The sequence below is a fragment of the Phyllostomus discolor genome, chromosome 4 (genome assembly GCF_004126475.2).
Source record: "Phyllostomus discolor isolate MPI-MPIP mPhyDis1 chromosome 4, mPhyDis1.pri.v3, whole genome shotgun sequence".
In the NCBI taxonomy this organism is placed as follows: Eukaryota; Metazoa; Chordata; class Mammalia; order Chiroptera; family Phyllostomidae; genus Phyllostomus; species Phyllostomus discolor.
In genome coordinates this window covers 179,483,879-180,060,594 of record NC_040906.2, presented here as the reverse complement: position 1 = coordinate 180,060,594, position 576,716 = coordinate 179,483,879, and the positions used below count along the sequence as shown (strand labels likewise).

The following is a 576,716-nucleotide window of genomic DNA, read 5'->3' as shown; positions in this document are numbered from 1 at the left end:
AACATTTTTTTACAAAAGCAAAATTTGGAAGCAACCCAAGTGCCCCTCAGTAGATAAGTGGATAAAAGAAATGGTAGTACATTTACACTGCAATGCTACTTTGTCATAAAGAAGAGGGAAATCTTAACTTTTTGCAACAGTATGGATGAGCCTGGAAATTATTATGCTAAGTGATATAAAGCCAGAGAAAGACAAGTACTATATGCTTGTACTTCACTTATATGTGGAATATAAACAAAAATAAATTAACAAACAAAATAGAAACAGCTGGCAGAGGGGAATGGGGGTGGGGGCTGGGTGAAAGAGCTGAAGGGATTAAGCAAAGAAAAAACACCTAAACACAGACAATAGTATGGTGATTACAAGAGGGAAAGGGGAGGAGTTAGGGTGGGTCAAGGGGAGATAAATAGGGATGAAAGGAGACTTGGCCTGGGGTAATGAACACACAATACAGTATACGAATGATGTGCTATAACTACAGAAAATGGAAGAGACAGGTATATTATAGCTAAACTACCAAAATATAAAAACAGAATCCAAAACTTAAAATTAGATAAAGAGACGTTTTACCTATTAAAAATACACACGTACACATAACCATAAGGCTTACCACTGGGTTTTCAACAAAGTCAATGGAAAGTGGGGAAAGTGGAAAGAAAAATTTAAAGACTGAAAAGAAATTAAAACTACCAAAAGAAGGCCAGGCCCAGTTAAATATCTCTCAAAAAATGAAAGCCAAAGCAAAACAAAACTATAAAACTTCTAAAAGACAACATAGGGATAATGTGTGTGACCTTGGGTTAGGTGATGAGTTTTCAGATAGAATATCAGAGCTTGATCCATTTAAAAAATTGAAAATTTTAGCCCTGGCTGGCGTAGCTCAGTGGATTGAGCGCGGGCTGGGAACCAAAGTGTCCCAGGTTCGATTCCCAGCTAGGGTACATTCCTGGGTTGCAGGCCATAACCCCCAGCAACCGCACATTGATGTTTCTCTCTCTCTCTCTCTCTCTCTCTCTCTCTCTCTCTCTCTCTCTCTCTCCCTCCCTTCCCTCCCTAAAAATACATAAATGAAATCTTAAAAAAAATTTTTTAAAAATTGAAAATTTGGACTATTTTAAAGTTAAAAACTTCTCTATGAAAGACAGTGTTAAGAGAATAAAAAGACAAGTCACAGATGGAAGACGATATTTACAAATCATATATAAGTGACATATCCAGCACAAAGAATTCAACAATATGAAAATAAACAACCTAATTAAAAAATAGGCAAAAGATTTCAGCATCTTATCAAGGAAGATATACAGAGAGTAACTACACATATGGAAAATGACACCTAACCTGTAACTAGAGCATTTCAAATTCAACCAAAAATGAGATACCACTACACACCTACTAGACTGACCAACATTCAAAACACTGACAAGTTATTTGCCAAAATGCCCAGCAATGGGAACTGTCATTCATCACTGGTGTGAATGCAAAATAATCTAACCACTTTGAATTATCTTCTTACCATACAATCCAGCAATGTGCTCTTAAATATTTACCCAACAGATTCAAAAACTTTGTTCAGACATAAATCTGCACAAGTATGCTAATAGCAGTTCATTCATAATTGTTAAAAATGAGAAAAAATTAAGATGTCCTTTCATAGGTGAGTGAATAAACAAACTGTAGTATTATTCAGTGATAAGAAGGAATAAACTATATTCATACAACATGAATGAATATAAAATGAATATCCCTAAGTGAGATGTCAGTATGAACAGACTACATACTGTGTGATTCCATTTACATGACATTCTGTCAAAGGCAAAACTAAGCAGATTAGTGAAAAACAGATCAGTGATTGCCAGGAATTTGAGAAGGGTAAGGGTTAAGTAGGTAAAACATAGAAGATAAGTTAGGGTGGTGAAATTATTCTATAGTGTAATCATGAATACCTGACTTTAAGCATTTGTCAAAAGTCATAGAACCTTACATCACAAAAAGGAAATTTTAATGCTTGCAAATAGAAAATGATCAAGTAGGGGATGAGGAACACCTAGGAAAGAATGAGACAGTGAGAAAAGAATCTAAGCACATTACAAATTTATGTTAGGACCTCAGTGAAAGAGGTAAGAAAAGGTGCTGACCTAAATAACTCTGGAAATAAGTAGAGACTGTAAGGCTAAAGACAAAAGTAACCAAAATACTCTACTCAGTAGTTTTCCCCAGAAGGTAAGTTTTAACAGTTCTGAAAACACTGCCTATGTGTCCTGGGATTACACAAAGAGCAAAGGGTGGCCGGTGACAGGAGCCTGGCTCTCACTGCTGCAGTGGGAGTTTACTAATAAGCAAGAGGGCTAGGATAGTATGACCATGTGGTCCTTGACTAGAGTGCAGATATCAATATGAACTCGTATTTAGCTTAATATGGAGCAGATACAAATAATTATAGAGATTATAATAGATAAATCAATAAATAGATGGATTATAGAGAAATGATAGATGATAGATAATTATAGATATGTGTGTATACACAGGTGAGTTTGCACATATTTCAACGCTCAAGCTTGTGTGAAGGTCAAAAACAACAACATCCTACAATCAATAAACACACATAAAGTCCTTATCTTATTTCTAATACCATTTTGTAATAAAAGAAGCCAGGGGTCCTTCCTTGAAAATATGACTGATTTTACGACTGGGACAGAAACTATACAAGACGAGCCTAAAGCATCTTATAATGCCAGAAAGTAAGGAAGTGCACACACACAGTGAGTGTATATCAAAGTACTCAGGAAGCAAGTGAAAGAATTCCCAGTGGCCAAACCCACAACAACTGGAGCAACAAAATAAATAACATAGTATTAGATTATAACTCAAAGTGTAAAGTAAATATTTATGAATCCATACTAATATAAATAAATGGTAGGATAGCATAGCATAGCATAGGATAGGATATGATGGGATGAGATAGAATAAGCAAATTTCCCATACAAAAAAATCATATAATTTATGTAGATACTAAACCCCTCATGGAGGTGGAGATGAACTCCTCAACTCTTAAGTGTAAAATATGCACAATGGTGTCTTTCTAAGAAGCAAAGTATGGGAAAAGGTGACAGGAACAAGAACTTTACAGTGGAGAAACCTGACAAATACTTCTCAGTCAAAGTATCAAGGTTAACAACATCAGTGAAAAGTCATGTTAATAGTAGGTACATTTGAAATGATGTGAAGAGAATTGCACATTACCTCTGGTTTTCTTTCCAAAAGCTTATACTCTCTCACCATGAGGAAAATTTCAAACCCAATTTAAAGGACATCTTAGAAAGTAAATGACTAGTACATCTAAAAACTATCAAGGTCATTAAATATGGAAACTCTGAAAAACTTCCATAGTTAAGAGGAACCTAAGGAGACAACTGAATATAATATGATATTCTTGATGGGATCCTGAGACATAAAAAGACAAAATCTAACAAAATCTGAATAAAATATACAAATTAGTAAGTAAAAAAGAATGAAGGAGCAATGAGGATATTTTCAGAAACACAGGATGAGAAAATTCTTCACTGTAAACCTGTATTAAAGAAATGAAATCTAGGTCTTATAGGAAAAAGAAAAGGATCCCAGATAGAAGCAAGAAACTATAGGAAGAATTGAAGTGCCTATTTTATTAATAATGCAAAAATAATAAAATTTATTGATTTAGTCTTTCATCTCAAGAAGCTAGTGAAAAAAGAAGAGCAAGTTAAAGAAGTAGAGGAAAAGAAATAATTATAGGAGCAGAAGTTAATTAGCTATACTGTAAGCACACAACAAAAAGCAACAAAGCCCAAGACTTTTAAAATATTAATGTAACATATTGATATATTAACAATACACAATTATATACTTTATATAGTAAAATTACTATATTACCAATCTAATAGTATGAAGTATACTTGATTAAAAACCAACATGACTGATAAAAAGAAGGTAGAAAACACAAATTTTCAACATTAATAATGAAAAGGTGGTCATCACTACAGATCCTTTAGGCATCAAAAAATAACAGACGATAGGAAAATTTTTATGTTGATAATTTGAAAAAATTGACAAATTCCTTGAGAAAACCCATTTTCAGCAACATTCAAAGCATCCACTACTTAGGGACACATACATAGAAACAGTGCCATACCTCTGCCCTGAGAGCTACAGAACAGTGGTGAGAGAAAATAAAGACGGTAACTTGAGGGATATACCACGCACATTAACTAGAAGACTCAATATTGATAAAATGCCATTTCTCCCCCAAATCAGTGTAATCTCTATCAAAATCCCAGCAGGTTATTATAGGCTATGAAAATGTAAATGCAAAGACTTCGTATATTCCAGGCACTATTGAAGAAGAAGAAAAACGAAACTGGAAGACATACTACCTGATATCAATTGTTATTGGGATATATGTAAATCAAACCTTCATGCTGTAAACCTTGTACAGTAATATATGCCAACTATTTTTCAATGAAATTGGAAAAGATTGAAAAGAAAAAACAGTAAAACAAACAAATATAAAATAAAACAAATTTTTTAAAAAACAAAGCAAAAAAAAAAGCAGCTTCCAATAGAAACTGAGATTCGTGGCAAAGGTGGAGAACCAGTGATCTGTAAATCACAACTAAATTATTAGATCTACATTAAGAGCTGCCACTATATTTTGTAATCTCAGGAAACCAACATTCTGCTAACTTTCTTCCATTTGTATCTCCATTTCCCATAAATTACTTGATAGGGATCTATCAGACCGTGATCAGAGATCAATATTCTATGTCAGTAATATCTTAATAGAATTTGTATTCTTAATTCTTCCAACGATCTTCTGATGATAAAAAAATACTAAAAGAAAAAAATATTATGAAACTAAAAATAATTATAGCAGTGAGAAATTAACATAATAATATGTAAGTAAACCACTGAAACAAATTAGAGAGTACAAACATAGACTCAATCAAAAATATTAATCTGGTTTTGATAAAACAATATTTCCAGTCAATGTATAAAGGATGATCTTTTTAATAAATGGTTCTGGGTCCATATGAAAAAAAATGAACATTAATCATTAATACCATATAGAAAATCTATTAAAAATATATCAAGATCAAAATGTAAAAGGTTAAACAATAGGTTCCTAAAATAAAACAGAGTATTTCATGACCTTAGGGTAGGCAATCATTTTTTTAAAGGATACTTCACAAATATAAAAGGAAACATTGAAGTATCAAACTTATACAAATAAAATTTTTGTATTTTAAGTCACCAATGTCATAGTAAAACCACAACCACAGACTGGGAGAAAATATTTACAAAATAAATTTATCTGACAAAATATTTGCACTGGTGTGCATATATATACATATATGTGTGCATATATATATATAATCTTATAAATCAGCAAGTAAAAGAGACACAACACAATAGAAAAGTGGGTAAAAAGTTTCAATAGGAACTTTACAAGTAGTATATCCAAATAATTAATAAAGTTGGAAAAATTTGTTCAATATCATTAGTCATCTAGGAAATGCAGATTAATACCAAATTTAATATTGCTACATAGTCATCCTAGTGCTAAATTAAAATAACTGACTATACCAATTGTAGTGAGAACAGACTAATTGGAACTCCCAAATGAGTCTGATGGGAATTTAAAATTGGTTCATCACTTGGAAAACTGTCAGTTTTATTGCAAAAATGCCTAACATAAGACCCAGCAATTCCATTTCTATATATTCACCCAATCAAAAACAATACTCACTTTTAATCAACTATACTATATAAAAATATTCAAAATCCCAGAATTCCATGTTTGAAGTCAGATAATTAGAAAGCAGAATTTTCAATAAAATATATCCCACCAAAGATGAAGAAAATGTAAGAAGAGGCAGAGGAAACCAGAAGTGCAATACTGAAGTGACAAATTAGGTAAATCAGTCATAATCACAAGGGAGGTCTATCAGACCTGCCCATGATACATGTATGCTGCAGTACTACAGACTGAGGCCTGCGCATTAGGCCCAGTGATCTTATTACCAAGTTGTGTGTGATGGCTGAGATTCTTGGCATTCTCTTGATCCCTGAGGTAAGAGACTTTAGAGCATAAATGTTTTACCTCTGGTAAATATAACACATTGACGGTTAATGTACTTGCTGGAAGGCACTCATCTGGCTGTAGAAGACATACTTACTTTATTGAGCAGATCATATTTTACCCTCAGAAATGTTGGATTGAGAAAATCAAGCTTGTTCAAATAGCCCAAGACAACTGTGGCATCCAGTAAAATGTAAGTCAATGTCTAGGCTCTGACATAAAATTTTTCTACCACAAAAGAAGCCATTTAATGCCAGGGAGTTTCCTCCTGCATTTTGAGATGTTTTTAATGAATACTTGCATAGTATTTGTGTCCCCATTCATTTTGTGGTATTTGAGGTGACCTATCAATAACAAATTAAATACATTATGATTCTAAAGAAATCAGCATTTCTTAGGTTCCTGACAAAACATTAGGCCATTATTTATTTCGTTGAACTGTCACTCAAATTAACGATCTCCATGTTGACTGGAAGTCATGAGGTAAGTGAAATCGAGGTATCAGGCAATTTGTCCATGGCCACCCACAGAGTTAGTTTATAGAGCCACCCTTAGTTAAGAAAGTTTCCTGATTCTTTGCTTCATGTCATAGACCACAAGACCATGCCTCATAACCCCAAATAATGAAATTAAGGATTATAAACTAAAAGAATATTTTTATTTCCTCTAACCTTTTCCTTGCCACTCTGAAATGGATTATATTATTACTATTTTGTTTCTCTATATGTCTGTGTAGATAAAATACCTTTTGAAAATAATGAAATCAAGTTAAAGAATAAACTGGGTCTTCATTGCCCTTCCTTTCCATCCTATGAGGATAGGGTGGGGGTGGGGGCAAATGAGATGATAGGAAGGGAACTATAAGCACCACTCACCCGTATATGTTGGGATGGATGGGCCTCTGGTTCACACCCATGTCTTCCGTGCATGGTGGGAGGTCAGTTTGGTCAGAAGAGCACTTATTTTTATGACATTGAAAGCCATATATTAAGTGGTTGTGTAAGCAGTTAGGAAAAGCATTGGGAAATTTTTCCCAGGATGTTAAGAAAAAAAAAGGGTAAAAATAAAATAAAATGATGGAATCTGGAAGATACTTCTTAAAATTATAGTGTTCTCATGTAACAAGTGGCAGATCATGTATTATAGTAAAAACCTGAGAGGAATTAAAGCTCCAAATATAAATCTTTGCTTGCTAAAAAAAAAAAAAAAAACTCAGAAGATGGGATTTGAAAATATAAGGGAGAAAGGTTTGTGTTCCCTTCCTCCCACACCATCAGCCTTTCTTAACATGCTGAAGAATATTTAAGAAACAGAAGGATACATTTTCAAGACTGAGAGACTATGAATTGGGAAGGAAAAGAAAATTCAGGATGTGGCCCCCAATACTTTTGGGAGGAACACATGGTAATGACTATGGAGAAAGAAGTATTAGTGGGAACGAAGATAAAGATGATTAAGTCACTTTTAATGGGTTAGAACCAAGATACTCATGGAATATCCAGGAGACAACGTGTACATAACAAGCAGGTACATGTAAGCACCTGGAGCTCAGGACAGAGATTTAGGTTATAGATAAAAGTCTGAAAGTTACTTGTTTGTAGGTAGTATCCGATGGCATAGGGAAGAATGGGGTTTCTGGATAGGCAGCTGAGGAGGAATAGAAACTGCTTGCAAAGACATGAAGTCCCGGGACAACAACATTTACGGGGAAAGTAGAGGAAGAACAGCTTATAGTGAAGACTGGGAGGAAGAACCAGAGAGCAAAGAGGTAAAACCAAGTAAGTGTGACCCAGAAACTAAGGAGGAGGAGACAGCCAACTGCGTGCAGCAGGGCCAGGACTGAGATGTGTGCAGGATTGTCTTAGGAGCTGGTAGGGAGTACATGAGAAAGTTTATCCAAGGGCTTTTGGCTAAAGAAGAGAGACCTTTCTACACATGTGCACCCTATCAAGAGAGACGCAGCTGCAGAAGCCAAAGTTTTTTCAACAGAAACTCTGAAACATGGAAGCCCAGCTGTGTTGCTTTTCATGTCTAGATAACAAAGTGAGAATGAGCCAAGAAGATTCTCCTATTTCTTTGCAAATCACAGCGTGGCTGTCGGACTTTAATTTTAGCAGCTCTTGTCCTCTGGGACTTTTGGGGATATCAACTTCGCACACCAGTAGCAGTAAGCAATAGGTAGGTAGTTCGAGTCACTGTATAAATGAAAATGACATAAATCCAATGGCAGTTAGCTTTAGCAAACACGGGCTTTGTGGTCCACAAACCTGGGATACACAGAAAAGGATTCAGGGACTCAAAGAATGCCTTCAGAGCACATTTCTTTTTCTCCAACTCTTGTTTCAGCTTTCTCTATAGGTTGGCTTCATTCTATTTCTCTTCAAGTGCCTTCTTCCATATGATGTGAATGCATGTGTCTGAGTGCATGTGTTCTGTTTGGGAAGGGCACAGATGGCTTCTAACAGACCTTCACATTTCTTCCAGCTTAGTGACATCGGAGAAAAATGAGGCACTTCTCTTTCTACCTTATTATTTAACAATCGTAGGATCTGAAACCCCAGATTCACTCAGCTTAGCTACATTTTGTACTAAACACTATCATTGACTGGGTAAATGCCTTTCTCCAAGTCAACAGAGTCAGGGGGAAGCTCCTCCCTCAAAGGAATAGCTCTGCTGTTATCAGCATAAGGGGGAAGGGATACTGGATGTATACATTGAAATACAGGATATTTCTGTGAACTTGTCCAATTGGCATCTCCAGCCTGCTGAAGCCAGATGAAGCCTGGATTATACGAAGTAAATGCTGCCTGGGTCAAGTAAGGCAAGGATTGAAAATGGTTTGTAGAATGAAGCAATTAATGACCATTGTTCTGTAGACAAAGCAGCTTTTAGCATGTTGAAATCAAAAGCCAGATGGCAGAAAGCTGAGGAGTAAGCAGGAGGTGAAGAAGTACAAAGACCATCAGAGAGAACTGCTAGAATCCAGAACAGGGGTGTCAAACTCATTTTTACTGGGGGCCACATCAGCCTCGTGGTTGCCTTCAAAGGGCCAAATGTAATTTTAGGACTGTATAAATGTAACTACTCCTTAGCTAGGGGCAACGGGCTCGGTGCTGCCACAGGGTAGAAACAAGGTGCCGGGCTGGATAAAACAAGGTGGAAGGCCAGATTCAGCCCAAGGGCCTTGTGTTTGCCACCTGTGCTCTAGAAGCTTTGCTATGAGAGATGAGAAAGCACAAGGATATGAGGATCAAAGGATAGCTTAGAAAAATTGTCTTTTGGAATTGTCTTAGGAAACTTTGGAAACATCTTCTAAATGTTATCATGTAAAAGTTTCTTAAAATTTGCAATTGTACTATCACATTCATTTTCTTCACTCATACAAATTCAAACTTTTACATCTTGGGATATAGAGTCCATTACTTTGCTCCAAACCTAAATGCACAAAATTGAGCAAGTCATTTAACTTCTTTGAGTCTTTCTATATTTGGAAAGTGGAATGATAGTACTTCTCACAGTGTAGCATATGAGAGTTAAATGAGGTTAATGTATTATTTGCTGGCAAAGAGTTCTTGAAAACAGTTCAACATTCTATCACAAATGTGCTCATGCAAGTGTAATATGTCATCAGTTCAGAGACTAAAAGTTAAGCACTAAAAAATTGTTAATGAATATTTTCACTTTATCAAGGTCCTTTTGGATTTGTTCTCATGGGAACTATTTTGATTTGCAATTTTGTAATTTACTAATGTTCTTTATAAATATAAGCAAACTAGTTTTAATTATTTCAGTGATTCTTTCAAGGAAGTAAGCAAATTTTATACTGACATTGTACCATACTCTCTTAAGGGACAACTAGGGTTTGTTCAATAATACATTTAAGACAGAGGATGCTAGCAAAATCAATGTTAGTGGGAAAAGTGTGATCTAGAATATTACTGGTAGATTTGCATTTTCTCTAAGTCACAGTGTTCCTCATGCTTTCAACCTGGAAATACTTATTTCTTTAACTTTTGTTTCTATAATAAACTTCAGTTTGTTTGTGCTTTAATTCTGTATAGTTCCTTTTCTCATTTACTATACCTAGAGAATTAAGTTAGAAAAGTTGCACATTTAAACTGGTGAGGTTTCATTGCACCTGCAGGCTTTAGACACTTCCAGAATTCTGGCTCTGATAATCATGCAGATAGACATATAAGAACGGCTACCATCAACCTCCCAACGCATTTGCCTTTATGAGTGAGAAAAGGTTGTCTAACTTATGATACATCTCCTTCAGAAAAGGTTCAGATGCACCTAAAACCAAGAATACTGTAAATGCAGCAATAAGCTTTTTAAAAAACAAACAGCTAGAAAGTCTTACATCCAATCCCAAAATCAGAGCTGCAAAGTCCCTGGGAATCAGAATTGGGGTTCCAATGAAAGCCCTTTTGCAGTCCTCAGAGTGACATGTAATATGGTTCCTCCAGTAAAACAGATGTCCAAATTGTGTCTTTCATGAAATCGAACACACAGTGAAGGAAACTATTGCCTCCTGATAAGCCACATTAAATATTATGTACGAAAGCACTGATTTCCCCACAATTTTGAATCAAAACAGAGTTTTTTAAAAATTGATCATCACTAATGTTAGTAGAAAAACATTTAGAATCTTTTATTTGAAAGCTAAAGGACATTTGACCAGTTTAAATTCTTCCAAAGTAATATTTTAAGAAAAATTAACACTATAAAAGTTATCACCAAATGCACTCACTGTTCAGGTACAACTGCCCACAATGCACAAGGCAATTAAAGAATTAAACAAGCACAGAACTATCATCCAGTTAATAGCTAACCATCCCTGATGACTGACCTGAACATGATTCTAACACACTCCTAAGAGGTAGGAAGAGGGTAAGGTCCTAACAAGAAACAGTTAGTTAGCTTACTTTTTTTACTTTTTGCTTCCTTTACTTTTTGCTTACTTTTACTTTTTGCATAGAAACTAGAAAGAGGTATTGGCAATAAGGTAGAAAAATACTGAAATTAGAGTTAGAAATTTGATTTCTAACATTATCTGTGCTATTAATACCAGCTGTGTGAACTTGGCTAGCTCTTAACCTGGTGGCGACAGTTTTCTCAGCTGTAAAATTAGGGAGTTAGTGGCAACTAGATAATTTCCAAGGTCTCTTTGTTTTAAGCTCTGGCATTCCATGTATAAAGATGCCATATCTATCAAGAGTAGTATAAATCAAAGAATGAATGCATAAGCAACCTCAGACACCATAGACACATGTAAATATCATTTTTCAATGCTTTAAAGGCCCAATGTCAAAGACTCTTTATATATTCTTATAATTTTTAAAAACTATCTTGCACAGTAATTACCATCATCCACATTTACAAATGAGGACACCAACATGAGAACGGTTAAGTGAGTGCCTTAACCAGAAATTGCTGGTAAGCAGCAAAAACGGGCTTCCAACGTCAATCTGCTAGATATAGAGCCATTGTTCTTCCCAACACACCTAGTGTTTTTCCAGGTTATGGAGACTATTGACAAAACCTGACTAAAAATGGCTCTTTGTATCCCAGCCTTTATATATTAAGGGAATGAAAGTGGACTGCAACTCATGGATTCATAAAATCATTCATTGTTGATGTAAAGTTTTTTGGTAATTTTGTCTAGTATAGAAGTGTAACTCATCACTTGTACTACTTGGGTTACTCTCAAATTTTGTATTTTCAAAACAAGTACTAAATTAAAAAATAAAATCAGTTTAAAAATAAAAATATGAAAATTTAGAGATCTTTAATTTCATAATTTTTAATTATCACATTTTCCTTTTTCAGAAACAGATGTTCAAAAGGACCGATTGCTGCCTCTAAGTGTTCGCCTTCCGCATGCCACATACAATGTGATTATGAGCCTTGTAAGATATACAAGCTGGTGCAACACAGCCTTTCCCTTAATCATGCGCCTAAAATTTGCTTTTGTATGTAGGAAAATAAAATTTATGGAACTGGATAATGTACCTGTTTTATTTAAAACTGCTTTATTTTTACTAGCTAAGACTAATAAAAATCTTCAATGGATTCCATGTTTACTTTTAGACATTTTTACATGTCGCCTTAGTAAGAGATCACAGGTGAACAGAGAGCAAAACGAGGGGGTCAGAGGAAATAGATGCCTGCTATGATGAAAGGTAAGGATAACTTTTGCTTATGATTTAACTTATAAAGTATTTGCTTTAGAGGGTGAAGCAAATATATTCGTACCAACTTAATGATAATAGTACTGCAATTTACTATCTTGGAGAGTAGAACCAAGTCATGATGGTCATAGGAGTTAAAAGAAAATAAGAATTCTCTCTACTGACTCTAATAACTCTTATGGGAACCACACGTCATAAAAATATTCTAAGCCTTTTCTGCTCTGGGCCACATACTAAAAGCCCTTGCACCCTTAGTGAGGAATATGAAAGCTGGGTCACACTGTGGGATCTCAGTAATTGGTTCAAGCCCTCTCCAGAATTTCTAAGCTTTTAAACCCACAAGATTTTCATGTGGAAACTTATTATATTATACTGAATCCTTAGCAAGTAGTATAAAAATATTTAAAAGCCTGATCGTTCTGGCTAGGACTGCCAATAATATACTGAAGAGAAGTGGTCAGAGTGGGCACCCCTGCCTTATCTTATCTTAGAGGAAGAGATTTTAGTTTTTCACTGTTGTGTAAGATGTTAGCTATGGGCTTTTCATATATGCTTTTATTATGTTGAGGTAATTTCTTTCTATTCTTAGTGTGTTAAAAGTTTTTATAATGAAAAGTGTTTTATCAAATGCTTTTCTGCATTGATTTAAATGATCATGTGGTTTTTATTTTTCATTCTGTCAATGTGGTGCCATCAATTGATTGGCACATGTGGAACCGTCTTCATAGCCCAGGTATCAACCTCACTGGGACACAATGTGTCAGCCTTTTAATGTGCTGGAGATTCAGTTTTCTGGTATTTTGATGAACAATTTTAGGTCTATGTTCATCAGGGATATCGGCCTATAGTTTTCTTTTCTTGTGGTATCTTTTCCTGGTTTTGGTATCAAAGAACCGATGGCCACCTAAAATGAGTTTTAAAGTGTTCCCTTCTCCTCAGTTTTTTTGGAAGAGTTTGAGGCACATTGACATTAATTCTTCTTTAAATATTTAGTAGAATTCACAAGTGAGGTCATTTGGACCTGGATGCATAAAGAAAATGAGGAATACACATACAATGGAATATTAGTCTTAAAAAGGAGGAAATTCTGTAATATGTGACAATATGGCTAAATCTGGAAGGCATTATGCTAAGTGAAATAAGTCAGTCACAGAAGGCAAAATACTGTATGATTCCATTTTTATAACGTATCAAAAGGAGTCAAACTCAAGGAGCAAAGAACAGAATGGTAGAATTGCCACCATCTAGGGTTAGAGGAAAATGGAGAATTACCATTTAATGATTATAAAAGTTTCATTTGTCAGGAAAAATAAGTCCTACAGCTCTTCTGTACAGCATTGTGCCTATAATTAGCAATACCTCATTGCACACATAAAAAGTTGTTAAAAAGGTAGGTCTTGTGTTAAATGTTTTTAGCACAATAAATGAATAAATGAATGAATAACAAAAAAGTAACCAGGGTTGTTCACTTGAATATATGTCAAGAATAGATCCTTGCCTTAGCTAGTGTAGCTCAGTGGATTGAGTGCAGGCCTGTAAACCAAAGAATAGATCCTTGATTTATAAAAGTTAAACATTATTTATCATGTAATATATAATTAGATATTTAAATTTCAAACCAAAAGTCAACATATTTATAATCCTAGAAGCATTTCTGCTAGAATCAGAAACAAGTCAAAGATATTTAAGGTCACTATAATTATTTATCATTGTTTTGGAAATACATAATTACCAAATGAGTATGAATTTAGAGTATGAATTTAAACAATAATATAGATAGGAAAAAATTCAAGGGGCTTGGTGGCTGGGGCTACGTCATCTCCCTCTAGGACAGTTATAGCGGATTGACTGAAAGGGGCACGGACAAAATGCAGTAAGTCATCTATCAGCTACTTCCATCAGTAGTAGCTGTGGTGGCTTGCCCAAGAGCCAGTCCCTAATAAAACTACTGGTAGCAGATGAAACGATACAAAATATAGTTCCACATGTCTGTTTTGCTGAAGTAAAATTGCTTGACTTTTTATTTTTTTCAGAGTAAACGTTCTTCTGAATGGTGTCAATTGTTTAAAGGGAATTGGCAAGATCCCATATTCACCTTTATAAGACATTGTTACACAATTTAAAATAAAAGAAACATATGCAAGTCAGGTGCCATAACTAGTCCAGGGTGATAATGTAAATTGGGGTCTGAGCTGGAAAAACTGAACAGTAACCATAAGGCAATTGCATAGCAATTAGGATCCTGAGCTTTGGACCTGAGACTTCTGGGTGGGGCCAGCGCCTTCAATATGCACAGGAAATTCTCAAGGGTATCCACCAAAAGAACTGAAATAGACTGTATAAATTCTAAACCAATAAAGAGGAAAAATGATACAGACAAAATAAAAATAAAATTCTATCTATCCAAAAGAAAAAAGAATATGTAAGTAACCATGTGAGAGCAATACAAATGGAAATCAAAATCTAACAATACAAGAAACATCTAAGCATACAAATAGCCATAAAAATTACAAATTGGCTAAACTTGTGTAACAAAGAGATTTTCAAATCAGGTGAAAAAAATCTACCAACATACTATTCATCAGACACACTAAGTGTAAAAACATAAAATGTTTCAAAGTAAGTGGATGGAAAAAATATATAACAGGCAAATACTTACAAAAGGAAAGCTGGAATGACAATATTATTGACTCAAATAGATATTAAAGAAAAAATAATCATTAGAAAAATGTAGGTTCACTACATAATGATAAAACATTTAGCTCATCCTGAAATTTAACTATTCCGAACTAATGTGCACCAATTAAAATAGCTTAAACCATATAAAACAATAAATGCCAGACATCAAAGAGATCCTAAAATTTTAACACTATATTATCATATTCCAAAACACATCTCTCAAGTATCGATAGATTACATGAATTTTTAAAATTAATAAATATAGAGAAAAAATGGAAATATGTAAGTAATATATTACATTCAATCATATATATAAAATTCTGTACTGAACAATTAGAATATAAACATTCTTCTCAGTCACACATGTAACATTTATAAAAATTCACTATGTACTATTTCCTAGAACATATCTCAGTAAATTTCAAGTAAACATTATGTTCTCTCACCAAAATTTAAAATAGCCAAAAAATTTAATCTATACCTTTAGTAATATTCAAGATACTTCTAAATGCCAATGGTTATAAGAGAAAAATTAAAAATAAAAATACTTAAAATTCCAAAATAACAACAACAAACTTCAAATCACATCCACTATGTAAGAAAGTTTGACAGTTTTTAATAGAACTAAAGTAGTCTTACTATAGGACCCAGCAACCGAACTCCTAGGTATTTACCCACCTGAGTTAGGTAATAACACGTGCTGCAGAGGTTGCGGAGAAAAAGGAACTCTCCTTCACTGCTGGTGGGAATGGGAACCGGTACTGCTACTACGGAAAATAGTATGGCAGTCACTCAAAAAGTTAATAGAATGACCGTATGACTCAGCAATACCTAACCAAAAACTCAAGAACATTTATTCACAAAGACATCTGTACCCCTATGTTCACTGCAGCACTGTTCACCGTGGCCAAGACATAGAAACAACCAAAGTGCCCTTCAGTAGATGGCCACTTCCGCTGCTTCCGTATCTTGGCTATTGCAAATAACACTGCAATGAACGTAGGGGTTCATATATTCTTTCAAATTAGTGTTTCAGGTTTCTTCGGATAAATGCCCAGAAGCGGAATAATCTCTGGGTCATAAGGAGGTTCCATTTTTCATTGTTTTAGGGGAATGGCACTTTTGAAACCACTGTAGTACATGAGAGGGTGAGATGTTACGGCAGACTATTGACGCTCAAGGCTGGAAAGATGGAGCAGTCTCCTGTCCTTTAAAGTGCTTGCATTACACAGAAAGCAATTGTGCAAACATGAATAATAAAGTCAAATTTCCATAACTTTCGGGCCAACTTCTCTGAACTATCAGTTTGAGTATTAAAAAACCTTAAGAAGCAATATTGGTTACGTTGGTTTTCAAAAGGAAAGATTTTAAAATCTTAAACTAAGAGTCTTAAGTGTAATTCAGGATTCCCCTTTTAAGTAAATTTAAAACAAATCCCCACCCTTAATCCAAATTGTTTCCACATTAACACATGTGGTTACAAGTTTAAAGACTCTCATGATAAACATACGTAATTGACTAAGTTACCAAAAATTTGGTTTAAGTTTTAAACTCAGAATTGTCATCACTTGAATATAGTTTTCTTCTAGTTTGAATGTGAACAGCAGTCCTGCATCTTTGTTTATTGAAAACATAATAAAATTTATTTGTTCAAAAACAAATAATTAAAATTTAACCACCAGAAAATAAAGCTTTTCTCAAAAAAAGAAATGGTTGTATGAAAGGACATTTTGATGTTGGCAGAAGATTATTTTGAGACATCTAATAGTTGTTAAGGCTTAAAATTAGTGTTTTGGCCTGAAGAGATAACTATCCTGAAGTCCCAATATTTTAAGGGAATTAGTGAGGAACACAAAGTTATGGAGAATAAGAAACTATTTAACTGCTGTTGAATAATCTCATTTAATACTATGGCTGTTATATGACTTAATTTGCTTACAATGCACCCAATTCACTGCTTTGCTCTTGAAATTCCCAGATACATTTGATTCCCCCAACAGGGAATGTTGGAGGCTCATGGAAAATATACAAGATGTTTTTAATGCACCGTACCTTATTTCATCCAATTGGAAATGATTATCATTGACCAGAAAATATAAAGTCTATAAATGGAAGAGAGAATAATTGAGATGGTGGTACGGATAGGTATTCCTAGTGGGGTCAAGGAAGGGTTGAGAAAAAGATGCCAAAAGTAGAAAGTGGGAAAGATGAAGGTGATAAACAGAGAGTCCCATGCATGACATTCAGATTATTGGGTGATGAACTTTATCACTCGATACTGGAACCCATTCTTGCTGTACAATGGACTGGTCTGAAAGTCAAAACATATACTTCATCTCATAAGTAAGAACCCCATCCTTTCAGACTGTCATACCCTGGTGGGTGCCATAGCTGAATCTTTACTAAACATTTCACATTTCAATTAGGGCAGCAACCAACAGGTGATGGTATAGGTAATAAGATGAGTTAATTTTATAGGAATGACTCCATCATTGTACTTCTTTCGCTATGAAATGAGTTCATTTCACAATGGTAAGGAGAACGTCATGAAAACTAAGATCTCTGTGTGCACAGATGGTATTACCAGCAGAAGCATTACAGAAAGGGCAGGCACATCCATGTCCAGAATGACTCTATTCAGGTGGGACAAATATCTGCCTCCTCCATAAGGAAAATGGTCAGTGTACCCACCCAACAGGTGGTTAACTGCCTCAACCCTCCCTGCTAAGAAACAGTGCCATTCTGAGGGTTCAATATTGGTTTTTCTGTTGACAGATTAGACATTCAACATTATCCCAAGTCAAGTGATGCCTTCTGCAGTTTTTTTGAAGTTTCAGCTTCTCATTAAAGCCTTTTTTAACTGCTCTATTTAAAATTTCACTTTTCTCACTTCTCTTACAAATTTAATTTCCATACCTTGCCTTCACTTGTCAACTTTGAATATATCACATGATTTACTTATTGTCTATATTTTTTAAATGTATTGATTCTTTTTTTCACATTGTTCACATTTTGTTTGTTTTTTCACAAACTGTTTCACATACTTTATTGTTGTTCAAGTATAGTTGCCTCTGTTTTCCCTTCACCACTCCCCCCTACCCCAGCCATCACCACTTCCCACCCTCGATCCTACCGCTCTTTGGTTTTGTCCATGTGTCCTTTATACATATTCCTGAAAACCCTTCCCCCATTCCCCACCATTATCTCCCCCACCTCTCCTCTGGCTACTGTCAGTTTATTCTTAATTTCAATGTCTCTAGTTATATTTTGCTTGCTTATTTGTTTTGTTGATTAGGTTTCAGTTAAAGGTGAGATCATATGGTATTTGTCTTTCATCATCTGGCTTATTTCTCTTAGCATAATGCTCTCCAGTTCCATCCATGCTATTGCAAAGGGTAGGAGCTCCTTCTTTCTTTCTGCTGCATAGTATTCCATCATGTAAATGTACCACAGTTTTTTGATCCATTCATTTACTGGTGGGCACTTAGGCTGCTTCCAGCACTTGGTTATTGTAAATTGTGCTGCTATGAACACTGGGGTGCATAGGTTCTTTTGAATTGGTGTTTTAGGATTCTTAGGATATAATCCCAAAAATGGGATTGTTGGGTCAAAAGGCAATTCCATTTTTAGTTTTCAGTGGAAATTCCATACTGTTTTCCACAGTGCTTACTTACACCAGTCTGCATTCCCACCAACAGTGCACTACCTTTTCTCCACATCCTCTCTAACACTTATTTGTTGATTTGTTTATGATGGCCATTCTCAACTATTAAAATACCGAGACGTATTTCACAGATATAGAACAAACATTTCAAAATTTTATATGGAACCATAAATGACCCCGAATAGCTGTAGAAATTTTGAGAAAGAACAAAGTAGGAAGGATCACAATACCTGCTATTGAACTGTATTACAAGGCTACTGTAATCAAAACAGCCTGGTACTGGCATAAGAACGGACACATAGACCAATGTAAGAGACTAGAGAGCCCAGAAATAAACCCAAGTCTCTACAGTCAATTAGTACTCATCAAAGGGGGAAGAACCATCAAACAGAGTAAAAATAGCCTTTTCAACAAATGGTGTTGGGAGATCTGGACAGCTACATGCAAAAAAAAAAAAAAAATGAAACCTGATCACAAACTTACACCATATATAAAAATAAACTCAAGGTAGATAAAAGACTTACATATAAGTTGTGACACAATAAAACTCCTAGAGGAGAACATAGACAGCAAAATCTCAGATATTCCACACAGCAATATTTTCACCAATATTCCCCCTAGAGCAAGGGACATAAAGGAAAGAATAAACAAATGGCATCTCATCAAAATAAAGGGCTTCTGCATGGCTAAAGAAAACAGCATTAAAATGCAAACAGAACCAACCATATGGGAAAACATATTTGCCAATGATACATCAGACAAGGGTTTAATCTCCAAAATATATAAAGAACTCACACCACTCCACTTAAGGAAGACAAACAACCCAATTAAAAAATGGGCAAGGGACTTGAACACTTTCCCAAGGAGGACATACAAAGGGCCCAGAGACATATGAAAAGATGCTCAGCATCACTAGCCATCAGAGATGCAAATTATCTGTATTTTTGTCTCCACCCAATAGAGTGTAAGATTCATGGGAACAGAAATGCTGTGTTTTATTCATTGCTGATTCCTCTGCATCCTACCTAGATCAATGTGAGCCAAATGTTGGATGCTCAATTAATGTTTATTGAGTAATAAATGAATGAAGTACATATAAACTATATATATTCAGTGAGAAATAAGTATATTTCTTCAGAGAAAAGAGAGTCATTACCACCCTTTCCTGCACATACATGCAGCAGTACCATTTCACTATCTTCCAGTTTCTTGTGTAAGATTTTGGTGATTAATCACCTTTTCCCACCAATCATGGGTGTTATTTAGTGGTTAAATCATTGGCTCTCAAACTTGACTATACTTCGTGGAAATCACTTTCAGAATATAGTTTCCTAAGTCCCAATTCCAGATGTACTGAATCAGGACCTCCAGGTGTGAAGCCCCAAATGTATAGTTTTCAAAAGATCTCCAGCCAAAACAGATACCTGTGGGAGGTTGCTCTGCGTGGCATGGGCCCAGCTCCCACTGGGAAATGCATAGGACCCACGCCCACAGATAGGTTTTCCCGTGGGGAATCAGGCCTGCATGTACCTAGGCGCTATGGGTCTTGCTTTTTGCTAAAACTCCCTCACCCTGAATTGAGGACATTTACTGCAAAGCAGCTTCCTAAAATCCATGCTAAACCTTCCAAGGATGAGTGTAACCAGGTTCAATTACTTTCGCCTTTTCATTTGCAAATATCCGTCTTCTGTGATGTGATTACCAGCATCCTCTCCTTTGTTTTCTGTAAACAGTAACCACCTAAAGCAAGCCTGTGCATAGTTAATGAGGATCTTCTTGTAATGTGCCCAGTAAGACAATAAAAACTCTTTGGAGTGAGGGCCAAGGCTGTTGCTCCCATTGAGAGAAAAGCCATGCCCAAGTCCCTTTTCCTCCACAGTACTCAGTAGTCAATGTGAATCTGTCTCATATTTCATCCATAATGATGAAATCATCCATAATGATGAACCCCATGAACTGGGGTCCGCATCAGATACCCAGTCAGATTTGGGAACTCCCGGATTAAATTATTCATATCCTGATGTTAGCTACTCAGTTTCAGTGGCAACAGCTCTACTCGCCTTAGGCTAACGCACAATGTTGAACATGACTTCCATGTCTCCAGTTACTCGCCCACTAGAAGCATAAAGTTTGATGTGCTTTTTGCAATGCTTGCTCCACAGTATTCATTAAACACAGTTATCTAAACTTTTTGTGAAATGATGGGAGGTGAGGTTAAGGTTAATATGTATAACCCACACTGGACAAATGAGAAGATGAGGGGGGAAAAGACAGGGTACGAGGAAACAAAGAACTGAACTTGGCTGAGAAAAAATTTTTTCTATTTTATAAGTTATGAGTAGTACCCTCAAACAATAGTTGAAAAGGATAAATAATTCTGTTTAGTCTGATATGCCTCCAAAGGATAATAAAGAGTAATGCTTTAACAAAATCATTTTAAATTCTTCTTTCAAACTTTATCAAGTTTTTGTTTAGTTTTTCTAGTTTTTTATTACTAATATTTTTTCTGTCATTGATTTGCAAAAGCCTAAAGTAAAATTGTCAGTCTTTGTCACCCTAAATTAATCCTAATCTCTTACATGCATATATAAATATAATTTCTCTTTCATTTCAATTTTACTTAACACAAACAAGATTGTACTATTTATATTCTGCACCTTATTATTTCTGTCACTATGTAAGCCATTCCAAATCATAGTGGCTTAAATTAAAAACAGTTATTTGGTTTGCTCATGAGTCTCACAAATCTTTAACTTAGATTCAGGGACACAGTCTCTGGCCTACACAGTATCAGATGGAGTTGCTCAGCAGGAGACTAAAAGATCCACTTTCAATGTCTCACAGGGTTAGCAAGTTGATGCTCACTGGTCACTGGAAACACCACCCAAGCTGTGACTATCAAGCCTCTGTTCCTCTTCAACTGACCTCCCCAAGCTCGGACCTTTCCCAAACCACTCATGATTTTTCATGGTATAGTGTCTGAGTTCCAAAAGTAAGCATCTCAAGGGAAAGGAAACGGAAGCTGTCAGATTCTTAAAGACTGCTCACACACACAAAAATGGCACACTGCCACTTGCTCCACATGCTATTGGTCAAAGAGTCACAGAACCCAGAGTCTAAGGAAGGGAACATATATCCTACCTCTTGACGAGAAGAGGGTCAAAGGATTATGGGGTCCATTTTTTTTAAACTACCACATATGCTTCATCACCTAACAAAATAACACCAATATCTTTCCAATTATATATAGAGATCTTGACATATGCAAACATGCCTTAGTGCAGGTGCAGTGATTTATTGTCGTTCCCTTGGCATTCAAGATGACACTGGTTTTTTGATATTTGAAAACACTGCTGCAGTAAACATTTTTATTTTTATTTTGGGGGGTTTATCAGGCTTGAGGCTCACTAACTTGAATCTACAGATTTCTGTCATTTGCTAAACTTGAAAATTTTTCAGTTGTTTTTCTTCAAACTTTCCTCAGAACTGAACATTTTCTCTCTTTGGGACTCTGATGACACAAATTTTAATCCCTGGGGCTCTTTTCATTTTTTAAAAAAAAAGCATTTATTATTTTTGTTATTCTGATTACCTAATTTCTATTGATCTATCTTCAAGTTTACTGACTCCATCTGACATTTCCATTCTGTTCTTGAGTCTGTTCAATGAGAGTTAGTTTGTTTTTTAATTTGTTTGCTTGTTTTGGTTACCCTATTTTTCGGTTCTAGGATTTCCAATTGGTTCTTCTCTATGTTCAATTTCTATGCTGGAACTTTCTATATTCTTTTCATTGCATAAGTATTTACAATTTCTTACTGTAGCATTTCTACATTAAGATGTTTAAAATCTTTGTCAGATGATTCCAACACCTATGTCATCTCAATTGTGACATCTGTTGATTGTCTTTTCTATGCATGTTAAAATATTATTAGTTCTTCATATGTCAAGTAATTTTGAATTGAATCCTTAACGCTTTGAATATTATATTATCAGACAGCAGGACTTGTTTAAACCTCATTGAGAGTGTTGCCATTCTTGTTTTAGCAGGCCATCAGTCTGGTTAAGTCCCAGCTATAAGTTCTAAATCATCTTCTGTGCGATGTGGTTCCAATGGTGGTTCAATTTGCAAAACCTTTGCAGTTCTGTTTGTATCCATCCCACATGAGCACCCGCTCATGGTCACTCTGTGGCCAGGATGGTGGTCTGATGAATTGTTCACTGCTCAAAGTGTTTAGCATAGTGATTAGGCTCAAATTCCCACATGTATAGCTCTTTGGTGAGCCCAGGAATTAATAATCAACTTACATCATCATTATCCAGAGCACCACTCTTTCTGTGGTCCCCCCTAAACTTATTAATTCTCTTAAGCTTCCCTTTTCATACTTCTTACCAGAAAGCTGGGATTTTATTCAATGTACTTTGTCATATACTACAGTGACTGTACCCATGTCTAGAACCTGTGGTGAGAGGACAGAGAGGGGAAAAAAAACAATATGAGAGTGATGTGATAGAAAGGGAATTTATCACACCCTCTCGGATGAGAACACCAACTCTACTATTTATGTGCAATATGATATCAGGATGCCTCACTTAGTGTCTTCAAGACTTCAGTTACCTCAATCACAGAAGGAGGGGTTCCACCCAATTTGGTATAAGATTCATCTTGAACACCTAGTAAGAATGCTGACCTCAGGGGTTTCACCCTAAGATTCTAACTCAGTAAGTCAGGACTACGGAATTACTTTTTAACAAATATTCAAAGTGATCTAATGCACGTTGTTTACAACTACAAATATAGTCAAATATTTCAATTTCCTTCTGGTTTTACCTTGAGCTTTTTTATTAGAAAACAAATAAAAGCAGAGCTCAAATTTCTAAAGATAATTCCACAGAGCTTCAAACCACCAGTGTCCCTAGGACCTTGGTTTACAAAACTTGAGCATCTTCTAAACTCAACTTTGGAGTTGATAGAAACTCTAATATAGTTTAAAGTCTATTACTTGAAAGGCACTACTAAGCATTATGAGGATATCAAATGCATATAACATGTTCAGAATTAAATTAGAAAAAGATATTAAGTTGAACCATAGGAAATTGTTAATATTCAATCATTTTTTCACCCACAAAAACAGCAATTTTCTATCACTCATTAGGTCATTTTCTTTTAGTTTGTCATTTCCAATAAATTCTTTCAGTATTTCTGTACTTTTACCTACACCAGTGAGCAAGATTATTTGTAAGCAGGGTTGATGGATAGGAAATAATTCTAAGGTTTTTAAGGCATTACTTTTAAGAGTTGAGAAGGGTATGTTTGTGCTAGGGATAAAATCAACCTCAGTTATTTTCTTTGTGAAATTACTTACTAGTTTCACCTAATCCACAGTGGCTTCTGACAAGAGCAGAGAGTGCGGATAAATCTTCAGGGATTAATTGCTCCCTGCCGTATCAGTCAAGTAGCTTCTTAAGGGTCTGAGCTGTGAGTGATCATACTCGTTAGCCAGAATTTGGTCAGAAGCACACTTAAGAAAGATGAGATGAACAAAGTTCCAGTATTTAGAACAAGCAAGGAGATCATCCATTTTTTCATTCTATAAATATTTATTGAGGTTTTGCAAGGCACCACTAGGCACTGTGGGGATTTCAAATATAAATAAGATCCAGTCTCTGTTCACTAGAGGCTAACAATTTAGTGGGAAAACAGACGTATGTACAAGTAATTACATTACAAGGTAGATTATGTGATAAGGGTTATAATTTTAGTAACATCTCTAATGAAATAAATGTGTCTACCCATTCAAAGAGCACTCAAGGGAGTTGAAGTATGTTTGTTCTCATTTCTCTTTTCAAGAAAACTCAGTGGAGACTTGTGATATCTTTAAAGATCAAAGCAGATTTTTAAAATACCTATTCTGAGGTAATTGCTTACAACTTCTACTTGTAAAGATAACATTGCATCAGTTGGACTCATTCAGAAATTGTAGTGCATGCTTAGTAACTTATGGTAATGACAAATAAGATGCCACAACTCTTTCATCACAGCTTCCAGTTACCAGCAAGACAGTTTAAACTGAATACTCAGTTGGAATATTCAATGTGAATGAACAATAAAAAATGTATATGAATACTCCATTGCCTCTTATTATCCCACTTTTAAGGGAAAGGCTGTGTGTAGACCTAAATGCTGTTTTATTTCTTTTATTTGGCTTATTTCTTTTTGTCTGGTTTGAGAGTGGAGTCATCATTTGCAGACAGTAATATGAATGTCATGTTAAAATCGATACACGGTACCAATGACAGCAAAGCCTCAAATATATGGATACTTCTTTGACCCTGGGATTTACCAAAGGATCTTGACTGGTTTTATAGGCATTAAGTAGTCAAGCCTCAGATCAGCTCTGGAACACGGATATTCCACAGGGTTGGTGCTATGAACCACAGGGGAACTCGAAGATATATATTTAAACAGAAAATCCTTGGAGAAACATCAGACTGAGACTGAACAGGACTGCCCTCTCTTAAGTGCAGGGCATGTGTGTGAGTGCAGCTGTTCTCTAACTGCTATGTCTCAAAGCCATGGAGGACCCTTGTTAAAAGCACAGTTATCAGACCAGTATTTGTAGAACCTGGGAATTTTGTTAAAATACCAATTTTGCTTCAACAGGTCTGAAATTAGGCCATATTTTAAGGACCAAAGGCCAGCACTAGCATCATCCAAAACAAGTGGGGTGGGGCTTTCTTGTTAAAACAGATCCCCAGAAATCCTGATGCATTTTACCTGGGGTAGAACCCAAGAACTTACATTTCTAACAAGCTCCCAGGTGGTGCTGGTTTTGCCTAAGCATCACACCGTGGGCAACACTGACCTGCATTTCTCACAAGGACTGCTGGGGTCTGAGAAGTCTTACTTTTAACATACTACCCTGATCATTGTAGTAAGCACAAAAATTTGAGAACAATGAAGCCATTATAGACTGACCTGCCTCTAGGGGTTGGACTCTAGAACAGGCAGCAAAGGGTACACATCCCCAAAGCCAAGAATTACTTCAGTCGGTGCCACAAGGAACAACACAAGAAGTGGAACAGTGAGTGGAGGTAACAGCTGACTATGAACATAAAGAAACCAGGTCGAACTTGACTCTCATTCTAGGGTCCTAGCATTTCAAGGCATGACCTGGCTGAGTACTGGTAGGTAGAGGAAGCAGGATCTGACCAAGGCAGTGGACTGTAATGTAACCAGAGAGGTCTAAATCGTGGTTAAGTAAGGGAAACAAAGGTCAAACACAGTTCTGAGGATTTATTAGCAGAAAAATGAGTCATGGGGTAACAAGCTAGGAAATCAAGAACGAGTCAGGACACAAAAGTGTAAAGTAGTTCAGAGCGAGCTGCTCAGGAAAGAGGCCTAATTTGAAGTTGTACCAGTTGGTTTGACACCTTATCAGGAAGAACTGAGCTAAATCAGCATGACAATTCAAAACACCCTATGCATTTATTTAGACACCAATACCTACCTACACACTGGGATATGTTTCTTTTTGAGACATACTTCCATTCTCTGATCAGTTTTCTTTCTTCAGCCATCAAGCTACCTGTCATTTTCATAATTTTTGCTCCAACCTGCCCCATCCTTTTCTCTGCTACTGTAGGGTATAACTGCTGAATACCTTTTGCAGAAAAACAATTCTATCCCGGACACTAAAGTTCCCAAATTGTTCTTTGATTTTTTTTAACCTGGCATCTAAAATTCTAATGAAGTTATTTCTCAAACTAAAGTCTGAAGACAACCTGCAGGATCATACGTTTTAAATGCAGATTCCTGGGCATCACCTACTCAATCTGAACCTCTAGAATTGAGTCTCCTTGAAACACTCGTTTTTTATAGTGTCCCCCTAGAAATCTGTATGTGTGCATAAGGCTGCAATTACTATGATTATTGCTCTTTCCACTCTTTCCCCTCTTTGAGTGGCCTTACACTAGTAGCATAGTTTACTCCTTGGAAATGAATGATTCAAAATAGCTTGTTAAAGGCACAACATCTATGTCACTCTTATATGTCCTGAAACCATCCTCAGAGTTGGGGGGGGGGGGGGGTAAAAATGTAAAGACAATTAACAAGTCTTTGATGTTAAAATTATACAATGTATAGATTGTTTTAGACTAGATCCTCATAATATTAAACCAACAGTGTTATACTATTGAGTACCAAAAGTAAAAAACTACCACCAATGTTAATTTGAGGTGACCCTGTCCACACTGGTATCTAAGAACATGGAAGATAAACGAAATCAGACATAAGACTGAGTAACATTGCCTTCCACTTTATAACCCAGAACATCGTGTTCATTCAATTGTTTATTTATTTATGTATGCTTAGGTTGGAAGCATAAGCCCATCACAGTAGCCTCCGGGCATATTTACAGCATTCTAGAAAGGACATTCTACAGTTTCTGTATAAATTCTGAGCAGCTTAAAGTGAGTACCAGCTCTGTTATTTAAAAGGATTTCTGGTTTGTTTCAACTTGAAAGTGATTTAATAGGAGGCCCACAGAGAAAATCTGTCTCAGTAATCAAATTATAACAAGTAAGGATTAAAAGTATTAAGAAGTTTAAGCAAACTTTTCAGCCGCCCTGTTTTTCTCCTGGTTTGGGGTGGGGGTGGAGGGTCATTTAAAGTTGGCTGTGGGAACAAGAACAACAAAATTATAAAAAGGAAAAACACAAAACTGCAAAAAAATGTGGGTTCACTATCCATCTCCAGCAACAGCATTTTCAAACACTTGGGTTTGGCCAAAACCTAGCAGCCTTTTTCCCAAAGACATTTTGTCTCAGTCTACTGTTCTTTTTTTTTTTTTTTAATTAATAAAGCCAACTGCATTTCACAGGTAAATTTAATTTATATCTTCGGATTCATTTATACTTAAGTCACCAAAGTGTTTTGTCAAGTGAGCCACTGGGTCTTGGAGAAGCCTTGTGATCTTTTTAATAGACTTTCGGAACTTTTTTTCCCCCTTTCTTAGAAACAGGAAACAAGCAAACAAGGTTAAACTGCAAAGTGTCCGACTGCAGCTTGGTGTTTAGAAACCACCGATCCAAACGGGTCTCAAGCTCGGCAAAACATTCCTTCCCTTCTTTATTAGGTGAGAAGAAAACATTTAGGGTAAAAACAAAAGTGATTTAAGTGGGAATGCATTGCTTTAGTCTTTTATAAGCAAAAATAAGTTCATTTATTCTTTTTCTAGTTAAAAAAATCTCTTTTAAAAATATGTAAAACAATTTTTCTATTCTTATTATATGTACTGTATAATATATATTACATATAGTAAATTTATGTATGTATAAACACATATACATTTATAAAGCTATAAATCTGACTATAAAATTTACATTAACTAAGAATTTATTTAGCTACTGCTTTTCTAAAGTGGCTAAATTGTATTGTGTAGGACATAATAATTGCAAAAGATCTCAAAAGAGCCTATGGTTAAATTCACAGACTCCTAGATCAGTGGCCCAAATATACAAAATGAGTGACAATTCACCTGCTTTTAAAACTTTTTCCAAACCTCCATAAAAACAGAGAAGCTAGAATAACAAAACAAAATTGCATGGCCAACAACCACATCAAAATTCAAAGAAAGCGTGTTCCTGCAACCCCCAGACTTGGACTTGCTATCAGGCCCACACAGGTGTCAGCCAGCTATATGGGAGAAAGGGAAGGCAAGACAACAGCACTTCTAGTGAGTGAGAGAAACCAAATGTATCACTAACAGGTATTTGTCTCCCAAATGAGGTGTCTCCGCTAGCGTGAAAAGCTCAGTGAGGCCCCTTGAAAGCAGCAGACAGGCGTAGGAGGTCCTGTCAGAGGCTGTAATGCAGGAAGCACAGAACAGACGGATCATGCAGGGGAGTCTCCACACCAAGAACCGTCCAAATTGACCAGCCTACAGCCCTTTCAAAACAAACTCCCAACCTTAGGAGAATGGCTGAGAGGAGAAGCTTACCAGAGCAGGGTGGAAACACCAGGGAGGGAAAGAGAAGCTCCTGAATCAAAGCATGGGGAAAAGGCCAAAGCTCCAACACTAGGAAAGCTCACTTGACCATTTCTTTCTTTAAATACAGAAAAATCCATCTCACCTAAAATCAGAAAGAAGACTGCATTGTGGACAGAATCCCTGTAAAATTTTTGTCAGAAAAAAAAGTAATGAGCAAACTAATATTCATGTCGGTCATTGAGGCATGCCAGAAAATATCCCACAAAATAGATAAAAATATTCCCTAATACTTTAAAACAAGCTAAACGAATTCAAGAAAATCAGACTATGAAAGAATACTAGAAGACCTAGAAACACTCAGAAATGCATTGATGGGGGAAAATATTGGAAAACAAATGACAGAACTGATGAAATAAATAAAAGTAAGAATCATTTCAGAAATAATGACTAAACTAGAAGGAACGGAGGAACAAATACATGGACTTGGATAAAAGATAATGCCTTTGGACACATGGATAATGCCTTATAAATCTAGAATATGAAACAGAGGAAATTAAAAGAAAATATAAAAGTTTTAAACAAGGGAATGAAACTATTTAAAAGAAGGCGGCAAACAAATCTGCCACCTACACAGGGGTTCCCAAAGCAGACACCTGAAGCAACAGAACAGACTCAATACTAAAATGTACAAATCAAGAAAATGTTTCTGAAATAAACACAAACTTTAAGCTATTTACGTATTGAAAAGGCAAACCACATACCTGGAAAATTTTAACCAAAGGAGACCACATATTATTATAGTAAAACTAACTTCTAAGAAAAAAAAGTTATTTCAGTATCTAGACAAAAAAGACAACGTCACTTAAGAGAAGAAAAGCTGATTGCCATCTGGTTTTTTAACAGAAACGCTTTATAACAGAAGACAATGAAATATGTTCATATATTTGAAATAGTCAAGGAAAGAAAACATAAGCCAAGGCTTTTATATGCAAAGTGACCTTCAAATAAAAATGCTGAACTTTTTATGAACATACAAGAATTCAGGAAATAGTGCCCCATGGAGCCCTTCCTGAGTAATCTGCTGGAGGACAAACTTTGGACAGCTGAAATGACAAGAGAGACCATCGCATAAGGATAGAAGGTGAGAATTTACTACATGTTTGCCTACAAAACTAAGATTAAGTAATGTATACAAGGAAAATGTTATATAGTGTCTACATGTTCTGATGACATACATACAGCATGATCATTAAACCGTACAGGACAAGAAGAGTGAGTGTAGCAAATAGAATAAACTCATTAATGACTTTAAGAAGTTGCTAGATGACAAAGATATCATACAGTTAGAATATAACATCATAAAAGAGAAAAAACTAGACAACTTGTGCCTCCTGATAAAGGTACGCCTGACTATCTATGATTATTTTTGTCATTCCCTCCAAAAAACTATCAAACATGAATTTGAATTCTAAATTCCAGAAAATAAAGGGGAAAAGAAGAACATGCTAAGTAATCCCACAGAGTTATAATGAGGAAAACCCAGACTAGGGTGAATTCTCCAGGACAAATTACTCAGTCTCTCTTACAGAAAAGCTGACAAGGGGAAAGGGGTGAAGTGAGCCTGTAGATCAAAAGAGACTTAAGACACACGTCAAACAGTTGCAGTGTATGAACTTTGTTTGAACTTTGATTTGAACACTTTTAAAAAATAATTATGACACAACTGAGGAAATTTGAACACTTTTTGGATACAAGATGATAATGAGGAATTAATGGGGGGATTTTAAATATGTTGTCATTCTCTTTCTTAGAAAAGGATAAACAACTGACTGTAAAAATCTCATCTTAGTTTTCATAGAGTCACATTATTTAACCTAGCAATATGCTTGCCATAAAATCATCATATAGCACCACGGAGCCATTAACATCAGATGACATTGGTCAAATAGAAGTTCGGAAGTCCTGTGCATAATAATAAAGAACTAACATGCTAGAAAATCTGTCAAATGAGAGCTAGTCTAATAAATGATCGCTTAGCCCAAACTTCATCATTTTAAGGATGTTCAGTGGTGAAACTTTGCATTCACTAATTCATCTAGCCCATAGACATAATGAGTCTTCTATAAGATTATTTATTTCTGTGTCTAAAATGAGCTCTCTTTGGCTTACATTCGAACCGGTTTCCTATATTTGGCCTTCTTAGAAATACCATATTGAGACAGACCTGGATTAGACTATCCTTTTGTCAGTGACCACTGAGTAGTTTTGAGAGAAAGCCTCAAGGATTATATGTAAAGATTAAATGAGGTAGTATTTAAAATGCACATTAAAAGCATTCACTAGTTATTATTATCATATAAATTTTTTTTATTTACAGCTGTGTCATACAAGATGATTACTCACAGAAAAGGTAACCCACTATAGCTACTTTTAGAAGAGGATTATTTAAAAAAAATAAAGTGAGGCTGTTTAGAGAATCTCTGGGAGGACCAAAATTCGAGTTTGCATACTACAAAGTCAGTAATAGACTATCAAAGAAAAATGCTCAAACCTCCATGCACTATTCTAGTGTACCCACAACAGCTAAGACACCGGGGCCTAGTAGCCAGAATCTCCAGACACTTAAATTCCTGTTTGCCTTAAAGAACCACTCCCAGGGAGTGGAGTGCCTCCATTCCCAGGGCTGCCACCTGATTTGATCTCCTCAACATCCTCACTGCTGCTCACTTCTGCCTCCAGGTCTCCATTGGGTGTGTCAGGGTGGTGGAAGCTAAGTCGTAAGTAGAAGCCTTGCTTCAGAGGGTCCTCAGAAATACAGCTTTAGCCTGCCAGTCTCTAGTGTACCAAAGTTATGCAAGGAAGGAGTGAAATGTTTACTAGGTGAACTAAAATGTGTTCTATCATGTTCTAAAATATTAAATGCCATTTATATATATATATATATATATATTTTTTAATACAAGCCTTGCTGAATCCTTTAATCCTCCTCAAAAGGACCAGTCTTTTGTGAATACCTTCATTTTTACTGGGCGTCTCCAGTCTTCCCCAATCCTGTATTGAAATGTTATTAAGCTTGGACATATATTCTAATGTATCTAACACCAAATAGAGAAGGATGACTTTTTTAAAAAACATATGAATGCTGCCCTGTCTGGTATGGCTCAGTGGACTGAGTGGCAGTCTGCAAACCAAAGGGTCACTGGTTCAATTCCCAGTCAGGGCCCATGCAGGCCAGGTCCCCAGTAGTGGGCACATGAGAGGCAACCATACATTGATGTTTCTATTCCTGTCTTTATCCCTCCCTCACCATCTAAAAATAAATAAATAAATAAAATCTTTTTAAAATGTTTAAAAATATGGGTGCTAGAATATCCCACTGAATTCTGAAATTTATGAAAATAAATTGGTTTTGCAGACATTTGTTTGACTTGTTTGGTTATAAAACATTTTTCTTACAAAGCCATCTATAACATATTGCTTATATATTGACATGTGTTTTTTTAATTAGACCTATAGTGTTTTTAGATTTTTTGTGGTTATTAACAGTACTTCTGAAAAATATTTAGGATATGTTAGATACTACTTTAAAAAGGTGTAAAATAGCATATATAACCAAGTTAATTTTCAAAATAACACCCTCAATATAACACTCTGGCTAAAAATCAGGGCCAAGTTCCAAAATTAGGAATCTTCACAATGGAAAGTTCACTTTTCTTCTTCTCAGCACAGTGTTCATTGTTTATGGCTATTGGTGGGGTTGTGGGAATTATACAAACTATATTTATTCCCATCCTCACCTCTGAATAGAATCCCTTCATTAAAGGCCTTTTTCTGTTTTTCCCCAGCAGACATACATACACGTAAAATCACTTAGAGATCAGTACACTCAGTGAAGGGTGAAGGACTGTTGCCTTCTAGGGGGAGTGGGTTAGTAAGTGCGTCAGCTCATGTTAGTTTGCCTGCCAGATGTGATCCAACTTGGACATTTCCTAAGTTTATTTGCAATCAAATCAGGAAAGAAAACAAGCAGTCAAATAAAATTTGTTTAGGACCGTGAATTGAAAACTAGGAAAGTGTGGAAAGAGATGAAGGTAGGGCTGAAAAATTGCTTGAAGGCAAAAATGAGTGGCTTGAATATGATACCGAAGGTTATGAAGAGCAAATGGTTCAGCAATGCCAGGGGAACACCACAATTCTGGCTTATAAAATTCTGAAATGGCCCGGAATGTAAGAAGGTGGAAAGAGAATGGTTAGAAATCTTTAGTTTATTGGCCTAAAACAGGTATATTTTAAAACTTCCCAGTTTTGCTAAAAACTACAGGCTATTTTCAAGTAGCCAAAATAACTAATCAATTTCATAAAAATATTCTTGGACAAATATTAGTGGTCCGTTGTTCAGAACAGTGGCAATGGGCTGATGTACTGAAACCTTGTAATCAACATAATAAAGAAATAACCATTAAAACCAAGGGAGGGAAGAGAACTACAAACTCTAAACTGTAGCCTTTGCCCCTGAGAACTCCTGGAGACACCCTCACAGATGGTGTCCAAGTTTGATGGACTGGAGAGAAGACTGGCAGCGTCAGGCTTCCTCCTTACTCCAAGAGCACTGGGCCAGAGTCAGAGGCAATGACCAACCTCTTTCAAGTTGGCCCAAAGGGGTCTGGCAAGCGAAGTTCAAATGTTTGGAGAATATTTTCTTCCTTACAATGAATTACAGGCCTTGCTTGTGTTTACCATATGGGTTTATTTTTCAGTCAATTAAAAGATAAGCAGCCTCAGAGACATATGGCACAGATTCCACAATACTTTGGAGAAACTATACTGTATCTTTCGTAGAATCTACAATTTAACGGAGAATAAAAATCTGCATCCCAGTCGCATGAAACCTGCCAGTATCAGATTGTTCTGAGGCATGAACAGGTATATTTATTTTGCCATTATTAACAGAAAGAAAATTGCAGACTATCCAGTGTAGTTAGTACTCTGCAATTTTTCTTATTTTAAGACTAGCAAAGACACAAGTCTTTTGCGAGCCAGTATACAGTAATCAATGTACACTTTTGAACCTATGGAAGCCACTGTCTTCATAGCATGTAGTGTAGTTTAAACAGTTTCTGTCTATTATGCCCTGAAGAAATATATGGGATAATGATTCTATCAATTAAAGTTGACATATTATGTTTATTTAAAAGTATGTCATTATGCAAATGCCTTTAATAATAATTTCAATCATTCTTTAAATCTTAAATCACATAAGCATGATTTAAACTCATAATCTTTCCTCTGAATATAATAACATGTCAATTTACAAGGTATTCTAGGTAGTATCTGGGTATATCTATTGAAGAAAGTGTGTTGGGCACCCAGCGCGGGTGACAAGATACCTTTAATTTACAATCTAGAGCAGCCATGCTATTTTATAGCAGGCAATTTTTTTTTACTTCTCTTTTTGTCTTTATTTTTAGTTCCTATTGATGTTTTGTTCCCAGATGTAGGAATGTAGCTGAACAGGGGCTGCTGCTAATTATTAAGAAAATATCCACATGAAGTCCAGATGTTAATGTGTGGTCATTTTTTTCTATCAGCAAATATATTTTCTTTTTGTGCCATGTTGAGATCAGATAAGACTCTTCCTACCCTTTACCTCAGTCATTTGGAGCCCTTATTTTATTTAGTTTTCACTTGGTTACATATCATTCACCCACATGCCTAAGTAAGGTTTACAGCCAAATGAAGTAACTTCATTTATATCTCTTATTTTGTTAAGCACAATCTAATTTAGGTTTCCATAGAAAGTGAACCCTTAAGAAAGACAGTTTATTTGCAATTTATAAACTGTTGAAAGTAAGCACCAAGAGAATGTCCGGAGAGAAAAAAATAGATAAAGACTAAATTTTGCTAGATTTTAAGATTACATGTTTTCTTCTAGGCTAGTTATTAATAATAGAAGAGTAATACAAGACCCTCAGTTCATTTGGGGGATTTTGAAAGTCTCTCTGCTGGAAAACAAAACAAAATAAAATGCAGTCAGTCTCTCAAGGCTTGCCAAAGGATCAATAAATGTTCACCACATAAAAAAGATTTTACATTTTAATTTGAAATGTATTCACTGAGTCTATACTCCAGAGCAATACAGCTGTTTAAACAGCAACAGTTATTACAACGTTTTCTAAAGCTACACTCCTGTTGTACACTGACTTTACATTGTCCTGAATCCTCTAAAAGTATCAGCACTATAAACTGAATGCTCAGCCCTAGAAATATTTCATTTCTTTCTATACCTCTTACGCAGGCATAAGTGAAATTAAAACAAAGCCAAAATTGATCATTTAAAATGAAAAATCAGTGAGCTTACAATTGTTATGGTAACTGCCATACAGTTTTTTTTGATTCTTGGAAATACTAAAACAATACTTCATTAAAGCATGTCTCAGTTACTCAGTAAATACATAAATTTATTTCCATTTGTAGATAAAACTAGGTGATGAAATCCAGAAGACACTATAATTTCAAACTGCATTTTTGCTCAAACAGATTATTACATTGCAAAGTCCCCCAATGAACCAAGGATCCAGAAGGCTGCTTATTGTCTGATTGGGCTTCCGTGACAGGCCTAGGCACTGGCGTTCTGCAGAGTTGGTTGGGAATCAATTTCAAATGGGGAAGATTCAAATTTTGACTGTGATACTGACATATCTGATTGTTCTGTGTAAGAATTTATGGTATGAAAAGATTTATTTGAGAGAGATACAATTGTAAACTGGATTCACATTATTTTTGAATTTACTAATAAATTTAGGTTGATTTTGCCATGTTTGGCATGGAAGTTTACTTAAAGGAAATAAGCCATTCAATCACTCAGAAAACTTTTGGCACTAAAATAAAAAGTCACTCCCTGTAGACTTACCTGTGGTGTGCCTAATCTATGAAAACCTTTCAATGACTCATATACAGGTAACAGAAAGTAGTTTACTAATTAACAAGCCAAACATTATGAAAAAAAGTTTAATACCCATTTTACATCTTTGCATCTTGTAATATTAGAACACTCAATCTCCAACAGTAAACTATCACTTCTTACATTATAATAAATAACAACCATGTAAATTAATCCATTAATCTGGCACCAAAAAGAAAGCAGGCTGTATGTCTAAAAGAAATTATTAGATGGTATGTCTACATATTCTATTTTTCTTTTTTTTTCTATTAAGAAATTATTAACAGGGATAAAAATTCAGGGGAGCATATAAGTTGTTTTATTTTCCATTCAGCTTTATGGCATATGGAGAAAAAAGAAAGTTATGATTAGCTTACTAGTAGGGTTTTAAAACATTCTAAAGAACAGAAAAAAATTTATGAGGTCATTGGTCTTTTACAATGTTTTCCGAAGTTGTCATCTTTGGCATTGTGCTTCACCTTTCAGGAGCTGGAACCCCTACCTGCATCCAAACATCATGGAAGCATTTGAAATATTAGATTTCTTTACAATGCTAATTAATATCTAAAATTTAAGAGGAAGCAGCATATCTTGGGGAGTCCAGTAAGTAATTCCTCTATTCACAGTCCTCACTAAAGATGGGCCCCTACTGAGTGAATGAGGTGGCAGCTAGTGTACTGGGCATTCCCACATTTACATGCAGGTAAACCAAGACAAACAATTGGGGAGCGAAACAGACCATGCAACCCAGGGTTCCAGCAAAGGGAAATAAAGCCTCAAAACCTCTGGCTGTAAAACCTGTGGGGGATGTGGCAGTGGGAGAAACTCCCAGCCTCACAGGAGAGTTCCTAGAGGGAACTCTCCACAGGATCCTACAATGTACACAAACCCAACCATCTGAGAATCAGCACCAAAAGGGCCCAATTTACTTGTGGGTAGGGAGGGAAGTGACTGAAAGCCAGCCAAAAGCCGAGCAAGTGGCATTGTTCCCTCTCAGGCCCCTCCCCCACATATAGCACCACAGCCCTCCCACGTGGGTTGCCCCACCCTGGTGAATACCTAAGGCTCCACCCCTTACAACATAACATGCACTGAGACAAAAAATATATACATGGCCCAAATGAAAGAACAAACCAAAGGTCCAAAAATAGAACTAAGTGATGAAGAGATAGCCAACATATCAGACAGATACAGAGTTCAAAATACTGGTAGTCAGGATGCTCACAGAAATGGCTGAGGATGGTCGCAAATTAGAGGAAAAAGTGAAGGCTATGAAAAGTGAAATGAAGAAAAATATACAGGAAACCAACAGTGAAGGAAAAAATACCAGGACTCAAGTCAATTTGGAGCAGAAGGAAGAAATAAACAGTCAACCAGAATAGAATGAAGAAACAAGAATTCAAAAAAATGAGGAGAGGCCTTGGAACCTTGGGGACAACTTTAAACATTCCAACATCTAAATCATAGGGGTGCCAGAAGGAGAAGAGGGAGAGCAAGAAATTGAAAACTTATATGAAAACTTAATGAAGGAGAACTTCCCCAATCTGGTGGAGGAAATAGACTTCCAGGAAGTCCAGGAAACTCAGAGTCCCAGACAAGTTGGGCCCAAGGAAGCATTCAATAAGGCACACCATAGTTACATTCCCCAAGATGAAAGATAAGGAGAGAATCTTAAAAGCAGCAACAGAAAGGAGACAGTTACCTTCAAAGGGGTTCCCATAACATTATCAGCTGATTTTTCAAAAGAAACCTTGCAGGCAAGCTGGGACTGGAAAGAAATATTCAAAGTCATGAAAGGCAAGGACCTATATCCAAGATTACTCTATCCAGCAAAGTTATCATTTAGAATGGAAGGGCAGATAAAGTTCTTCCCAGATAAGGTCAAGTTAAAGGAGTTCACTACCACCAAGTCCTTATTATATGAAATGTTAAAGGGATTTATCTAAGAAAAAAGAAGATCTGGACTTCTGGCCAAGAAGGAGGCATAGGTAGACACACTGTGCCTCCTTGCACAACCAAGATAGAGACAACAACAATTTAGAAACAGAATAACAACCAGAACTGACAGAAAATTGATCTGAATGGAAGTCAGACACCTAAGAAGTTAAAATAGACCCATTCATCCAGACCGGTAGGAGGGGCGGAGTCGGGCAGCTGGGCACGGGTGCTGGCTTGGAGAGCAGAGAGCATTGGGACCAGGGTGTGAGGCATCCAGGGCATGCAAGACCACAGCGGGCAGACCCTGAGTGCACAAGTGGCAGCTGGCAGACCCAGCAAGGAGGCGATTGTGAAGCAAGGCACTGCACACAACCCAGGATCCCAGTGCTGGGAAATAGAGCCCTGGGGCACTGATTGAAAACACCAGTGGGGGTTGAGGCACAGTGCAAGACCCCCAGCCTCACAGGAGAGGTCCTTGGAAATTCCCATGGCATGCACAAGCCCACCCACACAGGTATTGGCACCAGAGGGGCCTGGTTTGCTCAGGGGGAGCAGTGAAAGGGACTCAGGTTCAACAGAGAGTGGAACAAGTGCCATTGTTCCCTCTCAAACCTTGCCCCCACATACAATGTCACAACCCAGTGACTGGGGTGCCCTGCCCTGGTGAATACCTAAGGCTCTGCCCCTCATACGCAACAGGTGAGACCAGACCAAAGTGGGGAAAAAAGATGGCTCAAACAGAATTGAAAGCCCCGCAAGAGCCTCAGTCACTGCTCTTAAGTGACTGAGAGACAGCCAACCTATCAGATGCACAGTTCAAAGCACTGGTGATCAGGATGCTCACAGAACTGGTTGACTCTGGTCACAAATTAGATGAAAAAAATAAAGGCTACATTAAGTGAAATGAAGAAAAATGCACAGGGAACCAATAGTGATGGAATGAAAGCTGGGTCTCACATCCATGGACTGGACCAGAAGGAAGAAAAAAACATACAACCAGAAAAGAATGAAGAAATAAGAATTCAAAAAAGTGAGGAGAGGCTTAGGAACCTCCAGGACATCTTTAAACATTCCAACTTCCAAATTATAGAGGTACCAGAAGAAGAAGAGGAAGAGCAACAAGTGGAAAAAGTTATTTGAACAAATAATAAAAGAGAACTTCCCCATTCTGGCAAAGGAAATAGACTTCCAGGAAGTCCAGGAAGCTCAAAGAGTCCCAAAGAAGTTGGACCCAAGAAGAAACATACCAAGGCACATCATAATTACATTAGCCAAGTTAAAAATGAAGGAGAGAATCCTAGAAGCAGCAAGAGACAAGGAGACAGTAACCTACAAAGGAGTCCCCATCAGACTGTCAGCTGATTTCTCAAAAGAGACCTTATAGGCAAAAAGGGGCTGAAAAGAAGTATTCCAAGTCATGAAAAGCAAGTACCTACATCCCAGATTGCTCTATCCAGCAAAGCTTTCATTTAGAATGGAAGGGCAGAGAAAGTGCTTCTCAGATAAGGTCAAGTTCAAGGAGTTCATCATCACCAAGCCTTTATTATATGAAATGTTAAAGGGACTTATCTAAGAAAAAGAAGATAGAAAAACATGTATAGTAAAATGACAGCAAACTCACAATTATTAACAACTACACCTAAAACAAAAACAAAAACAAACTAAGCAAACTAGAACAGGAACAGAACCACAGAAATGGAGATCACATGGAGTGTTAGCAATAGGGGAGTGGGAGGAGGACAGAGGGAGAAAAGGTACAGAGAATAAGTAGCATAGATGTTAGGTAGAAAATAGTCAAGGGGAGGGCAAGAATAGTATGAGAAATGTAGAAGCTAAAGAACTTATGACACATGGACATGAACTAAAGGGGGGAATGTAGGTGGGAGAGGGTGTACAGGGTGGAGGGGAATGAAGGGGGAGAAATGGGACAACTGTAATAGCATAATCAATAAAATATATTTTTAAAAAGTTGCCTTAATTATGTAGTGGGGACCTCCTATACTAAACTGGAAACAGGGATGTGTATATGTATGTGCATTTATGTGTTGATATATATATATATATATATATATATATGAAGTCTAAATAAAGATTTAAATGAAAAAATGTATAAAAAATATGAACAGTAAAATGACTATAGACTCAGAACTATCAACAAATGAACCTAAAAAGACAAAAACAAAAACAAACTAAGCAAACAGAAACAGAATCACAGAAATAGAGATCACATGGAGGGTGATTGGTGGGAAGGGAGAGGGGGTGAATGGGGGAAAAGGTACAGGGAATAAGAAGCATAAATAGTAGGTACAAAATAGACAGGGGGAGGTTAAGAATAGCATGGGAAATGGAGAAGCCAAAGAACTTAATATGCACAACCCATGAACATGAACTAAGGTGGGGGAATGCTGGGGGCGGGGGCAGGGTGGAGGGGAATAAAGGGGAGAAGAAATGGGACAACTGTAGTAGCATAATTGATAAAATATATTTTAAAATACATAAATAAATAAAATAAAAATAAAACAAAAAATATAGTGAAAAAAGATTGGCCCCTAAAAGACACTATAATATAAATTTCATAGTAATTATGTTTCAACTAACAAAATCATGATTGTTATGTTTATGTAGTGCTACCAATCTGGAAACAAAAATTACTTCAGTGGATTGAAAAGCATTTTTTTAAATTATAGTTTCCTTGACCACTCAGTTTTATATAATTATAAATTAAAGTCTTTCAAATGGATTATTACACCTACCTGGTTACAGGAAAGATTATACCTAGATTATTTAGTGCTTGTAGCTGGGCATGGGGGGGTTGGAAATACAGCAAATCATTTATGATAATTTCTAGTCCCAGAAATTTCACTGTTAAGAAATACTTTCTATATATCATTATAAGCCTTCCTACCTACTCTAACTCCAGAACACTAAACTCTGGACAATCAGGTTGATCCTAAGATGAATCATTGCAATTGATTGAACACAGCATTAACAGACCAAGCATATTGTGATCACACAATAGCACTCAACATTATTTTTATCTCAGAAAAAAATAGTGTTTATTCTTCAAAAATTTCCACTGCATTTGTTAGTACATCTTTTCAAAAATTAAGCACTTAGAGTACAAAGATTTAGCTACACAAAGTGAAATATTGGCAGTGTGTTCCTGTGGGAAGAACAGTGGTCCAAGGGTTTCCAGATGACTTTGACTAATAATCCATAACACTTTAGGCAAGTGACTCAGCCTCTCGCTTACTGTTTTTGAACAGTAAAATTGGAATAACACTGGTTATCTGGGAAAAATAATTACATAAGTAACATAGATTGCAGGATTCATAAAAATGCCAAATTTACCCTTTTACTTAACAGCAGGATACGGGCCTTAAATTAACTTCCTAATTTCCATAACAGATATGGTATACTGAGAAGCCCCGAAGTTTCACTACAGCATCTAGAATTTCTCTCTCCAAACACACAGATATAAGATGGATGAAGTCTCGCAGAGCACCAGTAAGGCAGAAAAATAAAACATATTACAATCACAATGGCTGGGAGTTTAAACACTATTAGTACAAAAAGCAAGCTTAATATAAAAATAAATATACAGATTTACATAAAGGCAACAAAAAAATGCCATTTGTCATTTTTACACTTTCATTGAAAACTTCATTAAATTTTAGTTTTCTCCCTTCTGAAAGAGATATTAAGAACAAAATTTATAGAGTCGGAGAGAAAATTCCTAAAAGGACAGAAAGTAATTTTTACTAAACATAGGTAAAGAAGTTGTGATTGTTTAAGATGAAGAAGAAGATGCTTTACCTTCTCTCTCAATGTGCAAGGCCACTGTGTAGACAATGTTAACCGATTGCTCCACACCATGGCAAGATGAAAGACTTTAACAATAGCAGAAGTACTTGTAAAACTTAGCAGGATAGACTATAATTAGGATTATTATACAATGTTTCATTATGCATCCAGTCATTGAAACAGGATGTGAAGACAGGGCATGTAATCAGGATCTTTAAGAATAGAAATGATAATAATTCATCTTGAATGGCTTGTCTGGTACTTGACCATTGAGTTTTGAGATCATGTCCAGCATTTACATTCTATAGTTTATTCTCAGGAAAAGCAATGAATATTCTTAGATTGACTATACAATTTATTTTACTATACTTATTGTAATTCTAACATGCCATTTTTGACCAAGTTAACAGCAATATTTTAGAGGAAGATGAAAAGCTCTGTATTCAATAAAAAGTTAATGTCAATCTAATCACTTTAACCAGGGCAGTTCTGACACAGATTAGCTGTAAAATGATTGAATTTCTAACTTGGTTTAATACACACAATGATTACTAGTAGGTTTTCATTTCTAAAGGTAAGCATAATTGCACTAGTCTAGCCAGATATAATTAAGTCTGAAAACTTGAAATATGTTAGCCAGTATTCAGAAGGAGAAATATAATAGTATTTTTTCATTATTAAATGTTACATGCCCCATAAAATGCCACAAAAGAGACATTTCATTTTTAAAGATTATTGGCTATAGTCAAAATGAGCTTCTCGACCATTAGGCAGAATTTGTTTTGTTGGAGAACTGAAAGTGATACAGCCCTCATCATTTAACGGCTGATCCCTTGGTTTCCACATATTCCAGAACTAGGATTTGGCCTGCTGAGTTTTGGCAAGGCTTATGTTGGTATCAAGCAAGTTCTCTTCCAAAAAAGTGTTGGACAGTACACCATCACTCTGACTTGCACTGAAGTCCAAATGTGAATTTCCTGGAACACATATGGGAACATGTAGTCGACAGATTTGTTAAACTACGTACAAGCACTTTGCTTTGCCTCTACAAGTGCTTGCCTATCTTGGAATAAAATCCATTAAAATCTCTTCCAATGGGCTCGGAGATAAAATGTTGCAACTAAAACAGCTACTTTGCTAGTCAGCTTCCAAGTTTTTTGCACTAGCTTCTAAATAAAAGTAGATGAGTATTAAAATGTTATACATATATATATATGATTCTAAAATAGCAAAACACTACAGTGACATGAACAGAATCACAATCATCACTAATATCATTATCCTCTTTTCAAATTCCCTTAAATTCTGTGGTTTTGCCCCCCATGTATAGGACAAAGTTGAGTCTTATGACTCAGATATGCTATTTTCTGCTTTTTCCCAATAAGAGATTTTGTTAAATGCTGTTTTTCATTACAATTTCTTAAACTACCTGATTAAAACATTGGTTTTCACATATTTAAAAATTTATTTTTACTTATTCATTTCCTACCACCTTCCACCCCTTGCTTCTACAAGAATTCTCACATTCCCTACCTGAACATGTTCTCCAGTCTACAGATTTCAAGTACCTGAAAAGAAATGACAAAGTTGAAGGGGCGACTCAGCCACTCTTGCTGTGTCGTACCATCAGTCTGAGAAAGGCAGGTGAACTTGAGAAATGCTTAGTCTGCTCTCCGTAAGTAATCACTGGATTTATGATAGGTGCAGAGTATCATCCAATCTGGATTCATTCAACCAAAGTAACCCTGGGCCTTTTAAATTATCATAAAGATTCTAGCGCAAGGCCTGGTACATACTAGAAAGAGAGGAGTAGAGAGGGAGTTAAATACGGAAATACCTTTTTTGGAATGTGAGGACATACTAAATATAGTAGAAATAATACTTCTCTGAATAAAAATTATTTTAAAGATGGAATCATATATTTTCCTAAAGGAAATTTGTCATACATAAACTAAAAAATATAAATAAAATTGTAAAGATGATACACTGTCATATGGGATTGGCATTGACAGAGATGAGCCTCAAAGCAAAGAATCAGGATTGACAGGCCTCCGCTGAGCAAGTTAGGCAAATTTGCATGGATCCAGGACAGCTGGCACAAAGTCACTGTTTTCAGTTACCATTACTACCCCAAAGTGTTTTTTTAATGTGTTTTATTCACAAGATGACCATCTGACCAAATACCTCCTGATCTGAAGTCATAGGGCAAACTTCGACATCAGATATGAGGTTTGAACCATACTTAAGGCGATGGTGATGTGATGGACAGACTGTCAACATGTGGGGAGTGCTGAGTAGACAGTGTACACAGCTCAGAATCAGACAAATGTGCTAAGGTCTGTCAGACTTCAGGTAAGCAAGAAAGGTGTTTATCTGAGTGAGAGGCAAAGGACCTCCTTGGACAGAGTTTATCTTAATGGATGAGCAAGTCAAGTTCATAGACTTAGCCCTCCCAAAACAATTGAGTTGGTCAATAGACTCGTACTACGTGTGATAATGAGTACAATAAGGAGTCTACTCCTTATTGTAAGTATTGTAACTACTCCTTATTGATTCAGATTTGCCTTCTGAGTCAACTTGATGTGTGTTTTAGAGACAGAGACTACAAATTAGAAAACAAAACTTAAAAAGCTGATTAAAAAGAAAACTTTGTAAAACGTTAAGGTTTAAGCCAGTCATTGAGGATTTATCCTTTGGGGGGAAAGTAACACCAAGACAACAGAAAGACACATTCCCTAATGGCCTTAGATCATTGTCGGGTACAGGATATTAGCTGACCCCAGCTCCATGGGGAGTGAGAGGCAGTGCACAGCTGACAATGCCTGCGGTGGAAGTATTTCCCAAAGGCCATAGTATTGGGAATGCAGGGGATAGAAGCAATGGCTACCTGTGGAGGGTGAGAACTTGTTAGAGAGCACATGTATGTTACCTGGTGTCATTCCGATAAAGTAAGAAAGACTATGAATAGAGTCAAGTCTTAAAACAGCAGATGTAAGTGAGAGCCAAGGAAATATTGCCCATTTCTCATAACGCATCTTTATTTATCCTCCTCCAGGTTGTTCTGGCCTGGAATAACACAAGTTGAATATTTATTATACATATCAGCTATAGTTCAGATGACAAGAACTCAGGAAAAATCTCATTTTTTGGCACTTTCAAACACAGCAAACAATTTGTTAGAATCTAATAAAAATACATTGTTTGATAAACTCACTAGCATGATTTTGAAGCAGATGCAAATCAGAACATAGACTAAAATATCAAATGCTCTTAGCATTAACTACTATTTTCTTCCTATTAAAATTCTTCCCTTGGTTTCTAAAAGCCTGATTTTTATCCTAACTTTCTGTTCATTCCAATTTAGATTTGTCAATTTCTCCTTCTTCTGTTCACCCCTTAGGTGGCCATGTAGTCCAAAGGTCTGTGTTGTATCTGCAGATCTTTCTCTATACTTTTTTCCTGGGAGATTTCATCCCAAATAAAGTCTCACTTATTATCTATATGCTGACAATTTTTCCTAGATGATATAATAAAGAAATAAATTGTTAAAAGTTTTCAAATCTCAGGGGAAAGTAAGGATCAAGGATCTGGTGAGTAGAAATAAAAGTAAAGTAAAACACAAGTAAGGAAAAAGTATATTTTAAGTATATTTTATTGATTATGCTATTACAGTTGTCCCATTTTTCCCCCTTTATTCCCCTCTGCCCTGTATTCCCCTTCCCTCTAGGATCCCCCTCCCCCCACCACCACCTGCTTAGTTCATGTCCATGGACACATGTATAAGTCCTTTGGCTTCTCTATTTCCCATACTATTTTTAACCTCCCCCTGTCTCTTTTGCACCTACCAATTATGCTTCTTTGTTGTTGTTGTTGTTGAACATGTTTATTATCTATCTCCTACCCCTACAATGTAAGTTTGCTAAAGGCAGACTCATTTCTTGCTTAGTGCTACATGTCCCATTTCTAGCAAAGAGTAAGCAAATATTTGATCAACAAATATTTGCTGGCTGACTGAATAGGAAAATGGTTAAATAAATCATGGATTCATATAATAGGATCCTATGAAAATATTAAAAGTGATGCTGTCACATATACATTGATGTGTAAAATGTTTCATAACATAATGTGTAACATTTAAAGAGCAGTTTGCTTTCTGTGATAAGCTATTTGTGTTAGCTTCTCCCTCCCCTATTTTTTAACTATATTTTATTGACTATGCTATACAGTTGTCCCATTTTTTCTCCCCTTTATCCTCTTCTACCCTGTACCCCACTTCCCACCATCATTTCCCTCACCTTGGTTCATGTCCTTGGGTCATGCATATGAGTTCTTTGGTTCCTCCGTTTCCTATAATATTCTTAATCCCTCTCTGTCTATTTTGTACCTACCATTTATGCTTCTTATTCTCTGTACATTCCCCCCATTCTCTCTGCTCCCTCTCCCCACTGATAACCCTACATGTGAGCTCCATTTCTGTGATTCTGTTCCTGCTCTAGTTGTTTGCTGAGTTTGTTTTTGTTTTTGTTTATTTTTTTAGGTTCAGTTGTTGATAGTGAGTTTGTTGTCATTTTACTGTTCATAGTTTTTTATCTTCTATTTCTTAGATAAGTCCCTTTAACGTTTCATATAATAAAGGCTTGGCGATGATGAACTCCTTTAACTTGATCTTGCCTGGGAAGCACTTCATCTGCCCTTCCATTCTAAATGATAGTTTTGCTGGATAGAGTAATGTTGGATGTAGGTCCTTGCCTTTCGTGACTTGGAATACTTCTTTCCAGCCCCTTCTTGCCTACAAGATTTCTTTTGAAAAATCAGCCGATAGTTTTATGGGAACTCTTTTGTAGGTAACTATCTCCTTTTCTCTGGCTGCTTCTAAGATTGTCTCCTTATCTTTAATCTTGGCTAATGTGATTATGATGTGTCTTGGTGTGTTCCTCCTCCTTGGGCCCAACTTCTTTGGGACTCTTTGAGCTTCCTGGACTTCCTGGAAGTCTATTTCCTCCACCAGATTGGGGAAGTTCTCCTTTATTATTTGTTCAAATAAGTTTTCAATTTCTTTTTCTTCCTCTTCTCCTTCTGGCACCCCTATGATTCAGGTGTTAGAACATTTAAAGTTATCCCAAAGGTTCCTAAGCCTCTCCTCACTTTTTTAATTCTTGTTTCTTCATTCTGTTCTGGTTGAATGTTTACTTCTTCCTTCTGTTCCAAATCATTTATTTGAGTCCTGGTTTCCTTCCCTTAACTATTGCTTCCCTGTATATATTTTTTTATTTCACTTTTCATAGCCTTCACTTTTTCCTCTATTTTATAACAATACTTAACCATTTCTATGAGCATCTTGACTACCAATATTTTCAACTTTGCATCTGATAGGTTGGCTATTTCCTCACCAATTAGCTCTTTTTCTGGAGTTTTGATCTGTTCTTTCATTTGGCCCATGTCTTTTTGTCTAGGAGCACCTATTACATTGTAAGGGGTGGAGCCTTATATATTCATGGGGGTGGGGGGCAACCGGGTCGATGTGTAGTGGTGCTGTATGTGGGGGAGGGGTCAGAGAAGAAACAATGCCACTTGCTCAGCTCTCACCCCTACCACTTCTCCGACTACCCACAAGAAAATTGGGACCTTCTGGTGCTGATTCTTGGGTGGGTGAGTTTGTGCAAGTTCTAGGATTTCGTGGGGCCCTCCAATGGACTCTTCTGTGAGGTTAGGAGTTTCTCCCACTGCTTCAACCCCCACAGGTTTTTACAGCCAGAAGTTTTGAGGCTTTATTTCCCTACACTGGAACCCTGGGTTGTGCAGTCTGTCTCGCTCCCCAGTTGTGGGACCACCTAGTCCACCAGCCATGGACTTTCTGTACATCCTCTCCACCTCAGCTGCCCATCTCTGCCCCTCCTACCAGTCTGAATGAATGTTTCTTCTTTAACTTCTTTGTTCTCAGACTTCCATACAATTCAATTTTCTGGCAGTTCTGGTTGTTTTTTTGTTTTTAAATTGGTTGTTAGCCTTCTTTTGGCTATGTGAGGAAGTGAAGCATATCTACCTATGGCTCCATCTAGGCTGGAAATCAGTAAAAAGTATATTTATAGCCTAGCATCTACAACAGTTTTCAGATAGCTGGGCTACTCAAAAGACACTTTACTTGAAAGCAGTAACACTCTTAACCAAGGAGAGTCATTTGTAGTCTTTTCACCAATATACGCAGGCTCAGTGTGTGTTTGGAAAAACAATCCCCAAATCTCACATATTTTGTTTAGCCAAAAAAAAGTTAAGGATGAGGGAGTCTCAGCCATTGCTCTGTTTTATTTCACTGGTTAAATTGTACAACTTTTAAAAATATGACCTAACATTAGCAGATTCAGAAAAAAACACTGGGGTCAGAACACTTGGGAGGTCAAAGAGAAAGTCCATGTTCAGTACGCCAAACTCAGGCCCCAGAGGACAGTCATTCTTCTACTCATCCAAGGAGTTAGAATATTATGTACTTTTAAATCAACAGGTGTTTATCTCATAAAAGTCAATATTATACTATTTAACAACCTCCTTGGCTGCCCTAAACATACTTAAGACAAAAATAGGGGAAAAAATGCTTTGTCCCTGAGGCACTGAGTTCAGCTGGCTGGGCCTTGTCTTTGTACATGTGTGTAGGAGAGTGGTGTGAGAGACACGGTGAAAATATGGTCATTCTTATTCTGTAAAACATTCACTAGATACATTGATGACATCAACTATACAGATGTCAACATCTGGCCTCTTCTAAGACCCACTTCTCTAAAGAGCGTTCAAATCCTTCCCAAAGCCGTGACCATGGCCACCGCATCAGGACACACAGTGAGGAAATCTTAGTCAGACTCACATGCAAAAAGACACTGTGCCTGCTCCATGTGTAGCAAAGATATGGGCAATGAACAATACAGATATGTAAATTACACTGGAATGGGTCTTTTATACTTTGTTTGAATGGGTCACATATAAGCAGTCTTATAATACTGAATTAAAATTTAAATACATTCTAGGCAAATCATCCTTTTTTACTCTGAGCAATGGTTCATCTCACTTAAGACAATTACAAAGTGCCAAACTGAGTTTTACTTATACTTCCCTTCATCACCTATTTGTATTGCATGCCTGATATGTTCATGATACTATGCTAATAAATCAAGGTTGGGAGGAGGCACAGAGAGAAATAAGATGTGGCCGCTGCATGGCACAACTCAAAGCCTATTGCAGACACAGGCACGAAATCACTAATCCTAAAGCTGGGCAATAGTGCTAAATGAGATAACAGAGACCACAAAATCCTGTGGCAGAGTAAACACTTGGTTGACCTTGGAACTTGAGGTTAAGATTCCCCCAACTGAGGAAGGACAAGCGTGGATGAAGGCATGGAGGCATGAAGAAAATGTATCAAACTTAAAATATTTCTTGTTTTGCCTGGCAACAGAGCAAAGAGTTGGGGGATGAATAGAGGGGCATTTTTAGGATCGTTTGCTCTGTATGTACTCAGGAAGTTTTAGATCCTTGTAGAATTTGTCTGACACAATAAGCCTTCAAAGGAAGAAATATAAATGACTAATATATTGTTAAAATTCTACCTAACTGGATATTAAAAAAACACAAATTAAAATATTTATTTTTCATTTATCAAATTAAAAATAATAATACTCTGATTTGGCAAGAGTGTGCAGAAAATGAACATTATTTTATATTTCTTGGGATATATCCTAAGGAAATAATCATTAATCTGCCAGAAGATATAACAAAGAAAGTTTTATAGAGATATTATTAAGTAGTAAAAAAATCTTGGGAAAAAATTAAATGTACAACAATAAGAAACAGGTTAAATAAATTACTGAACAAACATACAATATTATACAATCATTAAATATATTTAAGAAAAATAGTTAATGCAAAGGATTTATGTGCACCCTTTATTTTAACTGAAAACTATTATGTCTGTGTATACAGGGACAGATAGAACACTATGATAATACATACAAAATTAGTGGCACTGAGTTATATCAGTGGTAGACATCATGATGATTTTTGTTTCCTTTTTCTGCTTATCCGCATTTTCTGAAATTTCTAAAGTGAATAGACCGTGATTTTTTACCATGGTTTTTATATCCAGAGATATTATATACCCAACATCACAAAAAGAAAAGGCACAGTTATAGACACCTATATGCAGCTAAAAGCAAGGTACTCTATGGTAGTGAGAGCGACTTCCCTTCTGTTATCGAAAGCAAACATTTGGAAGAGGAAGGGGACTTCAGGTCTCTTTTCCTAAATAATAACCACTGATCACAATGTGAAATTATTGCCCTCCTTCATTATCCCAATCACTCCATATGGCAAAGCCAAGTGCCCCCCATGTAGCTGTGTGGCCCCACACCCAGAATTGAATAGATAGATTCCAGAGAGTTCTCTTCTCCCCAGTATAGACCTCCACTGGGCCATTTGGTTATAGATATAAAGGAACATATTAACTATTTGAAGTTGCTAGAGTATGTCTACATATCTTATTCCTGCACCATGGCAAAATACAGATGTGCAACCTAATTAGGGGGAAATATTCCATTCAATTACACTATTTTTAAACATATTCAGACTATCTTTTTCTTCAGCATTCCACATACCCTGTAGTTTATTGATTACAGATAATGCATGGCCTCTTCCAGTCAGTTAGGCACCTAAGAAATAAGTGTCAAGACACATAGGTATCACACAAATATGTGGGAAAGTGAGTTTAACTCTGATAATCAGAGCCTTGTGAAAAGTAATATAGAAATAATGCCTGGTTTTATAGTTTTGTGAAAACATGATTTTCCTGAAAAAATTTAAGTTCCCCCAAAAGTAAGCTTTTCTCTTAGGATGAGATATTCATTTTGCTACTTCAGAGTATTTGTTAATTTTTTAGGACAAAGGTGAAAAAGTGTCAGCATGGTTTAGTTTTAAATAGTTTATATTCTTTCTTCCCTTAAAATGATAGGGGAGTATAAATAAAAAGCAGTTTTAGTTTTGACTTTCAGTAATAGAAAATAAAGATAGCTTCATGGAAAACAAACAGATTTCAACAAAGTCCATTCATCATGTGTACAGTCAGTTCTGCTACAACATACAGACAGGTCTGTCCAGAAAGTATCCATGCATGTACTATAAAAACTAGACATTTATTGAAGAAGACACAAGAAACATTGTACATAGGACAACAATGCCTCGGTCCCCTTCAAATTAGGCACCTTGGGACCTCACACAGTTCTCCTAATGACTATCAACTGCCCCATTGTATTTGCCTGAATCTCATTGACAGTCTGAAATCTCTTCCCTTTCAAAGGTGATTTTAGTTTTGAGAAAAGCCAGAAGTTGCAGGGCACCAATTCTGGACTGCAGAGGTACTGAGTCACCTGGTTTTTTTCACAAAAAACTCTGCATGAGACATGGTGCATGAGCAGGTGCATTGTAGTGATCAAACTGCCAATCATCAGTTGCCTATAGCTGAAGCCTTCTGAATCATCTCAAGTTTCCTCAGAGGAATGTTCAAACTTAATGCAAAATTTGATGCAGATTCATTGCTCTACTCGCTCAGTCATTTTGAATGTGATGGCCACACAGTACACATGCTCACTGAATGGCTTTTACCACTTGCATTGTTCATGTAGGCACGTTCTAGTCCACTCTCCTTGGCTGCCAGGTTACATCAATGGTGCTCAAACCATCCTTGTTATATTAACTATGGTTGGACTTTTTCTGGACAGACCTCATTGTGTATCCCTAAAAATCCTCACTCTTCAAAACTGTGCAACAAAGACACAGGGCTTATGGATAAAATGGGGTTAGTGGCAAATTACTCAAAAAATCTGTTAGTTACACATTTTAAAATGATAGGAACCACTTCTATAGATTCTATGTAATTCCAATAAAAATTCCAGCAAATTTTTGTACATATCAACAGATTCTAAGGTTTACATTGAGCAGCAAAAAGACTCAGAAGAGCCAACACAGTATTAAAGCGGAAGAACAAAGTTGGAGGACTGATGTTACCCATCTTCAAAACTTACTATAAAGGAATCAAGGAAGTATGGTATTGGTGAAAGAACAGAGAAATAGACCAATAGAACAAAACTGGTTCCCAGAAATAACCCCATAAATGCAGTCAACTGATTTTTGACAAAGAGCAAAGGCAATACAATGGAACAAAGATAGTTTTTTCAACAAATGTTGCTGGAAAAACTGGACATTCATATTAAAAAAAAAAAAATCTAGACATAGACCTTAGACCACTCACAAAAATCTACCTAAAGTGAATCAGTGAGCTAAATGTAAAATGCAAAACTATGAAATTCTTAGAAGGTAACATACAAAAAACCTACATGACCTTGGGTAATGAAGCCTTTTAAGATACAAAACCAAAAGACATAACCCATTAAAGAGGTGATTGATAAGCTGGGATTCATTAAAATTTAAATACTTCTACTCTGTGGAAGACAATATCAAGAGAATGAGAACATGAGCTACAGACTGGGGAAAATATTTGTAAAATATATGTTTAATAAAGACCTGTTACCAAAGAAAATACATAGATAACAAATAAGCATATTAAAGAAATTTTCCCAATTCTTATGCCAGCAGGTAAATGTGAGTTAAAACAACAAAATACCATTATAAACCTATTAAAATGTACAAAATCTAAAACATTGGCACACCAAATGTAGTTTAAGATGTAAAGGAAAATGAATTCTAATTCATTGCTAATAAGAATGCAAAATGTTACAGTCACTTTGGAAGGTACTGTGGCAGTTTCTTGCAAAATTAAACCTACTCTTACCATATGATCCAACAATTGTATTCCTTAGTATTTACCCAAACGAGCTGAAAACTTTTGTCCACACAAATACCTGCACACAGATGGTTATAGCGGCTTTATTCATAATTGTCAAAATCTGGAAGCAACCAAGATGTTCTTCAAGGGGAAAGAGGATAAATTGTGGTATATCCAGATAATAAAATATTATTCAGCACTAAAAAGAAATGAGCTATAATGACAGGAAAAGACATGTAGAAAACTTAAATGCATATTACCAAGTGAAATAAGTCCATTTGAGAAAGCTAAATACTGTATGATTCCAACTATATGCCATCTGAAAAAGGCAAAACTATGGAGACAATAAAAAGATCAGTGTATGGGGAGGGAAGAGATTAATGGGCAAAGCACAGATTTTTAGGGCAGTGAAAAAATAGTAGAATATTGTATGATATTGTATTGTATTGTATATATCCATCAGTAGAATGATGGATATATATCATTATATGTTTGTCCAAACCCATTGAACATACAATATCAAGTGCAAATCTGTATATAAACTATGGATTTTTGTGGGATTATGATATGTCAATGTAGTTTCATCTTTAGTAAATACACACACACACACACACACACACACACACACCACTCTGGTGAGTGATGTTGACAATGGAGGAGGCTCTGCATGAGTGGGAGCAGGGGTTATATAGAAAATGTCTGTACATCTTCTCAATTTTATTGTAAATAAAATTGTTTTTAAAAATAAATTTCTTAAGGGGGTGGGTAGGGTGGGGAAAAGTGATGGAGAGAAAATGGAGACAACTGTATTCAAATATCAATTAAAAATGCTTTTAAATTAAACTCAAAAAAATTCTTAAGAAAGATATAAACCAAATAGAACTAGTATCTTTTGTTAAATGGTTTAAAATGCATAATATACAATAAATATGGCACTTTGAAAAGATACCTGAAGTTTTCTCGTGAAGTGGACAACTGGAAAGTCGCAGCGTCTGAGGTACTGTGAGATCATTTTGTCTCCTGGCTTTTTTCACCACAGAGGGAGGGAAGGAGCGAGGAAGGAAGGAAAGAAGGGAAGAACGGAAGAAGGGAGGGAAGGTGGGAAGAAGAAGGAGATAGAGGAGGAGGAAAAGGAGAAAAGAGACAGAAAATCTCAGATAATTTAACTAAAGAAGGAAAAAAAACTATGCCTCAATTGAAGTCCACAAATTTTCACTCCTGAAGAGGAATTTTTGACCTCTCTGAAGCCTCTCTTTTATTCTCTATGCAATATCACCAATGAGGAGAACCCCACATGCTATGAGAATACCAGGAGAGCCACACAACATCTATAAGCCACAAAACCCTTGCTCAACATGTTGACAAAACTGAACAAGCAATTAAGTAGTTCAAAATCCAGCCACATTACATATAATACTGACCACTCAAGGATGAACATGTATATCCCTATCCTCTCTGGGATCTTTAACATTACTAGGAAATGAACAAAGAAAATATAAGGTTAGGTAATTTGGCCATTCTACTTACACCATGTACTGAAGGCACTAGGGGACTGAGAATGAGACATATTCTCTTGTTGTATTTAGGGTTCTAAGATCCTGGCTTGGAAGGGGGCTACAAACTCTGATCATGATCCTTCTTAGTAGTTGCTTCTGTTGCAGAGTTGAAATCCATGACCTTCAAAGTCACAAATGTTGCACAACCACTGCCCAGTCAAATGATCCAACAAATGATCATCCAAAAAAAGAGAGAAGGAAAATCACCACCTATAAAAATTCAGTACATAAGCACGACACCTGAAACAGTGGTACCGATCTGGATCAACCATGTCCCCAGATGGCAATGGCCCATCCTTCAGCTTAAGCCAGAGAATTACCACCAAGTGCAAAACTGAGAACTGAGCCTATTTGCATGGTCTAAATTCCCTTCCCCACCAATTATTTCAGGTTCACAGAAGTACACACACTCACATGTCTTAGTCAATCCTTAAGCCATCTTTTGGAATTGTGGGGAAGGACCAAAACTTGTTCTATAAAGTTATAAATCCCTAAACTGAAGTGAAAAAAAAATGAGCAGTAATCTAGTATAATACACTAGATGAATAAAATGTCTAACTGGTCTAAAACCATCTAGACTTTTCCTAACCACATGTTCAAATATGTCATAATTGATTCAGCCCTTGCCCTTCTAAAATTATAAATTATATGCAATTCAGTTTATCTGTGTGGGGTCTTCAGGATGAACCTCACAAAATATATTTATCTTAAAAGGACATCAAAGTTTGGAAAACATTATTCTTGCCTTTTGGTCAAAGTTTCTGGGATTGAATATATGTTGGTAGGCTAAGTATCTGTTCTATATATTATTCACCAGGCTGTAAAAAGTAAAAAGACATAAAGAATGCAAATAAATTTTCTTAGTCTGCAATTTCTTTCAAAAGTTAAACAAAAATTTTAATATGATTTTTATAGAATATAAATGTATTATTTAAAATTAACAACTTAAAAAAGCATATTACTTCAGGGTGATAGAAATATATTTTGCCTTTTACTAAAAGTAATGGTCTATGAATGCTTTCCATATTTCCTTATTAGGGAAATGCTATATTTCCAAAAGATAATATCTCACACCACATGCCAGCAACATCTACCACCCTCCCCTTCCTCCACCATTGCAGATGTTTTCTGGTTTGTTCTTCATATAAAGCAAAGATATAAAAGATGACTTTGACCTGGTCCTCTTATTAAAATTATCTACATCATATGGAAGTAGATATTAGTTTCTTACCAGAAAGTGATGTTATAGCATATTTGGCAACACTTTTGTACCAATCTGCTCACTTCTTCCCTCTTGATTCCATGAAGTGTCACACTGGACATGAATCTGGTACTTTCCTGCATCCTTACTGTTAATGTTTAAAATGGGATGGATGTGTGTCTGTGTGTGGGTGGGGGATTGGAGTCAGGTCAAAAACAAAACAGATTAGAAAGATAACTACATTACAATGACTCATTCTTCTTTCTTGGTCCAGCTTAAAAAGATCTTCCTATTTTTAAAGATATACTTCATGGAAAGAAATTTCTACAGCACTAGAAGTCATTGTGATGTCATTCCAAGTTATGGACAATAGGAGATCTCTCCAGAAAACAACCAGCCATTGTTAATGTTATGAGAATGGTTTGTGTAACATGAATGTAACCTTTCAGTCAAGGAGAGTGGACTGGAATGCACATGTGTGAGCAACAACAACTTCACTGTACTTGTAAGTGGGAGCAGTAGATGCTGTTGAATGAGCATGTGTACTGTGTGGCTGTCATATTTAAAATGACTGAGTGAGTACAGAAATGGATCTCCATCAAATTTTACATTAAGCTTGAACATTCCTCCATGGAAGTAATTCAGATGATTCAGAAGGCTGCAGCTGTGGGCAACTGGTGATTGGCAGTTTCATCACAATGATGAGCCCACTTACACACCATGTTTTCTGCAGGTGTAGAGTTTTTTGGCAAAATATCAAATCACCCAGGCAACTCAGTCCCTCTGCAGCCCAGATTTGGCACCCTGCAACTTCTGGCTTTTCCCAAAACTAAAATCACCTTTGAAAGGGAAGAGATTTCAGACCATTGATGAGACTTAGGAAAATACAACAGTGAAGCTGATGGCAATTAGGAGAACTATGTGAGGTCCCAAGGTGCCTACTTTGAAGGGGACTAAGTTATCATTGTCCTACATACAATGTTTTTTGTATCTTGTATCTTTTTCAAATGTCTCTGTTTTTCATCTTACATGGCTGGACACCTGCTGAACAGGCATCATATATCTGATAAAAATTTTTAAATTATGCAGGTTTTTGAAGGGAAAAGCATATGAAATGCTGGCATTATCTTAAAAATAGTAATAAAACATCCCCTTCATCAGGGAAAGGCTAAAGTTCCTTGTCTCTGCTGAAAAGAATTAACCTTGATAAAACAATTAATTGTGGTTCTCTAACATCATGCTAGCTTTACTACCTCAGAAGACCCTGTTCATTCTACACATGTTTTAATTCTGAAGTCTTCATCTGCGACTATAGTTGTTACCTCCCTAACTTTAACTAAGGCAGAATAGTGAATCTGGATATTAACTCCTTGTCTGAGCTGTTGTTTGCAAATACCATCTCCTTAAAAGACTTGAAAACATTTATTCACAGAGATATATGCACCCCTGTGTTCATTGCAGCACTGTTCACCGTGGCCAGGACATGGAGACAACCAAAGTGTCTTCGATAGAGGACTGGCTAAAGAAGATGTGGTACATCATACAACGGAACACCATTCGGTCATAAGTAAAGAGGAAATACTGCCATTTGTAACAACATGGATATGTTAGCATCAGTGTTTAACTAGATATTAAGGAGAAAAAAAGGGAACTAGACGTTGAGCTTAATAAAATAGGAAACATAAGTCTGCTTGGTAGGCAGGAAGCTACAGCTTTACACCCCAGGGAATTACAGCATTTCTCTGCCAAGATGATTTACACTCCTCCCTGCCCTGCTCTGGTACCAGATTGTCAGGTGGAAGCAGGGGAAGGCAAGCATATGCACTGCAGAAATTGAAATGGCACTGAGGGAAGTGCTTGACCAAAGAGGCCTGTCAATCTAGTCTGGGGAAAGAAGGGATTGGCTGGGAGGTGCACCCATACCAAGCCTGCAGAAATTTGGGAAGTTGATTGGTTCCTTTGAAAAAGCACCTGGTCTGTCCCACACCCAAGCTAATATAATCCCAGGGGAACAAAAGAAGTGCACTAGTGTGCACTCTCTCTCTCTCACACACACACACAACCCAGCAATGCATTTGGCCCATTTGTTCTTGCACTCACTCACCCAGGAGCATGTAACCAAACGGGTGGAGCAACTACCAGGCCTGCAGCATAAGGTGTGGGCTCCAATAAGACTAAGCTCTCTGGCAGCCCTGTGGACTCTGCCACCAGAGCAGCAGGGAACATGCTAAGCTGCACAGATGCTGGAGTGGAGTGTACTTTAATATGGAGCAGAAACTCTGGACACTGGCTTTTGTCTTGGCCTTGCTGAGGACATGGTTGAACTTTTTCCATGGTGGGACAGAGGGAGATGGGATATTGGAAACCCAAGGGGAAGATTCTATCTCCACACAAATAAACCATGCCATACCACGATCTCCTGTGTGTGGGTCCTTGAAATGTTTTTCTCTTGGGGAACCTAATTCCCACCTACAATAGATGGACCTTGAGAATATTATGCTGAGTGAAATAAGTCACTCAGAAAAAGCTAAGAACCATATAATTTCACTCATATGTAGGACAGAAAACTGAAACTCAGAGACACAGACAGACAACAGTGTAGTAGTTACCAGGAGGAAGGGTGTAGGAGTGATAGAGGTTAAAGGGGCCAAATATAGGTGATAGAAGATTATTTGACTTTGGGCAATGGGCACACAATGCAATATACAGATCATGCGTCATACATAGTAGTGTACGTTTCAAATCGATATGACCCTATTAACCAATATCACCTCTATAAATTTAATTTTAAAAAACTTTAATTTTCTAACTGGAAAAGAAATAAATGTTTGGCAGATATAAAAGTGTATTGGTTCTCTTCATTTTAATGCTGTTTTATTTAATAAAAAGCTTCTGCATGGCTAAAGAAAACAGCATTAAATGAAAAAAGAACCAATCATATGGGAAAACATATTTGCCAATGATACCTCAGACAAGTGTTTGATCTCCAAAACATATAAAGAACTCATACGACTCCACACAAGGAAGACAAACAAACCAGTTAAAAACTGGGCAAATGACTTGAACAGACACTTCTCCAAGGAGGACATACAAAGGGCCCAGAGACATATGAAAAGATGCTCAGCATTACTAGCCATCAGAGAGATGCAAATTAAAACCACAATGAGATACCACTTCACACCAGTCAGAATGGCCATCATAAACACATCAATAAACAACAAGTGTTGGAGAGGATGTGGAGAAAAGGGAATCCTAGTGCACTGTTGGTGGGAATGCAGACTGATGCAGCCACTGTGGAAAACAGTATGGAATTTCCTCAGAAAACTGAAAATGGAACTACCTTTTGACCCAGCAATTCCAGTGCTGGGATTGTACCCTAAAAATCTTTAAACACCAATCCAAAAGAACCTAGGCACCTCAATGTTCATAGCAGCACAATTCACAATAGGCAAGTGCTGGAAGCAACCTAAGTGCCCATAAGTAAGTGAATGGACCAAAAAACTATGGTACATTTACACAATGGAATACTATACAGCAGAAAGAAAGAAGGAGCTCCTACCCTTTGCAACAGCATGGATGGATCTGGAGAACATTATGCTAAGTGAAATAAGCCAGGTGGTGAAAGACAAATACCATATGATCTCATCTATAAGTGGAAACTAATCAACCAAACAAACAAGCAAGCAAAATATAACCAGAGACATTAAAATTAAGAACAAACTGACAGTAACCAGAGGGGAAGTGGGAGGGGACAATGGGGGGAAAAGTGGGGAGGGTTTTCAGGAATATGTATAAAGGACACATGGACAAAACCAAAGAGTGGTAGGATCAAGGGTGGGGAGTGGGGATGGCTGGGTGGTGGTAGGAGGAAATGGAGACAACTGTACTGGAAACAATAAAAAAGAAAAGTGTATTGGTCATTTTAATCTCAGCATCAGAGGACTGACTTACCTGAGTTTTCTATACTATACTAAGAATGTGTTCCTTCTTATTCTGATTCAGCTCTCTTATGAAAAGAACATGATCTGCTTTGATATTTGCAATCCTTTGCCAAGGTATATGCTGCTGGGGTTTAATTTGAGTCTTTAGATCTCCATGTAGTCTATTAGACAGAAAGTGGAGACACTTATTTTTACAGCTATAAGTGGTGGTGGAGCTGCTATTATCTTATCTGAAGTTTATTTAGAATTGAAAAATTATTTTATTACAGGTTATTTTTCTAGGGATATAACATGTGAAAAATTCCTGGAAATATTGATTTAAATATATATTTCAACATTTGTAAGTACTAGCCTATAAGCATAGGGATAATTTCGCTCCTATTTTTAGACTAATGTACTTATAGACTAACACTCTATTTATGAACTTTCCTTCGATGAATTTTGTATATCATGTCAAAAACAACATTTCTGAGTTTCAGATATAATTTCTCTTGGGCCCATATTACATCCAGAGTTAGGCTGGTAAGTGACAAAGCTGAAAAGACAGATCAAGTGAAGGACTCTGTTTAAAGGTTATCTTTTGTCAACTAGAAAATATTCATCAGGTCTCTTCTCATAAGTTCCACTTATTTCTAATTAAAATCTTATTGTCAGAGATTGAACTCAATATTGTCTATATTTAAAGTTTATAAGTTTCCCAACCTAGGTCTAATAAAGATAATTGAAAAACAACAAATTAAACTTAATTACATTGTCAATGAGAACATAAAAGATTATTTGGAAGCCAACAAATATTATTAGAAGCTTTATTCTGTCTCCAAAAGCCTAATGTAGTCTAGTGAATAACTTCGGCAGATGGGGCTTAAACAGGAGAATCAAGAACAAAGATATATTTGGGAGCCATAACCACCATGTTGTAGCCATATTTTTTAAGAGGATTGTAGAGTACAAATTTCTCTCCATGACTATGAATACTGATTTTCTTAGATTTATCATTTCAGTGCATATTTCAAATTTGATAAGGATCTAGCTATTTTTCCTTTCTTTTTTTTAAAGATTTTATTTATTTATTTTTAGAGAGGGAAGGGAGGGATATATATAGAGAGAGAGAGAGAGACATCAATGTGCAGTTGCTGGGGGTTATGGCCTACAACCCAGGCATGTACCCTGGCTGGGAATCGAACCTGCGACACTTTAGTTCGCAGCCCACGCTCAATCCACTGAGCTACACCAGCCAGGATATTTTCTCCTTTCATAGTTCGCCTAAATAAACATCCTTTTAAAAAACTCACAGATTTTGTACAGGTTTGCTCAAAATCTGTCCTAATTCATGAACTCCAACATGTCCCAGGGTAATGCCTTTATTCACCTGAAGCCCAAGGACCATAAGCATCCTATAAAATCCCACAAAGGTATTCTATTAACTCTTGTTGACACAGGTAAGTCCTTCAGACTCCACCTGCCATTCATTCTCTCCTAACATTTTACTCTCCTTGTCTCTCCAGTCTTCTGCAACATTTTAGCTTAGTACCAGGACTTTCCCCCCTTTCATCTGCTTTATACTTACCAACTCTGGCTAGACTCTCTCTCCCTATCTCTCTCTCTCTTTCATTCCTTACCTCTCCCCCCACCCCCACTTTTTATTAAACTAATACTAATTACATATTAATAAAGTTGTTACCAAAAACAAATAAACAAAATCAACAGTACTAGTGTACAGATGGTTGTTTTCTTCTCAGGATTCCAATCTCAAGAATTTAGCAGGATAAAGCTGCAGTTAATCTGCCTGGATGATCTCAAAAGACGTTCCTTGTCAAGTCTCCCAATAGAGTTTTACTGTGAAAGCCCATTTCTTTCAAAGGATGGGCATCTAATGACTCAAACTATCATATTCACTCTACTATGGTTCAGAAACTTCTGGCCCATCATTTAATAATCTTTATATTCCAAATGCTTTCAAGTCCCCAAGAGGGATTTTTCATTCTAGAGATAGATGTAATTAATAGGATTGGTCTAAAAAAAAAGTAAAGAAGAAAAAAGGATGTAGCATGCATAGGCTTTGCTCAAATGTTTTTCTGAATTTGCAGATGGTGGGAAAGACTAGAATTGCCTGGCAGAAGCCTTTAGCTTTGTTACACACAACACAGACCAGAGAATTACTGCAGGCAGTTAACTGCTTAATTATGGCTACTCTTTTTTTTTTTTCCTCTTTCTTTTTAAATGGTGATTAAAGATTTTTATTTTTACACATAGTTACTTCTCTAGCCTTTCTGGAGTTTTTTGCTTTTGTTTGTTTCTCTTTGTTTTGGAACTTTTTTTTTAATGTTGTTTAGTTGCAAATGGTGGGACAATTGTCCCACCATTTGCCCCGTTTCCACTCCCACAGCCAATCCCCACCCCATGTGCCCATGAGTCTATTCATGTTCCTCAGGTAGCCCCTTCCCCGTCTTTCTCCCATTATTTTTTTTAAAAACAGCTTGAGATATAATTCACAAAGCATAAAATTCATCCATTAAAAATGCATCATTCCATGTTTTTTAGTATATAGAGTTATACAGTTATCACTGTGATCAATTTTATAGCATTTTCATTACTCCAAAAATTTCTTTGCCTGTGCCTATTAGCAGTAACTTCCTATTTCCTCTCAACTACACACCCCACTTCTCAGCCCCAGCAACCACCGGTCTAGTTTCTGTCCTTTCACATTTGCCTATTTTAGACATTTCATAGAAGTGTCTAAATCCATGGAATGTGCATTGCCTTTATGACTGGCTCTTTTCACTGAGAAACATGTTTTCACTTCTCTTTTTTACAACTTCTCATGTTGTAGCAGGTATCAGTACTTCATCCCTTTTTCTTATCATTGTTTTAGAGGGATTTCAGTTTTATAGAAAAATTGAGTGGAAAGTACAGAGTTCCCACACATTGCCTATCTTCCTCCCCAACCCAAACACAATTTTCCCTGTTATTAACATTTTGCATTAGTGTGGTACATTTGTTACTACTGATGAGCCAACAGCGATACATTTTTATAAACTAAAATCCATAATTTACATTAGGGTTTTTTTTGTTTGTACACTCTATAGGTTTTCAGAAATGTGTGATTACTTAGATTTACGCTATTTTCTTCTAAGTGTTTAATTGTTTTACCTCTAAAATTTTGATTATTGTTCCATGTTAACTTTTGTGTACGCCTAAATAAAGGGGTATAACTTCATTTTTTGCATATCTTCATTTTTCTTGTTCAGGGTCATTTTGAATATTCTAGGTTGCTTGAATACATAAGAATTTTAGAATCAACCTGTCAATTTTCCAAATAAGCTAGCTGGGATTTTGGTAGGAATTATGTAAACCTATAGACCAATTTGGGAAGTATCACATTCTTAATATTCAGCCTTTCATTCCATGAATATGGGAGGTCTTTCCATTTCTTTAGGTCTTCTTTAATTTATTTCAACAATACTATGTAATTTTCAAAGTATAAGTTTTATCTTTTTGTTAATTGATTTCAGTATTTTATTCTTTCCGATGCTACTGTAAATGTAATTATTTCTTCTTTCTTCATACATTATAATAATTCTCATATGCTCACTTTTTTTATATTTCTTGCATGCCTCATTAATCTACTTTCCTATGTTTGATAGACTCATTATTGGCCTTGACAGTGGGAAAGAACACTTCCATGAATAAATAAATAGTCTGTTATGTCTCTTGGTGTCTGTTACTGAGGAGATCCAAGTTATAGGACTCCCCCTCCTCCATCCTTGTCTCACTCACAAGAGATGAATTCAGGCAAGAAACAATACATATAGTGGAAATAAGATAGCAACTTTATTTATGAAAAACACTTGAGCACAAAGCTGTAAGTAGGTACCCAGCTAGTCTGAGTGCCCTGCCTATCGGAGTTGTAGGGCATTGATGCTTATAGCCAGTCTCCAGGCTCCCCCTCCTCCTCCCTTCTCCAGACCTTGAGATTAACATACAGTTTCAAAGGCTTTCTTTCCTATATAGTGGACATGATACAAAAAATTTCTAAGACTCCCTCTTCCTGAGCTGTCATGATTTTACTTGTGATTTTTGGAACACCTGGCAATCTTATCCAACCAGGCTCAGGACTGATGAATTAATGGGTGAAACATGTCTCCCTTCCCCTCCCAACCTAACAGTGTCTACCACACTGCCTAACAGTGTCTATAATCCCAAACAAAAATGCCCTCTAATAAAGAAATGTTCATTCTATTTATAAACATTTTATATTTTTTTCCTTAAAAATGCAACATTTTTTGCCCTGGTCTTGTGGCTCACTTGGTTGGAGCATTGTTCCATGCTGATTTTATCCCCAGTCGGGACACATACCTAGGTTGTAGGTTTGATCCTCAGCCGGGGCACATATGGGAGACAGCCAATCTATGCTTCTCTCTGTCTCTCTCTCTCTCTCTTTCTCTCCCTCTCTCTCTCAAAAATTAATGGAAACATGTCCTTGGGTAAGGATTTAAAAAAATGCAACATCTTTTTTTAAAAAAATGAATTAATCCCTAAACCAACTCATATACCCCTGGATAATTAAGAGTTGGATAAAGTATTCTTGCATAATTTTCAAAGTATTCTCTATTTTACCCAGTAAAAAAATAGGAAAAAATGACTACACATAATAATTACAGTAAAGTATCTGAGATATATTTGAAGCTAAGTTGAAATGATTTAAGCATAGGCAAACTTTCATTAAAAATCTTAGCATTTTCTGGGATGAAGTAACAACATGTGAGATTTACAAACCCAAGTACCTTTCCTCATGTGGATTTAAAGATTCATTCTATATTTTTCACAAGAGAAAGAAGAGAGAACTAGAAAGAATCAAGTACAGTACAGAAAGGAGGAGTATGAATCAAGCTGAAGAGTTTAAAGTTTGGACAATAAAGTATATCTAAGAGGAAATACTAAGATATAATGAATTTTTAGCCTTGAAATGTCAAAATTCAGTTCATTATGTAATTGTCATATATAAACAAAGGATAATTATCTGTATGTTTCCTATTGGGAGACAAAATGGCAACAAGAAAAATATATGTGAGGAAAACAGTTATTTTAGATATAAAGAATATATTGACTATAAAACAATTAGAGATTAGAAATGAGTGATATAAAAGTTTTTAAGTATTTCCCAAGGAGGACTAGGTTACCACAGTAGATAGACTCCAGCTATTTATATTATGTAGAAATCATACATAAGTTCAAGCATGATGGCTCTGATACCTATTTCTATTGCCAAGGTTCCTATTAAGTGATCTTTCAAATAGTGGGTATAAGTTTGAAGTGCAATAGTAATTCCAAATTCAGTCACTACGGCTGTTACTGTTAATTCAAAAAGAAAGCAATTACACACACAAAAACCTATATACATGGCATTTTATTTTCCACATTCTGTAATCCATTTACTTATAAAAATAATTCTCTTTGGAAAGTAGGTCAGAACAATTTTTATGATATGTTTTAGGACCCAAAAATAATGTTAATACAGCAATTTCTCCTGTGTCTAATGTGTTTAGTTACAGTAGCTATGGAAAAGTCTCAAAAAGTGTTAGATTTTTACAGATTCATCACACTACAATTTTAGAGTCAAAAGGACAGCCAAGAATCTAATTTTGAACCATAGTAGTTGGAGGTAAACATAGTATTTAGAGTTGAACACCAGAAAAACCACTTCTCTAGAGCATGACTTCATAGCATTACTGTTTTACCCAGGAGCATATGAATAATCTGTGTCATCTGTAGTGACTGAATAATTCTGTATTCTCACTTAATAGAAAGACTGTAGTGACTGAGTATTTTGCCTGCATAATCATGCAAAGGAAAACCACATAAGTTTATAGCCACCAAGTGTTTTTTGGGCTATTATCAGTTTTAGTCTCCACAAGTACTTAAGATGATTGTTACTGGGCAAAGCAATAATCTGACTTTATTTCTATAATGTTCATAAGAATTCAATTAAATTAAAAATTAAAGCACAAAATATTTCACCTAAAACATTTAGGTAATTGATGTAAGATGACTTTTTTTCTCTTTAGATGAATTATTCAAATGTTCTTATATGTCTCTTTCCTATCTCCTAACATTAGTATAATTTCCACTTTGCTTACATCACCCCTTCTTGAAAACTAAACAAATGATGATGGCTTTCACTTAGTTACTACTTTCCCAGTACTATTGTAGCATACTCAGGACCTAGCGGGTTATCAGTAATGGAAGTGAAACCTTGTAGTGTAGTGACTTCTATGAAATTTTTAATGGTCAGTGATACCCTGATAAGTGGGAATAAGGCCTTCACTAATACTTTTCCCCTAAAACAAAATATTCCGGTCTATCATATAACAAGCTTCTTTCCTCTACAATTATTAATTGTTAATTAATGCCAATTAACCATGCTAAAGAAGGTTGCTATAAACTAATTTTAAAAGATATTACCCAGCATTTTATAGGGCAAAAAAAGAGGGAGGATGGCAGTATTTATATCCATGGGTTATTTATCCCTTAGTGTACCCTTTCCCCCGTGCAACTTGTTTTATCAGTATGATCTCTATATTTATCTATTAGTGCCAAATGTAGACCAAAAAGTGTTTTCAACAAAGTCACAGTAAAAAGAGAAAAATTCTTTTAATTTTGGATAATAAAATGTTGCGTGTGGGTCACCGGCCAGCAGTGACCACGGAACGCTGTGGATGGCTCCCCGAAAAACACGCGAGAAACAAAACAAACATGCACAGAGACAAGACTAGTTTCTGTGGGGAAGTAGGGACAGAAATGGCCACCCCCCCTAGTGGGGAGCGCCCTGATTTACAGTCCATATCTGCTTTTATTGGGCTCATTTTGCATAATAATTCAGGTAAAGTACAGTACTCATTAGGGGGAAGTAAGGAACTATAGAAAACAAGGAACTCTGCTGGTCTATTTGAGTCGGGGTCAAAGAGCTGTAAGACTTTGAGGAACAAACTAACTTCCCCCTTGGACCCCTCTCATTCAACTGAGAGCATTCTAAACAAAGAAGGTTTCATAGTCATTTACATGTTCTTTCTTAGGCCTGATCACCCAGGGAATCTGCCCTTTTCAGCACAGAGCTGCACCACCCTGTCATTGTTTCAGGCTTAGCACGGGAACTAAGGCAATAAGATTTTCTCCCAGAGGGTGAGAACTCAGACTGTGTCAAAGCCGAGGAGCGAGGGTCCATCACCCTCTTTTGCTGCAGCCCCCCAAGTCCTTCTTTTGGGGTCCTCCCAAAGTGATCGTGCCTGCCTTAGGGCGTTCCCCCCGTGGGGAATCTTACCTGTCTTTGGCTAACCGACCAAGCTTTTGGGGGTTCAGTTATGAATAAAGCAGCAGAAGCAGTATTCCTGCCAGGGAGATAAGCTTTTGTCTCCTTGCTGGCTTACGGTTCCAAGGGCGTTCCCTTAGCCTTAGCCTAGGCGGGGGTTTCAGCTTCTGATACCAGTCAGGGTGGTTCCCAACATCATAAAAACCTAAAGTATTAAGCTTTAGGAGATTGTTTCTTATTTTCAGATTGACCATATACCACGGTGGTTCAAGTCCAAGGCTAGGAGTTAGATAAACCTCTTTTTCAATCCCAAGCACTTCACTTGTGAACTCTCTGAATTTGGGCATGTTACTTAATTTCCTTAAGTCTTAATTTTCTCCTTTAAAATTGAAACTAATAGACTCTATCACATTTAGTGATACATTTATTCTTTTAATAATTTATTGAACCAATATGTTTACAACACTGTAACATTTATTGTCAAGCATTGTAACATTTTCAGGACACTGAGGATGGACAAACAAAGCAGCTGAAATGCCAGCCTTTGTTCAGTTTTATTTTAGTGGGTGTATATAGGCAATAAATAATAAATTTTAAAATCATATATATATGATTAATATATGCATATATATATATATATATATATATCAAATAAAGAGCCAAAAGGATAATTATGTAAAACAATGAGGCCAGTTTCTGGACCATAATAGGTAATCAAAAAATATCAGCAATGGCTTTTATTATTCATATCAAGAAACATCTAGGTGATATTATTTCTAGAATGGGGACATTAAGAACTGTGCAGAGCTTTCCCCGGAGAACAACCATAACTGGTTTAAATTATTTTTAAAAAATCATTTAAAGTTCCTGGAAATTGTCTTAAGGGTGCATAGCAGATGAAAAATATTTATTCAAGAAAATCTACTAAATCTCAGTAAGAACAGTGATAATCTATGGTACATGAGTCATAAATTCCCTTTTTCCCAAACTCTAGCTCATTGTAATGGCAAGCTGCTCTCCAGGCGGGCCAAGTAAACAGGGTTTCCTTTCCTCCCTCCCATTTATATTATCTCCCTGGGAAAGGTAAGGCACCTCTATTTCTCAGTCTCCCACCTCCATGTGGCAGGGGCTAAATGCCAAGTAAATGAAGCTGAAAAGACAATCACGCATTTCCTCCACCCAACCCCAGTTCCTAGCACGCAGATTCCACCTTGGGCATGGCAAACCAAGAAAACTTGACCTTTCATAGCTTTTATTCAGATCACATATTGGGTGGAGGTTCCATGCCAGCAGGACGAGTACAGAAAACCAGAAGCCAGCACTCCTGTCCAGTACTCCTCTCTTGAAGCTCAGGGGTAACTCTGAGGGTTTCCATCCCCAGCTACACAGAGTAGGAGTATAGACATTTTGCCAAGAGAGAGAGGCATTTCACAAGAACAGAGTTCAAAGTTCTGCTCAAGAAAACTAACTTTATTTGAAACACAGTGTGGAGAAATTCAAGCCTAATGGCACTCTCAAAAACAATGGAAATTTTGGTGATAAACAATATTGAAGAAACTGGTAACTTCATGAGAACAAGCCAAACTATGGGCCAGATACTTTACTCACATTGATACATTATAATCAAACTGTCAAAAAGCAAAACCCAAGAAAATAGCTTGACAACTACCACAGAAAAGGGACTCTTCACCTACAAAGGATCCTCAATAAGATTATAAACTTATTTCTCAACATAGACTTTGAAGGCCAGCAGGCAGTGGGTTGATATATTCAAAGTGCCGAAAGCAAAAAATAATCTACTGAGAAATCTATATCCAACAATAACAATACTATCCTTAAAAAATAAGGCAGAGATTATGACATTCTCAGATAAACAAAAACTGAGGGAGGTGATTACCCTAGGCCTGCCCTGCAAAAATGCTGAAGAGAGTACTTCAGATTGAAATGAAAGGAGTCAATAACTCAAAGCTGTATGAAGACATACCCTGGCTGGTGTGGCTCAGTGGGTTGAGTGCCAGCCTGCCAACCAAAGGATCACCGGATCAATTCCCAGTCAGGGCACATGCCTGGGTTGCAGGCCAGGTCCCAAGAGGGGGACAGGTGACAGGCCACCACACATTGATGTTTCTCTCTCTCTTTCTCCCTCTCTTCTTCTCTGTCTAAAAGTAAGTAAGTAAATAAAAATCTTAAAAAAAAAAAAAAAGAGACTCCCAGTAGATGTAAATACATAGACAATTTTTAAAGATAGTATTATTCTAATTTTGTTTGATGAATCCACCTTTAATTTTCTATATGAGTTAAAAAATAAATTTATTAACAAACACATGAATCTATGTTTTGGGGCACACAACATATAAAGAGGTAATCTTTACAGCACAGGGAATATAGCCAATAATATTATAATAATTATGTATGGTACCAAGTAGGTATTAAACTTACCAGGGGATCACTTTGTAAACTATATAAATATCTAACAATCATGCTGTATCCCTGAAACTAACAAAAAAGATATTAAATATTAACTGTAATTGAAAAATAAATAAATAAACAAAATTAAAAACAAAACAGAATCTGGGAGTAGCATGGAGAAAGAGGTAATCAAAATCACAAAGGGACCTTTACAAAGTAAAATGTTCATGGTTGCAAATCAATGTTTTATTGTGTTTTTGTCTCAAATCATAATGTATTTATGTTATAATTGTGTGAAACATATGTATTTTACTTCTTTACCCTTATTTGCCATTGCCTGTATTAAATGACAATGCCAAAAGACCTAAGACAGAATCTAAAAAACTCATTTAGAAATTCATACTTTTGAAAATCAAATCTATTATAATGTTGGGAAAGAAGATATAAAATGTCACAGTAATAGAAAGGGGAAACATGGAACTGGAGTCAAGGTTTTATATGCCATTGAAGTTAAGTTGGTACAAATTCAAGTTAGACTGTTATAACTTTAGAATGTTAAATATAAACCTCATGATAAACACCAAGTAAATGTCTGTAGAATATACACAAATGGAAATGAGAAGGGAATCAAAACATTTTAATATAAAAAATTAAGTAAACAAAAAAGAAATCAGTAATGAAGGAAATAATGGACAAAAAATCACTATAAGGCATATAGAAAAAAATAGCAAAATGGAGGTAGTAATGCCCTGATTATTAGTAATCACTTTAAAGGTAAATTGATTAAATTCAATCAAAAGATAGAAATTGGCAGAAAAGATTTTAAAAACATGATTCAATCTCTAAGAAATTCACTTTAAGACTGAAAGACACAAATAGGTTGAAAGTGAAAGGATGAAAGAGGTATACCATGCAAACAGTAATCAAATGAGAGCTGGATAGCTACATTAATATCAGATAAAATAGACTTGAAATTCAAAAAGGTTGGAAACACAAAGGAAAACATTAATATATTAATAAAAGTTTCAGTACAACAAGAAGATATAATATTTACTAATCTAATAAAAGATTTGTAAAATATAGGAAGCCAAAATTGACAGAAATAAAGGGTAAAATAGTTCTACAATAATAGTTGAAGCCTTTAATACTCCACTCTCAATAATAGATAGATCAAACAGAAATAAGGAAATGGAGAGCTTGAAAAACACCGAACATATTATACATGTACAGAATACTACCCAACAATCAGAGAATACAGTTTTCTCAAGGGCACATGGTACATTCTCCTGGATAGACTATATGTTAGGAAAAATCAATAGATCTTAAAAGGTAGACATTATGCAAAGTATTTTCTCTACCCACAAAGCAGTGAGGTTAGAAATCAATAATGGAAAGTTGAAAAATTCACAAAATGTTGGCATTAAGGAACACACAATTAGTTTTAAAAAAGAATCATAAGAGTTACGAGGAAATACTCAAAGATGAATACAAACAAAAATATAACATCCTAAAATTTATGTGATATAATGAAAGCAGAGCTCAGAATAAAATCTCTAGTTGTAAATGCCCATTTAAAATAAAAAAAAAATCTCAAATCAACATCCTAACTTTACAACTTAAGGAACTAGAAATAAAAGAGCAAACTGATCCCAAAGCTAGTCCAAGGAAGGAAACAAACAAAATAGAAAGTAGAAAAACAATAGAGAAGATCAATTACAACAAAAAGTAGGCTCTTTGAAAAAATGTCAACAAACTTGACAAATCTTTAACTAGATGGATCGAACACTAAAATCAGAAATGAAAGTTGAGACATTGTTACCAATTCTACAGAAATAAAAAGATTATAAGACAAAACTTTAAACAATTGTGCACCAATAAATCCGATAACCCAGATTAAATGGACAATTTTTAAAACATAAACCTGCCAAGAATAAATCACAAAGAAATATAAAATCTAAATAAACCTATAGCTAGTAAGGAGTGAGTCAGTAACCAAAAATTTCCTAACAAAGAAAAGCCCTGGACCTGATGGTTTTGTGGTTAATTCTTCCAAACATTTAAAGAAGTATTAACACCAATCTTTTAAAAAATTTTCCAAAGCGCTGAAAAGAAGGAAACACTTTCCAACTCATTCAATGAGACCAGTACTACCCTGATACCAATGCCAAAGCACACAAAAAAGAAAATTACAGATTAATATCCCTTATAACATTGGTAAAAAAATATTCTCAACAAAATAGTATCAAACTAGAGTCAACGACACGTTAAAAGCATTACTCACCATAAGCAAATGGGATTTATTTGTGGATGGTAAAAATAGTTCCACATATGAAAAGCAATCAATGTAAGATAGCACATTAACAGAATAAAAGGGAGAAACCCATATGATCATCTTAATTGATGCTAAAAAAGCATGTGACAAAATTCAACATACTTTCATAATAAAAACACTCAACAAAGAATAGAAAAAAATATATCACCATAATAATAGCCATAAATTTTAAAAAGAAAACCTATAGCTAATATCCTATTAGTGGTCCAAGATTCAAATAGGTTCCTTTAAGACTAGAAACAAGGAAAGGACGCCTGCTTTTGTCACTTCTATTCAACATAGTACCAGAAATTCCAGCCAGAGACACTAGGCATGAAAAAAGAAGTAAAAGGTACAAAAGTTAGAAAGGAAGTGGTAAAATTACCTCCGTTCACAGATGATACGATCTTATATGTAGAGGACCCTAAAGATTACACAAAAATTCTGTTAGAACTACAACTTCCAGCCAAGATACAGGTATAGGTAGACTTTGCCACCTCACACAACCAAAAGACGGACAACAACAAATTTAAAAACAAAAAAAAATAACCAGAACTGCCAGAAAATTGAACTGTATGGAAGTCTGACAACCAAGGAGTTAAAGAAGGAATAATCATTCAGACTGGTAGGAGGGGTGGAGATGGGCAACCGGGGCAGACAGGACTCATGGCAAGGCAGCGGCTGCCAGACCAGGCAAGCGAGATGGGGACTGGCAGACCGGGCAGTCCCACATTTGTGTGAGGATGAACCAGGAGGAATACCTGGGGAGTGAGACAGACTATACAACCCAGAGTTCTAGAGCACAGAAATAAAGCCTCAAAACCTCTAGCTAGAAAAACCAATGGGAGTTGCAGCAGTAGGAGAAACCTCCAGCCTCACAGGAGAGTTTGTCAGAGAGACCCACAGGGTCCTAGAACAAACACAAGCCCACACACCTGGGAGTCGGCAACAGAAGGGCCCAATTTGCTTGTGGGTTGTGGAAGAAGTGACTGAAACCCAGACGAAAGCTGAGCAAGCTGCATTGTTCCCCCTTTGACCACTGCCCCACATACAGCGTCACAACACAGCAACATGAGTTATCCCACCCTGGCCAATAACTAAGGCCCTGCCCCTTACAACGTAACATGTGTGCCAAGACATAGAAATATGGCCCAAATGAAAGAACAGATCAAAACTCCAGAAAAAGAACTAAGTGATGAGGAAATAGCCAACCTATCAGATGCAGAGTTCAAAACACTGGTAATCAGGATGCTCACAGAAATGGTTGAGTATGATCACAAAATAGAGGAAAAAGTGAAGGCTGTGGAAAGTGAAATAACGAAAAATATGCAGGGAACCAACAGTTAAGGGAAGGAAACTGGGATTCAAATCAACAATTTGGAGCAGAAGGAAGAAATAAACATTAAACTGGAACAGAATGAAGAAAGAATTTAAAAAAAAAATGAGGAGAGGCTTAGGATCCTCTGGGACAACTGTAAACATTCCAACATCCAAATCACAGGAATGCCAGAAGGAGAAGAGGAAGAGAAAGAAATTGAAAACTTATTTTAAAAAATAATGAAAGAGAACTTCCCCAATCTGGTGGAGGAAATAGACTTCCAGGAAGTCTAGGAAGCTCACAGAGTCCCAAAGAAGTTGGACCCAAGGAAGCACACACCAAGGTACACTATAGTTACATTACCCAAGATTAAAGATAAGGAATTGTAAAAGTAGCAAGAGAAAAGGATACAGTTACCTACAAAGGAGTTCCCATAAATCAAAATCAGCTGATTTTTGAAAAGAAACTTTGTAGGCAAGAAGGGACTGGAAAGAAGTATTCAAAGTCATGAAAGTCAAGGACCTACATCCAAGATTACTCTATCTAGCAGAGCTATCATTTAGAAAGGAAGGGCAGATAAAATGCTTCCCAGATAAGGTCAAATTAAAGGAGTTCTTCATCACCAAGCCCTTATTATATGAAATGTTAAAGGGGCTTATCTAAGAAAAAGGGTAAGATAAAAAATATGAACAGTAAAATGACAACAAACTCACAACTATCAACAACCAAACCTAAAACAAAAACAAAAGCAAACTAAGCAAACAACTAGAACAGGAACAGATTCACAGAAATGGAGCTCACGTGGGGGGTTATTAGTGAGGGGTGGGGAGGAAGGATGTGGATAAAGGTACAGGGAATAAGAGGCATACATGGTAGGTACAAAATAGACAGGGGGAGGTTAAGAATTGTATAGGAAATGCAGAAGCCAAAGAACTTGTATGTATGACCCATGGACTTGAACTAAGTGGGAGGAGAATGTTGATGGAGGGTGGGGTATAGGGTGGAGAGGAATAAACAGGAGGAAAAAATGGAACAACTGTAATAGCAGAATCAATAAAATATACTTGAAAAAAATTTTTAAATTCTGTTGGAACTAGTAAGTGAATTCAGAAAAGTACCAAGATACAAAATCAACAAGCAAAAATCAGTTGCATTTCTATACACTAACAATGAACAATTTGAAAAGAAAATTATAAAAACAATTATATCTGCCACAGCATCATAAAGAATAAAACACTTAGTAATAAATGTAACTAAGGAGGCGAAAGTCTTGTGCAATAGGAACTACCAAGCATTGTGGAAGGATAAGAAAATGTAAATAAATGGAAACACATCCCATGTTCATGGATTGAAAGATTTAATACTATTAAAATGTCAACACTACAAAGCAATCTACAGATTCAATGAAATCTCTGTAAAAATAATGTGTTTGGCCTTGGCTGGTGTGGCTCAGTGGATTGAGTTCCAACCTGCGAAATGAAGCATTGTCAGTTCGATTCCCAGTCTAGGGCACATGCCTGGGTTGCGGGGGCCAGGTCCCCAGTAGGGGGCACATGAGAGGCAACCACACATTGATGTTTCTCTTCCTCTCTTAATCCCTCCCTTCCCCTCTCTGAAAATAAATAAATACAATCTTTTTTTTTAAAAGTAATGTTTTTACAAGATTAGAAAAACCCATACTAAAGTTCATATAGAATCTGAAGGGGCCCCAAATAACAAAACCAATGATGAAAAAGAAGAGCAAAGCTGGAGGACTCACATTTCCTGACTTGAAAACTTAATACAAAGCTACACTAATCCAATAGAGTGGTACTCACATAAAGACAGACATATAGATCATTGGAGTAAAATCGAGAAATAAAATTTCTTATGTATTGTCAAATAATTTTTGATAATAGTGCTAAGATGATTCAATGTGGAAATGATAATCTTTTCAACAAATGGTGCTAGGAAAACTGAGTATCACATGTAAAAAAAGAATGAAGGTGAACACTTACTTAACACCATATACAAAAAACCTAAATGTAAGATCTACACAATAAAACTCCCTGAAGAAGACATATATGTGGTCGATAAGCACATGAAAAGGTAGTTACAGAATAGCCACAGGGATGTAAGGTACAGCATAGGGAATATAATTGATAATATTGCAGTAACTCGTATGATGCCAAGTGGATACTGGAAATATTGGAGGAAACACTAGTATTTGATTGTCTAACCACTATGCTGTACACCTGAAACTAATACAAAATAATACTGAATGTAAACTATAATTGGAAAATAAAACTCAAAGTTCTTTTTTAAAAAAGTTTGCTAAGTATGTTTAAATATTAAAAAAGATATTTAACATCACTAATCATTAGAGAAATGCAAATTGAAACTACAATGAAATAGCACCTCACACCCACTTGGATGGCTACTATCAAAAAAATCAGAAAATAACAAGTGTTGATGAGGATGTAGAGAAATTGAAAACTTTGTATACTGTTGGAGGGGCTACAAAATGGTACAGCTTGCTGTAGGAAAGAAGTATGGTAGTTCCTCAAAAAACTAAAAATAGAATCACTATTCATCATGCAGTTCTACTTTTGGGTGTGTACCCAAAAGAATTTAAAGCAGGGTCTCAGAGAGATATTTGTACACCCATGTTCATAGCAGCTAAACGTCGAAGCAACCCAAGTGCCTACCCACCGATGAGTAGATGAGCAAAATGGATGCAATGGAGTATTATTTGACCTTTAAAGAAAGGAAATTCTAACATATGCTAAAACATGGAAGAAACTTGAGGACATTATGCTAAGTGAAATAAGCCTGGTAAAGGCAAATACTGTATGATTCCATTTATATGATGTACATAGAATAAAGTCAAGGAGAAATTAAAACGGTGGTTGCCAGGGCTGATGGTGGGGGTTGTGGGGATGGAGACATTGTCTAATGGGTAGAGAGTATTTTTACAAGATGAAAATAGTTATGGAGATGAATGGTGGTGATGGTTGCACAACATTAGGAATGTGTTTAATACCACAAAACTATACACTGAAAGAGTGTTAAGATGGTAAATTTTGTGCTTTGTGTATTTTACCACAATAAAAATTGAAAAAAGAATGAAATAAGTGTCAAAAATAAAAAAAGAACAATCTGGCTGCATTGTGGCTAATGAATCATAAGAAGGCAAGAACAGAACAGATGTAGGAAACCAGTTTTGATTTGCTAGAGCTATGTAATTATGGAATTCAAAGGCTGTAAACTAGTTTAAGTAGGGTGGATGAGGCTGAATTTCAGACAGGAAAAGAAATGTGCCCTCCTCTCTGGGGACATAACTAGAGGACAACAGAATTCCTAGAAATGTTTTGGGGAAGTCTGCCCGGTTTTCTAAATGAATACTAAGGAAGTGGAAACCTCATGGAAAGTCTCCCATTATAAAAGAAAGAGGGTTTGCTGGGTCATATGGTAGCTCCATTCTGAATTTCTTGAGGAACTTCCATAGTGTTTTCCATAGTAGCTGTACCAGTTTACATTCCCACCAGCAGTGCATGAGGCTTCCTTTTTCTCCACAACCTCTCCACACCTATTACTTGTCCTATTGATAACAGCCATTCTAATTGTAGCTTTGATTTGCATTTCCCAAATAGCTAGTGCATTTGAGCATCTTTTCATATATTTTGGCCATTTGTATGTCTTCTTGAAAAAAAGTGTTCAGATCCTCAGCCCACTTTTATTTATTTATTTTCAGCCCATTTTTAGATCGGATTGCTTGTTTCTTTGTTATTGAGCTGTATTATGAGTTCTTTATATATTTTGGATAGTAACCCCTTATTGGAGGTGTTGTTTGTAAATATATTCTCCCATTCAGTCAGTTAACTTTTTGTTTTGTTGGTGGTTGTTTTTGCTGTGCAGAAGTTTTTTAGTTTAATATAGTCCCACTCATTTTTGCTTTTACTTCCTTTGCCTTTGAGGATGAACTCATAATATCACCTCTAAGACCAACCCCTCCTTTGATATCTACCCTCAAATTTTTTAAACATTTTATGCACCCCTATGTCTATTGCAGCATTATTCACAGTGGCCAAGACATAGAAACAACCAGTGTCCTTGGCTGGAAATTTCCTGTGTTAGAAGGGAATTGGAAGAAATCTTGGAATTCATCATTTGGGAAATGATAGATAAAAATGTAGCCAATGCACACACAAGTATCATGCTATAGTTAGAAAAAAAAACAGATCATATGAACAAAGAGTAACAAAGCTCTTAAAATAATAGAGCTTAAGGAAAAATTAGAAAACAAAATGGGATTTACAACTTTACCATTTATATACCACCATTCACTCCATCCATAATTATCAATTTTTTTTATTTTATTGTTGTTCTAGTACAGTTCACTGCATTGTCCCCCAATTATCGAATTTATAGGAACTCTTTGAATACTTGCTTTTCCATCTAGTCATTCAACAAATATTTAAAAGCTCCTGTTATGTACCTGCCCCTGGGCTATGTTCAGCGTTGAATACAACATATTTTGACCCTCGAGAAGCTTAAAATTTAGTAGGAGGTGCAGAAAAATATATAGGAAGTTACAATTAAATAGAGAAGTTATTAGCATTTATTTATTCACCTTCTTAACATTTCTATCTTCTGTCCAGGTGATATATCAGCTCAGGAACTGATACAAAGAAAAGACACACTTGGGAGGCACCGTATTAGTGCCTAAGAATGCAAATGACTATAATGGCCTCTAAGTGTGTCAACCAAGTGAGCAATGTCTTATACATTATCTCTTAGACAGCTGAAACTCATTAGTTTTTGGGGGCAGTCCCATGAAATACGTCCTCCACCCAAACATGAACAACAGTGGGTCCTGACCCTAGTCAGAAAACAGACAACCAAATGTCCTGTGTGCTATCCATCTGTGGTATTCACTATGACAACAAAAACCACTTCAAAAAACAATATGTGGCATTTGATAAAATAGAAGGTGCTGGAGGGAAGAGGCCATCAGTTCAGTGAAATTAGATCCAGCTGCGAGCCACTCAGGCCAGGGCTATCTGTAAATCTCTTTTTTTTTCCTGCCCTGTACATTATAGCAATCTACTGCAGATCATAAGAGCACAGCCAAAAGCCATATGTTTGGCATCATGCGGACAGCATCTGGTATTTTTTAAGATACAACTAAAAATGTTGAAAACACAATAAAACAACTGTCATTCACTTAATGCTTATGCTTATATCTTAGCTCATGGATGGTTTTATGACAAATAAACAGTTGTGTGAAGTCTCAGTTTAGTCACCTTCCTTTATATACTTTTTTCCTTTGGTGAATTACTCTTTCGTCTCTCCATTTGGCTTGGTCCGACTGTACTTTTATATATGTGCGTGTGTGTGCTACTGTAGATGGTGAAACATTGCTGTATAAGCAGAATAAAACTGTCTCTTAAGGTGGATTCAGCCAAGTAGTCTACAAGGTCATAAATATTATTTACACTCAATTCTGTTTACTAAAAGTCAGTAGGGGTCTGGCTAATATGTTTCATAATGTCTGGAATTCAAACTTACATTGAAGTAGTCAGGGAGAAACACATGTGGTTGGCACTTGGGAAAGTAGACATAGTAAGTTTTGCTGGCCCTTCTGAATTCTATATGAACTAACAATCCAGATCAAGTCTATGCTCCAATTTGCAAGTTTGCGTAAATCATAGAGTAGTTGGAAAGCTGTTAGGTATTGGTTTAGGAGGCACTTAATCCCCCACCCCGGAACAAATTACTTATCGTCTAATTCACATCTTCTCTGCATCTGTCCATACAACAGTGCTATTAGCCTTAAAATGTATGGCATACTTGCTTTCCCATTTTAGATGCTGATTCGCAAAAGGATTAAGTATACTAATTGCCTTGGAAGGTATTGAATATATCATTCTTTATAGTGAAGAAAGCAAAGTTATTATAATAGGTTATTTTAGTTAGAAAACCAAGGTGAAAAAAATAGCACTTTCCTCTACAGAATCTGCATATAAGTTCTAAAGTCAAGAGATACTGGTTATAAAACACCAAATTTCTATTTATTTAATTCCTCCAACCTTTTTTGTACTTTAGTCTACTTTTTAAACTGTTATTTGGCCTGTTCTGGGAATACATACATTTCATGTCTAAAAAGGAGTAGAGTTCTGCCATTGGGAGCTCCCGACCCCACACCAAACAAACATAGCATTAGTTAGAACAGGTTCTCAGTTGAAAGCAGGAAGGCTTAGAATTTATTTGTGAGGAGGAAAAACTAGAAAAGCATTTTCTTAGTTACTTAATTCATAACTGAAATTATTCAGAATTTGCTCTGGATTTATTCTTTCATTAGACACTGTTTATTTCTAAATAAATTAGTCACTTAAAACATATAATTTATGTGTAGTAAATTATAAATGATTTTTAGGCAAAAGCATTAATTTTTTTTACTTTATTTCTATTGCTGATGCTACTAATACGATGTCTGCATCCCCCTGCTTTGCCTGCCTCCACCCAGCCCCCACCATAGTGATCATGTTTAACAATATTACTCCGTGGACTAAGTTCTAAAGTCTGTTTTATTCAAGTGGAGAATGTCATTTTTAATCTTGCTGCTTTCCGCCTTTGTGTTCCCACACACCGTATTTATATACCAACCATAGTACTTATCATTAAGAACTATAATTACCATTATTAGACCATGAGTTCATCTAGTATTAAGGTCATGTCTTATTCATCTTTGTGTCCCTATTATCCACCTGGAAGAAGCTAACTGGAAAAGTAGAAAAAGGGTGATGAATAAAATTATTTGAAATATAATAGCCAGTCAGTTGAGACTGTTTCTCTAGTGTATGCTGTCCAACTACTTAACCTCAAGATATAAATATTAATCTCTTTAAAGATATTGCCTGTGAAGCTCAGGCCCATGTAAACAGCTTTAGACAGTACACAGGACTACATGCACTGACAGTGTACAGTGTGCAGGAATCCAAGAACAGTGAAAACTGACTAATGGAATACAATTATGTTCTGAGCACAGTCTGACATAGCCATGTAGCACAGACTATATGAGGGCGGGACCCAAAAACCTAGAATTATCTTCTGGAGGAGGGCCCCTTGAAGTATAGCCTTCCCCCACTAGGTGTTGGGGGAAACCTATACTGTATCAGTGCACCAACTGGTGTTGTGAGAGGCTGTGTTTGGCTCCAGTGATTTTTTTTTTTTTTTTGAAGACTCTTTGAACATTTTTGCCCATTTCATGACAGGTGACTTATGAGCACATCTGCCTACAGTGGGCTGAGTGTTCAGCAGTTTTTGACCAAAAACACCATGACCCCCCGTGCCCAACCCTCCCTATTCACCTAATCTCTCCCAAGGAACTTTTTTTTGTTTCCCTGGATGAAAAAAGTTCTCAAAGAAAAACACTTTGCCAATGTGAAAGAGATAAAACAAAAACCGGCAGAAACACTAAAAGGTATCAAATTGACAAGTTCAAAAACTTTTATTGCTGTTCAATTACACTTGTGCCCATTTGTCCCTCATTACCCTCCCCTGCCCTACCCACCCCCCACCTCCCACATTCAACGCCTCCCCCTTGTCTTTGTCCATGGGTCCTTTATACATGTTTCTTGCCTTGACCCTTCCCTTCTTTCCCCTATTATCCCCCTCCCCCCACCCCTTTCTAATAAGATTTATTAAAAAATAATTGTTTGTTCCTAATTTCAATGTCTCTGGTTGTTTTGTTGACTAGGTCCCACTTAAAGGCGAGATCATATGGTATTTGTCTTTAACCACCTGGCTTATTAGACTTAGCATAATGCTCTCCAGTTCCATCCATGCTGTCAAAAAGGGTAGGAGCACCTTCTTTCTTTCTGCTGCATAGTATTCCATTGTGTAAATGTTTTCAGCGGTGGAAAAACATCTCAGGTGTATTGCATCAAATGGAGAGTAGTTTGAAGGTGACTGAAGTTAACATGTAAGAATACACAATTTTTTATAACTTATTTATTAAAAAAAACTTCAGGTTTTGAGAGTCCTCCCTTGTATGTACAATAAGAAGACAATTTGCTACTTTCACTCAAACAGCCAACACTAGTTTGAGTAGAGGACAGGGCATTGCAGTACACAGACAACATTCACTTCAGCAGGGCATGCAGGGGGGCGGGGCAGGGGGGGAAGTTTTCTCCTCCCATTGATGTACACTGGGCATTTGTTTTATAATAGGGAGACAGTGAAACCATCTGATTGAAGCAGGTGTCACAAATAGGAAGGAAGAAAGCCTTTGTTTCCTATTTGACACATAGACTGGACTTGAGCTCTTATCACTGAAGGGTAGAAGGCTATATAAAAATGTATTGAACTTAATGCAAATCATGTGTGAGGTAAAAAAAAAATCAAAGTTACAGAATGGCTTGAATGTGCAGTTGCTGGGGGCTGTGGCCTGCAACCCTGGCATGTGCCCTGGCTGGGAATCAAACCTACAATACTTTGGTTCGCAGCCTGCACTCAATCCACTGAGCTATGCCAGCCAGGGCCTAAATTACTATTTCTAAACTGAACCTCATTCTCTGGGTACAATCACTTTTACCTTTAATAAAATCCCATATTTCAAAAGAATACATTTATGAAAAATACATTTATGAATTTTAAGCATTACAAATGAAGTTTGGTTATATGAAAGTTTATCTTAGTTATAAAGCTATCTCTTCTCGTCCTTCTAACTAATATGAGAAGGGGGTGGACTGGTCATCGGCGGGGGTGGAGCTGGAGAGCCTGGGGTAGGTGTACCAGTGGAGGGGTATGTAGTAGATGGGTACCAAATGCAGCATTCTGAGGTGGTCAGATCAAAACCTGGTCAACTGCCCAGAGACACTGTCAATACCAAGGGCAAATCAGAGACAAATATCCTGGAGCAAAGGCAATAGAATACAGCCTGGGAAGCCCATGGAGAGAAGATTAGAAGCAAAGTGGCAGGAGGGACAAGGCAGAGGTGGCTGCAGTTTCTGAACTCCCAGCGGCCCCTGGAACCTCCTACAGAGCTCCTCAGGCGGGGAGCCTGCAGAAATAGCGTGAACGATGGCCATCAGAAACGGACGTTAGAAAACCAGCAGAACAAAACTAAAGTAAGCCCTTAAAAGATCTGTGCTTCATTAACTTCCATTTACAATAATTTGCAAAAAATAAAATGCTTGAAATATTGAGAAATCCAGGAGCAATTAACCAACCATGCTGGTGAACCCCAACACTTGTGAGCCCTGGGCAAGAATACAAATAGAGGCCAACATACAGTATTCTGTATATTTAAACTGATATGTCAAGGCAAATTTTCATTCAAATATATTGTCTTCCTACATTGACAAATATACTTTCAAAAAAGAAAGGTAAAGTGTATAAAGCTATGCTTTTTAATATGACTGAAAGTCAGCAAATTAACAGAGAGAATTAAATAAGTATTACAGTTTTATATAAGTGGTCTGTGGATGGACTCAGTAATAACTACATCATTCATTATTTTTTAAAAACCATTTTCCTTACTTTACTTTCAGCAAAATCAGTATTATAGTGTTATAACCAAGATTTTAGCCCTAAATGCTATTATTTAATGTTTTTAAAAAATATAACTACTAATATGTATAAAATATGGACATGTTTTATAAAATGTAAATTAAGGTATTTTAAAAATCAAAATATTAAAATTATCTCACATGCATATTTTCACAATTATTTTCTTCTAAACTATTCAAAATTATTTACAGGAAGGACAAGATTATAATTCATGAAAACAGTGACAAGAGGGGAGGGGGAGAGGGATAACGAGGGAAAGAAGGGGAAGGGTCTAGTCAAGGCACTCGTACAAAGGGCCCCTGGTAATGGACAACAGGGTGCAGACTGACTGAAGGAGCGAGCGCGTGTGGGAGGTTGGCGGGGCAGGGGAGAGAAATGAGGGAAAAACTGGGACAACTATAATGGCACAATTTTTTTTAAAGCAAAAGAAATATTAAAAATCCAAATACAAAGTATTCAAATAATGCTGAAATTTTTTTAAATGTATTAAATATTTTAATAAAAAGGAAACTTAGCAATTCTGAGTATCAATCTAACTATAGCTGATGTCATGCTTTAAGCACATTACATGTATACTTACATATATAAATTTAAATGACATAAATTGTTAAGTATTACATAATATTAAGCTGCCTCCTGCAAATGTAAATATCATGCTAATTGTGAGCACCTTCAGAATCAAATTGAAATACAAAAGCAGCAAAAATAAAAACAGATGTTAGGCACTACCAGTAAAGGAAACTTTCTTAGTAAGAATTGATTTCAGTCACCTATCTAAGAGATTCAACAAGTTCATTTATCTAATTACCTAAGTGCTTCTTCCACTCAAATGTGTGATAAAGGGTTACTGCTGTGGCTAACAGGGTGCTGGTGATGGTAATGAAACATAAGTTAAGTGTAACAGTTCAATCTGTTGTGTACCTTACACAATGTTTTATGTCAACACATTTCAGTAAAGCTGGGAAAAACAATCTTTCCTACACTCTGAAGCTGTATCCATTTCCAAAGAGCAGCAGTACAACCCACAAACTTACCACATTCAGAAAAACTTGCCTTTTAAGTACACACAAAAAAGTGAAAAAGCATTTCCACAGGGTCTTAAACATTTCCAGGGTCTTTAGAGATGTTCAGGATGTTTAAGGTTTCTGGCTGCTCTGTCAGGGCTGAATATGGATCACGAGAAAGAGGTGCCTCAATAAATTCTGTGTTTATGTTTGGAATATCTAGTCATCAATTAGATCTCCGAAGAAGTTTAAGGCCCAGGGCCAAGGCCCCTTTTGCCTTGTTCAAATGGTGGCCCTACCAGCAACAGAAGTGACTCAGATGTCAGTAAAAGTCCTATGACAACATAAAAAGAATTAACATCACTACCAACAGTGGCTCTCAAAAGTTCCTATGCTATTGTTATTGTCAAGAGAAACTTAAAACTTTTTTTAAAAAGAAAAAATACAAAGTTTAAGAAATTAATAAATTTAACAAACCCTAGTCTGCAAATTTATGATGCTGGTATAATTATCTGTGGAGGCCACTACTATATACCTGTATACTAGGTGCACCGTACTTGGTGCGTTACTTCCGAAAAGTAAAGAATGAAATATTTAATGCCTACTATGCATTATGTGACAAGGTAGTTAAGACATTGGGTGACCCCTGACTATGATCTCAAGGAGACACCTGAGATGAGAGCCACATGCCAGAGTGGAACTTACCAACCTTGTCACCAATCCTTTCCATGACTTCTGTGACAGCTCAGCCCAAAGCAGAGAGCCCCTTCTGCCATCGTCAGCATTAAAAACAAAAGCAGGGCTGTTGGTCCTTACTAAACTCCTAGGTGGGTTTCCAGATCAAATCAGAACCAGATATGAGGTCTCCTAACTTTCAATTTGATACAAAATCTGAGAACAGCCCAGTGAATCTTGGAGGATGTTTTTCAGTACTCTGACAGCCTTATTCCAGCTTCGGTTAGGACTCTGGCTCTTTCTCTGCCTCTGTTCCCAAGCTGCCAGTCTCTGTTCCAAACTGGAGAGGCGCCATGAGCATTTCCCCTGGCAGTGAGTCACTTCACCCGTGACTTTAGGGGTTGGTGGCACAACCCACACACTCAATCTGGAGGGTGGGTCATCTGGAACTGGTAATGAAACTAGGTTCAGGGCACCAGCTGCCAAGCTTTGACTGAAATATTTAAATACATCCATCCAAACTTCAGAAAATTTATAGGGACTTTATAAAAGGAAACAGAAAAATAAAAATTGTTACAATAAAATGAAACACATTTTTAGAAAATGCCTACGTTTATAACTGTCAAAGATTATAGTTTTCATGAAATTATACTTTAATTCTGTTGATTTTTCTTTCTCCAGAATAATCATACTTACTCAGACTCCCAGCCCAGGTAATTACATGAATATGTCAACTCATTTAATAACAGCATGTTTTTACCAGTTATGAGTAAATAATGTATTTGTACAATTGGTAGTGATTTGCAACAAATTTGACTTATCGAGCAACACTGAGTTTAGCACTGATAAATATTAGTAAAATGTTGGATGAAATTCAGACCACATGGGTTGGAACAAACCAGCGCAGGTTCGGGGGAAGCAGAGCAGCGTAACTTATCGAGAGCACTCGAGTCACCTACAAGGCCAACCTGACAGCACTGGCGGCCAGTGCCTTTCCTCTGTTCCCAAGGTAGGTGCGGTGTGGGCCTCAGGCTCAAGTATTAGCAAAATCTCCTCCAAAGTTCTTCCAATTAACTCACGCATTTTCCAGGAAAGAACATCTCATAAGGAGAAAAAGGTAAAGTCTGCTTCACAACTTAAGATTTAATTTTAAAAGTTTTCAACAACAAAAATCTTGTTTTCTGGAATTAGGGAAGCCCACCTACTGCATTTCTCAGACTATAAGACACACCCTCCATCTGGGAGGAAATGGGGGTACACCTTATAGTCCAAATGTAGCTTGCCTGGCTCGCTGTGGGGGGGGCGCACAGCATGGTATGTTATTTATGTTGTTAAATGTTTTACCACATTTTTTGCTTCAAAATTTTTTTTCTATTTTCCTCTTCTAAAACCTAGGTGCGTCTTGTGGTCCGATGCGTCTTATAGTCCTAAAAATACGGTAAATTTCATGCATTTACGGCTCCTTGGAGACAGTGTCTCTTACCCCTACAGTTGCCATTCCACACAGAGAAGACTTGGTGAAAAGCCAGTGCTCTCCCTATGCTTACTGAATAGATCGGTCACTGTAAGTGATTCATTTTCAGCATTAACAATAAATTTCAATTTCAATAAATAAGAGTTGACCAGGATTTGTAACCAGCATGAAAAGGCCAGATACTGAAGTGCCAGATAATTATTTATCTACCAAAAAAAAATGTTCAGAGACTTAATAACAATGTAGTAAAATCAAATGTTTTTTTCTTCAATATTTGATATAAAGTCAAATTCTTTAAGTTTCTATATACAATGTATTTCTAACACTAGTAGCTAATGTCTCCTGCTTCTGTATTCAGACTTTATACATGACCTTTTTCCATAAATATGAGATGGATTTCCTTTTCCTCCAAGAAGTATAGCTATGAGAATCAAAAATATTTTCAAATTGTCACATAAATATGTCTGACATTCCGCATGCAACCTGTCGTGTGCACACAGCTCTGATCTGCTTCTCCTGGACTTTAAGTACATACTTTCAACATAAGATTAATAACTAATCCCTTTTTAATGCACCAGTGTGCCCCAAGTAATATATCACAAGAATATCAAAAGCACTGTGATAAAATATCTCACCATCGCAGCTTTACTTCAATTCTGGAATAAAGTGTTTAAGGCTAATACATTCCTTTTTACTTTGTCTCCATCTGTGGTGGTTGAAATTAACTTAATGATAGAAAGAAACTCAAGGGACATTTTAACATTAATGACCCTTGCACGTGGGGTTATAGCTAAGTGTACTTCTGAAGTTGTTGTACCATGGTTTCAAGGCACTATAATACTTACTCGGGAATTGCATCCATGCTGGAGAACTCAAGTGGTCGACATCTTGCGCTCTTCAGCAGAAAAGAACTAAATGAATATATAAATAACTGTGCCTACACCTAGAGTCACTAAGAGCCAGTTAAGAAATGCACACATGGCAAGACATACAAAAGAATCAGAAATAACAGCATGTATCATCCACGCATACCCACTCCTACCTTCATTCCAGCAGGTTAACAATGAGAGGTATTTGGGTGGAAAAGTTAAATTTCCATTCTCTTTGAACTGAAGATGAGATCATTTGCAGTGCTCAGATCCTGAGGGTCCTGAGTACAGTCAAGGCTGTAGTTAATTTTGAGTTTCGAAACAAGAGAGCATCCCTGGTTATTCCATACCACTTCCTCTGTGAAAGAATTCTTACACAGATGTTTAGCTTGTCATCTTGTGTAACTTGGGCAATGTGTTATCAGTATTGTTCTCAATGTGTTCTTTGGATTATTCACCATTTCCTGAAGTTGTGCAAAGCAAGTTACTGTGCAGGTTCTCCAAGGTTCTGGTTGACTTATATTTGAAATACGTCTTTTGTTGTTATTTGCTTTCTGACACAGGGACTGGAAATTGTCTAGACTTTGGAACTGACTTTGTCATGTTTTGATAAGTACTCTTTAAGTGTGTGATGTGTTAGCATGTGGTTTACTTATGTAAAGCAAGTAAAAGAAAGATTAAAGTACATTTCATAAAAGTGTTAGTGTTTATGAGAAAACTTCTTAGTTGTCCCAATTTTGTGGTATGACTGACTCACACTGGCTAAAAGTATTAGCAACTGTCATCTCCTGCAACCTGAGTTTAGCGACAATGCAGAAGTTACCTACCAGTTTTGTTACTCCTTCCCTCTCCTTCTCTACTTAAATTAAGTTGACAGTGATACCACTTGCCTGCTACATTACTGAGGTTTAAAATAAAGTTTTTGAGCAGCAGCAACTCAAACCTCAAATTTGTAGCAACTAACTCTGGACTTTTTTTCTTTGTAATTGAGGCTGAGGAATAGATAACCCAATGAATACGTACAGTAGTGACAGTTAACTGGGGATAAATGTTTCCACAAAAGCACATATCTTTCTCCTTAAATTGTCAGTTTCTCTGTAACCATCTACATGACTTTAGTTGAAAAACCGCACTTTAAATGTGATACTCTGTGTGAACAGAGGTCAGGACTGAAGGGCTCCTGATTTCCCCAATTCACATATCCTCCTTCCTGTACACCACTAGGGAAAAGTCCCTGCATTACTTTATCCTAGCTCTCTCCTCAAATCCTAGCTCTCTCCTCAAATCCTGGAGTCTAAAAATAAAGTAAAATTAAAGAATGTATTCAACTGATGCCTTGCTGATATTCCCTCACAAAGAGGACATTACCCTTCCCCAAAGATGTGTGCACACAGGACACATTAATTCCACGGTGGCACTGTCAGAATGAGACCCAAGGCGCCGATCTCGGCCCCATCGCAGATACACGGGTGCATGCGGCTGCCCCATGAAGGTACCTCTGTGCCGTTCTCTCCTTTCATCAACGACATTTTACTCACCATGTGGAACACTTTCCTACTGCCAATACCTATTACTAAGGAAAAGTATTATATATGTTCTTCAGTTTGCCTCCAGGGAATAAAGTACTTTAATAATACAGCAGGAAATATAATTTGTATGACAGAGTCAACCACAGAAATTCTGGCAGTGCAAATTCCTAAGGAATGCCCAGTTCGTGGACCTCAGCTGGAGTATCCATTCCGGTTTTGCTGCTTTAGCTGTCCTTAGCCCCTGCCCGGTCCACCCTATTACTGTTAGCAGGGGATCTCGCTGGATCCGGAGTTACTGCTCCTAAACATTAGCAGTAGAAGTGACGAGAGGCCGACTGTTATGAATACAGCAATATATGAAAAAAGAGGTAGCTGGGACCCCAAGTCAGGAATATGTTGACCTTAAAAGATGCCCATTCTGTCTCAGGAGGAACGTGGGCTGCCTGGCACACCTGTTGACCTAGGTCTCCGGCATTTATCTAGAATGTGAAAGGCACTACAGTATAAATTTTTCAGCTATGTACACAGGGATAGATGGTTATCAGTGGTGTGGACCAGAAATTCTTCTGCACTAAGTTTTTATTTCCATTCACTTGTTCACTCAGTCATTCCCAGGACCGAGCAAGAATCTCGAGCACAGCCAAATCAAAACTGGGTCAGAATCACAGCCAGTTCTAGGTTCAGGGTGTGAATATTATATTTACTGAGAGCTTCTTTTAATGAGCCACTACAATGAGACCTTGCCAATGCCAGTCAAAGCAACAAAGATAACTAGTTCTACAGCTTCCTGTATAAAAAAGACCAGATCAGAATAGTGTAAATTTCCTAGACTAGATAAATTAGAAAAGACTGGCCCCTTCATATGCCTTTTCAAAGGAGTAAAGTTTTATTCCATTAGTGAATAGGAATAAGATGATCTTTATAAGGCCTAATATAGCTAAAATAATGAAGAATGAAAGAGGAGAGAAAAATCAGAAAGGAATGAAATGGGAAAAATAGAGGAAAATGGCAAGAAACAACAGAAAAGGAAGTAAGACAGAAAAGAGAGCTAGAGGCAAAAGTAAAGAGCAGTGAGGACCAAGACAGGCACTCACCAACTGTGGCCCTGAATTGAGAAGAAAGCGGCGATATGTGGAGAGCAAAGATGGAATAGACAAAGGAGCAAGAGGCAGAGAGCATCCAACGTCTCACTGATCCCACTTCCACCTAAGCCAGGTTGCCATAATCACCACGGACAATATTAACAGCTTCTTGTCATCTTCCTAACGGTGCTATTTATTCTATAGTTTTTCCCTCTACCCGGAATCAGAAATGATCCCTATAAAAGGTAAATTATAGTCACATCTCTTCCCAGCTAAGAACATTCCAACACCTTCTCTTCACACTCAGAAAAAAAAACCCTCAAAGTCCTTATTATGAACTCAGAGGCTACACATATCTGGCCTAACTCACCTCTTCCTCAGCATGCTACAGCAAGGCTGACTCTTTCTGCTCCTTGAAGACGTGAGGTTTACTTCCTCTCTAGGGCCTCTGTATGCACTATTGGAACACTCTTCCAGCAGATCTCCTAAAGGTTGACTCCTCCTTATATTATAGGTCACAGTTCAAAAGTCATTTTGACTGTGTCTAACTCATATATGAAACTCAATGTCTGCTGAATGAGGATTTTAAGAACTTCAGCATAACCACTGAAAATTTTGGGAAGCCAGGAAAACTTGGTTAGTGAGAATGCTTGTTTCTCCAAATGACTTGGAATATCTTGCATAGGAACACAAATTTATATTCATCTAAAGAACACAAATAGTGCCAATGTATAGAAGTACCTGTAACAGGATCACAGGTTCCAGCCTAAGAAAATAACATCCTAAAAATTAGATTATTTATACAACATTGCATTTCCTAAGTATTCAACCATTCATATAGCAAGTAATCAACAAAAGGGTTAAATAAATGAATAGAATTATTTATTGTATACCTAGAGCTGATTTTGTTAATCAGGCTACTAAGTGGGGGCAGTTGTAATGATTTGCTTTAAGAATTCACACTAGATTCTTATTTCACAGAATACATAACTATCCCAAAGTCAAGATTTGTTTTCATTTTGACCTGGCAGTTCCACTGCTAGGATTATATCCTAAGAGCCCTGAAACACCAATCCAAAAGAACCTGTGCATCCCAATGTTCACAGAAGCACAATTTACAATAGCCAAGTGCTGGAACAACCTAAGTGCCCATCAGTAAATGAATGGATCAAAAAACTATGGTACATTTACATTATGGAATTTTACTCAGCAGAAAGAAAGGAGTTCCTAACCCTTTGCGACAGCATGGATGGAACTGGGGAGCATTATGCTAAGTGAAATAAGCCAGGCAGTGAAAGACAAATACCATATGATCTCACCTTTAACTGGAATCTAATCAACAAAACGAACAAGCAAGCAAAATATAGCCACAGACATTGAAATTGAGAACAGGCTGACAGTGACCAGAGGGGAGAGGGGAGGGGATAATGGGGGAAAAAGGTAAAGAGTTTACAGGAACAATTATAAAGGACACATGGACAATAACAAGGAGGCATGAAAACAGGGGAAGGAGGTGTGGAGGGCTGCGGTGGTGGGGAAGGGTGGGCGAAAAGGCAGAAAACTGTACTTGAACAATAATAAAAAAAATTAAAAAGGCTTGTTTTCATATTTGTACTGTTTGATCTCAGAGCTATGAGCTTTCACCTCAATGCTGATGAATATAAGCTCAGTTGCTATGAAACTGCACTCTACTAAACTTAATCATCCAGGAAGGAAAACTCTGGCATTCAAGTCACATGCTGCATTAGAATAGCATTGTCCAGCTACCTGAATAAATTCTCAAATCTGATGGAAACCAACAGAAAAAAAATGTTCCAAATCAAATTTCATACATGTTATTTCTAACTCCATAATGATCCAATTTTAGAGTCACTGGCTTTGCAGTTGTTAAAAGAATATGCTCCCTATGAACTGTATCAACCTTTTATAAGCATTTATTTCCTATGCATTTTCACCAGTTCTCTCTATAGTAATTGAAATAAGCAATGCCTAGCTCTGATGCTTATTACTTTGGGTCAATTTTTTCAAAATTTTATTAGAACTCATTAATCTAATGACTTTTTGTTTTCCACCTGTGTACTTTTGCATACTATTCTACCTACAGAGGATCCTATAATTCCCACCACACACCTGTTCCCTGCCATCTTCTCCATGCTCAGCCTTTTTAACTTGCGGGGGGGGGGGGGGGAGAGCCTTAGCTAATCTTTGGAAACTCCTTTAGTCACCCAAAGTCAGAGAATCCTCTTTCTTAGCACTCCCACAGCAATTAAGACCTAGACCACTACTCAGGCAGTGTGGTATCTCTGAGGAGGACCTCCAAAAGTGCATACACTGCCTTTTTGCTACTCACATCAAGAGATGAAACTCATTCCCCCACCCCATTTCACCAGCACAGGCTGGTCTTGTGACTATCCTGATCAGTAGAATAGGGTGAAAATGGATGGCACTGTTACTTCTGATCAGAGGACTTAAGAGCACTAACGATTCCACTCCTGCCTCTTGGAGCCCTAATCCTTGACATAAGGCTACCCCATTGGAGAAAAGGCCACATAAAGATATCCCAGAGGATGAGACATTATGGGAAAACAGAATCCACATGGAAGAGGCCAGAGGCCTCAAACATGTGCATGAAGAGGTCATCTTGGACATTCCAGGCCAGCTATCATCTGACTGCAGTGGCATGAGAAACTTCAAGTAAAGCCAGCAGAACTACTCAGCTGAGTCCCAGCCAATCCACAGAATCATAAGAATGAATAAAACTGCCTTTGTCTTAAGCCATTAAGTTTTAGGATTATTTGCTATGCTGTAATAACCAAAAATAGGTAGTCATGTTAGCACCATAGATTTTTGTGGCTGGAATGGCCTTCAATATCAATAAACTGTCCCATGTAATGAATTATTCTGTCTTATTTGCTCAAACTATAAACTTCTTAAGGGCAAGGAATGTTTTCATGGTTTTTATGTCCCTCACTCTCTAGCACAGTGCCCTAAAAACAGGAGGTACTAAAACAATATTTACTATCCTGTCCACAGACTAAGAACTTTAGAGGCCCATCCAATTTCTTGTGGCTCTTGAGTGTTTTAGAATTAAGTTAATTTTATTGTAAAATTGTCCCTTACATACAAAAAGTCTTTGACAACTATATTGTTAATAAGATTTCAGAACTCGAAACATTACTTTGATATCACTTATAGTTTTATCATTTATCATTTATAGTTTTTCCTATGTGAAAAAGCATTATTACATAGTTGCTTAACTATAAAAATATAAAGAGAAAATTATTTTGAGGATTTCCTTAGAAACCCAGAAGAAAAATGACTCAGCTGCATCCAGAAATAAAGTAACATTTAAAATTCCAAATGACTAAGAGTAACATTTTATTTTATTACTCATGAGCACAGAATCTATATTACTGGTTGTATCCCAAAGCACTTTAGAAGACTTATGTGAGTAACAATGAAATGATTTCATTTCCAGAAAGGACACTTAGGAAGTTTATTGCTGGTTCTTTCTGCACTTCTTCAGTGAGTCAATCTTTTGGCTAGACATTTTAACATTTTCTGCATCACTGGAGGCTTGTCCAAAATATATTTTAAATAACCACATACCTTCAGAGCCTCATTCTTAAAACCTTCAGGAATATTTTGCCAACTCAATGATCTCACTGGCTAAATATCTTTAGCTATACAATTTTGCACCTACATCACATATCATTTCACCATTTAATCTGAAGGCTTACCATCATCTGAGATCACAAGCAATATAACAAAAACAATACACATTTGAAAATATAAGATGTTGAATGTTAAAACTATAAACATGGGATACAAATTACAATTTTAAATTTAAAGATGTTTGAAATCACATGTTTATGTACTGTTTTTCGTATTTACAAATTGGTCCCCAGACTACATCTATTTTCTACACTTCCTTGCTCATGTAGTCTGGGTCTCTCTGATCACACAGTCTGAGAAAGCACTAGGATCACAAACAGTAACAAATGTCCTGACTCAGTAATTGGACAACTGAAAGAACTCCAGTCCAAAATGTTAAAATTTTTAACTTTACAATTTAATACATGTTTTTGCAGAATCAATGGATCGTCTTTTGCCAGAGACGCCTACCTTATATACTCATATGCCTCTCCTTCCTTTAATGACAACCCGGATTGTGCTCAGAGAGAAAAAATGGCAAAAATAATAAAACACTTAGGAATAAACTTAACCAAGGAGGGAAAGGATCTGAAAATTGAAAACTGTTAAGACATTGATAAAAGAGACTGAAGAAGAAGCAAATAACTGGAAAGACATTCTGTGCTCTCAGACTGAAAGAATTAATATTGTCAAAATGTCCATACCAACCAAAGCGATCCTCAGATTCAAAGCAATCACTATCAAAATCCCAATGCAATTTTTCACAGAAATAGAAGAAACTATCCTAAAATTTGATTGGAACCACAAAAAAATCCAAACAGCCAAAGCAACCCTGAGAAACAAGAATAAAACTGGAGACGTCATACTTCCTGATTTCAAGCTTATTACAAAGCTATAGTAAGCAAAACAGCATGATACTGGCATAAAAGAAAAAAGGCATAAAGACTACCGGAAGAGAATAGAGAGCCCAGATATTGGATTAGCCAAAAAGTCCATTACATTGTGTCCGCACAATGATCCTAGTAGTGCTTAGTTGTCTTTAACTTAATTTGAAATAATTGTATTAGATTGTATTATGACAACTGTGATATCAGCGTGCATTTAAAAAAATGTCAAAATTGGTGACTTTGTACAGCCACTGTGATATTAAAAATAGAAAAATACACAACAGTTTCAGCATATCATACTTTATTGTTTCAAGAAAGGCAAAAATGCAACTGGGACGCAGAAGAAAGATTTGTGCAGTGTATGGAGAAGGTGCTGTGAGTGATCAAACATGTCAAAAGTGGTTTGCAAAATTTCTTAGTACTATTGACATTTTGCTGTGGGCCTGTTTTATGTATTGGAAGATGTTTAGCAGCACCCCTGGCCTCTACCCATTAGAAGCCAATAGTGGTAGACAGCCAACATACTCAAAATATCCAAATTGGTATTGGTAAAAATGAAAAATTTGTCTTTTATTTTACAAAAAAATATGTAACAGACATTTTGGCCAACCCAACATAAACCCATACATATTTAAGCAAATTCTATAGTAAATACTAGTTAGATGGTACACTTTAAAGTAGGGATATTGTCTCTCATTCTACTTGAGTGATCAGCACATAGCAAATATGAAATAAACATACCCTACAGGATTATTTACAAATAATAATCCTGGTATACATTTACAAATTCAGAAACTATTCACAAGATAACACTCAGAAAGAGACTACTGGATTTCAAAATACCTATGTAGGTATGGTTATCACTACTTAATCTAACCCAGTTAAACCTACATTGACCCAAAATGTACATATGTCAACTGAAAATAAATGAGTTTGTTTTGGAATAGGCATGTTCTCTCCCTCTGGGCAACCTTAACAGTCCAACTTCAGTGAAAATCTAAGCATAGTTATTTTCACAGCACAGGGTGCTCTATGCACAAAATTACAGGGTTAAGAACATTTAACCAATGTACTGATTGGACTGCTGCCTCTTCCCATTCCTAAGCACTCTACACCAGGATTTGTAGTTAAATACCTTATATTTATAAATATAGTATATTTAAATACTAATAGTCAAATTTGTAAAATAGAAACTTCAATGGTTTAACTACTCCAATTACAAACATTAGTAAATTTTCTAAAACAATTAAAAATTTTGTATATTCTTGCAAATGGCCACTGTTTCATTAACCAAACTGTTTATGCAAGGAAACTAATAAAATATACATATTCTTTTATATTATGGGCTTTATAATATAAAGAATAAGGTAACTTTCAAAAAACTATAAAGTTTTATAAAACAAATTATTTTTAAGGGTCTAACATGAACCCATAATACAAATCAAATATAAGTACACCATTCATATGTTAGATTGCATTTTCCCCTGCATAGTAAATATAATATAAATAATAGCACATTGAATTCCAACTATAAATTTTGAACTTGAATTATTTTGACTATTTAACAACTATGAAATCTTACAATTTAAAAGTTTTCAATAGGAATTGAAATAAATGTTTTTTCTCCTCACTTAAATCTTGACAGCCCTAATTCCCAAAACTCAGAAATAAAATTTGATTTAAAAGCCCACCAAGAATAAATTGCTTGATCAGAAACGTGGACCTGAATCCCTGAATCTGGAATTTTAATTTTGACCAAGACAGTAAAATTGTTACCTATAAAAGAAAACCTCCCAGAAGAGCTGCCAAACTCACGTGAAGACAATCACCTCCCCCTACTGACTCCACCTCTACCAACTCCCCTCACTCCCATCCCATCTCACTTCCTCCCCTAATACACACACTTTGATCTTCTATTTTCCTTCAGGTTAGCAAATATTGTGACTTCCAATGACAGGGGCAAAAAAACCTAAGCCTCTACAAACATCCAATCAGAATCTTAATTTACCCTTCAATTGTAGGAGCTTAATCTTAGCACGCTTTCTACAAGTTTTACAATTAAAGGTTGTGATGAGGTAAGAAAACTGCATGTAAAGGATTAATGCAGATGATGTAAGAGTATGATCAGATTATCTGACAGCCTTCCGGGGAAGAGGTAGTGAGCCTAACTGCATTGAAATGATCATCTGTCACCAGATGGGGGATAGGACGAGGAAAACCTCATTTTTAAAATAAGAAAGATATTAACTCTGAGTATATTAGTTCTAATTGTCCTAAAACCAAAATTCCCTAGTCTAGCTCCTGTTTCAAAATAAACTCAAATGAAAAAGTCTTTATATTACATACACTTACAGAACTCTTTAGCATTAATTACATATTCTAAATTTTTTTCAAATTTATTCTCATGAGAAATCCTAATACACTTATAATCTACCTTGTTATTAAACATAATTCTACATTTAAAATGTGTATTTATATAACAAATAACTTGTTAAAATCTTGGCACATTAATGCTTTAAAAAAATTCTTATTGAACTAAGAATCCATGAAGCTGTCTGTTCAAAATCGACCACACATATTCTTTCCCTCCTTAGGCTCCATTAACATAATAAAGTATAAAAAGGTATTAACCAAAATTGAAGAGGTTAAGATGTAGACATTCAAGAGAATTCAAGAAACTTCCAGATGCAAAGAGAATCTAGTGAGCGCTGAGGCAGAGCCAAAGAAGCAACAGGTAACAACAGCTGAAAGCGCTGCAGCTGAGGCAGCCGGCCCGTCCAGGCACGACTTGGAGGCCCCTCCCGAGTCCCGGCAGCCGTGCACGCTGGAGGATGAGGGTGAGATGGGCGCAAAGCAAAATGACTGAGGATCTAAGTGTGGCATAGTCTAGTCTGAAGAAAACTTATCCCAGAAAAAAATGAGGAATGGAAGATGCTTCTCCAAAGAAATTAAATCGCCGAGAAAAGACAAGGCACTAGGATGATGTGGATAGTTCATGATAGCCTTCCATATTCTGATTTTTGGAGTTCCCTGGCTTAACAGCTGGTTCTCTGACCATTAACTCACTCACACCCAAGGAAAGCTTACCGGATAATAAGCCCTGGATACATACATATAAGTCTGTACAAGGTAACTAACAGTGTTACATATCCGGATTGAAAGTTTAATTTTAAAATGATGATAAGCCACTGACGGATTTTCAATAGGGGCAGACATGACTGGGCTTATATCTTATAGAAAGACAACTCCAGCATTGTGAAGATGGACCAGAGACTGCAGGAAGGCAGGGTCGGGAACTAGAATCAAGGATATCAGATAGGATGATGCAATAAGTAAGGTAATGGATACATATTTCTTGTACAGACATTGACAATCTGAAACAAAGCAATGGAGGAGAGAAGTAGGAAGAGACTTTACATTCAAAGTCAATTAGATCCTGGTGACCTATTTCACTGTATGAAGGAGGGAGGCAGACGGATTTGAGGAAGTCAAGAATAAGCCCCAGGTTTTTAGTTTAGATAATTCCAAGAGTTCTTTTTCTCATTTCATAACATTTCTTAAGAACATTTAACTTAGCTGTTGTCAACATTCTTGAAGGCTTTTTCTTAAATAACTATTGGGACTCCTGCTTTCAAGAAGATGAAGTAAATGTACTTTTCCCTATTCCTCTCACTTAGTTCGGCTAAAAACTCTGGATTTCACATATATAAAATAAATAGAAGATGACTCTGAAAAGTCAAAAGGAGATAATAGATTAGCTAGAAACTTGAAACCAAAGAAAAAATGCAATAGCGAGTTCCCTGGGCATTTTTTTTCCTTCTATCTTAGACTGGCTACTAGAGAAGCTGGCAACTCAGAAATACTGATGGGCACAGACAAAAGGGAGAAAACAAGAAGCTCCCCCCGCTAAAAAACTGTTTCTCTAACCAAAGGACAAGGGACAAAACAGAAAAAAATTTAGATAATAACCACTCTATTCCAGCCAAATACCACAAATAAAAACTGTAGCCCGCACTCTCCAGCCCCATTTGCAATGGTCAAGTAGACAGCCTAGACTTCCACTCTTGCTAGGCGGTAATGGTACATCCCAAACCCCCCACCTAGGGTGGTCTCAGAGAAGGCCACGTGAGAAGCTGGAAATTTCATACAGAGCCAGAATTTCACCCACCCCCGCAGTAACAAGGAACACCCTCTTCTCTGCGTTGGTGAGGAATCAGACATACTGGAGGCAGGACTTTCACTAGTCAACGGCAACGAGGATAGGCCCTCACAATGTCAGTGAAGACCACAGAAGTAGAGTGGTATTCCACCCTCATGCTTCCGTCCTCAAGGAACTCCCACCATTCTCCACTGGATGGTATCAGACACCAGCAGAGTCGGCACGTACACCACTGATCAAGGGTAACATGACCACCTTTTCACAACATCAGTGGAATAAAGGTCGATAGCAGTACCAAGGCGGCTCTGCCTCCCAATCAAGATAGTATCAACAAGGCCTAGTAGGGAGCCAAACTCTCATCTCTGCCCAGCAATCATGAGAGCCCCCTCCTCTCCCATCACTATTTGTCAATGGAGGCTAAGTAAAGACCCTGGACTTCTACTCCCACCAGCAGTAACAAGGCAGTGCCAGATCTCACATATCCGAATCATGTCAGGGGACTGTGACAGTACAAGATTTAAATATGTTCCAGTCTTGTAACATAATACCCAAAATGTCCAGGTTCCAATCAAAAATCACTCATAATACAGACTCAAGATCTCAAATTGAATGATTAAAAAAAATACCAATCCAAAATGGCACAATGCTAGAATTATCAGATAAGGATTTCAAAACAGCCATAATAAAATGCTTAATTACAAGCACACTTGTAATAAATTTTTAAAAATTAAAAATCCCAGCAGATATAGATAATATAAAGAAGAAACCAAAGGAACTGAAAACTAAAATATACAGTAACTGAAAAATAAAACCAATCAAAGTCAGTAAACAACAGAAGGGGGAAGACAGAGGAAATAATCAGCGAATTATAAGACAGAACACAGAAGTTGCACAATCTAAACAACAGAGAGCAATGAACCAAAAATAACAAAACAACAGGCCTCTGGAATTTGTGGAACTCTAAGATCGTATTTCTGTGTCATCAAAAACCCAGAAGAAAAGGAAAAAGATAGCTTTTAAAGTTTTCAAGTGCTAATAAAAACCTGTCAACTCAGAATTTTATATCCCGCAAAAATATGCTTCAAGAATTAAAGGGAAATCAAGACATTCTCAGATGAAAGCAACTAAGTAAATTTGTCACAAGCAGACTTACACTAAAGAATGACTAAAGGCCATGGTCAGGTGGCTCAGTTGCTTGGAACGTTACCCCCATGCACCACAGGATTGCAGGTTTGATCCTCAGTCAGAGCACATACCCAGGCTGCAGGTTCAAACCTGGTCAGGCCATTACCAGAGGGAGGCAAGCAATCGATGTTTCTCTTATGTCATTGTTTCTCTTCCTCTCTTTTTCTCTCTCTTCATTCCCTCCACCCTTTTCCTTTCTCTCTAAAATCAATAAACAAATCTGCAGATGAGAATTTAAAAAATATATAATACAAAATAAAAATGACAAAAGGAAGTTCTATAACAAAAAAACAGGAAAAAAGTGTGAACTACAAATAAAAGGTATAAACAGAGAGACAGTCTATTGGACGAATCACCGTAGTACAGATAGCAATTTGTCCCAATTTGATACAAAGATTTAATGCAATTCCAATAAAAATTCCAACAAGATTTTTTTGTAGATACAGACAAGATTATTCTAAAATTTCTATGGAAAGGCAAAGAAATCAGAAAAGCCAAAACAATTCTGGAAAAAAAAAATCAAGTGAGAGGAATCACAGTAATAAAGACTGTGTGTTACTGCTGGAGACTGAAACAAACCAACGGACAAGCACAACGTACAAGCACAACCAACAAATGTGTGACAAAAGTGCAAAAAACATTCATTAGAGGAAATACAGTCTTTTCAAAAGTTGGTGCTGAAATAATTGGATATCCACAAATAAAAAAGTGAATTTTGACCTAAGCCTCACACCTTAAACAAAAATTAACACAAAATAGAACACAGATTTAAATGTAAAACAAACTATAAAGCCTGCAAAAAAATAATATAGGGAAAAAATCTTCAGGGTTGGGGTTTAATGAAGAGTTCTTAAGCATGACACTAATACATAAAAAAAGTCCAATAAAAATCAGACTTCTTCAAAATTAAAAATTGTTGATCTTCAAATGCCCCTGTTAAGATAAAAGAGAAACTACAGAATAGTTGCAAACCACATTGTGTGAATTCTCAGAATTCAACATTAGGAAAACAAAAAAAACCCAAATAGAAAATGCATTAACAGAAATTAAGAAGCCTTTCACCAAATGGATGACAAATGAACATATAAAAATATATTTATCATCGTTAGCCATTAGGGAAGTGCAAATTAAAAACCTTGAGGAGATACACTTCTATCAGAACAGCTAAAATAAAAAATAACAATACCAAATGTTCATGATGTGTAAAGAAAGTAGATCTTTCATACAAGGCTGATGGGAATATAAAGTGGTACAGCCACTCTGGAAAACACTTTAGCTGTTTCATTTTCAAAAACTAAACATATACTCACTGTTAGACCAACAATCACACTCCTGGGCATTTATCCCAGAGAAATGAAAACCTTTATCTGTATAAAAACTTATAAATAACTGTTCGTAACAGCCTAATTTGTAATAGTCAAGAACAGGAAATAATCAAAATGGCCCTCACTAGGTGAACAGTTGTACAAACTGTGGCATACCATTACCATAGAATATGGCTCAGTAATAAAAAGTATACTGTATTACTTACACAAAAGCATTAAAGAATTAAAATTGTTTAAAATGTACCTAATTTTGACTGTAAATTGCCTTTTTTCAGAAAGCAAATTGATTCCATAGTTAATTATGTCTAAAGCTAAATATATATAAGCTTAATTTCAAGAAATAATCTCTTCAAGCTACTTCATATAGTAAGATTTTATTTTTGATAGGCAAAGCATTTGCAATATCAATGAAACAAAAGTAAAGAACTTGAGTCCATTTAAAATGAATAAAGATAATTCCTCAAAAATAAAGTTATATAGTTCTAAGTGTTTGAGATATTTCAATACCGGTAAAAAAAAAAAATACAAATACACACATCCCTCAAGCAGACAATATTTTAATAATACACAATATTAACTGATATGTAAAAAGTGCTTTCATGATCTGTTACCAACTAAAATAAAAAAATACATTACATAATTTCAAAAGTGTGTTCTTTGACTTCTAACCTCTACTCTTCTTTAGAATAACCTGTGAGGAAGAGAAAAAAATGAAGATTCATATTGTACTTATGGCAAATAAAACATAATTGCTCAACAAAAAGTTAAATATTCCTATGTGTATAATATGCAAGACTATGAATTTATAAAACCCAACAATGGAAGGTGATTAGGGAATTCTTTTGCCTTATAAATGGTCTGAGACTTAAAACATGTCTAGATTCTGAAAATCTGGTTTTATAGTCACTTCTAGATGTTAATTTCTTCAATTATAAGCCAAAAGTATCCATATTAATGGTTCCTAACATGAGGCTTGTAGACACCTTAGTAATCCTGAGAGTTACATAATGTTCCAAAACCCAAAAAACCTATTATTATAAATGAGGCATTTAATAACTATACAACAAAACAAATCCATTGCAACACCAAATTTATTATATATGGTCTGGAATTATATCTATTTAGAGACCAAGATGAGTCATGCTGAAAAATTTATTAGGTAGACCAGAATATATAAAAAACAATTTTTAAAATTTATTTTAGTTACAGTTGAACTGCCTTTTGATCCAGCAGTCCCACTGCTGGGACTATACCCTAAGAACCCTGAAACACCAATTCAAAAGAACCTATGCACCCCAGTGTTCATAGCAGCACAATGTACAGTAGCCAAGTGCTGGAGACAACGTAAGTGCCTATCCAAAAATTTTTTAAAGAGAACTTATCTACTTTTAGGTTAAGCATATCTATAACTTATTAATAAAAACAAACAAATCCTAAATTTAAAATAAATACATATACTCTTCAAGCTCTTAAACCTTGCTTTACCTATAGAAAAACTCACATTTACAGTCTAGACTCTTGTTGGAATGTTTATAATTGTAAGGAAATATTAAACCCCTAAAAAAGTTCCTGGGCATGCACATTTCTAGGCTTCCACAAAGGCCACCAAATAGGTATATACTCTAGGTTAGTACTTCTCTGTTTGATAAGATGTTAATATGGGTACTGCAAAAGAAAGTACTATGTATTCAAATGAATTTACAAAATGATGAGAACACGAGATTATGTATACAAATCTACAAAATGTTAAGTTAAACAGAGTTCAACAAGTTTCTTTACTGCTATATTTCCCATAACCTTTTTAAACTTTACATAACTACAGTTACATAAAGATGTCAGCATTGTATAAAACTGGGGAAAAGGTACATGAACGCTCTATACTACTTAGGTACCTTCTCTGAGTCTTTCATTATTCAGTATTTCAAAATAAAAGCATATGAAGACATAGAGTATGAAAAATAGGTGTCTCTTTCCCACATCATCCCTCAATCAACCATGGTTGCCAATTTCTTGCATATTCTTATAGAAACAAGTTCCATATACATAATAACACTGTGACTATTCAAGGAGCTATAATATGTTATCTAAATGTAACATGACCCCAGAAGTTTTTCAAGGTGGAAAATCTATTACTATCAAGTGGAAATGATCTCAGGACCATATTTGGAAAAAACCCTGCCCTTGGCATCATATTCTCACATTATAGAAATACCAGTAACAAGCAATCTTCTCTGCTTTTGTAAGTAATTTGACTCATAAGTCACACAAATCTCAAAATACAGTTACAAAAACAAATAATTAGGCAATTAGGAAAACAAAATGATTAAGAAGAAAGTTTTGATAAATTTCAAGGTGATAACCTTCTCAACTATATATAGCCTAGTACAAAATCCTACAGATTACAGTCAAATTTTGATATTCCCCTAAATGGTGATGAATAGCCATGAATCTTTGCATTAGCAGTCAATAATATACATGTAGAGGAAGAAAATCTAACTATGTAATTAAATCAATTAACATGAAAAGCCAAATCAACTGAGTCAACAAAGCTGAATAAAGTAATCTAAATCAGACAGAGGTGATGAACCAGGTGGTATTAATTCTTGCTCAAGAAAAGAAATTCAAACTTTACCTTTGCAGCAGCCAGTACATGCTGGTCTTTAATGATCCCACACTTATTCTTACAAGCATTTGCCCTGGACTCTTCTGCTAATCGTCGAATAAATAGTAAACAGTTCAGATGCACCTTTAAAAGAGAAAATTCATATTTTTAAACTAAAAACATTAATGCTTTGAAATAATGACTTTTAAAATTAAAAGATGCCAAAATTTAATGTTGTGCTCTTTAGTACTGTAATTAAGTCAATTAATTTTTATTTAAAGTAACAGAATTTAGTTTAATATAGGTCTGTCTTAGATTCCATACAAAAGAGACTTGGTTATTGCAATACATGAAATAAGGCTATGCAAGACTAACCAAAAGCTATAGACAGTAACATTATTGAAAAGCACCATTAGTTAAAACTTACATAGAACTTTATTAACTAACAAGTATTCCCACTTCTGAATCCAAATAAGTTTAACTTTATAATGTATTTAAAATTTTCCCAAAATTTAAAATCAAAGCATATTTAAGGCTAATCCTCTTCAATCTACAATCCAAGGTCTAAAGATTTTAACCAGGTATTTGGAAGATCTACTCAAGCCCTGGCTGGTGTAGCTCAGTGGATTGAGTGTGGGTTACAACCAAAGGATCGCTGGTTCGATTCCCAATCAGGGCATATGCCTCGGTTGCCAGCCAGCTCCCCAGTGGGGTCCACATGAGAGGCAGTCACACATTGATGTTTCTCTCCCTCTCTTCCTCCCTCCATTCCTCTCTCTCTAAATAAGTAAATAAAATCTTTTAAAAATCTCAAAAACGTGTTAATAACTGAAATTCTAAAAACTTACTGTGTTGAAAAGTTTATGTACAAAGGTCATTACTTGTCATCTATCAAAATAATCATCTACTATCATTAATCTTTAAGGCACCTTTTAAGAAATTATTTTAAATAGCCTACATAACCAGACAACACAAAAGTCAAAACTCCACAAAGGACTGTAGTTAGGTAAGTTGTTAGCATTTTGGAAAGCTAGGTAAAAGGTGCATCAGTAGTCTCTATTATTTTTGCCCCTTCTTATGAAGCTATAATTATTTCAAAATAAAAGTATAAAGCAAGAGTCTACGAAAGGGTAGACTGTCAAAAATAAATCTCTCTTCCATGCAGTCCCAACATTAATTGTACACTCAGAATGTTCAAGGTGTTATGTTAAACATTAGGAATACAAAAAGGCCCAAACTTTCCAGTCCAATGGAAAAACCAAACCTATAAAGAAGTTAAAGACATGTGTGACAATAGATGATGGAGTAAGATAAGGTTGGTCCTTTCTAAGATTAAGACAGGCTTCACTTGAAGAAGTGGCATTTGAACTGATTTTTGAAAGAACTGGAGTTTGCTGAGTGTAGTGAGGACATCTTCAGGTAGAAGAAATATCATGTACAAAGAGAGCATAAAAGTAGATTAGTTTTTAGTGTTGAAGAAAATGGGAGACACAAAAAGATATGTATAGTTCTTTCCCCTCAAGAAGCTGCATACCAAAGGAAGAAATCACACTGACATGAAATTCTTAGCAAATAGTCTAAGTCCCAATAGCTAAACTGTATGATGTATACTTCCTCTGCTATCAGAGTTCAGAAAAAAAGAGGTGAAAACAGGCTGTCTTAATTGTTGAAAAGTTTATGGATGATATGGGACATCTGCTGGGTAAGATTATGAAATGTCAATGGCAAGCAGAAACCATAAGCAAAGAAACCAAGGTGACACACAGCATACACAGAAAATGGAGAACAAATGAAAGCCAAAGAAAAGCATAAGACCTAGAATAAATAGTGATCTAAAAAAATTCCTTTCCCATACCACTGCAACTGCTTGGAATTTCACCTTCCCTTCTTTCCTGCCCCACCTGGATCCCACTCTACTGGGTTGGCCAAAAAGTTCTTACTTTTTTCCCGTAAAATAAGAGGCACATTTTTCATCTTCATCAATAACTTTATTGATTTGGATATTTGGAGTATGTCAGCTATTTCCCGAGTGGTATAATATTGATTTTTCTCAGTTAACCTAGATTTGATCATTATCAACTTCAACTGGTCTACCCAACCGAGGCACACTATCCGGTGATAAATCTCCAGCATGAAACTTCACAAACCACTTTTGACACGTTCAATCAGTCACAGCACCTTCTCCATACACTGCACAAATCTTTTTTGTTTCAGTTGCATTTTTATCTTTCTTGAAATAATAAAGCATAACATGCCAAAAATGCTGTGTATTCTTTTTCATCTTCAATTATTAAAATGGCTACCCCAAAATCCACCAATTTCAATATTTTTTAATGCACACTAATATGACAGCTGTCACAATACAGTGTAACAAATTATTTCAAATGAAGTAAAAGACAACTAAGCGCTACTAGAGCCATCTTACAGGAAAAAAAAGCAAACTTTTTGGCCAACTCAATACAATACAGCCCACCTGTCCACAAGTCACCTGGGGCAGACAAATGTGAATGTGGAAGAAATCTGACTACTTGAGAAATGTCTGCCAAGCTACATGCATGATAGTCTCCTAGATGTTCTTGAGCAGGTACATTTGTTCCCCCTCCAGTTCGGAACCCCTGACCAGTGAAAACTCCAGAATTACCTAAAAATGTCTTATAAATCAATTTGCTTTAATCCAACTCACTTTTGCCACCTTTATCAATACCATAGGGTGGAGGGGTTATACAAAACAGTATAAATAGTATTGTTTATGGGGGTCTAAGAAAGGAACAGAAAAAGGAGAGCAGAAGATATTGGAAGGGCTACTTGACCAAGAAAAAATTTGTTTTGGCTTCAGAGACCAAATAAAGAAAAAAATGAAGAAAATTCTATAGTAGTCTAGCAAAAAGAGAAACCCTGCAAGTAGTTAGCAGATGAGGAATCAGTAGAGAAAGTGGGAAAATATGTAGCTTAAAAACAGATGGAATGATGCATTCTGAAAACACTCTCCATGTCATATGTCCTTGTTAGCCACAGTTCTTTACCTTGATTTCCTGAAAATTAAGTGCCCACTTATAATGGCTCCTTCATTCAAAAAGCTCTTGTGACAAACCAGAGGTTTAAACCTAGGGATACAATGTTCATTCTGCTAGAGGGATATATGTTCCAGGCATTCAACATAAAACTCTGAGTTTGTCAAGACCGAAATATTGCACAGTGGTTTGATTGAAACTATTTACTACGTAAGCATTACACCGCAGATATTCTGAGTCAGATAGACAAGTTTGAGTAGACTGCTTTTAAAAGTGAATTAATAGTTGTTCTATCTGTCTGACTCACAGCTGAAAGCATACTACTTACAAATAAACTTTTGATTCAAGGTTCTGTAATAAGTAACCTAAAGTAGAGGAAATAAGGCAATATAGCTGGTTAACAACGTAAAAAAAGACATGTCAGTGATGCCTTTTACGACAGTTAAGTAAAAGTGACCCAACCTGAATTCCATAACATACTTTTAAAAGGCTGTAATCTTTCCTCTCTCGAAAAGTACACTAAGCTCAATACCATATTGTGCTCCTGAACAGCGATATTTAAAAGCTCTAATTAGGAACTTAACGTTAGTTTTCTCCATAAGTTGATGTGGCTAATAGCCTCCAGTAAAAAAAGGTACAGATCTACATTTCGGGGGGCTCCAATACAAGTAGGCGTCAGGAGTACGAACCGACATGCCAAGCAGGGGCAAACCTGCCTAGTCATTGCTGGAAACGCCTTAAACACAGGCTCGAAAGAACTAGATTGTCTAGGGGTGGAGAAATAGACTCGGGTTTACCGTCCCCGGCCCGCTCCTGCCCCACTTCAAGCCCCAAAAGGCAGAGAATCTCACCAGTAAGTCACAACTTGACTCTAGACGAAGGTGAGGCTTCTGTCGCTTGAAAATGCGCTTAAGGAAGCCGCGGGGAGCCTTCCGCTTTATGCGTTTACTCTGAGATACAGTGGTAGAGAGCGCCATCCTCTCCCCCTGCACCAGACGCCTCCGCTTCCGCGGTCCTCCGAGCACCACTGAGAAGCTTTCGTCCACTGCGAGAGCGGAAACAAACCCGTCGTTCCGACGCTAATTCAGAGCCAAGAACCCGGCTGAAGGTTTGAATCGGCCGCCAACGGAGCGCGCCTGGCGCTCGGTAGTGACGTCATTCCTGCGCATGCCCCGCCCCTGGAGACGCCAGGAATTGGTAGAAAACACTCACAGTGGGCGGTCGCGACGTCTTTAAAGAGCTAAGGCCTCCTTAAATTGCCCTCTGTAATATACCTGCTGTAAAGAACTATTTCACCTGTGTTCCATAGACATGTAGGGGAGTTGTGGAAACTGTTGGTAAGCCAGGGCATCTACACTTACTCTCTAAGCTCTCACTCTATACTGAGCCTAACAGCAATGGGCTGAAAAGTAGATAAATTGAAAGAAGTCTGTGATGTTGTATCAGGATTCCTAAAGAAGCAATGCCTGTAATAAGGCATGTCCTACACATTATCCTATTTTTTTAGACTTTCACCTTCAATGTATTAAAGAATTGCAGAGTAAAACATTGGAAAATTTTATCACAACCTAAATTTTCAAAATATTTTCCTTTTTAAAATTTTTTTCCCCGTAAGTTACGTTCTTTTGATCCAAAGGGTTAAAAATCACAAGGCAGCTACTGAAGCCTTTGCTGACAAAGCAAAAAAACTGCCCCCTAAGTTGGAAATGCCTTGGGTGTGGACAGACCTCAATTCCAAATCCAGGGAAACTAAAGGGGAGTTTAAACAGGAAGAACAAGATCTGGACAGGAGTAGAATTAACACCAGAAAATACATCCCTTTCTTTATCTTAACCATTTCTTCTTCTGATGTAAATTTGGCCCTGATTTTCAAAGGTCAAGGTCCTGTTGATATTGCTGTTTATTGTGGGATGACAAATAAAATTGTTCAAGGAAATTACTGAAGAATTTCCTCCTTGTCATACTACTCTAAGGAGTTGGTGTTCATAAGAAACTATTATAATTAATTATATTAAGCTATTTAGAATTTTTGCCTTTTTTGTTGATGACATCTTGATGTCTGCTAAAATTCTTTTTTTTGAATAGTGATACATTTGTTTTTCATAATCTATCCTAAAAAAATTATCCTAAATATAAAATACATTTTATGGACAGATTTTAAAATATTTTAAAAAATATCTAATGTGTAAATTTGGGTATATACATTCAGTTAACGATTATGGTCATGTTAAAAATGACATGAAAAATTGTACTTTATGCCAAGTGAGAGAAAAATACCTATATACCAAGGTAAATATATTATGACCTTAAGAATATTGAAAAACACATATATGCATGCACATACAAACACATCACTGGAAGGAAATATACCAAAATATGAACATAGTTTTTAGATGATGGGAATATGAAGCTGTTTATTATTTTAAATGCTGTTCAATTTTCTGTAATAAACATACTTGAAAAGGAAATGAGAAATTTCATATTTTAGCTAATTGATATTGTATTTATAATGTTTACTGAATTAGTTTCATTTGCATATTTCTCTAAGAAAATTATTCACACTAGAAAAAATTAAAAATTAATTGACATACCTTTACCTTTTGGCATTTGACACAATCTTAAGAAGTCATTTGATTTTGCTTTTCATAAATTGCACTAATGCACACATATGGTATACATTATTTGTTAATGTATTCCTCTGAATTAACATTTTCAAATCATTCTAAATGAAATGTATGATTTACAAGATTGTTTCTGACTTGTGTTTTTGAGCTCAAAAGCAAAACACGGTGTTAACAATAATTGACATTGCTTAGATAGAATCTCATAGTTTACAAAAAGTTTTTGAGATATTCTTTTCTTAGACACTTAACAGTTTATGTTGTTTATAATTATGGTTAAATTAAAAATATTAATCTGCCAGATGCAGCACAGTTGCCAAAACTTTTTGTAACTTTAAAATACTTCTGTCATGGCTTCATTCATGAGATACTGAATTTCACAAAATTTTGGAGCGTTCATTATTTCAGAGTTTTATCAGCCCTATGGGTCGTAAGACATTACTCCAGAAAATTTGAAAAATTTCACTTTACTTGTGTGGTCTCATAATTCATATTTCAAAGATTTAGCACAAAGTATACCTCTTCCCTTCACTTACTATCCCATTTCTAGATTGAATATGAAGTGATTACAGAAACACAAATCTATTTTCTAGTGTTGATAAGAAGATATTGAATTTAAAACAAATTTTTGTTATAAATGCCCAAAATCTTAGACTTTTGATGTGGTCTCCACAATCGAAAGATTGGCTTCAAAATAGAACATAGTAATCCAAAAGAAATGGATATTGTGAGGAAATATTAAGAGGAAATAAAAATTAACATGTAGTAAAAGCCACATGGTTCATGATAATTTTTCTGTTAACACTTTATTAGCAGTTTGTATATTATGAAGAATAATTGCTGCTAGAACATTACAGTATTTGGAACAGATTAGGGCAAAAGAAGAGAAATACTGCAAATATTCTTTTTTTTTCTTGGCTGGTAATAGACCCACATCAAATCATCAAAAAAAATTTTTTTTAATTTAGTGGCTCCCGGGAGTTTTCAAACTGACACTGCTTTCCATGGATACGTTGTTAAAAAATCTATAAGAAAATTGAATGATATCGATTGACTAATTGTTAAGGAAAGAATAATAAACTATTTCTTGCCAAGTAAAACTTTTTCTCTTCTGTCCCATAACAACAACATTTTTTGAAAAAAAAAACACTTTTAAGCAAATGGGGAATATTCTAACAGAACTTATTATTTAGTAACTGTTACTAAAAAGTAGGAGGGAAGGGAGAACTAGGATATAGTGAAGGAAACAATACAGTTCGCTTCTCCCACTCCAGATGTCCCAGTCTAGATCTGGTACAAGGACGGGGAGGGAGAAGCTTTGTATTGGGTAAGAGTGTAAAGTTTTTATTATTTCTCCAGGCTGAACTGTAATAATGTAATAATTATGAGATTAAGCGAGACTAGACTTTTATCATCAAAACAGAGGGGCTTTAAGTTTATTACCTAAAAAAGACAGTAAAATCCTGAGATTTCCATCTAAGACGGAAAAAAAAAAGAATAAGTTTAGAGGGAAAATAGGAGAAAAAATAAAGTTAGTTCTCCTTACACCTCATCAAGTCTGGCTTGTTCAATAAACTCAAACCATTACAAAAAATATAATAAAAATATCTTCATGCTTTGTGTTTACCATGTGCCAGGAAATACTCTAAACACCAAATAAATGTGCATGCATTTATTCTTCCCTAGAACTTTAGAGGTAAGGACTATTGTTATTCTCATTTACAGAGGAGAAAATCGAGACTCAGAGGTAATTTTCTAAAATTCTTGCATTTGGTATATCTTGGAGATGTGACTTATTACAGAAAAAAGTGGGAACAACATAAAATGTTTGAGTAAATAAATGTAGTCTCACCATGGAATATTATGCACACATAAAATAATGACTTTAACCACCAGGTAGAAATATGTAAAACTACAGCTTAACACAATAAATGAAAATAATCAAGATATTCTATTATTAGTAGTTTTGTTCATATGTCTTTTGTTAAAATTAAGGCTTACAAAAATGGCTAGATGAAAAATAACAAAATATGAATGAAAGTTTGTTAATTTTATGGACGATATTTTTCTCCATAATTTCCTATTTATATAGTGTGATAATGTAACTTCTCTATTGGAAATATAAATTTATAATAAAATGGAGAGAGGAATCTACCTTTGAAGTTTTTGGTTCAAACTAATAAAGTGGTTCATGTTATAAAAACTGTCTTAAACTAGGCTTTTAGTATCATAAGATTTCCAATGGCAATAACAAAATAATCTTTAATAAGCATTATTGAAAAGTAATTATTTAACATGGGCATATCATTAAACTTGATCTTCTGTGAGCACACCTGTGTTCCAGCAACAACAAAGGAGGAGGTGGGAGTGAAGAACAGGCCCCCTTTCTTTGAAGTCGGTATCTGAAAGTTGCACATACTACATCATTTCTTCTACTTTGAACAGAACTCTGATACATGACCACAGCAAGATGCAAACTGGAGTAGAAAATGCTATTTGTTTTTGGACTACCATGTGGCCAGAATGTGTAATAACCATCAGCTTCTGACATGGGAGGTTTTACTGGGCGTCAGTGTAAGTAGAGATTAAAATGGATGGTGAAGTCTAACTGAAATCTGAGTACAGGTCTATCATTTATTTATTAGCTTTGAGAACTTGGGCAAGTGGCTTAATCTCTCTCAACAAAAATTGCACCAGCTGAAAAGGGGGAAATAACCTAATGCTATCACTATTGTGTATATTCCCCATATTTTGTCTGCCTTCCTATTTTGGCAGGAAATAATTATTGTGTGTGTCTCGTAAAGCTTTCATCACACTACACAACAAAGAAACAATTTTCTACTTATAACAAGTGCTTCAATTATGATTTGTTATTGTTCTATTTTCTAACAAAAATTTATCATTACATCCTATGCTTAATTTAATTTTTATTTTTTAATGGAAATCATTACTTAATTTTTTTCTCTTTTTTATTGTTATTCATTTACAGTCATTTGTATGTTCCCCCAATACTCTCCCCTGCCCTACCAAACCCCCATCTTCTACTTTCAATCCTCCCCCCACCTCATTGTCTTTGTCCAGGGTCCTTTTATACATGTTCCTTGACGTGACCCTTCCCCTTCTTTGCCCCTTCAGTTATGCACCACCCTGCCCCTCTGGTCACTGTCAGTTTGTTCTTTATTTCTGTGTCTTTGGTTCTATTTTGCTCACTTGTTTGTTTTGTTGATTAGGTTCCACTTATAGGTGAGATCATATGGTATTTGTCTTTCACCACCTGGCTTATTTCACTTAGCATAATACTCTCCAATTCCATCCATGCTTTTACAAATGGAAAGAAAAGTTCTTCCTTTCTGCTGTGTAGTATTCCATCACATAAATGTACCATAGTTTTTTGATTCACTCATCTACTGATGGGAACTTAGGCTGTTTCCAGCACTTGGCCAATGTAAATTGTGCTGCTATGAACACTGAGGTACGTAAGTTCTTTAGAATTGGTGTTTCAGGATTCTTAGGGTATAGTCTCAGCAATGGAATTGCTGGGTCAAAAGGCAGTTCCATTTTTAGTTTTGTGAGGAAATTCCATTCTGTTTTCCATAGTGGCTGCACCAGTCTGCATTCCCACCAATAGTGCACTAGGGTTCCCAATTCTCCACAACCTCACCAGTACCTGTTGTTTGTTGATTTGGTTATGATGGCCATTCTAACAGGTATGAAATATTATCTTGTTGTGGTTTTCATTTGCATCTTTCTGATTGCTAGTGATGCTGAGCATCCTTTCATATGTCTTCCGGTTCCTCTGTATGTCATCCTTGGAGAAGTGTCCATTCAAGTCCTTTGTCCATTTTTTAATTGGATTGTTTGTTCCCTGGTGTGGAGTCATGTGAGTTCTTTATATACTTTGGAGATCAAACCCTTTCCCAAGGTCTCATTGGCAAATACATTTTCCCATACAGTTGGTTCCCTTTCATTTTGCTGATGTTTTGTTAAGTCATGCAGAAGCTTTTTAATTTGACTAAACCAAATATAAAAATGTGTGTGTTTGTTCTTATCCTCATCTGAGGACTATTTTTCATTGCTTTTTAGAGAGAGAGGAAGGGAGAAAAACATCTATGCAAGAGAGAAGAATCAATTGGTTGCCGCCCGCATGCACTGGGACTGGGGGTTGCTGTATGCATCCAGACCAAGAATCAAACCCACAGCCTAGGCCTGTGCCATGACCAGGAATCAAAGCCACAAACTTTCAGTTACAACAGGAGGCTTAGCCACACCAGCTAGGGCAAGGCATACTTTAGAAGAGAAAAATATTGCATTTGACTATTCAGCAGATGATTAAAACAGTATCCTGGTAATATCCTTCAAAATCCAAGTTTTTATTTTTTCTATTCACTTATCTGTATACATAAATTTATAATTAAAAAATAGAAAACATGTAAAGTAACTACCAGCAGCAAGAACGGGAGAGGTAACAGATGCCTGAAGTACATACTCAAAATCAGCATTTATTAAATATAGAATATAAAATAAATGTTGACTTTTTAAAATTAGAAAGTAATGAATCATTACAAAAATGAAGCCAGTTATATTTTTACAAAACAAAATAAAATATTAATAAATTTTAAGAGTATTACTTGAATTAAATAATTAATTAAAAAGACATTAGAAACAAAAAAAATAGAAAAGTAGTGACTTGTAAATTGAAGAAATTAAAAGCGATGGAAAAGATGAAAGAGAATTTTTAAACTATGAAGAAAAAAATGTAAGAGTTCCAGGAGGAGAGAGTAAACTGAGTGATAAAGAAGAAATATCCAAAAGATAATTGCTAGAATTTTTCATAACTACATCTTCACTTTCAAGGAACATGATGCATCTCAGGATAAGTTCCTGAGCAGGATAAGTAAAACAAAATCCGTACCTTGAAACATATTAGAAAAACTGGAATACCATTAACAAAGCAAATATGATAAATGCATCTAGAGATGAACTACAAAAGAAGAAAAATAAGCTGAGAACATAATTGAAACTACTTAATAACACTCAATGTAGAATTTTAAAACCAAACTGTCTTTCAGAAGTAAAGGCAAGATAAAAGATGTCTTCAAACAAACAAAAAGTTATCATTCTCTTCAATAGTGTTTAAAGAATGTTTAAAGAATGGCCTTCAGGGAAAAAGAAATTGAAACAAAAAGAAATTGGATGTGAATAAATGGGTAAATCTAAACAAATGAGTAAGTCTAAATAAATATTGATTCTAGAAAATAATATTTAATTTGGGAAGATTTAGTGGAAGTTAAACCTTGGTCAATAATAATATATGAGATAAAAAGAACAATTATTAGGATGAAATAGTCTAATGTTCTTCTATTTAATAAAATAAAAGTAGAAATGTTTTATAACTTCATATTTTATCAAGTATGTATATTAAAATTTCAAAGAAATTTTTAAAAGTGAAAAGAAATAGAAGATATTACTTCCACCAAAAATAAAAATCCAAAAGAAAGCAGAATGAGCCAAAGTCAGAAGGGACAAACAGAAACATTATATCCATATACATATGAAATAATAAGATAAAAATTTAAAGAATTGAAATGTTGTTCTCAAAATGATTAAACACAAAAAAGCTAAAAAGAACATTTTGAAGCAGAAAATAGATTTAAAGAAATTATCTAGAAATATAGAACATTGATATAAAATTATGGAAACTACTAAGGAATAGTTTTAAAATGTTGAAGATGGAATATGAATGTCCAAAATAAACTAAAATGGGTTCCAGAATGAGGGAAGAGAGAGAATTAGGGAGAGGTAATATTTTTGTAATGGCTTAGAATTTTCCAGAAGTGACAGAAGATACAAAATCTCATATTCTTAAAGTAAAAGTGGGAAAAAATTAATGTACAACAAATGTACCATAGAAAAACTGCAGAAAGTCTGAGTAATAGTGAAGAACTTAAGTTAGATGAAAAGAAAATTTCCTCAATCTTTTCATGAAGACAGTATAATTTAATATAAAAACTAGATAAGGGCAATTTAAAAAAGAAAATATAGGAAGGTTTTATTTATGCACTAGACAGAAAATCCTAAATGAAAATCTTAGCAAAAAAAATCTAGAATGTAGAATTTTTAATGTATATTAAAAAATATATTTAACCTAGGAACATAAGGATTGTTAGCTTTGGAATAGCTACTAGTATAAATTCACCACAATAACACATTAAAGGAGAAAAAAATCATATGAACATTTCAATAGAAGTAAAGGAATTTTAATAAAATTTATTACACATTTATAACCTAAAACTACTAGCAAACTAGGAATAGAAGGAAAGTTTTGTAGCAAGCAGGACCAATAAAATGGCAGTGGTCCAATCAAAGCATAAAGTATATAAAACAAAGTGGAGTCACTCGTGCCAACCAAGATGGCTGCCTGTCAGCCATGACACTTGGTTCAAGAGTCATTGTAGTATGGAAACTACCTAAGTCAGAGCAGACACGTCTGGAAAGGAGACACACCTAAGATATCTGCACGCATGACCAGAACAGCCGTGTCTGCAGAGTAGGACCATCCATAAACAGGCTCCTGAGGGGCCCTGGCTGGTGTAGCTCAGTGGATTGGGAACGGGCTGCAAGCCAAGGGGTCACCAGTTCTGTTCCCAGTTGGGGCACATGCCTGGGTTGTGGGCCAGGTTCCTGGGGGGGAGGAGGCATGTGAGAGGCAACCACACATTGGTGTTTCTCTCCCTCTCCTTCTCCTTCCCTTCCCCTTTCTCTAAAAATAAATAAATAATCTTTACAAAAAAAACAGACTCCTGAGGAAATTCCCCACTTACCATCAGGGGTTCCAAGACACTTATCAAAAGACCCAGAAGGGTGGCGTCTATACCACTCTCAAAGTATGACTGAGGCAGGCTCCAGACCACTGCTGAGACAGCTGTGTTCCACACAGCAGAGTGCTGCTCCATGCCATGCTGATCTGGAGGCTCTGCCCTGCTAGACTGAGCACTTCGTGTGCCCTGCTATCCACCTGGCTCTGGAGATATTTTCTTGCAAAACACTGAAGACCCCCTCGCCCACCGTGCTGTCTCCTGGACCTGCAGACTGAAGCTCTGGGACTTGGGTTCATTATTCCCCATTGATTGCTCTGTGTTGTGTGTGTGTGTGTTATATTTCTCTTAGATTGTTAGAGTGTGAGTAGGATATTAATGTATGTTAATGTTCTACTTTGAGTGAACCTGCATTTAATGAAAGCTTGGTGAATAGCATAGTTACTGTGTGTGACTATTGTTTATTCTTGGTGCCAGGCTGCTCAGCAGGCAGCTAGCCAAGCAGTTGCCCAGCTGATTTATGGGAAAGACTGTATCACGAACATACACTTGTGACAACCCTCCACCTTGATGAAGGTTATCTATCAAAACTCACTGCAGACAACAAACTCAATTTTAAAATATCGTTAACAATCCTTTTTAATTCAGAAACAAGATGGAGATACAAATGATAGCTGCTCATAGTCAACATTGTATTAGATCTTTCCAGTGAAATAAGGCAAAAAAAAAAAAACTATTAAGCCCTGGCTGGTGTGGCTCAGTGGACTGAGCACCATCCTGCAGACCGAAAACTCGCTGGTTCTATTCCCAGTCAGGGCACATGCCTGAGTTGCAGGCCAGGTCCCTGGCTGGAGGACTATGAGAGGCAACCGGTTGATGTATCTCTCATGTATCGATGTTTCTCTCCCTCTTTCTCCCTCTTTCTTCCTCTCTCTAAAAACAGATAAAATATTTTAACAAGAATTATTTTTAAAATAGTGAAAAAATTGAAAATAAAAAAGAATATTGTTAGTATTTGTAGAAAATATCATGAGAATCTTCAGATAATTTCATTAAGTAAAAGAGGTTAGCACATTTTTTAATGTGAGCTCATTATATAAAATCAAGAGGGGTCAATATACTTGTGCAACAAACAGAAGAGTGTACTGTAGAAAAGTATCACCTACAATAGTGACAAAAGCCATAAATTTCCTGAGAATAAATCTAATAAATGAGGAGCAACAAGTTTTATGGAGAATATAGTAAAACATTATTCAAAGGCATATAAAAGTCTTAAAGAAATGCTGTAACATGTTTATGAATAGCAATCATAACTAACAAAACTATGACAGTTTCCTCCAAAATTAATCTATACATAATGCAATTTCAATCCACAGGATTTTTGTGGGACCTAACAAGCAGATCCAAAAATTTATGTAGAAAGGTAGAGAAACAGGAATAGAAAATAAACATGTAAAGATATGCTTAAAATCATGACAATATAAATTTAACTAGCAATGATTTACAATTTCAGAATCATCAGATTGACATAAACTATTAGGTCAGATAATATTTAATTTTTGTGAGATGTGAAGAAATATAACTTATATATACATTCCTGGAGAGACTGTAAAAAATCAAAACAAGATGCACATGCTCTACTAAACCAAAATTATCCTAGGTTTCTGCCTTGACAAATTTTCACATACACGCACAAAGAAATATCTACAAGGATGGCCACTGAGCACTTTTTGCAACAACAAAACTTTGAAAGAAATACAATTGCCTCCTAACAACTGGCTTACTCATGCAGTGGACTAACACTATATAGCTGTTAAAATCTCACAAACATAATGTTGGATAAAAATAGGAGCTGCAGAAACTTACATTTAGTATAGTAACACTAATATAAAAATGATCAAATGAAGAGAGCAGTATAGTGTTACATATAAAATAAGCATATTTCGCACATGTATACCAACTTCAGGGTAGTTAGTGGTTGCCTCTAGAAATGGAGGAAAGGATTAGTCATGGGGCTTCAGCTGTTTCCCTTTCTTAAAAACAGCAAAAAAGATATTTCAACAAAGGCTGAAACAAAATATGAAGAGCTACATTATCTCAGTGGTGAGAACATGGTTTTGTATGTTTAAAGATTCATAATTACATTTTAAAAATATTTATACATGTCCATAGGACTATATGTACATAGATTCTTATTGCAGCATTGATTTTAACTGCAAAAAAATAATTAGAATCAACTGAATACACATAAATAAGGAAATGAATAAGTAAATTGTAGGACAGCATACCAGTGCTGTTAAAGAGTAGTGTAAACCCGTATAAATGTGTGTTCCATTGATTGCACTGGTCACTCCAATTCTTTCCTCCTCCCATCAAAGGCAGAGCGTTCCACCCCACTCTTTGACACTGGGCTTGATTACAAGACACACATTAGCCAATGGATGTTATCAAACTTGACACAGGCAAGAAAAGTTCCTGTGCATTGGAACTCGTTCTCTTGCTCCTTCACCAGAAGCGCGAGAACATGCCCAAGCTAGCTTGCTGAGGAAATGTGAGGAACACCTGGAGGACAGCCGTCATCACTATGCTGGCCATCTTACAGCAAGCAGCCCCCTCAGAGCCCCCAGCTGACAAGAGATAGATGTCTAAGAGTCTCACTGAGATCAGTCAAGCCAAACTCATATCAATAAAATAAAAATGCCTAGCCAATTATAGACTTGTGAGATGAAAAAAAATTAGTAGTTTCAAATCTTTTTACAAAACAATAAATTTCCAAGAAAAGTTTGGACTGGAAAATGATTGTCATGAAATGCTGACAATGTCATGTTCTATTCAGAATTTTTTCTGATAATTTATCTTTTTGGTAAAAGAACTGAAACACCATCCTTTACCACTACTTTCCCTTAAATGTTTCCTTCCTAAATTCACTCTAAAGGGAATTGAATTTGCATTCAGTATTCCAATTACCATCAGTATCTAGAAATTTACATTTGCTGAGAGTTTAGAGTTAGAAAACCTCAGCTTAGATCAGAAACAAATTTTTGTAAGAACCAGTTGCTTCCACAATATAACATTTTAACAAGCTGTTAAAGAGAATTATTAACAAGATTTTAAATAAGTCTAAAAGCAGTTTCTTCACAGCAAAATTGTAAATAAACTTTACAATTGTAAAATCATAAAATTGGAAGGATCCACAAGAGATTGCTTGGTTCTGACACCTGGCATATAAGTTAAAATTTTAACTCAGCTTTCATTTTAAGATATCTTAATATATGCATCTCTATCTCTGTTCTCTATTTTATAAAAATACTATGCTATCCAGAGTACAGTTGTGATTTGTTTGCCAAACTTTTTTGCAAAGCAGGTACTTTCTTAGCAAACAAATAGCAGACATGTTTTTCTGTTTAGGTAAATGTTAATAATCACAGCTGGTTTGGTAATTCAGTTATTCGGCAAAGACATTGTAAACTACTTGAAAAGAAACCATCTGGTTTGCAGTTGTAAAACTGAAACCAATTAAAATATTTAAATGGTATTTTGTTTTTCATTTTCATCTGTAAAAATATATTTTGCAAGTTCTAATTAGTGGTTGTTTTTTCTCTATTGCTTTTATTATATGAATCTAACACTCAAATAATTTTAAGTTCAACAAAACTGTTGCCATAATTGATACTATATTGGAACAGCAGATGAAGGAAATGATAAGGAATATACAATATACATGGGTTGATACACATAGGGGCAAATAATGTAGTACACAGAATTTGTATGTATCCAACCTAATAAAATAGAACTAAATGCCTACCACATCACAAAAATTGATTGGTTAGGTATAGCTTAAGAACCTGAGAATTCAGTTAATGGACTATATATACTTTTAAAAAGGAAGGAAGGAAGGAAGGAAGGAAGGGAGGGAGGGAGGGAGGGAGAGAGGGAGGAAAAAACTCAAAGATTATGATCAGAAATATACTTTTCTCCCCACACACTCTCTCTTTAAAATTTATTCAGTGATAAGACCTTTTCATTTTGATTTTGGAATAAAGTACAAGCATCCCATGACTATTCTTCTCACTTTCAGATAATATAAAGTACTATGATCACTCTGGCTTTCAGAGCTCAGGTTTGGTGCTTAGAATGACCAGTATCATGTATCAGTCAAAAGCATCCACACTTTTTTTCAAAATTAGAGGTCTGCCCACTCCCCCAGATGGACCTTGGGGGCCTGCTGTAAGTAAGCAGCCAGTAAAGGAGAAAAGAGTTACTCATTTTGTACCTTTTCCTCTTACTATTTTCCTTGCGCCTTCACTCCCATAACTCCATCTTGCTAACTGGCTTTTGATGCTTTCCTCCAAAGTTAATATGAGATGAAGGACAAAGGGTGAGCTGGGGCAGAAAAATTCTTAATTAATTACCATTGCCTTAAGTTGCTTTCTATCTCTCAAGGGCTGGCAGATCTCTAAAGTTAACATGTTCCCTTCTGGGGAACTCTCATATTTATTTGGAATGCTCTACCTCCCCCTCCACCCATTTAAGGTGGTCTCTGATCTGTAGTTGTTCTCTTCTTCTCTGCCGTAACAGGTCTGGTGATTCACCTTGAACTTATTTTGGGGCTGTTGCCCTCTCATGAACCTACTTGTACAGTATAATAAAGCATCTATGCCATCTCTCTCAAACACATAATACATGCACGAAAAACTCAGGCATCCTTGACCTGATTCACCTAGTACGGCAGGACTATACCAACAAAGGAGCTTCAGTCCACTCCCATTGCAACTAGCCATGCCCTTGCCCTGTGACTTATTTCCCTGGGGCTCCTTAACTGCAGGGCCAAGCTCTGCCTCTCTGAGAAATGCTATTACAAATCCTCTCAATTGACTTGAGATGAAGAGGGAATAATAAATCTGTTTATAAAATCCTCTTCATGAATCTCCCCTCCCTCTTGCTCTTTTTATTATTTATATTCCCAATGAGAGTGGGGGTTTTAAAACCAAGAAATTCATTTACAGACATGTTCTTTAAAATTTTTCATCTTGGTCTGGCATCTCACTTTACAAATTCATAACTCATTACATTCTAATATTTCAATTAAATTTTTACTTTAACATCTGGCCTTAATAGTGGCTTTTGTTCATAATAACCCCTAGCCAGAACAAATATTTAAATACTGTACAGACAAAATATTTCCACCTTAAATTAATAGTACCATTACAAATATTTGACACCTGATATAAACCTTTTTTCTATAGTTTCCATAACACAGAACAAACTGACAGTGACCAGAGGGGAGAGGAGAGGGGGATAATGGGAGAAAGAAGGAGACAGATCAAGTCAAGGAACATGTATAGAGGACCCATGGACAAAGACAACATGGTGGGGCAGGACTGAGTGTGGGAGGTGGGGGGTGGGTAAGGCAGGGATGAGTAATGAGGGGAAAATAGGGACAACTCTGAACGATAATAAAAAATAAAAAATAAAAAAAGATGTATGAAATAAAATGATAGGTTTCTCTTTGTAATGGCTATTGCCATTGTTGACCTGCCATCTCCATCATTCTTCTTTGAAAAACAGTCCCATATCATGACCGTATGGGTCATCATGCAACACAGGCTGGATGATTCATAATTTGCTTCAGTAACCAGTGTTTTTCCCTGGGATTTTTCTGCTAGAGATAAGAAACTCTTTCACCCCTAATCATGAACCTCAAATCTGAGACCCCAGAACTTTCAGCAGCCTTGTCCCTAATGCCCAGAAGAAACATACATAGATTAGAGGCAGAAACTTTCTGACAGCCCTACAGCAATCCTAATTCCTACACATTCCTGGGTGGCCATCCTAGAGTCTTTCCTAGAAATCTCTGTTTTCACATAAGCTAGTTTGAGAGCTTTTTCTATCACTTTAAATCAAACATGATAGGCTCTTGATTATTCATTTCTCAAAGTGTACTTATTATCTGGAATATTAAAATGTTTTAAACCCAAATAAACAGAATCAAGCTCAATTTTAGAGCAACTATAATACTCTGGATATTAGAGATAGCTGCAGTCATTCAAAAAGTGGACAAAGATTAAAGAAAATATCCTGATATTTAACAGGAAAGGGAAAGAACTGACAGCAGCAATAGACAATGATAAGTATGTATTTTCAATTTCATGATTTTGTGACACCTAAGTGACTCTTGCTCTTGTTCCTCTTAGATCCTTTGATGGGACTAAAGGTCAAGATGGCTCATTCAAATAGACTAATTAGTGTTTAATGAGAGCATTCTTTTTAACTACAAAATATATATAATAGGAAGATAAATATATAAATTTTTCTTCTCAAGAAAACACTTAAGAAATCATATAGAACATTATCTAAATCCAAACATTTCAAAATACATATATATTTGTTTTTACCTATTTCTTACTCTCCTCCCTAGAAAACTACTTGAAGTAGTAAGACAACACTTCAAATTCCAACAATTTGGATACCCCATCCAGAGAGTCTCCTAAATACTTAAGATACATTATGTTCATGAAATATTCTTATGAATAGTTTGCTCATTATTATTCACTTCTTGCTTCAGATAACTTTCATAGAAAGTATACAGGTGAAATTGATTTAGTTCTCTCAGAATTTAGAACCATTTATCACATACATAATATAGTTTTTATGTTTAAATAGCAAGGTGAATTAAATTATTATACTCACTTTGCTATTGAATAAATTTTTCATTATGAGCCTTGAAACAAGTTCATGTAGAATAAAGAAAGAGTCATCTATAGACTGAGTAAATTGTTTTTTACCTAGGATTTCAAAATAAATTTTCTCAACTACTTTTAATGAATTCATTGCTCACTTACTCAGGACATTAATTGGTGTTTTTATTTATCAGGTGCACAATAAGAAAATATTTTCCGTGTCTTACAAGAGTCACATAAAGGTGATGACCAGTCAAACTCAGGATATACATTAAAATATAACCATGGCTCTAGAGGGTGTGTGTGTGTGTGTGTGTGTGTGTGTGTGTCAGAAAAATGTAATAGGATTACAGAAGGAGCAAGACCTAGGTTTATCTTGGTTGAGATGGGATTAAGAAATTGAAGAAAACTTCACAGAGGAGGTAAGATTTAATTTGAGAACTGAATTCAATCTTCAGTTTAGGCATGAAAAATTTATATGGGTGCAGGAGTGTTTTGGTCACCATCCTCCTTTTTAGAGGCCTATATGCCTGTATTTATATAGTTAGTGGGGCATAGATGCCGGATTCAGGCTGGAAGGGGACATTTGGATATAATAAGTACTAAATACAAGACTGGGTGGAAGGTGACTGCCAAATGAGAGACTTACAGTCCATCAGAACTTCATAAAATGTGGAGCTTCATAATGGGACCTCCTATTTCTTAATGCACTGTTGAATTTTAAAAATTATATTTTTCTGTTAATTGCACATGAGTATTCTTGAAGTGCTAACTTTTCCAAATATTCCACTAAAATAAAAAAGTAGTCTTTATTAGACCTACATTTAACAGTTTATTTTTAAAAAGAAGACAATAGTGTGCCAGAATCTTATCGTTATAAAGTAACTTTTGTTGTTAAAAGGAAAAAAGGCCATAAATCAAATGTAATTTATATTTTCTCTTTGTAAAGTAGAACATTCAGAACAGAAGAAACTTTGAACTCTGTTGTCAAACATGTATCTATTACCTTTCATATGTTTCTCATAATCCTTTTAACTATCCCAGACAATTGTCAAAGCTATTTATATTTAAACAGGCTTTTGCTTCCTCCTAACTTGAGTTCTTCATCTATTTGATCCTACAGTAAAATGTTACATTTGTGACATCAAAATCCAATCTAGAGCAACCATCTGTTATGTGGTCAATTTTGACTTTATGGTCTCACTCTAAGAAAAGAGAAAAATTGAAGCAAAGAATATTTGTGTAAAATATCCCAACAGTAGTAAAAGTTATCCTCATAGCAATAGAAATAACAGCTAGCATACCTCCTTCTTTATTACAGTCCTCAGTTTCTACATGCACAGAAGTATAATTGCACCACCACTTTTTAAAAGATCACAATCCTTAAATAAATGCAAATATATGCAACTAGTATGAAAATCACCATGCAATGTCCCCATTTAATCGGATTAAATATTAAAGGTTGTAAGGGACAGTGAATGGCCAGCAAAGAGGTGAGCTGGTCACATCTCCCAGGGCTTTGAAACACATTTTTGGCATCTAAAACAAAGACAAACATATTATTCATTGTTGCAGTACTTTACTACAAATGTGTTTTATGCACAAGGGTCATATATTTGTATTTTTCTCTACTGTAATGGATTAAGGTTGAGTCCCATAGCACTATAATATTTGTATTTACAAATAGAAACCACATTTATTCTGAATGCATTTGTAACTAAGTGTACAATTCACAGCTTTATCGCTTGTTTTATGAGTCCATTTGGCTTGGCACAGAAAAAAAATAATTAATCAAATCTGTAGATTTCAAGGCCTGGTCTTTATTTATGCAGAAACTGCTTATTTATTAACATTAAGCATCTCCCATTTGGTCTCAAAGAGACGTATAGTTACATGGAAACAGAACAGCTTTCAGTAGATGATTGCACAACTACAGATGCTTTTTTCCAACACCGTCACAGCTGAGGAGGTCCAACCAAATGAAAAACAGTTCTGATGAAGTGAGAAACAGAACAGCGGTACCATGCAAACATTATTACATAATAAAATGCAGGCCAGCACACATTTTTTTTACTCTCTTTATTAAATTTATGTGAATCAAGAGAAAAGGGTGAAAAGTATATTTACTGCTGATAAAAATTATTCTCTGGATAATTTCAGTCTTCTCATTTAAAACTCATTCTTTACAAGTTTCTAGTTTTCTCCATTTCCTTTTAGTTCTCTGTCATCTACTCTGAAGTTAAACGTTTTTGGAATTCATAAAGAAATAGAATTTGCAGGTGGCATGTTCCCGAACACACGGTCTAATATCAACTGATGTTACAAAGCACTTAAATGAAAATTAGGAGGCTGTCCTCACTAATCCTGGTCTTAAAATATTTTTCAAATGATTTATCTAAATCTGCTGCAACAGCCATGTTCGTGTGTGTGCGGCTATCCTGCCCCACTGGGAGCAATGCCAGCTGGGTAATGCACGAAATGGGGTGTGTTACAGTGCTATCCCTGAAAGGTTTCCAGCCTAAGTTCTACACACAACATTATACTACAGGGAGCCCGGCACCCCAATGGATTCGTAAAGTACATGCAGATGTGTTTTTCTGAAAATGCAGTACTAGAAATATAGCTTATCCTTCTGGAATGTGCTAATGTAGATACAGATACAAATATTAGAATGAGTAATTGTAAAACATACACAAATGGTGGAAGCACATTTAGTTCTTCCTACCGAAGAGCATTTTTTTCTCCATTATTTTGTATGTGTATATATTTTTATAGGGTGGGTCAAAAGTAAGTTTACAATTGTGGGTATGTGAAACAGTTCATTCTTGTGTTATTATGTATTAATTATTGTCTTATTTTTCATACACTGAAAACCTACTTTTACTCCACCCTGTACATGTGTGTTTGTGTGTGCATATATACATATACACATGCACACATATGCATGTACCCATATATATAAAGTTTTGCCATATATTAAATTGTTTTAGTTAGAGGAATCACCTCTATTTCCACATATTCAATTAGTGCTATTTATTCTGGAATGAAAAATTTTCATTCTTTGCATTTTCACTGTCATTTATTAAGCATTTATTATTTACCAGGAAACTATGTTGAGTTTTTAACATATATTATCTCATTTAAACCCTAAAATGACCTTATAAAGTAAATATTCTTATGTCTGTTTCACTAATAAGCAAATTGTACCCCTGTGAAATTGGGGCTTATGTGAGACAACCAATTAATTAAGTGGGGAAGCAAAAATTAAAATGAAAACTCTAGCTCCAATGTCATTGCTCTTAACCAGTATTACTTTCAAGTCAGCTAATCAAAAACTAACTGAATATATTAGCACAAAGGGATATAAGTGACTCCCATTAAGAATGTTTTATTAAATGATCACAATAAAGGAATAAAATATACTCATCTTAGCTAACAGCAGTAGATGAGAATCTGTCGCTCTACAGAGTCGCCCTAAATGTCTTCCTGTTCCCTGACGCCAACATCCAGAAATATTTGAGAGGAATATAAAGCTATCATGGAGGCCGAGGTATTTTGATGCTTTACATTTCTATAGCATTCTTTAAATATTGTGGAGTATTTAATTTTCTACAGCATTGCCATTTTCTCAAGTTAAAATCACCCAAGAATGTTTTGCATACTGTTTCTTCGAAAAATGTGTCCCACGTTTAATTTGTCTGTACAGGGAGTTCTATTCTCTGGCATACATTTTCCCTTCTGCCTTTCTGAACTCTCTGCAGAGGTCCATCCAAAGATAGAAAAGATAGAAATGGAAGAAAAGGACCTATTATCATAAACTTAAGAGAAAGCAAGATAATGTATTATCAAATTTGTTATTTACTGGTTACCTGAAGTGTTATTTACAGCATTACAATTTCTAGTTCTTTTCTAGAGGAAAAGCACAAAGAAGATGAAGCTAGCATTTATTTTTATCTAACTAGTAAATCCAGACTCATCCCTGCATGTAGGTAAGTAATATTTGAGGCCCCAGTCTCCTGGATTTGTGAATATTCCCATCATTGCCTTTTATTAGACAACAAAAGTAGGTTGTCTCTTCAAAAAAAGTAGGTGGCCTCTACCCAGGTATGTAAAACAGCTCAATAAAACACATTTTGATGCTGCAGCCAATGAGATTGTTTTTGACAGAAGTAAGACAGAGTCCATTTCTTTTTCAAAATGTGGGGAATTCGTTACATAATATTGAACTTGTCTTTTTCTTTCTTCCTTTAACCCAAATGAGCCTATATAACCCTTTCCTCAAGGACAGACAGAAGCAGTATAAAGAAAGAGTGAAGTAGAAAAAAAGAAAGAAGGCATCCATGATACTGAATCTAAAGCAGATATCTTTCAGCCTATGCTATGAAGAAGAATAAAAATCTTATGTTGAAATTTTACATGTATATTTTCTATAGCAATCTAGGAACAATAGTAGCTTTAGTCACAAAACTACAAGTAATATCAAATCAAGGGATTATGAATTCCCTGCAGCCACTATAAAATCATAATAAAATAATGTAATCATTCTGACATTGTCTAACTTGAGACATGTTGTTGAAACTAAAAGAGACTTGGAGCCAGGACAATAAATGAAGAAGGGGTCTAGATAAGAGTAGGCAGAGCTTTCCCATAACACGTCTGAACCAGAGTTTCATCGTAAGATTAAATAATGAGACATGGAAAGTTAATACAAATGAGTACTATCAGAATTACAAATTCACATACCCTTTGAACTGAGTTACTAATGATAGGAATTGACATAATTAGTAACTGGCTATCACTGCAGCATTCCTGTAACAACAACAAAAATTAGAAATAATCAGGTTTCCATCCAAGAGTACTAGTTTTCTAAATGATGGTATATCCAAGCAATAAAATACTATGCAACTATAAGAAATAATAAGGAATCTCTATACACTGTCTTCATCAGCTTGGGCTGATATAACACAATGCCAAAGACTGGGTGGCTAAAACAACAGACATTTATTTCTCATAGTTCTGTAAAGTGGGAAGTCCAAGATCAAAGTGCTATAGATTAGATTACTAGTGAGGGTTCTTTTCCTGGCTTGCAAAAAGTCACCTTATCACTATATTCTCATATGGGAGAAAAGGGGGCATGCTCCGGTATCTTCTTATAGGGACACTATCTTATTATGGGTCTCTACTTCATGACCTCATCTAAACCTAATACCATCCTTCTGAAGACCCCACCTCCAAGTACTACCACAGTGAGGGTTAGGGGTTCAACTCAAATATGAATTTGAATGGGAGAACCTTCGGTCCATAACAGCACTGATAAGGACAGCTTTTCAAGATCCATTAAGTGAAAAGAAAGCAATGAGGACCCAAAGACATATGAAAAGATGCTCAGCATCAGTAGCCATCAGAGAGATGCAAATTAAAACCACAGTGAGATACCACTTTACACCTGTGAGAATGTCCATCATTAACAAATCAACAAACAAGTGCTGTTGAGGATGTGGAGAAAAGGGAACCCTAGTGCATTGTTGGTAGGAATGCAGACTGGTGTAGCCACTATGGAAAATAGTATGGAATTTCCTCAGAAAACTAAAAATGGATCTGCCTTTTGACCCAGCAATTCCACTGCTAGGATTATATCCTAAGAACCCTGAAACATCAATCCAAAAGAACCTATGCACCCCAGTGTTCATAGCAGCACAATTTACAATAGCCAAGTGCTGGAAGCAACCTAAGTGCCCATCAGTAGATGAGTGTATCAAAAAACTATGATACATTTACATGATGGAATACTACACAGCAGAAAGAAAGAAGGAGCTCCTACCCTTTGCAACAGCATGGATGGATCTGGAGAGCATTATGCTAAGAGAAATAAGCCAGGTGGTGAAAGACAAATACCATATGATCTCACCTATAAGTAGAACCTAATCAACAAAACAAACAAGTAAGCAAAACATAACCAGACACATTGAAATTAAGAACAAACTGACAGTAACCAGAGGTGGGGGGGGATGGAGGGGATAATGGGGGGAAAAGGAGGAAAGGTTTTCAGGAACATGTATAAAAGACACATGGCCAAAGCCAAAGTGGGATAACATCAAGGGTTGGAAGTGGGGATGGGTGGGGTCAGGGGGGAAGTGGTAGTGGGGAAATGGAGACAACTGTACTTAAACAACAATAAAAATAAAGTTAATTTAAAAAAAGAAAAATAAATTATCCCTGGCTAAAAAAAAAAATCATGAAATCCAATGGATGTTATAAGTAGGCTATTATTGATTAACTTAATACAAGCAACTTCAGTGGAGAAATGGGTGTAGAATCTAGATTTGAGACGTTTTTGACCTTAACTGAGTATCAGTCCCCAATTATACTGAAATATCACCAATATAACACTTAGAGAAACAGTCAGAAATACTGTCTTAGATAAGCTTATCAAAGCCTTCATATCCACTCAGATTCTAAATTCTTCAAATCTCTTCCATACAGAAAATTTGATATCATGAACTTGAGAATATGCAGTAAGGGAATTTTTTTTCTTGGACTTCCAAATATAGAGATAAAGTAATGAATAAAGTAAAACAATAATGAAATGTATTTATGCAAGAGGAAAAGTATTGCATGCAATACAATTCAACCCAAAAATGATTGAACACAACAGTAGTAAGAAGAAATCCAAAAAATATTAAAGGCCAACTCTGATGACCTTCACATATTCATCATGATTGAACTTTTGTACCCCAGAGTAAATTCCCAGAATAATGTATGTCATATTTTCCTTTTCTTTGTGATGATTTTGGATTAGGCCCTGTTTCTTTACAGATGCATTTTTTAAAAAGGAAAGTATGAATATAAAGTACAACAAGGACTACTGATATGAGAAAATCAAAAAGTCTGCTTAACATTTGTCATATTTGTACTAGTCACAGGCCATATTTTTGGTTACAGGTGAACTTCAAGGCTTCAAATTTTTGGTAAATGAGCATGTGCCTTGTTTATAATGAACTTGCAATGTCATAATTATTAAGCATCGCTTTCTGCTATATAATTTAATATGGAGATAAGCTACACAGATCAAAATGAACAAATTCTAAGCAGCTGGCCTTCAAATCCTGACCCCTTGTTTTGACTCTAATCAATACAAGTTCAATCTGAAAGTTAACCAGTGAGTTCAAATATAACCCCAACAAATATGAGAGCAGTTGATATCCTTAGTAGTCTTGTGGCAACTGGTGTCTACCCACCATCTCTGTTGGCACATCATTCCAAATAATATTCTCATCATCATAACAAGTGCTGTCATTTATCAGGTGTTCATCACATTAAAATGAAACTAAACTTGAAAAAATTGAAAGCAAAACTTCTAAGATGTCTGTGCACTCTAGAAATAAGAAGAGGCTTGGCAGGCATAAATATGTGCTGGCAACACATCTCTTCTCATATTTCAAGGACAAAATTGAAACCATATTTCTATGGGGTGCAAACATTGATTGCTATATGTTCTTATAAACAGAGAACTACAAACAGTACTGTGCATTCCCTTGATCCTCCTTTACTTTTATGTGAAGTCCAAAAATGTATCAGTTAAAGGAGGCTTCTGAATTCAGTTCAGAAAACAGAGATTCATATGTTAAGAACAGAGGCAGAGCATACTCTAGGTGAGAGTGAAAACAAATAAAACCACAGTTGTGTTCAATTTGAAAGATTTTGAACCATTGGATATAAAATAAGTAAGCACAAACATAAATTATCTCAAAGATTCATTTAAGCTGTGAGTTTTGTCCTTTCATTTCTCTTTCTCCCTTCACTAAGGGTCAGGTTTGGTCATTCAGTTCCATGCACTCCAAGTACTTCTTAATCCTTCTCCATTTAATTTCCTTCAGATTTATCATCACCCAAAAGGCATTGCATTGTTTAGCTCTTACCAGTCTTGGAGCCTCATCCCTCATCATTGTCCCTTCTCTCTCTAATGAGCCCCAGCCACAAGACAATTTCTTTTGGTTCCTCAAATGCTCCTTGTGCATTTCTGCCTAGGACATTAACATATGTCACTCTCTTTCCAGAAAAAAAATTTTTCATCAGAGTTCACCTAGCTACCTTCTGTGCATTCTTTAGATTTCAAGTATAATACACTTATACAAGGAAGATGACACCCCACCCATTAAGAATGTTTTGTCACATCCTTTGCTTCATTATAGCACTTATTAGAGCCAAATCATTAATTTTGAAATTATTTACTTAGTGTTTGAGAGTAGGTTTCCTAAAGGCTGATATCTTGTCTATCTTGTTCTTCATTGGGCCCTTCATCGGGCCCTGATTAGCAATCTAAACACTTAAGTGCATGAATAATTATTTGTGAGGCAAGGAAGGTAGGTAGAGAAGGAGAGGGATAGAATAAAAGACAGAGAAGAAAGGAAGCAAGAAAGGAAGAAGGGAGAAAAGAGATATGGAAGACAGGGAAAAGGAAGGTAGAAAGAAAGGAGGAAGAAGAAAATGGAGGAAAAACTGAGTGCCTATTAGCTAAATTCTGTTTTGTAAAGCTATAAGGCATATGCTATATGTCTTATGGTGCAAATGCTATATATAAGGATACAATTGACAGGTGGGAAAATTATGTTCAAAACCTATCACAAGCACGTGTCAAAAGTAAGGGGAAGAAAATTAGAGAAGTTGAGCTCAAATAGCAGCAGGTGGGAGTATGTAGTGTGAAGGTTAATTTTATGTGTCAATTTACTGTCCACACGGTACACCCTGATTAAATATTAATCTTGAATATGTATGTGAAGATGTTTACAGATGAGAATAGCATTTGAATCTGTGAGCTCAGTAAAGCAGATTGCCCTCCCTGATGTAAGTGGGCATAAGCTTCCCACCTGCCTTCTTCAGTTGGAAAATCTCATCGTTTCTGGTCTTGGTAGTGGACTCAAACCATTGGCTCCCTTGGTTCTCAGTCCTTTGGACTAGGAATGAATTAAACCACTGGCTTTCCAGGGTCTTCAGCTTGCAAATAAAAGGTTATGAGACTTCTCAGGCTCCATAATCAATGAGTCAATTACTCAGAATAAACAAACACTAATGGTTCTGTTTCTCTGGTGAACCCTGACTAATACATATAGATAGAATCCAGACATGCAGAAAACAAGAAAGGGCAGTGCCTGCAAAGAAGCACTGGCTCTTGTTTTGTTTGTATGATAAGCCTGGTCCATAAAGGGACCTGTGTAGGCCATTTGTTTCCATCTGGATTTTGATTCTGGTCAACCTTCATAGTTAGATCAACATATACTCCTGCCTGATTGTCAAGTATTAGACATATGAAATTGACCTTTCAGTAAAGAAATAAGTGTTTTTAAATGAAATGAAAACCTACAGTCCTAGCAAAATGTTTGGTGAGGGTTTATTCCCTTCATTAAATAGATGTTGTTATACTAATAATACCTGCACATAATTTTAGTGAAACATGAATTTTATTTAAATGTAATATTATTGTTACTGGTTATTTTAATATGATTAATAAGTATATTTAACATATATCTGCCACAGTCTTAAGGTCATTCTCTCTTTTTAAAAAACTATGTTTGCCAATCACTCAGTAGAATTTCGAAGACACAAATAGAAAGATTCAAGTTAGAAGAGGCACAAATGAACATTTGGACTTATTGGAAGTTAGTCATTAATAGTACTACAGAGTTTGGTGAGAGAGTACACCAGACCCCAATCCAGGTTACGAAAACAAAGAAACCAAAAGCCTTCTCAAGGCATTGTGTCTCCTGAATTTGTCTATTCTGGTCGTTATAGAATTTTCTGTTTAAATCAGAGTCTACATAATCTTTCTGATATAACAAAACTGAACAAATTCTGAAATCCTAACTTTATGAAAACAAAGGATTATTGAGAATAATTTCACTCTGTGGTTTCTGGTCTCCAAATGTGGCTGTCATCAATTCTTCCTGTCCTTGTTTGTGTATGTCACTCACCTGTGGAGAGGTGGGATTTATTTCCTCTCTATTTGAGTCTAGGTTGGGCATGTTCTGCTTTGACCAACAGAAGGCAGGTGAAGTAATATCCTGGTACCAAATGGAAGAGAAGGAGAAAAGGGGCATGTATTAGAGGATAGCATACTTCACTGTGCAAGACTCTACTGTACTAGTACTAAGAGGGAGGATTTGACAAGCTTTTTAATAATTGAGTTGACTTTTCTTATCCCTAAGCACTCCAAATCCTCCCTCTACCCCAAAGCTATATCTGCCACCTCTACTGGCAGTTGCATAAACGACACATTTTCAAGATATTCAGAAGAGTTGTCATTTGGTTCAAAAGGTAATTCAAGAAATATGGAGAAGCATTTTCCTGTGGCCTAAACAGTTTTAATCATGAGAGTAGATGTTTAAAATGATGGGACTTGGCATGCCAACACTGAATGCTGGATCCCAAGTAAGAAAACACCCATTGGTTCCTTTAAAATGATATTTATTTGTTAACTCATTAAAATGAAAATAAATGTATTACCTATTAGCATAAATAACATTTTTGTGAAGCACAACTAGATTTTCTTCTGAACAAAATTTAATGAAAAAATAGAGTTTTGTATTTTTTGCAAATCTCATTTAGTTCTGGCTTAGTGGAGACAGCTAAATTTTCATATGTTTGCTGTATTCAATTTACTGCCATAGGTTATTTCTTTACTATGTAGAGAGAACCCAGCCCCACACATACATGTAATGAGGGAAAAAGGAGTATGTTAGGAACATCTTTAGAAAATTCTGGAAATTCCCTTTTGATAGTACACTAAAACTCAGCAAGCGACAGATTTTTTAAAGGTTACATGCAATGTCAAAAAACTTTTCATACTCTGTAACGTCAAAATCCATTGTTCCCTTTTGTACTTTGAGTGAATCATTTATCCATGTGCCATTTTGTAACATCTTTATTGGTTACTTAGAGGATATCAGTTCACAGAGTTGTGCAGCTTTTCTAACTGTTGACTTATTTTATTATATAATCTTCAAAACATCATAATTGGGTTTAAAAATTATGTGGCTTATTTGACAAAACACACCCAAGTTTAATAACCATAACTTTGTCTACAAGTTATTCTTTCCAGCAAAAGTGATATTCCATAAGGAAGTGGCCATTTTCATTTACAGCTGAAAGAATTGCACAGGTGCTAGTCCTCATGGCACACATCAGTTTGTAGTAAAACTAATTTATACATATTTGACATTTTATCACACAGAATATTAAAAATACATGTTTAAGGGTTAAGTCCTAATAAAAATATTTTTAGTGCTTTATCAAGAACGTTCTTCAATAAAACGGAATTTTTTTCCTGCCACCGTGTTGTGGTGAAGAAATTAATGACTATTAATATGATCTGGGGCCATGGCTTTGATCTGTGCCAACAGTTTATGCACCAGTTTACTAACCCATTCCTTTCACACCATCAGAACAAATGTTAACACATTTTTTTTCCAGAAGAAATCATGTGATTCAAAAGAAGATATTCAATCCTTTGAACACTTCAGCATCATTTGTGTTGCCAAGCATTAACATAAAAGTTGATCTTTGATCATTGGTTTGTTCTGATATTTGACAGCTGATACTGGAATATAAGCAAATGGCAAGCTCAGCCACATCTGTAGATATTTCCATTTTTAAGGAAAAGATACAATTTTACAGAGGTGATACTAACTTTGTCTTCCTCTCTGCAGCTAAATTTTTAATTTGGTGAATTACTGGAGCATCGGAAAGTGGCAGTTCCATGACACCTGTCACCAGTTTTGTCATCGAGCAGATATTCAGCAGTGTCAACTTTGTGGGTACCCAGTGTGTTCTTCCCCAGGCAACGCAATATGAAAACTTATCTTGCAAGAGGCTTCTGTGATAACTTTTTAGTTTCTAGCCTGAAAAACTGTAACAACAATTTTTGTCTTTTAAAGAATTTATCATGTTTGCATTTAAAAATTTGCTTGTTCTAAAAACACTGAATTAGTTTAAAAAAAGTCATTGTTATATAACTGGCACCATAATACTATTTAAAATGTTCTAAGGCATAAGACACATAAAAGTATATGGTTAACATGTATAAAGCCTAGGGAAACACAGCTTTATTGTATTTATACTTTTTATTTATACTTTTGTATCACTTTTAATCAGATTCTTCCATCCATGAATAAAACACTATGATATGCCATTTCTTCTTTTTTTAGTATCTTTTGACATAGATGAAGCAGCTGTATGTTGACAAAGCACGCCTTACAACTGCCCTTTTAAAAGCCAAAGTTCATCCGCTCTAAGATGCTGCAAATGAGGAGCTGGAGTCTTGGCACCACACATGGCCCAAGAACAGAAGAAAGAACTTCAATTGTTGCTTAGTAATTTATTTTTGTTCACTGGGGATATGAAGAACACACTCAAGTGTAGAACTGAGAGAAAAGAGACTCCTTATATGGGTCCACGCTGCTACTTGAGGACACTGCTGGCAAGCCAGCATAGATGGTCTAAAACTTCTTACATAACCCTTTCAGACGACCTGCCTATCCAAGAATACTCTAGGGGCGGATCAGAACTGGGAGTTCTTTATTGTATAAACTTGAACCAAATGCATTTTTTTTCTGCAGAAAACCAATCTATTAATTTCTCAAATACACAGTGTTCATATGCTCTTGTTATGTAATCAGATCTTCAAGATGCCTATTTTAACCAAGTCCTTTTACTTGAAAAAGCAAGATCTAAAAAACTCTTAAAGTTCCAGGATGTGAATACTTCAGTTATAACCCAGACTGGAAAATTATAATCTTTCCATTATAATGACCTTCTAATCTGAATCAACATCTCATTTGTATTTTATATCTAACCTAAGGAGGTTCTAGTCTAGGGCTTTTCCCAGGTTATGCCTCAATGCTAAATCAGGATTTACATGGATGAGCTACTCATCTTCCAAGTTCACAGATTCATGGTCTGTGCAACCCCAGTGAACCCTCCCGTACATCATTTCAACTACCCATACCAATAGCCACTCCCTAGACCTTATCTTTACTCAGAGATTCATTCCTTAATTTTAAACTCTCCAGTTGACAATGGAATATTATATAGCAGAAAGAAAGACAGAGCTCCTACCCTTTGTGACAGCTTGGATGGATATGGAGAGCATTATGCTAAGTGAAATAATCCAGGTGATGAAAGTCACATACCATATAATCTTACCTGTAAGTAGAACCTAATCAACAAAACAAATAAGCAAGCAAAATATACCCAGAGACATTGAAATTAAGAACAAACTAACAGTAACCAGAGAGGAGGTGAGAGGGGACAATGGGGGCAAAGGGGGAAGGGTCATCAAGGAACCTGTATAAAGGACACATGGCCAAAGCCAAAGGGGGATAGGATTGAGGGTAGGAGATGGGGATGGCTGGGATGGGGGACAATGGTCGGGGGGAAATGGAGACAACTGTACTTGACAACAATAAAAAAAACTCTCCTGTGTATTTTTACTTTGTCTAGAGTTTAATTAGTGCATGTAAGATCTATGTCTATTTTGCTTATCATCATATCCTATACAATTTATCTTACAAGGCCTTATTTTGTGATATTATATTTTTTAAATTTTTAATTTTTTCTAATTCCCTTTATAAGATCCATGAGAGCCTAAACTTTGTTTTATTCACTACTGTGAAAGCAGCATCTAGAACAATATCCCATTTATTATATGTGCTCTCTAAATGTGAGTGAATGAATGAAAATGAGTGCCAATGTCTGCGCAGCACCAGGAACATGGCCTGTGGTTAATAAATTTGTACTGCATAAGTGAATAGTAAATAATAGTTACTGATAATTATTGAGTATTTAATCTGTGCATGGCACTTTCTAATTTCTGTAAATGGATCAATCTCATTTTATTTTTAAAATGCCCCATAAAGTATGTGGCATTATTATTGCCAATTTGCAAGGGAACAAACTTAATTATGCAGATATACAAATAAACCAAAATAAGCTTACATACTGTAAAATTTCAACTAATGAACAAAAAATGGGCATGGTGGTGGAGGGAGAACACTTGAAGAGCCCCCAGCTTCCCACAATGGGAGCAGCAGGCTGCGCCTACTGAGGGCAGTGGATTCACAATAACTTGCAAATTAATGTCACCCACAGCAAAAAAAATTTTTCTGTAGCCCCATATTTTAAAAAATTACCCATTTTAACATATCCAAGTTTTCTTTGGAGAGCAATTAAAAGAATAGGTGTATAATCTGCTTCCATTCCATTTTCCCAAAGCAAAAGTGGATTTAATGCTTCAGACCCCCAGAACAGTGTCAGCTCATGGAACTCTAGACAGTGAACTGTTTGCGAGGTGATTGGGCCCCATTCACTTAGTTCTCAGGAGATCACACCTAGCACTTTCTTTTTCAATCATCTCATACTTACTGAAAACAGAATCTTTGCCATCTGCTCTAGTATGGTTTTGATCCATACTGGAGACTTTTCTAGGACTTTCAATTTAGTATGTTGGATGGTAATATTTTATGTTAACAATAAAAGAGAGAAAAGTTCTTTGGCCTTTGTCTTCAATCCCACTGAAAAAGTAATCACTGACATTCAATAGCTTAGAGGAAAATTAGCCTTACCATTGAATTAAACTTTATGATCTGTGAATTTTAATTAGGTAAGTTTTTCAATTGCTAAGTTGTAAAGTAAAAGAAACTGAATTGTGGACATGGATGTCAAAGATCTAATAAAAACTAAAACAAAGTAAAACATGCCATAGCTGGAGTGATTAGGACTTGAGTGATGAACAGAAGTGGTAATGTATTTTGAAACATTTATAGTTTAAATTAAAATAGTCACATAGACTTCTATTTGTACAGGAAGAAGATCAGGGACAATATAATGTTGCTGCAGGATGTAGTCAGTTGTTACCTATTCAGGACCACCTATCAACAAAGAAAGAAATTAATCATAAGCTATTCAAAGTCAAAAGAAATATTAACTTGGGCATTTTGGAGATGAAACACATATAAACATATAATTTACTTTTTAACTTATTAGAAAACATAAAACTCTATTCAACAGTCAATAAAATACATGCTTCATACCCCATACTATTTATTGTTATGGATATGAGCTCAAGTTTGAAAAGATATGTTAACTTATTTGACCAAGACTCTTCTTTCCTTGAACTTGAAATTCCTATTAGACATTGCTATGGACTGAACTAGCACCCTTCAAATTCATATGTTGAAGGCCTAACTCCCAATGTGACAGTATTGAGAATGGGGCCTTTAAGATGATTAATGTTAAATGGGATCATAAAAGTGGATTCCTTATCTAATAGAACTGGTGTCCTTATTAAGAAAGGAAGAGATACTGGATATATCTCTCTTTGTCCTCCTCTTCCTCTTTCCCCTCCTCTCCATCCTTTCCTCCCTTCCCTCTTTTTCTCCCTCCCTCTATCCACCATGTGAGGACACAGCAAGAAAGTGATGATCTGCAAGCTAGTAGAAGAGTTCTTGCCAGAAACTGAACCTTCCCAGACTTTGATCTTAAACTTTCCAGTTTCCAAAATTGTAAGAAAATAAATTTCTGTTTTTTAAGCCACCCAGTCTATGGTATTTTATTATGGTATCCTGAGCTGACTAATACAGACTAATCTTGGTGTATTACCTGATGTTTACTTTTCTCCTCTCCTCAACCCCTATTCAAACAGCCATGCTATTCTGTACTTAACTGAGTTAAGGTAGGAATCTGACTACAGTATCCAGAGAAAAGAGGGAGACTTCCTGGCTTTGGATCCCTTTACAACATAGAGAAGATTTCTAATATGGATGGGTAAAAGGTTTGGGAGCAACATAATTAGACAGATAAGGCCTTTGCCGCACAACGCCCTCGCCCACCCTTTTCCAGCAGCCAGAAGAGATTCCCTGAGATAAAAAAGAACAAAGAGATAAATGTGATGAGAGATGTTGGCGGTATGGGTCAAGAGGGCTAGACCTAATGGGCCACCTGGCCAGCAATGAGAGTTAGCTCAGCAAAGGGCCACAGTGAAGAGCATTGCTAAGGTACCAGGAAACCATGTGGAAGTCATCATCTGATGTGTGCCCTGGCCTACTTTTATGCAATCACTGTCCATCCCTTGTGCCCTGAGGTTATACAAGCTGTTCTTTTCATCAATGTCTAATAAAGGCATCTCTTCAATAGCCTCTGGCATTTCTCCCAGCCACTGCTCAGCAGGAGTGACAACTGTTGATGCTTCAGATTTTGCTTGACCCCTCTCTGACTTACCCCATATGGACAAATAGACAAATCATTCTGTAATATCCCAATGACTCACAACACTTGAGAAAGCCCTAGATACAAGTCATGGTTAGGAAGGGAAGCCTTCCCACACCTATAGTGAGTGGAGTAGAATGCCAGAGGAGGCTACCTCATGATGCTTTTTAAACTGAGACAGTAATGAAATATATTCAAGAGGGTAATTGGCTATGACTCTGAAGCTCAAGGGAGTCATGACACAATAGAAAAAAAATAAAGCCATGGAAATGGGTGACATCATAGAATGAGAGGCTTCGGCCAAAGATAAGGGAGAGCCAAGTCCTAAAGAATAACTCTTCTTAGAGCATCAAACAAGAATGAAAGAAGGAGTGTCCAGTGTAGTTGGAAAATCACCGGGAAAGCAGACAGAGGCCAAAGAAGACTCTGAGAAGGACCCTAGATGTTATGTGGTATGTTGCTGAAAGTTCTAAAAAGATGAGGACAGAAGAAGAGTTTATTGACTTTAATGACATAAGTCAGCATCAGTGAAGATATGAGACTAGAACCGGATTGGAGGAGACTGAAAAGTAAAGGAGAGGTGAGAAAGCAGAGGAATAGTATGTAGACTATTGTTTTCAATACATTTGGATACAATGAGGGGCAGGGACATAGGCTGGTAGTTAGAGAGGGTGCTTAAAGGACAAGTTTCCTTTCTTTTCTCCTTATCCTCTTCTATCTTTTGGTTTTCAACATGGGAGATATTGAAAGATATTTGAGCTGGTGGGCCTGCTCCATCAGAGAGGGAGATATTAGCTAAGTAGGAAAGAGAAACAATGGTAGAGATATTTCCATATAAGGCAAAAGTGGAGGCAATGACCTTTGATAGCAAGAGGAACAATTCATTGTTTCACAATACCAGGAAACAGGAAGGCAAAGGCAGTGCAGATGCATACGGCCTGTAAGTCTGAAAGTGGGGAGATGAGGGTGTTATTGTAGGGTCTTCCATTTTCTTTCTAATAAGGTAAAGTTATCAACTGACAGTACATATTTAAAAGGTGGGAGAACAACAAGGAAGTTTAATAAGAGAAGAGAAACTGGTAAGAGTTATGTTTAAAAAAATTCCAAATTAGGCTAAAGAAAGACATAATAAAATTACTGATTTTTATTTTTTGAGATCTTATTTGGAGTATGCAATCACAAATTTTAAATTAATCCATTAGCAGAGTTGTGGGATTTTTCGGCTTTGGATTCTAAAGACATAAGAAAAATAGATTTTGTTACAGGCATGTTGGTGAAAGGAGAAAGGCCAAGAACGTGACGGTATTTTGTGACTATGCAGGACATAACACTCGCTGAGATCGCCCTATCTCCTGTGCATACTTTGAGCATATCTCTTGTTGCCCAGAACCGCAATTGTTGGCTTTGTTATGAGATCATGAGATCAGTTTACATAGTCTATATTTCACCTCTGTAGTTTCAAAAATCAGTAGGCACCAAAATGTTGGCTCAAGGAGTTCATAGGAAAACCTTGGGTTATAGGTCAATATAGAAAAAGACATTAGATTGCTTTATATTTCACAAGTTGTAAAGTGGACTTCAGCACCTGAGTTACTATGGAGATGGGAAGCCCAACTCTAAGCTTGGAATGATCAAGCCCTAAGAGAAAAAAATGTCATCAGGGCACAGAATGCTGAAAAACCACGAGGCCCAGGAAAAGCAGTGAGCCCTGAAGACTAATGCCTTCTTCAACCTGGGCAGAGGGAATGTCACATTAAGAAAACAGCCCTCTGATGGTTAATGACTACATGATCTATTTCAGAGGGCTAGGGTTTCAGGGCTCAGAGGTGTTTTACAACCACAAAAGAAGTTGGGTTTTTATTATTCTGTAATACAGAAAGTTAGAAGATCCTGAGCAAAGAGTTTTAATTACACGGGATCATAAAAACTTAGCTACCTGACTGCAGGCAAAATTAGCTTCAGCCAGTGCTATAGGAAACTGGCTTTTGGAGATGGGGGATGGGATGGGGATAGTGAGGTGTCTACAAAATAAAATCAGTTCACTTCAGTATTTATTGAGTATCTACTGTGTTCTAGGCACTGTATTCAGTTGTGAAACTTCCGAGTACACAGTTTATGTCAAGACTGCTCACTTAATCAGGGGCAATGTATTATATTTATTACGTGCACCTCTGTGTGTATAATAAGTTATATTTACTGATATTCTATGTCAACTATTCCTAGAAAATGTTCCTTAAAATGGTGGAGTCCCACTATCTATCAATAAATGTTCTGGAGAGAGGAGAGCTTCCAAACACAAATAAGTTGTGAAAGCATCAAGTTAAACAAAGTTAAATGGATTTCTTTACAGTAGAATTTGTAGAAGACTTTAAAATACTAATGAGTTTTTTAATAAAAGGGGAATAAAATAATAATTCAGCATTAGCAAACTTACTTGATTATGACTCTTTTCATTAAACAACTTTTAACACCTCAGAGCATTACTGTTTCACGGCTTGAGAAATTCTGAATCATATAATATTATATGTTTTACATTAAATCTTTACAGTATGTATTAATATGTATGTTTATGTGATAATTATGTTCTTCTATTCCCATGCTCAGCCACCACTGTGAAGATATTTTATCCTCCATTTGCTTTAAAAATATATGTTTTCATCTTAGTTAAATTCACATTATTTTAATCACCAGCAAATAGTTATAATTATACATATTATTAAGCAGTTCATAAAAAGGACCATAAAGCAAGAAAGAAAACATGAAACATTTTATCTCAAACTAGAGCACCAAATTAATCTTCAAGTCATAGAAGAGGTACATTTCAAAATATCATTTAATCCAAGTATTTTAAACTATGCAAGAATATTAAGATTATTTCAAAGTCTTGGATACTAGTGAAATGATACTTGATGCCTTACCCAGAGACTGTTACCCATCCCCAACAGTGTTATACAACTCTTTCCTAAGTCAGTTTTACAATTAATTTCAGAACTCATTATGCCCACAGAAACTTGATTTGCCAACACAAGTGGACACATTTATTAATTTTAAGTTTTTAATCCCTCCTAGATATTCCCATGTTTCATGCGTTACATCAGCTGTCTTCAGCTCTTTAGAACCAGCTGAAGTGGCAATTATATAGTTAAAGTAAAAACATGAACTCAGACCAAATGATTCAGGAATATAAGTTATACTGCATGACTGAGTTCTCCTCAGAGGTTACATTTACCATATCTTTTCACTTTGGCACAATTGGCATGAACTTAAAGACAGTTTATAATGGAAGTAATGCAGAGGCAAAGAGAGGGTCAATGAGACTCTAAAGAGTATAAAAATTATGATGCTCCAAGGACTCCCATAGCAGGTCGTTTAAATAAAACTAAGGAAGGATATAAAAGAGATTATGTACCATACATTCCCTTTTAAATACACTGAGGGTGTTTTTTTATTCACCATTAGACCTTTAATACCTTTAATGGTTCCCCATTATCTGAAGGATCAAGTTCAAACATTCTAATCTGGCAAATAAAATCTTTCACCGTGTACTTTTTCCATCTTCTCTTACCACACTATCCATTTCCTCATTTTCCTTTCCTCGGGTTCTGCTAAGTTTCTCATTGCTGCTTGAAAATATTCACTACTTCCCCACTGTGCCCTTCGTCTGGGATTCTGTTCCTTCCCCTGCCCCTTAAGCTTCAGGGCAGATCTCACTTCTCCTCTGAAGGTTTTCCTGACTGTCTTAGGTGGTTTCTTTCTTTCTTCTTTGTTCTCACCCACAATGCTTAGAACATTTCTCATCTGTAGGACTAGTTTTTCTCCATGTAGACTGAATTTTTTGGAAACAAAAGCAAACAACTTAGCTCACCTTTGTATCTCTACCACCCAGCTCAGTGTCTGGATCAGAAAAGCGTGTGTAAATATTGAATAAATGTCTAAATGGACAACTTGACAAAAGAACAGTCCTGATACTTTTTGTTATTTAACTATTATTAATAGGTAAGATGAGATATGAAAGAATATAAATTACCTGTGATCACATCATCACTATTCAATTTTGTCAGTAGCATATTTTTTCTCTCTGCTTTAACTCTATCTCAAACTATATTTTATTAAAAACATAGGAAACAACTTCAACCAAGTTTAGCTTTAAACTGCTATAATACATTGACAATATAAAAATTTTCCCAGTATCTGCATTAATTCTTTATAGCACAAAAAATATACAAATTAATACTTAGAGACTGTCTTGGCTTGAGCTGCAGTACAAATATACAACTGGGTGTCTTATAAAGAACAGAAAGTTCTTTCTCACAGTTCTGGAGACTAGAAGTCCAAGATCATGGTGCTAGAATGGTTGTTTTGGTGAGGGCCCTCTTTAGGGTTACAGATTGCCAATTTCTCACATGGTAGAAAGAGAGGGAGCCACCTCGCTGACATCTGCTTAGAAGAGTACTAATCCCATGAATAGGCTTCACCCATATAACCTAATTACCTCCTAAAGGCCCCATCTCCACATCATTTCATTGGGGATAAGCTTTCAACGTATCATTTTATTGGGGAACAGATTTCAACATATGCATTTGAGGGGACAGAAACATTCAGTTCATAACAGAGATCGTGACATTGATTTTGTTTCAATTATTCTTAACAATGACAGTAACTAGGGGAGTCTTGTTCACCACAGCATTGACTGATGGCTCCAGGGTGTGAATGTTTCTGTTGGAAATAAAAAAAAGAGTAATTTTGAAATTGCTTCAATAGTTGCTTTAGCCTGTGTAAAACCACGAGTGAAAAGAAATAGCAAATATTGTAAAGATGTAACAGTATAAGAAATATTCTGAAAATACGTGACTCTCAACACAAATTTTCAGTGGAAAAAAATCAGGAGCCTGTAAAAACGCATTTTTAAAGCTACATATTACTGGTTCAGGTACAGGAATAATTTTTGTCATGTGGCAAGATTTTTTTTAATTGAAGAACTATATAATTCTGTATATTGTGAAGTAATCTGGAAAGATAGCATCTTTAGACCATACCTCATATATTGTTACCCTCCCAAGCTAAAGAAACACATAAAGAAGGTTAAAATTACATTCTGCCCAAAATGAAACTGGTTGGAAGAAACTGCCTTGGTGAAAATACCCAGGGAGAGAGAACACAAGTTTTGAGGTAGCCAAAGTCAGACTGACCTTGACTTTAGGGCAGTGCCATTGACAGGGCACTTAAGCCAGGCTTACTTATCATTCTGCAAAATGCAGGGCACCAAGGGGCCAGACTTCCTTGGCAAATGTATATAAAATGTGAATCATGGTAGATTTCTTTTGAGACTGGTTTAGTAAATGTTTCAGTCAAACTTATAAAAATATATTACTTCCCATAAGTGTGAAATTATGCTAATAATACACCAAATGTACACATACAAGCTATTCTATTTTCATGGCTGAGTATAAATTAATATGGCGATTCCTTCCCCTAGCATCAGGACTCTTGCTCTCAGGACTCAGGACTCTTGCCTTCCAGATCAAGGCATGATGACATAAACACTATGAAAAAAACCCCTGAGCATTGATGCCAGTGATTGGAAGGATGAAAACATTCCTCTATTACCACATTGCTAAGTGTTTGATGAACAAAGTTATTGGTGGGTGCAGTGAAATGGAAAAGCGAATTTTTTAGAAAGTCATGTGGTTGGAGACAGGTTTCCATCCACAGATGATGGCATGACGCCCATTCTGAGAGTTGCCGAGAAAGTGAGTAGGGAAGATTTTATAGACACCATTGTAGGTCATAAAGGAGAGCTGGTTAAAAGTGAAGAAAAGCAGGAAACTGGTTTCAAAGTGGCAACAATTACCATATTAAAGAACTAAAGCAAGCTATTTTTGATATTTGAAAATATACTGAGGCCTTCTAATATATAAATACAAAGTTGCTAACATAAATTTATTAATTTTAATAAATAAATATGTTAGCTACTTCCCAGGAAATATAAAAATAATTGCAAATGGCAAAATAACTACTGTTCATAATATTCTTTAATAGCCTATTATTTCACAAGCTACATCCTTTCTGGCATACTCCCATACAAGTGCTTTTCCTCCTAGTTCCTGCCATATATGCTTCTTTTATCTGTGAAGGTCAATGTGACTGCCTCAGCAGAGGGTCAAGGTCAGAAGGCTATTGTTATGTAATAGTGACCCCACCCTTACCTGCTATATGACCGATTTCACCATTGCTCCCACCCACTCTGTACATGCATTGTAAAAGAGAAATTCTCATTCAAAACCACCATTGTCAGATAAGTTTAAAGTTAATATTACAAAAAATAATAATGCCTGTTGTGTCATGCAGAATTTCTCTTTGTGGTAGAATGTATATAACAGCTTTGTAAATGGCTCTAGTCCAATATTAACAGAATCACAAATAGTCTGAGTGAGTCGCACTTTTCAGTTATACATTAACACATTGGGGAGAGAGAGTAAAGTATGTGTCATAAGGTTATTTGAAAATTTGGGGAATCACAAATTTCCAAGGATATGGCTAAAATTTACACACACTAGAAAAAATAACAATTACCCTTTACTGCTATCCATTTGGAATGAAAATAGAATCTATATATGCTGCCCCTCACATAAGTTTTGTAATCATATTTTTGATTTGTAAGTGGAAACTATCCTCAGAATCTAAAGTTATTTATACTATGATCCAAAAAGTCTTAAGTTAAAATATGTAAGTGGAGAACAATTATTTCCAAAGCCCGAGGGTTCCATTTTTGTTGACTATGTTTTCATAACTGTTGGACTTTAGGGGTAAATCGAAATTTCTCCCTCTTGCCAAACTGATCCACCTTTTGTCTTAACTTCTCTCTCAAAAAGTAGTAGGATTGGTATAATTGGTCAAATTCCCAGACTTAACATTGGTCACAGTCGTACTGTGTAGAATTTTAAAGAGGATAAAATGTAGAGCTCCCTTCGATGTGGTCCCGTTGAATGTACCCTCTTCTGCACAGCTTTGTAAACAAGCACAGAGTCAGGTGCCCCTGCCTCTCTGCTCTACGAATACACATAGCTCTCTCACCCCTTTCCCTCTGACCCTTCTCTGGGTTGGCCTTCTTCCCAAAGAGGTGGCAAGATCAAGATATTTAGGTTGAGTATGCAGAATGGAGGTAGTTCTAAGTGGCATTTTAGCTATTAAACTAAAATAGATGTATGAAGAGAGAAAGTGATCAGCTCCCATGAGAAATGAGAAAGTGATTAGGATAAAATAATCAGAAAAATTTTAGAAAGTTCTGCTGTGTGTGACACAATGCAATTTTCTCTTTGCCACTTCATCAGGAGATCTGCAATAAATAGTATTTTATGTTTTATGTATGTTTGTATTTCTTTTAGACAATGTATTAAACTGGCTTTAAGGTAAACTATTTTGTTTTGTTTTTTTGAGTTTTCTGGGTGCTCCTGAGAACTTCACCAAATACTGTCATTTAATTTAGCGTTTCTTATATTCACTATTTGAACAAATATATTCTGAAAAGGTGCAATACTAAAACATAGAAGTTATGTAAGTTACTTTATTTTAAAAGGGGAGGAGCTTTCCTATAAATCATACTTTTGAAAATTTTCTACATAATGGTTACAATCATTTAGTAAGTATTGTTATATGCATAACAGCAGGTAACAATATGACTACATCCCACCCTTAACTAAAAGTTGTATTTACTTATAGCAGATTTATTCTGAATTCTGATTAAGAAGAATGGAAATTAAGAAATCCAAAAATGTAATTCTGTTGGAGCCACAATCAGCTCCCACATACATGCATAATTTTTGTGAGCCCAAAACACATTAATAAACTAAAGAACAGACAGACCACAGCCTCCTAAGTTTCCAGTATGTCACACTTCCAAAAGGATATTATCTGGAAAATAAATTATGTTGTTATAAAATTATTTTTTACATTATTTTATTTTTTTTTTAAAAAAGGTCATCACATTGTTTAATAGCAAAAACAGCAAACAGAAGTATCATGAACATTGGTGACCTAGGGGACCACACATTCACGAAATAGAAGTATGTTGCGCGACATGGAAAATACCCACAATAATGTTAGCCCAGAAGGTGGTTAGATGACTTGGACTCCATTATGTAGAAAATAAGGTTAGTAATCATAGAAAAATATATTTAAAAATGTACACCAAAATGGTAAATGAAGTTATCTCTTTAATAATTAATAGGAAAATTAATGTGATGGTAGGAAATTTTCTTTTGGGAAAGAATTTCTAATTATTTGATTATGTATGGCTAGTTAAAATAAAACAAAACAAACAAATGAAATGGCTACAATGAATATTAAAATATAATGTATTATAATTAAGATTATAAATTATAATACAGTATATAGTAAATTATAGTACATTAAATTTTTTTCAATCTAATACTGTGCCAGTTATTGATTTATTACCTATCTGCTCCAAACTCATCCTTCTTGCCTTCTCTGTGGAAATGAACTGAACCCTTTACATGTTTTTTCCTTGCCCCTGGCACTGAAGTGCTCTCAGAAGAGTGCCCTGCACAAACATGGCGGGCAGAAGAGAGTTCTGTTTCCTGGTTTCTGTCTTCTCACTAGACACACTCCAACAGCACGGGTGTATCTTCCAAAACTCGAGCTCTTACAGCCCTGAGTGACCAGGAGCTCCCAGCTCAAGTGGCTCTTTGGAGTATTTCTGATGTGGAAAGCTTTTGCCAGCATGTTAGATTTCTAGCATATTCCACCAGTGTGACATCACAGTGACTTCCCTGCCATCCAGTGAGCCTTGTCTGTGCCATTTCCAACAACACCTGGACCTCAGCCTTCGAAGAACAGGGATTCTTCATAAAGTGTCTGTCTCAGATGTGGAAATAGGGACTGCTTTTATATCTCTTTAGAGTTTTCTTCACTTCACTACTAGCCAATCCAGCACCACACCAATTCCTGATATAGTAAATAACATGTTACATTAAACTTTTTTATTCAAATAACTGTGTGGTTTCTCCCCTCAAATTGGGCTCTGACTGAGCTACTTACCCTAAATGAGAATTTTTATTGAAAGTAATCTTGTAAGAAGTGATTAACTAGAAGTGTTTTGTTAAAAAAATAATTTAAAAATTACTAGGCAATACCCACAAAAATATAATTTACAAAGAAATGTACAATTATTTTATTTATAATTATTTTTTCTAATTTTATTTAAATTGTTGTTGCAGTACAATTTTCTTTTACTCCCTTCCCAACCCACCCACCCAACCCTGCCCTCCTCCCTCCCATTTCCACCTGCCCCTAATTTTTATCCATGTGTCCTTATACTCGTTCCTGTAAACCCTTCCCCTTTTCCTCTGAAATTCCCTCTCCTCTCCCCTCTGAACTCTGTCAGTCTGTTCTTTATTTCAGTGTCTTTGGTTATATTTTGTTTGTTTCTTTGTTTTGTTGTTTAGGTTCCTGTCAAAGGTGAGATCATATGGTATTTGTCTTTCACTGCCTGGCTTATTTCGCTTAGCATAATACTTTCAGTTGCATCCATGCTGTTGCAAAGGGTAGGAGCTCCTTCTTTCTTTCTGCTGCATAGAATTCCATTGTGTAAATGTACCATAGTTTTTTGATCCATTCATTTACTGATGGGCATCTAGGTTGCTTCCAACACTTGGCTATTGTAAATTGTGCTGCTATGAAAATTGGGGTACATATTTATAATTATTAACTTACTTGAAATGTCAAATGCAATCATCATAAATCTATTCAAGTAAGCCCTGGCTGGCGTAGCTCAGTGGATTGAGCGCGGGCTGCGAACCAAAGTGTCGCAGGTTCGATTCCCAGCCAGGGCACATGCTTGGGTTGCAGGCCACGGCCCCCAGCAACCGCACATTGATGTTTCTCTCTCTCTCTCTCTTTCTCCCTCCCTTCCCTCTCTAAAAATAAATAAATAAATAAATAATCTATTCAAGTAGAAATCTGCACAATTTTTCTTGTAAGAAAAGTCATTTATCTGTTTTATTTTCTACTTATTATAATATTTAATGGGAAACAAGGAAAGAACCTAGCATACTAGTCATGACGATTATAAAGCATTTAAGTTAATGATTATATTTATTCAAACAAACCCAAATATATCAAATTTTACTGATGTGTGCTGTAATCATTTTCTGACCTCTGACTCTGCAACTCTATATTCAAATGCTATTTATTTATTTATTTTAATTATTTTATTTTAAATTATTGTATTGTTGTGCAATTACTGTTTCTGCATTTACCCCCACCATACCTCCCACCCCAGCCAAACTTCTTATTTTGACTAAAAATATAATCTGAGTTTATATTTTGCAAAGCCTTGGGAATCATTCAGAAAGAAAAGAAAAATCATAAGTTGAATTTAATTTCTTTCAGCCAGTTATGCCTACAGAAATACATATTGGAATGTCGAAAGTCAGTTCTTATGTGTTTGAAGTGAAAATCAGAAAGCAGCAAATGTGTGGAACTTGGTAACAGAGCTATTGGTAACTTTAAAAATCCATAAGTGTTAAATCTTAGGAAAAGTTGGCAGAGAGCAACTGATTTTCAAACATGATGAGTTTCATCACAGGTCTAACCTATTCAGTTACCATGACTTTGAGGCAAATGTCTATGAGTGCTTACTGAGTTCATTGCCCACTGAAAACATATGACTCTTAATACTTTTGTTTATGCATAGAAGTGTGACTTTAAGGATTGGAAAATTTTGTGTTAACAAAAGCTAAACTTTTCTGAAACTTAAGACCACCCTGTGCTGTGGCTTTCTCGGTTCTCATAAAATAAACTAGGTCTTACTTTGTCACTACTTAGAAGGAAGACCACCAAAGAAAATCCAAGGTGTGACTACATGTAGCAATTCAATAAATAGCCCTTTTTGTGAAATCAGCATTTAATATTGCCTTCAACATAGTGTTCTAACCTGTCCCAACCACACACATAGTTTGCATGGTCTGCTTTGGTTCACTGATGTTAGATTTAGACATTGACCCCTTCAAGACTGTGAAGAAGCCAAGGACTAAAAGTAAAAATGCTCGAAGATTTATTCAACTCTAAGGGTACTGGAAAAGTCACAGACTTTGGGATGCTGTCTGTATTCAGATCATTCTAGATAGAATCTTGGCTCCCTTCTTTGGTGCCGTTAGACCATTCACGACATTTTTGATTCTTGATTTTTTTCATCTAATAGAGATAAGAAGTCCAACTCACAGAGTCCCTGTTGTGGAGTAAATGAAATAATCTACATAAAGTGTCCTGTACCCAGTACATGCTTAGTCTCCTGCCCTACTCACCCCCTTTCCCGAGAACCTAATTTGCCAAACGCCAGTTCAAATGTTCCAGCCAGAGGTAGTTAATGACAAAAAGAAGGTAGAAAGGAAGTCATGAAAGTCGTGAAAATGAGTATAAAAAAAATGGGGCCACCATGAGAGGAAAGTGGAAAGCAATACAGATAATAAAATGATTTTGTTATTGTTCTACTCAAATTACTTTTTTCCTTTTTATGCCCTAAGCTTTCAGGCATTACATTATTTGACATTCAATAACTGGTGAGAGAAAGCAAACAATGTATTTCACCACACAATCAAAACATAATTTACCTAAAAACCCACTGGTTCCAGGTTTTTAAAAAATTTTATATAATATGGGCAACTTCTAGGTTAATAGGAAAATAATGCCCATAAAATATGAAAGATTCTAATTATTAGAAAGCTTTTATTCTGGTTTAAGTTTTATGGCATAAATTTAGTCACACTAATTTTCTGGCAATACACACTTTCAACATTTATATTATCATTGTATTATTTCGTTCATTCTTTTTTCATAAGCATTTAACTAACCCTGAAAAGATTTCACTAGTCCTTTGTCAGTAGTTAAGTTTAAGACAATGCAAAAAAGTCAAAACTATCTTTTTAAGCAATACTCAGAAAACAATATGTACTATGTTGAAAATTTAAAAATGAGAAAGGCCACTTGAACTTGGAAGTCTGAAAAAGGATCACTTACTTGGTTTAGGTTGCCTTTGGCATCAGATTTTGTCTATAAATCTCAGTGCAAGCACATACACATAACATTTACATGTGATTTTAGGAGGAGTCCTTTAGTCAAAGGACTTAGTCAATTCATAACTAAACCCATATTCTGTAATAACTATTTGTGTTTATCTTTTACACCTGTATATAAACTATACAATATCCAGCATTCTGACTTTTGTCTTCAATTCCCCCTCATTCAGGAACTAGTGGTAACCTACATGCAGTGTGGATCTGGAAGCAGCCCTTGTCCCCTCCAGGTCATCTTTTGCATGCCCTGTATCGGTGCTGCCCAGCACACATGGGCCTTCTCTCTTTGTTTCTGGGCCCTCAGCAGAGATCAGAGATAGACTTGTTATCTCGGTCCTGTTTTTATTCCTTCCTAAGCAACTGCTCTGAGTTTGTGTTCCCTCCGAGAGACCAGTATTCAACAGCTCTGCCACTTGTGACCTGTTGGGGGTGTTATTGTGAGTTGTATAATTTTGGTTGGAGAGGCTTAAAACACTCTTACCAGGTAACATTAAACCATGACCTTCTAGATTCATAACTGAAAATGTATCCTGCCCTGGCCGGTGGCTCAGTTGGTTGTAGTATCATTCCATGCACCCAAAAAAACATTTGAGGGTTTGATTCCTGGTCAGGGCACATACCTAGGTTGTGAGTTTATTCCTGGTCAGCACATGTATGGGACATTACCAATCAGTGTTTCTCTCTCTTTCCCTCTCTGTCTCTCTCTAAAAAAAATCAGTAAACATATCCTCAGGTGAGGATCGTGAAAAATAAAGATCCTCCCTTTACCAAAACCCTTGATGCTTTATGCAAAATCTGTTTACATAGTTTGCCAATATTGCCAGCACTCAAATGCCCAATGTTGTATGGATGACATATGTAAGATTTAAATCCAGTATTTTTGTAAATAGCCTGTATGTTTTCTTTTGAGGCAGAGTTTAATATGACATAAATCTTACCATATTTATTAAAAATACATTTTGCACGTGATTCCTCTTTATATATATATATATATATATATATATATAAAATGGCCATTAACATTCTATAATAAGTTTTAAACATGGGTTTTCTGTATGTAAACCATTTGAGAAAGGAGAAAACAAAATTATGGAAAGTAGAAATTAAAATAACACATAGGTCAGTTTTTTCCTTAAATTTCACTAAGATGGCAGAAACCAGAGTCCCAAATGAAAGCCATGTTATGAACTTTCTGGAAGACATGAACTCTATCTCGTGAAAAATATGTGTGATGAGAACACATTTGGAACCAAATAAGAGACTATACTTCAGAAACACTTGTTTTATGTATACACAAAATTAAATCAACAAATATTTGAAAAATGCAGCCAAAAGAAACAGAGGATGACAAGCTCTGAAAAGTAAGAACACACGATGTGCTTTGCATGCATTGATAAAATCACTGAAAAGATAGAGGTAAAAGCATCCGAGAATAACACAGGGACATAACGATACATGGATATATTTTATTTTTCTTGGCAAATAAAACCTCAGGGAATAAATTTACAATGTTATACATGATTTTTCTTTGGCTTATTATTTTGAAATGATTTCAAACCTACAAAAATGTTTAAAGAATTGAAGAATATATCCTTTAACAATCTCTAACATATTACAAAATTTGTTTTGCCGTTCTCTCTCTGAGGATTTTGCCTCCTTATACTTCAGCATGTATTTCCTAAGAATAGGAATACTTGTTTATATAATGAAGTAAAGTTATCAAATTCAGTAGGTATAAAATTGATACAATATTTTATCTAGTTTTATTTCATCTATATAGTCCACATGCCAATATTTTTTAAAAATCATTTCTTATAATATTTTTCCCTCAGTCTGTGATCCAAGATTATAGATTGCATTTAAATATCATGTTCTTTAGTGTCCTTTAACCTGGAAAACTATCTCAGCCTTTCTTTGTCATTCATGACAAAGACATTTTTGAAAGTTATGTATTAGAAACCATGAGGTCGTCCTGTGACCACCAATTCCAAGCTTACCAGTTTCTTCCTTGCCATCCCTGCCCGTTCCGTGTCTTTGTTTCTCCCCTTCCACAGTGAGAGCCCTGCCTCCCACCAACACCACACTTACTCATTTGCTTCTAATAACAACAAATAGTTTCCTCTAATATCAACAATCCTCTAATAACAACAAATAGTTTCAAACCCCTACTTTCATACTACTGGAAAAGAGAGACACCCAATTTTTGGATCTAATTTTTATAAAATGTTAATGGCCATAAATAATAAACTGCTGTAAATAAAATGCTTCTGAACACTAACCAACACTTTCATCAAGCATTAACCCCCTTATCAGAGATATGATTTGCAAATATTTTCTCCCATTCAGTAGGTTGCCTTTTCATGTTGTTAATGGTTTGCTTTGCTGAACAACACATTATAAACTAGGCTTTAATAAGGGCTTGAGAGTGTATGCCACTGTGGCAGAATGTTCCAGCTGAGAAAGATTGAGGCTCAAGTCTTGCCCAGCAGATTTAAACTATAGCAATCATAGACCAAATTCTTCTTGATTCTATTGAGCTCAGTTTGCAAATAAATGATCTCAAAGGATAAGAGTCCAGGATACTTCACATAACCTGTCCGTGGAGGTTGGGTAAGTATGGCTACACCCCCTCTTCTTAGCTCCCACACTGTTATTTTGATACAGTGAAAAGTTCAACTCCCCAGCTCAACCCCAGTCCCTCCTAATGAGGGTAACGTAACACTATCCAGGCGTCTCCCAGCACAATGATCCGAATTTCGTTGCTCCACACGGCCTGATTTATGTCAGCTTGGTTAAAAATCACCCACATGCTGGAAACACCCCGTGGAGAGGTGTGCGGTGGCCCCAGGCCATAGCTCTCTTCTTGTTTTCTTCTACCTGCCCCAAATCTGTGGTTGGAGGGGCCTGCTGTGTATTTGTAAAATTATCCTCACAGGGGCACAGAGAAGAACTTTGGCCTCCTTGAAATAATTTACACCTAATTTAGTTAAAGAAGCATAAATGATGGGACTGCTTTATACCATCAATAAGAGGCATCACTTGCAAGATTTTTCATGCAAGGTTTGAACACACACAACAAACTCTGTCTTCTGGGGCTAGAAAAATCTCTCAGAGTAAGAGATTATTTTTGACAATTTAGTTCTAAATCCTTGGGGGAGAAAAAAAGTCAGGGCAGATGGCCTGGGGCCAGTCAGGAAACCCTTAATCACCCAGAAAAACAAGGAATGGGAGAGGTCATTACTCTTAGTGGGCCAGACTGTAAAACAATGTTTTTAAGTCTTCAGATTTATAGCAAACCACCTTGAAATATCTCAGGCAATTATGAAGAACAAGACTGCTCCAAAAGGCATTATGCAAAATTGTCTTGCTCATTTTTCTTACACAAACAAAACTGCCTAACCATCTCCTAACCTCACCAGAGGGCTTTCCCATTGTATCTATTACTGAATTCTTTCACCATGGTAGATTTAGCACAATGACTAATCCTAAACATCATATTAAGAAATTAATTGGGGACAGTATGGACACATTCATTTTCAAGCATATAATTTGACTTTAATACCATCCACCTGCAAGTGTAAAAAGCCTACAAGAGACTGACTGCAAGGCTTTCAGGTGGGTGGGCCATATTGGGCCAGGAGTTATAAATTCTGAAATTAAAGGCAGCAGTCAAAATTAAGAAGAAAAAGAAATTCATACTTGCTTAGCCCTGCACTGTGCTAGGCTTCCTTCTAAACCCTTTCATTAGATTACCTTTCTTTATATTATCATATCATACAAACATTAAATCCTTTAATAATTACAGCTGCAAAACAAAGCTTATGGACATTTTTATAAATGAAAGAAGTATGATGCCAATGGGTTTAAGTGACTTGCTCTAGCTCACACAGCTGGTACATGACAAAGGTAAAACTCATTCCCAAAGTTCATGCTTGGTCTTGTGTTCCAAACTAGCAACCGACAGGCCCATGATAGAAAACAGAGTATAAAACATGGTATGCCAAGATATGCAGTAACATTCACCATAATAAAAATTAATAGCAATAATTAATTTTGCTCTATTGAGATGTCACTCTTACCTCCAGTGCATTTTCACCAACACATCTATGATACTACTTTATCTGTACAGGTAAAGGAAGGAGAGTAGAGAAGAAGAGAATCTAAAATCTTTAACTAGTTGCCTGTGCTGCTATGAATCTAACTCAGACTGTTAAGAAGCTGTGATCAGGCATGAAAAGAAGTCATTGCAAAAAAACAATTCCCATTTAGCAATAGGATAAAGCCAGGAAAAATGGTTGAAATCTCTAAAAATAGTTGATTACTATGGCAATGAAAATAAGATTTGATTCTATTTGAGATGACAGCAACATGTATTTAGAACAATAATAGAACGTGAGAAAAACACACCTGGCACCTCATTTGTGTTATCACCTAGAAGATAAAAAAAAAAGGTGGATAACTTTTATAAAAAGGAAACCCCACAAAGAGAGCAGTCCTATATTAAAGAACTGAAATCTAAAATAAGGACAGAATATAGGGGTTTTGCATGAAGCACAGAAATAGAGAATTTCTGGGCTAAGTTCATAAGACCTTAAAACACTTAGTAGCACGCAAGAGCAGCTGCCACACACTACTGAACAAAAAAGCTTCACAGCAAGCACACCCACGTAGGTGGCTTAGAAAGCTCTGACGCTGAGTGGGAATGGAGTAAAAAATGATCAGTTCACACATTAAAAACTTATAGATCACGTTCTAAGTGAGCCGAGTAATAGTTCCGATTTGGGAACTTCTTAGAGCCTTTTCTAGAAGGAAAGTGACATACTCTCTTGAAGAAATGACTGTGTTTTAGTCCAGCTGAGTCACCAAAATAGGTCACTGAACCTGTCTGGGCCATGGTTTCTTCATCTATAAAATGTTTTTTAAAAACCTAATTTTATTATTATTAATATTTAATAATAATTAGATTAGAGATAATCAAAGATCATTTTAAGGGTAAAATTCTGATTGTGAGCTGTTTTTTAAATAAAGAATTTTTTTAAAAAGATGCTTTGCAATCCCGGTTTCCTTAGACTCTGTTTCCCAAAAGGAAATCAGACTCAGGTTTATGGGAACGCAGATGGGGGAGGGCTCTTATGGACAATCCCGACAAATTACAGAATTATGTTCCTTTTGACCTTAATATTTACAGAGTTGTATCCTGCTGATAAGGCTTAAAAATGATATATTGTGTCTCTAGAACATAATTCTTTTTTCATAAACAGCATACAAAGGTGAATATTATCAATACTAAGATCAAGTTTCCAGCCTCTCAGCAAGAATCATTGCATTTGTGTTAATTAACCACTGGAAATCAGGTAATTTTTTATCCAAATGAGTAAGTAGCTGCTGTTAAAAAGAAATAGAAGATTAAAAAGTATTGGGAAAGGTTATACATAATAGGTAAAAGCTATATGTTATCAAACTATAAAGCGACATGGTAATTAAGATTACATGTAGAATTTAAATACAAAGCTTATAAATTACTACAGGAAGAAACACATGCCAACCAATATGAGAAGTACTGAAGCCTGTGAAATAGTGAAGATTTTTATGAGAACAATAAATATAAAAAGTAGAACCTAAATTATGCTGAAAGAATGAACACCACATGTCTATACATCAATAACTCATATTTTAAAGGAAAAAACTCCCAATTTAGATCAACAAGTAAAACCTTATTAATTGTTGTTTACAATAAACATTTTCAAAGTTGACTTAGAAAGATTCATAAGAATAGTCACAGATACAACATCAAAAATATGGTACAAAAAGAAAGCAGAGAATAGTAACAAGAATTCTGAGACAACTTCCAAGATTTCCTCCTCCCTGATGAGTAAGCCCTGCATAGTCCCCCAGACAGCAAATGTGATGCTTACTCCCATAATTCAATTATGTTATAGGACACAGTCCCACTTAAATACGGAAATTATCTCAGTGGGACTGATCTAATCACACGAGCCCTTTTGAGCAGAGAGTTTCCTCCCGCTGGTGGAAGGAAAGAAAGTCAGAGATCCAAAGCACTGGAAGGATATGATGCGCCTTTTTGGGCCTGAAAAGGAAAGAGGCCACGTGGCGGACACCAAAAGTCGTGAGCAGCCCCCAGTGGGCTGCCCAGAAGGAAATAAGGTCCCCAGTCTTACAAAACACAAGGAACTGAATCAGGTCAATAAGAATGAACTTGGAAGATTTTTCTCCAGAGCCTCCAGATAAAAGCTAAGTTCTATACTTTGATTTCAGCCTTGAGGACCCAGCAACACTGTCCCAGATTTTTGACACAGAGAACTGTGAGCTAATACATGGGGGTGTTTTAAACCGGGGAGCTAATGGTCATTGTTATGCAGCAATAAACTAATATACAGAGGGAGCTATTTTAAGATCAAGTTAAGGTTGAGTTGAAACCACAAAATGTTACACAAGACAAAAAGCCATCTTGTTATAGAAATGATGCAATCCATAATTAATATAATATAAAGCAGGTATGAACAGATAGCCACAAAATAACCTGACTCAACATTTATGTGAATAAAACTACAGTAAATACAAAGATAAATACATATATAAAAACAGTACTAAAAGTTAACTTTATTTCACCTCTTGCAGTTCATATTGGATCAAGTGGACATAAACTAAGTAAAGATATAGGAGACCTAGTAACATTAGTGGCATAGTTCTAATAGATATTCTTAAATTCTACTCCCTAAAAGAGATAATACAATTTGCTATTACAAATGGCCATAGCAATAAGTGATAGTGAATGGGGTTGTCATTTTAACTTCTCGTTTTATTTTTTAAGATTTTATTTATGTATTTTTAGAGATAAGGGAAGAGAGGGAGAAAAAGGAAAGAAACATGGATTGGTTGCCTCTTGCATAGGTCTCAGCCAGGGACTGAATCCACAACTCAGGCATGTGTCCAGACCAGAAATCCAACCCACAACCCTTTGCTTTGCAGAACAATGCCTGACCAACTGAGTTTTAATGATTTGTTAGAAATATTCATTTGAGTCGGAGTGGCCACTTTTTGTGAATATTACATAATCACAGTTCAAGGCTATTATTCCCATTGTAAGGGCACAAACGTTCATTGAAGTCAAGACTAGAGATGAAATAAACTTGCAAGAGAGTTGAAAATGAGGAAAAGATTTAGGGGGGTCCTTAAGGAATCCTAGATTTGGACAAAGGAAGAAATGAATGGTGAGAAGGTGTTGCACAGAGATAGAAGGAAATCACGAACTTAAGCTTCTTACACAGAAAATTTTCAGGAAGGAGATTGTATGGACAGTGTAAAGTGCTGCTGAAAGTTCAGAAAAGACATGAAATAGGAAAAGTTATATGGGATTTCTTTGACAAAGTTATTGATGACCTTAGCAGGAGACATTTCAATGAAGAATTTGAATAAATTAATAAGGCAACTTTTTCCCCAGAAATTTGAAATTTGATAACAAAAGGAATAGAGAAATTGAAAGTGGCTGCTGGGAGGGGGCTGGGAGTGGTGTCAAAGGAGAATTATTTTTAAATAGACAGAGAAAATCTAGGCATATTAAACACCTGTGGAAAGGATCTCACAACCAGTGAGAGAGTGGAAAAGAGGGATGGTGGGCGGGGGAAGAGAGAGGGAGAGAGAGAGAAAGAGAGAGAGAGAGAATCATGAGACCAAAGGGCTCGTGGAAGGATTTCTTTGAGGTGAAACACCATTTTCACTCAAAGGTCCTTCAGTAACTACATGTGGGTGGGTGGGGGGAATAAACATGGCTGAAGATCTGAAGATTAGAATCAGTACTTATAGGCAAAATGGAAGAGACAATTTTGAAAGTGGTAGATTCAATTTATTCCAAAGGCCACTTTGAAGGGTAGAGCAAGAAGGGTTTTTTTGTGGCATATTCTTCAATGGCATCCATATCCTTACCAAAGTAAAACTGGAAAGCTGCATTTTTAGATTAGACAGATACAAGTTTGTATTTTCCTGCACCATGTGCTAGGTATTCAATGTTACACAAATCTCTCTGAACCTCAAGTTTCTCATCTGTAAAATGTGGATGGTAATTTCTGTTTCACAATATTGTTAATAAGTAATTAAGGTGACTAACATAAGGTACATAAGACAGTGGCTGGCATATAAAAGATGATGAAAAACAAATACTAAATGTCCACCACCAACAACCTCCACACCCCCGCCAAACTCTTTAGCTATGTTTATACCCCTTGTTCTGACCACAGTGTCTCACCTAAACTGTATTGCCAAGTACAAATCTAAGCTGGACCTGACATAACAATACAGACCGTGATATATCAAGAGATACACAAATTGGCAAATAAACACAACAAAACTAGCTAACAACATAGGTTAATAGCTACAGGTAATATTACTAGAAATTCTCTTATTTAGGCAATATTTAGACAACCTTTGAAGAGTATTGCAGAATTTTCCATCATATTTTTCTATTGCTTCATGTCTTAATTTTCTATATTTTTTGTTTCAGGCGTTTCAGTTTCATAGTCATATGAGTAAGTGAGAACTGAATAATCAGACAGAACCATGATTATTTTAACAGTAAAAATTTTAAAAATCTCCCATGATGCCAAAATTTGGGAAATCTAGGAAAATGTTTTCAATTAGTTGGATTTAAGCATAAACCCTAGATTTTAGGGATAAATTTAGCCAATAATAATATCAGAGTGGCAAAATACCACTATTGTGCAATAGTAAGTGTGGTGAAGTGAGTCTGGTCTTCACAAGATTAATTACATGTTGAGGACAAGATTTATCATTCTGTTTGATTAAGGAGTTCCATAGCAAAAGCCAAAGCTTCATAACTCATACATATATAAACAAGACCACATAGCAGACACTTAATAACTATGTATTGACATGTATACAGGTGTATCTGTGTATATATATGAATGTATATGTGAACATATAGTTACAAACTGAATTACCAACTCAGTAAACAGAAAAAGAAATGTTTATAAAAAATGAGATTTGGCATAAAGCTCTGAAAATCAACAGAACCAGGCTTAAACTTTGGCTTCCTAGCTATAGCTATATTAGGGTGCTCCAAAAAAAGAGCACCAATAGGATGTGTGTATATACACAGGAAGAGATTTATTTTCAGGAGTTGGTTTGCAGGATTGTAAAGGCTTAGTGGGTCTGAAATCTGATGGGGGAGGCCTACATGCTAGAGACCCAGCAAAAAGTTACAGTTGGAGTCCAAAAGCAATCTGCTGTCAAACCAAGGTGAGCTAATGCTGCAGACAAAGTCCTAAAGCAGGCTACAGGCAGAATTCCCTCTTGCTTTCTGAAGGTCAGTGCAGTATTTTGTTCAGGCCTCTCCACCTGATTGGATGAGGTACCCCCATTAAGGAGGGCAATGTGCTTTACTCAACATCTACTGATTTACATGTAAATTTCATCCAAAAACAGCCTCACAGAATCATGTTAGGCCAAATATCTGGGCACAATGGCCCAGGCAAGTTGGCACATAAAATTAACCATCACATAAGTTGTACCAGCTAAAGCAACTAAACAACCCTCCCTGACCTTCAGTCTCTGTAAAATTAGGTTAATACATTTACTCTCTAGAATTTTTGTGAAATTGCCTACATATAGTTACCACATAGTAGGCAATTAACAAATATTAGTGTTCTTTATCTATAGATTTCTATGCTCAAAAACCTCAATTATAATTGTTGTATTTAAGGTGAAATAAATTGTAAAAATGAAGGAAAAAGTAAATAAAAAAGGTGTTTTGCATCTGTACTCACAGAGTTGATAAAGAACAACACAGTAGAGAATATTTTGTTCATGTTTCCCCTGTAGACTTACAGTGGGCTATATTTTATGGTGTTTCCACAGCTCGATGTAAGATCTCAAACCCGGGTATGTGTCAATGATGAGTGACTGGCACTGTGCCATTCTGCAGCAGTCGGGTGCTGTCGAATTCTTACTTAGGACATGTAAAACCACCAGAGTTCCACTGTAGTAAAAAATGTTCCTCTATATTATTGCCCACCCAAAAACAAAAATATATAGATATTAATGACCTTTCATTGGGAAAATTAATTTTTTTTAAATAAATTTTTAAGGATGGAAGAATGCAGCCAGATAAAATAGAGGCAGCTCATAATCCCTAACCTTTGCCCCAAATGCAATCAAAGCCTCTTTCTGAGATTTTAGGAAGTTCAGCATTTCCCTCCAATTATTCTTTACTTTTTGCCTCTCTCTGCAGTTTCAGATTCCAGCTGGAATCAAACAGACCCAAATACCCCAGATGAGGCTGTTCTCATAAGCTGTTCAGCCCAGTTTTCAAGACTGGAGAAGTTCAGATAGTTCTGATAAGGTTTGGGATCAGCAGCCAAGCACTTGGATGCTTAGCTAAACTGAACCTTCCAAGTTTTGCCCAAGATTAGCTCCTAAAACTGGAGATAAAAATCACCTCTAATTAGTTCTCATCTGGATCTCACACAGTGTTAAAATATTAAACATTTGACATTTTGCATGTTTTTGTGGAGATTTTTGTTTTGTAATATTTTGATAAATTACCATCAAAAGAGGAAAAAGCATTTAATGATTCATTTATATTTTTGCCAATTATAAATATTATTTTATACTTAAAGATGCACAAGTTTTAGACTTAGATATGGGGGCTACTTGATTTCAATGGCATACAGGAGCATATGATTCGGTTGTCAGTATCCCTCAGTATCCACCAGGGATTGGTTCCAGGACCCCTGCAGATACTAAAACCTGTTGATGCCCAAGACCCATATACAAAATGGCTGGCATAGTATTTGCATGTAACCTACACAACCTCCTGAATACTTTCTCATCTCTAGCTTATTATAATGCCTATTACAATGTACATGCTAGGTAAACAGATGTTATACTGTATTGTTTAGGGAATGATAACTAGAAAAAAGTCTATTTGTTCAACAGACACAACCAAAGTAGGTCTAACTGCATCGTACACATCAATAACAATGTAACTTTTTTAAAGATTTTATTTATTTATTTTTAGAGAGGGAAGGGAAGGAGAAAGAGAGAGAGAGAAACATCAATGTGGGGTTGCTGGGGGTCGTGGCCTGCAACCCAGGCATGTGCCCTGACTGGGAATTGAACCTGCGACACTTTGGTTCACAGCCCACGCTCAATCCACTGAGCTACACCAGTCAGGGCACAATGTAACTTTTTTTAAAGTCTTCCATCGGTGGTTAGTTAAATCAACAAATGCAGAACCCACAGATAATGGAGGATCAACTGTACAGAACCATGCTTTGCTATTTTCCCCCCAATATAGCCATTATGAATGATAGTTAATGTTCAGAAAGTAGTTAGAAAATCTGGTGTAGCTCAGTGAATTGAGCACGAGCTGAGAACCAAAGCATCGCAGGTTTGATTCCCAGTCAGGGTACATGCCTGGGTTGCAGGCCACGACCCCCAGCAACCCCACATTGATGTTTCTCTCTCTCTCTCTTTCTCCCTCCCTTCCCTCTCTAAAAATAAAAATAAAATAAAATCTTAAAAAAAAACTTAGGAAGCAAGAATATTTTTTTTATTTTTTTAATAGATCTATTCTTTTTTTTAAAAGATTTTATTTATTTATTTTTAGGGGGAAGGGAGGGAGATAGAGAGAGAGAGAGAGAGAGAGAGAGAGAGAAACATCAATGTGCAGTTGCTGGGGGTTATGGCCTGCAACCCAGAAATGTACCCCGGCTGGGAATCGAACGTGGGACACTTTGGTTCCCAGCCCATGCTCAATCCACTGAGCTACGCCAGCCAGGGAAGAATATTTTTAAAAAAGAAAAGAAAATCAAGGGCAGGTAATTAATTTTTATTTAAAATGAAAGAAACAAATAGTGGATTGAGAGAGCAATGAACTGGCCATAACTTACCCTTCCCACTAGGGATCTCAATAAAATGGTAGATAGTAAAGGATAAATCTTTGACAGTGAGGAGAATAGGAAAGAGGCAATAGCAATTAGGAGACTTTAACATTGTGTTCAAACTGGAAATAAGATGGACAAATGTTGATGTGGTTAAACAGAGCTAAAAAGAGCCTGCCCGGAATATACAAGAAGGGATCACGGTGAGAGGAAAACTGACCTTCCACCCAAATGCAAAGTGGTTGCAGGGACAGGATCAGTACTGATCAATGAAGAATGAGAGGGGAGCCCAAACAAATGGGCAGTGTTAGTGTTGTGGTATGCAACAATCCTCACCTACATTATCAGTGATCTCACTCCTTTCAAAGCATAGCAGCACCACCCCCCCACCCACCGGTAATCTCTGTGGGAGTCCATCATCCAACTACCAGGCCTTATTCAACATCTAGATATGATTCTGTACTCACAAGGGAAACCTCTGTCTCTGTGGTAGGAGGAAGAAGAGGGAATGCAGTAGACCAAGGTCAAAGCAGGATCACAAAAAGTAAATTATTCTAGAGGAACTTATCACTGCTCAAGAGATTACTCAGATTGCTGAAGAAGAGAAACAGTCCTGCTTCTGATAACTTCACTCTAATATGTTTTGAGACTTATGAGGATTTCCTGAGCAAGCGGTTGGCCCTTATTTTGAATAACCTACAGCAGAGTAAGGCGGTGAGAGACATGGGGGCTAAGCTTCCCATGCTGGAGAAGCCAACTGACTACCTAATGCTCACACAGACATCTCTGAGCCTGGGTGTCCTCATCTTTAGAACTGAAAAGGGGGATTGGTAGGTGGAGTTTTCCTCAAGCACTCCACAGTTCTAACAATCAATTCTACTGTGAAAGATGAGAAACATTTTCATTAAGAAACAAAGAGAAAAAAGATATTAGAAACTGAAGGTTAATGAGCATAAGATTTTCAGGAATCTTGCTCAAAAGTCTGGCAAAACTAAGAGGAATTAGAGGGAAAATATCCTATAGAAACATAAATAACCAGAGAACTTAAATCTAATAATATTTACCATGCATCAAGTATGTGCATAGCATAGAAGCTATATAATGAGCAGAAACTGGAAGGACTTTGAGGAGAGCATTCATGAAAATCTAAAGGATCTTACAAATAGACTTGGAGCAGAAGTCTGATAGTCTTCTACAAGGTTACAAGGTTCTATGAAGATAAACGAATTTTTTTAAATGCTATTGGGGAAAAAAAGAGAATCTTGGTTATGCTGTGGTGAAGGCTTTAGCAACACTGTTGAGGTGGAAATATAAAAATGGCAGCTAATGAACTGCATGATAAAGCCATGCCAAAATTAAGAAATTGCACCTGGGTAGACCAAATTCAAGAGCCAACGAGGAAATGTGGGACAAAGATTAAACTAAAGGTATCACCGTAAAATTCACTGTTTTATACCTTGGGTAGATATAAGGCAGTGCCTCAGAGAACTGTTAAGCCCATAAAAAGCTCCTCCAGGGATTTTAATGGTGCCCTTTACAGAGACTCTCCATAAACAATTGAGCTCCTAAGGTGGTGTCCCTCTGCAGTCCCAGCGGAAACCCACCGTAGAGCAGAGCTTATCCTAAAGTTTTGTAAATGTGACATTTGTCTCTGGATTGAACCTCAATAATATTTATATAAGACTCACAAAGTTTTGAAGGGAATTGTATTACTATAAATAATGCTAGAATGAACTAAAAGTGACAGGAAACATACAAAGTGGAAAAGGCCTTTTGACCCCAAAATCTAAAGCAGCTGAGAAAACTACTCATTTGGGGACATAAACTACTTTTTAAGGCAGATAGGAAAGAATGACGAATCAAAGAATCGAATTAAAAGTCCAGAGATTAGATTCAAGATCCATGGAGAATCAAAACTGAGAACTACTGGGAATGATATCTTATCAAGAAAATACCAGCATATACCCTGCCAGATTTCAGAATTGTTATGAACCAAGTGATTCCTATGTGCCTCCTTTTCCTTTTTTGAATGGAAAGCAACTATTGTATTCCTATCTCACCATTATATGTTGGGTGGAGACAGGGGACAGACAACTTGTTTCTTTAGTTCAGAGTACTTCGGACTGTGAGGACCTGGAGGAGCCTTGCTTTCGGAACTCAATGCAAGGAGCTTCATCCGTACTTGAACCTGATGCAGTAAATGAGATTCTGGTCCTCAAGTTGACACTATAATGAGAAGAAACTTTGGGAAAGTTTCTTTCCCAAAGAAACAATCTGACTCAGAAGAAACTTCGGGCAGTTCCAGAAAGAGGGTATTTTGCATTTGGGCATCAAAGACCAGGCATCAAAGAGCAGACTGTCAACTACCAGGCATCAAAGAGCAGATTGTCAACCCCAATGAGCCTTACTTCCTGGTATTCCCATTATGTAGTCCCCTCCCACACTGAATCAAACCTAAACCTGTGTCACCAACAGATGACCACAAAAGTGACTGTGCGTGACTTCCAAGGCTCTTATAAGAGACATGGCAACCTCACTACATCCTCTCGCTACATCTACGTAAACTCTTTGGACCTCCTTCCAATTGCCAAATCCAATGAACTTTAAGTTTTTATCTTATTCAGCATTTACCTATTGATCTTCTTTTGATAATGATAAAATGATAATGATGATGATAAAATAATGTATGCCCATTGCAAAAAACTATTGAGAACTATATTGAGGAATATAACACAGTTCCCTCCTCACTGTGCCTCCCTCCCACTTGCTGGGGGAATCAACCTCACAGCACCATGTCAGATATTTTTCTGTACACATCTAACATGTGATTTAAAATTTTAAATCCAAACTGAAGAGGGTTTGAGATGAAAAATAAAATATCCTAAAATCACAATCCTCCTCCTCATTTTTGATAGCCACATAAAAAACTTAAGGGTGGTTACATCCATGTTTATATTCATTCATTCATTTATTTATCAATTTCTAACTACTATATCCAACTACTACTGCTATCATAAAAAATGAGGAATTTTGCTGATTTATACTGCCTTCTCATCTCCCTAATCTCACACACTTCAAACTCTAGAAGTCACACCTTTATTTAATTTTTTTACTTACTAATCAATGTTTTCAAATAAAATATAACCTTCTTTTTCTTGACTTATTTATTTAAGGCATTATCTCACACTTTCTAACATTCAATTTTATAGCACTTGTCTTTTTATAACTGAAAGTAACTGAAGTAGGTTTGGTCTAGAGGTAAACAAAAAACAGCATTTACAATTAAATAATTATTTTAAAAATGTTTATTGATTTTAGAGAGAGACAAGGGGGGGGAGAGAGAGAGAGACATTGATTGGTTGCCTCCCATACACACCCTGACAGAGGACTGAACCCACAACCTAGGTATATGCCCTAACTGGGAATCGAAACTTCAACCTTTTGGTGTACAGGATGATGCCCCAACTCACTGAGACACAGTGGCCAGGGCTACAGTACCATAATTGTGTAACGCAGTTCCCTGCAAATTTGAGTAGTGTGATTGGACACTGAGTGAAGACGGATCCCCTGACATTAACTTTGTGCAGCTGGGAAGAGCACAGACTAACAAAGAAGGAAGACAACACATGGGTTTTACTTGTTTGTTTTTATAATGCTGTCCTTTCTCCTTATCATTAAGGTCCCTAGCTTCTTAATTATATGTTTTATTACAGAAAATTACTTTTCTTTTAGGAAACATTGTTTTTGAAGCCATCTCATTCCCTGTTCTAATTTGCACTCTACATCTATTGCGTAACAGTCATGCTGAAATTATTTTTCCCTTTTAAAAACTGTCTACTACTTATCTTAATATTTCATTTATACCTTGTTTTGAAAAAGAAAATAATTTAACAAACCATCTTCTCAGTAATGCTAAGATTGCAACCTAGCATTTAAAATTTTCTTCTCTGCCCTGACTGGTGTAGCTCAGTTGATTGGGTGTTGTCCTGCAAAGTGAGAAGTCACTGGTTCCCAGTCAGGGCACATGCCTGGGTTGCAGGTTTGGCCCCAGTCAGGGCACGTATGAGAAGCAACTGATCAATATTTCTCTCTTACATTGATTTTCTCCCCCTCTCTTTTTCCTTCCCTTCCCCTCTCTCTAAAAATAAAAAAATCTTTTTTAAATTAAAAAATAAAATTTTCTTCCCCTAGAATGACTTATGGAAGGCACCTTAAAGGACAATAATTTTCCAAGTGGTGTTTGAGTAGATGTCTTTTCATGGTGAAATTGCATTGAAAGTTGGTAATCACAAATAATAGGCAATATTGGGTAGTTGCAATTTTAGTATTTGGAAAACATTACTATTTTATAAATAGTGACATTTTACTTAGTACTAGTGTCTGTAATAATGAAATTATTCATTCATTCAACAAACATTTATCAAGAACTCCATTTGTTCTTAGCATTGTTCCATGCTCAGGGAATATAGCAGCAAAGAAAGCTCCTCATAAAGAGTTTATTCTAATTGGTGAGGGAGAGACAAAAGATAAGAACCATATGAACAATTACATATATAGTAGTAAGTCCATTGTTGATTGATGCTAGGAAGGTGGGACAGAGAGTGCTGGGGAATTGAGGATAACATGAAATTTTAGATAGGGTGTGCTTAGGGTGGGGGAGGCACTGGAAAGATGACTTTGTTTTTATGCTTTAACAGTGTCTTCCCTTCACTTTATTTTTTTTAAGTTGTTGTTTTTTTTAATTTTTGGAGAAAGGGGAAAAGAGGAAGAAAGAGAAGGACAGAAACATCAATGTGTGGTTGCTTTTTGCATTCCCCCAACTGGGGACCTGGCCCACAACCCAGGCATGTGCCATGACTGGGAATCAAACTGGCAACTCTTTGGTTCACAGGCTGGTACTCAATCCACTGGCCCAGGGCCCTTCACTTTATTTTTTAAATTATTCTTATTTCAAAATAACTACAAAGTTAAAGAAATGTTCAAGATACAATACAAAGCATATTTTTTAATTTTTTAAAAGATTTTATTTATTGAGAGAGAGAGGAAAGGAGGCAGAAAGAGAGGGAGACAAACATCAGTTGGTTGGTGGCCTCTTGTACGTTCCCCATCCCACAAATCCAGGCATGGGGGCTCACTGGGAGTCAAACTGGCAACTTTTGCTTTGCAGGATGGTGTCCAACCAACTGAGCCACACCAGTCAGGGATACAAAGCATATTTTTTTCTGAACCATTTGAGAGTTAAGTTGCTGACTTGTTCCATCATTTATGAATACTGTAGTGTATATTTCCTACAAAACAGGGAGATTTTACTACCTGACACAATACACAAAAGACTAAGTTCATATTCCATTTGTGGGCTTTGCGTCTTCCCTTTTTTGAATTCCTTTGTTGTTTTACTGATTAAGTAGCAAGCAAGTCTTTTCAAGAGGATGGTTGATGACTGGTAAACTTTTCTGAGTCTTGCCTTCTAAAATTGTCCTTAGTTTACCTGAACTCTTGATTGATAGTTCAACTAGCATTTAATTCTAGATTCTAATCATATTTTCCTCAGACCTCAGTCTTCAAGCATCCATTATCTCTAAGAAGTTGATTCCCATTTATTAGAGGCAAAAATGGAGGCCCTTAGGGTCTTCCCTTTACCTCTCATAAATATCTGCCCAGATGTGGTCTTTCTTCCCTGTTCATGTGTGCCTCACCCTGTGTGCCCCTTCAAGTGGGGAAAGTATGGGTTAATGCCTCAAAAATAAATTTTCTTCTATTGTTTCTCTGGCAATCTCTTTAGAATATTTTGTTCTCTTCTCTGTGAAACTCTTTTTAAAGGATCATGGCTCTCCTGGATGGATTCTCTCAGACTTTAAAGTTTTCTTCTATATGTTCCTTCTTTTTTTTCCTTTCAGCCTGATTTCTAGAAGATTTCCTCAGGTTTTTATTCCAGGACATCTTTTCAATTTTCTCAGTTTCAGTCATTGTATTTTAAAGTTCTAACAAGTCACTGTTTTTCTTTAGCACCTATGAAGATACACAGTTGACCTCTGAACACCACAGGGATTAGGAGGGCCAACCAACTGCGCAGTGAATAATTCTAATAAAACTTTCGACCCCCACAAAACTTAAGTACTCCTTAGTGTCCACCGGATACTGGTTCCAGGAAGCTCCACCCCCACCCCATGGATATCACAGCACTCAGATGCTCAAGTTTCCTATGTAAAATGGCATAGAACAAAGCATACAGTTGGCCCTTTGCTTTCTCAGATTCTCAAATATGAATTAAAAACAATATAGGTATTTACTGAAAAAAGTGTATAAGTGAAACGGCACAGTTCAAACCTGTTGTGTTCAAGGGTCAGCTGCATATAAAACTATGTTCACATCCAGAATTATCCGGGGGGGGGGGGGTGTATATTGAATCACTTGTTCATATTGACACTCTGGCTGTGTGACTATTTTCCCTCTAATATGATATTCATGTATTCAAAATCATGAGCTGAAAGTTAGTTTACTTATGACACCTCGCTGGTCCGGGCCTCCTCTGCCAACATGCTAGTCCTATCCCACCAGACCTCCTTTCAGTGAGAGATATGGATTGTGAGCTCTGAGCCCCCAGACAACTTTCCTTTACACTGAGCAGAAGCAGGAAGCCAGCTAGGCCCAGCCTACATGCTCCCCTACCTCCCTCAGAATCTCAAATCAAGTTCTCTGGCAAACAGTATAGAAGAGGTGCTAACTTGCACAGCTGCTCAGAGAACAAACATCAACCCTGATCTCTAACCACTGCCTGCTCCTGAAAAGGGAACATCTCTGAGGCACCGAATATGGGATCATGGCTTCCACATCCACAGCAGCCTTGGTGCATGCACAGCTGGGCTGTGCTCCTGCTCCTGTATTTTTTACTATATCACAATTTTTCCATCTCCCAGAAATTTATCAAGGTTAATGGTGTGTGTATGTTTCTGCCTGGTTTGAGAACTGCTATAAATTTAATACCCTTGGTACTTTTAAATTTTATTTCAATGGGCTTTTTGGAAGGAGAAGAGATATATGTACATTCAACCTGTCACCTCGAACTAGAAGCCTCGCTTTCCCAACCTCAAAGCCCTCTCCTACAGCCTTCCCTTTCCCACTTCTCTGATATTTATTTGTCCCATTAGTGCTGGCTTATTTCCTTTTACCTTTCCCTGAATATTGATGTTTCATGCTTGTCTACCTCATCTTTTTATCCTATTTATTCAGTGTGGATGATTTTTACTCGCTCCCATAGACTGAATGCTCACCCTCAGCCAGTAGACACATTACACATGACCAGCTCCCACCTCTCTTCTGGGCTCCAGCTTTATATTCTCTATTCACTATTGCCATTTCTACTCTGTAACTTTTCCACTCAATGTCAGGAAATGATATCTAATTTTTATTAATTAAAGAAATAGTTCACTATTCAATGCTTAAAGGATCTGAAACTGGTGTTAAGGTAATGTGTTATACCATACTATTTCCCAACACTTTTCACAAGTAATTGGGAATAATTAATGAATCTTAACAAATAAGTAATAAATTATGTGTTTACCTAGGTATGAGCTCAACCATGTGTCTCCTGTTTACCAAAAAAATTATATAACCCATTTTCTAATAACACAATATATTCAAACTTCAAATGTCTCTCTCCCAAAAAAACTGGAGACTAAAAAACTTGAGGGCAACAAAGAACCACACCAGTTTCCAGTTACCATTTCCAATATAGCACTGCAATTCTACTTCTAAGTTCAATGACTATACTCAAACTTCTGTTATATCAAGTTTTTGAAGCTAAAACACTTAGAGCAGAAGTTTTTACTTACCTAATTGGCTACCAATGCAAGTGTAGATTCAATCCATCTGTCCCTAATTGGATATGTGTATCTCTGCCAGTTTGCCTTTTGTTTTGGCTTTAAATTACCCTTTTTAAGCCTGATTTCCCATGGAAGAAAAGTTAATAACAGGCACTCTTCTAGTCTGACATTTCAACTATAATATCTTTTGATGCTGGACATAGATTCTATCCAATTCTACCAGAAGGAGGAAAAGTTTCAAATTAGGTAAGGTTTCCCACTACTATGGATTCTTAACATGCTGGAGAAAAAAAGCCCAGGTTCTTCATCCACATGGTGAAATTCTCTGACCTTTATTAAAGAGGTATCCTATAGACAGTGATAGCTCTCGTTCCAACTCTAATCATTTATGGATCCAGCCAATCTGCCCTTATATTTAAGAGTTCCAAGAATGATTACTCACATATTCTTCCAATAAAACCATAAAATCTTTCTTAAAGTTGAGAAACCGTAGACAAATTGGATTTTCAGATTTGGAATCATAGATCAACATTTCTCGTGATATTACAAATAGAAAACTCTTGATATGCATTAAAAAATAATAATAATAAAGGCTAATGTGTGTTGAGTGCCAGGTACTACTCTAAACTCATTACATATAATATTTTATTTATTTTTTGCAAAAACATTTTGGGTAGGTTTTATTATTCCCCATAAAGAATTGAGGCTTAGAAAATTTCAGTGTCTTACCCCAGGCATTTCCACAGTTTCTCAATGGCAGAACTGAGACTTAACCCAGGAAGTCTGATATTACCATATACATTTTTAACCACTAGGCGAGGATATCAAACAGATTTAATTTTTGTGTCAACTTTAATTGATTGATAGTGACTACATGGCACAGAGTGTTGAAAAAACTCAATCACCAGGCTCAGTGTGACACATTATTAAAGCTGAGTGGTAATGTCAACCGTGAGCGCATTAAAGCTATGGATCACATTCTAGGTGCCTCGGTGGGAGTCGGGGGGAGAGAGAGAGAGACTGATTATTGACCTGCATACATATAAACAACCCTCAGAAAACCCATAGATAGTTTAGTTTAGAGAATTTCATACAATGTGCCAAACTCTGCCAGCAATTTGTTTTCCTTTATGCTAAGCTAATAACAAAAAACTACTAGTGATAGGAATTTTTGCTCTACTTTATTTTCTTCCAACCACAGACTCATGGAGGATTTTTTTTTAATGAAGAAAGGACTATGAGAAAGAAAATGAAGACACAAATGCTTAGAAAACCATCACTTGGGTGATTGTGTCAACTTTGTTCAAGTCCAAGGAAATTTCAGAAAGATTAGAAAAGACCTTAATTTTCTTTTCAGAAGGCTCAGACAGCGGTACCTTATGTAGATAATTAAGACCTAAAGGTGGTGGGATCGTATTTCTGTAATAGTTATGCATGTTGCTTTTTTCTCCTGTTGTTTCCTCTTTTCCTTTCTCCTAACTTTAGCAGATTGTCAGCCCTGTGTTCCTTGATTTAGGACTGAATTAAGGAAAGTTTTCCTAGGTTTTCTTAAAGATTTTTCTTAACTGAAGGTAACCTGACTTCTGTCCAGACTAGAAAAATCTTTCCAGCAGGGAAGAGAGGTCTAATAAGTACAAAAACCTCCCTGGATTCTAGAGAGGGGGTCTTGTGTCCTGCCTCCCAGAGAAAATCTCCAGTGAGACAGAAAGATCCAAGATATTTTAATGGTCACCAAAATACAAAAGGTACCTGGTTCCCAGGAAAAACCTCCAGGAAGCATAACTATCCATGCTTGTTTTAAGAGTTGTTTATAGATACACATGCCAATAAAATATCTCTCTGCAAGTCAACAAGTACCTTGAAAGGGAAAGGCTCTGTGATATTTCTTGTTTATGAGACCACAGAGAGCTTCACAGAGCTGTCAGTGGCTCGGCCTGGCAGAGAGAAGCAGAAAGGTTCCCAGCTTCTGTGAGAGATACAAAAGCACAACAGAGAGCCCTCGCAGCTGAGAAGGTGTGCCTACGGAACCAAGGACATCTCAGCAGCAAACCACATGGGGTGACAACCTAGGACCAATTAGGAGAGTGGATGCCTGACTTGCTGTCCCCATGGAAATATGACACAAAGTGCAGGGATCCCCTCTCCCAATGTCCTGCCAGTACCTAGCCTCTCCAAAATCTCAGATAAATTCTAGATCTATACCACACAAGAGCAATTTTCAACCTTTTTCATCTCATGGCACACATAAACTAATTACTAAAATTTGCAACACACTAAAAATATTTTTTTGGCCAATCTGACAAAAAAATTCAGTATAATTTTGATTCCTTCACACTGGACATTTATTGTTGTGTTAGCTGTTGTCATCTTTTAATTTGACAATCTAAGGGAAAAGAGATCAGTGCCCCTGACTAAATAGTCAGGTATTGCATGTTTTTTAAATGCTTGCAGCACACTATTCTGCTGAGGCACACCAGTTGAAACTCACTGCCTCAGAGAAATGTGAAGGAGGGGAAATAATAAATTAATAGAAATATTCTACTCCACTATAACAGAAAGCTGAATTATATAAAAACAGAGTGAACTGAATTATATAAAAATTTAAAAGTTATATTCTTTACACTTAATTGTGTACACAGAGACTCCTCCTCACTAAATCCATATTTATAATCTAAAAAATATTTAGGAAGATTGTTAATACTAATTGAAGGCAAGATAACTTCTTACTTCATAGTGGCTGAACACAAGTTATACGAAAAAGTAAAATTAAATTTGAATAGTAATCAAGTAATCTAAGAGGAGTCCCTATCACTCAAGGACATTAACATTTGAACAAACAACACAATTAAAAGTTTCAATGAGAAACCAGCACAGAAGGACCTGGAGTTTGTTTTTTCCTTCCTTTCTATTCTTTGTTTAATCTTGCCTTTCTATTCTATGTGCTATAGCTTCTAACACATCAAATACTTCAGGGCTAATGAAAACATTTTCCAAGCCTAAACTTCTGTATGAATGTTTTCTTCCTGAGAATAACTGGTTAAGCCCATTTAGAAGAATCCTAGCTCATGTCACAAGTGTCTACTTAAGGAATCAAAGTAATAAATTATTGAATGAGACCCCTGTGACACGTGTGAATGCACATGCTCCAGGTGCCAACATACTCACACAGAATAACTTAACATGCTCCGTCTATAGAGCCAAGGCAGAGAGAAGAGGGACTCAACTGTCAAACATATTTTCAACCAACCAAATTCATGCAGATGATTCCAAGTAGTCAGGCCAAAGAAAACAGCCATCCTTGCCTAGTTGGGAGGGATTGGTTAGAGCCAGTAGTAAAACTGCTAAGTACTACTTGGTTGCCAGAAAAAGACCAGGAGAAAAAAAAAAGTAAATTTGTTAAGCTTTTTAAAAAGAGAGACTCTTAATTTTGGTAAAAATATCCAATCATCAAAAAGAGGCTTTTAAAAAGATAAGGCTGTATTCAAGAATTTTGAGACCTACCTTTTTCCAAAGGACACAGGAACATGTTACAGAGAACCCAAGTTGTTAAGGGTGTGAAATCCTGATAACACACATGGCAAATAGTAATGCAAAAAAAAACAAAACAAAAAAAAATGGCTTTGTTAAGATCCTGACCTAGGTGGGCTCACCTCTGTATACAATCATGAGTTAGAATCTCCTCCTCCATAGCCATGACTCTTCTGGGTCAATGGGCCTCTGGCTAACTCCCAACTGATCCTGTCAGGTCTCTTGTTTCAAATGGCACACACCACGTGCAGAATTCTGTTCCGAAGCTCGATCGGGTAGACTCTCAAATACTTAGAGTGGCACTTCTCAACCTTGTGTACTGAAGTAATTTTAAGTACAATGAAAATAAAAACTCTATGGGCAGACACAAGAGTTTTTATCAACATGTTAGGAATTTCTTCAAACCCTTGTTTTTTTGTTGTTTTAGTTAGTTTTGTTTTAAAGTTCATGATAAAATTTTATTCTACTCCATAATATTTTTGTTCTCTTAATGTAAATATAACAAGGAGTGAAATTTATACCTCAGGAAGATGCACGGTGTTGATCTGCAATAGGTACTCCATTAACATATGCAGGACACACACTAGCCTTGGAAACCAAGGTTCTGGGGGCATTTACAATTATTAGAGTTTTAATCACAGTCTTTGAAGAAAGCATGAATCAAAAATAATTTGTCATTGTAAATGCTACTGATATGATTAAAATTATATATTCATAATTTAAAGTTTAAAATATTGATAGTCACAGAATATTATATTATTAATATAACCATATCCCAGTGTTATTTGGTAGAGCAAATGAATTGCCTGTTAATGTTTTTTAAATATATGGAGCAAGGGTGATATAGACCATCCTTGCAATCTGGTTATCTTCTTGGTTCCCTTCCAGAAATACCTCACGATTCCTTATCTAGGGCCTGTTCTCAGTCAAGAGACAATCATCTTATTTAATAAGAGGCAAGGACCTACCTCCAAGATTACTCTATCCAGCAGAGCTATCATTTAGAATGGAAGGACAGATAAAGTGCTTCCCAGATAAGGTCAAATTAAAGGAGTTCATCATCATCAAGCCCTTATTATATGAAATGTTAAAGGGACGTATCTAAGAAAAAGAAGACCAAAAACATGAAAAACAAAATGACAACAAACTCACAACTATCAACAACCAAACCTAAAACAAAAACAAAAGCAAATAACTAGAACAGGAACAGGATCACAGAAATGGAGGTCACATGGAGGGTTATCAGTGGGGAGGGAGAGGGGGAAAAGGTACAGGGAATAAGAAGCATAAATAATAAGTACAAAATAGACTGGGGGAGGTTAAGAATAGTATGGGAAATGGAGAAGCCAAAGAACTTATTTGTATGACCCATGGGCATGAACTAAGGTGGGGGAATGCTTGGGGGAGGGTACAGGGCAGAGGGGAATAAAGGGAAGAAAAAATGGGACAACTATAATAGCATAATCAATAAAATATACTTAAAAAATGAATTCTAATGAATTGTCACCACTAATTAATATACTTGAATTCTAAAACTGTATTTATTATGTGCTCCTGGTTATCAAAAATTATTCAAGTTATTAAATTAAATAAATATGAAAACAGCAAATAAAATCCCACCCTGCAGTGAAAATTTTGTAAACATTTTTTTGTTTGTTTATCTTTCCAGGTAGATAAATATTTCACGTTTTTTTGAAACTTTTTCAAACTGTGTGTTGAACTTTTAACTATTGCATCCCAGAGTCAATATATTAAGTGAAGGAGTGTCTCTAACAGGGAAAATCAGTAGGTAAGAGATATGGAGAAAAAATTACTTCTTGATTGTCCTCAGAATAGGTGAGCTGTCTCCCCATTGGAGATACACATATGACTGTATATGGAAGAAGAGGTTCACTAGAAAATGAGGTGAAGTTAGCAACTTTTAGAGTCAACCAACACAATAGTGATAATATAAAGATTGAAGGCAAAGTCACAATGAAGGAGAAGCAATCATAATATCTATTTAGTCCTGTAATTTCTCTACAATACTATATGGAAAGTTTCATCATCCCTATGGCTCAGTCCACATCAGACTTCTGTGGGCCATAGTCACATTTTCCTTTGTGGTCTACTTCCTCTATAAGAACACATTAAAAATATTTTATGTCTGTATTGGAATAAAGGCAAATGTAAACCAGGGTGAATTCCATTATTAAATATCCATTATCATATTCACTTTTTTCTTCTAATTTTAATGAAAATTAAAACAAAAACTTTTTCACCCCTGAATGTATTGTGTACACTATGTACTGTGCCTACTGCCTAATGTATAAGTCAGTCCTGCCTCTGGTAGGTAATGGTAAACTTCAAAAGCTATTTACCCCTTCTTCTAGACTAATGAAACCCCCAAATTTTAGCCAGGCATATGGCCACCCAAAGTATAGTTCCCGGTCTCCTTTGCAGCTATGTGCAGCCAGATATCAATTTACCCAATGAAATGTGAGAAGCGATGGGCATAACTTCCAGGTTATGTTCCCTCTTCCCACAGCTGGGATTCAGCACTGCTATCATTCAGACCATGGGAATGGGAGGAAAATCCTAGGGATTCTGGAATAATAAAAGGGTAAGAACCTGGGCCTCTGACATCTCAGTGAGCCCTGATGGCATCCCAGGGCACAGTCACAGCACCAGTCCAGATTTTATATAAATAAGAAATACATTTCTATTAATTTAAGTCCCTGGTATTTTAAGTCAGCTGAACCTATATCCAAAGTAACAGAACCTCCCTTCACAGTGAGGAAACTGAGGCATGGACATAAGTTTCTCAGTGTGAGTTAGTACAAACCAAAATGTGGGTAATGTCAATCCTGCCCTATCCATATTCAGGACAATGTTTTATTCACTGCCTTCCCACATCACATTGTCTTCTCCCTTCACAGAAACAAAAAGCATGGAGAACAAAGCAATTACGAGAGAAAGAAAAGGAACATAAACTTTATGAAGCAATAAGTGTCATCAAAAGAGAATCCAAACAAAAAACAAATGGAAAGAAAAAATGAAACAGATTCAATGTGGATTTTTGCCAGCACCACATGACTTGACACTTTGAATTATGCCTACTTACTGGAAGTATTAGAAACTTCCCAAGAAAAGAATAATTCACATAAATGATGGATCCACTACATTTTGCTTATTTGTTAGCTTTGACAGCAAGTTTATTAGTTTTGGGCTCTGATAATTTCTGATTTCCACTGACACAAAGCACCTCACCAAGGTGAGAATCCACAACACATATCTGGAAAAAGCATCTCAGTGAGAAATATTTCCAAGTACAGATCTGGTCATTTCCTTCTAACCCATGGGATATAAGCACATCTCTGCCAGCACTTTCTCTCCAAGAACTTTCTTGTCTTACCCATGAGTCCGTCAGGGTGAACAAGGGCCTGCCCAGGAAGTTACTTCTGTTCTTGGAATACACTAAACAGTCTAGTTACTAACTGAATTTAACTTTCTAAAGATTAAGAAGAGTCTCAGATCTTTTCTTTCAAAATAGCTAGAAAGAAAACAAAGCTTCATACTATTCTATAAAAGCCATGTTTTATTTTAAAGGCAGTCTTTCAACGAGTACAGAGGTTTTTCTCCTATTCACTGCTAATTAGAGTAAACAAAATGAAAGAGCACAGACATCATTTGCTCCCTGGAATCTCCACCTTTTTATGAGAGTCCGGGTCATTTTAGATATCTATATATATCTCAACCTTCTCCCTCACAAATAGATTCATGCAATATGCACCATTCCACTATATTTACTGCATACACTAATAATAAATGTTTTAAAATATTTACCTTTTTATTTGGATATAGCAAAAGGAGTATCACCAGAAAAATTACCTGTGATTGTGTATTTTAATCTCCTAAGGTCAAAGTTAACTCACAAAAGCAGAAAACAACGAACTGAAGTCATATCATTGCCCATCCTGTCGCTAAGACTCTGGTGGCCACAGCTAGGGCTCGACAAAGGAATGTGAGGCCAAGATACTCCTTTCTCTTCAGGAGTAGCCCCAAAGTGGCACTGATGAAAGAAAGGTTGTAATAGTGTTGGAGAAAATATTATAACTTTATTTTTTATCTAAGCCACAAGGAAATGACTAAGCTTTCTCACATGGGTCAACACCAGGTCCCCACTCAGTCTACATGTCAGAGCCTCACCACAGGCAATGAGCAAGGTATCCAGAAATTAGAAAGGAGGAGTTTGCTTCAAAACATGCCAAGTGGTGACAGCAACATACTGTCTCATGTGCTTGTTTCCAGTGCATCTATTATGTTCTACTTTTTGTGGGTCCAGTGAAATAGACTAACCCACTATCAGGGTTTAAAGGAATATTCCTTCACACAATATCAAGTACATCAAAAGTTTCTGCAACTAAACCATGGGCTGAAAACTGCTAGCAATTTTAACATAAGCAAACAACTAGAAAAATGGTAACAGTAGTGTTTTAGCTCTTAGTAGAGATTTTTTTATCAGCCACATCATATATATTTTAAAATCAATGTGTCATGTTTAAAAAGATCTCGGTCTGAAAACTCCAAAATTATCAAGAACACCATTTGAAATATGGATTTACTTTTACTATTTTTGCCAATGAAGAGACATAATTTTTATCAATGAACCCTATGCCAAAGGCATATTGTACCTTATCATATTGACTTATGATTATAAGAAGCAAGACAGGTTTAATGTGAGCATGCAAACTATAATGTAATCATTTTCAGCCTTGTTTAAAGCCATGCTATTCTCAAGCCAGTAATTTATAATATTTTACTAAATTTCATGATAAATATTTAGGAGCCACTTCTGTGGTTCTTTAACTAGTAGTGAAAGTCATACAACATTGGGGGAACACCTTTTCCTCCTAATAAAAATGTTTAATATAATTTATAGAAATCAATATACTGACAAACTACAAAGATTCCTTCATCATCAAGTAGATTTGCCCAGTGCCTAGAAAGCATTGCTGAAGATTGGGCAAAACGAGCTCCAGATCCCGTCGTGAAGCATAGGAGACGTGCTTTAAGTTGGATAAATATGGTGATGCTCCCTCACGGTTCGGCTTATAGTATCTGAGATTTTGTTTAAATAGAGTACACAAAGAACTACCTTTTTATCAGCCACCAAAGGAAAGATGGAAGAGAAAAGGCAGATTTTCAATAGCACAAAAATTCTTTAAGAAAACACTGCTTTACACAACTGTGTAATATAATCATTCTAGACCCTCTGCCTTCACTGGCACGTAAGAGAAGGAGTCTGAGTTAAGCTGCAGAGACAACTGTCGAAGAGACCGCTTCCTCCGCGGTTCACAGGCTGTGGTAGCACACAAGGCGAGTCCCGTGCCGCCCTCTGAGCCATACGGTATTTACGGTACAATAAGTTTTATAGAAATAAGACTTTAGAAAGAGTAGAATTTTTAGAATATTCTGAATGAGGGAAAAAAATCAAGAAACACTTTTGCATCTCAAAATGCAGCAAATCCTGCATTTTGAAAAAGATCTTTAGAACATTTTTACTTTTATATACTTTTTCACTAAAATATCTATAAGTGCATCATCTATTTTGAAATATTCCCTTATGAGACTGTAAAACAAATCGTCCAATCTGTAGAATTTTCAGTAAGTTTTGACTCCTGTTAAAAATGCTAAACTATAACACTTTTTTATAGTTTGCAAAACTTATTAACATCAAAGAATACAGAAATATACCAAATTTCATTAAAGGCTTATATAATTGGAGAACATTAATTGAAACATGAGAATCTTAATTTTAAAAGTACAGCCAAAACATGCCTCCTCCATTTATAGCCACATATCTTCATGAAGTATCTTTTTCTACCATAACAACCACTAAATTTACCAGAAGATTTAGCAGGCATTAAAATCACCAGAAGCACTTTTTTTCCCCAGATGTACTTTTAATGGAAGAATCACTGCATCACAAAGAGTTAAACCAAGACTTCCAAATGTTAATGAGAAACAAGTTGATAGTAACCACAGGAAATGCAAACCTGTACGTCTCTTTAACTGTCGGTGCCCAAATGCTCATGAAGTTCTGAGGGCTTGCCTCGGTTTATTGGAAATCGTTAAAACAGTGCACTCTCCCCAGCTGATATTAATAAGGCCACACCATTCTTGCCACTCCCAGCACCTCTGTGTAATTCGCCAGGGCCCCCAATTATCTGTGGGCGATCTGCAGGCCTGTGGAGGGGGTTCCACATGGGCAGGCGCTTAATGAACAGACTGGCTTATAAACACAGGCTAATCTCTCCCACATGAGCACCTGAGGAGGATCACAAGTGACAGCTGTTTAAATTTTCAGGGAAATTAATGATGCCTAAAGAGGCAGAGCTTATCAGCCTTGGAGTAGACTTGATAGAGGAGCATCACCATGGGGCAAAATGTTTATAATTGTCCATAAGTGCCTCGTTCTATGGCTTCATCTTGGGAGCATTTATTGACATGGTCTCTTCTATTAATGCTTGTGTTGGCAGAGTGACTTGGTTCAATCCGGTCCTAATGTTTGGCTCCTCTGGCCCCTAATGAGCATCTCCCTCTCCTCAGATCACAAGCCATTTTATGCGATGGTTGGCATCCTGACCACTTAGAGAAAATCCCATCAGGCATATACATTGTTTTGGTCCACAAAACATTTGGTCCATAATGCATCTGCTCAGCCCCAGAGCTGGGCCTCACAGGAGGGATGGGGAATAGAGTGGCCACACTGCTGGCTGTCTGGGGAACAGAGCAGGAACAGGTAATTAAGTGCAGATTGGCCAAGGGGCCAGAAGTGAGAAACAGCACATGCATGGCAAAACTCACCACCCTCTTTCTTCTACTCCTGCCTCCTCCCTGGTCTGGTGTTTTACGGCTTCTATGTATCGTTTATGGTTTGTATGTATCAATAGGACATGCTACCTTGTTCTCAGTTGTCTTTACATTCCCCACACGTACTCCAGGATCCCTTAACAGGAAGTGGTCTCATTTTGAAGAGGGCTTTGCAGAGTTTAGTGTCATGTGAAAGGAGATATAATAGAGGGACAGAGAGAGACAAAGAGAGATGAAAGATAGATAATGCTGTTCTGTAAACAGTGTTAAAGAGGGAGACCTTAGCTAAACTAAATAGAGGAGAAGCTAGCACTGTAAGGTAAATAAAAGAAGCATATTGTAAACATCTTCTGTGGTATTAATTTCAGGAGGTAGAAGAGTATTTTATTTTATTAATATTAGAGAAGATGGGATTAAGCTTCTCTTGAATATCTATAACACACCATGTTTGTTTTTTTTTCAATGCCATTTTGTCATATGGTTAACTAGTGAAATGTTCTGCAAAGATAAGTGAATAAGTTCCAAATCAGGCTCCAGGGCAGACAGGAAAAATAATCCTTTTGGATAAGATGCTCATATAACTCTCTGGCTGAATTCAGTGAGAGACTCCTCACTCAAACTGAGATTTAAACTGACCACTGATACCTAGAATTCTGGACTACCAAGTGACTGAGAATGCCACTGAGAAAAGGCAGCCCGCTCTCTACAATAGACCCCTCCCCCAAGGGCTCTCCAAGGGAACAGGCAGGTCTAACTGTTTCCATGAAGTAGATGCTGAAGCCTGGACAAGCATCACTGCAGAGCTCCATCAGTCCTTCATGGGGTTCAGCTACTTACGATAACGCTTGCCTAAGGACAAATACTTACAAATAAATAAATGAATGTCTTACAATTTGGCTCATTAAAAATGTACACTTTTAAATAAGGAATTCAGAACTAAAAGAAAGTATGCTGACAGAAAATGCATAGACTCGAACAATTTCTTCAGTATTATTGTGTTTTATTGAGCCTTATTTATTCTTTTTTATCTCTCTAGTGAAAATATGTTTCAGGTACTGTTATAAGTGCATTCTTACAAGTATTCCTATAAGCAACAAACTTCATTTGATAGATATTTCTTTGTAGGAATGATTATAATTTGTATATATTTGTAATCAAGGAAAAAAGAAAAGTTACCCTGATAACAATACCGTAAAAGGTATTATTATCAGGTAATTGACTCTTTTGGTGAAATACTAATGCTTATAAAATATTCATTAATAAATAACAAATCATATCCTTAAATAATTGAGATTGGGGTGAGCAAGGGTTATACAGTTCTTTGCTTCAAATCATATATTTTGAAAAAAGCATTCTCTACTAGTTAACAAAATAAATTCTACATAAATCATGGATCAAAATTACAAATTTGTTTTATATATTCCTCAAAAGCTGGTACATGATTAATAAAAAAAAAACAAGTCTCTATTCGTCTTTCTCTTGTGCTATGGTTTAAAAAAACTCACACAACTTTATTTTTTTATTTTAGTATGTATCACATAAATACTAGCTTTGAACTTTGAATTTTATTTTCATAAAAGCCCAGATAAATTTACAGCCATAGATATAATTATTCATCATGCTCTTAAGCTTATTCAATGGTCCAAAGTGGCATTACCCAGGGAATTATTTCTCTGATTGAAAAATAAAAAATATAACAGACTCTTGCAAATCAATAGAGGAACAATCAGAAAAAACCTTTAATATGATCAGGTTTGTTTAAAGTTTATGTTTGAAAATAACATTTGGCTACATATATTTAACAAAATGATTATTCTTTACCTACAGTGTTCAATTATTTCAGGGTGAGTAGAAATAAACTCTTTCAAAAGAACAGGGAGCAAAAGAGTCTACTCGAGGGGGTAAAACTATGGCTTCACTCCGCTCCTTTGGAAGTCCAAGCAATGACAGAATTATGGTTAACCACTTGTTCCTAGAACCCCTATGAATGCTCAGGTGCCAATGTGGACAAAGAAGAGTAACATAGAGCTCTGGGTGGTGGAAGGCAGGTTAAACTCCCAAATTCAAATCCTGGCTCCCCCACAGTTGAGCAAATTGCTTTTCTCTGTACCTGTTTACTCATCTATAAAATGGGCATAATAAATGCAGTGGCTCAATATTTTATCTGACCACTAATATTTCTGATTCTCTTTCTGCCAGTTACCTGGTACAACACATCTCTGCCCCTTGTTGTTGGACCTGGCCAGGTGACTTTCTTGCTCAGCTGTGTTATTTCTGGACAGAAGCATTTAAAATCTGGCACACGATTCTCTATCACCTGTTTTCTCTGATGCAAAAATTGTGGAGGCATGTGTCAAGATGGGAGATATGACTTGGTTCCTTAAGTAATTATAATAAAAGCCTGCCACCTGCTAATTATAATTGTACATGACACGTAAACAAGAAATAAACTTTGGCTGAGGTCATCTTGCACTACCAGCTTTAAGGGGCTATCTGTTACCACAGCATTACCTAGCTTATTCTAACTGATGGAATAATCCTACATGCCTCAAAATATTTTTGTAAGGATAAACTGAGTATAAATCCCTTAGAATAATGCCTAGAACAGAATAAATGCCTCACTCATTCAGTATTCAACAAGTATTTATTAAGTAACTACTAAGTACTAAATCCTATCCTAGGTGGAAGAAATATAATGTTAGCAAAAACAAAAAGTTCCTGATCACATGGTATTGACCATATCGCAGTGGTGCCCAAGCTTTTGGTATTTCTGCACCACACTGGAAGAAGAAGAGTTGTATTGGGCTGCACATTAAATACACTGTGACACATAATCACAAAAAAATCTCATAATGTTTTAAGTAAATTTACAATTTTATGTTAGGGCAGCATTCACAGCCATCCTGGGCTGTATGTAGCCTGCAGACCACAGGTTGAACACCCCCAACAGTGGAAAAGTCAGTTAAAAATCAAATGATGACACAAATACAAAATTGTAACTTTGCAAACTGGAATCCCTAAGGGCAGATGGCACAGGAAAGCACATCAGATAATTGACCAAGGCAGGGAGGTCAGCAGAAACTTCCTTGAAGAAGTGCAAACTCAGTTTAGATCTGGAGGTCACAGAGTAATGTTAATTGAGAAAAGTTGAGAAGAAATACCCTTCCTTGAGGAAGAAACCTTGGTGCAAAGACTCATAGTAGACAGGTGCCTGGTACCTACAAAACACTAAGTTTCTAGCTGAAAATTAGGATAGAGAGTTCAGTAGGGGCCAAGCATTGCAAGCAAGGGAAGATTTTGGTCCTTATTTGTAAGAGCAATGGGGAGCTATGGAATATTTTATGTGGGATAGGATTATATGTTGAAAAGATTATTCAGCCTGAAGAGTAGAGAGTAGATTATAATGCATTGTGAGGGGGCATGGTGGGTACAGATGTTAATAAGCCAAGAGACTATTGATAGAGTCAATGCAGTAGATAAATGACAACTTGTAACAGGATGGTGATAATAGAGATGGTGGAGATGGAGAAAAAAGATAGATTAGGTGACTCTTTAAATATATATACATCCACACATAAACTAATATAAGTCAAAAACAGATAAAAGTCTCAAGGTATCCTTTTACAAAATTTTGAAAAGGTCAAAGCTCCAAGCTGAAATGCTCCCCAGCCAGAAACAATGCAGCAAAGAAAACAACCACAGATGACTAACTTGTAATGGAAACCTTATTGCCCCCAAGATGCTGAAGACCAGGCAGTACAACCACTGCCTTAGCAAGCCCAGAAGAACCAATCTCCTCCACAACTCGGCTTGCTGGATGCTCTGAGCTCCTCATATGGCTGCCACTTCTCATCACTCACATCCATCTTTCCCACAAAATCCACAAAGAACCTCAGCCTCATGGGAAACCTTAGCTACAAAGAAAAGTACATTTTACCTTTAGTTTTTACCTTTGAAAGTATAGGGGTGGCACACTGAAGGGGGATGAAGTAGATGCTGAGTGAACCAGACTGAAGTACTTGCCACAAAGAAGTGAAAAGAATCGGAATGTTTGATGGATTATCTGTAAGAGATAAGCTGAAATAGGTATCAAAAATGACTCCCAGGTTGTTTACTTCCCAACTTGATGGATGATAAATACTATTCACTGAACTTGGCTTGAGAGTAATGAACATGAATCTGGTGTTCAGCACGCTGAAATTGAAGTACCTTTGAGACAGCCAAGAGAAAATGTAAAATATACAGTTGGATATGCAAGAGAAGGTCTTGCTGGAGATAAATGTATGAGTCATCTGGTGATAATTAAAGTCATGTTGTATTAATTTTCTATTACTGCATCACAAATTACCACAATTTAGCAGCTTAAAACAACGACCATCTATTATGTCAATTTCCATGAGTCAGGAGTCTAGGCAGGGATGAACGGGGTCCCCTGCTCAGGATTTCATAAGGCTGCACAGAGCCATCCAGGACTGTAGTCTAATCTCAGGTTCAGGGTCCTCTTCTAAACTCACTGGTTGTTGGCAGGATTTAGTTCTTTGCCACTACAATCGTGGGACTAAGACCCTCAGCTCCTAGAGGCCACCCACCATTGCCTGCCATATGACCCTCTCCAGAACATGACAGTTTGCTTCTACAAGGTCAACAAGAGAGTTTCCAATCTCCCTCATTTTGAATCTCTCTCAATTTGAATCTCTACCCTCTTTTAAAGAACTCACCTGATTTAGTCAGGCCTGACCAGGATATTATCCCTTTTGATAAACAAAAGTCAACTTATTAGGGACCTAAATTATCTGCAAAGTCCTTTAACCTTCTCATTTAATATAATTTAATCATAGGAGTGAAATCCTCCCACCTTGTCCACAAGTCCCACCTGTGCTAAGGGGTAAGGCATGTATATACCAGGAAATGTGGGAATCTTAGGGTCCATCTTGGACTTCTGCTTACCACACATGTCCAGAGGTGAGATATTCTAGGGAGAATGTTTAAATGAGAAAAACATAGCATCCAGTAAAAGAACCATGAATATTTCCAATATTTAATGATGGAACAGAAGTATCTGAAATTGAGATAAAGAAGTAGAAGCTCTTTTAGTTGTATTGTTATCATAACTGAAAGTCCAGTATACGTAACCAAAATACATTAAGTATTTAAAATCATTAATCTCGTACAGACTTTGTGACTTAATAAAGAAGTTTAATCTGACCTGAAAATATTACCAATATTTTCGACTTGTAAAGCAGTAGAGTTTCTAAACAAAGTAAGTTAGATATGACTCAGTAAAACTTCCTTATTTCACCAGTGACGATACAGATATCGTGACTTTGCCAAAGTCATTCAGCCAGTGAAGAGCTGAGCCACAGCTCATGACTCTAAAATCAGACTTGGGTTTTTCCTTGAACTGTTCAGTATGGCCCATGAGATTAAGATTGGCCATGATGCTTTATGCAGAAAATTATACTCAATATTAAAGTTATTTAAGAGACACAATTCTATTCCTTCTTTTATCCATACCTTAGGATGTAGCAAGGAAGCCTGAGGATGTTCTATGTCTTCAAAAGATAATCCTCACAAAACCCCTTCACTTATCTTACCAATCGCACTTTCAAACAGGACACAAGCAGTCATGTAAATATGTTATTAAACCATTTTGTAGCGTTGCAACATATTCTAAAGTGATGATTTGATCTTTTTCCTTACTTCTCCAGGAAGTATTCCTCAATAATTTCCTTCATATTACCCATCCAAGGAGCTATAAACATTAGTTGATATTATTTGATTCCATTTCAAACATATTGTCTTAATTTCTGTTGAAAATACTTGAACTATGTTATAAATTTCTTTCTATTGCAAGCACATTGTATCCATTTCTGGTGAAACACTTGAGCTATGTTGTAAATTTTCTATATTGGACATCCCCCACCAGTCCTTTCCATACAAAGTCTGTTTGGAAAAAGTCCGGCCATGGTTAATCTAATGAGGATGGTTGGGGTGACATTGAGGTAGCCAAGGAGAGAGGACTAGAATGCACATGGTTGAACAATGACAACTTCACTGTTCTAGTCAGTGGGGACAGTAGATACTGTTGAGTGAGCATGTGTACTGTGTGGCTGTCACATTCAACATGACTAAGCAAGTAGAACAATGAGTCTGCACCAAATTTTGAGTTATGCTTGAACATTTCTCCACAGAAACTATTCAGATGACTCATAAGGCTTTCAGGGATAATTCGATGGGTGCACTACAAATAAAAGTGTGGCACAGATGCTTCAAAGATGGTCGAGAATCTGTTGAAAGTGACCCACATTCTGGAAAGCCTGCAACAAACAGGACACCTGAGAAGGTTGAACGTGTAGGGGCTTCTGGCTTTTCCCAAAACTAAAATCACATTTGCAAGGGAAGAGATTTCAAACTGTCAATAAGATTCAGGAAAATATATGGGAGCAACTGATGGCAATTCCAACAAAAGATTTTGTGGAGTATTTTGAACAGTGGAAAAGATGCTGGGAGAACTGTGTGAGGTCCCAAGGTACCTACTTTGAAGGAAACTGAGGTGGCATTGTTCTATGTACAATGTTTCTTGTATCTAGTATATTCTTCAATAAATGTGTCTTTTTCATAATGCATGACTGGGTACATTCTGGACAGACCTCATACGTGGGCAATCAATAGCTATTTGTTACTCCTTCATGGAGGACCAGAATGTCCATTGGCTTGGGAACAGACAATAGTAGTTTTGAGTCCAGCTTCTACTACATAACAAGTGTATGATTACTCCTCTAAATCTGTTTTATCTGCCTTTGTATGTGTGTGCATGTCCCAACGAAACTTTATTGATGGGCACTGAACTTTGAATTTTAAATCATTTCTATGTGTCATGAAATAGTATTATTCTTGTTTAGATTTTTTCCCAACCATTTAAAAATGTTAAAACCAGCCCTGGCCAAGATAACTAGGTTGGTTAGAGTATAGCCCCAGTACACTAAGGTTACACGTTTGATTCTTGGTCAGGACATATACAAGAAGCAACCAATGAATGCATAAGTAAGTAGAACAATAAACTGATGTCTCTCTTTCTCTCTCTTTCAAGTTAATAAATAAAAATTTTTAATGAAAACTTTAAAACCACTCTTAGCTTGCAGGGATCATACAGAAACAGGATTTGGCCCACAAATCCTGTTGTGAGTCAAGAATTTGGCCCACAGACTATACTTTGCTGATCCCTGTTTAGGAGAATTAGAAAATGTCACCTCATTCTCCAATAAGACATTTTATAAGTTAGATGATTATTTCTCAATAATAGCAATTATGATAGACATTAAGTCATTCTGTATAAATTATACAAGTTAAAAATATTATAAGTAAAATAATAGAAGATTATCACTGAAAATACAGGGTGAGGCAAAATTAGGTTTACAGTTGTGAATACATAAAACAGTTTATTTTTGTATTATTATTTATTAATTAGTGTATTATTTTCCATATGAACAATTGTAAACCTGATTTTTCTCTACCTTGTGTATTATAACTCTTCAATGGCAGGCATGTTTAATTTAAAAAAATAACAAGACTTGGGGGTCTTAATACATTAATGTCCCATCAAAACCACTTTCCTCTATGTTTGCAGTTGATTTCCATGATCAGTTTTTACAGTTGTAGTAACCCATATGTTTTATAACTCTTCATATTAGATTTAATGGTGTGAGAACTGACTGTGGGAGCAGGAGGTGGGCTGGACAGAGGAAGGCAAAGGGGGAAAAATTGGGACAGCTAATAGAATAACAATAATAAATAAATAAGATTTATGAAAAATGCTTTATTGATGTCCAGTGACAGAATTTCAACATTGATGCCATTACGCATGTAGGAAAAATGCAAAGAAAAAGGAGGAAGATCCATTTTATTGTAATTTCCGAGATCTAAAACTAAATTTTAAAAGTATTTTATTTTATTTTGCTGTACTGGACCCACTAAAAACACCCTTAAGTGAAAAATTAATGATACTGAAAGAATATCTGTTTTATCTGTTAAATACATATAAGAATACAGTAATGTCACACTTAATGTCGTAGATGGGTTCTATGACTTTAAGCACAATAACATATAATGAAACCAGTTATACCACAGGCTGATACAAACAAGACTAATGTCCTATAGCATCACATCGTTATGTTATAACGGTGCTATTTGAGGACCTACCATACCTAACTCATAATATTTTTATGATGACTTAATGAGATAACCGATATACCCCAGAATGCATAATACATTCTCAATGGTTTGGCCACTTTCCCTCCATTACTTCTTGGTTATTTCATGGTTAGTTATTTCTTTTCATCATACTTATAGTTTTTTCATAAATAATGGAGCCATCCTGACTTTGTTCACATTATATGTGCCTTGGTTTTCATGTAAATCACTCTACAGCCTTTATTAAAATTCTATACATCTGATAAACATTATACATTCCCATCAATACCTATTGTCCCTCTATTGAGATTCTCAGCTGACAGTGGGATTTAATGTGGGGAAAAAGAGAAAACTCTCTAGAAAAGCAGATGAGAAGTTCCAAAAAGGGAGTAGTAGGTGTCACTTGAAAAGCCCTCTAGGTCAGGGATCCCCAATCCCTGGGCCATGGACTGGTATAGGTTCCTGGCCTGTTAGGAACCAGGCCACACAGCAGGAGGTGGGCTTGAACGTAATGCACTTGAATCATCCCAAAACCATCCACCCCACTCTGGTCTGTAGAAAAATTGTCTTCCATGAAACTAGCCCCTGGTGCCAAAGAGGTTGGGGACTGATGCTCTAGGTGATTTAATGATCTACCCCCAAGTGGGGGCCGCTGCTTCCCCTTTGTGTCTTGCTCGCTGGGATCCCTAGATACTGTTAGTAAACGTTCTTATGCATTTATTATTGAGAGTAAACTAAACTCCAGGGTACTTTTTCTTCTTTGTGGCAAATCATCACTCACCAACAATCCTTTGTTTCTATTAAAATTGGTCTAAGCTGCTTTTTTCTTCTTCTATATTCAAGCTTACAATGGGCTGACCTCATTTACTTTTGGGGCCAGGCAGATTTATTTTTCTATTTCTTTAATCAATGTCTTTGGTTTAAGCTTAATGTTCATTTTATGTACTTTGTATTCAAAATGTTCATCTTCAGTCAAACTTGTTGTGACAATAACTGTAATTACTGCATTTTTTTGTTTAGCCATTCGGTATCACTTACTAATGTAATGCACTTGCTGGCAAACAAAGACGTGTTTCAGTTGTTCTTCATTAATTCTGATTCTTATTTTCAAATTGAGTTTACACTCAGACTACAGTGTGGCCATGAGATACAGCAGCTTCAGTACAATACCTTTTCACGTTACTGTCCTAAAGAAATGTGTGTTAGATATTGAACAGGCTCCTTTCGGTATAACAAGCAGTTCAAACACCGATGCAAACTGGCTCTACAATGAAGGCATTCAGTGGCTCATGAGATCTGAGAAGCTCAGAGAGCTGAGCCAAAGGGAATCAAGGCAACTCTTAGATTGTCGGTGACTAGAACTGCTAACTCATGCCTCTTGCCCTGTCCCTTCTTTACCTCCCCATCTCTCATCTCTTCTTGTCTTTGAGTGGTTTTATTCTTTACCAACAGAATCAGTATCTCCTTGCCCTCTGATTCACCTCCTACCAGCAACATGACCCAGATACAACGCATCTTCATATGCATCTCCACATAGAACAGTTCTCAGGAGGCCTCTGCTTGGCTCAGTGTGGGTCACTTACCCTTCTTTGGACTAAATCATTTTCGACGAGAGAATGCAGCAACACAATCGGTCATATGTTCACCCATGTCAATGCATGGCAGAGCACCACAAAAGAAGGTCTACATTGGCCAAACAACTCTATGTCCACCACAGATGTGAATTATAGATGTGAAAGTTAGCATTAAATTATATGGCATAAGACACTCAACTTCTCCTGCCAAGAACTAGAGAAAAGGATACTTGGCTAGAAGATACTGTTAATTTACATTTTATTTCCTCAAGGAAACAATTTCTGTGTTGTTATACTCACGAAAAGAGTGTAGGCATTTTCCAAATCAAAACAGTTTCATTTAAAGTTACATTAAATAAAGCAAATTTTCCTTAAAGAAGTGACCAGAGGTCACATGCCGCCTCACTGACCAGGGAACCATGAGCCTGTGCACGAACGCCAGTGCGCTCTGAAGCAAGCCTGTGCTTCTGGTGGAGGCCCAACCCAAGAGAGGCTTCAAGAGTCCCGCAAGCACCCAAGTTCTGAACCAGCAGCACTCTGCAAATAACCCACCGCCGATTAAAATAAGCTTTGCCACCAAGGTTGTGAGCAAAAATATGAGATGTTTTGAGTGTTAGATAACTAGGGCCAGCCAGGCTTATCCTTTTCACATTGCAATCCTACAGAATGTTGAGAAAGCATTAACCACCTAACTAAACTGCTCACACGCTGTTAACTAAAGTGGAGCAACCTAATCCTGGCTACTCACAGGGCCATCCACGGACTGGCAGCATTGACATTAAATCTATATTCATTGACATTTCAATAAATCCATGAAAGCATCAATTCAAAGGCAGGTGAGGTTATTCTATCAAACAAGCTAGGCTAAATGGAAATACTGTGAAACGGCTTTGGCCAGCTTAAAATAAAAGGCATTTTCAGAGTTAGACTGCAGGTCTTAAAAGGCAGAGCACTAAACAGAAACAAATCCCACACCCCCCAAAAATAACAGTGGTTAATATTACTAATTCAGCATTTATGTTGGGACACACCTACAAACTTCAATGGGGAACCTCCGTTTGTAACAGTGACATTGACGGGGCAGAGCCCTGCAGGTTCTGTGGGTACGTTCTCATGCATGCACACAAGCTTGGGTTTGCTGTCAGTGTGTCTGTCTGAGGTTCCCACCATCTTACTGCCCTGCCATTCCCGTCTCCCACAAGTTCTCCATAACTGACATCTTTTGCCACACATTTCCAGTTAACTTCTCCTACTAGGAAGAAAGAACAGCAGGATACTTGACCAAATAATACTGCTTCAATTTATACTTTGTTACATTCAAGGAACAGGTGTAGGTGTTTTCTAAATTAAGACACAGTTTAATTAACTATAATTCAAATCTCCTGAATTATAACTGAAAGTAAATTTTTTGTATAGTAATGACTAGTGGACAGTCATCTTTGAAATACTATGCTCTTTTATCTTTAAAATGTTTTAAAATATTTTTTTGCTTTTCTCATTTTTGGAGTTCAAGAAAATGAAAAATAACTGAGTCTTCCTATTTTATCCTCTCTCTCTATAAATGCACTTATTTCAAACATGTACAACTGTTCAAATCTAACTGGGGTTGAACACACTAGCATCAGAACATATTACTAATTGCAATGTTTCTTTTTTTCTTTTTTTTTATTGATGCTCGAATACAGCTATCTCCATTTTCCCACCACCACTTTCCCTGCCCCACCCACCCGCACCTCCCACCCTCAGTCCTACCCTGCTTTGGCTTTGTCCATAGGTCCTTTATACATGTTCATTTATGACCCTTTCCCTTCTTTCCCCTATTATTTCCTTCCCCTTCCCCTCTGGTTACTGTCAGTTTGTTCTTTATTTCAATGTCTCTGGTTATATTTTGCTTGTTTGTTTGCTTTGTTGATTAGGTTCCACTTATAGGTGAGATCATATGGTATTTGTCTTTCACCACCTGGATTACTTCACTTAACATAATGCTCTCCAGTTCCATCCATGTTCTTGAAAAGGGTAGGAGTTCCTTCTCTCTTTCTGCTGAATAGAATTCCATTGTGTAAATGTACCACAGTTTTTTGATCCATTCATTTACTGATGGGCACTTAGGCTGCTTCCAGCACTCAGCTGTTGTAAGTTGTGCTACTATGAACATTGAGGTGCAAAAGTTCTTTTGAATTGGTGTTTCAGGGTTCTTAGGGTGTAATCTCAGCAGTGGAATTGCCAGGTCAAAAGGCAATTCCATTTTTAGTTTTCAGAGGAAATTCCATACCGTTTTCCACAGTGGCTACACCAGTTTGCATTCCCAACAACAGTGCAATAGGGTTCCCTTTTCTCCACATCCTCTCCAACACTTGTTGCTTGTTGGTTTGTTTATGATGGCCATTCTGACTGGTGTGAAGTGGTATGTCATTAAAATTGAATTTTTATCATTCATTTTTTAAATATATATTTACCAAACTACCTCAGACACCTATAATTAAAAGTCTATATAACTGAATGAAAAGAGAAAAAGTTCCTAATTATAAATATTTTACAACAAACATCAATGAATCCAGTTATCATAAAAATTCTATCAAAAAGCCAAGAGATTTAGTCAACTAGACCTGCCCAACTTGCTAACTAATCCCTGGCTCCAACAGGTGTTGCTAATGTTATAGGCAAAGCTATAATGTGTGATTTTGTACATTAGATAGTGCATAGTACTCCATAATGTTGGCAGAAGTTTCAGGTAGAAACAAAGAACCATAATTCATCTCCATCAACACCCAAGCAAATGAGATTTGGCCACCACAAAACAAGTTTGGGCTCTTGCCAGTCTGTCATATTATGCTGTAATTGACCAATAGAGGCAAGATCTAATAAGAAGGAATACAAAAATATAAGAACAGACAGGATGATTTTATAAGCTTTCAACCTTGTTGCTGCCCTCTAAAGTGAGGTTCAGAGCTAAGTGGACTGTGCCCATCAGAACAACCTGTGGTTATAGGAGAAATTAAAAGAACACAATACTCACAAGCCTCCTCATGTATACAAATAGCTCTCTTCTCTGGTGGTTGTGAGAGAGCCATAGTCTAATGACATAAAATAAGGATCTCATCGGAATTCTTTTTGTCAAACTGGCAAGCAATGCAGTTCACAGATGGGGGCTTTCCCACATCTCTCAACACCTTTGCGCAATAACAGCTGAGCTGATGCCTTCTGCACCTGCCACAACTTCTAGAGAAGCTTCAGAGGAAGGCCAATGAACAGTAAATTACAGCTGACTAGCCAAAAGAAAACAAAGATGATTATATCTTTAATGGGAAGAAAATAATACCCCATTGAAACTTTCTCTTTCACACATGGTTGTTTCTTCTATGCCTATAGTTTGCCAAAATAATGAAAATTCATAATCGCTTTCTTGAGCATGGAAACAAAGCTTAGCAATGGTTGATTGTTTTTTCCTTGCTTTTTTGGTTGTCCTTAACCAATATTTTTGCTCTATAAACTCATTCTAGAAAAATTTGAAATTATCAATAATACTTTAAACATTCTGTTATCCCTCTAATCCAGAAATAACCACATTGTGTTGAGCAATTTTGTAAATGTTTAATCTATGCACAGATTTTAAATGGATCATACTGTATATAGTATATTGCAATATAATTTTTAATATTTAGTAGTGTACATCTACAGTATCATTTTAATTGCTACCCCATACAGCATTGAGTAGAGTGTAATTTATTTAGGTAATCATGTATCATAGACATTTAGTTCACCTCTGATTATTTATTATCATAGATAACATCATAATGAACTGACTTACGCATCAGCTTTGCACTGTCTGTCCTGTGGTGAAATTACTGAGCTAACACATATACCAAGGTACAAGTTGGTTTTGAGGTAAGCCTTTCCTCGTTACTGTATAAACTGCTTTTCACTGCCCAAGAGATGTATTGCTCTCAACGAGGGGTGACCAGGGTAGGCTGAAGTGATAGAACAGGTTCCTCGTACATTTGAAGGGTTTCAGGTGAAAGGCTGCCTTGCACTGATATTTCTACTCACCCTTTTTAAGTCATATGCTCTTAACATGGTTAGGAAAAATCTAAATAGTCTCCCTTAACTTTGAAGATGGCATGAAGGCTTAGTCTCATGCAGTACCAGTGAGATAATGTGCAGGACTCACTGCAAAATGAAAATGAGGAACCCCTCATTCAGAAACTCTTGAGAATGTCTAGACTGCAACAGCAGAGCATTAGAGGAAGGACAGCCCTTCCTCTGGGCACAGGGTCCTGTGCAACTGCACAGGTCTCAGATATACCCAGTGGCCCTGGTCTCATGCTCACACAGAAGTTATCTGCCTGATCACTTGGTCACACACCTCCAGGTGTCTGGCCTGCTGTTTTATATCTCAGAACTTCACATTGCTGATGACCAGCAGGCAGAATCCTTTATGCAACTGCTGATGTAACCATTTGTTACTTCCCATTAATTATATCCTGCCACACTTTCCCTACACTTCACAGGGAGAAAAAAATCACTCTAATTCTATAAACAAATAATGTCCTCTTCTGTCAGTGAGAAGATTAAATTTACAGCAAACACACTTAACCCAGTAAAGATGAAGCTTCCATAAAAATAACAGTGAAACACAAACCTCATTAACTAATGTTTTTTCCACAGCCAGAAAGTTTGTGTATGTTTGTACGTTCGTGCTTTAAATCAATAAACACAGCATACTTTAAAAAAAAAGTTTTTAATTTAAAAAGTCCTGGTCTGTGTGTTCACATTGAATTAAAGAAATCAACGCAAAACTAAAGGAAATCAGGCAATGGTTTGAAATTAGGCAGCCAAGAGACATTTTATAAGCAGTGCCTCCTTTGCTATTGCTTTTGGCTTGGTTTCCATGGAAATGTATATTCACTGCAAGCCAAAGTTTTTTTGTGGTCTTAGCTACAGGGGGAAAAAGTAGAAATAAATGCAGAGAAGTAGTCAGAAAAAAATGTTGATTTAAAATATGGGTAAGGCACATAAAGCTTTAGAAACTGAATGAAATTCTGACCAGCCCATCAAGTCCTGAATATTTTGTGAGTAAACCATCTCTGGATGCGGCAACATTAACAAAAGAAAGACAGAAAATATGTGTGTGTTAGCACCAATATATTAAAACAGGCTTTAGGTATAATCTTGGCCTTTGATTATTTATTCATTAAACAGACCTATGTTACTTGCTGACTATATACAAGATACCATGTTATGTGCCACAGTTACAGGGGAAGGAGTTTAGTTCATTTCTCTGTCTGGTAAAAGGTTAAAGAATGCTCACTTATTCAATATCAAACAAAGAAGTATAGGGGCATCTTTTTGGTGTTGGACTCAGTAGAATACAAAGACAAATATAAAAACAAGTAAGGCTGTTCCTGTGAGGTATAAAATGGAATGGTGGAAAGGTTGGAGAACACTCGTAATAGTTTCAATTTAATGCAATATGATAACACACATCTGAACAGGCCATAAGTTCCCACAGGTACAGTCTGCACAATTTAATGCAAAATATGAAAGTATTCTCAATTGGGTTTTAAACTAGAGGAGGCAAAAAAGGAAATAACAGAGTCACATGAGTAAGGAATATAAGGGAAAATGAGAGAATGAAAGAGTAGATGAGTAATTTAAGAAAAATAAAAAAAGACTTCTGGCCAAGACGGAGGCATAGGTGGACGCACCGTGCATCCTTGGACAACCAAGATAGGGACAACAACAATTTAGAAAAAGAATAACATCCAGAACTGACAGAAAATTTATCTGAATGGAAGTCAGACAACCAAGAATTTGAAATAGACCCATTCATCCAGACCAGTAGGAGGGACGGAGTCCGGCAGCCAGGCACGGGTTGCAGCGCAGAGAGCAGAGCAAGTTGGGACCAGGAGCATAAGGCATACAGGGGCATATAAGGCAACCGGGGTGTGCAAGACCGCAGCAGGTAGACCCTGAGCGTGCAAGCAGCAGCTGGCAGACCCCAGTGGAGGGGTGGCAATCGGCAGACCCAGCAAAGCCGCAATTGTAAAGCAAGGCAGTGCACACAACCCAGGATCTCAGCACTGGGAAATACAGCCTTGAGACACTAATTGAGGACACCTGTGGGAGCTGAGGTGCACGGAGAGACACCCCTCACAAGAGAGGTCCTTGGAGGGTCCCACGGTGTATACAAGCCCACCCACATGGGAATTGGCACCAGAGGGACCCAGTTTGCTTGGGGGAAGCGGCAGAAGGGACTGAGGTCCCACGGAGAAGAGAGCAAGCACCATTGTTCCCTCTCAACCCCTCCCCCACATACAACATCACAACCCAGCGACTTGGGTGCCCCGCTCTGGTGAACACCTAAGGCTCCACCCCTCATCATAACAGGCACGACCAGACCAAAAAAAAAAAAGAGAGAGAGAGAGAAAGAGAGAGAGATGGCTCAAACAGAAGACCAAATGAAAGCCCCAGAACCCATCCTTTTAAGCAACTGAGAGATAGCCAACCTATCAGATGCACAGTTCAAAACACTGGTGATCAGGAAGCTCACAGAATTGGTTGATTTTGGTCACAAATTAGATGAAAAAATGAAGGCTACAATAAGTGAAATTAAGAAAAATACACAGAGAACCAATACTGATGGAAAGAAAGCTGGGTCTCACATCAGTGGAGTGGACCAGAAGGAAAAAAGAAACAACCACACAGAAAAGAATGAACAAATAAGAATTTAAAAAATGAGGAGAGGCTTAGGAATCTCTAGGACATCTTTAAATGTTCCAACATCCAAATTATGGGGATACCAGAAGAGGAAGAGGAAGAGCAACAAGTGGAAAAGTTATTTGAAGAAATAATAAAGGAGAACTTTCCCATTCTGGCAAAGGAAATGGACTTCCAGGAAGTCCAGGAAGCTCAGAGTGTCCCAAAGAAGTTGGACCCAAGAAGGAACACACCAAGACACATCATCATTACATTAGCCAAGGTAAAAATGAGGGAGAGAATCCTAGAAGCAGCAAGAGATAAGGAGACAGTAACCTACAAAGGAGTTTCCATAAGACTGTCAGATGATTTCTCAAAAGAGATCTTACAGGCAAGAAGGGGCTGGAAAGAAGTATTCCAAGTCATGAAAGGCAAGGACCTACATCCCAGATTGCTCTATCCAGCAAAGCTTTCATTTAGAATGGAAGGGCAGATAAAGTGCTTCTCAGATAAGGTCAAGTTAAAGGAATTCATCATCACCAAGCCCTTATTTTATGAAATGTTAAAGGGACTTACCCAATAAAAAGAAGATAAAAAAAACATGTATAATAAAATGACAGCAAATTCACAATTATTAACAACCATGCCTAAAACAAAGCCAAAAGAAACTAAGCAAACAACTAGAACAGGAACAGAACCACAGAAATGGAAATCACATGGAGGGTTATCAACAGGGGAGTGGGAGGAGAACAGAGGGAGAAAAGGTATGGAGAATAAGTAGCATAGATGGTAGGTAGAAAATAGACAGGGGGAGGGCAAGAATAGTATGGGAAATGTAGAAGCTAAAGAACTTATGACACATGGACATGAACTAAAGGGGGGGAATGTGGGTGGGAGAGGGTGTGCAGGATGAAGGGGAGTGAAGGGGGAAATGAGACAACTGTAATAGCATAATCAATAAAGTAAAAAAAATTAAACAGAGAGAGGAAGGGAGAGAGAGAAAGAGAAAAAAAGAAAAGTAAAAAGAGAGAGAGAGAGAACACAGGAAAAAATTCTAGGAAAAGATCAGAGAGAAAAAGAAAAGGGAAGAGGATAAAAGAAACAAGACCAACACTATCATGAAGAATGAGAGGTGTTGGGATCAAGTGCCTACAGAAGGAGAGAAATGTAGAAAGATGGAGGTCTGTGAATTAAGGTTAGTACAAAAACAGGACAGCGAGCTTCTTGTATAATTCCCTGAGTCCTCTGTGTAACTGATCAAGTTAGGACCAGTCCACAGGGAAAGACATCTATGGGGATGCTCAACCGTTCTTGGAAGGTGATGGTTCCACACGGAGTATGTAGGATGATGGCACATAGAACAGGCTGCTTGTGGGAAATACAGCCTAAAGATCGCATCCCTAGAACTGCCAAATTTACACCTTTGTTTTATCTAAGAAAAGTCATTTGTCCAAAGAGTAGTTTAAAACCAAATCTATGTCAAATTTTTCCTACTAGGATTTTCTTTTATATAACAGAAGCAAATTTGAAACTTAGTCTTCATTAGTTAAAACTGAAACAAATATTCAGTGCTGTCATGATGAGTGCTGGCGTAGCTGTCCTAGATATAGAGAAGCACTTGTTCACGGACCAAGTAGTTACCAAGGAGATTGAGTCAATAAATATATCATTTGTTAAAGATGCCAAGTTTTCTTATGAAGTATGATATTGGCAGACAGCTTTTGTTGGATGGTGACTTGAGTTTGCCTTTAAAACCATGTAGCTTAATATTTAACTGGGCTAATTTCAATTATGTTATTAAGAAATGAAAAGAAAACATGTTAGCAGACAAATCTCCACAATTTCTGTCTAAACACTCCATACTCAGATGTGTCAAGAATGTGTTCACACCACTGTCTAAAAACCACTGCCTCAAGAGAGAGAATTACTCCTCGTCAAAAAAATCAAAACAAGCCAATGATGAGTCAGTCTTACTTTCTAAATGTATGTTAGACCAGGATGAACATTTAAACACTAACAAGTAATGTTTTACCACTCTATGTCACTTAGCAAAGAACACCTAACTAGGTATAAACACCAGAGATCAAAATATGGTGGTTTGGGGGGTGGGTAATTTCTGACTTCATATTTTAAAATAACTTAACACTACTGTTCTCTGGATGAGAAGAAGGTAACCCCCAAGGCCAGAGAGTATTGGTAATTACAGACTACTACACAATGTGGTTATCTTTCCTACTCATACAAGCCACACACACACCACCTCGGCTACCACCGCTGCCGCCATCACCACCTTCTGCTAGTTTTAGTTCCTCTTTTGGTCTACAGCAGATTAGCTTCCCATAAACCATACCCACGATAGTCAGTGTTTTCACTGAAATGAAGTTTTGCTCTGCGACAAACTAAATTCTGTAATTTATAACCCACTTCAAGAGCTCTGGATGAATCTAACACATTTGGACTCTGAAAGCAACTTCAAATTATTCCAACTTGAGAGAGCAGAAATGTGAACATTGGGGTGTGTATCTGATCTTTGACCAAAGCAAACATGATCTTTTGGACTAATTCAAAGAGCAGTCTGCAGGGCCACAGGCCTAGGGATTGTTAAAAAAAAAACACCTCACAGAGCATCTTTTATCTAAATACAGAACTGAAATGGAATGTTCTGTCCCCTCACGTACCCACACGGATGTTTCTACCAAAGTGGCTGTTCTGTAAAGCAGGTGCTCGTGACATCAGGTGACTGTGACACCACATTAGAAGTGCTCAGCCTTCCAGTCCTTTGCTGGCTTCGTGCTCACATCTGTTATAGGAACTTTTCTCTGTTAAGCCATTTTTATTCCCAGCTGCCCACTAATTATTTAGTGGATGTCTAGTTATGTAAACACACTATAGAAAACCATCTTTTGTTACTCTTCCTAGAATTCAAAGTACTTTGGTTAAAGTCCTCCCAGTATTATTGCCATTGGATCCAAAAACACAAACATTTTAAACATAGAGAGAGAGGGGTGAGCTGGAGGGTGGAAGTCGGGGAGAGGCTCCTGGCTTGGTAATCTTAGCTGCACGTGTCAAGTGTCTCAGAGGTTGTGCTGGTTAAATTTTAGGGAAAAAATCACTTGTGCTCTTCTCCTTCATGATGATGATTTGAAGAATTAATCTGTAGATGTCCTTTACCCTGGGAAATATCCCTAAAGTTTCTCAAAGTGAGAGGGCTTATGAAAGCGAGTAGTTATTTTTTTTTCACTGTCTCTCTACCCATAGTGCAGAAATTTCTCATGTCTGGTTTGCAAATTGCATTGCTGAATTTCTGTGGCAGCCTGTCAGACAAAGAGAGAAGGGGTTTTGTAAACTGAGATTAACTAAATAGTGTGGTCTAATCCTGCCTCGTTTGTGTTTATGTGTGCTCCACTGTGGGATTTACAGCCTTAGCTCATGGAAAGGCAGAATAAACGCAGTAAACACAAAGAATCCAGGCTTTGTGTTTCTGGAATTAGGATCAGGTTCAGGTGGGAATTCATTGGAAGATTGATCTGAAAACAAAATACAGAAATTGAGAAAGCTAGGGGGAAAAAATCAAATTTCCTATTGGCTTTCATTTAAACTTATTTCAAAAAAGAAAGAGCAACATGCTTACGTACACTCACTATAAGAATGGACATATTCACAGATTTTTTTTTGATAGAAAATAGTTCCCAGTCTTGTTCTTTCTTAACAATGGTTTCCTCCATTTCTGACCCTAAGTTCCTGCCTCTAGAAGTACCAACCCAGTGTTAGAGGTCTATTTTTTTTCTCTGCCATGCATCTGCAAAATTCTTGTACTTATAACCCACCAGGCTTGTCAGTGAAAAGATGGCAGTAATTGACAGAGGGCAGGGACTGTGTCCTCAAAGGTTAGGAGTAGAATGTAAGCTATGTCTAAAATGTTACCACCAAGGCCATTCTGCCTTATTAAGCTATTTCAAAGACTGCATTCATTCTTCTCCACTCCAGATCAAGTTGCCTGATAAGGAGCTTTTTATTATTTCTTCTCACCTGGATAAGAAAGGGTGTACATGGTATGAGAGGACCTTTTGTCAGACTGGTACATGCCCTTTGTGTTCATGTTTTCCTTTTGTCCTTCATTGCCTCTCAGATTTTATGAGCTTTCACTTTGGGAGAGCTGAGGGCAGTGGGGACACAGGATTGTGATCATTTTAACTACACAGAACTGGTAGGATGTGACACTCATAGCAAAGAAGCCAAAATAAGAAAACCTACATATTGGTGGCCTTATTGAATTCCTGTCTCATAAATGATCTTGTCAGTAATATAATAAATCTGATTTATGTGGAAGGAAAAGGAGCAGGTCTGCATTGTTTAATGTAGTGAAAATAATGGTTAAATAATCAGAGAAATCTTTATGGATTGGACCTGCCATTAGAAATTGCACTAATAATCTCCCATAATATGAAACATCACATCCTTTAAAAATGTATAATGAACAAGGACACTTATGGAAACAATATGGAAAATATTTCCCATTATATGTTAAAATAAAAAGTATAAACGGGAAAACACTTTGTCAATTTCTAGATAAAACATGGTAGCCTGAACAATTCACTTATCTTTGTTCTAACATGAAATCCCATTAAAATTACAGTACAACTTGATTTCTAAGATATAAATCCAAGAAGACAAAGCAAAAGGTAAAAGAAAGAACAACCAACTAGAGATGTCAACAAATGTTAGAAACTGAAAAGTGGGTAAAGGAGCAATAACTGGCCTAGTAGAATAGAGGAGACAGAAGCTCAAGTGACTGCAGATGTGGCCGGGATGATTCGACTAAATACATGAAATGTTGATAGATAGGTGGGGTGGGTAGGTAGGTAAGTAGATAGATAGATAGATGATACATTCATGCTTTAGGCACCAAGAAAACACAATTGAAAATAGTTTGTATAATAAACTTCTAATTGGGGGCTAGTGTATTTCACAAAGTAATTTAGAAAATTTTGTATCCTCTCACATTTTCAAGTTGACATTGAAATTTTTAGCTTAAGTTTAAAACTTTAATTTTAATTTTTATAGTTACTTGAGAAGTTTAAACTAGCTAGCAAAATTATAAATATTTGTATATTTTTAAATATTTTAACTCCCAATTTTGAATGTATGTAATGGAATTTTAATACTGCTTCAACTTTATGGTCACTGTCACCCATTTAAAACCACATTACAAGGTCTTCTCTGATCACCATTCTTTTTCCCCTTGAATTTGTATTTTTGTTATACCTCTCTCACAGCTTTATAATAAGCTATGTGCTTTTATCCTTCAAAATCTTTTACTGGTTTTATATCATATTTCTCTGTAATAAAAATATATAAACATCTTAAATATAAAAACTAATTTCCTGGTACCACAAAGCTCTAAGTAATCACATATATTCTAGTTGAGTTATTATGTCAAATACTATTACTATGTAATTGGTTAAAATACCATAGTTTTAAATTATTATAAATTTGTATAATTAGTAAACATAAAAAGTAAAATTATATTAGAAATATAGTTCATAATTAGAGAATCGAGAGTTGGGTTTGGGCACCCCAATTAAAGAAGGCTTCCTGAGGTTACATTACACCTTGAGCAATGAACCTCAGTTAGATTTGAAATGGATGAGTGAGAAATCTCCACTGCACGGCGGAAAAAAAGGTGATTTTGAAAGAGAAGATGAGAAAGGAGAACCACTGCATCATCTTCATCTCATTTGTGCTCTAAGGGCCAATTAGTTTTGCCAAAGAGTCTCCAGGGATATTAAACACCTGGAAATGGATTTCTTTAAAGCTGCCCATGCTCATTTATCCCTTGTAAAGTCCAGGACTCTGTAGGGTGTTGACATACTTCACTTAAATAAAAAGGTCATCTATCTCACTGAACAATAAGAACAGAGATAAGCTAATCCAAGATTGGATAATTTAGCAACCCAATGGTGTGATCAAGGACTCAAATTATCTCTAGTTTCTGCTCTGCCATCCTTAGTGTAAACACTTGCCTTTTAAGCTAGCATCCTTCCTGGCCACAAGATGAAAACTGTATGTACAGACCACATACACACATAAAAATGTCCAAAGAAAGAGAAGCAAACTTATTCTGTGTGTATCACTTAGAAAAGAGAACCCTTTCCCTAAGATGCCAAGACAACCTGCCCTCATGTCTCATTGGTCAGAAGAGCATCACACGCCTAATCCAATTGCTAGCAAAGGAAATGACCATGTGACCAAACTTTTGGCATCTCTGGGCCACAGCAGAAGAAGAGTTGCCTTGGTCCACACATTAAATACACAAACACTAACAAAAACTGAGCAGAAAAAAAGGTTTTAAATAGATTTATGAGTTCACATTGGGCTGCATGCAGCCCGCAGGCAGTATTTTGTGGAGACCCCAGATGATCAAGATCCCTCCAAAGTATGTGGTCGCAGGGGAGAGGAAAGATACCTGAACAGACTTGAGATTCTGAAGGAAGGATGAAGGGAGTTGGGGGTATACACTGGATAGACAATCAATAGCATCTCCAGAAAGGTACGTTTTTAAAGCCTTGGAGAAAAACATCAGATTGTTACAACTGATACTGATTGGTCTTTACTTTCTTCCTTTTGCTTATTTCTAGTTAAAATGTTTTCCTAAAATTTATAAGAAACACAAGATGACAAAAATTTTGCCAAAATACTAGATATGTGAGATTACCTCAGACAATATTTGAGTGAAGACAAAACTATGACAGATGAAAGATAAATTAGGGCCACTGCTCTGTGCCTGTGTTCAAATTCTTTCTAATAATGAAGGTTTAGTCAAACTGGTAAAAGTATACTTCTACCTTTTTAAAGAAAAAGCAAATTGCTTTGTACATGTTGATTCATATAGCTGGAAGGGACAGTGAAAAGTCACCTATTCTGTTCCCCCAACAATATTTGAGACTAAACAAGTATGGTGAGATAAGAAATAACTGAGTTTTTACATTTATCTAGGGCAGATTCTAAAGTTTGGTTGTCTAGGTTCTAGGTTCTAAAACCCTTACGATCAGATTTGTTAATGTATCTGTGAATCAGTGAACATTAGGGCTTAAGGTGGATAAGATAGTATCTCAGCAAGCATGCAAGAGGAAACAACTTAAAGGAATTAACTGCCATACAAATGACTGGTGACATGTATTATTAGTTAAATGGTAAGGAGCACAAAGGAGAGAGTGACCACTTGATATAAAGGTCTGGGTCTTAATGTTTCCACTGCCTGGAAAGAGAGTACCTAGCAACAGGTACCAGAGCAAACAGACAACTTTTAAAAAACTATCTTTTCCCAAGTGCATACTCTATGGCAAGCACTGTGCTTCAGGTGCATCAACCCATTTGATGCCCCCAAAACCCTAGGTGATAAATCTGAAGCAGAGGTTAATGCTTCACCCAAAGTCACACACACCAGGTGTGCATCAGGACTGAGATTTGAACCCAGGCAATGTCCATGACTTTTAAACACTACAATATTCTACCTCAACTATGCTAGTATGTAAGATATACGGAGACTCTTTGGTGCATTAAGGAAAAATGATTTAATAACCAGGTGGACCAGGGTTTTAATCCTGGTTGTGTCATTTATGATCTTGAGCTTATGTGTCACTTATGATCCTAATCTCTCCAAGGATCTAGTTTTCTTCTCGATAATATGGAATAAATTCTGCTTACCAGAAGGAAGGTCTTACAAGGTTTAGAGGCTATGCCCATCAAGCAACTAACCCAAGAATCTGGCCCAGAAAAGATACTAGTGAGCTACTCTACAAGAAGCACTTGAAACAATATAGCCCTCCACTGAGGAGCACTATAGAAATATAGATGAAGTTAGACAAGATACCCGCTCTCACACCAGCTGTTGCAGAGATGGGTTCCTCTAAGAAAAGCAATTTAAAAGATAAAGTATGCCCTGACTGGTGTGCCTCAGTTGGTTGGACTGTTGTCTTGTAAACCAAAAGGTTGCAGGTCTGATTCCTGGTCAGGGCACACACCTAGGTTGGAGGTTCATCTCTGATCAGGGCACATGCAAGAGGCAACTGATCAATCTTCTATCTTCCACTGATGTTTCTTTTCCTCTGGCTCCCTCTCCTTTCCCCTCTCTCTAAAATCAATAAGCATGTCCTCAGGTTAGGATAATAAATTAAATAAATAAATAAATATATAAATAAATAAGATAAATTGCTGTGCAATCTGTAAAAACATAATCCACTTGCCTACACCTTATAAATGATAACAATAAAAGATGTACATGAACACAAAAGATTCAAAATAAATGAACAGTGACTCTTTTGAGAGATGACTAGAAATACTGGATTATTATATGTTAAAGTACTGTTCTTGAACTTTTGCAAAACTACAATATGGTGCTAACCATAACTAACCCAACCCCTAAACTAACCCAACCCAAACCAACCACAAAATAAAACCCAAAGAATTGGTGATGAGAACTACAGGCAAAGTGAAACCTGTTTTTAGATTTATTGGCCGTATAAGGAATAGAAACCTCAGAACTGGATACAGGTAGATGGTACCTCCTTTTCCCTAACCGTCAGGGAAATAATGAAGTAACAATTGTCCTATTTTCTATAAAATTTTATTGGGTAACATAAAAGAAGTTTGAATGAACAAAGCAACAGAATGTTCAGGGATTTAGTTTTAAAGGACTGCAAGATATTCTTGCCTGTCAAATTGACAAAGATTCTAAAATGGTACCACCACTACCATCTTCTTTAGGATTTGTGATACTTTTGATCACATAGATAAAAGAAAATTAAAAAGACAACAGAAATGCATTTTGTGAGCATTTATAGACATGAGCCAGACACATGAAATAGCTTTATCATTCATGTTCTACTGCAGTAATGTTCAGCTGACACTGCACTTGGGCTTCTTTCAGTTCAAGACCAATCATTTCTAATCCCTTCTTCTTTCCTGGTAAATCTCACAGCAGCAAGCACTGACATTTTTCATTGTTCCAATGACTTTGAAATCATATTCAAAATTAGGGACATGTTTTGCAAAAAAAAAAAAAATTCCAAAAACCAAACTTCATTGTCTATTTGATGTGCTTCTCAAAGGTCTTTGAATGGGAAATGTTGGCAGAAGGACATTTTCCATGGTTATTTCTCTAATTTTCTCCTGCTACAAAATTACTGAAAGAGAGAGAGAGAGAGAGTTTCTAAAAAATAGAAAAATAGTCTTGGTTCCCATCAGAGCTCCAAACTGAGCTAGCTGAGTGCTTTGACTGCTAGTCAGTTTCATCACGCACTGGGCACTCCAAATCAATACTCATCAGGTGACCTGCCTTGCTATTCCTGAGCACTCTTGTTTCAGTAGTGAAGGTGCCTCCTGACAAGCTACTAATCTCTAAGTAGCTAACGAACTACCTCACCCATAGTGTCTTAGGCTTAGTTCGCCTTGGCTAAGACTCTGATACAAAGAGAAAGAAGAGTTTAGTACCTTCTTCTTTAGAAAGAAACCTCATTAAACTTCACTTAAACTCGTAGGGTTCCACGTCATCATACAGGATGTAACAGAGGCCCACAGAAGGTAAGCAGTGAGCCTCTATTCAACACCCTGGGAAATAAAGAATCTGAATGCAGGTCTGTCTGACCCCACAGGCCATCTCTTAACCCCTTCACCAAACCACCTTTTTAAAGTTTCAGCACTCAAAGCCCTTGTTTTTACCCTCTGTGTGGGGGAAGAAAAAAAAGAGAAAATACCAACCCCAAAATATAAAATACAGCTGCTGTGACTTATATTTTTTCTAATCAGAAAGACATTGCCATTGCCTTTCCTCTTTTATTCCATGTCACAAATTAACTCCAAAGAGAATAGCTGGCTGATTTGACCACAACAGCTAGATTTTGTGTATTTCATCAACTCTAAAATATAGAATTAACTCAAGAAAAATTCCTTCATGTGAAGAACAATCAATTGTCAGATTTATTTTGAAATCAGTTGTAAGATAAGACATGCTTTTGGAAACTCAAAAATATGGTAAATAACACTGGCTATGTGCTGGCTCACTTAGCGAGCGAGACTTCAGTTTGCAAACCGTGTGCTTCTTGCAGACAAGAACTTTGTTTCACCCCTCATGGACTCGAAATACAGATCGTTGAACAAGTGCTTGAATGAATCAACATGTTCTAGAAAACATTTTATCACACAAATCAATTCATTTTGAACAGAAATTTGAACATTTCATTCACAACAGCTCCAGTTGCTCCACATTCTTAGCAACTTACAATGTGGGACCTGTCAAACTTGTTTTTATTTTAGCCATTCTAGTGGGTATATTTGAAACAGTATCTCATCATGGTTTCAAACTGCACTTTCTGGTCACTAACAATGTTGAAATCCCTTTTTATGTGCTCTTTGGTCATTCTTTATCTTCCTTTGTGACGTGCTTGTTCAAGCCTTTCATCCACTTTTATTGAGGTATCTTTTTATTGCCAATTTGTAGAAAATCTTTATCTATTCTGGATAAGAGTCCTTTGTCACATGCATGAATTGTGAATACCTTCTACCAGTTTATGTTTCGCTTAGTCATTGTTTTGGTGGTTCCTTTTGCTAAATGATTGTTACTTTTGATGTTTATTGTATGAATTTTTTCTTTCATAATTTGTGCTTTTTGTTTCCTCTCTAAGAAATCTTTGCTTACTTCAAGGTCACAAAGATATTCTCCTGTGTTTTCTTTAAGATATTTTATGGTTCTAGCTTTTACATGTAAGTCTGTGATCCATCTCAAATTTATTTTTATTTATAATGTGACGTAGAGGTTAAAGTTCACATTTTCCACATGAATATCCTCTTGTTCCATCACTGTTTGTTGAAAAGACCTTCATTTGCCCAGTGAATTTCCCACTGACTGGGGTGCCTTGATGGAACAGTAATTGGTTATATATGTGTCAGTCTATTTCTGGGTATTATTCAGTTTCAATTATCTGTTTATTCTTACAGCAACACCTTGGTTTCTTGATTATTTTAGTGTTATAATGCATCTTGAAATCAGGTGTTACACGTCTTCTGTTTTACTTTGTTCTTCCGGATTATTTTGTCTGTGCTAGATTCTTTGCATTTCCACATAAATTTTAGAATGTGTCAATTTCTTCAAAAGTTTTAGAATTTATTATTTAGAAGTTAGAACTTTCTTTTAAAAAAGTTTGGACTGTGACTAAGACTGCACTGAATCTATAGATCAATTTGAGGAAAATGGGCATCTCATTGATACTGAGTCTAACAATCCCCAAACATGATACATCTCTATTAACTCAGGTTTTCTTTCACTTCTCTTAGTAACATTTAAAAACTTTCAGGGCATTGTCTTGCACATTTTTCAGTAGACTTACTGTAAGCTATTTGATTTTGTTTGGGCATTTTATATTATTGTAAATGGTATTGCTTTTCAAATTTTGCTTCCCAATTTTTAACTGCTAGTACACAACAACTTGATTCATTGTTTTATATCAATTTCTTATCCCACAATTTGGCTGAATTAACTTATTAGTTCTTGTAGTCTTTTTGTAGATTCCATAGAATTTTCTTTATACATCATTATATGATCTGCAAATAAAACAGTTTTACTTCTTCCTTTCACATCTATATAAGATGTTTTTTCTCTTTCCTTATTCTGGCTAGGACTTCAGAACAACATTGTATAGAAGTGGTAGGAATGGGCATCCTTGCCTATATCTAAATCCTAGGCAAAGGTATTTAGTATTTCACCATTAAATAAAGTATAACTTTAGGCTAGCTTTTAATAGATGCCTTTGTTAGGTTAATAAAATCTTATTTTAGTACTAATTTGCAAAGAATTATTTTTTACCATGAAAAGGTGTTGACTTTTATACTAAATGGATATTCTTTTTTTATACTTGAAACTCAAAATTCAGAATTATTTTTGATTAACTTTATCCAGAAGTCCATGAGCTCTTATCAGAAAACTAATGATAATAAGGGACACTTTCAAATTTAGAACTTAAATTGTATCAGCAAACATAACATCAGGGGAAAATGTGATTAGACATTAGAAAGATCTATGGGGATATTTAACAAAATTCCTACAACATACTTGAAAGACTCCCACAGAGTAAAAAAAGAAAATTTTGCAATCCACTAGGGTGTAATTTCTCAGTCAATTTTATTAAAATAGCCATTATCCTAGGCAATTCTTAACTATGATTTGTCAATGGTCAAATCTATTTATTGTAGACACCTAAAAAGATGCAACAAAACTATTGCATTGCTTTCTTGTCCAAAGTCATTATTTGACGTAGCTTTTAATTCAGTATCCTACTTCTTGCATCATTACACACTCCTAGGAATTCAATTAAACTAATTGATTGTTTTTAAAATTTCATTTAGATATAGTTGTAGATCCCAAAGCAATATGTTTTCACAATTTAATGAAGAAAACACTGCTTTATACTTAAGATGAAATGGAATAAAGGTATAGGCATTCTGTGCCCAGGAACATATGACTTTCATAGTCTAACCAAAATAAACAGAGATTCCCTACCCTCCCCCTTATAAATCAGTAAGCTGCCTACACCAAGTTCTTTGGTGAGCCATAAAGAGGCCTTGTGAAATCACAAGCTAATCTTACAATTGAAATCAATCTTGAGAAGTAAAATATTTCCTTAGGAAGACTCTTAAAATGTGCATGCCACTACAGAGGGCTCACTGAGCCCTAAAACCATTGTATCAAAACATGGTCTCACTTATAATGTCAGCAACTTTTTACCCCAGGAAACAGTTAGCAAGAGAATAGAAGAGCATAAGATAGGAAAATTAAGTATTGAAGAATAGGAGAATTTTTTCAATTCGAAGAGCATATCAGTAATAGAAAAGAAGTGATCTCCCCTCAGAACCCACAGACTCGGCAGATAAGCCACACTTACTTTAGGCGGGCGTTGAGCACAGCCTGGGGTGAGCACACGCAGAGGAGGCCTGGATGCTCCACAGACCACTCTTGCAGAAGGTGACCGGTCCCAAAAGGAGCGTCAAAGGGGATTTGGGATGGCATCCTGAATAAGATCGAAAAGTAAAGATAAACTGCGTTGACCATAACTGCTTATCTAAGCCAGTCCTACAGACTTCAGTGTTCACTTATAAATAAATTTCATTACCAAATAAATATTTCAAAGAAAATCTACGTTATCTGCAGAATATTTTGAGTAGAGGAAAAAAGGTAACTTATTTCCAGGAGCTTCCCCCAAATACCCCCCCTCCTGACATGTCATATTTTCTCCTCCTTTTGACCTTCAATTGAACAACTACAATTAGAATCACTTCTTTGAATAAAAACATTGTTCCTCAAACTTCAGTCATGAAGAAAGCAATAATCTCAAGAACCCTAATGTTAGTACCAAATATGCTTCATGCTATTCAAATATGAGCAAATATAAAACCAGGTATAAGTACCTTATAACTCTTATGAAACTATAGATCAAATAATTTTATAATTCATTTTAAATTGTCATAAACCAATGAAAATTAAATTTTCAACATTAATGTAAAGAGATAGCCAGTAAATGTTAGTCAAAATACCAATATAGTATTAAATCCCATGACAATTGGTTCTTTTAGGCTCAGAAGCCTAACATAGAGGGCACTGAATGGTGATTCAATTTCTCCATCACTTGTCTACGTGAAGTACTGTGAATCTTCTGTAGAAAATACGTATCTCAATCTATCATCTCAAATATCCTAGAAATTAACATTTTTATCTCTATATCTCAATTTATTGTAAATTGTCTGCCTCTAAGCCCTGTTTACCCCAGGCTGGCAGCACAAAGAAAAGCTTACACTTCTGGGAGACCCCCCTGGAATGGTGTCACAGGGTGTTTCCTTGTGCCAGTCAGTGCGTTGGGGAGGTAGGGAGAGGCGCCCAGCCTCTCAACATCAGCCCTCACAAATTGCTGCTGGAATGTCTGTCACTCATTTCTGCGTGATCCCAAACAGACTGCTCTCTCTGGGTCATGCTTTGGGGCACGGGAATCCTTTCTTAGGCTAACTAGCACCCCACTTCCCCCTACATACTATGCAGCCTCTGTTCTTGGGGGAGAACTTCTCCACAGCAACACTACGAGAAAGCCAAGTGCAGGTTCCGCCTCCTCTTGGAACCCACACGTCCTACAGAATCATCCCACCTAGAATCTTTCGTAGCTACTTTCCTCCCATTAACAGGACCAGAAGGGTTCTGAAATCAGACCTAGCAGAAGTACTGAGAAAAAGATATACAGAAGGAGAAAGAAAGTCAAAGAGACAAATGATTGACCATCCTGGGAAATAGACCACTCCGGTCTATATCCCAGCTCTACGACATTGTCTGTGTGATTTGTCACCTTTAAAATGAAGAATGAATGCGATAATATATGTAATGATCCTGGCACAGTGTAGCAGTTCAAAAAACTATAACCATTGCCATTATTGTACTCCAAACATGAAAGTAAGCACCTTGTCACCTCAACTCCTAAAAGCTTCATTAGTTCTTGTGCTCTATTAACAGGGTATTTTGTTAATAATTGAGTAATATTTAAGCTATGGAGAATTAAAGCCAGATACATAGTAGTTATATGGTAGATACAGAATAGATACACAGCATGTTCTCCTTGCCTTCGAGTACTTAGTTCAAAGAACTCTGAACTATTTAAATTACAATTTTATACAGATACAGAAGGAACTAGAAATGAGGGTTGAATTCCTGCCCCAGTTTGCACCGCACATTTGTTCTGGTTGATAAGCTAGTCACTTGGCTACTTTGAGTCTCATAAATCACCTTTTTAAGGAAGAGACAATGTTTTCTATTACATCTACCTCAAGGATTATTATAAAGCCAAACAGACCCTGGGGCACTAGCAAATGAAAGATAATGTTAGTGATTTTCAAAATCAAAATGATATATTGTCCGAGTCTTCATTTTACAGACAACAAAACAGAATCCCAGAGAGATGTCATGATTATCTAATAACATAAAGTTAGATTTGCACTGAGAACTATGGATTCCTCTCATCCAGGTTAGCAGCATCAACCACCCCCAACCTACCTCCACTCCCTCCACTCTCTCTCTCTCTCATTACAAACCCAAAGCACCATGTAAACATTGAAAGATTAATCTAGAATTCTTGTTTTAAATGCTGAAGAGATAGACTAGGAAAGTAATCAGAGTTTCGAGTCAGGAAAGGTTTTATTAAAATGCAACTCCAGAGCAGGTGCCCTGGAGCTCACAGGATCTTATTTCAATTCCCTGTCCAATGCCATTGTTTATGAGCACATCAATAAACTGCCCCAGCACTTAGCACTCCCTGGGACCTCTTTAAAGGGCTCTGGGCTCTCCTATGCTGCCTGAGAAGGCTAATTAGTGAGCCTATCTCAGATCCTTTGCTCCAAAGTTTCACAGAGCTGCGCACTTTGTGGGCCTATCAATCAATTCCCACTTTTCATGAGGTGGCTTATTTTGGTCCATGTGACACCCTGACACCTCTGCTCACTTGTGAAAACCCTCACCGGCTGGCTCAGGCCCTGTTTATTGGAGAAAGTTTTGCTCTCAGTACTTTTGATTTGGAGCACTATTTGAAAAGACTCAGCTCATAAAGTCTTACAGTTTCTTTGTTGGCCTTATCATGACCTGAACATTTTGTTAACAAAGCCCCCTGTTAATGTTTTGACCATAAGAACCAATATGCTTGGGCTGATGGTGTTGCCAAAGTGGTGCTTGCTCCTAAAATGGGAAAGTTTTGATTCTATTTTCAAAATAAGTCATCTGACCTCAGCTATATTAGGAAAACTCATCAATCTGTCCAAGAAGCCTGCGGTATGTGGGTGAGTGGTGCTGGGGGGAAGGGAGGGTATGAATTCCCTTGTTGTTATGGCTTCCCAATACCATAAACCTGAAACCCCCTGTAGGGGGCAGGTGAAGTCCCACTTATAGGAAGTATAACAGCCCCAATTAAAATGGACTTGAAATTGGGCTTTTTAATTACAGAATATACAAAGGCACACTCAGTGAGTGCAGCCAGGCTGATACCTAATGACTGGGCACAGTTTGCAATATAACAGAGGTGATTTGAGGGTTGAAAGACACAGACAATGATCCAATTCATTTCCTGGACAAAGTCACTCTCGGCTCAGGACATCCCAAGAGCCCTAAGAGTCCTAAACACGATTTTTATAAAGGTGAGTATTTAAAGTTGCTCACCTACCTACACCAGGAGTGAAGGCAGCAATCTCACCCTCCTCGGGAGGAAAGGCATTGCAGGTGCTCAAAGGAAGGAGCTTAAATATTCAGTCGGGGGCCCAATCACAGAGTGCTCCAGCCATGTGCTCTCAAGCACAGACCCCATAGGGAGAGATGACGAAGAGTGCACAAACAAGAGATTGCTAGAGGCCTCCAACCATCAAACCTCATCAGCCCAGGTGCAGGACAAAGCCAGCCTGTGCCATATGCCTGAGTGGTCGGGAGAGTCTAAATTCTCTTGAGGAAAAGACCACCAGGAAGTGAAGCAAAGGGGGAGGAAAAAAGACGAAGATAGCAAAGCCTTGGGCATAAGCTTATTTGACCATTCTGCTCTGAGGGGACTTGGAGATCATTGAAGGATACCCCTATACCTCTAAAAAAAAAAACCTCTTCCTTCCCCCAGTCCTGGAAAAATCATCTCTTTCCCTCTGTTTTGTAGAAACTTTCTCAATCCCATTTTGCTTTGATGAGACTGAGCATTCTATAGTTTCTGTCAGTATGTAATACCTAATTCTATAAAGTTATGAAAGGCTTTATATGTTTCAAGTTATTTGTCTGCTTTCTAATCATCATCAGTTTATAAATTCACTGATAGTAGAAACTGTCTAAAACGTCTCCTAAATTTCCCCTTCTACCCCAAGGAGTTTGCTCTTAAAAGTATTTGCTGTCTGACACAAAGACTTGCTATGCTTTTAGCAGATTGCATTCCTTACATCTCAATGTTGACAAAAAGTCATTAAAAATGAAGGAATTAGTAAAGGAATAAGTAAAGGAAAGAAAAGAAAAGAACTTTGGCTCAGTAAACTGTCTCCATTTCCTCAGTTCTCCTGCAAAACAGCCCAGATCCCAGAACACTATCAAGTCACAGCAGGCCGACATCAACCCCAGTCTTAGGGAACACTCCCTCTTCCACCCCCAGGGCCAGCATGGCTGACCATCTTTTCTGTTAACCACCACCACAATCACCATCCCACTGGAACAAGGGTGCCCTTTATCTTTTAGGTCAGAGTTCATTGTGGTCAATTTACATTCCTGAACCTTTTCAGATTGAGTCCTCTTGCTCCAAGTTCCAGCCCACAAAGCACTTTGATAGGGAGGAACCTGCATTGAGGTAAAAATAGCTGGTAATGACCCAAGCATTATACAAGATGCCTAAATTGGACAAATTTCTTATTTACTTTTAAAATATCTTACTGTTTATGCTATTACAGTTGTCCCACACTTTCCCCTTTTGCCCCCCTGCACCCAACCCACTCCCCACTTCCATAAACAGTCCCCTCACCCTTGTCCATGTCCAGGGGTAAAGTGGACAAATTTCTCCATCACTGAAAGTAACCCAACAGAAGTTGTGTGATAATATTTAGCAAGACAATTGTCAAGGGAATTAAAAAATAGGGACATGAATGAAACTATAGGTCATCACATGTACTTGTAACTACTAGGGTTTGGGATTATTGACCCTTCTAACAAAAAGAACATAGAGGATTTAGGTGGGACATTTCTACCAGCTCAGTCCCTAAGCCAGAGAGAAATATCAGCCAGACACAAAATCTAAATTCAAAGTAGTAATTCAAAGAAGTATTGTAACTAGGGATGAAAACAGTTCTATTATTAACCTTACAGAGAATATTCAAAAAATAATCCAGGGCAAAATTTGGTAACATCAAGTGCTAAAAGAGTTTTATGTTTTGAGCTAGAGGTAATCACTAAAATATTCCTTTAAAAAACTCTTTCTAAATGTGCATCCTATTTATAGAACAATGAACAGTTTAAAGCTTGAGAAACTTGTGTTCTTGTAAATGCTTATTACGTAAATAATAAAACATAAAGTAAAATTCGATTTGTTTAAAATCTTCCAAACAAAAGATTTTACTGCTTAGGAAATGCCGTTTGTGCTTTAAACCATTAAATTAGGTTTTGTAATTAGCTGGGCTTTGTCATTTGAGCCATGCTTCTATTTCATGAAAACACAATAGGACAAAGCTCTGTGGTCAGATTAAGACAAGCAATTCCCTTGATTCATAAACCATAAAACTGCCACCAAGTGACTGAAGCTTCAGCACCTGTCTCAGACTCATAGACATGCCTACACAATTGTTGAAGAAACATAGACAGCCACTCATGAATTTTATGATTGCATTTAAAGCATATGTATCATTTTCGCTCCTGTGTTATAGTTCTGACCTAAACTTGTTACATTCTCTAAATTAGTCAATTTAAGGACTAACCTTTTGAGAAATATTTTATTTGTAAGTCTAACATGTAAGTGTCCTGACCAAATGCTTCTTTGCTGGTGCTTGTGCAGCATGTTCCTACAATGCGCATGGTTTCTTCAGCACCCAGCTCCTGCACTGCCACCTGGACAATGACACCCAGCTTCCCCAGGCACCCACCTTGATGAATTTGCAAAGCCTCTTGGCTCTTTTGGAGTTCATGTGGCAATTTGTTATAAAAACAAGAGACCACAGCAGCAAGTACAACAGCAAATAAAATTTAATCTTAGTACTATAAAAACATCATAAAATAATCAAACTTCGAACAAAATTAAATTGTAACAAGTATGACAGACATGAAATTATATGCCTAATATATAATTTCTTATAAATCAGTAAGAGAAAAGATGCAGAATTCAAAAAAAATACAAGAATAGAAGACTCTGGGACATCTGCAAATGTATCATCTGAATCATAGGGCTGCCAGAAGAAGAGGAAGAACAAGAAGTTGAAAACGTATTTGAACAAATAATGAAGGAAAAATTCCCCAATCAGCAGAGGGAAATAGACTTCTAGGAAGTCCAGAAAGCCCAGAGAGTACCAAAGAAATTGGATCCAAAAAGGACCATACCAAGATATATCATAATTAAAATGCCAAAGATAAAAGACACAAAATTTAAAAGCAGCAAGAGAAAAGCAGAGTGTTACCTACAAAGGAGTACCCATAAGGCTATCAGCTGATTTCTCAAAAGAAACTTTGCAGGCAAGAAGGGACTGGCAAAAAGTATTCAAAGTCTAAAAAACCCAAGAACCTACAACCTAGACTACTCTATCCAGCAAAGTCATCATTTAGAGTGGAAGGACAGATAAGTGCTTCCCAGACAAAGTAAAGCTAAAGGAGTTCATCATCACCAGGCCCTTATTATATAAAATGTTAAAGGGACTTATCTAAGAAAAAGAAGATCAAAACTATTAACATTAAAAAAGCAACAAATTCACAGCTATCAACAACTGAATCTAAAACAAACAAACAAACCAAACAACCAGAACAGGAACAGAGTCATAGGTATGGAGATCATTTAGAGGGTTATCAGAGGGGAGGAGAGAGGGAGAGAATGAGGGGAAAGTTGCAGAGATTAAAGAGCATAAATTGTAGGTACAAAATAGACAGGGGGATGTTAAGAACTGTATAGGCAATGGAGAAGCCAAAGAACTTATATGCACAACCTATAGACATGAACTAAGGGGGGATTGCTGGAGGGAAGTGGGATACTGGGTGCAGGGGGGCAAATGGGTAAAAAGTGGGACAACTGGAATAACAATCAATAAGATATGCTAAAAATAAAATGCTTCTTTGCTGTAAATGTGGTAAACTATCCAATGAGTAAAGGTAATATCTGGATAACCTGGCTAGTGGTAACAGTTACTAGGTCTGGATTTTAAGGAAAAAGTTTACTAATTGTACATAATATCTAGTTTTCTGGTGCAAATTTCAATTTGAAAGGCAAAGATATAATCATGTATATTTTTAAATATTTAATATATATTCACAACTGGTAAACTGTACAGATTACCTAAGATGAGCATATAAAGTATTTCTGGAAATATGATTTTATGGGTCAATGATCAAGAAATATAATCATTGATTTTTTGAAGTATATTTTATTGATTATGCCATTACAGTTGTCCCAATTTTTTCTCCTCTTTATCCCCCTCTGCCCCGCATCCCCCTCTAGCATTACATCCCCTTAGTTCATGTCCATGGATGGTACATGTAAGTTCTTTAGCTTCTCTATTTCCTGTACTATGCTTAACCTCCCTCTATTTTATGCCTACCAGTTATGCTTCTTATTCCCTGTACCTCTCCCCATCCATTCTCCCCTTCCTCTTCTCTATCAATAACCCTCCATGTGATCTTCATTTCTGTGATTCTGTTCCTATTATAGTTGTTTTCTTAGTTTTTGTTTTCATTTTCAGGTTCAGTTGTAGATAGTTATGAGTTTGTTGTCATTTTATTGTTCGTAGTTTTTGATCTTCTTCTTTTTCTTAGATAAGTCCCTTTAACATTTCCTATAATAAGGGCTAGGTGATGATGAACTCCTTTAACTTGACCTTATCTGGGAAGCACTTTATCTGCCCTTCCATTCTAAATGATAGCTTTGCTGGATAGCGTAATCTTGGATGTAGGTCCTTGTCTTTCATGACTTCAAATACTTCTTTTCAGCCCCTTCTTGCCTGCAAGACTTCTTTTGAGCCCTTTTGAAAGCAGCTAAGTAACCATAGCCTTATGGGTACTCCTTTGTAGGTAATACTGTGCTTTTCTCTTGCTGCTTTTAAAATTTTGTGTCTTTTATCTTTGGCATTTTAATTATGATATATCTTGGTGTGGTCCTTTTTGGGTCCAATTTCTTTGGTATTCTCTGGGTTTCCTGGAATTCCTGGAAGTCTATTTCCTTTGCCATATTGGAGAAAGTTTCCTTCATTATTTGTTCAAATACATTTTCAACTTCTCTTCTTCCTCTTCTCCTTCTGGCAGCCCTATGACTGTGATATTGGAGTGATGAAAGTTGTCTCAGAAGTTTCGAAGCCTCTCCTCATTTTCTTGAATTCTTGTTGTTTTATCCTGTTCTGGTTGGATGTTTATTCCCTTTGTTCTAAATTGTTGATTTGAGTCCTACTTTCCTTCCCTTCACTGTTGGTTCCCTGTATATTTTGCTTTATTTCACTTTGTATAGCCCTCATTTCGCAACTGAGCTCAGTCAATTCTGTGAGCTTCCCGATTACCAGAGTTTTGAACTCTGCCATCAGATAGGCTGTCTATTTCCTTGTCACGTAGGTCTTTTTCTGGAGTTTTGATCTGTTTTTCATTTGGGCCATATTTCTTTGTCTGAGTGCACCTGATAAGTTGTAAGGGGGCAGAGCCTTAGGTATTTGCCCAGGGTGGAACAATCCTCTTGGCTGCTTAGTGGCACTGTCTGTGGGGCAGGGGTCAGAGAGGGAACAATGCTGATCACTCAACTCTAGCACCACTTTCCAATGAACTCTCCTGTGAGACTAGAAGTTTCTCCCACTTCACAACTCCAGCTGTATTTTACCACTAGCGGTTTTGAGTCTTTAGTTTCCCAGTCAGCCGGCCCCTCTACGTCCGCATGGTCCCCCACCTTGCTGCCCATCTCTGCCCACTGGTTGAAATATTCAACCAGTCTGGATGAATATTTCAACAACTTTGTTGTCGGAGTTCCATGCAGTTTGCTATTCTGGCAGTTCTGGTTGTGTATTGTTTTTAAAATCACTGTTATTCTTCTTTTGGTTGTGGTAGGAAGCAAAGTGTTTCTAACTACACCTCCATCTTGGCCAGAACTCTGATGTTTTTTCTATAAAGTTACATTTTCCTTGTTTTATTACAAATTACCTTTAATCATTTTGTTATATGGTATTTTATTTAAACAAAGTAGGTTTGAAATTTTATTAGTGATTCAAGCATATTGATTCTTATTCACTACAAAGTTTATAAAAATGATGTCTTTTTATATAAAAATGGTTTTTGACAAAACTCTAAAATTTATAACTCTATAACTGAAAAGAAACTTAGTAAAAGTGTGAATTTCAGTTTGGTTTTTTTTTTAAGTTTTCTTTCTTAATTATTATGGCTCAGTCAATTAAAATATGTTCATATTTTAAAGTATTTGGCTTTCGCAATAATATTTCTGAAAAGAAATTTTAAACTCATGTTCACCTGTTTAAGTACTAAGTGAATATCTTTGAAAATAGAAGTATGTGCTTCATTTTGATTTGTGAATTGTTATACAGTTATTCTTTGTTATGTATGAAGTCTGACATTTAGTCTCTCAGCTGTGTCACCTAAAGATACCTACCTTGGCTAATATTATTTAGTAGAACTATTTTTATTTTTTAATGCTATGTTTGCCTTTGAAGAAGTGAGAGATTACAAAGCATATTGTGAGGATGAACAACCAGCAGAGTAGGAAGAATCTGGTCCAATGTGTTGTCCTAAAAGCCAATGAGAATGTGTATAGAGAGGACAGTATCAATATCGTCATAGGCCATTGAGTATCGGTATAATAAAACTACCCTGATAGATTCAAATTAGTTTACCCAAAGCCTTAGTGTATGTATACCCCATTCTCTTTCAGCTCTACTTAAATAACAATAAAGGAATGAAAAGAGATCTGAACCCACGTAAATAAAGAGACTACAGCAAGGGAGCAATGTCAACAAAATGTGGGAAGATGAAAAGATGACCACTGAGTTGTAAATGATTTTGCTGAGAAGAGGGAACTACAAGCCTTCACAGGGGTAAAGAGATCCACAGAAGCAACAAGTTTCCTACTGCAGGTTCCTAGGAAGGATTAGAGGTGTACCTCTCAGGGGTGGAAGAGCTGATAACAAAAGAACTGGGTGAAAATTTGTATAAGGAAGAGTTAGATGCCCCAAGTCACTTCCCAATCCCACATACCTTGAGGAAAAAGAATTCTCTAGAGAATTCAATATAAAGAAGTTGAGTAGGTTTACCAGGCAGAGTTGGAATTGGGGCTGAGATTCCATACTAAAAATCTGGAACAGTAAGTAAAAATGTTCATATTAACAGTGGCTTCCCAACTCTTTCTTCAATGAGGTCCCAGAAAGTTGCTGGCCAGGTTAATGCTCTCTACACAGCAGAAAAGAGAAACCTGCCTGGGGCACAGAGAAGAGACCCAAAGACACCAAAAAAAATAGCTGTTTTCCTGGTTTGTTTCTACCAGGTGACCTAAGGACACATGTGCCACACATTCTTAAGTTTGTGGTCAATTTCACTTTCAGTTAAGATCAGATAGCTTCTAGCATTGAAGTAAAAGTCTAAAATGAATCTGCAGAATAAAGGAAACCTAGGAAAAACAGATATTCTGATGGAGAAAAAAATAGGTACAGCTTTGTTTCCCTGGAAGGCAGATTCTAAGGTAGAATCAAGTGTGCAGGATGTTTACTAGAGTGTCCTTGGAGGGGAAATATGTAGGAGTGGGTGGGGGAGATGTCAAGCAGCAATGGCGGCCTCATGACAGCTTCAGTCCCAGGGACTAGAACAGCCCTTCGGAGTTGTCCCATGTTGGACCAAGATGGCCAGGCATTCCTTCATACCCCATGTGGAATGCCCATCCTATGTGAGCCACCCCAGAAAGGGGGTGATTGTGGGCAAGGCAGCTCTGTAGCTGAGATAATCACTGAAGTACTCATAGCTGAAGATTCTCTGTCCAGGCACTGCCAGCCTCGGGGATGGCAAGTCTTTTCTTGAAGGGGAACCTGGGTGGTGGCTCTAGGGTCCATTACAAAATTGTCAGAGATATTATAGTAAATATCTGTAGAATGCTAAAAGTAGACAACATTACATGTTGTGAAATACAAAAAGAATGCTATGTGGTTTTTTTTTTTTACCATGGCATATTCTGAGAATATATAAAAGCTCTTGATATTTGAAAATTTATACTAACTGAATTTTTTTGAAAACCCACAGAAAGAGTGGAAGATTATGTAGAGAAAATATTCCAGAAAATAAAGTAAAAAAAAAAGAAAGAAAGATTTGGGAAATAGCTTGAATAATAGATTGGGTTGGCCAAAGAGTTTATTTGTTTTTTTTCCATAAGATGGCTCTAATAGCACTTAGGTTTTTTTGAACTTCATTTGAAATAGTTGTTAGATTGTATTATAATAGCTGTCATATCAGCATGCTTTTAAAAAGAAGTATCAAAATTGGTGAATTTTTGTGCAGTCATTTTAATATTGAAGATGGAAGGAAACATGCTACATTTTTGGCATATTATGCCTTATTATTTCAAGAAAGGTAAATACTCAACTGAAACACGAAAAAAGACTTCTTCAGCATATGGAGAAGGTGCAATGACAGATTGACAGATTTGACAGACATGTCAAAAGTGGTTTGTGAAGTTTCATGCTGGAGATTTCTCGCTGGACGATGCTCCACGGTCAGGAAGACCATTTGAAGTTGACAGAGATCAAATAGAGACATTAATTAAGAACAATCAATGGTATACCACATGGGAGATAGTCAATACTCAAAATATCCAAATCAATAAAGTTATTGGTGAAAATGAAAAATGTGTCTTTTTTTATGGGAAAAAGCTAAATGGACTTTTTGGCCAACCCAATAATTCCTATATTTGAGTATTACAGAAATGATATAGGTCTGATATCTGAATAATGGGAGTTCTAGAAAGAGAGAACAGAGAAAATGAAGGAAAAATTATCATATAAATAAAAAATAGCCAAAAGTCACACGAGGCATATATTTTTAGATTGAAAAATCTCCAGCATAGTCAATGAAAAAAGAAAGGACATTATGTGTGCATGTGAAATTTTGAAACTCCAGAAATAAAGCAAAACTCCTAAAAGCTTCCAGAGAGTAAAAGTAAATCCCATCTGCTGGATTAAGAATTAAAATAACATTGGACTTCATCACAACAAAGTGGAAGACAGAAAGAAATAAAACATCTTTAAAAATCTGAGAGAAAATAACTTATACCCAAAACATCATATTCAGCTAATCAGTCATAAAATGTGAGGGTAAAAAAAAAATAGATTTTCTTCCCATTCAACTTTTCTTAGGAAGTAATTGAAGACTGAAGTCTAGAAAAAGGAGAGAATAAGCCAGGAAAAGGCTGTGATTGGGAAAACAAGAGCAAAAAGAGAACAGAACGAAGAGAAACCTCAATTCCATATAATACCAGGAAGGCCCAGGACCGGAGCTTCGCAGTGGACACAGAGAACCACCTGTCATGTGAGAAGGCAGCCAGAGGGCATGGGGGAAAAGGGATGGATACTCCAAAAGTGAAGCTGATGGATCACTTATATTTGACTGGATTGAGATCTGGAAGAGGAATCAGTACTAACTACATAAAAATAAGTTAATAAAAAATGAGGCAATTTTTTCATTTGGGAAAACAAAAAGTTGAAATTTCAGAGCACCCTGCTTATCTGAGCTGTCTGCAGCATTCATATAATATAGTCATAATAAAGTTAACACCAAACATAAGTTAAACTAAAATGGTGATTCAACTGTATACTTCAACTGAATGAAGATTTAGGACGTATATGTCAGGTGGTGCGAGGAAAACTGATAGAACTGGATTCCTTCTTCCTATAAATGGAAGCAATACAAAATATCTAAAGCTTAATCACACAAGTACAAAAAGTTCAGCATAAACATGTCACTAGACATTTGGAGTTCTATGCCAGAAGAAATAGCTAAACAAATTGAAAGTGGTTTCACTGGTGCTTCAAGAGTTGGAGATGACAAGTGGTTGGGCAAAGTACCCCTGTTTTTCCTTATAAATTTAACACTACTCTTTGACTCTGTACACCCCATACCTGCATTACATTAATAAAAAAATACAATATTAATTAAAATTCCTGTTTCTACAGTGATTTTACATCTAATTCCTTTGAAAAGTTTGATTGATAATACTGCAATCCAATCCAAGAGGAACGAACACATGTTCAAGTATTTTTTATGATACACAGGAGAAAAAGGACTTGGTGAACCAATGACATTTGTACTCGGACTGGCTCAAATGGTTTGATTTCCCATCTTGGTTTTGATGAAATACAATGGCTTTCCTGGACTTGACCCATTTTTACCCTTCATCTCAGCTAACTTTTCTTCAGCCCCCATTAAACAAGAAGGAACAGCTGTTGGAGTCTAGGTGAATGTTTTAATTTGGATTTCTCTCCAAATTCGACATTTAACCTGGATGAGTGAATCAAGGGTTGAAGGATCATTGCTTTCTCATGTTATAATTTATGTTTATGTCAGACAAGCGAACATTGTTCATATATCAAACTGCCAAGTATTGTCACCTTAATAGTGTAAACAATTAAAAAGAAGAATTGTAACCACCATTTTAATGGGCTTCTTGTTCATTTATTTCATAGAAAAAAACTAAAACTGATTTGTGAAAATAAACCATACTTTGCCTGTTTCTCTCTTTTTAAAGTGATCCATCAACCAGACCATCACAAGTGTTCAGTAAATCTATTTTATTCCCTTTATTTCAACAGGAAAATTAGAGAACGAATCCAAATGGAGAAAAGGCCATTGTCTGGGTTCCTGTGACTTTTATCCACAGGTCACAGTTTTCAAAGTTCTTAAAATTGCACATTATTAAAAAAAAAAGAACTGGCTTCCTTTTTCCAAATAAGATAACCCACCACCTCCTCAAGTGGTCAATTGGGTTAGTTTTCTGTTTCCAGAGCTGACTTGTGGTTTATTTCCAAGAACCCTAGAGTCACGTATAATGGATCCTTTTTCTTTAAAAATTCTTTGGCATTTGGGGTGAAAGGGGCAGATTACATTGAATTGTGCTAGTATTTTAACTTCTCTGTGTCAAAAGGAAAAGATTCTTAACCAGGGCTGGGCCACTGTGCACAGGCCCACTCAGCCTTGCTTTCCCTCCTGCCCTCTCCTTTTCTGCTGAAGTGCTTAGTCCAAACACCATCATTTCTAGTTACTTAAGGTCTTGTACCAATTTTATTTTTCACAAGAGTGGAGCTGTTAATTCCAGTTTCCCGAACAATTTGGCCTTTCAGTGATTCCATGCCACCCACCAAAACTTATTTAGTAATGTTATTTGCTAACCAAAGCTGAATACTTTTTAAAAGGTTTCCTCAGTTAATCTCTGAGAAGGAGAAGGAAAGAAAAAGGAGGCCAAGGCCATGTTTCTGATAAACAACTGTGCGTAAAATTCTCATTAATATCCACACTCAAATCCTAAGGGAGCAGAGTACCATAATTACATTTCAGGACATGCCTGTAAAAAAAGATACTACTACATCATTAGGCTAATTTCAGTTCTAACAATTCCCCAGAAGAAAATATGTTAACAAGAATGACTGTGGGGTATGAACTTGAATGGAGATAGATGAGTTGATGTTACCACCTAGTGAACATACTTTTGGATGAGAACTAAGTGAAATTCCTTTTCTGTGATATCTGCTCCTCAGGCTCCTCAGGAAAGGTCGAAAGGAAGACTGAGAGCAGTCAGCCTGGGGACCAGACAGACATAAGAGCACACACAACTGAGGAGCTGTATTGCCTTTACTGTCTAAATAATGCTAGTTCGAAGTTTTCAAGTTCATGTAGATAACCTAGCCATCAGCTAAATCAGATCTTAGGGTCATTTCTAAGTTTTTTTCTCTTTCGGCCCCAACCACAAGGTAAACTAATTCCTACTATAAAAACAGTCAGCCTCTCTGGTATTTTGGCTTTTCAACTGATTTCTCAATGAAGCCAAAAACCTAGGAATGAAAAAATATTTACACATGCACACAAAACTTACTAAACCTATGGGAGAAAAAAAAAAAAGCCAGGTGTGGAGAGGATCCTGGACACTAATCTCAACATAGACCTAGTGATAGCAAGGTCTCATTCCTCCCTACCTCAGTTTATTTCTAAAAATGCCTCAATTATTCTTGGCAGAAAACCTGACTTCATTAGTGTCCCAGCTTTGAGTTTGAGAAAATTGGTTTGAGAGACACAGGAAAAGTAGTCAATGGCACAGAACATTTCAATATACACGTCCTACTGGATGAAAGTCATACGTTAATATTATGATTGAATAATTTGAAGCCAGCCTGGGAAAGCCGCCTCAACCTCGCACATGTAGTAGACTCCTTCTGATGCAGAGTTCTGTAAGAAATCACTCATCTGCGCTTCCGTTACTGCCCAGGAAAGGACACGGTTGGGGCTCAAGAGGGTGTTTCATTCTTCTCTTTCACTCCCTGTCTCTCATTCTCTTGCTCCCTCGATTTTTCCTTCCCCTAAAGACCACTCTCCACCCACCCACCCTTGCAAAAAAAGAAAAAGCACAATTATAGTATGACATTGCAAAGTTGGCTTTACCTTTCATCCACAGAGGACTAAAATGGCAGGACCATTCAAGGTGGGGATACAGACCGGGGAGGAAATCCCTTTAGCTAGATAAAACTTTAATGGAAGAGCTTTGTGACTTCTACTCCAGAGTTCTGTAATAATCAAAGGAACTCAGCACAATTTTTATTTTACAAGAGGGGAAACTTCACTTATATTAACTTCCAAGAAACCAATATCTTGGTTTATTTTTTGTGTAAGTTGCTATATAGGAAAGTGTGGTTGGGGATAGTATTGCTTTAAGGACCTTGGGTTGAGACAAACATCAGCATTTTCCTCATTATATGGATAGAATGCCATAATGAAGTTTCCATATTTTGGTAAATTGAAGGATATGGCAGCCAAACACATGTCAAGAAGTACAGATTCAAAATTCACACCCTATAATGTCTGGGGTTTTTTTGTGGGTTTCCTGAGGTTTAACCAGCAAAGATTCTAGATGTGTCTGAAATGAAATTGTCCCTTTGTTTTTTGTGACTTATACTCTTCTGGGTTTGGAGTCCTATTTTAATAATAACAAACTAAATGCTTGTGGTCTATTCCCTCACCGAGAACTCTACCAACGCCATTCCTGAGGACAGCCTATGGAGAATAGGGGATTATGGGGAATGAGAGGTGCAGAAAGACGAGACAAAAGTGCACTGCCCAGGCCAGTGCTGCAAATTTCACCTTCAGATTCTGGGGTGGAATCTGAGATTCCACATGTCTAACAAGTCCCCAGGACCACATGTGAAGTAGTGAGGATGCTGGACCAGGACTTTTCACACTATCTATTGAGAGGAAACAGTTCCCCCACCCACCTAGTCCCACACAGGTCCTTGCTCCAATTTTCCTCAGACACTCTCCTGAGCCAGACAGAGTCCACAGTGACACACTAATCACGTCTGCAGCCCACCAAAGACCAGATGCACGGCCAGAAATTCTGCTAAGCTCCAGGATGGGTGTCTGAGAAAGAAGACAAAATGAATTCCTCACTTCACTGCTTGAGGCCACATGGTCTCTTTAACACACGGGGGAATGCTGAGTGCCTTTGGTTTTCCTGAAAACAGCCGCTGACACAAGCCTTCTATTTAGAGTAGAATTTAAAATCCATCCACAGCCTAGGCTTTTTAAAGAAGCAAGTCATGAAGTTGGCTTTCCATATGCTTCTCATCTCCGGAGTCTGCTCACCAATTGACTCCTCATAGTGTGCTTGCCCCGGCTGCCTTGCAGCCTCTCCAGATGAAATTCAAGATTCTCCGGTAACTGTAGCAAGACACTCCTCAGACCAATGACCTTCCAAATAACCTCCTCATTCCTCTCATGTTCAGAGAATGGGAAAGGATGCCAGAGAGCTATGTGAGGGTGAACGAGGGCCAGAATTGTAATTTATATCTATGACCTGACAGAAAGGTGGAAACAGAGAGAATGTTACTCAATGCATTTTCCCCCCACTATCCTAATCTCTCCTCAAGAATGTTTTGCCAAAACAAATCATATATTTTACACAAAGCATCTCCCATTTAAACTTTTTTTGCCATAAATAGGTATATGAAGAGCCAGGGAACATTTTTACTAGAATGTTAGCTCTTTGAAGGCAGGAATTCTGTCAGCTCATTGACTGCTGTATCTCCAGCAACCAGAAAAATGCCTGACACATAGTAGGTGCTCAGTAAATACCTGCTGGTAGCTGGCTAACCATAAGAGTAGTGAGGGTGTTGTGAGACTTCATGGTATATCTTACGTATCTACACACCACACACACAGTTATCAGACCCAGTTCACTTTCTGCAAGCCTTCTCTGATTCTTTCACACTTTATAAACTCCCTTCTCTTCTGCACAAATTCCCTCCTCAGTACCCTCAACACCTCCACATCCATCCTTTGTTGTCTATTTTCCCTGATTGTACGTCTATCAAAGACTAATTTTGCAGCACAAGCTTAGGAAAGATGTAATTTACAGCACCACTATCCTGTCTAAGAACACGACCTACAGCCACCGAAAGAATTCATCGCCTACACCATGACTGGATCTGAAGACTGACTTAAGTAAAAAAACAAAACAACAACAACCTCACTGATTCGGAGTTTACTCATTCCTAATGTTGATAAAACCATCAGAAATCAAATTTTGACCATCTTAGAAAAACTACTACTTTATGTGAATGGTGGCCACAATTACATAAGTATTATCTATTTTATTAAAGTAGGACCCTAGTAATTTTTCCAAAGTATATTCTTCCCCAGCATCTGAAAGCTGCCCCATCATGCTCCAGCACAGACCCACTTCTATACAGAGTGTTGTAAGGAAGTCCCTGTTATAGATAAGAAAATGTAATGCATCTATGGGGCATTAGAGCAGGGAAATGATTCAGAGTCACCCACTCTGAAAACTGGCTCCTTGGGGTACCCCTGGGCTGCCCCATCCCCCTCCCTGCACCACCTATCAAGGTCTGACATCTTTTTATAGGACCCCATGTTCTGGACTCTCCCACTCACCCCAAAAGCAGAATATGCCTCTCCTATGTCCCCTCTCCTCAGAGCTCTTTCTAAGAGCAAAATAATCCAATCTGTTAGTCCAAGAACAAAAAGTGTTCAGGCTTCTCAGACACCTACTACTGGCACATTACCAATGATACTAACTACGAAAAGGGGATTTCAAGATTTATGACCTGTGGGATAGATATGCAGGAGAGCTCTATCACTGATATTTTCGTACCTTCAAATAACACTGGGTAGTGCCAGGTAGATTAGTTACCTTTCCTGTCCCAAGTAGAACCGGCTCCCAAACATAGGATGGCTCATCCTGACATGCCCATTAAACTTCCTATTTGAGAAGAACGCTCTGGTTCAGAGACAGTGTGAGTTACAATAATCATCCTCTCCATCAGCTCTTGTGCTAACAGTTCAGATGACTCAAATATTTGAATCCATCAAGTAGACCAAAAAAAAAAAAAGCAACTTTCCAGTTTCAAGCTTTGGGTCCATTATTTTATATATCCCTCTGCAATCTAGAAATAGTGGAAAAATCCCACCAGCCACCGGGAAAAGTTGTGAACAAGAGTAGTGAGTAAAATTTTCATTAACCCACAGCAAATTCCAAATACTCTCAGGAGAAATCACATTCTAACCAGTACCAAGCCTACTTTTGTTGTTCTTTAAATTTTCCACAGTGTTAACGAGGGTATGAGAATTTTCATAAGACTGGGGCATGCTGTAACTGAAGTGGTTACACCACAATTAAGCAGCAGCCTCAGGATAAAAAGCACTAGAAGTAACTTATGTTAAATGCCATTGGAGTTTGTAGATTCAAGCTAAGTCTATTTTCTATTGGCATATTGATTGATTCAAAAAACACAAATGTGAATTTAGAAAATGCCAATAAGCCAGAATCAAGAAGATTCAAGACCCATAAAGGTAATGTTTACAAAGTCAGTATTATTGTAAATTGAAATATATATGTATTTCAGGTAAGATGGAGTTATCTATACTTTTATATAGCTAAATTTTAACACCATAAAACATAAATCCATCTGATATTATGCTTTCAAAGACTTTGAAAGACACAAAATACATCAAGGTTAAAAAAAGGAAAAAATCTAGTTTGTTTGATTTCCAATCTTAACCCATATTTCAGCACCACACACCCTCAGATGCCCTCAACACCGCCACCCTCTCATCCTATCTAAAAGGAACCCTGGGAAAGATATTTTCTACTTAGAAAGTAAAAACAAAAGGAAAACTTGGCACTTTTATTTAGCTTTGAAACGTAGACTTGTTTTACTTAAAAATGAAGGGTGAGATTCAGGAATTTTTCTCCAAAGCTAAATAAAATAGCCATCCTAGAATGGATCAGTCAAGTTTTTGACGGAAAGCTTTTCAACTTTACAAAAGAATTAAGAAAGCTGAGAGGATAGATCAAGCAATATAAAAGGGAGATACCTTGTTAACAAGAAAAATACTCATCTATTTAGCAACTTCTTTATCCAGGAAAAACTAAATAGTAGAAGAATGGATTGAAGAAGTTGCTGTAAAGTTCCCCTAGGTAGGCAGGCAGCAGTTGTGAGTAGGACAAAGATGCTTGCAGAAGAGTACGAAGCACTTCGAGAGTTTTACCAGGGCTGGAATAAATCTGTGAGGACACATCTGTTGAGTCTGCATAGGATTCTGAGCAACGTGGGAAATAAGAACCTCGTAACTACCAGAGACTCTCCTCAGACCCGATGAAATGATGGCCCCACCCTGACTAAAGACCCTGCTCAGGGTTCTGCCTCACAATGGGAAAGACAGGCGTCCGACCAGACTGGTGTTCCCCTGTTCACATAACTTCTTGCAGTAACACTCGAGGACCAAACCAAAATGACATCTTACTCTACAGATCTCTTCTCTTCAGCGTGACACCTCAGAAATCCCCCACAATGACAGAATGTTGGCTCCTTTGTTAAACTGGATAAACGCAGAAATAATTCAGGGCCTGCAAACTGGAAAAAGGAGGTGCTGTGCTGAGCAAAACACGCTTAAGGAAAATACATTTTTCTCTATTTTGATCAAGTAATTCGATCACTTTAAAAATGTAATCATTTGCTGGGGTTTCTTGTTGAGAACTGAAGAAAAACATTATCTTATAAAAAGAGTTAAGTTCATCTTTAAAGACACAGTTTCTCTAGGTCTGAGTTGAAAAACAGACCTATTAAAAGAATTTCCCCATAATGGCATCGTCACACCCTCCATTCTTGTGAGAAACTGCTTTATGACTGTGTCTTCCCCCGCTCTCACACTAAAAATACTACATTGGAAGTTTTGGAAAAATATTTTGTTGGTTTCAATTTGTCTTGAATCAACTATAATTCAACAAGCTGCAATAATCAGAAGTAAATTGGAACTTAGTGTTTGGTAACCCAGTCGGAGCTTGTGGCTAATTGTGCTCACTCAGTCTACACAGGCACCGAGCTCTGATGAAATGAAACCATTCCACTGAAAGGCCCACCCTCCCCCGACCCCCAGGGCTCTGGGATACAATGTCATCTCTATCACTGCCAGGGGTTACTGCCTTCTGACCACAAACACTCCCGTTGTCAGCAGAAGTCTCAGTGAGGCTTGAGAGAGAAAAAAAATTAGTGAACCTTGCTTTTTGCTCCCACAATGCTATAAAAATCCAGAGTCACTTTCAATAGTGACTTGCCCCAGAATATTTTAGCCTCCCCAGAATATTTTTTGGTGGGTTTAAATAGATAAAAGCAAATAGTTGGAGCTCCTCTTCCCATACTCATTACTCACCTAATAACCCAGAAGAAGGCAGTGCTGGTAGCATCACAAGAGGTAAACATGCAAGCAGTGCACCTGTGCGGTTCTCACTCTGCTCATTAAAAGAAACACCTGAGACGGGGAAACAATACTATCCCCAGACTTTCTGCCTTAGTTGATCTGAGGGAGGAGCCCAAGGCATTGGCATTTTATCAAAGATTCTTGGGTGACTTTACCATGCCTTCTAAGCAAGGCAGTTTTCACTTTATTTTTTCACTAACTTTCACTTAATAAAATAAGTTTCACTTATTTTCAGCAATGCTAAAGCTAAAGAAAAAAAAACCTTGGAGGTCATCTAGTTTGTGCTTCTCAAACTGCGATCCCCACGCAAGTCATCTGAGGAGCTTGTAAAACTGCAGATTTCAAGCCAGGAAGTGTGGGGGCAGTTCTGAGCTTGTTTATTCCTAACAAGCTCGCAGCTGACTCCCATGTGGCTAGTCTGAGGACCAGGCAAAGAGTAGCAAGGAAGTTCTTTCCCTGTCGCTGTCACAGAGGAGAAACTGAGACTCAGAGATGATGTGGCTTCCTTAAGGTAACACAGTGAGCAAAGAGACAAAATCGGATCAGGCCCTGTGTAATGACTTCCAGCCCGAGTCGTCACACAGCAGCTGTGAAATGGAAAGAACATTTATTCCTTTAAAATAAACAAATAAATAAAAGTCTTCAAATTTTCTATGAAAAACTGGGACGAAAATTTATGTTACAAAGCAGGGGTGTCAAACTCATTTTCACGGGGGGCCACATCAGCCTCGCAGTGGCCTTCAAAGGGCCAAATGTAATTTTAGGGCTGTATAAATGTAACTACTCCTTAACGAGGGGCCCGTGGAGGCCTTGTGTTTGCCAGCTGTGTTATAGAGGGATTTTGGCAATTTAGAGTGTAAAACTCTGCAGTATGGAGTTAGTATAAAGAAACTGAGATAACTACAAGTAACACAAGTAAGAATAGCATTTGTGTTTGGGGTGGTTTTCTTGTTGTTTTTAAGCAGGAGGCAAAACTATATGGTAAGAGAAAAAAACTGAACAGAAGAGAGAAACAAGCTGACCATGTGAAATCACACATATGAAGGAGGGAGAAACTGAAGCAACAATAAACAGAAAACAAAAGAGACCCAACTAACACAAGAAAATAAGAATAAAAGTAGAAACCTGGAAATTAAACACAGATTCTAGAATTAAAGGGACAGGGAAGAAAACCTAATGAGTTGAATGGATTCCTGGGTGGGGGGAGGGGGGACATGAAATGAATTGCAAGAGAGAATAGCAGCCATGGGAAGACAGAGCATTTAAGAGAGTCAGAAACATGGGCACGTATAGCAAAAGATTTTGTCTTATGGTTTTTAGATTTTGTGTGATTATATTTTCAAAATAACAAAAATTCTTACTTCTCCATAACCAACTGGAATCTAAGGAGGAGCATGGTCTTGGGAGAGGGAGCAAGACCCCCTCTGAGGCTACCAGATCCTCCGGGGCAAAGGAGTTGAAGGGAGAACAACATTTAACTAATTCAAAAGCATTCCTTCTTTCTTGTCCTGTGTAATATTATAAGACCCAGAAACTTTCTTCTCTAGCCAGGTGACCACATGTTCCACCCTAGCACGGGATCCCAGCTCCTTTGAAGCCCTAGTTCCAGCTTCACAAACTGCTCCAGGCAGTTAATACCAATAGTGCCGGCCTTCTCTGGGTAACATCTTCCCGTGAAATGTATCTACAAAACTAAATATATACCGCCTACCTCGTTCTGGCTAGTCTCTCAGTCCTCTAGACATGGGTAAGACTGAACTCAGGTACTGTCAAATGCACTTAGGTTGTGGCTCTGGGGAAGTTCATTCATCTATATGTTTTCATAGGTAATTTCCATTCCCTGCCTGTGGCTTATTTCCGATTTTAAAAAAATTAGAATAGTAAGGAAGAAAATGAAAATTGCTGAAACTTGCTTTTCTATAGATCCGCATTACAAATTAAAATGCCTACAAGGTCAGGGAAGGTTAAGCCTCGGAGCAAAGCTGGCCTGAGTTAACAAGGGCACGTGCCCCATCTAAACATGGCTCCCTCTGCTCAGCCCCAGTGTGTTGCTACCAGGCAAAGAGGTGGCCCACTACTGCCACAGACAGTTGTTTTGTAAGAGATACAAGCAATGCAGATTCTTATGAGCAGTCTCCTAATCTCTAAATGTTGATTACTAGCTTTTGTTTTGTTTTTTGGCTTGTAATAACTCTATCCACTTCTGTTTTAGATCCTGCATTTTCTTTAAAGAAGGTGGAAAGTTTTATTAGGGGAACAAAAAATAAGGGAGTTCCCAGAAATAAACCTATGCCTTTCTAGTCAATTAATATTTGACAAAGAAGCCAAAAACATACAATGGGGTAAAAATAGTTTAATAAATGGTGGTGGGAAAATTGGACAGATATGTGCAAAAAATAAAACTAGACCACCTTCTTACTTTGTACATATGAATAAACTCAGAATGGATTAAAGATAAATGTTATACTTGAAACCATAAAAACCCTAGGAAAACATATGCAATAAAATCTCAGACATTTCTCACAGCAATATTTTTTCTGATATATCACCTCGGCAAGAGAAACAAAAGAAAAAAATAAACAAATGCGACTACATCAAACTAAAAAGCTTTTACACAGCAAAAGAAATCATCAACAAAATGAAAAGACAACCCACAGAATGGGAGAACATATTCATCAATGATATATCTGATAAGGGGTTAGTATCCAAAATTTATGAAGAACTTATAAAACTCAACATCAAAAAAAGCAAACAACTCAATTAAAACATGGACAAAGGACCTGAATAGATGCTTCTCCAAAGAGGACATAGAGATGGCCAATAGACATATAAAAAATGCTCACTGTAACTAATCATCAGAGAAATACAAATTAAAATTCACAATGAAATACCACCTGACACCTGTCAGAATGACTACCATCAATAAATCAACAAACAACAAGTGCTGGCAAGGATGTAGAGAAAGGGAAACCCTTGTACACTGTTGGTGGGAATGCAGATTGGTGCAGCTGCTGTGGAAAATGGTATGGAATTACCTCAAAAAATTAAAAAATGGAACTGTCTTATGATCCAACAATCCTACTTTTGGAAATATATCTGAAGAAACCTGAAACATTAATTCAAAAGAATATATGGAACCCTATGTTTACTGCAGAGATATTCATAATAGCCAGGGTTCAGAAGCAGCCCAGGTGTCCATCAGTAGATGAGTGGATAAAAAAGCAGTGGTACATTTATACAATGAAATAATACTTGGCCTTAAAAAATGAAAAAAATTTTACCTTTTGCAACAGCATGGATGGAGAATATTATGCTAAGTGAAATAAGCCAGTCAGAGAAAGACAAGTACCATATGATTTCACTCATATGTGAAATCTAGTGAACAAAATTAACAAACAAAATAGAAACAGACTCATGAATAGACAACACACTGATGACTATTGGAGAGGAGAGGGGTATTCTGGGCTGGGTGAAAAAAGTGAAGAGATTAAGAAAAAAAAAGCAAAACCAACAATCTCACAGAGACGGACAATAGTATGGTGATTACCAGAAGGGAAAGAGGGTCAGGGGAGGTGAGCAGGATATGGGGGAGATAAATGGCGATGGAAGGAGACTCGATTTGTTGTGGTGAACACACAATACAATACAAGATGATATATTATGAATTTGTACACCTGAAACCTACATATCTTTATTTATCAGTGTCACGCCAATACATTCAATTAATAAAAATAAAGAGGTTGACATAATGATCTGAGACAAGTGGATTCACCACAAGTAGACCCCTTAAAATAAAGCAAAATGATTCATACTTCTATAGGGGATCTTTTCATCTTCAAAGAGGGGTAAGAAAGCAATTCTCATGTGATGGCTTGTATGATCAGTAGGACATTGCTGACAAAATAATGGTAGTAATCATCATCATCATCATTATCTCCCTGCTAGCACTTTTTCCTATGTCTCCACACACTGGAAGTATTTTTTTTCCATTCACAAATGATATCACTCATGTCATTTATAGGAATAAGTTTGGTTCTTGGATTTTAACTTGAAATCCCCTGGATGAACCCTTTTTTCATTAGGAGTCAAAGCCTGATGGAAAAGCTATGGAGAGGAACTCACCCTGGCACAGGTTTAAACTATGCACATTGTCTGCAAGGGTAGATGTGGCCATTGGAGGAAAATTTCCATAGTCTCTTTGTTCAGCATCAATATTCGGTGGTAAAGAGAGATGTGTTCCCTAACCTGATAACCAGCTCTTAGCTGACTTTCACGAGGCCCACATCAGTCTTCCAAAACACATCTGAAACCATCTAGTGCACATTCCAGCTGTAAAAGGGAGGCACTGACCCAAGTCCAAACAAAAACAAAAATCATCCAAAACCTCCTTTCTTTCCAACATCACAGGCCTCTGAGTGATATGTTTAGATTCTCCCAGGCTGGAGTTCTTCCAGACAGGGCTGGAGACCAAAGTTACAGTGAATAGCTCCGCTGCCTGATAGGAGATCAGCAAACCTACCTGGAAACATGTGTCTGAGGCAGGAGAAAGGGGGCTGGCCTGTTAAGTGCAGGAAGACTAGGTGACACACTCCTGTGCTAATCACTGGCCTAAATTTGAGAAATATTAATGATTAGACACAGACACAAATAGAGACCCACCCAAACAAGAACATTGCCTTTTCAAAATTCACTGGTTCTCACATTTCATTTTTCATTTCGTTTCTCTACAAAATAGCAAATTAATGTTCTACAAACTAAAATAACAATTTTAACCAGGTGGTAGCTGTCAGTATGTACCATAGATGGAATTTTTACCTTCTGCTTCACCTTAGTTTGTACATTTGTTTCAGAATTTTGCTTGAAAGAAATTGTCTAAATCAGCTCTCTGACAGGCTCCTGTCAACTAGTTCCTTCTGTTCAGCTTCATCTAAAAGCAGTCTGTTGGTTGGAGATGGAGGTGGACTTCTAATTATTTATCTTTAGCTTTTAGTAGAAGTACACGAAGCAGGGGTGTCTGCTGTGTTCCCGTCGTGATTAAACATGTCTGGTCGTGTCTTTGGGGGTGGTAGCTGACGGGTCGGGAGGAAAGGAAGTGGTTCTGCCAAGAGTGCATTTGACTAATGAGCTTCCTGGAAAGAGTTTATGCTGAGGGAATTGAGTGGAAACACAGCAGAACAGTCTCCACAAGCAGCAGGTAGCACAAACCTCAGGCACAAAGCCTGTCCTCTTCTGAGATGGGTGTCATTTCCTACCTTCCCATCATCATCTCTGGCTTCCTTCTAGTCCCTCATGAACTGGGGCATGAAAAATGGTAGCTCTTCTTTGAGGTAAGTTGCTTCACACACACACACACAGGAGACAAAATTCTGAGACACATTGGGTGAGATACAAAGGTGTGCAGAACAAATTTTTCCAAAATCAATGAAGTACAACATGCCATGGATATGGTCATAGTCAATGGGACTCAATCATAAATAAATCCCCCCAAAATGTACAGTAGCTTTTTGTGAATTGAACTATGTCCTCCAGAAAGGTATGTTGAAGACTTAACTCTTGGTATCTGTGAATGTGACCTTATCTGGAAGCAGTAAGCTTATCTTTTTTGCAGATGTAATTAAGATGTAAATTAAGATGAGGTCATACTAGAGTAGGACAGGCCCTTAATCTAATGTGACTATTGTCCTCATAAGACAGAAGAGATGCAGAGATAGAAAGGAGGAAGAATGCCATGTGGCGATAGGGGCAGAGATGGGAGTGATGGGACTGCAAGCCAAGGAACTCCAGGGACTGAAGACCGTGACCTAAAACAAGGAAGAAGCTGGGAAGGATTCTTCCCTCCAGGTTCAGAGGAAGCCCTGCCAACACCCTGATTTTGGACATCTAACCTCCAGAACTGTAAGGCAATAAATTTCCATTATTTTAAGCCATCCAGTTTTGTTGGACTTTGTTACAGCAGCCCTAGTTAACTAATAACACATGAATCAAATCCATCAAAAGTGTATTTCTTCTTCACATGACAGTAGAAGGTGGCTGCTCCTGGTCCACAGCGGCCTTCCTCCATCCTCAGAAAAGGACAGCCAGCCTTTTCATCATGCAGCTCTGCCATCCACTAGGGCAAATGCCAGCAAACTACAGCTCCTGTGTCTTATTGTACATGAAGTGTAACGGGAACGCAGTCACACTTAGGCATGTACCCACTGTCTGTGGCTGCTTGTGTACAACAGCGGAGTTTAATATAGACAGTTCTGATTTATGATGGTTTGACTTACAATTTTTTTACTTTATGATGGTGTGAGAGTGACATGCTTGGTGTTAGATGATTTTATCCAACTGTAGGCTAATGTAAGTGCTCTGAGCACGTTTAAGGTAAGCTAGACTAAGCTATCGTGTTTGGTAGGTTAGTTGTAGAAATGCATATTCAAGTTACAGTGTGTTTTGGGGGGACATAATTCTACCATAAGTTAAGGAGTATCTATGTTGCAACAGAGACCATGTGACCTACAAAATCTAAAGTATTTACTGCCCTGCTCTTTACAGAAAAAATATATAGACCTCTGCCCCAGATGTACATCATCATTTTCATCTAGCCCGCACAAAGGGGAAAAAAGAGACCGTGGAGGGGCAGAGCAGCTTTCCCAGAAATGGCCCATATCATTTCCAAATATCTAACATTGTTAATTACACGGCCACATCCAATTGCAAGAATGACTTAGAAATGTGGCATAGCAGTAAATCCAGGAGGAAGAGAAACAGATATTTGGGGAAACCATTAGCAGACTCTGCCCCTGGGCATCAGTGGGAGATGTCGCCCACATCTACGCAGTAGCAACAGTCATGAGAAGCCTCCTATATGGGGTTTCACCGAGTCCAGAAGCTTTAAAGCAAACATGATCAAAGGGAGTCAGAGCCAGGATGGGCAACAAGAGAAGAGATCGAAAGATGCTCTTGGTAGCTGAGAATGATGCTGTTTTTCAGAGCGTTAAGGAGACATTACCTGGGGACTTCCAGTAGTCCCCAGTGACAGGTGAGAGGAAGAGACCTTTGTAGGAAGGAGAAATGCTACAATAGCAGGTTGGGGGTAGAGAGAGAGAATTGTTTTCTCTTGTAATTGTGGCTTTGTGTTTGCTCCAAGCTTGATGTGGCCTTGACCATCTGGTTTATAGCAAGTACAAGAGCAAGTAAAGCACATTTAGAAAGTTTAAAAATTACTGTACAACTTGGAAAGCTTATCTCCCATTTACCTGCAGTTTTCTTAATCTGGTATATGTACTACAGACCCAGAGTATGAAGGTGATGACCCTAAAGAGTATGTTATATAATGGATTTACACACTGAACATCACTTGCTAGCATCATAAAAAGAGAAACAACCACAAATTATGTCTTTGATAATCTTCCCAAATACATCTAGTTTTGCCAAAGAGATTGAACTTGAGTCTGATATCACTTCTAGGTCCAGCCGCCAATTTTCAGAAAACACAAGAGAACAAGGGAATACACCAAACCACTCCATGAGTGTGCAGCCAGCCAGATTCACGGTGGGACAGCCTGCAGGTCCAGCAGTCCACATCTTCAACCAAAACATCAGGGACAAGGAGACTGAGGGAGGAAACATAGATTTAAGAAGTCTTAAAAATTTATCAAATGTGCCCTGGCTGGCGTAGCTCAGTGGATTGAGCTCGGGCTGCGAACCAAAGTGTCGCAGGTTCGATTCCCAGTCGGGGCACAGGCCTGGGTTGCGGGCCATGGTCCCCAGCAACCGCACATTGATGTTTCTCTCTCTCTCTCTCTTTCTCCCTCCCTTCCCTCTCTTAAAATAAATAAATAAATAAAATCTTTAAAAAAAAATTTATCAAATGTTAAATAATGGACAAGACTAAATTATAGTGTCTAGGGATGCACATTTGAATGTTGAAACTAAACATGCACACGTGCACACGTGCACACACACAAGGAGATATACAATGAAGTGAAAACTCTAAAATTCAGGGAGTTACATGTGGCAGAAGGGAGGGGATTACATGACTGAGCCGAAGCCCGTAAATGGAGCTCATAGGTGACTGGCTGAGCTCTACTTCCTGACGTAGTGGTGGTTACAAACGTGTTCACCTTAGAGTTCATTAGGCAATTCATTAAGATATGTGTATATTCCCATGGCAAGAGTCTGTATCTGCATTTTATTTTATAATAAAAATGCAAAGAATACAGTATAGAAGAAAGAAAAATGATTGAATAACAGCAAGGTAAAAAACAGTAGAAGTACATTTTTAACAAAATATATGGTTCATTCATAGAATCATCACACATTCATTAAGTGTGAGTTTAATTTCTTTTCATCAAACTCATTTTTAAAAATCTCCACATTAAATTGGTGATTTAGAGATATTCACATAATAGGTGAATATTAAATAGGTATAAAATTTTTAATAGGTATAAAAAATTTTTAATATAAAAACCAACGTAGTCTCCACCCCAGTAAACCTTAAATTCCTCCTTTTCCTGACATTTTCCCCATCTTCCCCACACCCTCCTAATTCCTTGGGGTTCTTGCTTCAGGAGCCAAGCTTTCTTGGGAAAGAAAGGGCTTCATCAAAACTTTCCAAAGCTGAACAGTTTGCACGTAAAAGCCAAGCCTGAATGACTCAGATTAATAATTACATATTCTCGAGTAGAAAAGAAAGAGGATATGACCCAGAGTCAATTCTGAGAACATAGGAATTAAAAAAAAAAAAATCTCTGTACTAGGAGAAATTAGACAGGGACAAAGTATCAAATGTGAGGGATCTATTTCCCTCCTCTCCACCCGAAGGTCAAATCTCAGGGACAGAGAGTAGTCAGTCAACAAAAGAAGCACCCACATGGGACTGGGGGCATCCCAGGCCTTGTGGATCCTCTGCTTTCCTGGGCACAGAAGGGGCCCATCACAAACCATTCAGAGAAGCTCTGCATTCGAATGGCATAGCATCCAAAGTGGCGGCCGGAGTGGGGGGTGAAATGCGGTCTCTGTAGCTGAAGGAGGGGCCTGTGAGTGAGTCGAAGGGCCAGCCCTAAGGGGTTCACACATTCCAGTGACCTGTGGATAAAGAAACCAGAAGGACCCATGAGCTCTGGTGGGGAGTATGGGGGTGCTCAGAACCTGGATCCCAAAAAGAACTGCAGCATTGACCCAAAGTCTCAGAATATCAGTTATGGACATTAGCAGGATGTTCAAATGACGAGTAATGTGCTAGGCCCAGGCACACCACTCCCTACAGGGTGGGACCCACAGGGGCCAGCGGGACAGCAGACGGATCAGAGTCCAGCCCCCCAGGGCCACTGCCTTGATCATAGGTGACCTCTCCTTTTGCTCCCAGATGCCACTGAGGAAACTGGAGAGAAATCCTTCCAGATGCCTCTTAACGAAAAGCAGCCAAGCTTTGAAATAACAATGACTAATATCTAATGTTGGCTAAAAACTCGCTTGATCACACTGAGGCTAGTAGACTGGGAGAAATGATCTCCTCTGAGCAGAGTGGAACCTTCAGAGTAAAACTGAGACTGAGTCTAGAAAACAAAAGCACGTTTCTGCCTTCCTAAGTTGTGGTGTATACATCTTAATCATTGCAATAGATGAAACTTTTCCAGACTTAGATTAATGCTATCACCAGTCAAAAAGTCACTTCACCTCCCTTGAACACAACTACTACTACTGCTGCTCAGACACACATGCACACACACAAGCTTTGCCACCTTTTAGCACTGATATCTCACACTATCAAGACAATACCATCACTCAGAATGCTAAGAAAACTAAATATGATGTCAAGAAATGTTAAATCTCACAAGCTTTATAGTTCCATGTGTTAGATAGCAACACTCTGTAAAGGCTGAAAGCTCCTTAGATAAGTGGTAGTGAAAAGACCTGGTTTTATTTGTTCCAAAATTAGGGAGCATTTACAAAGACACGGATACCAAGGGAAAGTTTTCACTGCCGGGAACCTAAGCATGGCATACACTCCCCCGCAGTGTTTATGGCATCAATATGGAGCAAACATGCTGGGCATCGGCCAGGCTGTCTCCAACGCTTCAGACTGCACATGGGGGCCCCCGCAGCAAGAATGACTCACTGACAGTAGCCCGGCCTGGGTCTGTCACTGGAAAAGGAATTCTGGTCTCACATCGGTCTTTTCAGCCACACCCACACACATGGTTAACAATCATCGTCAGTACATCATTTAAAAATACAATGTGCAAAACATGCAATGTGGAGTACATTGCTGAAAAGTTAAATTAGACATTAATAAGAGTGAGGTGGTGAGTGGATGCAGACTGACAATTTGAGTGGTCTTTTCCCACTTTATTATCTGTGATGTGGTTGTGTGCAGATTTGGTTTAACAAGTTTATAAACAAATCAATCTGCCCTTAGCAACTAAGAGATTAACCCAACTAAACAGGAAAGCACAACCACTAAAAATGTTTTGTAGCATTTTTCAAAGAAAAGCTTAAAGTAACAGTATCTTCTTAGTTATATAGTTATATTTTATATCATAATGTGTATGTTTTAATCTTATATCAAGTGTAAGTACATTATCAAAACATGGACTTCCCCTTGTAAGAATTTAAAACTGAATGAAATACCTCAGACTAAAAACTAGATCAGACAACATCATTTTAATCTACTAAAATGTCAATAGTTTTGCCAATTAGATTCCACAAGCTAGCAATGTTTGGACTAAAACACGCTTTTAGGAAAATGTTTAAGCATTTTAAATTTTATATGTAAATTAATTTCATTATTCTTAAATAAAAGTTATTAGGCTTTTTAAAACAAAATCAATGGTCCCAAAAGGGTCTCTAAAATCTAATAAATGCTATGGCCTTTTTAAAATCAAAATATTCATGAACTTTCAACTGACATTTCCAAGATATAATATCGTTGAACTAAATACAACAGATTCCCAATGCTTCCAGTTAATGTGTTTGTAGATCTTTGAGAGGCACCTGTATTTTTAGCAGCACTTGGAATTGTGAAAATCATTAGCATCATTCCCTCCCTTCTGCACATGACATGTCTGAGGGTCTGGGAAATCCAGTCCCATTCTTTGGGTCACAACTGGGTCTGGACTCCAGGCCTCTGAAAACCAGCCGAGAGACCTGACACTCCCATAACTGCCTCTGGTTGAGCTCCTACACCGCCTTTGCTATATGAGTTGTAACAGCGGTAACTGAGGAAGTGCAGAAGTGCAAAAGTGCATGCCTTACAACGACAAATCAAGACTGAGTTTTGATACAATATCCAAATAAGCACAGCTGATATCTTTCTCCTCAGACTAATATATTCAACCTAAAGATTTGGGAGCCTACAGTGGAAAGAATATTTACAAGCAAACAGCTCCAGCACCACTCCACACTTTAGCCTGAGAAATAGATGTTAATATTTCTTTTATAGAATATTTAACCTTGGAAAGACAGTTAATACTACTCTCTATTCATTGTAATCTCTTAATCCCCATTGTCTTCTTCCAGCCTGTGGCCTGTGTGTCTCAGTAATCCTTGCATTTAGTAACCATAATCTGCAATCTCTCCTTTAATGCCCATAATCCTTGCATTCCCCCCAGGGCAGAGGGCAGTCACTTCCCAGGCCACTGCCTCATTTGTTTTTTTTTTCTTTTAAACACATTATTAGAGACAAGTATGTCTGTGTTCATTGTCTTTTTCTTCATTACACATTTTCTATAAATGGCTTTAAAAATTCATAAGTATAATTGATTTTTTCAGCCCTCTGATAGAATTGCATCAATCCAAAATGAACCAGCATGCCACAGTCTAATTCACATTTTAGGAGTCATAAAGTTTTATTCAACTAGCAGTTTTGTACTTGTCTAGGCAAGGACATAAAACTCACCACCACACTTAACCTCATCCTTAAAGAAAGGACAAAACCAGAATACATGATGCCTGCAATAGAAGAAAGAAGGAAAGAAAAAGAGAAAGAAATGAAAGAAAGAGGAAAGAAGGAAGAATAGAAGGAAGGAGGGAGGAGGAGGGAGGAGAAGGGAGGAAAAGAGAGGGGAAGAAAAAGCTTTAGACAGAAAGGTTTATAAAAGTGAATAAAAGGGTAGAAAATGGTGGGAGATAGGAGATAAAAGTGGTCTTTTTTTTTCAGGATATTGGTGAAAGAGGGTATTAAGAAAATGGTATTAAGACATAATGACAAAAATGCAGAGAACTATAATTGAACAACAATAAAGTAATTTTAAAAAAAGACATAATGACAAGGTGAGAGGTGATGAGCAGGTTCCATGATGCTAACTGTCTAACCTGAGCAACAATCTTTACTTGGTTGTACCCTGACCTCTAAGACTTAGGTAGTAATTATAGTAAGAAAATTAGTAATTTTCATGTAATATATAGAAGAAAGTAAATAATGAAGTTTTTGACAGTAAGAAAAGAAAGGAAAGGAGAGAGGGAGGAAAGGAGGAGGGAAAGAAAGGGGGAAAAGTAGTGAAACCAAATAACTAGGAATCAGGTATGTTTGGTTCTTATTGTAACCCCTCAACTTACTTGTTAAAGGATCTTAGGTAAGTCACATGACCACTGAAGTCTCATAATGAAAATGTAAAATAATTAGTTCTTTCTCAAAGGGCTTTGTGGTGTTTTAATTAGTCATTGAAAAGACCTAGTGCCAACCTGAAGTGCTCCATACATTAACAATGTATGAAAGTCTATTTGAATAATAAGAAAGAGAAAAATAACCCTGATATATATACACATGCCATAAGGGAAAATGAATACTAATAATCTTTCAAAGTTCAACAGGTAGAAAATGAGATCTATTGATTCTGATGAATTAAAGTGCTGCTTGAAAAATCAGAGGTAATGCTGTTACTCTGGCCAACTCTTTGGAAAACAGAGCCAGCTCTGGTAATAGCTCCATCACTCCAAGAGCCCAAAGGGAGAAATGGAGCTACAACTCAAGGAAGCAAAGTGAAAGCTAATCCTTGTAAGGCACAAGCAGACTGAGAAAGCAGAGCTTCCCTTCCTGGAAGGTGGCTGGTGACCAAATGAGAACCCTAAGCTGTGAGAACATTCGTTAGTCAGGAAAGGAGCGAGAATTATGTATTATCAATTTCAATAAATGATGATTGTCTATGATGAATCACCCTACCAAGTGACTGAAACACTCTTTCTTTTTGAATCCTTTTTTTAAATGTTGCAATAAATACTATTATTGTCCCTATTTTACCAGAGAAAAAACCAGCCTAGATAGCTTGAGTAACTTAGCCCAAATCACACAGCTAATGAGTGGTGAAGACAACTTTGGCCCACATCCAGTTAGTTTCCAACTCACTAGGCCATATTGCCTCTCCTATCCTGCTTTTCAGTGAGGTTCAAGTGCAGGGGCCAGTGAGATCTGTCAGTCCAGGAGCTTGCACAGAAAACAGGGTGCTTTGGGGAAGAATGTATGTAATTAAATAGGTTACATAAACTGCCCATATATTTAATTAAGAGGCTAAAGGGAAAAATGCATCTGTGATATTTTCAATCATTCTTATGCTTAGGTTGACAGGCTGGGCATTGACGGAGGTCATGTTGCCTGTGCCCATTGAAGTGGTATTGGTCAGGATCCTGGGGCCCACCTGCCAGGTTCTGGCCCTGGGCCACGCCGGTAGACAGGCCAATAGGGAAAAACCAGGAGCAGTAGTAAACAGTATTTCTAGTGGGTAAGAACTAAATGAGTAAAATGCTATATACAATTTAATTTAACCTCTCTTTAAATTGTATTATACAATCTCAGGATTGTATGATAAAAAAAAATACCTCCCTCATCTTCCATTTACAGTGACAAAGAGAAGTTCTGGGTTGTGTTTTCAACCTACTTCATTCACAGAGTCCTCAGCAGCCCCCTGAGTCCCTGGGTGGCTCCACTCCGTTTTCTTCACCATTGTGACTGTGGTGGAGCTCTGAGGATGCGAGGTGACTGTAGGAATGGGACATTCCAGTACCACTGTGTCTTACCGCAGTGAAGTTCTTACTATGCATTCTTTAATGAATGCAGGACACTAGAAGATCTTTACTGCTCACCGAAATGCAATACCTGTCCTTAGAAAGTCAGTGCTGTCCCTAGGAATACAAACTCTTCCAACTTGCCTAAAATCAAAATCTTGCAAATATAGCTCCCTAGAATTAACTCCAAAATGGTATACTTTCAAAGCAACAGCTAAATAGTAAACTACTCTAGTTTTATTTTTAAGAATTTGAAGTGACATAATATTATAAGCATATATATTATTGTGGCACAGGTAAGAGCTAATATTTTAAAATTTTATTTAATAAAAGGACACTAACATAAAGGAAAAAAGAGACAAAGAATACATGTTGCCAAGTAACCCAGAAAAATAGTTCTGATACCCCATCCTCCTCTGTCGTGAGCTTATTCACACTTTTCTCCCTGACCTTCTCTTTCTTGAACCCGAAATTCCCTTTGGCATATTTCAAATTCTATCCACTCTTCTAGGCTAAATTCAGTCCTCATGTCTTCAGAGAAAGGTCTTCTTGCCCCGTCTGTAGGCCCACATAAGTCTTCCCTTCACCTGAGGGGCTGCAGTTAAATATGGTTATTATCATACAGTTTAGCATTTAAATATCCTTTCCGTGATTAATGTATGATCATTTTAACCCCTAGACAGAATGTGAGCTTCTTGCAGTTATAACTAATAATTATTGTTAACACAAGCAATTGTAATATTGCCAGCAATTACCATTTATGGGGAACTTATGTACCAGGCAAACAGAAATGTCATTTAGTCATAACAACCTCGTGGGGTAAATACTCTTACACCCTCGTTAAACACACGAGGAAACCAAAAGATAGCCATAAGATAAGTTTGCTATAAGACAGAGCTGGAATTTTTTTCACATTTTTTTATTGTTGTTCAAGTACAGTTGTCTCCATTCCCCCCCACAACCAGTTGCCCCCACTCCAGCCATCCCCACTCCCCACCATTGATCCTACCTCTCTTTGGGTTTGTCCACGTGTCCTTTATACATGTTCCTGAAAACCCTTCCCCTCTCCTTTTTTTTTAGATTATTTTTGAGTCATACATTTTTTATTGTTGTTCTATTACAAAAAAGTTGTCTCCATTCTCCCCTGATTACTGGAATTTGAAACCACTGCTCGATCCTGCTACTTCTTTCCCTCTGGCGCAAGTGAGCCCACGTGTTACACAAAATAGATCTGATCACAAGGACCCTCAGTATCTTTACTAGAGCTAGATGACTTCTGCTGGGAAAGGTGATAAATTCTCCAAATGCTGGATAATGGATGAGGTTGAATTCATAAGAACAATAGGCATGTACTATATTCCTTATTTTGGAAACATGGTAAAAGTCCAAATTATCTCAAAGACGCTAAACACTTCCCATCGTGTGTACTCAAACTTAGTCCCTGGCACAGGTGAAAACAATCATTTGTCCTTTTGGTGAAGGCTGGGCTCTCCAGGATTCAGTGAATGGACTGTATTCGTACACCTTCATGAAATAAAATGTATGGAATAAAATAATTTTGTGCAGTATCTGCCAGCAAGAGACTAAAACCACAAAGATTAATAAGAACCTTCATCAGACTGGAGATTTAATTTATAAAAGATCAGAGATTTTGACCTCTAGAAGGTAAAGTATTAAAGAAGAAAATAAAAATATTGTACAAAGCATAATTAGAAGAGGATCTTTATAAGCAAATTTTAAAAGAACCACGCTTACTAAAAAGAGGCAATTTGGAGCTATAGATACCCAACTATACAAAACATAAAATGGAAACCAAAAGAGAGTGAGGGGATCAAATATATGGTGATGGAAGATTTGACTTTGAGTGGTGAGCACACAACACAGTATATAGATGATGTGCTATAGAATTACACATTTGAAACCTATGTAATTTTATTAACCAATGTCACCCAATAAATTTAATTTAAAAATAAATGAATAAACAAACAAAAGAGAGTAATAAACAGAGGCAGAAGGCAAAGTGATAAGGCTATAATCTAACCTCCAAGAGACTGAGGATGCTGGTCGTAAAAGACTATATTGACACCCCGACACACACACCTTCCCCTACATTCCCGGGAAGCCCCTTCTCCTGGGAACACAAGGCCTGGTGGAGAAGCTGTGCAGCCAGGCCCATGACAAGGATAGATTGCCTCTCCTCCACTGGGTGCCTGGAGCTGAGTGGGGTGCCGGCTGTCTGTGCCCTGAAGCCATCTCTCGCTTTTCTTCTCACAGGACTTCTCTCCAACCTGTGGTCCATACTACTCTTCCCTTTTCTCCAGTGTGGCTCTTCTGTCTTATCTTCCATCTTTTTCTTGCACTCTCTTTCTTTTTCCACTTGCCTCCTTTCTTCTATGGAATAAGGGGAGGTGAATGACAGATGGAAGATATTCAGAATTCCAGAACACACATGCTCAATTCTGAAATGCTCATTTACACTGAGAGTAAGGGAAGTATTTGGGTAGTATTGTAAAATCTGTTGATTCCCACAAGAAGCATTGGGTAGTATTGTAAAATCCGTTGATATTCAGAATTCCAGAACACACATGCTCAATTCTGAAATGCTCATTTACACTGAGAGTAAGGGAAGTATTGGGTAGTATTGTAAAATCTGTTGACTCCCACAAAAGGTTGAAATCCCTTTCAACCTTTTTAAGCCTGTTTCTCCTCATTTTTCCTTTCTGAAAAAACTTTAGTAGTAGTGGTATTTATTTAATCTCCTTTTACTATTTCAAATCACGTCTACTTTCTTCCTATAGCCACCCTAAAGCCCAGGATCATAAAGATACAATACTTTTGCTGTCTTTGAAAACAACCATAAGGTCTATATATTCATTGACATGGAAGAGGATTACTTTAAATTTTTGACAAAATACTTTAAAGTAGGGATGTCAAACTCATTTTCACTGGGAGCCACATCAGCCTCACAGTGGCCTTCAAAGGGCCCAATGTAATTGTAGGACTGTATAAATGTAACTACTCCTTAACTAGGGGCAAGGAGCTCTACATTCAACCCTTTGAAGGCAACAAAAAGGCTGATGTGGCCCTAGTGAAAATGAGTTTGACACCCCTGCTTTAAAGCATAACCACATAAAAAATAGTCATAGGTTATAACCATATAGAAATACCCATATATAGAACATAACCATATAGAAAAATCAGAAAAACTGTTCTAAAATGTTGAAAGTCTCCAGTTGGTGAGAATTTAACTGGTTATTTTCATTTTCCACATTTTCTTGAGAAATATTTTTTATTAAATTTATTGGGGTGACATTGGTTGATAGGATCATGTAGGTTTCAGGCATATATTTCTTATGCTACATGATCTGTATATTGCACTGTGTGCCTATCACCCAAAGTCAAACCAACTTGATTAAGCAAAAAGAAATGAAAGGTATGGGGAAAAAATTCTAAGGCTTTACTACCTTCCCCACAAGAAAAAAATGTCTGAGAATTGGATGGGCAAGAGGAAAGCAAAGTGGAGGAATGCAGACATCCATATGACAGTAGAATAAGGAGTTGGTGACAACGATCCAGCAAACCTGGAATGTTGTCATTGAATGGGAAGTTTCGGGGAAAAGCAAATTTCTTATTATTGAGAAAAATTTTTTAGTCATAACAGCTACACCAGCCATAAAAACTGCTTCCTTGCAGCCTCATCAATTGGTTCTAAATAGTTCATATAATGCAAAAAAGAAGGGAAGGAAAAGTCCAGGTTGTAACCAAGACGGGCCAAACAAAATTGCTCTTGACAAGGAGCAGGGAGTTTGTCTCAGGGAGAAATGAACTGAGGACCTCCAATTTGGATGTTAGCCCATGCAAGTGATAACCCCATTCAATTCCGAAGAGGAAACAGCTATAGAAATAAAAGGAAAACAGCACAACAATGTCTAAAGCAGCAGAGCACAAAAACACTAGACGGAGCCTTACAAAACGGAACAATGGTCCAAGCAAAGCTTAAACTGCGGGAGTGCCAGACCGTGACATGGAGAAACAATGCGCGCTGGAGTGGCATTGAAGACTGAAAACATCTATTAATTCAAGCAAGATCAAAACAGAAATCAATCTATTCATCGGCCTTCCAAAAGATCATTAAAAACTAATTACTTTCTGTTCTATCTCAATCACTTTGCTGCTTTTAGCTGTAAATTTTCTTCCTCACACTCGGTCTAGATGGCCGTGAAATGAAGGTCTGTTCCAACTCAGATCACAATCGGTCATGTGGCCCCGTCCAAGGGGCCAGATGCGAACTCAGAGTATTTTCAGCATTATCACAGACTCTCCACGAATTACAACAAAGTTTATGTACGCAACCAAGGGACACCTAATTAAATAACGTGATATGATGAATTATTCCAATTGCAAAAAAATTATAAAGAACATACTGAAATTTCTCAAAGTTTTAGACATAGTTAATTTTGAAAAAAAATATGTTAAACCCTTCTCTTCTGGGACTGCAGTGAGGGATCTGAAATGTTGGTAACTCAGTTCTATTGTTTGGACAGAGGTTACATGACAATAACAGATAATTCTCATTTATTTTCCAAATCTGCTGCAAATGTCCAAAAAAAAAGAAACGAAAATCTGCCATTCCAATTTATTCTGTCAAGTGGCATTCTCAAGATGAGAAGTAGCTTTAAATTTTTTTTTCTAAAAATGTTTTTTATTTGGCCTTAGTAATTAATTTCAGTTTCCTTTTAACCTAAAGTTTTCCAACTATTTTCTTTCAAATTAAAATTTCTGATCTTCTTCTTTCCATTATTTGTATATATTTTCTAGAAGATTCAATGTGCTCTCAGTTGTTTCTTAGGAAGCCAAGGGATTTTCAGTGGCCACAGTTATACTTGTAAAAGAGCAAGTGTCAATATAAAAAAAACCCACAATATATTTTAGGACACAATCTTCACATATACTTAGAAAATGACCAATGATAAAAGTGGTAAAATAAGATCTTAAATATGACGAACTCCTCTTTCCTGAATGTTTATTTGCTGTGGTTTTGTGTTTAAATACAATATATACAATATCAGTGCTTGAATTAGTTTCTATTTTTCAGAGAGAATGGTTTATATTTCTTTAGTAGTCTATAATTTTCAATGTTTATTACATATTATTTTCTTATTTGATAGCCACAAAATTTCTCCATGACAGATCTTTCATTTGGGAACATGCTTCTTCCCATTCTACATTTAAGAAAACTGGGGCTCAGAACATTTATGGGAACTACCAAGGTCATGTATGCGTGAGAACTAGAGCCTGGAACAGAACAGTATCTGATTTAATATAGCTATTGAAAAAAGAATTAATAGATATTAAAAGTTTTCTATGTGTCAGGCATGTCACTAGTGCTTTAAAAAGGACATTTCATTTTATCTTCATAGCCTTATGAGACAAGTATTATTATTCTTACTATGTAGGAATAATACAGAAATTGTGAATGCCTTCATCATATCTACCAAGCTAAAAAATACAACAGAGCTATAATTCCAATGTGGGTTTCCAACTATACAATCCGTCTTCCTTCCATTATTTTTGATGCCATTTCTACCTACAAACTGGAAGTTACAGCCTTTGTTTTGCAAAATTCAAATTTATTCACTTAGAAAACTCCACTCATTTAAAAATAAATGATATAGATGTTCAGAAATCATAATTTAATACAAATATAATCAAAGCCAAATGCCAACAGAGCAATTTCAATATATCCACTATTTGTACTTCTTCTCATAGGGACATCTTTCAAGGACATGGCATGGATGGACTGAAAAAACCTGGTCCTTACTCCATAAAGCAATACAAGCATGACTTTCTTAACAATCACCCCTTTTCTCCTTCCCCCAATATACTATTTCATCTCACTGTCACCTGTCTAATCTTTTCCAGAGATGAAGAGGCAGATAAGATAGAGTAATCTCCTCACAAAGAAGTCAGGGACACCCACCCAAATAAAATGCAGGTCTATTACTGGGTAACACAGTTTACTGTTCTCAAGAATACTGCAAGAAGTATAAAAAGGACCAAACTTCTGATCACTCAATCTTATGTCTTCGATCTGAAATTTTAGGGTAAGACAAATGGTCCTGCAAAAAGACAGAAGCTCTCTTCCTTGAAGAGTATAACAGAAGATAATATTCACAATGGACAAAAACTGAGACAGATAGCCTTAGAATAATGAAGTCTAAGGCAACACTGTGAGAGAGGAGAAGTTATTTAACTAGACTGGATTTCACTTGTGCTTAAAATCAAAGACGTTTACCTTGTTAAGAAAGTCAAAAATAAAAGGCAGAGCTAGGCAACTGTCACCGAAGAGAAGTTGTTGAACTGATACTGAATCCACGCCATACATAACCTCCTTTTCCAAAATAGTGATTTAAGTTAGTAACTGTGTGTCCCAACCTTAACAGAACATCTAAATAAGCCTCTTGACCTCATCTCCTGACTTTTTCTTCTCACGTCACCTTCAATGTCCTGCCAGGCTTGGCAAGCAGCAGAGAAATTTCTCTTCATGCCAAGTACATTTTAACCTTTGCAACAGCACAAAAACCTGTAGATTTATGCCTGAACAGTATCTTCAGAACTGCTGCTTTCATAAATCACTAGTAAGGCAGCAAAATTATCCTTACTGGCTTAATGTGTATGTGAAAACACAACTATTTTTCACTGTTTAACTTACCTGATTGAACAACAATTAACTAGGTACAATTACTTTCTGTTTGTTTGTTTTGCTTTTATGTTTGATAGCTCAAATTAGACAAAGTAGTCAAATTATGCTTTACCTTACTAATTAATTAGGATGATAAGACAACAGTTCAAAGCCTCAGATTCAAGTCCAAATACTTCTACACAGAGAAAAACTCTTTTATGTAAATACACAGCTTACACTGAGTACATTTTCTCTAAAGCAAAGGATATGTATTAGCAAAAACCTATCTCAATACCTGAACCCACACAAACTTTGGAGGGAGGTGAGTTAGAGTCATTATATGCTTTAAAATTGCCATCCCCATGAAATAACAAGGTAGTATTCTCAATTTTCTTGGTGAAGAGACTCACAGGGTTTAAAAAATTAGAAGAATTTTGGAATTCTCTGATTTTTAACATAGAATTAGGGGAGGCAGTATTTAAATGCATTGCCACTTTGTCAAAAAAAAAACAAACAAACCCTGCAGCCATTTGTGTGCATAACAACTAATTTCATCAGGACGTCATAAGAACTGGAGTGGCATGCAGGCTGTGTTGCTGGTGCAAAAGTTTAAGTTGACTTGGCAAGAAAAGCAATTTCTCAACCTCTAGCCTGGGATGTGAGAAAGAAATAATGCATTTTTCATTTTCAGGTGGCAAATTTAGTATTTTTAGATGAACACTAGCTGAACACTTAGCTGAAATGAACAGTTTTCTGGAAAAGCTATGTGGGTCACCAAAACTGACCAAAAGGAAAGTTTAAAAAACACAAATCAATAGCCTCTGAAGAAATTAAACTCATAGTAAAAATATTATATACTTCAAAAAACACCAATCCAAGTTTGTACTTAGGAATTTCATTACAGTCTCAGGAAACAGGTAATTCTCATGTAAACTTTTCAGAGCAAAGACCAAGATGAGAAAACATCTGACCCATTTTACCAGGCAGGCATGGCCCTGACGCCAAAACAAGACAAAGTGCAAGACAAGAAATAGTGGCCCAATCACATTCGCAAATGAAGATACGTACACTTTAAGTAAAATATTAACCGACAAAATGGAGAGTTTTTTAAAATTAAATATCAGGACCAAATTGGGTTTATCTCAGGATTAGATGGATGACTTCAGACTAAAAAAAAAAAAATCCATCAATTCTCTGGATAAGGAGACACAGACAAAATGCTTATAATGTAAAGGCATCAAATAAAATTTACCATCTGATTTTTTTTATCTTGGCAAACTAGAAAAAGGAAAAAAGTTTAACTTTCATCAAGTGTTAAAAGTCAAATTAGATAATAATACCATACTTAATGGATGAAAGATTACAAGCAATACATTAAATATGATATATACCTCTATGTGTGTGTATATTTATAAGGAATAATGCAAGATACTATAATTGTCTATTGGTGCTTATTTGCTATCCTCGTCTATCAAAGACAAGAAAAATGAGATATAAAAATCAGAAGGAAGAGATAAAATTATCCATATTTGCATGTGATAAGATCACTTACCCCAAAACTAAGAAAATCAGCCTATAAATTATTAGAGTTCATTAGAAAGTTTATCAAGGTGACCAAATAGAAGTTGCAGAATAACACATGCATTAAAATGCAATTTACACTTTAAACCACACACATTTATTTAAGTGGTGTGAACAGTCTATGGCCCTAAGCACATCTCACATAAAAATAAAATGGTCTAGAAAGATAAACATCAAATTAAATGTTGTTGCTGCTTCTCAAAATATGAATCAGGATTGATGGTGATAATCAAAGGAGGTTGTAGACTTATCTATGATATTTTTGTTTTTATAGCCTAGATATATTTATTAATTATGCCATTGAAAATTGATAAATAAAATGATAATGTACAAGAAATGGCTTAAACTATTTCTACATTTATTTGAATAACTTCATGCTATTTCTTCAAGTTTGAATTATTACTTAGCTCTAGTATGGCACCAGGAAAATACAGAAATTAGATCAAATATGAGCTCATAAAGGTTAACCTTGCTGCTAAGTGTGTTTTATTGTTTTGAATTATTATCTTTGAAAACTGATTTATTGGTGACTTTTTAAATTTAATAAATAAAGTTTAAGAATATTAAAGCCAAGGACTGAAAAGGTTTATATATATATACACATATACATGCCTAAATATATCATTTTTCCCATAACTTCACTAGCATTACAATATAAAAATAATAAACTGGCTGTAAATTCAGGTCAATTAAATAGGTTTAGGGTAAAAAACATGGAAAGTTATTATTCAAGATTATTACAACAAAATTTTTAATGTTTTTTAAGAAAAGGTCACTATGTCATTGAATTTCTCTTTATCTCTCAGAGATATTAAATATCTAGTAACCAGGTTCCTTTGTGCACTTGTCATAGGTCTTAAAGTTCAGACTGATGAACTTCTATTCCTAAATCAAACATCTGCCTTAAAAATAATAGTCCACTTTTTAAGAGTTCTGTGTACATTGATGACTCACTTATTTACAGGCAATACAACACCTAACTGTCAGGGACAGTCTCAACGTGTGCTTCAAATGATAAATATTCCTTAGATGCTATGATGGGAAAAAGTGCACCGATTCATTTTCACAGGAAAGACATAAAAGGCTACACAAAACTGTTCTTTCAAGCTCATTATACTCTATTAATATTGCACAACAAATTTGATTTCCTATAGTAAAAACCAGTCTATGAAGAAATATAATTTACCCTCTAGTGTTCCAACTGCTAAGATCTTGTAGATTTTTATTTATATCAACTGATATTCAGCTAATCAAAAAAACACGTTTTTGTATTTTACTATAAAGTACAAAAATCTCATTAATTTTCCTCCCATCTTCCCTAATTAAAACAGATTTTTACTCATATGTCACTCAATTTTAGGACATTTTTTGTTGTTGTTGAGAAAGGGTCATTCTTTTCCATTGAATATTGAGGCTCAAAGGACAAAACATGTCAAAGGTACTTGACTCTTCCCTGAGATGATGAGACTATAACTTCAGGTCATTACTGATATGAACAGCTGTATCATCCTCTCAATTTTTTAGACACATTGCCTATATATACTCTATGTAGGGTATCAAACACAAGACCCGCCGGCTGAATCCGGCCCTCTATCTTGTTTTATCTGGCCCAGCACCTTGTTTCTACCTGGCAGCAGTGCTGAGCTCCTTGCCCCTAATTGACGAGCAGTTACATTTATACAGTCCTAAAATTGCATTTGGCCCTTTGAAGGCCACTGCAAGGCTGATGTGGCCCCCAGTGAAAATGAGTTTGACACCCCTGATTTAAGGCATGCACTGACTTTCTTGGGTTTTCTCCCAGGATGTCTTCAGAACCCAGACGTCCTGGGAAATACAAAACAGATAGTCAATCCTACTATAACTTATGAAGAGCCTTAGAGTCATCCCTCTACCTAGTAGGAAAATTCTGAGAATTCTGGAAGTGCAGAGGACATAGACTCTGAAGTTCTGTGCAGCAGAAGAAACTCTGAGGGAAAGAGCAGGCCAAACTCTACAGAAATGCTGGTGGAGAGAGAAAGGGCACCACGAAGGTGCAATTTTAAAGAGCTCTGCATCAACCTCAAAAGTAGTTTAGAGCTCACTCTGTTGTACATCCTCATTTTCTTAGACATATCTTTATCCTTTACATTAAAAATAGATATTTGAGGCAATAAGCATTCAGACATTTAACTGTGAAATAGAGATGGAATATATGATTGAATTTAGCATCTTGGTGAAAGCATATTGGTACTTAAGAGGTACCTAGAAAACAGAAAGAGCGTAATAGACTCTTCTAAGTGAAGTTTGATGGCTCTTAAAAATCTGTACATTCTCAATTTTCATCCGAACTTAATTATTTTGTGGGTTCAATTTCTGTTTCCAACAAAACACAACTTCCTAGTACTGCGGAAGAAAAGACTTATAACATGGATTTTGTGGAGCTCAAATAGCTCTTAAAAACAATATCTTGATGAGTTAAGTGTAAATGAGCCAAAACATATGGATTAAATGTCCCTTTAAATACACATGGCTTTAAAAATTAAGGGAAAAAAGGTTTTGGCAAAATGTGTTTCAGATTTGGTTGAAAGAAAACATTTGAAAGAAATAGTTTGAGGGACTGGACTAACCCAAAACATACCTGAGCTCTTCCAACCTTCTATAGTCCAACCAAGTCTAACACATATGGATTTTATACTATAATTCTCCTACCACACCCACCCTGAGTTCTGAGTTCTGAGTTCTTAGTTTTTCTTCCAATGTTGGAAGTCATTAAAAACAGTCATGGTGTCAGTACTCTATGAAAAGACCATAATCTACTACTGCGATCAGTTTCAGCCAAATACAATGAATGGCTTATTGGTCATCACCTTACAAAAATAAAAATATTTTTGTTTGACACTCATAATATATATTTCTCATTAGCCCCTGTTAGATAGTAAGACTACATCATAGCTACAAGACCTGACCAGAATGTGGAATGTGAGGATATCCATGTTGTGACTCCTTACTTAACCAACGTGAAGCAACAGACAAGATCAATGGGAGAAACACCGAAGCACAACTTGAGTAGAGTGAGGCAATTTTGACCTCTGTGGGGAAAAGTTCAAAATGCATTGGTTCGATGGCAGGTGACTAGGAGCAAAGGCAACTGGCCAATCCAGAAGTGAGTCCACCAAGTGACGGGTCCTAAAACCTATGCCACCCATGTCTTATGTTTGTCGTCACAGTTGTCACTCCCCCACACACACACCACAGATTATAATCCTATCACCATTCAACTGTACAAACATTGAGATTTACTTCTGACGCATGATTGGGACTAATAAACACTAAAAATTTTAGTTATCAAATAATCCATTAGCTTTATGAATTTGTCAGATTATCTGTGTTGCTATCCCACTGTTTCAAATCAATTTCACCATCTCCACTGAAGCAGGGATTATGTATTGCCACTCTCTCCCAGATTACACTTGAAAAAACAACCAGTGATACAAATAAATGACTCGTCACTATGCCACTAAATTACCCTAATTAGCATGTATACTCATTTAAGTAATTTAGTTATTGTGTCACTAAAGTGTATTATATTAGTTCAATGACTGAGGGATTTTTCCCCAGATTTATTGAGTTTATTATATATGCCTAAATCTGTCTGGAAAAAGTCCAGCCATTGAGAATGGTTTTTGTGACATAGATATAACCTAGCAGTCAAGGAGAATGGACTGGAGTGTTCATGCATGAACAATGATGACTTTGCTGTACTAGTCAGTGTGGATGGTAGACTCAATTGAGTGAGCACGTGTACTGTGTGGTTATTGGCATTCAATATGACTGAGTGAGAAGAGCAACAAATCTGCATCACATTTTGTGTTAAGCTTGAACATTCCTCTGTGGAAACAAACTATTCTGATTCAGAAGGCTTTTGGGGATGATGCGATGAGTGCAGCACAAATAAAAGTATGGCACAAACACTTCAAAGATGATCTAGAATCTGTTAAAAAGTGATCCACATTCTGGAAGGCCTGTAACAAGCAGAACACCTGAGAATGTTGAATGTATACAGGCTGCAATATAGCGAGTGACAGTGTGAGGACTAGAAGCTAATCTGGGGATTCCAAAAACTACTGTGTCTAAGATTTCAATGCAGGATCTTAGCATGAAATGTGTCATGGTAGCGGCTTCTGCTACCAGAGCAGAAGGAACACCGTGCTGCAGTTGCTAATGACTTGATTCAAACTGCAACCAGTGAACCAGGTTTCCTCAAGAAGGTCATAACTACAGATGAATGGTGGGTCTATGTCTATATTCCAAAAACCAAGGCCCAGTCATCCCAATGGAAGTTGCCTGGTTCTCTACACCTGAAGAAAGCACGGCAAAGTCACAGCAAGATCAAAACCACATTAACTGTTTTTTGATTAAGAAGGTGTTGTCCATCACGAGTATGCCCCTACAAGCCAGATAATTAATAAGGAATACTATCTCAATGTTCTTCATCAGTTGAGAGATAAAACAGCTGCAGCTATGAGCAACCAGTGATGGCAACTTCATCACAACAATGTGCTCACTCATACATCATGTCTAGTGCAGAGATTTTGGGTGAAACATTGACTCACCCAGGTGACTCAGCCCCCTACAGCCAAGATTCAGTGCCCTGAAACTTCTGGCTTTTCCAAAAACTAAAATCACCTTAGAAAGGGAAGAGATTTCAGACCATCAGTGAGGTTCAGGAAAATATGATGGGGCAGCTGATGGTGATTCTAACAAAGGATCTTGCAGAGTGTTGTGAGCAGTGGAAGAGATGCTGAGAGAACTGTGTGAGATCCCAGGGTGCCTACTTTAAAAGGGACTGAGGTGTCATTGTCCTATGTACAATGTTTCTTGTATCTTGTATCTCTCTCAATAAATGTCTCTCTTTTTCATTGTGCATGGCTTGATACTTCCTGGACAGGCATAAGTTTAAGGTGTACAACATAATGAGTTGACTTTATATATATTGTGAAATTATTACCATAAGTTTAGTTAACATTCATCATCTCATACAGATACAAAAGAAAAGAAAAAATATTTTTCCTTTGTAATAAGAACTCTTAGGATTTATATGAGGTCTATCTAGAAGATATCTAGCCATGTAATATTAAAAATAAAGAAATTTATTGAAGAAGATAAAAGATACATTGTACATAGGACAATGACACCTCAGTCTCCTTGAAAGTAGGCACCTTGGTACCTCACACAGTTCTCCCAATTGCATTCAGCTGCCCTGTCATATTTTCCTGAATCTCATTGATGATCTGAAATCTCTTCCCTTTCAAAGGTGATTTTAGTTTTGGGAAAAGCCAGAAGTTGCAGGGTGCCAAATCTGGGCTGTAGGGAGGGGAGGCTGAGTCACCTGGGTGATCTGATGTTTCGCCAAAAAACTCTGCACAAGACATGATGCATGAGTGGGCACATTGTCGTGATGAAGCTACCAATCACTGATTGCCCATAGATTCCACCTTCTGAATCATCTGAATAGTTTCTACAAAGGCATGTTCAAGCTTAACACAAAATTTGAAGCAGATTCGCTGATCTACTTGTTCAGTCATTTTGAAAGCGATGGCCACACAGTACACATGCTCACTCAACAATATCTATTGACCCTACTGACTAGTACAATGAAGTAGTCATTGCTCGAGCATGTGCATTCCAGTCCATTTTCCTTGGCTGCAAGGTTACATCAATGTCATGCAAACTGTTTCCATTATATTAAGAATGGCTTGACTTTTTCTGGACAGACCTCATATATACCGTACATCACTGTTAACTGTAATCATCATGTTGGACAGTCCATCTCTGTCTTATAACTGGAAGTTTGTACCTTTTAAGAATCTTCATCCAATTCCCTTTCTCCACCAACCCTAGCCTTTGGTAATCACAAATATGATCTCTTTTGGTATGAGTTTTGTTTTTTGTTTTTAGATTATATATTTAACTGACAGAATACAATATAGTTGACCTTTGAACAGCATAGGGTTAGAAGCACTAACAGTGCAGAGTCAAAAATCTACATATAACTTTTGACTACCCAAAAACTTAACTACTGATATCCTACTGTTGACTGGAAGCTTTACCGATAACATAAAAGTGTTGATTAACATATTTTGTATGTCATGTTTATTATATGCTCTATTCTTAAAAGTAAGCTAGAGAAAAAGTTATTAATAATATGATAAGAAAGAAAAGATACATTTATAGTACTCTATGTCTATATCAAGAACAATCTGCATGTAAGTGGACCCGAGCAGTTCAGATCCATTGTTCCTGAGCAGTTCAAATCCATTGTTCAAGTGTCAGTTCCATTTGTCTTTCTCTTACTTATTTTATTTAGTGTAATGCCCCCATGATTCATCCATGTTGTCATATGAAAAGACTTCTTTTTATTTATTGCTGAATAAAGTTTATTATACATATAAGTCACAATTTGTTTTATATATATATACATCCATATACATTCATCCATAGATGGACACTTGGGTCCATCTACAAGAAATATGTACATTCATATGCATTCATCCATAGATGGGCAATTAGGTTGCTTCTATGTCTTGGCTATAGGACATAATGCTGTCATAAACATGGGGGTGCAGATATGTACCTCTTCAACATACTGTTTTCATTTCCTTCAGATATATTCCCAGAAATGGAATCGTCAGATCATATGGTAGTTCTGTCTTTAATTTTTTGAGGATCTTCCCTACTGTTTTCCATAGTGGCTGTATCAGTTTACAATTCCACCAACAGTGCACAAGGGTTCCCTTTTCTCCACATTCTTGCCACCATTTGTTATCTTTTGACAAAGACTGAGGTTTTATACACACCGGATCAAATCTACCTTCCTAAGACAATTATTGAGGACTTTCACTTAAAAAAAAGAAATGATAATGTTTTAAAATGCATCACAAAAAGAGTTGTGATCTGAATCGCTTTACTAGAGAAACAATTCGAATGTCTGTATGCTGGTAGAGGCCTGGAAGAAAAATTGAGAGCCTGGAAATGGGGTGTGGTAGTGTAGTGGCGGGTGGGTGGGAGGGGAGGGGAGTGTGGTCTCAATGAAAGTGATAACCTGTCCAGCATGGGACTAAGACGGACTGACAGAGCAACTGAAGAGATAAACAGTGGATTTGTCTCCAGGAGGGTCAGCCTGGCCTCATTCCCGTGCTCTAACTTCCTTTTAAAGGCGTGGTGTAACTGCAGCTTTATGTGTTGAGTTGAGGATTTACTTGAAATATACTTAGACATACTGCTTCTGCACAAGGGAATTGATGCAAGTTCTTAAAATTCCTGCAGCTCTGTCCTTGGGGAGCAAACACTCTATAGCTAAATCCCATAATGTGCCACCTTGCCAATACTGCTAAACCCCAGATCAGCTATCTCCTCTGTGGGCTGGGGTCTGTGCGGGTGGAATTTTTCAACCTAAGAGTTATCCAGACTGTGACAGGGTCAAAAATTGCTGTAACAGCAATTCTGTTGTCCAGGATAAAATAATTCCCTTGTATTTTATGCCTGTCTGTTGTCTTCAGACATGGAAGCTATTATTATCCTTTCTGTGGTAGATTTTTTAAGTATATTCTGCTGTGTTTTTTCACAGACTTGGAAGTACTTTTCAAAAATATGTTTGTTCATGTCTGCTGAAGGGCATAAATATAAATAAGTATTAGTGGAAATAGACTTGACTCCAAGAAATAACATGTCCCACTACATGCTAGGTAATTACAGCAATTCTCCATAATGCTAATAGACAATGCTCAAAATTATTCACATGATGTCTTTCAAACTTACTCATGGAAAATAGTCTGATGGTGGCTTCTTCTTATGGAGGAGCTAAGGTTCAAATTTACCTCAGATTCCAGCATTCATTCAGAGTCATTTGTCACTGCTAATGTTTTCCCATGGAACTGCACCGTGTGTGGGGAGAAGAATCCGTCTGGTCTCCTCGAGGAAACCTTGAGAGTTGGCTGCTATGCGGTTGGCAGGGACGTTGTGGTGAATGCTGAGAACCACCATCTCATAATCATATGCTTGAAGCTTTAAATCATGACTGTCAAATTCAAAGATGGAAATTGTGCACCACTTTGGAGAATCAGAGATGTACTACAGACTAACGATAAAACCAGCAACATGTACAAGGAACCTTTGCATTTTACCCAAGGTGTCTTTGGCACAGTGCCATTATAGTCTCCACAACACTTCAGAGCATGTACCCTAGAAGCGGAAGACTCAAGTTCACATTCTGGCTTTGCAACTGGCCGGCATGTTATTTAACCTCTCTGATATTCAATTGGCCCTTAATTTTAAAAGATCAAATAGTGATAAAAGATTAAAGGGTATTACATATATAAAAGGATTTTGTGTGCAATGGGTTTCTTTGTATCAACAATTACTTTCTAAAGCATACTGTTCTCACAACACCTAGAACACCACATCAAGTGAGGGTGCAAACTTTTAAGACCAAAGACCCCACTGATGATTCCATCATAACTTTCTTTCTGCCACCTTCAATGGGGTACGTTTCCTCACACACACAAAACTAGAGAAGAGCTTATCATAGATCAAAATGCTCAATAGATTCAATTAAACTTCAAATATATTGAACTGAAATGACTGACCTTCCAGTCATGTCAGTGTAACAGCATGCCTCGTGCCAAAATGAAGATTCTGGAAGATCAGGCCATTCTCACACTGAGCCTTCCATTAGATTGTCAGACTGGACATCCCAAAGACACCATCTCTGTGCCAGTTGTCCCCACCCATGCTACTGAGGAGGGCTAGGGACATGGAAAGGGCGAGGGCAAAGTTTCCACATGCTCGCAGAACACAGGACAATGAGCCAGAATCCAAAGGCCAGTTGTATTTAAAGAAATCAAAACTTAAAAAAAATTTAAAATAGCCTGGCTGGCATAGCTCAGTGGATTGAGCGCGGGCTGCGAATCAAAGTGTCGCAGGTTCGATTCCCTGTCAGGGTACATGCCTGGGTTGCAGGCCATGACCCCCAGCAACCGCACGTTGATGTTTCTCTCTCTCTCTCTCTTTCTCCCTCTCTCTCTTTCTCCCTCCCTTCCCTCTCTAAAAAATAAATAAATAAAAACTTTAAAACAAAATTTAAAACACACACACAAAGCATCACAGAGTAGGAGATAAAATAGCAAATCGTGGACCAGAAAGAGTGGGTGATCCAGATATTCTAAGAACAGATAGAATACAACTTTATATAATGCTGCTTGAAAGCAGGATGATAAAAATAGATTTAAAGCCTGCATCTGGTGTACTCCCTGTGCCAGGCACCATGCCAGGAATTGGTTTGTAACTTGAACAATTGGAGATGGACAAACTAATTTTCAACAAAGTAGCAAAACAAAAGAGCTAACATTAAGTTTGAGCTTATTCTGCATCAGACACTGTCCGGCTTCACATGCATCTACTCACTGAACCCAGCAGCTTGTCTCAAGTCACACACATTGTAAGGTGCAGGGAGGAAGGGACAATGTGAGAGACAGAAAGAGTCTCTCTACTCACTGTCGAGGAGTATTTTCAGCCTGTAGGGGCTGGGAGTGTGTCTAGCCTGTAGGGGCTAGAAATCCGGTAGATTTCAGCTCCCCCGTTTCATAGATGAGGAAGCTAAGACCAGAAAGACTCACTGCTTGGCGGACACCACAATGCTAATTAGTGGTAGAGTGGGACTAGATCCAAGTGTCCTCTGCCGTTTTACAGCTCTGCATAAGCGCAGAAACAGTGACTCCAAACCACAGGAAAAGGCCCTCCCCACTTAAAATCCATGTTTTAAAAAAAAAGTCAGATGCATTTTTTTCTGCCATGCGTCTATATGTTCAGAGCCATAAGGTCTGTCATCCTTTCACTTCCAGAGCAAGCTCATCACCATCTCACAGGGGATATTTAATGAGTGCTTGCATATGAATTGCTGGACCAAACTTGTGAATAAACAGGATGAGCTTATGAGAGAAATCATTTAAAACCACAAACAGTTACTGAGAATCACTGCATGGAGGAGAGGGCAATAGGTACTGCTGGAATTACAAAAAAGGACAGACAACTGTTTGCCATCCACAGAGGGGAAAACCATGTTCACAAATGACCGCTGCCTAGTCAAAACACAAGAAGTGGTCCAGGAATGCTGAAAAAAAGGAAGAGCTCCAATTGAGAAAAATGGGTAAGGCTGTTGAGAAAAATTAATAAAGTTGAGGTTCGTCTCACATGGAAGAAATGATACTGAATTATTCAATTATACGTTCTTCTAACTGAATGTTCCAGATTTAACATATCTTAACACTCAGTGATAGTATGTAAAGGGTATTTATATCTTTTCTAATTTGAAAGGAAAAGGGGAAAGGAATAAATATTACTTTTAACCCAGAAATTCAGGCCAAAGCTGACATTTGTTATGTTCTTATCTTAATTGACCTAAGTAATTAATTTGTGGAAAAAGTAGAACATTTATTTCAGCAATGTGTAGTGGTACTTGTTGACCAAAAAAAACATGTCTAATTTGCTATGCGAGTAAATATCCACACATTAGTATTTCATTATTACCCTTACAATAGGCAGAAATAAATCAACTCCTAGGTTATCTAAAAGCATACACAAGGCTGATTTTAAGTTTTGAAATGTGCAGGAATGTCCTGTCATGACAATATTAAACACTTTAGGATCTCAAAGTTAAAGGAAGCTTAAGATCCTCTGGTCCAGTCATTCCATCAATGAAATCTCTTTTACAACATCCCCACCAAGTGGTCATCCACTTTATGCTTGGGTGCCTAGAGGTCCAGCATATTCTCCGTAGGCAGATAATTTCAGCTTTGAACTATGGTCCTAAAATAAAACAAACAAACAAACAACAAAAACAAAACAAAACAAAAAACAGCCCAAATATATCTCCCTGAAGTGCCTAACCCTTACACCAACTACAGTCTTCAGAGGCATCTGCTCTCTCTTCCACAGGACAATTTGATGGTTCTGGTAGTAACAATGTTCCTTGTCCTCCCTTTCTCAAACCACCCCTAAGTCTTCTATTCTTGGAGCTTACCCTTCCCAGATTTCTCAACCTTTCCCCACATAATATGGCTTTCGGTTCCACAACCATCCTAAAGGGTCTCCTCTGGACTCATTCTGCTTTACCAATATGTCCCTCATTTGCTGGTGCACAGGTTAAAACACTATGCTCAGAAGGGGATAGACAACAGGGAAACATGACACCAGTGGTCAATCTCCTTCTTCTAATGTTGTTGTCCTACTTCAATGCCCTAGGATCATATTTACTTTTATTAAGTTATGTCCTAAAGGGAATCAGGCAACATATAAGGGTCTATATAATATCTGAAGAACAAAGGTTTTTTTCCAAAGAAGTTAAGAAAAATCCATTTTGTCCCTGGGTTTCCAAGATGGAAACCAATTATAAAGTTCATTTCAAGGGTTCCAATTAATCTAACATCTTTCATAAAAATATTTTTATTGATTATGCTATTACAGTTGTCCCAATTATTCTCCCTTTAACACCCTCCACCTGGTACCCCCATTTCCCCCAGCAATCTGCCCCTCTTAGTTCATGTCCATGGGTCATACATTTAAGTTCTTTGGCTTTTTCATTTCCTATACTATTCTTAACATACCCATGTCTATTTTATACCTACCAATTATGCTTCTTAATTCCTACACCTTTTCCTTCATTCTTCCCCTTCTCCCTCCCAACTGATAACCCTCCAAATGATCTCCATATCTATGATTCTGTTCCTGTTCTGGTTGTTTGCCTAGTTTGTTTTTGTAGATTCAGTTGTTGACAGTTATGAATTTATTACCATTTTAATGTTTATAGTTTTGATCTTCTTTTCCTTAAATAAGTCTCTTTAACCTTTCATGTAATAAGGGCTTGATTATGATGAACTCCTTTAGCTACCTTGTTTGGGAAGCACTTTATCTGCCCTTCAATTCTAAATGATAGCTTTGCTAGATAGAGTAATCTAGGTTTAGGTCCTTGCATTTCATCACTCTGAATACTTTTTGTTGGTCCCTTCTAGCTTGGTAAATTTCTTTTGAGAAATCAATCAGCTGACAGTCTTATGGGAACTCCTTTGTAGGTAACTGTCTCCTTTCCTCTTGCTGTTTTTAAAATTCTTTCTTTATCTTTAACTTTTGGCTTTTTAATTAAGATGTGTCTTGGTGTGGTCCTCTTTGGGTCCAACTTGTTTGGGACTCTCTGTGCTTCCTGGACTGGTATGTCTATTTCCTTTGCCAAGTTAGGGAAATTTTCTTTCATTATTTTTTCAAATACATTCCCAGTTTCTTGCTCTTTTTCTTCTCCTTCTGGAACCCCTATGATTTGGATGTTGGTATGTTTGGAGATATCCCAGAGGGTCCTTATACTGCCCTCATTTTTTGAATTGTTTTTTCTTCTGGCTGTTCTGGTTAAATGCTTATTTCTTCCTTTTGTTCCAAATCATTGGTTTGAATCCCAGGTTCATCACCTCCACTGATGGTTCCCTGTAGATATTTTTTTATTTCACTTAGTGCAACCTTCATTTCTTTCTGGGTCTTGTTTATGTTGTTACTGTACTCAGTGAGTTCCTTGAGCATCTTAATCACCAGTGTTTTGAACTGTGTATTTGATAGGTTGATTATCTCCATTTCATTTCATTACTTTCCTGGGGTTTTGTTCTGTTCTTTTGTTCAGGCCATATTTTTTGTCTCCTCAATTTGACAGCCTCCTTGTGTTTGTTTCTGTGTTAGGTAGAGGTGCTTTGACTCCTTATCTTAGTATCATAGCCTATTGTAGAAAAGGCACCTGTAAATTGTGTGGAACGGAGCCTTAGGTAGTCACCAGGGTGGGGCAACCCACTTCACTGCTTTGTGGCTCTGTGTGCGGGGAGGGCTCAAAGAGGGGATAATGCCACTGCCTGGCATCTGGAGGTTTGCCAGCACTCATCCTGTTTCCAGTCATTTCCCTTACTCCTGGTATGCAACTGGTATCCTTCCAGCAGTTGCCCTGGTGCTGAATTCCGGAGATGCTGGTTCTGCATATGTTCTAAGTCCAAGCAGGCCTTTTAAGCAGAGTTTCCTGAAGGTTCTTCCATCCAGCAGTTTCTTCCACAGGGGAAGAAACCCCAAACCCCATTGGTTTTTACAGGGGACGTTATGGGGATTTGTCTTCCTCATGCTGGAACTCTAGGCTGTGTGGCCTGGCCTGGGGCTGGGATCACTTGCTCCAGATGTATCCCTCTTGATTTTTATCTACCATGTGTAAATGTGGAACTGCCCATTCTGCCACCACCACCTCCCCATGCCACACCATGTCTCCACACCTCTCCACCCCTCTACCCTTCCTCCTCATCTGGATGAATGTGGCTTCTTTAAATCCTTGGTTGTTGGACTCCTATACAGTTCAATTTTCTAATGGTTCTTAGTGTGATTTGCTTTGAAGTCTAGTTGTAATTCTTTCTGTGGTTGTATGAGGAGGAAAGGCATGTTTACCTATGCCTCCATCTTGATTGGAAGTCCAATCTAACATCTTAAAGTTGTTCTGCTTAATATGGTAACTATCATAGGACCCTAGGGTTATAGGATGTCTGAACCCCCTTTTATGACTTGGGGAGACATGGGCCTCAGCAGGGCTAGACCAGCCACAGGTCTGCAAAGACACAGGGGCAGCGTAAACTGCCAAAATTTTGGTTGAACAACCAAAATTAATGGGAGGCACTAAGGACTGGAAGAATGAAGCAAGCTGGGGTCTATAAGGGATACTTAGAGCCCAAATGAACAGCAGATATGAAGTCAGGTTCTGAAGGGAGATCATGGGGTTAGATAAGTGGAGTCCTGAGTTGAGAACTGTATAGAGATAGGAGAGGTTGTAGAGCTTAGCCATTGGGTACAGTGATCTGGCTCAAGAGCTGAAAGTCTCTTAGATGAGGAATTTCACAGAATATAATACCTAAAAAGGCCAAAAACCTGTTCAGGATCTGCAACCCAGTCATTAACAAATAATAGCAAAACAAGGAAATGTTGAAATACATTTAAAAATATTAAATACGTTTGCCCTTGCCGGGAGGCTAAGTTGGTTGGAACATCATCCCATACACCAAAATGTTGCAGGTTCAACTCTTGATCAGGGCACATACCTAGGTTGTGGGTTCAATCCTTGGCTGGGGCACACACAGGGAAACTGATTGATGTTTCCCACTCACATCAATGTTTCTCTCTCTCTCGCTCGCTTTCTTCCTCTCTCTCTAAAATCAATAAAAAAATCCTCGATTAGGATTATAGATATACATATATTAAATAAATTTTAACATATAGATGAATAAATATGTTCATATTTAGAGATATATAATAATAACAGGGGGAAAGAACATGATCCAAGAATCATTATGGTGTGTCTCATGTCTTTGAAAGTAACAGAGTAACTAAATATTCCTTAGGATTATTTTTTAAATGACACTCCAATTTACTAAACTCTAGAGCAGGTAGAAAATTCAAATGGCCACAGAAATCAGACAAATAATGTAAATGTGTAAAAGGGCCAGGTCTACTACCATGGGGAGTGGTGGTGATCTTGGCAAATGGGACAGATCATGCCCCATCTAAAGAGGTCAGCCCCTGCTGAGTTTTACTTGATGCCACCATGCAGGAAGGTGCCCCAATGTTATAGTATCTTCTGATTTTTCAAAAGAAGCTGGAAATCAGAATGTGTGTGTGTGTGTGTGTGTGTGTGTGTGTGTACAAGCTTATGCATGTGTATGTACATGCTAGAGAGAGAGGAGTGATCTTGACTTTAAATGTTGACAAGATGTTCTGATTTTTAGCACTTTGTACTGCCCTAAAGATCCCAAGGCTTAAAGAGGTTAAGTTTGACTAATATGTAAGCTGACAACTATGTGACTACACTCACCACATTATAGACCCCAGTGAACAATGGAGGTGACTGTTGGATGGCTTCAATAATACAGGACAAAGCAGAAAGAAGTGCTTATGGAAGACTGTTGGTAGATCTTTATAATACAGCTTCCTTGAGGAGGGGAATTAACATCTATTTTTTTCCTACTGTTTCAGCAGAGCTGGCACAATACTTGGCCCATAGTACTCCCTTGAAAAATAGCCATTGAATGAACATAGAAGATTCAATACGGAAAAGAGAAATCATTGGTGGATGACTCAATTATCATTATATTATTAATTTATTCAGCAAAAGGCTTATAATCATGTCATTTAACACCCTGAAGTAGATCACACCTATCAGATGAACATTCACAAGAAAGAAAATAAAAAAGCAGAACTTCTTAGACTCCGGGAGAAAAAATAAAATAAATCACTGGAGGTATTTTTTGGCTAAATATAAAGTATTGAAACACACATTTCTCCCCATTTGCTCTTAAAATCCCTGTATATGAGAGGAAAAGAATTAAAGGCCCCAAGCCCCAAGGACAAAGTAAACCAAGAATGGCAAGACAATAAAGAAGACTGAAAAACCAAACCTCAGACACTGGAAAGTGAATGGGCGGATAACAGCCAACAGGACAAGGCCAAAACCTGGTGCCTACAGAGGGAGGTACAGAGAGAAACAATTCCAGTTACAGCACAGAACCCTGGAAAGGCTCAGAAATTGTCAGATCAGAGACCTCTGAGTGTGGGGCCCAGGGAGTACACAAAAGAAGATTGGTTGAAGGTTAGTAGAAGATGCAATGAGTTAACCCAGTTCCTCTTTTACCCCATATAACCCGATGACTTCTTCCCAGTGCAGGCAGAAGAGGAGAGGTTAATTTCTGAAGAGGTCTGCAGCTTTCAGGAGGAGGGTAAAACTCTGTAGTATTAGTTATCTGGTTGGCAATCATGCTTTGTAACAAACAACCACAAAAACACACTGGTATTCAACAATAACAATTTATTGCTTTATGAATATGGGGTTGGCTGGAGACACTCACTTGCTGAGAGACTGGTTTGTGGATCTAGGCTTGCTTTGGCTGGGATGACTAGGGTAACTCCGTTCCGATCCACAGGCATCTCCTCTTCCAGCAGTAGAGTTCAAAATGTCCTCCTACTGATGACAGGCCTGAAAGGAAGGCCAAAATGCACAAGGCTTTCGGAGTCCTAAACTTGGAAGTGACACGCTGTCAGTGCAGCCATATTCTATTGCCCAGAGGAAGTAACAAGCCAGCCTAGATTTCAGTCTCGGAAAAAGAAACTCGGCCTCTGCAGTAGGAGGAACTGCAGAGTCAAAAATAAGGCAAAAGATGTGACTACAGGGAGGTGTGAAGCCTAGATGCTGTTATTGCTGTCTGTCACACCTGCACTAAAAAAGGAGGCAATCAAGTGAAAGTCTGCCTGCTGAGCAGTGGGACTCCCACACTCCATGCCCACGTTGGCCTCTGAGAACGCTGGCCTCCAACCTTATACCTCCCAGACAGTGTGAAATTCCTTCCCAGAGAAAGCAATGAAGAGAGAAGAAATAAGATTCAGACATTTGGGGACTCACTCTCACAAGCAATCTGGCTTCGCCCCTTGTTAATCTTCTGTGAAGCACATTGCTGATACCTTTTTTAATGCCTCACTTATAATTGTAAATGGACAACCTGGGTTCACCGGAAATTTGAGGAAATCTCCTAACACAAAAGGCAGAAACTGAACAAAACAAGCAAAAAAAAAAGTAGAAAGAGGAAAGACAGTGTTGCAGAGAGCAGAGAAAAAAAGTAAGATGTATTAAATCTATCAAATTGTAAATTTAAATAATTAATTTTCTAAGTCAAAAGAAGGACAAAAGGACCATCAGGAGAGAAAGGGAAAAAATCTAATAAGTGATTAGAAGAAGTTCAATGTCTGCAAGTAAAGGGCTATTTAAAAGGAGAAAGTCCCTGAAACACCAAAATGACTTAGTCACAATGTATAGATCAGGTAAACAAAGCAACTTGTACACACCCTACATTTCTCAGTAGCAGATAACCTAGTTATTAGGTTATCCACGCAGGCATTCCACTTCATTTTCATTGTTTTAAATACCAAAGTTGTGAATAGATGCAGGAATTATATTGGGGGGTGGTTATTATCAGGAAGTTCCGATGTTTGTTTATAAGATCAGCAGCATCAGAAAAGAAACCTCGCCAGCCTCGGTGGTGTCGAGGTTGAAGGACAAGATTCTTAGGCAAAGCTGTCACCTCCCCTGTCTATTCACGGGGAGTGTTCAAGTCTGTCACTGCTCACAGAATGCTCCTTATCTCATTTGGCGTCTGGCAACTTCTTTAGTGCACCATGTTCTGTGACTAGTACTGTGAACAAATCCAACCCACTGTGAGGCACGATCTCCAAAGTACACGCTCCCTTCCTCCCCCCAAAGATGGCACCAGGACTACACCAAAAGCTTCAGTCAGTTATTGGAATACCTGACTCAACATGGTCCTGGAAGAGTTCTACCTTTTAAATCAATTTATTAGGAGTTGCTAGTTTTGGTTGATTGCTTACTATGTGCCAAGCACTTCCCTAAGTGCCTGGTACACAAAAGTTCATTTTATCCTCAAAGGCTTCTATACTGCAGGTGGTATTATTATTATTTTAATATTATTATTATTAGTCCTTGTTCCAGATAAGTACCACTCTCAAAAACAAAAAGATTAAGTACAACAGCGGGATGTTTAACCCAAGTAGTTTAGCTCTAGAGCCCACTAAACTCTCCTGCTTTGAGGATATAATGGATTCAGAGATTATACACTTACAGCCAAATAGGCTTTTACTGCAAAAATGTATTCCATATTCCAGCTTGGTTATTCCCTCATATTGAAAAGAGTCACTGTTTGGAGGCCTCTGTTACACAAATAGATTAGTGATTTCAGAGCAACAGACCCAGAAATTAAGTAAACACCACCTTGCAAAGTCTAGGGGGCTTAGCCCAAGCTTTTGAAGAGGGCATAAATTGTCCAGGATATGATGGATCCTCTGTCCTTATGAGCACCGAGACTTAAATCTGCACCAGATGCTATGTTAAGTGCTTCCATGCATCATTTCATATAATCCTCACAATGCTAGGAGACAGACATTAGTTAATTCCACACTTTACAAATGAGGAAACTGAGGCTTGAAGAAGCTAAATCATTTACCCAAAAGCCCACTGCCAATAATTGTCAAGGTTAGGTTTAAACATAGTCCTAACACTAAAGCCCACATATTCTTCCATACTAGTAGAGTTAAATACCACAGTGGAGTATAAACCATGAGTATATTGTAGTTCTGTGCTCTGCATTTTCTGTCTGTAGTTTATTCTAGAAAGATACCTCATGAAGAAATTTTGAAAAATCCATTCTTACCTCTACTTTCTGAGCTGACAGGTGTGCATTATAATAAAATTTCATGAAGAGAAGTTGGCTGGCCCAAACTCTGGGCCAGCCAAAATAACACCTGATTCATTAAGTAAATAAGTTTCATTCTGCTAACATGGGCAAGGTATGGGGGATGAAAGAAAAAACAGCCCTTGTGTTTAAAAAACTAACAATCTAATAGAGAGTCAAGGTAAAATCACAATATGTGCCTCAAGGCAGTTCAAAGGAGGGGGTGCTCATGCTCATCAGGGGCAACAGTAGAGTTTTCAAGGAAGAGCTTTCAGGTAACATAAGCTTAAAGAATGTGAGAAGACATGATTTCTTTGGCATTCCAGAGGAAGGAAAGACCACTAAAATGATACCAAGGGAGTGAGCCCAGATCCCCTCTTCAGACACATCAAGTATGTCTGAAACATGGAAAGCGAACAAGACTTAGAAAACAAGTTGGATGGCCCAGGTCCATGTGTGGTTAATAGGTAAAACTATTACATACATGTTTGTACTAAGAAGGGCCTAATTCATCTCTGGCTGGTGTGGATCAGTGGATTGAGTGCCAGCCTTTGAATCAAAGGGTTGCAGGTTCGATTCCCAATCAGGGCACATGCCTGGGTTGTGGGCCAGGTCCCCAGCAGGGGGCATGTGAGAAGCAACCGCACCTTGGTGTTTCTCCCCCTCTCTTTCTCCCTCCCTTCCCCTCTCTAAAAATAAATAAATAATATCTTCAAAAAAAAACAATAAGGGTCTAATTCAAGTCTTTCCTGCTTCAGGCATGTTTCTGCTATTGCCTAGTTCTAAGAAAACAGCTTAGATAACATTTCTCTGTGTTAAACTCCATCCAACTAGTTTTTATCTCAGATTTGGCCACAGCAAACTGTAATACTATCCAAAGTCAAACATCAGGTGCCAAATTTCATCCTATGTGGACATCTTTAGGTAGAATGATAGTCCTTGAACATAAAGGACCCACACATAAGGGAAAGTCTGACAGATCTTTAATTAACCACCAGGAAATTGCTATGCAGCCATAGGCAACCTCCTCAGAGGACACCTGTGGTTCAGGTTTATAAGTTTGACACAAACATTTTCTCTTAGATAAATTTTCATAACATTTTTTTCTATATCTAAAGTAACAAATGACCATTGTGAAAATTTTGGAAACCACAAAAAGAAATAAAGAAAAATAATAACCATTTATGGACAACTACTAATTCTATTCCTTTATCCAAGCACATGTATTTTGTATGCTTAAAATATATTATTGGTGAAATAATATATTATTATTTCGTATACTGCTTCAGTCACTTTTATAGCATAAATTCATTCCCATAGTAATCACTCTCCTACTAACCAACATTTAACTTGTTCCATTATTCTTGCAATTATAAATAATGTTCCACCGAACATCTTTGGGTCCAAATTTGCACATTGCTGACTAAAATGTTTAGGGTAAAATCCTGTAATTGAAATTATTGGTTCTCTATATATGAGTGTTCTTTAACCTCTTGATAAACATTTCCAACTTGTTTTTTTCAGAAAGATATTCTCACTTTGCACCCAGCCACATGCTCACGTTCATTTTCTAAATAAAATAGTTTTCATCAGCCCTTTACCCCAAGCCTGCCAGCAACAACAGTCCTACAGCTACCTACGCCATTCAGATGAAAGAACTTCCTTACGACTGTGCATGTTTGTTTGCTCAGTGTTGTTTTGAAGGATTTTGTTGTGTAGAAAGGGAGGGGTTTTTTTATATAAAATAAAGAATATGTGATTTCCACCCCGCCCCCCCCCCAACTCTCAGGAACTTCTAGAACACTCAGAAGATAAGGTAGCATCCCCTGAACTACTAGAAATTGTTGAGGACTGACAGCCACTTAGAGTGTTATCATTTTCTGAGAGGGCCTGCTGCTGGTTTTGTGGGCACTATCTCCACGGTAGCAGGCACTTAGTCGATCAATGTTATTTGAAGAGGTTTAAGAGGTACTACAGCTGCTGCATCTCAGGGTTCTATTTTTAATTGGGATGAATTTAACTGGGGCCTAAGTCTCTTCAAGAGAGAGACTCTCAAGAAACAGTTATGGTAAACCTACTGACAGTAGCAGAATATAAAGATAACTCAATAATCAAATCCTCTGAGAATAAAGCGTGTTTCTAGAAAGTCAACTTGAACAGAAGTGTTGGGAGATTTCCAGGCTCTTAAGAGTTCATGGTCTGTGAGGTGGACAAAATGTATATTACAACTTACATTTGGCACTATGGAATAGAAAACTAAAGTTCAGACGGTTAAGTGACATGCCCATGGTCACAGATACTAAGCAGTAGTGGTTCGACTAGAATCTACATTTTCTAACTCTATTTTTAGTGATCTTTCTCTTATTCATTGCTTTCTGGTGACATATATTTTGAAGGACTTTATTGTCATTGTTTTCCCAATCAGGTGGCAGGGTTACAGTTAGACAGACATCCTTATTCCTTTTATATTAATGAATGGATCTGGGGTCCTGTGGAATAATCATAGGTCAGAAAGAAAGGTTCAGTGGAAGGTCTAGATCAGACAAATCCAAACTAGTACCAAACTAACATAATCAACAGAAGTACAATATAAACTAGACAATATTGTAATATGGCTTGAGCTACCCACTCAAGGTGAGAGAAAAAGAATAATGGTTCCCTGATTGTTATCGTACAACAGGGAAGTTGTTTCCAAATTACAAACAGAAAGCAACCTCCTTGTTAAAGAAGGTACCAAACATCCCTCCAGCACCACAGAGAATGCTGATCCTACAGAGAAAACAGACTCATCACTGCAAATGCAGATGAGATTCTTTGGAGTAGGGAAAGAAAGCTGCAGTATTATTGCTCAGCCAACGTTACAGATACTAAAACTAAAATTTTTCTATACTTAATAAGTAGCAAAGGTAAAATATAAAGATCTCAATGGAGTCCAGAGGGTATAGAATTCACAGTAGAGCATCCAAGCTGTGTTAAGTTTCCCCTAAACATACTGGTTAACAGCTATCCCATTTCTTTAACAAGAATACAAAAACCCAATGTATAAGCTTAACAGTTGGTGCATGTATGGTAAAGTAGCAGCCACGCATTCACAGATTTAATATTTGTGTTTTCAGTTATTGATAAGTAACCGCCCAAAGTCCACCTTTGTAATTTTTTTGGCGCAACAGTCTGAATCATGGGCCGGAGTTGAACTCTAAGCTAGTGATTGATCCTGGGTTCTGCATCTTAACAAGTCTTGGTTTTCATTTACTTTGTTACATATGCAAAAATTCTCATGAGGTGACTAAAATCTTTTTATTGTTAACATAAAACAACTTCGAAAATTAACAGCAAATTGGCAAGACAGTGAAATACTGTAGGAAAGCAGTGTGTGAATTTAACTCTCCCTCACAAATGCCCAAGTTCACGGATTATAGTATGTAAATCAACATAGTGCTTATATAAAGATGGTTGTAAAGTTAAATATATCCAGTACAGTAGAAATACTTGTACCAAATAGAGTCTACCTTATTTTTAGAGTTAAGATACTGCCGACCAAAGTGGACAAATCTGAGACAGCAGAAACTAAATTATTGTCTTAGTGAAACTTATATCCACATGGATTTACAATGCATTATGTAAGCACAGAGCCTGGCCTTAGGTGTGTACTTCTTGACAGTAAGAGTGAATCCCAACCCGAGAGAAGATAAACAACTTGTACTACCCTGTAATTAAAGATGAGACCACAAATGCAGGGAAAAAATGATAAACCCTGGGCTTAGAAGAAGGAAAAGGGATGGAACCCAGAAGGTACGCATTATCAATAAATGTCACTTGTGGATTACTATGGATTTTTTCTTGCTTACCATTTATCTCTGATCCATACTCCTAGAGTTTCTTGGCTGAGATAGACCAAGCAAAATGATGAACGTCGGTATACAGTATGCTTTCATCCTCCATGTCTGTCCACCTCCTCATTCTAGCATCCTGTCCCCAACCCGTGGCCCCTAGGAAGATTTCCAGCACTCTCCCATTGCCCCACATGGAGAGAAGCTACCTGAGCTCTCTTTTTCTTTGGCTTCCTAGAAATCCAGCCTAGTTTCAGAGCCCTTCAGTTTAAACTAGATCATCTGAAGGCTAATTTGAAGCAAGGTGTTGTAAGAGTCAGATTCAGTCAGAGAAGAAAAGGACAGATATTTCCTCGTAGTAATTTAATATAGGAATGTGGTTCAACAAGTGCTGGAAGATTAAAAAAAAAAAAAGACGCTCAAGCAGCACAGGTAATTACCACAAGGGATTACAGTAATCTAGAATATCAGAAGAGGAGCCCCACAAGCTAGGACCCAGACCTGCTTTCTCCCTGTACCTGTACCTCTGAAGGGGTGCAGGGAGACTGATTGTGGGACACCCAAAGAAGCTGGGAACTAGAACCTCTTGCCCCTCCAAGGTGAAAGTTCACTGATAGGAACGGGAAGCAGGTAGGAAGGAGCAAGTCCTTTCTCCCTCCCAAAAGGGACTTCCTCTAGTGTCCCCAAGGAGCCAGATGGCTAAGAATTGTCATTTGCAGAGTCCCAGCCCTAGCATCACAACATGGAATATAGAAAGTTGTCTTTGAGGCCAAGACAATAACTTAATATCCAGCACCAGTGACTAATCAAGTAATGATTTAATGCTTTCCCCCCCTTGGGTAACATACACTTTAACTGCTTTACCTCGAACAGCAATGTAAATAATGTCAGATTTGGGTAGAGCTAATATGGACTAGAAAGATATGAATATATTTTGAGGGCTGAAGAAATTTCCTAAATTTCAAATATCAAGTGGCTACATTCTCTGCCTAAGCAGTTGTTCTTAATCTTCACCCCACCTTAGAATTACCTGAGGAGCTTAGAAACACACCAGCAACCACGGAAGGGGGAGAGGTTTGGTGGTGGGCGTGGCAGGGAGAGGAAGCACTGGGCCATGAAGGCTCCCCACCTGTGGCATGGATAAAGACCACGCTATTACAGTTCCTTGGTGAATCAGAGCTCACAGTCCACGGCAGACACACACATGATGAAAGAAATGCCTGAAGATGGGGGGTGGGGGTAGGCACACAAATTTCTAGAACAACCAAACTTTAAGCAAGGGAAGTGTATAGTAAAATAATACAACATAAAACTTGGTGCCAAGCGTGACTTGTTTCCACCTTACAGCTATGCAGTGTGATACCATTTAGGCCACAACAGACTCTCTGTCTCACAGGTCTGCTGTGTTTCGAGCCCGTTCACCTGAATGCCTGCTAGAGCCATTGTAGCACAGCCGACGGGAAACCCTCTCTGCAGAACGAGGACGATATTTATTGAATGAATGAATTTACTGACTACCTACTTTTAGGTGTTGAATTAGGAATGAGAAAAACACACAAAGATAAGTAAGTCATGGTCCTAGTAGATGAGGCAGAAAAGATTTTAATTGCAACATAAGGTGTGTTGAGTAGTCTGAAAGAAATAAAAATACACTGGAAATGCTGGCTATGGGAAAAGACAGTTTCAGCTTCTAGGAATAACACTCAGGTCCTGCCATCAAGGAGCTCACAGTCTAAAATGTTGAGTCAGACAAACACCGAATCTCAACCAACACATACAGCTAAACACCCTATTTCATGAATATGAAAAAAGTACAAATGTTACTACTGGTGAAAAATGTGAATCAGCCCTGGCTGGCGTAGCTCAGTGGATTGAGCGCAGGCTGCGAACCAAAGTGTCTCAGGTTCGATTCCCAGTCAGGGCACATGCTTGGGTTGCAGGCCATGACCCCCAGCAACCGCACATTGATGTTTCTCTCTCTCTCTCTCTCTTTCTCCCTCCCTTCCCTCTCTAAAAATAAATAAATAAAATCTTTTAAAAAAACTAAAATAGTCAATTAATTAATTTTTTTAAAAAATGTGAATCAGACCAGGAATGTGCCCCACCCCCTCAGCTACTAATGTAAAGCCAGGTAACTCAAAATTTTTAATAAATAGGAATATAACTGTCCCTTAGTTAAACCAGCCTCATATATTGGTCCCTTATAAATAGGAAAACCATGCAATTTATCATCAAAATACAAAGACCAAGAGTGAAAAAAAGCCCTATTAATAAATCAGAACTGCAAGGCAAACTGAAATACATATGTATGTATAAAGTTACTCAACAGAAAGTCACAATTCTACAGCTTGCTTCAGGTCCATGGGGAGCAATATCAAACCACCAAAGATCACTTTGTTTATCTCTCAGTTAAAAAACTTAGAACAGTGTATTGTGGTGTTTAAATTCCTTGTTTCTCAAATGGAATATGAACTTCTAAAGGGCAGAGAGGGGAGGCACCTCCAGCTACCAGACAGCAGCCTGACTAGTTCAGGCCCTGGTTTGATAGGGTATCCTGAATGGGTTCAGTGGTTGAGAAACACCCGACCTAGCTCGGTAGTAGGTTGTGTAGGCTATAGAAGACATAGAAAAACAGGAAACAGGAGGAGATACTGATTCAAGAGGACTTAGTTGGTTTTCCTTACAACTAAGAAGACCACAAATGCCCTGGTTTAGTGAAAAATCACAGTAATAGCCAGTGGATGAAAGAAAGACAATGAAATAGAGGACAACGAGCAGCTAACAACCAGCAGAGGGTTTGTGGTAGAAACGCCAGGTGAGAGAATGCCAAGAAACAGAGTCTAGACAGAGTTCCCAGCAGCCACGCAGAAATACAGAATAATTAATAAAGTTCACATTTTCAGACAACCAATTATGCACCCAGCAATTATTATTACCACAACAAATAACCATTGCAGACAGCAAGGCCCAGCTATCTGTAGCTCGTTCTGGAGGAACTCTTGGCTGGCATACAGCCAGGCTGTGTCAGTTGAAGGAAGAAGGTCACATCTCAACTGTGTCAGAATGGCACTAGCTCTTTGAGGTGAAACAGCAATCAAGTAGAAAACCCTTGAAAAAACAGAAAGGAGAGAGAAAGAATTTCTAAATCCAAAGATATCAAGAAGTTGATGTAACTGCAAGAATAATCTCACAGACCCAGAGAGACTGAACCCCTCCTGGCACTCCCTGCAGACTTCAGGACAGGGTTGCTGACTGACTTGGCAGTCTGTTCGAGCACAGTCCTCACTGAACCAACAGCCTGGTTCCCCAGTAAACAGGCAGTGGCCCCAGTTCACTAACCAAGGAGAGACGGGAGGAAGGGTTAATGCTGGGTAAACTACAGCTCCCGTAATACAGCAAATCCCCTTGGAGAACATAGCCCAGTTTGAGCTATTCATTCTGGATTTAGAGCAAGGCATATATACGTAAATGTATATATGACATCTTTTATGTTTTCTCAGCTTAGTGCTTCCGAGTTTAGAAGAACGTAAAGTGGAGTGGAAAGAAACTAAGAAGCATCATCTATTAACAACTTACCCTATGCTGAGCCCCATCTTCTATCACCGCATTTAAGATTCAGAGCCACAATAGAAATTAGGACTCACTGTCCCCAATTCGTTTATAAGAGGCAGAGAGGTACTTGCTGAAAATGTCATATACTAGGTGGTTGCTATACCAGGGGCCTGAACTTGGGTTGCTTCGACCTCGAACTCCATTTGAAATTTCCCCAGTAGTCACTTATGCAGGTGATAAGGGAAGTCCCCTCAGTGCACTCTGCCTTGGGACCATGTGCACTGCAAACCCAGATGGCAAAAGCCCTGTGTGAGCTGCAGAAATAGCACATGATTCCTCTGTAAGCCTGCAGCTGATTACGTCTCTCCTATTCTTAAACACATAGTGGCCACAGCAGTTGGAAACAGAACGGGAGGTGATCTGGTCCTGGGAAAGTGAGCAACTATGTAATTAGCCAAGTTCATATGGTGCAGTTTCCATAAAAAATGTGCAGCTTACTTTTGTTATTAAGAGACATTTACTATCAAACAGTGTAGGGGGTGTCTGAGCAGAAAAATAAAATTGTGTTCTGAGGCACATGTTGAGGAGAAAAAAACTTATTCTAAGAAATGATATCTTTATTTTTGAATGACATTTCTATCCTTAAAAAATATCCCCTTGGGGTTTCCCTTGAATCTTGAGGACTTGATTATTTGTTGCGCTGGTTATGTGAGTGGAGGGTAAGACTTCCACCTGAAAAATCTGCCTGCAGAGAGGGCAGCTTGTTATAATTATTCGACACAGGGAGTCTCCTCACAAAGATTCCACCTCATGGGGTCTGATCTGTGGTAGAGGAAGATTAAAGTGTTAGATCACGCAGCCTCCAGGGGCCCTCCCAGGGTTCTTGGAAATGGCTATAAACCATCCCTAAGCTAGACAGTTAAGTCTCCTCACACTTTCTTCATTTCTAACGGCCTGGGTCATTTTCTCCTTACTTATCTTTTCTGGGAATGTATTATTCAGTATTTCTGTTTTGAAAGTATCATTTTCTATTTTGTGGCTTAGCTCTCTAATTTCAAGCGAAAATCCACTAAGCACAGTTGACATCTAATTCCAGGGTCTGGCCGGAGGACTATAGACATGCAACAGATGTTACATCACAGCAACAAATGTTAAATCACGTCAACGAAAACAATAGACTCAAATAGCCATGTGATCACAATAAAATGCTTCATTTCCCCAACTGGATAAGCTCTGAAAAGCTTTGACTCCAAAACACTTCATACACGTGTGTATGCACGAGCGCACACATGTCTTTCTATGGTTTCTGTAACCACAGGAAGGGTTTCCATGCTGCCCCCATGGTACACATACGCAACATCTCATGGCTATGATCTCCTGGAACATTGCTTAAATTAAACGAATAGGAAATGTCATCAGAGAAGAAAGGGATTAAAATGAAGCTGAAAGAGAACAGAATTACAGAGGGTAAGAATGAGTGATGGTTTTTATCTGCAATTGTTTTCTAAAATAATTTTATTCTGGCACAGTTCTTTAACAATGCATAGGTCATTGAGCATTCTGATTCTCCCCTTTCACCTTCATGCAGCTCAGAAGTATGGAAAGGAACCCAAATTTCTCAGTCTGAAGGTATTTCTTGGAAGGTATGAAGCCCAGGCCAAATCCTGCTATGTGTTTCTCAGCCCCTACAGCAATATGATTGAAGAACAACCTTGAAAGAGAGAAAGTTTAATAAACTGAAAAAATTTATAACTCATAAATTGCAATTAAGAACAAACTAACAGTAACTAGAGGGGAGGTGGGAGGGGATAATGGGAGGAAGGGGGAAAGGGTTTTCAGGAACAACTATAAAGGACGCATGGACAAAACCAAGGGGGTGTGGAACCAGGGAGGGAGGTGGGTTTGGCTGGGGTCCAGGGGGAGTGGTGGTGGGTAAATGCAGACAACTGTAATCGAACAACAATAAAATAATTTTTTAAAAAAAGATGATGTAACCTTAAGGTGAGTGTAGCTTGGTTGAGGTGAGTACCACTGCTCACACTGATTGCAAAATTGCTCGTTATGAGGCTCAGATCTTTGACAGCAGAAGCTGGTCGCCATGGGCCGGAGACCATGTGACCTGCCTCTCTCACAGCTGGAATTCTCTTCCTCAGTCTCTAAGGCCAGCCCAGACTTCAGGCTAAAAGTTTCACTAGTCAGCTCTAGCCTCACTCCCAGGAAACTTTTTCCTGTCACACTTGGTACCAGCCTGGTCTTGGACTCTGAATCTGTAATTTCCTGATTGGTTCCCCTGGGCTGGAAACCAGTGTGGACTTAATGCCTAAAGCCTTTATGACTAGGTCCTCACCTGTATTTCTCTTCTCATTTGCTTCTTTATCTGTACCTCCTCCATTTATACACCCTCCCTACTTTCCTACGACACACACACAATGCGCGCGCACACACACACACACACACACACACACATCTGGACTGCTGGTGAATCCAACTGCCTGCTGTCAGGAGACGTGCCTCCTCCGCCATTTATTGCCAGCACCAGATGTTCGCAAACAGCACTATCCCTTATTGCCCCACTGTAGAAAACAATGTTCAGTCAAACTGAGCCTCCTCCACTCCAGGGGAAGGGTGCTGTTTTAAATGCCAGCCCTTCCAACTTGGCCCAATCCTACTGCAAGGAATCGGGCCTCCAGGCTAGATAGATATAAGGTTATCTACCCCCTCATCCACCAACATCACAAAGCTAATACTACAACACCTTCCACTCCTACCCGGAGAGCAACTGGTCTACAAATGGATCTCACCCACAATCTGAATCTATGATGAAAATTGTATTTTGTTTTTCCACATACGTATTTTGATATTCCATTTATCTCACCAAAGATACTTTCCTAATTACACACAGAATAACAACTTTGAGATCCTAGTGATAGGGATGGGACATTAAGTTAATCCCCCCTAAGGGAATACCTCATCTGAATCACCATTGTACGTAGGGTGGTCCCGAGGCGTACAGATCGGGGAGCTAGCTTTTTCAGAGTCCTCAGAGCTGCTGGAATGATGGGTCTGCATCGAATCAAATTCCCAGGAAACTGGCATCCGAATCAAACTTTGACTATAACCCACTGAAACACTATAAGTTTACAGTAGAGAAACCTGTTAATATAGGCAGCAATGGGACAAATCAGCATCACGTGCTCCCTGACGTGATGCACTGAGAAGAAAACAACATTGCTTCAGTGTTACTCCTGCGCAAGGTAGTAACTTGTAACTTCAATCCATGAGGAAACATCGGACGAACTCCAATTGAAACACAGTTTACAAAATAGCTGACCTACACTTTTTTAATGTCAAACAGAAAAAGGCAAAGACAAACGGCTCCGGGGCCAAAGGAGGCTAAAGAGACATGACGACTGAACCCAACGTGTGGTCCCTGAACACACCTCCCGAAATATTTTTACTACGGCGGCTCAGGAAACACAAACAAAATTGGCAGATTAGATATTAGCACTGAATCAGTGTTAATTTCCTGGAGGTAATGGGTGTAATGTGGTTATACAAGAGAATTTACTCATGCTTAGAAAATGTACACTAAAGTATTTAGGAGCAAAGAGCCACTGTGTCTGCAACTGATTCCCCCGAGGTTCAAAAATAATAACTCACTACAAAGAGAGAAAATGATTTTTGTAAAAGGTGGAAAAATGCTAATCACTGGGGAAGTCTGGATAAAGGGGTGTGGGAGTCCTTTGTATGTTTTTTGTAACTTTATTTAGAATCTAAAATTCCTTCAAAGAATAGGAAATTCCAAAAAACACATATAATCCTCTATGGTGAAAGATTGGTCTTTCCCAGTTCTTAGAAGGCCCTACTGGCCCACCCACATCAGTGCCCATTAACAAGGCACCTGAGAGGCCAATTCAATTCAACAAGAGCTGATTGTGTAAGATTCCCTCTGTTCTACTGTTCCTAAAACTTTATTGTACATTTAACCTTCTCTCTTCCCATCCTCCTCCTCACTTCTGCCACGCCCATGCCTTGGAAAGCATCACATTCAATGAGCTGCAAATTGATGTTAGTGAATGAATACAGTGCAGTGGTTATGAGCAGGCTGTTAGGATACAAATCCCTGGCTCTTTTATTTGGTTGCAGTGTGTCCCAGGGCAACTAATATTTTTCATCTCTGAGATGAAGGTGATAATAACACTTACCTCATGAGGGTGTTGTGATGATTAAATTTTTAAAAAATGCAAGGTGCCTGCCATCTAGTAAGTATTCAACAAATGTCACCATCAGTCTTCAGGGTCAAATATATTGGGAACCCTAAAGAAATAAGAAAATTTGACTCTTAAAAATAAATAAGTTGGCACTATCCATAATGTGTTCATATCGTTAGGATGCCATGGGCTGGAATTCAAGAGGGAATTTGAATTCAATCAACTATACAGCCATGACCGAATTAAGAACTTCACCAAATCCAAAATAATAGAAGACATGAGCATAAATAAGCAACTTAATTCCATTTTAGGGCTGTGACAAATCTAAAACAAAGTGGAAATTACAGGCAACAGCTTAAGGAAAAATGAAACAAACAAACAAAAAACAGTACTTTGCCTTCCATTTGGGAGACTTTAAAAAGATAGAAAAGAATATTTGACTATGAGACAAAAACATGTGCAACATTTTCATTTCCTGCACACAAGATGCTCTGGCAGCCATTATTTAAACTGGGTGGAGGACATATAATAAGAGACTAAGCAGATATAAATGTTCAGCAGGACGATTCTTTATGGCTCCTTGGCACCCCATGCCAAACATTAATAAGGTTTACGAGAAGCCAGTGAGCACTATAAATTGCTCTCTCTCCTAATTTGAATCATGCTGCAGACTTCATTTGTTTCCTGCGTGCTGACCGGACAATGAGAGATAAATCTGATAAAGTTCTCTAACTTGGAAAGAGATTTGTTTTCTGTCTAGGGGATCTATCTCTATAAGGAAAAGGTTACTGGGCCTGGAGCCACAGGCAATAATGCGTACCTGAACCGCCCCTTTGATATTCTGAGTGTTGTTGTACAGGATATTTTGCTTATTCAGCCTTTTTTCAACCATCCTGAGGTAATGTTTTTGTGCAACCCCCTCCTGCAGTGAAATGATTTAGGCCTGAGATGTCATGAAGTGAGCCATATTTTACCAGCAGGGGCTGGGTGGCCGTCATTTTAGATCCTTTGTTACACCAAACTCCATTGCTTATTTACATTTTTTTTTTAATATTTAGGGGGTAAATAGTTCCAAGACACAGATTCTAGTACTTACCTTGCCAGGGTAATCTGCAAGCAGATCAAAGAAAAGGGAATTGACTTCACCTTGATTTTCAAATATTTCAGACTTGTTTGCATTCTGACCCTCGTGATAACCTTCGTGGCATAGTAGTGTGTTATATCACAATTGCATTAGGCAAAGTCATAAATGATGGCTGCCAGGAGGGAAATTTTCCATTTTATGGAGAAAAAAAGGATACCAGACACTTTTTATACAACATTATGTTCTCATTCTTTTCTAAAAGCAAGGAATCGCAATAAACTGTATTTCAGAGTAACAAGAAATCCAAGCAACATTCTCCATCCAAAATGGTGAGGTCCTTTTAATAAATATCAGGGATACTCTTCCTTTTAATGCAAGGATCTCAAAATATGCCCTGAAAAGCTAAAGTAATAGTTAAGTTAAAACTACAATAAACTTTGTATAGGACAAGAGTGACATTGCCACACCTGAATCTGAATTTTAACACAAAAGTAAAAACCACAGTAATTACTGATATATACACAAATACTAATAATAACAATTAAAAATAAGCCATAGCTAACATTTATTGGTATTTATTATTTATCAGCACTGAACTAAGCACTCGACAGGGATGACCTCTCTGAATCCTCATTCTACCTGAAGAGAGAAGGATAATGACTCCCTCCATTGTACACACAAAAGAAGTAGAGCTTAGTGGGGAAATATTCTGGCCAAGGTCACAGTGCTTTTATGATGTAAAACCCAGGTGTCTCTGCAGAGCTCGAGCTCAGCCATTTGGCTATCTTCCCTCTATCTTCTAAATCTGGCCTATTTCTCCAGCAACAAAACTTTCCAAGACTGAACACTAGTGATGCCATAAAGCTAGCAATTTCTTCAGAAGACCCATCTGAAGTTCTAGTGAGGAAAAACACTAAGATATAAAAACAAAGGTGTTAACTGAACTCAGGATAGACAAAGGAAAATTCTAACATCCCAATAATGGCAAGTGGCCTGAGGTTAGAAATGTAGCAAATATGCATTGAGCACCTACTGTGTGTCTGGCACTGTTGCAGGCACTTGCATTTATGAGGATAACACACGTTTGGATTCTCTGTGTGCATTAATTGCTTTTATCGGAAACCCAGGTATCATGTTCTGTATGAGGAGCCAGGGTTTCCAAGTGAAATAAGACAGCTCACAATCCAGTGCCAACCTGGCAGACAAGAATCAGGAGTGCTATGGTCTTTACCACTATCGTGCTTTCTCTCTTTCCCTAAAAAACAAGAGTCAACCACCCACATGCAAAATAGCACACCAAACCTTTGAGATATGTACCCTGCTAGTTTGCCTAATTACCCTCTAAAAGAAGCAGCATGCCAAGAAACAACTTCACTCTGTAGAGCCAGAATGTGTGACAGCTAAAAGGAAACTTAAAGATTACCCACCTGAACCTACAGGTGAGGAAACTAAGGCCTGGGTCTCACAGGAAGCCGCTGGCAGATCTGAGTTCTAACCCACAACATCTGGCTCCAGGGACCTTGCTCTTCCCCGTGCACCGTGCTGAGCCACCTCCTGTGTGATCAGCCCACATCCCTTCTGCCTGCCAGAAGAAAATGAAAAATTTTATTGTTCATAATTTTGGGCAAGTTGCAATATTGAGGGTTTGTATAAATTCGCTCACAAATTATACTCCATAAACCCTAGTGAGTAATTTAAAGGCACGATACCACCCCCGACTCTAGCTGGGAGGGCAAGGTGACGATGGAGCAGGAGAGAGGAGAATGGGGAGGCTCATAAATTATGAGAAGCAAAGGAGTGATTTCATCAAAGTGCCAAGCTCAGTCCATGGAATGTTTCAATTGTATAAAATTTATAGTTTTCTGAGGGGGGATGATTTACAGGCCCTAATTTTCCACAATAAAAAGCTCAGTGGGGATTCTGTGAATGAAATATCTTTTTAAAAATAAATAAAAATGTAATTCGAAATGAGGGTCAATGGTGCCACGTCTGGAGAATAACTCCTTCTCGGATCAGCTCCAAAAATGAGTCACGGGAGAAAGACCCCATAAAACATGTGTTATTTTAAAAAGCATTGGAAGTTGCATAATAAATAAGCAATATGCAGAAAAGCGTACCTGATTCAATTTGTTTAATTGATAGGATTATATCTTTATCATTAGGTTTCAAGAAAAGAATGAATAACTGGATAGAAATCTAAGGATTTTAATGAAAGTTAGGGTGTTAAAAGAATAGGGTAAGAAGGAAAAAGAAGGTAGAAAAAGAGAAATCATGTTTAAAATAATTAAGAAAATGTGCCTTCCATTAAGGGAAAAACAAAATGTAAATATGTATTGCTTTTCACAAATTTGATTAATATGGAATCAGAGCCTAAATTTTTGAGGTAATTGGCAGTCCTTTCCTTCAGGGAGGCCTTTCACGAGGAGCATATTGGGAGCCTTTCTTCTGCCCACAAATGCAGCAATGTGCTCATCCTGTGAACGAGGGATGGGCCCACTGAGCCACAGTCCAGCCCCAACCTGACCGGCATTGTGGTCCTTTCTTCATAGTGGTGGCTCTGCCTCAACTTCCTGTTGGCATTGAATCCCTGGGCTACATCCCTGTCCTTCCAGGTTGAGGACCCAATAAACTACCTGGACCTTTCCCACTTCTCTCTCTGAGGGACTGAATAAACTCCAAACCTAATGTAGCCAGGCCTTTGCCACCCACTCCTGAATAGATGGCCTTGTATCTCAGCTCTAGCAAAAGTCAAATTTGAGTTGACCACCACACTTTGAACAGTGACTATTCATAGTAAGTTTTCTTCCCCAACATGCACCAGAAGTTCATATATATTCCTGGGCTGCACCTGCACCAGCCAGAACTTGCTGTGTAGCCAAGGCCATCTCACTATTGGTGGTCATGATTTAGTAGCCAGCCCAAGAAGATGAGAACCAGGCTTCTGAATTCTATTTCAAATACTATTACTGATTTGCTAAATGAATTTGATAAAGTCTCCAATATTTGTGCATTTCTTGTTTCTTTCACCCTTGTGGTGAACAGACTCTGAGGTCTTCACCTCATGATCTTTATTCTTGCTGTTCAAGTTCTCATATAATCTGATTCCACTGAGAGTGGGCAGCATAAGCAACTTGCTTCTAATGGATAGACTATAGCAATTACGATGGGATGTCACTTCACAATTATGGTACACTATGTAAGACTGCATCTTACTAAGAGACTCACTCTAGAGACTGTAAGTGGCTGGCTTTCAAAAGGGGAAGTTCAGTTTTGGAAAAGGATCTACAGGAGAGAACCATGTAGCATGGAACTGAGGGCAGCCTGCTCCTGAACGCTGGCAGGAAGATGAAGACCGAGGCAGATCCATCACCACTCAAGCCTCCAGATGAGGAGCCCCAGCTAGCACCTCAACTGCAACTTTGCAGAAGACACAGTTAAGACATACCCAACTTCTGACCCACAAAAATTATAAAATAATACATGTGTTATTTTAAACAGCAATATATAACCAATACAACTTTAATTCAAATAAACACCAAACAATTGTATTACAATATGCACTTCAGTGAATGATATAGCAGACATTTTTAATCCCCAAAGCACCAATAAGGATTTTATAATCTGGATGGAAAGGTGAAGCAAAGTTAAACAATAGTGTGTGGTAAGTGAATGTTACCTAGAGCAGTTCGTGATGGGTTGCCAAATAAATGAAGCAGGCGTAAGCGCTCAAGAGTCACAATGGGAAGAGATGACTGGGTCCCAGGAAGAGTGTATGAGGGAGACAGAGCCAGTTCCCCAGTTCTGGCAAGATGGACAGGGCTTGCTGTGGCAGAGATGAGGAGGAACACATCTGCGGCCCAAGGATACTTTTGCTAGAAAATGGTTAACACATTCCAATCTCTGTAGAATGAAAATGCACTTTTCTATGGGATCAACAGTTCTATAATCCTACAAATTATATAATCTATACAAGTTATTTTATCATCTGAACCTCAATTCCCCTGCTGTAATACAGAAATAAGAATGGTATCTTTCTCCTTAAGCTGTTTTGAAAGTCGAATGAGGAAAACAAAGTTCTTAGCACATGGAAATCTCCGATAAATGTTTGCTCTTATTATTACCAGCAGGGCTATTAGTACCTGCTGGAAGAAGAAGGTGCAGTTCAGTACAGAGATCTCTTTCACCAGATCCTTTGGCCAACCCAGAGGTAAGCTACGAGTCTCAGCCTCTCCCCCCAACTGGGCCATAGTCAAGAAATGGTGCCTTCCAGCCTTCCACTCCTTCTTCCTGACTTGCATTGTTAGGCATTTTGATGACAATGGAAATTCCCTGTACTAAACCATGAGTGATTTCAGGACAAAGGCCTATTCTACCTTCTTAACTTTCACCAGATCCAAAGCAAAGCTTTGCAGGTAGTAAATCCTCTGGAAGTGGTTTTGTTTTGTGTTTTTGTTTTTCAGTGACGATTAGACTGGCATCTTGGAGGCTGCTGATGGGGGAGAGGTGGTGTGCAGGCATTTCTCAAAACTCTAGCCTCTATTTTATGTCCTTTGAAATGTTTTGCCTAAGCTTCCAGAATTTAATCCTACCTTGTCCAGCCTCGGGGGATTTTCCTGGCCCAGTTGTAACAGTGTAGCATGGGGTTTGGCCACTTGTCACCTTATGCACACATGATCCAAAGATTTGTGTTGAAGGAAATAGGTTTTTATTAACAGGATTCCAACTTTGGAGAGGCTGAGAGCACTCCTGCTCTGAGCCCTTCTCTCCCAGAAGACCTAGCAATTCCCTCACTCCCCAAAAGATGACAAGCCAAAACCACACCCAGAAGTTCCCCATTTCCTCATCTGTCCTTTTCAAGCTTCAGCTGTCCACACAAACAGATCCTCTCCATCCTCTCTAGAATGAGCACTTGTGGGTTTCAGAGTTTCCATGTTGTTGCAGCAGCTCTCTCTCTTTCAGGACCTGGGTGCACTGCTCCCAGTCTCCATGCAGCAGTCCAGGACCCATGTGCCGTGCTGCACTGGATCACAGTGTCCCAGAGGCTGGAGCCCAGAGAGGCACACATCCCAGTGTGGGACCCTGCCTCCAAGAGCGAACTTCCAACCAACCATGCAAGGCCTAAACCCCTGGTGGGCCCAGCATCTGCCAGTCCCACAAGCGCTCCAGTCATTTGAGGAGCAAGAGCCAGAGACCCAGAGTGTCCAAGCACACTTGCAACCAAAAGTCCCAAGCCAAAGTACCACAAGCCAAACACCAAGAAATCCAAAAGCCAAGATCCAAGAGCCTGTACCAAGTGCCAAAGCAAGTGAACAAGCTTCTCTCTGCCTCCTGTTTAAAAGTCCTCTCTCCTGGAATCCCACATGCTCCAGAAGCCAGGGGGAGTGTCCAGCTTCCCAGCCAATGAGGGTCAGTATTGGCCATATTTGTCTTTACCCCACCTCAGGCAGGCTGCTAGCAAGGAATCTCCTCCTGCAGCCACCACCCCCCCACCCCCCAACCCCTGTTGGGAAGGCACGGGATGCCTGGTTGTCAGGATAACACTTGCTACCTCCATTACAGCTCATAGCTACCTTTGTTATGTGATGTGATTTAAGCACGGTGCCCTCTGCTCTGGTTCCTCCCTGTTGTGGAGAAGGCCTCAACAGCTCCCCCAACCTCTGTCCCTTTCCTGGCAACCCCTAGTGCTGGGTTTGGGGTTCCCCTGCCTGAATTGGAGTCCCTTGCTTTCCAGAGATCTTTGCTCTGACCTACGCTATTACACAGTTAGTATAGGTATTCAACATTTCTTTTTCAATATATCCATCACCCACCACTTATACATTCTTCTCTTTTCTTTCAGGATCCACCTTGAGAAATGTTCCTTACTTGCAAGTTTCTCCCGGAAAAAAACCTATTGCTATGATCAATAATGACAGCAATAACCTGAGGAGGTCCCATCAATTTGTATTTCTGCAAGCTGCCAACTATCTCCATGGAGAGAACATGCAACACCTCTGTCATACTAAAAAAGTTTAATTTAGAATGCATTACATGTATTGGATATTTATAAATATGAGGCATATGTGAGTCTTTTGATTGGCTGATGGAATTTACAGTCTTCCTGTTGTTCAGTACTGACACTGGAACATAAGTCACCAGGATTTTACTGGAATATTCACATATGGTCAGATATTACACATACATTTGACATCTTGGTATATTTAAGAAGCAGTGTGTCTTCACACAGGCAACTGGCATCTGGCTTGAATACTGAAAAGTATGGAGGGAAACAGAGATGCCAACAAGAAATCAAAAGAAAAGAGGACATGGAAATGGCCTTTCTCTCGACCAAAAGAAAAACAAAAACACTCCAGCTCCATCAGATGATCAGCTGCCCATGTCTGAAAATGTAGTGTGCCCTCAGGGTACTCTTACCTAAAATTAATCCAGAATGCTGTTTCCTTCAAATACATGAAAAAGACCTGAGCAACAAAGTTGGTTTATTTTAAGAATCAAAGTCTCTAGGAGGAGGATGTGGTAGAAAAGACCTCAGTTCCATCTCCATAACTTAACTAACAGCTGTGTGTCCTTGGGCAAATGGTGTAACCTCTCTGCACGCTAATTTCCTCATTCACAGAATGGGAACAGACACCTGCAGAACACTGTTGTGATTCAGAGTAAGTTAATGAATACTATATGCTCTTATAAAATATTATTGTTAGCTTCATTGAATCATTTTGTAAGAGTGGGCTACATACTACAATTAATTTTAAAATCATTACTAACTACAGTAAACATTGTTTTGGGTCTCTCTTCTTCTATAAACTTATGCCTCAACACCTGCCTCCCACTCCCCCAGACCAGACTTCATCAGCAGTGTGGGAACCACTGTGCTAGTGTGGCATGAGTCCAGTCTGGCCCCAGATGATGGGGATGATACTCCTGAGGCTGAGCCATATTCTCGCCCTCAGAGTATGTGAAGGAACGCCAACATCTATATAGCCAATTCCATGTAGCAATTTTTTTCTTAAGCTTCTTCAAGCTGGGTTTCTGTCATCTTCAACAAGAAAGATTTCTAAGACCATATGGGAAACAACAATGATTAATGCTGCAAAGAAATGGGGAGAATTTCCAAAAGGGAAGAATATTTAAAAAGCAAGTAATGAATAAGAAATGAGGTTGCCTAAGATATCTGGTTACAACTGTTGAAATATCAGCATTTGTGAATTACTAGTCATTGAACAAATCACCATCTTAACCCCAATAAAGCAGATTAAGTGAAACTGGCTTGAAATGTTCATAACCTTGGGGTACAGGTGTGATCCTGCCTTTCATTTCACCATATATTGTTAAAACTAACTCAAGAATCTTCTAAGTGGCTCAGTCCCCCACTTCTTCCCCTGCATGATCTGAGAACCCCAGGAGCCTTAAATAAACCAAAGGGGAGGTCACCTAACTTTCAATCCAAAGAGTGCAGAAAGTGCCATATGTTGGCACGGCCCCTGGAAAGAGGGGGAAAGTGCCAGTAGCATTGTTCCCTTGCCAGTAGCCCCATATACCACACAAAGTGCCCAGACTGCCAGGCACACACTCGCCAGTGCCTTCCAAAGTACCCCCTGTCCACAGGCTCCGTGCCCAGACTGGTACAGAGGCCCATTTTGTCCAGACCCGCAACCACATCTTTCTTTCCAACCCCATAGATCACCTCAGCAGGCTAATTGCTTTCTTTTCAATCTCTGGATTTTTTTTTTAAGAGTGGGAGGCTTATTCCACTTCTTTGTGATTCCGGAGCTGCCCATGTACCATCCTTCCTCATCCCACCTCTTTCCCAGAGAAGCTACTTGACCCATCTTCCCCCACTGAAGTGCCTCCACGTTCAGCCTTCAGCCTAATTATCCTCCCTACCCACTTCCTGGAAAGCAGGAATTGAAAATTCTTCTCATAGCTCTGATCTTGAGGCTTGTTCCTCTTTTAAGACTATGAGCTCTTTGAATGCTGGGAGAACATTTTTGTTTTCTTCCCTCTCTCTCTCTCTCTCTCTCTCTCTCATTAAACTACACCCGCCACTACTATCATCCAACACCCAGCAAGTGCCAAAAACATATTTAACTCTTAAAAGTGTTCAACAAATCTGAAAACACCAAGATCTTTACCAAAGAAGAGGGTTGGTTTGGCTCTGACATTCCTCCTGCTACCCACCTCCCACATCTTGCCCCCGTGGGGCTCAGTGTTCAAGGGCAGAGGTCAGGTTTCTTGCTGAACTCAGAAGGGTAAGACATGATACCTCCCTTTGCATTTGTTTTTGGCATCAGAGGGGGACAAAGAAGCATGAAACAGAGGGTGTATGGTGGACTCACATGATGAACAGTGTCTATTCTCATCATGATTTTCAAGCAGAATTAGAAAGGACAACTTTTGTGCCTCCTTTTTAATAATGTACTTTGCATTCAGGTTTGACTCTCCAGTTACTTATTTTATCCACTACTTTCACCCCAAAACTTTAACATCTTATCTTTGGCCTTAGTGTCTTTACTGTAAGCAAGGAGCCTAAAATAAAAAGGTTAAGTCATATATTCATTATAGGATCCTTTGAACCTAATATAAAATCTCCACATCACTGTACATCTGTAAGTCACTATGGTTTAGCTTCAGAAGTGAAAATTCTGGAGCTATCATGTATTTGTGAATATAAACCTAGCTTTTGTCTTTCCTATAAAACTCTTCTTCAGAAAAGAGAATTATTTTATATTGAAGTCCTTACAAAGTTTCTCATAGTACAGGGCACTTTCTCAATTGTTTTAGTTTGAATAGCAAAGTAATGTTGACTGAAATACATCACATAATATTTATAGAGGTCACCTGAAAGAATTAAATTTTTAAAATAAGATAGGAGTCAAAGAAACTTAATATGGATTTAGCATTGTAAGCAGGCATTTTGAAAATAACATTATAGTAAGTGATTATAATATAGACATGACAAATAGAATAAAATTTCTAGTACCAGCATCATACACAAAATCAAACAATATTATAACTCAAATAATTGGGTGACAGTAAATATAATTTTGTTTGGAAAACTTTGATAGGTGATTCAAAAAGTGCTTTCAGTGATTAAAAAAGGACTAATGCTTAAGATGCAGGTATAGTATTTAAGTGAACTTGTTTCATGAAATGTAAGGGTGGAAAAAAAGAAGTATTTCTAATCAATATACTATTTTACATATTATTTTACATTAATATGGTGATTGTAAATAAATGCATTAGTTTATTTGAAATATATGTAGGCAACTACATATATTATAGATACAAGTTACCTATTTTATTTATCCTTCAAAAAGTTTTATATTCAAACTGGTCACAAAATTGTTCATATCTTTTCATTGGAAAAATGGAAGATGGCCTAACACATGCAGTTGTGTCATGTTAAGACACATACAATACATCTAAATTAAGAGAGATTTAATAATGTTTAGAGCTTTTTTTTTACTAAGGTCTAATCCCTGCTCCCTAGTTTTTGCAGTGTTAAAAGGTTTTATTTTCTTTTTTCCTTCTCAAAATATATGCCAAAAATTATCTTACCATACCATTACTATGTCTTAGAAACAAAAGAAGAATCTGACTTTTCTAACCCTCTTAAATTTATCTACTAAAGTTGACTTGTTATCATCATGCGTTAACCTAAGTTTTCAATTCCTCAAACTTAAAACTGGGGAAATAAATGGAGCCAGAGGATTGGCATGGGCTTGGTGAGATACGGCACTGACACCCAGCCCAGCTGACTTCGATCAATTCTAACTACGACTGTCACCAGGACGGTACAGGGACCCCACTTGCCATCCATGAAGTTGGTCAGAATTATCTGGAAGCTCTCAGCATGAAGTCTCAAACAGCAATACACAGAAAGTCAATTATCTATAGTCTATTAGTTCTCATATTGACTCACTAGCATATGACAAATTTTGATTGCTGAGTAAATGTATTTTCGTTTTAACAGAGGATATGTAGAACAAGACTTCTAGACAGAGAATTTAATTGATCACGTGGTGTGATTGGATATAGAGAATGTGCAAGTGAAAGCTAAGAAGTATAGTGCTAACACCACACCAAACAATATGACTTTACTGAAATCTAAGGAGGCTGTCTCTCCTAAATTCGAAATACAACACATTTGAAGCAGACTGTACACAAATGCAATATATTCCTGAAGGGCAACCAAATCACAGGTGCTAACTACAAATAATGTAAGGACACCACCAAGTTTCTAGCAATAAGAAGTACCGTAACCCCTAAAGGAAGAGGCTGAGAAGCAACTCCTCAGTAAGTTTAATTTTATGTGAGACACTGCCCAATACGTTTATCTACCAACTGGGTGGCACAATAGCCAGTACTCGATACATATTTGTGGAGTTAATGACTATTGAATGCCTACATTCTCTTGATTAATTAGTAGTTTAAACCCATAATTTTTACCCATTTTTTTAAAATCCCCTTTTTAGAAATTTCTTAGGCTACTGAAGCATCAAAGAGAAAAAAATGTTACAGGCATCTGTTTAGGGAGGCCCACTTGGGAAACAGGAAACCCGATCCTCAAGTGACCACTAGAGTAGGGGACTGGCACATAGATACCAACAGTCCTTAGAAGGCTCCTACTAGCTATACTGTTCTCCAACTTGTCATGCCCCCCAGCCTGCCCTCAACCTTGTTTCTCAAACTCTAGCAAGAAGGATGAAGAAAGGAGGTAACTGCAATGATGTCGGGGGAAAGGCTGAGAATTGCTGCTGAGGAAAAAAGCAGGTTGGGGCAGGAATGTAACAGAGTTGCACAGTAACTCCAACACAAGGTGCACTTTTACAAAGCTCAGACCTCTATGGAACCTGAAGTCACTACCATTCATCTCTTTGCATTTCAACAACTTATCTGAAGCAGACTCTTAATTGAAAGACAAATAAGACAATAATGCAGGGAAAACAGAAGACAGCAGGAAAGGAAAAAGACAAATATGGGATGGACTGACTCCACTAAAGAAGCCGTAGGCAGGAGCCTACAGGGGCTGAGCAAAGCTGCTTAAGACAGGACACTGTGGATATCACCCATTCACAGGGTCATCAGGAGTCAGAGATGACTCAATGGCAAGTAACACCCCCACATGCATCTAAGAGAAATATTTATAATTCATACTGAATAATTCTTCAGAATTTAAATAGCACCCACAACAAAATGGAGACAAATCCTAGTGAGAGTGGGGAAGTTAGGGGTGGGCAGGATTGGCCAGAAGTAATATAAGAGTTTGCCACTGTGCTAAGAGGAACACCTGTCCCAGGGCTGCACTGACCTCTCTGAGGACATGAGGGCAGCCACAAAGAAGGCACGGAGGGGGGCAGGGATGGAAAGTGAGTAGACACCAAATACAACAAGTAGTTTCCTCAAACTTTAGGTTAGAGGGAGGGGAGGAGGGAACTAAAAAGCCATCTGGCTCCTCAGTGAAAGGATGTCTCCTTTGGGTGGCCTGTGGAGGTGTTACTCGTCCCGTAAAACAGTGGGGAAGCTCCGGGCTAGACCACATGCCCTTGCATTTAGTGTTCTGGAAGAAATCCTGAATAATTCTTGAAGTCATTAAAATACAGGGAAAATTTCAGGGAAATTATCTTACCCAGCACTTTGTAAAACCACTTACCATAAGAATAAACAAAGAGAGTTTGGAGATATTTCTTTAAAATGGTAAGAGACATTTTTAAGTGTTTTTCTCCACTTCCTCTCCTTACTGCCCACACCCCCAGCCCTGCCCCAAGAAGACACACATATTGAAATATAAAGGGAAAAAAAGAGTTAGGAGTAAAGAGCTTAAACAAATTTTACTCTCCATAAGCCAACTAAGTCTCTAGATTCAAGAGAATTAAAGATGAGATGAAGAAATCTTAGTTTAAGTTCAGATTCTTTTTTATTTCAACTGAATTAAAACATCTGACAACATCCAGGATTTTCTTTTAAAAATCCTGAATCATGCTTCAGAAACCATTAAAAACAAAGAAAAGTTTCCACACTTCATATGCATGCAATAAAATAAAAATTATGTCATATTTCTCAGACAAGTACCATGATATATTTTTGCCCTATGGAAAGGAAAGCTAAAAGGATGTACAATGCTCCTTTGATTCATCAGCTTGGCACACTGAATATGTATTTCTGGAAGCTTGCTTTCCATTGAGTATTATTTTAAATAATTAGCATTTATTACTATATGGTCTTAACACAGAATGTAGGTCCTGTGATATAAGCATTATTTACTGCTGCATTTTAGCAGCTAATGGACACCAACAGCACGAATGGAGAGGCTGAGCCAGGGAGATTATCACCCCAAGAGGGAGACTGTATTTCAGTCTAAGTATTCTATTAGAACCCTGAAGCTAATAGCTTTTCCCCTAATAATACTATCAAAACATCCCTCTATTTCATAGCCATCACCATCAAATTACATATTTGGGGGAAAATACAAACCCACTCATGTCTTCATCTAGTCATCTTTAGTTTTGATGAGTTAACATCAAGTAAAAGTTATGCTGTTTGAGAGGAAAAAGTCTGCAAGTTGTAATAATCTGATGAAACACATAACATTCCCTATAATTACACATGATTCTAGCCATTGACTCTGGTTATAAACTCCAAGCTTATATCTCAGCAGTGAGTCACTGCCTTGAATTCTTGCTCTCCAAAATTTAGCCTTTCACATCTCTGAGTTCATGAACATTTTCCTAAGGAAATTCTCCAAGAAAGTTGGATCAACTTAAGTCAATTTCATATTAATAATAATGCAAAATAGCAAGAGACAGATTTCAGATGCAATCTAAAAGTTATTTATAGGACAAATATAATTGTGAAGCCATCCTTTGGTGAATAGATACTGAGATCCTACTACATACATAGGACCATTAGAGGTACACTGGAGATACAAAGATTAATGAGACCCATTCTGATTTACACAGATTTAAAGACAAGGCCACAAACTGCAACAATGCCCATGGTCACCATGCTGTCTAAAATATCTGATGCTCATGAGAAAAAAAACTGAAATTCACTATCCCCAGACTTTTGAAGTTAGATGTAGGATGACCTAACGATATAAACAGTCAGCTAAGACTGAGAGGATCTAGAGCCTAAACTCGATCTCCAATCAGAGCACATACAAGAGGCACCCAATGATGCCTAAGTGGGTGGAACAAGTCATTCTTTCTCTTTCTTTCTCTCTCAAATATCAATAAATTTAAAAAATTATAAACTCAATCTGCTGCCTACTTAGAGTTGGAGATCAGCTTGTTAACAATGTAGAAAACATCATAAACTGATCCACGCAATAGTATTCCATCCTGCAGACCCAGAAAATAGTTTTCTGATATTATCCAGAACTAATGGGGCCCCAAAGGAGACTAAAACTAACAAGAATTACAATAGACTGCATGGTAAATCAGAATCCCACTTTACCAATTTATACTAAAAACTCAGGTAAGTTGCCAAAGAATCTGGAATCCTGTGGGTCTACTGACCCAAAAGAAAGACACTGAAAACCAAATCATTCTAGTCTGCATTGAAGATCTAACTTCCAAGAGAACGAGAATTCCCCAACCATCTGGACAAAGCACATTTCTCCCTCCGGCTCCTGCTGGCTCATCATTTTGTGCAGAAAAACCTTGGCCTGGCCATCAGAGTCACTCCATGTCTGATGTCAGCTTGACTCCAGTGTTACCTTTTTTCCTTCTCCCACGCCTGCCTGTAACCCCCCAAAACCAAGCTCCAGTCACACAAAGCCAGCCATTGTTTCCTCAATAAGCCATGCTTTCTCATGCCTCTATACCTTAACAAATGGCCGATTCCACTCAGAAAATTCTTCTCCCCTTCTCTTCTCATATTCAAGACTTGGATTAAGCGTCTCCTCCTTTGTGAAAAATTTTCTGATTCCTTCCTGTCTCTCCCTTAAAGCTGGGCCCAGCAGAGTAAGTTGTTCTCATTACAATCTGTTCATGTCTTTGTTATAGCAGATACCACGCTCTAAGACAATTGTTTTTTACATGTTTGTTTTTTTTTTCCCACTCTCCCACCTCAAGTAGACCAGGAGGCCCACAGGAGCAAGGAGCACAGGCACCACATTTCTCACCTGTCAATGTAAAGACCTAACACTTGGTAGGCTCAAAAAATGTTTGCTGACTGAATAGAGAGGGTCCACATCAAAAGCCCAGTTGATATTAGAAGGTAATATAGCAAAGGAAAAAATCAAGGGAATTAATTATCCCTTGATGAACAGGGTCATCCAGCAATTCTAGCATTATGCAGTAAACTCCATTCTGGGGCATTATTTCCCATGGGGAAGAGGGCAGCCACCATGTTCTCCTTTATATTATGTTCAAAATCCTGACATCTTCCTACAAAAAATTCAACTCTTCACCAGTCCTCATTGAGCAATAAAATTGGTTATTACTACTATCCATTTCCAAACATTTCTAGCATCCAATATTCTAAGCATGTTGTCCCCAAATTCTAGAGGTGAATGCTCCCAATTTAGAGCCAGCCCTGACTACATAGAAAAGCGTAATCTTCAATAAATAACTTAACCTCTCTCTGTTTTATGAGTTTACCTTTATGTATAATGGCAATAATAAGAATCTTAGGAGCATCTTATTTTAAACATGAGGAAATTGAGGCCATAAAAGTAGTCACTAGACTCTAGACCTGATTCTCAATCCAGGCTTCTTTTACTATTTCAAAAAGCAGATCTCCACCTACCTGACAAAATCATTGTGAAGGTTCAGTAAGGTAGATTGTGCTGGTGGAGTGAACACATGTGAGAGTTCTTTGAAAGCCTCTATCTATATAATATACTTATTATTAACTGAGTAGGAAATAGACCACAGTTCACGTGACCTGCTGTGTTGACTCCAAGAATATTCTTGAACATTCAGCTCACACATAGTTATTAAAGCTCCAGAAAGGAACCATTGTCTTGTTTCTTTCTACATTCAAGCCCAGGCCATGCCTAGATGAGACCCCTGGCATTCTCCATGCCCACAGCCAAGAAATAATTTTTCCTCTGACATGACTGTTGTGGTTCAAGGTCCTGGCAGAATGCCTTTGGAGGACACAATAGCCAGAGGTCTTCTATTTTTCTCTGATAGTATCACAAGTATTAAATCCAGGTGACCAGGGCACTAATTTTAAAGTTCCTTGAGACTACATCAACAGTGACACATAAATTTGCTGATATAAATATATGTGTGTGTGTGTGTGTGTGTGTGTGTGTGTGTGTGTGTATTCCCATACGACATTGCAACAATTTTAAATGAGAACACTTTCCTTCTGAAGGAGCATCCCTCTCTTTCCCACTGGATATATGATCTTTAATAGAGTTTCTACTTCTATACAGGATGTAAAGATGCCACTGTGCTCAAAATGACATGAGATTTTATTATTCTGAGAGGCACAGGCAAAATTCAGTGACTGAGCATGCGAATAATGCCCCCTCCAGGCAGATTTCACACACACACACACACACACACAGTAGTAAGACAGCTCTGCTAGTTTGTTGAGTGACTGTCCATGTATAAAATCACTCTTCCATCTTACCACTTGGCTTAGATAACCACGAGTCAAGGACCAACTCTTCAAAATATACCTCCCCAAAACCAGCTCAAGAACATAGTTCTAGAAAGCATTCAGTCCCCCTGCTGCTCATACCATACTTCAGAAATATTCTAAAGCAGGGTGAAGTATCCTGAATAATTCTATTAATTCAGAATATGTGCAATTATTCACTGCTAATATTTAGAAATGTGATATTTATGTATTGACCTTAAATCCTACAAGCTTGCTAAGTTGCCTTGTTTTAAGAGATTTATACACATATGTCTTGTGGCCGCCAGCCATTCAAGGGCCTGATTAACTGCACTCTTTTACCTGATATGTGTTAATGTCATAATTTAATTCTCTAAGAGAAATAATCTGATATTTCGTTTGGAAGTTCTTGACCAAGTGCCAGCACCCCCAGATCAGATAGTAGTACCAGGGAAAAATATGTACTATTGTTTTCACTAGATTGACAAATGCAACAATCTCAGCTAGTGTGCTGAAGACTGAAGCAGCTTCACTCCTAGTTTGTGTCAAACCCTATTACACTAATAAGAAAAAATAGAAGGGAAACAAGTCCCTTCTACTGGTCTAAAAACTTCTCATCCTACATACTTACATTGGAATTAATTATCCTGATAGCAAATTTATCTTAACATTCCAAATATATAACATACAGAGAGTGTACAATGAAGAATAAAATCTTGTAGTATTGAAACCAAGAAGAGCTGACAGTGTTTACGTCTGTCCGTCATGTGTCTGAAGTTCAAATTAAGCAGTGTAATGCAGAAAGTAATAATTTCTCATGTGTTTTTATCCTACGCAGATAATTCAGATTTATGACTGACCAAATGTAAAGATAACTTATAAAACTCTCAAAATCCTACTCGGACTTATAAGAAAATAACTCAATACCTTCCTAGGAAAATATCTCTCTCTTTCCACTTCCATTAAATAACTAATATGGAAAATATTTCATAAGCAAGAAACAGTTCACAGGGTAGATTAAAATATAAGATTCCTTGTCACACAGACAAACTCCAGTATGTAAGAGGCTTGAGTGAGGGGGCCCTGAGGACATTGAGATAAATGTAGAAGTCTTGCTCTGTTTCTAGAACCATATAATTTGGTTCCACCAAGATTGGCAGATCTCACATACTTTCTGAGTCAAAAATTAGTAATATGTCATTTTCACTTATTTGTGAGGATTCCAGTATCCAATTGATCAGCCAGCAAATAAATCTTTAGAAGTAGAACCACTGGCTTGGTCAAAGTTCCTGACATTTCTAAAAATATCTATGACAGATGCAGGAGTTCACAGTTGCTATGGGGTCCAAATATCATAACAAAAATAAAGAAATAAACAGATAGACCAACCAATGAGAGAAGCAAAAGCCCCCAGACTATATTCACTGAGTCCTCTAGTTCCTTCTTCTTATGGCTAGAAAATAAGGTATGGTACTTGAATTAAAATTAAAATTAAATCTATACTGAGAATTCAACCACTATGAGCAAGTAATTATGATTAATCATACCAAATAAAGTTTTTATAAGACTACTTTAAACCTAAATCATCTGACTAATACCTTAACTGGCCATTTCATATTTCTTGCACAGCTTCTTAAATTTTGAAATTATATGATTATATATAACTTAAATGTTTATTAGGACTCATAAAGGTAGGTGATGAGTTATTTTTAATGCCTCTCTTCTGGGTAGTTTGAACACATGGGATATGAGTTAACAAGTTAAGAAGTCTCAATTTGAGCAAACCAAAAAGATGTCAAGATATTAAATGAATTTCCATATGGTCATTTTAAGGCTAGAAAATATTGAATAAAAGCAATCTGTATGTCATCAAGATGCATACTATTCTTTAGACTGAGATATAACTGTTTGAGTTTTACTATTTTAACACAAAAGAAAGCAACTAGTGCTCCTTAGGCTTCTAGGAAAATAATCAAGTTACCAAAATAGATAACCACATGTTTAGAAGTTTGGGGGTCACACAATGCTAGGCAGATGGGACCCGATCTAGTGCACCCTAGAGATGTTTCCCCAAATACCTCTCCCAGAGCCCATCTCTTTCAAAGGGAAACTTTGGGGGAGGAAAAGGCTGGAATCAGATGCCGCTTTCTGTATTAACAGAAAGAACACCCACACCCCACATGTATGAATTAACTCTCTCAGCACTCTCTCTCTTTGGCAGAGTGCTGAGATGCATAAGATGTACTATCTTATGAGATGCATAAAATGGAAATGACTAAAATAGTCACAGAAACCCTCCAGACGAATGCCAGGATGGACTGGTCTTAGGCACTAGAGAAAGCAGTCATATAACGATGTCTTGTACTAAATATTAATATTACATAGAATCAAAATTTAAAAACAGATAAACTGACTCATTAATACCAAGTCTATATCCATACATGTGGTTAAACACTGTTACCAATGGCACTATAAATCAACAAATTGTTTCCAGAGAAGGTTTTGTCTTTGTTCAACACTAAATGTACTTATTTGTATATGTATACCTGTGTTTCCGTCAAATTTGTTTTTGAGATGACAAGTTTCGAAATGGAATAGAAATCGAGTCAGCTCAAGATGAAGACTTAGCTCAGCTTTTACAGCATGGTTTCTTAGGCAAATTCCCATTTGTCTAAATTACAATTCATTCAAAAATTCAACCAATTATCTATTGACCACATAACATGTGCTAGGCACTGGGGAACAGTCTTCACCCAAAGAAGCTTCCCACTTCCTGGGAGAGACAAGTGAGAAAGGATTACCACGAAAACTGTAGAAACTATAACACCACAAATCATAAGGTATAGCCTGAAGTAGAAAAACAAAGGAATCAATTTATTTAGGACCACAGGGGGTCGGGGTAAGAAAGTCCAACAAGGGTAAACATGTCTGAGCATCTTGGAGGACTGGCTGAAATCTGACAAGCAGAAATGACCAAGGGGAGGGAGGGCACATGGCTAGGTAGAGCAGACGGCCTGCGCACATCCACCAAGGCACAAAACGACAAGGCATGCTCTACAACCAGTAGTTGAGCTGGCATTGTATTTAAACATAGAACAGTTATGTTAACATATTCTGCAATTTCTGTATAAATAAATCTCGTATATATAAGATGGGGAACAGCACACTGAGCATATCGCTGCTCTTCCCCATCTTAAATACTAGGGGGAATGAATTTTCTTAGAAATTTTACAAGATCATCCAACATTCTAGTGGAAAGTTACAAACACAATTACAGTAGACATAAATTCATACATGACTTACAGTTGAACTTAAACGAAGAGGAAGCCCCCTGTAATTTATATCTTTTCCATCACCCTTGGACTTCAGGGTTAGCATTTTATTCAGTACTTTATTCAGCAGCACCAGATGGTAGAAGTTCTTCCTGGGTGCACAGTGCAGAGGTTAGAGCTTTGGACAGACCTGAGTGTTAATCTTGCCTTTGTTTCTCAGTAATGAATGTGACCCTGGGTAACTTTCTAATTCTCTTGAGCTTCAGTTTCCTTGTGCATAAAACAGGCACACTAGCACGTGCCTCAGATGGATAGTCTGACAATTAAATGAGACCATATCTAAAGAGTTTTTGTAGGGAGTCTAGCATGCCCTAAGAGCTCAAGAAATTATTTAAAAATAAGAACAAAACGTGGCCATATGACATTGGTCTGTAAATGCAAGTAAAACTAGGCATTTATGCAATTACCCAAATAATTGAGAATGAATTCTCATTGTTGATAACTAACTAGCTAGTTTAGATAAAAAATGATGTGGGTTTCAGATGAAAATGGTTTGGGATTTGATTTTTCTAGCAAAGTCAATTCTTTTTCTTTTCAACATGTACAACCAACCTAAACTTATGGCCTCACTCAACTGCCTAAACTTCTTGGACTTTTGTTGTCCCATTTAACTCTGTAGTTAGAAGGTAGTTACATTGTTTACTATAAACAGATGTCTGAAAGAAAAGTACCCACACACCAAAGATGGGATACTGGAAAATCTGAGATATCTAAAGCTCATAAACAACATGGCACACAAAATAAACAGCTGGCAGAAGGCCACAGGAGCAGTTTCCATGGACTTCTTGATGTATTCGCACTGTCAATTGACTGACTTACCAGTTGATGGGTTAGCACACTGCTTTTCAGCACTGGCTGCACATAAAAATCACCGGGGGTCCTGTATAAACTCCCTTGTGTCTTCTGGCTGAATTGGTCTAAGTGGCATCTAGCCTTGGCATCTGTATTTTAAAATTCCCCATGTGATTTGAAATATATATCCAGTATTGAAAACTAGTAGCATGGCAAAATACCCACTTACAATTTAGAAAACAAGAGAGGGAAAAAAAGAAAACACTTGTTACAAAATACTTGAAAATGATCACGTTCTGATTTTTGTTTTCTTTAATGCATTTAAAAGGGGAAAATAATCTCTGTCATTAAATGTCTTTTGATTAGCTTAATCCAATTTAACAATAATTTTTACTAAGTAATTATTCTGTAAACTGTACATTGTGCTAATAAATGCCAGGAATATTTTTTAAAAGTCAATTCTCTTTTGAGCAGAAGTAATATGATTAGGAAGACAACATTTACACACAAAAGCAATTAGCAATAACTATAATACAATAATATGAACAATTGAATAGTCTGATTCTAAAGCTCTCAAAGGTTCAAGGAAAACAGGCAAAGTGGGTGGAATTTCCAGAGATCACCTCGAGGAAGCGGGAGAATCTGAGACAGATCCTAGCAGTAAGGTTTGTAAAAGAGAAGAAAGGGGAAGGAATCTCAGCCTTTCTTTGGGGGAATGTACATTGAAAGGAATCCAGTTTTCAAGTTACTTTTCTAACTGGGCCTATTTGTCCATATAGTTTAAAAGCATGCCCAGCCTGCCCTGGCCTCATATGGGGCTCTCCTTTCTCCATTATGTAGAGTCTGTGTAGGATGTGAGCAAACACACACCATGATTCAATGACAGCCATAGCCTCTTTCTGCAAAGGAAAATTCTCCCTGATCTGCTTACAGGGAAAAACAAAAACAAAAACAATGAAGCAAACCTGTAGAAGTTAGATATTTTTAAAATACTTAAACTTATTTCATTTTCACTCATTGTCGAAGTGGGCTTCCTGACATGTTATTTCCTTGACCAATGCTCTTTAGGTTACCATTGGTCTTCTTTCCACAACCTTGGCCCCTGGATTTGGTTGCGTTCTCCCTTTCAAATGTTGGCAGTATTTACTTTAAAGCAGATTTTAATATTGGTGTAGAATTTTTCTTCTTCCATTTGCAATTTGTGGTTGGGAAGTGATCTGCTTTTTGTTTCAGGTTGTTTCATGTTTCCCAATATAATGTTCCTTCTGGCACTCCAGTGGGTCCATGCACAGAACATTTAATGTCATTTCTGTCTTTGAAGAACAGTGTCTTCAGAGAGAACAAAAGTGAGTGCCTTCACAGAGCTTGTGATGGTCTGTAATTGGTAAACTACTATCTTGACTAGGTTAGTCAACTAATAAAGAGTAGGAAACTTTTCGATGTTTACTCTTTTCCTTTTATTTATTTATTCATTTATTCATTCAACCAAGTATTTACTGAAACATCCTCTCTGTGTGTCTGGCACCACACTAGGCACAAATAAGGCTCAGCTCCTGCTTCCAAATGACATAATTCTTTGGGGGGGGAAGGATGGTGTGGAAAGGAGACAGAGAAATAAAGAGAGATATAAACACGATGCCAATAATTTCATGACAAAGGTAAACTCAGGAAGCTATGGGTAATCCCATCCCTAAGTGGTACCTCAACTCCAGTAAAAGCAAAGGGTTTTAGCTGCACAAATAAGAGAGAAAAAGTCGTGCCATGTAGTTTGTACAAAGGCCTAAAGTCACAAGATGGCGTGAAGCTTAGAGTAGGGAAGAAGTGACTCAAGATAAAGCTGAAGAGATGAACAACAACCAAGTATGGAAGATCTGGTATGTGGTGCCAAAAAGCATGAACTTAACTCTGAGAGCATGGAATTACTGAAGTACTTTAGGTTAGAAGATGGATGATCTGGCTTAATATGTCTGTTAAGATTTGGAAAACAGAGTGAAGACTGGGAAAACAGAAGTAAATGCAGTAACTTGAATGAGAAATAATAAGACTATGAAACAGAGTACAAGAAATTCACATGTAGAAAGAGGGATGGATTTGGGAGGCAATAGGAGGTAGGCTGACAGAATCCACGGCTGATTTTGATGAGGATAGATTCAGGAACAGGGAAGAGACAAACGAGGATAATGTCTAGGTTTCTAACTTGAGCAGTCAATGGATATAGGGCCACTAACTAAACGTTCCTCTCTTACACTCGTCATGGCTTGAGTAAATTTTCCCCAGAACCAAGCTAAACAAATGTGCTTAAGTAATAATGGAAGTTTAAGTGATTCATTTATGATTCAATGAATAACATGGGTAAAATTTCATTTGTGGTTATAATATTTGGATGATATCTGAACTGAGTACTTCTTAATCTGAACCCATTACTTTTAAATAAATCAGCAGAGGAAGAGACTAGAAAATGTACCATTTCAATATGAGTAATCTAAGCACATTTCTCCCCAATTATTAAAATCATAGACATCTGATACCACTTATCCATTTGTTCGAGCTGTGAGTTTAGAAAAGAGGCAACAGGCAGGCATCACCTTGGGCACAGCCAGGACATCCAGTGACTGCAGAAAACCGCTGTGTCCAGCACTGGCCTGTTGCAGCTTCTGACTCTGCAGACCTCCGTGAGCAGACAGCAGACCCCGAGGCACAGCCAGGACCACAGGGAGCAGCCTTCCTCATGTTAAATGCTACACTACCTCACCTAGCAAACGTTCTCCTAATGTTTGATATGTTTAGAAAGTAAAGAAATTTGAAATGGCAAGAAACCAAAGAAAAATGGTAAAAGGGCCTGGCCCCCAAGTGAAATAAGAATGGGTAACTATCCATTTCATGAATAAAGAGTCTGGAATACTTCCTGGCATATGTTAACGAGTACTATATGTCAGACACCAAATTAGTTTCCTGCCCTACTGGAATGTGCAGGCTAGTAAAAAAGACAGACATTTAACCAATGATGAAAGTTTGCTGAAAAGTCAGAAAATAAATCAAAGGATATGAAATTCCAAAATGGTAAAAAAATAAAATGAAATAAGAGTCTCTTGACTCATTTCTAGAACACTGAGAAACCTGATATAAAGTAGATCAAAATTGATAATATTTAAAGAATTTTACAGAATAGAGGACATGCTTATAGAGTAATTTTCAAAATGAAAGGCAAATTATAAAAAGTGAACATAATGATAACATGGGGCAAACATCTGCAGGGTGGCAATCAAGGCTTTAAAAAGAAAATACATAGTGAATGGTTGATATTACATTATCATGTGTATATTAGAAGATGCAATTTATATTATAATATGCAATATTGAAATTACAATGAAGTACACAATAATATACATATTGATAATATATTACAACATGATATATTCTGTCAGAATAATATTGTCTATTGTATTATCCTGGGCTCAGAGAAACCGAAGCAGTAGGGTATGTGTATGAGGCTCACCCCTACATAAGGCTGCAATGACACAGCTGTCCACTTTTGATGGCATTGGCACAACAAGCAGAACCATCTGTAAACTAGGCTCAAGATTTTTCTTCCTTGTTCAATTGAAATCTAAGGAACTCCACTGGGGGTCATAGGCGTGAATTGAGGGTGAGGAGACAATGGAACGGGAATCAGTTTTTAAAGAGTCTGAAGCAATTTACTAGTACTTCTAGACCTGCCCATGCTGTCCCATACACATCTTTACAACTTGAAGATAGACTGTGCTGTCCACACCCAACCTTGTGGCTAGATGGGTCAGACAACATGCAATTCATGATGAGAAGCTGAAGCCACATAGTTACTTGGTGTCCCATGGTTTGGCGTTCAGTCTCTTTATGGTACAGTGGCAAGTCAGAGGCCATTTTCAAAAGAATAATTACTTACAGAAGAAGGACAGGTTTACTCTAAAAGCCTCAAGACCTCCTAGCCAAGCTCCCTGCACCATCCCTATTTGCTGTGCACACACTGTCAGTGCAGTTGCCAGATCCATCGACCCATGTGCTGCTGCAAAGCCTTCTCTGGTTCACATTCAAAACTGGCAACATCATGGGATAACTGGGCACAGAGCTAGGATTAGCATATTCAAATATGGTATACATGACCTCCAGCTTTTCTTTAAGAACCACATATCAAGAATTGTGCCTCTATTTACTTAGTAGATAGTACAAAATGCAGCAACTTGTCTTACTCCAAACTACGGAACTCCCAGAAACTTCATGAAGGGAATAGACCCCAGAATTTTTTGGAGTTATGTCTCTCTCTGTTCGTTATATACTTCTTATTAAGACATCTAATCATCTATTGTCTACTTACGGTTCATCAGATGCAATTAACATAATATTATGATATGCAGGACCAGTGTGATGTTTCATGCATTGCCGTGACAACCAAGCGCTCAGGAACCTATGTTATAGCAGAGAGCAGAACTGAAATAGAGCCCTGCCTGGCTTGAGTGTGACAGCCTACTGCTGGCTGTGCCAGACAAAAGCAAACCTCTTCTGGCGATCTTTGCAGACTGGTTAGGAGGAAAAGACATCATTCCATCTATAGCTGAATTCCAAGCTCCAGGGCCTAGGTGTATTGGTTCCCATAGCAATACCACATTTGGGACAGCAGCTGCAATTGAAGTTACCACCTGATTAAGCTTATGATTCTTAATAATTATCCAATATCCAGTCTATCACTGCATAAAAATAAAGAAAAAACAGGTGAGTTAAGTGGGGATGCGATAGGTATTACTGTGAACCTTTCAAGTCTTTAGTAGTGGCACTAATCTTTACAGTTTTCCCCAGGGATGTGATATTGCTTTTGGATTACTATATTTATAGGAGTGGGAAGCTCCTGAAGCTTCCATTTAGTCCCTCCTACCATGATGGCCTGTATTCCATGTATCAGAGAGCCAATGTAATGATTCTGAACTGTTGCCAATTCTACATTCCAATTATCCCAACAATACATTCAAGAACTGGGGGAACAACTACCAGATGAGTTAGTAGACCAGTGGGCTCACTGAGAGTTAAACTCAGGCTTAGAATGCTGTCTCCTGATCACTGAAAACCCTCCTTTTAACTAATGGGCTGCAGGGGGTAATTTAGTCATAGGAATTAACATAGTTAAGAGCTGGCATCTAGTAATTCCTGGAAGTTCTGGGTATTTCCTTTTCCATGGTGCACAGTCACCTATCAAATGGCTACAGGTCCCGTTGAGAAAAGACAGGAAGATTATGGTATCTGCTTGACCCGATAACAAAGGGTCTCAAGAAGACCTAAACATTCCTCTAATCAAAAGGCTCTGAATCAGTGAATCAAGGTCAGGAAACTTGATAAGTGGCCTTTACTCTTCATTGTGGCAACTCAAGTCAAATCTTTGACCACCAGAACTAGAGTTTCTCTCTTGTATAGATCAAGCAATGCTCTAGTAGACAGCCCATCTAGTCCATTCCTAGGGACACCATGATCTAACAGCCACCACCAAAGATCCCTGCAGCCAGTGCACTCTGATGATTACTATGTCCTGCTGCCTTCCACATCAATGCACAACTTCAGCGGGCGGGGGGTTGGGGGGAAGCTCATATCATGGAGGCAAAAACAAGGAGCTTATTTATCTTGTCCTGGGACTTCCATCAAGATGATTGCCTCCAGAGAAACTGTTGCACAGGCCGACCTCATGCAGGCTTGAGGCTCCCTTTATTCTGCCTTTATGGTCCAGGGACTCCCCATTTGAGAAATTAACAAGCAACTGTGCTTTTCTAAGGTTATAGTTTGCTCATCTGAAAGATGTAAACAGTATTTGCCTCCCTCAGAGTGCTGTTGTGAGGATTAAATGTGACAATACCTAAAAGCACATTGCATATGCAGAGGATATAGCTAATTCTTGATAAATAGTAGTTGCTACTGTTGTTTTATGAGAGAAAACTATTACACAGAAAAGTGCATCTCAGCCACCATACACTGGCCAGAGCAGCAGGACGAGAGCACACAAACTTCAAAATGCCCCAGGGTCAGTTTTTGCCACTTGACTTTCCTTAAGCAGCTGTTCCCCCTCAAGTTGACTACAGTTGTATACCTTCAGCTCCTCTGGCGGGCTACGTGCACACCCCAGCACTGCCGGAGCTTGTCCTCAAAGCAGCCTGACTCTCTAACCTTAAGTAAACTCAGCGATTGGGGGCCTATGACAAATGCACGGTAAGGACGACGTTACGACAGAGGAGCTGCTTGATTTATTGTGCCTTATGAAATAGAAACCTCCTCACATCATGGGAATTAGTGATGGAATTTTTAAAAGAATAACAAAATGAAATCAGGAATGGATGAAAAAAATGCCTGGGTCCAACTCAAAAAAAAAATAAACCCCAAAACTTTCTAATAAAAAATGTAAACCAGATGCAGTTAGAGATGACTGATAATTAAGGATGATAAATGACTAATGTTTTCTATTGAATTATCCAGTACACACTATTGTTTCTACACGAGGGAACGATTTACATAAGGCTGCTGGGCTATCTTTTCACCTAAAGTTGATTTCACAGGCAATTCTCCCAATCCCGAAGTGCCCTCTGCATCACAAGTCCTGCTCTTCCCTCAGGAAGGTGACTATCTTACCCTTTGGAGATTTCTTTTACAAGAATAAGAAAAGATGGAGTAAGCCATGAATAAATGGTTTCTTCTATGAGCATAAAATTTATGCAACAAAGCCACAATAAGTAGGCTACAAATGCTGTCTCCTCAGTAAGGATGATGCATTAGCACAAAACTACCCATGTTCCCAAACCAGTCCATCTTGTGACTAAGGGTGTTTATTTTTCAGGGACACAGAGAGGGTGAGGTGCGTGACCTGCAATTAGACCTTTCTTAAATCCCAGAATAATCCCTCAGTCTCATCATCGTGAGTGCAGCCTGTTGTGTGAACTCCTAAAGAGTTTTAGTCTATAGACAGTATTACATAATATGAATTACATCTGCCTTTTACTAGTAACCATTGTCTAATCTGTACTAGTATTATCTCACCAACTAGATTGTAAATTAGGGACTGGATTTGCTGTCCCTGTCCACTTAATGCCATGTGAGCATGTGGAGTAGTCTCAACAAATACTCAATGATTACTTGACTAAAGATGTTTGCCCTATGTACTCAACTGAAACAACTAGCTTCAGCCAGTCTTGGTGTTGTTACTTTAGGATTTTTTTAGATGTAAGGTGATCATGTTAACCACATAAGAAGGACAGTTTTCATGAAGAGCAGGCTAATAGTCAAATGCTAACTCTTCTACCCCTGGAAAATCCCTACTTAGAGCATAACACAGGCTGTTCCCAGGCGAAGCTGCCATATATCAGTTATTGCCCTTTGAAAGTGTCAAAGGAGCTGTGGAATCTTCACTTCACCATAGGGAAGAAAATAATGTTTACTTTATGCATGTTAAAGGGAAAATAGCCCCAATCAGGGAAGAAAGGAAATGTTGTCTAAAAGGTAACCGGATGCCTCCCACCCACCCCTTTAGGGCCGGTAACACTTTCTATCCAGTAGGAAGATTTTGGTTTAATTCACCTCATTACCTGCAGGTAGTCTGTGTGAAGGCATTTAGGGGGGTTTTTCTGTGGATTCTTATTCAGCACATTTAATTATCTCAGACAATATAACTTTCTTTACCTTTTCTGCCTTCCTTGTAAAAAAAAAAAAAAAAAAAAAAAAAAAAAGGAAATCTGCTCTCCAGACCGAGGCTTCCAGGAAACTTTGACAGAATCAGATGAAAGAAACTACATAAGAAAGGAAAGTAATCTGTTGGAGCCTCTTATCTCATTTTGGATGTCCACGTGTCTTGTTTGATTTCCTAATCACACTCTTCAAAGCCCAGATGTTGCACATCTGGAACAAAGCAGGTTAGACACTACGGTGATGACAATGTTAAAGAAAAGTCACTCTTCAGTTCCACGTCAGACAGCCAAACTGCTCTGTTAGTTTTAAACTTAAAAATTGGCCCCAGCTGCTCCAACTTCTTTTGGCTCCTGATTTAGAACACTAAATAAAGACAAATAATTAATCAGCCTATTGGAAAGAAAGTAAGCAAATGTCATGTGAGTTAGAGGCTGAGGTTACAATAGTTTGGGTCACGAGAGAGTTACAGTATATCGTTTTTCAAACCTTCTCCAAGAAGTGTTGGGTTAAATAGGACAACCGAGCCAGGTCTCCCAGCACACTCTGCAAAGCCGGGGTCTGGCTGTGGGCTCTGTACCCTCGCAGCGCGATGGCCAGAGAAAACATTATTCAGATTTATTTTAGATATTTAACTAAAAGTCTATTTTTATGGAGGTAATAGGGAGGAAAGGGGCTTTCTTCCTTAATATTCTTGAGGCTGATTTAAATATTTGACTTCTCGCAAATGAAAATTACCTGACAAAAATCCACTTTGATTCAGATACTAACCAGCCAACGAGAAATTATAAAAACTACTGGTATTTGAACTAGAATGAAAAGAAACACAGGTAGGACAATTGTCACTCCTCATTTATATGGTATTTATATCACAAAAGCAACAACTCTGTGATGCAAATGTAGTTGTAATTATCTGTCCTTTCTTAGGCAGCTGCTAGCATTTGGGGTTTGAAGACAAAGGGGTGTGCAGACGCTGTTTGGAAGCTTTGTAGAGTGACAGCTGCTCGATCTTCTCTATCAGTTGCAAGTTACAGAGAGCTCATCCTAGCTCGCACTGGGGAATACATGGTTTTACACAAATGGGGAAGTCAGGCATCAACTGGTACAGCTTCTTCCAGGGTTTCTGTCAGTGTCATCCAAACTCTGTCTTCTCTTGGCTCTCCTGTCCCTTTGCTTGGCTTCATTTAGAAGAAGACACAGCGACTGGTGTCACTACGCTGGCACAGCTGTCACTATGACAGGCACTCAAAGCCCTGAAAGCCAGGAAGCCATGTCGGAAAGGCCCTCCTGTCTGCAGCCATCTCTGCCTGGTCAGGTGTAAGGCACACACACGCCCAGCCCTGGGGGAAAAGCCAGAACTGTAGGAACTGAAATTGGGAGACAGATGATCCTCATAAGGAAATGGGGTTCAGCTACCAAGGGAGATAGCTATTCACTACATATGTCCTCAGTTTCTCCCCACCTCCTGTGGAGGAAAAGGGGCCACAGGCTAAAGCTGACAAGCTCAGGGAAGGTCTGCACGGTTGCCTCACAAACTCCAACACTGACAGGAACCACATGGGATGGTCCAAAATTAAACACTTTCTAATCAAGAGCAGGTCGTGGCAGGTAGTCATGTCCTAGGCCAGTATGTTCCCTAACAAAGGTCAATTTTTTCCTGAACTGAGCCTGTCTATTGTCTTTTTGCATCTATGGTAACATACCTTTGGAATGCCACATCGCTTTTTCCAGACTTCTCAAAGCACAGACATCACACCAGGTGGAGAGTGAAGATCCCCTCATTGTTACTGTTATCAAGTCAGTTGTTGACTGTTAACTATCCTGTACCCACCTGTGCAAAAGTGTCTACCATTTTACCTTTTATCCAATCCCAACGTTCCCCCCTTTGCTTTCTCCTGCCTCCCTCATCCATCACCGATGGATTTCATGTAACCATCATACACCTCTTCTTTTGATTTGTAGTATATAAAATAAGGTGCTAAACCACCATTCTCCAGAGCATTTTGTCAACTCGTTGGTGTTTTGCTTCCCGGCAATTGTCATCAGTTTGCCTCTCATCATCTCACAAAAATTCTCTACAGGTTTGAATGTTTCTACACTGAGACTCCTACTGCTCACCCCATCAACTTGAGGAGCACACAGGGCAGGCAGAAACAGGCATTGGGTCAAATCTAATTGCCAAGGATAATGTGACAGAAGCAGCGAGTGCTCATCGACTGTTCAGGTGCTCAAATACATGTCCCAGCCTCCCCTGAGTTATCAGGGCCCTGCCGAGGGCGAGATCTGGCCAAACAGACTGTGCCAGAGTGACACGTGTCACTTCTGGGCCAAGACAAGTAAAGACATTGTGCCTTCTTCAACTCCTTCCTCCTTTGCTACAACAACCTTAGAGACCCTGTGGTCCACTGGGATGGCTACCAGATGGAGGAGGACTCCATGGGAGCAAGAAACAAACTCTGTAACATTAAGCTACTAAGACCCAGGGGCTTGCCTGTTGAGCCCTACTTGGCAGCAGCCCCTGTGGACAGAAGTGAGGTAACAGTTACATACAGCCTTTATTTAAAGCCTCCCAGCCATTCACGCTGACTTCTGTGACATGGAAGTTTGGGAGTTCCTTGTAATAAGAGGGTAAAAAAACAAAAAAGTTGTTTTAAGATGTCCTATACATGTCTCCATAATTAATTTATTGACAACTTTTTTTCTTTATACAGAGCATTTAACTGACATTTAGGACTTATTTTAGGAATCTTGATTTCCTAAATAGAATGTTTTATTTACATTAAAATGATTTTTTGAGTTTTAAGAACCTTTCTAAAATGTATTATTCTTGTTATCAGCCACTATTTTTCAAAAATAAAGAAATTTTTCAAAAATAAAGAAATTTTTCATGGAACAATGTCATGAAAATCAATTATTTTTGTATACTTCAATAAATGAAAAAATAAACTGAATGAGTATTAGCCTTAACACTTCTTCTGTCAGCAAGTCTTGAATATAATTCTTTAATTATTTTCTCTTTTTGTTTGCTATTTCCCCCAAACATCTGACTCATGTAGGATCCAGTTAATTACAGATTCTGTTTAAGTTCCTACTTACCTAGGTTTCACTGCAATTAGAAATGGAGAGGTCATTTTGGATGCCGTCATCTCTATGACTGAGGAAAATAGTATGTAAAAAGTTATTTCTTAAGAAAAAAGAATCAATGAAAGATGTTTGTCACCAAGAGTGCAGAAAACAGACTTGCCTCAGGGGCCTAATAGCAAAAACATTAAGTAACAATGTTTCCCTCCTACAGTTTTTCCTACAGTTTTTCTCTCTGTTGTAATGGCCTTCCTGGTAATTTGTGTGTGTGTGTAGCTATTCAAAATACAGGGGTGGGCAAAAGTAGGTTTAAAGTTGTTCATATGGAAAATAATACAAGAATTAATAGATAATAATACAAGAGTAAACTGTGTTTCACGTATACCTACTGTAGACCTATTTCCTACCCATTTTTCAGCCTATATGTTCCCAACACCATCCCACAGTCTCCTCTGATGAGAATAAATTTAGATATCATTTATTCATGCAACAAATATGTGCTCCTATAGGAAAGAATGAAGCCCATGCCCTGTGCCTGAAGAGCCTGCAGCCCAACAAAGCACACAATGATGGGCAATTCCAGTGTCGTAAATACTAGTGCTAGGCAGGCCACAAGCACAGGAGTCGTGCAGCAGGAGCATGGAAAAGGCCTTCCAGAGGAAAAGATGCCTAGACTTCATCCTCAGGGACAATAAACGGGGTAAAAATGCAGAGTAGGGGCCTTCCAGGCAGAGAGCGCAGGCACAGAGGCAAGGAGAGCAAGGAAGTTTGGCAGGTTTAACTCAGTGGATCCAGCCATGAAATGTCCAGGCCTCCATACGGACCCATGGCATCCTTTCAAAAGCTGTGATTTTACAACCAAGCCGGTTGTGCCTTATCTCTCAAAAGCAAAGTTCACAAGATATTGCATGAATCCTTGGTTAGAAAGCCCTGATGCCCACACATTCATTCTGGGAAGCTGCTACTCCTGCAAGGACTCGCAGGAACTCCAAGAGGCCCAGCCAGAAGGCAGCTGTGACCCGCAGGGTGGGATACTGGGCTCAGCAGTTAGCATGTGACTAATAAGAATGAAACAGGGCCCCAACCCTGTGGGATCCAGCGAGCTTCCTGTTGATTCCTGACTGTGGAGTGGACCCTTAGCCCAGCTGCACTCGGGCCTGTCACCGTCATGAAAACGCCACTTAGGAACCGTATTTCCCTGGGGATAGGTCAACAATATATTTTGATATGATAGGCAGCATTGGTTCATGTTCAGAGGTCCCTAGAAATAGAAAATCTTCATCTATGTTGTAAGCAAAGCAGATCCCACTCCAATGAGAACGATGAAATAAATAGCAGATGCTATTAGGTATATCACACAGCTGAAAAGTATTCAGGCCACACAGCTGGTCAGCACAGAGCTAGAACTGGAAGTCAGACTCTCCAAGTTTGGTACCTGCCCCAGCGGCATCAGTATCACCTTAGAACGTGTTGGCAGTGCAAATTTCAGGGTCCATCTAAGACCTACTGAGTCAGAAACTCTAGCCTGGGGCCCTGCAATCTGTGTCATGGAAACCCTCGCTAATGGTTCTCACACATGCTGAAGTTTAGGAGTGCTGAGATGCCCTCACGTGCAGAAAACCTTAGCTGAGACTTCACTTTTCTAGCTGTGGCCATTATGTTCTGAACCTATTCTGATGCTACATCTTAACCCCAAAGGCCAATTATATGATAATCCCATATTCTTTTCCCTGGCTTTTCAAAGAGTTCATTTTAGCTTCTGACAAAAAAAAAAAATATCTCCCACACCGATCACTATGCCAGCTTTTATTCTTAGAACCAGGCCTGCATTGAATTATCTGCAAAGATCTCAGATATCTCTAACATCCCACCAACACATGGGAAAAGAAACCATGAACAATGTGTCAATTTTTTTTTACTTTGCTTTTCTATGATTGAGTTACTGAAAACAATTCATAGCTATTGCAGCTCTGAGCTCTGTGGACTTACATTTTTAGTAGTAAAAATGCCATCAGCTCAAAGCAATTTAGTAAAGGAAAATAGGAATTCAAGCTATCCCATGAATGCCAATGGCCCAAGTGGCTTATGATTAAAACATAACATCTACTTTTCATCATTTTTACAGCTAATTAGGAAGATTTATCAGCATCCAAAAGCAGCCCCACAGAGGGAACAGGGCTGCACACAATGATTGATGATAACCAGCTTCTACTTAGAGTGGAAAACTACCACGCTCCAGACTCTGGTGTATGGCGATGAGGATGGCCATTGCTTTGGGTGGCAAAGACCTGACGGGAGCTGAGGGCATAATGTGGCCATAAATGACACTCACTTGCCTACTTCTCCCACACCTCCTTCCCCAACTTCAGGCCCATCGACTCCACAAAGGTGCTCTCAACGGCATTTTATTTTCTTCTCTTACAGTCCAATTTATTGTGGCCTGCAAGACACAGTGTAGGGCTAAATTATCAAAGTGGTTGAAAGTCAGAGCAGCTTCCACTTAGCAGATGCGTGGCTTTGTGTGGTCAAGTTCTCACTCTCTCTAAGCCTCAGCTTCCCCATCTGTAAAAAAAAAAAGTGGTGGACTAATAGTACTAATATCACAGATCTATTTTAAGAATTCAATGAGACACAACATACAAGACACTTAGCACATTGTTTGGATAAATGTGAATAAATGGTGCCGTGATGTTATCCTTGTTGTTCAAATTTCGTGGACATGTGATGCTGTCACCAGTGAGGATGTCAGTTCCTGGAAAACAAGCACCAGGTCTGTGACTGCCACAGGAAAGAAGAGAGGAAAGGGAAAGGGAGGGAAGGAGAGGAAATCATTCAGACCCTCCCACCAGCGACTGATTCCTAGAATTCTACCTTCACGGGAATTTCTTCACTTTAGGTTTCTGATCTCATGAATCTCTCTGGTTTTGCAAACATCTCTCCCATAGGATGAGTGCAAGATCTCAAAGTCATTTTTATTCAGATTTTGGAGAAAAAGAACAAGTGAGACGACCAGGTACAGGAAGGGGCACGAGAGGAGAGGGGTCTGTGCCACAAGGACAAGCCTTGCCTCTCCGGAAGCCCTCTGGACCCCGGCCCCTAGCAGCAAACTGTGAACCACTATGGAAACCAGCAGGTCTCTTGATTCTGATATGGGAGTCCTAGAAAGAACACAAAAGCGCAAGTTTCTTCATTCTCTCATGAAGGCATATCTAGATCACTGTCCTCAGAGATTTGTCTGCCTTTCCTGATTAAGCTTCTATCCAGAGGAGCACATGGCTACTACTTAATGTATCTTCTGCACACTGCGTTTTATTTGGATTCGTGTGGTTCTGCTTTTGTAGGAGCCTCCCATTGCTCCAAACCCACCCAGAGGGACCAACTGGGAAGTAGCTATATCTTAACTTTTCAATTTGACTCTTCAAAAATAAAGGTCCTTTTGTCCTGAAAGGTTTGGCTCCATTGGTTGGGCATTGTCCAGTGTGGCAAAGGGCCACCAGCTTGACCCCTGAGCAGGGAGGGTACAGGCCTGGGTTGCGGGTTCTGTCCCTGGTTGGGGAGTGCACAAGAGGCAGCCAATCAATGTTTCTCTCCCTCTCTTTCTCCTTCCCTTCCCCACTCTCTAAAAAAAATTAAAATAAAATAAATAAATAAAAATAATTTGACAGGGAATTTCTGACAAATCTTTTCTGTTTCAGTGAAAACTAACAAGAAACCTCCTTCATCCACAGAGAACAAAGGCATCACTATCGTCGACCTCTCCCCTTACGGCCACACTCACAGCCTTCACAAACAGAAGGAAACCTGTTCCTTAGATGTCTCCAGTAACCAGAGCAGAGGGTGCCTCTGAGTGCTGGCAGGTCCCGGATGACAGGTTCCGGAGGCAGACAGCCCTGCTGGTGGCACACATGGAGAGGTCCCCAGGGTAAAGCTGTTCGCACAGGGGAATCAGGACAATTGTAGCTTCATGGCTTGATGGCTGTCTCCAACTGCAGGGCTCAGACAAGTATCCAAAGCAACTAAACCAGCAAGAACACCTAGGTATCATTCAATGATGGAATTTTGTTGTTTTGAGAAGTTTGCTTCACTTACAAAAACCAGGTAAAAACTAGAGAAATCCAAATGATCATTGCTTGAGAGTTTTCAGTATTTTCCTAGAAACAGTAAAGGTAAAATAAGGCACAGCCAATATAAGTTCAGCATTTTAGTGGTTGCTCACAACTTGGTCTCTTTGGAGTCATGGATATTTCTGCTCACAAGGAATTCCCCGTCTCTGACTACAGTCTACCGAGCCACTGGTCTGATGCTGCTTTAGTGCACTGCTTCACATTTGCAGCCCGGTCTTCCTGTGTGCTCCCCCGAGCACAGCTGCACAGGTCGGTCGGGCAAAGCCAGGGAAGGGAGGAAGGTAACTCATGAGCTTCTCCAATGAGTTGGCAGTGCTGGTGCCAATAGAAACCCATCACTCCTTCAGTCATCGGGGAACCAGAATTACTGAATTTCACTAACTTCTAGGTACACACCTTGACGCCTTAAATCACAGAGAGTCCAAATTCTCCATCCCAAACCAGCAGAATCTTTTCCTACCTTAGAGTTCCCCTTTCATGGGCTCAAGAATCCACAGATATGTTTATACTCATCTCCTAAACACTCCCAGCCCTGCTCATAGGTCAGGAACTCAGACGGCCCTCAAGCCTGAACAACTCCACAACAGCTGGCCGGAAGACTGAGCCCTACAGAAGCCAGTGCCAGACTGCGGTCATGGCCATCACAGTGGCAGTACACCTGAACTTGACAGACACAGAGTACTGTAACTCACAAGAAGAAATGATTTTTCTTGGATTCACTTAGTAAAAAGTGGAGTAGGGGATGAAGAAATGAAGAAAGTCTTCTAGTCAAAATTCTAGCCAATGTTTTTATAGTATTTGACAAGCTGATTTAAAAAATTATAGGGAAATGCTAAGAGCTAAGAGTAGACAAGCTGCTTTTGAATAAAAAAGAAAGAGAAAGAAATAAACAGAAAAGGTAGGATGACTTGCTTTTCCAGATATCAAGTATCACCTCACATTCTGAAGTTACAGTGACTAAGGCAGTGTGGTCTTGGCACGAACATGTATAATTGTATCAGTAGGATAAAAGGGAAAGCCCTAAAACACAGCCTCGGTTTATGCCAAAGGTGGCGCTGCACAGCTGTGGGGAAAACAATCTGGAACAATCTGTAAAAGCTGAAAATACACATAACAGCAGCACAACATAGCAAATCAACTCCACGGTATAAACCCAACAAAATGCATGTACGTGTTCATCAGGAAACATAAAAGAATGTTTGTAGCAGCATTACTTGTAAAGGCAGTAAAACACCTTAACATCCATCATCACCAGAACTGATAAATACTGTAAGCTATAGTACACGCACCCAGCAAAGGACACGAACAAAGTGCAGCTAGATATGACTAGATATGATGAGTCTTACAAAAATGTTGAGCAAAAGAAGCCAGACTATGATGTTTAAAGACACACCTGTCAGTGGTAAACCTGTAAGGTAAGCAATGCAGTGATCACCTGAAAGTCAGACACGAGTTACACGGAGCAGGCACACAGGCAACTGTGCTGGGGAGGTGGCCAGCAGAGGGCTTCTTGTTCTCGCGATATGCTATTTCCTAAGTGATGGTTCCATGAGCGTTTACTTTGTGATAATTCATTGAGCAATATGCTGAATGTTTTATGCATTTTACTGTGTATACTGTATAAAGCAATATTGTTCTTTAATTAAAAAATAATAAAGTTGTGAGGGGAGCTGCTCAGATCCCCCAAACATTGCAGCCATTCAGCGATGCGCCCTTGTTTTCACCTTGGCTAGTGGAGCAAATACCCTGGCTGTCCAGGTAGAAAGCACGCCACCAAGCCTCACCCCTGCTGTACCATCGGCCTCTCCTCTGCCTCAGTCTCAGGGCAGCGCTGACAACTCAGCTGTGGCTTCCAGCACCCAGGCAAGAGAAGTGAGTGTCCTGACAGCAGGCATATACACCGTCCACAAAGGGTCCTGCCCTACCAGCCTGGGCCCATGATCACTCAGCAAGACCCGGGAGGATAAGTTCCGGGCCCAGGGCACCCCTTCCTCACCGTGGCCCAGGGGCAGAGGCCAGCGTTGGTCCTAGCCTGCAGAGTGTGTTTCTTCCAAGGGCTTCCTTGCTCACCTTCCTTCACAGTTTGGCCTTGATCATGGCTTCCTGGAGCCATCAACCATGCGAAGGGATCTGAATCCCAGTCCGATTCCCAAGGAGTCTCCGCTCACATCCAGATCAATGTGAATGACTGTGCTGGCACAAGGGATCTCCCCAACTCTGCCCAGCAGCATCGGAGCTCCACCTGCCCACAATCCGAGCATCTGTCTCTGCATCTACCCCTTTACACCCATGATAAGCTTACGATTCGGGTACTGTTATCCTCTTTGTATATAAAAGCCACAATTTCAAAGAAATAGTACAATTTGCCCATGACTGCATAGCTCAATTATTAAGGATTATCTATTGAATATTTACTATGTGTCAGACACCTTTCTTTATGTGTGCTAATTCTACAATCAATCCTCACAACAGCCCTATGAGATGGTACTATCATTATTCCCATTTCACAGTTAAGAATATCAAGGCCTAGAGAGGACTAAGCATTTTGGTCAAGGTATAATTACTAAACGAAGGCACCAGGAATTGAACCAGGCCTGCCTAACTACAGTTTAGCCAGCAGGGGCCCCTCTCCTGCCTGGGCGACCAGCCTTCATTTCTAAAGTAAAAGCAGTTCTCTTCTAGTATCAAATCGTTACAGCTAGTTACCATTTTTAAGCCACCCTGGTCTGTACCAAAGGCACTAAACAAACAAAACAAGGTTGTTAAATGAAAATTAAGAAATGGAACCTACCCACTGAGCCTCCTAACTTATGTGATTTTTTTAGTCTGCATAAACCATATTTCTGACCTAGTATTTGCTCTCAAAATTGTCAGTTTATTAAATACACGGTTTCAAAAGATTGTTTCTATTCTTTGATTGCAACTTTTATTGTATCTTGGAGGCAAATTATTTTTTCCTTATGAGACTGCCATTCCAGATGCAGAATGCAAGTCGGCAGGGAAATGAGACCTGACCGTTGCTGCTTTGATTTCCCCCACACGATCTCAAGCCAGCAGCCCACGGCTTTGGGCCCCTCCGGCAGCAGTTTATTAAAGGTATTCTACTTGTATTTTGAGAAGTGAAAAGTACTAATCTTTTGGAACCCTTTACATGTTCTTAAAAACAGTCCACAGAGTTCTGGTTTCATCCCAGACATCAGCACACAGGCAGGTTTTCAGAGACACCCTGGGCTGCCCCCGGACACAGCAAGGGTCAAGGGTGCCGAATTGTTGCATGGTCCCTACACCACAGAAGGTTGCCCCCTCCTTCAGACTCACCATCACCCTCTCCTGCCCCTCCACCCACGTGCACAAGCTGCCATTTCTCCTAAAGTATCCTCTCCATCTGTTTTGTTTGAATTCACTGGGTGATGGGGACCAGCCATGGCACTGGGCAGTCTCCCTCAATCCCTCCTCAGCCCTTCTGCATATGTTCTGAGCCAACATCCCACCTCTGCTAGATCTCTGACCTCAGAACCATTCAAGGTGAGTGAGACATTCAAGGCCCCAGATCCAGAAGGCTCAGGTTCTCCCAGCTTTCTGCCCTGGGCTGTGAAAGCTTTTGCTCACCAGTTGTTTGTTTCTCCTTGCCTTGGGATTTTCCTGGCCTCAGAGTGATTTCCATCGTCATCAAGAATGACAACTTCTGTCTAGAGACACTTGCCACTCAAAGCGTGGCCCGTGCCAGCAGCACCCAGCCCCGCTTCCCAGGAAGCAGGAGGGAAGCACAGCCTCCCAGGCCTCATCCCAGCCCCACCGCACGTTCCCAGGGTCCCCAGGGGGTTCGTCCTCACCTTAAAATCTGAGAAGCTCTGCGCGAAAACACAGAAATGTCTGTTATAACACAAGTTTAATTTATTCTTTTTTTTAAATCCCCAACTGCAGGATGTTTTTATAAAATTAAATGAAACTCTTGGAAAAATATTCTTTTAAGTTCCATTGAATTTAGATAATTCAAAATAATACCTAATAAGACTTCTCCTGCATTCTCAGGGAAATTTAGTATTTCTGTACAATTTCTACATGGTATAACATGGTTTAGTCTAGATATCTAATCCTTGACATATCTTCCCATATTAATTTATATACAAAGTCCACTGAGCCTCTCATTTTTCTCCTCACCTGAAGATATGCTTATCGGTTTTAGAGAGTGACAGGAAGGGAGAGAAAGAGAGGGAGAGAAACATCGATGTGAGAAGCACCGATCAGTCGCCTCACACTCCCCCCGACGGGGGACACAGCCCGCACCCTACACATGTGCCCTGACCAGGCATCGAACCTGAGACTTTTTGGTTTACGGGGCAATGCTCCAGCCAACCGAGCCACACCCAACAGGACAATTCTGTAATTTATTTTTAACTAAAAATAACCTTTTCCTTTTTCCATGTTATAAAAGCAAAACATGTTTTTACAGAAAAATCAGAAAATATTCATAATTAAAATGAAATCAAACTAATCAATAGAATAAGTTCATAAAAACTAAATTTCCCAGCGATAACCACTGTAAAACATTGGGCTACTTCCATATATGTAACATTACTATAAATAACAGATTATAAAATGTAATCACATCATACATACCCTTTTATTTATTATAAACACACGTCCAAATAAACATTGATCTATATTTTTATTGGCTGAAGAAATTATTTATTTATTTACATCAGTCAAAGTTTCATCAGGATACATCTCCAATTCATCTGAAGGCATTATAAAAGCAGGAGCTAAATGTTAGCTATCCTCTGGGCTTGATTCAATTAATTTTTATAAGGCAGTATTATTTATTTAGTTTATTAATTTGTCTTCACCTCCAGCCCTTGTGTTCATTAATACAGTTAAGAAAAAAATTTGTGGAGAAGGTGTGTGAGTTTTTATGTAGATCTATGAATAAATAAAACTAAAATCAGGCATACTTAGTGACTAAGTGCCACCCTTTGATGGTCACTCCGTGGACTGGCCCACGCTAACATTTTTGTTTTGCACCTGACAGGTAAGTCACCCATGTGTCCCTTCTCACCTCAGGCAAATCTTACTCACTTAGGATGTACTAACAGCACCTGGAGACCAAAGTCGTAAGTTTAAAAACTAAAAATGCACAAGGAGGTCAAGATTGATGTTACCACCTGTATCCCAAAGCTTTTAAAATCAATATTAGCCTTTTTGAAGATATACACAAAATAAAAAAAATACAGCAAGGCGAGGGAGAAGATTATAAATAACATTTGAACAACCTTACATTTTTTTAATACCTGGCTGAAGAAGCCAACCCCGTGAGTGAAACAAAGGGGCAAGCGGTGGGGACGTGTTAAGTGCCTTCCCTCGTCATTAAGAACAAAACTGTTTATCCACGTGAACCATGTTTAGATTCCTTTGCTCAGCTGGGTATTTTGGTTTCAATCACCAAAGGGAACTCTGGTACCTTAGGGAAATACAGATGAACTGTATTATTTTAAGAATACAGAACAGCAGCCAAAGAAAAAGCTGGACCTCCAGACCTTGGGCAACACGGTTATCCAGGGCCCCAGAGCCCAGGCAACAGCAGTCCTTCCAGCCATTACAAGAGCACACAGGAGCATCAGGCTCACAATCAGAGAGTGTCTGATTGGCCCCGCTTTGGCATGTGCCGATTCCTGGCCACTGGAGGGGGACCCTGATTGACAACCCACCAACCTGCAGACATCTGACCAGGAAAGTGCTATCATGAAGTGAAGGGCAAAGAGGTGCTTGGGCCAGTGAAACCACCAGCTGTCTGCAATAGCCACCACCTTCTGAGTGCTGTGGCTACACGTTGGCTCTGGAGGGCGGGGAGACACCGGCACAGTCAAAGGTCAGACTGTACTGGTTACAGGCATCATGGCTAAAAGAATTGACTGATGGTTACTTCATTCTGAGAATTGTGATGTCTGTGACAAGAACGAGGCGGAGGAGGGGCAGGAGGGAGAATGGGGAAGAGAAGGAGAGAGAGGAGGGAGAATGGGGAAGAGAAGAGGGGAGGAGGAGAAGCAACAGCAGCAGCATCAGGAGCCACAGCCTGTGACTGACTGACTCACAATAAATGGTTTCAGAGAAAGCAGGCCATTTTAGTTTAAGTAAACAAATGATTAACCTTGATAACCAAAGTTTAAGAACTCTGTTAATGACTTTAGTCATCTTTCTTCCCTGCCAGTAGACAACAGTTGTAACATATGTGGTATTAATGGAAACTTGTTTTGAGTTTGGAACAGTGCTTATCAAATTTTAATGTCCATATAAATCACTTGGGGATCTTGTTAAGAGGCAGATTCTAAACTGCCTTGGAGAGGCAGCATTTCTAACCCGCTCTAGGGGGTACTGATAAACAGCAAAGCAGCAGAGGGCTGAGCCTCCCCTACTTGCTGGCCAGGTGAGGCTGTGATTCCCCTCGCACATCTCGCAGTCCTCCTTCAGTCGCTGCACGCCTCACCAGCACTTCCAGCAACAGGAGGCCACTTTCGGGCAACTCTTAGAATATGGTGGGGAAGGATATTGAAACCGCCCACTGAAATGACACTTGTGGGGTTTATTCATATGAGTGCCTTGGACTGAATGTTTGTGTCCCCTCAAAATTCGTATGTTGGAACCCTAACTCCCAATATGAGTGGAGCGAGAAGCAGGGCCTCTGCGAGGTGCTTAGGTCAAGAGGGCGGAGCCTCCTGCGCGGCCTCAGTGCCCTGGTGAAAGGGGCCGGAGAACTCCACTGTGGCCTGTGAGCACGCTGGGAGGAGACTGTTGTCCGTGACCCGGTAAGGAAGTAGGCTCTCACGAGACACTGAATGCGCCAGTGCCATGATCTGGAGTTTCTCAGTCTCCAGATTTATGAGAAATGATTTTCTGTATTCTGTTATAGGAACCCAAGCAGAATAAGACACCGACTGATCCCATTCCCCGGAGCACGGAAACCACGCAATGTATTTGTCCTCTGATCTGAGAGCAGACAGCAAGAGGTCTATTGCATTCTGGAAATGTCGCTGGACTCAGAAATCTAATATAATGACTTACCACAGCCTTAAAATGGGGCATTGTTTGTCGTCAGAGTTGGGGGATTCATTTCTCAATCGAAAGAAAGAGGGGGAACTTTGAAACGACTCTATTGTGTGCCTGCTGGACGGAGCCCAGGCCTTCTCCTTGCCCCCGGCAGGGACTGGCCACATCCTGTGAGCAGGGCCAACCCAGACTCTCTGGGTGCTGGGAGGTGTTTTTATCTTCACGTTGTCACAGACGCGCTGAGTGATGGAGCCTGGGTGAATGGTCTATTCTCTCGTTAGGGACACAGAGTCAACAGTGTTCTCCTCGAGCACTTGGCCTTCCTGGCCTGAAGGAGAGGTGGGGGCAGCACATGCCACCCTCTGGCATTTCGCTTCCCTTGGTGGACGGTGGCAGCTGGAGAGCAAGTGATAAGATAAAAGTAAAACAGAAACAGTGAGGTCAGGTCCTGAGGTGAAGCATTATTTTTAGAGACTGCAGGTAATTGAGTAGCTAACCTGTAGGGGAAAACAGTTCTTCAATTTTTAAAATTGAGTTCTTGACCTAAAGTTCTGACTTTAAGAAAGAAAATAAAAATCCTGCAGTCAGGTCTAGGTTGGGTCTGCAACAGGGAGAAAGGAAGAAGAAAACAGAATCTGCTCATGGGCAGTAAATGTTACCATGCGTTTGAAATAAATCCATAGGGTTTGCAAAATCCTCCTCTGCCTCTTGAGCACTCGAGTATCCTCACTCGAACACTGGGGAGCCGGAGGCTGATGAAAACACCATGGTCAGCAGAAACGGTTCTCGCCCACATTTCCACTGACCACAATTTTTTCCTGATAAATGTTTCTCCAGATAAATTTTCTGAATATTTTCACAGAGCTGTCTTTGGCCATGGCTATCTACTATTCCATGTCAATAGAGACCTTACACTTTTGCGGGAGGAGGATTTACTTGCATACCGTCCGACACGAAGATTAGGCATTGAGAACACCCAGAAGAATGGGCCTTATCCTGTAGAAGCCTACAGTCTACAGGAGACAAGAGCTAATAGCTTCTGGTAGTAAAGCATAATGGTTGGACATACAGATATGGCATCAGATGTGGGTTCAAATCCTACCTCTAACATTACTCACCATTTAACAGGTCATTTTGCTTAATCTCTGTGAATTTCAGTTTCTTCCTCTTTAAAATGGATATAATTCCTAGGGCCTAGAATGGTCATGAAAATTAAATATTATATATAAGAAGCACTTATCACACTATCAGCCTATTAAATATTTAGTACAGGCTAGTAACCACTACCATCAGTACTGCAGCTCACAGAAACTCCTTACTCCCAGCCTCTGCCTTCTACTCACTAATTGGTTTTCCTTCTGTTCATGTTTTTGTTCTGTTTATAAGAGCTGTTATGAACACTCACTTTAGCCAGATGGATGCCTGGTCTAAAATAAATTCAGGGAGTAATGAAAAGCATTCTGAATAGTGTGATACACTCTTGGCTTGTATCACCTCTGGGACCTTCCTTGGTCCTGAATCTTAGAGGTGAACATAAACTTAGAAGTCTGGTAACTAGCCCAGTTTACAGTGGAGCTGTCACCTGCCCCACCTTTGGCCACCAACAGGGACAGAGAGGCGTCAATGGAGAGCAGAGGTGCAAGGAGCTGATCTATCCAGTGGAGCATAAAGGAATAACCTCACGACCCCAGGCGGGCCCCTGGGCCTGTCTGAGAGGCAGTAACAAAACCCAGCCAGCTCGGGCCTTGGTGCTGGCTCTATCCTTTAGAAATACCACTGAGAGAGGGACCTGCCAGTTAAGCCTCTCAATCCCTACCTGCCCTTTAGCAAAGATGCTCTGGTAGAAAGACTTTGAAGACAACCAAGGCAATAAGGAGGTAATCTCTTAGACTGCTAGGTCTTGACCTAGCTTCCTTGAGTTGCACTGCTGTCAAAAACCTAAAACCGTCTCACATACAGACGGCAAATTTGACTGACTGAAGGCAATGGTATAAAGGACACATTTTCTGTGTTTCTTCTGAAGATGAACTGCTGCCTAGGCAGAAGCATTTTAACTATTTTAATTATTACCAAACCCATTACAAAGCTCCTAACGTCTGTGCATTTTATATGGCTTGTTTAACCAAGTCTGTTTGGTTCATTGGTCACTATGATTTCTCCTACAATTACAGAGCTCTAACTTATATTCAACACTGACCAAATCCCACCAATACCTTCCAATCAGTGGGGGACTCTATACTTCTCAGAGATATCCTAGTAAAGCAACTAATAAAACCAGTGTCTCCATCCATGTATTCCAATATAATTCACCAAAACAGACTGTTTGAAAGTATCTGATTTTCCCCTAATACATGGAAGATAAGTAACTTCTAATATAAGACATCACACTTCAGTCCCAGCATCAGAAAGTCGAGTCTACCACAAACACCATCAGAAGTTACCGGTGGAGCAACCTTTACTTCTAGCCACAGAGGAATGAAGAAGGGGAGAGAGGGAGACAGGGGGCAGCAAAGGCTGGCCAACCTTGGCCATTCTCCCAGGCATCCCGAGGCTTTGCTGAGGCTGCTTTGTAAAGCAAAGCAGTGCTCAAAACAAGCTTATCGATCCTTTATTGAGTCTCAGCAAATCAATAATTGTCTCTTTAAAAAGAAAGAAACATGCAGAGGACAGAGCTTAGGGTGACTTTGATCAAACTGCACCAGCCCGAGATCCCTGACCAGAGGACGCTGGTCCTTCCGCATTATTGCACCGCTCTCTGTTTGGCATCACACAAGCCCCAGAGCTCCTATCTGCACCAGACACAGGCTTTCCGGGGCCAGGTGCAGCGACACACAAGTGAAAGCCCGCCTTATCGCCGCTCCTGGCTCCCTATCTTCTGTGGATAAACCAGGGCTCCAGCCCCAGACTATCAGGCCAGTTCCCCTCCACACACGCACGTTTCACGGGACATCAGAGTCTGCATTCCTATCCCAAGTACGACGTCCTCTGAAGTAGATGGCAAGCTGCGCCTCAGGGAGAACGGTGCTATCAGCCCTGAAATAAGAGCCCTATGGCAGTCTGTATTTTCTCCCAACTCACACATTTTCAAAGTAGCCTTGACCGTATCTCTCTTTGATGGGAAACCTCTGCAAACCAGAAAGGAATCAAGCAGCCCAGAAAATAAGCCTCCACTGACCCCGAAGGTGGCAGATCACACAGCTACAAAAGGAGTCACATTCTTCACTTAGTTAAGCATCTACGAGAGGCCAACCCTTCCCGTCAGTGAAGGGAGACCTTGAGAGAGGATTTGAAAACTGACAGGAAATAAATCTATCTTTTATCCTCCCCTGCTGGGCCCACAAGCCCCTCCACATCTCCGCACTGGAAACAAATGAAAGAGCTTCTTGGGCAATCTCCTGGACAATTCAGCTCCTGCCCATGACAGATGACTGATGGGGTTTAGCTGTAGGCGCTGCATTTTCTCCTCCCTTATAAAGTTTTTCAAAATGCATTTATATACATCATCTCAGTGGATTCCCAGTCCAAGAGAGATAGCTAAGGACTTTTATTATTATTATTATTATTATTATTATTATTATTATTATAACAGTGAGAAATAGATGAATTCAAAGCTGTCCTGAGACAGGGCTGGAGAAACCCTCTGACTCCTAGTTCTTTGTTCTTACCATTGTTCCACAAGGGTGTTGCAATTACGGCTCTGCATTCGGACTACCCTATGCTGTTTGTCACTGGACTAAGCCATCTGTGACAGTGGCTGTCTCCAGGGCAGGGTGGCTGAGGGGCCCAGTGGGAGGGAAAGAGAGGGAGAGGAAAACTTTCCACTGGGCAGACCCTTTTGGACTGTTTTGAATTTTAAACCATGTCAATTTATGGCCTATTAACAAATTTTAAATTAAAAAATTTTTAAATAACTGTAGAACTTTATAGAATACTAAGGAAGCATGAAAAAGATGGCTGTAAAAATTTATGGGAGGAAATGTGAACATGTAAGACAATGGTTAAAGCATAAAAAGGAACAATACACCCTAAACAAGAAAAACGTTCAGCTGCTTTAAGAGTGAATGCAGCCCCCCGCCCACTCACCTCCCCACGGTTCCCAACCTCCCTCGTACCTCACCCCGAGGACAGCACTGGGAGTGGTACAGCCTGGGTTTTTCGTTTGGTCTTTTTTGTCTTTAAAGTACCAGCACTGTTTAGAACTCAAGATAAATATGGTTTTAATAATTGAATACAAGTTATTTTACCAAGGACTATGTATAGCTTTTTAGTCTAAGAAATAAACTTTTTATCATCTTCTGTCCAGGGTGGTTGGTGTGTCTGTGTGTGTATATATATATAATCAGGCATGCAGTCGGTCAGAAAGAGAAGCAAGCAGGGAATGGCAGAGGGAGGGGACCAGAAAGGAGACGATAACAGACAAGGGCTCTGGGGGTTCCATCCTGCCTTCCAAGCCTCAGCATAGACAGGCATTAAGGGAATCGGGGGCTCAAAGTGAACAAAGGCTTGATGCTCTTGGTCGGTTGCTTCGAGGAGATGGGAGAGGGCAGTGCTGGGGTTTCTGAGCCATTTCCCTTCAGGGATGTGAGGAGAGAGAACCACGGACCTCCGAGGGAAAGTTCTGAAATAAGTAGCAGTGTTTGAATCACAAGCCGTTTTTTTTTTTATTTATTTATGACAGATTCCTTGAGGTTGATCAGAAAAATACCCTTTATGTGTACTGCTAGGATTTCAAAATCATGGTACTTCAACAGCTCATTTGTCTTGGGGGAGAGAAGCAGCTCCCGGAGACAGGGTTTGTGATTGTCCTCGGAACTCGGGACAGACAGGAGCTGGCAACCCACCCTCTGCAATTTCATCAGCTCGCCCTGCTGCAGGCCTACCGCGTCAGCACTGGGAGAGGAGCAAAATCAATACAAATCACCTCCCTCACTGCAGGAGGCCAGCTCGAGACTGCTTCCTGGCTCGGGAGCAAGTATCTGTCAGTCAGGGGCAGGGAGGTCTCTGCCGCACATATCTGAGAAATCTTCCACAGTGTAACAGGAACCTGATAAGGGTTTACGATGGAGAGACCCAGGCTCCGAGGCAACAACATTCTGCTGCAGGCAGCCTTAAGTGTGTAGCTCTGGGGTCACTACCTGAGGCCCAGAACCAGGAGAGAAACAGCCCCTAGAGCAGCGGCAAAGCCACAGACCTCTGCCTCAGGACCTCTGTGCCGAGGAAGTCGAGCACTCAGCCACCAGGCAGTATTTTGTAAGAAGCTGAAACTTCTTGAAGAGCCTGACATCGTCATAAGCGAGCAAACATCACAGGAGGGAGCTTCTCCCAGGATCAAGTCCAGACTCGGTAGCAAGGCGTGTAAATCCTTTATGATCTGGCCCTCATTCCTGCTCCAGCTTCATTTCCTGTCTTCCTCCAACACATTTAGTTTAGCTCCAGGCAGAGAAACTACTTGGATGGTTGTCCAAATCTGCTTTTCCAGATGCTGATGCCGCTGTAGGAACCCCTCTCCCACCCTCCACATTCAACATCACGTGGCAGTGTCCGCTCCTTCTCCGGCAGTCCACTCAGATCTCACCAACTCTCAGAAGTCTTCCTTGACCCAGTCGTCTCCCACCCCTGCAACTCGAAATGTGAATGTTATGATGATTCTGGTCTGGTGAGACCAACAGACCAGAAGACAATTGCCACTGAAGAGACAGTTTGTTCCTTGAAGTTCCCCAGAGAAGAGGGCAAGTCTTGCCATGCAGGGCCACACAGGGATGGTCAGGAGGCAGGGGAGTGAGAAAAGTGTGGGCGGGAGTGTTATTGGGGTTGTCGGGAAGGGATGAACAAGGCAGGGTGGGCAGGTTTGGGACGGGCTGGTTTGTATCGTTTCAGTGGGCTCTGGAGAGCAGGGTCCGTCCCTAGTTGCCTGGTACCTGGCTCTGGAGCCACTGAACAGGGGAATAGTGGGCCAGGGCATAAGAGCCAGACGGGGGCAGTATCACACGTGGGCTCTGGGCTGCTTTGTGTGCAGTGCACACACGAAACATTCGCTTGCAGGTGAGTCCTTTACTATGCCTAGGAGTTGGCCGACCCTGGGAGGAGCAGTCCCTCCAGAGTCAGCAGGGCCCAAAGTGCCAAAATATAAGGAACACCTGGTTACTATGCCCTACCACTGTTAGAAGTGGCTACGGGCTCCTTTCACTTACCCTGGGCCCTTTGGAAAGTTTTCTTTTTTTAGTGATTTGAGAGAGACGTGGGGGAGAGAGATAGAGAGGAAGAGAAACATCGATTTTGTTGTTCCACTCATTTATGCATTAACTGGTTGATTCTTGTATGTGTCCTGACCAGGGATCAAACCCACAACCTTGTATCAGGATCACACTCTAGCTAACCAACTGAGCTACCTGGCCAGGGCCTTGACCAGTTTTTTAATTGACTACTTACCTCTTTTGTTTAATACCACCTCCGAACCCCAGACTATAAGCTCACAGGGAACAGGGCTGTGTCTTTTTCACTGTCGAGAATGGCAACAAGGTCCACAGAGACCAACTTGCCAGGCTTTCCAGTCCAGCCCTCGGTTCTGACAGACCAGGTGACACCACCTGTGGGACTGAGTCTCCGGGACCACTTACAGCTAGTGCGGATGCGCCGTGTCTTTCCCCGGGGGCCTTATTCATCACACAGAAGCATCTTGCCCTTCTTCTTTCACTCAGACCCCACTTAGCATTGTTCAACTTCCTCTCCTGGGGTTCAGAAATCCAGGCTGGAGGCCAAAATTCAGTTGTTTTCAGGTTCTTGATCTGTTTCTCCAAAACTAAGAAAGAAAACAAGCTAAAAAGGCAAAATCAAAAAATAAATTTTATTCATTTATTTTGCCCCAAAAGATAAGGCTGTTTGTAGAGCCTTATCTGTCAAAAGAACTTAGTGTCAAAAATGTCAAAAGATCTTAGGACATTTCCTGACAGAATTTCTGCGTGAAACAATCAGTGAGTTTAATCCAAATTAGTGGGAGCTTCAGAAAAGGATTTCAGCAGGTCCACAGCAGGAAAGGGGTATGTCGTGCACTTTGCCAAATGCATAGGATGTATGAAAAGGGGATGGGGAAAATTGGAATTTGTGGCCCAACATTTTTTAATAAATGAAAAAACAAATAAAACCCCAATTTAATTAAAAATGGCCCCATATTCTTGCCTACCCTGTAATTTTTACGTCACTGCCCAAAAGCTACTATGTAGTTACTTAAATAAGAGAAAGGAAAGAGAAGTATTTTTAATTTTAAAGGATAAGGAGAGGAAGGAAAAAAATCGGTGTTTATTTTTCTGTATCTTGAGTCCAAACTGTGGTGGCCTGTGTGTTTCTTCAGCAGGTTTTTCTTAGAAGCAGCTAACAACAACTTATCAATTTCTGTAAGCCCAAACTCGACAATGTAGCACATCCACCCATCCACTTCAGTCAGAGGCACATCATCCCAAAGCTAGTGTTACTACTCTCTGTAGTGCAAGAGCGTAATTTTGTCTCATTAGTAATTTGAATACAAATTTCGTGTAATAAAAACGTGCAATTGCCTGATCCAATTTCATGAGTATTTGGTCATGCCAATTCTCTTTACTAAATGCACATATCATGCAGCAGGAAATGTGACAGAATGAACCTCAGAGCTGCAGAGTGGACCTTCAGTCCGTGGTTCTGTGTCCAAGAGATCTCTGCTCCTCACGCAAACGGTCCCTGTCCAGCTCTGCTCTTGCGACTCCACAGCTTGCTGCGCAGTTCTCTACGGCCATTCCAGAGATGCCTCGTGTTCAGGATGTCCAAACCTAAACACATCTTTTTCCACCACTGTCTATTCCAGTTTGGGTCATGCCATTCACCCAGTCTCCCAATGGGAACCCTGGGCAATCCCTTACTCCTCACCCCTGTTCCCAATCACTAGGACCTGCTTCTCTTCCAAGTATCTCCAGGCAATCTCTCCTACCACTGCTCTAGTTGTGACCCGGATGTCGCTAACCTTCTGACTAGCATTTTAGCTGGTGGACCAAGCCCCATGATACTGCCTTCCCACTAAAGATCTGAGATAGCTCTTGGCATAGTATGGGGATATAAATTACGCCGGCCATACTCTATAGCCTTATCTTGTTGATTCCCAGTCCATGTGCCACCTTTCAGTGACTCTGAACTGCATGTAATTTCTACATACCACACTCTCTACACCTCTGCATCAACCAATCACCAGCAGCCTTAAAACATGCGTAACAAGACAAGTGGAGCAGCACATGCAGCTTGTTTTTGCACAGTGCAACAGTGGTTGCAACAGTGGTTGCCATTCAAGTAGCGGTTACCACTAAAGTAAAATAGAAAAAAATGTTAACATTTTGGGGGGATCTAGAGGAAAATGTAAAGAAAAGGAGAAAATTAATTAAAGAGTAAATGAGCTGGCCCTGGCTGGTGTAGCTCAGTGGATTGAGCGCAGGCTGCGAACCAAAGCATCTCAAGTTCGATTCCCAGTCAGGGCACATGCCTGGGTTGCAGGCCACGGCTCCCAGCAACTGCACATTGATGTTTCTCTCTCTCTTTCTCTCTTTCTCCCTCCCTTCCCTCTCTGGAAATAAATAAATAAAATCTTTAAAAAGAAAAAAAAAGAGTAAATGAGCTGAAATACTGATTTTCCTGCTAGTGTTTATTTTCCTGCTTCAACATCAGTAATCAAGCACACCAGGTAGAGGAGTCCTTTCGGACTGGACTGTCACAATACCTTCGTCGTGCTCGGTTTTAGAAAATATGCCTGGCTTGAGACTCGAGCTATTATGCACCCATTATCTCTGAGTTGAAACGCAGCAATTAAAAGACTCGGGTGTCTGACAAAAGACAGAACACGGCGCTGTTCAGAGCTAACATCGGAGCAATGGACTGAGCCTTTCTGGGAAGGCTTGGGGAAGGCTCGGGAAAGGACTGCCAGAGAAAATAAAGAACAAATGCAGAGACGATTTCCAAAGCTCAGAAATTCTAGATGCCTGTGGACGGTATGGAGCACGGAAAGTCTATCAAATACCTTGACTACCAGCCCACGGCCGAGTGGCTTTTGCAATAAAAGGTATAATACCATTGTCTTACCAAGTGGTCCAGAAAGCCAAACACGTGACAGATCAGTTTCAAGGACCAAAAATGGTGTGGCTGGAGGCAACTAACCGGACTGGAACAGCAACACTGGAACCTGAGAAAGTGTCAACTGCGATGACGCACAGCCAAGAGCTTCGAGAGTGGGGGCAAAGATCCGAAGTCCTCCATCTGCCAGGAGCAAGCTGGACACTTCACGGACTGTGGTCTCCTTCACCACAGGCAACCAGGTCAGCTTCTGGCAGGAGACACAAGTCTGGCACCGGATGGTAGCTCTGCACCAGAAACACGATCCTTTGCTTCGCATCCCACCTTGTAACAGCGGGTGTGGGTGCCACAGCTGGGACAACGGTGGACCCAGGCAACCAGGATGGCAACCGGGTGGTGCCGGCTCAAGCCACAGCTTTATTCTGGTTGTCTCTTGAGAGGACAACCCAGACAGTTCTGTCCTCAGCCACCACCTCTGTCCACTGTTTTCAGCCCCCATGAAAGGGTGTCTTTGACCTGCCAAATCTGTAGTTTTCCAAGTGACAGGCAAAAACCACAAGTCATTAGCCTAAGAGCCTAAGAGACAGTAAAAATGTAACAAGGCTTAGCAAGGAGGGTACTGGCTGGAGCCCCGAGAACGGCTGAGTTCTGCCCACTGAGCAGGCCAACCACATCTCTTTCAGTTCTGTATACCTGGCACTGAGACTCGGCAGCCAAAGCGGCCCAGTGACCACCACTGCATTTCAGTTCAGCCAATCCATCAGCAAAAGAGGTGGCACGCATTTAGAGGAATCTCCTAAATGCAACCTAAATGTATTTTTAAACCCCCTAAAAGTAATCCTTATTCATCAAAGACACCATTGAGCCAGTGCCTTTGTTTCAGGTGGTGGAATTTCCCCCAGAAGGCTGCCACTTTTTCATATTATTGACATCCAAGATGCCACGGGGCCAGAGCCGGCTGCATCCTTGGATGCACCAAGTCCACCTGACAAGTAAGGCTGATTGGCCCTTCCCAACTTGGTAGCCACGAGGCTGCTGGGTCCACTCCATGATGAAATTATCAGGCCCTATGGCTCAAGCGTTCAGTTTTGACAAGAGCCCAGTAGTCTGCTAATAGTTGTTTTTCAGGAGGGGGAGGGGACAAGGGAAATGGAGACACTATCCCTGCCTTTCAAGGGCCCTCACACATCCCCTGCAAAACAGTCGAGTACACAGGGAACTGGTGCTTCCTTAGAAAAACATCCAGACGTGTAAGGCATCTATGGAAAATTTTCTATCAACAAGTATAAATCAGAAAAAAATGAAATGATGCAAAAAAAAAAAGGTTTCGCTGTTTGTGCTGGAAGCCCTCAGACTTGCACACTTGTGGTGAGATACTCCAATCCATTATTTATAATCAAATAAACAAATGTTAAGGAGCTTCTACAGACTTCTAAGGCTCACCAATACCAGCTCTGACCATCTAGATCCACTTCACGAACTTGTAACACATTAGATAAAATACTTGGGCAGTCCATCAAAGGCTAGCTCAAGTGCCATTTACATTTTCAATTTTAATTTTTTTCAGCCAATTTTTTAAAAAATTGACTAGCTTCGCACATAAGCCCAGCTAATCTCCACTGCTGGATGTCAGACAAAATAGAGTTCTTCCAGTAAGCCCTCAGGAGAGACTCGGGAAGGCTTGATTAAAGGAGAGATTTTAAAGTCATAGAGGTCAAAGCAGATTCCTTTTTAGGCAATTCAGTCTGGCATCACAGCAATATGATTACCTTAGTAAGAACATTCAAATTCGACACCAGAAATATACTAAGTACATCCTAATAACCCAAGAAACAGGGCGAGCCTTCGCCCAGAGTGAAGCTGGCTTATCTTCACATGCATCTCTAAGCCCCATTTTGTTCCTCAGCCCAGGCTTCCTCCGAGACAGCCGTGCCCATTTACCCTCCACTCCCCCAAGAGCCTGTCTACAGTGGCTTACGAAGGAAGGGATAAGAGCCAAATTCCAGGCTGGCCTCAGTTATGTCTAAACGTCAGCTTGCTTATCCCACACAGCGAAACCTGTGAGCGTCCCAAGGCAGCTCTCCGAAGGGAGCAGGGTCAGGTTCCCTAGGAAGCTTTTTCACCCCAAAGGACAGACAGGAATGTGCTGTCTCAATGATTCCACGGCTAGATAGAATCACAGATATGTTTATCATTCCATTACAATTCTTTACACTCTAGACCTTATGTTCTCAAACCACTGTTTTAGAGAAGATCTCAGTGTTTTAGTAAAGCACAAACATCATCAGTCTAGTGTTATTGTGTCCGTGTGTATGTTCTGGATTAAGACACTTTTTTTTTGTTTGGATTACAAACCACATTACTTGATAAATATCTGAGAAAAATGGGAGTGGGTGAGTTGGAAATGAAATTAGACTTTCACTTAGCCTATGAATACAATCCTTCTAAGAAAAAGATTCCTTCAAGTGTTTAGTTTTCTAAATAACTTTATAATGGAGCAAAACCATGCTCTTGTATAAAGAGCCAAGGTCCTTATTCTGGTATAATATTCCCTTTCGGTCAAACAGAAAAATCAACAACAAGGTCATCAGTGTTCTCTGCAACACCAAAGTCCATTTCTGCTCCATGTGTCATCAATGTCCTTATCTATTTACACCCTATTTTATCAACAAAGGGTTTTTTCTTCTAACAGAACCATTAACATTAGCTTAGCTCCATTGTCTTTTCAAGGAATATTTATTAAAATAATGTAGAAAGATTATCCCTGTCCCCCCCAAAAATCACCTTCAATAATCCATAAACACTATTTTCTTCCATATCTCTTCAGACTAGCAATAGTTGATAATACTTCCAGCATAAGATGTCAGCAGTTTTTCTAACCCAAATGACTAACGCCTTTGATTTAAGAGCTGGATTTGCTTATATTGGCATCTAGATAACACAACCTTAACATCTAATTTCCTGATGTTAGAAAATAGTCAAATCCCTGCTTCTTTAATTATAATAAGAGTATAAAACATGTGACCTCAAAAGTTATTTCTATGTCTAAAACTTTTAAGGCACATTTTTCATCCAATAATATAAACACATTCACTACAACGCATCTGGTATGTTAACTCACACAAATTCTACTTTCCCTACCAAGCTTGAAATAAAGTTCTTCTTAGTTGTAACACTATTCTGCCTTAATATGCAGGGAATCTCAAGTTTTAAGCAAGATTTCCCCAGAAGGAAATCGTGGTAACACTGACTTACCTCCCAGAATTTAAACAGTTTGAAAATGTTTTCTTGCTCAATCTCTGTATTTAAAGAATTAGTCATAAGGAAGTTAGCGGTGAGCTGGCCCAAACCTGGGTCACTCCGGGCAGGAAGTGGCTGAGAATCTGCAGCAGATCCTAAAATGTGAAAATCTGCTGGCCACTCTGGCTAAACATACCAAAGACCACCTACTCTACTATTCCCTCCCAGCTCTCACAGCAAAATTTCCCCACCAGAATGGATAAGGAGGAGGTTGCTTCCGATGAAACACAACCAAGGTAACCGTCTGGAGTTTATGGATATTTAACATATGCCAGAAAGAAAATTACAGATTTTGTCATATTATAAACATGAAATAGGCTAGCCCACAGACCACCTAGGGCTCACTCACAGATTGTACAGTAAATCCATACTATGAGAACTATCCAAAAAGTAGGCATTTTGCTAGGCGATGTTTTTACTAAGTGAAGAATACACATAAAACTGAAGCAATCCTGGAAATGATCTGCTAGACCTTATGCAGAAAATAATAATATCTTGAAGCCAGAAAATAAAGTCTCTCTTTTTAAAAAATCTGACGCCTCTACTCTAAAATCAAAATTGAGTGCCAACCTTAAAAAAACTACACAAATGCACACTCTGAGCATTTCCGCAATGGGAGACCAAGCTCACTGATAAACATGAAAATAAGCCTCACAATAATGAAGAATCAAAGGCTAGAAGACCTCAATGAGTGGTAATAAGAAATAATTTAAAATATTTTTTAAATGTTAGATGATTTTTAAGGACAAAGGTACTACAACTAATGTTGCACTGTTTCCAGAACTAATTGGACTAATGTTTGTGACAACAAAATCATGGTCTAAGTCTAAAATCTCTATTTTGTTTACTGAATTTATTGGGGGTGGCGCAGGTTAATAAAGCCACCCATTACTGCAGGATGCTAATAGCTTTAGTGCAGGCTCCAGTGCACGCCCCACAGAACGTCATCACCTGCACACCGCACCGTGTGCTCACCACCCACGGTCGAGTCTCCTTCCGTCCTCCCTCACCCCTACTTCGCCTGCCTCCACCTACCTCCACCCCCCTTGCCCTGTCACCATACTGCTTCCCAACTTAGCTCAAACTTGCCCCCCATATAACCTCAAAAAACTTTAAATAACATGGTTTATAACAGAAATACTGAAAATAAATCATCCTTGAATACTTTTAGATTTTCCCCAGTGTGCCACAAATCACATCCAGAAACCCAAACAAAACAATCACTGAAATGTTTGAGATCCACTGCTGAACGAGAGCTGCAGGGTGAGAAGAGGAGACAGAACGAAGGGGACCGCCTGCTCCCTGTCCCCCTGCTCGGGCAGCGCCTCTCCTTCAGAGGTCCTAAGCCATGCACGCTCAAGCTGTGAGTCAGTACAGGCCAGCGCTAACACCGTAACAATAATAATAACATAAATAAAAATAGGCTCTGGTTAGAGGGAGAGGATACGTTTACTGCCGCCTGCTGAGGTACATCTGACCACCGAGAGCAGGAAAGCTATTAGCATCCTGCAGTAATGGGTGTAGTGGTTTTCAAACAAGATATTTTCATGATGGACACAATGTGGACTCAGCAAAGTTTCTCCTTCAAGAAAAATATAGCTTCTATTTCAAAGAGCTCTGATTAGGCTTAATACCATTAGGAAACCATCAAGGACTTGTGTTGTTGTTTCTGCTTTTAACTATCAGTTACTTTCTAAACCAAAAATTGTGGGTAGTTAACTTGACCGACAGTCGAGGTTTAGGAATGCAGGAGCAAATCCAAGGTGCAGACGAGCTTCAGATGTGGACCGGCCTCAGGGAGCTGGGAACCCTTTTAGAGTGTCAGGTCCTAGCCTCTCTCATCAGCACCATTACATTGTTATGACTTACTTGTCTATCATTTACAAGTAAGGGAATGTGATGAAATAAAAATTCATTTCTTCCATCACATTCCCCCTGAAAAGCACTGAATACTGTACACTTTTAGGAATCCTCAGTAAGCTTTATTAGTGGCATTGTAAATCAATTACAATCAAAAACCAAATTAAACAGATCTACCTAATGAATAAATCCTCAGCCACTAGTAACTGCCTCTATTTGGTAGAGAGCAGTTTAGAAAGTCAACAATATTAGTTCCCTTTGTAAATTAATTACAAAAAATATAACTGTTTTCAATTTCCATAATACAAATATAAATTAAATAAGGTTCAAAAGACCACATTCAACAAAATAGTCTATAAAACAAAACTAATTTTAAAAGAGTTTTTCAATTTACTTTGTAACATTTTTTTATATAAAATTATTTAAAACAGTACGTGTTTTCTGTATCATACATGAAAGTTCACATCCAGATGTCTTTTCCATCAAATCTTTATTCTTTCTCCATTGTCAGAATGTTCACTTTCACTCCTGGACAGATTTTTCTTCCTTGGCAATTCTTTTTGTGAGCCCACTGAAATACCTCTCACGAAAGGAGTTATGGCCTTGGTATGGCAGACACTGACCACTCAGCAGATGCGAGTACTGGTCCCGGTTCTGGATAGGTGGAAAAGACAGAAAACAAAGATGTCTGAGTTAGTTTCCTTAGTTAGCTTGCAACCAAAGCAGTCATTTACTTTAAGCCGTATCTCACTCTCTGGCGCATACTTCTTTTTCTAGTGTTGTTTCATTCCCTGAAATAGAAATAAACCACCACTTTATGTATGTGTCTTGCATGGGTGTCCAAAGTGTTTTCACCTGCTTCACCTCATCTCACCCACACAATCCTCTGCACAGAGAGGACAAGCACTTTTTACTGAGAAAACAGAGACCCAGAGAGGACAGATGGTCATCCCAGGCAACACCAGCCGAGATGACCACGTGCATCTTCTGATCCCTAGTTCAGCACAAACTGACATCATCTATGACTGTAAGAATTATCAAATAAGGAAGCTTCTATTCTGAAGGTATATAACAGCAAGGTACTGCATTTGTATAATGTCATACAGGTAAATCAAACTGCTCAGGAGTGCATGTACATTCAGTTAACAAAATAAACCATACCTGATAACTTAAAGTTACCACAGTGACTGAAGATACAAGCGACTTCCCCACTAGCAGACTCAGAGGCAGGTAAGCGCTAGTGCTCACACTGACACCTGACAATCTGGACGAGGATGGCATGTTTCCAGGCTTAGAAGACTGAGAGATAAAGAATGAAAAATCAACTACTCATCCAATGTCACTAGCCATCTCAAGCCCTAGAAATAAAATCTCATCCCCCATGTACTTCTGTAAATTTATATTCCACTGCACGTGGGTTAATGTGCTTGTGAGAACAGGTGTGGAGACACAATTAGAAAACAGGATGCCTAACTTTTTATCCTGATTTCAGTACCAAAATGGTATCTACAAACATAGCTAGAAAATAACAATCCTCGAAATATTTTCACATTCTTCCTTATTCCTGTATGAGATGTGTATCTTAATCTTTCCCTCACAGCTAACATTAATAAAAGCCCAGACCTACCCAAAGTAACATTGTTAGCTGATTTGTTTATTAAGAAACTATTTGGTATAGAATTTTTTTAAATGCACAAAAATTAAATTATTAAACATGCCCAGATTTTCTGATTCATCAAAAAAAAAAAAAGAAAAAAAAAAGGTGGCTACTAAGATTTCATGTCACTAAGTACATCAGCCAAATCCCTGCAAGCACACACAGCCATGCCAATGGTTACCAACTGCAGACGATAAAATCTGGTCAACCTCCAGGTATGCGATTAAGGAGTACCAAATGAAAAGCAGTATTCACTGGGCATTTATTATGGGTCCAAATCCATGCTAAATACTTTATATGTACTATCTAACACAGCCAAACCAGCTCTCAGAGATATTATCACTATTTACAGATGAGGAATCATTTAAGAGTACAGGCCCAAGATAACACAGCTGGTAAATGACACAGCTAGAATTTGAGTACAGGTATATTTGACCCTAGAGACTATACCGTTAACTACAACATAATAAGGGTTTCTCCAAAAGAACTTTGTCCCTGACTCGAGAAGGAAGAGTATCTCTGGGAAGAAACAGGTGATGGACTAAGACCTACCCAGAAAGGAACCAAGTGGATTCCAAGTGTGATTCACTAAGCTCTAGCACCTAAGAAGATGTATTCCAATGACGCAAAATGTTCACACCAAGAGGAGGCTGAAGGAGCACAGGGATGCCTAAAAGATTCCACAAGCCTAGGAGTGCAGGCGACTTCAGAACAGGACTCAGTCTGGTCCCCATCCAGGCCTGTAACGGGGACAGGAGCAGCACAGAACTCAGCACTGATTCCAGCACTCAGCCTTGGTGCCGAGTCAAGCTTTTATCAAGTCTGAGAGTCCAGAAAATTTGTCCAATTCCTGAACTACATTAGCTTAATTCTGGAAGAAATGTTCTTTAGTTGGTTACATTTAAAAGCTAAGTTTAGATGCCGACATCCCTCCTGCTACTTGACTTCTCACAGCTCTCTCTCTCATTCTGCACCTAGTTACCAAAATCAGAATCCTGGGTCAAATCCCTGCCCCTTTTTTTCTCATACTAGTCAGTCTGAAACTCTTAGATTCTGCATCCTAAGTACCTCAGGTCCACTTCTCCTCTTTCCCATAACTTCAGTACTGTAATTTAATAAGCCCTCCCCATTTCTCCTGTTTTTTACCCAAATGATGAGTTGCCCCATCTTCAGTGGTTCCCTCTGTAGTCTTCTCTTCATACTGAGACCAAACTTTACTTATTAAATGCAAATCTAGTATGCCAGCATTTCTGGCTAACATCCAAATGGGTTTCAACTTCCCCCGACTCTGAGGCTTTCTCTTAATGTTTGGGACATAGATTCAACTGCCCATTAGTGTGCTGAATGTCTTGTCCCTTTCCTCTCCTGTACAAGAGGCATCAGCATCCTATCAGGCAATAAGGTCCTCCCCAGCTTTGCCTTCTGTCCTCTTCTCCCTGTGACTCCTCTAGGCCATGCAAAATCACCTCCACTGGAAACTCAGTGTGGACTGCTTCAGGGAATGTCCCGTAGCTGCAGTGGTGAGGAGAATGAGGGCAGAGATGCCTGCCTCCTTGATGCAAGCTTAGAAGGCAGAGGCATGGAAGACAGCTGAGGATAGGCTGGGGACTGACTCAGGCTCAGCTGCTTGCACGCCTAGCAAGCCAAAGCTACCAATTATGCAGCTCACTGGTGGAAGCAAGACACAAAGGCCACAACACAATGGGAAATGGACTTTCATCTTAGACCAGAGAGAGAACTTAACAAAATAGCTTATCTTTGACCAGAAGGACATAAACACGGCAAACTGGTGATAAAGAACAGAGAATTATAAAGATTAGAGTCAGGGATATGAAATGAACAGAAGCAGCCTAGAAAACCCAAAAGTAATGATACATGCTAATTAATGGCTATCTAGAAAACGTGTACTACCTATATGACATTCTGTGAACAGTTTAGACCTCAAAACTTCCTCAGAATAAAGTAAAAGCAAAATAAGCCCCTTATAGACTGTGAGTTGACCTCTACAGGGATCTGGTGGCAGAGAAGAACACACTACTGGGAAAGTCAGAAAGGATATCAACCTTAGAAATGCAGCCTCTGGGGGAAACCCTCTTTTCTGTATCTCTCAGGGAGCTGAGGAAAATCAACATGAGGTGTGTACTTCAGCCCCATGCTGGAACACCTCCTCCTGTATTGTCCCTGACTATGAAATAAGACATTTACAACACAAACTCCTAGAGAAACCCAAAGCTCCAAATCCCTTGTGTATGTAGCCTGGGAGCCATTCTGTTACTGTGCAGCAAAAGTCCTGCGTCAGGGGAAGGCAGACGCTCCGAGGGCTGTGGCTATCATTTTCATAGAAGTGGAAAAGTTATGGCTCATAAAATGTTCCCCATGAAACATTCAGTGTATCTATGGTCTAACACACATAATCACATATATACCACACATGTCAATATCACATGCCACATTTCACATATACCCTGGTCTATATGAACTATACTGTTTGCAACATGCAGAATTTATGTTACCTCAATGCTGAAGAAAATGACAAACTTCTTTTATCTTTTTCTTTCATCCTATCTTTAGTTCAGTTCACTAGGGCTCACACTTGAGATGATATCAACTCTACATATTTTTCATCACCTTTTCATGCCTCCTCTCTGTCTGCATTCCCTGCCCGTCTCAAGCAAGCCTATCTGCAGATGCTTTTCCAAATCAGTATCACGAAGGCCGAAGTGCCCACTTGAGAGGACGAGAGCATCCTCGAGCAACACAGCCCCTGATGTCCTGCAGCGACTCGGACTTGTCCCAGTCCCAGCGTTTGGCCTCTGGTTTTCCTGACACTTCCAATTCTGTCTACCAGTAGATCTATGTGTCACAGACCTTGAGGACCTTGAGTTCTACCAATTTTTAGTAAGCAAGAAACACTTCACAGAAAATAGGAACACACAAAGAAATAGGAAATGCCAAGAAAGAAAACTCTGACACTGAAGGATTACAGATCACCTTTCTCAAATTTCATAACTCCTGGCTAAATTTTGGAGCACTGTAGTAATTAAAGAAATATTAATAAAATATTGGATTATTGATTGCACAGTCTATTGTTTGTCAACTTTTTAAAAAAAATTTATTTTAATCATTGTTCAAATACAGTTTTCTCCTTTTTACTCCCAATCCTCCCCACTTCCCTCCCATTACCACCCTCCCCCTAGTTTTTGTCCATGTGTCCTTTAAGTTTGTTCCCGTGAACCCTTCCCAATGGCCCCTGAAATTCCCTCTACTCTCCCCTCTGATCACTGTCAGTCTATCCCCTATTTCAGTGTCTTTGGTTATATTTTGCTTGTTTCTTTGTTTTGTTGTTTAGGTTCCTGTTAAAGGTGAGATCATATGGTATTTGTCTTTCACTGCCTGGCTTGTTTCACTTAGCATGTTTTCCAGCTCCATCCAAGCTGCTGCGAATGGTAGAAGTTCCTTCTTTCTTTCTGCTGCATAGAATTCCACTGTGTAAATGTACCATAGTTTTTTGATCCATTCATTTACTGATGGGCATCCTGCTTGCTTCCAGCATCTAGCTATTGTAAATTGTGCTGCTATGAACATTGGGATGCATAGGTTCTTTTGGATTGGCGTTTTAGTATTCTTAGGAGAGAGTCCCAGCAGTGGAATTGCTGGGTCAAAAGGCAGATCCATTTTTAGTTTCCTGAGGAAGTTCCATACTGCTTTCCACAGTGGTTGTACCAGTCTACCGCCCCACCAGCAGTGCACTAGGGTCCCCTTTTCTCCACAACCTCTCCAACACTTGTTGTTTGTTGCTTTGTTTATGATGGCCATTCTCATTGGTGTGAAGTGGTATCTCATTGTGGTTTTAATTTGCATCTCTCTGATAGCTAGCGATATTGAACATCATTTCATGTGTCTTTGGATTTTCTGTATGTCCTCCTTGGAGAAGTGTCTGTTCAAGTCCTTTGCCCATTTTTTAATTGGATTCCTTGTCTTCTTAGAATGTAGTCATGTAAGTTCTTCATGTATTTTGGAGATGAAACCCTTGTATGAGGTATCATTGGCAAATGTTTTCCCATACAGTTGGTTCTCTTTTAATTCTGATACTGTTTTCTTTAGCTGTGCAGAAGCTTTTAATTTTGATGAGGTCCCATTTGTTTATTCTTTCCTTTATGTCCCTTGCTCTAGGGGACAAGTCAGTAAAAAAGTTTCTTCGTGAAATATCTGAGATTTTCCTACCTACGTTGTCCTCTAGGACTTTAACGGTGTCCCGTTTTATATTTAAGTCTTTTACCTACCTTGAATTTATTTTTGTATATGGTGTAAGTTGGTGCTCAAGTTTCATTTTTTTGCATGTGGCTATCCAGTTCTCCCAACACCATTTGTTGAAGAGGCTATTTTTACTCCATTTTATGTTGTTTGTCAACTTTTTATAACAAAAATTAAGAGTTTCTTAATTAAAAGTAGGGAAATCTATGCTACATAATGGAAATGCACAGCATTCAGACCAATCACTTAATCTTGTAAGACAAACAGCAAATGTAAATATAGCAAGAAATACACAAGTTCTGATTCAAGCAAGTAACTCATAAATATTTACAACTATGTGTTTTCTATAAATCTATTATAAATTGTCTGCCTCTTTTCACAGCAGATTGTTACCTAAATTTTGCAGACAAGGAAAGGGAGACTTAAGGAGTTTAAGTAATTTGCCATAGGTCACCCAACTAGTAAGTAGCACTGGCAGAACAGTAGCCTAGATCAGACTTCAAAACTCATGCTTCTTCCATCACTTCTTTTCTCTCTCTCTCTCTCTCTCCCTCCCTCTCTCCCTCTTTTTTTTTCAGTAGAAATTACAACAAAACAATGGTTAAAGAGTTAACATCCCACATGGTAGATTGGTGAGTCCTTCAAAATGGAGTTTGACATTTAGAGAACATTCCTCACTGAACAGCAACATTATGGTAGCACATATTTCACATCAAAACTTTTAGACAGAACCCCTTTAACCACTGTCCCACCCAGCCAATTTCCTGTCCCATCAGTACTGCTAATTCTAAACATAAACCACTCGAGGAATTTTAGCACACTTGCCAAAGGAACCAAAGAAGGCCTTTCCAACTGCAGTGAACTTATATGTGTACACTGCCCTCTGCTGGCAGAAGCAGAGTAAATCCTTCTTTACAGTATTTCCTGATGTGGGTGAAGACAGTTGACAACAGGGCTGACCACACCTGACTGTCAGGAGCGCTCTCTGTCCCTCACCGTTTCAGTCCGACTTACTATAAACATCTAGAGTCAGAGAGCACCAACGTGACCAGGATGGCTATTTTTCTTCAGGGGGCATGAGCATTTATTTATTCATCCCATTTTTAAGAGAATGGTGGGGAAACATGCAAACACATATTCACCTCGGTGACTCTAAAGTGAACTGCCGTCCATGGCCAACCTGGAATTGCAAAGTGTTCTCCAGAAGGAGTACACAACTAGACCTTATTCAAGTTACTCCTTAATTATTTGTACAATTATCCCTACACCAAAACAGAGTGCCACAAAATCCACCAAAAAGATATTAAAAGGCAAGTACTTTAACCAGTTATAACTTAATAACTTACAGGGAAACAAATTCTCGAGAAAGAAACAAAACTCTGTTCTGTAGTGATGTTTGAAACGGACACTTCGAATGGAACGAGTGACACTCTGGATCACACCATGAGAAAGGTGTATGGAAGAGCACCTCCCAAATGGGGCGCCATCAATGACCTCACTGAGAACTCCACTTAGGTGAGGCAATCCTTCTAGGAATTAGTGCCTTCTCCCGGAACCTGCCACGCTTCAGTACCATCTCCTCCTTAAGCAGAGGAAAGATGTTACAATTTTCCATAGTATGTATGGTCATTCAGCTGCTTTTTCGGTTTGCTTTTCCTGAGAAAGGAGGCCTAGATACCAAGGGATTGGAAGGTTTTTGTAACACAATTTTTAAAGAGTGATGTCAGGATAATAAAATTCAGTCAATTTTCAAACAGAAAACTTTTAGCTAGCCATAATTATATGTTCCTACTCTTCCCTCAAATGGGTAATTAAAATACTGTTAAATTTGATTTTTTTTTATTCTGGGAAGGTCCAAAATAATCAATAAATATTTACTGAGTGATGAGCAAAACAGTCAAGGTCCGTGAACTCAAATCTAAGGTACCAGTGGGAGACAGACATTAAACAATACACAAACGTATACTTGCAACTGTGATTCAAAACACTGAGAAGAGGGGGTACCGTAAGAATATAAGGAGACACCTAGTTAGACGGAGTGAAGAAAATGGACAAGAAAGGCTTCCCTAAGGAAGGGACATCTGTCTGAAACCTAAAGAACGGATTAAACGTACTCATAGAAAGACAGGGTAAGAAAACATTCTGGGAAGCACAATGAGAGAGGAACACAATGGAGAAGACTCGGAGACTAGAGAGAGGAAAGTACATTCCGGGAACCGAAAGCAGACCAGCGTGGCTAACGCTTGGTAAACAAAAGGGAAAGCGGCTCAAAATGAAATTGGAGAGACAGGCCAGGAGCAGACCAAATTAGTTTTAAAGGTTATCTGAAGGATTTTTAATTACATTCTAAATACCACAGAAAGTCACTGATGACTTTTAAGCAGAGAAGTTTCTTTATTTATTTACATTCTCAGAGATACTCTGGCTACTATGTAAAATACAGTGACAGGCTGAACTGCAGAGGGTGGTAAGCTGGCTGGCAGACTGCTGCAGCAGCCCAGAAAAGGGGCACTGCACCGTGTCCTTCCGGGAGAGGGGGAATGGGTACAACGACATGCAAAACTGCCACCCAGACTTCTGACAGTTATCCTTTATTCCTGTCTCCCTCGCCCAGGTATCTAACCGGTCATCAGCTCCCGCCTGTCTATCTCCCCCACACTCTCATTCTATTGTCTCCTCTAGACCTCCAATCCTGCCTTCCTTAGTGTAAGCCGCCCATCTCTGCGTGACCGCCACAGGGGCCAACACTGGTGTCACAGATTATCTTTCCACGACTCACACCTGCCTGCACAGTAAAGCATCAGCGACTTTCATTAAAACAACTTCTGCTCTCCTGATATCCCTCATGGGCTTGCCAGCACCGAAAAGATGAACTTGGAACTCTTTGGTGTGTAAAGACCTCAACGCTAAAAATCCCTTTGTTTTCCCACTCCGTCTCCAACCACTCCTCCCCCAGCTACACAGTATGCTCTCATGTTAAAGGTCTGGAGTTCCCTCAATGCGCCACGCCGCTCTGAGTCTCTGCATCTTTGTTCAAAATGTGGGCCTCCTCTCTCGGCCGAAGCATCATCTCAGGAAGGTGCTCCCTGGTGTTTGCATAGTAGCACCTTGCTCAGAATCAAGCACATCACACTGAAGTGGGCTGGGTGGCCGCTTCTCCCAGTGTCCAAGTTTTCTAGGGTAAGGTCTACCTATGCCTTACCAGTCTGTGTAGTCCCAACACCTCACACAAATGGTTCCCAAAATACACGCTGAGTGATGAAAGCCACAGTTTTTCCCACAGGGAACATGTGATTGAATCAGGAAAGAAAACATAAACAGAAGAAAAAGACATAAATGTAAAAACTATTAGTTTTTTTCTTTTCTCATAGCATGTCTCTCAAAATTTCACCTGTCCTCAAGACCTTACATTGATATCCATTTATTCACTCCCCGGCAAAATCTTAAATCCTTCTTCAGAGAGGAAAAAGGACTCCTTGGGTACAATTCCCTCAGCTTCCCTGGCCCCGCCCCACCCTCTACTACACACTGGAGCCCCAGCTCTGCTACCTCATCTGCATCTGTCACTCCAGTCCCCACCCACATTCTGACTGAAGCCAAATGCTCTCTCACTGTCCCTTTCCTGCCAAGGGTCACTTTGATAGAATCCCCCAAATGTCAGTCGAAATACCTAAGGATAATCATCAGTTTATAAAATTACTGTTTAGAAACAAGAGATTTCTCCCACAAAGGTGTCACTTTGGGGATGAAGTTGAAAACCATTCAGAAGAAAACCAAATGGCTTTTATTTTAATTACAGGTCGGGTTTAAGTTGTCCTGTTTGTTACTGACAGTTCCTGACAATGAGATAATGATTTCTCCTACCTCACTAGTTTTAACATTATGTCATTTATATTCTCAAAGTGACAGTAGTTTATACAAAACAGCAGTTTCACTGCAAACACTTGAATACAAATGGCTTAAGAAACTTACTCTATGATAAGTGAAAACCAATGATGCTCTCACCATAGTAAAGCCACCAAACTGGCAATGCTCATCTAATTTTGTCAAGAAACTTTTGGACTCATGAAATTTTAAAGCTATGATATACATTCTTAAGTAAGGTGAGAGGAAGAAGGCAGAGAGATGCAAGAGAAAGACAGTGGTGGATCTTCTCTCCTGCAATCAGCAGAGAGTGAAAGGAGATAGAAATGACAGTGCTGAACAGAACGGGCCTCAGTTCAGCTCCGGGGTAATTACCCATGTCCGGCTTTTGTTTAAAAATCCTGCTCCCCTTATCAGAGCTCCCCACTGTTCTGCATCTGTACTGGACAGTGGCTATAGAAACCACTTGTGTTAAAGTTATACAACTATAAACAGCACTAGGCCATTTCCAAACCAAGGACAAGGAGGTCAAAAGTCTGGCATCTAATACTGTTAAGAGAAACCTCTAGTACTGTTCTTAATGGGAACAAGGTAAGGCTGAAAATGAAAATCTTCATCTCTAAATTAGGTACTGACATATAGTCTGTACCTTTAAAAAAAATTCATTACTCTGCAAGATACTAAATTATCTAAAGTCTATTAAAATATTTTTATATAAAAATCTTCATATCTAGAGTTCTGAAAATGAGTTGACTTTTATAAATTAAACTTCTACATCTGGCACTCAGCACCATTTCTTTCTAGCCGTAAAGAAAATACCATGGATATTCCTGCCTTCGTGAGGACGCAGCACTATGAATACACCCTCTACACTAAAATCTGTAATTTCATAACATTTAAAACTTAACCTCAACTACTAAAACAGTACACCAGATAAAAGTGTAATGACAAGTTAGTTACTATATCTAATATTTAATTAAAGTTAAGAAGAACTGTACTAACCCTAACTAAGCAGCAGAGGATGTAAGGCCACGACATGTACAGGCACATACACACTCTCTCACTTTAATTTGGAGACTATTTATCTCCTATGTGACTTTTTAAAACTATCACAATCCATTAAAAGAAAAATTAATAAAATACATTTACATAAAGAGCAACACTACTCTGCTGAGGGATGAACTTGGTAGTGAAATTATCACAAAGGAAAACAGGAAGTGAGTCAGATTAGTGGTTACACCTGCTGGGAGAGGTGTTTGTGATCAGAAATAGCCACAAAAGGAGGTGCTTCTGGGGTGCTGTATCACTCAGTAATCTTGACTTTGGTGGCCAACACACAGATGTTCACTTTGTAAGTATTCATTAAACTGTACACTTACATTGTGGACAAAGAAAGAGACTTAAAATCTCAGGGTTGAATTCTTGGTGGGTTATGGAGTCCCGGAAGACACAAGTTCATGTTTGCATTTGAATAATCCAAGAAAGATAATCCTAAATTACATGATAAAAACATATACAAAAAATACACAAAGTAGAAAATTTTTGAAATGAAAATTATAAAATAAGTTCCCGAGGATTATGCCAACTCCACACATAAATTTCCCATCTCTCTAAACCATTCGTACACCTTGGACACCCAGATTATACTTTATATTTTGCAACTGACCTCTGCCTAAGATTCTGTAGTATCAGTACAGTAAAGACTACTTAAATATATTAAAAGATATAAAATATGAGCATTAGAGCTGAACATAAAAAACAAGTGCCCTGCCTTCAGTGAATTGCCTTGTCCTACAAGAATCATATCCAAAAAGTACCACAAGTAGGACCCAGATATCTTTTTACTGATTTTAGAAAGAGAAGAGGGGGAGAGGGGGAGAAACAGAGAGAGAGACAGAGAAACATTGATTTGTTATTCCACTTATTTATGCATTTATTAGCTCATTCTTTATTCATGTGGTGTCCTGATCAGGGATCAAAACGCAACCTTGGCATATCAGGACGACACTCTAACCAAGACAGCCAAGGGCAGGACCCAGATATCTTAAACAACTGCCTTCCTGGAGCTGGCAGGGGAACGACTTTTGCTTTTTCCTGGTTTGCCAGAAAGAATAACTCAAAACTCTTACAGTAACATTAACTTAACAAAAAATCCAGTTTGGCTGGCAAAATGATTTAGTTGCAGAAGTAAAAAATTAATAAAAATAATAACCCTCTAATATTTAAATTCAAAGAAAAGTATCTTTAACAGCAAAAGTAAGTCATTCAGATGTAGATGACATGATCCTTAAAACTGAATCCATGCAACATAATATGCAGCATCACCAGGATTCCATTTGCTTTCATAAGCCTTTCTCAGACATGTTTATAATTTATAGATAATGCAAGCAGCTTCCTTGACTTGTTTTTGCAAAATAATTTTTAAAAGTTGTCTTTCTCATACAGTCTCTCTCTCTCACACACACACACACACACACACACAACTTTCACACTCTGACGGTAATGAATATTGTACTAAAACCCAGTCTGAGCTCATATCCAATTACCACGTTCTTACGTAGTGTCACCCTGTCTCATTCTTCTTACTGATGAATGAGATAGTATCTATTTCCCACTAGGTATGTTTTAGTTTTACGACAGGAATACGTCATACCTAATCTCTAATCTTTCACAGCTCTAATCATAAGGAAAACGTCCACCATCCCAGAATGGGCAAGCAAAACTCAAAAACATTTCAGAAAGAAAAGTCAACTAGAAGGAAACACCTTTAATTAAAACAGCTGCCAAAGAAAAAAACAACTACTGACATTAATTCTGAGAAAGGATAATGCATAATGGAATCAGGAACAAGCATTATGTCTGCAAAACACCAGTTTATCACCAGCAATATCACTTTACCATCATTCTAACATATACACTACTTATCACAAAGACTAATTCCACTTCAAGTCATCAATAAGTCGTTGTCTCAAGCAAGTGACCTCAGTGTCTCTTCTCTCCCTTCCTCATGTAAAACATTTATAATGTTAATTGTTCTTTCTCCCTCCACAGCTTCAAAATCTCAAGTCCTTTAGCCCAAGCCCTCAGTTTTGGCCACGTTCCATTCTGACTAATGAAGCATTCATTACCTTCATGATACTGGACTCTTTCATTCAGTCTAAAATAAAAAAATCACACTAACTTTCATCATCTGCCACTATGATCTTCCAATATTATTTATTTTAAATAATCTGAACTACTCTGGCTAGCTATAAAAGATAATGACAACTGATTTACACAATATTATAATATCTAGAATAAAACTTAGCCAATACTTCAGTCCTCAAACAGGGCACCCGATTGTCCACTTAATACAATGGCAATATTAAATAAATTTTTATATTTAAACAAGCACTACTGAGTATAAAAGTGGCACAGACCTATAAAAAAACACTTCAAGAAGTCTTGAACATGGCTACTCTGGCTACTCTTTTGTCCATCCAAGTATACTGGTAGGAAAGGTTGAGAGGGTACTGTTTTACGAGACTTTCACTAAAGACATGTAACTAATTACACTTGCATTCTGATCTGCTGTAGGCAACTCTGGAAGATGAACATTTTTCTCTTATGAATTTCATAAGAGAAAATATTTTATAGGAGTAACCTCTGTGACCATAACTATATGTATATGTGTATACACACACACACACACACACACACATATATAGCATCACCAGCTACACATTGCAACAACAGAAAAATTAAGTTCTAATAAAACAAATCACATTCTACCATGACACCACGAGTGATAAGGAAAGACTATCTTTAAAATAAACTAGCAATATGCCACTCAAAAATATTACCTCTTAATCTCGGTATACTCTAAAGGTAGTAATGTGTTTAGGTAATGAGGTGACATGATGTAGAAAAAAGAATATGGAATTTCAAGTACACAGAAGTGTTTTGGTCTCAACTCAGCTACTTCCTAAGCTCAAAAATGTGCAAGATAATTAGGTCAATGGTTCTAAACCTCTGTAAACAATAAAGTATTATTAAAGTGTTACTTATCATTCCCTTGGCTTTCAGGCTACATAAACAAGAAATACTGACCAAAAAAACTAGCTTTTCTTATCAGGCATACTCATAATTTTAACATGGTTGGCAAGAATTTCTTCACCATTAATGTTCAATTAATCTAAAAACTATAGCCAATAATCTAAAGACACAAAATTTTATGAAACATCCATATTCTTTGGACAGTTTTTGCATTTATATTTACATTTTAAAATGAGGTCATAGAGAACACTTTATAACAACCTTTCGAGTGGGCCAAAAGTTATACTGAAGTTAAACCTAACAAGTGACAAATCAAATATGAGGAGATACAGTACACAAAAGTGTAAAAATCTAAAATTAATAGTCTTCCATTGCCAAAATCAACAACGCTGAAAGAGCCCAAGAATAATTTGTTAGACGCGTATGAGAACTGTTTGACAATTTCATGTCATCACTTGCATTATGAAGGACTGGGATCTTGCTGCAATTATATACACTTCTCCTCATACAAACAGAAGGTAGAAATGAAGTAATTAATTAAAAAACAAACATGATGAATTTAGCAAGACAGTACAGTCAGAGTAAACTCCATATTAGTTAAAACTCACTGAATAAATTTGATCTTATAAAAACCATTTTAAAAATTACTTCAGGTTAGGCTTTATAATTTTTTAAAATAAATTTTAAAAGGACAAAAGTAAAATGATAAAAAGCAACCAAAATTAATACTGCCTTCCGAGCTTTAAAATATCTAAGGTGAGTGCCCTTTATCGTTTTTATGTAGAAAAGAAATTCTCAGAACCATCCTTAGATCATTCTCTTTTTCCTCTCCTGAATATCAAATCAATTTGCTTAGAAAAGTAGTGTAAATTTGGAAAAAAATACTAGACTTTCTTAAACAAATTAAACTCATGGGAAAGCAAATGTGAAATTGTCTACAATTCTGCAATTAAAATAGCAAGGAAATAAATAAAATCAGAAAACTTAAAAAAGAGACATTATAACCAATACCACAGAAATACAAAGAATCCTAAGAGACTAGTATGAACAATTATATACCAACATATTGGACAACCTAGAAACATACAACCTTCTAAGACTGAATCATGAAAAAAGAAAATGTGCATAGACAGATTGCTGGCAAGGAGGTTAAATCAGTAATCAAAAACTTCCCAACAAACAAAAGTCCAAGACCACATGGCTTCACTGGTGAATTCTACCAGTCAAAGAATTAAACTCAAGTTCTTCCAAAAATTAGAGAAGGAGGGAACACTTCCAAACTCATTTTATGAGAGCAGCATTACCCTGATTCCAAAACTAGACAAGGACACCACAAGAAAAATTTACAGGCCAGTATCTCTGATGAACACAGATGTAAAAATCCTCTGCAAAACATTAGCAAACCAAATTCAACAACACATTAAAAGGATCATACACAATGATCGGGTGGATTTACTCCAGAGATGCAAGGACAGTAACATCCACAAATCAATCAATGTGCTACAACACACTAACAAACTGAAAAATAAATATGACGTGATGATCTCAACAGATGCAGAAAAAGCATCTGACAAAATTCAACAACTATTTAAGATAAAAACTCTCAACAAAGTGGGTATAGAGGGGACATGATTCAACATAACAGAAGACATACATGTCAAGCATAGAGTTAACACCATACTCAGCGGTAAACAGCTGAAAGCTTTTCCTCTATGATCAGGAATAAGACAAGAATGCCTGCCCTTTCCAGGGCAATTAGGCAAGAACAAGAAATAAAAGGCACTCAAACTGAAAAGAAGGAAAACTGTCACTATTTGCAGGTGACATGTTATTATACAATAGAAAACCCTAAAGACCCCATCAGAAAACTGGTAGGACTAATAAAACAAATTCAGTAAAGTTGCAGGATACAAAAATCAATATACAAATACAACTTTATTTCAATACACTAATAATGAACCATCAGAAAGAGAAAATAAACAATCCCATTTACAATTGCATCAAAAACCTAAGAAGAAATTTAACCGAGAATGTGAAATACCTCTACACTGAAAACTATAAGACACTTATGAAAGAAATTGAAGAAACAAATAATAAAAAGATATCCCATGCTTGTAGACTGAAAGAATTAATATTGTTAAAATGTTCATATTACAAATTCAGCTCGATCCTTTCAAAATCCCAAAGGCACTTTTCACAGCAATAGAACATACAGTCTTAAAAATTTGTATGTAACCACAAAAGACCCCAAGTTGCAGAAGGAATTTTGACAAAGAGGAACAAAGATGGAGGTATCACATGTCCTCATTTCAAACTAGATTGATTACTCAGCCAGAATAATCAAAACAGTACAGTACTGGCATAAAAACAGGTACATAGATCAGGTGAACAGAACAGACAGCCCAAAAATAAACCCATGCAAACATGGTCAACTTTATGACAAAGGGGCTGAGAATACAAATGGGGAGAGGAAAGTCTCTTCAATCAAGGGCGTTAGGAAAACCGGACAGCCAAATGAAAAAGAATGAAACTAGACCACTGTCTTACAGCACACACAAAAATTAACTCAAAATGGATTAGACACTTAACTGTAAGACCTAAGGCTATAAAACTCCTCAAAGAAAACATAGGCCATGCCATACACTCCGTGACAAAGGTCTTGGCAATGACTTTTTTGGACCTGACTCCAAAAGCACAGGCAACAAAAGCAAAAATAAATAAGAGGGACTATATCAAACTAAAAAGTTTCTGCACAGTGCACAGCAAAGGAAACCATCAACAAAATGAAAAGACAATGTACTGCATGGGAGAAAATATTTGCAAATCACAGATGAGTTGCGGGGTTAATATCCAAAATATGCACAGAATGCATTCAACTCAACAGCCAAAAAAAGGAAAAAAAAATCTGATTAAAAAATGAGCAGAGGATCTAAACAGACATTTTTCCAAAGAAGATACATGAAAAGATGCTCACATCACTAAATTCCAAGGCAGTCACCTTCTGTTCTTTTCTGCTCACCCTACAGACCCAAAGCAAAGATGAGGCTTGCCTAAGTTTCTAGTGAACTGGGAGGGCTTTGGTTGTCAATCCAGGGTAAGTAGAATCCAAAGAGCATTCTGTGCATTCTGTGCATAATGGAATTAAGTTCCATTACGAGGCATTATTCATATCAATTCTGTTCTGATCTGGACACGAAATATTGCAGGTGCTTTGTGCTTTCTTGTCCAGCTGAAGTGTGCAGGAGGAAAGGGGCAGAGGGAGAGAAGAAGAAAGAAGACCATGTTGCACCCTGACTGATGGGGGAATTACTGTCTCCCTTATACAAAGTGCCATTTTCTCTTCCGAACAGTCTGCAATCAAGCAGGTTATACTTCTGGAAAAAAAAAAACAGTAAAAAACTAGAAGATTGCTAATTAAATGATAGATAATTAAGGGTGCTCTGTTTCATAACTGAGTTAGCAATAAGAATGTCAAATAAAGCCTGAGGGGTTAAGGTCACTTTAATTCTACTCTTCCATTCAACTTCCACATCCTACTTCCACCTTCTAACCCCACCAGAGGCCACAAACCCCTTCCCCTTCTGCTTTTTCCTGACTTCATCGATTCTTTTTTTTTTTTAAATCAGGGACTAACATTCAAAATTCTGCTCCAGGAAAACTGAAAAAAATAGACTTCTGATCCTTCCAGAATTTATCCCAAAAGTACTCCAATAATTTACCTCAAATTTCTTCACCTTTTCCATTGTTATCAAGCGCCTTGATGTGTGACTGGAAAGCTTCTGTTCACAGTTGCTAATAAGCTTCAGGCAAGGATGCCAGGGCACCATGTCCTCAGTGTATCTGAAGAAAGAACATGACTGTTAGGAACACTCACAGGTACACCCCACACAGGATGGTCATGGGGCTATCCAGTGTGGTAGGAGACCTCCTCCCACTACATGCTGGACCATTTTACTTTATATACGCTGTTCACATAATGCATAAAAAATCTGGATTTTTAAAAACCGAAGTATTTTAATATTACCACATCTCAAAAAAAGGAATTTGTTTTGCCTGTGGAGTGGGAATGAGAATACAAGCATGTTTTATTGAAGAATGCCAAGAATTTAAACCACAAAAATATAAGACAACACTAATTCCACCCTAAAGATCCCACAAGAGCGCCTAAAAGACAGAAATACACCCTACAACAACTTGACATTCATGAGACTGACTCATCAGGAGCTTTATAATTTCCCAAAGTATAAAGTCTATTACAGCATGTACTTTCCTCTATAAAATTTTGCCCCTACATCTCGAGATCTCCATTAACTCTGTAAAAACACAGGACTAAGGTTACTTATAAGATTTTTCGGTGGACTACCACTAAAAGAAACAGCTGACGTCAGTTCTCTGGTCACTGGCACCAGGAAATCAAACAGAAGTGACAATAACGAACTGCAGAAACGGCTGCGTAGCACAGGCACCTCGTGACTGGAGATGACGACACCTAGAGAGCAGGACAGTCAGACTGCAGGAGCTCAGAACCTGACATCTGGCAGGTTGTTGGTATTAATCTTGGGAGAAAAAACAGGTGATAGACGTGGTGAAAACAACTACAGAGCAGGATGCAGAAGAGCAATGGGGGAGAGGGTTCGGGGGGTATGAGTACCATTAAACAACTCAGTGATTGCCAGTTTTTATTTCCCCTTTGCAAATCTGTGTATCTTTCTGGATACTCTCTGGAAATGTGTATCACATGGGGAATTTTAAAGCTCTGATCCAAAATGGGAAAGATGCTGATCAGCACTCCTTGGAAAGGGCATCCATCTCATCTAGCCGGTATTACAACGCATCCAGTGTCTTCCTGACCAGAAGTCCTTCCCTGACTTCTCTAGGTCTCTCTGACCTTCAAGGAGCTCTCCCCATTACCTCAACCACATGCTCAAAACCTTCGTCACCCACTCAGCAAGCAACATTCATCATGCACTTCACTCTACTATCAGTGGAAAGAATTCTCTTGAAGTCATTCTCTGCCTCCTTCCTTAGGGGATTCTGACAAGTCATGACCATTTCAGATTTCACCTCATCTAGTAATTCTCTAATGTTCACTATATTGCCAGAAAGGCTGCACTTCTATAACATTAGTTAAAATCAAATTTGACGTCTTCATACAAAGCATTTACAATATGAAGGAATACATTCTACACCATGATTGGCAGATTAAAATAAAAATGGTAGGACAGAGCCTCAAATGTACACTTCTGAACACCAGTGTTCACAGACATCTGAAACTGTTTGTCAAACTTAGTCATGCACCATTTGTGAAAAGAAAAAAAGAGTTTATTTCCTGGTGGAGCTTACAAAGTATTTTTACTAAAACATTACTTAAATATACACAAACATAAATTAGAGATAAATTCCTCATGTTTATATCCCTTATATACCTATAAAACCAAAAATAAACTTATAAATCAAACCAGAAACACAAAACAATACAATTTTAATTAATATTTATAATATAAATATTGGTAAACTATAAAAACTATGTCACTAATTTTTGGCTTAATAGCAGAAAAAAGTATGTACGTGTTTTAGATTCTTGTTCTAACTTGTTCTTGAAGTTTAAGCCGGAAAGAACATCATTTGGGTCATTATTATCAGTAATGATTTGTTTTTAACCACTGCTCTATTATATTAATGAACCAACCAATTTAACAGTATATTTCCAAAATACCACACTAAAAAAATAGCAGTTCAAAAATTCTCTACTATATATTTCCCAGTATATTTCATAGTAATGAACTGTGTGCAAACTATTAAAGGCAATAAATCTGTACTATGCTGGGACTATTATGATAGTACAGTACCCTATCTTAATTTCATTTTTATTACTATCCTCTACAATGCAAGCATCTATTTGAAATCCAAATCAGCCAGCATAGGCAAGCCCATGAAGACAGATAAGTAGTTGCCAGGGACAGAAGTGACGGATATTCCTCATGTGTACAATGTTTCTTTTTGTGTTAACAAAAATGTTCTGGAGTTAGATAATGGTACGGTTGCATAACTTTGTGGATATACTAAAAACCATGGACTTGTACACTTTAAAAGAGTGACTTGTGTGGCATATACATTATATTTTAATTTTTTAATAAAAGCTAAAAAAAAAAACAAACCCTATGTATATAGGCCCCTATCTTTTCCATGAATCAGTTTTGAAAGTCACTAATTTTCCTGTGAATCTTCAAGCCTCAGGCTATTTTAAAATGTCACCAGTTTCACCTCCCATTTGAGAAACAGATTTTGTGTTGATTGAAGCACTTACTGAAAACAGTTTAAGGAATCACTTTTTTCTGTTCCCTAGATGAGAGATGAAAAACATGTTCTGTTCACTGCTCTGAGCCACAAAATTTGTTTTACTACAATTAAATCTGAGCCCCAACTTCCACCTCGAGGCACTTTACTAGATTTCTTCACTTTTTCAGCATTTTAGTCACGAGAACTATCAGCTGGATCTCTACTAAAGTGCATCTTTCACGAAGGAACTGTTTCTAATCACTTCAAGACCCTTATCTGTGAGCAGTGACAACAGAAAACGACACTACACAGATATGCGGAACCTGGGCAAACAGCTACACTCAGTAACTCAGCAACTCCTGTAACATCAAACCCAGAGGAGTCGAACGTACGCCCTGTCCAAATGACTGTTACACAGATCTTCAGGGTCATTCCCCAATAGTTGAAACTATGAATAAACAACCCACAAGCAACAACAGTCAGTGATTTTATGGTGCAAGCCTCTGTGAGTGATAAGAACGCACTGCGAGGGCACGCATGAAGGACTGGTCCGTCGGTCATTCTGCTGAGAAGGGCTGGGAAAATGTCACAAGGTGGTGACAATTAAGGCAGGCCTTGGAAGATGACTAGAATTTTACCAGTTAAGGAAGAAGGGTAAATCAAGCGATGGGGACTCAATGAACAAGGGAGAAAAGATATAAAGTGTACAGAGTATCCTAAGTTGGGCAAGAAAATCTGATACACTAGAGTGGGGGAAATCTAGACTAAAGGGAAAGAAACAGAAGCTGCCACTCAGAGTAGCGGCTTCTTCACTGCACTTTAAACAAACTTTTCAATCATTAGCTTCAACAATCCTTCACAAGTAACTAAGCTTTTAGGTAGTATTTTGTTTTTATTATGCCTTATACTTTTCAAAATATCCTGGGTTCAAGAAATAGTACCTGAACTTGATTATAACATGTAATTCTTATTTTTCTTACATTCACTGTACAGAATTACACAAAAAGCATGTCAGAACAATGTTAAACCTGTCTTTTCATAATGGCACTTGGAAGCTGTGCTGTTTTTTGCTGTTTGCTTTACAAGCACTGTATTGGAAGTTACAAAGGCTCGGCCCACCTTTGGTCAGTATTTGTTTATCAGCTGATCAGACTACACATTCATGCCAAGACTCCTTAACACTGGGTTTGTATTTTGTTATCAGTGTTAATTTCATTTAACCTCTTCATTTAGAAATAAGGAAAATTAATTCCAAGGAGTGAAATGACCTCTAAAGTTAACAAACAGCTAGCTTATTGGTTTCTTTCCTCCCAGTGCTATGTTCACATAATTCAACATCCTGCCAGCTCCCATGTGTCTAGTAGGTAAAGTGACAGATGTAGTTTTATTAATATTTTCAGAGAAGAGCACATTTGTTTATTTCTATGCAAAAGTGGTTTTTGCCTTAGACAAGCTGAATTCCAGCAGCAAGGTTACTTGCTTAAAATAATTTTTTAAAAAGGATTTTTATAGCAGATTAAAGAAATGGCCCAATTTTGAGCTACTATCTTGCCAATCTAAAGATCTTTTCTTGACTTACAATCAAGATGAAGGTGTACACAAAAACACTGCCTCTTCGCACAACCACAGAAAGAATTACAACTAGACCTCAAAACAAGTAACACCCCAATCCATCAGAAAATCAAGCTGCATGGAAGTCCAACAACCAAGGATTTAAAGAAGTCACATTCATCCAGAAGGGTAGGAGGGGGAGAGAGGCGGAGACAGGCAGAGATGCGTGGAGATGCAGTGCAGCACAGAGAGCCAGCTGCAGCTGAAGGGGCAGTACCCACACTCATATGTGGTGGATAAACATCGGGAGGGATACCTTGGAAGTAAGCGATCCCAGTCCCAGGCTAGACCACATAGCCCACGGTTTCAGAGCTGAGAAGATAAATCCTCGTAATATCTGGCTATAAAAACCAATGGGGATTGGAAAGGAGGAAGAAACTGTTGGATTTTCAGGAGACTAGGCTTAAAGGGCCCAGATGGACTTAAAAAGTACACAGACGCACCCTCTCTGGGATTCAGCACCAGGGCAACAGCTGGAAGGGTGCCAGCTGCACAGCACATAAGCCCGGCAAACCTCTAGAGGCCAGGCAGTGGCACGGTCCCCTCGCCAAGCCCTCCCCCCACACACAGAGCCTCAAAGCAGTGAAGCGGGTTGCCCTGCCCTGGCAACTACCTAAGGCTGTGCCACACACAATTTACAGGTGTCTTTTCTGTAACAGGTCACGCTACTAAATCAGGGAGTCAACGCAGCTCTACCTATTACACAGAAACAAACATAAGGAGGCTGCCAAATTGAGTAGACAAAGAATTATGGCCCAAATGAAATAAAACAAAACCCCAGAAAAAGAACTAAATGAAATTGAGATAACCAACCTGTTAGATGCACAGTTCAAAACACTGGTGATCGAGATGCTCAGAGAACTGAGTATAGCAACAACATAAAGGAAGGAATGAAGGTTACATTAAGTGAAATAAAGAAATATGTGCAGGTAATGAGATGAAGCCAGGATTCACATCAATGATTTGGAACAAAAGGAAGAAATAAGCATTCAACCAGAAGAGCCAGAAGAAAAAACAATTCAAAAAATGAGGGTATAAGGACCCTCTGGGATTTCTTCAAACGTACCAACATCCAAATCAGAGGGATGCCAGAAAGAAAAGAAAAAGAGCAGGAAATTGGAAATCTATCTGCAAAAATAATGAAGGCAAACTTCCCCGATTTGGTCAAGGAAATAGACTTCCAGGAAGTCCAGGAAGCACAGAGTGTCCTAAATAAGCTGTACCCAAAGGGAACCACACCAAGACACATCTTAATCAAGAAGCCAAAGGTTAAAGATAAAGAGAGAATCTTAAAAGCAGCAAGAGAGAGAAAAAAAAAAAAAGACAGTTACAAAGGAGTTACCATAAGACTGTCAGCTGATTTCTCAAGAGAAATTTGGCAGGCTGGAAGGGACTGGCAAGAAGTATTCAAAGTGATGAAAAGCAAGGACCTACAACCTAGATTTCTCTATCTAGCAAAGCTGCCATTTAGAATGGAAGGGCAGATAAAGTGCTTCCCAGACATGGAAAAGCTAAAGGAGTTCATCATCACCAACCCATTATTACATGACATGTTAAGGGACTTGTCTAAGAAAAAGATCAAAACTATGACCATTAAAATGACAACAAAGTCACAACTATCAACAACTGAATCTAAAAAAACCAAACTAAGCAAAAAACCAGAACAGGAACAGAATCACAGATATTGAGATCACTTGGAGGGTTATCAGCAGGGAAGGAGGGAGGAGGAAAATGGGGGAAATGGTACAGGGAATAAGAAGGGTAATTGGTAAGTACAAAATAGACAGGAGTATGTTAAAAATGGTATAGGAAATGGAGGAACCAAAGAACTTATATGAGTGACCCATGGACATGTACTGGGGTAGGGTTGGGGGTGGGGGTGGGGGTGGGGGTGATTGCTGGAAGGAATGGGCACACCAGGAGGAAGGAGGCAAAGGAGGGAAATTGAGACAACTGTAATAGCATAATCATTAAATAATATTTATTATTATATATTATATATTTTTTAAATAAATAAAGATCTTTTCTTGTTCAAGATACTTTATCTTTCATTGTTGATGTACAATACATAGCTCTGTTTATAAATAATTACTGAATAATAAAACCCAAACTAATAATGTTGAATATACTCCGGGCCTTAAATATATGCAGAGCTTTTATTTTGCTGTTAGCTTTTTAAAAAAATTTATTGCATTTCAGGTGATCACAATAGCCAATATATATTAAAGGTGGCTATTAATAGATACATGAATCACTCAGCTAAGTTGTTCAAAATCACCTATTTGTGGCCTGGAAAAACAGCCACCGAACAGCTGTATCAGACACTTAGGTAAGTGTGGCACACAATCGGGACTGGCAAACTTTTTCTCTCAAGGGCCAGAGAGTAAACATTTTAGCCTTTGTGGGCCATGTATGTGTCTGTCACATTTTTTTAACCCTTAAAAAATACATAAAACCAGTCTTAGCTCAAGAACCTTACAAATACATGCTGAGGACTGTATTTGCCCCACAGGTCACAGTTTACAAAACCCTGACATAAAATAAAAAGGTCAAAGTAATTCAATCAATAAGAGAATGGGGCTTGTTTTATACACATATGTAGGTAAACAAATACTATCATACATGCTAAACACAAAGATATTTATCCTGACTGCAATAAGATAGGAAAAAAATATATACTAGATATATAAACACCATAGAAAAATGAAACCAAAAGTAAAATTATTTAATATTACATACTCTGGTGTGTACACTGGTAACCAATAGACTAGTCTTCCACCTAATATGAGGGTCTCAGCTGCAAAGTTTAACAGGTCAAAAAACATATCACTCAGATGGTAACTCAAGGAAACAGGAACGTGGCTTTCTGGACTAGACAAAGAAAACAAAATTTCAAAATCAGTGAAAAACTTTAAGGCTATTAAACTGAATTAACAAAAAAGAAGCAACATGCTTCTTCTTAAACTAGTAACACACCATATTGAACTTTCACTCACCACTTTTCTATCCCCTTTGGTGTTTCCTTCTGTGAACCTGTTCTTCTGGTAGATTCTCTGATCCCATACGGAGCTAGAACACACAGGTAACACAGTCGGTCGAAAGCCACCTAACCCCCAGTGAGGGGCGGATGGACATCGTGTGCCTCTAGCTATGAAACCCTGAGAGGGACATATTCACCTACGCAACGTTCCAGCTGAGAATGTGTAACGTGGGGAAGGCTTTATTGAAAAGTTCTGTGAAGGCAAGCAGGCAGGCCAGTGTGTTCCTCAACAATGTCACTGTCACAAAGCCAGAGAAAGGCCATGAAAGTGTTACAAATTAAAGGATGCCTACAAGACATGATTACTGAATGCAACACCTGACACTAGAGGGGAAATAATGGTATAAATGATATTACTGGGTTAACTGACAAAACTGGATGACAATACTGTGCTGCTCTATTGAAATCAGTACCTGTACTTTGGCTATCTAAGAGACTACTCTATTCTTAGGAAATGCACACTAAAGTACAGGGGCAAAGGGCCACGACGTATACAATTTACTCTCAGCTGACCAGAGAATAAATTATATTTTATGTAAATATACAAGATGAGAGCAAATAGATTGTTAAGAAGTCACCCAGTTTTCATAAAGTAGATTCATACAGACATTATAATGCCTTGATAATTTTTCTTTTGTTAGATTTGAAATGATCTAAGTTACCAAAGAATTAAAGTGAGCTGAGATGAATGGATAAATACACTTGCCACTATTTACAGAGTTCCTGCCAAATACTTTGGAAAAGGCACATCTGTTCCTATAAAGGATGCCTGAAGAGCCCAAGACCCCGTGAAGCATGGGAAAACAGGTCTCAGGCACATTCCTGAAGCTCAGTGTGTTCACAGGCCCAGTGGTTCACGGAATCCCAAATTTCTTGTAACTCTGAGAAGCAGATGCCAGTGAAAACAGGAACTACAAAAAAATAAGAGCTCACACATGGAAAATATGTGTGATATCTGAAACACTCTTCTTCAAAATCTGATACCCTAATTGCAAATGAAATTTTGGTTCCAGTGTGTATACTAATAACCAATTATAGCCAAACAAATACAGGCTTCAAAAAATAAGACGAAGAGAAAAAGTAATGACAAGTTAATGTGTATAGTTTAAGAAAACTAAACAGTAAACTCTTAACTACTTAATTAAATTGCTATCCTACCCCATATTCATACATTTTTCACTATGTGAAGAAGTCCAGGGTGGGAGGATACTGGTGCAAGTTGGCATTTTGTGAGTGTTGATAAATTTTGTGTTTTAAATGCAATGACTTTAGGAAACTAATTTACTCCTACTTTTGTATAAAAACAAACTTACGATCAGTGATAATTGCATCAAAATATGTGCCCTTCCTCCAAGAAGGTTTAGATGCATCTGAAACCAGGACATCAAGGTAATACTTCTCTAAACCATACTGACGAAGATTGGCCCTAATGTTTTCATCCGGTCCTCTCCATTTCTGGTTTTTCCTACTAGCCTTTCCTGAAGGGAAAGAAAAGAGGAAGATAGGAAATACTAAATCAAACAGGCATTCTTATTTCTTGTCATTTAGCTAGAGGTAATATTTAACTTATCTAAACCTACATTTGCTCAAATATTCAATAAAACTTGCTTTCACTTCATTTTCTTCTTCATTGATTTTAGAGAGAGGAAAGGAGAGAGGGAGAGAGGGGGAGAAGAGGAAAGGAGGAGAGGGAAAGAGGTGGGGAGTGAAGGGGGGAGAGAGGGAGAGAAAGACAGACAGATATCAATTTGTTGTCCCACTTACTGATGCATTTATTGGTTGCTTATTGTATGTGTCCTGGCTGGGGATCAAACCCATAACCTTGGTGTATTGGGACAATGCTACCAACTGAGGTACCCCCCAAGCCAGGATAAACTTGCTTTCACTTAAAATCTTAATTTTATTTCTATAAACAAATAATTATTTTTATTTCAACTTATAAAAATACTTTTTAAATAGTGAAATGTACTGATATCTGATGTGTTCTATCACTTCTCAAGAAAAACTGACTTAAAACACTCACTTGATACTTACTGGCTTCGAAGCATACAGTAGTGAGGTACAAAGCTGAACAGAACATGGTCCCTTTTCCCCAGCAGCAAACAGTCCCGTGTGGAAATAGTGACGAATCAGACAAACGAAACGGAAATTAAGAGAGCTAATTTGGGAAATGGTGGAGCTGGGACCAGGAAGAAGGGAGGCCAAATGGAGACATTACAGATGAAAAGTTACAGCAGGGGCTGAAGGAAGAAGTTCAAAAGTTCTAGTTTAGGAGACACAAGTGGATGATAAGACCATAAATTAAGATGAGAGAAACGAAGAGTAAAAAACGAGCTTAGGAAAAAAGGTGAGATTCATTTGAAATACATCAATCTTGCCTGTGAGGTACCCACAAAACATTCAGAGGTATTCAGCAGGTAGCTGGAGGTCAGAACATATATATGCACGCACGTAGCAAACACCAGTACATAAACTTAAGTTAAACTCATTAGGATGAATGACATTATTAACCTAGGTGGCAGTTACATATATGCTTATTTTATAATTCTTCAATTTTTATACACTCTTCTCTATTATTATCTACTTCACAATAAAAACAAAACTTAAAAATCAAAAGAAGAAATACATGACTCAGCACAACATGTAGCAGTAAGAGAAGGGGGCAGAGAGATGCCTAGAGAAAAGCAAGACATAAGCACAGGACAAAGAAAATTGCAGGGCCTTAAGAAGGAACAAAGAAATAAAGTACGACCTGATGAGACCACTGCCTGGGAAACCAAGGGAGGCTGTATGAAGGGCAACACTGCCAAATGCGGTGCACCTGTGGCCTTGGAGTTTCCAGTGGGCGTGAAAGCTGGCAAACAGTGGGCACCAGAGAGCAAGAGATGAAGAGGGGATGGCGAGTAAACACTAGTTTTTCAAGAAGTGCTTTGGCATAGAGGGAAAACAAAATGGTAGCAAGAAGGGCCCTACAGATTAACAGAAAAGGTTTTATATTTTTAAAAATACAAGAAACTTGAGAACAGTTGAGTTCAGTAAGAGATCAGAAGCATAGGAATGGAGGACATATCCAACGACACTTGGGATAAGCTCTGAGGAAACTCGACATCCATCAGAATTCTACCCAAGTGTACTGAAAGTTCATAATATAACTTTAAACACAACTTCCATAAATAAAAGTTCAAGTAACTTATACATGACAATTTCCTTAAAGCAAACATACTGCCTCTACTAAAAGCAAACTGGAGTAATTCTTCTTAGTATTTTGCACATCCTAACATATTGCAGACGAAGTATCTTTTTCTGGTTAGCCTATTTAGGTGAACTTGATAAAATATACCTCATTTTCAAGCCCTGGCTGGTGTAGCTCAGTGGATTGAGCACAGGCTGTGCACCAAAGCATCACAAGTTCAATTCCCAGTCAGGGCACATGCCTGGGTTGCAGGCCACAGCCCCCAGCAACCACATATTGATGTTTCTCTCTCTCTCTCTCTTTCTCCCTCCCTCCCCTCTCTAAAAATAAATAAATAAAATCTTAAAAAAATATATACCTCATTTTCCTTATGATAAATATTACTAAATTCCTATAGCCAAGATAGGAAAAAAGACAGGTCACCAAGTACGATATATCCAGTTAATTTAGCAAAAGAAAATAAAATATAAGAAATTATCACCTACATAACTTACACTGAGTAAGAAAAAGGAAAACAGTATTTTAAGGGTTGATTCTACTTATAATAGTGTAACTAGATATATACAAACATTTTCAAAATCTTCAATGAAATCTGACATTTTTAATACTGTTCAGCTACAAGGAAATACTTTTTCAGTTTAATTCCACTGAGTAACATATGATCAGCAAAGCTTACATATTTTAAACTAGTTTCCAAAATTCCCTCGAAAGCAGGCATCTTTGAATAGAAACAGTGTTTTACTAGCATGGACATGCTAATCACAAAATGGACAGTCCCACTCTCCCACTTCTTCTCTTCCAGTCCTCAAGTTCACGACCTTACAGTTTGCCTATTTAAAAAAAATCTCTCTTACTAAGACCACAAAACGTCTTAAGGGAGGGTTTTTTCTTATTCATCACTGTTTCCCCAGGAGAGCACTTTGCACACTGGATTACTTCGTAAAAAGCAGATACCCAGTGAAGTCTTATTGTAAAAATAAGTAAAACTATGTAACATCACAACTCAGTATCTTAACATGAAAAATAGATGTATAATGCCATATAAAACCACTTCGTTATTTTAAAGGCTCATTTGGTACAAGGGCAAAGGCTTTAACACTGCCCAGGCCCGCTACTCACCCAAGCCATGGACCGTGTTGTAGTCTATGTCTGTCCCACACACATACGCACCAAAATGAGCAGATGCCACCAGAAGGCCACCTGAAAAAAGCACACAATTATGACGTGTTAACCAGAACGTGCCAGACTCTTGTTTCTGCCCCTATTTAATCTGATCCAGATTCTTACAAACCAGCTACAGGCACAGCACCCTATGGCACTGGTCCTGGACACATTTAACAGGCCTCAGAACTGAAAAAAAAAAAACCAACCCGAAGCTATGCTCCCTACAGTGGTCACAAAGCAGGCAATTAATGTATGAGTTGACATCATTACTTTAAACAACAATACTTACAGAAAATTATCTTTTGGGGGTTCAAAATAAGGTACATTTAGACAATATTTCCATCTCATTTTGAGAGATTTATACAAAGCATCTTGTTCCTTTTTCACAAAGGAGCTTGTACGGCTGCTACACAGAGCTGGTAATAAATGAGGTCTGACAACTGGGCTCAATTCCCACCGAAGTCACAGAGTTTCGTGTTACTTAAGAAGGAATAATGAACATGTAAGACATTAATCCTTATAATAATTTAAATATTAAGAAAAGAGATAGTTATTTCTATAACCAGTGAGGCAATGATCTCATTTTAAAAATGGAAATATACATTTCTGAGTAACTATTATGAAACATACAAAAAAGCAATTAACACAATGACTTTTCTGTTTCTCAGTGCTCTGATAATGTAAGAACGTGATACAATTTGACAGGACCAAGTAATCTGGAAGTTGTGAGCAGCTCACATACAAAGAAAAATCCTAATGAAGATTAAAAAAATTAATAAATTCTCCAAAATAAAAAGTAATACTATTTTTAAATTGTTTTCTAAAATTCACAAAATTAAAATACTTTAATTTTACTTTCATTGAACTTCACTTTTTTTAATCATCCAAATTAAAATACACTTACAGTTTGGGCAAGTTTTACTAGTTATTCTACAGGAAAGTCTGTCAGTCAAACTGAAGTCAAAAATATACTCTTAGACTGTGCACAGACCTGGACAAGGGAAATAACCAGAGCTACTTCCCTTATATCTTTTGGAATGTAATCTCTAAAATAAAGATAGGTAGTGCCTCCAGAGGGTGAAGATCTGTAAATGACCACTGTTCCTCCCATAGCCATTTAAATAGTCTGGTGACATGTACTTATAAATACTTTTCTCATGAAAAATATTGTAACTGACTGCTTCCTATCAGAGTCCACGAAGAAAAGAAATGCAGGACTAAAGGTACAGTAAAAACTAACACCGGATTTCTTCATACTAACTACAAAAGCATTTGTGTGAGGTAAGGTAAGGAAGACGTCCTAATTCTTACTCCATCAAGGGAACACTCCCTATTTGGGAAAGGTACTGTGTGTGATCACTTGGAATGCTGAGAAAACACTTCACCCAAATTAAGAGGAATTACTACAGTTCTGCCAATTAAGGCAGATACTCACCTAGAAGAACTAGTTGTCAAGGGGAACAGAAAAGCTTTCCTGTGCTTCCTTAAACAGACCCTTATCCGTTTGGTTAGACTGAGTTTTGAGAAGACCCAATTTAGAGTACACTGCTGAAAGGAGATGAATAATCTGTTAGACTGCATCTGTTAGTTAACTTTGCGCCCTCCAAGCTTTTAAAGTTGTAAATAAAATCATTATAAATTAGCTTCTCTGAACTCTGGGTAATCACTGTCAATCATCTAGTTGTTTTTTTTCCCACTAAATCGAAGCATTTTTTGATTTATTATACCTCAGCTGGAGTTTCCTGGAAGCTTTCTGGGGAAAGAAGGGGTGACGTGGTAAGGGGGCAGGTAATGTGACTCACCTGATATCCTATTATATGCTGTCAGGTGTAAAAGCACCACAAACTCAAGGGTTTTAATCTGTAATTTCTTAAATAGCAACCAGTTAAGGTTAGGGTAATACTGTACAGGCAAAAAAACACAGTAAGTGGAATTTATTTATGGTAAATTAATTTATGATTCTCATCTTTAGAGATTTAAGTGGAAAGTTTCACAAAAGTGTGTTTTTAACTATATGTTACTTATTACCATATTACAAATGATAGAAGTGAGGCTGGGCCTCACTTCCGTCCAAGGTCACACAGTAACTGACAGAGTAAGGATTTAAAACTCTTTGCTCTTATGGGAGTCTATACCATATGTCCCCTTTGGGGTCAGCAGAAACTGAAGTAAATAGACTTTAGCTAACCAATTAGAAACACAAAAGTGAATCTGTTTTTAAACAAATAAATTAAGTAAAGCTGCACACTCAGTTAACAAGAGCTGTAAACCATTCACAAGCCTTGTGCCACATCACGGGCAGGCCTGTGCCTCTGTAGGTATTGAACACATTCCTGCTGATCATTCCTTTAGCCACGCTCATCTTAGAACAGCAGGACATCCGCACACTAACCACTGAGAAGTGACCCAGTGATATGTATCTTCCCCATCAGGTAATTGGATATACACAACTCAAATAAAATCTTACTAAAATGAGAATCACTGATGGAAAGAAAAGTGTGTTTCTGTAGCTCATAATGTCCTTCTAACTAATGCAGCAGACTAACAGAAAAAGGGAAGGTATTTGGGCGGGAAAAGATTACATCTCTCCTTTCAGTTCACCAGATGCTTTCCACTCTAGTTTACAATCCTGAGAAAAATCCCAGGTTATAAGCAGTCAGTGAGTAAAGCATTTAGGAAACTAATATATGTCAATTTTGTACCTTTAATATGAAAAAGGGATTGGATAGACTTGAATTTTCAAAAAATTACTAAAAAAGGAAACAAAAAAAATCCAATGCTTTGTGAAAAATTACAGCCTCGGAGGGCACAGGGATTCTTATTTCTCTAATCCTTTAGAGAGTACTACCCATCAGTGAGACAAAAGGCCCAAGAAAGAGGACAAGATGTGCTTAAGAACCGTGTCTTCATGGCTATTGGCTACTACCAGTTTCAAAACAAAAGCACCAACAACTAACTAAAGTCCAAAATCTTTGTCTGAACTATAAACACAAATTACACAATGTATTTTAGCAGCATTTTTGTAAAGAACTTCCTCTTGCAATTTTCCATTAACTGTACTATTTATACATAAACAGTCAAATGACCAAGATAAGCTACCCCCCCCACCACCTCCGTTCAGGAGCTGCCCCAAAGCAGTTCAGGGGCAGGGCTCCTCAACCCTTACCAAAACAAAGGTAGCAAAGACTCTGCTTGCTGTGGGAGTTAGCACTTCACAACGTACCCAGCCTAATCTGCATGAAGGGAAGAAATCTTTATTTCTACTGGAAACTGTATTTTTAAACTTTATGGCCTGGCCTACTTGTATGTGTGAATATTAAGCATTATATACATGTATATATCTCAAAGAATTATTCTCACCTCACAGAAAGTTTTTTAAAAAAAAGTCTAAGAACAAGATTAATGATTAATAAAGGATTTAGCATTAGGAAAAAGATAAATTACATATATTCCAAACATTGTACAGAAAAACTCACAATGGACCAGAGATCTAAAAGGAAAAATTAAGACATACAATAGACAACCTATTGATGTTTCTCTCCCTCTCTTTCTCCCTTGCTTCTCCCCTAAAAAATAAAATCTTTTAAAAAAATAAAAGGAAAAATTAAGATTACCAAACTACCAGCCAAATACATAGCTCAATTCCTTTACAAATTGGATGCAGAAAATCTTTTTTGCATGGAAAAAAGTAATTAGATGCTAAATCAAAGGATAAATGGAAACTGGGAGAAAATATTTTATATGTATATAATATAAAATGTTATATGTAAGTATTTTTATATGTACAGAGAGGGCTAATGTCCCCAACACACGAAGTACTTTGACCAAACTGAGACCAAAATGTCTACCAAAAAAATGGGCAAAAGACACAAAAGATAATTGAAAAAAGTTATAGTTATAAGAATGGCCCTTAAAATATAAAAACTTATTAGACTTCACTCACAATAAGAGAAATACAAACTAACAGTACATTAAGATAACATTTTTACCCAATGGAAAGGCAGAATTTCAAAAGCTTCATGATATACTCTATTGGTGAGGCCATGGGGAAACAGGGACTCTCACGTATCGCTGGCAAGAATGTAAAATGGCATAATGGAGAGGAACTTAGCAATATTTAACAGAACTATGTACGCATACACTCTTCAACCCAGCAACCCTAGAAATTTACTCTAGAATACATCAACTTCTAGAAATTTACTCTAGAGTACATCTCCAAAATTATGAAAATATAAGTGTACAAGATTATTCGTTGCAAACATTATTTCTAACTGTAAAATATTGGAAACTACCCAGGTCCAAGTATAGGAAACTGTTTGAATATATTACAGTACATACACCCATGGAGTACAATTATAAAAAAGAATGAAAGATACAGAGAAGAAACTGATGGTCAAAGAGGAGAAGGCTGGGGAATGGATGGGGAATAAAAAGATGAAGAAAATCCCTATGAATAAATATGAAGTCATTTCCAGAAAATATTAGTAAATTTGCAAATTTAAAAACATTTATTATGCTATCTTTTGTGCAAGAAAGAGGTGGAAATAAAATGTACATATATCTGCTTATCATTACAAAAAACACACAAGAAGAATCAACTTAACAAACCAAAAAGCTGGTTTCCAAGAATGGATGGAGGAGTAGGATGAAAGGGAGGAACACTTCTCTGAGCACACCTTCTTGCACAGTTCTGAGTTTTGGAAGCATATTGATCTTCTGCATATTTAAAAATTAATGAAAACCAACAAGAGCCCTGGCTGGCATAGCTCAGTGGATTGAGCGCGGGCTGCGAACCAAAGTGTCGCAAGTTCGATTCCCAGTCAGGGTACATGCCTGGGTTGCAGGCCATGACCCCCAGCAACTGCACATTGATGTTTTTCTCTCTCTCTCTTTCTCCCTCCCTTCCCTCTCTAAAAATAAATAAATAAAATCTTTAAAAAAAAAAAACCCAACAAGAACGGGATGGGTAACAATCTAAAACTGAGGCAAACTGATAAACTCAAGTCAATTTTAAATGAAGGGGAAAAAGAAGAAAGCACAACCTTTGACTTTAATGACCATTTCACAGAGTAGAGGACTGAATACATACCCCAAATTTTTTTTCTAGTAAGATTTTTTAGTGGTATGAACAAAGGAATTTTGAAATTATTTTAGACGCATTGTAGGAATTAAAAGAGTAAGTGGGTTGACGTTGGTAGGAACCAGGGTTCTCACTGTGGAAGCTACATGTGAATGTGCAATGGGGTAGGCACGAAAGAAATCTGTAAGAAAAGACTTGAGTTTGTGGTATACATAAGGATTCACAATTTCTAAAATGTGTATACGTATGTCTGTGCACACATAGTACATATGCAGGAACATATGCATGTGTTTGTACACACCTTTACATACATGTTGTATGTTGGTAACCGCCCTGCCTGGTTTCAGAAGCTGTAACACCCCATGGCTAAGGCTGAGTGAGAGACCTTGAGACCGTAAGTCACTAAGGAGACAAAGCTTATCTTCCTGGCAGGGGTGCCACTTCTGCCCCCTTTTACTTCACCCTGCATGGCCCTGGTCTAAGATTCCTTAAGGGAGGGACCACCTAAGACAGGCACGGTTGTGAAGGGGCCCTCAGGAAAGGACTTGGGGGGCTACAGAAAAAGGGGCTGATAGACCCTCACCCCTTGGCTTTGACATAGCCTGAGTCCTCATTCTGTCTGTGAGAAGTCTCCTAATCTCTTGGCTGCCTTACTTCCCCTGCCTGACTTAAGCCTGAAACAATGCCAGAGGGCAGTGCAGCCCAGGGCAGGACTAGGCAGTTCCCCAGGGCAGTCAGGCCTAAGAATGCATAAAATACTGTGAAACCTGCTCTGCAAAGAATGTCCTCAATTTTCTGATAAGGGTCCAAGCATGAAATGAGTTTGTTTCCCAAAGTTTTATTGCCCTCTAGCTAACTGATCTTAACTCAGAATAAGCCCTCATAGTTCTTTGTATGCTATCTATTGTTTGATCATTATTGCCCAACAATGACTGATGAGCTTTACCTGTATTCCTGTACGAACTAAACCCAATAAAAGCCCATTGAGGAACAAGCTCCTGGCCCTTCTCCTTTCAAAGATCAGCCACCTTTCCTCCCCAAGCAGATCATGTCTTGGTACACTTATTTTTATCTTCAACGGCCAGGGGGCTCTGCCGGACAAAGCTCCCCCACAGTTGTGTATATACACACATGTATTTGCTAGCTTGTCTGTTGAAAAAGTCTAGAAACAAAGATATCCAGCACCTGTATCTCGGTTTCTAGTACTATTCCCCACTAAGAGAAACAAGAGTTCCTTGGAGAAGTGACTGATTCCATAATGTGATCAGGTAGAATATGAGCCAAGAAGTAAGGAAATGCTAAAAAAAGAAGAAGAAAGAAGAAGAAAAAAGAGGAAGAAAGAAAAATGTCACTAAAATAGATCCAATGCAAAAGAGTTCTCAGTAGACAAACGTGGGATAATTTGAGCAACAAAATCATTTAAAAAGGAATGGATTCTAGACTACTGGGGACAAGAAAGGGAATCCAGTAGTTCATATTAATATAAGATAAATACATAGGGGAGGAGAAAGGGCTCTTATTTACAATAAAGAATAGAGTGACTGCAAACTGGTAAATGTGGAGGAAGTGCTGAAAAATCATGACTTTGTGACCATCAAAGTCAAGACTGGTTCCAGCAAGAATCATCAACTGTTGCCAGGATGCAAAACCTGACAACCTGCCAGGAGCAAGGAGGCATTTGGATGCAGAACAGCATATTGACATGGTCTTAGTGTGTCTCCCTAAAGATTACCTATTAACTGCAAGGGAGAAGAATGAGTAATCAAACAGTGAAAAAAATATCAAACATAATCTTAATCAGCTGATCAAAACCAACATTACCAATGAGGGCAGTCAGCCATTGTGTGGGTGCCCTGAGAAGGACACAAAATCACTGATGTATATATGCAACCCATCTGGGAATGCGTAAGCGGAGTCTAATCATGAGGCAATATCAAATGACCCAAAATGAGGAACATGCTATATAAAAAGTAAAGGCAGGAGGAATAGTATTCTTCAAGAGGGCAAATTTCATAACAGAAAAGGTTTTGGATATGTTCCATATCAAAGAAATCAAAGAAACACTAAGAACAAAATACCTGGTGCTACCCTGGAAAGAAAATAAGAGTGTTTAAAAGGACATGAGTAGATCAATGAACAAAAATGGAGTATAAACATTAAAGTACTATATTACAGTACATTTACTAACAATGAAAACTGTAGTGTGATTACATAAGTGAACATTCTTATTCTTAAGAAATATATACTGAAATATTTGAAGGGTAAAGTGACATGATGGACAGAGCATACTTCCAAATGGTGCAGAAAAAAAATTATGTATATAAACATAAAGAGAAAATGAATGATAAAGCAAATGAAGCCAAATGTTAACAGTCTACACTGGGTCAAGAATATGCAGGTGTTCTTTGTTCCATTTTTATTCTTGTTACTTTTCTCTAAGTTTGGTTTTATTTCCAGTAAAAGTTCAAGAAGTTGTGGAAGACAGGATAAGGAGGACAGAAAAGAAAGGAACAGGTAGTACAGTATGTTGAGGGTGGGATATATGCAGATAATGGTGGAATGGGAAAAGAGACTTACTAGAAGATTTATTCAACAACAAACACAGAAAATCATTATATCAGAAAGATCCCTCTTGACTTTTGATACAAATTCTTCCTAATCACATGTAGTCATAGTCCTCAAATTAGTTAATGGTATGATTAATAGCTGGCTGGCACATCCTAATGTAGAGAGAGGCAGCTCTGTGAGAGCGGTTAAGAAAGAGCATGAGCTCTAGAGGTTGACTGGTGAGTTTGAATCTCATCAAAATTATACACCGGATAACCTTGGCTAAGTCACTGAGCCTCTCTTTGTGCCATAATCTCCTCAGGAAGATTTTAAAAAACCATCTCCATGTTAGTTATTGTAAGAATTAAATTAGACAGAAACATCAGAGTGCATACTATAGTACCTGATATATTACTGTTCAACAAGTGTTAGCAATTACATCATCCTTGTTTACAAAGTTTCTGATGGGCAAAGATGGCTGGCTACAGGGAGAAACTCCAACCACAAGCCTAACTTGTTCCCACACAATCTGAATCACAATGAATTTAGCCAGACAAACCTAAATATAAGCACTCCCTAGGTTAAGGAGAAGACTGAACAAACACGGGGTGAAGCAAGAACATGTATGCACAGGGTCAGATGAAGTACACTAAGAACTGCAGCACTCCCACACGAATGTAATTACAACAATACCCAATCAAATGTGCACAGAACCCAGATCATTGCCTCTGCAGCCAGCTGCTAGCCCACTGACACTTAGTGCAGTTCTTTCTTTCATACTTGCTTATAAACCTCCACAAACCAAACCAAAGATAAGGCAGACTATTTTTCTCCATCTGAGTATTTGGTTGTCCATTTTAACAAATGAACACATTTTTTCTGTCACTTGACATATTTTTTCTGTCACTCAAGTCTTCCTTCCCACCAAGAATTGTCCTATTTAACTACATAGCTAGATTTACCTTTCCATAATGTATGATACTACAGTGTATGATATGCTTCCCCCTAGTGGTTTACTTAGGAAAAAAACACAAATTTCTATAAACATCGCCTTTTAAGTGGCAAACTGGCTATTACACAAATTTGTGGTTGCCTCTTAGCCACTACTAGTGATAAATGAAAGGTTATTCTGTCCATTTAATCTTTTGGCAAAAATATTACTATCACTTTGACTTATATAAACAAGCAACTATACTAACTTCTATACTAGCTTTTAAAGTTAAATAAAAAATACCTGTTCCAACAAATGGATCAAAGACAATATCATTTTCTTTCACTTTCCCATGGTTGGCCATGATGAATGATAAACCAGCATCCATGCTTGTATTTCCAATAAAGTGTCTCTTTTTGACACTGTATGACTCAATAAGTTCTCTTTGTCCATCTGCAATCTAGATCAGAGATATTTTTCAAATTGGTATAACTGTACAGAACAGATTTAAGATACTCATTCACAATAAAACCACCACAGTATCTCAATGATGAAAACTTTCTTCCACTTACTACTGCTCTAGACTTGTTCCTTTAAAAAAATATGTGATTGAGGTAGTTAGGGACAAATACCTTTTATTTCTTCGTGCTGTCATTTACTTTGACTTTTCATACCAAATTTAAATTAAATTTGAATGCAATTATTCCAGGGGTTCAAGATTGGTAAGATTTGCGCATCTTTTTTCCCTTAATAACAACATTCTGTAACATAAGCCACAGCTTCCACTCGCCAACTGAGGGCCTCCAGGAAGTGGGCAGAACTGCTGTGCATAATGTCATTCCTTTACAGAATAGACACCCAGACCGGATAGCTCCACATGTGAGATCCCTCAGCCATCACGGAACTCTGCCCCTGCTCAGCTTTATGAAAAAAGCAGTTCAGACTTTCTGACAAATTTTATGCTAATGATCCCAGGTACACCACCCCCCACCTGAGCCCTATGTCTAACAATCTCTTGCACTACACAGGAGTGTCTAGGAAACCAAAGAAAACACATAACCATCTTTTTCACCGACTTGAATTCATACAGTTCTGACTCTTCAACTGCTATAAAGTTCCACATCTAGAGTTAAATAAAAAGACCTAACATTTAGCTTTGAAAGGAAATAAACTAAAATAGGTAAAAAGAACACTTCCTTACCCATCTCCCAAAATAAATATTATGTGGATTCTCAGGAATGCAGTTTGGGTCCAAACCGTAATCCTCCAAAACGGAGAAGATATGCTGCGGATTCTTTAAATTCACTTTTCCTTCAAATGGCAGGAACTCAAGAGCCTACAAAATAAAAGTAATTCTAATGTCCTATAAAAGTTTAAAAGGAAAAATAATGCTTATAGAATAATACCTACCTTATAAGCTTGGTATCAGGATTAAATAAGAAAAAGCACGAAGCGGCCCTAGCACACAGTGTGCTCCAAAACAGGCACTTCGCAGACACTGCACACCACTGCAGGTCCGCGGGGGCCAGACCGCATTCCTCCCACAGGCATTCGGTTTTTGCTAAATTCACTTACATCTATTCGTTTCACTTTTTCTTCTTGTGTCAATGTTTTATTAAATGTGTGAATCTTTATTTTATATGTAGAACCTGAATGTAGAAATGGAACCTAAAATAAAAGCAGATAAATTCTTTAAGCTTAGTCATTCTCTAGTATCTGCAGACAAATGATATAAAAACACATTTCATTACGCACCATCTTCTCCACAGGGTAGTTTTTAAGAGAACTATACAGCTCTTCTGGAGATTTTCCATGACCCCATAGTTCAAATATGGACCTAGGAAATAAATGATTAGTACTACCCTCAATTAAGAAATTAGTTAACACAGTAACATGTAACAACAATTTCACTATTTTTTATGCTCACTCCACTGCCTATGTTTTCTAAGCTATAAATGAGAAATATGTATCCTGGAAACAAATATAGCTTAAGTCCAAATCACACAGAGGAGTTGAACTTTACACATAAGGAGAGAAATTTAGCATAAGTCAAGATTTTTCCAACTTTTCATCATTATATTTTTGTACTAGAACAAAAATGATGTAGTAAAATCACTTAAGTTATTTTAGTAAACAGGTGAATCTAATTCAGGAAATCTAATTTTCCCAATGTCTTCTCTATAAAAGGAAAAATGACCAGATAAAAATGTTACTATTAATATTTATCTATTAATTAGTAGCATTTAGTAATGAACAATTACATTTATAACTGTTACAGAAAATTCTCACATAAAAATATTTTCAGGCTACCATGTATTTTAATGAATAGTTAAACAATTACAAGCAATATTTCATTGCAAATCAGAGAAACAGTTCTTAGTATCAGTCGTAATAGAAGTCGGTCTATATATTAGCATTGTTTTATGCTTCTAACACTGCCATTTGAACTGAGAACATCCTTTGAAAATGAATTCCTCCTTTCCTTCATATTGAATTTACAGAAACAAGGCCTCTACAGTAATCCTACTCTTACACAGCTATCACTTAAGGTGTAACCTCAGCTACAAAACACAGAGAGTATAAAAAGAAACAACAAAAAATCATTCAAAATAAATGTCCCAAAACTCCAGGTATTCAATTTCTTTTTCTTAATGTTTAAAAATTAAGATTGGTCAATTCACTCATTTAATAAATCCTTATTAAGGATTAGTAGCCCTGGCTGGTGTAGCTCAGTGGATTAAGTGCAGGCCTGTGAACCAAAGTGTCACTGGTTCGATTCCCAGTCAGGGCACATGCCTGGGTTGTGAGACAGGTCCCCAAGTAGGGGGCAAGCAAGAGGCAACCACACATTGATGTTACTCTCCCTCCTCTTCTCCCTCCCTTGCCCTCTCTCTAAAAATAAATAAATAAAATATTTTTTAAAAGGATTACTATATGACAGGAATTGTTCCAGGTACTAAGATGTTGCAAAGAGCAAAGCTCAATGTATTCGTGAAAGTTAAGGGAGAAGAAAGACTCCTGGAAGCATCCACTGAAGGAAAGCATAAGTAACACAATCTCTGGAAATGAAAAACCTTGAAAAGTAAAAATAATAAGAGCTAATGCTTCATATAACTCAAAGAACAAGGGCTATTCTAAGGCCATTTAATATTTATTCCTTATAGGAGCCCTATGAGGTAGCTGCTGAAATTATCATCCATTTAAACAATGAGGAAACGGAGGCACAAAGAGATTAAATAACTCTCAGGTCATATGGAACTGAAACTGGGGTTCAAATCCAAGCCATGTGACTCCAGACTCCATGTTCTTTATCACTGCTTCTCAAAAACACAAAAAATCAGGAATCCCAGGCCATTCAGGAAAGGTGTGTGCAGTTCCACAGATCTTAATTACCCCTAATGAACTATTACACAGTATAACATAGGAACTAATGCTTGTAATAACCTAGAGTCAATAAAACATGAAATAACACTCATATCTTTTTTACAGAAAGTATCTATAAACTATTCACAAATTTATATTTAAAATGTTCAAAATAAAATTTAGACAAAATAAAAAGCTTCAGTTAAACTGAACATTAATTTACTATAATGCCTTTTATGATTCAGATTTCTAGAGTCAAAAGTTTTCATACGTAAGACTGCACTGTTATGGTCCCTATTTGAGAAATTATAAAGTTTATGCCGATTGCCACATTTCTCATGGGTGCACATAAATAAGCTTGGATGTCAACTCACTAACATAAAATCAATGATGATCTAAACTATTCCACCAACTAGACCAGTATAATATAATCATCCTGATAAAAAAGCATTAAGAAACTATCTTTTGAGGGAAGGAGGCAGATGGAACTGGGAAGGTGCACAGGGAGCATCAATGGTTTCTGTAAAACATGTATTTTCTTAAGGGGAAAAAAATTTGGGAAGTATCTCAAAATGTTGATATCTAATAATGTAGATACCTAGATGTTTGTTATATTTTTCACTTTTTAATGGTATGCTCAAAATAGTACATGTTAAAAATAAATTAACAAAATTAATTTTCAATACCTATTCTACCACACACAAAAAAACTGAATTTAAGTTAGTTTTAAATCTATGCTTATGATAGTCTATTTTAGTTCTGGGACAATTAATGCCACAACAGGATGGTAAATTTTACCCTTTGAAAATGAATTCCTCCTTTTCTTTCCATTAAATTTATAGAAAAGGCCTCTATAGTAATACTACTCTTAGTTAGCTATCAGTTAAAGTATAACCTCAGCCATGCAAAATACACAGAGAATAAAAAGCAGCCAAGGAAATTATTATACAATTTATATAATCATTACACAATTATTAATTTTACCATTTATCAAATATATGCATCAGAAGATACGAACTCTGAAGCAAGTGTACAAGTATCTATTTTAAACCTAATAAACCATATATTTGGAAATCAAACACCTCTTAGAGCCATAACTTCTAATATACTAATCTAAAGTAATGATTAAGGGTGTATTTTTTTAGTTATGTTTCCATTTTCTAGTCATTTTTATTAAATAAGTTAGACCCAAGCTTCAGTTCAAGGGGTAAGATTCAGTACTGTAGCTGGTTTTCAACAGGACGAATTTAACTAAATATGGGGTTAGAGTCTATCCAATAATACAGCAATTACATATCATGCTATGAAAACATTGCCAACCATGTTCATGAAACTAGGTATACGTAAATGTGCACTTGCACTGCATCATTAAATATTATAATTTCTAAGGAAAGATGGCACTTAGTAATCTGCCAAAATGTTCAGAAAAAAAGTAACTCAAAGATAACATAAGGTCAAATTTGAAGTTGCATGTGGAAAATACAATTTGATTTTCAAAGTCAAAGATAGAAATTTTTCCAATTTTAAAATTTAAAAAAAGGAAAGGAAAGCAACAACAGATGTCAATGATAAATTCTACAAAACACCCAAGTAGGATAAACATTGAACAATATAATTACCTTAATCCACACCAAACTGTGATTACCAAAATTGCTCTAACACATTAAAACAGTAAAACTTATTTCATGGCAGTTCTCACTTTTTGCCTGCCACCTTACACTTCACCCATTTGCTCATCCAACTAAAAACCATCTATAAGAAAAACCTTTTCTAGATTTTCAACATTTTGGTTATAATCAACCATGGCATTTATCCTATGTCATAGCATAGCATTTACATCTTATACCATATCCTGCTTAGTAAAGAAGTTTAAAAGTTATTCCAAAATAAGTGTGTTTGCCTTTCATCACTGAGATTCTCTCACCAGTTCAGCAGGTAACTCTCCTGTTCCCCCACCCCAATCCAGTGGCCAACGCAGGTAACTGCAAGCTAAACTGACCCCCACCCCAACAACAAACCCCTTCTACTTTGTGTCAATATAGCAAAAAGTAGGACAGAGTAGTTATGAGAAGTATGGTATACACTCATGGAGGAGAGCATTATAAGTTTTCCTTACTTGGCACACACTGTCCGTTTCATTAAGTTTCTGGCAATATCTTCAGAGGGAATACTAAGAATCCAAAAAGGAGACTGAAAGAAAAAACAATATTGAACTTCTAAGAGGTTTTATGGCCTCATATACTTTTATTCAAGAAGTCCATAAGGAAAGTAGCAAATTCCTAATTGCTACTTTTAGATCATATGTGATCTAACCACAATTAAAACTGTTCTCATAGTAAAAAAAAAAAAGTGAATTTTTAATAGGTCATCTGTCAGGATACTATAGCATAATGTCAGAACACTTTTATCAGTGATTCTATAAATAAAAAATCAATAAATTTACCATTGTTTAAAATTTAGGTTAATTTTATAGTTGCTCTGTTATGTAGTTTGATGCATAATTAATGCATAAAAATCCCAAAGTGTAATCTCAAAATTTTCATTGTTGCTAATCATTCCTTATAATTTACCTATTTTATTTCTAATTTCTAAGTAAGGTACTTCTATGAATAATTCCTCTTTTTCTAGGTAGTTGTGGCCACCTGAGTTGGGGGGTGGGGAGAGCTCTAAAATAACTATGGAATAGGATAAATAATATCCTAAATAATAAGATAAATAGGATATTATTTATCCTAAATAATGGAATAGGATAAATAATAAATTATGATTTTTTTTTTATTCTAGCTAAGAAAAAAAAGTTGTAGGTGCATCAGGGGGATTTCTCCCCAACCCCCACCTCACGATCCAAATTACAGGCATTTTTCCAGAATACAGCAAAACCTAGTAGGACCCTGACCTTAGTTCATCACCCTCATTCAATTATAGCCACACTCCCCTTCTTATCCTCCTTTCTCAACAAGTGAAGGTCACTCAGGAGTACTACTCTAACATCAGGAACCTTTTCTCTCATGTTTTTCAAGAAATGCTCCCTGCCACACCTAGTCTTTCTTCTTCCAGTATTCATAGCACCCTACACAAAAATTCAAAATAATTCAAAGAGGAAAAAAGATAGTCATCCTAGTACTACTATTATCTGAATGAAATGAAACTATTAAATTATAATAGAGGTAACAAATGGAAAATATATAGCCTACTAGTGATGAAGGCTATGTAGCAATATGTGCTCATATTACTAACACTAAGTGAAAAAGAGACTATGGAAGTTCATAAGTACCATTACAACTGGGGTTGGGGGGAAGGAATCTATGAAAAAAGACCGGAAGGCAGTTATCCTGAAATTATAAGTCATGTCAAGGAAGAACAGTTATGGTTTTACTTCTTTTCTATTCCCAAACTTCTCTAAGACACTGATAAACTGTGAAATACAAAACAGAAAGCTCATAAATTTATAATCTTACACATACACAATTTCAAACTTTAAAAAGAATACCAATAAATGCCTGAAATTCCGCTAAATTCTAGCTCTAATTATATCTCATCAAAGAAAACCAGCCCTTTTTTCAGTGAAGGAAAGGATACTAATTAAAGCACAATTGTTAAATTAAAGTTTATAAACCAATGAGATAAATAAATACTGGAAATATATCTCAATCATTTCCCAAAAACCACAATATTTTTTCCAAAATATGCTTTTCATTCAATTGCCCCTAGGAAGAACTACGAGTAACCATACAAATATAAATTTAAGATTTGCAGTTCTCTTCAAATCCAATGTTCGATTTATAAGTATATTGCATATGCTCTAATGAAAAATATAAATTCAACTTACCTTTCCATAAGTTTCCTGACTATTGGTGAACTGACCTCCAAAGAGTGAAAGCAAAGATTTTATTTCCTATATTGAAAATATTATAGAGAGAATACATTTTAATACAAGGAGGTAAAAGTCTATTAAAAGATACAGATATAATACAATTAAAAAATAAAAAGAGTGGGTTGATGCCCTGGCTGTGGTTGGAGTATCGTCCCATACACTAGAAGGTTGTACGTTCGATTCTGAATCAGGACACACACCTAGGTGGAGGGTTAGATCCCTAGTCAGGGAGTAGTCCTAGTCCTGTAGGAGGAACTAGTGGATGTCCTCCTCCCTTTCTCTCTCTAAATCAATAAACATATCCTAAGTGAGGATTTAAAAACAGGAAGTGAGTTAATGATCTACCTGTTCAACACCATACCATTTTTCTCAGTTCCTCCATAAAACTGCTTTGTCCCGCATCTCTCAAGAAATAACCCTGACTTTCTCATAACATAAAAAACAGGTCCTAGAACAGCTACCTACCCACACTCATCCTCTGCCCTCTCCATTTCCACGGAAAGACCAAGGCCTTCTGTTGTGCCTTTATATTCATTTTCCTCATCTCTTCAACCTATTAACAAGCCAATCTCTGAGGGGGGGGGGGGGTGAAACTGCTAACTATCTCTACTTTCCCTTTTTATGCTCTATTATGCTCTAATTAAGAGCACTGCTCTATCTCCCCTTCCTCACTTTTCATGTCCACTAAACCAAGTCATCTAGCCCCCACCCCACAAAAACAACTCTAACAACCACTATAGCAAAATTCCTAAAACTTGAACCTCCAGTTTTCTGTGGCCTCACACCCTTCCTGTTATGACACTCACCTACCTTCCTGACCTCCTCTTCTCACTTCTCAACATCAATATTTCCATCACCTGTATTTGCCTCACCACTCTTTGCCACTATGCTTTCTCTGAATCATTTCATTTTCTCTCCTACTGTTCATATGCAGAAGAGTCCCAGATGTTTATTACCCAGACCATTCTACCAATTCTATGCACACTCATGTTCCTATTCATGGCCTCCCGGTCATCTTCACTTGAGGTTACTCAAGCACATTAAATTCAGCACAACAAAAATTTAAAGCTTACCTCTGGCTGTGGTACCTGACATGGAGACACCCTTATATCCACTCCAGGACTCATCCGTGATTTATCCTTCTTCCCCCCCACATTCAATCATCAAGCCCTGATCATTTTATCACCGATTTTCCCAGCTTATTCCATCCTCTCACCCTTTGACCTGATTCAAACCTTCTTAAGACTATTCCAAAAGACTCCTAACTAGATATTGAAGGCTTTGGATATTCTGGCCCCTTTTTACCTCTCCTGTTCTCTTCTTGTCACTCTGCTACATTATTTCATAATCCAGTAATAACAATAACTTGTCATTTTAATTTGCTTATTTCTCTCCTTGGCCTGGCTAACTGCTACTCATTCTTTAGTTACGGTTCATGGAAACCATCTCAAAGATCAACATCTCCCCACCCCTCAGGTGGATTCGGTATCCCTTCTACATGTTCTCCTATTTCCCTGTTCATCTCTCTATCACTGCACTTACCAACGTTATTTCGTAATGCTTATTTATGCATCTGCTCACCCCTTTGCCTAAACAATCAACTGCTTGAAGATAGAAACTGCCTTTGTTATCGTTATATCTCCACCGTCCTGCGCAATTGTAGGTACTGAAACTGTTTCTTGAATGAATAACAATACTTTTCCCAACTTCTCCATCAACTCCTACCACCCACCACCACCACCCACCCTCCCCCACACAGTCTGGTAAGCAGTTTAATACTTAAAAACACTGCACTGAGCTTTTCTGTCGGCTGTCTATTCTCCGTTAAATGAAGAGCTCCCGGAGGAAGAGGACCGGTCATATTCACCTAACTCCGGTAAAGGGCACACGGGTAGTAGAATGAATGAAAGTGTTAGCCTGGCTGAGAGACATACTGTGCATCGAACTCCTCTCTCCCACTCCCTCGCATAGTTGTGACCGTCCCAGGGGCCGCAACACTGGGGACGCGTGATATTCCCAACTAGCACGCCCCCCGGACCCATGCATCCTCCGGCTGCACCGCACTCCGCCGGCCGCACACCACCCCCACCGCGCCGTCCTCTCCGGTCGGCAGTTACGGAGGGCTCTGCAGGCTCACCGGTAGGCGGAATTCCAGGTGCTCCTGTGCCAAGAGCAGCAGATACCTGTTCAGGGAACACGGCAGCGCCATTGCAACTGCCAAGATGCGCATGCGTGGCCGATACGTCGTCCCGCCCCCAACTCCCTCTCCCGCGACAGAGTCGTTTCCGCTGAGGCGGAGCTTGAAGGGCCGGAAACGGAAGCTCGGGAGGCCGGGCGGTCTTCCCCGTTCCGGGGCTCCTCACAGTACTCGAATTAGGGTGCTGCGGCTTCCGAAGGGGCTGCCGCTGCTGCTCAGCGCTTTCTGGTTGAGGTCGCCAAGTAGGAGTAGTCAGTGGGAGCGGCCACATTGTCTTTAGGAGCTGCTTACGATAAGATAGTGCTCGCACTACCGCCTCACGTCGGCCTCCCGTCTCTCTTCCCTCTCCTCAGTCCCTGGAAAAAGTGTCTTCCACGAAATTGGGTGCCGAAAAGGGTGGGGACCGCTACTCCAGGACATATGGACAGGTAGTTATTTACTATTTGAGAAGAGCGGCCAAGGTGGGTTAGAGACCAAGGAAATGCTAAAAGGGTATATAGTGATTGATAACCCTATCACCAAAAGCATCGAAATGACAAAACACAGGAGATTTTGACGGGGCAACTTTTTTCTTATCCTCACCTGGGGACATGGTCATTGATTTTAGAGAGAGAGAAACACCCATCTGCCACCTTACCCATGCACCCAGACTGGGGATTGAACCTGCAACCTAGGTACATAGCTTGACCAGGAATCAAATCCACAACCCTTTGGTGTACAGGAGGATACTCGATCAACTGAGCCACCCGGCCAGGGCAATGGGACAACTTTTTAATGTAGTTATTAAAGAGGTGCTGGTTTTTGTGCTTGGAATAATACGCTGTGCGGAGAGCATATGAGGATAGAAAGTGTAGGAGAAACCAGATGAATGCAAGTTTCCTTTATTTTTAACATGAGATCCTTTGAGCTAAGGTTCATAATAAGTCCTCACTAATTCTTCACTCCAGAAACAAGCAGGAGAGTATCTGCATCATGAATCCCAAACCGTTGGATAAATGGTCTGGGGAAATAGAAATTAACCCTACACAGATCATTAGGGTTAGTGTGAAACTACTCTGAAATCAATTCAACTACCTTGGAGGGACTCACGGCCAGATCAGTTCATTGTTTTTGAGTTTATTAGGGTAGTCACAGAGCCACAGGAGAGGGTGAACTTTGGAAGTTGGTGCTGGAACTAGAGTCAGGAGATGCAATTTTTTTTTAACTGTATTGGAAGGGACAAGGAGGTTCATAGTCTGTCTTCTGGGAACTGATCCAAAACTCCATCCCTGCTTCATCTACCAGGGAAGAACTCCTAATAGAGTTGGCTCCTCTTAGGAGATTACTGTTGTGCAAGCACTGAAGCCTCTGGTACAGACTGTTGATTATTTAAAAATAAAAAACCCCAGACACTGCTGGGAAGGACCAAGAATTGGAGAAGAGAGTGTTGTCTTCTGGTTATAACAAGCCACTAGAGTGTTGAGAACAGTAGGACACAAAATCAGTGAAAAAAGGAAATGACCAGAGAGGTAACAGTTCCCAACAGCAGAGGTCACATGTAATGCCAAAACTGCTCATCTCCATCAGATGGAACATCTAACACCTGAAAAGGGATTGGCTATCACCGAGAACCATAGGAATTTGTGCATCAATGAGAGGGAGAAAAATTGTCTTCATATTAAGAACAGATTTTTGCAATGAGTAAAAAAAACAAGGCGCTTTTGAAAGTATTAGAGAATAAATTTTATTGGAACAAATTATATAAGAACTATGGAAACTTCACTAGAGTGAAGCATTCCTGTGGGAGTTCTAATTTCATGAGATGCCAGAAGAGTCTCCAGCATCTTTAATCTCAATGGAAATAATTCAGGGAGAGAGAAAGAATACCAGGTGCTCTCAGTAAACAAAACTAAACAAGTTGGGACTATGAAGCACCAGTTCCAAGTTAAGCAGCTGCAGTTGATTTAAGTATGACTCAGCTCCATGAGGTTAAGTTCCCAACAAGCAAGACATCCAGAAGTGGAGCAAAGTAGATCTTGTCCTCTGGTCAAAAGACTCCCCAGAGCAAATCTGAAGCCCTAATTGCAAATTAGGCCCACTAATTTGCTACCTGTGAAACAGGTTCTTTGCACAGAAAAAAAAATGTAAAAGAGAATGGGATGGAAATTGAGCCTTCTCTCCCCATCAACCTTACACTCTATGCTGACACAATTCAAATAATCAAGGGCCATTTATTTCCACACAGATGTAAATGGCAGCCTGATTTTGAGTTATGCTAGAGGAGCATTGTCCCAGTATCTCAGCTGCTGGCATACAGTTTTCCAAAGAAGTCTCACCTAGGGCCTGCCAAAGTTAGGGATGCCTCTCCTCTTTGGGCCAGTCCTTCATCTGATTGATTCTTTTGTTTGCAATGAGACTGAAATTGCAAGACACCAAGTTTATTTAAGCTGAATCAGAGATCTGTTTTTATACAAGGTGAGACAAAAGTAATCTTATAGTTGTGAATACACAAAACAGGTTTGTGTATTCACAAGGTTTGGCTAATGCAATAAGACAATAAAAGATGTACAGATTGGGAAGAAAGACATAAAACTGTTATTATTATTTATTAATTATTGTATTATTTTCTACATGAACAACTGTAAACCTACTTTCATCCCACCCTGTATTTATAATGCTAGAATAAGCTTATTCATAAACATGAATCAACAGGTATCAGCTTCATTTTAGTGAACTGGAGTAGTGGGCATATAATGAAGGTGTGGGGAACAACTTTTGTAGATGAATTTTTGACATCAAAATCTGTGAGTGTTGTAATAATCAAAACTGTGCTCTTGACTTTGGATTCTTATATGAAGAGGAATATCTACATCTCTGACACTGAACCTTTCATAAATTAGGATCAGCCAATTTAGTAAATCATTTGAACTTCTGCTTTTAGGACTATAAAAAAAGTCCAGATAACCAATTAGGATCTATCCCAGGTATAAAAGGCTAATTCAACATTCAAAACTCAATTATTGTCATCGATCACAACAACAGGCTAAAAAAAAGTCATATGATCATATCGATAGATGCAATAAAAGCAGTTGACAAAATCCAACACAAACTTATGTTAAAAATTCTGAGTAAACTAGAACAAGTAGGAACTTCCCCAACTTTGATAAGGAATTCCTACACCAAACCTACAGCTAACATCATAGAAACTCAAAGCTTCTCCACTAAGATCAGGCACTAAGCAAGGATGTCACCTCTTCCCACTCCTTTTCAACATGACACTGGAAGGTTTGGCTAATGCAATAAGACAATAAAAGATGTACAGATTGGGAAGAAAGACATAAAACTGTCTGTTCACAGATGACATGATCATCTATGTAGGAAACCCAAAATAATCCATTAAAAAGTCTACTAAAACTAATAAAGGATTATAGCAAGGTTGCAGAATACATAGTTAAAATGCAAAAGTCAATTGCTTTCTTAATATGCCAGCAATGAACAAGTGGAATTTAAAATTAAAAGCACAGCACCATTTACATTAGAACCCCCCCAAAATGAAATGCTTAGGCATAAATCTAACCAAAAAAAAATGTGTAAGGTTTACACTAGGAAAACTAAAAAAAAAAAAAAAAAAAAAACCAAAAAAACAACTCTGATAAACAAAATCAAAGAAGATCTAAATAAATGGAAAGAGATTTTATGTTCACGAATAGGAAAACTCGTTAGGATGTCAGTTCTTCCCAACTTGATCTATACACTGAATGCAATCCCAATAAAATCCCCAGCAAATTATTTCCTACAACAAACTGATATGTACATCATATCAACAAACTGATTTTAAAGTTGAATGGGAAGGCAAAAGACCCAGAACAGCCAGCACAATGGTGAAGAAGAGAGGCAAGGCCGGAAGACTGACACTGCCTGACTTCAAGACTTACTATAAAGCTTACAGTAATCAAGACAGTGGTATTGGTGAAAACATATCAATAGAACAGAAGAGAGAGCCCAGAAATAGGCCCATATAAATACAGTCAACTGATCTTTGACAAAGGAACAAAGGCAATAAATACAATGGAATAAACATAGTCTACAACAAATGGTGCTGGAACAATTGGACCTTCACATTAAAAAAAAAATGAAGTTAAACACAAACCTTACAACCTTCACCAAAAATGAACTCAAAAGGGATTACAGAACTAAATATAAAATGCATAACTATAAAATTCCTAGAACAGGAGAAAACCTAGATGACCTTGACTAGAGCAATGACTTTTTAGATACAACACCAAAGGCACCACCCATGGAAGAAATAACTGCTAAGCTGAACTTCATTAAAATTAAAAACAACTGCTCTTTAAAATGTCAAGAGAATGAGAAGACAAGCTATGACCTGTGAAAAATATTTGCAAAAGATATATCTGATAATGGACTGTTACCCAAAATATACAAAAAACTCATAAAACTGAACAGTAAGAAAACAAGCAACTTGACTTAAAAATGGGCCAACAACCATAACAGGTACCTCCCCAAAGAAGACATACAGATAGCAAAAAAGCATATGAAAAGATGCTCCATACCATATGTCATCAGGGAAATGCAAAATTAAAACAATGAGAATACCTATTAGAATAGTCAAAATCCTAAACACTGACAACATCAAATTTTGGCAAGGAAGGATGTGGAACAGAAATTGATTCTTTGCTGGTGGGAATAGAAAATGGTACAGCCACCTTTGAAGACAGTTTGGCAGTTTTTTCCAAAAGTAAACATATACTTCCCAAATGATTCAGCAATTGTGCTCCTTGGTGTTTACCCAAAGGAGTTGAAAACTTATATCCACACAAAAACTGGCATGCAGGTGTTTGGTTTTTTTAATTGATTTGGAGGTAGGTGGGGAGAGACATCAATTTGGTGTTCCACTTACTTATGCATTCATGAGTTGATTCTTGTATATGCCCTGACCAGGGATCAAGACAGCAACCTCAGCTTATCGGGCCAATGCACTAACCCACTGAGCCACCCAGCAAGGACCTGGTGTTTATAATAGCTTTATTCATATTTGTCAAAGCTTGAAAGCAACCAAGATAGCCTTCAGTAGATGGCTGTATAAACTGTGGTACATCCTGACAATGTAATAGTATTCAGCACTAAAAAGAGGTGACCTATGAGACACAAAGGAACCTTAAATGTGCATTACTAAGTAAAAGAAGCCCATCTTAAAAGGCTACACACTGCATGATTCCAACTATATGACATTCTGGAAAAGGTAAAACTATGCAGACAATAAAAAGATCAGTGGTTGCCAGAGGTTGGAGGGGAGGAGGTACATAGACAGAGCACCAAGAATTTTTAGAGCAGTGAAAATACTTTGTATAATACTATAATGATAGATATATCTCATTATACACTTGCCCCAACCAACAGTGAGCCTTAAACTATGGACTTTGGGTAATTATGATGTGTCAATGTAGTTCACCGATTGTAACAAATGTGCCACTCTGATGGGGAATGTTGATAATGGGAGAGGCTACGCATGAGGGGACAGAGGGTATGTGGGAAGTCTCTGTACCTTCCTCTCAATTTTGCTATGAACCTAAAACTACCCTAAAAAAAGTAAAGTATTTAAAAACAAACAAAAAGTTCAGATAGGCAGAATTTGACACAGTATTTTTGCCACATTTATTTTGCTTTCCTTCAGCTAAGTACAGTTTGAAATAGATAATAATAATTTACAATTCTCCAATTACAAACAAAAAGTAGGACAACATGCATAAGTAACACTTTTGATACTACTATAAACATTTTTAAGACAGGTTTGTTTATTTGTTTTTGAAATCCTCACTGGAGAATATGTCTATTGATGTTAGAGAGAGAGGAAGTGGGGGAGAGAGAGAGAGAAACATCCTTTGGTTGTCTCCCATACCCACCCTGACTAGGGGTCAAACCTGCAATGCAGGCATGTACCCTGACTGGGAATTGAACCCGCAACCTTTTGGTGCATGGGACAATGCTCCAACCAACTGAGCCACCTGGCCAGGGTTTAAAATAGGTTTTAAATTAGCTTTATGTTGAGCTAATGTTATAGATAGCTATAGCTACCAAATTCATAAACTACTGCAAAGGCTAAGTGAATTTTAATTGCAGTAATTTGATTATTAATCTTTATAGGTAAAACTGCCACTAAATATATAAAGTTCCAAGGGTTTTCCAACAAAGAAGGAAAACTTACTGTGAGAGAGTATAAACCTATATAAATTAAAACAATTGGCTAATCACTTTTTAAAAAAATTCATAAGGCATTGAAAATTCCTTAAGTACTGAATGTTATTATCATAATATTGTCAATTATATCATTGCAAATTCACATAGTACAACATGGTGCACATGTTGAACATTCCTTTTCTGTATCTGGTCACATTTGAACTGACTTATAAAAACTTGTACTTGCTACATAGGTGCTCAGCAAGCTACTTAACGAAGCGGTTAAGATTTAACTTGTAAATCTAATTCTGAGAGTTCATACCACTACTCCCAAATCCCTCTCTCCACCTGTAGTGAATAAAATGGAATTTGGGCATTCGTACCAATTGTAAAGTAAATAAAACTGGAGGAAGAACACAAGGAAAGTATATCTAGGTCTCTCAATCTAAAGTTCCATTGCCTACCTGCTAACATTGAGTCTTAAATAATCAATTCTACTACCAACTGCTCACAAAAGCGTTTCCCTCCCCACAGCCTCCTCTGCAGACACTATAGCACTTAACACACTCAACTAGAATCATTGGTTTTGTCTGACCCTTGTGTGAGCAACTAAAGGCAGTCCTTTCTCACTTCTGTATTTCCCAATCCTGGCAACGTCTGGTACATGGTAGTTGCTCAGCAAATATTTGCTGAATGAATAAATGAAAGAATGAATCGAACATCAGTGATTCCAGATGCTGTAACTAAACATTATAATTAGTATTTCATTACTTAAAACTATGTTTAATATCATGGAAAAATAAGAAAGAAAACGAGTCATCTTAGCCCATTTCAAACACCAACATTTCAATCCTCATGCTCAGTCACAGTACTTACTAGACTCGGCACAATGCAGGATTAGCTCTCAGTGCCAGCTCTTTATCCTACAGTGATATCATTAGTCTACCTTAGCAACAAGACAATTCCTAAAGAAACAGGTCCCACAAAAGGATATGCCAATAAAATTAACACTGCTATTAAAATAAATTTTCTCATCCAAGGCTTTCTATCTCTACTTTCAAACCAGGCTGTTTCCATGATAAAAGCTAGCTCTAATTATTTTTTAATTCTAATTTTCCTTTGGTATAGTAAACAAGCAATAAAGCAACAATTTCTGCCAGTTTTAATAAATTAATATTTTATTAACATTTTATGTTTCTTACCCACATGTTCTTACAGGTAAAATTCAGTTATAGTGAATTTCCTTAGACAGACAAATTGATTGGTATTGCAAAGTCACTGTTAGGCGTTATTACATATATTATATAGCTTTCAGGACTAATTTATTACACAGATGCTAGGCTTCAAAAAGTGAAAACTGAAATCTGAGTAAAACGTGACATACAAATTTTTTCCACCAAGATCAGAGATCACCGTGTAATATAGTGCTCTTTATTTTGAAATTTTATGTGCAAAATTATGGAACTGTCAAGAGATAGTCAATTTCTTTTTCTCTTTCATAGTAATAAAGACTCCAACAAAGTACTTTCTATACCAGTTTATTCTTCATAATATATCATATAATTGACTATAGTGAGAAATGAAAATATTTGAAAAAAATTTTAATAGAGTCCTTCCTGATTAACAAAATTTGTTTTAATGGGGTTTTATCTTTACTATCTTAAATCTTAGACCAGTAACCATGAAAGAAGGCAATGACAAAGTATTCATATAACTATACCGCGGATCTCAGGAAAAAGACATTCAGAAAAGATCTAAGGCTACCCAGCAATAGCCTCTTATAAAACCCAACAAACCTTACCATTGTCATTTGAATTAAAAGGTACTGAAATATTAGTTTATGTTGAGTCAAGATTAAGAAAATCTTCCACTGTTGTCATTTTCATGTTCTTAGTTTTTCCATCAAATAATCAGCCTGTAATTTTAAAAATACAACATATTTTTTATTTCAGATATCACAGCCAGCGTGAAATAATTCTACTGGCATTCCTATTAAAACAAACCACAGCAGACAAGCTGGATAATACAAATTCTGTTCCTAAAGGTGTCTTACAAAACTAAATATAATAGTTTTATAAAATATAGTAAAGGTATTCTACATTGCATATAAATAGGCGTATTTTATCCACATCCACATTGCACAGTCATTAAAAAGTTTCAATAAGAAAAATAAATATAATACTAAAGTTATTAAATGTAAACTAGACATGAAGGAACCTTAAATGCATATTACTAAATAAAAAAAAACAATTTTAAAAAGAGTAAGAGTACCTAACTCTACAACTACAACCAGATGACATTCTGGATGAGGCAAAACTGTGGCTACATTGAAAAGATCAGTGGTTACCAGGAGTTAGTGGGAAGGGACAGATGATAGAGCACAGAGGATTTTTAGGGCAGTGAAACTATTCTGTGTACTGTAGTGGTGGACACATGTCATTATACATTGTCCACACCCGCAGAACGTACACCACCAAGAATGAACCCTAACGTAAACTATGGACGACTTTGGGTTATATTGATTTGTCAGTGTAGTTCTATGGATTATAACAAATGTATCACTGTGGTGTGGGATGCCAACAGATTGTAAGCGTGTGGGGGTAGGGGTACGTGGGAGCTCTGTGCTTTCCATTCAGTTTTGCCATGAACCTAAAACTGCTCTAACAAATAATATCTATTTAAAAAATTAAAAGTAAAGTCTTCTAGTTGTACCATTTCATATACTTTTCTTAATCATCTTATAGATCTAGAATATTATATAAGAGATTTTGGAATAAACTTTAATATCTTTATCTCGATTTTTTTCCAAAGTCTCATAATACGTTGTATACTAACAGATTTAAGAAGAGTTCAGATTCCCAGGATGCACCATTAACAGATGTTATAACTTTGTTCATTTTTTCCAACTAAAAAGTTATGTGAGAATAATTCATTACAAAAATGAATTTGTTTTCTTTTGTTCTTAAATTTGTTATTGTGGTAAAAAATGAACATAAAATGTAACATCTAAATCATTTTTTAAATACACAGGTCAATGGTATTATAAATATTCACAGTGCTCTGCAACCATCACTGTCATCCATCCCCAAAACCCTTTTCAACTTGCGAAACAACACTCTGTATCCATTAAACAATAACTCCCTATCCTCCCCTCCCCTTCTAGGGCCTAGCTCCTGGCAACCACCATTCTACTTTCTGCCCCTATGAGGTCTATGAGGTGGACGACTCGAGGTACCTCATATAAGTGGAATCATATACTACTTGGTTTAACGTCCTCAAGGTTCACCTATGTTATAGCATGGGTCAGAATTCCCTTCCATTTTTTTTCCTTCCATTTTTTAAAAATTTATTTTTCAAATATGGTTGAAATACAATATTATATTAGTTTTAAGTGTTCAACATAACAATTAGACATTTACATACCTTAGGTAGTGTTCACCCCAATAAGTATGACACCATACATAATTATTATAATATTATTGAGGATATTCCCAATACTGTACTTTACATCCCCATTACTATTTTACAAATATGTATGTTTAATTAATTTTTATTATAAAAGCATGGGTCATGAAGAAATTAGAAATACAAATAAGAAAAATCCTTTTTACCCCACTGATATTTTAGAGACCAAACCAACTGTCCTACAGAATTTTCCACTATTTTACTTCAAATACACACACAAATTTCTTAAATATAGTTTTAATTAAATATAATCATCTAGACAAGTTGAAGAGAGGAATAAGTTTGAAATATTAAGTTTCTAGAAATAAGATGCCTTTGAATTTCTTACATATTATACTATGACTATTATAAAATAATATGCATTAACTAATGGTAATTATTTAATTTACCATTTGATAATTATTCAGACATAGCAACTACAGACCACCTTATTGTCATGGACACAGAAAATAAGTGTCTGATAAATTACTGGTCATGTGACACTAGAAGATAAAGTCATTTAGGAACTGAGGTTTGACAGTGAGGCCCCAGGCCTATAACTCAGTAGGATAGTAGGGGTACTATCCTACTGAGTTCTATAATTACAGAATTTTGTAATCTATTAGGCACAAAGCTTCAACCTCGGATCTGGTAGATGATGCTACTTCTGCAGACCTTTTTTAAGGAGTTTAAACTGACTATCAAAAATGACAAAAACTCAGTTTCTACAATAACAATGATGATGAGGATAGACTGCAGGTTACATTAACTGAGTATGCACTATTTGCAAGGTCCAGTTTTAAGTGCTTTACAAGTAAATTATTTCATCGATCTCTTACCAACCCTAGAAGTAGGTACTATTACTCATACACAGGTAACAGGTTAAGAATTTGGGCCTTGAAAAATTTAAGTTACTTGCACATGGCCCCTCAAGTAACTAATGAAGCCAAAACTTGAATCCAGACTTGATTCTGGATTCTGAACTATCAATGCCATGGTCATTCTCCATCATATCTTCTGCTTGCAATGGAGAGACTTAGCCATTGCTTCTCTTCCTACAGATCTGATGATCTGGAAAACCCCCCAAATTAAAAGTATTATTTTGGATATGCGCAAGCAGTAGTATGTTAAAACAGATAATCAAGCTATGAAAGCCATTGCCAAGAAAAGAAAAACTACAAGAAAAAGGACAAATATTTTAAACATTTTTATACACTGCTAGTATACCAGTAACACTTACTGTGATGAACCAGTAGGAATTCGCTCTATAAACCCATTTTGAAAAGAAGCCAAATTGATCAACTGGCGCCAGAACGTGAAGGTGCAAGTGAGAAATGGAACAGAATGGTGGCACGTGGAAACCCATCCTAAAACAAAAAGGCAACAGATAACTGACACATGGTTTTCACAATAGCTTAAAGCTATTTTTTCATGATAAAATACATAACTATTAGAGAGATTTAAAATAGGTTACCTATGGTAGATTTGCGTTCAAACATTTCTTTTCCTATTTTTCTTTATCTACTTGGAAATATTCACACGGTTCCTCTTCTTTTCACATTAAGGGCACAGTAGCACAAACTCCACCTCAAGGAAGGCCTTAACAGCATATCATGCCTTAGCAAAACCTTCATGAATTCTGAGTTGGCATTCCATCCTATCACTGTCAGTATTTATCACATTAAGCTTTAATTATCCTAAAACATGCCTCTGCAATGAATCTTAAAGAAAAGAAGTACAGGACACTCAAGGATGGTTCCATTATTCCAGGACATAGCCAGTAGATGGCGTGCTCTATCCTTTAATAAAAACAGTAAATCATGTCCTTACCACCAGTAATTCAGCAGAAAAATTAATTATATCATCATTAAAAAAACTTTATCATTACTTGAGTGTCTTGTTTAATAATTAAAGGTTAGATTATAATTATTAATACTCATTTGCTTTATAAAAGATAAGAGAATTCCTTTGACTAGTAAAAGAAATTTCTAGTATGACTTAACCTCTCAAAAATCAATCTACAGCTTTGCAAGTCCACTTATTCTAGGTGGAAAAGTCACAGAAGTCCTATGCTGTATCAGTACAGGACTGACAATGGAAGTCAGATACGCAACACATATTGAAAAGCTGTCACCACTTCCTAGAAAGGAAAACTATGTTTTCCCTCTGTGAAGTGTGAGGCATATCATGTGGAATCAAGTAATCTGAAAGCTAGAAGAAACTCGAGGGTTAACTCAACCCTTTCATTTTAAAGATGGGGAAGCCATGACCCAAAAAGCTTAAGAGCCTTCCTAAAGTCTCGATGTGAGGCAGTGGCGGAGTCAGGATCTAGACCCAGTGTCCACTCTTGTAACAAGCGAGCGCTCCTGTGACTGGGGAGGGAATGTGCTGCTTTTGGCCAAGGGACATCAGATGCCTCTGTTCCTTGTCATTATCACTCTTGGGTAGTAGTTAACCGTTTTCAGAGGATTTTCACACATTGTCTCATCTGAGCCTACAAGCAGGCAGAGCAGGTATCACCTAGGAGAGGCTGAAGACTTGTCTAAAAAGTAGCATAGGCGGTACCAGCACAGCGCACAGCAAGTAGCACGGGTGGCATGAGAACTCGGGTCTCTCAGAATCCCAGTGCAGAGGTGCCAGGGGTCATCTCCACTATACCTGCCTGGGCACTGCTTTGGTCACACAAGAAAAAGTCAGAAATGTTTTAAAAAGAAAAAAAAAAAACAGTTGCCAAATTGAACATTTTGTGCTTTTGCTCAAACTTTGACAAATGCCAGAGTTCAGTTCAGCAGGCAACATATTCAAGTTAATTTCATGCTAAACGTATAATTATGTATTTTTAAATCACATAAAGTATTTTCTTAGGAAAGTCGATTTACACACAATTTTATAGAAATGCACATAATGAACAAAAAAAGTGGACTTGTAACTATCTGCCTACCCACTGCTTGAATAAACTTGTCTGTCCAAACTGTAAGTGGTAACTATCAGATGTTGAAACATGAGAAGAAGAAGGTTTTTAGTTAAGTTTACACTACCAATGAACTGTGCTCTCACTTCCAGGAACACTGCATTTAAACTGTGAACTCTGTCACCTCTGCCTTCTGTCTCCACGAGGAAATAGTATTTCTGAAAAACCAGCTGTGAATATGGGTTTCTACATGGAAGTCCACATACCTCGCGTTTTTGAAGTCAGTGAAATTATTCTTTTCAAGAATGGTTTTTCCAGCAGTAACCATGTTCTCAACTATAAAACAGGAAAGAAAGTATATTACACCATAGGAGACATTAAGTTCCCAAAAGCATTATTAATCTTAATTTTTAGGGCCATAGTCAAAATTAATTTTTAGGGCCATTTTAGATGATTTTTAGTCAAAATTGTCTCTAATGGATAAACATTTAAAGACACACTGAATGCTTTAAGTCACTGAGAAGTTTGCTTATCAACAACTGAAATGACGGTTCCACCTATCACAAAATACCACACATGGGCTGACTCTGAACAGCTGTTGAGGGGTATTATCGAATGACTGTTTAGGACATCTGATCCCACTGAGGTCTAATTCTAGTCATACGAGACCAAGCAATTAAAAATTGTCTGAATTAAGAAGACAAGAAAACATGAATTTGTCTTTGAGTCCAAATTAGAGATTATGATATCCCTTCAGGTCAGCTTAGCCTTGACTAGCTAAATGTTTGTGGGATTGTTTTGGCATCCAAACTCTACCTGCCTTAGCACCTTTACTGTCTCAGTGCTTTACAGCCTTCAGATGGGACTACGCCTCCCCACCAGGAAAATTTTGGTAACCCTGCATCTTCAAATGACAAATTTTATACCTCTTCTGTTTCTGAAGGGTATAATTAACTGTTTAAAAAGAGGGAAAGTGAGAGATTTACAGAGGATAGTTGTTAGAATAAGGCTTATACGTCTCTTGCTGTTGCTTGCTTCTCTAAGTCAGGCTGGATGCTGGAGGCTGCCAGACCTCGACGTCAAAAATAAGCTCACGTTACTTCTAGCCAGGGTGTACACGGTTTTCCTTTAAGATATGCCAGATATCACCAAAATGTGGGTAAATATAAAAAGCTATTTTATGTTTTACTCTCTTTAAAAAACATACATGACTGTTTAAACCAATAATTTTAACAGTATTATGGGGTTAGAAAATACACAGATGAAACACGTATGACAATAATAATCAAGTGTTGCAAAGTTTCTCACATTTTACATGAAGTGACACAATGTTAACTCAAACAGCCTGTGATAATTACAATATGTGTTTTTTAATCTCCATAGTTCAACCACTTAAAAAAATGGGAAGAGGAATACCTGAAAAAGGGAAGAGATAAAGTGAAATACTAAAAAAAAAAAAAAAAAAGATTTGATCAACTCCAAGAAGGCAGGAAAGAAGCAGGACAACAAAAAACAAATGGGGCAAAGAGAAGACAAATGGCAAGACAGCAGATCTAAATCCACCCACAGCAGAAGTTACATCAAATGCTTATGAACTAAACATTCCGACAAGACAGGTATTTCCACACTACACTAAAAAAAGAAAAACAAAGATCTAACTGCACTGCTATCTTCAAGACTTTCAATATAAAATTCAGTTTGGTAGAAAGGATAGGAAAAGCTAACCAGCACAAACAATAAGTAATATTCAAAATAGGCTCAAGACATATTTCCCAAGATAAACAGAGTCATTTTATAATGATAAAAAAGAATCAATTCATTGGAAAAATAACAATCATAATTATGTACTCATTTCGAATCAGATCTGAAATACATGGAGCAAAGCCTATTGTCTTCTTTTCTCTTCAGTGGTATCTGCTCTTGGTTACTTCTTTCTTTATACTTAAACGGTTCTGACTCACTTGACTCTTTCTAGCATCCAGAAGTGAAAATTTACGTCATTTGTTCTAAACCTCCTTTTCTAATATAAGCATTTAAACCTATAAATTTCCCTCTAGGCACTGCTTGAGCTGCATTCCATGAATTTTAATACATTGTATATTTTTGTTACCAATTAATTATGTGCTCATTTCAAATCAGATCCAAAATTTTTACTTTTTTTACCTTTTTATTTAAAAGTTACTCAAACGTATTAATTTTTAAAGTTATTATAGATTTTATTATTTTTCTATGCCATTGTCATTAAAGAAGATATTTTATAACATTTTAATGATCTGAAATGTATTTACACACATTTTATTGCCCACAAGAAAGTCTATCTTGGTGAACATGAGCTCCTAACAAACTGTGTATTCTACAGTTAGGTGGAGCTCTGTAAATGTCAATTATGGTCACAGTGCTTGACAGTGTTATAGAGCTCTTTCATGTGCTTATTATTTTTCTAACTTTATAGACTGTATAAAATATTAATTGCAAGAACTTAAAAATTTTTATTATGGAAATATTCAAATGTTCACAAAATCAGAAAGAACAGCATAAGTATAATAAAATCCCAAATATCCACCATGCTGCTTCAAAATTAGGAACATTAGATTTGTACCAGTTAGAAAAAGTTTTAAAAAATATAAATACTGCCCTGGCTGGTGTGGCTCAGTGGATTGAGCACGGGCCTGAGAACCAAAGGGTCACTGGTTGGATTCCCAGTCAGGGCACATGCCTGGGTTTCGGGCCAGCTCCCCAGTTGGGGGCATTGGAGAGACAACCACACACTGATGTTTCTCTCCCTCACTTTCTCCCTCCCTTCCCCCTCTCTATAAATAAATAAATGCAATCTTAAAAAATATATGTATATATAAATACTAAAAAACCAAAATTTCTCCCTCCTCAAGAAAAATAGTATAAAAGGAAATATAAAAGTACATCAGTACTTAAGGCTACGGTGGTGGCCGCTGCCTGGTACTAAAAGCTGCATGTGCACTGGCCTCCATCTGTTGGAATGAATGTGAAATGTACTGACAGAACTTCAGATGATTAAGGAACTTGCATTATCTACAAAAAAAAAACAGTTTAAAAACTGGTAATTCAGTAGTCTAAATACGAGTGAACTACACATCAAGAATTTTCTGTAAAAACGATATTTCCCATTTACCTTCAAAACATCTGGCCCAATCTATGTATCTTGACCAGTACCTGGCTAACCCTAACCCTAACCCTTGGTGACAAAGGCTATCAAAGCAGATTAGAAATGAACTTAAAAATATCTTAGTAAATGGTAACGGACAAGTCACAGAAATCATGAACAGAAAAACACAGGATAATCCTGTAAGACACAACATTCAGAATCTCTTTCCAGAGGCTAAAGGTTCATCACAGAAACCTCATAATTAAACTAAAATTTCATCTACACAGGAAACTGCACGGCAGGTACCAACACGGTCTCCCTCCCAGGCACTAGGAGCTCCTACGTCATATCATAACTTACTTGTACATAATTTCTGATGGCACCTTTCATTTTCAAAGCCAACAAAAGCCGTCACTTAAAAAACATAGGAAGACATTATCTTTTAGAGATGTTAAAAATTAAACAAATTAGGAGAAGGCAGAGTTCTCTGGAAAAGACAATAATGCCGAGGGGGAAAGAAGGCAGCTGGGAAAGACACATTGGGAGCTGGACCGACTCCAGGGAAGATGCTGTACGTGTGAGTGTACAAGGCGCGGAGCAGAACTGCTGAGGACAGAACACTGGACGTCACTCATTCGTAGGGTTGCCAGGAGTGGGAACTGACTCAGCGGCACGTAAAAACAACATGATATCTGAGGTTTGTTTCAAATACACTGAGGGAGAAGATTATAAGATGGAAAAAGGTTGGCCATGAGTTAATAAATATTAAGGCTGAGTGATGAATACATGGAGATTATACTATTATTTTTATTTCTGAATACATTTGAAGTTTTTCATAATGAAAGTTTCAGAAAGCCCTAATGCTCCTTTTCATAATACCTGGCTAGGCTTTTTAAGTGGCACTGATCCAACTAAGATGACAGAACCGTGAAGAATGCTGCCATCATCTTACCGAGTTCAATTTGCTCCTTCTTTAGATCTCTGCAGTTTCCAATATGCTTTTTTGGCACTACAAGGTAATGATGAGGTGCTGCTGGTTTGATATCTTTGAAGCAAACTAGGTCTTCATTCTAAAAGAAAAAAATATATCACTTGTTAGTTTGTTAAAAAAAAAATTACCTAATGCTGCTCAGGCCTGTCATAAACACCAGAAATCTCAGTCTGATAGGAAAATGGTACTTACATTACAACTAAGCCCCACCGGGCAATTTTGTGATTATGCATTAAGTTGTAAAGACAAGCTTTAGCATCCTTCATGAGATGCTTGTGTATTCCAGAGAACAAAAAGACTCATACAAAGTCAATTTCAGTACAACAATTCTGAATGCAGTTCATTAAAACTTCACTGACAACAATTCCAGAATTATCTTTATTTCACTGCCTATTTCTCCATCTCTACCCTAGGGTGTTTTCACTCTTAATATGCACTCTTAAAGGTTTGACTACAGTGTCATAGCAAAATTGATAAATACTTTTTTACATTTAATTACTTTCCAAAGCAGTATGTTCTTCAGTTATAATAGGAACATTATCTGGCATCTACATAGCCAGGGTTACATTTTAAGCATTTTTACAGCAACTATATACAAGATCTTCTTTATGTTTACTTGCCACTTTACAGCATTAAAAAGCCTTTGAAATGTGCAAACGCACACCAGTATATGGCACTAAGTCATGTGACCAATCCATTACATCAGTTTCCTGGTTTACATACTCCATACAGTAATGTAAGGAAAAAGCAAAGGAAACCAAAAAGGGAGTTTTTCAATCTATTATCATTTTAGTTTCAAGCCCTCCAAGAGAAAAATCTGTTCCTTAATAACCTTATTAAATATCTTATACTAAAAAATTAGTCAAAATTAAAGAAAAATCAGTATCAATAAGCATAGGTTCCCTCAGGAGAATTCCCACAATGCATTAGTTCTCCATTCGAGGATCTAAAACTCATTTTGAGCGAGAGTCTTATATCCATGCCAGTAACCTTGGTTCCAATGAGAACGCAGAAAGGCAACTGTATATAGTGCGTCATTAGCTTCTTTAGCATTGTCCACACTGCTCATTGAAGTTTCAGGTGACAGACCAACCGACCTCCTGGGAGAATGAGAACTTCTACTTTACCTCTCAGTAGAGTCATAGTTGAAATGGAAAGTGGCAAAACCTAAGTATTGTGTAACCCTTTCCTAAGACTACTATAAAATGACCATGATAGTACTTTATTAAATGTTGGGAACCACCCTGACTGGTATCAGAAGCTGAAACCCCCACCTAGGCTAAGGCTAAGGGAACGGCCTTGGAACCGTAAGCCAGCAAGGAGACAAAAGCTTATCTCCCTGGCAGGAATGCTGCTTCTGCTGCTTTATTCATAACTGAACCCCCAAATGCTTGGTCGGTTAGCCAAAGACGGGTAAGATTCCCCAAGGGGGGAACGACCTAAGGCAGGCACGATCACTCTGGGAGGCCCCCCAAAAGAAGGACTCCAGCAAAAGAGGGTGACGGACCCTCGCTCCTTGGCTTTGACATAGCCTGAGTTCTCATCTGGGAGAAAATCTCCTTATTGCCTTAGTTCCCGTGCTAAGCCTGAAACAATGACAGGGTAGTGCAGCTCTGTGCAGAAAAGGGGCGGATTCCTGGGGTGATCAGGCCTAAGAAAGAACATGTAAATTACTGTGAAACCTTCTTTGTTTAGAATGCTCTCAGTTGAATGGGAGGGGTCCAAGGAGGAAGTTTGTTCCTCAAAGTCTTACAGCTCTTTGACCCCGACTCAATAGACCAGCAGAGTTCCTTGTTTTCTATAGTTCCTTTCTTCCCCCTGATAAGTACTGTACTTTACATGAATTATTATGCAAAATGAGCCCAATAAAAGCAGGTATGGACAGTAAATCAGGGCCCTCCCCACTGGGGGGGGGGCTGGCCATCTCTTCCCTACTTCCCCACAGAAACTAGTTTGTCTCTGTGTATGTTTGTTTCTCGCGTGTTTTTCGGCGAGCCATCCACAGTGTTCCGTGGTCACTGCTGGCCGGTGACCCACGTGCAACAATTAAAATACTGTTTAAATACTGACTTTGTTGCTGTCCACACTTAACGTACCTTCAGCACAGAAGCTGCTAAACTTTGGAGGCACAGTAATATAAAAATCTTGATTATTTTTCCAGCTATTACGTGTAACTTGCCTATAAGACGGTAGTAGGGTGGGGAAAATCCTGTATTTTTAAGATCTTGAGCTAAATGGTGATGGACCAACTGAATGTAATGTGAACAAGGGGGAGAGTGCTCGGACAAGAACTAAACTGAGCGTCCTGCCTACCGTACAGGGATGTGATGCTGTGTTTGAATATAATAATCCTTCATTACGCCCAAACTACCAGGAAAAATCTGCAGCAACTGTTCCTTTGTGCTAAAGTAGCAAGAAAACGAAAGGGAAAGAACCTGTGTTACTCCCCTTGGTTAATGGAAGACGAAAGTTTGAGGCTGAGACAGAAAATTAAGCGAGACAGAAAACCGTGAGAAGTGACTCCAGACAGTGCATGCAGCACACCGCCCCCAGCCCGTGAGATTGCCCTGGTCTGCCCGGGGGAGGGCTGCGTTTGCGGGATGTATGGGCAGAGGCTCAGACTAGTTTTGCATGTGTGTACATACACACATACATATACACATGTATGTACATACATTTCTCTTTATATACATATACATGTGGATATATATGTATATAAATAGAAATCTTAGAAGGCTGGATGACTTGGGGCACCCTAAAACAACACCTATGACAATTATATCAATTTCAATACATTTTTATTATGACTTTTCTGACTAATAGTAACTTTAAATATTAATATCATGAAATGTTTTAGAATACGATGAGACCAAGGACCACAACGTGTTTGATTCTTTAACATTTTTTCACGATGTCTTTAGTGCCTCCAGCTGAGAAACAATTAGTGTTGGGGGAAAATATAGCACAACAAAAACTGCCACTATTGTACTCTCCAGATTGATTCATGACACAGTAACTTTATATATCTTTATTTCCCTTCAATTATGGCATTAACTTTTTTTAAATCTGGAGGTAATCCTTTCTGGTACAGAATACAATCTGATTAGAATTAGTTTGAGGTAATGTAGGTGAATTCTACCTCAAGGCAGGAGTAACACTGCTTTAGATTCATGGAACAGGAAAATACAGTCTACGCCCTGGCCGGGTGTCTCAGCTGGTTGGAGCCTTGTCCCATACACCACGCCAAAAGGTTGAGGGTTCAATCCCTGGCTGGGGCATGTAAGGGTGGCAACTAGTCAATGATGTTTCTCTCTCACTTCTATATGTGTGTGTCTCTCTCTGAAATCAATAAATATATCCTCAAGTGAGGATTCTTTAAAAAGTAGTAATAAGAAGATACAAATGAACTCTAAAATAAAACAGGAGAAAAAAATTAAAGCTCCTAAAAACATGTTGTCTCATACTCCATGACTCAGGCCCAAGAACGAACCAAATGTCTAGTTCTCCATCTTTGTTTCCCAAACCCCTGTTTTGAAAGGTTTTGTTTGCTAAACGTCATATATGAAGAATTTTCCCAATTCTAAGTAATAACAAAAAAATCAATATAACTGTCATCACCAGAAATGGATAAAATTCCTGTCAAAAGCAAAAAAAAAGCCCTTGATGTCTTAGCCTATGCAATTAATGATGGAATTAGATTTCCATTAAGCTTTCTAAAATATTGAAACTGGTTCACTGAAGTCACCCTCCCTCCCATTTCTACTGACCCAGCCATTATTCAGACTTTTCATTTTAAGAAAGACTATTCTCCTATTCCAAAGATACACTGGCAAAAAATATGCAATGACATATGTGCAAGGCTACAGAACAACTTATGATAGCAAAAGAATGAAAACAACCCAAGTGTTCATAATTCAACTAGGAAACTGACTAAATTATGGTAAACCCACACAATGGAGTAACATGAAATCATATACTTACAAAATCATTTCTGGAGCATACTTCTAAGTTTAAAAAAAAAGCAAGGGGCAGGAAAGTGGTTAGGCCAACTTTTGTGTAAGAGGGAAGAATACAAATAGACACACACACATATACATATTTACTTACAACGGAAAAATAAATCAAAAAATTTTTTTCAAGTTTTTTATGGGGGAAGAGGAACGGGGCAGAGATGACAAGAGAATGGACACTAGGTTTTTCTGAATATACTTTGCTTTACAATTTTGACTTTAAAAGAGTCAACATTTACCCTGGCTGACGTAGCTCAGTGGATTGAGCGGGGGCTGCGAACCAAAGTGTCACAGGTTTGATTCCCACTCAGGGCACATGCCTGGGTTGCAGGCCATGACCCCCAGCAACCGCACATTGGTGTTTCTCTCTCTATCTCCTTCCCTTCCCTCTCTAAAAAATAAATAAATAAAATATATATATATAAAAAAGAGTCAACATTTAACATACATTTCTGGACTTCAAAAACAATTTAGCCCATAAAAATGGAAAATAAAAAGAAATCAATGAACCTGACTGTATATCATGTTGGCTAAATACCCACACAAAGAAAAGATGATTTCAAGTGACTTTGAAATACAAAATTTTGACTATCTATCCCTAATGACACCCACTAAAAGAGAATTTTTTATTTCCTGCTTTCAATTCAAAACATAGGCAAGCTTCTCAAGTGTGGACATGTCATATTCATCTCTGAACTTCAAGTGAATAACACATACTAAGCCTGCAAAACTTCAATAAATAGATAACAGGTGCGTAAGCAGAAAGATGAAGCTACCAGGAGGAAAGCTGTCATAGATGTCAAACAATCCCACCCCTCTCCGTGACTATTTTCAAACAAAGCTCTCCACATCTACTAGTATCAATTTTCTACTACTTTTATTCAACAGTGGCACCAGAGTATACAAAATTTAAAAGCGATTTCTAGGAATCGAAGAAATACTGAACTCTGCAAAGTTAAAAAACTCACTCAACCTCTCACTTACCTAATGTTATATTTAGTATAACAAAGACTGAATGAAGAAGCAGAGCTGGGTCCTTTCCGACCCATGAATCGGTTCAGCAAGCGGCCTATTTTGCAGGGAAACAACGGATGTACTTATTCTTTCTCCCCATCAGCTGCTCCGTCTCCGCTTCTTCCCCCTCCTCAACATAGGTTTTGTGGTCTATCACTGCAGCCAATCTCTTACCCAAACATTCTTACCTTTGTCCCACTGTACTTCCATAACACCCAGCCCTGGCTCAACACAACTGCCCACCTTATGTGCAACCACACTTAGGCTGCTGGAGGGTACAAAACTCACATAGCTGAGCAGACGGTAAACTAACGGTCCTCGACCTCAGCGGACCCTCCTCACTACACAACACTCTTCTGTCTCCCCAGTCTTCTTTCCTGGCCTCCAGGGAAGATTCTTCAGACTTTTCACTTCTAAATAACCAGGTAATTTGCTCCATCCCTCCTTCAAGCTTCCACTCAAATGTTACCTTCTTGGTGTACCTTTTCCTGATGACAATTTAAAAATTGCATCCCTTTCTCTTTTATTTTTCACCACCTAATAAACTATGCATTCTACTTAATATTTTCCTTATTGTTGATTGCCTGTGCCCACGAGGATGGGGATTTTTGCACATTTTGTTTATTGCTGTATCCCACTGCCTCCAACAGTACCTGGTACAGAGAAGGCATTCACTCAAATACTGAGCACGAATGTGTGGAGGTTCCTCTCTCCAGGGCCAAAGCTCTAACCCTCGGGGCCATTGTACACCTCTCTCCACTGGCATCTTCCCACTAGTAATGAAACATGCCAAAGTCTTCACTGCCTTAAAAAGCCTTCTCTCAACCCCCAAATCCCTTTGTAGCTATCACTCCCTTTCCCTCCTCCCCAAGACTGCCAAACTTCCTTCAAAAGTTGTCTGTACATTTTTTTAAATTGTCCACATTTGCTCTCTTCAATTTTTTCATCTCCAGATTCTTCTCAGTCAGCTACAACCTGCCTTCTGTCTCACCACTGCACAGCAATTGTGCTCCTAGGAGTGAGTGACCATGGTTTTGGGGACAGAACCAGTTCTGATCTAACGTGGCCTCTCCGCAAGCAAGTAGGAGGGTCACCTACCCCAGACCTGAGGATTCGGGAAGGCTGATATTGCTGCCCATTCCTTTCTGCTTGACATATTCCCTTTTCTGAGCCTTCCTAGTTTTCCTTCTCTTTCTTTGACTGTTCCTTCTCCTTCCCCCTTTCAGGTCCTTCTCCTCTGCCTCTCCCTTATAACACCAGTGTTCTTTAGGATTCCCTGTAGGCCCCCCTTCACTTCTTCCTCTAGGTATACTTCCTAGGTCATCTCCTCAGTTACCCTCTTTTCAATTTCCATCTATAAATGGGCAGTTCCTGTAATCTGGGCTAGAAATCCAGATCTCTGCAGAGTGCCGGACTACCTAAGCACTCACTGGACATCTGTGCTTAGATGCCTCACACTCACCTCAAACTCAGTTCTAAAACTGAACTCATTGCTTTGACCCAGTATTCCAGTCTGAAAGACAGTACCAGTGCTACCAGTTTACCCTAGCCAGATACCTGGAAATCATCCTGGGCCTCCCACTTTCTCTTCCTCGTTCTCCCACGTCAAAATCAGGGCTTCTCAGCCCAGGCACTGTCAACAGTTGGGGGCTAGATAATTCGTTGCTGCAGGGTGCTGTCCTGTGCATTGTATATTAGCAACCTTGGCCTCTACCCATTAGGTGCCAGTAGTGCTCCTTGACTGCACAGTTGTTACAAAGAAAAGCATCCCAAGGCATTCACAAAACTCTCCTGGGGAGCCACAGCTTCCAGTTAAGAACCACTCATCTGCTTCCATCAATAAGCCCAGCCCACTTTCTCCTAAATATCCTTAAACCCAGCCACTTTCTTCACCCCTACTACCACATCCTTATTTCAGGCCATCATCTGTCTGGATCACTTCAACAGCCTCCTCACAGGCCTCCAGACCGGTCTCCTCCAAGCTAAGGAACGGTGCCAGAACGTTCTTTCAAAGATCCCTTTCGGTAATTCCTCAACCCCTTCCCCCTAGCCCAATATTAAAACGTTGCGGAGCTTCCCTTCGCTATTCAGATAAAGAGAAAACTCCTTAAAATGAACTGCGACACCCTTAATAATGTGGCCCCTAGCTGAACTCTGCAGCCTCACCGTTCACCTCAAACTCTAAACTCCCATTAGATTGTTAGCTCTCTGGCACAAAACGAACCTCCGGAGGCGCTCTCTACCTAAGACACTGTTTTCTCACCTGGACAGCTCCTGCTTACTTCTTCCTGGCTTACTTCCTTTGGAAAGAACTTCCAGACCCTTCCAATCTGGATCAGGAGTCCCTCCCACAGGCTTTCGCAACACCGAAGTGGTTAAACCTTCCCCCAGCACAGGGCACCGCAGTCAGCGCCGCCTCTGTCTGTACTCACGCCCCCTTCTAGATTGTAAAATCTGAACAGGTACTACAACTGACCCTCCAACGCCAAGTGCCTAGAAACTCAACTCAATTTTAACAACTACATGAATAATTACCTACAAAAACAATCTCTGGATTCTAGTATTTGGGATTCCAAACAATGTTTCTTTAAAGGTAAGTAGAACCTACAGTAAAAGTGTGTACCAGATATCGGTTTTAAGGCTAATGCTCTTAAAATGCGCACACATTCCAACCGATAACACTTCTAGGAGCTGTAACCTCCAATGGAAATCAGAAGCTATTGAGTAATAGCTTGACCTCCGATCTTCTCCCCCACCCCCGAGCCTATTTTCAGTCAATCTAACAACAACAAAAACCTTCGCAATTACTATTGTCAATTTTCTACTAGTTTTCTCCGCGAATCAGTAGCAGAGTGTGCAGAACTTAAAAGCAAGTACCTCGATACCTGCAGGGACAGGCCGAAGTGCCTGGCTTCACCACTACATCGGTTCCGCTCAGGACAGCCAAGCGACAGCTGGAGAAACTCCCCGCGCGAAGAGAAGGGAGTCTGCCACCCACACTTGGTCACCCAACTCCCCCAGCGCCACTCACTCGGGTTCCTCCGCCCCGTTCCCACCCGAGACCTAGCTCCGGAGCAATCAGGGGCGATCGGTCCCCACCCACGCTGGTCGATGCCCACCTCACAATACAGGAGTTCGGTGCCCGGCTCCTGCCGCGCTGCAATCCGGCAGAAGACGCACTTGCTATTGTAGTCTTCGGGCTCCGCTGATTCTCGGGAGACCTCGGCGGTCTTGGATGAAGACACCGTAGGCTGTGCAGTGGCCGCTGCTCCGTCGGAGCAGGGATGTGATTCCGGGCTACAATGCTTCTGCTCCTCCGCCATTGCCTCTGCCCCCCGCGGCTCAGAGCCCCGGTTTCTCCCGGTTTCTCTTGGGCCTAGATCCAGTCCGCCTCCTGCACCTTCTCCGTTCTACCTCCTGGCGTCGCCCCTCGCTCGGTGCTGGGCGGAGCCGAATTGGGCGCACGCGCTGATCCAGGCTGACACTACGGGGAGGGCGACAAAGTGCTGGGCCTCAAAGACGGCGGCTGGCCTCGAAGCCCACGACCACGAGGGGGCGAGCGAGTACGCAAAAAGAATCACTGGCGGGAGCCTGCGGCAAAAGCTGGAGTTGCTACGCCCCCTACGTCTCGTTGGTGATGACGAAAGACGTCCCCCGATAAGCAGGAGCACGCCCCACGTTGTGGTGACACCCACATCGCGCCCGAACGCCCCGCCAATTGCGATCTGTTGGGTATTGTAGACGCTTACTTCCCAAGCCTTGTGATAGAGAAGGCCCCAAGAATGTATTGAGATGTCATAAAGGCAAAGATCTAAAGAGAGTGAACAAAATTTCTAGAGCTTTCTTTTCAACGTACATTAGGTTTATGCTTTTGCATGCATTTTCAGCCCAGTGGTTTTAAGTGCTCAGAATGAAAATGTCCAAAACGGAACTTCACATCTGTTTCCTTGCTGTTAACAGCACCAACTAGATCAAAATGGAGGCCTGGGTCACGCATTGTTCATGCACAGGGTAATGCGGAGTCCTGTAGTTTATCATCTGAATATCACAGAAATTTGCTGCTAATGCCTCGTTATGTATCACACCGACTACTGCAATACCTTTCTAACTAGTTTTCCTCCTTGATTCTTGTGTCGCCGAAACAAAATCTTCAGTAATTATCACACCCGAAGAAAAAGTACCAATTCCTTAGCTGGGTATTCAAGGTGGGCTGTGATTTGACCTTAACTTTTTATTTCATAATACTTGGCTTTTGCTGAACACTTAAAATGTGCATGTAATCCTTAAAACAAGCAAAAGGTTGGTTTTCTAGTTCACACTACAGAGATGAAGAAATAAACTCAGAAAGACTTGTCCAATACCATACACAGCTAATCATTGATAGTGACAGTTCAGATAAAGGTTTATCCAACTCCAGAACCCTCCAGGCTTTCTGAACACAGAACCTTTTTTTAACACAAATTTTTCTTAAAAACTAGCTCATTATAGTAGTTGTACCCTTGGGATTTGTTGATTAGAAAACAGGTAACAGCCCTGGCTGGTGTGGCTCCGTGGACTGAGTGCGGGCTTACAAACCAAAGGGTCAGTTCCCAGTCCTGGCACACACCTGGGTTGTGGGCCTGGTCCCCAGTTGGAGGCACGTGAGAGCAACCACACATTGATATTTCTCTGCCTCTCTTTCTCCTTCCCTTCCCCTCTCTCTAAAAATAAATATAAATAAAATCTTAAAAAAAAGAAAATAGTTTACAAAGTCGTATTAGTGAATTCAGTAATGTTTTTGAATGAATGCATCTTATATTAAACAAAAGCATTTATGTATTAGAAGTAGTTGTATGTATGTGTTCAAGACATTTGTCCTTTTTCAGTTTTCCAGAGGTTTGGTGAACAATAATACCTTCATAGCCCCTCAGGGGTCCAAGGCAGGGTTCGGAATCAGTACATTATTTTGTTCAATATAAGTATCTACTATTTGCATGCATGAAGTACAGCTTCACATGTGCTTTTATCCACGCTGTTCCCTCTGTTTGAAATGCTGTTTCCATCTCTGTACAACCAAATTCCACCTCCCAAGTCACTCCTCAAATGCTACCTTCGTGATGATTTAACTAACCAAACTGAAATAAGTACTTTCTGTTGTCAATTCACACAGCAGTTTTCAATACTTGTCTTGTAGACCTTATTACATTGTATTATATACTATTTATGTATATATTTTTCCAACTAGATATTATGTTCCTCAATAAAAAGAACAAGTGTCTTTGAATCTCCCATAGTGCCTGGTACAGTGCTTTGCATGTAGGTAGACATTTAACAATTGTCTAATGAACAAAAGAATGATTAGGAATAAGGGTGCTGCATAGGAGTGTTCAGTTTGCATACCGTAGAAGAACAGCAAAAATAGTCCAGACTGATATGACTGGGTTGGGCATGGTCTTGCAAAGTGAAAGGTCTCTGGTTCAATTCCTGGTCAGGGTATATGCCTAGGTTTCAGGTTCAGTCCCCAGTTGGGGCATGTAGTGATCCATGTTTCTCTCTCACATCAATGTTTCTCTCCCTATCTTTCTCCCTCCCTTCTCTTCTCTCTAAATAAAATAAATATATTCTTTAAAAACAGACAGCACAAAAACAGCACAATAATTCACATCACTGACAAATATTAACTTACATAAAAGCATATTCCAAGCCTCCTCACCAAGTTCTGAAGTAGTGGTGAGCTGACTCCTACAAAAACCTGCTTTAAGTGTATATGGCCATACACCACACACACACACACACACTCAGGAGACCCTTCACCTACATGCTGGCACACACACCTACACAAGTTATATCTGTCCTGACTTCATTTCTAGTGAAGACTGCAATTGCTTCTCTCACTTACCTGGCACTTTCAAGAACTTGCTTCCCATTCCCCAACTCTAAACTGGATATACCTGCCTACCATGGAAACGGGAGGAGCAACACAAAGTATTTGGAAATTGGCTGGAGTGTATGTCCTGGTATGGGAAAAGGCAGAAGTATAGGTGGTCGTGTGTGCGCAGGCAGAGACGCTACAAGTGGTGCTCTGGATAGCTCCCCTGAGAAACAGCCATTCGGGTTGCATATCAACAGAATCTTACTTGCAAAATGGAATGCTGTTTTCTAATTGCATAAGAACACCATATGGGCTAGCAGCAGTCCTGCTTCAGAGCAGGCCTGGACTCAGACAATTCACAACTTACCATCTGTGAAGATTTAAGTTATTTACCTTTCTGTGCAGAGGCTTTCTGTTTCTTCATCTATAAAAGGAGGCTAATAATAATGCTTAATGCAGACACTGTTGTGAGCACTTGAGCCTGGAAAACTAGCATAAACCTGTCAATAAATCTTAATGATTATTACCAATAGGTAATGATGATAAAACAATTTAAGTGATCAGATGGTTCACTTTCTTTTAAATACAGAAGCTTTAGTGCTCATATGACTGAGTTATGCTTTGTAATGTCATTTACCCTGTATGATGCTAACCAGAATAAACTTGAAGCAACTAATGATCTCATTATGACTTTAGAAAATAATGTTTTCAATTTCAGAGGTCAAATTTCTTATTTGCTAGTATCTACTATATAGTTACTGACTATGAACAACTTAGAAACTTAATTAAAGGGGAATTTACCCATCATGTTCACGTCTTTAGCTACCTTTTTTTTTTTTTTTTGGTTAAAAACATGACTGGAAAAACCATGAAGGTGCTGCACATAGAATGATGCATCGGGATATCATCTTATTTCAGAATAATTAGGATATGGATGTAGGTCATATTACTATCATCAGCTGCAAGCCTTTATTAGAAACCAAGTTTAAACATTATACCATAATTAAAATAAGGCTTGCCCTGGCCAGTGTGGTTCAGTTGGTTGGAGAATCATCCTGCAAAACAAAAGATCATGGGTTCAATTCCTGGTCAGGGCACATACCCAGCTTGTAGGTTAAATCCTCCTGATTGGGGCATGTACAAGAAGGCAACCAATAGATGTGTGTCAGTCTCTCTCTCTCTCAAAAAAAAGCAGGTGGATGGATTTTAAAAATGTCCTCAGGTGAAGATTTTTTTAAAAAGGCTTTATTTGTCTATGCTTTTTCCATCACTTACTGACCCATTCATTTCTCTGCTCTTCTTTGCATCCAGGCACTCCCAAAAGCTGACTAAATTCTTCTGAATCCTTCCCTGCCTCTCTCCTCATACTGCCTCCTAGCACACTCTCCCTGCCACCATTCAATCCACGCTGTTCAGTTAAGGTGGCCAATGATCTTTATGTCTCCGCATCCAATGGTCACTTCTCAGTGGTTGTCTTCTCAGTCACAGTGGACCATTCTGTTCCCCTTGATAAACTTTTATCCTTTTGGTCCAGGACACCACCCTTCAGCTTTCCTTCTACTTGATTGGCTGCTCCATTTGAGTCTCCTTGGCAGCTTCCTCTCTTCTTCCAAATCTCCCTCATCACCAATGGTCCTTCTCATCTCTTCTCTCTCTCTCATATCAACAGCTGTGCATATTTAATGTATACAACTTGATGACACTCTTCTCTTTAGCTGCATTCAGTCTCTTGGTGAACTCACACGGGCTGTGGCTTCAAACGCTAATGTACGGGCATAGCTTGTTGTATTGCACTGTGCTTTATTGTACTTCACAGATAATTTAATTTTTACAAATTGAAGGTAAGAGCTTCCACCAGCAAAAAGATTATGATTCACTGAAGCCTCAGTTGATGGTTAGCATTTTTTAGCCAAAAAAAATTTTTTTAATTAAGGTACATTTTAAGGTACCTGATATAAATTTTTAGACATAATGCTATTGCAAACTTAATAGACTACAGTGTAGTATAAACATACTTTTTGTATGCACTGGGAAATCAAAAAATCTGTGACTCACTTTACTGCAATATTGATTTTATTGCAGTGACCTGGCACTAACCCACAATATCTTCAAGGAATACCCGTTTATGCCAATGACTCCCAAATTTAAAGCTCTAGTATGGACATCGTCCCTGAAACTCCAGACTTGAATAACAAATGCCTCTTCGACCACCCCATAAATATGTTAAAAATATGCCTGAAACCAAGCTCCTATGGGGGAGCTCCTCTTTTCCTCCCCAAACCTGCTGCCATCTTAGCTGAGGGAAACTCCACTGTACCATCTGCTCAGGATGAAAATTTAAAATCACTTTTGATGCTTCTCTTTAACTCTTCATATCCAGTCCTTCAAGAGATTCTTTATAGAGTACATCCAAAACCTGATGTGATCACTATTAGCTATCTTGACTCAGTTACCGCTGCCTCTCCTGTGAATTACTCCATAAGCTAAGTGGTCTCCCTACTTCCAACCTTCCTCCCACTCTCATTACTGTCTAGTCTTTACACGGCAGCCTGAGTGAGCCTTTTAAAAGGTATGTCACACAGGGGGCCAGGAGAAGTGGAAATCACTCCATGAGGCAGAGGTGACGGCGAGAGGATGAACAAGTTTTATGCATTGAAATATGACGACAGTGGGGACAACGATCAGAATGAAGAAAACAGCCCACAGAAAGATGATGAGGAGGAAAAATGGAACGAGACAAAGGTTACAGCAGGAGCAAGAGGACGACTGCCGTCCCTGGGCCAGCAGAGCACCCCCTGCAGTGCAACTGCACCGTCTGGTACTCCAGAAGAACCTCCAACCGGCCCCCCAGCTCACAGAACTGTGAACAGAACATCAAACAGATTGACACCTTTGCCTCTGTGGAGCAACTTTTGAGGTTTTACAGCCACACGGTACATCCCAGGGACTGTACGGGCCACAGTGACTTCTGTCTCTTTAAAGAAGGAATTAAACCCATGTGGGACGATGATGCAAATAAAAATGGTGGCAAGTGGATTGTTTGGCTATGGAGGGGCTTGGCATCCCAGTGCTGGGAGACTCTCATCCTGGCCATGCTGGGGAAACAGTTCACAGATCTGTGGGGCTGTGGTCTCTGTCCAGTTTCAGGAGGATATTACTTTAATATGGAATAAGACTGCCACTGCCCAAGCAACCACAGCCCAAATCTGGGATACCCTTCGGTGAGTGCTTAACCTGCTTCCCAACACCATCGTGGAATACAAAGCGCACACTGACAGCATCCAAATGCCCAGCAGGTTGGGCCCCTCCAGGCTCCTTTCTCAAAACCTCTGTAAGCTGTGGTTGAGGCTGAATGGGCCACGACCCTCTCGCTGTCTGGATGGCACCAGTATTGAAGATGGCATCATCGGAGCCTCTTGTTGTGTTGGTGCACTACCTGGAAGACCCTTCTGTCCTGGACAAGAGGAACTGGAAGTGCATTTTATGTTTTAAGAACAGGCTGACACACAGCAGCTACAACAGCTGAGATCACTTAATCAATGGTGCTAAGCTAAAAAAAATTGTATGTCAAACAATGTCACTTCTCTGCTCAGCATGTTCCAGTGGTTCCTTATCCCACTGAGAGTAAAGTTCTCATCTATGAGGACACATAAGTCTCTACATGTTATGCCACCTACCCAGCTCCATATACTTTTATATCAGCCACCACCAATTTTTCCATCACTTCCTTTGTTCCAGCCACACTGGACTCCTTGTTGTTACTTGTGCCAGCCAGGCATGGTTCCACATTTGGGCCTCTGCACTGGCTGGCCCCCTGCCTGAAACATACTTTATACTGTTATCACGCCGATTATGCCTCTCACCTCCTTTAAGTCCTTCCTCAAATGTTTTTCCCCAATGAGACCGACTCTGACCACCCTGGCAACCTGCCCTCTCACTTGCACCCCCGGCACTCCCTTGCCCTTTACTTTCTCTATTATTTCCATTGTGTCCATTACATTCTAAATATTAAAATTTAAATATTTAATATTATATAGTAATATGATTACATACAAATATTTGAATATTATACACTTAACTTACCATGATTATTATTTTTTTCTGTTTCATACTCACTGACTGTAATCTCCACAGAGAGTTTTATCACTTTTGCTTGTTTCTCATTTGCGTCGAGTGTGAGATACCGAGTGTAACCACGGACAACCCCCAGGTTCCTCGTCTGAGAACTGGGAAGTTGAAGCTGGTGTTGACCAAAACAGGGAACTCCTGAAGAGAGCAGGTTTCAAGCAGGGAAGGCCAGGCATTCACTTGTGGGTATATTATATTGAGATGCTGTATTTGTCTGTTTACCCTAAGTTTTTTGCAGTAAACAACTCTAAAACTCTTAATACCTTGGAACAAAAAAGGTTTTTTGCTTTGCTCACATCTGTGCCCATTGCACGTTGGCTCCGGCCATGCTGACTTTGTCCCGTGACCCAGCCTGAAGGAGCAGGGAGGTCTGGAGTTAGAACAGAGGGGAGAGGGAGCACGACAGCACCGCTCATGGCCCCTAAGGCTTCTTCTCAGAACGGCACACGTCCCTGACCAGAGCAAGGCACATGGCCAATCCCGACATCAGCAGAACAGGGTTAAGTGTCATCCTAGGACTGGAAAAGGCAAAACATATTTCCAACAAGGATACAGTGTACTGCAGTTGCCTATTTGACATGGAAGTGACAATGTCATTAGGTAGGAAGAAACGTGAACCTGAAGTTCAAGAGGGAATCTTTAGAATATAGTATTTACATTCATGAAATTAAAAGCAATCACCAACAGAGTAAGTATAGACGGAAAAAAGTTCCAGGGACTGAGCTTGGGGCTCTTCAGCATCTAGAAATTAGAAAAATGAGAAGTGGTCAGAAAAATGCGAAGTGGCCTGTGAGAACCAGGAGGCGAACCAGGAAAGACTGGTACGCTCGAGGTGAGACGAGGATTGGTTCAGATGGGAGGGAGTGGTCACCTCTGTCAAGGGCTGCTGACAGGGCTCGAGGAAGAAGAGAACTGGGAATTGAGTGGAGGGCATTCATAAAAGCTGATAAATGCTGTTTCACTGTTGGGCTTGGGGGGAAGCCTGGTACTGGCGGGTTTAATTACACATATTAAAGGCAGCAAGTAGAGCAAACACTATTCACAGGAAAAAAGAATGAATACACACGAAGAATATCAGAGACCACGTGCCACACTGGTCAAGATGAGGAGAGGCAGGGGCGCTGCAGTGTCTGAGCACAGGAGTGGAGCGGCTGCTGCCAACCCAGAGTAGACACATATCGTTCAAGTTCATTTACCCTGGTGTCTCCAGTCCTTGCAACCTGAGGAAGCTGTGCTGAGTCATCATCCTTTTCACAAGGATTAGCACCACCTTATCACATTTTACACCCCCTTTCCTTGTACTTCTTTCCTAAACTCTCAGTGTTAGAGTGCCCCATGCCTCACTTCTTGCTCTTCTTCTCTGTCTACATTTACCCCCTTGATTGCATCTAGTCTCAAAGCTCTAGATACCTATATGCCTGTGACTCCCGCATTTCTAACTCCATTCATACCTTTCTCCAAATCAGACCCCAACTGCACACTTGATATTTCCATTCAGATGTCAAATAGATTGAACTGCTGGTCTCCCCACCACAAACCTCTTCCATTCACAGACTTCTGATTTTGGCTGACGGCAACCTCATCCAGGACTAGATCCCGTCAGTTCTCTGCTCAAAACCGTCATTCCCATCAGCAGAATGATAAAGAAACTTGCCCGATGACACCCCTTTAGTCACTGACAGAGCTGAGACCCGAACCCAAGCAGTACTGGGATGGAACCCATACTCGTTACTGCGATGCTACTGGCACAGGCACGTGTTCAGTGGGCTGCAAGAGGACGTGTCTAGGACGGTGAAATGTACACATGGATGTGTCAGAAAAGGCCTGGGAGGGTATATACCAACTATATTTGCACTGTGATCTTTGGATTGATAAATCATGGCTTGATATTTTCATTATTTATCTGCATATTATCCATCCACAACAACGAAAATATACTGAATGTCCATAAAGAAAACATCTTAATTTTTTAAATGCAGGATTCTAGATGAACTTAATTTCTTCTAACCATTCTCTGTTTCATAAATAATCTCTTTCCATAAATTTTTGAGTTGTTCAACTCCGATGTCAGAAGTTTTCAGGGCATTTTCAGGCTGATGTCTTGGTGTTCCTGGCAGAGGCGAACCATAGAGCCACGAGGACCACATGTCTAATTGGGGGGGGCATGTTTCCATTTTACAGGAAAGCTGTGGTCAGTGGGTTGGTAGGTTTGTCTTAATCTCATAAAGTATCTCAACATTGGCCACCCCTTTTCCACACCCTAAACAGAAAAAAATTTAACATAAATACAAAAGCCTTCCCTGGCTTATATTTAGTAAATAAAAGTAAGTTTTGCTATTCCACCAGTGTCTCAAGAATATTAGGTTTTTCAGGAGGTGAAAGAAAAACAAGCATGACCGCATTTCCCCCTCCTTAAGAAAAACAGTATGAGAGGAAATACTTAAGGCTAAAGTGCCTGTCGCCTGCTAGGAACTACGGCCTGTATGTCGGCCTCCACTGTCGAAGCGAATGACCTGCCCAGGCAAAGGAAGGGGACTAAGGGGTGCTTGTTTGTGGGGAAGGAGAGAAACTTCCAGTCTCTGATCGAGGAGCACTCTCTCAGGAAATACTGGCGAGCGGTGCCCAAGTCCCAGCTTGTGGCTGTTTGAACTTGCTAAAGGACTTTAAGGGGTGTTCTGACCTGTCCTTAAATGGAAACTGTAAATCATTTGTAATGGAAAGAATGACAAAAGAAAAAATCCTTTCTCCTTATAATGACTCTCATTGCTGTTATTTCCCTGACAAATTACTTGACTTGTCTACAGAGTATAAGGCAGACACTTCTGCTTTTTTTCATAATGCTTTCCTGAAGGCAATGTTTTCAGACAAACCATTGAAAGTGATTCCTACTTTTTACCAAGAACGAGGTTACACTTGGACTTTGCATTTTTGATGAAGAATTTACCAAAACAAAGTTTGATATAACTAACACTATAATAATCCTAACTTACCTTTGTCCGGCTTTTACAGTTTTTGAAGGTGTTTTTATACACATAAACTTAATTCTCATGACGTCTCAGATAGGAGATATTACTGACCGCATTTTAGAAATGGAAAAAACGGTACACAGGGAGGTGAATGAGCCCACACAGGATCACTTACCTGTAGAGGGGCCCCTCTTGCACCCCTTTTAGGAGCACCAGAGGCACTTTCTGCTTCCCCGAAATCAACAGCAAACAGTTCTGTGTGAATCAGCGGTACCCTTGCATCATTTTGAAGTTAATGCCAATTTTCTTGTCAAATTCACACCTGTATTTCTTCATAATCTCTAGGCCAATAAATCACATCTACATCATTAATTCTGGTTCTTAGTAGTTACCCATGAAGAAAAATATTTCTCTTTACCCATAGCCAAACTATCCTCTGCTACTTCTCCCCCAGTTTCTCCCACCACTGACTTCTTTGAAACTCTTTCCACTGTAAAGGCACAATTCCCTATAAATACTCTAATCTACAACCTCATCCTCTTCACAGAACCACACTTTCACCTTCTCTTAGCCACAACCTGGCACTCCGCCAAGGACGGCACTTTCCTTGGGCCTTGACAAATGAATATGGCTTTTTACCCTCACCTTCCAACAAGCGAAGAGAGATTCAAAAGCAGTGTTAGCATTCTCCAAGCTTCTCATTGCCACTTCCAGGTGATTCCATTGCTACCAGTTTGCAGCTCCCCACTCCCTGCCCGCTCTGAGCCTCATGCTATAGTGTGAGGCATAATCTCCATCATCCAGTGTCTTCTAGGTCACCGTCCAATTCACAGAAAGCTTCGTCACCAACCCGCAAGTGCTGCCAAGCTCTAGCTGTCAGCTCAGGCAGCAGCATCGGGGTCCCTGGGTCACAGCTTCCCAAGCACCTGGATTCCAGTGCCCTTCGCTTCCATCCCTCTTCAACACAGCTCATTCCTGTCACAGAATCCTAACACTATGTTTACTCTGATTCTCTGAAAACCTGAACTTCAATTTTCTTCTTCACACATCTGCAAGCACTCATCCCAGCAACTTTCAGACTCTCCTAACTTCTTAGTACTTTCTGTTCTGGATCTTTCTCTCTTCAAGTCCTCGTCACCCTCTTGTGGGCTGGAGAGTCAGCCTCCCTCAATTTGAAGCCCATTTCTACCATTTAGTAGTGATTCCACCTTGAACAACTCATTAATTTCTCAGGGCTTCCATTTCCTCAACTGGGAAATAATAACAGCCGTACCTACTTCATTGCCATTGCAAGTTATTTTGAAGCTTAATCGAGATGAAATATGTCAAGTGCCTAGAACAGTACTTAGTAAAGTGCTCACTGTTTACTACTATTACAATTGAACTGCTGGATACTGCTTCTATTAAAAAAAAAGAATCACATAACCAAATTAATAAGTGCTAACACATGCCCAAATCTATAAAGCAAAACACAAACCAACAAACATCTTCTCTTTCCATCCCGCTCCCTAGATACTGCCAGTTTGAGGAAGACTCATGAGAAAATACCTTTGTGGGGTGCCTGACTCCCTGGTTATCATCATGTTAACTATCTGCCCTCTTCACGGAAGTAGATAGAACTAACAGACTGATTAACACCTATTATTCTTAAAGCAGGAGCAGCAAGGATTTCATGTGACCTCTTTCCAGAAGACAAACTAGAAGAAACAGGCTGAAGGCATGAATAGACATCTCATAAACAAGAAAATTAGAATGAGTAAGAAACATATTCAGAGTTGCTCATCCTCTTAGGAGTCATAGAAATGTAAATGAAAACCACACTGAAATAGAATGGCACACTCTTGAAACTGGCAAACACTAAGAAGTCTATCAGCTAGTGGACGAGGTGTTCTGATGGGTACGTAAATGAGACAGTCACTCTGTGGAACACTGTGGGTCATCTTATAAGGCCAAGTACTCCTACCCGCCGCGGTCCAGCCGTTCTGTCCCCGTGCAGCGCTTTCACACGGGCCTCCGGGGAAGGGCCAGAACAGGACAACATGAAAACTGCAGAACTGCCAGCAACACTGTCTATCCATGACAGGAGAACGGATAAATAGTGGGACAGTGCTATGTTTACACAGTAGAATATTAAACACACAAAAATGAAATACTGCTGCAATAACAGCATGAAGGAATTTTAGAAACAACGTTGAAGGGAAAAGAAAAAAAAACATGTCATTAACCAGTAAATGCCTGTAGTATAATGGCATTTTTACCTATATTAATCCATTTAATTCTCATAACATCTCTTTGAGGAAGGTACTACTGCTCCTATTGTACAGATGTGTTTGATTCCCATTCAGGGCACATGCATGCCCGGGCCGCAGGCGCTGCAGGTCCCTATTGCACAGAACTGAGACACAGAGAGTGTGAGGAACTTGTTGGTAAGTGGAGGTTCCAGGACCGAGCTAACATTTGTTGCATGCTGACACAGCACTGGGCATTTCCGACCTTGTCCAGGTTACCTGTTTCATGAAAAATAGTCTTAGTAAAATGCCCTTCTTGATTTTTTTGACTGACGTATCTTCCTTCCTAAATTAATACCAGCTGGCACTGGAGAACCAGTTTATCTGTCATATGTCTTTGCCCTCTTCTTTCAACCCCGTCACCGAGCTGCAAACTCATGAACAGTTCAATCTTCATCTCAATGGTCCTCTGATCCATTTTCTAGATTTTTCTGCCGGAAACAGAATGTGACTCACCGTCCCTGCCCTAAAGCCCTGAGACACACCCTGGAACATCAGTCTACATTTTTCGGAATGCCAATATATAAGATACATGAAAATGAAGGAATTCTTTCCAAGAGGCAGCCTCACATTCCCTCCATGCCTCAGAGATCTCTTCCCCAGTCTTCTTTTACTTACACCCCTAAGACCCAGAGGGAAGAATATGAGCAGGTGGAGGGAGGACCATTCCTTCCTGCGGTGCAATCTTAAAAATGGTGCTGGTAAACTTGTGACTGAGCATTTTATAGAGGGGAGGGGAGAGGAACCAAGGGGTCCAAAACCGCTGTTTTAGTTCCAGCTCAGCCACATTGGACAAATCCTTTAATCCTTTGGGGTTTACTTCCTTCAGTTATATGCTTAGTTCAGTTAAACCTGATAAGCATTTATCCAATGACTCAGAGGAGTCCTGCAGCCTGACAAGCTTTGGGGATGTAAGAAAGAACAAGGACTGGTTAGCCACAGAGGAGCTCTGGTCATTAAAGAGCTTGCTTTCTACAGTAGAGGACTATGGATCTTGGTGCCCAAGGTGGTTAAGTAGAGGGTGGGTGACCAGATGGTGACGCTGGAGAGACTGAACTAAACAGATCCTGGCTCTCACCCTCGTGAGCTCTGTGACTTTGGCCAAGTTACCCAACCTCCTGAAAAACTAATTTCCTCACCTCTAAACCAGAGATAGTAATTATACTGTCTTTGCCTTTTTAAAGATTTTATTTATTTTTAGAGAGAGGCAAGGGAGGGAGAGAAACACCAACGTTCAAGAGATATTTTGATCGGTTGCCTCTCACATGCCCCCAACTGGGGACCTGCAGGGACCACAACCCAGGCATGTGCCCTGACTGGGGATCAAACTGGCGACCTTTTGGTTTACAGGCCAGCACTCAATCCACTGAGTCACACCAGCCAGGGGTTTGTTTTGAGGTTCAAATAAGATAATGCAGTTAAAAAAAGAGAGAGGGAGGGTCATGATAAATAAATGTTACCTGTACCTCTCATTCTCCTCTTGAGCCCTATTGTTATTGTTAATACTCGTGTATCAATTATTCCTTGGCAAGGCATTGTGGCAGGGTTTGGAGGTCTAGGCAGAAGTTGTCCATCAAACTTGTGCAGCTATGGCCTACTCGCTGGAGGAAGGTGCTTAAGATGAACATTTGGTTCTTGTCACAAGACCTTTCTTGAAAATGTTGACATGTGTTAACAGGATTAGAGGCTGGAGCAAAGTGAAATTGTCCTGGAGGAAGTTATTTCTTAATGGGGTGGGGAGTGTAATTTAGCATAAAGTCAGCAAGAGAATGCATTTTAGATGAGGTAGAGGATGGTGTTAATACATGCTTTGGAAGGTGTTGAAGTAAGGAGTGAAAACTATGCGGAATAAATTTGACTTGATCTAAAAAATATGGTCCACAAGTTATAACAGAAATGGTTAAGAAATATGAGTCCAAAGGAATTATAATTAGGAAACTGCTCATGCATGAGAAATGCATGTATTTAAAAAATATAAACCAAGCAAATTGTGAGCGCACACACACACACACACACGGTTCATGGCTAATTTTGTAAATGTACAAAGACGGCTTACAAATCAGTAAAATTAGGCCCTGGCTGAGTAGCTCAGGCGGTTACAGCTGCAAGGTCCCAATACAACAAGGTTGCAGGTTTGATCCCTGATCAGGGCACATACAAGAATAAACTGATGAATGCATAAATCAGTGGAACAAATCAGTGTTCCTTTCTCTCTCTCCCCCTTCTCCCTTCCTTCCTCCCTCTCTCTAAAAATCAATAGTAAAGAAAAAAAATCAGTAAAATTATGAATAACTCAGTAGAAAAATGGACAAAGGACTTGGACACATTCAGGAAAAAAAGATTTAATAGAGCCAAAACAAGTGGAAAGATGTTCACCACCATTTATGATTAGAAAATGAAAATTAAAATAAGATACCATTCTGGGAAAAACAAAAGAGATTGATATAAAACCAGTATTGATGAGTGTGTGAGGTAACTAACTGGTATGCTTATATGTGTTTGGTATAAACTAGTATAACTTTTATGGAGGAATAATGAACAGGATCTTTTGAAATAAAAAGTACGTGCACTCTTTGACTCACTGCTAAAAGTTGTCTCAGAAATACACAATCATAACACAAAGTTCTCTATACAAGGATGCTCTCCAAGGATTGTGTGCAGCAGCCAAAAACAGCCCTTCAGTGAAGAACCGCTCCAACGGTGGCGGCCCACGCATGAAGAATGGGCTGGGTCTGCACGGACACATTTTGTTTTGTGAACAAAATGTTGTTCACAGCATCTTCTTGAACTAAAAAGGCAAGCCGAAGAACCCCATCTTTAGCATGCCTGCTCACAGGAAGAAGATATAAATAAGTATAAATGTGTAGAAATACTCTGGAAGGAAACACAAGGAACTTTCTGTGGTTGTTACCTCTGGGAATGTAGGCAGAGAAATTGTTTGCCATTCACTGAATTCCTTTCTGGGCCATTTGAAAACCACCATGAATAGGTATTAGTTCTATAATTTAAAAAAAGAAATAAAACTTCAGTTAAACATATCAAAAGAGCCAATGAGAGCCATTGCAATATGTCCGAAAATAGTTTTTAGAAATGAAGTTGCTGTCTTAGAAGATAAACTTTCCTTTGCAAATTTCACATCATTAGTTGATTCCTCCATGTGAAGAAGGAAATCCGCCATGGTTTTATCCAGTAGTAAGTAGTGCTTACTTTATGCCAGGTACTAGTTTAAGTGCTTTAACCATGTAATAACATTAGACATGGGGCGGTTTTCATTACAATATTATTATCCTCACATTGTAGGTTAGGAAAACAAGGCCTATAGGGGTTCAGTTACTTAACCAAGCTCACCAGCTATAAAACTCTAGACCTGAGATCCAAACTCAGGATGTCTGGCTGCAGGATGCTTTAACCACTATGCTTGCTGCCTTTTGAAGTCTTTAGAGGTTTTGAGTTCCATGGGTGAGCTGATTATATGACCCGCTGAAAGGGACACGGGCCATGTCCTCTCAACTCCCCCTGGGATACCCCAGGTTAAACCGATATACTGATCCTTTGGAGGATTTAATAGAAAAACAAGACACTGCAAGAGAACACGCCTATGGCTTACTGGATGTGGAGTAACAGTGGGGCCTTTTAACAACTCTTAACAACAGTACTTCAACACAGCATATCTTTGTACAAATCTTCTTCCTGTTAATTGGAGTCTTCCAAGATGAAAGGGCCGATTTTAGCCAGCTCTTAGGGAACATGTGGCTGATTCACCAGGCAGGGGAAATTGAGACTAAGCCAAGGACTGCTGTGGGTATTGAAGGCTGAACTGATTGGTTCAATTCCAATGTTTTTGAAGCTTGTCAAAGTAAGGATGATTTTTTAGTTGCAGAAACATGAGGAGACATGCCTTATCATCCAAGCTTATTGAATGTGAATGTGTTTCCTGTTTAGCATTTTCCTCAAGGTTATGTTAAGCTAGATCAGGGTTATTCTATGTAATCTTAGAAGTGGAGTGATTGATGGCACTCTTGTTGATAGGTAAATAGGACACTGAGATTAACTAGTGGTCTCTTCTCTTATGCCTTTTCACCCTTCATTCTAACAGGTTAATGTTGAAACTTTCTCCACATGCAAACAGGTTCTCTGGGTGTGCAGGTAGCTCCCAGCAGGTAAGCTTAGGAAGGACAATTGGTCATTGAACAGAACTGCCTGAGGCATTCTTGGTGGTTCCATTATTTCTTGGTGGTTCTGAGAAAGGATGCACAATTCTTTGTAAGGATTAAATTGCTTATCCTTCCTGTGGCCCCTCAGGCATTGTGGATGGATGGTGCCTGGGGAGGGATATGGCATCCTACAGGGCTGCCACGGGCAGTAGACTGTCCAGTATAAGAATAAAACACGTGCCAATGTCCAAGGCAAGAATTCTTTGTGTTTGGTTAGTGAAGAGGATGGGTAATCCTATAGAAATCCAAGTTTTCAGTTTGGAAAGAACCTCAGGGAATTCAGACTTCTGGTGGCTTTATTAGCTGACTACCTAAACAGGGAGACACACACTATTATATCAGGGGGTGCGAAGCTGTGTGAAGACCCACAGTAGCAGAGCCAAAGCAAAGTACTCAGACCTAAAGGTTCTTTTTGCTGAGGGAGTAATAGTCTGAGTTCATTGCTGATGAAACATGATTTGGTTGAGCCATATCTTGACCTTGATCTACAGCTGTGATATTCAGTACAGCAGCCATTGCCCACATGTGGCTAAATTTAAATGAATTAAAGTGAAATTTAAAAAATCAGCTTCTCAATCACCCAGGTCCCATTTCAAGTGTTCAAGACTAGTCTTGCGTTGTCTGTGCAGGACAATGCAAATTCTGGAACATTCCCATTATTGTAGAATGTTTTACTGAGTAGCACTGATCTAGATACAGTGGTGTCCAACCTATTGGCATCTCTGAGCCACACTGGGGAAAGAGCTGCCTTGGGCCATACGTTAAATGCACTGTGACACACACACAAATCTCCTAATGTTTTAAGTAAATTTACAATTCTGTGTTGGGCTGCATTCACAACCATCCTGAGCCGCATGTGGCCTGCAGGACGCAGGTTGGACACTCCTGATTCTAGAAGATAAACAATAGGTCACCAAAGATATTCTAGCAAGAAACACCATTTTGATGGCTTGACTGACCACCCTAGAGAGGCCCTATCTAGTTTATATTTTCAACCACGAGAGATTTGAAATAGAAGGAAAGACAATAAGAAGCCGGATTTTGTTGTGAAGCCACCGTCTATCACAGGATCACTATGGTTAATGGTCACAGGCAAGGAGGTGGGAGCAGCGGGTGAGGGCTGTGAGGTTAGGGCTTCCCCTGAATGGGCTGTGGCCTGATTAGGCAGAAGGAAGTGGTTGAAGGTACTTCTGATACTTGCACAAAGGGCGAGTATGAACGACTTCGTTTCTGAAACTTCCTTTGGCTTCTGACCTCCCTACCTTTCTTTACCTGATTAGATTGGTAAAAATTGGTCAGACATCTTAAGAATATGAATCTTAGCCTCTCTTTCTGGTTTAAGAGGTTTTCAGTGCTTTCCTCAACAGAAGAGCAGTTGTCTGCTTAGTTCTATTTCACATACCTCTACAACCTTAAAAGGAAGTAAGGCAAAGAAAATCAAATGAAGGGCAACAACACTCCTCACACTAGTTCGGGGTGTCCCTGGGGGCCTGTAGCATGGGAACGTATCTGTCATTTTCAACAGTCTGGTGAGACATCTGATTGCCCCTCCCACCCATGTCCTTTCATGTTGACTCACAAACTGAGAGAGTGAGCAGTGAAGAGTGCTCGAGGTCTTCATCTTCAGGGGGAGGGGACAGGACGCCAAAGAAAACTGGTCAGAGGATACAGTGTCCGTTGAATTTAGAAAGTAGGTGGAAAGAGAATTGTTCAAAGGAGAAGGTCAGTATTCAAAGAACAGCTAGGACTAAGAACAGGGAAACTAGTAGACTTTGAGCCAAGAGCTGTCCCTAGTAACCGTGACAGAAGCAGTGTTCGTGAAGTTTGAGAAGAGGAGGGTCACTACTAGGAATGAACAGGGCATTTCTAGGGTGATGATAAAAATAAAAGCATGAGCACTGGACCTTACTCAGTCTTGGATATTTCATTATCCTCTCACCCAAGTAAAAACTCTAACATCCAATAAGTACCTGTTGAATGAAACCCTCGGGAAAGAAAATCGCACTGAATGCATAAATTCCTTTATTGAAAATATTGGGCTAGCACTGCATTACATATATTCGATATCCATAAATGAAGGGCCACACATTTCTGATTGGACAATACTGTTTTAAATAGAGAACACAGCATCTGGATATGCTCTCACAAGTACATATAATATCATGGACTAAACTAGGTAAGAGTGAATTATATGCAAATGACTGTTTGCTAATAGCGTATGGTTGCAAACGGCATACCTGGTAAACGTGGTCATCACGAGACGTCCCCGGTATCTCACACCAACACATCATTTAAGGAGCACATGAAGGTTAAACTGCCAGTATGTTGCTCATCAAGAATTCTCAACAGAAAAACTCAGGGGAAAGCACACCCGGGCTACAGACTTGAGCCTTTACAGCATTCATTGCAACTTGCGTGGAATGTACGTGGAGTTAAGTAGCTGTGGATCTGACCAGAGGCCCCTTGGCACCGTGTCTGTTGTCCTCTATAAACAGTCTAAAGGAAGGGAATAATCTCCAGGGAATATTCTGTCAGCTTAAGGCTTACATTCTACCAACTGTATTATTTTCTAAATGCAATTATATAAATGCTACTTTTGTTATTAATTCTTTTCTTTCCAAAATCACTGGGGATATAATTTATGACAGACCACTTCTCAGCTTTGGCTATTATATGAAATTTTTTTCCATTAGCAGTCTTTGGCTTTCATAATACTCTGGCAATCAATAATATTGGTCAACTTTTCAATAAGGTTTTATTATTATATTTAATAAAAGTGTTTTATGATGTGAAAATGGGTTGATGTTGAAAAATAGGTTTTATTTTTTGTTCCAATTTTGGTATGAATGCATTTCTTTGCATCTTTTTTTTCTCAAATAAAAGAGAAAAACATTGGTGGTTGGGCTAATTTGATATTTTTCCTTTGATACAAAACAGTCCTTTTAAAAACAGAGGCCTGTTTGTTAGTGTAAAAACTTGGGAAATTATGCAAAAACACTATGAAAATAAAGTTCTTATTACTAACAAATGATTTTATAAGAAGCAAAACATTTTCTTTTCAAAAGCAGAGTCTGTTCTAGTCTAGGTTCATAAAGGTATCCATCCACTTCTGTAAATATCAAATTATAACTGAGAAATGGCTTTTTCTTCTTTATACAACTATGTTCAGAATAAGTAACTAAAAATGTACCTTTTCAATGACTAAATGGAGAGCTCGCCTACAACAGTCAAATCAATGAACATTGGTAATGAGTTTTTTAAAATCACAATTAAGCACATATATATATATATATGCTGTTCAAGATCTATCACCCTAAACAATCAGGGCAAAAAAAAGCTCAATATAAAACTATATAAATCAAATGGAATTGTTGCCAAACATAGCACATTTCTTTTTTTTTTCAAGATTTGACACATTAAAAGAAAAAAAAAAAAACTGGCAACACATTTCAAACAATATCCTAGAAATAATAAATAAAACTTTTTAAAAAATCCTATACATACCCTTTTCAGTGCTGTGCACTTTCAATTTTTCTAAACAAGACTAACCTTTCCCATGGCAAACGATAGTATGCTGTACATTTTGGTAATGAAAATTATGTTGATAAATACACAAGGCATGTATGTATTTCCACAGTATCTTTTTTTTCACAGTTACCAAAAATAAAAGTTGCATTCAACTCATACATCTATAAATACTCTGATTCCTCACTGCGTGGACTTGAAGAAAGCAGGAGCACAAAGTCTTCCAGCAGCCTGGACGCCGGGCTGCTCCGGGCAGCAGCGGCCCTCCACACACGCCCTGCAGGCCCTCTGCAATGTGGTCGTGCTCCATGGTGACGGCAGGAAGGAAGCATCATGGGGGCATGAGGCAGTCTAGGCAGGCGCTTGTCTTCCAGCCAGCTTTAGGGGGGCTGAGCAAACCCAGTCTTTTCAATGTTGTATTTTAAGGCAGCCTGAGTTTCACTCAAATGTCCATACCTCGAGGTCCTGAACTATGAAGTCTTCCTTTTTGGAAAGAATATCGTTATTGAAAGTGCTGCAGGAATTACTTCGTCCGTGGTATAAGTCAGCATCTAGCCATAAACCAAATCGTCCCCTGAAGAGGTTAAAAGAAAAGTGAAAACATTTCAATCTTACGCGGCACACTTTCTGTCCTCCCTTATGGCGGTCTTCTTTCCATTATGCTACAGACAGACAGAAACCCTAAACTGCTTGTAAAACAAAGGGGGCATTTCCTTTACTTCATTTAAATGAGCTGTCTTTCCTAAAAGACAAGTGGTAGTAGTCCTTCATTGAAACACATAAATAAATCATTTTATCTCTGACTCTTAGTGCCATATGTTAGGCCACTTTCCTAATTAATATATGTGCATCGACTTGCTAAAATCACCTGACACCAAAGTTTTGGTTATCTGGGTCAAAACAGACCCACTCAGGTCTGTTGGTAAATTAATAACAACAACCACAACAACTAGAGTCTTACCCTCCACCACCAAGTTCTAGAGAAGTTATGTCTCCATTGATAAAGTATGAGTTTTCTCCACTCCACTTGAAGACCTTAGGGTAGAAACACAAGACAGAACAGACCTTTTAATCTGGAGAAGGGGCAAAAACAGAACATTAGAATAGTCCCTCTGTAACTACCTGCTGCGGGATGTGCTCTCCCGAAGGTTAAGAAGTCAGTAAGACCTCTCAGGCCCATGTGACTCTGACTCGCAGTCCCTCCCTGGACCCCAGAACACGCAGAAGGGCGGTCCCAAGGCCTGTGAAGGGACCCCCAGCAGTCTGCATGCTGCACTCGGCAGGCGCTGGCCTGGGCCGAGCGTGTCAGGGCAGCTGCTGCTCCAACAACAGCTCCCCACCTCCCGCCAACCCCCCACCCCCACTCTGTGACAGGGGAAATCGGGTATCTCTCCCATCCAGGTACCTTGAAATTGGGGCTAAATGTGTACAGAAAAGTTTCGCCTGTGCCATAATAGTGGTCACTGAATTTGAAAGGGTGGGTGGCGTACGCTCCGAAAATCTGTGAAAAGAAAACAAATACGTTAGCTGCTTTCAAACCTAAACCTCCCAAAGAAAGACTTTCTTCAATATTTTAACACAATCCTGAGACTGCATTATACCTCTCAGCAAAGTTCATTACCAAATCAGAGTTCGTAAATAACAAAGAGCGCCAGCAAAGACATGCATGTCCCCATACATCCCCAATGTCCCTGGCTCTAACTGAAATCCAAGTAGCTTGGAGATCTTATTTGTCAAAGGCCTACAATTGTTTCAATTTTAAAAGACTCCCAAAGTCCACTAGGGAGACAAATTTCCTGTAGTGACTACAGACGGCATATTGGGAACATAAAACAACAAGAAGCATCCTGCACACAGAAATGGGTGGCTGAGAGAACAAAGTCATGCATCTTCTGTGTTTCATAAGTGGAATTGTAGCCAGACATTTCCCCAGAAAAAATACATTTCTGTCTCTTTTATTTTTTAAAAGTGATTTCTCAATAGGCTTATTGAAACTGTGTCCATAACATGGCTTATCTAATATATCTTGTTCAAATTGGGTTTTAAGAAAAAAACAATAACAATTCCATGTACTATGGACTCTAAAGGTGACTTAGATGTATTGGAATCAATGATTCTTCCATTTTTCCCTGTTGAGGGCTGGAAGAAGCAGCATTTTCAGAATGTGCACGTCTGCTGCCTCTGCTTCCTGTATTTCTGCTCAGACCCCGGTCAGTACTTGCCGGGTGAGGGCTGGCAAGAGTGAGGACATGGAGTCTGAAAATGTCTGTAGGTAATTGTGATACACCATAGATTCCAAATTCCTATTGAGAGGCACTGCTTTAAATGGAGGTTGGCTGAAAAACATTATTTTTCAAAATTATTTTAACTGAATTACAGTCATAGCCAAACCTCTCCTTTACCAGTTTGGCTCAATACCTGGCTCCCTAAAATACTAAAAATTAGGTAGAGTAGAAGTCTGGAAACCCTTTCTAACCAGTGTTCTTCTGACTTCCTGCCACCAATCCTTTCCATAGAGCTGCTAAGAATACACAAAAACAAAAACATCAAAAATCCATTTCCCTTCTTCTAGTTATCTTCCAGTAAAAGAACTAAAATACTGTCGAGATAGGCATCTATTTTCTTAGGCACCTGGTAAAATACAACAAGAAGGGTAATGACCATACACAGAAGAAAGTGGGTTCCCTTCTAACCACTGAATAGGAAAAGCCATGCTTACTCTTTTACCCTCTACAGCAGTCTAAATAATTATATTTCTTTGCAAAATTTTCTTAGCAATCATGGAAATCTGTTTAAGGACTGGGGATTGGATAATACTAGAGAATTACTGTTAATTTTGTTAGGTTTATAGCATTGTGGTTATGTAAGAAATCATTTGAATTTTTTCCTATCAACTTTTTAGAAAGCAGTTGTATAAAATAGTATGCCTACAGTAATATTGTTGGGTTTATAACATATAAACATTTAATATATTTGGCAATGACAGAACAAAGGAATCCATGAGGATAAATGAAGACGACCAGAAGTGATAAAGGAAAGTTAATATAAAAGAAAAACCCTATAAATGCATATTTGCTCTCCTTTCTTCTTTCAGCTTTAGTTAGTAGATAAAAAAATTATATAAAGTAGTAATCATAACAATTTATTGGGTTTACATCAATGTAATACCTGTAACAGATTACCACAAAAAGTAGAATGATATGTAGAAGAACAGTATAGAATTAATATTTCTATACCTCACTGGAATTAAGTTAGTATAAATCAGACTATTAATTGCATGATAATGGCTCTGTTTCCCACAATGCCTTGTGATATAAATATTCCAGCCTGACTCAATGAAACGCAGGCCCCTTTGCAGGCATAGTTCCTTTGGTCAGTCTATGCTGACTGCAGGAAGGCTCTCCTTGGCTGTCTCTTTCCCTGCTTCTCTCTGGTACACTAGGTGGTCCACAGCTGAGCTTGTTGCCTTTATGGAGCCACCAGGCTCCTCATAATTGGTCTGGCACTGTTTCCAGAGGCCCTTTGGCCTGAACTTCCCTATACTCTTCTACATAAAGTCAGTTCCTTTGAGCAGAGCTTCAGAGCTCTGCATTTCATGGTCTGTGTCTTCCCCTGGAGCTAGGAGCTAGGGATTCTGCTCTGGAACTTGGGGCGGGACAGTGGCTTCTTTCTCTCAGCCAAATAATCTTGTTTTATGAGCAGGGTGCTGGGCACGGTAGAGGCTGGTCCTGGCTCACCTCACCTCACGTGGAACTCTGCCCTACAGGCTGGGACGAGGGCAGCAGAGGCCCCTGTATTCTCAGCCTGCCATGACTAATGTATAGCATCTGCCCTGTAAGTGTGGGGTGCAGGAAGAGAGCCCTTCGCCTCTAGACCACACCTGCATGGAATTTAGCTTCTGAAACAGTGGTCTCAGGAAGGCATGAGAAGTGCTGGGGGCCTTGCCTGGGAGCTGGGGCAGAGGGAGCCCCATCTCCGGGTCAGCACAGACCCAGAGTGAAGCATCTGTCCGTCTGAAATGAGGGTTGAGTGGAGGGCACAGGTTGTGCTTCAAGTGCCACAGAATCTCACTGTTATTACCGAGATTTATTTTATTTTCTTGAATAAATGTTTCTTCACTTGTATGCCTGTAGGACAGTTTCCAGAGCCTTCGATTGTTATTTTTGTAACTCCCACCAGCATGGTTTTTTCACTGGGGACTGAATTGGCGGAGCTCCTTATTGCTGCCATTTTGTGTATGTGACATTTTTATATTAAAATTTTATATCACTCATTTCCAGATAAATTCATAAGTTTTATTCTACCATGCTCTCAAACACAGCAAGACCACGTTCATGCCTCGGGGGTGGATGGGATGGGGTAAGAGAGTTAGAGTTCAGAGGTCTTCAAACAAGGCAGGCCACCCGAAGGCACCAGGTTCGATGACCCACCCCTGACGCTGCCAGTACTGGCCTCCTTTACCTGTCTGCGGGCAGGCACGGGGGACCCTGTGCTTCACCAGCGCCTGCTCTGTGCAGCCAGCACTTCCCCCAACAAGTGTGTGACCCTACGGTGAGGGTTTGTGCATGTGGTCTAACACCACCTAGCTTTGGCTCACCGAAAACATCACACCCGGCTTCTCAAACATCCCACTAAACCCCTAAGTAATTCAACTTTAAACCTCCGTTATTATGATTTGTAATTTTTAAGTTGACTCTACCCACTATTCAGCTGGATCATGATTAAATGTCATCCATCAAGAAATAATACTAGTAACAATAACAGCTAAACTACTCGGCACAACTCTTAAGCTGCAATAAATCCCAGGAAAAAATATGGTTGAGGAAGATGCCTCAGTACCCCATTTCTCTGCTAATTTTTCCGAAGGCAACTTATGACAGCAAAGAACTATTTCCCCTAAAATGACCCCAATTACATGGCTGCACAGAAAGCTTCTCAATGCTTAACAGTGTCCCACATGTAACAGGCATTCATTATATATTTTATGAATGAATGAATGGCTGTTGAGTAAAACCTGCTTCAATACTAGAAAGAGGAAAGAATGGCATCCACAGCTTGAAAATGTAAAGGAATTTCTTCTTGATATAACACAGACAAAACAGAACTAAAGAAAGAACAGACTTGAAAGATGCCTTTCTTTTGTGAAGAAGGCATCCCTGGCTGGGTGGTGAAAGAATCCAGGGAAGATCCTACTTGCACGCCAAGCTGCCTGAGGTGGGAAGTGCTAGTGTCAGGTAGATGGGAGAAATATCTCGATTTCACCAGTGTCTGCAAGACCGACTGCAACAGAGGGGAAAGTGCATGAGCCCTGGTACAGAGCGCTCTCCCTGCTGTTCCATAACAACCGGGCCCTTCCATGCCCTTGACTGAGTCTCCATCTCAGCAACCACGCAGGCAAAGGCTTGCGGGCCCTGCTCCAGCTCCCTGGAAAGAGTTCTGGTGTGGCACTGGCATTTCTTTCTGCGATCAGCTCCGTATCTGGACTTGACTTTTCTCCAACTTCTCCAGCTTTAGGTTATAGAATGTCATTATAGCTTTCTACTTCATGGTGAGTACAACAAAAAAAATTCCCTAAAATGTGACTCTATTTGAAAAATATGCTCCATATTCTTTTTTTAGAGATGCAATCTGAAGTGTGATAGTAATTGGGATTTACTTCAAAACACTTTAGCAAAGAAAAACCAACACAGAAAAGGCAGATGAAGCTTATGGGGCAAAATCCTGCTAAGCTGTGGAGTTTGTTGCACTTGTTTCTCTACTGTTGTGTACGTTTGTGAAGCTGCATAAAGCCTTCATTTAAAAAAAATGTTTTCTAAGGGAGGAATGAGCCTCACCTGATTATCCATGTCTTTGATGACCAATAGGACAGGGCTATCTAGTGATGCTGATTTCCGATAGAGAGTTTTCAAGCTGGTCCCGTGCTCCAACGTGCTATATGCCAGTCTCCATGGATACCCTTGCACCCTTGCTGGAAGGCGTCGGGCCAGCTGTGAATCCAAAGATGGGCATGAATACAGTTCACTCACAAGTCACTCATGAACACAGAGCATAACGTATGTGCCTATGGGTCAAACTTAAAACTACACGAATTTACACATTATTCCCCTTTACTCTGGCAAATTTTTGCCATTCTAAACCAAGAACGAGAAGGAAAATCATTCCTTGGTGGGGTTTACTTTAGTGGAATGCTGCCCAGAGCATGCTTTTACCTCGGGGGTCTGACTGTGGGCTCCCTGTGCCATTAGGCACTGGGAGATACAGCACCTAGCCTGATAAAGAAGTATGAGTTAGAGGCAGATTCTCTCTGTGTTACACTTCAACCTGGCTCACCCCAAATAGTGCATGTTTCTTCAGTTGTTCTTTCTAAACCCCCGAAGGCTTAGAGCTACTACTGACACCTGCAGCTTCCCACAGAAGTGACAACGACACACAGTGCTTGATGCAAGTAGTTGGATGCAGCCTGTCCACACCGCACCTGGATCTTTCACTACATTAATATTTAGCTTAGCCCTGACTGGTGTGGCTAGTGGACTGAGTGCCAGTCTGTGAACCAAAGGGCCAACAGTTCATTTCCCAGTCAGGGCACATGCCTGGGTTGTGGTCCAGGTCCCCAGTAGCGGGCGTGTGAGAGGCAACCACACAATGATGTTTCTCTCCCTTTTTCTCCCTCCTTTCCCTTCTCTCTAAAAACAAAATCTTTAAAAAAATATTTAGCTTAAACTTGACTGTTATAAATACCAATAATGCATCTCTCCAAAAATACTAACAAAGGAGGCTATGAAGTACTGAAGTCTTCAGAATGCTGAATATCAGCTCTAGTGTTAGACTAAACCCCATTTCTGCAACTGCCTGGTCAAATCTCTTGGCTTTCCTGGGCCTTTTTTGGCTCACTTGGAAACTGAGGGAGTTGAACTTGAGGATTCATTAATTAAGGTCACTGAAATGCAGGTCTAAGCTGGCTGCAGGGGGCAGTGGAAGAGATTCCTGACTGAGGATCAAATGGGAGCACATTTTATATTTCATAAAACAGAAGTAACACATTTTCAGAAAATATAAAGGACACAAGGGAAACTACAGAAAAAGGAAAATCCTACTGGTTGGTAGTTTTCATAAAGCAAACACAGTGTATTTGCCATATGATTTTTGTTGAGCCTAGTAAATGAAAAACACTGGAACTGGGCAGCAGTCACTGGGGTAAATCTGGATCCTAAGTGCAGCAGGACTATGGTAGGACCCTTGACAAATTGTTTTGAAAACCAGAAACGGCTTTTCCTTCAGGCCTGGGGGTGTGGACATCCTGTCTGGTGGAGTGCTCGCACTCCGCACTCCCGAGGAGGCAGCAGGGAGCGCCGCCATACCTCTTGGGAGCCGAGAAAGGGCCCCTGGCCTTGGTTAGGCTGTGGGTGACCTTCCTTTGAAACCTGGCTCATCCTTCACCCAGACTGAAGTGAGCAAATGTGGTCAGGGTTGGGAAGTGCTTTTCAAGGGTGGAAGACCCCCACCGTGAGTCCCCGGGGAGGACCACCTGCTCGATGTGCATGTTCTCCAGGAGCGCGCTGTGGGGCTGCAGGGTCGGCAGGGCCGCCTCGTCATCGTCCTCATAGTAGCTGCACGTGCTCTTCCTGCGCTTTGCCTCCTCAACGGTGATGATCTGAAATGCAGAAAACGAATAAGCCAAAACCCACCCCACGATGCATCCGCTTTTCTTGCAACCCGTGGCATTTAGCACCAGGACATAAACTGAACTGGGACTTTGGGAAATGGCTGGTTTTTCAATTTCAGAACCAATACAGAATTTAACGCATGAGAGCTGAGGCACTTACTACGTACCAATTAAAGTCGAAGTTTTCCCCTTTACTATTGCTGTCGACTGCTCAGTCCTGGAGCCAGAACTGTGTACAACGCCACAAGCCACTTAGACCCTTGAAATGCCCTATTCTCCTGTAGTGTGCATCTAACTCTAAACTGTTAAGGGCCTAATCAGAGATCATTCCATGAGTAAGTCTTCTATAAATAGGGATATTGGAAAGATAAGGTAGTTTTTTTTAATACTCAATGTTTTCTCTTAAGATTGTGCACATAGCAACCAACCCTGATAGAGATGACGGATGGTAACAGCTACCAGAGCAACAACCCAAAGAAACACAAATGAAGTCTACATTACAGTTGGGTTATGATTCTTTACACACAGTTCAGAAACTACCAAAGTGGACTTTCCCTCAAAACTGAGCAATATGATGTTGTACACAACATTAATTATTTCCTTGTAACTAAGCTCATGAACTACCAAAGTAAATTTCCCTTTAAGAGTCCATTTGTTTGCCCGTCCTCACGTGTGGATAAATCACTGAATTATTTTGAAATTGAAGATATACATAAAGAGACTAATTCACTAAGATGCCTGGGTACCAGTGACTTCTACATTATAGAGAAAAACATTTAAGTTCTATCTAGTAAAAGTTGTCAGATAATGCACTACTCCATTCCCAAATGCATGGTCATCGATACAAAGCACCTGCTGTGTCGCCTGTGCCAGATTTACAAGGAGGAAAATTAGCTTATACATTTTACCATCTTCTCCAGGGGAAATTCTGAAAGAAAACACTGTTAAAGAATCACATATCCAGCATTTTTGATGTATTAAATAAAGCATATTTATTTTATTTTATTTTTTTGGTGAACTCTACATTGAACAGTGGAAAGAAAAAAAAATCAAGTATGGATTTTTTGACTCCAAAGATGTGGGCACACCACACCATACCCACCTTCAAACAAACAGAATACCTGCTCTAGTTGAAATGCCAGCCCAATCTTTTCTAATTAACACAACAGTTCAAAGCATACTGAGTGGCAGATCTCTGAGGATTTAGGGGCACCTAATTAGCAATCAGGGACCCCAACATACCTTCACAAAAGGCTCTTGGTTAGGTCTGGCACAATAGAAAATCTGAATGTCCAAGGGCAATCTTCGGACTCGCATGGTGATCCGGTGAGAACTGCCTGCTGGCTTTCTAATGAGGAAGAGGTTTTTTCTCTCTCTGCCTCCACACACTGTTACTTGTAACCACGCTGCGCTACAACTGTTTCTGCAGTGTCTGGTTTCCTGCACGGTTGAGTTTCTGTTTCCCTTAGGAGAAGGTTCAACATTTCTACAGGAACACACCCAAATTAGGATTTAGAGCAAACACAAACTTCCTGCCAGGCAGAGCTGTGAGCCTGTAAAATGACACTTCACCTTTGAAAGGGTGGTTTCCTAACAGTACAACAAATCCCATTGTTTTTTCTTTCCCCCTTTTCTTCTTAACTGTTCTCTGGCTAAACTAGCGTTTCTAACCTTGGCTTTCCAGCGTTTTTTTTCAGCACCTTCTCAGAAGCTAAACCTCCATTTTAAATTTTACACAATTTCCCTGACATCAGTTTGAATCTCGTGGGAAGGGTGAAAAGGAGACTTTACCCGAGGTTCACTGTACTTAGAACAATGGCATTTCACTTCAATATCATGTCATGTTCGTTAAGTGGGAGCAACTGAAAAGAATGTGGAAACATCTGGTTTATATGAGGCAGGGAAAATTTCATTTCAGATTCAGTTTTTCAAAACAGCTGGCAAAGGAAAAAAAAAGAATGGTAACTCTTTATACTTTTTAGGATATTAATCTTTTAAAATTTTTCATTAATTTTATTGGGGTGACACCAGTTAATAAAATTCCATAGGTTTCAAGTGTACAGTTATGTCATGCATCATCTGTACATGGCATTCTGTGTTCCCCAGAAATTCAGGACATTAATCTTAAGGCTGAGAAGCATGACGAGCCAGGCTCTGCTCCCCAGATCCAATGTCGGGGGATGGAAAGAAATGCAGAACACCATGGATCAATTTTCCGTGATCTCTCTGTGACTTTTCCAGATGCCCAACGGCCTTTGGTCCTGCTGAGGGGACGGGAGTGCTCTGGCACAGCCCATCCTGGGGGGAACCTGGAGGGCTCGGGCAGATACCCTGCGGCCAGTCCCAGGCCGGCCAGAGCTCATCCTCAGCGCCAGAGCCTGACCATAACCTGGGGGAGAACCACTGGCATTTTGTGCAGGTGAGATGGCATTCCTTTAAGTACCTGGCACTTCATGACGGCGAACGCTTTTCTTATTGCTGACATTATTACAGATGTCCCCGACTCTCCCCTCCCCCTGCCTTCCTCCACACAGCAGTGCCCTGCCCACGGCTTTCACCACATTGTTGTCTGTGTCCCTGGGCCATGCATTATGCACACGAATTCTGGCTGACTTCTTCCAGTCCCCCACCCGCTTGGAGATCTGTCCGTCGGTTCCACGTGTCCATGTCTCTGGTTTTATTTTATTTGTGAGTTTATTTTGTTCATTAGTTTCCACATACGAGTGAGATCATATGACATCTGCCTTTCTCTGACTGGCTTTTTGCTTAAAAAGACGTGGTACATTTACACAATGGAACACTATGAGGCTATAAAAAAAAAAGGAACTCTTACCCTTTGTGACAGCGCGGATGGATCTGGAGTCTATTAGGCTACGCCAAAGAAGGGAGCTCACATTTACTGTGAGCTTGCTATATGATGGTGGTGTCAGGTGCTCTGACAGACACAGGGACACAAAACAGTCTGTAGTTTGGGGGGCGGGGGTGAGGAGCCAGTAGAGAGACATTTATAAATAAATGAATGTCATTCCACGTGATACAAATGCTAATAGCAGCTCAAAGGAAGTTGGGGACACCTAGAGAGTTCCGAGATTGCTTACTCAGTTTGAGAGCAATGGATGGGGTAGGGGAGGTGTCCAGGTAAAGGGAATAGCAGGAACACACAGCTGTGTTCTTTGTTCATTGTGGCTTGAGAATACAGAGCAAGGGAAGTCGAGGGGAGGCTAGGGAGGCAGAAGAAGTGGAGAAAATAAAAAATAGTGGTGCCGTGAAGGGGCTTAGAACTTATAGGACAGTATTTCTGAAACCTGTCTGTTCTTCAAAATCATCTAAGAGCTTTTAAAAATACAGATTCCAACATTCCTCCCCTGGACCCACTGAATTAATGTCCCTAGTGGTGAGGCGCTAGGATTCAGTTAAAAAGATAATAATTTGCCAAGCGATGGCTCGGATGATTGGCCAGGTGGGTAATGATGGCTATGGGCAACGGAGTGCCAGTGCGTGTCTAAGCATAGACCGCACCTGTGATCGCCTGCTTGAGCACTTATTTATAAACAGGCAGCACAGAACAGATGCAAGATTTTTAAACGTGACGAAGCAAACATCACAGATCATTAAACAGTGCTGGAAAAACTGGCAGATAAAATATTACCTATCATATATCAGCCAGTCAATTGTAGAATGAGGGGAGTTTAAATTGGTTGCATGGGGCCAACTACACATAAAAGCACTATAATCAAAAACCATTAACAAAAACATAAATAAAATTAAGAGAAGATAACAAACTTGGAAAATATCTGTCAAAAATGTAGGCTACAAAGAATTCATATCTTTAATCCTAAAGAGCTCAAACAGCATGATGGAATTATTAAGATTCTTTTAGGAAAACGGGCAAAGAAAATGAGTGGGCATCACAACAACAACAAAACAAACAGGTTATACATGATAGGATATGACCGCACATACAAATATTCACTCTATCCTCAATCCCAATCAAGGAAACAGACATTAAAACGTATTGTTTCTCAATTTACAAATGAGCAAACACTTTTACAAAGGCGTCACAGTTACAACATTCTCTGCTGGCAGGAGCACAGGGGGGTTCCCTCCCACTGCTGACAAGTGGGCATTACATGCGAATTTAGCACCCTTACACCAAGTAATTTCACTTCCCAGAAATTACAAAGTACAGATTACCTCATCCTTGTGAAAACCCTGAACCGAAACAAAGATTCCTGAAAGTTTGGAATCGTTAAATAAATCTTGACTGAGATACAATATTATGCAAGCATTAAAAATGCAACTTAAAAATCTTTAATATGATAATTATCACAATATCTCAGGTGAGAAAAACCAGATACAAAACTATATAGAGAGCTTGATCCCATTTTGCAAAAAAAAAAAAAAAAAGAAAAGAAAAGGAAAGCAAGACAACTCCAACCTCATCCCCCAGAAACACCCTAAAATCAAATGAAAAAAGGAGTGGAAGGAAATGTACAAAAGTGTCAGGTGTGTAGACATTATTTTTGAATTTTCTGCACCTTTTTGTTTCATAATTTCCTAAAATAAGCAGGTATTGTTTTGATGAAATTAGGAAATCAAGCTTATTTAAAGAGCTTGCATATGGGAGGGTGAGCCAGTGGGTGGGTTGGGACTGGAGCTGCCTTTGGGAGTCTCAGGGGAGGGCACAGACAGGCTGACGGGGCAGCGGTGGTGGAGGGGGGCTGAGGCCCCTGCACATTTAAGAACAAAATCCATAAGATTCGGCCTGCAGATGAATGACTAGGTACGGAGATGAAAAAGAATCTGGGAATGTTTCTGGCTTGGATCACTGTAATGGGGCACAGGGCAAGGGGTGTCCTGGAACCTGGGAGAAAACCCCCACAGCCCTTGGAAGCTGACAATATAGATTAAGATACTTTGCATACCTATGGCAAGCTGCTAGCTAGTTTAATAGCTATGATAACAGCTTGTGCTACTGCACTGGGGGGAAAAGGTGTGACTTTCAGGATTTAAACAAAGGGCGGGGAGAGAGCCTGGAGATATTCCGCCACGGGGCTTGGAAGGGAGTAGAAGAGCCCTGTGAAAGGAAGAACTAAGCTACTGTGTAGTTGGTACTCAGGTTCCGGCCATGCAGCCTGGTGCGGTGAGGAAGGAGACACATTGCTGCTTTGATCGTGTCTGGTCTAGCTGACTCTGAAGACCCTCCCTTACAAGACGCTGACCTGCTGCCTTGCTAACCTGGACTTTATCTGGACTCTTGAGACTTATGTCTTTCCTGGACTTGACTGTGATCCAGTGCTCCACGGCACAGGTATTCCTGGACTATTACGTGGAGGCTGATGACTATGTACCCCAGAGCCTGAGGGACAGAGCAGCTGCATGAGAATGGTGACTTTGGTACCTTCCAGAGGGAATGAAGAACTGTTTGTGCAGCTGGCTGAAGATAAGAATACAGGGAACTATTGGGTTTTGCTTTTGGCTTACAGCCTTTTGGGGAACAAGGGAAGTGCTGGGCCTCATGGGAAAGGAGGACTCCAAGCATAAGTGCCCTGAGCCCCACTAAGGTTGAAATATTGTAAATAAAGGCCTGTTCCTTCCCATACTGATTGTTGGGTCACCCACCAAGGTACCACATGAATGCGCCCCCTGGCTGCTTGGTTACAGCACCACCAACCGAAATGGGAATATATGAGAAGCAAGTCTGGGAGAAAGATGCTGTTTGGGGCATGCGGAGGACCAGACCCCCATAGCTTCTAGGGGAGGGAAAGTTCCTCCTCCCCACCCACAGAGGGGAGAAAGGCTTGGCTCTGCAGGAATGCTAGTAAGCAGAGCTGGCTCCTGCATGGGAGGGAAATTGGCAGCATTGTTCAAATCGTACTCTTGAACTCTGTCCATGTGGCACGAAAATAGGGATAAGGTGGCCTGATCAGTCCAGTCACCTGTCTCCAGGTATCTTTTTTTCCCATGTGTGCCTTTCAGCAAGAACATTCAGAGCCTGGAACAGGCCAATGATTTTTTTCCTCTTTCACTGTAGGTTTAGAGAGATTGCCTTCTTTCATTCTTCACGGTGGCTCAAACCGAGAAGGCCTGGGGTGGACTGCCCAAGCCCACTCCCTTCTGCCTTAGATTCTGAAGCAGACCTTTCTCTAAATACCACTGTAGCCCCTTTTCCTCTGGTACTGGTAGGTGTGGCCTCTTCTCTCACTGGAGTTGTCAAGAGCTGAGATTCAAGGTTGGAATTGAGGCACAATAGGCCTTAAGGGAATGGTTTGGGCTCAAAATATTCAGGCCTAGTGAGGAAAGGGCAAGTCCCCAGGACAACCTAAACCTTCTTTCTAGAACTCCATATAGGGCAAGAGACCACAGCCTCGGTAGGAAGACACACCCTTTCTGACTTGGCTTCCTTTGTGCACACACCTCACGGGGGCCTCTCGGGCAGAGATGATTTGGTGCGGACAAGGCTTCATATTCCTGGGTGCCTTGGGCAGAATGCCAACGTCACATGATCCCAGCCTGGTGGCGACTTCCAGCAGTGCCTATGGGGCAATTTGAAGCTCTAGAGCAGCAGCTTGGGAGAAAGAGGTGTGTAGGAGAAGGCAGAGGTGGGAGTAATAGCACAGAACACAGGTTGATGAGCTCATCCAAGGAAGAATAACAGATAAGAAGAGAAGGACCCAGGTAAAACTTCCAGGAACAAGCACTATAAACTCAGAAAGCCTGGTGAGAGGCAGAAGGAAAATAAACAGACAAAAAACCCCAAAACAAAACAGAATTGATATACGAAGCCAAGGGATGGAGAGCCTAATAGGCTTTAATAGCTTCAAATGATGGTCTCAAAGGAGGAGTGTATGAGCTATGGGATAAAAACATGTAAACAAGAAAACTGTTGGGCAACATATTACAGAGTTATGAACACTGGGCTTAGGAGGACAGCAGGAGTAACTACTCCAGAAAGCATCACAGAAGCGACAAATGAGCTGGACCTTGAAGGGAGTAGATGAGAAAGGGAAGAGTGACGGCAAATACATGTATGAAAGGACTTGGCATTCCAGAAGGGACCAGAGCTCAGGGGCCAGCCTCATCACCTTTGGTCGTTCCAATCCTACAACGTCCCAGGCTTGGAAGAATCTGACTGTCCACTTGATGATTCTGGAGAACACTGCCCATCACCGCAGCCTGGTGCCCTTATCAGTGTATGGCGCGCACTCCAAGGGGCCTTCATACAGTTCCTTAGCATTTTCCCTAGTCTCCCGAGTTGTCGTTTCACACCTTCTCCATATTCCTCCCACTCCTCCTTCACTTCTAGGGGACACTCCCTCCTTCTGTTTCAAAGGAACCATTCACAATTTACTACCACCCAATCTATACTTTATTTGCAAATATCCTCCTCTTTTCTACTGTCTGACCACCAATCTGAGGTCGAACCTATCTCCACCCGCATATCCCTTGCGGACATTCAGGGATCCACTCTCCTGGTATTCTCTCATTCCCTTATCTTCCACACCATCATCTCGCTGACCTCAGCCAAAAGGTTCAAGCCTCTCTAACAAGAGGGAAAGCCCTTCCCCAACCACACTTCCTCTTCCAGATTAACAGTTCACCTCAATTTTAGCTTCCAAAGCCAAATCTGAGTTGTTTGCCCCCACTGACTACTAATCTCCCATCCCCCACTCATTCTTTGAACCACTGGACCTACCACTTCAATGAAACTGTTTTTGGCACAGTCGCCAACTAACTCCTTGGCTTGAAACCCAAGATATCACTTAGTTCTTATTTTTTGACTCCTCTACAACACCATTAGTCATTTTTGACCAATTTCCTGCCTTCTGAAACATTCTCTTCCTCTGGCTTCTAAGATATGTCTTTCAAGTTTCCCTCCCCCTCTCCTGGCTGCTCCTTCTCACTACTACTATCTGTGGGTACTACTGTCTCTGGCCCTTTGGCCAGTGTTGGTCCTTAAGGGTTCTGTTCTGAGCCCTGCTCCCTTCCCACCATCACAGTCTCCTGGGATGATCTCATCTACTCGTAAAACTTCCTGCTAATGATTCCCCAAAGTATATATTTAGATCTTTTTCCTAACTTTTATACTCAGTTGTCTTTTGGACATTCCACGGGTCCCTCAAATGCAGATTAAAATCATAATACAAGAGTGTTTTCTACTACATCTAATCCTCTTGCTGTGCTCCTTATTTCACTATCTCACCACCCCTTCAGTTCCAACTCTAAAAACTAAGAGATTAATCTTGACATCTTCCATACTTTCCACACATGTCATCACTTACTCACAAAGTCCTGTGTATTCTACCTTCTCTCTTTCAAAAGCACTCAATTCTTTTCATTGCTTGCCTCTATTCTTCCTGCAACCATTCTCAACATGATTACTGCAAGCGCCTCCTAAGGGGTGTTCAAGTTCAAGTGTTGTTCTCTCCAATCTACTGTACTTCTGCCAGCCAGGCAGCAATCTCCTTCAATGCACATCTGTGTATACTTCTCCAGGCTCCATGCCTTCCTACTGCCCTTAGGAAAACAACCAAACAATCTCCTACACTTGGTAAATAGATCCTTCATGATCTGTCCGTGCTTCCTTCTCCAGCTTCATTTCCTGCTATTTCCTCAGCTTTGCACTCTATGCTCAAGCCACACAAATTTTTGTGAGTTCACCAAATGCTCCATGCGCCCTGGCCAGGTGGCTCAGTTGGTCCTGTACACCAAAAGGTGGGTTCAATCCTGATCAAGACACATGCCTAGGTTGCTGGTTCGATCTCCAGTCAGGGAGCATATGGGAAGCAACCGATCAATGTTTCTCTCTCACATAGATGTTTCTCTCTCTCTCCCTTCCTGTCTCTCTAAGGTCAGTAAACATGTCCTCAGGTGAGGATTAAAAAATAAATCAATTAAAAGAAAAATGTCCCATGCTCTCTGTTTCCCTGCTGAGTCATTTCTCTGCACAGACTTTTCGTTCTGGCCAGAACATGCTCAGTGTCCCGCTTCCACCACAGCTACCTGTCTCCCCACTGCTGACCTCCGCCCAGACCACTTCTCCTGGGTGGCTCCCCTGCTCCATTCGGACGACTAGCTACAGCCTCTTGTAGAGCCTGGTACTTCACCTACAATAGCAATCATCTTGTTATAATGTCCTGAGTCATTTATACTTCTTAATGCTAGCTTCTACTTATCTCATCCCTGTGCCTCTAACATGGCAAGGGTTTGGTAAGTGCTCAAAAAAACCCAAAAACTATTAAGGGCTTTTCAGGCCAAATTAAGGAGCGTTAATTTCATGCTTTACATAAAAGGGACACAGCAGCAGTTTTTAAAAGGGGGAGTGAAATGACCCGGTGGTGGTGGTGGTGGGGTAGCCTTTCTGACATACATAGCTAGCTTCAAACATGAGTAAGGTTGCATCAGACTATAACTTCAAAGGCGCACAGGGACCCTACCTTCTTGTAAGCCAAGAAGCTCTTGGAATCTGGACACAAGAACATTTTGACTGAATACTGTGGTTTAAGGACCACGACAGTCTAGCCCCTCCTCGAGTGCTCACCTCCCAGCTCTTGGTGGTCGGCTCACTGAAGAAGTTGTCGATCATATTCAGTTCTTCCTTTTCCACCACCACGAAGCCTTGTTCTTTGGCATCTTTCCCATAGACGTCAGGAGACCACTGAACAAAGAATGTGTACAAGTGATCCACCCTGAAAAACATGTTCATCAGAGGAATTAGCATCAAATCCGCTTTCCTGGCAGGCACCAGCAGGGACTCAGGCACGTCCAACCATCTTTGTCCTGCTCGGCAAATCCATTTGGCTAATTGGGAAATTTCTCCCTGTGAAGATGACCTCTACTAGAACATTCCAAAGTTGGGGAGAATAAGTGAACAAATGAAAGCAGAGGGCCACAGGCCCTGAGAAACTGTATTTCAATCTGAAAAAAAGATCAAGGGATGGAACATAAAACTGAAAAATACAACAAAATATACCAGTGTGTCCTCATTGGGTCTTCATTTATTATATCCTTATATTCACTGGAAGAAATTAATCTGAGGCTTAAGATGGGAACAAAGATAAATAACATTCTAATAGGTCTTTTTGTAGAATGAAGCACTATTATAATTTTAATGAAACACCTTTAGAAACTACAAAGTGAGTAACGCTAGCTATTATTTAATATTAGACATGGAGCTAACTATATTGACATAGGAATGTAGTTTGCTTCCAATTTCTGTTCTTCTTATACAGATTTAACATCTCAAGGTTCTGAAGCATCTCCCCAGGCGTAATCAATAGACAGATGGCCAGTTTCCAAGCAGAAAATGATAGCTCTCAGTCCCAACACCTGCGATGACTCCCCTAGGTATGCAAGTCACAAGCTCTCTGACTTTAGATTCCACACCTGTGACCATCCCAGTGGTGGGAGTGGATGATAGGTAGGATCAAATGATTCTTAAAGTCTTTTCTCATTACAAAATGATCATGCCAATTTGAGACAATATTGACTCCCTGTTACGTAAAAGTATTATACAGTAACAATATTGCCATAGCTTGAATGTTTGTGTCACTCCAAAATTCATTGCTTGAAACCTAATCCCTGATGTGACAGTATCTGGAGGTAGGACCTTGGAGAGATGCTTAAGTCTTGAGGACAGAACCCTCCTGACTGGGGTTAGTGCCCTGATGAAAGAGACTCCGTGGAGTCAGCTACTCCTGTTCAGCACACGAGGACACGGTGAAAAGGCCTACCAACCAGGACAAGTGCCCTCACCGGAAAACAAATCTGCCAGCACCTCGATCTGGAGGACATCTCAGCCTTTACAGCTGGGAGGAGCACATTTTTGTTGTTTATAAGCCCCCCAGTATATGGTATTTTGTTACAGCAGCACAAATGAATGGAGACATATATTAATAGGACTAAAAGAGCATAAAAAATGTCACACACAATTCTGATGTTCTAACGGCTCAAACTGTGTTTAGGTTTCCACATTCCTATCTGTCCTTGTCCACATGTGCAGTGTTCTCATCACTGTAATCAAGGTCATTGTAATCAAGGTCAAGGCATAATTATTTGTTAGATGTCACATGAAATAATGCACATATGCCACGTTGCTAGTCTCTGTATTGATTTTCAATGGCTACATTTCATGAAAGTAGTGAACCATAATTAGCCTGTATTCTTATGCTTTCAGGATATTTAGCTTATTCTCTATCTTTGTACAAAATGTTATAATGAACATCCTCATGATCTATGCCTTTTACCATCTTTTAAATTATTTCCTCAAAGTTCGTTAACAGAAAAGGGATTACTGGGCCAAAGGGCATGATTTTATAGTGTGTGATTCATCTCACCGAACTGCTTTTGAAAGGCTGACTCCTTTAACACCTGCATTGCAGCTGCCTCCAAGTTTCATAACAACGTTGCCTATCCTTTAAACAAATGAATTTAATATAGACTTAAGTTTTATCTGACTCACTCTGCATTTCTGTGATTGTTAGTGAGATGGACATTTTTCAAATGATTTCTTCCTGGTCAGCTGCAACTTTCCTCTCACGGGCTGGCTCTTTGTGAGTCAGTGGCTCATTGTGGAATCAATGTTTTCCGTGTCGGTTTGCAGGAGTCTTGATACAATGTAAACCTTAACTACTACCAAATGTGTTTCTAAGCTGTCATTTCCCATTAATCATGTGGTTTCTTCTATAATACAAAGTTACCAATTTTCATATATATTCTCTAAAGGCATACTTCGAGATTTCTCCTATTCCTTCAAAATTTGAAAAGTGCTCACGCAAGACAAGGTGTGTATCAATGTGTATGATGTGCAACCACTTCTATGCAAAAATAACAAACAGATACAGATGTGTGTTAAAACTGTACATGAAAGTGGTGGCTAATTTTATATGTCAACTTGGTTTGGACTTGGCCAGTTTATGGTCAAATGCTAGTGTAGATGTTAGTAAAGGTTTTTGTTGTTTTTTTGATGTAATTAACATTTAAACTAGTAGATTTCAGTAACACAAATTACCCTCAATATTGTGAGTGGGCATCACCCAATCAGTTGAAGGCCTTAAGAGAAGAACTGAAGTCTCCTGAGCAAGAAAGCATTCTGTCTCTAGTTGGCCTTTGTACTTGAGACTGCAAAATCAACTCTTCTCTGGGTATCCAGCCCATCAGGTTCATCAGGTTACCCTTCAGAGATCGGAATTACCAGCCTCCACATCATGTAAGCCATTTCCTAAAAACAAATCTCAATCTCTCTCTCTCTTTTCTTCATACACACACACATACACACACACATATCTTATTATTTCTGTTTCTCTGGAGATCCTTGGCTAATACAGTGTACTACTCTATATAAGAAATTGTAAGTCTATGTAGGAAATTAATCAAAATGGTTACCTCTAGGGAACAAAATAGAGTGGAAGAAAGGTATTTCACATCATATCTTTAAGTTATTTTAATTTTTGGAAGACGTAGTACATTTTTATAATTCAAGCATCAAAATTATATTTCAAAAAGCAAATAATGAGAAATTTCCTTTGTCTTCTCCCTCAAAACCCTACCCACCACATTCTGTGCCCACCCTGTTCCTCTATACGGGATCACTTTTTTAGTTTCTTGTGTTTTTGTAGTGTTATGTATATATAAATATGAATATGTATTCTTTTTGTTTTCCATTTCTACAAAAGATAGTACTATTCTCTACCTTGGTTATTTCACTTAATATATGCTATCTTTCCACATTAGTACATTGGTGGCTTCCTCATTCTTTTGCTTATAGCTACACAGTCCTTTACTGCATGGATGTACCATAGTTTACATAACCATCCTCTACAAGGGCTATGCACTTGGGCTGCTGACAGCACTGTGCTGTTATCAACAGTGTTATGATGAATAAGTTGATGCGTGAGTCATTTCACACACGTACAGGTACAGCTACAGTGTATATTCCCAGAAGTGAGACAGTGTTGTCAAAAGAACAAGTCAGTACAATTCTGATATATTATAACAGTGTTGCCCTTTTGAGGGATGTCATTGTTTGCCCTCCCACCAGCTATACATAGTCTTTGTAATCTCTGGACTACTCTTACCAAATCGTATGAAATTTCCTAGTAATAATTAACTTAGAAACAATGAAATAAATCACCAGAGAGGTTTGGTAGATATACAATTTTGATTATTTTGGTTTTCTACACTTAAAATTTCACCCATCTTAACCGTATATTTTGTAACAGAGTTGAGAACCAAACAGGCTTCAGTTGCACTTTTGGAAAAGAAGATATTATACAAGTATATCCACACTGGATAAAATGGCTTTCTGATTATTTGTTGGCTAGCTTACTTGTGAGAAAGAGAAAAGCGCAGTCCCTGATACCTGGGATCTAGCCTGGTCCTTATTAGCCAGGCCCCAGTGCTGCTAGGATCTAGCTGGTTACTCACAGAGATGCTTTGGGAATTTCCAGTGGAATATAAACAATTGTACAAAACATTAACATCAGATAAGGCCATGCTATCACCATGATGAATTATGATAAAAACAAGACCCCTCTGAGGTCTTATATCTGAACACGGCAAAAACATATCATTGTCCAGCCATAAAAAAATGACCAAATATCCCTCTAATGTGGTCACTATGAATGACTGCTCTTCTTTACCAGCTATAGCATGAACCTCTCTAGCCTTACCTCCCAGCTAAGATTTAGAAGAAACCCAATCACAGACTGACCTCTGCTTTCTGACAACCTAGAGCAAATTCCCAGTTCCATAAGTCCTCCCTGAATCACCTAACACGAACCTAAACCTCACAACTGTTTTCTAGCACTTTCTTCCTGAATCGGCCCATGGTTCCACGGTGCGCACTGTCCTTCACCGCAAGGAGTCAACCCGATTCGTTCACCTGGAGGTGGGTTGCTAGTGGTCCCTGGCTGGAGGGCACTGCTTCCTTTGACAACACTCCCTGTGCGCCCACTACACGCCAGTGAGTCTGACCTTGTAGAGCTTACTACCTTCTAGAATGTGACAGCTGGTGGGGACATTGGATATCATTTAATCCAACTAACTCTCCTTTGTTTTAAGGAAATGGGGGCTCTGAAGTCAGCCCTCAGCATCATGGCCAGGACCAGATCTCGTGAGGTGGCAGGCTGAGTCCTCTCAACCTCACTACAGAGTCCTCCACTGGAGTCCACACTGATTTCTGAACCGCTTCTCAGTGAACTTCTTAGTTATGACACAAGACAATTTTTATCAGTTTTTGGACCCATTTCCCACAAACCATTCGTTTGTTTGTCCTCTAACACTTTGTCCTGATGGGGAAGTCACTGCACAAGCATGCACACTCAAGCAGCGTGGCAGGAAGCGCTAAAAGCTCCTGCTGATACACATCCCTGCACAAGACTGCAAGGGAATGAGGGAGAAGGCATGAGTTTGGAGTTAAGATTTCATTTCTTGTCAGACATTATAAGAAAATATTAATTGTGAAATCTGCTGGTCTACAAAGATTTTAAGGAGCGATCTTATCTTAGCAATTGCCAGCCAGTTCCCTTTTTGGTGATGGGGACATTAAATTGCCTGAGGAGACCATTTGAGCAGTCCTTTGTGATTATGAAGGTGGGAGGTAGGAAGGACCCATTATTCTGGAGGAGAATATAATTAGACATTCTCTGCTTAATGAAGACTACCCATTCCCACAACCCATTGGGAGGGTGAAATGGATGGGAAATGAGAGAAAGGAAAGATCTGTGTGAAGTCTGAAGGATTTCCTGCAAAAAGGAGGATTCTTTTGCCTAATGCATTCTCTTTTGAAGTTCAAGATTATTAGAGCATCTCTGATGGATTGAGGTGGTCCTAATAGAGGTAAGCCTCTGAGGGAAGGGTAACACCTCTTCCTCCACCTGCTTCTTGAAAGGAAGCAGGAGTGGTCTGGTCTAGATTGATGGCTCGAGTCCCATGGGAAGGCTGTGACTATCTGAGGAACTGGTTGGCTGGGCATGGAGCGTTAAAGCTCCCTGCCACAGAAGGCATACTATGGAAGAAAATGGCTCCATACATTGATTTAGGCACAAAGCATTCTTATCTGCATCTGCCATTCTCTTTAGAAAAATCTCAACCTGGGTAGGAACCTGGGCTGACCAGGTAAGTGAGCTTCTCCCAAACCTCAGGTTCTCTGGAAACTGCTGGGTTCACAGTGAGTGGTGAGTCATGGCCCTGGTTTGTCACTGTCAGGTGAGTGGCCTATCTCGCAGCAGTTGGAGGTGAGACCACAGCAGTCAGGGCCAGCCCTTTACACTGAGTGAGCTCTGGCCTTGTTAGACTTACCACAGGAGAGACTCTCTAGACAAAGAGGAAAAAGGCATTCTCAAAATATCACAGAAAAGAGGCTCAGAGTCATAAACATTATTAATATTAAACACAGAAGGAATCTTACAGTTTTGGCAATGCTGATGAAATGTATCTGCTACCTAAAAAGAAAGATGGGATTCCCTGCCCCAGGGACCTTACATTGCACTATAACTCCAAGGGCAAGTCTTACCATGCCCAACTGAAAGATGAAAACACTGAGGTTCAGCAGATAGAATAATATGCCCAAACCCCCACCTCTGGAAACGTTCCAGCCAATCTGAGCTAACTGCCTCCTCTTTTATGACTGCTGAACTTCAAGGGGCACCAGCATATTCCTGTCCATAGCCAGAGTTCTCACAATACAGGCAACTACTTCTTTGGCTTTGGGTTTTATTAACAGAGTTTAACATTAGTGAAATGCCCTGGGTGGCCCTCAGGGCACATGCTGCCCACTCCTGTTCCTCCTCCGACGCCTTCCAACAATAGGCTCCCGGCACGGCCAGCTCTGTGCTCTGTGCGTGGGGAGCTCTGTGGGGCGGCCGCCTCGCCTCAGCCACGTTTGTGGGAATGGTTCTCCACTGGCTGAGGCAGGCAGGGCAGGCACCCTGAGGGGCCCCCCTCCTCTCCCAGGGGTGGATTCTGTCTCACAGGTAACAGTCACCCACTCCTTGGGAGGCCTCAGGTGAGATGAGATAGAGAAGCTTAAAAGGATGTTCTGCAAAAGGGCACCCCAACGGGAACTGCTCACATCTCTTCTCAGACATGGCCACGGCCTGGTTTCCCTCAGTAGCAGCCTTCCTCATGACGCTTCTGCATCCTCTCCTGCAGAAAGGCCCCCACAGCCAGCCTCTCATGGAAAAGCAGGAGGAATGAGGTTGAGAAAGTCGTGTTCCGTGAGAGAAAGTTCCAGTTCATTTGGAACCAAACTGATGGCTTAATTCTGACCAAATGGAAGGAGGACTCAGGGTCCCTCTCCCAGCCCTACTTTTGTTCCATTCTCCATTGTTTGTTTATGTTACTTTTACTAATTAATTGAGGAGGAGAGAAAGAGGAGATGACTTCATCTTTTTTTCCATCCAGATTAGAGTAGAAGTTTATTGAAGTTTACTTAACCAAATTCTTGGAATGGTTCTTTTCTGGCTAACCGGGTTTTCCTGGTGGTTAGTTCCCAGAACTCAACCCTCCCTTCTGGAAACAGGCCGTTAAGTTCTGAAAATTCCCCTCCTGGCTCTCTGCCTCCACCTCAGCCACTCCTTCCTCAAGACTTTATCAGTGAGACTCTCACCCCGACCCCCATCTTTCCCCTCACCTCGGCCATGAGCCCCTCCTGGGTCCACACACTTCCAGGTCAATCTTTCTGTCTCACCGTCCTCGCCGACCCCGAGAGGCACACCACTGTGAGCCTTCCACAACACCTGCACTTCCAAACACCTGCCCATGGAAACAGAAACAATCGTCCTACCTCCTCCTCTGTGAGGAAGGCTAATGCCGGGCTTGCTTGTTCATGCTTAAGGAATCCGAGGTAAGGCCACAGCTGCTAACCTTGGCCAGGGACGACCCTCCCTCACGGGGCTCCCTGCTCACCTCCTGGCCTCCTCCTCCACTGCTGCACACACAGCTACTTCGGACCTCGGCTTTCTCGAGCTCTCACCCTCAGTCTTGTACCTGCCTCCCTCTCTGCCCAGAGGATTGTCCGTTACACCATCCTATTAATGCGCTCCCCTCCACTGGCCCTCTTGGCAGTCTGCGTCTCCAGGAAAAGGAACCCTTCTCCAGTTTTAACCCTCCCCGCTGTACTTTCGACAGGCCCCCTCCTTGGTGAATTGCCTCCATTGCTTCCACTTCTCCCCTCTGTCCTCTCCACCCCTTTGTCTCCCTCATCTCAATCCACAACCCTGCTTGCACTCCCCCACCCTTAAAACAGAAGAGCCTCTGCATCTTGTTTTAACCTGGAGCTCCCTTCCCACATCTCTTCTTCCCTTCAGAGTACGTTGTTACTATTTGGGTTAGCAGACTTTCCAACTTCTTTTCATTCTTGAATTCTTCCATTCTGATTTTATTAATCGTTCAGTACATGCCCTTGGTTAACCTGCCTCAGATACTGTCTAAAAGGAGGCAAAGTTTTAAAATCTCGTCCTGTCCCTCACTACTTTAGTGAAGCTCATTTTCTCTAAGTGACCTTCTGTCAAACAGAACAGTATCTTAGGTATCATTGGCCTTTGACCTCTGAAAGCCTGCTGATGGCCTGTTTGGACGCTCACTCAGGGACTCACCCTGTGGTCTCCATGAGTCGTTGCATTTCTCAGCCTGTGAGCTCAAGACACGATGCACAGCCTCCAGCCAAGCTACAATTACCAGTAATAACCACTACACTGGCCGTGAACCATGGGTGTGGTAACACACGTGAGCAGGGAACTGGGTCAAGAACCGGGTACGGTAAATGCTAATGTTTAAGGAGGAAGCAGTAGAAGTGGTCCTGGAAGGAAGCCAAGAAGAAATGGCAGAGAAGTAGAAGCAATTTTATAAAAAGCAAGTCTGATCACTTCACCCTGCAATGTAAAATCCTCCTCAGAACTCCCCATAGGATTAATGAGGCATTCAAACTCCTTGGGGCTGCCTAAAAGCTTTGTTTTGTGCCAATCCCCAAAACGTTCTCTTTGTTCCAGGCGTATGCTATTGTGTCTCTGCTCCAGCATCCATTCTGGCCCCTGTGCTCATGCTGCCGCCTCTTTTCTTTATAGCATTTTCTTAAAGAATGATGCCAAAGGTAAGCCCAGGGGAGAATCAGCTCAGGCTAGGGTCGGGAAAGGCCTCCCAAGGGTCACGGTTAAGCTGGGTCTTGAAGGAGAGGAAGAGCCAGTTACAAGAAGGGCAGACGGCATTCCGCCGGGGACAACATGTGCAATCAGACACGGCAGTGTAAGTGAGAGCAGGGGGATGCCAGAAGGAGGTCACGCTGGACATGGCAGGGAGAAAGAAGGGCCATGGCGCCGGTCACTGATGACTCCTGAGAGGGAATTCTGTGACAGGAACAGCACTGCTGAGACACAGGAGACCCAGCCCTGCCCCAGAGTTCTCAGGTTGAGGAGAGCAAACAAAACCTCCTTGCACAGTTAGACAATACTCGACAGAAGCCAGCAGGCCTCTGAGCCGACTGTGTTGGACAGGACTCGTCAGACAGGGGAGAAATTCCTGACAGGAGGAATGAAAGAGCGAGATTTATTCGCTTAGTGGAGTAGCGGGAGACGAGAAAGAAGGCCAGAGAGGCTGGAATACTGGGTCACAGAAAGTCCTGGGCACAGGATAAAATGCTTGGACCTTACCCTGAGGCCAATGCATCCCAAAGTATGGCAGGGGCCACTCCAGGGATTCAGAGGACACACAGAGGGACACAGTTTGATAGTTACACACACATTTAAAGAGTATCAGTAGTAAGTACAACTAGCCTATTATACTTCTGACTTCACAGCTATGACTGCTCAGGAAAAGGCTAAGAAAAAGGGGGATTTAAGTCCTTGAAAGACAACTATGAAGTGCACAGAAGTGCAGCCGGTATGCAGGTAGGGGGATGTCTGTGAAGGACGTGTGCGAACAGCTGAAGCCTGAGCCACACTGGGGAGGCGACACCCAGGGCTCTGGCAGGGAGGGCCTGGCCAGCTCCAAGGCTTAGCAAGATTGCCGCAGAGCCAAGCAGGGAAGGTCAGGAGAAGATAAAACTGACTACAAACAAAGGCTTTGTTCACAGGGCTACAACAGTGACCCAGACAAGAGATGGTCAAGGCCACAGCACAGACGTGGCAGTGGACATGGGGAGAAGCTCGGACCCACTCCTCCAGGTGCAAGCCCGTTCGAACCTATCCAGCAACAGTTACTGCCAAAACCTGGCACCCGGGCTTTGTGTGGATTTTCTGTCCGATTACAAATTTGAGCTTAACCAGATTTCTTCATGAACTCAAAGGTCTTTTTAGGGTTCACCCCAAAGGAAGCACCTAATTCAAGTTACAAATCTCTATTTTGCCACCTCTGAAAAAGAAATTCAAAGATGGTTGCTGGGAGGCAGCAGCCTTCCCTAAGGCAGAAAAGCCCTACAGACTGCGTGAGAAATCGTAGCAGAGCGACACCTGACTTTCATGTAGCGTGTGGGCGAGCTTGTTTTCCCCCACAGGAACCCCTGGAGGTCGTTCTACTTTAATGGAGGGGAAAACAGATGCTTGCACAGATTAACTTGCCCTCGGCCACACAGCGCGTTCGGGGGGAAAGTAGCCACAACCTCAGGTCAGTTCGTGGTCTCAACCAATAAGCCTCACCATTTCCTCTCTGGTCGGTCCCACTGTCCTTCCTGACTTCCTTCTTTTATAAAAGCCTGTCACTGACAAAGCTGTAGGGTTGAGGAATATAAATAAGACGTGGTAAAAAATCTGAGTTGATGCTTGGAAGAAAACATTAGTCTACTATTCACACTTTAGGTGTATGAGTGTTAGGTATAATTACAGTCTATTTTGTCACACAAGACTACTAGGTATGGTAGGATGTAATTTATTGTTGCTTTTTTTCCTGTTTTTTTCTAACACAGTTGCGAGGTAAAGTAAAAAAAAAAAAAAAAGTACACATTTCTAAGTTAAAGACCTGAACTCCCAGATTGGTGCTACTGGTCCCCAGCTGGACGCTTTGGGAAACACCTGGTCGGAGCGGAGGGGCGCAGAGGCTCTCGGCAGCTGTTCCCTGGAGCAGGCCTGTAACACTGCCTCCCAGTGGCCCTCCCGCCGTTCCTCCGTCGGGCTCCTGCAGGCATTTAGGCTGGCAATGATTAGTAATTAATCTCTTTGAGCTTCTAAAATGAAAAAAAAAGCTATGTAGGTTTTTGGAGCATCAAATGTATAAGGAAGTTCATTCTACTTTTGGACAGATCGTTTAGAAAGCCCCTTCTCTGTGATTGTCTGAGACTTGCTACCATGCAAACCAACAAACTTGACCAGAATGACCCAGAAAGCAGTTCCTGTCTTATCAAAAGTCAAGTGATTGGTAAGAAAAAAAAAATTGGGGCTATCTATACAGAATAAGGTATAACCTCCAAAGAACCATGTAATTTAAAAATCATAAGCAGAAACCATTAAACAATTCAACAGCTATTACATTAAAAAAAACATACTTCAGAATACATTATGGCAAGAGAATGGGAAAGAATAAAACAAGGAAAGGAAAGAGACAGAATATGACCTAGAAAGTACTAAAATATATATGCATGCAGCCGGACCCACTGCTCACTTGCATTACTGATTATAAATTAAAGACATACCAATGCACTCCAGTCTAAAACCTCCTCAGGCTCCATTCTAAATACAGCCACAGAAGCCCAATAGGACAAAGCACTCTTCACTACAGAGGTCGTTATCAGAAAGCGACCACATTTTAAAACCCACATCAATGGTCCTGGGGTCCTTATATGAAAAAGGTCATTTTTCCTTGCCCTGCAAAGTCTCTCCAGATTCAATATTCTGCAACCCCAAGCAGGGGTGTCCAACCTTTTGGCATCTCTGGGCCACACTGGAAGAAGAGTTGTCTTGGGTCACATATAAATACACAAACACTAACGAAAACTGATGAGCAAAAAAGGTTTTAAGTAAATTTACGATTTTGTGTTGGGCTGCATTCATAGCCATCCTGGGCTGCACACGGCCCATGGGCCATGGGTTGGACACCCCTGCAAATGAAACCAATGGTTAGTGGTGCCCAGGTATAAATCCATTCTTAAAGGGTCTTAGCATGCCTTATAAAAAGAAAGCTTTATTGTACTGATTTTTAGAAAAGGTGTTTGTTCATATTAAATTAAGCTAAAACAACTTATTTAAAATAAAGTTGGAAAAATGTAAAAAAAGAGAAAATTTTATTCACAATGTAACTAAATATGCTTCTATGTCTACTTCACCAAAAATAATGGGAAAGTTCTCTTGAGACTCATTGATCAAAAACAACAGTTACAGTTAAAAAAAAAGATGACTCAAAACTAAGTAAAAACTAAACATTTTTATGAATACCAATGATGGAGACCTACGGCTGGCAGCCTATAGCTTGGACTAAGTGGCAGATGCATTCATTGTGGACTGAATACTACTTTAAAAAAAATTAAACTGTGGCTACTACTGAAAAATTTGGGGTACCTGACACAATTCTTATTTTGGCTTCTTCTGAAAATGACGGGAATCCCTAGCAACCCCAGGCTCACGTTCTCACATAGCAACACCCGGCTGAAGGTAGTACAGAGGCTCTCGGCAGCTGTTCCCTAGAGCTGGTAATTAACACTGCCTCGGAGCTTCCCTCCCTCCATTCCTCTGCAGGCATTTAGGCTTTCAATAACTATGGCTTCTGCATACTTACTCCCAAACGCTGTGTGCAGCACCCATTGCAGGGATGAATTTTTCTGCAATGGGAAAGAGAGATGGACAAGCTACTCTCCGAAGTGCTGGCGCTCACTCCTCCACCAGAAAGCACGGCCACCACAGTGAAGAGCTCACTTATAAAGGGGGTTATTTTTTCATGAGCGCAGGTCCAGCCACAGAGTCACTGATTAACTCAAGGCATTTGCCAAAGCTGGTTAGTGAAGTTACTCATGAGTGGCTGCCTAATAAGGTCCTTCTGGAAGGTAATGAGGAATTTCTAGAACTGTAAGTTGATGAAAAAAAAAAAAAAGGTAAAACTACCAGGAAAAGAATGGAAGGAAGCAATATTGCTTTAAAACACTTTAAAGTATTAAAAAAGAGAAGTGTGAATATTTACATAAGCAGCTAATAATCCTATAACTTAAATTTGTCCAGCAGTTTCCCAAAACTTATAGCTTGTGTTAAACACAAAGAGAGAAAAATAATTCCTTTAGGGATTGCTGTGGGGGTCTTTTTTTTTTTTCTTTATTAGTGACATGCCTTAAAACATCATTATAAAATTACAGTACGACATAATGGTGTGAGACACTTAAAGTTAGTTTTCCAGAATATAGTTTGTATTCTGAGGTATACTGGGTTTGGCTACATAGGGTCTAAGTTGTTCCAGAAAGTATAGTATTTTAAAGACTATTCAACACTCTGGTCTTCTTAAAAATGACAGTCATTTTAGATTTCAATTTAACCCTAATACCATTAAAAGCCAGATGACCTTCAATCAGAAAATTTAGCATTAACTATGGTTAAAGATCTCATGTTGGGAAACTAGGCCAGTTTGAGATTCCTTTAATTCACCTTTTTTTTTTCCTCTAAGGACAATGTTCTTAACAGCATTTTGCTTGGTCTTCATGATGGTCCTTAGAACTCAGTCATCTTCCTATTGCAAAGTGAGTTTCACAGGATAATCAATTTCCTTTTTTAGGATTTTTCTTCTTGTTACAAAAGTAATACATGCTCACTAAATGTGCACAGGTAGAATGATGGCAGAGATACGCTTAACTAAGAGCAGTTTACAAAATAGTGTATATGTATGCATGTATAATTATTATATTCATCCATGCATAGAAAAAAAGGCCAAGAAGCTATAAAAATAAAGTGTAGTTAGCTTTATGTAACAAAATTATGAGCTTTTAATTTTCCTTTTTGCTTTTCTGTATTTTTCCAGTTATATAAGTTGTATGCATTATTTTAATTATAAGGCTAAGCTATTTAAGCATTTTTCTCTATTTAGACTTATAGGCTAATTTATTAATGCATCCATCCAACTAATCTTTATGAATATATTATATAGTAGATCCTGGCCTGTTTCTAGGACACAAATGTCCTAAGACTTGATCGCTGCCCTCAGATGGTTATGATCCAGTAGGAAAAAGCCATGAGAAGTCCACATTTGTAAGAGAGTGGAGTAAGCGCTATGACAGAGGCAGGAGTACAGTGGAGGGACATCTAAACCAGGCAGGGGAAGTTTCTTAGAGGAGACATTTGAACCCATGCCTTTAAGGGAGGTAGGTAAAAGGGGAAGTCAGGCACCCCAAGCAATCAGTGAGAAGTCTGATTCGCATTCATTATGTAGACACAGCTAGTTATCCACAGAAGGGTCAGAATAGGTGCAAGAGATGCTAAAGATGTTAAATGGATAAGGAAAAGCTAGACGTGGTGACTGCCCAATGGATGTGGGGAGACGAATGAGAGGCAAGCTTATGCCCACATTCTGGCTTCGTAGACTGAATGGCTGGTGGTACCAGTTACCATGATGGAGAAAGCAGGAGGCAGGAGTTCTGGGGAGTGTGGAAAGGACAAAGATGAAAACACAAAACCCAATATAGGGCATGATCTGTCTTGTGTTTGTGTGAGCCATGGGTGATCACAACATTGAAGACCACTAGGTGTACATGTGCTTGGAGCACAGCAGGAAGTTCTAAGCTTTACATGATGGGCATATAAGAAAGAATTAATTAGGTATAGGCAATTGCATATATAGTAAGAAAGAGAGAAGGTCATTTGAAGGGAAACATTTAATGAGGAAACAGAGGAAGGAAAGACTGGGCAGGGATGATAGAAGGAGAAGGGGTATCAAATGGGGGATGGTTAATGATATCAAATGCTAGAACATTAAAGTAAAACAATAACAAAATAATGCCCCTTTGTGTATCACCTTCTGGAGAATGACTATGAGATTCTAGCATTCTAACCCAAATCCAAAGCATCAGGATGTTTAGGGAAGGACCTAAGTATTCTGAATGTTTAAAGGCTGCTGTATGACTTGATTACAAAGCTAATTTTGGCATCCATTGATCTAAGCCCTGAATTCTTCATTAATATGATACATTTTCATATTTATGAAACATTACATTTCTCCACAGGCTTTAGTCTGGAACATTTCAGAATTTGGAAACTGAGATGGATTGCTACTTAGAGGAAAAATAGTGCCAGACTTCCAAGCCTTCTGCCAACGCCTCTGCATGTGGGTTGCTCACCAGACCCCGGTAGGCTGGGAGAAGACTGTGACAGTCAACCTGCAGAGAGATCATTGTAGGGTATACTGTTTCAAGAAACAAGAATTTACACATGTAGAAAAGAGAGGGGAACCCCTCGAGTTTAGAGGTATAGAATTTAAAAAATGTGCCAGGACACAAAGGTCCTAGACGTGTTGGGTAAAACCCATAAAATAACCAATCTTAATAAAACTGCAGATTCATGCAGATCGACTAAAAGCTAGAAAAGGAGGCCAGTGTGCAAAGGGCTTCAAAAACTAACACGGGGTTTAAACTTTAATCCTGAAGACTGAAGACATTTTTTTTGCAATGAGGTGACAAGATTAAACTACCATTTTACAAGATTTTTGTGGACATAAGGTAAAAAACATTTTAAGTGGAGGAACTAGAGGAAAGGAAATTGTGTTGAAGCACATGGTGCTGTGTTGATAGTAAGAGTTGCATAACAAGATAACTGGATCTTTTGATACTAGCTTCAGAGAAAATTTTGTGCATTTGTTAGTTTTTGGCCAGATAACCACTGCAGCCCATGAAAGGTCATTCTAATAATGAGCCAATCCTAGAACCAGTCTGCGACTAAGCTAAAACATCTAATATCAGAGAAAGGACATTTTAGTTAAGTTCTCTCCACATGATGTTCTGATTACACCACTCGCCATTCAGTTAGTTAGCACTCCTGGAGTATCATCCATAGAATGTCAGTCACCTCCTCTGCCCATAATCGCTGAAACACATTTAGTGAGATGAAAGGTACTTCAGAGAAATCCAAAGAGATGAATAAATTTGGGGATGCTGCAAATTTTCATTCCCTCATTAACTAAGAAATGACTTAGAGGGTAGGAAGGATTCCTTTCCCACTCTATTTCAGTGATCTATCAGTGATTCTCAACTTTTTTCTTTCTTTTTTGATTTAAAATTTATTGTGTATTTTTCCATTACCATTTAGTCCCCTTATACCCCCCTCCCCCAGCACTCACCACACTGTTGTCAACCTTCCTCATCTCATGGCACACATAAACTTATTACTAAAATTCTGCAGCACATCGAAATATATTATTTTCCAATCTGACAGAAGTGGTAGAATTTTGATTGACTTACAAAAAAAAGTAAGTACCTACCCTTTTTACTCAAAAGTGACTTTTTAAGAAATCAAGTGCCTGTTCTTATATATAAGGATTTCTAGTACCAAGAATTAACCAATCAGGTACAACCTTATGTGACATGACCAATAAGATACCACTCTATTATTTATGGCTTAAGACAGGGCGTTCACACCAGACGGCTGTTGTTGTGTTGGTGGTTGTCATTTTTTAAATTAGACAGTCTAAGGGAAAAGAAGTCATTGCTCCTGATGAAACAGTCAGATACTGGAAGTGTGCCTTTTGCAACACACTAGTTGAAAGTTGCTGGACTAAATAAAGACATAATTAATACTTTCAACCGCCTGCTGTGGTATCTGGTTATGCGAATGGGGTTTGAAATCTAAGAGATTTCAGTAGAAACCCTGGATTTGATATTTCACCAGTTTGAACAAAGTGGTTTCTACAGTTGTGAAGAGGGAATAAGGGCACGTGCCTCACAGAACTATCATGAGTCTTAACTGAGTTAGCCTGTGCAGAGAATCATCCTGGGTGTCGTGCCTGGCACAGAGTCCAGGAGGGCATTGGTTTAGTGCCCTGCCTGCCCTCTTAGCCCTCTCTGACTTAGAACTGGAGAAATAGATAACCAAGCAGGTGAGTTAATTTCTTTGATGTTCCCCTTTGAGTTTATAAGAGTGACAATCCTACTTTGGATGGTGAAGATACCACAGAAGCATCTTTGTAAAGGTGTGTTCCCAAATAATCTGATGCATTTTCTATAAAGTTGCAATTCAAGTACCAGAATTATATCAGGGTCCAAAGAAGCTTCAAGTCCTAGTTTAAAACTGAATAAGATTTCAAATGGATGGCCCATCACAGAAAGCTCAGTACTTACAATTTCCAGGTTTTACTCTAAAGATTCCAAAACTAATAGTGAATACTTTTTAAGGAAAAAAGGAAAACACAGAGTTAAAAGGTTGCTCCTGACTAGGATCTGCCACTCCTAACAATAACGATGTAGTTTTGATGCCAAAAAAAGTTAAATACATGGTCTTCGGATGCATGGTTGCTACTGCTAGCAATGTGAAAAGGGAAAATAAATCATAATTTACACTGACTACAGTAAAGAACTGAAAACCAACAGGATTTGGACTAAAAAAGTCTTTAAATACATATATATATATAAAGTAATAAAGACTACATATATATATATATATATATATATATATATATATACACACATATATACGGATAACCAAATAATCTCAAAATTAAAATGTGATTAGAGATAAAATTTTAAAAAATCAATTATATCCTACCATACCAGTAACAGGAAAAATTGTAAAGAAAAGAAAATAAAACCAAGAAATTCCTATGAAGGTATATTAAGGGAACTATGAGCACAAAACTCTATTTACACAGAGCTAAGAACTAACTATGGAACATATTTAACTATGAACACTAATTCTTTTCTATAGCATATTTCCATTGGATACCTTTGGGGGAACTGCTGACCCACAGAAAAGGCACACTTCCTAAAAATCAGGGCCTTGAACGCTGGGTTCCGTTCTCTGGGCAGGGCAACCAGGGCAAACTCTGGAGAGTATACACACTGCAGGAATCTCTGCTACTGCTCACAAACTGGATCTGAGAAATATATATGCTGTATGCCATGTATGCTGCAGCACCTTCTAAAAGGTCAGATACTTGTGTGCTCTTGGGTACATTACTCATTTTAATTTGGAAAGCATAAAAAAATCCTAACTATTTTAAAGTACTTGGGAACTTTTCATTACTCTTGACATGTAAGAAAACATTGTGCTTTCTAAGGAAATGTTATGTTTTCTAAAACAGCATAGATTTAACATGTACGATGACTTTATTCTAAATGTGGGCGGGCACAGAATATAACTACCCATTATAAATCAAAGGGCTTGCTGATCTTAATTAGAAGCTGATTAGAGAAACATGGTATTTTAGAAATAAGAATAAAATATATATTTGTATATCAAGATATAAATAGATTACTAAAGAAATCGTGTAGAATAAAAACCCTCAGGCCATTACTATATCAAACAAATGGTATAGAAGAAGCTCTCACTCAACTTGAAAATAAAACATTTGTAAAGCTACATTAGCTTCCTTTTTCATCTACCAAAATGATAAAGAATCATACTACTTAGATTTCCCAGCATGAGGCAAAAAGGGCATTATTATTCTGGTGGTGTAATGCCACAGGCTTTCATGTGCAACATGTACTTAAAAGCCTTAAAAATATTCTCTGACTTGGTAAAACCACCTGCAGGATTTCACAAAGGTGTTTAATGTAGCATTTCTTATAATAGCAAACAATTTGGAACAACCTAATATCCAAAGAGGAAACATGGTTGAATCAACAGGAACACATGATGAGGGTACTAACTATCTTGTTCATGTACATAAAATAACACAGTATTTGATATGGAAAATGTGTACGACTTATAAATAGGGAAAAAGCAGATTGCAAAGAGCAGATTCTGCCTTCTCCCCTTACTTATCTGTGTGTTCAAGTATTGCTGAAATTATCTTAGCATAATTATTTAAGTTAAAAGATGTTTTTAAATACCCTCTTTTTCTCCCCTTTTCCCTCTTTTACTAGCTTACTTATTACCCAAATCACACTAACCAATTAATTCAGCCTAGATTAAACATTTATGCATGACTTGGCAGATTCTACATAATTCCTGAAATTTAATGCCATTTCCATCTTATTTACTTAAAAAGCTGAATAATATGAAATCAATTATTATAAAATATTTCAGAGATTAATAGGACATAGTAATTGGAAAAAGGGAAAGTTTTAATTTGAAAAGGAATTATTGGTGCCAAAAAGGTAATAATCTCTTAAAGTTAAGAAAGAAAAAATATATAATAATTTTTTTATACAGAACAGTATCCAAATCTTTGGAATACAATACATATTAAGTCTCTAGAGAGGAGACTTAATATGTATTGGGGAGGAAAATGCAGATGAACAAATACTGTGAATATAATCAAATACAATAAAGTTTCCACCCAATATGCCTAACTCCTTTAGGCAATCCCTACACTTAAATTATCTTTATGGGTCATACACATAAATTCTTTGGCCACTCCATTTTCTATACTGTACTTCACACCCCTGTGGCTATTCTGTGACTGTCTGTTTTTACTTCTTAATCCCCTCACCTCTTCACCTGTTCCCCAGAAACCCTTATGGAGAGGAACTCTTCATAAGCTCCTCAGGATAGGGTCCTAGTCTTACTTTTCTACAACTAGCCCAGTGCCTGCCAGGGCACATGCACTCAATCACTGTTTGTTCAAATATGATCTACTTACTTAACTCTCGCCATGACCCATTTTTCAAATTAAGAAATCATGTTTCAAACAGGTAAAACGGCCCACAGTTCCTATGGACTCTCCTTCATCACTGCCTGATTCTGAGGGTCATTGCTTCACTGGCCAGGGCAGGGCAGTCCAACACCCCACCCCCACCCCTCTTCCAGGGCAGGGCACAGTTTTGTCTCTTCTACTTCAGATACCTTCTAGCTCTTGTGCAAAATGAAGGTGCAAAAATTAATGCTTGTCAACCACCTTATTGATTGTAGCACTCTGTCAGTATAGGGTTACCTTCCAGATAAAATATTTAGTGTTGTTTTTAGAGTTATAAAAGTATAGATTAATAAGGAAGCTAAAAATAAATTTTCATAAAATTTACAAAAAGTATTAGGTTTAGTAAAGGAAAATGCAGATGAACAAATACTGTGAATATAATCAAATACAATAAAGTTTCCACCCAATATGCCCAACTCCTTTAGGCAATCCCTACACTTAAATTATCTTTATGGGTCATACACATAAATTCTTTGGCCACTCCATTTTCTATACTGTACTTCACACCCCTGTGGCTATTCTGTGACTGTCTGTTTTTACTTCTTAATCCCCTCACCTCTTCACCTGTTCCCCAGAAACCCTTCCCATCTGGCAACCATCAAAATGCTCTCCATATCCATGATTCTGTCTCTGCTCTCTTTGTTTTAGTTTGTTTTATAGATTTCAACTTTTGATAGGTATGTGTTTATTGACATTTCATTGTTCAGAGTTTTGATTTTTTTTTAAAATAAGTCCCTTTAACATTTCATAAAATAATGGTTTGGTAAGGAAAAACTCCTTTAGTTTTTTTTCTTTCCTGGGAAGCTCTTTATCTGTCCTTCAATTCCAAATCATAGCTTTGCTGAGTAAAGCAATCTTGTAGGTCCCTGCTTTATATGACTTTGAATATTTCTTGCCAATGCTTTCTAGTCTGCAAACTTTCTTTTGAGAAATCAGATGACAGTCTTATGGGAACTCCCCTGTAGGTAATCAGCTGCATTTCTCTTCCTGCTTTTAAGATTTTCTCTTTATCTTTAACGTTTGGTATTTTAGTTATGATGTGTCTTGGAGTGGGCTTCTTTGTATCATCTTGTTTGGGACTCTCTATGCTTCCTGGACTTGCATGTCTATTTTCTTCACCAAATTAGGAAGCTTCCTTTCATTATTTTTTCAAATAGATTTCCAATTTCTTGTTCTGTCTCTTTTCCTTCTGGCACCTTTATGATGTGAATGTTGGAATGCTTTAAGTTGTCCCAGGGGCTCCTCACACTATCCTCATTTGGGGGGGGGGGTCTTTTTCCTCTTGTTCTGATTGGTTGTTTTTTACTTCCTTATGTTCCAAATCATTGATCTGATTCTCAGTTTTGTCCACTCTACTGTTGTTTCCCTGTAAATTGTTCTTTATTTCAATTAGTGTATCCTTCATTTCTGACTGAATCTTTTTTATGCTGTTGAGGTCCTGACTAAGTTCCTTAAGCATCCTTATCACTAGTGTTTGAACTCTGCATCTGATAGGTTGCTTATCTCCATTTTGTTTAGTTCTTTTTCTGGAGTTTTGATCTGTTCTTTCATTTGGGCCATGTTTCTTTATCTCCTCATTTTGGCAGCCTCCCTGTGCTTGTTTCTGTATATTGGGTAGATCTGCTATGACTCCCTGTCTTGGTAGCATGGCCTAATGTAATATGTCCTGTAGATTTCTGCGGCACAGCCTCCTCTTTCACCCAGGCTAGATATTCAAGGTGCACCCTTTGTGTGGGCTGAGTAAACCCTCCTCTTGTAGTTGGACCTTGATTGCTGTTGACAGGCCAAGGGAAAGGATTTACCCAGGCCAGTCAGCTGCAAGGACTGGCTGTGACCACTGACCACCAACTTCCACCCTCCATGGAGGATCAGCTGCACAGGGGCTGGGTTGTGGTGCTCCCATGTGGTTGGTAGCTATCCACTGGACTCAAAGGCTCTGAAGTTTCCCTGAAAATGTAGGCCATGGTCAGCCACCACCTGTGTTCTGCCTAGGCTGCCCAGCATGAGCTACCAAGCAATCTGCAAGTAGATGTTACTTGTGCTGGGTTTGGAGGCTCCCATGAGAAGTGAAACTATGATCTAAATTTGGCTGATGCTAGTGCCAGTTGTAGGGCCAGTTAGCCAGAGGTGTGGTGCTGGGGTCTCACTGAGGCTAGCTGTTGTCTGCTTGAGAGGATTTAGGAAGATGTGAAGCCTGAGCTGAGACCAGCCATTAATATGGAAAGGCCACTGTTAACAGCTTGGGTAAGCCCATGAGTTTGCTGGGGTGAAGACTGGTGGATTCATCAGTGCAGAGCCAACCATGTAAGCCAGGTTAATGGAGTCTCAGATATGGCTTCCACCTTCTGGCTCTGTGGCTCAGAAAAGGAGCAATGGCCTCTAACCACCTTTGTGTCTTAGAGAAAGCTGCCCCCCAGCTCTCGCCTTGATGCCAGGCACTTTGTTCCTCCCCGTATGCCACTGGTGCCTTTCAAGCAGCCACCCCAGTGCCGGAGCTCAGAGGGGATAAGTCTGAGTAAGTCCGTGTGCAGCCCTTTTAAAAGATGCTGCTAGGGATTCCAGTAGTTACTTTCTTCAACTCCAGCCCCACTGGTTTTCATGGCCAGAAGTTATGGGGACTCATCTCTGTGGCACTGGAACCTTGGGCTGGGGCTCTGATGTTGGGCTGGGACTCCTCACACCTGAGATATCCCTCCACCTGAATTTTTATCCACTACCTGAGGGTGTGAAACCCGCCTGTTCCATGTATCCATGTCTTCTGCCTGGATAGATGTGGTTTCTTTAGTTTTGTAGTTGTCAGACTTTCATTCAACTTGAGTTCTGACAGTTCTGGGTAATGGTTGTTCTACAGTTTAGTTCTAATTTTGATGTGGTTGTACCAGGAAGTGAGCCATGTTTACCTATGCCTCCATCTTGCCTGAAAGTCTAAATACAATAAAGTTTTAAGTAGGCAAATTCCAGCATGATTTGGCTATTCTGGCTCATAGTCACTTACAGGATGGTGTGTAGGCCCTGGTCTAACAGTACAATACTTGACAGTGGTTCTCAGTTTGAAATGGTTCTGTCTCTCAGAGGACGTCTGTAAATGTCTGGAGACACTTTTGGCTGTCACAGCTGGGGAGGTGCTACTGGCATCGTGGATAAAGGCTGTGTATGCTGCTAAACATGCTACTACTCACAGGACAAAAAATTATGCAGCTCACAGTGTCTATAGTGCCAAGGCTGAGAAACACTGTGTAGATAACTAAAATAAGGTAGAATTATACCCAGTGTCCTCATGTGTAAATTAGCATCAAGAGTGAGCATCTGAAAAACCTGTGGTATCCCAGGTTTATGCCAAGTTCTGGACACTTGGTAAATCTCCCAAACACACGACTGTCATCTTGCAATGATGGAAGAGGAACCGAGGATTTCACAAATGGCAATGGAAACAGGCTAGGTTTAAAGTCGACATACACTTAATCCTCAGCAAAAGTGGTCCTGTCTCAAGCAGCAGAGGATCAGTGTGCAAGAAGAACTAGCAGCATTTTGGATCCACGGTTGTCTTAGATCTTTTGACAACTTCAACAGAGTTAAATAAAAACAGTATGTATTTAGGCAGTTTTAAACTACTTTTTATTTCTAATTTTTAGGATCTAAAATTTGATAACAAGTGTGCACTGACAGCAAAGGAGACAGACACTACAGGCAGCTCCCCATCCACGCTTTCCCTGCCCTCCGCCCTCCCCATTTTCTCACTCGGCGCACTATTCGTTCAATGATGGAGTTAAACAAGCTAGAGAGCATGCTGTAAATGCAGAGGGGATATTTTTGGTAGAATTAACTTTTAGTAATAAAAACAAAAAGAAAAAAGCACAAAGATTTTTAAGAAGCATAGAGAGGAATAGTGAAACCATTTGTAAAGTCATGTCAACACCAAAATATTGTTCTCCTGCGACAAGGAGCTTTGGCGCATGAGCAGATGACAATAAGTTGTCATGTCTGGAAGGTCTATGAGAGGACACTGTAACCAAGAAAGGGAGCCACTGCTAGGACGGAACTCGGCTGCTGAAACTTTAATGCATGTAAAGATCCATTTAAGCAGAAAGGCAAGTAGAAATGCTTAGTTTCTTCTAGCAAGGGAATCCAGAAATCACCATCAGAGTAAGAAAATCATTGCATGCTACTTCTTGGTTCCTTAAGGACTTTTTTGAGCCTTATGTCCTAAAGAATTGCATAAATTAAAAATAAACATAAGCTTTTCTTATTTCTTACTGTGCACCTGGACGTCTGAGTGGGAATTAACAATAAGATTTCTCCATCTTTCTCAATCTTAAGCTACAGTGTGGCTTCCTTTAAGGTGGGTTGAAATGGAGATACATAAAGGAGCAATTAAAACAAAAATTTCCAAACACATACACAAAAAATCCATCATTAATACAGTGAGCTATGATGCCTCCCAGACAATCTTTGTTTATTTAATAGTTCAAGAAAGAAAAGTAAGTATTGCCAGGTTATTTGCTAGCCAAAGACAGATAAGTAAAGGACACTAAGTATAAAATACAATATAATGAAATTCAACAAGTGACCTACTTTAAATAGCTCACAAAAAAATCACTTGTGTGAAAGGTCAAAGAGAAGTACCATTTCAGCATTACAGACTTCTTCTGGGTTAAAGAATGACAGTAAAATTAACTACATGTGTGAGGTTGCTATAATTATTCTAGAAGATTCCCCTTCCTCATGTTATAAATAATACATTTTCCAAGGGGAGAAATGCTGTATGTGATGGGTAGTTTTTCTGATAGACCCCTGACGTTCACATGGCTGAACGTTCCAGTGCTTGGTTGTTCTGGCTTACAAAATCAGGAGTTGGCTTCAATCTCTAAGGTATTGTCTGGCTGTCACACTTGATTTTCAAACTCTGATTTTAATAGGACTAAACAAATTTACATTGCTTCCGTGGAAACATATTAAAATAATAATAACAGACACATTTTTGTTTTGTCTCCACAATATCCCTAGATTAAAGTTTCAGTGAGATGCTGCGGGGGTTGCAGGCATGGGTAGAGGTGTATATGACATAAATACAAAACAAATTATGTTTAATGTTCATGTTAATGTAGGTGTGTGTCTAAGACAGTGAAAAGATATTAGTGAATTCATTAACTAAAATCCAACTAACTCTTTCCAAAATTTTAAGTCCCATTTGTTTTTCAAATTAAAGTATATTTATTAAAATAAGACAATTCCTGGTGAGAATTCTCATTCTGGATACCAATCAGCCTGGAAGTGTACCCTTGCTTGGAATTTAATTTTGCTTTATTATTAGTAATTCATGCTTAAGGAAGTTCACTAAGTGTGTATTCTTGGCAGGTGTGTGCCAGAATTTCTGCCCAGATGCTGGTGTTTGATGAATGGTCAGGCAAAAGAAGTATGTGTCAGTTTAACAATTTTGAAAACTAACTTCAAGGCCTTTCTTAAGGCATTTTTATTCTACCACATACACTAAAGGAAAATAATTTCTTCTAAAACTATGTTTCCTGTTTTTATTATAAAAATGAATTCAGTGATGCACTGCTGAAGAATTTCTATGCACTATGTGCTCTCCTGGACTGTGATATAACCAATAAAATTTCTTTGTTGGTAATTCAAAATGCAAATCTCTGGAGGGATATCCTCCCTGAAGCCTACCCACGTGATCTCATGTCACGTTTCTCAAGCTGCTGAGTCGAAGATATTCCCTCCACGAGGCCAAAGCAATCTTCAGTTCCCCAGAACAATAAGCACTTTAAAAACTACAGTCATGCCTCTCTCCAGCATTAGAGGGGTTTGGATCTGCTCCACAGAACTCCTTGCTCCTCAACGGAAGAGCACTTCTAATTACCGGCACCTGAAAATACCTAAGTCTTCTTTCATTTAAAATTCAACTGCGTAGAAAGTTGTGAAAGTGGTTCCGCACACAGTACCAATAATGACCTCCAATTTGCTAGACTGAAACCACCCTTCAGCAGGTAGCTACTCAAATAATATTCTTCTAGAAATTCTAAAATGTACATGAGAAATCTCTTATTTAAGGATAAAATGAAGTATTTTAAGATTAAGTAAAAATAATTAAGATGCAACTAGACTCTAGCTGACCAACAGCTTTTCCATGTTAGCCCACACTCACCTCTCCCGAGGGACAGCAAACCAGTACTCGGGCTGTTTCCTTCGCTTGCCGTACTGCTGGACCATGGCTGCAGAGTGAGTGGCAAAGGATTTTCTCATTGGTTTTCCCACTTTAATGCACAGAAACATGGGTGGAGTCTTGCTTTTCTCTTCTTTTGAAGGAAGAATATCTGAATCACATATGCAAAATATCTTCAATAGTGACAATATTGATGACAGTAAAACCTTTCAGCTTACAAAGAACAGTGTTTAATCCCTTCTCAGTGATGAGAAGTCAAAACATATGGCAGAAACATCATACACCATCATCACATTGGGACTAATTACACTTTTCAGACCTTCTAGAACACAAAAGGAGAAAGCTTGGGACATTTCAGATTGGTCTCCATCACATGAGAGGCTACATATTATGAACAAGCATAAAAACCAGAAAATACCAAACAGTGGGAAATTGTGACAATTACAAGAATACTCTTAATCAATGATATGGAGGACCCAATCACACCATAATGTAACAGGCTAGAACTGAAATGTCTTCAAAACATATTTGAAACTCCTTTAGACTTAGAAATTCAAAGTAAAAAAGGAGAGTAACTTAAAAGATTAAAATAAGATTAAAAATCTATGCCATCTGAAGTTTCAAATTAGATACCATATATTGCTAGTATTTTCCAATTATTAACATATCAGTAAAGACATGCTCTATTAAGAAAATATTGTTCTCAAACGATCGTACTAGTTGTGCTACTGCATGTGCACGTTTAAGAAAGGTGACCATACCACAGAAGATAAAGACATTGAAGCAAAGTGGCTTACCTTCAATGGGCACCTGAATTCTCTTCAACAGCCACAACTGGATTTCAGATTTATTATCCACTTGTGCACCTTGACAGCTATTGTCCAGAGCAGATTCCAAAGAGTCGTCTAGAGGCTCTTTACTCATATTTTCTTCTGTAGAAGAGCCTAGTTGCAGGGGATGGGGTGTTTTTTCTTTCACCCAGTTTTTATCAGGGTCCTTATTGCCCTCAGCTGGGGGTTCAACAGCCTGGGGAAGAGAACTACTAAGGGTGATATCTATTCCCACTGGCTCGATACTTTTGCCGTCACTTAATTCTGTCTCCTGCAAGTTATCCGATAACTGTGACCCTTCTTTGTTTTTAGTAAGATAATATTCAATAAGTTTAACCTTATCTAGATCTTCATGTATGTTCAGTGTGTTTTCCATCTGGCTTTCTGGAGAGCCAGACTGCTTGTCCACCTCCGGCATTTCATCTTGCTTCTCACAGGTTTCTAAATCTAGGGCCCCCTTCAGTTCAGCATCACTCTCTGTTCTTGAAAAGTCTGGGGCTGACTGCACCTGCATTTCCATAGCAGAACTGATTATCTGTGCCTTAGCCTTCTTTTGCTCCTCTGGGTCAAGAGAAAGGCACTCCTTTGAGGTGTCTCTTTTGTCCATTCTGCTATCATTTTGAGAGGGAAGTTCTTCCAAGTCAACGAAGTCATCTTCTCCTCCTAAAAGGGAATTTTCTTTGGCTATAGATTTAGATGCAGTATGAGTGCCAGAGGGTCCTTTGCTGACCTCGGTTACTGTGGTAGATCCATTGGTGGCCTCCACAGAGGATTCCAGGTCCTTTAACTTTCCTGACACCAAGCTGTCCGAGGGCTTCGTATGTGTGTGTTCTGTTGGTTTCTCCAAAGGCTGTGTTGATTTGGAATCTGAAGTGATGGTTCTCTCTTCACTCGGCTGCCGTTTATCCTTGCTGAGAGATTTGAACTTACTAAACGGGTTGATATCCTTTTCTGAAGCTAGGTCTTCCCATTCTCCAGGCCTGTACAGAGGACAAAGATCCTGAGGTAGGTCACTGTTGAGGGAAAAATGGTGGGTGCACATGGAATGTTAAAAACAAAACCAAAAACAAAATGGAGGAAAAGCAAAAACCAAAACAAAACCCAGCCAAAAACCAAAACATAAATATGCCACAACTTAAATTAACGGGTAAATGATTTCAGAATAAGAAAATTAAATTTAAAAAATTAACTTCAAAATGAAACATAAATCAACCAGAAGTGGCAAAACAAAACTGCGAAAGCTGCACATCCTGCTAGGAGACATGGACGGTGTTTGCAGTCATTTATGAACACAGAGCTGTCACTACCAGCTTTTAGTGATGAAATGATGTTCTGATTTAATGAAGGAAAAGACAAAGCAGAGGAAACATCTTAGTACTATGACTAAAATTCCTTAGATATGAAAAGCTTTTTTTTTTATAATGTAGTACACAAGCCAAACCAGTAATTAATTCTGAATGCTCATAGATTGAGTAGCTACACATTTAAGTGACTGGCCCTGAACCCTAGTTTCAGGTTTCATGACTTAGGATCTAATGCTTCCAATGACCGACATCCTTCTATTCCCGAGAGAGCAAGAAGAAGCTTCCATTACTACTGGAACAGCATATACTGCCTATTCCATTTTATAACTTAAAAATTTATAGAGATGTAAATCAAAGAAGCTCTTACAATACCTAAATTTCTTAACTCTTTCATTTTATAACAGTTATCATTTTACTTTATGGCAATGGGCAACTGGTTTTATCCGCTGAAACTTCCTAACCTGGGCTGCAGTCAATTTTTTCTTTACTACCCATATTTGAGTTATATAAAAATACTGACTAAACATGTTCTCCCAAATTTAAGATAGTCAAAAAACATATGTCTTAAACCAAGACTGGAAATATCTGGAGTAATCCATGTTTTCACTTTCCTCAGCATTTACACTGGGTTAAAAACAGAGACAGAAAAACCCTTTTTGAAAAGAACATTTTCAGATTTCAGAAATACTTTTTTTTTCCTAAAAAGGCTTGATCATATCCTAGAGTCAAATGAATTAGTGTAATTTGGCATAAATTCCATGTTAGGGCCCAAAATTTAATTTGGCATATTAAAGGCTATAAAAGGCCTGCAACAAAGAAACCTAGCTTTTCACATATTTGGTTAATAAGGAATACTTTCTTCCACGAACATCCAAACCCCTTTCTCATCGCTTCCTTATCTACTTAGCTCGGCCCCCAGAAAGAATACATTTGCCTCTACTCAGCCTCCTGTATTACCTTCTTGTCTACCCCTCCCTCCTTGTTTTTCGTTCCAATCCAAGCTGAGATTAATTTAGTCATCTGCTTTTTCTGCACTGCAGCTGCCAAGCACTGCCGGGGCAAAGTACATAGTTGTGTCAACCCAATCTGCTGCTGATGAATGTCTTCTGGACTCAGCCAGGCAGCTAATGATGATCAATAATCCTTTCAGTTGCTCCCTGCCTGTTTTCTATGGCAGCTGCAATTATAAAATGTCCTACACAAAAAATACAAAGCTTGAAGTTGAAGATGGAGAGATTTTATACATGCACACACAATTTGCACACGGCAGCTAGATAATCTATAGTTCTTATTTTACCATATAATTTTTAGTAATAATAACATGTTAATCAATTTTCAATTTTTAAACAAGTGATGGAATTCTGAAGTCAATAATACTAAGTGCATTTCACACTGATTGCACTCATATAATTTGTTCTGCTCATTGGTGCATATGTTGTTCATTAGACTGAAAAGTCTTTATATACCTGTGTCAAAAGCAGGAATCAGTGCATGAGTCTGAAATAATTTCACCACATTAGCAGCCAGTTAGTTCTTAACTCTTCTGTCTCTCCCAGGTATGCCATTAGCCCTGTATCCCAGATCATTAAACACAATCTCACAATGAGAGAAATCTTTCTGTAAAGATGTATTTTCCCTTTCTATTATTTAAAAGGATACTTAACATCCTAAGCTGAAGACACACAATGGTATTATTCCATTAGAACTCATCAAGAGGGAAGAAACGCCCTTATTTGCCTGATCATGCACTGCCGCCCTCAACTATATCTTTACCTATTATCTTCTTTCCTCTTTCCACAGAGAACACAATGTTCATTCTTTCTTTCCAAAACTAATTCCTCACTGCCTCTTCTCTACCTCCATCGAAGACTCCAAGGCAGTAGGACACTCCTTCATTTGGTTCTCATGGAATGCTGTGGACACTTCTGTGTGTACAGGGCCTTCGACTGCTTCTGTCCACCTGTCTGTTGTACCCAGCAGACTGCAGGCTCCTCAAGGGGAAGGCCCAGGACCCACACCTCTTCATACACTAAGATGTATTAGAAGCCTCGATCCACAAGGATTACAAGACTTCCATGGCACAGTGAACAGAGTTTCAGATATGAATTAAAGGTTTACACAATAACAGCCTACCCCTATTAGATATCAGGCTATTTTCTAAGAGTTTTGGTATATCAATGCACTTAGTTCTTACAGTAGCACTATATAAGCTGAATAATACTATTCATTCCATTTTGCAATGAGAAGACTCAGGTTTGAGATTAACTCATGCAGGTCATGAAGCCATAAGTGGCAGAGCTGGAGAACCCATGAGTGTGGCTCCGGACCTAATCATTGCACAGGACTATCTCCTAAACCTCTCACTTCCAGTGGAGTTTAGAAACTGTGTCAGTACCCATGTTTAGTGCTAGCTTCAGTGGCTTGGAGTTGGGTAAGGGCCAAGTAGATCAGATACTGAGGACTATAACAGTCCAGGGGAACCTCCTGGCATAAACCCCAAGAACTTTGTGGTTCCCCAGTTACTTCCCTAGTTACCTTCCCTCCTTTTCATGAGTTCCAAGGACCAGGTTCCCTTTGCACTGTTAGGACCCACAGCTTTGCCTCACTACCTTCCTATCACTAAGGGTTTCTAAAGATTTCCTACTACAGTATATATAGAAACAGGCAAATTAACAAAATGACAGTAAGAACCAGATTATTTCTACAAGGAAATCAATTCCCTGATCTTTCTTAACCCTCTTTCTCGTTCTTCATGGGGAAATTCCTTAAAAAAAAAAACTAACTTACCTAATTTACTAACTAACTCAGTTTTGTTTTGTTTTAGATTTTATTTATTTATTTTTAGAGAGGGAAGGGAGGGAGAAAGAGAGAGAGAGAGAAACATCAGTGTGCGGTTGCTGGGGGTCATGACCTGCAACCCAGGCATGCACCTTGACTGGGAATCAAACCTGTGACACTTTGGTTCGCAGCCTGCGCTCAGTCCACTGAGCTACACCAGCCAGGGCTAACTAACTCAGTTTTATAAGGCAAAGCCAATCAGGACTAAAGTAACATTCACCCACACTTCACAGACAAAACAACCCAGAGTAACGCCCTCCTCACGCCACTTAAGGTAGTCTGGCCACAGGGACAGTGGCTGCTGCCCAGTGCTGTGCAGGACTGAGGGGAGACATGAGCTGAGAAGACAGCCTATCCCAAAATTTGAATAAAGAACATTACTCAGCTTAACAATTAAACTGAGAGAAAAACACTAAGATTCTTTCAGAAAAATTTTATTTCTTCTTTCATAAATTCATTTAAAATATGCATTGCTTTTCAAAAAAAAAAAAAATAAACCAAACAAATACCATTTCTCTGTGCTCACTTGTTCGCATTTCTTCTTTCATTTTCCTATGTTCAACCCTTCCCTGCCACTGACTTTATCACTGCCACTCCCTCTCATTTTTCTACTTTCTTAAATTTAGTGCACAAATCTTTCACGTTCAAATTTACCTCCACACAATCTCTTGCTTCTGGCCAATGCTCTCACTTTTTAATTGCATTTAATTCTTTCAAGAACCACTCCCTACCACCCCATCTTTTTCTGATAAACAAGAAACATCTCTTACGATGGTAAGGCATCTTTGATCTTCATGTGGGAAATGTCATTGTAGAGGGCAATGGAAACCACCTCCTCCATGGGGCAAATGAGGCCGTACTCCTCGCACCCATTTTCAATGACCAGGGGGTCGGATTTGTGAGGGTCAAACATGATGTTGTTAGGAGTGACGATCATGACACCACCGACCACACCCTGTAGGACAAATGGACAGGACGGAATTACTACAGGCAGGAAGCAACTACCACAGGAGCTTTAACGAATTCGTGTGTCATTCTGCTGATTTTGGTGAACCACAGCATACTGCATGACGATCACATCCTCTTTAAGAAGGCTGGAAAAACAGGCTGAAGAAATGCAGTGTCGAGTGCTGTGTGGTGAGGCAGGGAAGACAGACTGGACTCCCTGTGGCTATCAACCATGCCTGGTTCTAGCATTGCTACTACAATAGTGTAACTGTGCTGGGATCTTGCGTTACACATAGAAGTCTCAGATTCCCCAATTCCTGTCTGTAAAATGAGAGGGCTGTCCCAGATGCTTTACTGATTGAGAACCAGGTGTTTACAATTCACTCAGTACATATCCACCACGTGTCCGGCAAGGGTATGGGACTCTGCTAAGATAGCAGCTGTCTCCAAGTCATGGTGCCAAAGAACAGTCCTCACATTTCTCTCTAAAATGTTTAGAGAGCCTACATCTGGGAAAATTCGACACAAACAGGAATATAAAATTTTTGCAGAAGTGAAGATAGCTGAACTATGGAAATTAAAAGCAAAAACCAGCAGTTTGGCAGGAACTTAAAAGTCTAAAGCGCGGCCAGTTCATACTACAGATCTTGGTGGCCCCAAGCATATTATCTGCCATACAGCGCAGGATACAGATGGCCCCATTTAGGTCAATACTTCACTGTGTACTCTGAATGACTTCAGTGACAACCTGTGTAGAAATGCTTGCATCTCAAGAATTATTATAAGTCAATATTAATACTGCATTTTCCTTTTCTTTGGAAAATAAAGGGTAGTGCAGACTCGATGGCAAGTCTGTACTATCAGAACAGGAATTCACTCTATATCAACACAACCCCTTCTTCAGAGCGTTGCTAAAAGTTGGATTCGTTCTTTGTAAAAAACACCAACAACCAAAAAAACTAAACACACAACAGCATACATTTTAATACCAGCATCTTTGGCAACTAAAGGGTTGAGAACGTGCCATTTTCCAGGTTACGTACTAAGTTGTTTACATGAATTTGCCCTTTTAATTACAATACCCTACTGGTTAACTTTTATTACTGTTCCTATGTTACAGATGAGGAAAATGGAAGCTTAGGGAATTTCAATACCTTGTCCATGGCCTCAGAGCTAATGCATGCCAGAGTTGGAATTTAAATTCAGCAAGTCTGACTCCAGCATTTGTGTTAAACATATACTATGCTGTCTCCCTAATAATTTGTAGGCCAAGAACTAAAAATTATAAATCTAGGGTCAAGAAAAAAGCATATTTCTACGCAATGATCACATTCCCCTCAATAAGTAAAGTGCCAAGCATTCAACTGGGGAAAATTAATGGGCACTTGGGAAATCTTATGCAGACACTTTGGGGAAGTGAATTCAATATAGACTGCTTTCAGTAATTTGAAACCTGCTTTAGTTTTCCATAGATTCCATGACAAGGAAACAAAGTACACTGCCACAATACCTTTCCATCAGTGAAGTATCGACAATTCATTTTTAAAAATTTCACCACGCCCGGCTCATCTTCTTCAGAAGTAGATGATAGGACTCTTTCAATGGGTTTTATGGCATTTCTTGCTAAGTCAGCATCCTTTAAAAAGTGAAAATTTCCCAAATCAAATGGAAGCAATTTTTCAAAACATTATTTATATAAATCAAGCCACAAAATTCCCTGTAAACCCATTTCTATTTATCTTAAACATAAATAAGACAAATGCCTTTTGTCATTCAAAAATATGACATATATAAAAATAAGTACCTAAATCAAAGCGAAATTTTTTAAAGAATGCATACGTATTAATCCCCCAAAATGGCTCATCCAATGTCTTTGGAAAATAATCTAAAGAAATGAATTCACATTTGACTCATGGTTCAACTTCTTTAGAAAAAGGAATAAAAGTAGTACAAATAAACTATCAGTCTCGGTGAGAGTTTAACTTCATACTTTTATATATACAAGGCATGTTTCTTTGGCTTTGAGACCTTAAAGGTAAACAGGCTTCTTTTGGATAAAATACATTTTCTCAGCTAACAACAAATTACACTTAACCCTGCTCCTCTGGGGATAATTTAATATGAAATCCTGTGAAAAAGAGCATGTGGAATTCTGTAACAATATACTCTATAAGTTCATATGTAAATATAAACTACAGTACGTAAAGGACATACATACAGGGAGTTTATCATATTCTGCATCTGATGATGAAGGGGAGACAGTAGCACCAAGACTGGATGATGATAATCTTAAGGTACTAGAAGGAAAGTTGGCATCAGGCACAAAAAGTACCTGAGAATGGGGGAAAAAAAAAACCAAGGTGAGTACCAAGAATCGGGCAAACCTCAGTTAAGTTTAGAGCAGTCTCTCCACACAGCATCATTTAGGTGCATGACTCAGACCTAGCTGGACTCATAAGCAGCTTGAGGACTTCTAGACTAATCCACGAAACAATATGCAGTAATCCAATCATGTGCAGTGCAAAGGGTACCAAACCCTTCTGTAGACACTGCAGAAGCTCACAGAGGTGAGTATTCTGCACAGGCCATGTGAAGCAGATGGGTCCAATGAAGCCTTGAACAGTACACTCTACAGCATTTGGATGGGGGAAGAGAGGAGGGAGAAGCATAGCATGCTTCTAAATATAACAACTGTGTCAGGGAGAAATGAAACAAATCCAGGTTTGCTGACTCTAAGCAGGCCCTGAGTGAGAATGTAGTAAGCTCCTTATATGATAAAGTATACAATGTAATATCAATAATCTAAATACTTTCTCTTCCATCACTGTCTGGGTTTCCTAAACAACAACAAAACCCTAAAAATCCCCAAAGATATTACAAAATAGCCTCCTTCTGCAAAATGTTCTAGGTCTTGAAATATTATTATGATCTTGCTATTCACACTCTTAATGAGACATGCTACCTTTTGGCATATATCAAATACAATCATATAACCTTAAAATGGTGACCTCTAGTGTTATAAAACAATTCAGAGTTAATAATATAATATCTATCCGATACTGTTATTCACTCTCTCCCACCCCTCCAGTAATGTTTTTATATTTTATTATGCTTTTACAGTTCTCCCATTTTTTTCCCTTTATCTCCCTCCACCCTGTACCCCTCTTCCCTTCAGCAATCCCCCCCTTATTTCATGTCCATGGGTCATGCATGTAGATTCTTCGGCTTCTTCCTTTCCTATACTACTTTTAATATCATCCTATTTATTGTGTTCCTAGAAACTATGCTGCTTCTTTTTTTTTTTTAGATTTATTTTAAGAGAGACATTCATGTGTGAGAGATAAACTGATTAGTTGCCTCTCTCACACCCCCAACTGGGGACCCAGCTTGCAACCCAGGCACGTGCCCTGCCTAGGAATCAAACCAGCGAGCCTTCGGTTTGCAGGCCAGTACTCCATCCAGTGAGTCACACCAGCCAGGGCTATGCTGCTTGATCCCTGAACCATTTCCCCTTGTCTGCCCCTTCCCTGTCCCAGCTGACAACACTCCCAATGACCCCCATAAATATGATCTTTTCCTGTTCTGGTTGTTTGCTTAGTTTGTTTTTATTGTTTATATTCAGTTGTTGGTAGTTGTTAAATTGTAATTTTAATGTTCATAGTTTTGATCTCCTTTTTAAAAAATAAGTCCCTTATAACATTTCATGTAATAATAGCTTGATGATGATGAACTCCTTTACCTTATCTGGGAAGCACTTTATCTGCCCTTCCATTCTAAATGACAGCTTTGCTGGATAGATCAGTCTTGGCTGTGGGTCCTTGCTTTTCATCACTGTGAATACTTCATGACAGCCTCTTCTTGCCTGCAAGGTTTCTTTTGAGAAATAAGCTATAGTCTTATGGAAACTCCTTTGGAGCTAACACTCTGCTTTTCTCTTGTTGCTTGTAAGATTCTCTCTTTATCTTTAACCTTTGGCATTTTAATTATGATATGTCTTGGAGTGGGCCTGTTTGGGTCCAACTTGATTGGGACTCTCTGTGCTTCCAAGACTTGCATGTCTATTTCCTTTACCAAATTAGGGAAGTTTTCTTTCATTATTTTTTCAAACAGATTTCCAATTTCTTGCTCTTTCTCTTCTCCTTCTGGCATCCCTGAGATATGAAAGTTGGAATACTTGAAGTTGTCCCAAAGGCTGCATATACTACCCTCATTTTTTTTAATTCTTTTTTCCTCTTGTTGTTCTGACTCATTTTTTTGCTTCCTTATGTCCCAAATCATTGATTTGATTCTCAGTTTCATCCACTCTACTGTTGTTTCCCTGTAAATTGTTCTTTACTTCAATCAGTGTGTCCTTCATTTCTGACTGGATCTTTTTTATGCTGTTGAGGCTCTCACTAAGTTCCTTGAGCATCCTTATAACCAGTGTTCTAAACTCTGCATCTCATAGACTGCTTATCTCCAGTTCTTTGGCTGGAGTTTTGATCTGTCCTTTCATTTGGGCCATAGTTCTTTGTCTCCTCATTTTGGCAGCCTCCCTGTGCTCCCAAGCCATGGCTCTTACCTGTGCTTTTGACCAACTGGCTATATACTGGAGGTTCCAACAATCCCCTCCAACTCAGAATGCCAACTGTAAGTCCAGGTTGTCTCCTATACTTCTGAGCAACTGTCTATAAATCAAATAGGTTGCCATAATCCCACCTTGGGTTCGATTAATTTGCTAGAACAGCTCACAGAACTCAGAGAATCATGTTACTTACTAGGTCACTGGTTTATTATAAAAGGATACAACTCAGGAATAGCCACATGAAAGAGATGCACAGGGCAAGGCATGGAGAAAGGGCAGGGAGCTTCATGCCCTCTCCAGGCTCGCCACTCTCTCAGAATCTCCATGTGTTCCCCAACCTGGAAGCTCTCCTAACCTGTCATCCAGAGTTTTTATGGAGGCTTTATTACATAGTCATTTACAATTAACTAGATCACTGGCCACTGGTGATGGATTCAAATCTCCAGTACCTCTCCCCTCCCTGTAGGTGTGGGTGAGGGTGTGTGTGTGGGGAGTGTGTGTGGGGGGAGGGACAACCAACTGAAAGTTCCAACACTCTAATAACAGTGTTGTCTCCTGGCAACCAGCTGTCACCCCTAGGTGCTTTGCAAAAGGCACCTCATTTGCAAAACAAAAGATGCCTTTATCAATCTCAACACTTGGAAAGTTCCAAGGGTTTCAGGATCTGTGAGTCAGGAATTGTGGAAGACCAGATAAAGGGCTGGGCAAAAGTAGGTTAATAATACTAATAAATAATAATACAATAATTAATGAATAAATAGTAATACAAGAGTAAACTCTGTTGTGCATACTCACAACTATAAATCTACTTTTGCCCAGCTCTGTCTATATGAGAAATATGTTTTGGCCATTCTTATAAATCACATTAATGTATACATTATGCAGTAATTTTCCTAGAGTTGAAAATTTATTAATTTTTTTCAAAGTTTTAATGCATATTTCTTCTTGACTATGTGGTACTGGCAGTATCCTAATTTCTCCTTTTGATAAGCATACAAACACCAAAAGCATAATAGTACAAACTGGCCAATCATGGCCTGTTGGCTTCATGTGCTTCCCATGGAAAAAAAGTAAAGAACAATATCACCATTGCCAGAATGAAGTTATACTTAAAAGTAGCCGCATCTACTCTGAAACACAGAGATGCAGGAAGATGCTCTAGTAAGTCAGCAATGAAACTAGACGTGCTCATAGCAACCAAGCAGGCCTGTGGATGGGAATGAAAATTTGGCCTCAGCTCAGATCCGCCAATGACGGGGTTATTTACATTGAATGTCTAAATGTAGCTTTCAAAGAGAAAGACAAGAATATCTTATCATGTAGCAAATAATAAAAATTTTTGCTGGATTAATCAAGAGTGGCAAAATTGTACAATTTGCAATTCTTTCAGTTTAACAAGAGTACTAAGATCCTCAGGAAAATCTCTGTGGCCTTTCCTTGATGGTCCTGCTAAATGTCTCTGCCTTTGGCTGAATTGAGTAATTTTGTCAAAATGGCATCAAATCAAGACAAAAATGACAAAAAAATTTCTGCCTAATTTAATGTTAAAAATGGCCATAATATACCTCAGGAGTGGATTACTCTAAAGCTTACAATTCTAAATTAAACATTCTAAGAATATCTGTGTGAAATTCTACAGGGAAAATGGTCATATTAATTTTACTTTTCTTGATGCCCTAGAAAGTACTTTAACACAAATTAATAATAGTTCAGTAAACTGTGTTAATCATTTGCAAAACATTCATCTCTGAACAGTTTATAAGTACCAGATGCTGTTAGAATTCTTGGACCCAAAGGAGAGGAAAGACTGAACCAATGCACATTATGATTGATGATAATTTTGTGACACTAATAATGAGGCATTAAAAGTGGCAATAAAAGATAAATGTAAAATTTCTAAAGTAATATGCAACAAGAAAATCATTACCTGGCCTGGAACAAGAGTATGTGTGAAAAGTTTATTTAGTTCCACTAATTTATTGGGAGTGATGTTAAACTTCAGTGCTATGGAGTTTAGAGTGTCCTGGCTTCCAGCCTAGAAATAATCCAACAAACAAGATTCAATATATAAAGCAAAGCAAAGCAAAACAAAATGAATTCCTTTTGATAGACATTAATCTATTTGTGATAAGAATGAATAAAAAAGCATAATACATCTAGATGTATTATGAAGAAGAGTGAATACATTCTCAACTCTTAAGGGAAAAAGTTTTAAAGGTTATTCATTTCCTGGGCTCCTTTATCTTCCATTTCACTGTTCACTAATAGATTTCTAAACTCACTTGGGCACAGCTTTGGTGTATGGAGTAGAGGTCCATGAGGCGTAATACGAAACTGTAAGCAGAAAGAAATAAAACATACACACGGTCCCATGCACGGGGGAGATGAGACTACTGTCCTCCTCTCTCTGCACTTTTCTGTCCACGTGCCTGTCTCTTCAGTGCATGACAGACCACTGGACAGTGACTTGTTAATGGCCATGTCCCCCACAGTGCCTGACACACTGAAGGCACCCAAAGGTCTGATGAATGCATACAGTCAAAAGCTGAAAGAAATCTAGGTTAGCTACCAATAATTGTTCACTGTCATTAAAAATGACAACTACTTTCCGAGGAAGGGGAGGGGGCACTGGATGAAAGAAGGTGAAGGGATTAGCCAAAGAACGAATATGCATAACCCACAGACACAGACATCATCAGTATGGTGGTGGCCAGAGGGAAGCAGAGGCAGGGGCTGGGCGGAGGTGGGCAGGGAGGGGGGGAACGGGACATCTGTAATAGTGTCAACAATATCAAAATAAAATGAAAAAATAATAAATAAATCACAGTAAAGAAAATGACAACTTCCTATGGTCAGCCAAACTGGTGTTATTCCATGAATCTATAAAACTTGTGATCTATGTTGTATGTATATATGCTTCTTTTCTCTCTCAGAGTGAGCAGAAGTAAAGAGGGCAGTGAGAAGATGGGAAGTTTCATAGTAAAAAAGCTCCTCCCAAATAGAAGTAGGGTGCCTCTGGTCAGGTCAACATCCCAGGAGAGACTTCCTGGCTGGGATCACTGAAGGGAACTTGTTAGTGGGAGGTCACACTGGTGAACATTACCGAGAGTTCCCATCTACAGCCCATGGTCAGGACTGGTTGGTAGCTGTCCCGATAAACAGAACTATCTCCATGAGGCGAGCCTTGAATGACACGATGCGAGATGGCTGCAGGAGACTGTGAACTGGTGAGAAGAGTTAAACTCACCACTCACGGCCCTCAGTGTCAAAACCCCACCAACTACATGAACTGTCTCAGGCTGACCAAATTCATAGGTATAGGTTACACTAAAATTATTGCAGAGCATTCCTAGAAGTTAGGATATAAATACATATTTTCAAAAATCATTGAAAACTTAACAATATGTGCTCCAACCTCTACCCTAGGCAACATTATCTACTAAAAATGAAAAAAAATTTTAAATATATTTTTCTAATATTATTTAGAAAAGGACACATGGATAATAACAAGGGGGGCTGGAAACAGGAGGGAGGTGGGGAGAGCTAGGGAGGTGGGCTGGGATGGGGGTAAAAGGCAGAAAACTGTACTTGAACAACAATTAAAATAAATAAATAAATAAATTCTAAACTGGCATTGCACAATGAAATAAAATGTGAGCTACAAAAAAAGTATTATTTACATAATATAGGATGGGCAAAAGTAGGTTTACAGTTGAAAATGGAACAGATTATCCTTGTATTATTATTTAGTAATTATTGTTTTATTGATTTGTAGTACAACTGTAAACCTACCTTTGCCCACTCCAATATATTCAAATCCAGGGATTTTCAGAATTTAGAGTCAGTACAAGACAGAGATTGGGAATACAGACTAGAGCCAGGTGTTGGCTCTGAATGCCAGATCTTCCACTTGCTAGCTGTGTGACCTTTGGGCATCTGCTCAACCTCTCTGGGTCTCAGTTTCTTCACCCACCAAATAGAAATAATCATAATTTCTGCTCGACGGCACTTACTTCATGGGAAGTGATCCGTAAATTTGCTTCATGTTTTTACTTAAAAACTTGTAGAAGATACTGTATATCCAGAGTTAAGGAAAGGAGAAATTTTATCAATCTAGAGTTATGACATGAGGATAAGACATACATAGAGAACCAAGACACAGACCCTGGGAGGGATTCTGATATTATTAAATGTTTGAAACTTATCAGAGTGCTTGACTATCTGCAGCCCAGGAGCAATATAAGCAATCTCATAAGAGCTAGCATGGTTCTCTAAACACAAAGTTATGAATCACTTTTTATTTCTAATAAACTACACAAAATAACTTGCTAAGTAAAACTAATCTCCTTAACATAAATCAAATAGGTGGGCATTTCTGCATTACTAATTTTACCACCTGCAGATATGAATTAACTTGGGAGTTAATTTTTACTCTCACTGCATTGTTTAGTATGTGCTATGTGAAACATCTCCTAGCAGACAACGCTTCTCATTTCTTTGTTGGGGCATGTGGGTACACAAATAGCTTTAGACTATTGTCATTAGTAACAAATATTCCAACAATTCATGAGTACCTACTATGAGATAAGACACTGTGCTAGGTGTTAACGGGATCAACAACATATCATACTAACAGTGATAATGAGAGATAGATGAGGGGGAGACCCCCCAAAACTGGAAACATCTTCTGGAGGGCAGGCCCCTTGTAGTACAGGCTTCTCCACTAGGTAAGTGTTCAAGGAACTCATCTGTATCAGTGTACCAGTTGGTGTTGCTGTGAGAGGCTGAGTTCAGCTTCTGTGAAGTTTTTTTGAAGACTCTTTCAACCCATTTGTCCATTTCATGATGGGTGATTTACTAGTGTACCTGCCCACACCACACTTGAATGCTCAGCAGTTTTTGACCAAAATGGTATGATCCCCATAAACCCACCCTCCCAATTCACCTGACCTCACCCTGAGCAACATTTTTTTATATCTCTGAATGAAAAAAAGTCCTCATAAGGAATTACTTTGCCGATGTGGAAGAGGTGAAACAAAAAACAGCAGAAGCACTAAAAGGCTTCAAAATCAACGAACTCAAAAACTGTTTTGAGCAGTGGAAAAAATGCCTTGATAGGTGTACTGCATCAAATGGAGAATATTTTGAAGGCAACTGAAATTTAAACATGTAAGAATAAATATACAATTTTTATATTGTATATTTACAAATAAATTTATAATATTTATAAATAAATAAATTCCAAGTTTTTGGGATCCCCCCTCGTATTATCACCCAAAACCCTTTCCGTCAAGGACTAGGCCTACACACCACAGAAAGATGTTTAGAGGTGCTCACGGAGCACTGGGTAAGACATGCCTGTGCAAGGGCTCTTCCCTATGACCCTACAGAGGCCGGGAGCAGATGTGCCGCTCCAAAAGAACTGCCAGGGAGGGAGCGGGTCTTGCTGCTCGCCTTATACTGAGCCTGGTGTGCACACAGATAATCAGTGGAAGTAAATACACGTGAGGAGGACACAACCGGGCAATGGCAACAGCATCTAATTTCTTCTTAGAAGTTAGAACACTCCTTAACAATGCTATTTCAACATGAATTAAAACAGATCTACAATGGAGTGGCCCACATTATGCCCAGCCTAGGATAAACAGACACAGCTCCTGGCTTCCAGGAGCTCCTGGTGCAGCGAGAGCGACGAGCATATGCCTCATACCATGGAGGTGCGGTAAGGAACACCAGCACAGCATTATTCAGCTGCTGACTCAACAATACAAGTCTGCACCCTGCAAGCACCAGCAATGCGATGGTGGCCCCACAAGGGTCAAGGTCTATTCATGCATATATGAATTAAGGCACAAGATAGACATTAAAATAATACTCACACTAGTGAATCAATTTTAAACAGACAAATTATGTAAAGGAACATGATTCTATGAGAGAATAAAATGAAAGGCGATCTGGCCTAGACAGCTGGATGACTGATACAAAAGGTAAGGGCGAACACAGAGAGTAATGGGAAGATGTCGGGGACAGATTCTGGCTTGTACAACGGTATGAGTGATGGAGCCTTTACTTCTTTAAAAGAGACCAAGCATGAAGGTCTAAGTACATATGTTGAGAAGTCAATTGAATCTATGGTTCTGGAACTCAGAAAGCACGTCAGGAATGGAGACCTAAAATTGGCATATCACAGGTAATTCAAACCACAGGCTTACATGAGATGGCCCAGGGGGAAATATGGAGGGGAGAGAATGAGTTAGGACAGGTCTTAAGGAGCTTCACTGATTACAGGGTACATAAGAGGAAAACAGCTAAGGGGCAGCCTGTGTCAGGAGAAATATCATGTAAATCTAGTAGTGTTAATGTACATTCATACTTCCTGTTTATACTTACAGTATATTCCACAGTACCGTGGGGCTTCTGAACAACCATCTTCTTCTCTTTTTTATCATGCGTTTTGTTTTGATTGTCCTCTGAAAAATAAAAATGTATGTAAATGAATAATTTAATTTTAGGAATTGAGGATAGAGTAATCTACAGTATATTAAAACCCATTTTCAAATGGACTATGAAAAAAGACACCAAAATAAAATGGACTAAGCATAAATAGGGCCTGATTTAAAAAAAAATTATTCATCAAAGAACAATCAAATAACTGATTGTTAACTATAATAAAATAGTACAAACAATATTGAGGTAATGTTGTGTTATTAAAGTAACAGTTTAAATGATGATATTTAATGATGAAGTTGAGTAAAACTACTATAGTCATTGTATAAATGATATAAGTACATCCCTTTTAGAAAATAATTTAACATAACAATAACCATAAAAAATGTCCATTCTTTGACATTCCTTCCTTAGGAATTCATCCTAAGGAAAAATTCAAAAAAGGAAAAATATGTCATGGTATATGGTTACTGCTGTTTTTATAGATCAAAACTGGTCAACCTAACAGTTTTGGCAGCTGCATATGATTCAGCCTAAATGTTCTGACTAAGTACATCTTAATATAATCATCCCAGATGCTGAAAACCTGAGAGACATATCTCAATGGATAAAAATGTAAGTGAAACAAATATACAATTGAATTAACTATGAAAAGATGCTCCAACTTGTATGTAATCAGAAAAATGCAAATTAAGGTGAGGTATCATTGTACACCTATTAGCATGGCAAAAATCAGAAAGCTGGATAACTCTAGTGTTCACGGAGATATGAATTACTACTAGGAATATAAGCTGGTACAGCCATCCCAGCAAATCAAGTATATATAGCTTGTATGACTCAACATTCTAACTCAGATATACATCTTCTCCCAAAAGGTCTACGCTTTATGTCTATCATAAAGTCTCCTGCTTGAGGGTGTCCCAACCAGCATCACTTGTGGCATGAGAGCTGAAGGGTAAGAAATTTGGTAGATGTGCTCTAGAACTAGGCAGCAATCAGAAATAACAAGCCCGAAGTATACACCGCAACACGTTTACACCAAGAGAAAGAGAATGGGATATACAGAACAGTATAATTATGTATATGCAAAGAAGATGCACACAAAACATCTACACACATTTTTCAAGGTCACATCAAAATAAAAATGTCTACATACTGAACACAACAGAATGGTGTGGGGTGGAGAGAGAAATGGGAGTGGGGGTGAGGATAAAAGGGAGTCAATGAATAAATAACAAGGAGCCCAGCTCAGACCAGGGATGGCATTCCATGAACTGAGAAGGGTGATTAACTCAGCCCCCTACAACTGAGGCCCCACAGACTCCCACGCCAATCACCTACATGACAAACAAGGGTACACTGGATAAAAACTGGAAGGTAATACAAAAACATGAAAACAGTTAATTCACATGAGGTTTATCTGCCTTTTAAATGTTTCCTTCATGTTAAAATTAAAAATCAAGAAAGATGCCCTGGCTGGCATAGCTCAGTGGATTGAGCGTGGGCTGCGAACCAAAGTGTCGCAGGTTCAATTCCCAGTCAGGGTACATGCTTGGGTTGCAGGCCATGACCCCCAGCAACCACACATTGATGTTTCTCTCTCTTTCTATTTCCCTCCCTTCCGTCTCTAAAAATAAATAAATAAAATCTTTAAAAAAATCAAGAAAGAAGTAATATATGCTGCTATTAGAGTCCTTTACTACTCATCTGTATGTTCAATGACATCCATTTATAGAACCAAAGAGACTGCAAAAATCCCTTTAGATGGTAAAAAATGATCTGCCTACCCTCGTGTGGTTTACTTCAGAAAAATGACTGTGGTTTTTAGATCTTCAGGCCACCCCATTCTGTAGGCCGGCGGGGGGGTCTACAGCCTATTCAATACCCCAGATCAGAGGGATCTAAACAATCACTCCTTTTAATTCCTCAGCTGCACTTGCCATGTCCCACGCTCCTTTCTTGCTCACTGTCACCCTCACTTCCAGTCTCCTTGCTTTCAGAAGAGTCTCTTCATATGCTTTTGTAGGTGCTTCCTATTTCTAGCACCTAAGCTTCCTCTTCCACCTGTGGCAGCTTCTCCCCTATGCCCTTTTGTAGGCTGTGCATAATTATCTCCAGTCCCAATGGGAGCACTACTTTAAGCCACCAAAATATGAGAGCTTTCATACTGCTCAGCTGCAGAAGAAAAAGAAGTGTTAGCTGAACCTCCCAAAATAAACTTTAGCTACGTACATCTGAAGTAGTACAAAAATTATTTCATTTTGACACAGGTGGGTAGGCCAGAAAAAGGTCAAACTTGGTAATATTACTAAAAGAAAAAAATAAAATCCTTCCTTCCAGCATCTAAGATTTTGAAATTCTTGAGGTAAGGACCATGAGGTACCTTTAAATCTCTGGTACCTTAATAAGATACCCAGGATATATGCCTGAATAAACTTCCCAATATAAATCAATGAGCCGGACGAGTCCAATTGTGAGCAACATTTTCACTGATAGAATATCACACCAGGAAAATCATATGAATCAAAGCCACAAACAGAATACTATGTTTTACAGGTGACTTAACATAGAAAGCAGAGAAGTGACTGGCACATTTATGGACCAATTTAATTGTCTTCATATCATTATAGCAAAAGGTAAGGTTTCATATTGCTTCCTAAATATTTTTAAAAGATTTTATTTATTTATTTTTAGAAAGAGGGGAAGGGAGGAGGGGAAAGAAGGAGAAGGAAAGAAACTTCCATATGCAAGAGAAACATTGATCAGTTGGCCCTCGCATGCCCCCAACCAGGGACCTGTGCCACAGCTCAGGCATGTGAGCTGACTGGGAATCCAACCAGTCACCGCTTGGTTTGCAGAATGATGCCCAAGCCACTGAGCCACACCAGTCAGGGATCCTAAATATTTTTTGCAGTAAATTTTAAAGAGAGCTAGCAATATGTCTCAATAATAAAGTCCTATATACCTTACCTAGCCAGATTCTGCAGTCCACAGTCCATAAGGCACCGGGGAGAGCTGGGGAGACCCAAGCTGCCTCAGGAAAGGGCTCCTCTGCTGAACTTCTGGATGGAGGTCTTGTGTTTCAGATGAGGACCCATGATCACACCCCAAAAAGAAACTGGAGGAGCCATGACTATCCCCCAGGATGGAACTACAGGATCCATGACCACTCCCAGGATGTAACTATTTCCCAATGACACATGTTGATACCTCTATTTCCAGCTTTAGGCCTCCTCAGACCCTTTATACCTATTCGAATTCCAGTCCTCCCCCTACTTACAGGGTGCCGAAGCAAATGATGTAAAAGTAGGTGCTGCCAGAGGGGAAAGTTGGCCAGGTTCCTCAGAAGCCACTTACAGCAAAGCAGCTGAACCTTCTACCTGCCCCGCCTCTGAGAAGCCTTCAGTGCCAGTTTTCTCAACCCAATAAGGAAGCAAGTCTTACGAAACTGAGAAATACCTTGGAGGAATGAAATACAGGCCCTTTAGCCTAGCCTGTTTCAATTCTCATAAATTCTGGAGGTGCAGGCTTAAACACGGAGCAGGTGCCTTTGTTGACCTCATAACCCCAGGGGGTCTGGTGCCCTGCACACAAGTCCTGCCTCCTCCCTTTCCATCCCAGAAGAGGGCCAAGAACACAAGGTTCTTAGCTCCTGCACCTGAGTCCTAGGTACAAGCTTCCTGAAATAAGACTTCTCTCTGTGCACTGGAGCTAAAAGAACTTGATGTTCAGGTATATTCTGGGGGTCTGGAGGGGCATGAAGGCTGGATTTGAAGAAATCCTTTGCAGTGGTTATCTGAGAAGTCCTGAATGAGGTTACACCTGCCAAAGAAATTAATTTTAAGAGAAGATCTGAGGTTTGAGAACCAAATGAAAGGAAGGCTTAGATGTGGGGAGTAAAAAGAAGCATGGCTGATGGGGGTAGGGGTGGAATTAAAAGATAGGAGAATGACTGTAATGTCACAGATACCCTGGAAAAAAGTTAAAGATTGTTCTGACCCTGTCAAATGCAGCAAAGAGGAGATGGAAACGTGGAAATGGATAACTGGGAGGTCATAGAGATTTCCTGAGGTCAAAAGTGTAGGGATGGTAATCCTATCAGTACAGTGAGGGTATGGTCATTTGCTAAAATGTAATGAGGTAAAGACAGGATTGGGGGTGCATGAGGGGTTGTGTAATTTGGAAGAGTTACTAGGGCAAAGATAAGGTTTCAGTGAGAATATTGAGAGATGCAGCAGTAAGGGTTCACCCAGGGGTTGGGTGTCAACACCAGGGTGGCAGACTATGTAAGGAATAAGCAAACACCCTGCTGTCATGGCTAACTGCGTGGTTTATGACATGCAAGCTGGGCAGCTGTAGCTAGAGCAGTGGTGAGGGAGGGGCACTGAGATGCTGGAGTTAGAGAGAGTGGCATGATGCATTAGTTTCCTATTGCTAGTGTAACAACTTAGCACAAATTTAGTGAGCTCAAAATGAAAAATAAACACAAATTTATCATCTTAGTTCTGTAGGTTCCACGTCTGGCATGGGTCTCCCTGGGCTAAAATCACAGTGCCAGCCGGCAGTTCCCTCTTGAGGCTCCAGAGAAAGATCGCTTTCCTTTTCTAACTCCTAGAAGTAGGCTACTTTCCTTGGCTCCGCATCCCTTCCTTTATCTGCAAAGTCAGTAACACCAAGCCAAGTCCTCTCACACAGCCATTTCTCCATTTCTCCCTCCTTCCACCCTCTTTCATTTTTCAGAACCCTGTGTTTAGCCCTGGCCTGTGTGGCTTTCTTGGTTGGGCATCATCCAGCAAAGTAAATAGTTGCCGGTTCAATTCCCAGTCAGCGCACCTGCCTGGTTGTAGGTTCGGTCCCGGTCCCAGTCCCAGTCGGGGCATGGGCAGGAGGCAACTGATAGATGTTTCTCTCTCACTTTGATATTTCTCACCCTCTCTTCCTCCCTACCTTCCCCATTCACTAGAGTCAACAAAAGAAAAAAAAAAACCCCCGGTGTTTACATTGAGCATACCTGGGTAATCCAGGATGCTCTCAATTCCATCTACAACCATTTGCCTTTGCTGGGTAACATAAGAGGTTTTGGAAATTAGGACATGTACATTCTTCCTTTTGGAAGGGTGGCATTATGCCACCTACCACAGAGGGGGGAATGTGGGAAGACAGGTTCAGATTCAAAGTGGAAATATTTTTTAAAGATTTTATTTATTTATTTTTAGAGAGGGGAAGGGAGGGAGGAAGAGAGGGAGAGAAACATCAACGTGTGGTTGCCTCTCATACACCCCTTACTGGGGACCTGGTCCATAACCCAGGCATGTGGCCTGATTGGGAATCAAACCTGAGACCCTTTGGTTTGCAAGCTGGTGCTCAATCCACTGAGCCATATTAGCCAGGACTGAAAGTGGAAATTTTTGAGGATTCAAGTCATGATCTTGGATGTGTGAGTGTACTGGGGTGGGGGACACGGCGTGTTAAGGGATGCAGCACCGGTTAGATATTCTGGCTCTGAGAAAAACTGGCAAGATTGAAACAATACTAATGTCATTCAAACCGGAGCACCTGGTTCCTGTCCCAGACCACTGGGGACCGGGTGAAGTCAGGACAATGGACATTATAAATTATGTACTTGAAAACAGAAACAAAAGAGACACTGAATGCCCCTGATCTTGATTCTACATTCTCTTCACAGATGTAGGAAGGACAGAAGAGACAGTGTGTAGCCTTCCTTTCGGTGATCAATTATCGGAACAAGCACAAATTTTGAAAATGATCAGGTTTTCAAATTATATCAGGACCAATTCTGCACTGGCCCTACACGTACTGGGCGTGTGCCCCCTTTTTGCCTACTCCCCTTAAAGAATCAACTCTCTCCCCTCCTTCTGTCTCCATCATAAGACCATCTGATTGGGGTACAGGAGGCTGACAGCAAAAGACCCTCAACACCTCAACGCCTAAAGAAAGAGGATGTTTCCATGGCAACCAAATGAGGGATAATCAGAGAGGCAAAAATTGTCTGTCTCTAAGTCTTTCTAAGAAAGGGGCAGGCTGATTTATAAACAGGAAAATCTGTTTCCAGTGACAGGCATATGCCCACACTAGGAAATAATGCATTTGGCTATCACAGTTTGATGACAGTAACCATAAAATCAGGTCATGTCCCATCTCCTTTATACCACCAAACATCATACTTTAAAAAAAAGATTTTATTTTTTTAGAGAGAGAAGGGAAGGGAGAGAAACATCCTTCAGCTGCCTCTCGCATAACACCAACTGGGGACCTGGCCCACAACCCAGGCATGTGCCCTGACTGGGAATTGAACCAACAACCTTTCTATTTGCAAGACAGCACTCAATCCACTAAGCCACAGGAGCCAGGACACCAAACATCATTCTGATTACAATTTGATTTTGGGGTCAAATGAGTTGTGTTCCACTGGCAACCCTGACACATTCTCACAGGGGTGTGATGTTAGCGAGGTACTTGAAATCTTTGTGCCTCCATCCCCATATCTGTGAAATGCAGAACTACCTCAGGACGTTGTTCAAAAGACTAAATGACAGGAGGGACACAGTGTTTATCTCAGAGCCTGGTGCACAGTGAGTGCTTAACAAATGCTGTTATTACTAATGATAATGTTGTCAACATAAGTGAATAGCAATTTGAATAGATTAGAGTACTAAAAGAAGTATAAATCATAAAGCAAAAAGCTTTCATTCCAGAAACACTGGAGTGATATACAGTATTAATATGATACATGAAACAATATAATTGTTTAAAGGAGAAAAACCCTATCTGATCATTTTGATATATGACAAAAAGCACTTGATAGAATTAAACAGCATTACTATAGATTTTTTTAAAAGAACAAAAGAAAATCTAAAAATCTGTTACACAACAAAGAATAGGAGTGAACCTCCTTAACACAATGAAGGATTTTTAGTTATTCTTTGATAGTCATTAAAAATATGTTTCTGAAAAGTAATGGAACCCTAAGAGGTTTATATCACAAGCAATTTCCCATAAGAATGAAAACTGAGTGACTTCATGATATCACTTCCAGGGGTGCAGGAGCTCATTAATTACCTAAATGCAGCCTGAGTTAAGGCCCTAGCGAGGCCCTCACCCCAGCTTTCCACAAGAAAGACTGCAAGGTGCGCAGCGGGAGCCACAGCACGGGCGGTGCCTGAGCTCCACCCTAGTCCTTTCATTCCTGCGGTTCCGTGGAAGACAAGTGCCTGAGAGCAATTCCAGCAAAGCTCTTAAGGCTTAAGGGCATAACATCTTCCACTCCACTGGATTACAACAAAGAGACTGATCTAATGTGATGCAAGGCTCAACCGCAAGTACTTAAGGTCACGAAAATAAACTTTGTAGTGGAGATGAAAGCAGAAACATTGCAAACATAATGGAGACAGTTCGGAAACCCCAAGCATCAAGAGGGAATCCCTCCCTCCGCTGGAGGCCTCCTTGCACAGCGCCACAAGGCAGCACCGGAGCAGAACACACTCCAGGTAACCACTCATTCATCGGTGGTCTCTGGAAATGAAGCGCTGGTCTAACTAAACTCTCCTAAAGCATACCTGTGTAAACTGAGGTAAGCCTTTATATCAGAAACCAAAAGCAAATATTAAAAGTAAATCACTAACCAACATAAATACAAAAATTCTCAATATCATGATGTATACTCAACTTTGTTCTAGAATCTCTTGTCAAAGCAACTGATAAAGAAGTTTTAAATACTGAAAAGAAATGAAAAGTTGATTATTAGAAGGTGAATTGTCTACCTAAAGAACAGTCATTAAAAAAATCCAGAAATAACCACATTGTTGAGTAAGATGGCTAGATATAATAATCTTATATACTTATGATAGAAATGTATTTTGAAAAAAGTCCCAGGTATAGTGTTATCAAACTAGAAAATATCTAAGAATAAATATAGCAAGATAATGGCAAGATATATATAAAGAAAATTTAAAAGGTTTACCAAAGTGTATAAATGGAAGCCTGGATAAAGGGAAGTATATACAATGCTCCTAAATAGAATATCTCATTTTTATACATACTTCACTTTCTCTTCAAATTAGTGTTTAAATTAAATGCAATTAAAATCCAAATTTGTAAAAAATTTTGGAGAATGGAAGTATGTCAAATCAGTAATAAGGTTTATATAGAAACATAAATACAAGAAACTATCCAAGATCACTTTTAAAGAGAGAAATGAGGTTAGGAACACTGTATTTAGGTTAAAACACATGATAGAGGCAGAGCAATTAAAACACTGTGATGGAGTAACTAAAAATCGGAACCAAAAAAACTTAGTGTAAAATAAAAATGCCTTCATAAACCAGCAAGAAAACGCTGGCTTTTCCCACAAGGTCATGTAGCTTCTTGTTAGAGGCGGGGCTCCGGCATCAGACGACTGAATGTGAGTCCTGGCCGGCCCCTGACTGAGTGACCTTGGACAAGAAAATCTACTTATTCAAAGACAGTTTCTGGTGTGTAAAACTGGGATGCCAACTGGACTCCCACAGAGATATAGTAGGGATTACACAGGACAATTCTTTCCAGGTAAAGCACCCCGTGATGTGAGGACGAAAGGCTCAGAAAACCTTAAGCATTAATATTAAATGATGTTGGGTAAACATTGTTAAGATTTGAAAAAAATCTAGATCACTCTCAGATCAACCCAGATGGATTCAAAATTTAATAGTAAAAAATAAAGTCACGAACGTCTTTGAAGAAAATATTGAACTTCTATTTGCTTAAAGAAATACCATCTTTTTTATCACTCATGCACACATCTCAAATTACTGGCCTGCCTCTGCAATTAAAATAGTTGATGTTATCGTTTAGCATTTTAAGAGTAACTTCTGGAATACTGGAATCATAAACTACTACAATAAAATTTTTTAACGTGTGTCATGAGGAGCCTGCACCTCCTGAGCACAGAGAAGGCGGAGCATGGAGAAGAATGAACTCTGTCCTCAGTGTGAACTCCACATTTGAACATCTGCTGATACAGAGAAACACGCAGTTACTTTCCTTCCTGCGAGCGCATCAGCGCTTCACAGGCGATACAGTCCTTGAGAAAAGTGAGTCACACACAAGTTAAATCGGGAATGCGAGAAGGGCAGGGAGTTGTCTTCGTGGATTTCTTTACCTTAGAGCCCAGCACTGCCCTCAGCACTGAGCGAGCCCTCAAGCATTTGGGAAATAAATGAACTCTTCTCACTCCATAGCTGATGAAACATTATTTTAGCTGTTCTGTAAGCCTATGACTTATATTAGCTATCAAGCAAATGAGAGGTTTAATGTAACAACATGTAGGACCAGGTCAAGTAGTTAAATGAGAGACTAATGTCAACCTTATCATCACTTAAATTATTGCTTAGGGGAAATGAAATGCCATGTATGGTCATCTTTTCCTGCCTAAGCAACAACAATGTGCTTGGGGCAGTGGAGAAGACACTGCAATTTTATTTAACTTATTTTTCTCTCAGAGTTGATTTAGGGAAAGCAGAACGATGTTTGAAGTTTTCCCTGGGGCTTCGGTGCCAGAGAGCGGGGCTGGGGTCCCTGCTTCCCGGGGATCTGCAGTGATGCATGCCTGAGTCCCTGGGCTTCTGGGTTTTTCCATTTGTAAAATAGGCTACTACCACCTGCAGCACATCATGGCCAGTAGTAAATTAAATGATGAAATAAAGCGTCTAGCCCACTGGAGACACTCATCGAAAAACAGGATCTTTCTCTCCTTTCTCAAGCCTGACCTTGCTTCTCCTTTCTTCCTACTCTCTTTCCTAGTGTCACAGCTCATTCAAAATGGCTTTTTTTTTCTTTTTGTAAACAGATCAAGGACTTAACTGGGTAAATTTCAATGTTAGAAGATATTATAGAAACTATAAAAACCAATTCTACCTGAATCAAAACAATATACGGTCATTGAAAAATACAATTGAACAAAACTAGAAAATACAAATCATCCACATCACCCTCTCCCAGAGAAAACCAGTGTTTGCATTCTGATGAGTACACTTCCAACAGCAAGCCATCTCCCTAGTTGTATGTTTGTAGGTGTTATGTTTTTTTAGTTTTTAAAAAGATCGAATTTATTTATTTTTAGAGAGGGGAAGGGAGGGGGAAAGAAAGGTAGAAAAACATCAGTGTGGGTTACCTCTTGAGTGCCGCCTACTGGGGACCTCGCCCACAACTCAGGCATGTGCCCTGCCTGGGAATCGAACCAGGGACCTGCTGGTTTGCAGGCTGGCACTCAATTAACTGAGCCACACTAGCCAGGGCAGTGAGTTATTTTTTAAAACAAAAAAGGAATCGTATTGCCAACTTGCTTTTCTACCATAACATTCCTCAGGCCATTGCCTTTCTCTACATCACTTAAGAATGGTAAAGAGAATTTCATTTTATGTCACTTATGTTATTTTTATTTTCTCAGTATTTTAAACAATTCAATAACAGGCATTGTAGCTCAGTCTTCTAACATTCTCATCATGGCTGTTTCCTTAGGGTGAATTTCTACAAACAGAACTGTTAGAGCCAAGGGTATGCAAAAGGTAAGGTTCTTGATAACCATGGCCAGACTGCCTTCCAGAAAGATCTGACCACATTACTCTCCCATATCAACAAATTAGTGTTTTTCTTTGCATCTTCCCCAGCTCACTTCTTATGTTTCAGAATCACTGAAACTGAAAAATCACTGACCATATATTGAGTTTCATCTGTTGTCCTTACCTCAGCCCAAACCACATTTGGGCATTTTTCTCTTTTAGTGATATTTCTCATAATACACCTGTGACATAAACCAACAGATTAATTAGGGAATGAGATGTGTATTGTGCAGACCACTATGATCACAATGGAACTAGACTCTGAACTCAAGCTCGTTGTACAACATAGCTGCCTGCTTTGGTGGCTATCCTTTCTGTTCCAACTGTGACAAACACCAATTATAGAACACACTGTGCATGAGAGTGTGGAGCTGTGACAGGAAAAGGAAGAAGTGTCCCTTGAGTGAAAGCTACTGCACTCAAAGCCAGGTGTGAGGGTGGGAGAAATGGGGAGATGTTTGTCAAAGAGTACGAACTTTCATCTATAAGAAGAGTAAGTTCTGAGGAACAAGCATGGTGATCACAGTTAATAACACTGTAATCTACACTTGAAAGTTGGTAAGAGAGTAGATTTTAAATGGCCTTACCCCCCAAAATAAATGGGAATTATGTGAACTGATGGAGGCATTTGTTAAAACTATGGTGTTAATCATTTTGCAATACACACACACACACACACACACACACACACACATCAAACCAGCACATTGTAAATCTTAAATGTACACAATGTTATGTCAATTATATCTCATAAAGCTGGGAAAAATTATGATCTTTTTATATTCATGTTTATAAACATATTTACAATGGTTACATATTTTTAATTTCATCTTAAATTGCTTAGAATGCTCTCCACCAATTCTTTGATAAAATTATGTTTTCAATTGCTTCTGGGCCTTTTGGCTAAGATCAAGTGTAGTATCTGTTCTTATCAATTTAATAAAATTACGGTTTCATTCTTGAGGCCTGAATTTCTGACAGATATCTCAGTTAAAAAGGGACATCTCTGCCTCTCAGTAACTTTGTTTCAGGAAAGGGATGACATGAAAAGTATGTTTCCTGAGACCTTGTAAGTCTGAGAATGTCCTGATGTCTTTGAGTCTGAAAACCAACTTTCAATTCACAGCTCTGAAGACTCATTCCTCTTGTTCACTGCTGTGCAGAAGTTGGTGCCTGACTCTTCTTTGTTGCTTTGTAGGTAAGATTTTTTCCCCATTTTTCTATGACCTGTAAACTTTTGCCACAGTTTATCTAAGTGCTGACTTTTCCCCTTAATTCAGTCTAAATGTGGTGAGCTCTTTTGATTTCTAAAGTCAGGTATAGGTTTCAGCTCATGAAAGCATTCTTCTTATATTATGTTTGATTACTTCTCCCATTCCCACTGTTTGGACCTGTTTACCAAGAACATCTTTGATTCAAGCCTCTTCATTCGAGCTGCCCTTATCTGTCATCTTCTCTCTTATCAATTGCAATTCTGCAACATTCCTGTATGTTTTAGGGGGTCTCACCAGGTTTGTCCTATTCACCACCTAGGTTTTCACAGTGTGATTTTTCATTTAAACATCACTCTGACTTCCTCAGTGGTCCCAAGAAGCACAGCCTAATTACTTCCATCCTAATAATTTTAATTTATTTTATACCCAAGTCCCTCAAGTCTTTATATGCTATTTGATTAAACAATATATTAGGTAGATTCTTGATACTCTCTTTCTACATGAGTCTATTTTAATCCTGTATTCTGTGATTTGAACTCTAAAGTACCAGAATGATCATTATTTTTGAATAGAAGAAAAATATTATTATAGCCCTGGCTGGCGTAGCTCAGTGGATGGAGCATGGGCTGCAAACCAAAGTGTCGCAGGTTCGATTCCCAGTCAGGGCACATGCCTGGGTTGCTAGGCCACAGTCCCCAGCAACCACACATTGATGTTTCTCTCTCTCTCTCTCTCTTTCTCCCTCCCTCCCCTCTCTAAAAATAAATAAATAAAATCTTTAAAAATATATTATTATAATATATGTCTGTGGCTTGATCTATTTATATTTGGGAATTTATCAAAATAACATAGCTTTGGCTTTCTGAACTTGATATATGAAACAAAGATGACAGGAAACTGCAACATTGTGATTTATAATAAATACATACTTGGTCTTCATCCACAATTGCTGACTCACTGCTTCCAAAACTCTTGGGAGGTCCTTAGTGTTGAGAATAAAGCTGCCTTATGTTACTGCTGTGGCCTTTAGAAAGTACCTAGAGATGGCGGATGGTGGCCAGTGGAATCAACCCTCAAGAGAAGGTTGAACTTCCAGTCCCAACTCCTGACCTCCAGGGAAGGGAGAGGGAAAGCGCTAGAGGTCAAATCAATCCCCAATGGCCAATGGTTTAATCAGTCATGGCTGTGTAAAGAAGCCTCCACAAACACCAGCAGGCTGGGGTTCACAGAGCTTCCAGGCTGGCGAACACCTGGAGGTGCAGGGAGAGTGTCAGACTCGGTGGGGACGGAAGCTCAGGGTGCCCTGCCCTCTGCATCTCTCCCTTCCGGCTGTTCCTTTTTAATCACAGTCATCCAGTTTCTCCGAGTTCTATGTAGTGTTCCAGTAAATCAATCAAACTCAAGGCTTACATAAAGCACAGATAAATCTAATTTAAAAAGAAGAAGATTATTGTCCAAGCAAGCTTCCTTAAATCAGGTTGGTAATGTTATAGGCGTGGAAGTAGATAGCTACGGAAAGTATTTTCTCTTATACTGATTATAGAATTTTACATTTGTCTAATGCTCTTTTGGCCAAGCCCTTGGATTTACTCCATTATATTATTCAGTTCTCTATATTTTCTGATTAATATGGAAACTAACTATAAAATGAGAAATATGCCCCCTAAAATGAAGAAAACCAAATCTCTTGCAACTTGTATGCTCAGAGAAAACAATTACTGACATATTGTTATAGATCCTTCTAGTTTGTTTTTCTATAAATGTATTATCATTGGTCATCCATTATCTGCTTATTTTATCTCTGTGTGTTACCTCGATAACTTCTCTTCACTATGGATTCATCTCATCCCTGTAAGTAGCAATTTCCAGACCTTTCACCTCAAATCTAGGTTCCTCTGCACTAATCCACTTGGGACCTCAAAAGTATCTCAACAAATTCATTATTTTCTTTCCTCCTTCCTGAGTTTTCTAGTTTGAAAACTTGTGACTATTCTTTTTCTTCCTCATACACTATGTTAGTCACCATATATTGCTGCTTCTGAGAGCAAATCTCCCCTCAGGGTGCCCGTCTCATCTGATCCAGTCTCCCACTGTCCGGTCAGCTCACTTCCACCCACTATCCTTAGATTTTTTCACCCGAAATCAAAGAGTTAACGAGGGTTCCCCAAAGGATGAAATCCAAATCCTCAGTGTAACGCACAGGATCCTCCCACGTTAGTGACTTCTCTGCAGAGCCTACTGACAGCGGTGAACTGGAACTGGGGCCACCCTCACTGCGGCCTCATGCTCCACCTGCTGGTGCAGAGCAGCATCCTGGGACTGGAATCTAGGGAACACCGAGGCGGGCCGTGAGGTCCAGCAAGCCTGCCTGGGTGGGTGTGTCAGCTAGAGTCAAAGGTACAAAGGAACGAGGAGCCCCGGAATTCACAGGCCCACCTAGTAATTTCATGTTAGCACTGGATTCTCCTACAGAAATGCCCCAGGCCTCCAACCACTGTTATCATTGCCATTCCTGAGAACAGGTGAAAAGCTGTGATGGCATCTCTTTACTTACCGCTACCAAATAAAAACACTGGATAATTCTGACCCACCTATTGTGCTGTTGCTTCTATACAGGTCCCTCCAGAATTCTCACGAAACTCAGACAAATCAAAACAGAATATTTACCATATTAAAAAGGTATGTAATGCAGCATCCAGTTAGTATAGTATCCCCACAAAAAGAAACCTCAATGGGTAAGACTATCACCTTCCTTCATGAAAACTCTACACAGCCAAAATGTCTCCACTTTACAATACTTCGTAACCAGCAGCGATTAAAGTAAGGATGAAAAAAGATCATGCAGGGTGGGAAAAAGTAGGTTTACAGCTGTGTGTATGCAAAACAGAGTTTAACACAGTTTATTCTTGTATTATTTATTAATTCTTGTATTATTTTTCATATGAACAACTATTAACTTACTTTTGCCCCACTCTGTATTTTAAATTGCACAGCTATAAAAACTATACATTTTCAAAAGTCCAACGTGTACAAATCATGTAAACAAAGGCGTAAAATGAAATTTTCCTTAATCACCTTCCTCTTAAGGAATCACTTTCCTTAATCACCTGTTGAGAAATAATAACACTCAACACTTTAAATTTTAAGAGGAACTTTATTGTTCACACAGACGTGTCTTTCAATAGGTTGGCAGTCACAGCTTTTTATAAAATACCAAATGGCTTGAGGTTAGAAGCATCCGTTAAGCTGTGTCATACATGACATAGTCACATTAGCCCACGGAATGCAAGAAACCACACACTTTCTGCTCTAGCTGCTTCTTCTGCCTCTGCTGAAGCAAAGTCAGCACAGCCTCACTTACTATGACCCCAGTGGCAGCCCATTTTGTCTTTGATGAGCACCCTTAGAAAGTTATATTAAACATGGAGACAAGATCTGTCTCCTGGTAACTTTGGCATTGCCTGTGCTCAACTTTGGAACCCTCTGAAATAAGACTCTGCTATAAGACCATGTTTTGATTTATGTAGACTTCCAGCAAACATGGAGGCGTAGGTAAACATGCCTTGCCTCTGCACACAACTATAGCAAAAAATACTAGACCACGAAACAAGTATCACCCAGAAGTGTCAGAAAACTGAGCTGTGTGGAAGTCTGACAACCAAGGATTTAAAGAGGGCACATTGTTCTAGACGGGTAGGAGGGGTGGAAAAAATGGAGACATGGAATGGCACAGAGAGGTGCAGAGACGGGAATGGGCAGTCCCACATCCATGCGTGGTGGATAAAAAAAGCAGAAGGATACCTCGGGAGCAAGGGATCTGATCCCAGCCTCAGGCCAGGACATCCAGCCCAGAGATGCAGCGCCAGGAAGATAACTTCTGGCTGTAAAAACCAGTGGGGGTTGAGGTTCAGAAGAAACTGCAGGATTCAAAAGAGACTCCTATAAAAGGCCCTGCAAAGGACTCAGGGCTCATGCAGACCCACCCTCTCTGGGACCCAGCACCAGTGCAACAGCTGGAAGGGCACCAGTGGCACATGGAAAGAAAATGAAGTGTGAGTGATGAGAAACAGCTGCCTCCCAGGCAAAACTCCAGTGGCCAGGCAGAGACAGTGACTCCTCTGTGAGCCCTCCCCCACATAGAGCAGCACAGCAATGACACAGGTTGCCCCACTCTGGTGATTACCTAAGGCTCCACCGCATACAACTTACTGGTGCGCTTTTCTACAATAGGCCACACTACTAAGACAGGGAGTCAAAGCAGCTCTACCTAATACACAGAAACAAACACAGGGAGGCTACCAGAATGAGGAGACAAAGAAATATGGCCCAAATGAAAGAACAGAACAAAACTCCGGAAAAAGAACTAAATGAAATGGAGATAAGCAACCTACCAAATGCACAGTTCAAAACACTGGTTATCAGGATGCTCCAGGAACTCACTGGGTACTTCAATGACATAAAAAAGACCCAGGCAGAAATGAAGGCTGCATTAAGCAAAAATTTTTTTAAAAATCTGCAGGGAACCAACAGTGGAGGGGATGAAGCTGAAAATCAAATCAAGGATTTGGAACACAAGGAAGGAAAAAACATTCAATCAGAACAGCAGGAAGAAAAAAGAATTTTTAAAAAATGAGGATAGGTTTAGGAACCTCTGGGACAACTTTAATATTCCAACAAATCATAGGGATGCCCGAAGGAGAAGAGGAAGAGCAAAAAATCAAAAACTTATTTGAAAATATAATGAAAGAAAACTTCCCTAATTTGGTGAAGGAAATAGACATGCAAGTCCAGGAAGCACAGAGAGTCCCAAACAAGACGGACCCAAAGAGGAACACACCAAGACACACCTTAATTAATATGCAAAAGGTGAAAGATAAAGAGAGAATCTCAAAAGCAACAAGAGAAAAGCAGACAATTACCTACAAAGGAGTTCCCATAAGACTATCAGCTGATTTCTCAAAAGAAACTTTGCAGGCAAGAAGGGACTGGCAAGAAGTATACACAGTGATGAAAAGCAAGGACCTAAAACCTAGATTACTCTATCCAGCAAAGTTAACATTTAGAATTGAGGGGCAGATAAAGTGCTTCCCAGGCAGGGTAAACCTAAAGGGGTGCATCATCACCACACCATTATTATATGAAATGCTAAAGGGAATTATATTAGAAAAAGAAGATCAAAATGATGAACATTAAAAAGGCAATAAATTTAAAACTATCAACTGAATGCAAAATCAAACTAAGCAAACAAGAACAGGAACAGAATCACAGATATGGAGATCACTGGGAGTGTTATCAGCTGGGAGGGAAAGAGGGGAATTGGGGGGAAGGGTGCAGGGATTAGGAAGTACTAACTGGTAGGTACAAAATAGACAGGGGGATGTTAAGAACCATATAGGTAATGGAGTAGCCAAAGAACTTATATGCATGACCCATGGACATGAACTGAGGGGGAACGGCTAGAAGGAATGGTGGTACCAGGTGGAGGAGGGTTAAGGAAAATAAATGGGACAACTGTCATAGCGTAATCAATAAAATATATTGAAAAGGAGAAAGAAGACCATGTTTCATGTATTGTATTGCAATGGGTTTGCAGGCGCCCCTTGGTCTTCTCTCTCTTAGTCTAGCAATCCTGAGTGTACTGTAACCTGCACGCCACAACGGGTTCTGACTCACAGTTCCCTTTCTTTGCATTCTCTTTTGAACACGCTCTAGGCCTGCAGGTGACAGGAGCCGTAGGTGTGAGATGGATGATCCAAGGAAAGCAGGATTATTACTTCCATCGTGCTAGATATACCACTCTTTCTAATGCAGTGGCAATTCTGGGAAACTGTGGAACACTATAGACTCATTTTAAGATTCCCCTTAAGTAAAACCCCCAACTCATCTGGTTTTTTCCTTAATTGACAGATGCTGGGTCATGTCTCCATCTATTTTCTGTGGCCTGGCTGATGCTAAAAAGTACGCACATTTCTATCAACACTTTTATGGCTGTGCCTGTATGTAGTAAAAAATATATTTCTCATACACACAGGGAAAATGACCATTCACTTGACAAATATGTATTAGCACATACCATCTGCTAGGCACTGTGCTCCATGATGGGAACACAAAGCGGAATGAGACATGCCAACATTATTTCATTTTCATCCCTTTACCAAAGATTATGTATAGAAATCAAGGGTCATTGGCACACAGTAGCTGCTCAATACAGGTACTATTATTATGATCAGTTACAAATTATAGTCTTAAAAATTACCGCAGATTTTTAAAATGAAAATTTTCCAATAATGCCACCAATACTCACCAATACTATAATATCTCTTTAGTTCTGTACGTCTGATCTCCTTTAACTGATTTTTTCTCTTTTTTTTCTCATCAGTAATACGTTCTTCTTCCACAGCAATGTTGCACTTGTCTTGTTCTAAAATGACTGTATTAACATCTCCTTTTCCAGTATGAGTCCTTGTAGCTATAGCTGAGGCAGCCTCTGCATTTTGTTTGGCTTGTTTTTTCTTTTTCAACCTATAAATGAGGAACAAGGGGGAGAAAACTTTGCTAAGAGAAGTTCTATTAGTTTCATGAATCAGGCTTTGAGAAAATGATATAGAAAATACTTCCTTTATATTATTGTTAATAACATTTTCCTGTTATATTTTCCATTCGTAATCATTTAAAAATTCTTACATGGAGACTTGTGGCCTCTCAACTGTAATATCCTTAATGTCTCAGGAAATTAATAGGAAATGCTATAGACCTGAGGAAAAACTACATTAATCTATAGGCTATAAAATGGTGAGTATTTTTTTTGGCAAGATGTACAATTATCCAAATATATTGCTGCATTTGGAACACTACATTTTTCCAAGTGTTTCTGGTATGCAATGGCACCGTTGGACAGATGGGCAAGCACACCTACAGCAACAAACCCTTCATGCTTGGCTCACACGCAGAATATCAAGATTTGTCAGGGTGCAAGCAGTGCAGGGTTAAGTAATTCTTTTCCTTTATTCACATGACAGTAGTACTGAAGAAAGGGCTGCATTTCCTGAGATAGAAAATGCCACAGTGATGATACAGTTATCATTATGATTAGGAATAGCTGATACATTAGCACATCTGATGCTTTCAGTTTTATACTCCTGAGTCACAGATGTATGAGATGAAGCTTATTATAAATTCAAGAACTCAAAACTCTTCTAATTGATATATCACTCTAATTAATTTACATGTCACTTTGAACATACTAGTCCTTAAAAATGTATTTCCCTTACTAGAATATAAAGAACAAAAGCTGCCCTGGCTGGCATAGCTCAGTGGATTGAGCGTGGGTTGCAAACCAAAGTGTCGCAGGTTCAATTCCCAGTCAGGGTACATGCCTGGGTTGCAGGCCATGACCCCCAGCAACCGCACATTGATGTTTCTCTCTTTCTCTCTATCTCCCTCCCTTCCTTCTCTAAAAATAAATAAATAAAATCCTAAAAAAAAAAGAACAAAAGCCTTGTCCTCTACTATACACGGCAGTCTGCTCATACGTAAATGTTGATTGGTGAGGACACCTTTCCCCCTTTCTCTCTAGGCACAGGCAACGGTCTCTTACATGTCTATTTCCTCTGCTCCCTTGAGAGTCTATATAATTTGATGTTGGGTGAGGAAATGTTTGGGGAGAAAAGCAACTGTAGGACAATACAGGAACTAAGGTTTGTTTCTGCACTGCTGTGCTCTGTGATGTTGGACAAATCGATTTAACAGTCTGGAGAGGCCCCAAGTAGCTACCTAATAGGGTCTTTTATTAGGACCCATTGAGATATGTGTCTACATATAACACAAATGGAAATAGTAAACTATCTCCTGATATAATCATGTAAGATAAGGTATATAACAAATTCAGCTTTTGAGGTAAAGGTCTCATATTCTAACAAAATATTTCAACTGGGGTGTTATTCACTGAACATGGAGCAGCCAAGTTCTTACACTTTCACTGGCTAACAAATGATTATAGTCTAGAAGAAAAGACAGCTAGGAAAAAAATCATACATGAATATATTCCCCATCTCAAGTTTACCTATCTTTTTATGTTTGCTTGTTAAAAAACAAAACAAAACCACAAATCAAGCAAAATTGGAGAATCATGAAAAGGAATTATAATCTGCAAACACGTTTTATTTTCTATCTTCAGATTTTAAACATGTTTTTTCTGGTAAAACAGTAGGTGGCTTTTTGCAAAGTTGATTCAGATAATGCTTCTAACAAAACAAATTCTCTCTCATCAAGATTTCTGTGTGAGGCTGAAATTAACATGCAGTTACCTAGATACACAGATCAGAAATCCGCTCTTTACTTAGGACGGTCTCTGCAGAACGAATCTCCGTATCCAGAAGATTGTGCTGATCTCGTTCTGATACACTGGCTTATCACAAACAAGCCTGACTAGTCAATATTTCAATAACTATGTATGGTGCCAGATGGGTGCTAGAAATATTGAGGGGAACACTCTGTAAAGTATATTAACCCCTGTTCTGTACACCAGAAACTAATACAAAATAATAGTGAATGTAAACTATACCTAAAAAAATAAAATTTCAAAAACAAAGTACTTGAGATGAACCTTCCTGCCCACTCGCCAAAACTGTCCCTTCCAGGAGAGAAAAGAGGTAACAAAAACTAGCTCTGTGCGGCCTGGGAGAAGTTGCTTTCCAGTGTTCTGAAATTTTCCACTTTAAGTTGATTTCAGTGTCCTCATTCACTGTCCCCGCGACAATTAAACTCACTCAGATCGAGGGCATATACTCTGATGAGCACTGTGTGGGGACATCTCCTTAGGGACCAGTTTTGACACTTGCAAACAAGAAAGCGGGTACATTGCCTTATTCCTTTTCCACACAGACCATTGTTGTCAATGCACAGAACCAAACACCGCTACTTCAGAAAAAAAAATGGTAGAATACACCCATCCCAAACTTGTTTAACAGCAAACAGAGTATACTTTAATACTTCACTAATTTTACAATCGGCCACATCTGTTTGGATTAGAGCGTACATCATGAGCATTTGTTTCTCTGCAAGTTATCACCGTGTCTGGAGCCTTCTGGTCCTGTAAGTGGGAATCAGAGGTGCGGGGCAGGAGCCCACTCTAAAACCCTTCCTTCAAACATGGAAATGCACTTTCAACACCTTTTCTAAGAGGGGATGACTGCCAGTCAGATGAATGCAGTGTAGTTAACGCTCTTCAAACATTCTGTTAAATTCAGGGCTTTTATCTTTTAGGCCTTCTCTTTTGCTTTCAATTGGGTATCATGGTCGATGTCCTCACAATAGGGTTTTGTGATCCCCAAATTAAGGTAAACTGAAAACAAAAGGTTACACAAGGAAATAAACTCCTCTTCTTTCACTTAAACAATTTTAATGACCCCAAACGTACACTTACTAATACTATGGACTCAAAGAATACTTAGCAAATCATCTTAAACAGATGAGTGAGTGAAAATAATGAGACATAGTTCACATTTGACTGCTGTGAATACAAGTAAAAAAACCCTTCATTTTGTTATGCTCTATTTATCTTTTGCTTCTGAAGAGATCAGAATGATATAAAACAAGTTTCTATTATTCAGTCTCCCCTTGCTATTGTAACCAGGCCCTGTCAATTCTATTCTCTAATTCTCTACCTTTCAAATTCACCATCTTTTCCTGAGCTCGGCTCCCATCAGACCATTTAAAGCCATTCATCATCTCTCAACCTGGACTATTTACCATAATATAATTTAGTATGCTTTGTTTTATTACATAATATATGTTTGTACTAGAAAAGTTTGAAAATGTAGAAGACTGAAAAGAATAAAACAAATCAAATAAAATGCTAAGACTAAGAAGCAGTTACTTTTGGGGGGAAATCATGTAAAAGCCAGAAGAGAGGGTAATTAAACTATTCAGACTTTCCTCAAAGGCAGACAAGTAAGCGATAATGGCTCATCATGCTTCTGAACTTCTTAATGGTCCCTTCCCATAAAATGGAAGGGCTTTTTCTGGAATTTCTTGGCTTTGTTACATTAAAATTGTGTGTACTTGTAGAACACATGCATACCTCATTTTTTTCACTACTAGTATCCCAACTCAGAGGTAGCTGACTGAAGAAATAAATAAGGTGATACTGCTAAAGAAAGCATTTTTCGTAGCGGAATGAACTGTTTTCCTCTGAAGCTTTTTCCTTTACTGGAGGAAATAAGTTCAGGATACAGGCAGCTCTTAAAGCCAGGGCCTTGGGCCAGTTCCTTTCTTTGTCTCTGCAGAGGTCTCTTCTGTTGCTTGGTGACATCCAGGGAAACCCAACACCAACAGGCACCAAATGACGAGACAGGCTTTCATTAGCACTAGAGTGAAAGTTTGAGGAGGGCAGGGAGTTGTCTAGGTTTTGTTTCATGCCATGCTCCCAGGACCTATGCATGGTACACTTTAGGCACTCAAAAAATATTTCTTGCCCTGGCTGGCGTAGCTCAGTGGATTGAGCGCGGGCTGCAAACCAAAGTGTTGCAGGTTCGATTCCTAGTCAGGGCACATGCCTGGGTTGCAGGCCATGGCCCCCAGCAACTACACATTGATGTTTCTCTCTCTCTCTCTTTCTCCCTCCCTTCCCTCTCTAAAAAATAAATAAATAAAATCTTTAAAAAAATATTTCTTGATGAATGAATGAATGAATGAATGAGGCCATGTTCTAATTTGGTTAAGATCTGCTCTCCTAGTCAGTGTTTTTCTACCCACAAGCCATTCTATAGCTTTCACTAATTAGCAACCAGCATGTTCTCAAAAATAAACTTCAATTTCCTTATTGAAGATAAGGAAAAGAAGATACACTGGCCACACATAATTAAAAATGTATTAAAATGTAGACTTCTGTAATTAATACTAAAGTAATGGTTCTATAGAACTGCTTAATTCCACAATTTGAAGTCCCTGTGTTTCTATAAAAAGTGCCATAGACATAAATACCTGGCATGGTGTTGTGCAATATGGTAGCCACTAGCCTGCCACCTGTGGTTTTTAAATTAAACTAAAATTTAATAGAAATGTGAAACTCAGTTCTTCAGTCGCAAGAGCCACACAATTCAAGAGCTCAACAGACTTATTATGTCTTAGTGGGTATTGTACTGGACAACAGACATATAAAACACTGCTACCATCACAGAAAGGACTGGACATACCAACCCAGAGCTACTGATTTAACAGTTAGCCCTACCAGCAAGAAACTAAAGGGAAAGATAAAGATATCTTTCATTTAATACCTAAAACTTACTGAGTATGTACATAGAATATGCCTACAAGATTATACACCGAAAAAACTGTTCCCAGCGAAAGAAAATTAGTAGCTGGGGGGTGGGAGAGAGAGTAAGAAATACTACTATTCATTGTGTTTTTAATTTTTTGGACTTTATACCATGTGTAACAGTCACATTTTTAAAAGTATTTAGTCTTTGAAGTCTCCTTCTTACTATAAGAATAATAAGACACATTGTCAAATCTTAGAAATTAAGATATACTGCTTAGAAAAAAGGTTGTTATGAAAAGTTTAAAAGACCTTTCTTCTAAAAGCAACAACTGCCGAGTTGGCTAAGAATGGGGTGCTGTGCTACGCACTTTACAAATGTTATCCTATCCTCAAAAAGCCCGACAAGGTAGGCAATCTTATCCCCTTGTGAAGATAAGGAAAGGAAGGCTGGAAAGAATTAAGGCCATTTCCTAAGATCGCAGTGCATTGTTAAGTTGTGGAGCAGGACTTCACACACACAGGGTTTGAGCCAATGGCCTCAGGGCCTCCCGTGACCTCTCCTGCAAGTGTCCCAAGGCAGACATGCATCGCTTGATTTTGAAATAAAATCCAGTGGGCTTTGGAAATTCCAGGAACTATTTAGGGGAGAATGGCCTGGCACTCTAGGGGCCTTCAGTGGAGAACACACTCACAGGAAGGAGACATTTAGGTTCTGGGTGTGGTTCTCTGTGTATCAGCTGCAACCTTCCTTGGAAATATGATAAAACTGCAGGACTTCTAAGGTAAACAGAAGCAAAAGGCTGGCAAGAGTTTCAAGATCCTCTCTGGCCTGTACAGCTTACATGTGGCTAAGATCAGGAAATGTGCTGAAGCTGTTTTGATGAGGTTAAAAATACATATATATGTATATACAGGATCCAGCACAAATAATGCCATTTTTATTATAAAATTGTTTAAAGCATGTAATTCTGTAACATAACAATATCATACTCAAGCACACCACATGACACTTTAGGTAAAATGTTCAAATCAAAACTACAAACTATTACACCCATATTATTACCCTACCAACCACACTCAAGCAAGCCTCCCTTCTGCCGGACCAGACCCCATAATTTAAATCAAAACTGAATCTCCCCAAGAGTCTGCATTCCCCTGGGCTCCCTCGTGTCTGATTACATTTTTCATGCACTGCAGCGCTCCCAGCCCTGCAGGCCAAGGCAGAATCCCATTCAAGTAGAAACCACGTTAAGGGGGGTAAAAAAACCACTGCTCTGTGATTTGCATGAAGCTCCATGAAGAAAAGGGAAACAATGCCAAAAATGACCAACCACAAGGGAAATAGAGCCTTTTGGTTTCATTTTTTGTTTTTTCAATTTCCTTAAGCATACTCTCCCCCACACACCTTGGTGTCTCATTTCATGGTTACAGGTAAAGAGGAGAGGTTTGACCTCTGGAACTCTGGAGAGCATGTTAATGAATAAGAGCAGTCACAGAGAAAATAAATCAGCCCAATATAACTTCTAACAGAGCAATCCAAAAATGAAATCGACTGCTTCACAAAGCGGAGAACTCGCCATCACCACAAGTACTCAAGCAGATCAGATCTAAGGTCTGACCTCCACTACCACGTTTTTATTGAGATATAGTTGACACATAATATTAATTTCAGGCATACAACATCATGATTTGGTGTTTCTATATTGTGAAATGATTTCCACAGTAAGTCTATCAAAAGACGTTAACCGCAATAAGTTAATGTCTATTATCACATATAGTTACAAACTTTTTTTCATATGAGAACTTTTAAGATCTACTCTCTTTGTAGCTTTCTTTTCTTTTTAAAGATTTTACTTACTTATTTTTAGAGAGAGGGGAAGGGAGGGAGATAAAGAGAGAAACATCAGTGTGTGGCTGCCTCTTGCATGCCTCCAACTGGGGACCTGGCCCCAGGCAGGTGCCCTGGTTGGGAATTGAACTGGCAACGCTTTGGTTTGCAGGCTGGTACTCAATCCACAAAGCCACACCAGCCAGGGCTCTTCATAACTTTCGAATACACAATATAGTATTGTTAAATAGGACCACCATGCTGTCACTTATATCCCCATTAAACTGGAAGTTTGTATCTTCTGACTATCTTCACCTATTTCCATTACCCCAACACAGTCTTCATTAATACAAATCTTTCTCCTCGAAATCACCTCTGTAGGGTGTTAAAAACATGCCCTGGCTGGTGTGGCTCAGGGGATTAAGCACCAGCCTGTGAAACTAAGGGTCACTGGTTCGATTCTCAGTCAGGGCACATGCCAGGGCACATGCAGGCCAGGTCCCCAGTATGGGGGCGTGTAAGACACAACTGAGTTGCAACCAATCCATGGATCTCTTGGTGTTACTCTCCCTGTCTTTCTCCCTCCCTTACCGTCTCTCTAAAAATAAATAAATACAACCCTTAAAAAAAAAACCCAAACATGATAATATGCCTCAAATGGAATCACTTAGCTAACTGAAACTTACTGATTACTTCCAGTTTTGACTTTTCCCAGGAATGAAATATTAAAGTTGGTCAACCAGTAATTAATCCACTTTTTGCTAGTGTAACTCCCTTGCCCTGCTCCCTCCCTGTCCAGCTCCTCGAAGCTCCTCTGTCCAATCCATGAACCACTGAATAAGAATAAGAGCTTTAAAAGATACTCAGTTGAATTTTGTTTTTTAACAAGCAAAATAAGATTGTGGACATAAAAGATGAAGATGTAATATTTCATGAAAAAAGTTATAGAACAGTATTTAGTATAACCCTATCTTTGTGAAATAAAACAAAAAATAAAGCAAAACTCTCCAAGGCTAAGAAAGACGTATGCCATTTAGATATACCTGTACATGGGTTTAGATATACCTGGGTGGGCAAAAGTAGACTTACGGTTGTGAGTACATGAAACACAGAGTTTATTTTTGTACTATTATTTATTGATTATCGTATTATTTATTTGTATTACAACAGTTAACCTACTTTTGGCCACCTCTGTATAGCTACAGAAAAATGGCTGGTTGGTCAATAGGGAAGGAGGAGAGGGGCAACTTTATTTACAGTCATACAATTTGGAATTGTTGGATGTTTTGTACAGCAAGCATATATTACTTTTATAATCATAACATCAAAAACTTGTGCAAATATCTGCAGCTGTGGCAATATTTCTCTAACTCTCCGTCAGTGTTTATTCTTTCTCCTGAGTCCAGCTGCCACAGTGAATGCCTGAACTGCAGCCTCACTCCCTTCCACATCAGACAAACCTGATCCGTCGCCTTCAGGAGACCTTTTCCAGGTTCTTGTTCTTGGCTGTTCCTCTGCAACCTTGTCAATGTACTGTTCTGACCTTCAGAGTCCAGGCTGTTTTTTCCTGGTTGCCTAAAAGTGACTCTTGCCATTTCCAGACTCAGGGAAATGAGGTACAGCCACAGGTCTCATTGTTCCTTGTTAGGTATGCATCCTTGGGCCAGTTACTAAATCTAAGCCTCAGCTTCCTTGTCCTTGAAAGGAAAATAGTGGCCTCTGATGGGTATTTGCGATGACTAAACTAAACAGTACACAGAAAGCTCACTTTTACTACTGAAAACGACCTGTGCCTGGTCACATCGGAGCTCAAAAACAGAAGTCATTACCTTGCTGCGCGCAGCTGTTGCCATTACTTGGGGATCTCTCAGAATCCAAGTAAATGAAGTAACCGACGAAGCAGGATAAACACAACAAAGGAGGTATTTCATAAATTCTAGACATTACAATTATGTGCTCACATTATTTTTCTCACTGTGTATAAATAATCTTATTTCACTCTGCTATGAATTTAGTCACAGTACAAAGCCATTTATTATTTATAACAAACATCACTTCTAGAATTCCCTTTTGTTTTGTGAATTCACAAACAGAAGGTCAGTTTTCAGTTTCCATTGTAAATTCTCAATTATGATATATGCCAAATAAAATCACACTTAAAGCCAGAGGGATGGAAATCATTAAAAAAAATCACTTGATGAAAATTCTCTCTTGAAAGTATGACCAAAACAAAAGTTTAGGAGTAATTATTGAAAAAAATGTAGATTTTTTTCTGTAGATATCCCCGATTCTAGGGCTAACCTTTGAAATGTGCGTTCTTTTTTCCACTTTTTCTAATTTTGATAAAGTTCCCCACCCTCTCCAAGAGAATTCATCAGTTTAATTGAAAATACCCTGGGTCCAAAGAACCAATGCAGTTAAAATAAGAGATCGTTTGGCTATACATTCGATAACTAATAATATAGCCACACAGGTGAACTCGGATATACACAGTGGAATTTCCCCTGACCTCAGGAAAACACTGCTTTCTACTGAAGACCACTAAACAGAATGCCCATCAGGGACAAACCACACAAATTTCCCTTTTTTAAGGATGTATGCATGCTATTAAAACAGTAATGGGATCAGCAGATCTTAGGGTCATCTGGTCATCAAAGGGCAGGTGTGAAAATGGATGCAAACTGTCACCCTTTCAGGGGAGTCTCAGGATGTATTCACAAAGGGTATTGTGTTTCACATGCTCCCCCCAGGACCAGGATGACAACTGCACTGTCACAAAACAGATGCATACTAACTAGAACGTTGTGTTTATGAGACAAGGCAAACTTTTGTTGCATGTATAGATTGCCTGTGTGGAAGCCTGGTTTCCTTTTCTAAAAGGCAAGATCCTGAGTTACAGCCTGAAAAAGCCACAGGGAAATCAGCAGCACAGACAAGGGTAATATATACATCCGCTGTAAGCTGAGGAAGGGAACTAGAAAAGGGAACTAGCTCCAAGGGATAAGAGAACTGTGTTGTGCTCAAAGGAATCAGCATAGTCCTGTAAGTATGGCATTTAAATATTAGGAATTTTATTGCTTATTAACTAAGAACAAGCTGATAAATACAGCAATGCAAAACTTCACTAAAAATCTGCAAATAGAAATGTTAAGAAGTGATAAAGTATTTTGGAGTTTTTTAATTCTCTTTTGCTTTACAATGTTATTATAGATGTCATTTATTTAACGTAATATGGTTGAACTGCCTGGCTTAAAACGACACATTTATACTTTTAGTCTGGAGGTCGGATGTCTGAAATCTGCTGCAGGTCCACATGACCCACAGAAGCTCTTTTCCTGACTTTTCCAGCTTCTAGAACTGCATTACTTGTGATCCCTTCCTCCATCCTGAGAGCCAACAGCACAGTATTAGTCAGATCTCCCTCCTAGGATGGCCACAGAGATTGAATTTAGAAGCCCACATAGGATAATAGCATCTTGAAATCCTTAACTTAATCATACTTTCAAGTTCTCTTTTGCCACAGGAAGCAACACTCACAGGTCCAGGAATTAGGATCTTTGGAGGCCATTATTCAGTCTACTGCACTGAGTAAGTTAGCTTTTGTATTGTAAATAATTGTAAACTGAGCATCCTATCACTGTAGGTTCTTAGTTTTCCATGTCCAAATCATTACTATGTGCACACAATGCATCGTGTACGTTACTATAAGAAGTTCACTGCTGGTAGTGACTAATAGTGAGCACATATTTCTAAAGAAAAACAAAGTTCATTTAGGATTATCCTGAAACTTATAGGTGCAATGAAAATATTATAGATATTAAGCTTTTGTTTTATGGTGGGTGACTCCAAAAAAGCCTCTTAGGGGTAAGGATATCTTAAGAGAAATTTTAACAGGATTTCTAAAAGGTTAAATCTTGCCCTGGCTATGTAGTTGGTTAGAGTGTCAGCCCAATATGCTAAGATTGTGGGTTCAATCAACCCACAATCAACCAATGCAAAACTAAGTGGAACAACAAATCGATGTTTCTCTACCCGCCCCTTAAAAAATCAATAAATGTTAAAAGGTTAAATGTCATTTTTGCTTCTGATTATTTCACTCTTCCCTTAAATTTGTCATTCATTGTTTATGATCACTTACAAAACCAAGATGTCTTCCAAATATTTGTTTTCTTTTATTAGAGTTCATTGGTGTGCCCAAAAATATTTTTTTGTACAGTTAATTTTTAAAAAATATTTTTTACTCAAAATGAATCATATGCTCAGATTCCTCAATGATTTTTTAGAGAAATAGCATTGGGATATATTTCAAAATGACATCAATATATCACTGCAACAGCAATTTATTTCAGGGACACAATTCTGGAGAAACAGAAAGATTTTGCCTTCTTGAAGCCATTTCAGCAAACTAAGCATAGCTACCTTAAAAATTTTCAAGCAGAAATACAATGATGCCTGGGATTTTGTTCTGTTAACTGCTGAAACTACAGAAGAATGAAGGAAAATAAAGGCTACAAAGTACAATCCTGGAAACAATGAGTTTAGTATATAAATTAATGCTCTCTTGAAAGTCTACTGAAATACAACATTTATGAGCAGCATAAATGCCCTGTTGACAGAAAACAATTGAGTGGCATAAAATTGGAATATGTTCTAACTCAACTTACCTCCCTCCTTCCAACTTTTAAAGTACATATTCTAATAATTTTAACAGCTTTTAAACAATTTTAGACATACGCATATTCTTAGCCTTTATGATAATGTTATCTCAATGTCATAAACTAGAAGTGGCCTCATAACTCGTCCTGTCACTACAAGGACTTGCAGAAAGAATAATCTAATACCAGCTATAAAACTTTAAATATTATTCTGGCAGATGCCCACAATTTAGTTGGTGTACATCCAGTATGTCCATTCAGTGCCTTAGAGGTATTTTCCAGTTGGCATGTCCTGGCTATACCCTTGAGAAGCGACAGTGCTCAGAAACAGGAATACCTGTGGGTGGGAAACCAGTAATACCTACTTTGAAATGTTTCGCTTTTAAATTAGCGCAGAGTTCTGGGGTAATTCACTCATGTGGAATGGTGAACCAAAAGTAGGTTTTTGAAGAAAAACCCTGTCCTCACTTTCATATATCTAAGGGCCCATCTCTAGACGGACAGCCATCCAACCACATGGCACTCTTGGCCATCTCTACGAAAAGCCTCCTCAGTGGTCATCATTCAAGTATTCTCATTTGCTCCTCGCCAACCAAAAAGAACACCTGTGGGATACGGAAAAAAAAATACATATCTGATCTCTGCCCCTCCCCGGTTCCTGGCACAGACTTCCTAGGACACCTGGCATTTCCTAAATGATAAGAATGTGTTTTGTATGCTAATAAGATGATTCCCAGTGTGAGGGAGGGCAGGGGGAGGAGGAAGATAACTTCAGGGTAAGGGCTGATGAACAGAGACACCAAGCCTTGATTAAAAGTTGAGAGTTTTCAGCCCCACTCCCATACCTAGAAAGAAGGGAGAGGGGCTGGAGATTGAGTGAATCACAAATGAGTTCATCGTGCCTACACCACAAAACCTCCATGAAAACCACTGCATGACAAGGCTGGGAGAGCTTCTGGGTTGGTAAACACATTGAGTACAGGAGGGTAAAGTGCCCAGAGAGGTCGTGGGTGCTCTGTACACTCCCACCCCCATTCTTTGTCCTGTGCATCTCCTCCACTGAGCTGTTCCTGACTTAAAACCTTTATAAAAAATGGGTATACCTAAGTAAAGTGTTTTCCTGAGTCCTATGAGTCTTTCTAGTGAATTTAAACCTGAGAAGGGAATCGTGGGAGCCTCCCAATTTGTAGCTAAATCAGAGAGAAATATGGGTTGACTGGGGATCTGGAAACTACAACTAGCGTCCAAAATCGGGAGCTGTCCTGAGGGACTGAGCCCTTAAACTTGGGGAGTCTGACACTCACTGCTTGGAGTTAATTGAATTGAATGGTTGGCCATCCAGGTGGTTTTGCAGACACAGAGAACACCAGAATCTAGACTTGGCCAGAGGACCAATCTTGAATACTGCAGAGAAGACTGAAGTGAACCTATAAAGATGTTTACAAATGACATGAGAGCTAGCAGTTTCTCTGATCAGAGATGGATGACCGAATGCCAGTTGGTAGGTTCTGCTTGACCCAGGAGCACTTCTTAAAAATCCAAATGACTGAATGATGAACATTTAAGTGAGGGCATTTCATATAAACATCAGGACTTCAAGCTCACCTTGAAGAAGTAGAAGGTAGAAGAACACTGCTCCAGAATCACCCAGGGCAGAGCAGGAGGGGCTGAGCAACAGCAGTGTCCTCCCTCTAAAACGGCCAGTGTGGGCAGGTCCCTAGCCTTTTCTTTCCCCACACTGCCCCAGGGCCTGAGGCTGGCAGTTACGACTTATCAGCCACTCTTTGACATCACTGCTTTGGTCCCTAACGTCATTGAGTGTATTTTCTGCTCCAGAAGCATAGTTTTATTCTGGGTCAGTTCAGATCATGAGGAAGCTGCAGTCTTGGACCACGTTGTGCTGGCCCAAAGCAGAATGCCTTTTACTGAGTTATGCATTAGCAGCATGGCCCCAGGTATCACTGCAATAAATGGCTTTTACTGATGTTGTTCAATTCACTACCACTACATTTTTTAGTGTTCTTTTTACAAAGTATGTGAAGTCCAAATGATTTTAGAGTTACGGGCCAGGAAGGGCTTTGTCACCTGGGGAACTGGTATGAGCCCTACTCATGAATAGGGAGAACTATGGGAAGGAGTCCTTTTTATCCCTGACTCAAAGTGGTTCTGAGTCAACTACAAAACTAACAGCATGCAGTTTGGTGTCCTACTTTTCATCCCAATTTCTATGTTCCTGGCCTGAACTTTCGATTTTTAATTAGCATTTTATAATTTTTATAAGGGCAACAAAGAGAGAATATATTAATATATGGATAATTGCAGCCTCATTCCTGTGTGACCTCTTAAGGGAAACTCTGGGTCTGATTCTCAGCTTTTTTTCCCTTTCCTTTTTTCTGCGCTTATTAACACAGAGGTGAGAAATCAACTAGAGGAGAGAAGTGGAAAAGGACATACAGTGCAAGAGGAAACAGAGGAAAAGGTACCTAAAAGAGGGGGAAAAAGGGGAAAGGGAAAGACTGTTTGGGAAGAGCGTGTGTGCAAGTCTCAAGGGGAGTCAGTCTGGGCGAACAGCAGACAGCATATAAACAGTAAGAGAGATGGGGAAGGAGGGTTTTTTAAAAAGTTCTATTATGTGTATATGACACATTTGATCCCCTCTTGGGTATTTCCTAAGAGGTGAGGCAAATATTTGAGTTATTTTCAATTATTTTCTCTTTCATACTTAGTTTTGATTGTGACTTAATGCTGGGACTGGGCCAAAACAAGACTGGTTATACATGGGTTACATATGTGTAGTTTTTACAAAATGCCTCTAACCTGGTGCAGTAAGATAGGGTATGAATGAATGAATGAACAAAATGAACGAAGGAACATATAAACAAGAAATGAATAACTTCAGTCCAATATAATAAAGCAGAGCAATTGTAGTTGAGTTACCGATGTCAAATTTTGCAAAATAATAAAACCCTTGACTCTGACCACGTCACATAGACTAACCGGGACCGATTAGCAAGTACAGCTGTTTCTGCACCTTACAATGACAGAAATCAAGTTCTACCCAACACCAATCTACTACCATAAATAATAATGTAAGGGGTTTTGAGGTGAACAATTACCCCTGGAAACCTAACAATTCCCTCACCCCTCAAACACTTGCCCACGTCCCCCAGAAAAAGAGAACTGGCCTTTCCTTTCATTAACTCTTCTTCCTCTCCAACATCTCGCTTGGCACACTGAGGTGAAACAGAGCACATTACGTGCCATGAACTGAGCAATTAAACCATCCCTGCAATAGCAATCGTTACCAAAAAACTTTCACTTTGGGCTTTAGTATATTTTCCTTTTGATGTTTTAATAATTTAATAAAAGGCAAGTCAATTTCTCATAAATATGTGTTTATATAGTTTTAAGTGTTCTTGTGGCAGGAATTTCTTTCAATTATAATACACACTATGAAACTCTTTTAAACCTTTACAATATTGGAATAATAGTCTTCCAATTTCCTGTGGATTTCCGTGTCCCCACATTAATTCATAGGAAAACTCAGCTGGACTTTATTTTGGCTGAGATTAAAGAAGACGTCCGAAGAAAACCAAAATGTAATGATAACAATATTTCATAAGATGAGGGAAAATAAATGTGTTTTCACTATGACTGAGACTCTGCAGGGAGTATAATAGCTACAGTTCAAATCAAAGTTAAGTAAAAAAAAAAAGTTTCATTGCTATTTATATGGATTTGGACACAGAAACTCCAGTCAATATTTAATCCATGTGTACATCACAAATTTGTGAGGGTAAAATCTAAAATTCAGCCTTTATCAACTATTATATTCTTAGTAAAACTAAAAAAATAAGGTTCTCTTCACCAATATATTAGTTCTTCTACATCCAAACATTGTTTTAGGGAACTTAAAGGAAGCACTGAATTAAGTTTTCAGAATTCTCTATAAAGCTGTCACAATATCAAAAATCCTAAAATGGTAAAGTAATAATAATTTAAAATGATAATAAAACTACCTAAGCTAATAAACAAATTATCTCTTCCATTTTGCTTTGCAAGAATCATAAATCATAAAATCTCAGGTAGGAAAGCTCCTTAAAAATCATCTCATGGGACCATCCAATGATGGAATTAACTACTATATTTGCAGATTCTTCCAAAACACTCCGGTGCCTAGAAACTCACTGAGACCCAACAAGTTTTCTTGTTAAAATGCTCACTCTGGTGCCTACTTCAGTATCTGACACACTCTAGATGATAAAAAATAGGCTTCTGTTGGCCTCCCTGCAGTCTTTACCTCCTTGTTTTGACGACAAGGACAAATTTTCAAGAAAAACACCCTTCCTTAACTTCTTTTAATTCCTTATCTGGGTAGGACTCCACCCACCTCCAGGGATCACGTACTTGACCCAGGCCTGTCCAACAAAAGCCATGAGGTTCCTCCGGACCACTGCCCAGCTGCAGGGATTACATCAACAATGGGCACATGCTCTAAGCTGGTCCAACCAGGGTGAATCTCAGGACTCTAGGAACTACTGACTCAAGCAAACACACTTGCTTAGACGGATGTTGCACAAGGGCGATCCTGAGTTGACCAATGTTTATCAAGTAAAATCTGAGAAATACAAAAGGATGGAAGTACTTAGACACAGAAGAACTGAGTCATGCAACATTATTTGGGTCCCAGATTGTTCCTCAAGTCAACTCTAAAATCTAACACCGCACTTTTAACTTATGTGTTCCAATAAATCCCTGAGCTCCTTTTTCCTCCTAAGTTAGTTTGATCTGTTTTCTGTTACCAGTGCTGCACCATTTAGGGGACTTAAGAGAATTTTTAGAATTCTGGAAATCCTAGAAAATTTTTATTTTAGCTTTCCAGAAGGTTTTACAAAAAAGAGACAAGTTTGGGCTGTTAGTGATCGGCTGAAAGCACAGCCAGGTAAAGGCACAACTCTGCTGAGAGAAACCCTCTGTTCGTGGCTTCCAACAGCTGGGAGTCTGGTGACCTGAAGTCTTGTAAAGGTGGGAAAGCTAAATTATTTGCCCCAAACAAAAGTTAGTGCAGGTAAAACATAGAACTTCACTGTACATAGATGAAGATCCATGAGACGCTGACCCTCCTCAGGACCCTCCCAAACACCTTGTTATTTATTCCTTCTGCCAGACTCCTGGAATGGTGGCACCACTGCACCATGCCCACACAATCCGGCCCAGGGCGCCCAAGGAGCAAATAAACAGTGTCTCCCCAACTCAGTGCACTGGTTTTTCCTGTCTCAAGGCAGAGACCCAGAGGGTAGCCCTGCTCCGAAGGTGGGGGGTGGGGGATGGGCTGAGTGCCGGTTCACTGCTGAGAAACCAAAATGTCCAAGCCAAATTCCATCTCCCTCCAAAGACCATGACTCAGTCAAATCTATAATTCTTGTTACTAACCCGTGGTGTTTGGCCAATGAAAACAGAATGAAAGTCTGCAAAATTTTTAAATGTGATTGTATTACCAGAGGGCCCTCTGATTTGTGAAACAAAACAGACTCTGAATTGCTCAACTACAAAAGTAATCTCCAGGTCCTCAAATCTATGCCATCAAAAAATGGGTTGTTGGAGAAGTCAGCTCCCAGAGGGCTCCTCCTCTGTGTTGCCAAGACAGTAGACAAGGGCAAGAGCAAGCCACTCTGAGTAGAAGTGGTGCCTGCCACAAAGCTGACCAGGGAACCCCACTGGCAGAGCAGGGAAAACTTGCTGGTCCTGTTCAGCCAGATCCGGTAGGTGCTGCTGACCAGTGGCCAGGGTGTGCTTGTCTGAGCTCCTTTCCCCAAGTCAGAGATTTCACAGCAGTCCAACTGGGGTGACTCTGAGTTGAATGGAATGAGCTACCAGAAAACACTCACTCTTTCCTACCCAGGAAGATATGGGGCTAAAGCTGTACCAATCTTCCTGTTCCCCCATAATGAGAGTCTAGAATCACCTCCCAGGAGCTCACTGTGGGACCAGAGAATGAAGGAAAAACAGGAATCAAGAAATAAAGTTAATATATGAATCCCAAGTCCACATTCTTTTTTCTTCTTCCTTTCATTGCATTTATTGCAGCGACACTGGTTAACAAAATTACACAGGTTTCAGGTGCACAATTCTGCAACGCATCATCTTCATCTGTACACGGTGTTCACCACCCCAAGTCTACGTTCATCACCAGTTATCCCCCCTTTACCCTCCTCCATCTCCCCGTGCCCTCTCCTCCCAGCACTCGCCATGCTGTTGTCTGTGTCCAAGAGTTTTTTCTCAATCCCTCCACCCTCCCCACCCAGCACCTGCCCCCACCAATAGCTATCAGCCTGCTCTCTCTGAGTCTGTTAGTTGCTTTTGTTCATTAATTCCACATATGAGTGAAATCATATGGTATTTGTCTTTCTATGACTGACTTGTTTCACTTAGCATAATGTTCTTCAGCACTGTATTTCATGCTGTCACAAAGAGTAAAATTTCCTTCTTTTTATGGCTGCATAGTATTCCATTGTGTAAACAACCCATAGTTGTTTTATCAAGTCATCTACTGATGGACCCTTGGGCTGCTTCCAGATCTTGGCTACTGCAAATAGACCTGCTATGAACATAGAGTGCATACGAATATATCCTTTTAAGTTGGTGTTTTCAGTTTCTTTGAATAAATTTCCAGAAGTGGGACAGCTAGGTCATAAGGCAGTTCTGTTTTTATTGAATAATTTTTGAGGTAATTCCATACTGCTTTCCATAGTGCTGCACCAGTCTGCATTCCCACCAACAGTGCGAGAGGGCTCCCTTTTCTCCACATCCTCACCAGTTGATTCACTGATGACAGCCATTCTCACAGGTGTGAGATGGTATCTCATTGTGGTTTTAATTTGCATTTCTCTGACGATTGGTGACGCTGAGCATTTTTTCATGTCTATTTGCCATCTGTATGTCCTCTTTGGAGGAATGTCTATTCAAGTCCTTTGCCCAATCTTTAATTGTTTATTTTTTTTGGGGGGGGGTGTTGAGTTTAAAAGTTCTTTATACATTTTGGATATTAACCCCTTTTCAGATGTATTGATGAATATGTTCTCCCATTCTGTGGGCTGTCTTTTTATTTAGTTGATGGTTTCCTTTGCTGTGCAAAACCCTCCCATGACCTCCACATCTCCTCCCTAAATGGTCCTAAGTTTTGGCTTCCCTTCCCAGCCAAGTTCCCAGAAGAACTGCCAAGAAGTTCTGTTTCCATTCCCTGACTTCCTATTAACTTTAAACTGGCTGCTCCCACCCCTGTACTGAAACTGCTTTTATTTAATTACCACTGATGCCCACTGGTCACATTTAATGGATACTTTTCAGTCCTCGTCTTCATTTACCTCTCACTGCTTTGAAAATTGCTGATCATTCTCTCCTCCTTGAAATGCTTTTTTTTTTCTTGGCTTCTGTGATTCCACCTCTTCTGGATTTCATCCTACCAGACCATTAAATTTTGGAGTTACCCAATGCTGCTCCCCATCCCTTTGTTCTGTTCTCTTTTCAGGTTATACTCTCTCCCTGCCTGATCCCCTTGGCTGAGTCCATCAACTCTTCAATCTCTACCTCAGACCAGATCACTCTGTTTTCACCCCCCCTGTGCACTCACCTTCCCACCTGTGCAGACTTCCAACGGGATGTCTCACACGCATCTCAAACATAGCACATCCCAACTTAAATTCCTGAGATTCTTTTTCAAAACTGTTCATTTCTAGTTTCCCTGTTTCATTGAATGGACCTCCGTTCCTCCAGCTGCTTAATCCAAATTCCTAAACATGGACACGAAGGCCCTGCATGCCCTGCCCAGCCAACCTCTCCACCCTTCTTGTGCTGTCCTCCCTGAAAGCACTCTGTTCTAGCCACACTGGCCTTCCTGCAGATCCAGGAACCTGTCAAGCTTTTTCCCACCTTAAAATCTTTGAGTCTAAATGTCTCCACTGCTTAGAACAATCTCCTCCTTTCCTTCCTTCCAGCCCTTTTTCCGCTCCTACCCAAGATCAGCTTACATGTCACTTTTCCAGCAGGTCTTCCTTGAACATCACTTCTGTCTAAAGTGGATCCTGCCCTTGCAATTATTTCAGAACATCCTGTTATTTTCCCTCATAACAAACACTGCAATTTCTAATGACAGATGCATGTATGTGTTTATTTTTTTAATGTCTTTGGGAAAAGTAATCTCTGTGAGGGCATGGCCCATATTTATTAGGTTCACTACTGTACCGTCTGGGCCTAACAGGCACATAAGGTCTGTCTGAGAAATAAGTGATGTATAAGTTTATTCCCACAACACACCAATTTATGTAAAATTGAACATTATATGACCCTAATAATGTGTTACATTTGATTAAGTCAAAGAACTGGAGATATCTTAAGTATCCACTTGCATCAGAAAATATAAAAACCAAAATGGTCATTTATTCAAAATTAGAGAAAGATTTTTCCTCTGCATTGAAAATAAACAGAAATGTCTCTGGTTATATTTTGTTTGCTTGTTTGTTTTGTTGATTAGGTTCCACTTAAAGGTGACATCATTGGTATTTGTCTTTCACCAGCTAGTATCCAATCTGATTCTAACATGAAAGGTATGCAGTGTCCAACAAATACATAAATCCATTAGTTTATAATTGTGTTTTTAAGAGTGAAATAAAAATATTATTTTTCTTAGAAAAAATAAACAGAAATAAGGTAAACATTATGTGTATTAGATTCATAATTCAATTATATTATAAGCTTTCAATGACTTAAGTACGAATTGTACTTAAAGATATGTGTGTGTTTATAATTTTTATATTTAAAATTCCATATTCATACAAGAAAAATTACATATTTGCATATATGTATACATACATAACTTTTTATGTTTAAAATATATCTACTTTTATTAAAAAGAGAAACCCCCAAATCCTGATTATATAAACTCAGAGTTGTGATTAAAAAAAAATTTTCTCTCATTATCCAGTGAAAGCAGTTGATTTAGCAGAGGAAAAGGTAATACCCCACCCTTAAAAAATGATGCAGCCATTGAAAGGGAGATGGCTCAGTGCCCAGTGACCTCACCACCAACATCTGCTTCAAGTACCTTCTGAAAACGAAATAACCAAATTATTGTTCAGCTTTCTGCTGTGCTAACAAAATTAATCTGAAATATCAAGTTTCATCTGCTTTAAATTATGCAACTTCTACAACCAAAAGTTCTTCTGGCTCTAACGTGTGAAGAACATGCATCACAATCAACACTAAGATCGTCTCACATACAAAGAAAAAAGTGATAAAATGATAAGTGACTTAGTTCAAATCATCCACACAGTGACTGGATTTAAATCACTCCACCTATTCAAGTGGGATTAATCAATTTTGATTCTACTCTGTTTTGTACAGCAGATGTGTTACTGAAAATATATGTGCAAAGTGAATTTTAAATGTCATAGAGTGATTTAGAAATACAATTAGGTTCCAAATCAAGAAAGTTATTGGTGAAAATGAAAAATGTGTCTTTTATTTTATGGAAAAAAAGAAACCTCAACAGATTTTTGGCCAACCCAATAGAAAAGAATATTTAAGCACAAATAACTGGTCTCTAAATTAACTGTTTGCTAAACACACTAATCAATATCATTTAAAATTGTTGATGTAATCCATAATTTTTGTCTACATTTATATTTACTTCATACTCTCAATTCACACCTAAACAGCTCTTAGCTTACAACCATCAAGCTATATTTCTCACTTCAGTCCCTGAGATCCCCACCTCACAGGCATCTTTGATTTTTCTTCACGTGAAATCAGCAGATGCTCGATCCTGTCATGCTTTGGAAAGAGGCCAGGAGGTCCCTCAATCCAACTTAATCATCTCCCCTTCTTGTCCCTAGGACACTTAGATTGATGCTTTATCGTACTAACACATCAGTGGCTTTATTTGGTCCTGAATCCCATTTGCAAAACCACAGGCCACCCTGTGTCTTGCTCAGTCTTCTTCAACCTGGCCTGTTACCATTTTTTATGTGTGAGAAGCAAAAACCTAAAACAAGTAGGGAGGGCTCCTGAACTTTCACTGATGTCATACATCACAAAATGAGAACAGGAAAAAAATGGGATGTTAACTATTTTGTTTATGCAAACCTTATTTGAAATGGTAAATGAGAGAACAAAAGGAAAATAAAAATGCATGACCACATGCCCTTTGGCTCAAGCACCAGGAGGAAGGCACCGCCTTTTCAACAGAAGTGCCAAAGCTAAGAGAATTTCAAGGGTTAGAGCCTCCAACTCTGAATCTAGGAGGAAATTAGGGACACTGGGGAATTCTTGCCTCATCCCCAAAATATACAGAAATGTCAAAAGATTGAGGATATTTTTGTTGCTTTGCAGGGACTTTCAAAGTTTCTTGAAAGAGTAGCAATTCCCTAGTTTATTCAAAAGTTCCTAAGAATTTCCTTCCACTAAAAATCAGAAAATATGTTTAGTGCATTTAATCATTTAGATCAGGGAGTCTCACTTACCCTTGTAGGGGTAACTAATAAGGTTCTATAAGATTCAACTCAACACTCATAATAAGTAAGAACATGGGCTGTGAGGTAAGGCAGCTGGGGTTGAGTCCTGGATCTGCCGCTTCACAGTTGTATGACCCTGGACAAATTACATAGCATCTATCATAAGGTTAGCACCTTTATTGGTAGCTAGGATCTCTCTCTTATCCACAGGACCTATCTACTTCAGGGGGTGATTATGAGATTACCTGACTATGCAAATCAGTCTTCATTATATAGTAAATGTTGAACAAATGTTAGCTACCACTCATGGTAAATGACTGTTAGGTGCAGGGCATGAAGTTAGGCCTTATGAGGAATATAAAAATGAAAAAATAAAACTAACAATAACTGTCAAAGAGTGCAAAGATAAGAGAGTTATTACTGGGCCTATTCAAAGACAGACTGATTTAAGGGCTCCAAGAAAAAGAAGGCATAAGGAAGCTTGCCAATGCCCTCTGAGCACAGTGGCAGGAGATGGCACCTCTAGGTGGGGATGGGGGTGATGGATTAAATCAAATAACAAAGGCCTCAAGGAGACAACGTCACAATTAAAGATGGCTTTGCCAGAGTGATGGGTTTGATATAACGGGGTTTTAAGGAGACGACAGTGAAGAGCAGTTCTTTGTATAATGAAAGCAAAGTTCGGAGGGGACAAAGTGTAAGACATTTACAGGAAAAGTCAAAGTAGGAGATAAAGACAAAGTGTAAGACATTTACAGGAAAAGTCAAAGTAGGAGATAAAGACAGAACGGTAGGAACGAGCCATAGTATGCAGAACCTTAACAGTGAGAGAGAATTTGGGATGCAGAAGTGATGTATCTGAACTGTGGCTCAGGAAGACTAATCTGGGAGGAGGAGTGGGAGGATATGCAATCAGCATTTGACTGATGATGGTGGAGGAGGTGACGACTGTTGGAATGTTCAGATATGAATTTTCGGGGCGGGGGGAGGGAGTTTCTACTAAAACCACCAACAGCTGGACTACAACCATGAGGTAAAAAGTGTCCAGGGCTGTGAACAGAAAGCACGCTCTGGTTCGGAACTCAATTTTCTTTGCCGAAGAGTCACTGTACCAGCAACAATGAAAGGTTTCAAATGCATGTGACAAAAGTATCGTAAGTTAATAGTGCCAAGTTTAGGTCCAAATTCAGGAGTCAGTTCAGCTGAAATCCTCCTCAACTGTCAGTAACAACGTTTAAGAAGGAGGGCAGCTTAAATCACTTTTCACATGCTCCCATCCCTTCTGTGTATGGATTCCGGGGTCTCAGATCTTTCACTGAAGGCTGTGACTAGAGCAGGTGTATGGACACGTTTCAAGGGATATGTAAGCTCCCTGAAAATTTACACAGAATCTGTGCCTATGTACTTATTCTCACTTTTTCTCATTTATTCTTGTATTCCTCATTTAGGCAGCGAATTCTTACATTAAAATTCCTTAGTGCTTATTTTTCATTAGTGCCTATTCTAAAGACTTTGTGTATTTTAATTCAGTCAGTCCTTTCAACAATCTGATAAGTACCATTATTATTATTCTCATTTTAGAGAAATGAAAACGATAACCAAGTCCCCGCAGCTAGGCCGTGGTTCTGCGGAGGAGACACGTGCAGGAGGCCCACCACAGAAGCTGCCCATGCTCTGTCACCACAGTAGTTCCACCTGGTGCTTTTCGTAGGCTACAGTCTCATTAGGTCTCTCTCGGGCAGTCCAGGTCAACCTGGAATTTTAGGTTAAATGAAGACATGCTTATCATTGTTCCCTGAGATTAGTTTTATATGGTCCCATTACACTGCACTATGGGAAAATACAGTCATACCTCGGTACTCATGGGTTTCTGAACTCGTCAAACCCTGCACCCATCACATTTTGACGAGAAAAAAATGTTTCAGCACACAGCACCTGCTCGGGATGCGCTTGCTGGAACTTGCAAGAGTCACAAGGTCACCCCACAAGAGAAAATGCTTCATCGTTTGGTACTCATTGGTTTTGGCACTCATCAGGAGTTCTGGATTGAATGGTAATGAGTACTGAAGTACCCCTGTTATTTATATAACAGGTACTTTATGTACAGCTATCTAGGAACAACCGGTTAATGTGTGTTAGATCAACAATTTTCAAAGAACTTCATTTTTTCAATGAGGGAAAAATAGCCTCACTTCCAGTGCTGTAAACTCACTAAAGACTGCTGTAAATCAATGAGTCATTTTTTATCATATTTAAATATAAGTATTTAAGTATGTATGACTAAATATAACACACTGATATTTTCCAATCGGGCTAGCTTAGTCCAGATTAATCTGTTCCATTCCATTAAAAAAAAATGCTGGTTCCTCTCCACTAAATTGATTTCATGTTTCTCCAGCGGGTCTGTAATCTGCAGACTGAAAGCAGTACTCTATATAGAACTAAATCAAGTAACTCTTCCTGTTCATTAAAGATGTAGCAAAAAGTATGAGTCTAACTATGACTGTGTAAATGTTTATAAGCCTTTTTTAATCTGTAGGGAAAAGTTAATGATTTCCTGAAAACATTATCAGATCAAACTTGTCCATGGATGTTTTTCCCATAAATGAATGACAAACGATATGTAAATGTTCCCTTAAGAGCTGCCTAATCTGAATTCAATCAAGAAAATAGGAAACATAAACCTTAACAACATTGCAGCTCATACAAGAGTTTAACTGGTAATACTTTCAAATAAGGCACAAACAGCTTTTTTGCAGGAAATGGTTTTAAAATATTCTTGATCATTTTTAAAGTTAATAAAATGACTGAATACTGAAAAATTTGACTCACAAACCATTCTGTCAGTTAGTCAAAACACTCACGCACACACTTAACACATTATACGCCAACCACAATTTAACAAGGCACAGGAAGGAGTTACTGAACTATAACAGAGTCTCCATGCTCCAGATGGCCCATTTGGGGGCAAACTGACTATAAACACATAAACGAACAAGAGCTATTTAGATCACATACAAAAGTGTTCTTGGGCAATGCAGCGGGTCACTACAGGCATGTGTCCCTAACAGCAACAAGGTTTTCTGGGATGGTTCTTAGACATTAAAATCAAATATGGGTTTCAGTAAAGTCAGCTAAAATATTCTACTTCCAAACCCATATACATTTTTTCCCTACTTAACATATTATGATGCTAACACCATGTTCTAATCCCCCTTTCTGACAAAGTAAAAATTAATGCTTAATGCAATTTAAACTGAGATGACATAGAATGAAAAAAATACACTGACAGTAACCAGAGGGGAGGTGGGAGGGAGGGGATAGCAGGGGGGAAAAGGAAGGAAGGATTTTCAGGAACATGTGTAAAGGACACACAGACAAAACCAAAGGGGGTAGAATCGAGGGCAGGAGGTGGGGATGGCTGGGGTTGGGGGGCGGGGAATTGGGGGGGAAATGGAGACAACCGCATTTGAACAACAATAAAACAATTAAAATTAAAATTAAAAAAAGAAATATTTAACAAAGAGAACTATGCTCATACCAAAACAGAAAGAAAGGAAGAAGGAAGGAAGGAAGGAAGGAAGGAAGGAAGGAAGGAAGGAAGGAAGGAAGGAAGAAGAAGAAAGAAAGAAAGAAAGAAAGAAAGAAAGAAAGAAGAAAGAGAGAGAGAAAGAAAAAGAAAGAAAGAACGAACTGGGATTCAGGCTCAGACCTTCCATTTAAAGGCTAAGTGACTTCAGGTAAGTTATTTGCCTGAATTATATAGTCATCATCTGCCTTTAAATCCACTCATAAGATCATTGTGTGGCAAAAGTGACAGAACGCATGTGAAAGCACTCCATAAAGTATTAACAAAATGATATTATTAAGTTTTATTAGAATCAGTTGGCATTGTGCAACTGAGAGAATAATGTATTAACCAAATACAAAGAAGGTATACAGTCTAACAATTACTAAGCACTTCAAATGGTTTTATTTGCTTTTCATGTATCAACTCAATTAAAACCTGCAATCTCACTGAATGTCTAATCCAAAAACTGGTAATAATCAAGTTTCTCCTCAAGTCTTGGACATACTAAGGTTCTTCTCTAAATGTGGCATATTAATTCTTAGCACAGGCATATCACAAAGAGACAGCTCTTTCCTGGGGTTCCAAGACTGCCTCTGGGGGGCTGGAAAGGGGAAGCACCCCTTGTCCTCAGCTGTGCCGCAGATTAACCAGCCACACCCATCCAGGCGACTCCTTCCACTGAACTTTAGACTCCATACTATACCAAGAGGGCAAGCTGACGTTTTCTGTCTGAATGCATGTGTGCACTTATTTCTATCATGGGCAACAACTCCTTTAGACAAGATGCAGTCCACGAGAGTAAAGTGGATCACTGTAATGCAAAACCCTGACTTACACAGCTGGGGTATATAGGTTGCATGTTACCTACTGCTTTGGTGGGTCAATACTCTAACATAAACCATGTCATGGATGGATAAAGTTGACAAGACATAATATGGAATGTCATCAACTTATAAGCAAGTTGGTTTACAAAATGTTACTTATAATTTAGGTCCCTAAAATCCAGGATGCATTTCTTCAAATTAATATATATTGCTGTAAATTAATGTTATGCTGCCAAGACTAACAAAAGCCAAATGACAGGCCCTATTTGAGGATAAAAATATTTCTGTATTGGGCATCTCTAAAAACTGGTAATAATAAAGTTTCTCCACACGTCTTGGACATACTAAGGTTCTTCTCTAAATGTGGCATATTAATTTTTAGCACAGGCATATCAGAAAGAGACAGCTCTTTCCTGATGAAGATGATTTGGACCACTTCTCCCAACCCTTATCACATCAAAGCATGTGCAGAAGAAGATAATACTTATACTGCACTGTGGGGTAAGATGCTGCTTATGGCCAAGGGTGACCAGCCTATGTTTCTGGCCACCCCAAGGGCAAAAGGGTCAGCGTCTCTTGGCAAAACTAATGGACACATGAGATTGCATCAAGCAACACCAGTGGTGAGGCTCTGATTAGTAGTTTATATATTTTATATACAAGAAATGGTGTGGTGTTGTGAAATGGATACACATACATATAAAGAGCCCTGGTATGGGGCTAAGACATTATTGACAATCTCTCCTCATGGGCTTAAGGTCCAACTGTTAAATAAAAGGGTGTCTAAGATTACTGAAAACCCTTTGGACGATATAATTGGACTTCATGATACTCCAGAACCTAGCTGTGCTCATAACAGCCTTTGGGAAACTATGGTTCTACTTTGCATTGTTATAATTGCTCCTGCCTCTCTGATCTGAACAACAGGGATGGGAGTGGGGTATTAAAATGAGGATTCTTCTGGGTGAACAGGAAAGTGTAGGTAGTAGGCATAGCCACTAAGGTCAGGAATGGTTTGTTTTTACAGGAGTGACTGAGTACTCACTGTGCCGGGCACTCTGTCGTTCCATTAATCTTAATAGCCATCTCGGTTTGCTTTTTTTTTTAAACAAGAGAGCTATACACCTTATTATATGTTTAAATAAATAAATAAGTAAAATAACAGACCAGTGGTCAAATACCAGTCTCTAGATCTTCCTCCCTGAAAAGAAGTCAAACTTCTATCAGTGTGGACCAGGGACAGAACGGGTTCAGCTCTGGTCCTCTTGGCTGGGTTCACTCTGACTTCTCCTGGTTTGGGCTGGGATGCATTCTTCTTCGAAGTCTTTGTGTTAGTGGGTTATTATTAGCCACATTTAAAAATGGAAGCAATGCCACGTGAAGGAGTTTAGAAAACTCGGTCAACATTGTACACTGAGGTGATTTTCAAACACTGGGTATTCTGCTGATGGGTCAGAGGTTCGAGGCTGAAGAACTGCCAGGGCGAAGGCTCGAGACAGAAGCGGGAGAGGTCCGAGGAGTGGGGATAGGAGCTGAGATGTGTTCTACACTCTGCATCTTTGGGGTGGGGGCTGAGGGGGAAAGAAGAGCAGCGTCCCCCTCCTTGCTGCCTACTCCTGGCTCTGGGGGGGGGCTGGGTAAAAGATGAGAACAGGTGGCAGGTGCGGGTGCTTTTCCTGACAACCAGAAAAGAGAGGGAGGGGCTGGCAAGTATAGGGAGAGGGACCAAAATGAACACCAGTCTCCTGAGGGGTTTCTGTCCCTCAGTGTCTAGCCACAGGCCCTCTCCGATTTATCAGAGGGGAAAACACCGCTTCTTTGGGTTAACTACTAAATGGCAATGAAACACGTGCAATAAAAAAATCATTAAATAAAAAAGGGTAGCATATGTATGTACGAAGTCTAATATTTATATTACTCTTTTTTCCTTAATAAAGAACTTGAAAATCAAAAAATAAAAAAATTTTTGATATCCTAAATTAACCCTTGATCCTGAAAAAGACGTCCTTGAAGAATTTTCAAACACACAAACAAAGAGTGTAAAGGGAGCTACAGAAAAGTCACTAAATGGGTCCTAAATTCTGCAAAACCAAGTAATGTCAGCATGAGTGGGGAACAGAGCCCCACGAGGCACTGCAGAAGAAAACACCTGCCTTTAACTACAAGAGGAGGGAAGAGGGCATAGGGGCCACGGGAAATAATGATCACTCCAGAGGACAGTTCAGCAAACATGACTTGCTTCAATAATTCAGTTTTTCATTTGGTTTCAAGACCTACCAAGTATCAAGGAACTGATACACATGTATATAACAAAATGTTGTATGTGCAAATTCTTTGGAAATGCGTGGAAGAATGTCTCATGAATTGCTCAATCTGAAATAAACTACTGGTACAAAACAACACTGAAGATCCTGAAAAGCAGGTGGGCCAGGCCAGGAGATCCTCAAACCCCTTAGGGTGTATCTAGAATGAATGTACTTTCCATTTAGAGTTACAAAGGCAAATTTCAAGATAAATTATAAAAAAGGAAGTATTGTGGATTGAGCTCGGGCTGCGAACCAAAGCATTGCAGGTTCAATTCCCAGTCAGGGTACATGCCTGGGTTGCAGGCCATGACCCCCAGCAACCACACATTGATGTTTCTCTCTTTCTCTCTTTCTCCCCTGCTTCCCTCTCTAAAAATAAATACATAAACTCTTAAAAAAAAAAAAAAAAAAAAAAAGGAAGTACTGCCTGGCTGGTATAGCTCACTGGATTGAGTGCGGGCTGCGAACCAAAGGATTGCTGGTTCGATTCCCAGTCAGGGCACATGCCTGGGTTGTGGGCCCAGTCCTTAGTGTGGGCCACTTGAGAGGCAACCACACATTGATGTTTCTCTCCCTCTCTTTCTCCCTCCCTTCTCCTCTCTCTAAAATAAATAAATTAAATCTTAAAAAAAAGAAGTACTGCTTGATCCTCAAATGGCTAATTTCAATTCAAAATTATTAAAATAGGGTCCTTTAGACTTATCTTTCTTTGATGTTGAATTCAGAGAGGGAAAGAGAAGCATCAACAAAGGAGGAAGGTAAAAGATTATTTCCCCGAGCACAAGAATCACATGATGTTGATGAAAACACAGGGTAAAATAGTACCCCGAGAAAACAGGCTACTTCCCAGTAACTATTCTTAAGGGAAAAGGCATGGTGGGGAGGAGTGAACAGAGTTTAAGAGCAATGCTTAGGGTTTTAGATACGTAGTGTGGTAGCAGGCAGAAGCCAGAAGAAACCTTTTGAAGTCAGCACACTCCTAGAGATCTGTGATTGCGTCTGTGTGGCCTTGCCCTCTGCCTGACTTCACATTCTCTGGAGATCTCGGGGGACTGCCCTCAAACCCACTGCTCCAGAGAAATCCGCCCTCTGTTATCAGGAGCCGGCTTTCCTGTAGGTTTTATCAGTAACTGATTGTAGGGAATGCCACAGTTTAGCCAGGAGGCATTTGAAAAGACTTAGGACTTAGGCTGCCTTTTTCTGATAAGGAAGGTTTTGTTGTTGTTGTTTGCTGTTTGCTTTTAATGGTTGACCATTTTTGGCTGCCACTGCATTATAAACTATGGGTTTGTCTCTTTTCCTTCCTCCCTCTCTCTCTCTCTCTCTCTCTCTCTCTCTCTCTCTCTCTCTCTCTCTCTCGATCCCTGGCAAAGAATCACGCTGACCGACCACTGATTTTTGCCCTTGTCCTGCTATTCCCTGTGCTTCTAAGGTCACCCTTCATTTTTTGATATCCTTTGCTCTTCATTGTTAGAATACTTTTCACAAGAGATCAAAGCAAGCATGACAGTTAACTTTGACATTTGTGAGCTGAAAAAATACGCCGTTTTTTTTTTCAGAACAGTTTGATCTTGCCTTCCCAGTTTCAGGGCCTCCCCTAACTCTACACCTTAGGGACAAGGAGTGGTTGACTTTCACAAGTTCACGACCCACCAGTCACCCTTCCTATGGGACTCAATGTGGATTCAGACTGAGGAGGCACTACCGCTTTTGAAATCACTACTTAGGGTACCCACTAAGCCAAAAAAAAAGTGATGACACAAACTCACATCTTAAAGAAATAACTCAAGCTGGTTATTGACTTTAATATAAAATAATACTATAAAATTTTTATGAAAAAAGAATCTAGGGCTGAGCAAAGAGTTGTTAGACTTGCCATCAAGAGCACAATCCATAAAAGGAAAAACTTATAAATTGAATAGTATCAAAATTAAAAACTTGCTCTGCAAAAGGCAATATTAAGAGGATAAAAAGGAAAGCTACAGACTGGGAGAAAATATTTGCAAACCACATATCAAAGGACCAGCAGTACCTAGAATGCAGAAAGAACTCTCAAACCTCAACAACAACAACAAAAATCCCACTAAAACACAGGAAAAGACACTGCACTGAAGAAGATGGATAGAGGGCTAATGAGCACATGAAAAGGCATTCAACTTCTTTATTTATTATTTCTTTATTAGATAAGGCTCAGGTACATACAGAAAACAGAAATAATCCAAAGGGGCCTTGCTTCTTCTTCCTTTTTGAATATATCTTTTAATATCCCAAACATTTTAAAACAAAAAATGAACAAGACCACATCTTCCTCTTTTATTGAGGCTATATCCTTAGAGCAGTTCACAAACAACGTGTTGCTTTAAATAGAACTATTTCAAGTAGGAAAACTGATATACTGATCTCTCAGCTTTATTTGTAAAAGTTCCAAACTGGAAAGAACCCAAATGTGCTTCAATGGGTGAACTGAAAAATTGTGATACATTACAACCATGGAATACTACTCAGCAATAAAAAGCAACAAACTATTAATATATGTGTATTCTCCCCAAAATTCACGTGTTGAAACTTAATGTGTAAGGTGACAGTACTGGGAGGTGGGACTTTGGGGGTGATTAGGTCATGAGGGTAGACCACTCATGAATGGGATCAGTTCTCTTGTAAGAAAAGGCCCGAGAACGTTCCCTGCCCTTCCACTATGAGTGGTTACAGCAAGAGGGCGACCTGAAACAAACCAAGAAGTGGGCTCTTACCAGACACAGAACCCGACCACACTGAGACCCTAACCTCAGACATCCAGCCTCTAGAACTGTGAGAAGTACATTTCTGTTGTTTACAAGCCACTCAGTCGGTGATATTTTGCTACAGCTGAACGAACTGAGACATAAAAAGAATTTTACTGAGGGGAAAAAAATGTAATCACAAAAGGTTATATACTATATGATTCCACTTATGTAATATTTCTGAAATCTCCAATTACAGAGACTGAAAACGGATTAGTGACGGTGAGGGGTGGAGGACAGGGGAAAGGAGGTGAATATGACCACGAAGCGGTGGCACATGGGATCTTTTTGACAGAATTGTTCTGCATCTCTATTGTGATGGTGGCCACACGAACCTACCCATGTGATAAAACTGCACAAAATAAATACACATAAAACACAAACATACACAAATGAGAGTTTGTGAAACCTGGTGAAATCTGAATAAGGTTAGTGCATTGTATCAATGTCAATTTTCTGGTTGTAATATTATAGGATAGTTATGTAAGGTCTCACCATGGTGGGAATACAGGATCTCTGTATTATTTCTTACAACTACATGCAAATCTATCATTATCTCAAAATAAAGTGTGTTTAAAAATCACTATACAGTTCTCATTTATTCTAAGTGTCCTATCTTTCTAATGTTTCACCCATTTGATGGCTGATGTCTTCCTTGCCCAAACAATCTTTTTACTCTCTATAATCTTAATAGTGAAAAACTAATTACTCTTGCTTTCCCAAACCTCTCATTAAGGGTCTACTATTACTAATTGGTACACACCCTTTGGAAACAACCCTATATTTGAATACTGACTCTTACATGGCATGAAACAGACAAAATGATTTCTGAGTCTTAACTACCTCATTCGTAAAATAGGGAGAAAACCTAAGATACAGGTTTATTGTGAAGATAAAATAATAAGTACTTGGCACATAATAAGTGGTTCCTTAAATATTCATATCCTTCCTTTTCCCATTAACAACCTAAAACCTAGCTTAATTTCTGGATAAAAACATGAACAAAGAGCTTTGATTGTCGGTTTCCAAGGCTTATATTTGGAAAACAGGAAATGCCTCTTTAATGAGTGTAAATTGGGTTTCGGGATGTGGTGAGCCTGAATTCTGTTCCTAAGAAGCATTTCAGTTTAGGAGACCATAATGATCATTTTAAGCTTATGTTCTCACTCTGACTTTGAAAACATTCCAATGATCAAAATGATGTAGAAATGTTTTAGCATATCATAGATTTTATTGTGTTTAGTGAGTGGTTTCCATATGGGTGTTTAAATCTGTAAACAATAACTGATTATGTATTATTTCACTTGTACCAGACACCAACAAATGCATATATGTTGGACAAGTTCAAGCTTTAAAAATGACATGGATAAAACAAACAAGCAAACTAAACAGAACCAGAGACATTGAAATGAAGAACAAACTGATAGTAACCGGAGAGGGGAGGGGATAGTTGGGGAGAAAAGGATAAAGGGTTATAGGAACAACTATAAAGGACACATGGACGAAAACAAGGCGGGGTAGAAACTGGAGAGAAAGGTGGGGATGGCATAGTGGGGAGGGGAGGGGGGAAAGGCAGAAAACTGTACTTGAACAACAATAAAATTCAAATGTATTTAATAAAAAAATGACATGGAAACCAAAGATAGAATTTCACCCATTCCAAACTCCTACCAAAAAATACTTTTTATTTATTTATGTTTGTTTACTTTCTTATTTTTCTGTGTCTATGAGTTTCTTCCTTTGCTTAAATCCTTCACCTTTTTTATCCCTCAACCGGAAATACTTTTTAAATAATAGATACCCCACAAGGTATTAGGCTTTAATTATGTTATAGATTTTTAGTTATAGCTCAACCAATGAAGCTACAAAGAAGGAAACAACGTATATTTAACTCCTACTGGCTACCTGCTCTGTTTAAAAACAGTCACAAGACAGAAAATGACAAGTAATAGGATAAAATCCCCTCAATTTTTTTAAGTACTGATATAATTTTGCAAGGCAAATGCTTACCGAGCAAAATAACTTTGTTTTCGTTCCTTCTTCTCTTCCTTGTTATCCATAATATGCAGTCAAAAGTGCAAAGTAGTTGGGAAAGTTCTTTTTAATCAATGAGTCATAACCCTGTAATAAAAAAAAACAACAAAGCAGCTGTAAATTAAGACACTTACAATGGCCAGTATTAAGAATAAGACAGTGGAGTTACATCCACGGCTCACAACAAATGGAAGATAGGCTTTAACCAGTCAACACAACCACAAGTCACCTGAAATACAGAAGCCCCTGGGGGACTAAAACACTAGAAATTAGATTGGAGGTGTTAAACCGAAAAATAAAAGGCAGCTAGAAAACAAAACTGAAGTATTTTCCTCACAATCAACAATTATTTCAAAACATGCTAAAATGAAAACTACTGACTCTGGAAGGGTTTAAACCAGATATCCAGCTATGCAGAAGCTAATTATTATTTTCACAATTTTAAAGTCATCATCACTTTTTCAGTAATTAATAATGAATATGTTTCTTACACATTATGAAAAGGGGATCAGTTAGGTCTTTTAAAGGAATGTTCTTCCTTTAAAAATAGAAATAACGTCACTGTTCCACTTTGTTTTCGGAAACACGCCAATGAGTCCATCCCGTCTGCGCGGAGGTGGAAGTGAAAGCACAAAGTCTCTGGAAGCCGGTCCGAACGGCCACAGCCTCTGCCCCTGCCCCTGCCTCTGCCCCTGCCCCTGCCCCTACCCCTGCTCCCCTGCCTCTGCTCCTGCTCCCCTCACCTGTGTTCCCCGGCAGCACTTTAAACCCATAATAGAAGGTTATCTCCAGATCAATCTTCCTTAAATACCACTTTCATCACCACACCCCTGCTCAAATTTTTCCGATGTCTACTTATTCACTGGTTCACTGTTCTAAATTTTCTGCAGAGTACTAACCTTTCCTAAAAATCCATCTTTAAACCCAGAAAGGGTTTCAAAGTAAAGGCAAACAATGTTCAGCAAGTTGTTTACAAATTCATTTCAGTTCAATAAACAATTCACAATATATATGACATGGAAGGTACTATGGTAAGTAACAGAGACCAAAGATAAACAAGACATATTTGTCCCAATGGAATTTACTGTCTCGTGAGGAAAACATCCAGGATTTCAAGTCAATGGGCGCAGGTGCCTCTAGAGCCTAGAGGAAGCACGCTCAGCCTTGGGCAAGGCCACCCCACGCACTCCCCACACACGCCAAGACCTGAAGGATGGGAGAGGTTTCCTAGTTCAAGGGTACAGGGAAGTGGGGTCAGCTTGAACACAAGCAAGAAGGCACAGTCCAGTATTTCCCTGCTACGCCAAGATTAAATACGAAGCAGGGCAACAGTGGGAGCTGAGGATGAAGACATGGTCAGGATTAGGAGCAAGGAAGAGCTTTCACGTCACACTTAAAGAGCTTGAACTTCACCCTAGGTATGTATTACATACGGCCCACCCCCTTCACCACACCTGACAGACATCACCAAGCAATCACACTGAACCCAGTGGCAGCACTCACAGCACACATTACCAAACTCAGCAGAGCTGGGTCATGAGAATAAAGTCCTCCCATGTATATGAAAGGAAGCCACCCTAGGATTTTACATGAGGAAGCAATATGCACAGATTGTAGAAGATGGGCTTAAAAGAACTGAGCATAGGGTGAAGTAGATCTTCAGAAAGAAATTGCAGTAAAACTACTTCAGAGAGAAGGTAGCAGTATTTAACACAGAAAGAGGGGGACTAAACTCAAGAAATGTTTAGGAGGCAGAGTCGTAGAGATCTGGCGGCTCGTTCAACCTAAACATGGGGAAGGAAGAAATGAAGGATGTCCGAGTTGCCGCTTCAGGGACGGGGTAGACGACTGTGATACCACAGATACAATGCAGTCCACAGGAAAGGGTCAGGCTGTGTGTGGGATGGGGGAGCAGAAACAGGTGACAGATCAGCTTTAGACATGTTGTCTCTGAGGTGCCCCAGGGACACTCGGCTGGAGACATTCACCAGACGTGAGCACATGCAAAGCACAGGAGTGCAGTTAGGGCTAAAGAAAAAGATTTAGAAATCATCAGCATATGGTTGTCGTTAAGGGGGGAAAAACAATATGATGATGATAACACCCCGCAACCACGACAACTATGCAGAAGGCCCTGCGTGGGAAACATAGTCTGAACTCCTGGGTGCTTTATCTCCACGTCCCTGACACGGGCTCCACCCTCGAGTTTACCAACACACAGGGAAAATAAGACGAGCAAATAACTGAAATGTAGGGTTAGGAACTTGGAGCTGTCCCAAAGAATACTACTAAGAATCCAAAAGACACAAAGTTCAATTCTGACTGAGGTGTTAAAGTAAATCCTTCAGGCAGTTAGGATTTTAACAGGAGAAGAGGAGACAGAGACAGCATTCCAGAAAGAGGGAACACCTGCACACAGGTACGATGTGAAAAGAGTAAGACACATTCAGGCAAGAAGGAAAGAGTGGCTACCAGGCAGGAAAAGCAAATGAATCACAATGCCTGCCTACTGTAAGTCATTTCAACATATTATCCACCTTATCTCTTTTAATCCTTATGAGTTGGGTATCCATTAAAATGAGGCTGAGAGGTACTAGTTTCCCTAGTTCAACAGGAGCAGGTGAACCAGCACAAATCCAGTTTTGTGTAAATTTCAATGCCTTTCAATAACTGTGGAGCCAGGAAGCATTTAGATATGAGCTAGAAGGGGGGAAAAAAAGCCTGGAATCAATAACAACCCGTACTTTAGCATAATCCTGCAGGTGAAGACAAATGCACCTGGCACTGGGAGGACTGGGTCACTGAGACCTCTGAGAGGACATCTTTTACTCTCTCCCCAAGCTTGAAGTAAGTTTTCGACAGTCCTCCTCCTAACCAGATCCAGCGCAAGGCCCAATTCTGCTTTGAAGCCTCCCCTGCCCACTTGAGCGCACCGCTCTCTCTTCCTTAGGAGCTTATTTCACATGTCACCTATCATTTACTGGAGACACTTCATCATACGCTGGGTGACAATGGACAAACCACCTCACTTAGCCTCCCCAGCCGTAAACAAACAGAAAGTTCCTTCCAGTCAAAAACCATGTTTCACATTATCCTTATATTTTCCTTAATACCTAACATAGAACTAAGAAGACAATCCACATAAAAGCTAAGCAAGAAGCTACTCTGGACTTGGGGTAGGGTCAATTATATGGCAAATTGATAGAAATCCAAGGATTCCCAGGGGATGCAGACTCAAACCAGCCTCTCTCGTACTCCAGAAAGGATCAGAATGCAAGCTCTCTGCCCTGCCCTGGGCCAGGTGGTTTATTTTAAAGTTCTTCTCCTGCACACCACCATATGCGATGATCTCTCTTTATTAGATTGCACCTCATGAATAAAAATGAAGTCATAACAATCTAATTGGAAAATTTTTATATTGCAAGCTGAGCCAGATATTTAGTTCCAGTGAAAACATATTGACAAAAATAAGCACAAGAGAAAAGGATTAAATGATCCAAGAACCGACATCTGGTACTGCTGCATCTCTTTAGAACTGGCAAAGCTTTTTTCTTTTTAATATATTCTATTCGAAAACTTAGAAATATGCTAATCTTTGGTTTCTTTTAAATTTCTGGGGATTTTTATATTCCTTAAACAAGACAGATACAGCCCTTTCAGCTCCAGACACATCAACAGATCAGCCAGAAAGAAATCAGCAAAGTATCCTATAAAATGATTTGCACAGAGCAACACACAGAAGCCTTCATGCTTCAGTGAAGAACCAGAGCTTGTAAAATCAATCTCTATTGCAAGCTACATTTTCCATTATAAGTGGTTATAATGGGCTTCTTAAAAGCCCTTCTTTCACCTAATGTTGACTTTTCCTCACATTAATAAACTCGAGACTCATCCCAACACTGAATTACAAGTCTCTTGCATTTACAGTGTGTCACAGACCAAAAAGAATTTTATGAGGGAGTACAAGATGAATCTTCTATCTAAATATTTTTATTTGGTGATCTTAAATCAGGATAGTCAATTTAAACTAAATTCAGTTCATTTTTCAAATAAAAATGGCACATCCACAATTCTTACCTCATAAAAGCTGTGCTGAAGACGAAGTATGTCTGGACTGTCAGCAAAGTGCTCCCTGTTTGAGACCCCAGTGCCACTTAGCAAGAACCTAAGCACAGAGCTACTGGAGACTTCCTAACTCTATCCAACCAGCGTGGACCCACGCAGTCCAGGGTGGCTTCTGGCTTCACATCCAACACACAGCGGCTCCTTGTACATTCAGGTATAACCAGTCCAGACTGGGGGGTAAGAAACAGTACTCTCATGATGTCCAACTGTTTTCCCCAAAACATGTTTTTATTATACAAATGAAATAATGACAAGAACATGCTTTGAGGCTTGGTCACACTAAGCTTGGCCATTTAAGGAACACACCAAAATGTTTCTATGCAGCCACTTAAAGAAATATAATAGGTGTTCAGTCTTTCTCAAAGCCACACTGTCATCTAAAATAACAAAGGAAGAATATTCAAATGTCAGTGTTAAACACAGTCAGAAATTTGAATATTCTCTTTAACAAGAGACCTGGAAAGAAAGACATAGAAACAGATACAAAAGTATACCACCAATATATAAGAGGAGAGCATCCAGGAGATAATGCCCCAAATAAGCAAATGTGTGTCACAAAAACAAACCAAGAGAAAACAGAACTTCACAGCAATGAGGAGCTAAAAAGTTACGCCTGAATCCAGGTGATGATCAAGGACTGGCCAGTGGTCCGCAACCTGGGGTAATGGGTCCAAGCCAATGGATGGAAAAATGAATGGAGAACTCATCAACTCTTATTTAACTATTCTTTGCCTGGGGAACTAAAATTAGGCCTGAAAAGAACTAAACAAATGTAAGTTTCAGTGCTCTCTTACCAGTATGAGCAAAGAGATTGCATTAAAGCAACTAGATACTCTAAATGAAGACCCATCTCTGGGCTAGACAGATCATTTTATAAGTTCTCTCTAAGAAGAGAATGTGCAAGTGACTTTCTAAAATATCACTGGCAGGGTCAGGAATTGTTGAAAATGTGGAAAGTGCCAGAAGCCTGACAACAGGCAAATACATTTTCATGTTCAACAATAGTTAGAAAAAGGATTATGCAAATTACATACTGGAGAACACCACAAAGATCCCCAGCAAAAAAAAAAAAAAATCAGAAATGATCACTAAAGATAGGTTGGCAAAGACTTGGAAGAGGAGGCGGTGAACCCTGAGGTCTAGACTGTTCGCAGAAAGCCAACCATTCAGTACTGTGCTGGAAACACAAAGATGAAGACGGTATTCATGGGCCAGGAAGCTCAGGTGGAGCAAGCAACTGAAAACCATCAATAGTTCAGTGCTCTGATCCTTGCAGAGCACAGAGGGGAAGCAACAAACTGCCAGAAAGGGAAGGAGCAGCAGGGAAGCTGCACAGGTAATGCCAGAGCTGGGCCCTGAAGAAGGAGCAGGAGTGTCCCAGATGATGAAGGCAGAAGAATTTCAGCTCATCAGGCAGCATGAGGATGTGCAAGCCATTGGGAAGGAGTAGGTACTGCTCAGGGACTTCTGAGTGGTCTGATATAGCTGGAGTGAGGGCTGGTGAAGGGCAGGAAGTTCAGGGAGAAGTGGCTTAGCCAAACTACACTGACCTAATTTCCCTCTTGGACATAGCTACTATTGTAGGACATCAAAGAAATAAGGTAAACACAGTGTAATTGTACTTAAAAGTCATCTGATGTTTCTCTTGCTATGCTTATGGATAAGATGGAGAAAACTGGGCTGGACGTGGGTAGATGCTTGTATGATTAAATGGATAAAGGGAAGCACTGAACCACTGTACTATAAAGAGGTATGTGCTAACTGGCTGACCTCAACACAGAGCTGGGAGCTGACCTCCATCCTCTGCATAGGGGGAGACTGTAAATAGTTTAATGCCGTATTCCCTCTTAGACACTGTCCTCATCAGTAAATTTACCACTAACTTGATTTAAAAAAAGGGATCTCCTTATTAGACTTCTAGTGGGATAAATAACATACTGAATAATAAATAGCATTTGGATTCAGACAGACCTCAGCTGTCCCCAGAAAAGTGGAATTTACCCCCCATGAATCTCAGGTTCTGCATATGGGTGACGTGCTAAGGAATGAAAGAGGCAGAGCTCACCATTAGCACAAGTGAGTATGATTTACAGTTTTAGGCAACAGTAAGATCCATAGGCCCAGTGTGTGACTCCCTTGCATACACCCCCAAAACAACACAAATGCAATCGGCTCAGAATAAAAAAGATTATGACACTCTCCGTGCCACCCTCTTTGAAGATTAGACTATATCAAGGTGACTGCATTTAACTCTGGGTCTCGCACTGTTACGAGAAATATAAGGAAACTGGAGTAACCAGAATGATTAAGTGACATAAAACTAAATTTTAGGAATATTAATCAAAGGAACTGGTTATGTTCAGCCTGGAAAGAGCTGGGATGAAATGACAGCTATTTTTAAATATGTCAAGGATCTTATCTTGTAGAGGATTTAGGCTTATACAAACAGACCTTCACGGTATACACCTAGAGGTAGGCATTAGGCATGGAGGGAAAGGGGTCTTGGCTCAAGTACAGAAGAACTATTTTACGGACAGATGCAAAGAGCTGCCTCCAGAGAGCGTGGCTTCCGAATCTCCAAACATGATTGTGCACAAGCAGAAGGGCCACTTCGGAAGACTGCTGTAAATAGAGCAGCAGTTCTCAACCTTATCAAAAGCCACACCCCTCATTTAAATGTTACTCCTCTCATAATATTAAAATTAAGTTCACAGATAATATAACTACTTATACACTTAATTTTATAAAATGTATATTATATAATGCCCAAAGGAAAGTAATAACAGGCATTTCAGTATGTAAATTCTCAAGGTCAAAAAATCTATGTAATACCCCCCACAAAAAAAGTAATTTATAACAGGTATTCCAATAAGTAAACTCTTAGGCATAAGTTCATTGGCAGACATAACGAAACACTTAGCTGCTTACGCCTACTTACATGGGACAAGTTTAGCTGCAGGAGAAATGAGACCAGGAACTACTCCACTATACAACGAGAAGTACAGGGAAATGAAAGAGCAGAAGTGAGAGGCAGGGAGACGATGGGTAATGGATGGGGCAGTGTGGTGCACAGAATATTAGAATAAAAATTGAGCTGTAAATAATAACCAAAGTGATATTTCCATGCATGGCAATTTAGAACTAATCTTTCTTTTCTTTAGAATGTCTCAGTAAATATTCACATAGGTCCTAAAGAAGAAAGGAAATTTCCAAGTATAAGGGACAATTTTTCATTGTCGAGGACTATCCTATTCCTTGCAGGACATTTGGCAACTCTGCTTCCCCCAACTGAATGCTTGTAGTGTCCCCCGCAACATCCATGCCAACCAAACTGCACCTTTGTGGGGAAATAGTGCACAACTATTACAGGGGGAACGTTCAACTCTATGGGTGAACTAATATTTAAAGTTTTTTAATTAAAAATATTTTATTTGAAAAATTCCTTCAAAGCTGGTACTCCACACGTGAGAAGTTCCCTGTTTCAGAGATGCTTCAGTTAGTCTGTGCTTCCCCTGACCCACCCCTTTGACCGTGTTACTAAGGCAGCACAGCACTTTTCGAGCAGGACAGGCCTGGCTGGATTTCAGACCCTAGCATTTCTATGGTATGTAGCCATGGGCAAGTTACTCAATTTCTCCGGCTCTCAGTGTCCTTGTCTGTAAAAGAGCTGATATAGAGATTAAACGTTTCCTCAATTAGTGTCCCATGGAACAGAAATTCCATTCACTGAGATTTCAATGAAGCCAAATGTTCGAGTACTCATGAAAATGATTCCTACCTTCCCGCAACACCTATCGAGTTAGAGTCAAATTTGCCCCCGACATTAAAATCATATAGTGAACTAGCTCCAGCTTGGAAGTTCTAGAGGATATAAAGATGGCAACAAGTAGCAACAGTTACACATTTACTGAACATTAACCATATGCACCAAATTTTTTGTTCAGTGTTGTTACACAGAGAATAATCTTTATGGCTGTATGAATGTGTCAATATTCTCAATCCTTTTCAAATAAAAACTTTGAAGTTTAAAAAGCTTACAGAACTTCTGCAAGGTCAGAGAGACATGAGTTGGAGCCACAATGGTCAGCTGTGTGCACCACAGAAAGCAGAAGCACTGCCAACGGTCTCTGCCACGAGGCTGTGTTACTCCACAGAATTTTCTCTCCAACTCCCTGCTTCTTCCTGAACTCACCCACCACTGAAAAGAATGAGAGGGTGAATACCAGCTTTCTGGCCAATTTTCCTTTAAGGTATACGTTCTAAATTTAATTTCTCCAAGGAAACTTCAATTACTAGCCAGGGAGATAAAATTTAAGTAAAACAATCAGAAGAGAAGGTGTAATAAAAATTACCGCCAAATAAAATGGGTTATGCACAGAGAAGTACCAGTGGAAAGAAAACGGCCAGGTCACAGCGGCCAGTGTTGTCGGGGAAGGTGTTTGAAGTGGACAACGCCCAAAGCAATCATATGTGGTTCCACCTCAACAGTGCTACACAATCCACAATCGTCTGTGCACCAGAAACAGTTGTATCCTCAGTGCCAATGTTCTCTCTCACAGCACAGGCAGGAGGACAGCAATTCTATCAAGTTCTGCCTCACATTTCCAAGGTAAACATGGACAGAGAGGCAAGCAGTGCTTTAGTTAGTACGGTCTAAGCTGTGGTAAATACACAAACATGGTTCAGGACAAAGCCATAATGAAAAGTGTCCAAGGAGCTGGAAACCTGCCCAACATGAAATTAAGTCAGCATTGTGAAACTCTGTGACCTCTTCTTGAAAAAAAATTATGCACATGAGTTTCAACTATAATTTTCCAAGAGACTGGATTAAGAAACCACATTTACAGTTTAAGTACTTTTCTATTAAGTTGCTTGATATAAAAGTACTTGCAAAATTCAAGAGAAAAATGGTCTGCTGCTAGATTGGACCGTTCTCAATTCTGCGGTCCTTTCCTGAAAAAGAATTATACAATGGCTCTGCCACTTCGTGGTGCTTTGCACTAACACCCAGAGTCTATATCTCCGTCCACTTGACCACGTGGCTTGTATGGACCAGCAGACCAAGGATTAACACTGTACCTAATTCAACTAAGAGGCCTGGCAGGTCTCTGTACTTCACCAGAAGCATACATTCCAGGAAGCCGCTTTTCCTTCTCCAGCACGAGTTCCAGGATAAAGACGTGTGGGAGAGACGGGAACGCCTGCCTCAACTTTAGTGTCGGCCCCGCCCTGCCCAATCTAACCAAGAGCAGCCAACCACAGTCACCCTGCAGATTCATGAATGTGAAATAAATTATTTGTGGTTCCAAGCCACTAAAATTGGAGGCTGTTATGTAGCATTATCACAACAAAAAAAAAACCAATACACCCTTTGAAATATCCTGATCTACAAATTACTTGGTGGATTTTTACCAGCAAGATTGAAGCCACATAGTACATATTACTTTTTGTATGAATAACTCTACCAAGACCTGGAATGCCAAAACCCAGAGACAAAAGCAGCCAACTAAAACAAATAGCCTAAGAGGCTTCCTTTTACCCCTTAACCAAGGTGCACAGCTATGTAAGTTTAGCTATAAGAAGGCATCAGATGACACCAAGGGTGATTTCTGCAAATCTTAGTATATTCATCTACAGTGTTGGATATTTTTTTTTGTTATGGGCTGAATTGTGTCACCCCGCTCCCCCAAATGTTGAAGTCATATCCACAGTATCCCAGAATGCAACCTCATCTGGAAAGAGGGCCAATGCAAATGTAATTAAGCTGAGGTCATACTGGAGTACGGTGAGCCTCTAATCCAGTATGACTGATGTCCTTATAAGAAGATGGCTATATCAAGATTGAGACACACAGGGAAATCGCCACATGAAGACAGAAGCAGATATCACAGTTACGCAGTTACAAACCCAAAAATGCCAAAATCACCAGAAGCCAGAAGAGACCAGGAAGGATTCCACTACAAGTCTCAGAGAGATCGTGGCTTTGACCACACACCTGACTGTAGACTTCTAGCTGCCAGAATTGACAATGAGTTTCTGTTGTTCCAAGCTTTTTAGAGTTTGTGGTGCCTTGTCAGGGCGGCCCTAATCACCTAATTCACTTTCTAGAAAATCTATACACTACTACTGTTCCAAAAGGATACAGCATCGAAAATGGTATTATTCAATACCTTCCCACCATGTCTGTTCTGCCACTTTCTCTTCTGTTTTAAAGGAAATGTGGGCATGTACTTGAGAGTACTGGTAAATATTATTATGAATATTACACCAGAAAGCTCACATAGTTAACATCTGTACCCAGGAGATAATTCACACACACCATATTGGAGTAGATGGACTAAGAGCTGACCTGATTATCAAGGGGAAAAAATCATATAAAAGCGTTTGAAACATACTGAGAATGTAGCATCACCATGGCTCATGCCACTCTTATCACACTTTTAGTAATTTAAGTCTGACAAACTCATACTGCTAGATTTCTTGTACACACTTATGTTATGTTGTATCATTGTTTAATTGCTCCTCACACCCACATTCCTCCCCCACTGTAAGCTCCCTAAGGGAGCTCCCTTATAAACACACACGACAACTCCTAGTGTAGGCTAGACATAGGATTTATGTTGATTACATTGACTTTTAATTTGGGCCTCTGGCTTTTAATTTGTTAGGGCTAAATACATAAAAGAAACTAACTGACTTTGGCCCTAGCCAGTGTGGTTCAGGTCACGGTTCAATTCCCAATGAGGGCACATGCCTAGGTTGTGGGTTCAGTCCCTGCTCTGGGTGTGTGAGGGACCCAACCAATGTTTCTCACATCAATGTTTCTCTCCCTCTCTCTCTCTCTCTCTCCCTCCCTCCCTCCCTCCTCTCTTTCTAAAAGCAATGAAAAAAAAAATGTCTTCAGGTGAGCATTAAAAAAAAAAAAGAAAGAAACTGACTTTGGGTTATGGAACAATAAAGTCTTGCCTTTATTTAGATTAGTGATCTCCATTTTTTAAAGTTATATTCCACATAATAAAAGTATCAGAATAAAATAAGTTTATGTGTATTTTTTTACTTATAAAAACATGTCTTCTGCACTAATATATGAATTATAAACCACATAACAAAATCAGAAGTCATAAAAAGATAATATAGACATTCTAGCAATTTTTTCCCTCATGGGGTATGTGAATCTCAGTTTAGAAACAGACCAGGGCAGCAGATAGCGCCAGCATTTCCTGTGATTTGGTCCTTCCCAAGAAATGCAAGATCTATGAGAATCTGACATGTTTATGAATTTTAAACACATTCTCAGGCAGATTCATGGAATTGTCTTGATTAAGCAAGCACTATTTTGGAGATGATTACAGAGTTGTCCTTGCAACAGGATGAATTTTCATATTGGTAAAGTCCCATTCTATAAATGCATTTACTAACTGTGGTGTTCTCTGCAAAGGGAACCCTTTAGTTTTTTTTAATGAAAACCTATTATCAAGTTTTCAGGCACATTTTATAAGACTGAAAGAACCAAACTATATAACATCCTGATCTTGAAGATAAAGGAGAAATAAGGATGAACGAAGGTAAAGATAGGACAGAAAACTCACAAATCATCTTTTAAGAATGTTTTCAACACAACACCACCCAATCTTCCTGTGTTCCACGTGCATATACAAGGTCTGTCCAGAAAAGGTCCAGCCATTGTTAATATAATGAGAAGGGTTTGTGTGACATCGATGGAACCTGGCAGCCAAGGTGAGTGGACTGGAATGCACATGCGTCAACAATGACAACTTCACTGTACTCGCAGTCAGTGGGGACAGCAGAAGACATTGAGTGAGCATGTGTACTGTGTGGCCATCACATTGAAAATGACTGAGTAGAACAACGAATCTGCATCAAATTTTGTGTTAAGTTTGAACATTCCTCCACGGAAACTACTGGGATGATTCAGAAGGCACCAGCTATGGGCAACTAGAGATTGGTAGCTTCATCATGACAACACACCCACTCATGTATCATGTCTCATACAGAGTTTTCTGGTGAAACATCAGATCATCCAGATGACTCAGCCCCCCTACAGCCCAGATTTGGAGCCCTGCCAAACTTCTGGCTTTTCCCAAAAATAAAGTCACCTTTGAAAGGGAAGAGAGTTGAGACCATCAATGAGATTTAGGAAAATACAAAGGGGCAGCTGATGGTAATTAGGAAAACTGTGTGAGGTCCTGAGGTGCCCACCTTGAAGGGGACTGAGGCATCACTGTCCTGGGTACAATGTTTCTTGTATCTTCTTCAATAAATGCCTCCATTTTCCATAATATGTGGCTGGATACTTTCTGGACAGACCTCAACACTGCTAGAAGGGCATAATGTAAGACACAACCTCTATCAGCTTACTGTAAGATCTAAACTATAACACACTCCAATACTGAATTTGTGGCATAAGTATTTATGTGCCAAACAATCTGAAATCGGGTACAGAAGATATCTATAGGAGACCATTCTGCGTGGCATGGGCCCACCTCCCACTCAGAGATGCACAGGACCCACGCCCATGGATAGGTTCTCTCGTGGGGAATCACGCCTACAATGTGCCTAGCCCGCTTTGAGTCTTGGTCTTGCTAAAAAACTCCCTCACCCTGAATTGAGGACATTTACTGCAGAGTAACTTCCTAAAATCCATGATAAACCTTCCAAGGATGAGTGTAACCGATTCAACCACTTTTGCCTTTCCGTTTGCAAATATCCCTCTTCTGTGACGTGATTAGCAGCATTGGCTCCTTTGTTTTCTGTAAAAGGTAACCACCTAAGGCTAACCTGTGCGTAGTAAATGATGATCATCATGTAATGTGCCGAGAAACCCAATAAAGGCAGGTCACGGCAAGGGCCAAGGCATTTGCTCCCCTTGAGAGATAAGCCATGCTGTCCCTTTTCCTCCACCAGACTCTGTGTGAATGTCTCATTTCACCCATAATGACGCGGACACTGTGGGCCAGTGTCTGCATCAGATACCTTGGGAAGTGTTCATGGAACTGAGTATCTACTTAGTGCCAAATATTGGCTTTAAAGAAAGAAATGTGCAAGGAGTTTCAGCTAGAGCAGCCAAAAGCCTGGAGGCAAGAATTCCCCTCCACACACACACACACACACACACACACACATCTCCTCCCCACCTTGGTATAAGGAGTACTGAGGACTCTGACCCTACTGGAGTGCTGAGCTCATGCAGGTGGAAAGTGGGAGACAAAGGTGAGGCCTGAAATGTGCAGAAGACACAATTCCATTATGACCTACGCAGCATTCTCTGGCTTAAACTTCCAAGAGAAAGCCAATCCACATAAATTCTCATGAATCACTTAACTTGGTCCACTTATTCTTGAAGAACAAGCCTTGGGGCTGATCTATACACAAAGCAAGTGAGCTAAATGCAAGAAAATATCAAGCAGATGGCATGTGGGTGAAGAAGATGGGGAAGTGAAACATGAGTAGCTTTGAAAGCAGGAAAATAAAGTAAAATATGTTCAGATGAATATGCATTTAGTAAAGAAGCACAGAATGTAAGAATCCTATAATTTTAATAATTTCTAACAAGCATCACTGTAATATATATGGATAACAAATAAAAATGCGAAAAAATGAAAATGACCTTTTAATGGGCAAAAACGCTTTAACATTATGTCACTTTCCTGACTTTCTTCTCTGCAGGTACATTTTGAAATCAAATCACAATCTCCTTGTACATACAGGTGGGTGTACTATCATTTAAAAAATAATTCCATTGTTGGATTTGTCTCTAATGTTTACAATATCACCCCTGATAATAACTAATATTTATGTAGTTGCTTACTCTGTGACAGAGTTCCAAGTTCTTTACAGATACTTATCTAATTCTCAATACACTGTGGGAGATACCGTTCTCTTCATTTTACAGCTGAGAAAATCAAGAAGAAATTAACTTGCCTAAGTTCACACAGCTAGTAAACGGTGGAACACAACTCCAATCCAGGCAACAGGTTCCCAAGTGCCTGCTCTAACAATTGCCTACCATACCGCCTGCCTCCTAGAGACAACATGCTCATCACTGAATTTAAACCTCATCTCTGACTTCCTTAGGATACAGTCTTAGAACAGAGTCCCTGGTGCCGAGAGATTCCAACCATGAGCTAAACTGCTTTCCACCTATGGTATACCAACATACCCTGTCACCATCTGTTGAAAGGAAATGTGACCCAATCTAAACCTTGCAGCATTGTTATGGACTTTTAAAATCTAATGCAATAAAGTTGAATTAGTTTTTCATTCTTGGAAATTTGTAGCTCCTATTTTATGAATTTTCTATTCCTATTACAGACTGAATGTTTGTGCACCACCGCCATTCATATTTTGAAAATCTAATGCTCAAGGTGATGCTATTATTAGATGGGGTCTTGGGAGGTGATTAGGTCATGAAGACAGTCCCTTCATGAATGGGGTTAGGGTACTCATAAAAGAGGCCCCCAAAAGTTCCCTAGCTACCTCCTCCACATGAGGACGCAAAGAGAAGTCAGCAGTCTGCAACCAGGAAGACGGCCTTCACCCAAAACTTGATGATGCCAACACTCCGATCTTGCAGTTCCAGCCTCCAAAATTGTCAGCAATAAATTTCTGCTCCTTAAAAGCTACTCAGTCTATAGTATTTTGTTATAGCAGCCCAAATGGACTAAAGTTCTTTCTAGAATGCTTTTTTAGAGTTAAGGTATGTTAAATTGAAACTATTTTAGACGATGCTGTGATTCCAGATAAACAGAGGATTGCTCACGAGCAGTTTCAAGGGGACCCTACAGCCAGGTAGAACTTTGGGAGGTCATCACCAGGACCTAGGGCTGAGGGCTCAGCCCTAAGCACTCAGGATCATAAGGACTGAGCAGACTGTCCGAACAGACTAACAGCCTGAAACTGAGCTTTATACTGTACGGCAGGGGCTATGTTTATCCAATTGCTAGAATATGCATTACTGCTACTCAGGGCACCCCCAATTCCTGGTACCAACATTTCTGGTTCGCTTAGTGAGGCCAGAATTATAGAAAGAAGATGAAAGACCTTGAGGTTTCTCACACCTGTGGAGTCATCTCACAAATTTTTCCTATTCTACACAACATACCTGGTTAGTGATCAGAGTCAGAGGATTCCACATGCACAGTGCTGAGCACACACTATTAAATTCCTACTCTGCAAATCCTCTGTTAATCAGTTAACAGCAAGTCACCTCATGTCAGGCACTTTGCAACAAAGCTGAGTGCCCTGGACACCATCTGGTTACTTGACTTGCAATTAAAAATACCTCATTCACATACTAAGGAGTCACTTCTTAGGAAGGACCACTCTCTCCAGGTGGTTCATGTCATCTGTTCAGGGTCAACATTTCATAATTTCTATTACTTAAGAGTAACACTGCCTCCTATTAGATCCCTAAACTTTAATGACACCCCCTTTGGAGGCTTTTGAGTACCAATAACAGAGGCAAACCCAGGAGGGGAGACATAAAAAGACACTCTCCCATAAGAAGGCCATAATAAGTATGAAGTAATTTTTAATGAGTGTCAACAGAATGTTTGTGAGTTAGTACCATAAGGCAAGAATGCTAAAGAACATAATTCAGACATGCTTTCTACTGAGGATAGAAGAGATGAATGGTTAAATAAAAGCTTTAACATTAGGCTGTATTTTTTTCTGACCGATCTTAGCATGCTAACCAAATAGCCTGCTAAGTTAATTTTTAGTAGAAAGGCAATTACTATTTACTATTTATGATAAATGCCTGTTCCCAGTATGGAAGCCTGCTTGGGTCACTAAAGTACATGTGGAAGGATCCATAAGTTTATGGAATGTCAACCAAGAAGAGCCCCTGGAGATGACAGCAGAACCAAGTGTAGTTTGCTAATGGAAATAGGACAGTGGCAAAGCTCAGTGGATTGAGCTCAGGCTGCTAACCAAAGCATCGCAGGTTCAATTCCCAGTCAGGGCACATGCCTAGGTTGCAGGCCATGGCCCCCAGCAACAGCACATTGATGTTTCTCTCTCTCTTTCTCCCTCCCTTCCCTCTCTAAAAATAAATAAATAAAATCTTAAAAATATATAGCAATAAAGTTATTTAAAAAAAAAAAGAAAATAGGAGGACAGAGTGTTCCAAGTAGAGGGAACAGCATGGAGAAGAAAAATCACATGTTATGCATGTGTAGGAAGTAACAATCAGTTTTTGTATTACTGAATATTCTTAACTTGAGCTCCACAAAGACATTTAAACAAAATAGTGTATGTGCTGTGTGAGACCACAGCATTTCAGATTTCTTTAAAGAGCCCAGGATTTGGCACGTGTGAGGGTGAGTTAATAACAACTGTGGGCCAAATGCATCGCAGGAAGTAGTACAGGACAAGAGATGAATTTCTCAGGGCCCAAGAGACTGAGCTAAGATTCCTAAGTGGACTCTCTTCCTGGGTAGTATGGAAATCCTTAAGGTTTGAAGACGGAAATTTAGAAGGAAGACCGGCTAAAATGCAGAGGAAAGTAGAATGCAATCCAACCATCTAAAGCAGGTGAGGAGGCAGAGCAGGGCAGAAGGAATTAAGAGATAAAAGCAGGCCAGTAGACTGAGCATGGGCCTGTGAAGGAAAAGGTCGAAGGTTTGATTTCCAGTGGGGCACATGCCTGAGTTGCGGGCCAGGTCTCCAGTTGGGAGCATGCGAAAGCTAACTGATGGAGAGCCAACTGATTGAAGTTTCTCTTGCATGTTGATGTTTCTCTTGCTCCCTTTCCCTCGCTCCAAAAATAAATAAATAAAAACTGTAGTCCTGGCTGGTGTGGCTCAGTGGATTGAGTGCTGCTGGCCTGCAAACCAGAAGGTCACTGGTTGGATTCCTAGTCAGGACATATGCCTGGGTTTTGGGCCAGGTCCCCAGCTGGGTTTTGGGGGTGCGCGAGAAGCAGCCGATAGATGTATCTCTCATGCATCAATGTTTCTCTCCCTCTCTTTCTCCCTTTCTTTCTCCCTCCCTTTCCCTTCCTCTCTCTAAAAATAAACAAATAAAATCTTTAAAAACAGAAGCAGGCCAAATGTTCATATTTGATTATATATACATAAAATGTCACTGGAGGATTCTCAACTAACTGATAATACTGGTTGCCAGTGGCTAGGAAAAGCAGGAAACTAGGGGGAAAAGCCGAGAAGTCCTTTCACTGTATACCCATCTGTACCATTTGGATCACACTGAAATACTACCTACTACAAAGATTATTCTTATAAAACACATAAAGGCTATTGGAATGAGATGCCTCTATGTACAAAATGAGCCCACATCTCTCTCCAAATCGTGTCCACTGTTTCCACTTGCCCTTCTGAATTGCCTTAAAAGAAGCCAATCTCTCTCTTGACCTGGATAATAAACATATCAAACTTATCAGACTAAACTTGATGTCAAGTAGATGTAAATAACTATTTACCAGGTTAAATTCAATCAACTTAACAGGTAGTTGTCAAAACACCAGGATGAAGTTTGGACAATTAATCAGGGAACTCAATCTTTTAAATTTTATGGTAAATAAAAGAGGCTCAAAGTAGAAAGAATCTGTATCTGATGTATTAAAACAAGGATGAATCAAATAAATTACTGATGTGAAAGAGATCAGAAGTAAGATCCAGTGGTGAGTGTTACCCTAGTCTAGGCTAGCTCTTTGGCTAAAAATGATTTTTTTAATTATATGGAATGAATCTTTTATTCAGCCTAATACAGTATATAAGGTAGGTACTACAGAAATAACTGACTTGAATTGAATGGCTTTACCAATTTTAAGTTAATTATAAGTGGACATAAATTGAACAGTTAAAAAATAAGTGCAATTGAGTTTTATAAAACTATGTAACATTGTTTTCCATTTGGCTATATAAGCTCAAATCTACTAAACTTGCAATACTTATTCAAAACATATTTAATGGAACTGATTAAACTTAGTAATCAAAAGCATGCTGTGTCCAGAGATCAATTTTGCAAATGTTTTCATTTACTTGGTTTTATGTTTATGTTTTGCCTTGTGCCACAAAGGATGTGAGTCAGCTTAAAACAATAAATTCAAAAATGGAAAAATATAATTAGATAAAAATCAGAATCAACAAAAGCTAGGTAGAACAGAAGCTCTAGTACCAAAGGGAAAGTTAAAACATCAATATTAAGGTCATAGGTTTTTATAGGTTTATTAAAACTGAGTTACAAATTTGACTTTGTTTCCTTGTTGCCAAATCAGAAAGGGAAATATAATCAGTCATCTGATTCCAGTTTTGCATGATGAAAAATAGACACAATGATTGCTCAAGGGAAGTAGAGTTTTTCTTCAGCATTTATAACCGAATGGAATTTCTTGCATGGTCTTCAAACAGGTGCTATAGAAGGGACCATAATTTTAATAACCACATCTCATAAGTAATATAACAGATTTCTTGTGACTGTCTTTATTCATAGAATCCCTCCGTGTGAGCACAAGGGTGGGGGTGGGGTGGGGGTACTGCAAAGGATGCAAAACAAGAGCACCAAAGTACATAGTTTCTGAAGATGTGGCTAGACTCCTGGTCTAACGCCTAGAATTGGAGGGACAAGGGGGATGTCATGGCCTTTGCTCAGTCAACCTTGTGTAAGCATTACTCTCAATTAAGCTTCTGATCAAATTCATGAGCAGATAACTCACTCTGGTACGTGCAGAAACAAAGGCATTCTATACTACAGTTGAGGGGAGATTAGTACACAACAATCACTCTTCAACCACCAGTTCCCCACATTTGAAATTCAAGGCTACACTAATTCTATTTTTTATACTTTTTCTGCAACCATAACAATTTTGGTTCCAACATACATGAATTGAGTGAATCCTATTAGATATAAACAACAAATATATGGGCTAGGGTAAAATAGGACTGAAATGAAAAAATTATGCTAGGATAAAAAAAGATAGCATATAGCAAAGGAGGAATAGAGGCTTCTGCATTAAAAGCTTAGGGAAGCACCTGGCTGGTATATCACAGTGCATTGAGCACAGGCCTGTGAAGCAAAAGGTAGCAAGTTCAAATCCCAGTCAGGGCACATGTCTGGGTTACAGGCCAGGCCAGGTCACCAGCAGAGGCCTCATGAAGCAACCACACACTGATGTTTCTCTCCCTCTCTTTCTCTGTCCCTTCTTCTCTCTCTAGACTTTTAAAAAAATAATTTAAAAAAAAAGGCTTAGGGAAGATACAAAAAAAATAGGATACAGTAAATTCAGGTCTCAGAATTGCATTCCAGTGATGCAGCTGGAGGCAGGGTACTGAGGGCTCATGAGACAGGGCCCAGACAGTGAACCATCCAATCAGAGCGGCATTGCAGGTGAAAGTGCAGGAGACACACAGAAAAATGCCTCTTCCATTCTGAGCTGAGGAACCAGCTCTTACTCCACTGATTTCAAGGCCAAATGTACCAGCAAAATTACAACACTCAACTTCCATTTGTCAAGTGAACAAGTAAGTGTTTATTATCTACAGCAAAGTAAAAAGAGTTTACTAAAACCATATGGGAGGGCTTTTTTGAGATGTTTAAAATGAGCAAGAAAGAACAATGTAAATTAACTGCTTGATATCCTTCATTACAAATTTCAGATATGTAAAACGCAATTATCTTTTCTTCTTAAAGGGATTTTTTGCTTTGTTTCCAGGAACCATAATGTATTTTTCATCAGTGCCCTCCCAATGTTGGTTCCCTTGATCTTACTAGCTTTTGCTTAAAAGTGTTATTTCCTCCCCATCTAAGAAGAACCCGAGTAGGCTGCAGAAGCAATAAGAATAAAATGCAGCTTACCATAGTTTTGTGAGAAATAAGTCTTTGGGGAAATATGTAAAGAGGATGGTAAAGAGGTATTAAAAAGACAAAAAAGGAAAGAAAAAGAAAGCAAATAACTGAACCACACTTAGATAATTTTGTTAAGCAGGGTAATACTCACAAAACTTACATAACAAAAAAAATTAAAACAAAATCAGAACAGGAACTATCATAGTGCAAAAAAAATGTGATGCAGTTATCCTTGATTTTTTTTCAACAAGACAGTAAATTTAAAACCAGAAAGGCACTGAATCTTTCAAACCCCCGATTTCATACCCTGGTTTGTCAAACTTGTAAACTGATACTCTTATACACTAAGGAAACCCCATATGGTTAAAAATGTGTATATATACCGTATATTTTGAATCATTTAGAAATCACAGACACTTTTACATGCTTTATTTTTATCTCTCCCTGTAATAAAATACATTATAATTAGATCAACCACAACAACTCAACTTTAAAGTGAGTTAATGTCACTTATTAACTAAGTCACTGTTACCTCTGGAGTACAGTAACTTAAATTTTCTTTTAAACATGAATTATACTTTTAAAAAACTGTTTGAGAGTTTAATTAAAATAAGTTTGATTACCAGTAAGACTGGAAAATATGCAAGCTTAGACACGAAATGAATCTGTATTAGAAATTGGGGAGAATTACCTTATTAAGGGATAACATGTGGTCCTAAAAATGTCAAAATTCAAACTTAAGATGTTAACTGAATTTGACTATACATACAAATAAACAGTTTTAAAAATCCAGTTAAACTTTAACAGGCACAGGACAGACAAATACATTTTGAGGCTACATTTTCTTTAGATGAAGCTTGAAAAAGTTCGACAAAAACAGAATCCAGTAAACGCGCAATCACCATCAGATGCAGGGGATTACGGGACTGAGCTAGACGAAGGCTCTGCCCTCCTGGAGCTTACTTACACTGGTTCATTTTCCAAAGCTCTGAACCAGCAGTCCCCAACCTTTTTGGCACCGGGTACCGGTTTCGTGGAAGACAATTTTTCCGCGGGGAGCGGAGGGGCGGGGCAGGAGGCAGAGCTCTGGCAATGGGAGCCAAGCTTCGCTAGCCGCTGCTCACCTCCGCCAGTGCGGCCGGGTTTCTAACAGACCAGGGACCCGTCCTGGTCCGCGGCTCGGGGGTTGGGGACCTCTCCTCTAAACCAATACCTCAATACAAAATTGGACCATACAATGATCCACTTTCCAAAGCCCTAAACCTTATTGTTTTTTAAAAAGTAACCTGTTAGAATTCATAACCAGTGTCTCAGAAATACAAACCGTAAACCTAGTTGGAAGCTAGGCTGCGCCCAAGGCTGCCTCTGCTGGCCGGCTCAGTGCACGCGTCCAGCTGATTCTCAACTCCCGACACCTGTAACAAACTTGCCACTCTTAAACACATCCCTCACATGAGCTGGAGGCTCCCAAGTAGGCAGCATGGGGAAAACCCCAGCCTCCTGTATCCCCGACATAATCTGACTTCTACAAGGACCTTCTCTAACTGGCCCTAAAATGTTGGACGTAAGGGTTTGAGCCACCTAGTTTACGTACAAGCCAACCAGGTCTTAAATCCACAGAAATCCACAGCGACTTCTATATACCGCTAAAATAGCGCTTTCCATGTCTACACGTTTTTAGCTAAAACCTAAAAAAAGCATCAGCTCATGCAGCCGAAAAAATACGGTACCACAGTTCTACCTGTGCTGCTGAAAATCGAAGGTCTCCCCCGCCTAGATCAGCTTGACACCAATTTGTCCTCCCCACCCCGCCCACAGCGCGCCGTGGCCCAGGGGGTGGACTGGGAAGGGTCCAGCTTCCCTCTGCCTCCTCTCGGCCACCCGGGCTCAAAAAGAGGTTGTCAGGTTAACCAGGGGCTGCGCCCAGGGCCATGAGAACACCTCGGAATGCTCCAGCGACACGGGCGCGAAGCAAGTTTGGAGGGTCCCGGACCCTGCCCCCCGTCTCTTCTCAGCTGCAGCATCAGCTGCGGGAGGCGGCGAGGGCTGGTCCCCACCTCACCCACCTACCTACAGGGCGGGGGCGCCGGCTCCTCGGGTCCCGGAGACGGGGATCGGGCGCACGCATTTCTGGGAGTGGTGGCCTCTGATGGTCCGCGCAGGGGAACGCATCATCTAGGTGGGAGGAAGGAGCGATCCTGGGGGGAACTCCGTTAAGGAAGAGAGGGGCCAGGAAGGAGGAGCGCAAAGGCGCGCGCCCCCGGGAACCCGCCTCTGAAGCTGGTGGACCCGGCCGCCCCCGGGACTCCTCAGGCCTCTCCCAGCGAGTGGCGGCTGCCAGCCAACCTTGCAGCTGCGCCTGCGGTCAGGGCATCCGCGGCCACAGGCTCACTGGCCGGGCCCGAGGAGGAGAGCTGCGGGTGGCGCGACGCCGGGTAAACGCCCGCCTCTAGCTCCGCCCGGCCAGTGCCGCGCTCTGCGCCTCCCCGCAGCTGCAAGGGCCAGGGAGCTCGGAGGCTAAGCTGGGTGGCTGCGGCTGCAACTGCGGCATCCTCCTGGCCCCGGCGACCTCCGAGCTGGGAAGCAGGGCAGCACCTCTACCACTCGCCTGCTGCAGCTTCCACTGCCCCCGCACAGCCCCAACCTCCGCCCGGCGGCTCCGCCCCGGAGAGCTGCGCGCGCGGCCTCCGCAGGCCTCGGCCCATTGTGACGCCTCCTGAAAGCGAACTCGCTGCTGCCCCGGCGGCCAAACGCGGGGCAGCAGAGCCTGGGAGGTTCTTACCTCTCCTTGGGCTTCATTCCCTACAGTAGCTGGGCTGCTCTAGGCACCATTCCACCTGGAAAGTAAGGCTTTGACAGCAGAGCTGGAGTCAAAGCTTTAAAGCCTTAAGTTTCATTCCAGCTCGTGAACCAGTAAATTCAGGCTTCTGCCCTTTCCGGTGGGGCGTTTCGCAAAGGGGCCCACCATCTCCTTCTCCCCCTCCTGCTCTCGTCCCCGGTACAGCATCCCGGATGCTGCCAAATTGCAATCATTACAGCAGTAGGGACGTAGCAGTTGGGCCCTCCAGGCTGACTCTTGGCACAGACCCAAGAGAGCTGGGACTGGGAAGATTTGCATCAGCAGAAGGGCAGTGTCTGAGCTTCGCATCCTCACTTGGGTGGTGTTCCCGTCTCTGGGCCAAGGCCAGCCCTGCAAGATGACTAGGAGGATTTGGCCGCGAGGTTTACCCTTACTTAGAGGGCAGGGGGAAGAACCCTCAAAATAGAGCCTGCAGCTGGTCTGATAATACTGGCGTGTGAGAGGCCACACGCGGGCACACTAGATAGCAGCCTCCTTGGGGTTGCTGCCTCTGCTTAACAGCCTCTCGAGGAGGTTGGAACAAAGCAATTAACAGTGGTGGCTGTTGGGATTTCACTTGCAAGTGGTCATGTTATATTATCTTGCAAAAAATATGGAATAATTGCCCAATTCTTCACCCAGCATGTATATAATTGGACCTCAGGTTTACATCTTCATAATTTTAATGTGAAAAATTAGGTGTTTTCCTCTTTAGGGTATTGTGTCATTTGCAAATTATTATTTTCAAGGGAGAATTAAGCTCCCAAAATATAGAGTTGATTTTACTGAATCAAAAGAACATGGTTTGAAATGTCCAGGAAAACGGACCTGCTCTCACAGTTCTCTGATGAGTGCTTATATGGTTTTAAAATCTAAAGTCATGTTGCAGGGCTGGTCATAGGTCCAGAGAGGGGACAGCACTCAGGTGCGGATGGGCAGCTCACAGGCACTGCCCACTTGCTGATGCAAATCTTCCCAGCCCAAGATCTCTCGGGTCTCCTCCTCTTCCCGGAGGACCCAGTTGCTACGTCCCTACCGCTGTAAGGATTGCAATTTGGCAGCATCCGGGATGCTGTCCCGGTGCGGGAGCAGCAGGGCGAAGAGATGGTGGTGCCCCTTTGGAAACGCAACACGGGAAAGGACAAAGGGCTGCATTTACTGTGGCCAGTAGTTTCTTTCTTAATAGAAATAATTTTTAAAAGCAAAGGAAAAGACATGTTTCATAGCAGTACAAATTGTGATGACATCGCTAAGACTTTCCGAGATGAGTTCCTGTGAGAAAAGTGGTGGGCCAGTGCCGAGCAGCGGAGGAGGCTCGCCGCTCTGCGTTCAGGGAGGATGAGCTCTTGACTTGGCCACTTGCAAGGACTCCAGCTGATACACTGCCTCAGTTTATTTTCAAAATTATCTATCATTATTCATGATACTTTGCCCTCAAATCAAAATAACTCAGTTATAGGAATGTGTGTGTAATATTTATGCAGTATTAAATGTACGAGTGACATAATGAAGTCACTTAATGATATTTTGGCTGTTTAACAAAATTTACAAAGAGGTCTGCCTTAGAATATGGTTTCTGCACGAAATGTTCTTTGAGTTGCAGTTCTAGACTGATTCTATCCTTTCCCCATCAAAAGTCTCCTTTTTCTACCTATGGACCCAAAGTAAGTAGTGATCGTTTTTATCAGCAAAGACACAACTGAGTGTGCACAGGGTTGGGCAAGAGTGGGTTTGCAGTTTGTATGGAGAAGACGTGGGGGTTGTGATCATTACAATAACTTTATTCAAAAGTGTCACAAGGGCCCAGTAAACCCACTTTTGCCCACCTCTGTATTTTAAAAGAAGTAACCATAAATTATAAAATGTCAGCCTTTCCAAAACATTGCATGCAAGGGAAGGATCCTCTTTACCATCTTCACGAACTCCTAGGACTGTATGCTCTGTCATATTTTTGTTATAATATTTTATTACAGTGGAAGTACCAGTAAAATAAAGATTTCTGCTCCCTAGCTTAGAGGTTGGAGGAAATTCCCCCTTAAAATTCTTTCACTCATTGTATTTCATTAAACTCAACACATTGATTTGCCTAAACCTTGCCTTTATACAGAGATCAGAAGACATAAAACCATTTCCTTTCCTTCTGTGTCTGTGCTGTCAAAAATGGAACTCACTAGTCACATGTGGTCACTTAAATTTAGGTAAAAATGTTTTTTTACCCCAAGAGACACATTTCAAGTGCTCAAGAACCACACATGGCTGGTGACTGTTCTTTAGGACATAACAAAATAGAACATTTCCATTACTGCAGGAAATTCTTCCGCACAGTGCTGCTCTCAATAGAAGGTGAAATTTTAATTGGGAGGTAGATATGATACATAAAATGATTTGGGAAATCTTAGTACACAATAGATCAAACCCCATAAGAAAGTGTACTTCTTAAGAACATGGCAATGTCTAAGAATTTAGGCTCTGGCTTCTGACTGCCACTTCACCGCATGCTGACCTTTGGTAAATTACTCAACCCTTATTGCTTTATCTGTAAAGGGGGATGATAATAGTATCAGCTTTACAAGGTGGACATAAAGATTAAAATTAAATGAAATAATCCAATGAATGATGCTTAGACTAAAGTCTAGAATGTGACCTTGAAGAAAAGTTAGCTATTACTCTAATAATGTACATTATTATAATAAAGCTTTTCCCTTTTAAAGTTTTATCCCTAGTATCCCTTATTGTACCTCCAAATAGAAGATGCTTGGCAAATACTGTTAATAAAAAATTATAAGGCTACACCAATTTAATGGATATGAGGGCCTTTGTTAAACATGCGAACTGATCTATCTCTGTTGAAGAGTAGAGGCCATTGTAGGCAGGACTGTCGCCTCACATTTACTGGGATGGATAACCTGTGTGGAGTAGCTAGAGAGAAGCAGAGATTCCTGCAGCTCTTGGAGGAAGAAAAGAGGGATCACTTCACTTGCCCTACTCCTCTTTGTTGCTCCGGGTGGTAGGAACTGGACCAGAGGGAGGCACTGGGATCCTCTGGTCCAGATACTAGGTGTTCTCCCAAGCAACTTTCTGAAGGGCTTGGGTAGGAATTCCGTGGCTTCAGGAAACACCACCAAACAACAGCAACAGTTATTGCAGATGCGTTCAGTACTTCTCTTGCATGTCTTTCCAAAGGTAACTTTGTAATGAAGTCTGTTTAGTATGGCTTTTTAAAAATACAACACTGGTAACCTCACATCAAAGTGGGATTCCAGGAATGATGGCAAATGCTGCTTTAACAGTTTTCCAAAATGAAAGGCTTCCTGAATGTGTAATGAGATTATAGCCACTGAAGGTATTGAAACTTCTTTGGAAGTTTTCTCCATAAAGGTGTCAGAGAGGAGATTCATACATTGGGCGGTGAGTTTAGTCTACTGGCACCAAAAAACGTTCACTTTTTAGTGGGTAAACATCTCTTCCTCTTTCTAGTACAGAGAGAAGCACCTTTCACACACTGGACTTGCACTGGTTGAGATGCAGGAGGTCCGTCCATAGCAGGTAAATGCTGATTGACATCTATGGAGGTCTGTGGCTGGCCATCCTGCACCTGCAGAGGTAGAATAGATCTCACTGTTTAATAGGATTGAAGGCAGTGGCTTGTCTCCACAACTGGGACCTAGGATCCTGCTTCTCTTGGCTTATGATAAAGTCTAAAGAGGAAGTAGAAATTTCCTTACCATTTGAAAGGAGGAGCCTACCAGAGTGTATTGAGAAAGAAACACTGACGTACACAGAAATGGATTGCCGCACACAGAATTTAGGGCTGATTATTTAGATTAAGCCGAATTCACTTACCTTTTCCTGTCATCTACAATAAATTTTAAAATATCTGTTCTTGGGCAGTTTCTTCTATCTTATTTCAGCTAAAAATAGTCTGTTCAATAGCCTGAGAATTCATTAGATATTTTTACATTTTCTGAAAAACTTATTCAAATAAGCTGGTGCTAAGATATAATTTAAAATTCTGAAACCAATCCATAAACTCAAAGTGGCATTAAGTGGTGATGGTGGTTTGGATTTATTGGATGGAAGAAATTTACAGTGCAATAAACTACAAAGAGAGTTTTTCAAAGGAAATAACTATAGATTCACAAAGAGTTGCAAGAAGTGTATAGGAAAGTCTTGGGTTCTCCTCACCCTCTCTGGCCTAGCCATTCCCCCGATGGTAACATCTTGCATCAGTGTAGTACAATATCAAAACCAGAAAATCGACACTGTTATAATATTCAGAGCTTACAATGGTGACATCTTGCATCACTATAGTACAGTATCAAAACCAGAAAATTGACACTGTTAACAATCTTTAGAGCTTATTCACATTTCACCAGCTTTACATATGCTCTGTGTATGTGTGTGTTGACTATGCAATTTTCTTCTACGCCACAACAGATACAGTACTGTTCTGTCACTGCCAAGCTCCCACAACCTACCCTTTACAGACACATCCATCCTCTGCCCAATACATCTAATTCCCGCCAATCATTATTCTGTTCCCATCTCTATAATTTCTAAAATGCTGTGTCAATGGGAATCCTATAGTATGTAACCTTTTAGATTGGCTTTTTTCCCCCCTTCACTCAGCATAATTCCCTTACAATGCATTCAGATTGTTATGTGTATCAATAGTTTGCCCCCTTTTAGGATAAATAATACATGGTATGGATGTACCACAGTTTATTCACCCATTGGAGCACATGTTGCTTGTTTCCAGTTTGGAGGGTATTGTAAATATAGTTTTGGTGTGTTATGAATGAACATAAGTTTTCATTTCTCTGGCATAAATGCCCAAGAATACAGTTGCTGAGTCATATGGTCCCAGCATGTTTGGTTTTATGAGAAACTGCCAAGCTGTTTTCTAGGGTGGCTATACCACTTCACATTCCCACCAACAATGTGTGCATGATGAGTGATGATTTTTAATCGACTAAATAAAGTTATTAAATTAAAGTATAGCCACACATCTCTTTTACTCCCTACTACTCTACTGTAATTGTTTGTTCACTTGAACCCCACCAGACTAAACTTCAAAGTCAGGGATTCTGTTGTGTTCACCTTTATGTCTTTGGTGTCTAAAATAGTGCCTGACATAGATTAGATAGATAGTCAATAAATGTTTGTTTTGTGAACGAACAAATTAACAAACAGAAAAAGAATAGCTGAGTCAGGTTGAAATCATATCAAAAAATAAAACTGTCAGTAAATTATAACGAAAATTGAATTTAAATTTGATGCCATGACTTTTCTTCCAGTATACGATAACACTTTCAAATCAGGTATTGAGACACTCTACAAGGTAAGTCACTTGTAGGCAAATTTATAAAAACTAATTGCTAAATTATGTCAGGCTAAGGTTATTCATTGTACTACTTTGGTAACAGAAAAATATTGGAAATAATCTAAATGACCAATGATAAGAAACTGCTTTAATGACATATGTATACGATGGAATACTATCAGCTATCAAAGATAATGAGAAAAGACATTATGTAAAGAATGGACATCCTTCAAAAGATATTGATTTAAAAAAAGGTTAGAGAAGAGTTAGAATATACCCTCCTTTATGTGAAAATAAAGGAAAGTCAAAAATAAAAGATATATGCATAAAGATGTTAACTATCACTAAGTCAGTCAGTCAACAAAATAAGGGTATGCCTGGACCATCTTGTGCCAGATGATAAAGAAGTGCTCAGAATTCATAAGGACATCAACAGATTACAGAAGCCAGCCTAGAGACTCCTGGACAAATTTGGGATAATTTAAGTATTATGAATAATGAGAGCTATAGATTACAACACATTAAATTTTAAAAAACCCACAAAAACAGAAAAAGAATGAGTCCAAACTGATATTTAAAAATTAAATAGATAATAAAAGAGGAAGTAGAGAAAGGAAAGTTCTTTGCATGAGAATGATAAAATTAAAATATCACTATTCTGTAATCACCCCAGTAATAATTGATTCAGGCAAAGATCATCAGTGCATATGAAAACCATCCAATGAAGGTTTGCTGAGGAATAGAAAAGATTCATACATTCTCAAAAGTATTACTGCTATGGGTGATATTTGTTTTTTAAAACATTTATTAATTATAGGTATAAATAGTAACTTTACAATGGAGAAATGTCAGACACCTTAAACAAAGGATCAAACTTCTTATTGCTATTGTGAAAAATCATCACAAAATTAGAAACTTAAAACAAGCATACATTTATTGTCTTACACTTCTATAGTCCAGGAATCTGACACATATCACAAAGGCTAAAATACAGGTGCTGGAAGGCCTGGCTTCTTTCTGGAGACTCTAGGGGATAACCTGTTTCCTTGCACTTTCCAGCTTCTAGAAACCACCGACAGTCCTTGGCTCATGGTCCCCTTCCTCCACCCTCGAAGGCTGCAGAAGTGGGGTGAGTCTTCCTCAGATCACATCCCTGGGACTCGGACTCTTCTGCCTCCCTCCTTCACTTGTAAGGATACAGGTGGTGATTCGGGGCCCACCAAGCTAATACAGGATAATCTCCTGTCTCAATATCTCTAATTTAATAGCATCTGTGAGGTTTCAACTGCCATTCTTGCATTCTGGAGACTAGGACAGGGACGTCTCCATGGGCATCACCATTCTGCCAACCACATTTGCATTACAGATTATGCCACACATCAGCATTATGTGCCGTCTGGTGTAATGCACTGAAAAGAGCACATCACTTAAGGTAGTCTTCCTGCCAAAAGAAGTATTTACCGGTATCTAAATTGAGGGACTTTCTGAAACAACTGTCCTTCACTATTCAAAAAAGTCAGTGTTATTTTTTTCTTTTTAAAGTTAGAAGATTGGCAAATTATCCCAGATTAAAGGAAGGAGACCACAGAAACATGACAAATTAATGCAATATATCATCTTTTAGTGGATCCTGAATAAAAAGAATAAAAAGTGTTATTAAAACAAGAGGAAGTTTTGATTAACTATAATAAATAATAATATTGTATCAAGTTTACATTTCGTGCCATAAATGTATTGCTTGTTTTTAGGAAATATATGATAAAGAAAGTATTTAGCAGTGAAGTATGATATCTGCAAATGAACTCAAATGCTTCAGAAAAAAAGATCAAGAGAAAACAAATATGGCAAACATAACAACTGGTGAATCGAGATCACTATGATAACATACAAATATACTGCAAGCCATATATATAACTTTAAATACTGTATTCTAGTAGTTACATTTTAAAAAGTAAAAAGAAAATTAAATTAATTTTAATAATATTTAACTAAATATATTTATCATTTAAAATATAATGCATATAAAATATTGAGATATTTTACCTTCTTTTTTATTTTTTCCAGAATAAGGCCAGTATGCATTCAACATATAGAACATGTAAATTTGTACTAGCCACATTTCAATGCACAATAGTCATATGCTTCTGGTGCTACTAAATTGTACAGCACAGGTCTAGATGATGAGTATATGTGTGTTCATTCTCCTACACTTGTAATTTGCTGCAGGTTTGAAATTTTTCAGGATAAAAAGGGGAAAATAGATATTGTACATGCAGGAACTATGTCTAGTAGGATACAGAAGAAAATGTTAACACTGGCTTCCTCTGGGAAGAAACAATGAGGAGTGATTAGGGGATAAGAGAGGGATGGTGGTTTTCACTGCATCCTTTTGTACCTTTTGTACACATATTGTGACTAAGCCTATTACAACAAATTAAAATTATCCTAAAAGTAATATCTCCTTTATCTTTTTATTTAAAACCAGATATGCTATAGTGTATACAGATATTGAATTGTAATGTTGTATGCCTAAAACTTATGTAATGTTATAAACAAATGTTACCTTGGTTAAAAAACAAAATAAAACAAAACAAAACAGATCCTCTAATGTTAAACTCTGGTAACCCCCAATTTAGAGGTAAGAGCTCCATCTACTGAACTCAATTTCCTAAAACTTCCTTACTGGATAGAGGTGTATGTCTCATCTAAAACATAATAAATTTTAGAAATTTCTACTGATTTTCCCATATTTCTTTATTAGCCTTAATAAGTCCTATTACTCTTCCGTTTGCATGGCATTAAATAATTTTAGATAAATTTTACCAACAATCTAAACTCCATCTCTCAGTTGCTGAAAACAAGAAACAATATGCAAGCACAGGCTCACCTAAAGTATATGGTAATGGATGAAGACTGTAATTTACAATGGCGCCGGATGTTATGGGCAAGTTCATTACAAATTTATATCTATTTTACTTAAGCCTTCTTGCATCTTGCAGAGGAGCAGCGTCTCTTGGGTTACATTTGTTTGTAACGGTTGGCACTTTCAAAGCTGAGTTACATCCTGTTGTCTCTGCTCATTATTTCATGAGCGTTTCTGAATTGAGGCTGGGCTTCTTGACTCATTTGGTAATTACATCATGTCCTAGCCATGTCTCGCACAAAATGCGGAGAGGTGAAGCAATGGCCCAGATACTAACACTGTTTGAAACATATGAGGATAATGGATACAGAGGGTTTGAAGGGTCTATTCGGATATGGTTTTAGATGACCCGGTTCTTCAGCAAGGACCATCCACAGCTCTCTTAGCCTCATAAGCCTAATTCCTAAATAAGTGATCATCACATTATATATATATATATATATATATTTTATATATAAAATATTCCCCCAAATCAATACATTTTATATATATAATATGTACTATCACGCGTCCGTAAGACCACGTGGCCCTTCATCACCCTCGTTTACAGAGCATACGCTTTGTGCCAAGGATGTGTGCGCTGAAACGCTCTCCGTGGTGGCAATACATCGTCAGGTTTAGTAAAATGGTTAGTGGAGCTTAACATCTGCTTTAGAGAGAAAGGACAGAGACAGGTTAGATTTAGAAAAAGCGCCGAGGTAATTAAGAAAATGAGATTCTGGACGGTGTATTAATATTAGTCTAGGTATGAACCTAATTAGAATGCAAATTCAGCATGTCTTTTCCAGCATCGGAAGCGATTTGGACTAGGAGGGCCCAGCTCTTTCCTTTGTGAGCCGGAGCGGAACTCTGCAGCAAGCGCCACGAGTTTTCCCCAGTGTAAGAGACTAACACCCACAACGGGAAGGAAATGGGGTAGAACCTGAATCAACAATCTTATTTCCTATTGGTCAGAGTTGCATGAAGTTTTTTTTTATAAGTAACAAATCAAATGCTGAAAGCCGTATTACCAAGTTCCCTGGTGGTCTAGTGGTTAGGATTCGGCGCTCTCACCGCCGCGGCCCGGGTTCGATTCCCGGTCAGGGAAGACACCTTTTGACTTCAGTTATGGGTTCAATCTGCTTTTCTTTTGTGATGCTTGGCGCTATTTTTGTTAATGACAAAAATGCAATTCGTTTTTACAAAAATGCAATTAGTTTTTAAGTGTTACTTAATCTACTGTTTAAGATATGCTATGCCTATTTACGTGTACTATATGTATTCAGATATACACCAAAACATGCCCGACTTCTAAAGTACTCGAAATATACTTGTTCAAAAAAATGTTAAGTCACTTACAAAACTAAATTTTCCAGCTTTTGAAGACAATCTGGATGTGTATACAAGCATTAATTTTTAAAAGTCTTTGTTTAATCTTGAGCTTTGTTTGACTAATAAAAGGAGGAAAATTATTTTAGGAGAGATAATACCTATTTTGCATCATGCTTAGAGTCAAGTTCTATATATTATATATTATACATATATTATGTGCTTTGTAGATTACTTGTTTATATTGGAGCTCTTTTTATGCTATTTCTATTTATGAATCTAAGATTTTTAATGGTATATTTTTGGTTAATTACCAAATAGTTGGTTTATTATGTTTGTTCCTTTTAAAAATATATTTTATTGATTATGCTATTACAGTTGTCCCACTCCCCTCCTTTATTCCCCTCCATCCTGCACACCCTCTCCCACTCACATTCCCCCACTTTAGTTCATGTTCATGTGTCATAAGTTCTTTAGCTTCTACATTTCCCATACTATTCTTACCCTCCCCCTGTCTATTTTCTACCTACCATCTATGCTACTTATTCTCTGTACCTTTTCCCCCTCTCTCCTCCTTCCACTCCCCTGTTGCTCCCCTCCATGTGTTCTCCATTTCTGTGGGTCTGCTCCTGTTCTAGTTGTTTGCTTAGTTTCTTTTTGTTTTTGTTTTAGATGTAGTTGTTAATAATTGTGAGTTTGCTGTCCTTTTACTATACATGTTTATCTTCTTTTTCTTAGATAAGTGCCTTTAACATTTCATATACTAAGGGCTTGGTGATGATGAACTCCTTTAACTTGACCTTATCTGAGAAGCACTTTATGTGCTATTATGTTTATTCTTAATAGCTCATTTTAGTTATTTTATCTGTTTGTGTTTTAAAATTTCTGTAATAGAAATTTTAGATTTCCACAAATATGGCAATTTTTTTTGCACCCAGTATGGTAATTTGCAGTAGGTAAATTATATAGGCCTCTCAAGAAATGAAGTTAGGTATCATTGGGAATTTTTACACTCAAGGCAAAGTAGGACTCTGGGAATTACCCCTCCTAAATGTAAAAACCTTGGAGTCAAAGAGAAGAAAGATGGTGCTATATAGATGTCAACTATTTCCCCCTGAATCAATGTGTGGCTTTTATTGAATCTTCAAAACGTCACAGATGTTTTGAGGGATCACCTGGCAGCTTGCTGTAGCTGGATAACTTAGATCTTATTCATCAGCTTGCTGAGCTGTTCATTTTTCAGAAACACAGATACCATCCAAAATTTTTCTGATATCCTTATATTTAATTTTTGTGGCTTACTGAATCAAAGCAGCTGAATTTCATGCAAGTTCAATGTCATTTCCTGCAAACATCTTTCTGGCTTTGCAATACTGAACAAGCAATGCCTTACCTCATCTGTCTGACCCCTGTAAATATATTTTTTGCCGAAGAAATTTCTAATTTCAACAAGAGGACTATTCTGAGTGAGGATGTTCATGGGGCAGTGGGTGTACACAGACCTCATCTTGTAGTGGAAGCCCAGCCTAACACCTTTGTTCATGTTCTGTGTGTGATTGCAGGTCATGTGTGAAGAGTAGCCAGTTTCTTTCTATTTCCCACCATCTGTCAACCTGGAACCTCTCATTTTCTTTCCAAGGAGACTGAGTTCTACAAAGATGTGATTGAAGTCCCTCCACAAGGTGCCCTGGGCCTTTTATAATAACTGTGCTCCCTTCAGAGTCGATTACTGAGAACAGTCCTATCCTTGTAGCAGATGCAGCATAGCCAAATATTTTTTTTATCCTGAAATTTCAAAAACATTCTATCCTTTGTCACTTTTGGAGCTGTTGAGTTTTGTGGCCATTTCTTTTTAAATTAAAAATTACACAATAGCATAGAAATGGACTTATAGCTGGATTACAACTAAGATACCTCTGTTTTACTTACCTTTTAGCTGTGCTGAGACTGGTTTGGAAGAGGAAAATGATGAATATTTATTAATGGTCCAGGAGGTGGGGGTAAAAAAAAGATGTGACCTTAGCATTTATGGAATCTCCCACTGAGGAAAGAAAACAGAAACATATTTATTATTATTACCATTAACCCAAAAAACCAGGCACTGTTTATTTTGATGATTTGCTATGTGGTAGGCTTTTCAAATAATTATAATATGTGATGAAGGGAGAAGGAGGTAGGTACAAGAATAAAAATTGAACTTGAAAACTGATTCCAAAGCTAAGGTAAAGGGTAGTAAAATCTAGAAAACCTGAGAGAGGTGATTGGGCATTTTATCTAGGAGGGGTGTCCAAGCTTTTGGTGTCTCTGGGCCACACTGGAAGAAGAGTTGTCTTGGGCCACACTTTAAATAGTGTAACACATAAATCACAAATATCTCATAATGTTTAAGCAAATTTATGATTTTGCATTGGGCTGCATTCATAGCCATCCTGGGGCC

The 576,716-nt window shown here is 38.7% G+C and overlaps 4 protein-coding genes, 2 non-coding genes and 1 pseudogene across 18 annotated transcripts; 3 read left to right on the top strand and 4 right to left on the bottom strand.

The window, feature by feature from the left end:
- Positions 1-99,920: 99,920 nt before the first annotated feature.
- On the bottom strand, positions 99,921-106,336 carry CENPW (centromere protein W). 2 transcript variants are annotated; one of them, XM_028510306.2, is made up of 3 exons: positions 106,050-106,321; positions 102,218-102,331; positions 99,921-100,276 (listed from the first exon to the last, which is right to left on the bottom strand). In XM_028510306.2, exons 1-3 carry the CDS (start codon positions 106,173-106,175, stop codon positions 100,250-100,252), a joined length of 267 nt encoding a protein of 88 aa, XP_028366107.1. In that variant the 5' UTR covers positions 106,176-106,321; the 3' UTR covers positions 99,921-100,249. The 2 variants fall into 2 exon arrangements, with proteins under 2 accessions (XP_028366107.1, XP_028366108.1); XM_028510307.2 differs by lacking the exon at positions 99,921-100,276 and having other exon boundaries at positions 102,214-102,291; positions 106,050-106,336.
- A 207,673-nt stretch (positions 106,337-314,009) lies between these two features.
- On the bottom strand, positions 314,010-386,724 carry TRMT11 (tRNA methyltransferase 11 homolog). Of its 5 annotated transcripts, none has more exons than XM_036024657.1 (13): positions 386,135-386,724; positions 383,953-384,018; positions 382,240-382,313; positions 378,516-378,597; positions 378,336-378,428; positions 377,962-378,096; positions 377,064-377,220; positions 368,158-368,238; positions 365,159-365,323; positions 363,802-363,874; positions 363,545-363,676; positions 356,635-356,755; positions 314,010-316,136 (listed from the first exon to the last, which is right to left on the bottom strand). In XM_036024657.1, exons 1-13 carry the CDS (start codon positions 386,225-386,227, stop codon positions 316,062-316,064), a joined length of 1,347 nt encoding a protein of 448 aa, XP_035880550.1. In that variant the 5' UTR covers positions 386,228-386,724; the 3' UTR covers positions 314,010-316,061. The 5 variants fall into 5 exon arrangements, with proteins under 5 accessions (XP_035880550.1, XP_028366685.2, XP_035880552.1 ...); XM_028510884.2 differs by lacking the exon at positions 314,010-316,136 and adding an exon at positions 339,206-339,759 and having other exon boundaries at positions 386,135-386,500; XM_036024659.1 differs by lacking the exons at positions 314,010-316,136; positions 382,240-382,313 and adding an exon at positions 339,206-339,759 and having other exon boundaries at positions 386,135-386,473.
- A 5,103-nt stretch (positions 386,725-391,827) lies between these two features.
- On the bottom strand, positions 391,828-411,367 carry HINT3 (histidine triad nucleotide binding protein 3). The gene is made up of 5 exons (XM_028510755.2): positions 410,982-411,367; positions 402,800-402,917; positions 398,993-399,062; positions 397,056-397,182; positions 391,828-394,286 (listed from the first exon to the last, which is right to left on the bottom strand). The coding sequence occupies exons 1-5, from the start codon at positions 411,183-411,185 to the stop codon at positions 394,254-394,256; spliced, it is 552 nt and encodes a 183-aa protein (XP_028366556.1). The 5' UTR covers positions 411,186-411,367; the 3' UTR covers positions 391,828-394,253.
- Positions 411,368-416,291: 4,924 nt separating this feature from the next.
- LOC114495083 lies at positions 416,292-417,273 on the top strand (annotated as a pseudogene).
- Positions 417,274-429,313: 12,040 nt separating this feature from the next.
- On the bottom strand, positions 429,314-565,028 carry NCOA7 (nuclear receptor coactivator 7). Of its 8 annotated transcripts, none has more exons than XM_028509122.2 (16): positions 563,957-564,546; positions 541,913-542,023; positions 508,475-508,692; positions 490,284-490,363; positions 485,821-485,928; positions 481,548-481,661; positions 480,840-480,965; positions 479,152-479,336; positions 474,207-475,252; positions 473,392-473,560; positions 448,039-448,186; positions 438,360-438,485; positions 436,669-436,821; positions 432,240-432,335; positions 431,796-431,869; positions 429,314-431,408 (listed from the first exon to the last, which is right to left on the bottom strand). In XM_028509122.2, the coding sequence occupies exons 2-16, from the start codon at positions 541,960-541,962 to the stop codon at positions 431,273-431,275; spliced, it is 2,829 nt and encodes a 942-aa protein (XP_028364923.1). In that variant the 5' UTR covers positions 541,963-542,023; positions 563,957-564,546; the 3' UTR covers positions 429,314-431,272. The 8 variants fall into 8 exon arrangements, with proteins under 8 accessions (XP_028364923.1, XP_035880549.1, XP_028364928.1 ...); XM_028509127.2 differs by lacking the exon at positions 563,957-564,546 and adding an exon at positions 564,669-564,938 and having other exon boundaries at positions 429,319-431,408; positions 474,207-475,219; XM_028509126.2 differs by having other exon boundaries at positions 429,319-431,408; positions 474,207-475,219; positions 563,957-564,516.
- On the top strand, positions 501,840-502,028 carry LOC114495931. Its single transcript, XR_003684582.1, has one exon. It is a non-coding gene; the product is annotated as a U2 spliceosomal RNA (small nuclear RNA).
- Positions 565,029-573,986: 8,958 nt separating the features above from the next.
- TRNAE-CUC lies at positions 573,987-574,058 on the top strand. The gene has a single exon. It is a non-coding gene; the product is annotated as a tRNA-Glu (tRNA).
- The last annotated feature ends 2,658 nt before the right edge of the window (positions 574,059-576,716 follow it).

Bases quoted from the DNA above. Each gene is read 5' to 3' on its own strand.
- CENPW (XM_028510306.2), bottom strand. From the start codon at position 106,175: ATGGCGCTCTCTACCACTGTATCTCAGAGTAAACGCATAAAGCGGAAG. The intron at 102,332-106,049 runs GTGAGATTCTCT...TCTCTTTTAAAG, and splicing joins AGTCAAGTTGTGACTTACTG to GTGCATCTGAACTGTTTACT. The intron at 100,277-102,217 runs GTAAAGTTTGAA...TCTTCCTCACAG, and splicing joins ATGTACTGGCTGCTGCAAAG to GTTATTCTAAAGAAGAGTAG.
- TRMT11 (XM_028510884.2), bottom strand. From the start codon at position 386,227: ATGCGCATCTTGGCAGTTGCAATGGCGCTGCCGTGTTCCCTGAACAGG. The intron at 368,239-377,063 runs GTATTTTTTATT...TGCTTTTTTCAG, and splicing joins TGATCCATTTGTTGGAACAG to GTGGCCTTCTGGTGGCATCT. The intron at 339,760-356,634 runs GTAAATTATTGG...CCACCTATCCAG, and splicing joins AAAAGGTGAAGAAATTTGAG to AACCGGGACCAGTACTCGCA.
- HINT3 (XM_028510755.2), bottom strand. From the start codon at position 411,185: ATGGCGGAGGAGCAGAAGCATTGTAGCCCGGAATCACATCCCTGCTCC. The intron at 402,918-410,981 runs GTGGGCATCGAC...TTTTTCTTTTAG, and splicing joins CCGAACTCCTGTATTGTGAG to AATGAAGACCTAGTTTGCTT. The intron at 399,063-402,799 runs GTAAGATGATGG...CCTGTTTTATAG, and splicing joins GAAGGAGCAAATTGAACTCG to TTGAGAACATGGTTACTGCT.
- NCOA7 (XM_036024654.1), bottom strand. From the start codon at position 541,962: ATGGATAACAAGGAAGAGAAGAAGGAACGAAAACAAAGTTATTTTGCT. The intron at 473,561-474,206 runs GTAAGCCACTTT...TATGTGATTCAG, and splicing joins AATTCAGGTGCCCATTGAAG to ATATTCTTCCTTCAAAAGAA. The intron at 436,822-438,359 runs GTGGTCCTCCCC...TTGGATTCACAG, and splicing joins AGAACATGCACATCGAGCAG to CTGGCCCGACGCCTTCCAGC.